The 576,716-nt window shown below is 43.3% G+C and overlaps 5 protein-coding genes across 38 annotated transcripts in view; 2 read left to right on the forward strand and 3 right to left on the reverse strand.

Moving 5' to 3' along the window:
* The first annotated feature begins 47,155 nt into the window (after positions 1-47,155).
* Positions 47,156-346,107, forward strand: LOC129866828 (tetraspanin-9-like). 5 transcript variants are annotated; one of them, XM_055939761.1, is made up of 10 exons: positions 47,156-47,501; positions 77,859-77,922; positions 121,794-121,867; positions 234,522-234,601; positions 306,507-306,698; positions 309,159-309,233; positions 331,654-331,755; positions 332,162-332,293; positions 337,616-337,699; positions 339,917-345,022. In XM_055939761.1, the coding sequence occupies exons 4-10, from the start codon at positions 234,539-234,541 to the stop codon at positions 339,986-339,988; spliced, it is 720 nt and encodes a 239-aa protein (XP_055795736.1). In that variant the 5' UTR covers positions 47,156-47,501; positions 77,859-77,922; positions 121,794-121,867; positions 234,522-234,538; the 3' UTR covers positions 339,989-345,022. The 5 variants fall into 5 exon arrangements, with proteins under 5 accessions (XP_055795736.1, XP_055795738.1, XP_055795737.1 ...); XM_055939762.1 differs by lacking the exon at positions 47,156-47,501 and adding an exon at positions 59,960-60,094; XM_055939763.1 differs by lacking the exon at positions 121,794-121,867.
* A 5,732-nt stretch (positions 346,108-351,839) lies between these two features.
* On the forward strand, positions 351,840-362,145 carry tspan33b (tetraspanin 33b). Its single transcript, XM_055939766.1, has 8 exons — positions 351,840-352,105; positions 354,816-354,873; positions 355,113-355,240; positions 355,456-355,530; positions 356,068-356,163; positions 356,634-356,762; positions 360,902-361,063; positions 362,062-362,145. The coding sequence occupies exons 1-8, from the start codon at positions 352,010-352,012 to the stop codon at positions 362,128-362,130; spliced, it is 813 nt and encodes a 270-aa protein (XP_055795741.1). The 5' UTR covers positions 351,840-352,009; the 3' UTR covers positions 362,131-362,145.
* On the reverse strand, positions 360,784-384,003 carry ttc38 (tetratricopeptide repeat domain 38). Its single transcript, XM_055939765.1, has 15 exons — positions 383,841-384,003; positions 383,304-383,381; positions 379,635-379,716; positions 378,898-379,072; positions 375,547-375,720; positions 373,654-373,729; positions 373,302-373,421; positions 371,251-371,310; positions 371,009-371,047; positions 368,839-368,920; positions 368,541-368,715; positions 364,796-364,955; positions 363,828-363,901; positions 361,902-362,804; positions 360,784-361,127 (listed from the first exon to the last, which is right to left on the reverse strand). Exons 1-14 carry the CDS (start codon positions 383,868-383,870, stop codon positions 362,717-362,719), a joined length of 1,413 nt encoding a protein of 470 aa, XP_055795740.1. The 5' UTR covers positions 383,871-384,003; the 3' UTR covers positions 360,784-361,127; positions 361,902-362,716.
* A 3,168-nt stretch (positions 384,004-387,171) lies between these two features.
* LOC129866832 (protein-methionine sulfoxide oxidase mical3a-like) lies at positions 387,172-508,248 on the reverse strand. 28 transcript variants are annotated; one of them, XM_055939769.1, is made up of 47 exons: positions 507,997-508,247; positions 502,359-502,422; positions 481,392-481,657; positions 450,159-450,562; positions 449,719-449,926; positions 449,378-449,494; positions 449,062-449,163; positions 448,215-448,370; positions 447,486-447,586; positions 445,058-445,315; positions 444,505-444,620; positions 443,069-443,195; positions 439,778-439,874; positions 437,368-437,515; positions 434,347-434,549; positions 431,816-431,934; positions 431,526-431,597; positions 431,215-431,397; positions 429,556-429,666; positions 428,996-429,079; positions 427,046-427,141; positions 426,579-426,644; positions 426,024-426,134; positions 425,726-425,833; positions 425,128-425,238; positions 422,869-422,976; positions 422,162-422,348; positions 420,787-420,881; positions 414,389-414,482; positions 410,295-410,490; positions 409,727-410,004; positions 409,106-409,195; positions 408,209-408,364; positions 405,272-405,346; positions 404,963-405,162; positions 402,818-404,855; positions 402,500-402,594; positions 398,765-398,815; positions 397,497-397,604; positions 396,946-397,039; positions 395,876-395,929; positions 395,171-395,221; positions 392,430-392,495; positions 391,195-391,293; positions 390,046-390,145; positions 389,807-389,880; positions 387,172-389,593 (listed from the first exon to the last, which is right to left on the reverse strand). In XM_055939769.1, the coding sequence occupies exons 4-47, from the start codon at positions 450,444-450,446 to the stop codon at positions 389,409-389,411; spliced, it is 7,476 nt and encodes a 2,491-aa protein (XP_055795744.1). In that variant the 5' UTR covers positions 450,447-450,562; positions 481,392-481,657; positions 502,359-502,422; positions 507,997-508,247; the 3' UTR covers positions 387,172-389,408. The 28 variants fall into 28 exon arrangements, with proteins under 28 accessions (XP_055795744.1, XP_055795742.1, XP_055795746.1 ...); XM_055939767.1 differs by lacking the exon at positions 502,359-502,422; XM_055939771.1 differs by lacking the exons at positions 481,392-481,657; positions 502,359-502,422.
* A 15,372-nt stretch (positions 508,249-523,620) lies between these two features.
* Positions 523,621-576,716, reverse strand: part of LOC129866834 (UPF0606 protein KIAA1549-like) — a 97,059-nt gene continuing 43,963 nt past the window's right edge. For 2 of the 3 annotated variants that reach the window (XM_055939797.1, XM_055939799.1), the window contains 19 exons: positions 565,848-568,160; positions 565,476-565,564; positions 563,557-563,716; positions 563,289-563,419; positions 557,066-557,246; positions 556,798-556,857; positions 556,294-556,439; positions 553,659-553,836; positions 550,484-550,671; positions 544,003-544,229; positions 541,058-541,200; positions 539,548-539,768; positions 538,651-538,886; positions 537,789-537,927; positions 537,094-537,414; positions 533,336-533,388; positions 530,765-530,910; positions 530,242-530,390; positions 523,621-528,850 (listed from right to left, as the gene is read on the reverse strand). In XM_055939797.1, the coding sequence (XP_055795772.1) occupies positions 528,608-528,850; positions 530,242-530,390; positions 530,765-530,910; positions 533,336-533,388; positions 537,094-537,414; positions 537,789-537,927; positions 538,651-538,886; positions 539,548-539,768; positions 541,058-541,200; positions 544,003-544,229; positions 550,484-550,671; positions 553,659-553,836; positions 556,294-556,439; positions 556,798-556,857; positions 557,066-557,246; positions 563,289-563,419; positions 563,557-563,716; positions 565,476-565,564; positions 565,848-568,160 (5,324 nt within the window). In that variant the 3' untranslated portion in view covers positions 523,621-528,607. The remainder of the gene's footprint in view (positions 528,851-530,241; positions 530,391-530,764; positions 530,911-533,335; positions 533,389-537,093; positions 537,415-537,788; positions 537,928-538,650; positions 538,887-539,547; positions 539,769-541,057; positions 541,201-544,002; positions 544,230-550,483; positions 550,672-553,658; positions 553,837-556,293; positions 556,440-556,797; positions 556,858-557,065; positions 557,247-563,288; positions 563,420-563,556; positions 563,717-565,475; positions 565,565-565,847; positions 568,161-576,716) is intronic. The other variant, XM_055939798.1, reaches the window with a different exon arrangement.

Raw genomic sequence — 576,716 nt, forward strand, 5'->3', positions numbered from 1 at the left:
AGAGATGCATACACAGCTCTCCCTTGCCCTCCATTTGGCAAATCTGACCATAATTCTATCCTCCTGATACCTGCTTGTAACCAAAAACTAAAGCAGGAAGTACCAGTGACTGGCTCAGCACAGAAGTGGGCAGATGACACGGATGCTACACTACAGGACTGTTTTGCTAGCATAAACAATGGCGTTGAGGAGTGTTCCACCTCAGTCATCGGCTTCATCAATAATTGCATCGACGACGTCGTCCCCACAGTGACCATACGTACATATCCCAACCAGAAGCCATGGATTACAGGCAACATCCACATTGAGCTAAAGGCCACAGCTGCTACTTTCTTATTTATTTATTTTTTACCCCCAATTTCGTGGTATCCAATTGTTAGTAGTTACTGTCTTGTGTCATCGCTTCAACTCCCGTACGGGCTTGGGAGAGATGAAGGTCGAGAGCCATGCGTCCTCCGAAACACAACCCAACCAAGCAGCACTGCTTCTTAACACAGCGTGCATCCAACCCGGAAGCCAGAAGCACCAATGTGTCGGAGGAAACACCGTACACCTAGAGACATGGTCAGCGTGCACTGCGCCCGGCCCGCCACAGGAGGATGAGACAAGGATATGAGGATACAAGGATATGGCTCGAACCCAGAGTCTCTGGTGGCACAGCTAGCACTGCGATGCAGTGCCTTAGACCACTGTGCCACCCGGGAGGCAGAGCTGCTACTTTTTCAAGGAGTGGAACACTAATCTGGATGCTTATAAAAAAATCCCGCTACGCCCTCAGGCGAACCATCAAACAAGCAAAGCGTCAATACAGGATTAAGATTTAATCGTACTACACCAGCTCTGACGCTCGTCGGATGTGGCAGGGCTTGAAAACTATTACGGACTACAAAGGTAAACCCAGCCGCGTGCTGCCCATTGATGCGAGCCTACCAGATGAGCTAAATGCCTTTTTATGCTCGCTTCGAGTCCAGCAACACTGAAGCATGCATGACAGCACCAGCTGTTCCGGACGACTGTCTGATAACACTCTCAGTAGCCGATGTGAGCAAGACCTTTAAACAGGTACACATTCACAAAGCCGCGGGGCCAGACAGATTACCAGGACGTGAACTCAAAGCATGCGCTGACAAACTGGCAAGTGTCTTCACTGGCATTTTCAACCTCTCCCTAACCAAGTCTGTAATACCTACATGTTTCAAGCAGACCACCATAGTCCCTGTGCCCAAGAAAGCGAAGGTAACCTGTCTAAATGATTACTGCTTCGTAGCACTCATGTCGGTAGCCATGAAGTTCTTTGAAAGGCTGGTCATGGCTTACATCAACAGCATCATCCCGGATACCCTAGACCCACTCCAATTCGCATACCACCCCGACAGATTCACAGATAACGCAATCTCAATCGCACTCCACACTGCCCTTCCCAGCTGGACAAAAGGAACACCTATGTGTGAATGCTGTTTATTCTCTACAGCTAAGTGTTCAACACCATAGTGCCCACAAAGCTCATCACTAAGCTAAGGACTCTGGAACTAAACACGTCCCTCTGCAACTGGATCCTGGACGTCCTGACGGGTCGCCCCCAGGTGGTAAGGGTAGACAACAACATGTCTGCCACACTGATCCTCAACACTGATGCCCCTCAGGGGTGCGTTCTCAGTCCCCTCCTGTACTCCCTGTTCACCCACGACTGAGTGGCAAAACACGACTCACCATCATTAAGTTTGCTGACCACCCAGCTGGACAAAAGGAACACCTATGTGAACACCTATTCCTTACCAAGGTAGCTTAGCAGTTCAGACGTATTTTTCCGTGTTGTCGTGTCGTGTCCTGTATATATATATATTTACACCTTTTCTTCACATATCTTTTATTTATTTTATTATCCAAGAACTCAACTACAAAAGCTTTCCTGCAAAAGCTTTCCTGCAACCCGCTTCACCAATTACAATAAGTACTATTCACCTCAATCTGAAAATCCATCGTGGAAGATAGCCAGGGGCTAATTCAGAAGCTAGCCTGAAAGCTAATCCAGAAGCTACTCCGATAGCTAGCCAGAAGCTAATCTGTAGCTGCCCCGAAATTAGCCGGTTTGCTGGCTAGCGTTGGTGTTTCAGCTGCCCACGTTTTGCGGTCATCAGCTATTCCTCTAGCTCGATAATCTACCGGCACTTTAGTGCAACGCGACTCGGACCGGAGCATTCCGGGACTTTTTTTCTCTCAGTTTCCCCGGATTCCAACCGCAGCCTCAGCCTCTATTTTGCACCTTGATTTCGCAGCTAGCTAGCTGCATACCGTGTGACTATTGGCTTACGTCGACCCCGGAGCTAACTCAAATCATGCTGGAGCTAGCCAGCTGAGGAGTTCCATCACCATCCGGACCCGCTTCTTTGTTGCTGCTGCAGATACGGAACCCCACCGGGCCTTCACGACTGACTGCCGACGTTATCTGCCCGAGGGATTTATCCAACCGGCACCTCCGTCCCGGCGTTACCTGAACGCTCATCTGAGGCCCGCTAATCGTTAGCTGTCTTATCGGCTGCTATCTGAACAAAACCCCACTACACGGAACCTACCGACGGAAACGCACGAGGTATCTACAAACAGACCTCCATCCTATGCTGCTACCGATAGCCATATACCCGGCCAGCTGTCTGGATCGCCACGACCCCAACCAACCTCTACTCACTGGACCCTTATTTATCACTCGATTAAGCTTGCCTCTCCTTAATGTAAATATGCCTTGTCCATTGCTGTTCTGGTTAGTGTTTATTGGCTTATTTCACTGTAGAGATTCTAGCCCTGCTCTCTATACCATATCCAACCCTGCAGTTCCACCACCCACATATGCGATGACATCACCTGGTTTCAATGATGTTTCTAGAGACAAGATCTCTCTCATCATCACTCAATACCTAGGTTTACCTCCACTGTATTCACATCCTACCATACCTTTGTCTGTACATTGTTCCTTTAAACTATTTTATCGCCCCCAGAAACTTCCTTTTACTCTCTGCTCTGGTAGCTCTAGGCGACCAATTCTCATAGCTTTTAGCCGTACTATTATCCTACTTCTCCTCTGTTCCTCTGGTGATGTAGAGGTGAATCCAGGCCCTGCAGTACCTGGCTCCACTCCTATTCCCCAGGCGCTCTCTTTTGATGACTTCTGTAACCGTAATAGCCTTGGCTTCATGCATGTTAACATTAGGAGCCTCCTCCCTAAGTTTGTTTTGTTCACTGCTTTAGCACACTCTACCAACCCGGATGTATTAGCCGTGTCTGAATCCTGGCTTAGAAAGACCACCAAAAATTCAGACATTTTTATCCCCAATTACAATATTTTCAGACAAGATAGAACGGCCAAAGGGGGCGGTGTTGCAATCTACTGCAAAGACTGCCTGCAGAGTTCTGTTATACTATCCAGGTCTGTTCCCAAACAATTTGAACTTCTACTTTTAAAAATCCACCTCTCTAAAAACAAGTCTCTCACCGTTGCCGCCTGCTATAGACCACCCTCTGCCCCCAGCTGTGCTCTGGACACTATATGTGAACTGATTGCCCCCCATCTATCTTCAGAGCTCGTGCTGCTAGGCGACCTAAATTTGAACATGCTCAACACCCCAGCCACCCTACAATCTAAGCTTGATGCCCTCAATCTCACACAAATTATTAATGAACCTACCAGGTACCACCCCAATTCCGTAAACACGGGTACCCTCATAGATATCATCCTAACAAACTTGCCCTCCAAATACACCTCTGCTGTTTTTAACCAAGATCTCAGCGATCACTGCCTCATTGCCTGCATCCGTAATGGGTCAGCGGTCAAACGACCTCCACTCATCACTGTCAAACGCTCCCTGAAACACTTCAGCGAGCAGGCCTTCCTAATTGACCTGGCCGGGGTATCCTGGAAGGATATTGATCTCATCCCGTCAGTAGAGGATGCCTGGTCATTTTTTAAAAATGCCTTCCTCACCATCTTGAATAAGCATGCCCCATTCAAGAAATTTAGAACCAGGAACAGATATAGCCCTTGGTTCTCTCCTGACCTGACTGCCCTTAACCAACAGAAAAACATCCTATGGCGTTCTGCATTAGCATCGAACAGCCCCCGTGATATGCAACTTTTCAGGGAAGCCAGAAACCAATATACACAGGCAGTTAGAACAGCCAAGGCTAGCTTTTTCAAGCAGAAATTTGCTTCCTGCAACACAAATTCAAAAAGTTCTGGGACACCGTAAAGTCCATGGAGAATAAGAACACCTCCTCCCAGCTTCCAACCGCCCTGAAGATAGGAAACACTGTCACCACCGACAAATCCACTATAATTGAGAATTTCAATAAGCATTTTTCTACGGCTGGCCATGCTTTCCACCTGGCTACCCCTACCCGGGACAACAGCACTGCCCTCCCCTCTGCTACTCGCCCAAGCCTTCCCCATTTCTCTTTCTCCCAAATACAGTCAGCTGATGTTCTTAATGAGCTGCAAAATCTGGACCCTTACAAATCAGCCGGGCTAGATAATCTGGACCCTTTCTTTCTAAAACTATCTGCTGAAATTGTTGCCACCCCTATTACTAGCCTCTTCAACCTCTCTTTCGTGTCGTCTGAGATACCCAAAGATTGGAAAGCAGCTGCGGTTATCCCCCTCTTCAAAGGGGGGGACACCCTTGACCCTAACTGCTACAGACCTATATCTATCCTACCCTGCCTTTCTAAGGTCTTCGAAAGCCAAGTCAACAAACAGATTACCGACCATTTCGAATCACACCACACCTTCTCCGCTATGCAATCTGGTTTCAGAGCTGGTCATGGGTGCACCTCAGCCACGCTCAAGGTCATAAACGATATCGTAACCGCCATCGATAGGAAACAATACTGTGCAGCCGTATTCATTGACCTGGCCAAGGCTTTTGACTCTGTCAATCACCACATCCTCATTGGCAGACTCGACAGCCTTGGTTTCTCTAATGATTGCCTCGCCTGGTTCACCAACTACTTCTCTGATAGAGTTCAGTGTGTCAAATCGGAGGGTCTGTTGTCCGGGCCTCTGGCAGTCTCTATGGGGGTGCCACAGGGTTCAATTCTTGGACCGACTCTCTTCTCTGTTTACATCAATGATGTCGCTCTTGCTGCTGGTGATTCTCTGATCCACCTCTACGCAGACGACACTATTCTGTATACTTCTGGCCCTTCTTTTGACACTGTGTTAACAACCCTCCAGGCGAGCTTCAATGCCATACAACTCTCCTTCCGTGGCCTCCAACTGCTCTTAAATACAAGTAAAACCAAATGCATGCTCTTCAACCGATCGCTGCCTGCTCCGGCCCGCCTGTCCAACATCACTACTTTGGACGGCTCTGACTTAGAATATGTGGACAACTACAAATACCTAGGTGTCTGGTTAGACTGTAAACTCTCCTTCCAGACCCACATCAAACATCTCCAATCCAAAGTCAAATCTAGAATTGGCTTCCTATTCCGCAACAAAGCATCCTTTACTCATGCTGCCAAACATACCCTTGTAAAACTGACCATCCTACCAATCCTCGACTTCGGTGATGTCATTTACAAAATAGCCTCCAAAACCCTACTCAATAAATTGGATGCAGTCTATCACAGTGCCATCCGTTTTGTCACCAAAGCCCCATATACTACCCACCACTGCGACCTGTACACTCTCGTTGGCTGGCCCTCGCTTCATACTCGTCGCCAAACCCATTGGTTCCAGGTCATCTACAAGACCCTGCTAGGTAAAGTCCCCCCTTATCTCAGCTCGCTGGTCACCATAGCAGCACCTACCCGTAGCACGCGCTCCAGCAGGTATATCTCTCTAGTCACCCCCAAAACCAATTCTTCCTTTGGACGCCTCTCCTTCCAGTTCTCTGCTGCCAATGACTGGAACGAACTACAAAAATCTCTGAAACTGGAAACACCTATCTCCCTCACTAGCTTTAAGCACCAGCTGTCAGAGCAGCTCATAGATTACTGCACCTGTACATAACCCATCTACAATTTAGCCCAAACAACTACCTCTTTACCTACTGTATTTATTTATTAATTTATTTTGCTCCTTTGCACCCCATTATTTCTGTCTCTACTTTGCACTTTCTTCCAATGCAAACCAACCATTCCAGTGTTTTTTTTAGTTTTTATTTTACTTGCTGTGTTGTACTCACTTCGCCTCCATGGCCTTTTTATATTTTTATTTATTTATACATATATCTGTTTGCCTTCACCTCCCTTATCTCACCTCACTTGCTCACATTGTATATAGACTTATTTTTTTTATCTTTTTCACTGTATTATTGACTATATGTTTGTTTTTACTCCATGTGTAACTATGTGTTGTTGTATGTGTCGAACTGCTTTGCTTTATCTTGGCCAGGTCGCAATTGTAAATGAGAACGTGTTCTCAATTTGCCTACCTGGTTAAATAAAGGTTAAATAAAAAAATAAATAAAAAAATGTGTGAATGCTGTTTATTCTCTACAGCTAAGTGTTCAACACCATAGTGCCCACAAAGCTCATCACTAAGCTAAGGACTCTGGGACTAAACACGTCCCTCTGCAACTGGATCCTGGACGTCCTGACGGGCCGCCCCCAGGTGGTAAGGGTAGACAACAACATGTCTGCCACACTGATCCTCAACACTGATGCCCCTCAGGGGTGCGTTCTCAGTCCCCTCCTGTACTCCCTGTTCACCCACGACTGAGTGGCAAAACACGACTCACCATCATTAAGTTTGCTGACCACACAACAGTGGTAGGCCTGATCACCGGCAACGATGAGAGCATATAGGGAGGAGATCAGAGAACTGGCAGTATGGTGCCAGGACAAAACCCTCTTCCTCATTGTGAGCAAGACAAAGGAGCTGATCGTGGACTACAGGAAATGGCGGGCCAAACAGGCCACCATTAGCATCGAAGGGGCTGTAGTGAGCGGGTCGAGAGTTTCAAGTTCCTTGGTGTGAACTGTCATGGTCCAAACACACCAAGAAAGTCGTGAACACCTTTTACCCCTCAAGAGACTGAAAAGATTTGGCATGGGTCTCCAGATCCTCAAAAAGTTCTACAACTGCATCGTCGAGAGCATCCTACCCGTTTGCATCACTGCCTGCATCCCCCCCTATCTGAGATACCTACTGCAGCAATCATCCTCCACATAAAACACCTGTTCTGCCAGTCACATTCTGTTAAAGGTCCCCAAAGCACACACATTCCTGGGTCACTCCTCTTTTCAGTTCGCTGCAGCTAGCGACTGGAACGAGCTGCAACGAACACTCAAACTGGACAGTTTTATCTCAATCTCTTCATTCAAAGACTCAATCATGGACACTCTTACTGATTTGGCTGCTTAGCGTGATGTATTGTTGTCTCTACCTTCTTGCCCTTTGTGCTGTTGTCTGTGCCCAACAATGTTTGTACCCAGTTTTTTGCTGTTGCCATGTTGTGTTGCTACCATGTTGTCATGTTGTGTTGCTACCATGCTGTGTTGTCATGTGTTGCTGCCATGTTATGTTGTCTTACGTCTCTCTTTATGTAGTGTTGTGTTGTCTCTCTTGTTGTGATGTGTGTTTTGTCCTATATTTTAATTTAATTTTTAATCCCAGCCCCCATCCCCGTTGGAGGCCTTTTGCCTTTTGGTAGGCCACCATTGTAAATAAGAATTTGTTCTTAACTGACTGGCCTAGTTAAAAACAACAACAACAAAATAAAATAAATGGCAACCGCTGACCGTAGTGCGTACGGTCCAGTGCATCACTGGTGCCAAGCTTCCTGCCATCCAGGACCAATATACTAGGTGGTGTCAGAGGAAAGCCCAGAAAATTGTCAGACTCCAGTCACCCAAGTCATAGACTGTTTTCTCTGCTTCTCTGCAAGCGATACCGGAGCACCAAGTCCAGGACCAAAAGGCTCTTAACAGCTTCTACCCCTAAGCAATAAGACTGCTGAACAACTAATCAAATGGCCACTATTTACATTGACCCCCCTTTGTTTTTACACTGCTGCTACTCGCTGTTTATTATCTATGCATAATCACTTCACCCCTACCTACATGTACAAATTACCTCGACTAACCTGTACCCCCACACATTGACTCGGTACCCCGTGTATATAGCCTCGTTATTGTAATTTTACTGTGTTACTTTTTTATATATATTTTTTACTTTAGTTTACTTTATTTGGTAAATATTTTCTTAACTCTTTTTCTTGAACTGCACTGTTGGTTAAGGGCTTGTAAGTAAGCATTTCACGGAAGGTCTACACCTGTTGTATTCAGCGCATGTGACAAAGTTTGATTTGTCCTTCTGTTATTGTCTTAATGCATATCATTATTCTTAAAGCTTTGCATATTTAACAGTGTATCACCATATCTCTTCACTCCAGACTGACTGTCTGTAAACTCACATATAAATCCTGTGAGACTGGTTTCAGATTTGCAGACACCAAACTCCCTCCTGAGAGAACTGGACTTCAGCTACAATGACCTGGAATACAGAGAAGTGAAGCTGCTCTGTATTGGACTAACCAGTCCACTCTGGAGCATACAGACACTTGTGTGAGTTAAATATCTTGAGAATGAGTTATGTGTATGTTTGAAACATTTGTTAATCATGTGCTCTTCTGGCCTCTAGGTCAGTGTGGTCTGACAAAAGGTTGCTGTTTCAGATCTGGCCTCAGTCCTGAGATCACCCAACTTACAACTGAAACAACTGAAGCTGGGAGACAATGACCTGCAGGATTTAGGAGTTACACTGCTGTCTGCTGGACTGGAGGATCCAGACTGTAAACTACACACACTGAGGTAAGTACAGCTGTTTCAGTCAGGTTGGTACTTAGCTTCGTAACCCAAATACTCTGAATCTCATTTTTAATGACAATGTTTGTGTCATGGCCACATGTATGGGTGTCCTACAAGCTGATTGACACTAGTACACCAACCTAGACAGCTGTTGTGTGTGTCTTTCTGTAGGCTGTCTAGTCACAGAGGAGGGCTGCGCCGCTCTGTCTTCAGCTCTGAGGTCAAAACCCTCCCACCTGAAAGAGCTGGACCTGAGCTACAATCACCCGGGAGACTCTGCAGGGGGGGACTGCTTTCAGCTGCTCTGGTGCATCCCACATATAAACTGATGAAGCTGAAGTAAGTCATAACGAATAGATGACCTAATAGTGTGAGGAGCGGTTGTGTCATATGTGGTGTAGTAGGCAGGAGTAACATGAGGACATGATCGGTAGAATTAAGGGGATGTTTAGTGTCACGTTCCTGACCTATTTCTGTTAGTTTATGTGTGTTAGTTGGTCAGGACGTGAGGTTGGGTGGGCATTCTATGTTTTCTGTTTCTGTGTTGGTTTTTGGGTTGCCTGGTATGGCTCTTAATTAGAGGCAGGTGTTTGGCGTTCCTCTAATTAAGAGTCATATTTAGGTAGGCGTTGTCGCAGTGTTCGTTGTGGGTGATTGTCTTCCATTTCTGTGTCTTTACACCACGCAGGACTGTTTACGGTTTGTTCGGTTTGTGTAGCCTATGTTCCTATTCGTGCGTTTTTCTTGTTTTATGTAAGTACGTCGTCTAGGTCTGTCTACACCGTTTGTTGTTTTTGTTAGTTTAATCAAGTTCGTGTTTTCGTTAAATAAATATGTCTTTTCACTACGCTGCGCCTTGGTTCCCTAAATACTCCCCCTCTTCCGAAGATGAAGAGGAGGAGGAATGCCGTTACATTTAGTCAGCATACTTAGCACCCCAACACAGCATACAATACATCATCACCACAGGAATAGTTTTCTTCTGCGTCTCTCATAATCTTTTGGAATTGTACTCCCGTTCTTTATGCAATAGGTAGGATACAATACCTGTATGTATCGAGTAATGAACTTGGATATTGCACCAGAACACAACAATATTTGTTTAAATGTTTGCTGCTTTTAGATCTTTGTCAGTCAGTAACCTGTTTCTCCTACAGTGTGGATCATGGTGGAGAGTAGAGGCTGAAATCAGGGCTGAGGAAATGTACGTCTCTTCAATCCTAATTAACTGCATATTCAGAACCATAGTGGCATAGTAACTAATCAATACTTGTACTGTACCTACAAAACAACATTTTATATGAAGACGTGGTCTGAGTCAACTCCCCTTTTGTCCACAGATGCATGTCATCTCATCCTGGACCCAAGTACAGCACACCTACTGTCACGACTTCCACCGGAGGTGGTTCCTCTCCTTGTTCAGGCGGTGCTCAGCGGTCGGCGTCGCCGGCCTACTAGCCATCACCGATCCATTTTTCTTTTTCCGTTTGTTTTGTCTTTGGTTCATTCACACCTAGTTTTCATTTGCTTTAATTTCTGTGTGTATATTTACCCCTGTTTCCCGCTTAGGTTTGTGCGGGATTATTTTCATGTTGCTCGTTGAGGTTTTCCTCAGTTTATTCACTTGTGTACAGTGTTGTAGGATAAGTAAGTAAGTTGTCTTTCTCCTTCCGTGAGTGACTGTGTGTTCCTATGTCTTGGGCGTTTATTGGTATTGTACCTGACCCATTTTTGGACTTGCCTATTAAAGACGCTAAATTGACATCTTTGCTCTCCTGCGCTTGACTACCTTAACTACCTCAAGTACAAAGACGCAACACCTACGCCTGTTTCTGTCTGAGGGGAACAGGAAGGTGACATGGGTGAAAGAGAGGCGGCCTGTATACCATCCAGACATTTTTAACTGTGTTCCCGAAGTTCTCTGCAGCGAAGGCTTATCTGGATGCCGTTATTACTGGGAGGTGGTGCGGAATGGTGACTTGGCTTACATTGGTGTGGTGTACAAAGGAATGATGAGAAAGGGATAGGAGGATGACAGTAGGATTGGACTCAATAGGAAGTCCTGGAGTTAACCATGCTGAAGTTCCTAGCAGATCTATCCCTGGTCCTGATTTTTAACAGAGTTGGTGTGTATCTGGACTGGCCATCTGGTAATTTGTCCTTCTATGCTGTGTCCTCCTCTGGTACACTGACACACTTTTACACAAGACACACCACATTCACTGAACCCCTCTATCCAGCGTTTTAGTTTGAGGTTTACTCCTCCTCAGTGACCCTGTGTTAGATAGATGACTAACACAGATGACTAACACATTCAAAGGTCTGTCAAAACAATGTTTCATCATCTGTTTTCCTTTGGAATCATTCCTACGATTAGATTAGTAGTAGTGTGTTTTAATGTGTTCTGTTGGACCTACAGACAGCTAGATTAGTAGTAGTGGTGTGTTTTAATGTGTTATTTTGGACCTACAGACAGCTAGATTAGTAGTAGTGGTGTGTTTTAATGTGTTCTGTTGGACGTACAGACAGTTAGATTTATAGTAGTGGTAGGTTTTAATGTGTTCTGTTACACAGATTAGTGGTTAGGGCTGTAACAGTACATGTATTCGCACCGAACCGTTCGTACGGGGACCTCAGGTCGGTCCGCACTGTGAACCCGAATGATTGCATTTAAAAAAATATTTACAAAATGAAAGACATTAGACCTATTAGGCTATGCCTACGCTGCATTGTATACCATTGCCTCGTGAGTAAATCTGAGCAACAAAAACATTGTAGGCTATTCCTTTAAAACAGCTAGAGCCTATGCGCACGTTGTAATCAAAATTCTAATCTTAACAGGTGCATTTAAAACTATCCTTTTGTGAGGCGCAGCCGGGAACTCTGTACGATGGTGAGTGGTGGAGTCGATCAACCAGAAAATTGGAGGATTCTCCATCATCATTTAAATATCCTGTTTTGGAACATTTTGGCTTCAGTCGATTAAAACAGCGATGGACAGAGAGCTATAGATCAAATGTTATTAGTATGTTCTCCACTGCTTAACGAGAACAGGCTATTAACATATAGAGAGACAGGAGAGGTTTATCTTAGGGACAATTCCAAGGGGCAATTGGTGTGTGTCCTCTCCTCACCGAGTTGGTTCTCCCTTCCAGGAGTCAGATTGGAGTCTCTTCTGCTCCTCTTCAACTACACACCAAATATCCAAAACCATAAGCTATTTCTCAGCCTTTGACTCAGATGTCAATTGCATAAAACACTTTTTTCAAAACACTACACACAATTCTCTACCTAAAACACAAAAATCTAACAGCAAGTGACTTGCTTTCCTTTTCCAAACACAACTAATCAAAATGCTACACTTATTCACCGGGTCACACACACACTCCTCACATCTGCAAACACTAATACTTTAACTGATCACTAACCAATCACTGCTTTACTGAAGTATAGGTCTATAAAATGGTCAAAGGTCAGATTACCTGTTTTGAACAATGGATGCCAACAATGGACAGAGAGCAAGAGGAGTAGGAGGGAGAGGAAGAGGAAGAAGAGGACGAGGGCAAAGAAGAGAAGGAAGGAGAGCCATCTCTGATGAGATTAGGGCAGCACTTGTTGATCATGTGATCAACCACGGTTTGACCATGAGAGAGGCTGGACTGAGCCCAACTTGAGTCGATTTACAGTGGCGTCCATAATTCGAACCTTCAGAAATGAGAACAGGTATGCAACTATCTAATGACTATTTTAGCATTACAGTAAAATACTGTAAAATACGTATGACTGCATACTATTGCATAAACATTTGTAACTCTAAGCCATCCATTTACTGCACTGCATTGAATGAATGAGGTTGGTTATCATGCTGTACTACATTTTTTTGTACATTGTTTACAGTTCCTATGCTGAACACATACTGTGTTTGAATTCTGTACAGAGTGGAAAGGCAAAGACATCATGGAGGATGAGGACGCTTGTTTACAGATGTACAAGAGACTGCAATTATAAATATGGTTTTGGCCAACAATGCAATAAGGATTCGAGAGATAAGAGAGCATATCTTGAGTAATACTCAATATACTTATTCATGTGTGTGTGTGTGTGTGTGTGTGTGTGTGTGTGTGTGTGTGTGTGTGTGTGTGTGTGTGTGTGTGTGTGTGTGTGTGTGTGTGTGTGTGTGTGTGTGTGTGTGTGTGTGTGTAGGCTTTAGTGGCAAAATAGATATCCACGTTTATAAACACAGTTATTGTTATTTGTGGTCGTAACATTATTTTCAGTTCATACTATGAGTACGGGTGAGTGCAATTTGTTTTTCCAGTATATGTGAAAATATTATTTATGTTGGGGAAGGGGTTGCATTTCTTTTTATGACACCTCAAGTTGGAAAAAGCCCTTTTAGAACACTCCATTAGTTTAGCCTGGGCATATGTCATATCCCTGACAACAATTGCTTAGTTCATTAGGCAAGAGGAAGTCTATGGAGCAACACAGTTTTTGAAAGTGTTAAATTCAATTTCTTCGTAAACATTTCATAAACACTACATAAAAGGTCAAACGGAGAAGATTCTGAATGTTTTTATTCACGTCAAGACTCACTGCTTTTTACTTAGACTACTGTGGTTGCATTGTTTTAGAAGGCTGTGACTCTACATTTAGTCAAAAACTATGCTCATGTTGCAAGCAGTGAAATGGAGGACATCAGCCCCCCATTTCACACATTCGCGCCTCATTAATGCCTCGTTAACGATCAAAAACTCTGCAATTGGAAAGAGAAAAAGGTACAGTCACATTTGTTGTTATGAAAATTAAATAGAACTTGAAGAAGCACAGCTGAAGGACAAGAAGGAGCAATTGACGCTAGACAGCTATTGCTGCATTCAGTGCTAAGCTGAAAGTGTTTAAAGACAATGATGAAGCTCTGGATGGCATGGATGAATATTTCAAGGCCAAGATTGGATCCAGATGAGCCTCAAGGCAGAATGAGGGGTACGGAGACCATCCCTATGCACCACCACAAAGAGGAATGGAGGCTTCCCTATGGCTAACCTAGTTGGCCCATACTACAGGAACCTATGACTACTCTGCGTCTGTCCCTACAAGAGGTGTGGATGTTGGCCCAGGTACAGAGCACTGCTTACCAGACCCCAGCAAAGAGCACCAGAGGCCTAGAAGATATTAGAGAGATCTTTAACAAGTCATGCAGCGTCAGAACGAGATTACAGAGATGCAATTAAAACAGCAAGATTTGTCTCATCCTTCTCAGGGAGACGTACTGTACCCGTGTTCAAAAGTGACCCCCTCGTCTATAAGTCAGGATTTAATGGTGTACATTGAGCCGATGTTTTACCAGGTCAGAGTTCCTGAGGAAGATGCTCGATGGCGTTCAGAGTGAAGCCATAATGGAGTACAAAATGGTGGTGCACCTCTTTGGAGCCACATCAGCCCCCAGTTGTGCATCATATGCACTGCGAAGAACAGCTGAAGATGGAAGACCACACAGGTATTTGGGGAAGACAGATCCTCACTGTGAGGAAAATACTTGGCTCTGTGCTAAGGCAACAAAGGGCTGGATTATGAGGATCTTCAGACCATCCTGTCTGAAGTCAAAACCTTCATCGATCAACCAATCAACCAACGATCAACCAATCACCAAGACATCAGATGACCCCAATGACCTTGAAGCCTTGAAATCATCTGTTGCTGCTGAAAACACAATCAGTTATTCCTCCAGGTGTATCCAAGAAAGAGAATCAGTACACGCCACATAGACCAATACATCTCTGATCTATTCTGGACAAGATGGACCCTTGAGGATACTTACCTTTCCTACAGGAGCGCCAGAAATGGTCCAGAACTTTGATGAAGGAGACATCGTTCTCATCGTGGATGATCAAGCAAGCCCCCCGGAATTCCTGGATGATGGGAAGGATCATGAAGACGATGCCGGACTCCAGCGGTATTGTACCAGCGGTACAATACCGCTGCGTAAGTGTGAGAACAAAGTCCAGCACACTAGAGCGACCAATCACTAAGCTCTGCCTGCTACAAGAAGCAGCATGAGAGCTCACTGAAAAAAGAAGACAATAAAGTCAACAAGAGACAAAAGATACCCTAGTCAACAAGTGACAGAAGAGAAAACCAAGAGAACTCAAGTATTGGTCCAGTCTTATATAGAGTTTTATGGCTCTAGTCTTAAGTTTAAGTACTTGTTATGCTCCCCGACGAGGCAAATTAGAGGCTGGAAATGTAATAGCCATAATACATAATACTTATAATACATATAAGTTATTACAGTATTATTCTTCATATATTTCCATGTTTGAATGTTAATATTTACAACATTCCATCATGGACATGTATAGGAAAACCCTCTGTTAGAATGCTCCATTAGTTTAGCCTGCCTGACGTCATATCCCTGACATCATTGCTTAGCTCATTAGGCAAGAAGTATAAGGAGCAAATCAGTTTTTGACCGTGTTAAACTCATTTTCTTTGTAAACTTTTATTAATATATAAAAGGTCAAACGGAGAAGCTTTTTGAATGTTTTTATTCGCGTCAGACTCTCACTGCTGGCTGCACCACTAAAGAAACAGTTCCTTTCTGTTCCCACATAAAGAATATTGCATAAATGTACAAGACTAGATTGACATTCATTGTCACGGGACTGTTTTTTACTATATTGATTTTCAGAGAAACATAGCAATAGCCTCACTGTTTAGAAAGTTATATTGCTTGTAAATAACATCCTAATAACTCTGAGGGTAACAAAATGTTGTCTGCCTTCTTGAGCTTATATAGATTTCTTTCAGCTCTTAGCTAGGCACTTTCTCTCTACTCCGAGGACGTCAGGGAAAGCAGGGTGGAATCATGCGTTCCTAGCTAAGAGCTGAAAAGTGGGGGGTTAGAGTGAACTTAGATAGGCGAGCCAGCAACCGGAAGGTTGCCAGTTCGAATCCAGGGTCTGACAAATCTAGGGGGAAATGAGCTCACCAACTGGAGGGTTGCTGGTATCAAAATCCTAGATACATATTCTGCCGTTGTGCCCTTGAGCAAGGCACTTAACCCCCAAAACTGCACCCCAGTGCAGCTGCCCTTGCTCCGAACTCTCCAACCTGTTTATGTGTCTTTTGGAGGCATTGGGATAAAGTGGAAGTTGACCTTGTGCTAGTAAAGCAATTTCTTATTCTCATGGCTTTGTAATTCATGTATGCTACACCGCATCAGCCCACAAAATAAGTGAGTTTACAGACCCGCAGTATGGCCTTATGCGTAAACAGCCTGTGTGTGTGTGTGTGTGTATGTGTGTGATTGTGCTTGTACGTGCGCACATGCATTAGAATTTTATATAGAATCGACATTAGCTGACAGCTAATCTTCCTGGGGTCCATGTGTGTGTTCTAAGCCATACAGCAGGCCCTGTCGACATGAGGCCTAATGAAACAGGACTATGTGTTGAGATCTCCTGGGGAGCTGTGGACTCTCTGGGGAGGTCCCCAGTGAACAACATCATTAAGCTCACTTCTTCCACCCAACCTTGAGGAGGGACGCTTGGACATGACACTGCTGTGATCCAACATGCTGATTACAAAGGGACCTGTGTCCGGGTGGATTGATGTAGGGATCATATGGGGGTTGGAGGCCTGGTCTGAGGGAAAGCCTGGTCTGCTGAAGGCTCTGGGTTGGCTCCATGTCTCAACTGAGCAGCTTGCTGAAACTAGAGCCAAGACCGGTGGCCCACCGGTTGAGGACAGACACTCTGGGCCAGCAGCAATGCAGCCACACACTACCCATAAGCCTCCATACAAGATATTTGACATGTAGAAGTGAATTGTTTTCCTTGGCTGTGTAAAAGGATAAGGTTGACCACAGGCCCATGTTTTTCTGTAACAGACCCTGCCCCCTGCTTGCCCCTTATGGCCCTACTCCTTCCTCCTGTAATACTTGATGTCTGACCTGCAGTATATTATTAAAACACATCTCAATGACCTCTGTCTACCTTTGAGGTTACATGCACTTACAGTCAACCACTCCTTGACCCTGTTTTAATTCATGCTGTTAAGGAGAAATATACACTGAGTATACAATACATTAAGAACACCTCCTCTTTCCATGACATAGACTGACCAGGTGAATCCAGGTGAAAGTTATGATCCCTTATTGATGTTAGCCTTGAGACAATTGAGACATGGATTGTGTATGTGTGCCATTCAGAGCGTGAATGGGCAAGACAAAAGATTTGAGTGCCTTTTGGACGGGGTACGGTAGTAGGTGCCAAGAGCACCGGTTTGTGTCAAGAACTGCAACGCTGCTGGGTTTTTCACGGTCAACAGTTTCTCGTGTGTATCAAGATTGGTCCACCACCTAAAGGACATCCAGCTAACTTGACACAACTGTGGGAAGCATTGGGGTCAACATGGGCCAGCATCCCTGTGGAATGCTTTTGACACCTTGTCGTCAGCAAACTTAATGATGGTGTTGGAGTCGTGTTTGGCCACTCAATTGTGGGTGAACATGGAGTACAGGTGTGTACTTAGTCCCCTCCTGTACTCCCTGTTCACCCACGACTGCGTGGCCAAACACGACTCCAACACCATCATTACGTTTGCTGACGACACAACAGTGGTAGGCCTGATCACTGACTACTATGATACAGTCTATAGGGAGGAGGTCAGAGAACTGGCAGTGTGGTGCCAGGACAACAACCTCTCCCTCAATGTGAGCAAGACAAAGGAGCTGATCGTGGACTACTGGAACAGGCCCCCATTAACATAAACGGGGCTGTAGTGGAGCGGGTCGAGAGTTTCAAGTTCCTTTGTGTCCACATCACCAACGATCTATCATGGTCCAAACACACCAAGACAGTCGTGAAGAGGGCACGACAAAACCTTTTCCACCTTAGGACACTGAAAAGATTTGGCATGGGTCCCCAGACCCTCAAAAAGTTCTACAGCTGCACCATCAGAACATCCTGACTGGTGCTACAGAGGGCAGTGCATACGGCCCAGTACATCACTGGGGCCAAACTTCCTGCAATCCAGAACCTATATAATAGGCTGTGTCAGAGGAAAGCCCATCAAATTGTCAGAGACTCCAGTCACCCTAGTCATAGGTGTTTTCTCTGCTACCACACAGCAAGCGGTACCGGAGCGCCAAGTCTAGGACCAAAAGTCTCCTGAACAGCTTTTACCCAAGCCATAAGACTGCTGAACGACTAATCAAATGGCCACCGAACTATTACCCCCCCCCCCCCATTTGTTTTGTACAGTGCTGCTACTCGCTGTTTATTATCTATGCATAGTCACTTCACCCCCACCTACAGGTACAAATTACCTCGACTAACCTGTACCCCCGTACACTGACTCGGTACTGGTACCCCCTGTATGTAGCCTCTTTATTGTTATTTTATTGTGTTACTTTTTATAATTTTTTACTTTAGTTTATTTGGTAAATATTTTCTTAACTCTTCTTGAACTGCACTGTTAAGGGTTTGTAAGTAAGCATTTCACGGTAAGGTCTACACTTGTATTCAGCGCATGTGACAAATAAAGTTTGATTTGATTTGTAGAGTCCATGCCCTGACAAATTGAGACTGTTCTGATGGCAAAAAGGGTTAGTGTTCCTATTGTTTGGAATACTCAGTGTACATGTACATAGTCATAAAGTGTCAAGGCTGTGGGTAACTGGTGAAAGGAGTCAGGAGCAGGAGAGCTGAGATGCATGGACAAGGTATTTATGTCACGCCCTGGCCTTAGTTATCTTTATTTTCTGTAATATTTTGGTTAGGTCAGGGTGTGACAGGGGGGATGTTTGTGTTCTTGTCTTGTCTTGGGTGGTTGTAGTGTCTAGGGGGTTTTGTTAGAGTGTATGGGTTAGTGTTGAGTGTAGGTTTCTAGGTATGTCTATGGTTGCCTGAATGGTTTTCAATCAGAGACAGCTGTCATTCATTTGTCTCTGATTGGGAGCCATATTTAAGGCAGCCATAGGCTTTGGGCTGTTGTGGGTAATTGTCTATGTCATTGTGTAGTGTTTAGTGTCAGTACGATTTGTTTAAATAGCTTCACGATCATCAGTTTGTTGTTTTTGTTTCGTCGTTATAATTAAAAATAATGTATTTTTCACACGCTGCGTTTTGGTCCTCTCTTCCACGTCAAGACGATCGTGACAATTTAATACAAGATAACATTTGTATAAACACAATACTACGGTGCGTAAAAAATACTGGTACCACGAAATAAACGGGCTTAATAACAAAACCCGGCAACATATAACCAGCCGTCAGTAACAGTCTGAACAATTGAACAATCACGTACAAAAACATGGGGGAAACAGAGGGTTAAATACATGAACAAGTAATTGGGGAATGATAACCAGGTGTGTAGAAAACAAAGACAAAACCAATGGAAAAGGAAAGGTGGATCAGCGATGGCTAGAAGACCAGTGATGTCGACCGCCGAACGCCGCCCAAAAAGGAGAGGGACCGACTTCGGTAGAAGTCGTGACATAAAGACTGTTTTCTAAAGAGATATTGACTGCTTTTTAAAAACTTGCTAATGCAACCATTGACTGTATATACGTATACAGTACTAGTCAAAAGTTTGGAAACACCTACTCATTCAAGGGTTTTTCTTTATTTTTTACTATTTTCTACATTGTAGAATAATAGTGAAGACATCAAAACTATGAAATAACACATATGGAATCATGTAGTAACCCAAAAAGTGTTAAACAAATCAAAATATATTTGATTTGTAGCCACCTTTTGCCTTGATGACAGCTTTGCACACTCGGCATTCTCAAATAACATTTTATTGGTCACATACACATGGTTAGCAGATGTTATTGCGAGTGTAGCGAAATGCTTGTGCTTCTAGTTCTGATAATTCAGCTATATCTAACAAGTAATATTTAAGAAATACCTAATACACACAAATCTAAGTAAAGGAATGGAATAAGAATATATAAATATATGGATGAGCAACGACAGAGCGGCATGGGCTAAGATGAAATAGATAATATAGAATACAGTATATACATAGGAGATGTGTAATGCAAGATATGTAAACATTTTTTAAAGTAAAATCAAATCACATTTTATTGGTCACATACACATGGTTAGCAGATGTCAATACAAGCGTAGTGAAATGCTTGTGGCATTATTAAAGTGACTAGTGTTCCATTTATTAAAGTGGCCAATGATTTCATGTCTGTATATAGGCAACAGCCTCTCTGTGCTAGTGATGACTGTTTTACAGTCTGATGGCCTTGAGATAGAAGCTGTTTTTCAGTTTCTCGGTCCCAGCTTTGATGCATCTGTACTGACCTCACCTTCTGGATGGTAGCGGGCTGAACAGGCAGTGGCTCGGGTGGTTGTTGTCCTTGATGATCTTTTTGGCCTTCCTGTGACATCGGGTGCTGTAAGTGTCCTGGAGGGCAGGTAGTTTTCCACCGGTGATGCGTTGTGTAGACCGCACCACCCTCTGGAGAGCCCTGCGGTTGTGGGCGGTGCAGTTGCCGTACCAGGTGGTGAAACAGCCTGACAGGATCCTCTCAATTGTGCATCTGTAAAAGTTTGTGAGGGTTTTAGGTGACAAGCCAAACCAGCTTCATGAGGAATGCTTTTCCAACAGTCTTGAAGGAGTTCCCACATATGCTGAGCACTTGTTGGCTGCTTTTCCTTCACTCAACTCATCCCAAACCATTTCAAATGGGTTGAGGTTTGGGGATTGTGGAGGCCAGGTCATCTGATGCAACACTCCATCACTCTCCTTCTTGGTCAAATAGCCCTTACACAGCCTGTAGGTGTGTTTTGGGTCATTCTCCTGATAGTGATAGTCCCACTAAGCGGAATACTGTGGTAGCCATGCTGATTAAGTCTGCCTTGAATTCTAAATAAATCACAGACATTGTCACCAACAAAGCACCCCCACACCATCATACCTCCTCCATGTTTCTCCATGGGAACCACACATGCGGAGATCATCCGTTCACCTATTCTGCGTCTCACAAAGACATGGCGGTTGGAACCAAAAATCTCAAATTTGGACTCATCAGACCAAAGGACAAATTTCCACTGGTACAATGTCCATTCCTCGTGTTTCTTGGCCCAAGCAAGTCTCTTCTTATTATTGGTGTCCTTTAGTAGTGGTTTCTTTGCAGCAATTCGACCATGAAGGCCTGATTCACGCAGTCTCCTCTGAACAGTTGATGTTGAGATGTGTCTGTTACTTGAACTCTAGGAAGCATTTATTTGGGCTGCAATCTGAGGTGCAGTTAACTCTAATGAACTTATCCTCTGTAGCAGAGGTAACTCTGGGCTGTGGCGGTCCTCATGAGAGCCATTTTCATCATAGCTCTTGATGGTTTTTGCGACTGCACTTGAAGAAACTTTCAAAGTTCTTGAAATGTTCCGTATTGACTGACCTTCGCGTCTTAAAGTAATGATGGACTGTCATTTCTCTTTGCTTATTTGATCTGTAATAATATGGACTTGGTCTTTCACCAAATAGGGCTATCTTCTGTATGCCACATCTGCCTTGTCACAACACAACTGATTGGCTCAAACGCATTAAGAAGAAAGAAATTCCACAAATTAACTTTTAACCAGGCACATCTGTTCATTTAAATGCATTCCAGGTGACTACCTCATGAAGCTGGTTGAGAGAATGCCAAGAGTGTGCAAAGCTGTCATCAAGGCAAAGGGTGGCTACTTTGAAGAATCTAAAATCTAAACTATATTTTTTGTTTAACACTTTTTTGCTTACTTCATGATTCCATATGTGTTATTTCATAGTTTTGATGTCTTCACTATTATTCTACAATGTAGAAAAAAAGTTAAAATAAAGAGAAACCCTTGAATGAGTAGGTGTGTCCAAACCTTTGACTGGTACTGTACATCTGGTGTAATAGAAGCAATTATTGCTACAATGATTGTCTTCGGAGGTATTACTTATTTATACGAATATTGGACACAGAGATTGGATCCTGCTTTCTGGAAACAACAGCCAACAGTATGAGAGGGGGTAGTCCTTCTACCCAGAATGCAACCCAAAATATGTACGTACACTGTTGTTCATATATGTTTCCTTTGAATAACATTTGCTTGTGTTGTTGTGGGTTAGTGTTTTAGTGTTTGATGAGGAATAGGCACGTTTAAGAAGATGCGCGCCGCTGACCTTGATGTCTGTTCTTTGGCGAGGAGAAAATATGACTATCTAGTTTGGAACTTTGAAACTGTGTACTGCTTGTGCTAATCAGAGTCTCAGCAGAGTGTGTTGTGGAGTAGTCCACTACGTCAGTAAGGATTTGAAAACCACTTAAGTGACTAAGCAGGGAGACTGTCCCAAAGCTAGTGTTATTACCCCGGTAATATAAGGCAGGCTGGCAAGCTTCCACAAAGCAAGGTCAGGCATAGCATGCCAATGGCACTTTTTACAAGCTTCCACTGACAATAGCAGGTGACAGAAAAAATAACAGCATTTCAAGTTTTATTTCCTCTGTCTGGTTACTAGCAACACAGACCAGTGATCAACATTCATGAATCTTCCGGGAAATTCAAAACTAATTGTTTGACAGGATTGTGTTTGAGACATTACATTTCTTCCTATGGTTTCTACCTAGTGCAAGGGGCTAGTAATGTATGATGTTGCCTGATTAACTGAAGCAAAGAGAGCGATGGAGCGAGAGGCAGGGTTAAGTGAGGGAGAAGAGACGGACAGGGGGAGAGAAAGAGACGGGGAGACGTATGAGATGGGGAAGATAGAAAGGGATGGAAAGCAGTGAGTAGAAGAAAGAGAGAGCGAGAGAGAGGGAGGAGGTTGAGGTTCAGATCAGCAGACAGGCCAAGGCAGCAGCAGTTACAGCCCTACAGGGTTCTGGTCTTGACCAATGGCAGGTTTTACCGTCCAGACGTGCTAGGCCTGGTTGCCATCGTCGCTGCCTCCCAGCCATGCTCAGGGTCGCACCGGAAGAATAGACTTTCTCCATAAAGGAGCAGGCAGTCTTTATGTCCATTCTGTTAAACATTTACAGAGAAGTGGATTCTTCTTTGATCCCACAAGTCATTCGTGCCTATGATTGACTTCATCTGGGCTCCTCTTTTCTCATCCAATGCCAAAGCGTTTAGCGACGGGTATATAAAGAGATATTGTTGTACGCCATAACTAGGGCTCAATTTACAATATAGGATGTACAACGGCAGCTAAAGACATTCAAGTATCTTCATGTATGCTAACCCTCCCCAATCTACACTCATTTCCTTTCACAATCCCAAAATGCGCTTTTTATTTGTTGTGCTGTCAAGGACAAATCGGGAATGAAAAGCTAAGCTAAACATATGGTCCACTGTAACTAACAATGGGAGACCATAGAACATGAGCAAGATGGGACCAGTCTTATCGTTACTGCATGATACACTGGTCTTCTCAGCAGAAACAGCATGCTAGGGCATTGGGGAAAGAGTGAGACACCTTTCCTCCTTAGCCGTCATAAGCTTCCTTCATGTCAATGCAACTCCTTTGTGGGTTAATGGATGTATGCGTAAGCACTGAGCAGCAAAATGTTGTCTTCAGTCACTGCCGTAGTGCTTCAAAAGAGAGTAATGAGGACTCATTGGTTCTGTTCATGTTACTGAACTAATGAACTTGGTCGGGTCACACAAAAGTTCATTTTAACATCATCAAAAGACTGTGACTGGACATAACCCATACTGTATGACTTACATGGCACTTCTGTTTAATGTCATGAATTGGACAATTTGGGGACATAAAAGGAAAATACAAAGAGAGAAACATGGAAACGTGTTGATGTGGAATAACATGGCTGAGCACCCCTGATCTTGTTCAACGTTTGCACAACATTTTGTGTGCAAGCGGTCACAGCATGTGCAAAGGTCAGACCCTGGACAGCATGGTGTGAAGTCATACATTTTGGATCACACACAGAGCGAAGGGCCTTCTTCTGGAACACCAGTGAGGTGTCACACCATACAGGGTTCAAAGGTCATCGGGAGCCATTTCAGGTGATGGAGACATTGGAGGAAATTACTCAATGGTCCAACCTATCAAACCCCACCTCATAAGCATAGTCACATGAACTGTATAAACAAAGAATGCTACTCAAACAGCCATAGTTGTGATCGCTAACTGTTGGTACAGTGTGAGAGTAATTGGATATGCTACCATGCATTCAACATTCATTGTTTCTACGTTGGCGTGATAACCCAGTACGCTGTGTGCCCCTGAAAGGGAATGAAAGAGTTTCAGTTGTATGGACGTTGTTTATCTACTGTAAGTCACGACTTGATCATTCACCAGAAGTCAAACAACAGAGATGCTATTGGTAAAACATGAAGTCTTTAGCCCCGTTTATACCTGGTTCTAACACCTATCCTTTGCCCACATTGTGCCCACAGACGAGTGTAGACGATTAAAAGACGGATTATGATCGGATTGGAGGTAGTCAGGTATGCATTGTGTCTGGATATTTTATAAGTGTAGAGGGATCTGGAGAGTGAAACCCTTGAAACTATCATTATTCTACCTACTAAAATAGTTTACAGGTAGCACCATTGACTTACTGTATGACATCAATGTCTTAAAAGAAACAAATATTATTTCGAAAAAATATCCGACAAATCATTTGCATACATGGAGGGACCAGTAAATCTGGTCAGAATGCAGACACAATGGATGGATAAGAGACACCATTTTAATACCACGTGTAGACACATATCTGTCACATATATGTGGGCACAATCAGAATGTGGACAAGATCAGGACAAAGGATGCATGTTAGACCCGGGCATAAACAAGGCTTCTGTCACAACCATAGACCAATACAGTACAGTACATCAATATGTCCATTTTTGTCCCACTGACAAACTGCACAGTATAAAGCCCCTGGAAACTGCTAATTGAGTTTCTCTTTTCCTAAACGTAACCAAAAGATCAAATCAGTCTCAAACAAAAAAACGTTAATGGCTGTTTATTTTTGCTGTTTAAGACTGTTCTCTGCCCCATGTGGTTCCAATGAGATCCAATCTATTTAAACTACAATCAGATGAAGCGTTTTAGATTAAATCCTTAAATGTGAATGCTAGGGTTGGTCGGCCCACAGACTGCAGACTGAGTTTCTGGAGAGATACTGATCTGTTCTGTGTAAATAAACTGACTTCTAAATGGATTCTCACTTCTGTCGATATTTACCGTGGAGTGAACCCTTGAAGCTCAACTAAAGGTAACAAAACAACTTCTCTGATAGAAGACGGCGTGGCAACGATATTAGTCCAAAACATTTATTCTAGTGTCAATTTACTACAACGTGTGAATAGGATAATTTCAGTCATAAAGTCTGTCTCATCCAAAACAGAGTTTTGTAAGTGTGTTGGCTACCAACACGGCTGCAATGACTGAGCTCTATCCAATCCTACCGCAGAACACACAGACAGTGAGACAGACCTTCAGCAGATCGGACACGTCACACATTTTTCTACTTGTGTGACGAGAAATACTGCACCAGACTACATAGCTAAAGTAGATGGAAAATTGAGTGACCAAAACCTCCTTGGCAAAAAAAAAATGAAATTAATTAAAGATTTAGATTAATTAATCCATCTTAATTAATTTATTAATTCTGACTATTTTGAGGAAGTGATACAGGCTTTGGTTTTATGGTGTCTTCTTTAGTATCATGGCATTCTAACATTTTGTTTGTGCATGCCACCACCTACTGTGTGGGAGGGTGTGATCGATCATGTTACATTTTGTGATACAAAAGTAAAAAGGTAAAAAGTAAAATTGCACCACCAACTAACCCTACCCTTCTTTTTTTATCACCCCATTCCACTACTTTGTCCCTATTTGATCCTACACCGGACCGATGGCCTTGGAGGACGGGACTCTTTCGTTCAACATACCTTGTAACTCTTCTGCAGTAAAACCTCGTACACCCAAGTACTTCTCTTCAGCTGCCACCACAACATCTATTTAAAACATTGTAAAACATTGATTTACGTTCCATTTCTGCAGTACAGTTGATAACCAACCTTACTGAAGCACAGATTCGTATCACTCTGTATTGGCCTAGGTGTACTACTCACCTTTGACCCATCATCGTCTACTCTCTTTATTGCCTCACCATACGACACCTTCTGTTCTACTCTGACCCTGGCAACCTCAACCTGTCTCCCTCTCACCGGGCACTTCTAATCCCCAGCAACATGATCACCCCCACAATTGACACCATTTTTTCCACTGATACTACACATTCCTTTGTCTCATGCCCTCCTGCAGACTTCTGCAACATTGCAAACTTGGCATCTGAAACACCTTAGTGGGTTCGGCACAAAAGCTCTCACGGGATAACTGAGATATCAGATGACAGCCCGCATGGAGTTTGCCAAAAGGCACTTAAAGACTCTCAGACCATGAGAAACAAGATTATCTGGTCTGATGTAACCAATCACCTTCCAACAGGAACACGACCCTACGCACCAGCCAAGACAACGCAGGAGTGGCTTCGGGACAAGTCGCTAAATGTACTTGAGTGGCCCAGCCAGAGCCCGGAATTGAACCCGATCAAACATCTCTGGATAGACCTGAAAATAGCTCTGCAGCGACGCTCTCCATCCGACCAGACAGAGCATGAGAGGATCTGCAGAGAAGAATGGGAGAAACTCCCCAAATACAGGTGTTCCCAGCTTGTAGCGCCATACCCAAGAAGACTTGAGGCTGTAATTGCTGCCAAAAGTGCTTTAACAAAGTACTGAGTAAAGGGTCTGAATACTTATGTAAATGTATTATTTCAGTTTCTCATTTAAAATAAATTAGCCAAACATTTAACCTGTTTTTGCTTTGTTATTGTGTGTACATTGATGAGGGAATAACACTATATAATCAATTTTAGAATAAAGCTGTAACCTAACAAAATGTGGAAAAAGTCAAGGGGTCTGAATACTTCCCCGAAGGCACTGTGTGTTGGAGTATAGACTTAATTTGACCAGTTTATGTCAGAAATTGCATGAAGTTTGGCCATTACAGGATGCCAAGTCTCAAACCCACTGGGCAAAAACTAGTTTGAATCAACGTTGTTGCCACATAATTTCAACCAAAGCAAATGTGATGCTGTTGAATTAACATGTAAAACTGATTAGATTTGCAAAAGGGCCTAAATCGAATGACTTGGTGACATTGTTGATTTCACGTTGAATTGACGTTAGGCTTTTCAGTCGATCTTATTTCATGGCTTTTGGATATTGCATAACTCAGTGGAGGCTGCTGAGGGGAGAATGGCTCATAATAATGTCTGGAACGAAGTATTATGGCAGGCATTATTATGAGCCATCCTCCCCTCCACTGGCATAGCCTCTATTTGGCTTTTTTGGCTAACTGAGTAATTTTAGGCACTTCTGATAGTGGAAAAACAGTTCTTACTGACTGACCCAGTCAGATATAACTAATTTACTGGATAAGGAGCCCTGTAGACGGGGGACATTAATAGGGCTGAAGGGCTAACCTTACAGGGAGAAATCATTCCCATATGACCTACAGATGTAGGATCTTAATTTGATCACCCTGTTGCAGGAGAACTTTCCTGCAATGCAGGACATTTAACACCTGAAGTGTATTTGAGGTTTAAAAAGACTTCTGAAGTTTGTAATTTCCACTTTGAAATATCAGTCTTATTTTTCCCTTACAAAAATATCAACCCCTACAAAAATGTTGATTAATGATAATCAACATTTGTTTCTCCAGGATTAATTTCCTGCTGTAGCAAACTGTCTCAAATGAAAATCCTACATCTGTAATTTCCATACCATGGTGTGAAACCAGGGTGGGGTGCATAGAGCTGTCTTGCATCACCATTATTGGGTATCAAACCCCTTCAGTTCACACATGGATCCAGTTACAGACCACTTCAACACTCTGGCGTGAAATGCTTTGCTTCAAAATTTTACAAGCAACTATAATGTGGATATGAAATCACATCGTATGATGCCTCAACCGTTTCCAGAGTGGATGTAGGCTACAATAATGTGAAGCCGCTAGCAACAGTGAGAGACAACACTATGAAAATTGTGTCCCTCAGTGTGGAGACACTGTAATATAAATGTTGTTGGAATGTTTGCTGATGGTTTCCACATGGACGTAAGCACACAGAGAGAGAGAGACTTATGCGGTGTGGCGGGGAGGAGCAGCTGAGTCCCTCTCCCTGGTTCGGCTTCTCAGAGAAAAGAGAGTGTGTCTGTAACATGCAGGCAAAATAAAATAAACAGTTAAATATTGGAGTAAGATATGATGATGAAATGCTAAGTATTCTTTTATATGCTGATGATATGATTTTGATGGCAGAAACTGAACAAGACCCGCAGAATGTCACGCTGGTATGAAGGTTCGGGAGACAGAAGCAGGAATGCGTAATATGTTTTTTTAAAGCCCAAATTACGGTGTGCCGTGTGAGGGCACTGGGGGGCGAAGACCAAACAAACACGTAACAAGGTTGAAACCCAAACAAAAGAGCGAGGAGTACCTCGAATAAATAACACACGCGCACAATGATTAACACACGGGACGAGACCCGTAATCATCTGCGCAATCCACAAGGGCACGAAAGCCCAAAAACGCACAGGTACTCCCAAGCACCAATGGACATTGTAACAATAATGGACCGCCCAATGGAAACCAAAGGGCACACGTCTACAGATACTAATCAGTGGGAATAGGGGACAGGTGTGTGAAAGTTCCGGAGGGATCCGTGACACAGAACATGTTATTATGTGTTATGTGCAGTCAATTGGTGTAAAAGATGGAGACTCATGATTAACAGACAAAAACACAGATAATGACTTTTAGAAAACCAGCTACTAAGAAAGGTGTTTTTCAGTTTTGTTTTGGTGAAGACATTTTGGAATTTACTAGCATTTATAAATACTTGTGTCTTTTTATTGATGAACATGTTACCTTTCTATACGGAACATCTGCCCTGGCCGACTCAGGAAGTAGAGCTCTTGGGTGAGTTATAGAAAAAACAAAAACACTCAAAGATGTTGTTTACGCCAAGTATTCCAGACTGTATCAGACATGCGTGTGTCCTGTTCTGGACTACACAGTAGGAGTGTGGGGTGCTAAGAGGTATTTTAAAAACAAACATGTTCACAACAGAGCAGTACGTTACTTTTTAGGTGTCCACAAATTTGCACCTATACTTGCAATAACAGGGGACAGTACCACATGGTCAATGACAGTGGCCCGGACTTCATTAGACACAACAATTCCCTGCCGTCTGCCTCCCTCCCTCTGATGTCCACCTCTTTCACGGGGACCATGCCCACCTCTTTGACCTCTTTGATGACCTTTCTGACGGGCCCCTTGTCCACGAGCTCTTTGATTTCTTCCTCTCCCTTGCTGTCTACCCTGCTCCATGTTGAAAGAAAATGGAAGTGTTCACACACCCCTTTTAAATGGTGACCAATTGTGGTTACTACTATGTGAAATAAGTGATTATGTATGGTTGTCATGTATCATACATGTCATTTAGATGTTTACACTTTAAAAACACACATTTTATTTATCAAAATCCATATATAGTAGACAAACCAGTTTAAAACGTATAGGTTTACCAACGGTTAAGTGATCAACCATTAAGCGCAGTTGGATTAAGTGATGGTCAAATGTATTTAAACAAATGAGAAGAGAACCATATGAAAAGTATTGTGAGCATTGATTTGTGAAAGTCAATTACTTTATAAGAATGGTATTTCTAGATTAGACACTGATTAGGTTTGGTGATGTCACGCCCTGACCTTAGAGATCATTTTTATGTCTCTATTTTGGTTTGGTCAGGGCATGAGTTGGGGTGGGCATTCTATGTTCTGTGTTCTAAGTTTTGTATTTCTTTGTTGGTTGGCCGGATGTTGTTCTCAATCAGAGGCAGCTGTCTATCGTTGTCTCTGATTGAGAACCATACTTAGGTAGCTCTTGCCCACATGGGTTTTGTGGGTAGTTGTTTTCTGTTTTGTGTTGTTGCACCAGACAGAACTGTTTCGTTTCGTTCTCTCTTTGAGCGGTTTTCTTCTTCTCCAGCAACTGAGTTAGGAAGGACACCTGTATCTTTGTAGTGACTGGGTGTATTGATACACCATCCCAAGTGAAATGAATAACTTCACCATACTCAAAGGGATATTGAATGTCTTCTTTTTTTCTTCATCTACCAGTAGGTGCCCTTCTTTTTTAGGCATTGGAAAAGCTCCCTGGTCTTTGTAGGACCTTACAGATAATTGTATGTGTGGGTTACAGACAGTGGTGGAAAAAGTACCCAATTGTCATACTTGAGTAAAAACTAAAAATACCTTAACAGAAAACGACTCAAGTAAAAGTGAAAGTTACCCATTAAAATACTAATTGAATAAAAGTCTAAAATGATTTGGTTTTATATATATCAAATATATCAAAAATTATACTTGAGTATCAAAAGTAAAAGTATATATCATTTTAAATTCTTTATATTAACCAAAGCAGACTGCACCATTTTCATTTTTTTATATATTTTTTTACAGTTAGCCTGGGGCACACTCCAACACTCACACTTAATTTACAAACGAAGCACGTGTGTTTAATGAGTCTGCCGGATCAGAAGCAGTAGCGATGACTAGGCACATTCTCTTGATAAGTCTGTGAATTGGACCATTTTCTGTCCTGCTAAGCATTCAAAATGCAACGAGTAAAAATATATATATTTTTTAGGAATGTAGTTAAGTAAAAGTAAAAGAAGTCAAAAATATAAATAGTAAAGTAAAGTAAAAACGACTTAAGTAGTACTTGAAATTATTTTTACTTAAGTACTTTACACCACTGGTTACAGAGATGAGGCAGTTATTCAAAAATCATGTTATTAAACTCTATTTTTGCACACAGGGTGAGTCCATGCAACTTATTATGTGACTTTTTAAGCAAATTTTTACACCTGAACATATTTAGGCTTGCCATAACAAAGGGTATGAATACTTATTGACTCAAGACATTTCAGCTTTTCATTTGTAAACATGTCTAAAAACACAATTTAGCTTTTACATTATGGGGTACTGTGTATAGGCCAGTGACAACAAAATATCTTCATTTAATCCATTGTAAATTCAGGCTGTAAACAATAACATGTGGAAAAAGTCAAGGGGTGTGAATTCTTTCTGAAGGCACTGATATAGCATTTCGAGAAAAAAACCTCATGATTATTTGTCTCTCTGAAATGAAACCATTAAGTGATAGATTTTAAACAAATACATGTATGGCATTTAACATCCCCATGACATAATTAGATAGTGAAAATACACACCAATTTCTTTCATTATTTCTTTAGCTTTTATTGTTTAATTTACCAATTTTTCAGAACATGGATATATAGTGTTTTGGACTGAAACTCTTCATGTCTACCCATTGTATAGAGAAGCAGATTAATGAAGTTGGTAAGGGTATGACCACTGACCAACTGGGCCAGTCAGTCATCTGTGTCAAAAGCTGTTCCAGTCACTACAATACCCAAAAAACTGCATTGATGCAATCCCTTCTTTGTTTCGGCAAATAAAAAAATCTGGAAATAACTTTTTACTATTCCTAAAGTTTACACACCGTTATGGCCATGCATTGTTGGAAAACATCATTTTACGACTATAGTAGTACATTACTCTGCCATGAAAGTTATTTGCAAATGTTGTTTTAACCTCAGACTCATGTCCCTAAGTTTGTTATATCCTGTAATTTACCTTATGTCAAATTGGCCTGTTTTGAGGTCTTTGTGATACAAAAGACAGATGTCATAGGAAGGAGAAAAGTCAGTAAGTGAACGGTGAAGCATAAACAGGTACAATCTCTCACTTCTAATTAACCCCACAGTGGGAGACTGAAGTTCATGGCTGCCTGGCCATTCTCTAACGTCTACCTGACCCCCTAAACATGGGGTAATGGTGATAACACACACATGCACTTGTCACACACACACACACACACACTTAACACACATATACACTTACAGTCTCTTTCTCACTCACTTTCTTTACGACCTAATTACAGCACCAGTGGAGTAACCACTGAGTCCCAGTTCCCATAGTAACTATAATGTGCAAGCTTTCACGCTGTAAAAGTCCCCTTAATGACCCAACCACCTTATTTTATGGAAAATGCCTGCTTGCACGGTGCTGTGTGTGACAGAGATCAGATTTTATACTGAGTTCCTTGTGTGTCTTGGTCAGATGTAAGGAAATGTTTTCACATTGTAGGAGTCTTCCAGAGGATCCCTCCAGAGCTCATAACCAGGGAGCTGTGTTTCCCAACAGGAAAAACACAGCTGACAAACCCATTAACAGTCAATCACCCAGTTCTCTGCAGCATATAGTGGGCGTGTTGAGCACTCAGTCTCCAATACTTAATTATTCATAACCTTTTTGGGCAAGAATTTTTTTGTGTTTTGTGTTACATGTTTCTTTCCATGATTCGTGAAACACACTGTTATTATAGCTGAGCTTTTAAAACAGAGAATGCAAGTCACAAATGAGGTAGCTACACATTCATTCTGACTCTTGTTCTTCCTTGTCATGGCACTGGGCTACGACCCCAGAGGGGCCACAACCCCAGAGGGGCCTCGCTGATGTACTGAGGGTCTCCATGGACCAACACACTGTAATTACATAGAACTTAAGGGCCACTCTGAGAATGGAAACAAGCTGCTCTAGGCAGTGCAACATATTCAGTTCTAGTGTCACAAAGATGGGAGAAGTGAAGTTTGTTTATTCAAGGGACGGCTCTTGGTAAGACCATAAAATGTTTTTCTTTGTTTTTAAACACCCTATGTGTTTACAATAACCCAGTGCCATTCCCCAGAAGTAAAGGATAACATGTGCATCTATCCACTTTGTTACGGAATGCCTTTGATAGCATTAACCTGTGAAGTCAATAAAACATTATGTTTCGGACATTTTTCTTTTGACTAACAATATAAACAAAAACAAAAATCTAAAGATGTATACATTATTTTTGTATTCTCCATTAACAGGATAAAATGTGGATGATAAAACACTAGAACCGATCAGGCTTGCCACAATCACATAAACACTAAAGCGGCAGGCCATATTATGGTAAATAGATTTGAAGCTGCAGGAGTTGGCACTTCTGAAGTGGGACAGTGTATTTGATCATCTACATCTACAGACTATCAGTAACATTTCAACTAACTATCTGCTAACCGTAATTCTAGCCCTAATCCTAACCTTAAACCTTATCCTAACCCTAACCCTAACATGAACTCTTACCCTAATTTGCTCTAGGGGTGCCGTACTACTATGGCTGACACTGTAAAACAACACATTTCACTGTACCTATCTGGTGTATGTGACAATAAAGCATGTGCACTGAGTGGTCAAAATATTAGGAACACCTGCTCTTCCATGACGTAGATTGACCAGGTGAAAGCTATGATCACTTATTGATGTCACCAGTTAAATCCACTTAAATCAGTATAGATGAAGGAGAGGAGACAGGTTAAAGAAGGATGTTTAAGTCTTGAGACAATTGAGACATGGATTGTGTATGTGTACCATTCAGAGGGTGAATGGGCAAGACAAACTATTTAAGTGCCTTTGAATGAGGTATGGTAAAAGGTGCCAGGCGCACCGGTTTGAGTGTGTCAACAACTGCAGTGCTGCTGGGTTTTTCACGCTCAACAGTCTCCTGTGTGTATCAAGAATGGTCCACCACCCAAACGACATCTAGCCAACTTGATACAACTGTGGGAAGCATTGGAGTCAACATGAGCCAGCATCCCTGTGGAACTATTTCGACACCTTGTAGGATCCATGCCCCGACGAAAGGTGTTCCTAATGTTTTGTACACTCAGTGTATATACAGTACAGTATAAATAGAGGGGTGTGAATTGTCATGGACAGTGCTTGTGTCCCTAGAAATAGAAGTGTTGTGGTTATAAATGAGGTTTGAAGGGGACATTATGTGATGCGAGTTGTGCTGGTGTGGAATATTTCTACTCCAGTTTGTGCTGCCCCTCGTCGCTATCTCTCTCTCTCGCTCTCTCTCTCTCACACACACACACACTCTTTCACTCTCCCTCTCTCCAGATGGGTGGTTGGCAGTGGCACGGCCCACAGAATGGGGATCGGAGCATGTGCATTGCGTGATGATGGGGGGAAAATGGCTGTGTTCACATTCTAGGACATTGCCTCTGGCAAAGGAGGCAGAGAGGAAACAGAGGCAGCCAGCAGCAACACATCTTGTTTAATCATCTCAATAGCTTCTGGGTTCCAGTTGAAAGGTTTATCTGCCACCTTTGGCTCCTTGAGTCCTTGACCCCCAGCTGCTTGTCAAGCTCCTGCCAGCAAGGATATGAATGGACACAACATTTGATTTTATTTGTTGTACAACTGGGTACGGTGTGGTAAAAATAGTATAGGATAAACATTATCTGGACTTATCTGGTAATGTATTGTAAAATATGTGACTTTTCTTTGGTGTGCCCAATTCTTATATATACTGAACAAAAATATAAATGCTACATGCAACATAAAAAAAAAAAATCATATAAGGAAATCAGTCAATTGAAATAAATTCATTACGCCCAAATCTATGGATTTCACATGACTGGGCAGGAGTACAGCCATGGGTGGGCCTTGGAGGGCATAGACCCACCCACTTGGCAGCCAGGCTCACCCACTGGGGAGCCAGGCCCAGACAATCAGAAAGAGTTTTTCCCCTCAAAACGGCTTTATTGCAGACAGAAAGAGTTCTCAGCACCCTACACCCGCCTCAGACGATCCCGCAGGAGAAGAAGCCGGATGTAGAGGTCCTGGGCTGGCGTGGTTACACTTGGTCTGCGGTTGTGTAGCCAGTTGGACTTACTGCCAAATTCTCTAAAACTACGTTGGAGGCGGCTTATGGTAGAGAAATGAACATTAAATTCTCGGGCAACAGCTCTGGTGGACATTCCTGCAGTCAGCATGCCAATTGCACACTCCCTTAAAACTTGAGAAATCTGTGGCATTGTGTTGTGTGACAAAACTGCACATTTTAAAGTGGCCTTTTATTGTCCCCAGCACAAGGTGCACCTGTGTAATGATCCGGCTGCTTAATCAGCTTCTTGATATGCCACACCTGTCAGGTGGATGGATTATACTTGAAAATGAGAAATGCTCACTAACAGGGATGTAAACAAATTTGTGCACAGCATTTGAGAGAAATACGCTTTTTGTGCGTATGGAACAACAAGGGATTTTTTAAATTTCAGCTCAAACACGGGACCAAGACTTTACATGTTGCGTTTATATTTTTGTTCAGTGTATTTTTGTTATACAGCAAGAGGTACCTGAATTTTGACTTACTGTGAAACATGCTTTCTTGCTAAATGTCAGCAGCATGTTCAATGAAACCCAAAGGCCCTAAAATGCCCTCAATTTTCACTTACCTCAGAGTACATTTGTGACCAATATGTACAATGGATATTACTTTAATGGTTTTTAAAGTGGCTTCCCATAGATTGAGCTTCAACTAGCAGCATAGAGCGCCGTTGTTCACAAACAGCGTAATGTTAAAAACAGGGAAATGGAGCTAGCTAACCATGTAATCTAATATAAGCAAATCCCATTTAAGAAGCTATATGAGCCGACTTGGAGAAGTCCCTATAGAGTTTTTAGGGTAGTAAAATCAAAGCCCTTTCCACCCTGTAATCAACAGTTAGTGTGAAAGCTTAACTCCTGAGTATACGCTCAGAGCCACTGGACGTCGACACACTCCCAGAACGAGAAACACATTGACATATGGACATTCACTAAAGGATCTATAGATATTAAAGATACACATAGTTATAGATGTTTTGCTACTATTCTTTGTGTAACTTCATACCACATTCACCAATACCATATACAAATAAGAACATCAACATACTTTAAAAGCCCAGTGCAGTCAAAAACGTGATTTGTCTGTGTTATATATATATATTTCCACACTATGAGATTGGATTAATACTGTGAAATTGTGAAAAATGATGATAATGCCCATTTAGTGTGAGAGCTGTTGAAAAGACGGCCTGAAATTTCAACGGGTTTTGGTAGTAGGGAGTTGTGGCCTTCCATGATGACATCACCATGCAGTAAATTAGTTCATTAGTAATAGACCAATAATTTTTTATATATTTTTTTTAACCTTTATTTAACTAGGCAAGTCAGTTAAGAACAAATTCTTATTTTCAATGACGGCCTACAAACAGTGGGTTAATTGCCTTGTTCAGGGGCAGAACGACAGATGTTTACCTTGTCAGCTCGGGGATTTGATCTTGCAACCTTCCGGTTACTAGTCCAAGAAAGGGAGAAATAAGAAAGGAGTTTCAAACCTCTCTGCCAATAACAGCTAAGTTTCAGTTTTCCACTCTCAGACAGTCCTAGCAAAGTAATTACTTGAGAAATTCCTTTTTGCTAAGAAGCAATTTTTGTTTATTTTTGACAATTCTACTTGAAAACAAATCCTAGTAAAGTACTTAATTGTTACCCAGAAATGATTGAATATAGAGAAGAAAGAACGGCTGCATTCAACCTTTAAAGTAAACAGAATTAGACGTAGTGTACAAACAGAAGGGTAGAGACAGTATTACCTCCACAACTTATTATAATCAGATAACTAAGCTATGCACCAGATGTGATATAATTGACTTCTCTGACTGGCCAGTCGGTCCCATCAGCGGTGATGGAGATCTGTGTTGCCACCAGCTGTGATATAGGAACATCATCACCACCATATCCCCTGGGCCATGCAGGAGCTGTTCTCTGCTGAAGGGCTCTACTGGTGAACCTCAGATTCACATCACAAGCCTCCCTGCGGTGACAGTGAAAAGTCAAGATGTTGTCTTTTTTTTATGGTCCTGCGCTGCACTCAGCACCTTTATCCGTGCTTTTGACATGAGATAACAATTGATTGAAAACTGAATTGTCAGAGGCAGAGCACGTCATTTGAAGGACACTTGGTTAGACAGCCAATGTATCATGAAATAAAATTTAGGCTACAGCACAAGCCTTCTATGCCCTTTTGTTCCTTCCTTTGCCAACACCATATTACAGCTTCTCTGCTAAACGGAAAAGTTATGGTGTGGTTATGGTTTACATTATAATATAAAAAAGGACATCATGTGTTTTCTACATCACAACCAACCCCACTTACGGAGGGAGAGAAAACAATTAGGCTATCCCACCCTCTGTTCTTTACAATCACATGCACTTTACGCAGATCATAAAAAAGAGCTATCTCTTTCATAGAAACAATGTTACACTTTATATACTCTGATAGATTTAGAACATGTTTTGTAAAATGTCACTTATTTTGCCAGACTAAAGTTTGTGAGCATAAGCAAAGCCATTTGTTTATTGAGTTGAATAGGCTGACGAAAGCAGCCTATCTCTAAAGGGTCACTCATCTCTCATAAGTGAACACTCATTCAATCCGGGTCCGGATTAAGAAATCATAGGATTGTATTGTGAAAGATGCAAACGGAAAACATATACCCGCAATCAACCATAGAAATATAATCCATAGATGGCAGTTCCCATTCAAGTCAGGACTGGCATACATTGCTGGTGTACACATGAGTTTCACAGTCAAATTGCCAGGGTAAGAGGTTACAAAACCCTTCTATGAATGATATGTCTATGGCCACACTGCAACAAGCTGTAGCCTATATTTGTTGCGCATGCTGCCCAAACTGTGGCCTTTCCGACATTAGGCATACTGGTAATTGCAAAAATAAAGGAAGCACTTGAGTAAACAAGGGATAGGAAGTATATGTTATGGGGTGCATTTTCCAGGCATGGTTTAGGTCCACTTGTAGAATCTATGCCAAGGTGCATTTAAGCTGTTCTGGCAGCTTGTGGTGGTGCAACGTCCTTTTTTTTTTTTTTTTTTTTTTTTTATCCCCTTTTCTCCCCAATTTTCGTGGTATCCAATCGCTAGTAATTACTATCTTGTCTCATCGCTACAACTCCCGTACGACGGGAGAGACGAAGGTCGAAAGTCATGCGTCCTCCGAAGCACAACCCAACCAAGCCGCACTGCTTCTTTAACACAGCGCGCCTCCAACCCGGAAGCCAGCCGCACCAATGCGTCGGAGGAAACACCTGGCCCCCTTGGCTAGCACGCACTGCGCCCAGCCCGCCACAGGAGTCGCTGGAGCGCGATGAGACAAGGAAATCCCTACCGGCCAAACCCTCCCTTACCCGGACGACGCTAGCCCAATTCCAACTCACACTCTCAAACACGTAGATCCCCTGAACGCAGCTCACTTTCCAGCCCTCTTTCCAGCTCACACCCTCAAACACGTAGATCCCCTGAATGCAGCTCACTCTCCAGCCCTCTTTCCAGCTCACACTCTCAAACACGTAGATCCCCTGAACGCAGCTCACTCTCCAGCCCTCTTTCCAGCTCACACTCTCAAACACATAGATCCCCTGAACGCAGCTCACTTTCCAGCCCTCTTTCCAGCTCACACCCTCAAACATCTAGATCCCCTGAACGCAGCTCACTCTCCAGATCCCATTCACCTGAATTCTAATCAGCTGTTCACACACCTGACACAATGTAGTTCAGTTCTTTGCACCCCGTCATTGTGAGGTATTGTTTGTTATGTGACACACTTCTTTCGGAGCACTGGGTTTCCGTAATGTACTCTTCCAGTGTATGATGGTTTTTGCCTGCCTCGCTAATGACACCTTTTGCCTATTCCCTGCCTGTACTTTAGCCTATCGGATTTCCTGTTATCAACCTATTGACTGATCTCCCTGACTAAGTTACTAGCCTTTTCCCGCCTGTACTGTTGCCATTTTGGACCCCCTGTGTATGACCTTCTGCTTGCCCATAGACCCAGCTACCTGCCTCCTCCTGTGGTCATTTGCAAGAAACACCTGCTGCGCCCTGCGCTTGAAGCCAGCTCTCTGTCTCCCATTATGTTCATTACACTGTGATTGGATTAAAATTATAATAATGAAAAAAATTACAGAATTGAAAAGAACATCATTTGGTCTGTAATGAGCCCCAACACTCGAATCATTAGGTCATCACACCATTGATACAGCTACGGTCGCTAATAATTTATCAAATCCCAGGGTGGGACACTTTTTGGCTGGGGGACATTATTTGGCATGACAGACCCCTACCTCCTCTCCTCCCACATCTGATGATTAGCAGAACACTACAGATATACTATACATTTCCTTGACGTTGAGACTGGTGTTTTGCGGGTACTATTTAATGAAGCTGCCAGTTGAGGACTTGTGAGGTGTCTGTTTCTCAAACTAGACACTCTAATGTACTTGTACTCTTGCTCAGTTGTGCACCGGGGCCTCCAAGTCCTCTTTCTATTCTGGTTAGCGCCAGTTTGCACTGTTCTGTGAATGGAGTAGTACACAGCGTTGTATGAGATCTTCATATTCTTGGAAATATATGGCATGGAATGGCCTTCATTTCCCAGAACAAGAAAAGACTGACGAGTTTCAGAAGAAAGTTCTTTGTTTCTGGCCATTTTGAGCCTGTAACCGAACCCACAAATACTGATGCTCCAGATACTCAACTAGTCTAAAGAAAGACAGTTTTATTGCTTCTTTAATCAGAACTACAGTTTTCAGATGTGCTAACATAATTGCAAAAGTTTTTTCTATTGATCAATTAGCGTTTTAAAATGATACATTTGGATTAGCTACCACAATGTGCCGTTGGAACACAGTAGTGATGTTTGCTGATAATGGGCATCTGTATGCCTAACGTATGTCATGACTTCCGCCGAAGTCGGCTCCTCTCCTTGTTCGGGTGGCATTCGGCGGTCGACGACACCGGCTTTCTAGCCATCGCCGCTCCATTTTTCATGTATCCATTTATTTTGTCTTGTTCCCTGCACACCTGGTTTTCATTCCCCAATCAATCTACATGTATTTATTCCGCTGTTCCCCATCATGTCTTTGTGTAAGATTGTTTGTTTTACGTGTGTATTGTTGACGCGCCAGACTGGCTTGTTTTTTCCGTGTTATTTTTCACGAAGATGTTTATTGTTAAACATAATTCTTGTGCCTGTTTTGCGCGTTTTGCACTTTTGCCTAAATAAAGTGTGCACCTGTTCACAAATCTCTGCTCTCCTGCACCTGACTTCGCTACCAGTACGCACACATCTGACAATGTATGTAGATATTCTATTCAAAATCAGCCGTTTCCAGCTACAATAGTCATTGACAACATTAACAATGTCTACACTGTATTTCTGATTTATTTGATGTTGTTCTAATGGACAAAAATTGTGCTTTTCTTTCAAAAACAAGTACATTTCTAAGTGACCCTAAACTTTTGTAGTGTAGTGTATATAAAAAAATAATGAATTATTCAGCCCTTAAACCCATACATTAATCCGGCCTTGATGAAATCAGACAGTTGTTTGTATGCACAGTGGTGTGGTTTACTTTTATACATAGTACTGTCTTACAGTATTTGCCCCTGTGAGCAAACACACTACAGGCAGCAGCCGGCACGTGTTGTGCAAAAAAGAACAGTCGACTTGAACACTTTGGTTTACAAAGGTACCGAACTTTAGTATGTACATACAGTAAGTGATGGTTGTACGACATTACACCATATAATTCTTCCCAGTACTTTATCATTTGTTTTAATGGATTAGATTGCAACCTCTTGCTCAACAAGGAAACCTCTGGATTAATGATGTAGTAGCACTCGGGAATGTCTGGGCTTATTCAAGGTCCCCAGCCATGTCTGTGGGCTGACAGAGTCTCGGAGGACACCTTGCACCTGAGTCTCAGCCAGTCAGAGGGGAATGCCACCGCAGTTACAACAATAAACACTGGGTGATTGGACGACAACTGACTTCAGATGAATGGGCCATGCCTGATTGGCTCTGATTGAGCTAATTAAAGTCTATTTGATATGAGGGTTTAATGCATGGTGACCTGCTTTAATGGGAGAGTGGTTCACAGAACCAAACAACGAGGTAAGGATGGAAGGAAAAGCTGATGATTATAACAGTGAGGTTTGACTCTACCTCGTCAGTCACATGTTGGCCTAGCGTAGATTGTAACTATGATGAAAAAAATATATAGTATACAAATATAGTATGTACACCTCATCAGTCCTTTGCAGAGGGCACATACTGTGAATATATATATTTCTTCATCTACAAGGGCTCCCAAGTGGCGCAGCAGTCTAAGGCACTGCATCTCAGTGCTAAAGGTGTCACTACAGACCACGGTTCAATTCCAGGCTGTATTACAACCGGATGTGATTGGGAGTTCAATAGGGTGGTTGTAACGGTCCTGACCTGTTTTATGTTGTTTTTGTATGTGTTTATGGTCAGGGCATGTGTTTTGGGTGGGCAGTCTATGTTTTCTGTTTCTATGTTGGTTTTGGGTTGCCTGGTATGGCTCTTAATTAGAGGCAGGTGGTTTACGTTTTCCTCTAATTAAGAGTCATATTTAGGTAGGGTGTTCTCACTGTTTGTTTGTGGGTGATTGTCTTCCGTATTTGTGTTATGTCTTGCACCATACGGGACTGTTCGGTTGTTCGTTTCGTTCCGTTTCGATGTAGTCTGTTTCCTGTCCGTAAGTGTTACGTTTAGTTATGTAAGTTTATGTTCAGGTTTCGTCTACTTCGTTTTCTTGTTTTGTATTTTTGAAAGTGTTTTGTTTTTCGTGTTGCCATCATCGTTTTTCAAATAAAGAGATGGCTTATTTCCCTAATGCTGCATTTTGGTCTGATGATCCTTCTCTCCTCTCCTCGTCCGAGGATGAGGAGAGCGACAGCCTTTACAGAATCACCCACCACGCTAAGACCAAGCGGCAAGGGAATGCTCAACAGAGCAACAAGGACTCCTGGACTTGGGAGGAGATCCTGGATGGTAGAGGACCTTGGGCTCAGCCAGGGGAATATCGCCGTCCCAAGGAGGAGTTGGAAGCAGCGAAGGCTGAGAGGTGCTGGTATGAGGAGGCAGCGCGGCGACGCGGTTGGGAGCCCGTGAGTCAGACCCAAAAATTTATTGGGGGGGGGGGGCACACGAGGAGTGTGGCAAAGCCGGGTAGGATACCCGAGCCAACTCCCCGTGCTTACCGTGGAGGTAGAAGGCGTCGTACTGGTAAGACACCGTGTTATGCGGTAAAGCGCACGGTGTCCCCAGTACGCGTGCTTAGCCCAGTGCGGGCTATTCCACCTTGCCGCACTGGGAGGGCTAGGTTGGGCATCGAGCCGGATGTCATGAAGCCGGCCCAACGTATCTGGCCTCCAGTACGTCTCCTCGGGCCGGCGTACATGGCACCAGCCTTACAGGTGGTGTCCCCGGTTCGCCTGCATAGCCCAGTGCGGGATATTCCACCTCGCCGCACTGGCAGGGCTACGGGGACCATTCAACCTGGTAGGGTTGGGGAGGCTCGGTGCTCAAGAGCACGTGTCCTCCTTCACGGTCCGGTAGACCCGGTGCCACCTCCATGTACCAGTCCTCCGGTGGCAGCCCCCCGTACCAGGCTGTCTCTCCGGGTTCTCTCTCCAGCTGTTTCCTCCTCTCCAGCGCAGCCAGTGCCTAGACCACGCACCAGGCTGTCTCTCCTTCTCCTCCCTACAGAGCCGTCCTGCCATGACCAGCCAGAGCCGTCCTGCCATGACCAGCCAGAGCCGTCCTGCCATGACCAGCCAGGGCCGTCCTGCCATGACCAGCCAGAGCCGTCCTGCCATGACCAGCCAGAGCCGTCCTGCTATGACCAGCCAGAGCCGTCCTGCTATGACCAGCCAGAGCCGTCCTGCTATGACCAGCCAGAGCCGTCCAGCCAGGACCTGCCAGAGCCGTCCAGCCAGGACCTGCCAGAGCCGTCCAGCCAGGACCTGCCAGAGCCGTCCATCCGGGACCTGCCAGAGCCGTCCAGCCGGGACCTGCCAGAGCCGTCCAGCCGGGACCTGCCAGAGCCGTCCAGCCGGGACCTGCCAGAGCCGTCCAGCCGGGGCCTGCCAGAGCCGTCCAGCCGGGGCCTGCCAGAGCCGTCCAGCCGGGGCCTGCCAGAGTCCCTCAGCCGGGACCTGCCAGAGTCCCTCAGCCGGGACCTGCCAGAGTCCCTCAGCCGGGACCTGACAGAGTCCCTCAGCCGGGACCTGACAGAGTCCCTCAGCCGGGATCTGCCCCTTGTCCCGGTGCTGCCCCTTGTCCCGGTGCTGCCCCTTATCCCGGTGCTGCCCCTTATCCCGGTGCTGCCACTTGTCCCGGTGCTGCCCCTTGTCCCGGTGCTGCCCCTTATCCCGGTGCTGGTCCTTATCCCGGTGCTGCCCCTTGTCCCGGTGCTGCCCCTTGTCCCGGTGCTGCCCCTTGTCCCGGTGCTACCCCTTGTCCCGGTGCTGCCCCTTGTCCCGGTGCTGCCCCTTGTCCCGGTGCTGCCCCTTGTCCCGGTGCTGCCCCTTCTCCCGGTGCTGGCCGTTCATTTAGGGGATGTTAGTTTTAGGGTGGTCATTGGAAGGGGAAGACAGAAGCGGGGAGTGACTATGGTGGTGTGGGGACAGCGTCCAGAGCCTGAGCCACCACCGTGGTCAACTGCCCACCCAGATCCTTCCCTGGACTTTGTGCTGGTGCGCCCGGCGTTCGCACCTTGAGGGGGGGGTTCTGTAACGGTCCTGACCTGTTTTATGTTGTTTTTGTATGTGTTTATGGTCAGGGCATGTGTTTTGGGTGGGCAGTCTATGTTTTCTGTTTCTATGTTGGTTTTGGGTTGCCTGGTATGGCTCTTAATTAGAGGCAGGTGGTTTGCGTTTTCCTCTAATTAAGAGTCATATTTAGGTAGGGTGTTCTCACTGTTTGTTTGTGGGTGATTGTCTTCCGTATTTGTGTTATGTCTTGCACCATACGGGACTGTTCGGTTGTTCGTTTCGTTCCGTTTCGATGTAGTCTGTTTCCTGTCCGTAAGTGTTACGTTTAGTTATGTAAGTTTATGTTCAGGTTTCGTCTACTTCGTTTTCTTGTTTTGTATTTTTGAAAGTGTTTTGTTTTTCGTGTTGCCATCATCGTTTTTCAAATAAAGAGATGGCTTATTTCCCTAATGCTGCATTTTGGTCTGATGATCCTTCTCTCCTCTCCTCGTCCGAGGATGAGGAGAGCGACAGCCTTTACAGCGGTGCACAGTTGTTTGGGTTTGGCTGCGGTAGGTTGTCATTGTAAATGAGAATTTGTTCTCAACTGACTTGCCTTGTTAAATAAAATAACAAAATATGTGATCATTCATGCAGGTAGATGCATTTTTAGATACCCATTCATTCTGTATCACAGAAATCCCTTTCCATCAGGCCACCAGTTATGGTCCTTCAACTACAATAAGCTTCACTACAGTAATAAATACTACACTGTATACCAAGTATACCCCCCCAGGCTCAATTTGTCGGGGCATGGACTCTACAAGATGTCGAAAGCGAAAGGGATGATGGCCCATGTTGACATGGGATGATGGCCCATGTTTCAATGCTTGCCACAGTTGTGTCAACCCAGCAGCTTTGCATTCCTTGACACAAACCGGTGCGCTTGGCACCTACTACCATACCCCGTTCAAAGGCGCTTCATTATTTTGTCTTGCCCATTCACCATCAGAATGGCACACACACACAATCCATGTCTCAATTATCTCAAAGCTCAAAAACCCTTCTATAACCTGTCTCCTCCACTTCATCTACACTGATTGAAGTGGATTTAACAAGTGACATCAATAACGGATCATAGCTTACAACTGGATTCACCTGGTCAGTCTATGTCATGGAAAGAACAGGTGTCCTTAATGTTTTGTATACTCAGTATATATTTAGTGGGACTCTAAATTTACAGTATATTCCTTTCTGTCAGCATTTGAACCTAAGTACCCGTCTTTGTCTTAATTTTACTGTCTGAATAAAGGCTGTTGGCTCCTGAAGTTACAGTTGGTAGAGGCTCCATGAAGAGGTTTTAAGTGAACTGTCATTCGACAATGTTTTTAAAGAAATGGAGACTGATTTCCACTCAAATGGTTTCATCCATGTGTTGTTTAATGGTTATGCTTTCTAGATTTGTCTCGATAACACACTGTATTATGACCAAGGATAGTCCACAGTGCCAGCAGCATACCACCCTGCATACCACTGCTGGCTTGCTTCTGAAGCTAAGCAGGGTTGGTCCTGGTCAGTCCCTGGATGGGAGACCAGATGCTGCTGGAAGTGGTGTTGGAGGGCCAGTAGGAGGCACTCTTTCCTCTGGTCTAAAAAAATATCCCAATGCCCCAGGGCAGTGATTGGGGACACTGCCCTGTATAGGGTGCCGTCTTTCGGATGGGACGTTAAACGGGTGTCCTGACTCTCTGAGGTCATTAAAGATCCCATGGCACTTATCGTAAGAGTAGGGGTGTTAACCCCGGTGTCCTGGCTAAATTCCCAATCTGGCCCTCAAACCACCATGGCCACCTAATAATCCCCAGTTTACAATTGGCTTATTCATCCCCCTCCTCTCCCCTGTAACTATTCCCCAGGTCGTTGCTGCAAATGAGAACGTGTTCTCAGTCAACTTACCTGGTAAAATAAAGGTAAAATAAAAAATAAATAAAATAAACAGTCTCTGCACAGATTGATCTCACTTTTCACACTTTGTCAGTCTGCTTTCACATGGTAGTTTTGAAAGAAAAACTAGGGATAAGTGAGCTCAAAGGAATAATTATATTTTGAAACTCACAGGTAGAGTAGGGTATGCCAATAGCAACTGCTAGGTAAACATAATAACATTTCTGTTTCACATAGTGGATCTGATTCTCAAGCTGATAACATTGGCTTTACTAGTAGCAGCACCATGTTAGCCAACAACAAGGCCAGATGTTAACACACTTCATGGAGGAACGTAATTGACCAAAGGGAAAGTGGAAACAGACATGTAGATCAGTGTTGCTTCCTTTGTTACAAAGCCATGTGTGTCGTCTTCCAGCAAAGCCTGGACTGTGAGGCTTGACAGCAGGACAAATCCAGCCTCCGTAACCGTCTCACAAGGGAAGTGGAAATATAGGCTGTGTTACATGCTCCTTGGGAACATCTAGGTACATGATGTCATAGCGAGACAGATAAGTAACAATATGGTCAAAGTCTGTTCAAATCTATTCCGTAAATCTTTATAATGTAAATATGACGTTAGTCAATGGTGTGTGCCATACCAATCTGAGCAGTTTTCCCCACCAGTGCCCTCCAATAGGAAGCTAAACAAGCCATACTCCGGCAGACAGCATTCCGGATCCGGACCTAGACGCAGAACAGGGTTTATTACGGACCACGGGTCCCAACAAAGAAAAAACTTGAATGTCCCAAAGGTTGCGAGCTCGAATCTCATCACAGACAATTTTAGCTAATTAGCAACTGTTCAACTACTACTACTTTTTAACTACTTAGCATGTTAGCTAACCCTTCCCCTAAACCTTTAACCTAACCCCTAATCTTAACCCTAACCCCTAGCCTAACTAACGTTAGCGAGCTAGCTACCTAGCTAGAATTCATAACCTATCATACGCTTCGCAAATTTGTAACATATTGTATGTTTTGAATTTCGTAACATATTGTACGTTTTGCAAATTTGTAATATATAATACAAATTGTAATTCATAACATGTCATTCGTGATGGGTGATGGACATCCACAAATTAATACATACCATAACAAACGCAACATATCATAAAAAATTAGATATCTTGGATTTACATACAGAATAATACGAAAGGCTCTGGAACCAGGTTGTTACAAACTGACCTATAAAGCAAGTATTGTATTATTGTATTGTATCTTCATGTCATAGGCCTAAATGGAAGTCAATTGCACGGTTTTTATGTATCAAGTAACTAAGTATTAGCATATTAGTGAACGTATAAGACTACAGCAATATAACATATGGCAAAACGAATTAGCATTAGGCCTTCATTGGGGTTTAGGTATAGCCTACTGATGTTGCTTGTGCCAAAACACCGATAAATCACCGATGTTATTTGACAGGAATAATCCATTGTTACATTGTTACATTCCCAAAGACTCAACTCTCAAGAGTCATCTGTCAGAAATTCACTTTACATGATCCTTTCAAATTGTTAAAAATAAACGGTTCAGTTTTCGAATAACGGTTCCTCCGAAAATTGAATTCCCAAATATACCTACCTCCCTGTAGTCAGTCCCTGTAGTTATGCCGGGTTCAAGTACAAGACGGAACTAGGAAATTGGGAAATTTCCCGACTTGCTAAATGTTATAGTTATACACGTGCCGCATTCAACGAATCACCAATCAGGACATTCCCGAGTTTCCTAGTTCCGACTAGCATAGGAACGCGGCAGAAGTAAGCTTCTCTACTGTTTTCCAGCGTGCTCGATTTCCGTATCCAACGGGAGACATCCATTGCCATCATCACCATAGTTTAGTTAGAGGGAGTAACGGTGTCAGAAGTACAGAAAGTCCCGATTTACGTCTTCGCTAAACAGCCGAGATACCTTGGAGGCACAAAGCTGGAACACATTAGGAAACAGTAATATATCGTGGTGGAAGACCGAATTCAAACTTTATTATTTGCTTGGAAGTTCCGAGGCAAAGTTTTGTTTCTGGAATTGCTCTGCGCTGATACACGTTTGACAGTTAACAACAAAGTAACTTGTACGGTGATTCTCAGCAGGTAAGACCGCATATTAAAGGCTACATTATATTGCAGTAATTTAGGCTACAGTACTGTTTTGAGTCAGTTACTAGGTGTTACTTTGAATGCCAGTTAAATAACTTTATGAACTTAGCTGGTAGCTTGTTTTGCTATGCAGTTGATTTCTCCAGACTATCCTTTCCTGTTTGGGCTTCATACAGAGAGAGCACACATGTAGCCTATAATTTGTTAGAATATAACGTTGTAGGCTTGTTGCTATATGTTTAAAAATGTAGTCTACCACAACGTCATATCACGTTCATATGTTAGTTACGTGCGATTAATGTGTTAAATGTACCTATAGTCCCTATAACATACTTAATTAATATAAAATCAAATGTAGCCTTACATAAAGGTCTGGACAAACAAAATAAGCACTGCTGATTACATCAATTATTTACTTTTCGGTAGATAGTTTTCACGTGTGATTATCCTACTAGTGAGCATAAAAGATGCCAGTTGATTGCTGCACTCAGTATTCCTAAAGCTAAAGGAATGCATAGGGGTTATAGCTCTCTCATGCACAGATTTAAGGAATGTGACGAATCCAAACATAAATTCAGAGCACTTTGAGGAGGAACAGCTGAGAGGCGTCTAGTGCTGATCTAGTATGTGAGAAGCATGCCTTGTCGAACAATTGGCGCGATTACTGGCAGGCTCTCATAGCTTGAGTGCCACAGTGATGGTCTGTCTCTGTGTTGCAAAGGCTGTGTCTGAAGCAGAGATGAAGCCTGTTTATATGCTTATAACAATGTTATTACAGCTGTATCAATGGCTTTTCAGACCAAGATATGACAGTTAGAGCGTTCATCACGCTGCATTGGACCTTTAACCATTTGTAACACACGTAAATGGTTTGAATTCCCAAAAATAAACATAGATTTAAAAAATAATCACGCATTTATAGTCATTTGTCGTTTCAAAATAGACGTTTTCGTATGTTTTTCATGTTTTGAACAGATATTTTTGTAAATGTCATCCGTTGCTGCTTGTTTTGAACATTTGTCTGTTATTCATTCAAAGTGTTGTGTTTCTGTGATACTCAGAGGCTGAGAAATTGGCGATTGAGCTAATTTGACATATGGTACGACATAAAATGGCCACTAATAGGCCATGAGCTATCAACTCATTTCCAATTGCATCTGAAAGATGAGAATCTTGACTTGTTATAGAGACAATGGCAGGAAGCTAAATATGCATTTACATTTTAGCAAACATTTTTACTTATAGTGGCTGCAACGCCCTCCAGCGGGTGGTTCCAAATCTGGGGTGGCTCCATTTCTACTGAACAAAAATAAACGCAACATGCAACAATTACTACAGTTTTACTGAGTTGCAATTCATGTAAGGAAATCATTAAATTGAAATAAATTAATTAGGCCCTAATTAATGGATTTCACATGACCGGGCAGCCATGGGTGGGCCTTGGGAGCCAGGTCAACCCACTGGGGAGCCAGGCCCAGCCAATCAGAAGGAGTTTTCCCCCTCAAAAGGGATTTATTACAGATGTAAATACCACAGCTTTCCGGGTGGCTTGTCTCCAATGATCCCACAGGTGAATAAGCCGGATGTGGAGGTCCGTCCTGGGCTGGTGTGGTTACACGTGGTATGCGGTTGTGAGGCCGGTTGGACGTACTGCCAAATTCTCTAAAACAACATTGGAGACGGCTTATGGTAGAAAAATGAACATTCAATTCTCTGGCACTCTGGCAACAGCTCTGGTGGACATTCCTGCAGTCGGCATGCCAATTGCATGCTCCCTGAAAACTTAAGACATCTGCAGTGTTGTGTGACAAACGTTTAGAGTGGCCTTTTATTGTCCCCAGGACAAGGGGCACCTGTGTAATGAGCATGCTGTTTAATCAGCTTCTTGATATGCCACACCTGTCAGGTGGATGGATTATTTTGGCAAGGAGAAATGCTCACTAACAGGGATGTGAACAAATTTGTGCACCAAATTTGAGAGAAAAACTTTTTGTGCGTATGAACATTTTCTGGGTTCTTTTATTTCAGAAAATGAAACATGGGACCAACACTTTATATGTTGCATTTATATTTTTGTTCAGTATATATATTTTCAGGATGCATACTGTACATCTACCTCTGTGCCAAATGTGACAAAATTGACTAGTGAGTCCACATTTTCAGCTTAGTCACCTGCGCACCACTAGTATACAAAAGAAAGATAATTTTCCATTCCACCCATATTAACACTAGAACCGCCTGGCCTTTCAGCATATGGTACAGAGCCAATGTGCGAGGGCACCGGTGTCGAGGTAATTGAGGTAATTATGTACATGCAGGCAGGGTTATTAAAGTGGTAATAACAGAGAGTAGCAGCAGCGTGGGGGGGTGGTGCAAATAGTCTGGGTGGCCATTTGATTAGCTGTTCAGGAGTCTTATGGCTTGTGGGTAGAAGCTGTTTAGAAGCCTCTTGGACCTAGACTTGGCGCTCCAGTACTGCTTGCCGTGAAGTAGCAGAGAGAACAGTCTATGACTAGGGTGGCTGGAGTCTTTTACAATTTTTAGGGCATTCCTCTGACACCGCCTGATATAGAGGTCCTGGATGGCAGGAAGCTTGACCCCGGTGATGTACTGGGCCGTACGCACTACCCTCTGTAGTGCCTTGCGGTCGGAGGCCGAGCAGTTGCCATACCAGGCAATGATGTAACCCGTCAGGATGCTCTCGATGGTGCAGCTGTAAAACCTTTTGAGGATCTGAGGACCCATGCCAAATATTTTCAGTCTCCTGAGGGGGAATAGGTTTTGTTGTGGCCTCTTCACGACTGTCTTGGTGTGCTTGGACCATGTTAGTTTGTTGGTGATGTGGACGCCAAGGAACTTGAAGCTCTCAACCTACTCCATTACAGCCCCGTCGATGAGAATGGGGGCGTGCTTGGTCCCCCTTTTCCTATAGTCCACAATCATCTCCTTAGTCATGATCACATTGAGGGAGAGGTTGTTGTCCTTGCACCACACCGTCAGGTCTCTGACCTCCTCCCTATAGGCTGTCTCATCGTTTGCGATGGTCAGGCCTACCACTGTTGTGTCATCAGCAAACTTAATGAGGGTGTTGGAGTTGTGCCTGGCCACGCAGTCATGCGTGAACAGGGAGTACAGGAGGGGACTGAGCACGCACCCCTGAGGGGCCCCTATGTTGAGGGTCAGCGTGGCAGATGTATTGTTATCTACCCTTACCACCTAACCCTAACCCGTCAGGAAGTCCAGGATCCAGTTGCAGAGGGAGGTGTTTAGTCTCAGGGTCCTTAGCTTAGTGATGAGCTTTGAGGGCACTATGGTGTTGAACGCTGAGCTGTAGTCAATGAATAGCGATCTCACATAGGTGTTCCTTTTGTCCAGGTGGGAAAGGGCAGTGTGGAGTGCAATAGAGATTGCATCATCTGTGGATCTGTTAGTGCGGTATGCAAATTGGAGTGGGTCTGGGGTTTCTGGGATAATGGTGTTGATGTGAGCCATGACCAGCCTTTCAAAGCATTTCATGGCTACAGATGTGAGTGCTACGGGTCGGTAGTCATTTAGGCAGGTTACCTTAGTGTTCTTGGGCACAGGGATTATGGTGGTCTGCTTGAAACATGTTGGTATTACAGACTCAGACAGGGAAAGTTTGAAGACACTTGCCAGTTGGTCAGCGCATGCTCGGAGTACACGTCCTGGTAATCTGTCTGGCCCAGCGGCCTTGTGAATGTCTTACTCACATCGGCTGCGGAGAGCGTGATCACACAGTCATCCGGAACAGCTGATGCTCTCATGCATGCATTTCTCTTTCATCAATCTAACCACTGTCATGACGTTGGGTTGGGGGTAGGTTTATGACAGTCATAAATACCTCTTTCCCCCTTTTTCTCTCTCCCTACTATAACTGATGTGACATAAGGAAACCCATGGGTTAACATAGTGGTTCTGGTAACATCAGAAAATGAACTATATTCTGGTGATCCGACCAACTGAACGAATGCGGTGGTACTTAAGGTATATTATGTCAGTTCGGTTGCCCTCTGACACATTCTCATCAAGGATTGAATGACATAAAATCTACTGTGGAAAGTCTAAATGTCAGAGATATCGGATTCACATGGAATTGTTGTTTAATTCAAATGTTTGAATATGACATTATTTGTGAAGAGATGAAGTGTAATTTTAGCTTCCAAATGAGAGATCTGTGCTTTCATAAGTTTTCCTCTGCTTACAGTGGTCCGCCCCTGTGAAGAGGCATGGGTTAATAGACTTTTCAGACACACCCCTCTCCCTCCACTATATAAAGCCACGAACCAGAATATAACTTTCTGTTCCGGGTATACTAGGATGACGATCCAGTGTCAGAATGGTTCAGATAATCACTATAGATGAAGCCAACATCAGCATGGACTTTGATTGTGAATGATATGAACTTTGAACTCGTATTCACTACAGAAGTGATATCTCCTAGCCTTTGAGTTAGCAACAGCTAAACGCAGGTTCGGAAGGACAGTCCAAGTATCCCGTCTAATACACACAACGTTCCCGTGACTACCAGAGACATTCTTCAAGGGACAGAGGACTCGGGTGATGACATGGGCCATCTACCACCAACCTACTGAAGCGCAGCTCAGAGTAAATATTGATTGCATTTTCCTCTTCAAATGGGCGGTAATTTAGAATGCATAAGATACTGTATTTACGATAGCACAGCTCGCCTATGTCAAGTCTCCCGCTCTTTCACTAGGACTCCCCCCCTTTCCTTTGTGTAACAAGCTGTCATATCGATTCTGCCCGCCAGGGACGTTTTTCTGTATGACGTAATTTGTGATCAAGTTATGATTTAATTGTGTATGTGTGTTTCTGTGTGATTAGTTAGGTATTTAGTAAATAAATAATTAAACCCAATTTTGTATTGCTGATTCAACTTGTTAGTCAGGATTCTTGCAGATAATCAAGGACTTACAACTTTCAGATGAGACTGAATAAAATGACGATTAATGTGACTGCTATTTAGTAAAATATTACTAAATCTTTAAGAGTTTATTCGAAAGATAATAGCTCTATAAATATTATTTTGTGGTGTCCCTCTCTAGTTAATTCATATTTACATGATTAGTTCAATCAGGTAATATTAATTACGGAGAAATTATTTTATAGAATAGCATGTCATAGCAATTAATCTGGCATAGTCAAAGACACGACACCACAATACCCCATAATGACAAAGGAAAAGCAGACATTTTCTGTTAATTTATAAAAAAACTACGGAAATATCACATTTACATATAAATTCAGTCCCTTTACTTAGTACTTTATTGAAGCATCTTTGGCAGTGATTACAGCCTCGAGTCTTCTTGGGTATGACACTACAAGCTTGGTACACCTGTATTTGGGGAGTTCTTCCCATTCTTCTCTGCAGATCCTCTCAAGCTCTGTCAGGTTGGATGGGGAGCTTTGCTGCACAGCTATTTTCAGGTCTCTTCAGAGATATTAGATCGGATTCAAGTCCGGGCTCTGGCTAGGCCACTCAAGGACATTCAGAGACATGTCCTGAAGCCACTCCTGCATTGTCTTGGCTGTGTGCTTAGGGTCGTTGACCTGTTGGAAGGTGAACCTATGCACCCAGTCTGAGGTCCTGAGCACTCTGGAGCAGGTATTCATCAAGGATCTCTCTGTGCTTTACTCTTTGCCTCGATCCTGACTAGTCTCCCAGTCCCTGCCGCTAAAAACATTTCCACAGCATGATGTTGCCACCACCATGCTTCACCGTATGGATGGTACCAGATTTCCTCCAGACGTGACACTTGGCATTCAGGCCAAAGTGTTCAATCTTGGTTTCATCAGACCAGAGAATCTTGTTTCTCATGGTCTGAGAGTCTTTAGGTGCCTTTTTGCAAACTCCAAGTGGGCTATCATGTGCCTTTTACTGAGGAGTGGCTTCTGTCTGGTCACTTTACAATTTTTATTTTTTTTATTTTTTTTTACCGTTATTTTACCAGGTAAGTAAACTGAGAACACATTCTCATTTGCAGCAACGACCTGGGGAATAGTTACAGGGGAGAGGAGGGGGATGAATGAGCCAATTGTAAACTGGGGACTTTTAGGTGACCATGATGGTTTGAGGGCCAGATTGGGAATTTAGCCAGGACACCGGGGTTAACACCCCTACTCTTACGATAAGTGCCATGGGATCTTTAATGACCTCAGAGAGTCAGGACACCCGTTTAACGTCCCATCCGAAAGACGGCACCCTACACAGGGCAGTGTCCCCAATCACTGCCCTGGGGCATTGGGATATTTTTTAGACCAGAGGAAAGAGTGCCTCCTACTGGCCCTCCAACACCACTTCCAGCAGCATCTGGTCTCCCATCCAGGGACTGACCAGGACCAACCCTGCTTAGCTTCAGAAGCAAGCCGGCAGTGGTATGCAGGGTGGTATGCTGCTGGCTGACAATAAAGGCTTGATTGGTGGAGTGCTGCAGAGATGGTTGTCCTTCTGGATGGCTCTCCCATCTCCACAGATGAACTCTAGAGCTCTGTCAGAGTGACCATCCCTGACCAAGACCCTTGTCCCCCGATTGCTCAGTTTGGCCAAGCGGCCAACTCTAGGAAGAGTGTTGATGGTTCCGAACTTCTTCCATTTAAGAATGATGGAGGCTACTGTGTTCTTGGCAATCTTCAATTCTGCAGACATTTTTTGGTACCCTTCCCCAGATCTGTGCCTCTACACAATCCTGTGCCGGAGCCCTATGGAGAATTCCTTCAACTTCATGACTTGGTTTTTGCTTTGACATGCACTGTCAACTGTGGAACCTTATATAGACAGGTGTGTGCCTTTCCAAATCATGTTCAATCAATTGAATTTGCCACAGGTGGAGTCCAATCAAGTTGTAGATGCATCTCAAGGATGATCAATGGAAACAGGATGCACCTGAGCTACATTTTGAGTCTCATAGCAAAGGGTCTGAATACTTATATAAATAAGGTATTTATGTTTTTTATTTTTAATAAATTAGCAAAAATGTCTAAACCTGCTTTCGCTTTTTCAATATGGGGTATGTAAACTGCTGAGGATAATTTAGTTTTTAAAAACGTTTTAGAATAAGGCTGTAACAAAAGTCAAGCGGTCTGAATACTTTCCAAAGGCACTGTATAAGTACCCTCTAGAGAACGTTGCCGGGCCTTTAGCATATGCTTCAGATGCATATCATCTCACAAGGTGTGCAAACATGCTTGTTTAATTAACCCTTGATACATAGTGCATAAACCATTGTAAGGGATTAATTGCATGACTAAATATTTATGGAAATATGTCCCCCCCAAAAAATAACAACAATATATGTTCTGTATAATTCTACAAAGTCCTAGAAAAAACATAAGCCTATAGCCTGTTTTCATTTCCCTTACAATAAAAACATTACAGTGTAGTCCATTTGATCAACTGTATTTGTAGATTCGATTAGTAATATAGTTATAGTAAGTAACAGTCCAGTTACAACTTCTTTTGACAAAGTAGTAGAAAAAAAGATGATTACGATATTATTAATAATAGTAATAATAATATTACTAGCCAGGTGCGCAGTTGAAATTATTTTCTCTATTCCTAATCAAAAGCACCAGTGCATGAACAATTGTAAAGGATTCATTGCATAAAAAAATATGAATGGAAATAAATTCATAACAGGGTATAGAAAACAGTAATTTGTTGATTGTATCAGACACTGTATTGTCCCCTTATACCCGTGCCTTTACACATGAATCAATCGCGTCTTCTGTTTATGATTCAGGTTCCACGGTCAGCACACAGCTTCAGGGCTTTGTGTGAGCAAGCTGCTAATACAAATTGGTTACACTGCACACAATATCTATGGGCCTTGTTTTGTGTGCACCTGCCGACTTGACATTGTTTCTTCTTGTTACTGAGTGGGAGCTGTGGTGCTTGGGGAAGAGGGAGAGCAGGACCTGCTGCCTGCTTGGAGCTGTGGTGCTTGGGGAAGAGGGAGAGCAGGACCTGCTGCCTGCTTGGAGCTGTGGTGCTTGGGGAAGAGGGAGAGCAGGACCTGCTGCCTGGGTGGCCTGCTTGGCGGTCATAGCATCTTTCTTGGAGTTCAAGTGGTTCTTACAAAGCTCACAATTCATTCATCCATGATACAATCTCTCCTGCTGATTGTCTTGTCAAGGCATTGTTTGCACAACAGGTGCGTGTTGATAGCAGCCATGTCGAGCTGGTTGTAGAACACTGTGACAGGCCAGTGGCGAGTACCTCCTTTTACAGAGTACTGTCTTGCCATCTGGTTGAGTGAATCCACACCAACCTATTGCAAAAAAATAAAATGAATAGAAAAGGTTAGAACTATATACAATTATAAAACTAATAGTAATAACAGTAATATTAATGTAGTATAATTGAAGGGTATAATATTTGGTGTTTGGCAGATGGAAAAGCTATCTGTATATAGCAGAGATATACACTACCGTTCAAACGTTTGGGGTCACTTAGAAATGTCTATGTTTTCCATGAAAACATACATGAAATGAGTTGCAAAACGAATAGGAAATATAGTCAAGACGTTGAGAAGGTTATAAATAAGGATTTTTAATTGACATATTAATTGTGTCCTTCAAACTTTGCTTTCGTCAAATAATCCTCCATTTGCAGCAATTGCAGCCTTGCAGACCTTTGGGATTCTAGTTGTCAATTTGTTGAGGTAATCTGAAGATATTTCACCCCATGCTTCCTGAAGCACCTCCCACAAGTTGGATTGGCTTGATGGGCACTTCTTACATACCATACGATCAAGCTGCTCCTACAACAGCTCAATAGGGTTGAGATCCGGTGACTGTGCTGGCCACTCCATTATAGACAGTATACCAGCTGACTGCTTCTTCCCTAAATAGTTCTTGCATAGTTTGGAGCTGTGCTTTGGGTCATTGTCCTGTTGTAGGAGGAAATTGGCTCCAATTAAGCGCTGTCCACAGGGTATGGCATGGCGTTGCAAAATGGAGTGATAGCCTTCCTTCTTCAAGATCCCTTTTACCCTGTACAAATCTCCCACTTTACCACCACCAAAGCACACCCAGACCATCACATTGCCTCCACTATGCTTGACAGATGGCGTCAAGCACTCCTCCAGCATCTTTTCATTTTTTCTGCATCTCACAAATGTTCTTCTTTGTGATCCGAACACTTCAAACTTAGATTTGTCTGTCCATAGCACTTTTTTTCCCAATCTTCCTCTGTCCAGTGTCTGTGTTCTTTTGCCCATATAAATATTTTATTTTTATTGACCAGACTGAGAAATTGCTTTTTCTTTGGAACTCTACCTAGAAGGCCAGCATCCCTCTTCACTGTTAACGTTGAGACTGGTGTTTTGCGGGTACTATTTAATGAAGCTGCCAGTTGAAGACTTGTGAGACATCTGTTTCTCAAACTAAACACTCTAATGTACTTGTCCTCTTGCTCAGCCAAATAGAGCTGCACCTCTTGAATTATGAGAGTTTTTCGACAAAGGTAAGTGCCATAGAAACTTCAGAATATCCTCTTTCAGATACTTTATAAAAATCTAAATGTTTTGCCTACATGTGACTCTGCAGGAGGATTTGATAAAGCGATGCTCCTTTCCCTGCATCTGTCAATAAGATGCGCCCATCTCTTCCTGTACAATTTGACAACTGATAGGCCTAATATTGTCACTCATCAAATTATTGTCAATTTAATCTCGTCTATAGGCTAACTGTTATTATTTGTGAAATAAGTTTCGATATAGTTTAGGTGTAGTTTTGATAGGCCGGCTGTGGAGGCTGAGTGGCATCGTTTATTTCCTGCTCATCAACTTGGATAGAGTCAATGATATGTTTTGCATTATTCTAAAGGCCCACTGCAACACCTAGCATGTTTTCATTTCTCTTACAATACATTTGATTAGTAATAAAGTCACAGTAAATAATACTGTCCTGTAACAGCTTATTTTTACACAGTAAAACATAGGAGAGAATGGTATCAACCTGCAGGGGCACGGTCAAATTATACGCTGATAAATAGACATAACACAAACTCATCATTACACTACTGTTGTTATAATTAAAAATCAACCTTTTAACCCACATCATTCAGTTAGGCCTAATTTAAATTAAATTGTGAAGTAACTTGCACAATTATCGCCCATTCATCCGTTTGTCATTCATTCCGTCGGCTGGCATTGTTGGCTTCGCTAGATAGATTCAAGGATTTGTTTTGCGTTATTCTAAAGGACTACTGCCACATGTAGCATGTTTTTGTTTCCCTTACAATACATTTGATTAGTAATACAGTTATAGTAAATAAAACAGTTCCATAACAGCTTATTTTTACAAAGTAAAATGTAAAATATAATGGTATCAACCCACAAGGCGCACGGTCAAATGACTTTCTGCTGATAAATAGGCATAACACAAACACTATTGTCTTTCTGCATTAAATGAACCTCTTCACCCTCCGTATCATTCAGTTAGGCCTAATTTAAATTCCATTGTGAAGTAAGGTGCACAGTTATTGCCCATTCATCCATTTGTCATTCATTCAGTGAGGAGAGAGAGACGCGTTAGCGACTGACTGGGTACCAACATCCTACAGCACATTGTCTTGGCGGATTAGGTTGGGAATAGGTGTATAAAAAAACTGGTAAAAGGGCTCTAAATACTTTTCTGTTTTTGTGATTTCAAAATTCTTACAAATGAGCAGTGTAAAATAGAACATTTAGGTAAAGTCAGGGACGTTTTTAGGCTGACTTTCTTTATTTACATTATCAAACGTCAGTGGTTGTTCTAGTGTTAACGCATGTCCTAAAATGTCAGAAGCATCAATAAAAGGGTTTCGAAATGATGACAATTTTGAACCCGTGGTGTCAAAATTGACCCCTTTTGGCGCTTTTAGTGTAATGGCATTTCTTGCATTGTCCATTGTCCTGGATCTGACAGGCTGACATGGTCCTCAATAGCACTAGCTCTCCATTGTCAGCGTCCACATTTCTAGCTTTGACCTTTATTTTAATAGTTCGCCTCGTTGTTTATGGAGCTCTTAAAGCTGAGCCATGAGTGAAACTGGGCGACTTTTGTGGTGCATCTCCTTCATGCAATGCATTCTCCAGATGTTATGTGCATTGTGCATTGCACTTGACATGCTTTGAAGCACATCGAATGGCCCTTGTGGCTGACTACTCAATTTACAGCTCTGTCTGTCAAGCTTGTACCAACATCCCATCAGGATTTTTTTGAGACGTTTTCTCATTTATCAGTCTTCATGGATACATTTCGCTGTAAATTCTGATTCTTCACCCTTCAGAGGAAAGTGTTGAGAAAACAGAAACAAAATAGAGCATTCTTTTTCTCAAATCGTTACTCCCAATGCAGAAGTCAGAGTACGCCCTTCCTAAAATAAGTATAAACGGGATCCTTGGGACGTCCCAACTATGTCCTTTCCTTAATTCAGATAATGATTTATGGGTGACCGTTTTTGCTTTTCTCTCTTCCTTTTCACACGGCCTGTGTAGCTCTGGTTCATATCCTTGCACTGGAAGAGGGAATTCATTTAGCCGTGTTAAGACTTATGCTTTGAATCCTCTGCAGTTGACCCCACATTCCTCAAACTCTTCCTGCTCTCTTGGTGACCCAGGGTCAGTGACATCTTAGACCTGTAACTGAGGAGAAATGTGTCAATTTCCTGTTTTCTGTTCTTCTCAGAGGAGCGGTGTGAATAGGTGGACAACATGTGAGGATGGATGTGTTCTTTGCTACATACCCCAAACCTCATACATCATCTGGATATCTTCCATCCTCCAGTAAGAGTTAATACCAGTGCCACTCCCAAAGACAAATGACTACACTCCAGAACCCCCAGCTGCTTTTGATTGTTTTGATCCCTTCATTGGGCTCGGTTTTTATAATGAAGCTGATATAAAACTGCCTTCAAAGGGCACCGTGCTTTCCACAGCAATCCTTCTCCATGACTATTCGGAATGAACAATCATACTCCGTGCAGCTCATATAATTTATTCTCAGATACGCTGGTTAATTCGCTACAGCAGTTTTAGACAAACAACAGCAGCAGTGCCAACTATGTTTATTTCCCGTCGGTCCCATTCACTCATCTTGGTGACAAGCATGAGCCAGTTTCCGCTGCCCCTTCATGAAAGTTCCCATTATCTTGGACAAGCTAAACAGCGCGTTGAAGATCCCGTGCCACTGGGCCTCAATGGGCGAGCCTGTGTTGCTTGTACATCAACATTTTTTTTCTCCCTTTGACCTCTCTGGGTCTCAGTGCCATTCTGTACCCTCTGTGGCTACAGCTCAGGGCCAATCACAAACTGGAACAAGGCATGGCCTGTGTCTATTTGAGACATCGCTGGCTGGATCGGTCCAGGGGGTCGGTCTCTGACTGTGCATCTGTCCCTGGCTGGCTCACAAAAAGAGCAGTTCAGATCACACCCGTACTTTTCTCAGGCTGGCATTTACATTGACATTTTAGTCATTTAGCAGATGCTCTTATCCAGAGTGACTTACAGTTAGTGCGTTCATCTTAAGATAGCTAGGTGGGACAACCACATATCTCAGTCATAGTAAGTAAATCTTTCCTCAATAAAGTAGCTATCATCAAAGTCAGTGCTGTAGGGGGGAATAGTCAAGTGTGAGGGGGGGGGGTCAAGTGCAAGTGTTACTGGCAGACAGTGAAATTCTACTATACATACACTGTGAGCACATTCTGTGGCTATATTTTGACATGCCTATTTGAGTGACCTCACGCTGCTGTTTACTAGTCAGGAGCCGGGTATTCTGCATGCTTAGTTTGCTGCTGCAGCGAAGCTCTCATTTTTAAGACATATTCCTATTGAAATCTCTGCGTGAACCCTGTTGTGCTGCACTTGCTATAAAATGACGGGGAGCTTTGACCTCGGTTCCCTTGTGCTTAATGGCATCTCGTTTACATACTGAGTTTGTTCTGGTGTGACTGCCAAAACATCCCACACAAGTAGGATCTCAGATTCGTCAAGGCTTTTACAGGTACCATCGAACAAGGATACAGTATTGTGAATGGGAAGGAAAGCTGTCCTGCTCAGACTGAGCTGTGTTGATATCTTACTTATCGGCTCAGAACTGTTATTTAGCTCAGTGTATTTTGGTAGATGAGGTCAGATATAACATGTCCTATTACCTGTAAAGGTTAGAGTTTCTCAGAACTCAGAAAGACTTGACTGGCTGTTACTCTACCATAAGTCATTCTCAGTACAACACTATGTCGCAGCATCGGTAATGTCCGGCTTGTTGACTAATGGGGTGGATTTCCTGACTGAATGTAGCCGGTGACAACTGCCTTTGTCTGGGTTGTTGGCAAGCTCGTCTGAGCTCGGCCTCTGGCTGTTTGAACCAACATTTGACATGAAAGCTGCTGCTGATGGATAAGAAGGGACTTTTACGAGGCATCTATCAATAAAGCACTGGTAGTAACCCAAATGATTAGACAACACATTTAAGATCCCTATCAGCTACATTATGTGTGCTGTAGTGGGGCTGTAGTGGACTAAGAAATGGTCATGGTCCACACACACCAACACAGTTGTGAAGAAGGTACGACAATGCCTCAGGAGGTTGATAAGATTCGGCATGGGCCCTCAGATCCTCAAAAAAGTTCTATGGTTGCATTTTTGAGAGCGTTTTGACTGACTGCATCAGCGCTTGGTAGGGCAACTGCTTGGCCTCTGACCGCAAGACGCTACAGAGAATAGAGCGTACGGCCAAGTACAGCACTGGGGCCGAGTTCCCTGCCATCCAGGAACTCTATACCAGATGGAGTTAGAGGAATACCCAACATTTTGTCAAAGACTCCATCCACCCAAGTCTGTTCTCTCTGCTACCGCTTTGCAAGTGGTACCGATGCACAAAGTCTGGAACCAACAGGACCCTGAACAGCTTCCTCCCTCAAGCTATAAGACTGCTAAATAGTTTGTCCGGTTAGCTATTGGTTAACTATTTAACTATCTGCATTGACCCTTTTTGCACAAACTTTTTTTTACTCATCACATACGCTGCTGCTACTGTCTTATCGATCCTGTTGCCTAATCACTTTATCCCTACCTACACGACATGTGCGTACCCCATGTACAGTGCATTTGGAACGTTTTCAGACCACTTTACTTTTTCCATATTTTGTTACATTACAGCCTTATTCTAAAAAGGTTTTAAAAAATAAATTATCCTCATCAATCTACACACAATGCCCCAAAATGAAAAAGCGAAAACAGGTTTTTAGAACATTTTGCACATTTATTACAAATTAAAAACAGAAATACCTTATTTATATAAGTATTCAGACCCTTTGCTATAAGACTTGAAATGTAGCTCAGGTGCATCCTGTTTCCATTGAACATCCTTGAGATGTTTCTACAACTTGATTGGAGTCCACCTGTGTTAAATTCAATTGATTGGACATGATTTGGAAAGGCACACACCTGTCTATAAGGTCCCACAATTGACAGTGTATGTCAGAGCAAAAATCAAGCCATGAGGTCGAAGGAATTGTATGTAGAGCTCCGAGACAGGATTGTGTTGAGTCCAAGATCTGGGGAAGGGTACCAAAAAATGTGTGCATCATTGAAGGTCGCCAAGAACACAGTTGCCTCCATAATTCTTAAATGGAAGAAGTTTGGAACCACCAAGATTTTTCCTAGAGCTGGCCGCTTGGCCAAACTGAGCAATAGGGAGAGCAGCGCCTTGGTCAGGGAGGTGACCACGAACCCGATGGTCACTCTGACAGAGCTCCAGAGTTCCTCTGTGGAGATGAGAGAACCTTCCAGAAGGACAACCATCTCTGCAGCACTCCACCAATCAGGCCTTTATGGTAGAGCGGCCAGACGGAAGCCACTCCTCAGTAAAAGGCACATGACAGCCCGCTTGGAGTTTACCAAAAGGCACCTAAAGACTCTCTGGTCTCATGAAACAAGATTCTCTGGTCTCATGAAACCAAGATTGCCAAGCATCACGTCTGGAGGAAACCTGGCACCATCCCTACGGTGAAGCATGGTGGTGGCAGCATCATGCTGTGGGGATGTTTTTCAGCGGCAGGGACTGAAAGACTATCGAGGGAAAGATGAATGGAGCAAAGTACAGTGAGATCCTTGATGAAAACCTGCTCCGTACCGCTCAGGACCTCAGACTGGGGCAAAGGTTCACCTTCCAACAGGACACCAACCCTAAGAACACAGCCAAAACAACGCAGGAGTGGCTTCGAGACAAGTCTCTGAATTTCCTTTAGTGGCCCAGCCAGAGCCCGGACTTGAACCCAATCAAACATCTCTGGAGAGACCTGGAAATAGCTGTACAGCGACGCTCCCCATCCAACCAGACAGAGCTTTAGAGGAACTGCAGAGAAGAATGGGAGAAACTCCCCAAATACAGGTGTGCCAAGCTTGTAGTGTCATACCCAAGAAGACTTTAGGCTGTAATCGCTGCCAAAGATGCTTCAACAAAGTACTGAGTAAAGGGTCTGAATACTTATGTAAATGTGATGTTTATTTATTTTTTATGTTTTATGAATGAGCTAAATGTTCTAATAAACTGTTTTTGCTTTGTCATTATGGGGTATTGTGTGTAGATTGATGAGGGCCAAAGACTGTTTCATCCATTTTTGAATAAGGCTGTAAATAATTAAATGTGGAAAAAGTCAAGTGGTCTGAATATTTTCCGAAAGCACTGTATATTGCCAAGTTATTGTTGCTCATTGTGTATTTATATATTTTTTTCTCTGCATTGTTGGGAAGGGCCCATTTTCACTGCTTGTCAACACCTGTGGTTTACAAAGCATGTGACAGATAAAATGTGATTTGATTTGTTAACTTTATCATGGATCGAAATGGTAGCTCCTCTTGGGAGGAAGAAAATTACTCAGGAATGAAAGCCTCATACCAATCTGAGGGATAGGTTAGGCCATGTTGTTCCAGTACCACTGATGGGATGTCTGGTCCTACTGTTTTCTTAAGGACTAAAACGATCTGGCTGAAGGGGATGAAGTGGGAGAGAGTAAAGTGAAACCACAAATAGAGTTTCGGGGTTTAAGTAGTGAACCTTTATTTAGCAGAGGCTCGAGGGGCCGTTTCTTTGTGTAGCCTTAGATAACTAGTCAATCTTTCTTGAGAGAATATATTATTTCAGTGTTTGATAGGATTAATGTCTAACACTTGCCATATTGGGTTGCAATTCAACTTTAATGATCCGTACTTAACCTCTCTCTCTCATTATCTGAAGAGTGTTAGATGGAATTTATTTCTGTTTCAATAGCCTGCCAGCTAGCTGATGACAGTTTTTGATAAGCCTGTGTTTGATGACTTGGCTCAATGTTTTATCTATTCTAGAGGACTGATAGTTCCAGGTGTGGGTGGATCCCTCATACAGGCTTCAGTATTCAGATACTCTTGATCATGAAGTGACATTTTAACTGGCTATAAAACAGGTTTATAATGATATACGTTTTGAGAAGTACCTCAGCATAATATGATATTTTATGGAGTGTTAATGACATCACGCTGTGGTGAAATTGAACAATACAAAATGGAACCGTCGGGCTTTAGGCTTCTCACTGGAAGAGACGGAGCCCATGTGAGCCAGTGAGAAGACGGGCTGTTTGTGACCATGGGACTACCAGTGTCAACAGCCAATCTACAGAAGGAACATGAATGGACATTACTACAGGAGACTCTCATCCATGCTCTGACCTCAAGATGATTTAGTCCCTACCTAACGTCCATAGGCTAGTCGTTAGCGTCAATTACTTATGCCAGACAGAGGAGCTCACTGCTTATTGCCTGACTATTCCTACCATTGACCTCGCTGTGTACTCTGTTAGAGCAGGAAACCGTCCTATTGTTGTTTCAGGAAATCGTTTGTACCCCACATCACAAGACCTTATGATGTTCATTTGCAGTAGCAACACGTAAAGAGTACGAAAAATCCTTTGGCAATACGCTTATCTATTCCCTTAGCCAGCATAGTCTGACCCCTATCCAATGTGAATTAGTGGCCTAGCTAATGCCTCTAGTAGGCTTAGCAGGGAAATTACACTTGTTCCTTACAGAGTTGTTCACATGACCTAGTCTCTCTCAGAGCACAGAACAGTCAGTTCCTGGAATGAGTTTGTTTTCTCTGTTCCCCAATCTAAGATCAAATCAAAGTGTATTATATGCACAGGATACACGTGGTGTACACAGTACAGTGAAATGCATACTTGCAAGCTATCCTCTCAACAGTGTGGCAAAACAAAACAAAATGTTCGATGAAAGACAATAAGAAGATCATTGTTTTGTTCATTTCTATCCATTACAATAGCAACCAGAGTAATAACACAGATAGAACAAGGAGCCAGATGTTTCTCCGGATGTATAGATCTGAAGCATCCGGTTGGAATTTCCACTCCCCACCAAATATGGCGAGGAGAGGAAGCCTAGTGGCAGGCAGTGGGAGAAGATGGAACTGGGTCAACATTCAGCTGATTTTCTCATTTAAAAAAAGTAAGAGCTCAATGTAATTTTCTGTTTCCAAAACGAGAATCTGTTACAAACAGAGTGCAAGTTTTGTAGATGTGACCCTTTGACAAAGTATTAAAAAAATGGCTTTCTTTACAAGGATCGCAAGGGCGAATGGAGTAATTGGACACACTCAGTTCAGAGAAGGTGTTCCCCAACGTAAATATGCACATACATGCAAGAATGCACCAATAGGATCTCGCTAGCTCGTGCTTGGCTCTGCCCACCTTCTTGCTTGTTCTGCCCACAATGCTTCATTTGCTCCAATTGAAAATGACGCAGATGAACTATCTTGAGTTAGTTCTAAATATGTTTGGTAATAATATAGTAAATACACCTACTTCTAGGAAATATCCTATGACAATATGTAACCTTGTCTCTGAGCCACAGAGTCTGATTTCTGTCCGGTGTTAATTAGTAGCCTTACTCAGTGGTTCCCAAACCTTTTCACTCAGCCCCCATCCCCCCTAGTTCTATGGGCACAAAGCACTGTTCATGACACAAACTGTTCACACCCCTCTTGTTGGTGGAGAGAATTTTGCAGGTTTAAAGTTTATGTTCTTGCAATTCTATACATTTTGCCATGCCTAATGTGTATTCGTGTGAGATTTGAGTCACTAAAAAATTCCAACAATATCTATGGGCAAAAAAACCTAACCTAGTTGATCTGGACATTTCGGACAAGTTATAAATAGCTCTCTACGGTATGCAACGACTAACATGACAAGAGGAAATGATGATGCACTACCCAGTTTCTACTATTACAACTTTGAAGAGTAAGTTTAAAGCCAGACTGAGTTCCTTGAAAAAATACTACTGCCCTAGCTAATGCTTTTAGTAGGCCTACCAGGGATGTCAAACCATAACACTCCTGTCCAGTGTGAAGTAGTAGCTAATATAAGTGAAGGACCTCAGAGAGTTGTCCCCAGTGTGACTAATGGCAGACAAGGGAAGCTCATTGACAAGGCACAGCCGTCTCTTCCTCAAGCTTCCGCCAGGCCGATAATCAAAAGCACCTTTGTGAGCTAGAAGAAAGGTTGGACTTTTTGGCTAGGCTACCACACTGTGGCAATTAAACATGTTGGTAAACATGGACCTCCTCGCTCTCTCTCTCTTTCACCACTTTCTCTACTTGTGTAACTCCTCTTAGCACCTACCACAACACAACTCCACACTGCCACCTGGATTTGCAAAATCCTCATTGGTTTTGACTTTATGTTTTTATGTTACGAGCCCAGATGGACTGGTCTGCCCTCTCTGCCGTAAACTATATTCGACACCGCTTTAGTACAGTCATTAGTGCGTCTGGAAGCAACAGCCAAGCCTCTTATTTCCCCTGCTGTCTGCCCCAACATTAGTTGAGTGGCTAGTGATGGGTCATTTGCCTTCCAATCTCACTCTGGTTCTCCTGTATTGCATTATTGCAAGTTAAACAAAAGCTCAAGTCATATTACTGGTTCACTGACGTTCACAATATGAAGCGAATGGACGCACTGATTATGATGCTCTAAAGATGCAGTCATGTTGGTGCTTTTCCTGGTGGATGTCCGTCTGATTTGCTCCCTAGCTTTTCCTTAAATAGTTGGCCTTGTATGACCCTTAAATAGATGTACTGGATGTCCTTCCCAGTGGTTTCACCAGGGAGTATCAATAACACACTCCTCTCAAACATCCGATTTGGTATGCGAATCCTCTTGTTCCATCTTCCTGTTATGTTGTGTGTGCGTGTCTGCGCCCGTGTGAGTGTATGCGTGCGCGCATGTGTTCTTGTGTGTGCACGTCTATTGCTTTCAGTGTTACTCCGAGCTCTAATATATTTTGTGTGTCACTGTGTTTATCTTAGAAAAAACAGAGTGAGGCTACTTATTCCTGACCTCGCACTTCCTCCCTTCTCTATCGTATGAGTGACCTCACACGCAGGAAGTAGAGTTCACTGGGCTGCCGGGACACCCAGGATGTGTGTTGATTTCATAAATGAACCATTAAGCCATGCTCTCCTCAGATATTTCAGTTAAACTATTCATGTTTTCCTAAACCGACACTTCATTTGCATGCAAATGAGCTATTTGTTTCATTTCATGTGTTTTCTTTCTTGCAAATTAATTTTGATTATTTATCTTCTCCCTCACTAATAACATTATAAAGACTAGGAAATGTGTCTTGAAAAGAAAGGATTAATTCCAGTTAGCCTAATTAAATGACAAGAAGACGATTGCGTGACAGATTGAACTATTTAATTGTGAGCTTGCTCTGTTAGCATCTCTCATAGCACAGTTTTCCCATCACTGCACTCCAGCAGTGGGATCTACTGTTTATCCAGATAGAAGAGTGCCCCCTACTGGCCCTCCAATACCACCTGCAGCAGCAGTCCTGATCGTCTCTCATCGAAAGCTTGCTTAGCTTGCAGTGGTAACCACCAGAGGGCAGTGTGGTACTAAGGGTGCTGCTGACAGACTAAAGCATTTAGCGAATTTAGCATTTCAGTCACTCTTTGAAGAGGGAGAATAGTAAAGGTTTCTTCAAATAGGTTGCAATGGCCATTTCGATGTGGACCTTAAGCCATAAGAGTCTAAGCCCTGTCTAAGCCGGTGGAGGGGGGAGGGGGGAATTGTTTTCCAATATGTAAAACATTTTGGAATTGTTTTCCAAAATTCCAATATGGAATTGTTTTAAGAAGGTCATACGAAGGATCATTTTGCTATTTGAATTTTAAGACCCCTTGATGTATCAAAAAAATATATAAAACAAATATTTGATGAAAATGTTTATTTGGCCTTAGCTCATACAAACGCATTTAATAACAGATTCATTACATGGAACAACAGAAAGTCCGCCCCAAAAATCAAAAGGAAGTTTGTTCGGAAGTTTCTGTCCTATATCTGAGAGATATACAGTAAGAAAGATCCGGAAACATTATTATTATATATTTTTTATATGTATTTAACCCCTTATTTTTGGCACTAAACAGTTTCTGGTTTAGACGGTAAAGTGATTTATTAACATTATTTTGTGCTTGCATATGCAACTAAACAAAGTCAAATATTCCCTTCAAGCTAGCTACATTTAATGGATTTTTGACTGTTCAGAATTTCTCACATAAATGCATATAAATCCTGCAATCAGATTGTTAGCATTTTTGAGAAGGAGTTATTCAGCTTATATTTTTCATGGAAAGCAATGGGACAAGATGGTGGCCTATGAATGTCTGGAGCATTCTGCATATTGTTGTCCAGAATTAGTTTCTCCACTGAAGCGTTATAAGTCCTTGTCACTGCGCAAACCAGCGCATTGCATTATTATCACTCCAACAAGCAGGCAGATGGTTGGCTAAAATAAAAATAACAACACTGTGGCAATACGCAGAGAAACATTACATTGATAAAGACTTTTCGGACTATCGCAGAAATCCATAGACCCTTCCCTCCCTCTCTCTTTGTCCGCCTCTGAATGCACCACCTGGGGGCAGCAGTTGGAGCTGTTCGGTGCTGCTTCACGGTTGTTTATTGCAACGCATTCACACATTGAGGGGTCCCCACTTAACATGGAAATGGGGTTGACCCCACGCATGCTGCGTAGCCAGCTCTGGACCTAAATGGGACACTAGGAAAGTATCTGAATACACCCATTGTCTGGGGCACTTGATGAAGTTTGGGGTTGAAGGGTTTGATCCCGTTTGAAAACCATTGCCAAGTATTGGCCTCTCTCTCCTTCCCTGAAGGAGACCACTGGAAAACACAGTCCAGAGGATGCCAGTGGTTTCTGCCCCAAACTGTGAGAATAATTCAGAATCCATGAGATCTTTCGCAGAGGCGTTTCCATGAACATTGTTCTCCTTTTAGAGACTGTGGTTGAGAATGATGTACCATGTGCAGATGTGACCACAGGACAGACATGGATACAGGGCATACTATAGCCTATCCTCAGTGCAGCTGTGGGACTGGGTCTGACTGTGCTGGCTTTTCCAACAGACATGTGGGAACTCTCACAGACAGGCTCAGTCAACTCATTGGACACTACACAGGCACATGACATGTACAACCCAGTAATGGCCATAGTGTTACTGCATTCGAATGGTTAGCTGCTGATTAGGAGATACTGTCTCACTGCTAGACACACATATAGAGTAATTGGGCTTCTGGATCCTAATTAGGGTATGCACATTGTCATTTTTTTGTGGCTATATTGGTACACATTTTATTTTAAAGTGCCCTTTAGCCTCACTGAGACCACCATGCCAATTATGGGCACTGGCTCTTTTTCAAGAAGTCTCTGTTATTTGTAGGGGGATATTAATAACTTGAATGACTGAGAAGCAATTAATGTGGAGACAGTTTATCTTCAGTGTGTGAGAAGAATATATATTAATAACAGAATGCCATTGTTTTTTGTTTGGCATACATTTTAAAAAGTGAAAAATCTCATTTTTATTCTTTTACTGTGGAATTGCCCGAAAGCAATTGTCAGAACTGATGTTGATCCAAAATGAGTGTTCCAAGTGATATAACCTCAAAGATGACGTATCATCATTTTGTTCTTTATCAGGTCAGTTTCAGATAAATTATTTATATCAAATCAATAACAATGACACGACTTTCTGATGATGAACTGAAGATATGAATAATCTCATGATTGATGTACTGTTATTGCACTATGGGAGCCAATATAGGATCCAAAGGTAATGAAGTTTCTATGAGGCTCAGTCTGGTTTTTTGGTAGCGTCATAATCCAGCTCTGATGTGAAATCTGTGGCCCGTGGTTCATGCGTGAGCTAGCTGGTGTTTGACACTTCCTGATTTACTGCCGCATGGGTGATTGAACTAAGAATAGGCCTACTGAGTCTTACTCAAATCAACTGAGCTGACTTCACGCGTGTATGAATTATAATACAGTACCTATTCTGAAATGGCAATTTAGAAATTGGGAATTATTCGCAGGCGGCCACGGCCGAGAGACCCATGAGGCGGCGCCCAATTGGCCCAGCATCGCCTTGGTTTGGGGAGGGTTTGGCCGGCCGGGATGTCCTTGTCCCATTGCGCTCTAGCAACTCCTGTGGCAGGCCGGGTGCATGCACGCTGACACGGTCGGTGTTTCCTCCGACACATTGGTGTGGCTGGCTTCCGTGTTAAGCGAGCAGTGTATAAAGAAGCATTGCGGCTTGGCAGGGTCGTGTTTCAGAGGACGCATGGCTCTCGACCTTCACCTCTCCTGAGTCCGTAGGGGAGTTGCAGCGATGGGACAAGACTGTAGCTCCCAGTTTGTATAGCACGAAAATTGGAGAGAAAAAGGTGTAATAAAAAGAGAAAGAAATCAGAAATGAGGAAGTATAATATCCAGAAACAAGAGAATGAACAGACATGAGTTCCTTGGTTCTGAGATCTGTCAACGTAAAGAGGTATTTAATTGACTATGCTTATTGGCAACGTCCAACATCCTCACTTCTCCTCAGCTTTGAAAAGTGTCAATATAATTATATTTAAATGCACCTTGCCTAGGGGATAGGACCAATGTGAATCACAGACATAGGTTGGGCGCTTCAACAAAGTTGTATCTTTGCATGTGTGTTTCTCACACTACCTTGTCTTTGCTGATGCCATTGTGATTGACCCAGCAGCTAAACTGTGAACTCAACAGCCTTTCATTCTGTGGAGCCTAACTAACTCCATATGAAGTCCCTCTTCCACCCTCCCTCCCTCCTCATATCTACTCAGTGTAAAACTTTACAGAAGCTCTCTTATGCATGTCCAAGAACATCAGGAATCAAAATGATTTTTATTAGCAGCGATGGAAAAGCTTTGGCATTCAGCTCTGCCTGTTAGTTGCCAGTGTGCAGGGAAAGCAGCTGGAACTGGGTACTGCGGGCTGTGGGGAGAGATTATGTCAGTGTGTGTATGTGCGTGAGTGTGTAACTAGGTAAATCTGTGCCTGTCAGGACAGGGTCCCATCATTCACTCTCAGGACTGGGACAAGACTATTGGACTGTTAGCACATTGCTGCTTCTGCTGCAGAGGAGGATAGGAGATCTCAGAATATGCAAGAGGAACACTGATTAGGGCTGTGATGGAGGATGGCAAGAGTAGCAGGTGCATCATACAGGCATTTCCATGTAAAAAGCCCCATGACCTCTAACATGTGAAGTTTATAGGAGCACATCAAAAACCCATGAGCACCTTCTCTTTACATTTACTGTAACCAGCCCCCACTGAGTACCGTCTGGTCTTTCCAAATCTGAACCAAACGTACAGTTGAAGTCAGAAGTTTACATACACCTTAGCCAAATGCATTTAAACTCAAGTTTTTCACAATTCCAGACATTTAATCCTACGCGTCTCCTTCCTAAGCGGTATGGTGGCTGCGTGGTCCCATGATGTTTATACTTGCGTACCATTGTTTGTACAGATGAACGTGGTACCTTCAGGTGTTTGGAAACTGCTCCGAAGGATGAACCAGACTTGTGGAAGTCTACAATTTATTTTCTGAGGTCTTGGCTGATTTCTTTTGATTTTCCCATGATGTCAAGCAAAGAGGCACTGAGTTTGAAGGTAGGCCTTGAAATACATCCACAGGTACACCTCCAATTGACTCAAATGATGTCAATTAGCCTATCAGAAGCTTCTAAAGCCATTACATCATTTTATAGAATTTTCCAAGCTGTTTAAAGGCACAGTCAACTTAGTGTGTAAACTTCTGACCCACTGGAATTGTGATACAGTGAGTTATAAGTGAAATAATCTGTCTGTAAACAATTGTTGGAAAAATGACTTGTGTCATGCACAAAGTAGATGTCCTAACCGACTTGCCAAACTATAGTTTGTTAACAAGAAATTTGTGTAGTGGTTGAAAAATGAGTTTTAATGACTCCAACCTAACAGTGGGTTAATTGCCTTGTTCAGGGGCAGAACAACAGATTTTTACCTTATCAGCTTGGGGATTCAATCTTGCAACCTTTTGGTTACTAGTCCAACTAGTCCACTAGGCTACCCTGGCACCCAGGGGGCTGGGTCTTCCAAATGGACAATGACCCCAAGCATAATTCCAAAGTCAAGGTATTGGAGTGGCCATCACAAAGCCCTGACCTCAATACTATAGAACATTTGCTCGCACATCCTTTTTAAGCAAGGAAGCAAGGAGGCCTACAAACCTGACTCTGTTACACCAGCTCTGTCAGGAGGAATGGGCCAAAATTCCCCCAACTTATTGTCAGAAGCTTCTGGAAGGCTACCCAAAACGTTTGACCAAAGTTAAACAATTTAAAGGCAATGCTACCAATACTAATTGAGTGTATGTAAACTTCTGACCAACTGGGAATGTGATGAAAGAAATAAAAGCTGAAATAAATAATTCTCTCTACTATTATTCTGACATTTCACAATCTTAAAATAAAGTGGTGATCCTAACTGACCTAAGACATGGAATTTTTACTAGAATTAAATGTCAGGAATTGTGAAAAACTGAGTTTAAATGTATTTGGCTACGGTGTATGTAAACCTCCTACTTCAACTGTACGTAGCATAGCACGTGGCAAACAAACAATAAATCTTGTAAGGTAGCAAGGCAACAGCAGGCAATAATTTCATCACAAAGGCAGCTGCACAAAAGGTGCATAAACAATGAACATGTATTGGTTACCAGCTACATGTATCAAAGAAAAACAGATATATGACTAAATGGCTGCTTGGCTTGGCCATTAGCATGTGACGGCCATTAGCGTCCAAAATCCCACACAAACAAACAGAGGTGATGAAGTCCTCTTAGCCCTCTTCTATGCAATAAAAGCTGTTTGACTGCAAAATGACCTCCAGCAGGCCACAAATGTGCATGTGTCTGCTCAAACGGTCAGAAACAGACTCCATGAGGGTGGTATGAGGGCCCGACGTCCACAGGTGGGGGTTGTGCTTACAGCCCAACACCGTGCAGGACGTTTGGCATTTGCCAGAGAACACCAAGATTGGCAAATTCGCCACTGGCGCCCTGTGCTCTTCACAGATGAAAGCAGGTTCACACTGAGCACATGAGCACATGTGACAGACGTGACAAAGTCTGGAGACGCTGTGGAGAACGTTCTGCTGCCTGCAACATCCTCCAGCATGACCGGTTTGGCGATGGGTCAGTCATGGTGTGGGGTGGCATTTCTTTGTGGGGCCGCACAGCCCTCCATGTGCTCGCCAGAGGTAGCCTGACTGCCAATAGGTACCGAGATGAGATCCTCAGACCCCTTGTGAGACCATATGCTGACACATGCACATTTGTGGCCTGCTGGAGGTCATTTTGCAGGGCTCTGGCAGTGCACCTCCTTGCACAAAGGCGGAGGTAGTGGTCCTGCTGCTGGGTTGTTGCCCTCCTACGGCCTCCTCCACGTCTCCTGATGTATATTGAGTGCACACCTGCACTCCATCCTCACGTGACCATAAAGTTGAGTAGAGGGCACACGAATGCCCTCTGCCCAACTCCACATCACCGATCAAGGAATTCTGTACAACCAATAATAGCAAAAGTGTGTTACTACAACTGTTTATTGATGTTATTCCTTGGAAAGTATCTGTTTAATTTGAACGGTTTATTTTTATGTATCTCGTTTCACTTGCATGGAAACTTTTTCCCATTAGAGTTATTTTGGTAATTTATGTTTTTATGTTTTGTAATGTGATAGATGAGATTATAGGCTTGTTAAAATTGTCAGAGAGGAAAACTTTCTTCCAGATTATTTAACTTGTGTCCCATTTCGTGATAAATGGCCCAATCCTATCTGAAATATTCTGCACCGTTAATGCACAGATGGCCTAATTACGCAGTGTGCGCCGTGCGTGTGTGTGCGCCGCGCTTGTGTGTGCACGCGGTTGAGTGAAAAGTTCAGACTGACTACATCTAGTGGAAGCCCTAGTGGAAGTGAAGTGTGAGAATGTGACCGACCAGCCACAGTGACAGACATGTCTGTTCAGCAGCTGCTTTGTTTCCTGGTCACCATGACTATCCTGAACTAGCCATACCCCACCAGTCAGAGACAGCCCTCTGGACCTTTCAGCCTGTTTAGTCTCCTACGATGCACCCCTCGCTGCCCCCATCCTGTCCACACTGTCTGTGCTGCCTAGGTGGCCCCTGTCTGTCGCTCTCTGTTAAGTTATAGGCAGACCCATGGGATGACTGGACTGTGCTATACGAAGACAGGGACACACTGTAGGTATTGTAAAGACATTGTATGCAAAGTGTTTTAGCTAGTAGCTTAATAGATGAAAAGGCTTTGATTTATTCTTTGATGGGTCATTTGAATGGATTATTCTCCATTAAACACACGTAGGCATGTGTTCCGCCTCTGACACGATCACAGCAGTGTATAAAGGCCTTGTAGTGATTTCATCATTGCAAGATATGCCTTGGGGATTGTCCAAAAGTGTCCGTTGCCATAGGCTCTGAGCGGACCTCTCTGTTTTAAAGTGATTGCCATCTGTAAGTCTCCAAATCCACTTTTATGTTACTTTTCTAGTGTATAATACAGTGAATGATGACTGCAATTTCTATAGTGCTTTATAGACCTCAGCATAAAACACAGGCTCAAAGTTCAAATGGTTCACATGAGGGCCTATATTATAGTTGACTGTAACAGAGCTTACATTAGAGGCCTGGGCCCCAGCATTATCAAAAACTGAACCAGCAGATATGAAATGCTTGTTAAAAACCTCAACTATATCGGCTTTGGGACGCTTGTTCGGGATGCTCTGGATCGAGTGGGACAACATTCCACAGGCCACAATCAACAGCCTGATCAACTATGTGAAGGAGATGTGTCGCGCTGCATGAGGCATATGGCACTGACTGGTTTTCTGATCCACGCCCCTACCTTTCTTTTAACGTATCTGTGACCAACAGATGCATATCTCTATTCCCAGTCATGTGAAATCCATAGATTAGGGCCTATGGAATTTATTTAAATGTACTGATTTCCTATATGAACTGTAACTCAGTAAAATCTGAGAAATTGTTGCATGTTGCGTTTATATTTTTGTTCAGTGTATGTGAAGTTTATCTTTTTAAATTCTGTTTTCCTGTTGGAACTTGGAGCCCATGAAGGCTGTCTCCTTAGATGGGTGAATGTCCGGCCACACTGCATGAAGGCTGTCTCCTTAGATGGGTGAATGTCCGGCCACACTGCATGAAGGCTGTCTCCTTAGATGGGTGAATGTCCGGCCACACTGCATGAAGGCTGTCTCCTTAGATGGGTGAATGTCCGGCCACACTGCATGAAGGCTGTCTCCTTAGATGGGTGAATGTCCGGCCACACTGCATGAAGGCTGTCTCCTTAGATGGGTGAATGTCCGGCCACACTGCATGAAGGCTGTCTCCTTAGATGGGTGAATGTCCGGCCACACTGCATGAAGGCTGTCTCCTTAGATGGGTGAATGTCCGGCCACACTGCATGACTGACCCGTCTACAGCATTCTCTGAATATATTTACAGCGTTAACAACTTGAGGCATCTCCCTCCATGGACCGCACTGCACCAAACACCACAGGAAGGGCCCTTACTCTCTGACAAAAAGATCCCCATCGCTAAGGCCCGCTCGCAGGCCTCTCTAGTGAGGAGAGAAAGGATGGGAGGCCCCACTCCCTCTCACTGTGGGTCTGATTGAGGTCAAACAAATGTAGGCCTGATTGCTGTGCCACTGAGGGGATGGCTGTCATTAGATTTACTGTATAGAATCATTGCAACTTCATTAGTCTCCCTTCCTGATTGTTTAATCTTAAACCCCTGAATATTTTCTGTAAAATATGAAGCACATTTGTTTCCTTTTACTAGGCCACCACTGGTGTTCATCCTTAGTGTGTAGGCTGTATGAATGTACAGATGAAGTAATTATAACAGGTTTTGGCAAAGACTAGTTCAGTCTGCTAAATGAAATCAGATGTGGTGTAAAACTCTTTCAGAGTCGTTATTAATACATCCAAGTGTGCAGTGTTTAAGCGTTGTCATCTGTTGAATACTTTACGAAACGGTGCAAAGGTCAGAAAATGGAAAGAAAATGCCTTGAGGGGATTTGTTCCTTTTCTTTGTCGGCACACCTGATATTCTTTGAGTGTCGTGTAAGATCTCTTCTCCTTTGATAATCCTCGAGATCGAACATCAAAGATGGTATTATCTCTCAAAGAAGTGACTTTCTGTCTATATCCCAGTGCTTGTACATTGGCGCCTTCAATGGACAGTTTTTAAGTTAAGCTTTTGTACCATTTTCCAAGGATGGTGAAAATACTAGCCAGGAGATTCTGGACATTGCTAAAGAACCAGCTAACCCGTTTAAAAACGGTTTGGAGGAAACAACTCGGAGGACGTAAATGAGCTAAAACTTCCAAAAAGTGGACTGTCCCTTTAAGGTTTCACAGGAGAAAAGGAAAACAAAAGCATTGGAGTGTGAAGTCTGGTTTCCCGGAATGAAGGAAACACTTGGATCAGGGGGAGATTAATTTTAAGGAAGAAAGAAATATACCAGTTGCCAGTTCATTGCCATCTTTAACTTATGTTCCACAGGCTTATGGTTTGGGAGCCACAACAAAAACGAAAACTAATGACATGTTGACTTTACGTTCAGTTTTAAATAGAAAAAAATAAGAAAAATTGCTCTATTAAAAATGCCACGTCCTCAGTTATCGTTTCTCTTTATTCCCTCCTTCCTCTCCTGCGCCCTCCACTCGCCAATGGGAACTGAGTGGGACTGGAGGACTGGGGCTGGAAGCAGAGCACCCAGGACCTGACTGTAGTCTGCTTTGTAATAGAATGAGTGCAGCATGAGCTGCGGTTGTGTGTGTGTGGGGGGGGGGGGGGGGGGGGGGGGGGGGGCATGGGAATACGTAACAGCTTTTAGAGAAAAAGCCCACAAGAAAGAGAGAGAGCGAGAGAGAGAGAGAGAGAGGCTGAGCAGCAGAATGGAGAAAGATGCCGCTCAGACTCTGAACTGCAGGGCCAAATTCATGAGCTCACGGATTGGACTGGAGGTTTTCGGTCCGCTCAATGTCAACCTGCACTCTTCCCACTTAGACACTCACTGACTCATTCTAACCTCAGGTCCGACATATTTGGCACATAAGTATGTAGTCGTGCTATCGCAACATCTCTGCTCGATAGATTACTTATCAAGGCTACAATAGCATCTTGAGTGTTGAAATACACCCATAAGACATTTGGTCCGTTTGATCATGGGAAAACTCCTGTATGTCCAAAGAACCAAAATAGACTGCGGTTGGCTGTGCTAACTACTATGACATGCACAGTAAATGTAGTGTCTGTTCTGACTCTTATCTTCAAGGACTAAATTCACTCCTAAAAGGGATACGATGTCCATCACACATGCATTGCTTCTTGCACTGCTTCCCCCTGCATTATGTCCATGTGTTTGTGGTTGCATAACACGATAACAATTACCATCTGCATTTAGAGGTGTTTTGTTAAAGGTGAATGTACACACACACACACACGCAGGCAGGCAGGCAGAGTAGCAGGTGATGTTTACGTTGAGTTGTGTGTGTTTCAGGCGTATTACTGTTGTTTACTGGGCTCTCCCCAGTCCTTTCATGGCCCCTGAATGACATTCCCCACTCTGCTGCAATCTCTCTCATTCACAAAATACACAGCCTACCTTCACATTAGACTCCATTCTGGCTTCTACAGAACAACTACCCACAAAGAACCCTTCACCGCTGTGTGCCTGTTCTTTACAGTAGCTATCTCTGTATATGGTTTGTTCTGTAAAATGTCCCCATCCATGTTGTATTTCATCAAAAGCGCCAGCTTGTAGTTCAGACCCTGTTTTTTCTCTTTTGTTTGACAGGCCGTCCCATTACAACCAGGGGTCCCACTGCTTCTGTTCTGTTTGCCTCCACCGCATCTAACCGGTAAGACATGACATCGCCTTGTATCGCTTTACACTCATACCAATGTATACGGGTTGAAAATTGCAGATTTGTGCACTGATAAGTGCCTTTAATTGGAACGCAGTGGCTGTACAGTAACATGCTATACATGACGTCAGAGCTCTGCGCGTCACAGCGCTGTATGGGTTTTGACTGACAGCCGTTCTGAACTTGGGCACCTCGAGCAAAAAGAAGGTGCCTCCCGCTAATTTGATAACTTTTGCACATTTTTTGTTGTCTGAGTGAGGGAAATGCTGTAAGTTAAGAGGACTTAGAAAGATGAGACATTGAGGATTATTAAAAATACCTCTTTGATGTCATACAAGCAAGCCGAACACCTGCGAGTCCAAGTGCATAGCATAAAACCGATGCCCTATACAGTGTCAACGTTTATGATCACTGTTTGATGTACAGTTACAAGATGACATGGTTCCATACCCTGGGTTGTTCTGAACAGAATGAGCCTGTTTGTCTATTGTGAAGAACATTTGCTGCGGCACACGCACCTGAATGCAGTTACGGCTCCTTTCTATAGCAACACACGTGCCCCGCCCACCTGAGGATCTGTTGTTTTCAGCCATCTATTTCCTGTGTTTGAAGGGCCCAAAATTCACTCGTCTTTTAAATCACACTGGATTGATTGCCTTCATTTTACTCCTGCAACTCGTTCATGCTCTTGCTTGTGCCTGTTGTTTTCTCCCATTAACGTTACGACCACAGAAATGTTTGTAAGGACCTGTCACACACACCCCGGTAATGGTTAAAATGGGCTCAGTGGAATACGTCGTCTTTCTGTTGAATCTATAAGAACACTTAACTCTATAAGAACACATTTAACACATCGTCTCGACACTTACATTTACATTTACATTTAAGTCATTTAGCAGACGCTCTTATCCAGAGCGACTTACAAATTGGTGCATTCACCTAATGACATCCAGTGGAGCAGCCACTTTACAATAGTGCATCTAAATCTTTTAAGGGGGGGGGGGGGGGCAGAAGGGTGCATTCTCACAAGATAAGAAAATTACTTTATTTTGATGGGTGTTCATGTTTTGTGAAGTAATCATTTATAGTTGAACTGTTTACAAATTAGATGACCTGAAATGAAAACAACTTTGGAAAATGAACACTTGGATGGTAGTGATATGTCTGGCCTTAATGGCCATGTACTCTTATAATCTCTATCCAGCACAGCCAGAAGAGAACTAGCCAACCCTCAGAGCCTGGTTCCTCTCTAGGTTTCTTCCTAGGTTCCTGCCTTTCTAGAGAGTTTGTCCTAGCCACCGTGCTTCTACATCTGCATTGTTTGCTGTTTGGGGTTTTAGGCTGGGTTTCTGTTTAGCACTTTGTGACATCTTCTGATGTAAAAAGGGCTTCATAAAAAAAATTGATATTGCAAACACTGTAAAGTATGTGTAGCTAGGTGTAATCGAGAGCCAAGCATGTTGATTTTTAATCTGAGGGTATCCTGCTATTGACACACTTGTTGAATTATACAACAGAATGTGACAACAGTAATTACTGAGACAGTCTAGACAGAGCAGGTGAGTGCAGGCAGGCTGAGACAGAGCAGGTGAGTGCAGGCAGGCTAAGACAGAGCAGGTGAGTGCAGGCAGGCTGAGACAGAGCAGGTGAGTGCAGGCAGGCTGAGACAGAGCAGGTGAGTGCAGGCAGGCTAAGACAGAGCAGGTGAGTGCAGGCAGGCTGAGACAGAGCAGGTGAGTGCAGGCAGGCTGAGACAGAGCAGGTGAGTGCAGGCAGGCTAAGACAGAGCAGGTGAGTGCAGGCAGGCTGAGACAGAGCAGGTGAGTGCAGGCAGGCTGAGACAGAGCAGGTGAGTGCAGGCAGGCTGAGACAGAGCAGGTGAGTGCAGGCAGGCTGAGACAGAGCAGGTGAGTGCAGGCAGGCTGAGACAGAGCAGGTGAGTGCAGGCAGGCTGAGACAGTGCAGGCAGGCTGAGACAGAGCAGGTGAGTGCAGGCAGGCTGAGACAGAGCAGGCGAGTGCAGGTAGGCTGAGACAACAAGTTATTGGTGGTTGCAGCCATGTTAATTCAGTCAAATATACCCATTCTACAGTATTTTTTAAATTACACAGCTTTAATTTTTTTCAGCTTAAACACATTCCTGATTCCATTAGGAAAATGTATATATATATATATATATATATATATATATATATAAGTGCATTCTAAGAAAAATTAATTGAATACCAGAATTCACACCAAAATCCCTGAACTACATTCATTATTTGTCAGTCAATATCTGATGGATTTAAACTGTTTGGAGTATATTCAACCATTGTCCAACTGTTGCATTTATTAGAATCGTTTTAAAATATATTTTAAAATGTAATGGCTGTTGCTACTTTCTACACACCAAAATTATGACCCGTTTCTGATGCCAACCTGAACCAGATTGCGATTTATCATGGACCGTTTTTGGATTGTGTAAACTGTAATTGTGTGATGGCGGGGATGCAGGGTTGTGATCCAACCAAAATAACTACAAGTGTGCTTACTCTATTTCCTCAACGGCACAGCTAGGAGAGATAAACAATTTTAAACCTAGTTGACTCTTTGATGCATTGAAATTACTTAGGAGCTGTGCACGCTTTGCCGAGGTATGCCATTTTTGTTGCACCTACCCCACATTTTCCAGGAATATTCTTATGTTACTGAATGCATCTGGAGTATTTTCAAATGTTGTCATCAACAAATGCAGCAAAAAGTACAGAATGTAAAATGCACATAAAATCAAGTGTTAAGTTCAGATTCAGTCTTGTGTCAGGTGAACTGTTGTGTCCTCACCTGTGGTCTGATCATTTTCCCATAATCTCCAAACTGTTCCCTTTCAATTGCTACCACGGCTATGCTTTTATTTTTTCTGAAAGAAACATTTAAATTTAGCCCTGTTACATACGCCTCTTGGAGGGAACACAACACTCTGCTACATCTCAACTCCCCGTGCAGTGAAAAAGTATGTGATCGTAGGTGCGGGGAAGGACGACAGAGGCACATCATTTCAACCCCCCCCCCCTCCCCCCCCAATACAAAATGTGATGACATTGAATCAACATTGGAAAATCGATGTAAGGGAATTTTACATTTTTTAATTTGACCTAACTTTTAACCTAAATCCAATGACATGGTTAATTTTTGGGTTGATTTCACGTTAAGTTCACGTTATTTAAACAACTACACGTTGAACTGACGTCTGTGCCCAATGGGATCAGATTTATTGTTTTTTAATCTGGTTAGTTTTAGGGATCCTCCTGTGTTTCATGATTCATTATTTACATTTACATTTAAGTCATTTAGCAGACATTATGTCATTATGTGGTGGAAAATACCTTCCTGATTTGATTCCCCTACTGCTTTAGGACATTTTATACCCTCTCTATTAGGAGGGAAAACCCTTTTGGGTATTTTGGGTAGTTTTACACACAAAGGCTCTTAATGGGCCTACCAGGAAGTACACTCCCGGGGCTAAATTAGAGGCTACCCAGAGAGGGTGGCTTGCTGCTGGTACAGGGCCTGCTTCTTTTCAGTCTGTCTTCAAGGCCCTGGGTTCAGTGGCAACAGGAAAGACCCCCCTACTCCTATAGTCGTCTGTGAGTTTTCCCAATTTGCCCAGCATCACAGGGCCAAGGCCTAACCCCAGGCAACTATGTGCACCAGGAAAGTGTTCTGTTCTGTTCCAGCCCCGGCCCTGTCTCAGTGGTGTAGTAATTAATACTGCCCCAAGAGGACAGTAGGCACACATGGAACCACACTAGGAAGCCCCGGCGGGGTACTAAATGCACCAAATGGCAGCAGAAGCAATTTATGGAATGTACTCAATGCATTCAAGTAGCTAAGCCCCCATAATAGGACGTTCATAAAGGTTACATGTAATAAGTTACATTTGGGGAATCTTTGAAGTCTCAAGCATCAAGGCTTCCTCTCCAGTCTTAATTGATGTCAGATCTAAACCGGAATTAGCCTCTTTGACATTAATAAGAGAGAACTTGAGGTTCAGGAGCAATTAAAACTAGGTACACCAGGTGCTAGGACAAACTGCGAAACCAGGGTGCAGAGCAGAAGACTAATTACATCTGCGTCTTGCTGACCAAGAGCGAAGTGTCCCGTCAGCAATTACCAACAATAAGTCCCTCCAGCTCGCACAAACTTTGGCCCAGAGAAGCACAGTGTTTTCATTAACTGAGCTGTGAACCCATGCTTGGTATGCCGGCCAGGCTGGCTGGTCTGAGAGTTTATGTGTACTGCCCAGTGCCCAGTATAGTAGTGACCTCTGGCAGGTAGTTTCCATTCTGCAGTGTTCCCTATTGGGAACTCAGTAGCGTAGCAACATCTGCTACTTTCGTTAGCCCATGAAAAGGGGGTCACCCAGGGAAATAGCCATTACCTGGGAGGAAATTGGGGAGGCAAAAGCAAATAAAAGCCCAGAGTTGTCACCATAAATCCCCACAAGGAGGTAGAGCTGTGCTTGCTGCATTTTGACTGAGACCCTTTTTTCATACTTTTTAAATTCAGCTTTTTTTTATCCTGCTCTGCCCACCCCACCCCCACTCCTTCCACTCTTGAGGTGTTTGAGGAAGAAAGTTAATGGACTTATCTAACATCTTTCAATTATATTCTGCTCTGCTACTTTGCATATCCTCTCCTCCTCATGAGCCTGTATTAAAATTATTTGATTAACAAGCACGTGCAATTCACTGTAGCTACTATAGCTTATTGCTGTCATAGATGCATGTAACACTATGGTTGCGGTGTCAGCAATTGCTGTCAAGAGGTAGCCAACTGTGACTTGTTCATATGTGTGGGTGTTTCTGTGGTATGTGTGTGGGTGCATAATATGCATGTGATGTTTTGTGTGTTGGGAATAGCCTGAAGTCTGACCTTTGTTGGATAAACACTTTCTAAAAGTTCAGACACAGGATTGATAAACGTTAGCCTGCCGACAGTACTTAGCACCTCTGAACGCAGTGTCGGCAGTCAATCTCTTTTGTGTTCACACATTAAACGCCTTGTTAAAATACTCCAAACCAGAAGGGGACAGTAGTGTTGTTTGGCAATGCATATCCGTGCGTATTGCTTATGGTCTACCTTCCAAACTAGCTGTGCTAATGTTGCTATTTTGTAGAAAGCCCTTGTTGATACTAGCCAGATGGCCACAGGTAGATTACTACATAGCAATATGACGAAGAAACAATTTAATTAAATCTCCATAATCCCATACTGCCAGTGCCAGCCCATAGCCAAATGTTTAGCTAGCTAACATTAGCATATTCGCTAGCTAGCAAAACATAGCTAGCTAGCTAAGGACACTGCACTCGGCAGCTAACTAAGGCAGCGGTTTCATGAAAACTAGCTAATCCGTTGTGATTTAAGTATAATGTCAATACTAGCGTGGTTACAGTGGTTAGCTAGCTTGGAGGAAGCATTTAGTGTTGTGTGCATTGCGTCTGTGCACCTAGCTAGCTACCATCCCATAGTCTACATTGCATATGAAGTGTGACTGGCTCATCCATGGATGTACGGAGAAAATGGCCTTTTTTGTTGGCTCCCCCATGTGGGAGTTTGTGCTCTCTGATTGGCTCAAAGTCAAGTTGTTGGCCAGTGGCCACTGAGGAGCATTGGGATTGTACAAGTAGAATCGGTAGGTTTGTCGCTACAGGGTCAACACGTAGCAGGTACCACTTTTGTTCTAGCAAGAGAAGGAATGGCCTCCCACTGTGATAAGTGTTTATTGACACTGAGATTCTCTGTGTGTTTCATTTTCAAGGTTATGATCTTAGTCTAACTGTTCATTTTCACACAGCACATCCCGTTGTTGAATTGTTATTGTCACGCTAGACACCCACTTGTCTCTCAAGTCTTTGTATGCCCAATGCCATCTCTGTCCTGACACAACCCTTTGCACTGCACATGTTACAGCAGCTACACATTCTGCGATACATATTCTGTTGTAAATGCTGAGAGAGCTAGCGAGAATAAGAGCACAGGTGCAGGTGAAGGGGGGGTGTAGGAAGACATAGTTGTGTGGCTGCATCAGCATAGGCACAGTGCACATTAAAGTCAAACTGAGTAGGGTGTCCTATTTCACAGGCTCAGTTATGTGTTTTGTGTTATAACATCAAGACCTTGCTTCACGGCATGTGCTGCAACACAAGGCCTTTCTGTGTGATGTGGTGGCTGGGATAGAACAGAACAGAGCACAGTGTGAGGGTCAACAGGTTCAGGAATGATGTTGGCTCTTGACCAACATGTAATGCTCAAATGGATCATTGACATGAACTTAGAAGACAGGAAGTTCTTGTGTTCTTACTGTGTTAAACCTACTGTGTCTAATCAATGTGCATACTGTGTATTCAACCAGACATCCCTACTGGTATTATACTGACAAATACTGTATTGACCTCCCATTTATAAAGCATGCATTAGAAATACATTTTGAATGTGCCCTTGAAGTTACAGTACCTTCAGAAAGTAATCACACCCCTTGCTTTTTCCAAATTTTGTTCTGTTACAGCTTGAATTTAAATGGATTAAATTGAGATGTTGTGCCACTGGCCTACACACAATACCCCATAATGTCAAAGTGGAATTATGATTTTAGATTTGTTTTAAACAAATTAATTAAAAATAAAAATCTGAAATGTCTTGAATCAATAAGTATTCAACCCCGTTGTTATGTCAAGCCTCAATAAGTTCACATAATAAGTTGCATAGACTCACTCTGTGTGCAATAATAGTGTTTAACATGATTTTTGAATGACTACCTCATCTCTGAACCCCACATATACAATTATTTGTCAGGTCCATCAGTCAAGCAGTGAATTACAAATACAGATTAATCGACAAAGACCGGGGAGTTTTTCCAATGCCTCGCAAAAAAGGGCACCTATTGCTCGATGGGTATAAATAAATAAAAATCTGACAATGAATATCCCTTTGAAGTGAAGTTATTAATTACACTTTGGATGGTGTACCAATACACCCAGTCACTACAAAGATACAGGCGTGAAATGACAGAGTGAAAAGAATGAGGCCTGTACAGAATAAAAAACATTCCGAAATATGCATCCTGTTTGCAATAAAGCACTAAAGTAAAACTGCAAAAAATACGGCAAAGAAATGAACTTTATGTCCTGAATACATAGAGTTATATTTTGGGCAAATCCAACAGAACACATCACTGAGTACCGCTCTTCATATTTTCAAGAATGGTGGATGCTGCATCATGTTATGGGTATGCTTGTCATCCTCAAGGACTTGGGGGTTTTCTTTAGGGTAAAAAGAAATGGAATAGAGCTAAGCACAGGCAAAATCCTATAGGAAAACCTGGTTCAGTCTGCTTTCCAACAGACACTGGGAGACAAATGTACCTTTCAGCAGGACAATAACATAAAACACAAAGCCAAATCTACACTGGAGTTGCTTACCAAGGTGACATTGAATGTTCAAGAGTGGCCTAGCTACGGTTTTGACAAAAATCGGCTTGAAAATCAATGGCAAGACTTGAAAATAGCTGCCGAGCAAAACACCAACTTGACAGAGCTTGAAGAATTTTCTAAAAGAATAATGTGCAAATATTGTACAATCCAGGTGTGCAAAGCTCTTTGAGACTTACTTATAAAGACTCACAGCTGTAAACACTGCCAAAGGTGATTCTAACATGTACTGACTCAGGGGTGTGAATACTTACGTAAATGTGATATTTCTGCATTTCATTTTCAATAAACGTGCAAAGAATTCTAAAAACATGTTTCCACTTTGTGCAGCACAAAACGTCAGTTACGGTTCTGCCTATGCAAGAGTTTAACTATTGTCGACCCTCTGACGTTTGAGCAAATTGCTCATACTTGTTAAGTCGATCTTGTAATAGACCGTCCTCAAAATACCAATGTAATTGGTGGTATGCCCCTCAGTCTCTGTAGTTATCCTGTTATTGGCTGGTGAACTTAATCCAGTGGTTCATTACTGTTAATGGTTGCAACAGGAGATACAACGCCTAAAGATAATTTTATGTCAAAACTTTGAAATGTATTGTTTGCAGGGTGTTGTGTTATTTATTGTTTACATATTATGTTCACGAGGATCCAGAACTCTTTAGTAAAAATAAGAAGTGAGTATGTTATTTGCCATTATAAATAGTTTTATTCATCTACACACCACTCTGTATTTGACTGCAAGATGTGAAATTGAGGTTGAAATTGAAATGTGAAATTTTGTTGCCTATAATTTAGAGCTGCAATGTGAAGAAGATGAATACACCATCTTTTGGCTTTCTTTTATTAGACCCTTGCATCGCTAGTTTGAGGACAATGGAACTTCAAAACTAGGCCAATCACTACACGTTTCTATTCCATCCCATCACTGGCATACTGCCAAAAGCTCATGATAGGCGAAATCTGATATGAGTTTTAATTTAGTATCTTCATGCACGACAGGCCAGATAGGCAAATAGAAGGGACACAGTTGAGCAGGTATTAATCTCTGCTACTTTTCCTTACTAATTTTGGTTTTATCAAGACGGCTGATTATGTTGCCTCTCCTCTGCAGTGCTCTTCTGTTTGCACTTGAAGAGAGGACAAACCTTTAGAGTGTCTTTTGAGTGAGTGAAGATTAGTGGGACTTCTTCTTTAATTGAATACATTTACAGGGTCCAAATGACTCCCTACGGGTCTATGTTATAGTCTGTGTTATATGCAGTCACACATACTCTGTCATGTTCAGTTAAACATATTTTAATCACACGTGCTATTTTTAAATGAATATCTGATTTCAAACTGTGAGTTATTATTTTCACACTGTAGCCCACTGTGCACCCCACACCAACTCATTCTAGTTACCGCTCCACTCTCTTAGTCTCACTCCATGTGACTCGTCATGCCCTTGGGCCCTAATTCTATTTGCACTGGTTATTGTGTTTGTTTAACGTTTGGATTGTGTTTGGTCTCCTGTGAGCAGTGGAATAGCAATAGAGGCATGCGAGTCAGTCAGGGATGAGTGAGTCGGGTTAGCGGGCAGTGAGGAGTTAGCAATAGAGACTCATAACAATGCCTCTGCCCTAACCGCTACTCCCCTCTCTCCCATCTCTGTATCCCCTCTCTCCACTCTATCGCTCATTATCACCTTGGCTGTGTACATTTTCTCATTAGCCCCGTAAATATGAGGGGATTGTCTTGTGTGGTGCCGGTGCCGGCTTGGCTGAAGGAATATTCACACAGCTTGATTGTGCCAAGCCTGCTGCTGGTGGTGGGGCTGACGTGGGCTACTAACAGTTCACTCTTATCTCCCATCAGGCCTGCTGAGACAAGGGTCCATAGTCACACCGTCTACACTAGTAACCATCCACATAAATCGTAAAGCAGGAGTGCTGATCAAGGATCAGTTTTGTCATTTAGATCTTAATAATTACAGTGCATTCGGAAAGTATTCAGACCCCTTCCCTTTTTCCACATTTTGTTACGTTACAGCCTTATTCCTGTTTTTAGAAATTTTTGGAAATGTTTAAAACATTTAGAACAGACATACCTTATTTATATAAGTATTCAGACTCTTAGCTATGAGACTGGAAATTGAGCTCAGGTGCATCCTGTTTCCGTTGATCATCCTTGAGATGCTTCTTCAACTTGATTGAGTTGTACAGAGCCCACCTGTGGTAAATTAAATTGATTGGACATGATTTGGAACGGCACACACCTGTCTATATAAGGTCCCACAGTTGACAGTGCATGACAGAGCAAATACCAAGCCATGAGGTCGAAGGAATTGTCCGTAGAGCTCCGAGACAGGATTGTGTCGAGGCACAGATCTGGGGAAGGGTGTAAAAAACATGTCTGCAGCATTGAAGGTCCCAAAGAACACAATGGCCTCCATCATTCTTAAATGGAAGAAGTTTGGAACCACCAAGACTCTTCCTAGAAGCTGGCCGCTTGGCCAAACTGAGCAATCGTGGGACAAGGGCCTTGGTCAGAGAGGTGACCAAGAACCCGATGGTCACTCCTACAGAGCTCCAGAGTCCCTCTGTAGAAAACCTTACGGAAGGAAAACCATCTCTGCAGCACTCCAGCAATCAGGCCTTTATGGTAGAGTGGCCAGACGGAAGCCACTCCTCAGTAAAAGGCACATGACAGCCCACTTGGTTTCTCAGACCATGAGAAACAAGATTATCTGGTTTGATGAAACCAAAATTGAACTGTTTGGCCTCACATCTGGAGGAAACATGGTGGTAGCAGCATCATGCTGTGGGGATGTTTTTCAGCGGCAGGGACTAGGAGACTAGTCAGGATCGAGGGAAAGATGAACGGAGCAAAGAACAGATAGAACCTTGATGAAAACCTGCTCCAGAGCGTTCAGGACCTCAGACAGGGGCGAAGGTTCACCTTCCAACAGCACAACGACCCTAAGTACACAGCAAAGACAACGCAGGAGTGGCTTCGGGACAAGTACCTGAATGTCCTTGAGTGGCCCTGCCAGACCCTAGACTTGAACCCGATCGAACATCTCTGGAGAGACCTGAAAATAGCTGTGCAGCGACGCTCCCCATCCAACCTGACAGAGCATGAGCGGATCTGCAGAGAAGAATGGGAGGAACTCCCCAAATACAGGTGTGCCAAGCTTGTAGCGTCATACCCAAGAAGACTTGAGGCTGTAATTGCTGCCAAAGGTGCTTGAACAAAGTACTGAGTAAAGGGTCTGAATACTTATATAAATGTGATATTTCAGATTTGTTGTTATTTATACATTTGCAAAAATTTAGAAACAATGTTTTTGCTATGTCATTATGGGATATTGTGTGTTGATTGATGAGGGAAAAAAACAATTAAATACATTTAACGTAACAAAATGTGGGATGCTGGCCTTCTAGGCAGAGTTGCAAAGAAAAAAGCCATATCTCAGACTGGCCAATAAAAATAAAAGATTAAGATGGGCAAAAGAACACAGACACTGGACTGAGGAACTCTGCCTAGAAGACCAGCATCCTTGGGTCACCTCATCTCTGTTGACATTGAGACTGGTGTTTTGAAGCTAATGAAGCTGCCAGTTCTGGACTTGTGAGGCATCTGTTTCTCAAACTAGACACTCTAATGTACTTGTCCTCTTGCTCAGTTGTGCATCGGGGCCTCCCACTCCTCTTTCTATTCTGGTTAGGGACAGTTTGCGCTGTTCTGTGAAGGGAGTAGTACACAGCGTTGTACAAGATCTTCAGTTTCTTGGCAATTTCTCGCATGGAATAGCCTTAATTTCTCAGAACAAGAATAGACTGACGAGTTTCAGAAGAAAGGTCTTTGTTTCTGTCCATTTTGAGCCTGTAATCGAACCCACAGTGCTGATGCTCCAGATACTCAACTAGTCTAAAGAAGGACAGTTTTATTTTACCTTCATTTAGCTAGTCAGTGATGAACAAATTCCTATTTTCAATGACAGCCTAGGAACAGTGGGTTAACTGCCTTGTTCAGTGGCAGAATGACATATTTTTACCTTGTCAGCTTAGGGATTTGACCTTGAAACCTTTCAGTTACTAATCCAACACTCTAACCACTAGGCTACCTGCCACCCCAATTATTGCTTCTTTAATCAGAACAATAGTTTTCAGCTGTGCTAACATAATTGCAAAAGGGTTTTCTAATGATCAATTAGCCTTTTAAAATGATAAACTTGGATTAGCTAACACAATGTACCACTGGAACACAGGAGTGATGGTTGCTGATAATGGGCCTCCATACGCCTATGTAGATATTCCATTAAAAATAGTAGTCCCAGTGTCTGGTGGAAAGCAGACTGAACCAGGTTTTCCTCTAGGACTTTGCCTGTGCTTAGCTCCATTCCGTTTCTTTTTCTATCCTGAAAAACTCCAGTCCTTCACAGGCATACAGATAATTATACGTGTGTCGTACAGAGATGAGGTAGTCATTCAAAAATCATGTTAAACAGTATTATTAGAAACAGAGTGAGTCCACTGTATGTCCCAAAAGCAGTGGATGTAACCCCGAACACATACATCACACTGAACAAAGTGTTCTCCAGCTCAGGATCAAAGGCCATGATGATGATGATGATGATGAATGGCGCATATTACACGTGGCTGGTAGGTAACAGGACCCACCTAGATTGGGATGGTTTTTATTATAGATGAGTGGATGGAGAGTGTGTGGAGAAGCATGTGTTGTGGTCTGTAGAGGAGCTTAGGGGACAATCTAAAGAAGGCTGTTTAACAAGGAGGTATTTTTTTTTATGGGCTGAGACAAGGTTCAGATTGTATGCTGGAACATTACTGGGGATGTTTCTGAATCGCCACTCTGAGGTAAACGACCCCCTCCACTACATGGACAGTTTCTACCCCAGAGGAGATGGCTGTAACATATCTATTTTCCAACCTGATAATTGTGTGATAGTGCTCATGTTTGTAGCAGTTAGGATATTTGATTACGCTATCGAACATGCAATCGACTAGTCTGTGACTCTTGTGGTAGTGAACATGTTGGATAAGATTGGAGAATCTCCGATTGTGTTTCCTCGCAATGAGCGCCATCTGGCGAAAGTGACGTAGAACTACATAGGATTTTATGTCTTCTACTCCAGGGAAACCCATGCGTTGCTTTTTTGTGTGTTACCATTGTTTCACCTGTTACTTCTACATAATAGTAATATATGTTGTTTAGCAGACACTTTTATCCAAAGCGAATTACAGTCATGTGTGCATGAATTTTTCATATGGGTGGCCCTGGGGACCAAACCCACAAGCCTGTCGTTGCGCGCTCCACGCTCTAGTAACTGAGCCATATACGTCCTACGTGTGGTTGTAGACCAACTGAGTGCAGTCAATTCCATTGAAATGTTTTTATTACACTGTCAACAACACTACAGTGTTTGTTTGAGAGATGAGACTGCTGTTAAATCACGCTGTTCAATCATTGCAAAACAAAGTGCATTGAAGAAAACAATCTGAATGTACTGCGGATGTTATCACTCAGCCGGTATAGATCACATTTTTTCAAATCAGATCCAGGGCCAGTGGATAATTGGATATCTGGGAGGCTGAGACAGAACATCAGAGATGCTGTCTGCTGAAGCAAAGCGCTCCCCTGGGCCATTCAATCATATCCTACTAAGAGCCACTGGACCTACCTCAATGACTCACAATCAATGTTCTGAGGACAAAATGATCACTCAGTTGTATTGTATGCAGTATGAATGATACTCCCGACTGTACCACTAGAGGGTAGTAGTGTAGTCTCGGTGGCAGAGTCAGTGAAGACGTCATATTGGATTGGGTGGTTTGCAGCAGCACTTGCCTTATGTCTAGGGTGTAGTTGAAGGCTTTGGATGTAGTCAAATTTGAACTATATCACTTCTGTGATCACATTTGAACAAGAAAGCTGTTCAAGTTAAATATGCAATTTGCATAAGCAAACTTCAGAACGCTGTTCAATTGGAATAACTTATGACTCTGCAGCACTGACTGACGGGCAGAGAGGCCATGAACAAAGGCCCTGACTGCAGATTGATTGGCGTCTTTAAGTGACTCAGCCACTCTATTTCAGGGTTCCCAATCAACCGTCTCATGTGATGTGTGAGGCCAGAAGATCTACTGGTGATTTCCATCATAGATCAGCATTACTTGCACCAGTCAGTCAGTCAGGGGCAATCAAACCATGATGAGATCTGATCTGCCAGTGGCATTCCGTGAACCCCTGCCCTGCCTAAATCAGGAGAAGTGAGCCATCCACCATCCCTTAGCTCTCTCTCTTTGTGCTCCATATCGATCCCAGTTTGGGCTGAGTTCATTCTGTCCTCGATGCCCTGTCATTAATCTCCGTCCCCTCCCTGGTTCGTCCCCCGCTGACCTCCTGTCTCAGTCCGGAGGGGCCAGCTGGGTGGGATGGCGTTAGCTGGAGTGAATGCAGGCAGGCGCAGGCAGCCGGCGAGGCTTGTGACCGACCCAACAGGCTTTCACATAACTAGCAGTGTATATGCCGGGGCGCGAGGGGGGTAACAGAATCCCAACGTGATGTGCTGGGCCCTTAGAGGGGTAAATATAGCAGCACGGGGAGCAGCAACGTTACTGCAGGGCTGTGGGCTGTGGGCTGTGAGCTGGAGCTGAGGCCCACGCTGCCTCTCTGTCTGACCGTCCCTCTCTGACTGCCCCTCGCCCTTCTGGAAGAGCTCAGAAGGATCGAGAGAGCACTGCTGCAATCACAATATGAATCTCCCAGCTTGCCCCATTATAAATACATTGCAGTAGGGTTACTGGTCAAATGGCAGGATGTATCACGTAGCGCATCATGAGGCATGGAGCATCTGTTGGCACGTCTTTTCTCTGCACATAATGCACTGATTCGATTTCAAGTACAATACCGTTTCCCCATGAATAGAAGTGCTGTGGTAGAATGTATTTTCCACATTTCATCTAGTTGGGGGGGGGGGGGGGGGGGGGGGGGTCCCAGTAAGGCTGTAGTATAGTATATAGTGTGACTAAACAGACCATATATAACCGTCCTGAGGACTGACTGACCTGCCCTTGGGGGAGTAAATCTCTCCACTCCTCTGAGTGGGGCTTGAACTGCAGCCACCCTGCATCTCGCCCTGCAGTGCGTCAGCGGGCTATACTAGTCCAGTATCAGAACAAAGGCCATGACTGCAGATTGATTGGGGCTCTTTAAGTCCAAACCATGATGATGATGCAAATGTTTATTATTACCACGCGCTGGTATGATCACCCTTCCTTTTATGGGGCCGTTAAATGTGTTGATAAGTGATCGTCTTACATCAGGGTGTCATATAATAGGCCTCATGCTTTCCCATGTGCCATTTTGTTGTGGTTAAGAAAGCTAGTTTGCCCTCTGATATTGTCTGGCAGAAAGACAAAAATAAAGTGTTTGCCTGATGCTGTTTTGTAAATAGATCCAGGAGTGTCCAGGTGTGACATGTCACTATAGTTACCTCTGTCTCATTATCAGACGCTTTGAAGGGACTTGGTGAGCCCTGCATTCAGCCTGGCTTGGTAAACAGCAGTCTACTCTATGGTGTTCATACCGCAACAGGCTCAGCCATTCAAAGACTCCAAGGAAAACAAATGCATCTTCAAAGTGCTACTCTGTGGTAACGGTAACCTTTCTTATCTGCTATTCACCGATCAAGTGAACAGAAAACGATAGCAGTTTGCTTTGTAGATCAACGCAATCTCTTTGTAGCCCCAGTTTTTTTATTGTCTTATGTTTATATCTTTCCCAACAATGTCTCTCATACCATCATGACCGCTTAATCATCCCCAGCTCCCTATTGGCTCATTCATCCCCCCTCCTCTCCCCTGTAACTATTCCCCAGGTCGTGGCTGTACATGAGAACGTGTTCTCAGTCAACTTACCTGGTAAAATATAGATTTTGATATGGTCGACCTATTACAACTCATCAGTTGTAGTGGTGTAATTGTTATATCTCACGTTTATTCGTTCTTTATAACTTTTTGTATAAATCGTCTATGAAGTCATGTCAAATCTCAAAATATGTATAAATCTTTGATCGTTATTAATAGGAAATATGAGAATATTACCTTTGCATTCAACCTCAAGAGACACTTGCTTACATTTGTATGTATTTACATTTGTATGTATGTACATTTGTATGAATGTACATTTGTATGACATTATTGTTGTATTTTGATATACTTGTAATTACAGTAGCTAATTGTATTACATCTCCAAATGGTAGATATTATGCTATTTAGAATACCAATATGCTAAAGTTGTATCATTACAGCTGGGTGCAGCAGTGTTGAATACCAATTTCTCTCCATCTGACACAAATCACATCGTTTCCACACCCTTTCCATCTCAAGTATTACTTGGTAATAATCCTCACGCTAAGAAAATAGTGTATTATGTGCTCCCCCCTTGGAAGTTTCAAGTAACCTTTTAACTTGAGATCTGGTAACTGAAATCGAGTGCAGATGTTGGATAAGACCTTACTAATCTCCTTGTAAAAAATCAGTGGACCCCGAGCTGGTGTTAAGTTATACAGAGTGACCGTGTCATTCCAATCAATATCAGGAATTCCTCATTGTTTCCTTGGGGTCAGAGAGCAATCCTTTTGTAGATATGGGCTAGAGTACTACACCAGCTTCCCAAATGGTCATTCAATTCAATCAGAACATTTCTGAACCTTTGACTTTGAAAAACTTTCTACAACAAACTTTGTCAATAGTCAATGTTCGTCATAAGGAATTGTGTAGTGTTTTTACACAAGAAAAGTCTCCCGAATCTTACTATACAATTGAACATCAAAGCGTAAGCACATTGTATTGTCATTCAAGATCCATTTCGCTCTTAGATATAATCCCAAATGTTCATTGTTCATGTGATTATATTCAACACAAGGTCATCATTGACAATCAGAAGCCAATGCATAATTAGCATTGAACTAAAACCCAAAATACACAAGAACACAGCGTCTTTCTCCGTCATTATTCAGCAAAGGTTGCAAGATCTTTGGTGGCTGTGATGAAAATAGGAAATTCAACAATATGTACACGTATCAAATCAACACAAATGAGTCTATGTTAAACAATGCTAAAAACCACTGCAAATTATTCTCCGTAATGGACAATTAAATGTACCTGCAATACACAAAATAAAACCGTTAATGTTCCTCTACAGAGGGTAGTGCGTACGGCCCAGTACATCACCGGGGCCAAACTTCCTGCCATCCAGGACCTCTATACCAGGCGGTGTCAGAGGAAGGCCCTAAAAACTGTCAAAGACTCCAGCCACCCTAGTCATAGACTGTTCTCTCTGCTACCGGACGGCAAGCGGTACCAGAGCGCCAAGTCTAGGTCCAAGAGGCGTCTAAACAGCTTCTACCCCCAAGCCATAAGACTGCTGAACATCTAATCAAATGGCTACCCTCTTTTACGCTGTTGCTACTCTCTGTTTATTATCTATGCATAGTCACTTTAATAACTCTACCTACATGTACATATTACCTCAATTACCTCGATTAACCGGTGCCCCCACACGTTGACTCTGTACCGGTACCCCCCTGTATATAGCCTGTCTATTATTATTTTACTGCTGCTCTTGAATTATTTGTTACTTTTATTTATAGGTATTTTTCTTCATACTGCATTGTTGGTTAAGGGCTGGTAAGTAAGCATTTCACTGTAAGGTCTACACCTGTTGTATTCGGCGCATGTGACAAATAACATTTGATTTGATTTAATGTTAACATTTGAACAGGAACTCATTTAGCTTTGCCTTGCTGTAAACTGTCAATCAACTCAGGACTCTATACATCTCCAAAGCCCAGTCTTTCAGTCCCTCACCTATTTTCTCAATCAAGCTTCTAGATGGTAGCTCACTCTATCAATGGCTAACACAGCCTGTCCTTTCTCAATTAGGCCTGTTCAACACTTTGACAACAGCCATAAGCCTGTGGATCATTGTGCTTATAGATCTCTAATCTGTGTGGTACCTCACCGCCAGCCTTGTCACAGTTGCTCAGGGACCTTTGGTGACCTTAGGAAAGACAGTTCTGGAATCCCCCTGGTTTGCTTGTGTGTTCATTCAGCTGCTCTCCTGTTGTCTCTCCTTATAGATAAGAGTGACTAATACTAATCACTGACTGTCTAGACAGGTATGCATGGCTCACTGTGGGATCCATCATGGCTGCCACTGCTGAGTCACACGGGTGATGGCTTCACTCTTTTTATAGGTGTCTCCGGGATTCTTTAGATAAACACACTCCAACCAGACAATGCCTAGGTGGTCACTGACTCACTGCGCTCGTGATCTGAATCCCGTCATGTCGGCCGCCGCTAACTTATTTGCATGCTCGTTGACGTCATCGATTAAGTTTCTGTGAAAAACTCTCTCGTTTTTTTTACTGTGTTGGCTAGCACCCGGTGTGTCTGAATGAATATGCATTAAAACTAAGCACTCAGGTGTGGAGGACGGCTGGCATTTGACGTGGAGACTGTGGAGAGTAGAGCTCAGAAGTTGGGCTCTGAGTGATGAGGGATGGGAGGGATCCTGACACTTTGAGTCAGCCCTTATTCAGTGTGCAATGCCTGTCATGATGCGCCCCCTGCAAGTTTCATCACTGTCGCACAGAGAATGCCACAGCTCGGCGAAGGGGGAGAAGGAGCGACGCCCACAGTAAAACACACCGTCTTCAGCCGTCTTCCCCACAGTACAATACTGCACTTTCACCCCCAGGTTATGATTGCTTCCCTCGGTGCATATAGCAAGTGTGATTTATGTTCCCATGTTCAGTTGGTCACCTTGAAACGAGCATTCAAGAAGTCCTCTGATAGGGAATGCATTTTTCCATAATCCTGCCTCTGGAAAGTTTCACTCGTACCTCTTTTCCTGGATTTGAACAGTGATTTTTGCACACTTTTACGATTTCATTCATTATGATTCCAGTATTTGAAGGTTGTTTCTTTTAATGGTTCTCATGAAGGCTTTATTCACGATTGCGTTGTAGGTTTTGAAGGATTCATGCTTGGACTAGTGGAGTGGATGATGGAAATCACGCCTGGGGAAAGTGTGAATCCTGCAATGAGAAAAGCATACAGCCAACACTACCTGCTGTGTCCTTTCCCATCAAACAACGCACACACGCACATACACACATCTGGAGGATGTATTGATGACACCCCAGCCTCAGGCACAGGGCGTTTTTCAGGCCTTAGTGTTCCCCTGCGGAGAGCCCTCAGTGAGCACATGCAGACATTATGGTCACTAGGACACCTAAAGGACAGTGGCCAGGTGCCAGTGAGTCTGCGAGGCACCTGACTCACCCCCCCCCCCCCCCCCCCCCCCCACTGACAGACGCAGAGGGCATCATGACGCACACACACACACACACCACAGCCTCGCTGCCCCGCTCAGTTATGCGCTGCTCCCACCGCTAAATATTATGGAGGGTCGCTTGGAAGAGGCCAGCACATCCATCCTCTGAATTACGGGTGGACATTAAAATAGGAGCTTTAAAAATCTCCGCCCGCAAGTCACTTCCATGTTTCCAGACTCCCATATATTTGAAAACCGAAACCTCTCCCCCGGTCTGGATTTATCATTGCCCCATCGCTGAGGTGCTACTGGCCCCATAAGGAGATGTACAACACCCATGGAACCCTGTCCTGTACGGGATCAGTTACACTGTCAATCCCCTGGGCACTGCATGATCAAAGGCAGGCGATGGAGCACCATTCCCTGTCTGCCCCATCCCCTGCCTAATAAAGCCGTCAGGGGAAGAAAATCCAGAGATTTCTGTTCATCAACACTCCTGTCAGCTGACAAATCATTAAGAATCAAGGGCAAGGCAGAAGGCATAAAATGCAGTGTACATAGGGCGAGCCTCAATGGCAAGTATCATCAACTAGATTCAGCTGTAAAATAAAAAAAATGGGGGGGTGGTCAGGGTGCCGGAACATAAATACAAATAATTTGTAGACTGCAAATTGACCGCAAGAAGACCAAACAGATATCATATTTGACTGAGACATAATCATTTCAAACCATGCTTGAAATTGTATACCATCATATACTGTATATCTTTATGCGTGGGAAAACTTTGGAACAGATTTCCAAAATGTAAATGACATGGAGCTGATTTGCTGGTGTTTTTACAGTCCTTTATGTCCAACAATAAAAACTTAAAAAAGAATAACAATGTATTTCTTATTTGCTCAGAAAACTTGAGGGGCCAAATAAAATCTCCCCGCTGTCAGTTGGGGAACCCTGCTCTATGGAGTCTACCTGGCCTGTTCCACATAGTTACCTGGGCCAGTAAAGCTTAGTGAGGAATGGAGAACAGGGAGGAGACAGAGATCACTGGACAGGTTCTGTGTGATGTCTGATTCTATTGGGGTGAGTTGTGTGGAACACCAGACTGTTCGCATCCAAGAAGGAGTGGCTGAATCTACAGTCCCGATCTGTCGATCTGTCACAAACTCCTCATGAAACGCTTGTTAAACACCCCATTCCCACACCAGACCTACCATTTTCCTACCATTTCCTGTCCTCTTCCTCCAGACTTGCTTTACTGAACTTTTTCATTATCAGCAGACAGTCCCAAGTATCTCCTACAGGACTTCCTGTATTAATTTCTCTACTTGCTCGTCCTTCCTCCTCCAGCCATATCTAATTTCAGCCATTATCAAACCTTAATAATGCCGGAGGATAGATTCTCTTGGGTGCCACAAACAAATCGTCTGTATCTCATGCGTTTGATGTGCACGTGTGGTTTATCAGGTGGAAGTTTCTCCCTCTGGAACTAATGGTTGCTCCCTCTGGGAGACTGGTTCACTGGACTGAGACTGCGGGGATCTGTGGTAGAGCATGTGTAGAGGGGAGCGTGAACGGTGGGTTCTGGTCAACACACACACACACACACACACACACACACACACACACACACACACACACACACACACACACACACACACACACACACACACACACACACACACACACACACACACACACACACACACACACACACACACACACACACAGGAAGGGAAGTACAGATCCACAATAGGAAACACACATGCTATGTGGCTCTCCCAGCTATCAACACCAGTGGTAGAGACCTGAAGGTTGTTCAACACAGGGAGCTACTGTAGAACTATTGGGTTGCTAGAATCCATTTATGGCACATTGGCTGCTAGTCTTCTATCTTCACACCATGGTGGAGGAGATGTACTCTGAGGAATTAAACAATGTGTGCAAAATAATGATCAATGCGTTAGTTGTCCTCTACCCTCCTCGTTCCTGCGGTAGCGCTGGATGAGAAATAGTTTTATAGATCTTCATGTTTATATAATCCCATATGAGTTGTTGAGAATTAAAGACGGGATGTCGGATTTGGGAGCATACATTATCTGTAAAGACAGACCAATCTTTGCATATCCCCTCTTTGCCTTTGACGTTGTCTCTGGTGAGGCTGAGTTTGCACTGCACAGTGCTGCGATATAAGAGCGAGTGACAATGCTTTCTAATTGTGTTTTCCAAGCACATATTTAATCTTCTGCTCGCAATCCCTCGTTATTTCTCTATCTCTCTCTTCATTCGGCTTCACTTAATACTGTAAAAAAAAGCTTCTCTATTAGCTTCATTTAAAAGAGAGAGAAAATAATAGAGGTTTTCATCTCTCATTAATCCAGTGTGGCGTTACTCTCAATAGACACTATAACATTTGCATGAAGGATAGGGGCCCCTGTAGCCCGGTCTAACTGATGCGTAGCCTAGTGCTCAGTCAATGCGATCTGTTATTCCTCCCCCCTCACTCTCCTTTGTCACTGTAATGCCGGGTCTAATGGCCTAATGCACCACAGGTCCACAGAACGGTATTAGCTGCAAGGTTGTGAACTCTACCCAGCTGATGATGTCATGCCTTGCAGATGATTTGCAGATTATGCTGGGGTTGTGGGTGATGACAGTTCATTCTGTAGCTATGCTGCACTTGTCGCCCCCTGCCCTTCCACAATAGGCTCCGGTGTCTGTATGGGGTTTGGAGAGACGCACAGCTGCACCCCTCCCCAGCATATCCCAGGCAAATGCTGCATTACATCCGTAAACGTTTCGGGAGACAAGAATCTTGGCTAAGTGGACTTTGCAGATGCCTCCGATTGCATGGAGGATCAGGAAGGAAATTCTTTGTCTCAATGAACAGACAAGAGGCAGCTAGGCAGCCAGTCAAGAGGCCAGGAGCTTGTTGGAGCAAAGAAGACCAAGGCTGCCCATATCCTGCCAGCCAGGTTCCTAGGCCCATGGCACGGCTTCAGCGGAGGATCCAACCCAGACCTATAATGACAGGTGGACTTGATGAGTGCTGTTTATCTACTGACCAAGCTGCTAATCTCCTCACGTCTCCTGGGACACAAAGCATGTCTCCTGTCAGTCAGTTTCAGAAGTCAGGCTGCAGCTGGGGCTTGGGCTGCTGAAAGCCAGACAGGAGGAAGCTAGCTACAGGAGATGGATGGCCATGCTAGCTGTTGTCATCAGCAGGCTGCATGCACGGCAAGCAATACAACCTATGTGCGATTGCAGAGCTGTAATAGAAGTACATTTCTGAAGTTATTAGATTCATTGGGTTCGTTAGATGGTGCTGGACTGTGTAAAACCTTGCATTATTTATGCACCCTATTACTCGTGAGGTACGAGCATATGGGATGTAAACATGTGCTGCATCGATGTGCCGTTCAGAAAACAAGAGCCGAGATTGGAATTTTGAAATTGGACCCCATCACCTCCGGACTCATAATGTTGTATTATTCATTATGGAGATATTCTACTGTAATTGTGTCTCCCCTTGGATTCTAGTTTGTTTATTTGACCCGAACATTGAACCAATGTGTGTGGGAGAGTAGGACCATGGGAGAGCTCCAAAACAACAGCCTGAAAACACGATTTATTTAATATCGAAGCCCATGTTGCCCACAGCTTCCATATAATAAAAATGTTGGTCAATGTCGGAGGTGACTTTCTGTTTTGAGTCTTAATAATTATGAAACATAAGTGTTGACCAGAAAGGTCAAAGGCCCTTGGCTTAGTCAGCTAGCACTGCTTCCCCTTATTACAGATGTCTTGCTAATAAATCCATAGCAGTATGCCCGGAGGGGGATGCGGTTTGGAGAATACTTTTTCAACAAGAGGCTAATCATAGATTATCACACCCCAAATTCCCTGAGGGTCTTCATATCTCCCCACCTCTAACTATTGAATTTGTTCAATTTCGCTTCAGTTGATTTTCGCAATCAGACAACCCATCTGTTCCTCATATGCCAGAGGTACTGTTTTCTTCTGTTGTCTTCTCCTTCAGCCCTGAAGCTACGAGAATGGGGCTGAAGAAAGACTTAATTCAAGAGACTTTTGAAGGACAAGTGTCGCCCTTAAAAAATATTGCTCTATGCCACAAGGTGCCACGAAAAGTAGAAAGTAAAACAATTTGTTGGCTCAGCCAACCATAAAAAAGTTCCAGCATTTTAATTCCTTTCCCTTGCGTGTATTTATTGCTAAGCTTTCGTCGGAGCCTGGTCACGGAGTAGGTTTTAATTGGTGCATTTTAATTTAATCTTAAACTTGCTGCTTGCCTTGTTTTCCTGACAGTTGCCACATACATTTTACAGCGAAGAACATTGTTACAGCCATATGGGACAGGGACCTGACTTTACAAAGCCCATTCTGTATACAGTTCAATGGCAAGGCTTTTGGAGAGAAAAATAATGTCCTAGTACGTCTTCATCTGATGCCATGGAGAAATGACATGATGGGGATGAGACAACCCAGGGCTGGAAACAACAGGCTGACATGGCTCTCTGCAATTTGACTTTTAGACTAGATAACTGATATAATGCATACGGTTTTCTTTAATGGAAGCTTCTCTAATGTCAAACACATATGGTGTGGTGTACGGCAGGGAAGTTCTCTAGGCCCTCTACTCGTTTCTTTTTTACCATTGACCTGCCATTGGCATTAAACAAAGCCTGTGTGTCCATGTATGCTGATGATTCAACCATATACGTGTCAGTAACCACAGCCAATGAAGTCACTGAAACCCTTAACAAGGAGTTGCAGTCAGTTGTGGAATGGGTGGCCAGTAATAAACTGGTCCTGAACATCTCCCAAACTAAGAGCATTGTATTTGGTGCAAATCATTCTCTAAGATCTAGACCTCAGCTGAATCTGAATGGTGTGGCTGAATGAATGGTGTGGCTGTTGAACAAGTTGAGGAGACTAAATTACCTGGTGTTACCTTAGATTGTAAACTGTCGTGGTCAAAACATATAGATTCAATTATTGTCCAGTCATGTAGTCAAATGCTACAAAGAAATACCTAACTAAGACCTAACTAGGTCTTTCTTGCAGCATTTGACTACATGACTGGACAATAATCAAGATAGGATAAAACTAGAGCCTGCAGGACTTGTTTTATGGAATGTGGTGTAAAAAAAGCAGAGCATCTCTTTATTATGGACAGACCTGCAGCTGGCCACAAACAGAGTGGCACGTCTTGCTCTTCATTGTAATCAGAGGGCTAATATAAATACTATGCATGCCAGTCTCTCTTGGCTAAGAGTTGAGAGACTGACTGCATCACTTCTTACATAAATGTGTTGAAAATTCCAAATTGTTTGCATAGTCAAATTTACACACAGCTCTGACACACACACTTACCCCAACAGACATGCCACCAGGGGTCTTTTCACAATCCCCCAAATCCAGAACAATTTCAAGAAAGCGAACAGTATTATATAGAGCCATTATTGCATGGATCTCCCTTTCAAGTGAACAGCAAACCTGGTTTCAAAAAACAGATAAAGTAACACCTCTCCCCTATTTGACCTAGATATTTTGCGTGTATGTATTGATTTAACCTTTATTTACCTAGGCAAGTCAGTTCAGAACAAATTCTTATTTACAATGGCGACCTACCCCGGCCAAACCCAGAGAACACTGGGCCAATTGTGCACAGCCCCATGGGACTCCCAATCACAGCTGGCTATGATACAGCCTGGATTTGAACCAGAGACTATAGTGACACCTCTTGCCGTAGACCACTGCGCAACTCGGTTATGTAGGCTATGTGTGCCATTTTTAAATGTATGTAGTTCCGTCCTGTTCTTGTCTATTAATGTTCTGTGTTGTGTGGCCCCCAGGAAGAGTAGCTGCTGCTTTCACACCAGCAACTGGGGATCTTAATAAAATACCAATTACACTCTGAACAACTCTTAGCGCAGCACATGGACCTTCGCATGAATGCACTGACCCGATCTCTACACTAACTTTTGAGATGATACCTAAAATTGATATTTCAACCCTTTAGAAGCCATAGCGTCCGTCGACGACCTTTCTTTAAATCGCTATAGTGGCCGCGAACATATAGCAAAGTTAACTTGCTAACAACCTGTGTCGTATTCGCCTGGCTGTTGTCATCAACCAGAAAACCGGAAACAGGGTACGCTGTCATTTAACTTGTAAAATAGAAAATCTGTTAATTATGACGGTGCCGAAGCGGCCACGACTTTCACTTTAGGCTGTATCTATGTTGGCTGGTGATACGGATTCGGAGACACGTCCTTGCACTTTAAAGGTGATAATGTCGAGGTGAGTGAAATAAGTAAACATCAGATATATGTTTGGTGTTGGTGATGTTTGATGCTGTGAAACGGCTCTCAGGTGAGCAGATCCTGTCATGATCACTTGGTTGGTACAGGTGAGCACATCAGTGGTGGAGCAGGAGCTTGAATAATTGCTCTCTGTCTCATGGAAATAGTCCATGAACATATTTTTTGTGTACCCTATCCTGTCTGGTTATCCATCAGTCGGACACAAATATGCACAACATGAACTGAGAAACAATCTGGCCACTAAGGGCTTCATAAAATAATTTGGATTGATTGATAGTTCTGTATAGCATCACGATGATAACGTTTACTGTGTGTGTGTGTGTGTGTGTGTGTGTGTGTGTGTGTGTGTGTGTGTGTGTGTGTGTGTGTGTGTGTGTGTGTGTGCGTGCGTGCGTGCGTGCGTGCGTGCGTGCGTGCGTGCGTGCGTGCGTGCGTGCGTGCGTGTCGGTGGAATGGGAGGCGTGTAACTGTATCATACAATTTATTATGGAAACCCCTAAGAGGTGATTATTAGGAAGAATATGTGTATGGTTGAGAAAAAGAGAGAAAGGAAGAGAGAGAGAGATGATCCTGGCCACAATGATATCCTATTTGTTGCTCCGTTCCTCTCTCTACCTCTTTCTTCCTCTTAGTCTGTTCTTCACGGTCAATGAAAGAGACCAGGGCTCAGCAGCAGAAGGCAGGGAGGAAGAGAAGTTATAGATGATGGGAGGGATAGAGATGTGGAGCAAGAGGAGAGTAGAGGGAGAGGAGAGTGGAGGGAGAGAGGAAGAGGACAGTGAAGAGGAGGAAGAGATAGGGTGCAGGGTGCAGGCCAGGCAGCAGGCTGTGCAGGGTGCAGGCCAGGCAACAGGCTGCACAGTCAGTGTAGTCAGCTCAACTATCCCCATTGAGACCATGTCTGTGCCTCGATCTAGGTTGGGCAAAACTAAACATGCCGGTGTTCACCTTAGCAATCTCACTGAAATAAAGACCTCCTCCATTCCTGTCATTATTGAAAGAGATTGTGATATGTCACATCTCAAAATAGGGCTACTTAATGTTAGATCTCTCACTTCCAAAGCAGTTATAGTCCATTAACTAATCACTGATCATAATCTTGATGTGATTGGCCTGACTGTGTTAAATGAGGCCTCTCCTCTTGGTTACACTAGTGACCATATCCCCCGCTCAACCCGGTTGCTAACATTTACTATAACAAATTGTTATTTAATGACTGCGTTTTTGTCTTTTGAGGTTCTAGTCATGAGGAAGAGGAGAGTGGAGAGGAGAGTGGAGGGAGAGAGGAAGAGGAGAGTGGATAGAAGGGAGAGGAGAGTGGAGGGAGAGGAAGAGGAGAGTGAATAGGAGGGAGAAGAGAGTGGAGGGAGAGGAAGAGGAGAGTGGATAGAAGGGAGAGGAGAGTGGAGGGAGAGAGGAAGAGGAGAGTGGATAGAAGGGAGAGGAGAGTGGAGGGAGAGAGGAAGAGGAGAGTGGATAGAAGGGAGAGGAGAGTGGAGGGAGAGAGGAAGAGGAGAGTGGATAGAAGGGAGAGGAGAGTGGAGGGAGAGGAGAGTGGAGGGAGAGGAGAGTGGAGGGAGAGAGGAAGAGGAGAGTGGATAGAAGGGAGAGGAGAGTGGAGGGAGAGGAGAGTGGAGGGAGAGGAGAGTGGAGGGAGAGAGGAAGAGGAGAGTGGATAGAAGGGAGAGGAGAGTGGATAGAAGGGAGAGGAGAGTGGAGGGAGAGGAAGAGGAGAGTGAATAGGAGGGAGAAGAGAGTGGAGGGAGAGGAAGAGGAGAGTGAATAGGAGGGAGAGGGGAGTGGAGGGAGAGGAAGAGGAGAGTGAATAGGAGGGAGAAGAGAGTGGAGGGAGAGGAGGGAGAGAGGAAGAGGAGAGTGGAGGGAGAGGAAGGGGAACAAGCAGAGGGAGAGGATGAGGGAGAGCACACCCGATAGGGGAGCCTATGTTTCCACCATTCACCTTTGTACCATACAGCCGGGACCTAAAGTCACAGTGGCAGGGGTTATGGAGTTGTTTTTAAAAGTGGTAGGAGTCTGATTTTCTTTCAGATATGCTGTTTAACACCAACCTGTCCACCACCACATCCAATTCACTGAATTGTTGTGAAAGTAGGCTACTATTTATACATTTTGTGTCAGGCCTGATGTGCACTAAATCTTTTTGAGAGAGGAGATCTACATTTGTATATAGTTTTGGAATAGTTGTTTGCAGAAGTAAGAATTGCCGTCAATCAAATAGCCTACTTTGTGTGAGTTTTGAAATACTTTCTGAATATTGTCCTCTGGTTACATTTGTGTTGCGTGTTTTTATAGTTAGTGTGTTTACACAATGGAAGACAACATTAGTGTTATTCCTATTGACATGAATGTAGTGTCATATTAAAGAAGAGGTTTTGCTCTTTAAAAGTAAGTAAACTTGTAATTGTAATTTGTTCTTTGTTTTTGAGCTATGTCTGTTTGTTTGAAATGTGTGAGAAAATGTGCTTTATCTTGAAAATTCTTAGTAATCTGCAGCAGCATTCTAGAATTATTTTGGGGTCGAAAGGGTTAAGACAGACAAAGGAAGCCAATGATAGATCTAGATGTACCTACATTCTATGTATGATTACATTTGATTTAACCTGCATGTAAGTCTGTAGTTCAACAAGGAAGTAAGATTCCGGCAGAAGTTTCTCCAAGAAGGCTTTATAAACAGAACAAGAGTAGTGTATTGATCTACGAGACTTAACTCTTTGACAGGTAACAAACCGGTGTGATCATTCTACAGTGGTCCCTGCAGCGTACGCTCAAACCGGTGTGATCATTCTACAGTGGTCCCTGCAGCGTACGCTCAAACCGGTGTGATCATTCTACAGTGGTCCCTGCAGCGTACGCTCAAACCGGTGTGATCCTACAGTGGTCCCTGCAGCGTACGCTCAAACCGGTGTGATCATTCTACAGTGGTCCCTGCAGCGGACGCTCAAACCGGTGTGATTAGAACACTTATTTAGATCGTCCAGTTTCGATTGACACAACAGTCAACGTTTGAGCTGCCCACACTGTTTTTTAAACAGAAACATTTTGCACAAACACAGCCCTTACAAAGCTGTCCTGAATGTGAGCAGTTTATTTTTGTGGAGAGTGGGGGGATTTCATGACGCCTGATCCAGTCCAATTTCAGACTGCCTTTGAATTAGTGAATAGAGCAGCACAGTGTTTCTTCCTATCCAAACAATTTACCACATCATTTGAAACCAGTGTTGTTGCGAGCGCCAGACGAACTATCGCTAATCACTTTTTTCCCCCACATTTCTGAACATTGATCAGCACATTTACACAATCAAATCTCAATTTCCATGCACCGTAGTGATGCACTGCCCAGTTTATGATTGCCATTGTAGAATGCAATAGCATGGTTAAGGTTTCTCATTGATTTCTGTTCTAGCTCCTAATGCTCCTTGTGCAGAGTCCTCCAGTCATGTTTCCATTACACATCCGTTCTACCCAGATAAGTACCTGGACAAGAGTCATGGTGTCTCGTTGTCATGGAGCTCCGTTGACGAGGGTTTTCATGGCAGGGTAAGGAGGTACAGTAGAAGCTAAATTGATCGTGGCACATGTGATCATGGGATCCCTCCTTTCCACTGCCTCTGCCTCCCTCAGCCCTCATAGCATTCTGTGGAATGGGATCTGCCATTGCTCCTTCCCCGTGGCATTCCTGGGCGGTGGCGTCATGCCCCATGGCATGCCCCGGTCCACGTCCTCCACTAGGCCTCTGTGTGAGGAGAGGCGGGTAGTGAATCTGGCATTGGGGCTGGACCACTAGAGGGGCTGGAGGGGCCACAGCACCAATGCAGCTGTTGGGGATTTGTGGACTGAAGTTCTCCTGCTGTACTCGGAGCAGGACTAAGCAGGGACAACAGCAGAGGAGCCCTGGCCTCAGAGACCCTGGAGAGAAGACACCGCTGGGCCCTGACGATGAGAATGGAGGAACGAGCAGGGTCGTATTGGAAAGGACAAGGCGAGGAAGGACAGCTGTTGAACCCAATGACCGCTACTTGAGGAGAAGGAACCCAGAGCCCTGCCTCCAGGCTGTGTTAACCCACTGTGATAAAGGCCCTGTAGTAAAGACATTTGGTTCTGACCGGAGGGCTTATTCTGAGAGCATCTCTGAGAGCATCTCAGCACTCTGAAATTAAGAAATGATCCCCTCATCTCATCCTGCTGTGCTTCGTTCCATATCCCACGTCTTTTAAATGGGACTGGAATGGAGTTTGGGCCTGTACGTGTGCGCTTAATTGTGTACGTGTGTGTATGTGTGTGTGTGTGTGACCCAGGCCATAGTTAGAGACCCAGCTGACTGCCCCCCTGTGCCACAGTGACGTCCCTCTGCTGCCACCCTCACAGCTGGAGGGGCTCTGTGACAGGGGCAGCTGCCTGCCTCCCCTCTCTCCCCTTGGGCTAATTATACCACAATACAACCCACAACAGGCCATGGTCCAATCAACACCTCCTTCCAGCTTTCTTATTAGAACAAGGCTACTTTCCCTGCAGTCACCAGTCAGTCTCTACGGCTCTCCACTGCTAGCAGAATCACAGCCCTTCTCCCAAGATACGACCACTGCGCCAAAGCATTTACCACTTCCGGCCCTTTCACTTGCTTGGAGAACCACCACACACTTATGCATACACACGTGCTATCACACGCACGCACGCACGCACACACACACCCCGTGCCCAATTACAGCGGGCCTGTGTACAGCACAACGGGCCATACGGTTTATATAGTAGCATCTCCTCAGTAGACCTCTACTCCTCAGAAGGCTGACCGGCTGACCTTTCCACCCCCACATCATTCATCTCCTCTGGTCACACACAGGGGAACATGCTACAATGCCGTGTGGAAATGTTGCTCTAGCAGTTTCTTACACATGTGCTGATGGCCATCCTTTTCCTTGGTTTGTGTTTATAGCTGGATGTTCAGCGGCTGTCCACACTCTCTGAGGAAATGGGCTGCTCCAAGTAATTGCGAGTAATTACATGAGTCTTATTAGGTACTGTCATTGAAGCCAACATTAATTTGGGTCACTAATGGGACAGACTAACTATTTTGTTATGCAGACTCTCTTGTGCTCCTATTGCTGTCTCGCTCTCTTGCTCTTTCAATCTCTCACTCTCTGTATTTCTCTCTCTATCTCTCTCACACACACGGGTATGCGCGCACACACACACGCACACTTTTTGAAATGCCAGTCCATGAACTCTAAGACCTTGTAAAGTTTCTCCTCTTGATTGAGAGCTAAAGCTGGTAGAATGCAGCCTTGCCTTCACTTTTATGAAATCAAGGCTAAGATGGCGATGAAAAGACAAAATAATAAGTTAACAATTTAAGACATTCAAACAAGGACAGGGTTCAAACTCAAACGGTGTTATATCTGTGTGTGTGTGTGTGTGTGTGTGTGTGTGTGTGTGTGTGTGTGTGTGTGTGTGTGTGTGTGTGTGTGTGTGTGTGTGTGTGTGTGTGTGTGTGTGTGTGTGTGTGTGTGTGTGTGTGTGTGTGTGTGTGTAGCCTAGTTGGTGTGGAGCAGCAACAGTTGAGACAAGCACCAGGTTCAGCTGCAACAAAATGGTGGAATATATTTTACAGTGCAGCCAGGTGATGAGAGAAGACTAGATCCAGAGTTACTAAATATACAAATGATAAAAAATATAAAACCTTGGGCCTCCCGAGTGGCGTCGTGGTCTAAGGCACTGCGCCTCAGTGCTAGCTGTGCCACTGGAGATTCTTGTTAGAGTCCAGGCTCTGTCGCAGCCGGCCGCGACCGGGAGACCCATGGGGCGGTGCACAATTGGCCCAGCGTCGTCCAGGTTAGAGGAAGGTTTGGCCGGCAGGGATGTTCTTGTCCCATCGCGCACTAGTGACTCCTGTTGCTGGGCGCAATGCACGCTGACACGGTCACCAGGTGTACCACAGAAAAGCACAGAAAAGATACACCTGTTAATTTACAGTTTAAGTAGATTAATGGTATATTGATTATGCCCCAATAGTGTCCATTTTTATCAATAGTGTCCATTTTTATCATTGATTTAATATAGGCCATTATATCGTCGAGAAAATACAAACTGTTCCTTTCTAGCAATAAAGGTTTTTGCTTTGTTAAGAAATGGCACTCCCTAAACCGCCTCACCCATTTGAAGACATATGTTGGTGAAAGCGTCCGTGTCCGAATACCCATACTAGCGTACTACATACTTAAATTGCATAGTATGTACTCATTGTCGTATATAATTTAGCATGTACTGTTTAGTAAAAAGTATGCCGTATGCAATGGCTGCAACGTACTACTTTTGGTGCATTCAAGACAACTGGGAACTCATAAAGAAAACAAGCTCAGACTGGGAAAAATTGTGATGTCAGTTATTTTCAAGACAGAGAAGACAGAGCTCTAGGATGATGCCAGAGTTTCCGACTTGTAATTCCGAGTTGGATGACAGTTCAAAATATTTTTTTATCAGTCGGAGCACGTTTTTCCCTGTTTTCTCTTTTCCCTGAGTTCCCTGTTGTCTTGAGCGCACCATCAGTTACAGCTTGGCATATGAACTGGAAAGGATTGTATGTAGCCCAAACCAGTGACCTATCACTATAGCAGAGTGCCGGAGTGTTGTTGTTTTGAGCTAAGTAGATAAGTAGCTAGCGTTTGGAACAACGAATTTGGAGTAAACTTGAGTAACCGTATTGCCCTACCAAGCTAAAAGGCAGTAACTGCTCATTTGGTTGAAAACATATATCCTGCCTCTATTGTATTGTGTTTTGGAGAAAATGGGGGTAATATTAGCAGTAACAGCATAAAGTTACTGTGAAACCAAGGTAAATAAAAGCCATTTTTCTCAGAACCACGATATGAGCAGTTAGTGCCTTTTTGCTTGGTAGGGCAGCGTAGGCCTAAGCATGTATCAATTGAAGACTCACCTGAAGCTTGGGAGGAATGGGAGATGCAGTAGAAGAATGCAGTGCTGAGGCAGAGGGCTCGCAATGAGAATGACTGGCTAGCTACTACTCTGAACTGTGTGTGGTGATATTTCTGGTGCCCTCTACAACATCGTCATCAACCATCTCTCTGACTACCTACCTCTGATCGAGCCATAAACTGTCCCTCTCCATCTTTGGAGGATGCACTCAAAGATTTGGCCTTTTTTGGTTGACCTAGCCAGCTATAGCTAGGCTACTCATGACGATGTATTGATTGTTTTTTTTTGCTATTAACGCGCTTTGAGATGAAAAGAGCTAAAGAGCTTATTATTATACCAAAGATAGTGTATTTAGTTTATTAGAGCAAAAACCTCTGATGAAGGCCAAGCGGCCGACATGTACGCTTCAATAAAATAGTGATACTAGCAAGAGCAGTGTGTTTCTAAACAATGAATTCTAAAAAAGAATTCAAAGGCACTAAAAAAATCATTTTTTGTTTCATTTGTTTTTGTTCTAAGTAAGTCACAGCCTATATGCGCAATTTATAGACTATAATGATTTAATACAACAAAATGTTTTTTAAAAGCTGAGTGCTTTATGTCCCTACCAGCCTATTGTGTCGCACTCGCAAATGCTTCACAATGTACTTCTTTGTAAGCTATAGCCTTGAAATAATTGAAATAATAAAGCCTAAATAATTTATTTTAGGCTTCCTGTCTGGCTCCTGACCTATTTAGAGTGTTTATATGCTGTTTAATATGACATGTAACCTATTTGAAATATTGTGCGCTTCTTACATTCACATGTTAATGTTTATTCAAATACTTTTCATTCAAATCATATGGTTTGTTTTCAAAACTTCAAAACCAAATGGTAGGTCCAGTTAGTCATAAAAAATAGATGTTGGTTAAATTGTGATTCTGGAGTGTTTTTTTCCTGTGAGCGCGGAGCGGTTTAGAGGAGCAGTTGGAAAGGACGTGACACGACGGAGCCCGCTCCATGAGTAATGAGTGGGATTTCCAACCGCTCTGATCAATATACCCAGTCACTCAAAGATACAGGCTTCTTTCCTAACTCAATTGCCGGAGAGGAATGAAACCGCTCAGGGATTTCACCATGAGGCCAATTGCGACTTTAAAACAGTTACAGAGTTCAATGGCTGTGATAGGAGAAAACTGAGGCTGGATCAACAACATTGTAGTCACTCCACAATACTAACCTAATTGACAGAGTGAAAAGAAGGACGCCTGTACAGAATATCCATTCTGTTTGCAACAAGGCACTAAAATAATAGTGCAAAACTTTTTGTCCTGAATACAAAGTGTTGTTTGGGGCAATACATTACTGAGTACCACTCTTCAGTGGGGGCTGTGTCATGTTATGGGTATGCTTGTAATCTTTAAGGACTGGGGAGTTTTCCAGGATAAAAAATAAATGGAATAAAGCTAAGCACTATCCTAGATGAAAACCTTGTTGAGTCTCCTTTCCACCAGACACTGGGAGATGAATTCACCTTTCATCAGGACAATAACCTAAAACACAAGGCCAAACATACACTGGAGTTGCTTATCAAGAAGACAGTGAATGTTCCTGAGTGGCCGAGTTACAGTTCAGACTTAAATCTACTTGAAAATCTATGGCAAGACCTGAAAATGGTTGTCTAGCAATGATGTACAACCAACTTGAGCCTGAAGAACTTTGAAGATAATAATGGGCAAATGTTGTGCAATCTAGGTGTGGAAACCTTTTAGATACTTACCCAGAAAGACTCACCGCTGTGATCGCTGACAAAGGTGCTTCTACAAAGTATTGACTCAGGGTTGTGAATCCTTATGTAAATTAGATGTTTCATTTTCAATACATTTGCAAAAATGTGTAAAAACATGTTTCACTTTTTCATTATGGGTATTGTGTGTAGATGGGTGACAAAAACATATATTTAATCAATTTTGAATTCAGACTGTAACAACAAAATGTGGAATAAGTCAAGGGGTATGAATACTTTCTGAAGGCTGTGTACATCATCACACTTACATGAATGTGCTGGTGAAGCAAAGGAAATAGATGGGAAAGTGTTTTTGCTCTCAGAGAAAGTTGAACCTTTATTAGCCAAGTACAGCACAGAAACACATGTCACATCCCATGTATGTTTGTTTATGGTTCTCCCACTTATTTTTTACCAATGAAGATGACAGCTGCCCCTCCGGCTAACACAACATTACCCAAAACATGAGCAAAGTATATTTGTGTGAACTTTCTCTAGATAGATAGACTGCCACACACTTTATCAAATTGGAGTGCCAAGGTTAAACAGTAACGAGTACAACTTACCATTACTTTCACCATAACAGGTTACAGTATGTGCAATGAAACTAGCTCGACCCATTCAGGTTGTAACCGTTCAGGTAGAAACTAATATTGCATCGCATGAACATTACAATCAGAATCCGCTCAACACAGATAAACCAATGTGACAAATCAGGAGAGCTAGAAGAAAAGACAAGTGTTAGGACCACAGTGGAAAATAGGAATGTAGGCTACCGCGTTACTAACGTTAGCTATAGCTAACTAGTGATAGTGCAGTGGCAAGAGAGCTAACTATAACCACGACTTACTCAACTTTTTTTTTGCAGCATTTCTCCACCCGTGTTCGCCACTGAATTAAATGCCTGTTATTGTCATCAGACTCTGCAACAGTTTGAACACAAGTCCTGGTATTTACAACAAGTATCAAGTTAGCTAGCTGGCTAACTAGGCTAATGTTAAATATGAAGTTGTCGCTGAACAGCAAGCAAGTAACCCTGTAATGTTAGCTAACATTACCGTTCGAAATAGTTAAAACTTCTAGTTGTATTAAAGCACATAGCTAGCTAAAGGCACGGCAGGCAGCAGGCTGTAGATCTATTGTCAAAGATGTAATGTTACGATGAAACGTTTGTGATCACTTTAAGGAGAACAAAAATACACCACCGCAGAAACTTCGCTATTCGCCATCTACCAAGTTGTTTTTTTGTTTACGTGAAGAGATCTCGCTATCAAAACTCGCAGCCCTCCTCTTCCAATGCATTGTGGCTGTGAAATTCATGAAAAGTGGGTGGCGAATTCTACTAGATGAAAAGCTGAAATTAGTATAACATTTTGGCATTTAAAGCATTCTCGATTTTAGAAAATTCACATCGTATATAACGTTTTATTTTTGCATACTCAAACGGCCTACTATTTAGTATGGTTATTCGGACACGGCCAGTGGCTATAGTCTAGCCTATTAGGCCATTAATTTTATAGCCTACATGCACATGTCATTAGTAAATTGCATTGCTTCAAACGGTGTTCAAATCGAAGCCACATCCAGTGTTACAACTTGAAATGTAAATAATTTACATGGCAAGTCTTTCAATGAAGCCTGTATTCCTAAACTGTTGGAATCCATAGCCATTGGAAGGATGTTAGGCTTTTGAACTGTGATCAATAATAGTAATCTCAATCTAACCACTTTTGATCCTACTTTGCTAAAGTAATGTCATTTGCATTAAGGTTTTTGATATAGGCTACATTCTGTGATTCATACTCTCAATCCTGCCAACTACGTACAATAGGTGGCAGCACCTCTTAAACCCCACAGAAGAAACCGAGAAGCCCAACTTCAACAGGACATTACAAGTTACCATTGTCCACAAAATGTTTTGTACAAATTTGTTTACATCCCTGTTAGTGAGCATTTATACTTTTACAAGATAATCCATCCACCTGACATGTGTGGCAAATTAAGAAGCTGATTAAACAGCATAATTATTACACAGTTGCACCTTGTGCTGGGAACAATAAAAGGCCACTCTTATGTGCACAGAACACATTGCCACTGATGTCTCAAGTTGAGGCAGCGCGCAATTGACATGCTGACTGCAGGAATGTCCACCAGAGCCGTTGCAACAACTTGAACAAAATATTAATTTCTCTACCATAAGCCGCCTCCAATGTCATTTTAGAGAATTTGGCAGTACGTCGAACCGGCCTCACAACCACAGACCATGTGTAACCACGCCAGCCCAGGACCTCCACATCTGTCATCTTCACCTGCGGGATCATCTCAGACCAGCCATCCAGACCGCTAACGAAACTGTGGGTTTGCACTACCAAAGGATTTCTGCAGAAACTGTCAGAAACCTTCTCAGGGAAGTTAATCTGCATGCCACTGGAAGTTCATCTCGATGGCCACTGGCACGCTGGAAAAGTGTGCTCTTCATGGAGGAATACCGAGTTTCAACTGTACTGGGCAGATGACAGACGTGGCGTTGTTTGGGCGAGCAATTTGCTGATGTCAACATTGTGAACAGAGAGCCACATGGTGGTGGTGGGCATAAGCTACGGACAATGAACACAATTGCATTTTATCGATAGCAATTTGAATGTACAGAAATACCGTGACGAGATCCTGAGGCCCATTGTTGTGCCATTTATCCGCCTCCATCACCTCCTGTTTCAGCATGATAATGCAGTGCCCCATGTCGCAAGGATCTCTACACAATTCATAGAAGCTGAAAAAGTTATTTCATGGCCTGCATACTCACCAGACATGTCACCTATTGAGCATGTTTGGGATGCTCTCGATCGACGTTTACAACAGCATATTCCAGTTCCCGCCAATATCCAGAAACCTCCACATACCACAGGCCACAATCAACAGCCGGATCAACTCTACGCAAAGGAGATGTGTCGCGCTGCATGAAGCAAATGGGGGTCACACCAGATACTGACAGGTTTTCTGATCCACGCCCGTAACTTTTTAAAGTTATCTGTGACCATATCTGTATTTCCAGTCATGTGACATCCACAGATTAGGGCTTAATAATTTTTTTTCAATTGACTGATTTCCTTATATGAACTGTAACTCAGTAAACTCTTTGAAATTGTTGCATTTATATTTTTGTTCAATGTAATTATAGGCTACTAAAGCCTACAACTTAGAGCTGTGCCATGAAGTTTTAATGAAAACAGTGTAGAAAAAAGAATATTTTATAATCACATGCAGCTATTTATTTCTGACCAGCAGATGTCACTAATGTGCATTGTGTACAGATGATAAAGCTCAGAGACTGGCAGCTATAGTGTGAAGACAATACCTCGGCTGCCACATGACCAAATTGTGTTGCAAAATGTTTTGCAAAATGCGAGGTCCCACTGATTTCGCAACATGTAAATCTGTTTACTATTTTGCGGACCAGAAGTCACTAATGTGCGATGTGAACAGATAATGAATGACACCCCGAGTAATGAACAATTTTCGGGCACAATTTGGTGGAAGCACCAAAGCCTTCAGATAGCCTCAGTTTCCCATCACTAGCTCAGAGTAATTAACCATTTTTCAGCACAGTTTGGTGAACACGCCATTGCCTTCAGAAAACCTTGGTTTCTCATCACTAATTAAATGCACTTATGTTAACATTCTAAAGCTTTAAAACTGGCAGTAATGATATTCAATTTGTCACATTATCAGACTTAACCAACAGACCACTTCAACTACAATAACATTCTCAGTAACGGTTACAGAAATATTTTTTTCTTGCTATGACTGATATTTAGTTGTTTATCTACATTAGTTGAATGCACTGACTGTAAGTTGCTCTGGATGAGAGCGTCTGCTGAATGACCAACATTTTGATGTAAAAACAAACATGTGCAGACCATGTTGGTTATTATTATAATGAGCTCCGCCCCTAAACTAGCACACATTTGGTCGGTCCAGACCATACCAAATCTGAACGAATCATAGATGCCTAGGTTATGTTTCACAAGTTTGAACAGAACAGTACAGTACGACACAGTTCAGTGCACTAGAGTACAGTAAAGTACAGTATGGTATGGTACGTACGGTAAAGTAGTTAAATTCAGTAGAGTACTGTACAGTACAGTAGAGTTTAATTCAGTAGAGTACATTAGAGTACCGTAGAGTAACGTACGGTATAGCACAGTAGAGTTTAAGTCAGTACAGTACAGTAGAGTACAGTTTAGTTCAGTACAATACAGTACATTATACTGTAATGTACTATGCTCTTCTGTACTGTAGTGAACTATACTTTACTTTTCTTTACCTTATAGTACTCTACTGCTATTGTATTGTACTGTATTATACTCTACTGTACTATAAAAAAAAATCCTGTACTGTATTTTAATGTACTGTGCTCTACTGTAGTGTGCTGTAACGTGCTGTTCAAATTTGTGAAACATAGATGTCTATGTTTGGATCAGATTAGTTTGTGTCTGGACTAAAATTGAACTGAACCAATCATAGATGTCTATGTTTTAGCCAAATCAAGGCTGGTCTAGACCGGACCAAATCTGAACCAATCACAGACGTCTATGTTATGGCACACAATAATTCCACCATCCCAGACACCCTACACCCACTCCAATTTGCATACCACCCCAACATATCCATAGATGATGCAATCTCAATTGCTCTCTACACTGCCCTCACCAACCTAGATAAGAGGAGCACCTACAGTTGAAGTTTACATACACTTTAGCTAAATACATTTAAACTCAGTTTTTCACAATTCCTGACATTTAATCCAAGTAAAAATTCCCTGTCTTATGTCAGGTAGGATCGCCAGTTTATTTTAAGAATGTGAAATGTCAGAATAATAGTAGAGAGAATGATTTATTTCAGCTTTTATTTCTTTCATCACATTCCCAGTGGGTCAGAAGTTTACATACACTCAATTAGTATTTAGTAACATTGCCTTTAAATTGTTTAACTTGGCTCAAATGTTTCGGGTAGCCTTCCACAAGCTTCCCACAATAAGTTGGGTGAATTGGCCCATTCCTCCTGACAGAGCTGGTGTAACTGAGTTAAGCCTCCTTACTCGCACAAGCTTTTTCAGTTCTACCCACACATTTTCTATAATGATTGAGGTCAGGACTTTGTGATGGCCACTCCAATACCTTGACTTTGTTGTCCTTCAGCCATTTTGCCACAACTTTGGAAGTATGCTTGGGGTCATTGTCTGTTTGGAAGACCCATTTGCGACCAAGCTTTAATTAACTTCCTGACTGATGTCTTGAGATGTTGCTTCAATATATCCACATCATTTTCTAATATATCCACATGATGCCATCTATTTTGTGAAGTGCACCAGTCCTTCCTTTTGGAGCAGTGGCTTCTTCCTTGCTGAGTGGCCTTTCAGGTTATGTCGATATAAGACTAGTTTTACTGTGGATATAGATACTTTTGTACCCGTTTCCTCCAGCATCTTCACAAGGTCCTTTTGCTGTTGTTCTGGGATTGATTTGCACTTTTCGCACCAAAGTCTGTTCATCTCTAGGAGACAGAACGCGTATCCTTCCTGAGCAGTATGACAGCTGCGTGGTCCCATGGTGTTAATACTTGCGTACTATTGTTTGTACAGATGAACGTGGTACCTTCAGGTGTTTGGAAATTGCTCCCAAGGATGAACCAGACTTGTGGAGGTCTACAATTTTATTTCTGAGGTCTTGGTGGATTTCTTTTGATTTTCCCATGAAGTCAAGCAAAGAGGCACTGAGTTTGAAGGTAGGCCTTGAAATACATCCACAGGTACACCTCCAATTGACTCAAATTATGTCAATTAGCCTATCAGAAGCTTCTAAAGCCATGACATAATTTTCTGGAATTTTCCAAGCTGTTTAAAGGCACAGTCAATTTAGTTTATTTAAACTTCTGACCCACTGGGATTGTGATACAGTGAAATAATCTGTCTGTAAACAACTGTTGGAAATATTACTTCTGTCATGCACAAAGTAGATGTCCTAACCGACTTGCCAGAACTATAGTTTGTTAACAAGAAATTTGTGGAGTGGTTGAAAAATGAGTTTTAATGACTCCAACCTAAGTGTATGTAAACTTCTGACTTCAACTGTATGTGAGAATGCTGTTAATTGAGTACAGCTCAGCGTTCAACACCATTGTCCCCTCTGAACTCGTCACCAAGCCTCAGACTCTGGGTCTGAACACCTTCCTCTGCAACTGGATCCTGGACTTCCTGAAGGGCCGACCCCAGGTGGTAAGGGTAGGCAACATCCTCTCCACCACGCTGACCCTCAACACTGGGGCCCTCAGGGGTGTGTGATTAGTTCCCTCCTGTACTCCCTGTTCACCCACCACTGCGTGGCCACACACAACTCTAACATCATCATAAAGTTTGCTGACGATACAACGGTGGTAGACCTGATCACTGGCAACGATGAGTCAGCCTACAGAAAGGAAGTCAGTGACCTGGCAGTGTGGCGCTGATCGTGGACTACAGGAAACGTGGCTGGAGTGGAGCAGGTCGAGAGCTTCAAGTTCCTCAGTTTCCAAATCACTAAAGACTAAAAATGGTCCCAACACACGCGCACAGTCATGAAGAAGGCATGACAGTTCCTCTTCCACCTCAGGAAGTTGAAAAAGTTTGTCATGGGCCCTCAAAAAGTTATACAGCTGTACGATTGAGAACATTTTGACTGTCTGCGTCACTGCCTGGTATGGCAATATCACCACCCTCAATTTCATGGCGCTACAGAGGGTGGTGCGGACATCCCAGTACATCACTGGGACCGAGCTCCCTGATATCCAAGACATCTTCCCTTCACTGGAACTAAGGAGCCGCCCGAACCATGAAAAACAGCCCCATACCATTATTGCTCCTCCACCAAACTTTACAGTTGGCACTATGCTTTCGGGCAGGTAGCGTTCTCCTGGCATACACCAAACCCAGATTCGCCCATCGGACTGCCAGCTGGTGAAGTGTGATTCATCACTCCAGAGAACGCGTTTCCATTACTCCAATGACAGTGAGCTTTACACCACTCCAGCCGACGCATGGCATTGCGCATGGTGATCTTAGGCTTGTGTGTGGCTGCTCGGCCATAGAAAACCATTTCATGAAGCTCCAGACGAACAGTTATTGTGCTGATGTTGCTTCCAGAGGTCGTTTGGAACTCCGTAATGAGTGTTGCAACCAAGGACAGACGATGTTTGCGCGCTATGTGCTTCAGGACTCGTCGATCACGTTCTGTGAGCATGTGTGGCCTACCACTTTCTGGCTGAGCCGTTGTTGCTCATAGACGTTTCCACTTCACAATAACAGCACTTACAGTTGACATGGGCAGACATTTGACAAACTTGGAAATGTGGCATCCTATGACAGTGCCACGTTGAAAGTCACTGAGCTCTTCAGCACGGGCCAATCTACTGCCAATGTTTGTCTATGGAGATTGCATGGCTGTGTGCTCAATGTTATATACCTGTCAGAAACGGGTGTGGCTGAAATAGCAGAATCTACTAATTTGAAGGGATGTCCACCTACATTTATATCGACTCTACACACATGTACACCCACTCACAAACAAGCTGCTTCTACTCTGTTTATGTCTTGTTGCTAGTAACCTTTACCCTATACATATTTACCTTCATCACTCCAGTATCCCTGCACATTGTAAATATGGTATAGGAACTGACCCTGTATATAGTATACTTACTTTTTTCTAGTATTACATTGTTATTGATTGTTGAGTTTTGAATTTGAAAGAAAGGCATTTCACTGTACTTGTGCATGTGACATGACATAAACAATGGAAAACTTGAAAGTATTTTGGGGCCAAATATAGGTGACCAAATCTGAACCAAACACCAATCACGTCTATAATTGGTTCAGATTTAGTCCGGAGCAAAGATCAACGTCCATTGACGTTGAAATCAAGGCCAGTCCGGACTTCACCAAAAAAAGACGCCCAAAAGACGTCGGAGTCAGTCTATGATTAGTGGGATAGTAACAGACAAGCAGCTCTCTTTTGCTCCGTTTACACAGGCAGCCCAATTCAGATGTTTTTTTCACTAGTTTGTCTTTTGACCGATCAGATCAGCTCTGAAAAAGATATTATGTAAAAAGATCTGATGTGATTGGTCAAAAGACAAATCAGTGGAAAGAATATCAGAATTCGGCTGCCTGTTTATATGCAACCCATGAGAATGAGAATCCTAAAAGGATCTGCCCTAATCAAGTATAGACCGTTCTCAATGAACAGGGAGTAACACACTTGAATGGCAATACGATTGCACAATTAACATTGCAAATGACCAATAAGCCTACTTTACTCGTTTATAGCATTTCTGATGAACATTGAAAACCAAATGGAAACCAAATATGTATAGGGACGCAACCTTTGCCTTAAGCTGTGAACTTGACCGGCGTGCCCTCACCTATAGTAAGCCAGTGCTTATACATGGGTTTTGGTAAACAGCAATTGAACGGCAAGAAAATCCACCTACCTTGTGTAGAGACCTGTGGTCCCTATTGTTGTCATTAAAACATTGTTTGATTGGTTGACAAGATGAACTCTGCTCATTGGTCAGCCATGAGAGGCCGCCATGCATGCTGCTCGCTCCCGTGCGTGGTGCTCTCTCCCGTGCGCCGCTCACCACGAACCGCGCCTCTTGCAAAACGGCTTGCTTTTTTTGCAACCCGCCACACTGAAGTCTATGAGACCTTCGCCGCTTACCGCGGCCCATCTGTAAGCACCTTTAAGTAGAACATGTTGGCAATGCCAAACAAAAGAGAAACAACGCGAAACATTTCTGAATAAATTATATGATAACCAGACTCTGGCTTTGGTGTAGCCTACTTTACACGATTACATAGCAAAATGTTTAAAAGTAGCAAAAGCATAGTTCATTTAGCAAGTTGTAGGCCTACCAAACAATCAGGCTGTTTGTGTGGCTCACCAGTGCATCATCACAGAGTCTTTGTGTTTCTGTATGGCTGTGTATAAGTATCCCCATATGCTGATGATCTATTCTACAGCCAGATGATACAGGGACTTCCATTCCGATATCGACCCATATTGTCCCTGGAGGGGAGATGACACGGCTATATTGGAATAGTTTGTTGGCACTGCCGAGGCTGTTGCCATTCTGCTGCTATTGTAGAACAGCCCTTCAAATGATAAAAGGAAACGGGAGATGCCATTGCTCATCATAAAATGGAAATAAAAGGCGGTGGCTGGGCCATCATAAGTCATCATTCAGGGTGAAGAAACCTGGCCTGTGTATATGATTGGGGCTGTAGATCAGCTTGTAGACTCCTGCTGCACTTCTCATATGAAGGTGTTCATGAAGTGCCATCATTCATTCTGCAGAGCAAGTGCTGGCCTTTGATTTTTTTTGTATTCTGCCATGCCTGCTGAGTGACACTGCGCGCGCGCGCGTGTGTGTGTGTGTGTGTGTGTGTGTGTGTGTGTGTGTGTGTGTGTGTGTGTGTGTGTGTGTGTGTGTGTGTGTGTGTGTGTGTGTGGGAGAAACAAAGGGAGAGGAAATAAATTAATCAGATACAGAAGCTATGCACTATATGTGTACCAATATGTGTACATGAGTGTGTATACATCTTGTTATCCAATCCAACACGTCACCCTTACTTCTCCCCTTCTCAGTATTTTGCCGCAGTGCTCAAGGTCACACACGCAGCACCTGGAGTTTTGTCTGGGGAGCTTAGTTGAAGCACTGTCCACTCTGCTCTTTGAAAAACAACCAGCGGCAATTTACTGTAGTCTCTCAAGCTGTGGTGTTGATGCTCTATTAATTTGAAGACTAGCCTGTGGAATACATCTACCCATCTAGCCATTTTTATAATCTGAGTTTTATTGTGTTTAACAGGCCTGGCCCTCTTTATAAATAGGATGTTATTATTAATGGACTGTGGTGTGGAAGAGCAAGTAGAGGGCTGACTGAGTTTGTGTGTTTGGCAGGCTTCAGGGCTGCCTGACCTGTGACTGAGGAACAGAGGAACAGACACAGTCTTCATCTCTCCCCCAGAGGAAAGGTAAGACCATACACACACACACGTACACACACGTACACACACACACACGTACACACACACACGTACACACACACACACACACACACACACACACACACACACACACACACACACACACACACACACACACACACACACACACACATACATCTCCCGTCTTTTCAAAGGGAACGAGACTTTGTAATTACACCAACCAGAGATGTAATGCCACTGCTCTCGCCGCGTTTCAGTCTCACGTGGATGTGTGTGTTCAATTTATACTGTAGCCAGCATTAGCTTCTCTAGCTCAGCCCCCTCTGCTCTGATATCACAGTGCGCCGTTGCACCTTTGACAGCCCTACTGCTTGCTCTGCAGTGTGTCTTACAGAAATAGCATGGTATAATCTTGTTCAGTTTACAGCCAACACTCCCCAATCAGTTGTGCTCTGATTCCCCAGGCCTTCCAAGGTGTAAGGTCGTCTCTGATAGCCATTCAGACCCCCTTCTCGGTGGCTCCCCACTCCAAAGTCACTAAAATTAAAGCGTTAAATTTAGTCGCGCCGGTGCTCGGCGGATAGGCCAACCTGTGTCCGGCTAGATCAAGGCGGAGGGTAGCTGAACTGTCAGGCTCGGCGGCTGCGTTGCCATTCATGTGACGCAATGAGAGGCCCTTAGCTCTGAGGTGTCAGTTCCATAGCAGAGAGATCAGCAGAATGGGGGGATAGGGGGTTTGGGGATGAAGGGGTCAAGGATCTGTGCATTACTCTTGCTCCCACACTGCCCCTGGTAATGCATACAAACGTCCCCTTCTGGGCTTGGTGGTTTGCAGGAGGTGTGTGTGTGTTCGTGTACGCGTGCATGTATGTGCGTGTATGTGCATGTGCGTGTGCTCGCGTGTGTGTGTGAGGCAGAAAGATATAGTGAGTGAGGGAGTGAGTGAGTGAGTGTGACTGTGCAATCCATGTACTGAATGTACAGGTAACTGCCAAAATAAAGGAAACACCAACATAAAGTGTCTTGGGTCACCACGAGCTGCCAGAGCAGCTTCAATGCGCCTTGACATAGATTCTCCAAGTATCTGGAACTCTATTAGAGGGAAGCAACACCATTTTTCCTTGAAAAATTCCATCATTTATTGACGGTGGGGGAAAACGCCCTCAGGCACCTCTGCAGAATCTCCCATAAGTGTTCAATTGGGTTGAGATCTGATGACTGACACCCGCCATGGCTTACATCGTTTTCATGCTCATCAAACCATTCAGTGACCACTCGTGCCCTGTGGATTGGGGAAATGTCATCCTATGGGGGCATAGCCATGGTAGCCAAATAATGGCCTGCCCAGCGTTTTTATACATCACCCTGAGCATTCTGGGATATGAATTGCTTAATTAACTCAGGAACCACATCTGTGTGGAAGCACCTGCTTATCAAAAGGGGACCATGGCGTTCTCCCAGTGACAAAGTACGCTTTATGCAACATCTTTTTGAGTGCCGACCCATCAGACCTTTTTCCTTGTCTAGAAGCACCTACATTCAATATATTTTGTATCCCTCATTTACTCACGTGTTTCCATTATTTTGGTAATTACCTGTCTGTATGTGCAGATACACATAATGTGAGCTCATATGTGTGTGTGAGTGTGTGAAGAAAGACCCTCCCCTCTCGCTCTCAATCAGGGAGCCTTCAGCTGGTGGATCATTCAGGGATATTGACAGATGAGGTCATTGAAATATCAGCAGCCCCCCCAGCCTCCCAGGCCTCTGTGACCACAGGCATGTGGGCCAGTGTGAAGTGCAGTGCTGGGAGGTCAGGAGTAACTGAGACCGATGGAGGACGGGGCGAGCCTGCCCAGAGGATGTCCAAACAAGGCCGCGTCACCCACCTCAACCCCCCCCCCCCCCCCCCCCCACTGGGTCTTAGAACACCTGACCCTACTCCTCCTCCAAAAGAACCATTTACATATTTATTTCCCAGGCCGAAGCAGCAGCAACACGCACCGCTGGTCACCAGAGATATGCCACGCCTCTGTTTAATTGGCTATTGATTGACTTTGCTCTGGCAACGGGAAGCAACGAATTACCGGCTGCTCTCTGTGGTGGTACTATTGCTCGAGACAGAGTAGTCTGGCTCGCTTGACTTATTTATCGACCGTTTTTTATTTATGTTGCGTGAGATGATTAATGATGCAAGATGAGATGGAGGGATGGCAACATGGAATCTTCCGGTGTTGTTTATTTACATAGCGGATCAAGACACGGACACGGGTTCTATTCTGTGGAGAGGCAGCGCTAAGCCATAAGGAAAGCTATGTCGGTGTGAAAGGACGAACAATACAGTTTGGCCCTCTGAAGGCATCCATTTGACATTAAATTGGTTCCTGCACTTGGTTTCATTGTCCAGGAGAGAATGAGTCATTATGTATGCATGGGTATGCATGCGTCTCAGAGGAACCACCCATGAGCAAACTAATGGATGACTATAAATAATGATTCTGATACAAGTATTTGCCATCCTCTGCATTTGCAACACTAATAATGGAGTTGTATAATGATGTTATAAAAAAAGAAACATTCAAATCTCCTGTTGTAGGCAGCTTAATTAACATGTCTGGCGCTTGAGAAGAGGCTGATGTCTTCTTTGAGACTCTGCTCTACTGGGAGAATTGTATTCCCATAACACAGGCTGAACATTGTTTGGACTGGCTGACTGGTTGACTTTCATTGTGTGGGAAGAGTAGCTACATGTTCTCATAACCATCGGAATGACTGTACAGTATGTTTTCTGGAGTATGTGAGATTATGTATGCACTTCGGGTGCAGCTTTGTGTTCAGAAATAGTTTAATATCAGTTAAATTCAGGGGCACAATTTTGGTTTTAAAAGGGGGGGGCATATATATGTTTTTATCCAGTCGGATAAACACTCCAAACAGTTTACCCAACCGCTCGGAGGCGTCCGCATGGTTCTAAAGCACACCGTGTGTCACGACTCCTCTGTCACAGGAGGAGACGGTGGCTATGGAAACATATGTCTCCGAATATGTCTCCGAATCCGAATCCTTTTTTTGTGAAAAAGAAGGATGGGGTCTGCGCTGTGTATTGACTATCGGGGGATCAATCAGATAACTGTGAGGTACAGCTACCCGCTGCCTCTCATCACCAGTGCGATCGAGTCAATGAACGGGGCGCGCTTCTACACAAAATTGGATCTCAGGAGCGCTTACATCCTGGTGCGTATCCGGGAGGGGGACGAGTGGAAGACGGCATTTAGTACCACCTCAGGGCATTATGAGTAACTCGTCATGCCGTACGGGTTGATGAATGGTCCATCAGTCTTCCAGGCCTTTGTTGACGAGATTTCCCTGGTGCGCAGGGTGCTTGGTCGACTGTTGGAGTATGACTTGTACGTCAAGGCTGAGAAATGTCTGTTCTTCCAACAGTCCATCTCCTTCTTAGGGTACCGCATTTCCACCTCAGGGGTGGAGATGGAGAGTGACCGCATTTCAGCCGTGCATAATTGGCCGACTCCCACCACGGTAAAGGAAGTGCAGCGGTTTCTGTGGTTTGCCAACTACTACCGGAGGTTTATGCGGGGGTTTGGTCAGGTAGCAGCTCCCATTACCTCACTGCTGAAGGGAGGACCGGTGCGGCTGCAGTGGTCGGCTGAGGCGGACAGGGCTTTTAGTCACCTGAAGGCTCTGTTTACCTCGGCTCCCGTGTTGGCTCGTCCGGATCCCTCTTTGGCGTTCATAGTGGAGGTGGACGCGTCCAAGGCTGGGATAACAGCCGTGCTCTCTCAGCACTTGGGAGCTGTTGGCTGTTGTCAAGGCTCTGAAGGCGTGGAGACATTGGCTTGAGGGGGCTGAACACCCTTTTCTCATCCGGACTGACCACCGCAATCTGGAGTACATCCGGGTGGCATGGAGACTGAACCCTCGCCAGGCAAGGTGGGCTATGTTCTTTACCCGTTTTGTTTTCACCCTATCCTACAGACCAGGTTCCCAGAACGCTAAGGCAGGAGCACTATCCTGGTTGTATGACACAGAGAACGGTGCGTTGCCTTAGTGGGAAGTACTGGTGGCCCACCTTGGCCAAGGATGTGAGGGTTTATGTTTCCTCCTGCTCGGTGTGCGCCGAGTGCAAGGCTCCCAGGCACCTGCCCAGAGGGAAATTACAACCCCTACCCGTTCCACAACGGCCGTGGTCCCACCTGTCGGTGGACTTCCTGACGGATCTTCCTCCCTCACAGGGCAACACCACGATCCTGGTCGTTGTGGATTGGTTTTCTAAGTCTCCTCCCTTTGCCCGGTCTCCCTACGGCCCTAAAGACTGCGGAGGCCCTGTTCACTCATGTCTTCCGCACTACGGGGTGCCTGAGGACATCGCCTCTGATCGAGGTCCCCAGTTCACGTCCAGGGTCTGGAGAGCTTTCATGGAACGTCCGGGGGTCTCGGTCAGCCTCACCTCAGGTTTTCACCCCGAGAGTAACGGGCAGGTGGAGAGGGTAAACCAGGAAGTGGGTAGGTTTCTGCCGTCATATTTCCAGGACCGGCCAGGGGAGTGGGCGGCGTTCATCCCCTGGGCAGAGATGGCCCAAAACTCATTCCGCCACTCCTCCACTAACCTCTCTCCTTTCCAGTGCGTACTGGGGTATCAGCCGGTTCTGGCACTGTGGCATCAGCCAGATCGAAGCTCCTGCGGTGGACGAATGGTTCAAGCGCTCGGAGGAGACCTGGGACGCCGCCCATGTGCACCTACAACGGGCCATGAGGCGGCAACAAGAGGGCGCTGACCGCCACCGCAGCGAGGCCCCGGTGTTAGCACCGGGGAACCGGGTCTGGCTCTCGACGCGAAACCTGCCCCTCCGCCTGCACTGCCGGAAGCTGGGTCCACGGTTTGTGGGGCCATTTAAAGTCCTGAGGAGACTGAACGAGGTATGCTACAGGTTACAGCTTCCCCCAGATTATCGTATTAATCCCTCGTTCCATGTGTCTCTCCTCAGGCCGGTGGTGGCTGGTCCACTCCAGGAAGCTGAGGTGCTGGAGGTTCCTCCGCCCCCTCTGGACATCGAGGGGGCCCCGGCGTATGCTGTTCGAGCTATCCTGGACTCGAGGCGTCGGGCGAGGGGCCTTCAGTACCTCGTGGAGCGGGAGGGGTACGGTCCGTAGGAGAAATGCTGGGTGCCGGCGGAGGACGTCCTGGACCCTTCGTTGCTGCGGGATTTCCACCGTCTCCATCCGGATCGTCCTGCGCCTCGTCCTCCGGGTCATCCCCGAGGTCGGTGTCGGCACGCTGCTGGAACCGCGCGTCAAGGGGGGGTACTGTCACAACCTCCGCCGATGTCAGTCCTTCTCCTTGTTCGGGCGGCGTTTGGCGGTCGACGTCACCGGCCTTCTAGCCACCGCCGATCCACTTTTTCCATTTGTTTTGTCTTTGTTTTACACACCTGATTTCAATCCCACAATTACTTGTTCCTTATTTAACCCTCTGTTCCCCCATGTTTTTTTGTGACTGATTGTTTATTGTATTTTCGGTCTGTCATGGTGTGCGTGTATTTGTTATTTTGTATATTTTACATTTTGAGTAAAAGTACGTTGATTACTCGTATCTGCTGTCCTGCGCCTGACTCTCTACACCAGCTACACACATTACACCGTGCCTCGTTTTGTATCATGTTCCAATGATAAAACTGGAGGGGACAAAAATGCATTTTCGAAATGTTTAAATATTTATGTCCCCCCGTCCCCCCGTATCCCGTCCCCAGTGAAATTTGTGCGGCTGGTTGAATGAGCTAACACTACTGTGGCATAAATAGAATTTTAGCTGTAAAGATGTATTAGCTCTATTGCAGTATTGAGAAGCAAGGAATGCAAAACTGTACTGTTTTGCTAACCCCTCTGGCAGATTCTTAGAATCAATGGATGTTCTACAACGGGTAAATAATATATTACAGAGGAGTACTAAGCTGCTCTCTACTCAGCATTGTTTCGTAGAAGGTCCACAGATAACCACACACATACAAGGTTTTGTCTGAGGTGAACCGGTCACCACACACTCACCACACCGGCTCTGAGTGACTTGTTGTTTCCTCAACCTGTCTCCTTCTCTAAAAGCGCTGTCCCACCCTGATAAGTTTAACCAGGGGACATTCAATTGTACATTTTAGTCATTTAGCAGACGCTCTTATCCTAGAGCGACTTACAGTAGCAATTATGGTTTAGTGCCTTTCTCAAGGGTACATCAACAGATTTTTCACCTAGTCAGCTCTGAGATTTGAATCAGCGACCTTTCGGTTACTTGCCCAAAGCTCTGCTAGGCTACCACTTATAAGGGAGCCAAGGAGTTTTGGGGGGCAATTCCTTCCCCGGCTCCCTTATAAGCGGTGCTCTCTTGTTCCCTGGGAAGCATCCCGGGAATGTCCCCCCTGCTGTGTCGGACAAACATCCAGGTCCTGTTCCTGTAAATGCCACGGGGCTCAGATGAGGTTTGATCCTGCCTGCCTCCCCCCGCAGCACGTTTGGGCCCATTGATGACATGTACGGTATTGATCTGTGGACGGCTCCGGCTGAAGCCCAAAGGGCATGCTGTATCATCTGTCCACAAGGAGTTGGGCATTACCTCAGCGCCCTGTTCTCTCTCTCTACTCAGATCACTAATCCCACTCAGTGTGTATGTGTGTGTGTGTGTGTGTGTGCGTGCGTGTGTGCGTGTGTAAGTGAGACAATACCAAGGCTCTAACACTGCCCTCCACTTGGTTGTCTTGATTGAGACAAACAGACCCTCTTTTAGACCGACGGGAAAGAAGACATTCAAAGCCTGAACCCCTCACCCCTTTATCAGACCACCAGAGAGGTGACCTCTTCACTGCAGTATTCTCTCTGCCCCTCTCACCCCACTCAGCCGCTCAAGGCACACCTCTGACAACGTTAATACACACACATGCACACAAACACAGGCTCAGACACACACACACATGCACAGTACTGGGGATAAATCTGCTGCCTGTGTAGTACAACTAGATTCATAATGCAGTGCTTATGTGTAGACAGAGCTCATAATGCCTGGAAAAGGACTTCAAAGGTGAACAAATCTCATCTCGAGAAGAGATGCCTGGCTATAACAATATTCCCAGTGCTTAATCTTGCAGTATATTTTGACTTTTCGTTTTGTTTGTGTAAGAGGAATTTTGCTTTTGAGCCTAGTCTTCACTTATCATTATAGCAGAAATCTGATTTCACCTGAATGTCAGAATGTGTTGTAAAGTGAATAGAGATGTTGAATCTGTGTTGTAGCCAGTCACCTAGTTTCCCATGATACACTGTACTCCTTGTCATAGAATGAAAAGCGTACCCAACAGTGGAGGCTCCTCGGAGGAGGAAGGGGAGGACCATCCTCCTCAGTGAATTTCATAAACATAAAAATAGTAAACATTAAAAAGTTATCATTTTTAGATAAAGCTATGCTAAATATTTTCACGTCACCAAATAATTGATTAAAACACACTTTTATGCAATGAAGGTCTAGAGTAGCCTCTATAGCACTCTGTAGGGTAGCACCATGGTGCAGCTGGAGGACAGATAGTTTCCATCCTCCTCTGGGTACATTGACTTCAATACAAAAGGAGGTTCATGGTTCTCACCCCCTTCCATAGACTTACACAGTAATTATGTCAACTTCTGGAAGACGTCCTCCAACCTTTCAGAGCTCTTGCAGCATGAACTGACATGTTGTCCACCCAATCAAAGGATTAGAGAATGAATCTAGTACTGAAAGCATAAGCTACAGCTAGCTAGCACTGCAGTGTATAACATGCTGTGAGTCATTGACTAAAAGAGAAAGAAAGACAGTAGTTTAACAGTTTTGAACAAATTAATTTCTTCAAAAATGAAGAAGAGAAAACGACATTTTGTTGTATTTTATTTCACTTTCACTAGTGATTGCGCTAAATAAACATCAGAATGATCAGTCTTAAATCATTTGGCTGCTGGTTTCATCATTTGATTCAGGTCTAGTGTGAATGAGGCAAAAATAATACATACATCAACTGACGAAAGCTAGCTATGTTAATTTATTTCTGTGGAAACGGGACAAAAAGGCTACAAAACATTTCCATAAAATCAACAGCTGTTAGATAGTGATATGAGGTGGCTCCTATTATTACTATCTGACAGATAGCTACAGGCTAGAGATGAACTGGCTGTGGTAGCTACTAGCTAGCTAATTCATTCACCCCAGTCAAGAGGGGATGAAACATTACCTACCAATACATGTCAGTTACACTACTAGCTCAGCACTGGGAATAAAAACTAGTTCATTTTTTTCTGTTAAGTTAAACAGCAGTTACATTGCCAGCTACATCAGTCAACTAAAGAGTAGCCAGTTTCTTCTCTGCTTGCTTTTACAACTCGGAGAAAGAGCGCAACACGTACATAATGACAGCAGCTGCCTCTGAATAAAAATCTCCCATGCTGGCCCAGCCAGCCTTTTAGAAGCTTTGCCTACACACAGCATCTGTGGTGTCCGCGCAGTCCTAAATCCAGACGTATGAAACTGCCAAACAGCCTACCCAACCGCTCTAAGGTGTCTGCATGGTTCTAAAGCACACCATTGTCATTTTTGGTATCACAGTGTAATGATAAAACTGGGGGGGACAAAAATGCAATCTCAGAATGTGTGTGTGTGCGTGTGGGGGGGGGGGGGGGGGGGGGGGGGAGGGGGGGGGGGGTCATGATTTGCACCACTAACTGTGACGTTAGCTAATATGGTGTGTAATGGTCACAGACAGCTGTTCTTTGTGCACTGAAGTCCACAAGGGAAGAGAAAAGGTGAGAGGAGGATAGCCTGTATATTCGAGAAGAAATTATACAATGAGCAAAGTGATCATGCTGTTTGTATGCGGCTGCTATGAAAGTGAACTTTGTATGTTGGTGATCAGGGGTGTATTCATTCCACCGATTCTGTTGAAAAACATTTCTTAAATGGAAGCTAACGGAACGAAACAGGGATAAACATACCTGAATTTGTCCAATAGAAACTCTCGTTTCACCTAGTCGTGTCACGCCCTGACCATAGAGAGCCCTCGGGGTTCTCTATGGTGTAATCGAGCGTGACTAGTTTTTTTTCTAGTTATTATAGTTCTATGTTGGTGTGTGAGTATGGTTCCCAATTGGAGGCAGCTGAATATCGTTGCTTCTATTGGGGATCATACTTAGTGTGTCCTTTTTCCCACCTGCGTTGTGGGATATCATTTTGTTTAGTGCCTATGCGAGCTACGTACTGGACGTTCTTTAATTCTTTGTTGTTTTGAAGTTTCACTGCAATAAATATGTGGAACTCTACTCACGCTGTGCCTTGGTCCTCTCATTCTTACGACGAACGTGACAAGTCGGCTCACTTAATACTAGAAAATCTGAGCCTCGAGGTACCCCCATTCGAGCCAATGAGCAGCATTGTGACCGAACGGCTCGATTCGGTTGTATGTAGCAGCATTTTAAATTGTGTTTTTTACATTCGATAAAAGTAGTGACTCAGAGCTAGAAAATTGTATATCATACACCACAGTTGAGGAACAATGGGAAGATAAATCTGCTTAAAAGTTGATAAACTTGTAACCTCACTTTTGAGAAAATGGCCCTTGAATATTTTGGTACACCTACTGGAGAGCTATTCTTTGTCTACACCCATTCAGCATCGTTCACACCCTCTTAAGCTTTAGCCCCACCCATCTCTTTAAGGATTCACTTTTGAGGTCATGTACTAAACAACCAAAGATTTCAAGACTAAAGGCTGGTTTATACTACGTGTGTGTTCGTACATTTAATCTGGAGTGCCAGACTGTGCTCTGGGCGTTCGTAAACTCAGTGCGTTGTCAGATTGTCTGTTCGTAAATTCAGAGTGTTTCGCTCTCGGAGCGTTCAGGGCGCACTCTTCATGCTCTGGCCGAGGAGTAGGGTTGATGTGAGCGTTCTGACCTAACAGCAGCAGTCAAGCACCCAAGTTACCTGCCTAACTTTGGCTAGCTTGCGAGCTACTTCCAGACATAAATGAGACAACATCTCACTCTGACCATTTTACTAGCACTAGCAGAGCTGGTTAGGCTGTTTTTATGTTATCCAGAGCATTGGTGGCTGCAACTGTGCTGCTGGCAACAATTTAATTATGCTTTTTTGCCAAAGTTTACTGTCACCAGGCATATTCAACGGCTGTTGTGTGTTCGTAACTTCGTCAGTTATATCTGCGCTCTGGCACACTCAGATGAGAGTGCTCTGAAATTGAAGTAGATAGCCAGAGCGAATTTTCCAGCTACATCTATCGACATTTGTCACAGTGACATCATGAACATTCTATTGAAATGGTTACTTGCATAGTGGAGTCTTTTGTTTAGACATGTAGCTAGCTAGCTAAACAATGAACCATAATCCCAACTCATAATAATCCCAACTCTCCAAGACAGTTACTACCCTGCATGAATCTGCAGGTAGCTAACCAATCAGGTTCAATGTTAGCTAGCAAATATTAGGCTATACCTAGCAATGCAAATGACTCTGAGATACGAATAATATTATTACTACACATATCATGCATGTAACGTTAGCTAGCGAGCCAGCCAGCTAACGTTAGCTAGCTAATAGTACACATTAACTTGACATGGAAACGACTTTCTGACAAATTTAGAAATGTGTAATATATGAAATGTAGCTAATTAGTGTAATGTTCTTTGTTGGGTGAAAGAGAGGAGGACCAAGATGCAGCATGGTGAGTATTCATTTTAATAAGAATACTTAAACAATGAACAAAACAATAAACCGACAAACGAACGTTAACGTAACAGTCCCGTAATAGTAAACACAGGAACAGGAACAATCACCCACAACCCACAAAGACAAAACAGACTACCTAAATATGGCTCCCAATCAGAGACAACGACTAACACCTGCCTCTGATTGAGAACCATATCAGGCCAAACACATAGAAACAGACAAACTAGACATACAACATAGAATGCCCACTCATATCACACCCTGACCAAACAAAACATAGAAACATACAAAGCAAACTATCGTCAGGGCGTGACAATTAGACTATCTTACCCATGGATGGACGTTTCTCCCTCTCTGTCACAGATACCATGGTTGCCCTTAGTTTGAAGATGTAATCCGGAGACATGTGTTTTATACAACAGCCTTCTGTGTGTTCGCTTTTCGACTCCGTCTGCATATTTGCATTCAAAAGCCAGAATTCTCTCCACCTCCTCAGCTATCATACTCTAATTCGACTGATTTCAAAACTCGGTCCTCCAGAAAGTAGAGAGCAACACTTGTGCAGTTCTACTATGTGATGTCTTTCAAAAAAGCCGCTTTAGAAAGGATTACCTACACATACTGACCAGCTCATGTTATAGACAGAAGTATGCTACATGGAAGACCAGTCCGAAATCATCTCTCGGCATGTCCAGCCCACTCATTATCTCAGCCAATCATGGCTAGCGGTAAGGTTGCAGCTTTTTCCATGGCTAAAGCAACTAGGCTCGTAATTAACAATTTTATTTGTCTTTACATATGACATACAAGTTTGTTATTAAGGCACAAGGAAGCGTTCACATGTTCCAGAAGGCAATTCTGCATTTTGATAAAAAAAAAAAAACGTTTACATTCAAATGTGAACTGTGAAGTAGTTATGCGTGACATATGCCTATTTTCCTGAAACGAGTCACAATTAATGATGTGGTTAAGTGACACTGATTAAAACAAAATGTTTTTTTTTACATTGAAACCTATGCATGACTCCACCATCATTAAGTTTGCTTATGACATGACGGTAATAGACCTAATCACCAACGGCGATGAGACAGCCTACATTATTTAAAAAAAATATATAATTTCACCTTTATTTAACTAGGTAGGCTAGTTGAGAACAAGTTCTCATTTGCAACTGCGACCTAGCCAAGATAAAGCATAGCAATTCGACACATACAACAACACAGAGTTACACATGGAATAAACAAAACAAACAGTCAATAATACAGTAGAAAAATAAGTCTATATACAATGTGAGCAAATGAGGTGAGATAAGGGAGGTAAAGGCAAAAAAGGCCATGGTGGCGAGGTAAATACAATATAGCAAGTAAAACACTGAAATGGTAGTTTTGCTGTGGAAGAATGTGCAAAGTAGAATAATAAATGGGGAGGTCAGAGACAACGACCTCTCCTTCAATGCCATTGAGACCATGGAGCTGATCGTGGACTACAGGAAACAGGGGGGCAAGCACTCTCCCATCCACATATATGGGGTTGTAGTGTAGAGGGTCATTAAGTTCCTTGGTGTCCACATCACATAGGACGAAACATGGTCCAACATACCCACACAGTCGTGAAGAAGGCACGACAACATCCCTTCCCCCTCAAGAGGTTGAAAAGATTTGGCATGGGCCCTTCAGATCCTCAAAAAGTTATACAGCTGCACCATTAGTATGGCAACTGCACCGCCCTCAACCACAAAGCGCTACAGAGTGTGGTTCCAACGACCCAGTACATCACTGGGGCCGAGCTCCCTGCCATCCAGGACCTCTATATCAGGTGGTGTCAGAGGAAGGCCCGAAAAAAGTGCCAAAGATTTCATCCACTCGAGCCATAGACTGTTCTCCCTGCTATCGTTGGTACCGGAGCATCGGATCTCAGACCAACAGGCTCCAAGACAAGCCATAAGACTGCTAAACAGTTAATCAACGGTTACCCAGACTAGCTGCATTGGCCCTATTTTGCACTGACCATATGCATACCCACAAGACGCTACCCACAAACTCACACTCACTACACTGACACTCTAACACAAACCCCCTCACAGACACACACACGTACACAAACACACACTACATACACATACACACATACACGCATACTGATGCCAAATACACACACACACACACACACACATACATACTTTCACGCTAATCATATACGTTTCTACTGCTCTGTTCCTGTTTTACTCATACTATTATCGGTTCTCATACTTTGTCACTTTACTCTGACTATATGTGCATATCTACCTCAAATACCTCATACCCCTACACATTGATATGGTACTGGTACTCCCTGTATATAGCTTCAGTGTGTATGTTGACTACTAAACCTATGTTTATGTTGAATATCTTATGAACCGATAAGGTGTTCAGCTCTAGAGATGAGATGAGATCTACAGGCTTAGTAGGCTACGTTTTAGTTTTTCTTGTGCTTTGTGATAAATACAACAAAAATGTCATGACATGAAAATAATGCCAGTCAGTCAGTCAGTCATTTGTTGTGCAGTTTCCTTGACCTTGACCTCAATCTCCATGTGGGTTTTTCTGGCCTTGGCCTTCTCCTCCTCCCTGGCTTGCTCCTGGGCCTTCTCCATGCCCTTCCAAATGTTGAGGCGGGCAGTTTTGGCCTCCTCCCCTTCTCTCAGGAGAGCCTTTAGAGACAAAACAATACATTATGTGGTTACAGGACACTGACTAAATCAAAATAGCTTTTTTGACATTGAAACATATGCATTTGCAGGATATGAAAGGAAAATGACACCCAACACGATATTTTGGTATTTGTTTCATTAGTCCATTGTTGACAAAAGCAAAACATTTTAGGACTATCAGCAATCAAGTTGTCAAGTTATCTAACATTCAAAATACATAAATCATCACCGTATGATGCATTTTGCGTCATATGATGCAAAACGCAGCATCATATATATATATATAGGTTTCTTGTGCAGTTTCCCTTACCTAGACCTAGACCTCAAGCTCAAGTTTTTGTTTCTTGGCCTCTGTGTTGGCCACCTCTGCCTTCTCGGCCTCCGCGTGGCCTACTCTGCTGTTTTGATGGCCTCTCCTTTGTCCATTATCGTTTCTGCCTCCCTCCTCATCCTCTGGGCCTCCTCCATCATAGCTGTTCCCTTCTTGATATGTTATTAGCTAGCTAGCCAATTTGACATAGTCCGTCAATCAATATAGCCTATAATTTCTGTCAGCAGCAATCGTGATTAAACACTCTTAAAAACACTGTTGAAAAGGGGATAGTGTTAGCTAACTTTGCTAGGTAGGCCTATGTTGGTTGGAGAAAAAAGTACATTAGCACTATGTTTAGCCAACTGTACAACGTTTGTACCAGTAGCTTTCAAAGTAAACATTATCAGCTGACAGTTCATCAGCAAATGCTCCTTTCTGCTGCTTGACAGGCAGAGCCCACAATGGGAAATGAACCTAACCACCCAGACTTGTCAGGTATAGTTCACTTTTATGTTATATCATCAAATAAAGGTGGCCAATATTGAGAGATATCGTGAGGCTACCACCCTCAAGTATCTGAAATTACATGATCAATTGATGTTTACTGATCATGAAAATCATACTAACTCTGATGACATGGAGTAATCGGGAAATGTGTAGTTCTGACTATGCACTTCAAGAGGTGATGATATAACAACCAAATAGTTAATATTTATTTAACAATGCCTTGAAAGTAGCACGCAGTTCTCAATGGTTTTAGAGGAGCTGGGGGATCTCCTTGCCCCCCAGCAGGCAAACCGAACGCTCTGCATCTTATTGTGACGTTTTATTGATAACGACCTACTGAGTTCTATTGACTCCATTGTCTACCAGAAAAGACAAATCATATCATTTGATATAACAATAAACATTTGTCCCTAGTAACACCTCTGTTGTCTGCTTTCTCTAATGATCCAGTACTGTGCCCTAGCTGCCCTACAGTTCAAATCTATTTCCATTTCACAATAATAGTATAGAAACAATATCCAAGTAAACTACAGTATTTTAGCATCCAAAACGTCACACACACACACACACACACACACACGGGGGGGGGGGGGGGGGGTCTTCAGTGGGGTGGAGCTAACACAATTCCTTCTGTAGCATGACAGACAGTTCTGTTCTACACCATACATCTCATTTGGAGAATATATGCAAAAATGACTTTCAAATAAAAGAATTAGTGTGTCAAAAATGGTTTCAAATGATTAGTATAAATCGATAATGCATCAGTTTCTGTTAATATCAAAAGGTTTGACAGCAGGGCTGGATAAAATGCTAATCAGTTTGGAACAGGTCTTTGATGTACCAATACCTTAGGGTCATCGGGTCTATGAACTAGAATGCCATTGTATGCTGTAGTGTTAAGATTTCCCTTCGCCAGAACTAAAGGGCCTAGCCCAAACCATGAAAAACAGCCCCAGACCATTATTCCTCCTCCACCAAACTTCACGTTTGGCACTATGCATTGGGGCAGGTAGGGTTCTCCTGGCATCCGCCAAACCCAGATTCATTATTTTGGACTGCCAGATGGTGAAGCGGGATTCATCATCCCAGAGAACGCGATTCCACTGCTCCAGAGTCCAATCGCGGCAAGCTTTACACCACTCCAGACATTTTTTTTATGCACTACCCTTCAGCACTCAGCGATCCTGTTCTGTGAGCTTGTGTGGCCTATCCTACAACAGTGCCACGTTGGAAGTCATGGCTGTGTTTGCATGGTTGTGTGTTCGTGTTTATACACCTGTCAGCAATGGGTGTGGCTCAAATAGCTGAATCCACTAATTTGGAGGTGGTGTCCGTATACTTTTGTATATATAGTGTTCATAAAACAACAATTGACAAACCAATCCATTAATTTCAATTTAAGCTGTTATATAAAATACTTGCTACAAAAAAGAATGCATTGAACATTCAGCCCTGTGCTGCTTCTGCCGTGAGGAAACAGAATCAATAGAGCATCTTTTCTGGTACTGTCCATCGGTGTCAGTTACAGTATGTCACAATATCAGGGTTAAGATGGACCTGCAAACTCTATTGTTAGGGGATCTGAAAAACACTATCAGTCAATGGGAAAAATCACTATACTCTCAGGTAACGTATACATTTTTATGGCAATATGTAACGACGTTCCTCCTCCTCTCCATTTTCGGAGAAGGAGGAGTATTGAGGGAACCAAGGCGCAGCGGATTGTGAAGACATAATGATTTATTGAAGACACGACAAAATAACAAACACGACGTAGACAGAAAACGAACTATACTTGAATAAACTACAAAACAAATAAACGATGAAAACAGACCTGGACACGAACTTACATATAACTTGAAGAACGCACGAACAGGTACACGACTACAAACAAAACGCTACAGTCCCATGTGGCGTAACATCACACAGACACAAACACAGGAGACAACCACCCACAAACAAACAGTGTGAATGCCCTACCTAAATATGACTCTTGATTAGAGGAAAATGCAAACCACCTGCCTCTAATCAAGAGCCATACCAGGCAAACCAAAACCAACATAGAAACGAATAACATAGACTGCCCACCCAAAACACATGCCCTGACCATAAACACATAAAAACAACATAAAACAGGTCAGGACTGTTACAGTACCCCCCCCTCAAGATGCGCACGCCGGGCGCACAAGCACAAAGTCCAGGGGAGGGTCCGGGTGGGCAGTTGACCACGGTGGTGGTTCCGGCTCAGGACGCTGTCCCCTTACCACCTTAGTCACTCCCCTCTTCTGTCTACCCCTTCTAATGACCACCCTAAAACCACTTTCCCCTAAATAAACGGCCAACACCGGAACAAGGGGCAGCACCGGGACAAGGGGCAGCACCGAGACAAGGGGCAGCACCGGAACAAGGGGCAGCACCGGGATAAGGGGCAGCACCGGGACAAGGGGCAGCACCGGGACAAGGGGCAGCACCGGGACAAGGGGCAACACCGGGACAAGGGGCAGATCCCGGCTGAAGGACTCTGGCAGGTCCTGTTTGGACGGCTCTGGCAGGTCCATGCAGGCTGACGGCTCTCGACGCTCATGGCAGACTGACGGCTCTCTACGCTCATGGCAGGCTGACGGCTCTCGACGCTCATGGCAGGCTGACGGCTCTCGACGCTCATGGCGCTCTGACGGCTCTGGCTGCTCATGGCTCTCTGACGGCTCTGGCTGCTCATGGCTCACTGACGGCTCTGGCTGCTCATGGCTCGCTGGCGGCTCTGGCAGATCCTGTCTGGTTGGCGGCTCTGGCAGATCCTGTCTGGTTGGCGGCTCTGGCAGATCCCGTCTGGTTGGCGGCTCTGGCAGATCCTGTCTGGTTGGCGGCTCTGGCAGATCCTGTCTGGCGGGCGGCTCTAGCGGCTCCTGTCTGGCTGACGGCTCTAGCGGCTCCTGTCTGGCCGACGGCTCTGTAGGCTCATGGCAGACGGGCGGCTTTGCAGGCTCATGGCAGACGGGCGGCTTTGCAGGCTCCTGGCAGACGGATGGCTCAGATGGCGCTGGGGAGACGGATGGCTCAGATGGCGCTGGGGAGACGGATGGCTCAGATGGCGCTGGGGAGACGGATGGCTCAGATGGCGCTGGGGAGACGGATGGCTCTGGCCGGATATGGCGCACTGTAGACCTGGTGCGTGGTGCCGGAACTGGAGGCACCGTGCTAATGACAAGCACCTTCCTACTAGTGCGGGGAGCAGGGACAGGGCACACTGTATTCTCAAAGCCTACTCTATCCCTGATGCGTGGTACCGGCACTGGTGACGCCGGGCTGAGGACAAGCACATCAGGATTAGTAGGGGGAGAATATACAGTGTGTACAGGGCTCTGGAGACGCACTGGTAGCTTAGTGCGTGGGCCCGGAACTGGAGGCACCGGGCTAAATACACGCACCACAGGGAGAGTGCGTGGAGGAGGAACAGGGCTCAGGATACGCACTGGTAGCCTAGTGCATAGTGTAGACACTGTAGGTACTAGGCTGGGGCGGGGAGGTGGTGCCGGAAATACCGGACCGTGGAGACGTACTGGCACTCTTGAGCATTGAACCTGCCCAACCTTACCTGGTTGAATGCTCCCGGTTGCCCGACCAGTGCGGGGAGGTGGAATAACCCGCACCGGCCTATGTAGGCGAACCTGGGAAACCATGCGTAAGGCAGGTGCCATGTATGCCGGCCCGAGGAGACGCACTGGAGACCAGACGCGTTGAGCCGGCCTCATGACACCTGGCTCAATGCCCAATCTAGCCCTCCCAGTGCGGGGAGGTGGAATAACCCGCACTGGGCTATGCACTCGTACAGGAGACACCGTGCGCTCTACTGCGTAACACGGCGCCTGCCCGTACTCCCGCTCTCCACGGTAAGCCTGGGAAGTGGGCGCAGGTCTCCTACCTGCCCTTGGCCCACTACCCTTTAGCCCCCCCCCAAGAAATTTTTGGGAGTTACTCACGGGCTTTTTCGGCTTCCGTGCCAGACGCGTTCCCTCATAGCTCCGGTTCCTCTCTCCGGTAGCCTCCGCTCTCCTCAGTGCCTCCAGCTGTTCCCATGGGAGGCGATCTCTACCAGCTAGGATCTCCTCCCATGTGTAGACACCCTTTCCATCCAGAACATCGTCCCATGTCCATTGCTCCTTCTTTTCCTGTCCCTTTCTCCTTTGACTCCGCTGCTTGGCTCTGGAGAGGTGGGTGGTTCTGTAACGACGTTCCTCCTCCTCTCCATTTTCGGAGAAGGAGGAGTATTGAGGGAACCAAGGCGCAGCGGATTGTGAAGACATAATGATTTATTGAAGACACGACAAAATAACAAACACGACGTAGACAGAAAACGAACTATACTTGAATAAACTACAAAACAAATAAACGATGAAAACAGACCTGGACACGAACTTACATATAACTTGAAGAACGCACGAACAGGTACACGACTACAAACAAAACGCTACAGTCCCATGTGGCGTAACATCACACAGACACAAACACAGGAGACAACCACCCACAAACAAACAGTGTGAATGCCCTACCTAAATATGACTCTTGATTAGAGGAAAATGCAAACCACCTGCCTCTAATCAAGAGCCATACCAGGCAAACCAAAACCAACATAGAAACGAATAACATAGACTGCCCACCCAAAACACATGCCCTGACCATAAACACATAAAAACAACATAAAACAGGTCAGGACTGTTACACAATATCCGTAGAAATGCTACACATGGGGGTGGTTCAAGACCCTCGTAAGACATCATAGGTAAATGGAGGAATATATTACAAAAGGAAATAGCAAAATGGCATTATACTGGGAAAGATGGGTTAATATGTGGACGTCGGAGGGTTGGAGTTATCAGAATGAATGGTGGATTGGCCGCTGTCGGTGAAAATCCAGCACTTGCAGAAATAGGAAATTAGGAATATATGTATGATTATTTAACTACATGTACTGTACATGTGAGTGAAAATAGCTGTAAGTAGCAGTAGAATAATTGTTGTCTCTTAGTTTACTCCAATCAGGGGAGGTGTGATAGGGTTGGGGGGAAAAAGTTAATAAAGGGTATTAGAAACTATGCAAACAATTAAATTGATAGAACCCAAAATCTATCTGAAATATTAAAGCTGATCTACAAATAGATAGAAAAAAATAACAATTAATTAAAAAAGAAAGAAAGAAAAATGACTTTCAATATCACTAGGTTCCCATGAAAACCCATCAATAGGTCAGCCTTTGCTATGTCAACGCCTTGGCAATAATAAGCACTGGTCATGTCACCATTGCACCCACTGATCTAATTACCATGACAACTCAGGCACCCATTCAGCATCTCAAATGGCACGAATATTCCCTATACAGTGCACTACGTTTCAGCAGAGCCCTATCACAGTATCCTTTAATCAATGCTTACATATTTTAGTAACTCAAGGAGTGTATCTCATTAAACTCCAAACTAAACAGTCTGCAAATCCACCCTAATCATATCTAGTAGTCCGCCAATTTTTTTTGCAGGCATACCGTTTTCAGACACTTCTACATACAACACAGCATTGAACTGTACAAGACTTGAGAGGCGTTAATTGCTTCTGAGAACATACAATGATACAAAATAGAGGACTTACCGTACAGTATTGCACAGATGAAGTACATTTATGTAACCCGAATGGATATAAAATGTTGGGATCAGATGGAAGAAAATACCAGTTTTCTGATTACAGTGCCTTCAGAAAGTATTCACACCACTTGACTTTTTATACATTTTGTTGTTACAGCCTAAATTGATTAACATGCAGTCGAGCAGAGAATTTGAAGCACAGATTCAACCACAAAGACCACAAATGTTTTCCTTGCAAAGAAGGGCACCTATTGGTAGATGGGTATGACATTAAAAAAAAGCAGACATTGAATATCCCTTTGAGCATGGTGAAGTTATTAATTACACTTTGGATGGTGTGTCAATACACCCAGTCACTTCAAAGATACAGGCGTCCTTCCTAACTCAGTTGCCGGAGAGGAAGGAAACCGCTCAGGGAATTCACCATGAGGCCAATGGTGACTTTAAAAAGTTACAGAGTTTAATGGCTGTGATAGGAGAAAACATTGTAGATACTCCACAATACTAACTTAAATGACAAAAGAAGGAAGCCTGTACAGAAGAAAAATATTCCAAAGATGCATCCTGTTTGCAACAAGTCACTAAAGTAATATTGCAAAAAATATAATGTGCAAATGTTGCACAATCCAGGTGTGGAAAGACTCACAGCTGTAATCACTGCAAAGGGTGATTCTATTATGTATTTACTCAGGGGGTTGAATACTTATCTAATCAAGATACTGTATTTTAGTTTTTTAAATTTTATTTTAACAAATGTTAGAATTATTTTCCGCATTTTACTGTGGAATGTACCATCACTGATAGACAAGATGTGGCTAGATGTTCCATGACAGTATTCATCACATGGACAACTGCTGCTATCCTGAACTCTCATGTTGTCCTCTGTATGGCTTTGATTAATCTGACCTTCTACCCTGTTTTTTTGTTATCCATCTACCGCTCTAAATTAGTTTAATGACTCTTTCTTTTTTTTTTACCTTAACTTCAATCAGTTGATCTGATTTCATGGTTTAGGCCAAAGGCTAACTTCTCCTGAGAAGACATAGACTGGAGGAAATGTTCGAACAGCTATCTTTTTTTATTTTCTTCTTGGGACCTCTATCCTGGATATTTAGACTATGTGGAGTTGAAAAGTTCAAGAGTTGATAGTGTTCAGTAAGCCTTACTGGTTCGCTTCTAATGGCCTTACACGGACAATGTCAACAAATTAACTAATGGTTGAAATATATTAATTGGAGAGAAACAGTCAAAATAATGAAATGGATTAGAGCAAGTATTAGGAATGTCTTATGTCACCAGCACCACCAGTTTACCAATACCTGCAACTAATAGGAGAATTCTCAGGGTATTAGAGTACTTTTTCTCATTTAATACACTGAGCACCATCATTACACTTACACTTACACTTCTCCCCTACTGTATATCTGTCTAGCTGTTGACAATGGCGTTCCTAGTATTCAGTTCAAATTGAGTATATCATAGTCATGGACAGAGTAATCCAAATGTAGCACGATTCTTTCTGAAAGTGCATTTGGAAACACTGTCTCATCTGTGATCCTTTAGAGAACAGCGTGTCAGGCATTGAGGGATTACATCCACTATTCCGTGTCCTGTCTAAGCAGATCTGTGTGTTGACTGGGCACTGAGGGAGAGCGGTAGGCCTGGCTGGGGAGAGAGCGGGTGAGCTGAGAGAGAGAGCATGTGGAGCTGGGTTTAATGTACTGGGCCAGTGCGATGGTAAGAGTTAGGATTTACAGTATGTGAGGGTTTCATTCCCATACGATCTGTGCCATTACACCTAAGGGGCACCCTCTATTCTGTCAAGCCATTGGAGGTCCCAGTGCAGGGCTGTCTCTCACTGTGCGTGTGCGCCCTCTGTGTGACATACTGTCTATTGCCCTGCTGTCCACAGCCTCCTATAATTCTGTCAGAGCTTATCACTGGACAAGAATCTTACCCATGTCTACCTTGAGGGTGTGACCACAGGCCTATCCGGTGTCCAGGCTGCAGCAGCAGCAGCTCTATTAATACTACAATGTTCCATTGACGTAAACCGACGGTCAACCTGATCATACTCAGTCGTACCTCTTCTTGTATGCTTATATTGAAAGGTTACATGATATCTAGTGATATCTAATGTACTGGACCATCCATTCATTGCATCTCTGGTTATTATGTCAATGTCATTCTCTAAAGGATTGGTTGTCACTGATATGATATGGTAGGTTGACATTCTTTTAAACTAATAATAATGGGGGCGGAGGAGATGGCTTCCATTTTACGGGCTCCTAACCAACTATATTTTGTGTGTTTTTTCACATTGATTGTAACTTATTTTGTACATAATGTTGCTGCTACCGTCTATTAGGACCGAAAAGTGATTACTCACCTCGAACCGTACAAAGATTTTTTCTTTAATGATGTACTGCTTCTCTGAGACCAAGCCCAAATCCCCATCATTGGCGTGAAGAAAAAACGGAAATACAGTGGGCGGAGATCGGGGTGCCTTGTGAGAATTTGTTGGTAAGTGGGTAACCCGCCTCTACCATCCGTTCTATTGGCCAACGTCTGGACAATAAAAACTGTAATATTGGGCCTCCCGAGTGGGGCAGCAGTATAAGGCATTGCATCGCAGTGTTAGACGCGTCACTACAGACCCGGGTTCGATCCTGGTCTGTATCACATCCGGCCGCCTAGTTAAATAAAGGTTAAATAAAAAATTAAATAGAAATCTGGAGTTCCATAGGGCGGCGCACAATCATCCTGGTTAGGGGAGTGTTTGGCCGGGGGGGCTTGACTTGGCGGGCCGGGCACCTGCAGGCTGTCGTCGGTTGAACAGCGTTTCCTCCGACACATTGGTGCGGCTGGCTTCCGGGTTAAGCAGGCTGGTGTTAAGAAGCGCGGTTTGGCGGGTTATGTTTTGGAGGGTGCATGACTCGACCTTCCGTTGGGGAGTTGCAGCGATGAGACAAGATAGAAATTGGAGAGAAAAAAGGGGTTTAAAAATATGATATTTTTCATAGCCGTCTATTTACCACCACAAACCGAGCTAGTGGCCGGGGACTTTAATATAGGCAAACTTAAATCCGTTTTACTTCATTTCTACCAGCATGTCATATGTGCAACCAGAGGTTATCCAGACACAGAGACACATACAAAGCTCTCCTTCGTCCTCCATTTGGCAAATCTGACCATAATTCTATCCTCCTCATTCCTGCTTACAAGCAAAAACTAATGCAGGAAGCACCAGTGACTCGCTCAATACGGAAGTGGTCAGATGACGCGGATGCCACAGTACAGGACGGTTTTGCTAGCACAGACTGCAATATGTTCCGGGATTAATCCAATGGCATTGAAGAGTATACCACCTCAGTCTCCGGCTTCATCAATAACTGCATCGACAACGTCATCCCCACAGTGACCGTACGTACATATCCCAACCAGAAGCCAGGGATTACGGGCAACATCAGCACCGTGCTAAAGGCTCAAGTTGCCACTTTAAAGGAGTGGGACACTAATCCAGACACTTATAAGAAATCCCGCTATGCCCTCAGACAGGCAAAGCTTAAATACAGGACTAAGAATGAATCCTACTACACCGGCTCTGACGCTCGTTGGATGTGGCAGGTCTGCAAACTATTACGGACTACAAAGTGAAACTCAGCCGCGAGCTGCCTAGTGACGCAAGCCTACCAGACGAGCTAAATGCCTTTTATGCTTGCTTCGAGGTAAGTAACACTGAAGCATGCATGAGAGCACCAGCCGGACAACAGTGTGATCAAGCTCTCCGTAGCCAATGTGAGTAAAACCTTTAAACAGGTCAACATTCACAGCGCTGCGGGGCCAGACGGATTACCAGGATGTGTACTCAGAGCATGCGCAGACCAACTGGCAAGTGTCCTCACTGACATTTTCAACCTCTCCCTGACCGAGTCTGTAATACCTACATGTTTCAAGCAAACCACCATAGTCGCTGTGCAAAAGAAAGCGAAGGTAACCTGCCTAAATGACTATCGCCCCGTAGCACTCACGTCAGTAGCCATGAAGTGCTTTGAAAGGCTGGTAATGGCTCACATCAACACCATCATCCCGGAAACCCTAGACCCACTCCAATTCGCATACCGCCCCAACAGATCCACAGATGACGCAATCTCAATCACACTCCACACTGCCTTTTCCCACCTTGACAAAAGGAACACCTATGTGAGAATGCTGTTCATTGACTACAGTTCAACGTTCAACACCATAGTGCACACAAAGCTCATCACTAAGCTAAGGACCCTGGGACTAAACACCTCCCTCTGCAACTGGATCCTGGATTTCCTGACGAGCCGCCCCCAGGTGGTAAGGGTAGGCAACAACACATCTGCCACGCTGATCCTCAACCCGGTGTCCCCTCAGGGGTGCGTGCTTAGTCCCATCCTGTATTCCCTGTTTGCCCACGACTGCGTGACCAAGCACGACTCCAACAACATCATTAAGTTTGCTGACGATACAACGGTGGTGGGACTATTCAACGAAAACGATGAGACAGCCTATAGGGAGGAAGTCAGAGACCTTGTAGTGTGGTGCAAGGACAACATCCTCTCCCTCAACATGAGCAAGACAAAGGAGCTGATTGTCTACTACAGGAAAAGGAGGGCCGAACACACCCCCATTTGCAGGAGAGGAGAGGCGAAGGTCAAGCGTCCTCCAAAACACAACCCAGCCAAGCCACACTGCTTCTTGACACAATGCCTGCTTAACCCGGAAGCCAGGCGTACCAATGTGTCAGAGGAATTACCGTACACCTGGCAACCGTGTCAGTGTGCATTGCATCCGGCCCGCCACAGGAGTCGCTAGTGTGTGGTGGGACAAGAACATCCCTGCCGGGCAAACGCTCCCAAACCCGGACGACGGTGGGCCAATTGTGTTCCGCCCCATGAGTCTCCTGGTTGCGGCCGGCTATGACAGAGCCTGGACTCAAACCAGGATCTCTAGTGGCACAGCTAGCACTGCGATGCAGTGCCTTAGAACACTCCACCACTCGGGAGGCCAATACTTTAGTTTATTTAGTAAGTCTTTTCTTAGCTCTATTTCTTGAACTGCATTGTTGGTTTAGAGCTGTTGTGGAAATTCAGTACTGAGATAGATTTGGTCATTTCTTCAAACAATCTTCTTTATTTAATATTGATTGATTATTGCAATAATGAGGCCGGGCGACCCCCCCACCCTTGAGTGTTGGACTAAGTAACCTAACCTTTACACAAATACAGAGTCCCATATATAGCTGACACTAACAGTGCTCAGTCATGGTTGGTTCAACGCCCCTCATGCAGACCAAGGAGCATCATAAGCCACTCTGGGTTCATCCTGTCGTTATCTGCACGTGGGTTGTTGTCTTAACCCCACCCTGGCTTAGTTTCCCAGATGCAAGGATGATTTAGAGACAATGAGGAAGGGTTCTAAACTCCTCCTGGCTATCTCTATCTCGGTTACACCCATCACATCTTGTCTATGTACTGTAATGCAGTCTTTAACTCATTTGTCAGCTCACGCCATCTCCAATGACCATACTCCCAGATTAGCTGCAGGGAACTAGAGTGGAGACCATAAAAACACAGACACTATCAGGACATAAATATCCTCCTATTTGTTAAGTATTAATTGCTAACTGTTAATATCAAACAAATCAGGTAAATATGTAATTTTTCTATCACAAGACAAGTAAGTAAGCATTTCACTGTAAGGTCTACTACACCTGTTATATTCGGCGCATGTGACAAATACAATTTTATTTTATTTTATATGCCTCAATGATAGCTTGCATATTTGATATCCAATTATATTTTTATACTGTATCTTCCATTGTGTCTGTGGTTGCACTATTACATGTACACATCTGTTCAAAAGTTTGGGGTCACTTAGAAATGTATGTCACGACTTCTGCCGAAGTCGATGCCTCTCCTTGTTCGGGCGGTGTTCGGCGTTCGACGTCGCCGGTCTTCTAGCCATCGCCGATCCATTTTTCATTTTCCATTTGTTTGTCTCGTTTTCCCACACCCCTGGTTTTCATTTCCCAATTACTGGTCATGTACTTAACCCTCATTTTCCCACATGTCTTTGTGTGTGATTGTTTATTGTTCAGGTCGGTACGTTTCCGGCTGGTTTTGTCCGGGTGCTGTTTTCACCCGTGTTTTGTGACAATCGTTATTGTCCGCACATTGGTTTTGTTACTTGTGCTATTTTCTTGAGTGCGTTGTTCACTCATCTCTGCTCTCCTGCGCCTGACTTCATGCACCAGCTACACCCACCGCCTGACTTCATGCACCAGCTACACTCACCACCTGAACATGTACTTGTTTTTGAAAGAAAAGCACATTTTTGGTCCGTTAAAATAACATAAAATTGCTCAGAAATACAGTCTAGACATTGTTCGTGTTATAAATGACTATTGTAGCTGGAAACGGGTTATTTTCAATGGAATATACATAGGTATACAGAGGCCCATTATCAGCAACCATCACTCCTGTGTTCCAATGGCACGTTGTGTTAGCTAATCCAAGTTTATAATTTTAAAAAGCTAATTAGTCATTAGAAAACCCTTTTGCAATTATGTTAGCACAGCTGAAAACTGTTGTCCTGATTAAAGAAGCAATAAAACTGGCCTTCTTGAGATTAGTTGAGTATCTGGAGCATCGGCATTTGTGGGTTCGATTACAGGCTCAAAATGGCCAGAAACAAAGAACTTTCTTCTGAAATTCATCAGTCTATTCTTGTCCTGAGAAAAGAAGGCTATTCCACGCGAGAAATTGCCAAGAAACAAGATCTCGTACAATGCAGTGTACTACTCCCTTCACAGAACAGCGCAAACTGTCTCTAACCAGAATAGAAAGAGGAGTGGGAGGCCCCGGTGCACAACTGAGCAAGATGACAAGTACATTAGAGTGTCTAGTATAAGAAACAGACGCCTCACAAGTCCTCAACTGGCAGCTTCATTAAATAGTACCCGCAAAACACTAGTCTCAACGTCAACAGTGAACAGGTGACTCCAGGATCCTGGCCTTCTAGGCAGAGTTCCTCTGTCCAGTGTCTCTGTTCTTTTGCCCATCTTAATATTTTATTTTTATTGGCCAGTCTGAGATATGGCTTTTTCTTTGCAAATCTGCCTTCTTTCAAACAAAGGATTAAGGATATATAGGTCTTGGTGTAGGCTAAGCTGCCGAGGGGATTGGGGTTATGATTGTACTGCTGGGAATATCATAGTCATATGTTACAGTCAGACAGATGGCAGGCCTATATTTTCAGTGATGTTGCAGAACTTTGTGACACCAATGCCAGGATCAGAGGAGTTAAGGGATGACCTTTCATCCCAATTTGCTCCCTACCCCTCCAACTTGCTCTTCTATGTTTGCAGATCAGTAAGGTGTTAGCAGTATGATTGCAATCGAGCTCCACCACTACACCTTGTATACCTATCCAGACCCTTCAGATCTGCAAACTTTGAAGGGTTTGGGCCAAGCGAGAGGGTTAAGGAGTAAATTGAGAAAGATTGTAACTGTCCTCCAGCATCCATTTTACAGAGGAGATCCTCTCAATACTGGCCCGGACAGATTTATACAATACTGTCACCTTTGAATATGGAGATTATGGGGGAAGGGAGGGGGGTACTGTCTCTATCCCACCCCCAGTACAGTACCTGCTCTGGGGGGGGGTGCTGTTCTGGTCTGTTAGTGTCCTTGGGGGGGTGATGGTGGAGGATGGATGGATGATGGTTGGGCCGGGCTCCCTTTGTCTGCAGATCATCTACCAGCCTAAGAGGATTAAGGCATGTTATGACATTAAACTAGAAGCATGGTTATCATGGGCGTCTGACAACCAGGCTTTCCCTACTAATTAGACTAGAGACGGGGGAGGCATTACAGAGCGCAGTTCTCGTTGGCTACAGTAGAAGGTATTGACTGTTAGTTAAACGTAACACTGCAACACAAGGTTCCTCTCTTGTGCCCCTCCCTGTGTGTTGTGTCTCAGCTCTGTGCATACCAACACATCTAGTTTTGTAATTTTCCCCCTGGAGTTGTTAGAGAGGGAATTTAAAAAACTATTTCCCAGCAGACTGTTGTTGAAGACGAGTATGTGTTCTCCATCTTGCAATCAGCTGGCTTTTCAATTTGAATTGAAAACAGCTGGTCAGAAGAAAGGCTTGGAGATTTTGTTAGGGCTTACTACCCTCCCCCCTCGTCACATCAGGTCCTCCTCAAACCCAGGTGCACTTATTCATTTCCCCTTTTCAAACAGAACACTTTAAAAAGTTTCCACACACAACTTTAAAGTAACGGTCCAATGAAAATCTCACATTTAAAAGCTCATATTCTGTTAACTCATACTTTTTTGTAGAACAACTGTGGTAAAGCCACTTCTGGTGACTTTTAAAAAGGACATTCTACTCCAAAATGCAACATCTTATTATGTTGACACCATCTGAAATATGTCTCAAGGCCCTGGGTATGAACACCTCCCTCTGCAACTGGATGCTGGACTTCTTGACAGGCAGACCCCAGGTGGTGAAGGTAGGCAACAACCCCTGTACTCCCCTTACACCCACGACAATGTGGCCACGCACATCTCCAACATCATCATTAAGTTTGCCGACAACACGACGGTGGCGGGCTTGCGACGAGACGGCCTACAGGAAGGTAGTCGTTCTAACATCAGCCTTTCTACGCCCCTGACTGCTTTGATGTGTCGGCACGAAGCGACGGTAGTTGAAGGGGCTGTGCCCTCAGACTTCTAGGGGGCACCCTACGCTGGTTGGATATCCCATTTCGAATTGAACAAATCATGATCAATTGTTTTACATAGGACTGCCCCTTCCCTTCGGCTTCCAGACAGCCCTTCCAGGATAAGCAAACACACACAGTAGCTAGCTAGCTAGCACAAACCTTCGGAGTTCGGATATAATTTGCCGCTAACATCATGAATAGGGCGCATAAATCATCAAACACTTTTTCTAAACATTATAACAGCCCTTCTACACTAAAATGAGTGACATACTAGATAATTGAAACGAGTTAATAAGCAACTGTCCCTAAAAACAACTTCTCATTTAGAAAACAGCTTCATCGATATTCAGAAACATTTATTCTACTGTCAGCATTTTCTATAAAGTGTAAATAGGATAGTTTTGGTCATAAAGTCAGTCCGGTCCAAAACTGAGTTTTGTGAGAATTGTGGTCGTGACTGTATCACAACGTAAATGAAGGTTGAGTTTGTTTCAATCATGCCCACATGCCCACAGCAGGCAGCACACAAGTCATCATCAATTCGGAGTGCAGCTGCAAGCGATCTGATCATAATGCCTGTGGTAAATTTGGGTTGACTTTGGATTTCCCTATGGGGCTAGTTAGGGACCATCGGTAAATTACACAAAATGGGACGATATGTTCAAATTCCAATAGCTCCACATTTCAGTGACTTAAAAACCTCAAAACTACTATAAATTGTAGAAATTCATATCCACAATTTGAAAGCATTTAATCAGAAAACTAAAAGGTGTGCAACATGAAAATATTGTCCCTTACTATCCCTGGATCTGGGCTATCCAAAATCAAAGTCAGGTCGCACCCCAGACAAGACACAGAGACAGCAACAGAAGAATAGGATATCATGGAGAGAGACAACAGAAGAACAGAACAGGCCATTACAGAGAGAACAGAGGTGGGTTGAGCACACAGTAGACTGTATCACTTCAAGCTGCTTTAATTAGTTGTATTTATTTGCACAAATTATAAGAGGTGAAATACAGACAGTGAAAAAGTAAAACATGGTTTAAAAACAATTTGCAGGTGAGGTGAAAAAGTCTGTGAAAGTATCATTAAAGCACTTCTTCTGTGTGTGTGTGTGTGTTCTCTCTCTCTCACACACACACACACACACACACAACAGTCAACTCTGTTGTTCTATTATATACTATTTATTCTACTGCGCCACCAAGACACTACTACCCACTTTATATTTCTATACAGTCTATTATTACGATGCATACTACCGCTTCTATTACTTGTTATTATTGATATTGATTAATGTACTGTGTAGAGGAATTAAATCATATTGACAAGGTAGCAAGCCTGATGCAAGGTAGCAAGCCTTGCATCAGCACTCAGTATGACTACTTATATAATGAACATGTGTCTAACTTGCCCAGTTATACCATTAATAAGAGGCTAGATACAAATAGCTAATCCTGGCGACCAATGTTCCAGCATTCATTTATTGAGTCAAGTAGATCAGGGATGTCAAGGTGGAACCCAAACATATGCTATGTGTAGTGGAAAATAGTATTTACCTATAGACCTACTAAATGATGATTGTATAGTCAATCAAAGAATCACTCTGTAAAACGAGGAATGCATTTACTCAATTCAACTAATAAATTATTCACAAAATAATTTACACTCAAACAATTAGTGGACATGAAATACATGATACATTACAGAATAACTCAGAGTAAATGACTATCAACTAAATAAGGCTTAACGTGGTTACACGTGTCTTCAGTTCAGAATAAAAACGATGTGTGTCTGATACACACAGGAGCTCGGAAGCTAGATCTCAAAGTATGAGCCAATTCCCCTCCCTTTTAACCAAATTCAAGTGCGAACTCACCCCCAACCTGAATGAACATTTATTTGCACTCAGATTCTAATCTAATCAACTCTTAGCTAAATGATAGGAGCACACCACTGTGTCGCTACCTCTTTTGAACTATCTGCCAGCCTACGAACAGAATAACACAGTGTCCCTGTAACAGTAAATTCATAGCACTTACAGTTCAATAAAACATCAAAATGTGTAGCTATTTATGCACTCGTGAAACAATCCAAACAAGACAATTTCGTTCACACAGTAACATTAATTCTGTCGATTCAAGTTTTCATCAGTCTTCACACCTCTCCTGGCCTCAGTGACCCCAGGACTTCCGTGGGAAAGTCTGTTCCCGGAGATTTCCACTGCGAAGGTGTGGCTCGCTCCTGTGAGATGCAAATACACGGCCAATATACTTGGCGCCTGCAAGTCCCTAGTCACGAATGTCACCTTCTCTCCTTTTTCCACTACACTGCATTGTTGAGGGACCTAGCACACAAGGATGTGCTGTACCTTTTATACCTGCTGTAAACTGTGTATGTGACAAATAACATTTGATTTGAATATAGCTGATGCACACCACTCCACTGTAGTGAGATGATGAGGAGCAAAAGCATTGGCTGGATCTCATGCTCACTCTGTTTGCTACAAATTCATTGTAACTTGTCACTCTGATCTTAGTGGACAAAATCTCACACTATCTGTTTAAAAGCACATCTCGGCAGAAATATTTTTTTTGGGGGGGTCATATTTATTGGAGTGGCTGCAATGATTTAACAGCGACGAGGCACCGCTGCTAAATGAATATAGGGAATACACTGCGCCCACACCATTCAGTTGTTGGGGTACGCCCACACCGTTCCAACACAGAAAAGCTGCTTTTTAACGTACTTATTTACTATTTTTTAGAAGGAAAGCTATTTCACTCATATTGTAATGCATTATTAGTCATATTTCATAGACATCTGGAAACACTGAACAGTTACTTTTAGAAAAGAGACGTGAGTGTTTGGTGTTGTGGAGAGCTGATAAAACAAATGTCACGTTTTTATAAGTAATGGTTTTGTACGTCTGTCGCAACCTCCAAAACAAATTGTGTTGTTCACACACACATGGTTAGCAGATGTTAATACGAGTGTAGCGAATGCTTGTACTTCTAGTTCCGAAATGCTTGTGCCTTACGTCCTGTGCACCGTGCACAACACCCTCCCCCCGAAGGTGTCCTTTAGAATTTATCCGGTTCTACACAGAAGAGTATTCATCAAAATGTAAAACAGCCACAACATCCCAGTACAGCCATGGGGTCGCTGTAAATCAAAGCCACAATGTCATTGACGTCTGCATTAGACCCATAAACTGGTGTTTTTATATTTGGCATGATGAAATCCCCGGCCTAGTGACTATAGCAAGCGTTCCAGCCAGGTTTAAGACAGAGCAGGGGGGGATATTGTGATGGCAGGTGGGCCTCTCTGGCCACACCGAATTCTGATTTATAGAGTACCTGCACAATGGCTTTAAACCAAGCTTAGGGTGGTCTGCAGTATGCATGTAGAGTGTCTTCCTGTCTGTCTGTCTTCCTGTCTGTCTGTACAGCACTATAACAGGTGTACCTCCCACACGCTTGACGCAGGCATGCACTCACACACACACAAACACACATTCACATGCATCTCATTTTGAGGGGCTGGGGTAAAAGTTGAAGACGGACACCAGGCTGTAACTTGTTAGTACTAAAGAGCGTGATATGAGGCACGGTTGACTTTCATATTCACTTAGCAGTTAGAGATCTGTCGCCGGGCTTTCGGGGTCCAGCTGGTTTTCAGATAGTCTGAGGTTGTCAAAACCACACTTTCTTCTCCCCTTTCATAACCATTGAAGTCTGTTGAAGTCTGTTGACTGAAATGTATGTTTTATGAAATTCACTTTGAACACAAGTCCTTGACCTCTCATGGATGGAGGATGTCACTTTTTTTCCTTGTTAAAAAGTAGTGATTGGAAAGTGCTAGAAACTTAAAGTTCAGACCCACTTGAGGATTTTTTTATGCCTGCATCGTTCTTTTCAGTCAAAAGACTCCCATTATCTACATTCGTCATGTAGTCCACAGGAACAACCCACGGATATCCAACAGGCTAAACAACTCCAATGGATAAACAAAAAGCAGTAGCTAAACAAGTAGATGAAATACAAAAAAACCTGCGCTATTAAAAAATTGTCCAAATTGATTATTGGCCCATTTAGCCTAAGACTGCTGCTAATATGTTTCCATTACCACAGGTCTGTGACTGCCTCATTGTTACAGTCCCATTAGACAGTATGCACAGAGGTCACATTATACAAATGAATAAGAGGGGAAGATGATTGTTATTTGCGAAAATGGTTGGATCATTTGCATTGAATTGCAGTCTCAGGTTTTGACGTAGCGATATCTTGTCAGCCGTTACCCATTAAACAAAGCCCACGCTGAGTCTCATTTCTGCTCATCTCTTTTATTGTATATTCACATTTCACATGCAGCGCTCTGAGAGAGTAACTTCAGGGGTCCTGTGTGTGCATGTGCATGTGCGTGTGTGTGTGCATGTGTAGTCAGGGCAAACGAGGGCAGATGAAGTTAAGGTTCTCACTCTCAAACACATTACACAAATGTTCCTTGGGTCTCCGAGGCCCGGCTTCAGACAAGCAAAATCAGCAAAGTAGACAGGAAATATGTATATCAAATCCCCTTGATGTGAAAGTGTTGTATGTAACCTAATGTACGATGTAATTGCGTGGTGAGTACTGTGGTGGTGATGGTTCGCCTCCACAGCCCATTCATGTTCAATCCTCATAGTCGCAGTATCAGCCAGTCATGGTCGTAACTACATATGAGGACACAGTCATTTTTTTCTAATAATAAGAATGTTATATACTATGTTATACACTGTATATGTTTTATACGATAAAGAAAATCAGTTATGGGTCAACATCTAAATATTGCTCCCAGCGTTGATCAAAGCTCGGAACGCTTATATTCTTGATTTGATATAAATTGTAATCGCACCTGCCTCTTTTCGAACGAGTGTAATCATGAACAGTGGTTTGTTCGTTATGTTCGTCTGCGTCCCCTGGATTTGCCTCCCAAATTTGCCTTTTTAGCAGCATATTCACCTGAGACGTGAAATTAACTACCCCAGCTCAGAGTCGGCTCGCTAGAGAAGTACATCAAACTAGAGAGCTGTTGACAGTGCGAGATCCCAGACAAAAGGCGATTTTAAAATCGTCCCGCAACTCCTGTCTACAGACATCCCCCAAACAAAGAAAAACTAGTTCTCTGAGAATGAGTGCCAAACTGGTAGTCGATTATACACAGCAAATTCTCCTGTGTTAAATCAACACTGACAGTGTTCAGTTTAACACTCGGCCTGTGTCTATGCAGATCCACACTTTTCAGTGTTAAATTAACAGTGTGCTTAGTGCTACTTGAGGTGAATGTTATCATTACAATTAAACTCTTAAGGACAATACATTAAATAAATAATCTGGCCTTACTTTGATGGCTTTTATCCTAACACAGTGGTGTTAAGAACCTCCTGGTTGACAGGCCACGTCAGGCCTGCAAGTTACATTATGCTGGCTTGCAAAGTGATGTATAATTCCTATTGCAATTCAGCCAAAGTTAAGACGTCCAATAGTTGGACATTTTTATTCACCCGGATTATTCACCTGGATTCAGAATGACGTTCAGGGTTAGGGACCATTTAAACTGGAACAACCATTTCAGTAACGAGTGCATTAAATAACTGATTGAATTAGTTTAGAAAAATGTATGGTATTTATCTTTGTGTGGCATAAGATGAATCAATCAACCAATGCAAAAACACAGATATTGAAAACAATGCAAAACATTTCTATCTGCAGTAGAGCATGCTGGGAAATCTGATAATGATGGGCTTGATTTTGATGGGAATGTTTTACTCTCCACAGAGTTAAACTGACACAACCACACTCAACACTGGTTATTAACACCAACACTGGGGTTATTTTACACCACTTGACTGTTAATTTCTCTCTTACAGAGTTAATTTAAATCCTGAATCAACACTAGAAATGTTACACTGAAAAGTCAACACTAGGTAACACTGTCCAATTTGCTGTGTTGATATGTCAGTCAGTCATGTGGCTAACTGCCAGCAGAGGCTTCTACTGCAGTAAAATTGAAAGGCCAGCTAGATGGATGAAGTAAGAAGCTAATGTTAAACGAAGCCTACCTCAGCAGGAGCAAGAAATAGGCTACTAAGTTCTCATAACTTTGCTTTACAGAGAGTAGGATACTGTGACAGACAGTGATGTGGCGCTCAGTGGTGCGGCTGCCGAACTTGGGATCGGGGTCCCATGTGGGATCCCCTGCGTAAATCTTTACTAATCTTATAAAAAAAGTTTAAAAAATTAAATAAAAAAAGATACGCTTCAATATGAACATTTCAACTAGGCCTATATTAAAATGCAAACAATACAATTCTAAACATGTCATTTTTTATTTATATCGGTTGTTGTTTGTCTTATCTATTACCCACCTTTTTCTACCACATCACTGATATTAATACATAAGCAATGTTCTAATAATTCATGTGAATGTGATAATACGATCAGCTGTGTGCTCCATTGATGTCTGTTTGTGCGGAGCTTGATTAGTAATGCCTAGGAATGTAAATGTGAACACTATGTCATTTGAGAAAAGAGATACTGTATCTATGTGAAGAGTTGATCATGTTATGCAATTCATCATTACAACTGACTGCACAGTTGCTGATACTATGTGTCGTTGTGAATACTTTCTCATATTTACCCCCTTTCAGGGGTATAACATTACAATTGTACAAGTAGCATTTAACTTTTTTTATTGTATAGAAATGCAGTAAATGAGTCTCCCACAGCCTCCCAGGCAGCCTTCCCAGCCCTCCCCAGCGTTTGTCCTCAGTCTCTAGATTAGTCTGACAGACTTGTCAGCCAGCCGCTGACTCAGTAAAGTTAATTATTTGGGTGAGCTGCTCCCATTCATCTCAGTGCATTGTAAAGCATTCAGAGCCGGGGATGTTTCATTAGTTTAATGTTTCATCAGTTTAGAGGTTTCATTAGTTAAATGCCCTGCTTCGCGCCCAATAAGATCTGTTTAAATCACCCATTCGCAGTGGGTCGACTCCTGTAATCACTCAGAAGTGCGCCCTTCATTGCGAGACTGTGTCCCAGACTGATAATGTCTGCGTTTGAAATGGCACCCTATTCCCTATCAAGTGCACTACTTTTGACCAGAGCCGTATGTGCCCTGGTCAAAAGTAGTGCACTATAGGGTGCCATTTGAGATTCAACCTGGGTGTTTAGGTCAACAGTGGAACATGCAGAATAATACACTATAACAAAATATGAAACCGTTTTAGCCTTTGTCCTGGGAGAGTGTACTCAGGTGTCTCCCACGCTAGGAGATTGCCACTCTTCCCTTTCTACATGATATCAAGCCAGGCCTGAGTAATGAAAATATGTTGTTTTCTTCATGGCTCTGTGCATTCACCTCATTGTTTGCTACTGCACTTGTCTAATTTTGTTTGTTTTTCATCCATGCTCCATGCTGCAAACAGTCATGCCTATAGATAGGGCTGTGATAAGGATAGCATATATTGTACTTCTCAAAGGAATAACTCCCAGAAAGGAAAATTCCATCTAGCTTTGGATCAGACCTGGCATTAATTCCACCTAGCTTCCACCTAGCTTCGAATATAATGATAAAAGTCACCTTGTCCGAGAGGGATTTACATGGTTATTAAAACATCACGCCAGGGTAAGCCTACACGAAACACAGCCCTTATTTTAAGTGTTTCTAAAATCCACTATGGGAAAAATGAATGGTGGAAAAATGATTGGAACCATTTCCCTGTTTGACCGCTAGGTTTTATGACACCTCCACTGTGGGGCTCTATTAGCTGTACAATTAGCTTCTACACATGAACTCACATTAACTCTGCACCGAGATTAAAAACTATAATTTAATACATACAGAGGGATCTGTTAGTAGAAAAAATATTTTATTTATAAAAACTTAAACACCTTAAGAACTTTTTTTAATTGCTGTTTTTTCCTAAATTCTACACATTTTGCCATGGCTTATAGGGATTCATATTTTCCCAAAACTCTACCAAGTTTCAATACCAGGAATAATTCATATTTATCTGAGAGTCCCTGGAAATACCGAAAGGTCAGGGCAAACGAGAAGAGCCCATTTAAAGAGTTTAAAAACAAGATATGGTCACTCAGGTTCTCCCAAAATAAGATTGTCGCTTTGCCACATTCCCAACTTGGCTGCGTCACTATCTAAAGATTTCACAGCAAGTGAAAATGATATTTAGTCATGATAAAGTAGGCCTAACTATGATTGGCAATGACATTGTTGTGAATTGCAAAACAGACTGTTCATAAATTCAGAGTGTTATCATGTTCCTCAATTAATTCAGCTCATTTCAGCAGTAGTGGTAGGCTATATCTACACAGAGCGCACCCCGAGTAGTCCATAACATTGTCGACTTTGTGTGAAGTAAATACACTAGGTTAATGGCTTCCATTCGACAACCTGTTTGGATGATGTGCTATTTTATTTTTTTACAAAATGTTGTAATTTCCCGGGTCTTGTCATTACATTTTTTCGGGAAATCTGAAGTGGTCCCAGGACAGTCCCGGGATCCCGATTACCCGTGTTAATCCCTAATGATATGTGCCATGTTAGTGGGTGTGACTAACAAAATCAATGGGGCCCTGGGCACGTTGGCCATGATTACTACACGTTTACATAGCTGGCTAGACTAACTAGACTCATTTACCAATCTGACATGGCTAATTTATTGACTGTCAGTAACATATAACAAGAGGAAAACTGCTGATGCACAACCAATTTTCGAAATTGCAACTTTAGTAAATTGAGACCCCGACTGAGTCGTCGTCGTCCCCCCCCCCCACCCCCAGAATGCCAAAAATACAGAGGTCTGTGTCCTCATACTGTATGTAGCTACGGCCCTGCATGATTCTCATGTAAAACTCTCCAGTCTTGGGGTCCTATTGAACTCTTCTCCTCCCTCTCTCGCTCCCTTCCTGCCCTATAACTCCATGTATCATTCCTTCCCGCTATGAATGAAGTCAGGTGAATTGATGAGAGACGTCTCTGATGGATAATTTTGCAGGGTTGCTAGGTCTTCATTTTTCCTGTGCAGAAGTAGTTTTCTGGGTCTTTCATCACACAGCTCTCTGTCTCTGTCACGGGACACATAGACATGTGGAGCATTACTGCAGTTCATATTCTATGGAGGAGTGTCAACTCTGCACCTTTCAGCCTGCACTGTGTGTGAGTGTGTGAGTGAGTGAGTGAGTGAGTGAGTGAGTGAGTGAGTGAGTGAGTGAGTGAGTGAGAGTGCGAACTAAGAATGGCGCTGCAAGGGATAGCTGCCGTTTTACAGGCTCCTGAACAATTCTGTATTTTGTGTTTTTTTCTGGATATCAGAACAGTGATCACTAACCTCACTTTGGAGGAATATTTGTACTTCAACGAGTCGGCGGCGCAGGACATACTGCTCACCCCGGACCTGGATTCAGAAAGAGTACTTCCGGCACCGACAGAGATGGCTGCCTCGTTTCGCGTTCCTAGGAAACTATGCAGTATTTTGTTTTTTTACGTGTTATTTCTTACATTGGTACCCCAGGTAATCTTAGGTTTTATTACATACAGTCGGGAGAAACTACTGAATATAAGAGCAACGTCAACTCACCATCATTACGACCAGGAATATGACTTTCCCGAAGCAGATCCTGTGTTTTGCCTTCCACCCAGGACAATGGATCTGATCCCAGCCGGCGAACCTAAACAACGTCGCCGTAAAAGGGGCAAACGAAGCGGTCTTCTGGTCAGGCTCCGGAGACGGGCACATCGCGCTCCACTCCCTAGCATACTACTCGCCAATGTCCAGTCTCTTGACAACAAGGTTGATGAAATCCGAGCAAGCGTTGCCTTCCAGAGAGACATCAGAGACTGTAACGTTCTTTGCTCCACGGAAACATGGCTCACTCGAGAGACGGTATCGGAGTCGGTGCAGCCAGCTGGTTTCTTCACGCATCGCACCGACAGAAACAAGCATCTTTCTGGTAAGAAGAGGGGCGGGGGGTATGCCTTATGATTAACGAGACGTTGTGTGATCATAACAACATACAGGAACTCAAGTCCTTCTGCTCACCTGACTTAGAATTCCTCACAATCAAATGTCGACCGCATTATCTACCAAGGGAATTCTCTTCGATTATAATCACAGCCGTATATATTCCCCCCCAAGCAGACACATCGATGGCCCTGAACGAACTTTATTTGACTCTATGTAAACTGGAAACCACATATCCTGAGGCTGCATTCATTGTAGCTGGGGATTTTAACAAGGCTAATCTGAAGCAAGACTCCCTAAATTCTATCAGCATATCGATTGCGCAACCAGGGCTGGTAAAACCCTGGATCATTGTTATTCTAACTTCCGCAACGCATATAAGGCCCTCCCCCGCCCTCCTTTCGGAAAAGCTGACCACGACTCAATTTTGTTGCTTCCAGCCTACAGACAGAAACTAAAACAAGAAGCTCTCGCGCTCAGGTCTGTTCAACGCTGGTCCGACAAATCTGATTCCACGCTTCAAGACTGCTTCGATCACGTGGATTGGGATATGTTCCGCATTGCGTCCAACAACAACATTGACGAATACGCTGATTCGGTGAGCGAGTTCATTAGAAAGTGCATCGGCGTTGTCGTACCCACAACAACTATTAAAACATTCCCAAACCAGAAACCGTGGATTGATGGCAGCATTCGCGCGAAACTGAAAGCGCGAACCACTGCTTTTAACCAGGGGAAGGTGACCGGAAACATGACCGAATACAAACAGTGTAGCTATTCCCTCCGCAAGGCAATCAAATAAGCTAAGTGTCAGTATAGAGACAAAGTAGAGTTGCAATTCAACGGCTCAGACACAAGAGGTATGTGGCAGGGTCTACAGTCAATCACGGATTACAAAAAGAAAACCAGCCCCGTCGCGGACCAGGATGTCTTGCTCCCAGACAGACTAAATAACTTCTTTGCTCGCTTTGAGGACAATACAGTGCCCCTGACACGGCCCACTATCAAAACCTGCGGACTCTCCTTCACTGCAGCCGATGTGAGTAAAACATTTAAATGTGTTAACCCTCGCAAGGCTGCAGGCCCAGACGGCATCCCCAGCCGCATCCTCAGAGCATGCGCAGACCAGCTGGCTGGTGTGTTTACGGACAATTTCAATCAATCCTTATCCCAGTCTGCTGTTCTCACATGCTTCAAGAGGGCCACCATTGTTCCTGTTCCCAAGAAGCTAAGGTAACTGAGCTAAACGACTACCGCCCCGTAGCACTCACTTCCGTCATCATGAAGTGCTTTAAGAGACTAGTTAAGGACCATATCATCTCCACCCTACCTGACACCCTATTCCCACTCCAATTTGCTTACCGCCCCAATAGGTCCACAGACGACGCAATTGCAACCACACTGCACACTGCCCTAACCCATCTGGACAAGAGGAATACCTATGTGAGAATGCTGTTCATCGACTACAGCTCAGCATTTAACACCATACTGTCCTCCAAACTCGTCATCAAGCTCGAGACCCTGGGTCTCGACCCCGCCCTGTGCAACTGGGTACTGGACTTCCTGACGGGCCGCCCCCAGGTGGTGAGGGTAGGTAACAACATCTCCACCCCGCTGGTCCTCAACACTTGGGGACCCACAAGGGTGCGTTCTGAGCCCTCTCCTGTACTCCCTGTTCACCCACGACTGTATGGCCATGCACTTCTCCAACTCAATCATCAAGTTTGCGGACGACACTACAGGGGTAGGCTTGATTACCAACAATGACGAGACGGCCTACAGGAAGGAGGTGAGGGCCCTCGGAGTGTGGTGTTAGGAAAATAACCTCACACTCAACGTCAACAAAACAAAGGAGATGATTGTGGACTTCAGGAAACAGCAGAGGGAGCACCCCCTATCCACATCGACGGGACAGTAGTGGAGAGGGTAGTAAGTTTTAAGTTCCTCGGCGTACACATCACGGACAAACTGAATTGGTCCACCCACACAGACAGCGTTGTGAAGAAGGCGCAGCAGCGCCTCTTCAACCTCAGGAGGCTGAAGAAATTCGGCTTGTCACCAAAAGCACTCACAAACTTCTACAGATGCACAATCGAGAGCATCCTGTCGGGCTGTATCACCACCTGGTACGGCAACTGCTCCGCCCACAACCGTAAGGCTCTCCAGAAGGTAGTGAGGTCTGCACAAAACCTCACCGGGGGCAAACTACCTGCCCTCCAGGACACCTACACCACCAGATGTCACAGAAAGGCCATAAAGATCATCAATGACAACAACCACCCGAGCCACTGCCTGTTCACCCCGCTATCATCCAGAAGGCGAGGTCAGTACAGGTGCATCAAAGCAGGGACCGAGAGACTGAAAAACAGCTTCTATCTCAAGGCCATCAGACTGTTAAACAGCCACCACTAACATCGAGTGGTTGCAGCCAACATACTGACTCAACTCCAGCTCACTTTAATAATGGAAATTGATGGAAATTGATCAAAAATGTATCACTAGCCACTTTAAACAATGCCACTTAATATAATGTATATGTATATACTGTACTCTATATCATCTACTGCATCTTGCCATCTTTATGTAATACATGTATCACTAGCCACTTTAAACTATGCACTTTTATGTTTACATACCCTACATTACTCATCTCATATGTATATACTGTACTCGATACCATCTACTGTTCATATATCTTTATGGACATATTCTTTATCCCTTTACACTTGTAAGGTAGTATAAGGTAGTAGTTGTGGAATTGTTAGGTTATATTACTCGTTGGTTATTACTGCATTGTCGGAACTAGAAGCACAAGCATTTCGCTACACTCGCATTAACATCTGCTAACCATGTGTATGTGACAAATTTGATTTGAATTGAGAATGACGTTCAGGGTTAGGGACATTGTGAGGAGACTACCTAAACCATTTAAACTGGAAGATACTGAGAGAGACAGTGATGTGGCGTTCAGTGGTCCCAAACTTGGGGTCGGGGCCCCATGTGGGATCCCCTGCGTAAATCTTTACTAATCTTATCAAAAACTTCCTGACGAGCCACCACCAGGTGGTGAGGGTAGGCAACAACACATCAGCCACGCTGACCCTCAACACGGGCGCCCTTCAGGAGTGTGTGCTGTACTCCCTGTTCACCCACGACTGCATGGCCAAGCACAACTCCAACATCATTACGTTTTCCCACGACACCATGGTGGTAGGCCTGATCACCGAAGAAGATGCGACTATAGGGAGGAAGTCAGAGACCTGACAGTGTGGTGCCAGGACAATCATCTCACCCTCAACGTCAGCAAGAAAATGGAGCTGATCGTTGACTACAGGAAACAGAGGGCCGAGCACTCATCGACGGTGCTGTAGTGGAGCTGTTTGAAAGCTTCAAGTTCCTCGGTGTCCACATCATTAAGAATCTATCATGGTCCACACACACCAACAACGTCTTGAAAATGGAACAACAACACCTCTGAAAAGATTTGGTATGGGCCCTCAGATCCTGAAAATGTTCTGCACCACTGAGAACATCTTGACTGACTGCATCACCGCTTGTTATGGCAACTCCTTGGAATCCGACCGCAGGGCACTACAGATCGTAGTGCGTACGGCCCAGTACATCACTGGGGCCGAGCTCCCTGCCATCCAGGACCTCTATATCAGGCGGTGTCAAATCAAGGCCCTAAAAATGGTCAAAGACTCCAGCCACCCAAGTCATAGACTGTTTTCTCTGCTACCACACGGCAAGTGGTACCGATGCACCAACAGAACCCTGAACAGCTTCTACCCCTAAGCAATAGAACTGCTAAATAGTTATCTAAATAGTTAACCAAATAGCTACCAGGACTATCTGGATTGACCCTTTTTGCACAAACTATTTTTGACTCACCACATACGCTCCTGCTACTCTATATTATCTATCCTGTTGCATAGTCACTTCATTCCTAGTTATATGTACAAATCTACCTCAATTACCTCGTACCTCTGCACATCAACTCGGTACGGGCACCATGTGTATATAGCCAAGTTATCGTTATTCATTGTGTATTTATTATACTGAACAAAAATATAAATGCAACATGCAACAATTTCAAAGATTTTACTGAGTTACGGTGTATATAAGGAAATCAGTCAATTTAAGTAAGTTAATTAGGCCCCAATCTATGGATTTTGCATGACTGGGAATACAGATATGCATCGGTTGGTCACAGATACCTTAAAAAAAGGTAGAGGAGTGGATCAGAAAACCACTCAGTATCTGGTGTGTCAACCATTTGCCTCATTCATCACGACACATCTCCTTCACATAGAGTTGATCAGTCTGTTGATTGTGGCCTGTGGAATGTTGTCCCATTCCTCTTCGATGGCTGTGCGAAGTTGCTGGATATTGGCGGGAACTGGAACACGCTGTCGTACATGTAGATCCAGAGCATCCCAAACATGCTCAATGGGTGACATGTCTGGTGAGTATGCTGCCATGGAAGAACTGGACATTTTCATCTTCCAGGAATTGTGTACAGATCCTTGCGATGTGGGGCTGTGGATTATAATGCTGAAACATGAGGTAATGGCAGCGGTTGAATGGCACGACAATGGGCCTCAGGATCACGTCACGGTATCTCTGTGCATTCAAATTGCCATCTATAAAATGCAATTGTGTTCGTTGTCCGTAGCTTATGCCTGCCCATACCATAACACCATTGCCACCATGGGACACTCTGTTCACAACGTTGAAACACCATACACATGGTCTGCGGTTGTGAGGTCGGTTGGACGTACTGCCATATTCTCTAAAACGACGTTGAAGGCGGCTTATGGTAGATAAATGAACATGACATTTTCTGGCAACAGCTCTGGTGGACATACTTGCAATCAGCATGCCAATTGCACGCCCCCTCAAAACTGGAGACATCTGTGGCATTGTGTTGTGTGACAAAATTGCACATTTTAGAGTGGCCTTTTATTTTCCTCAGCACAAGGTTTATCTGTGTAATGATCATGCTGTTTATTCAGCTTCTTGATATGCCACACATGTCAGGTGGATGGATTATCTTGGCAAAGGAGAAATGCTCACTAACAGAGATATGAACAAATCTGTACACAAAATTTGAGAAAAATAACCTTTTTGGGTGTAAAAATGTTAGATACATTTTTGAGGGGATCTTTTATTTCAGCTCATGAAACATGGGACCAATTTACATGTTACATTTACATTTTTGTTCAGGGTATTACGTGTTATTACTTTACTATAATTTCTCTATTTTCTCTATCTCTGCAATGTTGAGAAGGGCCCATAAGTGAGTGTTTCACTGTTAGTCTACACCTGTGACAAAAATGTTTTGATTTGATTTGACTAGTAATACAAATTTGTGTGAAGTGAGTTGGATGTCTTTGATATGTTTTTTTTAACAGTTTTTGCCATGGCCCTTGAATATTAAGCATTTATTATGCTCAGGGATGGGGGTTGTCTGTGAATCCAGTCCAGATATTTCAAGGATTTGCTTTTTCACCTGGTTGTGTGAAGTAAATGGGGTGTTTTTTATATTTTTGCCCAGTCTTGGCACAGCTTTGAACATTAAACATGTATGATACTCAGGGACAGCAATTGCCATTGATTAGAATCTGTGCAGATATGTCAAGTATTTTCTTTTATACCTGTTTTCCTGTATTTTAAGTGTGTTTCTACAGGTTGAATGTTATTCAGGGTAATTCATACACTTGAGATAGCAGACTGTACTTTTCCAAATATCCAGAGTTGGGTTACTTGAATCCCTAAGTAAAACATTCAAACGACAGAAACATTGCGTCCTATTTGCATGCTAATTTAGTCTCAGCTCTGTGTTGATAAACATAACTTGAGCTCATCTCCAAACGCAGAAATGATATTAAGAAATATGGCTTAAGCCTGCTAGCATTTGTGGAGCGTGTGTGGCGTAAAATGGAGAAGGTTTGAATACAAACCGGATGGCCAAATAACCACCTCTTTTCTCCTCTACTCTCCCTGTCCTCTGAGTGTAAACTAGGGATGTAGTCCAGTCAACGGGCTGAAGCCAGGTTAAAGGGCTGATGAAGGGAAGGAGATATCATCATTTTCAGGACACGCATTGAATCAGTGTGGAGCGTGGCTCAGTTGGTAGAGCATGGCATGTGCAGCGCCAGGTTTGAGAGTTCAATTCACATGTGGGACTAGTATGAGTAGTGTACAAATATGTATCCCCTTTCCTACTGGATAAGAGTATCTGGAGAAATGTAAATGTGTGACTTCAGTCATTATTTTGTGCTGCATTTTAGATTACTTCAGTTGCATGCTGATTGGACGTCTCAAACTTTTTGGGTCTAGGGAGCCCTTTTGTGATAGAAAATTAATCAGGGACCCCCTCATAATCAGAACACTCAAGTGAGGTAAAAAAAAAAAAGGTTTTACTGTGACTTCGGCAGTGCATTGGTTTTTGCCAGGCATAATGGGACCCATTTCATCCAAAAAGTTATACTTTTGACTAATCTGTCCATTGAACATTCTTCCAAGAGTCTTGATGACCATCCAGGTGCTTTTTGGAAAACTTGAGTCAACTTTTTGGATGAAATGGGTCCCGTTTTGCCTAGGAAAAAACAAACACTACATTCCACAGTAAGAGCCTCTTACCAACGGTTAAGTATGGTGGTGGTAGTGTGATGGTTTGGGGATGCTTTGCTGCCTCAGGACCTGGACAACTTGCCTTAATATAAGGAACCATGAATTCTGCTCTGTATCAGATAATTCTACAGGAGAATGTCAGGCCATTCGTCTGTGAGCTGAAGCTGAAACACAGCTGGGTCATGCAGCAAGACAATGATCCAAAACACAAGATCAAGTCTACATGAAAATGGTTAAAACGCAACAAATTTGAAGTTTTGGAAAAGGGGGCAAATACTGTTTTCACGACACTATATATTGAGAACTGGCCGCGGATCCCCTGCAGTGGGGATCCCACTTTGAGAACCCCTGCGGACCCCACTTTAAGAACCCCTACTTTAGAACGTCAACAACACTTTTTGCTCTATGACTGTATTAGTCACATACAGTATACATGATCAGTATAGTGCTTAAAGAAAATAGATGGCCATATGAACGTAGGCTTAAATGATACCGTTTTTAGGATTCCTGATGGTACCCATTCACACTCCGTGTAGGGATCTAAATGAATTGGCTGTGTCTGAAATGGCACCTTATTCAAAAGTAGGCAATAGGGTGCCATTTTGGACAGACCCTAAATCGGTGTTTCAAGCTCGAGTTAGCAGCCATTCTATGCTATGAGTCTATGCCTGCATCATATCATCCATTTCAATGGTGACCCGCAGGTTAATTGTCTATTTGTTTTAATCATTGATTTATTAAACCATTGCAGAAAGTAAATTTGTTTTTCTTTTAATCTTTCACTTTAATAGATTGAAAGCGCTTTCGCAATTATCCTCTCTGAAGCCATACGTGCTCCGGGTTCGCTATATCTGTTCTTCGGTGCAGCCACAGCAATCTGGCTCATTTGAAGATTTAACTTCCAACATCCCCTGGAGTGCATCTGTAAGATCTGCCCAACAATTTATATATACACTAGATGACTGATAGATGGAGCGGTGTTGACGCCATCGTGCCTTCATCTTGGCACTCCCCCACCGCTGTAAGAAAATATTTTGTAAGCTATAGAAATGCATGTATTAATCTCTACATTTGTTTTTGCCACATGTATTCTATTACAGACAATTTAATTATATTATTTGAGTCTGCGTCTCTCACATGGGTAGGCAGACCATTCCATAAAAATGGAGCTCTATAGGAGAAAGCCCTGCCTCCAGCTGTTTGCTTAGAAATTCTAGGGACAATTAGGAGGCCTGCGTCTTGTGACCGAAGCGTAGGTGTAGGTATGTACGGCAGGACCAAATCGGAAAGATAGGTAGGAGCAAGCCCATGTAATGCTTTGTAGGTTAGCAGTAAAACCTTGAACTTAGCCCTTGCCTTAACAGGAAGCCAGTGTAGGGAGGCTAGCACTGGAGTAATATGATCACATTTTTTTGTTCTAGTCAGGATTCTAGCAGCCGTATTTAGCACTAACTGAAGTTTATTTAGTGCTTTATCCGGGTAGCCGGAAAGTAGAGCATTGCAGTAGTCTAACCTAGAAGTAACAAAAGCATGGATTAATTTTTCTGCATCATTTTTGGACAGAAAGTTTCAGATTTTTGCAATGTTATGTAGATGGAAAAAAGCTGTCCTTGAAACATTCTTGATATGTTCGTCAAAAGAGAGATCAGGGTCCAGAGTAACCCCGAGGTCCTTCACAGTTTTATTTGAGACGACTTTACAACCATCAAGATTAATTGTCAGATTCAACAGAAGATCTCTTTGTTTCTTGGGACCTAGAACAAGCATCTCTGTTTTGTCCGAGTTTAAAAGTAGAACGTTTGCAGCCATCCACTTCCTTATGTCTGAAACACAGGCTTCTAGCGAGAGCAATTTTGGGGCTTCACCATGTTTCATTGAAATGTACAGCTGTGTGTCATCCGCATAGCAGTGAAAGTTAACATTATGTTTTCGAATGACATCCCCAAGAGGTAAAATATATAGTGAAAACAGTAGTGGTCCTAAAACGGAACCTTGAGGAACACCGAAATGTACAGTTGATTTGTCAGAGGACAAACCATTCACAGAGACAAACTGATATCTTTCCGACAGACAAGATCTAAACCAGGCCAGAACTTGTCCGTGTAGACCAATTTTGGTTTCCAATCTCTCCAAAAGAATGTGGTGATCGATGGTATCAAAGGCAGCACTAAGGTCTAGGAGCACGAGGACAGATGTAGAGCCTCGGTCTGACGCCATTAAAAGGTCATTTACCACCTTCCCAAGTGCAATCTCTATTTTGTATACGTTGTTTGTCTTCAGGAAGGCAGTGAGTTGCTGCGCAACAGCTTTTTCAACATTTTTTGAGAGGAATGGAAGATTCGATATAGGCCGATAGTTTTTTATATTTTCTGGGTCAAGGTTTGGCTTTTTCAAGAGAGGCTTTATTACTGCCACTTTTAGTGACTTTGGTACACATCCGGTGGATAGAGAGCCGTTTATTATGTTCAACATAGGAGGGCCAAGCACAGGAAGCAGCTCTTTCAGTAGTTTAGTTGGAATAGGGTCCAGTATGCAGCTTGAAGGTTTAGAGGCCATGATTATTTTCGTCATTGTGTCAAGAGATATAGTACTAAGATATAGTCAAAGCCTCTAACTGGCCAATACATATCAACAGCAATCCAGGGTTTGTATACGTCAATGGCTCTGCCGTCCCAGTGCTCTGGTGGTGGGTACAGTACAGTTTCTGGAATGAGAGGCAAGCCATCCTCTGTGAAGTAAAGAGTAGCCAACCTTGGTCCTCTTTACCTGTGAGTTTATAGGTTTTTCGATCCCAGCAGTCAGGCACTTTGCAGGCTTAATTGACTCTTAATTGCCTCTAAGTGCTTCTTTTACGTTGTGGCTCAAGTCTATCAGAATAATGAGGAAGTAGATGAAGGAAGGTTTGGCAATGGAGACAGAGAATGGCAGTTGAGTCATCCGGTTCTATAGTTTAACAATTCCCTGCTGGGGCCACATATACAGAAACGTATGTACTCACAATACTGTAAGTCGCTTTGGATAAAAGTGTCTGCTAAATGGCATATATTATATTGTATTATATTAACAACACCACATTGGGAATGGGAGAGGATATGTTTTCACTGGAGTAAAAGGTTAGTCTTATTTAGTGAGGAAAGCTAGGCCCCAGTTGTCCCTGCTCCCCTTTGCTCCGTGTCCTCTTCAGAAGAGAAGTCAGACTAGGTCAAAGTAATGACTCTTTCCTGATGTGACCAGGACAGGAGCAGAGCAGCACTAACACCAGAATCAGGGAAACCCTGTGGCACCCGCCACCACAACTTACATTACATAAACCCATTTGGACATCAAAGGTGATAAAAATATTTCCTCTCTTCCTTACTGATTTTGCTTGTCAACACTAAAGCAGGGCCATCGAGGCACAAGGAACATTTTTGTGGAACACTTGTGTAATGTGTTTTTGTCAGTGAGGAACTTAACTTCACCTTCCCTCATTTGCCTCAGCAGCTCATCAGTTTGTCTGAGGACACTCATGCATACACACACACACACACACACACATATACACACACACTGTGTGCTGTTTGTACCCATCTCCCCCGGGCCTGTGTACTCATATATCCCTCTGTATCATCACTAAACAAGAACAGGGTTACTTTCCCCCTACATTTTTTAAAGTGTCTCTCTCTTCCCCCAGTCACATAGCACTGACTGTCTGACAGAAATATGCAGACAGAAATATGCAGTGCATATGGCATATTCCTGACTTCTCCCGGTGTAAACCACAACACAGTATGAGGGCCCAGCCAAATGTTAAACAGGGGAGGAAATTGTCATTCCAAGCAGGTCTCAGAAAAAGGAGAAAAGTGCACCGTGGGGCTAGGTAGCATTTTAAGCAGCAAGGAGAATGTGCGACTGGAGAGGTTGATTGATGAGTTCTCCTGGTCGTAAAAGTGTTTCCCCCTCCTCATACCCTTTGATATTAAATAGCAAATGAACCATTTGTAATGGGGCAGGAGCTCGGGCCATAAGCTCCAGAGTCATGTTAGCTGATCTCTGCTGGATCTCCGAGTTGGCTTAAATGATTTCAGCAGATCCTTTCCAACCTACGCGGGAATTTGATGCAGTTTTTCGGGTTACTATGATCTTATGAATATGTATCGAATGGGGGAATGTCTTTGCGGTTAGTGTAATTGAGCTTGAACAAAACCTAGGATCTGTGTGTGTGTGTGTGTGTGTGGTGTTTTTGCATGTGAGAGAGTGTGTGTGTGCATGTATTTGCGTCAATCGTAACCTATCAAGCGCAAAGACACAGAATGAGTGTGCGCTCGATCATCCTTCATCAAGGGGACGGATCGTCAGCTGGCAAGCTGTTTGGTGAAGTAACAGGTGTTGTGTTGAACATTAGCATGTGACTGGAGTCAGGACCGGAACCTGTCTGTGTCACTGCTTCAACAGATCTCAGGTGTTGAACATTAGCATGTGACTGGAGTCAGGACCGGAACCTGTCTGTGTCACTGCTTCAACAGATCTCAGGTGTTGTTTTTAGACCTCATTTCATCTTCCCTCTCCTCACCTCGGATCAACTTCCGTTTTTTTTCTACTTTGTTGATTTATTCAGTCCTGTCTCTACTTCCGTATATTGAAAATAACCAGGAACTCTTCAACTCGGCTATTTCAAATAAGGGTTTACTTGCAATAACTGTAATATGTGGTACATTTTTCCTGCTCTACTTGGGTTGAATGCACTGACTGGATAAAAGCGTCTGCGAAATGACTAAAATTATAACTCAACTTGAAGTATTCTCTTAAATGAAGCACAGAGCATAAAGTACGTCTCTTGAATCCAGCAATTATTGCGTGTCGTAATTAACAGAATATAGAGATATCGAGATGTGCGTCATAATTACTACAAGAATGACTGATAACCTGCTTTTACATTAACTGAGAAATTAAAGTTCTATACCCCCAATTAGACACTTCTTGGTACGCTGTCATCCTTCAATCATGAAAAGGCTTAGCTAATTAACTTACCAAAAAGAAATGCTGTCAGCAGTCATGTGGGAACCTCAGAATACCTACCGTCATGGCATGCATTCTAATTAGGTTGGCTTCAAATGGAGACAGACCTTCACAGCAACACCCTGGGGACAAAAAAACGAATAACTAGAAGACTGCAATTCCCAGGAGGTTAAAGATACACTTTAACCTTCAGGGCTTAATTGTCACCAACTGAGAGGAGAGTTACAGGGTTGACTGTCCCTGACTGTAGACAGATAGTGTGCGTGACTCGCTGTGCCGTGGGAGCAGTGTAGAGTGTACACAGGAGACTGCAGTGAGTATTCCAATTGTGACAGCTGGCCTAACGGGCACAGACAGAGAGACACAGAAAACACGTTAATACATACAAATGTATGCATGCTCGCACATACCGATGCACACACACACACACGCACGCACACACACACACACACATCGCAGCAGTATGGAGAGGAACAACACAATCCCATGATTCATTCAACTCAACCTAGTGTGGTCCTCGTCTCTTACAGTTCTGCTGTCACACTTCACATTAGCACTTAGTTATGAACCAACAAGACAGCGGCACTGGAAGGCTTTCATCTACAAAGAGACAGGACACCAATGGAGAGAGAGGAAGGGGAATTAAGAGGAGACAGTGCAGAGATTTTGAGAGAGAGATGGGAAAGGATAGCGACAGAGAAAGGAGAGGGAGAGAAATAGTTGAGTGAGGTTGGGAGGATAGTTTAGGGGTTGAGAGGGGAAGAGAGGGGAGCAGAGAGAGAGATGCAGATGGATAGAGACCCAGAGAGAGGCAGAAGGAAGGAGAGAGGGATTTGAACAAGGGGGGGGGGCAGTTAAAGGGTTCGAGTGCCAACAATAGGATGCCTGCAGCATACAGCAGCAGCAGTATTTGCTACTCGAAGCATATCAAACAGCCGCTTGAGCTCGGTGACCTGGATCAGAGCGTGGGGCCAGGGCTGCAGCTAGCCACTCAGTCAGCATATCATTAAAAAGTCATTCATCAACAGCTAATGCCACTTTACCTTATCCGATACGCTTACTCACTGGCTCACTGTCTAAATCATCACTTCCCATCGGCCAAAGGTGCTGTCATAAGGCTGATGTCTCAAAATGTCCAGATTAGGTCACACTACTATAACCTATTTATGTCGAGAGTTCAGGGCTTTTTCCTCCAAGGGACGCCAATGAACAATAATGTCACTGAATGAAGAAAAGGGCAAGGGACCAACATAAAACTTGGAAAAAAGAGGTTATGATAAAGTCTCTCAGGCACGCACATGTGCTGTGTGGTGACCTACAGAGGCCGAACAAGGCTGGTTTATGGTGTGCGTTCAAGTTGAATTCACTTAGTCATAGATCTGGTCATGAAGGAGGAGAGAGACGGAAGCTGTGAAGGAGGGAGACGAGCAGCTTTTCATTAAAATGTAGTTGGTAACAGAACCCGGCGTTCTACTGGAAGCAAAGCAGCACAAGCCTACCTGCCTGCCCAGCGTTTGGCATTCATCCTTTTACATGACACACAATGGCAAAGTGGACGTGTCGATTCCCACACCCCGTAGCCCATGGATTACAGAGGAGGAGAAGTAATTGTGTTACCTCTTTACCGCTCGCGCCGCTGCCCTGTCTCACACTGTGAAATGACAGGCTTAGTTGAACAGATTGCCACATTGTTCAGTGCCAGTGTTCACCTCTCCCTGCAATCCACGGTTAACTCACCTTCTTTCACTTTCCCTCCTTTTTCCTCTCTGTCTATTCTATTGCTTCGGCTGAGAGCCGACAACCAGGGTGGTTATCTTCACTCAGAGCTTCTTGAGTGATAAGAGCATTTCATAGCCGCTCTCCAGTCCCACCCTCTCCCATGTACAGTACTGCAGCACCCATCATCAATTCATGAAACCTATGCAGGCAACATGGTACAACCGATGCCTGTATGGCCTTTTCTCACTGGAGAGGGACCTTACACAACACCATCCATTCTACTGCACTCTCTGTAAATACAGAAGAAATATCACTGTCAAACAGCCAGCGTGTGAGAGAGAGAGCACTCTGGACACATTGGAGAACTGGAAAGTGTCCTGTTCTCCTCCCTAAGTGTTTTCCCCATGCTGCAGGAAGTGGAGCAATGGACTGGCTTGGCTCTCAGTGCTGTGCGAAGGGGGAGGCAGGGTGACTGAGTGACAGCCTTCAGCAGCTGGCTGGGAGGAAGGGAGGGAGGGAGATCCCTACTCTGAACAGGGCCAGTTACCAGACCCCTCCACTCTACACTTACTGCCTGCTAAACTGAAACTGGCTGTTTTGTCTAAAGCTGGACAAGTCATTCTCTGCTATGGGGGACAGATGGTGCACTCCACAGGGAGGTGTGGGAAATACACTATATATACAAAAGTATGTGGACACCCCTTGAAATTAGTGGATGCGGCTATTTCAGCCACACCCATTGCTGACAGGTGTATAAAATCGAGCACAGAGCCATGCAATCATACACAAATATTGGCAGTAAGAATTGCCTTACTGAAGAGCTCAGTGACTTTCAACGTGGCACCGTCATAGGATGCCACCTTTCCAACAAATCAGTTCTTCAAATTTCTGCCCTGCTAGAACTGCCCCGGTCAACTGTAAGTGCTGTTATTGTGAAGTGGAAACGTCTAGGAGCAACAACGGCTCAGCCGCGAAGTGGTAGGCCACACAAGCTCACAGAATGCCATGTGTTGAAGCGGGTTGCGCGTTAAAAAAAAGCGCGTAGCGCGTCTCTCCTTGGTTGCAACACTCACTACCGAGTTCCAAAACTGCCTCTGGAAGCAACGTCAGCACAATAAATGTTCGTCGTGAACTTCATGAAATGGGTTTTCATGGCCGAGCAGCCGCACTCAAGCCTAAGATCACCATGTGCAATGCCAAGTGTCGGTGGTGTAAAGCTCACCGCCATTGGACTCTGGAGCAGTGGGAACGTGAATCTGGGTTTGGCGGATACCAGGAGAACACTACCTGCCCGAATGCATAGTGCCAACTGTAAAGTTTGGTGGAGGAGGAATAATGGTCTGGGGCTATTTTTCATGGTTAGGGCTAGGCCCCTTAGTTCCAGTGAAGGGAAATCCTAATGCTGCAGCATACAATGACATTGTAGACTCTTCTGTGCTTACAACTTTGTGGCAACAATTTTGGGAAGGCCCTTTGCTGTTTCAGCATGACAATGACCCGGTGCACAAAGCGAGGTCCATACAGAAATGGTTTGTCGAGATCGGTGTGGAAGAACTTGACTGGCCTGCACAGAGCCCTGACCTCAACCCCATCGAACACCTTTGGGATGAATTGAGACCTCACTAATGCTCTTGTGGCTGAACGGAAACATGTCCCCGCAGCAATGTTCCAACAGTGTGGAATAAATGGAAAGCCTTCCCAGAATAGTGGAGGCTGCTATAGCCGCGAAGGGGGGACCAACTCCATATTAATGCCCATGATTTTGGAATGAGATGTTCAACGAGCAGGTGTCCACATACTTTTGGTCATGTAATGTATATGTGATCATATACAAATGTAAGCAAGGTTTGAAATAATTATTTTTAGTCAAATATGATATTGGTTTGGTCTTCTTGAGGTCAATTTGCAATCTACAATTTATTTGTAATTATGTTCCGGCCCCCTGACCATACCCTCAATAAAAAATCATCCCGTGGCTGAATCTAGTTGATGACCCCTTCCATAGACTGTTCTCTCTGCTTCTGCAAGTGGAGCCGACAGGCTCCTGAACAATGTCTATCCCCAAGCCATAAGACTGCTTAATAGCAAACACAATTGCTACACTGACTATCTGAGTGGGCCCTTGTATTTTATTTTCCCACGGTCTCTATGCACATGCACAGGACCCTACACACACTGACACTTCACCACACACACACACACACTTAATTTGCTTGCACACACATTAGACGCACACACATTTCTACTGACTCTACACACACGCACATACAATCATCACAGTGAATATGCTGCTACTACTACTAGTCACCTTACCCCTATACAAAATGACCCTGCATGTTGCATACTTCTCTTCTTATTTCTTATTTTTATCCCTCGTGTGTTTTTGTTCTACCGTATGTTATTTTTCGTACTACATTGATACTGATTACTGCGTTGTTGGGTGTAGAGCTTGCAAGGAAGGAATTTCACTCTACTTGAGCACGTGACATTAAAATTTGAAACTTGAAACCTGAAACTTGAATAGAACAGTCAGCCACATGTTGGCAAGTATCCGGCCAGCAATCTTCACCTGTCAGCGGCAACAGCTTCCACAGGCACATCATTTGTACAAATACAAAAGGTAACCCACTTCATTACTTTGATACATTTGATAACCCAATTGTGAAACATAATTTATGTAAAATTACATTACTTGTTGCTTATTTTCTTCTTCTTAGATGCATATAATGTCCAGGGCATAACCTAGCCTGGTGGAACCAGCCTGACCGCTATGTTCACCATATAATGTCCAGGGCATAACCTAGCCTGGTGGAACCAGCCTGACCGCTATGTTCACCATATAATGTCCAGGGCATAACCTAGCCTGGTGGAACCAGCCTGAGCGCTATGTTCACCATATAATGTCCAGGGCATAACCTAGTCTGGTGGAACCAGCCTGATCGCTATGTTCACCATATAATGTCCAGGGTATAACCTAGCCTGGTGGAACCAGCCTGACCGCTATGTTCACCATATAATGTCCAGGGCATAACCTAGCCTGGTGGAACCAGCCTGATCGCTATGTTCACCATATAATGTCCAGGGTATAACCTAGCCTGGTGGAACCAGCCTGACCGCTATGTTCACCATATAATGTCCAGGGCATAACCTAGCCTGGTGGAACCAGCCTGAGCGCTATGTTCACCATATAATGTCCAGGGCATAACCTAGCCTGGGGGAAACCAGCCTGAGCGCTATGTTCACCATATAATGTCCAGGGCATAACCTAGCCTGGTGGAACCAGCCTGACCGCTATGTTCACCATATAATGTCCAGGGCATAACCTAGCCTGGTGGAACCAGCCTGACCGCTATGTTCACCATATAATGTCCAGGGCATAACCTAGCCTGGTGGAACCAGCCTGATCGCTATGTTCACCATATAATGTCCAGGGCATAACCTAGCCTGGTGGAACCAGCCTGATCGCTATGTTCACCATATAATGTCCAGGGCATAACCTAGCCTGGTGGAACCAGCCTGACCGCTATGTTCACCATATAATGTCCAGGGCATAACCTAGCCTGGTGGAACCAGCCTGATCGCTATGTTCACCATATAATGTCCAGGGCATAACCTAGCCTGGTGGAACCAGCCTGATCGCTATGTTCACCATATAATGTCCAGGGCATAACCTAGCCTGGTGGAACCAGCCTGATCGCTATGTTCACCATATAATGTCCAGGGTATAACCTAGCCTGGTGGAACCAGCCTGACCGCTATGTTCACCATATAATGTTCAGGGCATAACCAAGCCTGGTGGAACCAGCCTGACCGCTATGTTCACCATATAATGTCCAGGGCATAACCTAGCCTGGTGGAACCAGCCTGATCGCTATGTTCACCATATAATGTCCAGGGCATAACCTAGCCTGGTGGAACCAGCCTGACCGCTATGTTCACCATATAATGTCCAGGGCATAACCTAGCCTGGTGGAACCAGCCTGACTGCTATGTTCACCATTCTATTTTATGATATCTAAAGTGAAAAAGAAAGGTGATCGCAGCGATCAGGTTGGTTCCACCAGGCTAATCACAACTACCATTGATAATGTAATCAGTGCTCTGTGCATGTATGTGTGTGTTAGTGTTTTTGATGATGGGCCAGGAGCTGATCTACGCTGCTATGCCCATTAATGGGGCTCTGGGAAAGACCTCACTTCCAGCCTCACCTCTTGCCTCTTGCCTAAGGCTGTTACGGCGACCGCATTACCGCCACAAGGCTTCTCAAAAACTGCGCTCCGATGCTGTTGATGGTCATTAGTAGCCTACCAAACTTGCTAACTGCCAGTCGCTACTGGCCTGGTAGTCAGGGCTCTATTGTACATCTAACCACTCTGACATTATTGCAAATTCAATTGAAAATCAAATCAAACATGAGAGCCCATGTTGCGCAACATTTATATACTCTATATACTCTATACAATTGTGTGAGAGTTTTGATGGCCTCTACTAATAAGAGGAGGATCCCATCCGTTTTCTAGGTCTACTATATTTATTTCTCGACCTTCCTAATATTAAGCACATTGCTTCTCTTTACAACAGGAGTATAGTCTACCTCGCTGGCATGAAAATGCACCGTGGGAAAAGCGTCCTCCATTCGCTATTTAAGTGCATAGATAACGTATCATTTTTTTCCCATGCCCCTGTTCCGACAGGTGCATGATTAACGGCCCAATCGAAATCAAAACTAATTTCATACATACATTATTTAGTATATGTAAGGACAAGATTGAATAAAAAATAGTCTGATGGGTGACAATATTATCACTTGTGAATAATGCCCAGCATGTACAGTAAGGCAAGAAACAGCCCATGCCTTTTTCCCCCATACTTTTTCAAATCAGAGTTGCACACATCATGTACCCTAGCCAATAGGCCTATATGTTTGTATCACAACAAAAGTGGCCAAATATGTCCAAACATAGCCTATGGGCCTAGGACCCCTGGAACAGATAGAGAGCCCATAGCCCACAGAGCCTAGTGAAACATGTTCTTATAAGCCCAGTCATTGCACAATCACATGTGAAAACATTGCTTTGATTGGCCACTATTTAAAAGAGGACCGTGCCGCTATATTTATTGCTCAATTCTTAAAATGAAGCACATTAATCAGCTTTACAACCTGGCATGCTTAGGTGGCGCATGAGTTGAAAGTTTGGGGAAGCTCATTTTTACCATTAAATACACCTTTATAAAAAAGCATTCCATGCATCATCCCCTTTGCAGACTTATGTAAGATAGCCTACTATTCCTAATGTGATGGGTAGATTGGATAGTCATAATTTAGGATAATAATACAGTATAACTCAATGTTTGCAAGAAAATACAACGCATGACGGAGCATGTACAGCATAGAGTAGGTCTAGGCTATAACAGATACGTTTCTTCTTTCTTTGCATGGGAAAAATGTGGCCTGTTGTAAACACATTTCATGCAATTCTACTACACTTTATATATGACTGGAGACATTAGCAAACTCCTTTTTATTAGGACAAAAGGTAGCCTACTCTGCTGACAGTGACAAACATATCAATAAAAATGACGTCCATATAATAGGCCTACAAGAAGGGGAGACACAAATAGAATATGACGTCCATCTAAACGGAAGGAGGAAATTATTGTCCAAAAACTAACTTTTAAGTACCACTGACGTAACAATGATAAATAGTGAATATGCACAGTGTGCACTCACTGGGGATATTGCCGATGCGCTCTGCTGGTGCCAATAAGATAGGCTATTCTGTTGTTCGCTCAATTAAGTTGAGAATTTTGATAACGAAAAGACAGATTAGTCTTTTCATTGTCTTCTCTTTACAGCAATAACCATTTGCTTTCCAAACCATGTCTTCCTGCGATTGTATTTTGAAATATTGGCCTCTGTACTTTTCAGACAGTCGCAACTCAACAATAGTCTTCCCAAATTACGCGTGCTGCCTTTCCTTCCGACTAGAGGCAATATATTTTCTTTTAAAGAAAATAAATGTTCTCCGTGACTAAATCATTCTTTCGTAGCCTATTTATTTCTGTATAGACAGGAGTAGGCTAATAAGGCTATATATATTTTGGCAATTTAATTCAATTTACTTTAGGAAAAGCTTCCCCTAGCTTTATGGATGTGCTGCCTATAAAGAACATAACGCACATAAGCTCCATTCGCTATTCGAGTGCAGGCTACGGATGATGCTTTTTTAATTCCACCCATATGCTATATGTAAAGACCAGATTAAATTAAGAATAGTCTGATGGGTGAGAATATGATCAAGTGCCTGTCAAATTGTGAATGAGACTGATGAAGTGTGTGCAAGCCTGCGCAGGAAACAGCAGCGCTCATGCCTTTCATGCAACTTTTTTTCCAATCATCATTAGAGTCATTATGTGTTCACAGATACATGAGATACAGAGAGACCTGGCACTCAACACATCCACCATGAGGTGATTAATAATAATACAGTACAGCATAAAGGTCCAATAACAGCAACACCCTTTTCATTCCATGTGTTGCTGATGAACTCTGCCTCAACTCTGCCTATTTCTACTGATGGACTGGAGATGCTATTTCCAGACGGCAGCCTCAGTGGTTTGATGGGGAGACCGTAATTGGGTAGGTTTTTACCTGACCTGTTCAAACTTCAACATAGTACCCGTTTGTGTGTCAGATATTACCTAACTGCCATTGGTAATAGAACAGTGACTATATGTGTATGTGTTTACAGAATAATGTATGGAGCCAGCACATGGAGGCCTGCAAGATGATGCGATGAAGTCCAGACTGAAAGACGAGCTTGATACTGATGTCTCTGAATGGAGATAGACCTGGCACTTTGCATTAAAATGTTGCATTAAAATAGTTCATAAAACTTTTACTTGTATTGTCTATTTTATTATTGAATTGAATAGTATCTGTCAACATGGGGAGAAACCCTGTGTATTCTGCACCAGGGTCAGGGAACTCCTGTGGTATACGGGACACCACACAGGAAGGTATGACCACTCTGACATGTATGCCAAGGTAGCCCCATTACCACCAGACAAAATACTGATAGGAACAGCATATGTTTGGGCTGGGAATGATAATGAAAGATGAAAGGTGGTCATTGTTATATTAGCAGAATACTGATTCTATGGTATTATGTAAAGGGTTGGTTATTCTACATGGACCTGTTACTACATTTGAAAGTTATTAAAACACTTTAGAATATCTACATAAATTTATAAATTCAACAATTGCTTTCTCATATTACTCTGTAGGCTACTGACCTATTCAAAGCTTCCTCCGGCATCTCACCATACATCTGCCTGTAGTTATTGTTGTGATTGAGTGGGGGGGAAACAGCTGCATGCAAGGTGCTGACAGCTGGATTGGTTCTGGTGGTGGCAAGGATACAATGAAGAAACATCCACATCAAACCACACCTCCAAGCCAACTCACGTTTGGCTTCTGTCATGGTCGCCAGCATTTCTTGAGGAGCAAGCCAAAAAAACGAGGCCAAAACAGCAAGTGCAGTTCCCCTTTAAAAACACCACAAAAAGAGAACATTACGTGGAGAAATAACAAACTAATTTCCTGCATTGCTGCTGCTGCCTTGGCTGCATTATTTCTGAGGCGCCTTGCTGTTAACTTTTAGTTTTGATGATTCCAGATAGGGGAATGTTGAAATCCTTACAAATTACTAAGAGTATGAAACCTCTACCTTAGCTTACCTTCTACCTCTTCCCCATGCAGTCAGTATAGTTTAAAGAGAATTCAATCAGTCTGTGTTCCGTTCGTTTGCTCCGCTCAAGGTGGCCTAGAAGATTTTGTCAAATCACAATGAAATATGACTTTGGGAAAAATGTGTCAATAAGTGAAAATGGGAGGGAGAGAGTTGGGAGGCCAGTCAGAATGTGCATCTCTGGCTTGACTGTAAAAATTGTCCTTGTTACATGCAGACGTCTCCTCTAGGTGTGACCTCAGAGTTGCCTGTCTAGCTGTCATGTTTGAGGCTGAGTGTATTCACCTTGTCATAATAATGAAGCCATCCAAGACCTCTTGTCCCTCCCCAGAGCCCCCGACAGACAGAGCCGCTCCTGGAAATGTCTTCAGCTCCATGGCTCAGCACTGTGACAATTATAGCTGTCTCAAAGGCTGCTGCCTCTGCCTGAGCTCCTGGGTCGTGTTCATTATGAAACGGAACCAGAACACTTTGAAACGTTTTGCAACAGAAACGGAAACTAGTATTTCTTATTGGACAAGTCCAGGTAGTCCCTCCTTGTTTCAGTAAGTTTTATTTTGTTTGGTGCCTAATGAAAACGATCTTGGAGAAGTTCTGAAGTCATGCCAGATCTCTGGATACTGCAGTCAGTAAGTCACCTTGAGTCACTCACAAAATTCTCAGGTATCACAGGAGGTTGGTGGCACCATAATTGGGGAGGACGGGCTCGTGATAACGACTGGAGTGGAATCAGTGTAATGGTATCAAATACATTACAGTTCCGGCCATTATTATGAGGCGTACTTCCCTCAGCAGCCTCCACTGTCAGGTATAATTGGATGTAGTATGAACTCTGATTTGTTATGAATATTAATAAAAGATTACAGGCTGATGACAGAGAGGTGTTGAACTGGAACTAGATATTTAGATGCAGGGTTCTTGTAGCAGGACTGTGATGAGGAAGGGCATGGAGTTCCTGTTGACTCTTGACACTATTATCTATGCAAGTGGTTGTAAGCCAGGACACAACTGACCTGTCAACTGACAGTGACATACTTCAGTATGTCAGGGGTAGGCAACTAGATTCAGCCACTGGATGATTTTTGTCGGAGCAGGTGGTTGGGGGGGGCCGGAACATAATTATAATAATTTGTACACTGTAAATTGACCACAGCTAAGCCCCAAAAAATAACAATTATTTCAAACGTTGATTACATTGAGACACGATCACATACTGTATGTCACTTTTTTATTTGTGGGAATACTTCGGAACAGATTTCATGGATTATATATATTTTTAGCTGAATTGCTGGTGATTGTACTTGTTTTACTTTTTTTATTGCAATACCAGTCATAAGCCGGGACACATCAACTTATTCAAAATGTTTTTCTTTATTTTCACTATTTTCTACATTGTAGAAGAATAGTGAAGACATTAAAACTATGAAAAAACACATATGGAATAATGTAGTAACCAAGAAAGTGTTAAACAAATCAACATTTATTTTAGATTTTAGATTCTTCAAAGTAGCCACCCATTGCCTTGATGACAGCTTTGCACACCCTTGGCATTCTCTCAACCAGCTTCTTGAGGTAGTCACCTGGAAAGCATTTCAATTAACAGATGTGCCTTGTTAAAAGTTAATTTGTAGAATTTCTTTGGCTCTTAATGCATTTGGCACAATCAGTTGTGTTGTGACAGGGTAGGGATGGTATACAGAAAATAGACCTGTTTAGTAAAGGACCAAGTCCATATTATGGGAAGAACAGCTAAAATAAGCAAAGAGAAACAACAGTCCATCATTACTTTAAGACATGAAGGTCAGTCAATCCGGAAAATGTCAAGAACTTTGAAAGTTTCTTCAAGTGCAGTCGCAAAAACCATCAAGCGCTATGATGAAGCTGGCTCTTATGAGGACCGCCACAGGAAAGAAAGACCCAGAGTTACAGTACCTCTGCTGCAGAGGATAAGTTAATTAGAGTTAATTGCACCTCAGATTGCAGCCCAAATAAATGCTTCAGAGAGTTCAAGTAACAGACACATCTCAACATCAACTCTTCAGAGGAGACTGCGTGAATCAGGCATTCATGGTAGAATTGCTGCAAAGAAACCACTACTAAAGGACACCAATAAGAAGAAGAGACTTGCTTGGTTCAAGAAACACGAGCAATGGACATTAGACCGGTGAAAATCTGTCCTTTGGTTTGATGAGTCCAAATTCTTGATTTTTGGTTCCAACCGCCGTGTCTTTGTGAGACGCAGAGTAGGTGAACGAACAATCTCTGCATGTGTGGTTCCCACCGTAAAGCATAGAGGAGGAGGTGTGATGGTGTGGGGGTGCTTTTGTGGTGACATTGTCTGTGATTTATTTAGAATTCAAGGCACACTTAACCAGCATGGCTACCACAGCATTCTGCAGCGATATGCCATCCCATCTGGTTTGCGCTTAGTGGGACAATAATTTGTTTTTCAACAGGACAATGACCCCACACACCTCCAGGTTGTGTAATGGTTATTTGACCAAGAAGGAGTGTGATTGAGTGCTGCATCTGATGACCTGGCTTCCACAATCACCAGACCTCAACCCAATTGAGATGGTTTGGGATGAGTTGGACCGCAGAGTGAAGGAAAGGCAGCCAACAAGTGCTCAGCATATGTGTGATCTCCTTCAAGACTGTTGGAAAAGCATTCCATGTGAAGCTGGTTGAGAATACCAAAGCTGTTATCAAAGCAAAGGGTGGCTACTTTAAAGAATCTCAAATATAAAATATATTTTGATTTGTTTAACACTTTTTTGGTTTCTACAGCCTGGAGCTGAGCAACCACACTGACTGACTCAGAAAGGCCTGACCAAACAGAATGGAGTCACTGACCTGGCTCCTCAAGATTCCTAGTTTCACACAGGGACATTCCCTCGAATATATCTAAAGGCCACGCAGCTTCCATATTCCACAAAATAGCGATGCTGGCTTTGTACTGTTTACTGTACTGTAGTGTACTGACAGTCCTTCATATCTCACATTCAGCACTTCAATTAGTATTTAAAGTCGTCTATCGCACCACAGTCTGATGTCAATGGGGAGTAAACACACATAAAGAACAGATCCCTTGCGCAGGCAGGTTTGTATGTGTTTTATATTTATTTGAACAGGTAGGAGTGAACGGGTAGGAGTGAACGGCTAGGAGTGAACGGGTAGGAGTGAACGGGTAGGAGTGAACGGGCAGGAGTGAACGGGTAGGAGTGGACGGGTAGGAGTGAACGGGCAGGAGTGAACGGTAGGAGTGAACGAGTAGGAGTGAACGGGTAGGAGTGGACGGGTAGGAGTGAACGGTAGGAGTGAACGGGAAGGAGTGAACGGGTAGGAGTGAACGGGTAGAAGGAGTGAACGGGTAGGAGTGAACGGGTAGGAGTGAACGGGTAGGAGTGAACGGGCAGGAGTGAACGGGCAGGAGTGAACGGGCAGGAGTGAACGGGTAGGAGTGAACGGGTAGGAGTGAACGGGCAGGAGTGAACGGGTAGGAGTGAACGGGTAGGAGTGAACGGGTAGGAGTGAACGGGTAGAAGGAGTGGACGGGTAGGAGTGAACGGGCAGGAGTGAATGGGTAGGAGTGAACGGGTAGGAGTGAACGGGCAGGAGTGAACGGGCAGGAGTGACCGGGCAGGAGTGAACGGGTAGGAGTGAACGGGTAGGAGTGAACGGGTAGTAGTGAACGGGTAGGAGTGAACGGGTAGGAGTGAACGGGTGGGAGTGAACGGGCGGGAGTGAACGGGTAGGAGTGAACGGGTGGGAGTGAACGGGCGGGAGTGAACGGGCGGGAGTGAACGGGCGGGAGTGAACGGGCGGGAGTGAACGGGCGGGAGTGAACGGGCGGGAGTGAACGGGCGGGAGTGAACGGGCGGGAGTGAACGGGCGGGAGTGAACGGGCAGGAGTGAACGGGCAGGAGTGAACGGGCAGGAGTGAACGGGCAGGAGTGAACGGGTAGGAGTGAACGGGTAGGAGTGAACGGGTAGGAGTGAACGGGTAGGAGTGAACGGGTAGGAGTGAACGGGTAGGAGTGGAGAACTTGTCCGAGGTTGTTTCCTCTCTCCAGTTAAGGTCAATGTCTGAAGAGGCACTCAAGGCCTCGCCTGCATTAAAAATACAGTATCTCTGTAGGCAAGTTCTGTCTTAGACCCCGTATCTGATTTCTAATGCTGTGTGTGGTTAACCCTTTACACTTTTGGGAATTGGCCTAAATTGAAATGTTTCTTACAAAATAAATATGAAAGTGCATAAGCATGGTAGCAATTGAAAGGGAACAGTTCACCTGACATAAGACTGAATCCAAACATTACACTGTTGATTTTATGTGCATTTTATATTTACTGTACTTTTTGCCGCACTTGTTTATAACGCAATCTGAAAATACTCTGGATACATTCAGTAACATGATGAGCATATTCCTGGAAAATGTGGGGTTGGTGCAACATAAGACAACAAAATGACAAGGGTTTGAGTGAGAGGACTAACTGGTGTCTCCAAGTGGCTTCACAGTTCCTAAGTCATTTCAATGCGCTTTTACAACTTAATCTAGGATCAGCGTGGCGCTAGCGGCACACCCCCCCCCCCCCACTGAAAAACCAGTGCCGCGAAATTCAAAAAAAATATTTTTTTAAAATATTTAACTTTCACACATTAAAGTCCAATACAGCTAATGAAAGACACAGATCTTGTGAATCCAGTCAACATTTCCGATTTTTAAAATGTTTTACAGGGAAGACACAATATGTAAAGATGTACATCTATTACCTAAAAACACATTAGCATAATCCACCATCTTTTATTTGTCCACCAACACCAGTAGCCATCACCAATTCGGCTAAACTAAGATATTTATAGCCCCTAACCAACAAAAAAACTCATTAGATGACAGTCTGATAACATATTTATGGTATGGGATAGGTTTTGTTAGAAAAAAGTGCATATTTCAGGTAGATGGCATAGTTTACAATTGCACCCACCATCACAAATGGACTAGAATAATTACAATGAGCAACGTGTTTACCTAACTACTAATCATCAAACATTTCGTAAAAATACACAGCATACACGAATCGAAAGACACAGATCCTGTGAATACAGACAATATTTCAGATTTTCTAAGTGTCTTACAGCGAAAACACAATAAATCGTTATATTAGCTTAGCACATAGCAATTAGCAGCCCAGCATTGATTCTAGCCAAAGTGAGCGATAAAAGTCAACATCGCCAAAAGATATTAATTTTTTCACTAACCTTCTCAGAATTCTTCCGATGACACTCCTGTAACATCACATTACAACATGCATATACAGTTTGATCGAAAATGTTTATATTTAGCCACCAAAATCATGGTTAGACAATGTGAAATGTAGACAAGCTGGTAAAGAAAAAGTCCTTGCGCCACTTAGACAGTGATCTACTCTTATACATAAATACTCATAAACGTGACTAAAAAATATAGGGTGGACAGGGATTGATAGACAATTTAATTCTTAATACAATTGCGTTATTACATTTTTTAATTTATCCTTACTTTTCAATACAGTTTGCGCCAAGCGAAGCTACGTCAAAAAACATGGCGTCCTAAGCCACTAAAATGTTTCGACAGAAACACGATTTATCATAATAAAAATGTCCTACCTTGAGCTGTTCTTCCATCAGTATCTTGGGCAAAGGATCCTTTCTTGGGAGAAATCGTCTTTTGGTGGAAAGCTGTCCTCTTGCCATGTGGAAATGTCAACTGCGTTCGGGATGAACTGAAAAGCGTGCCCAACTTTTCACATCGTTGCAAAAATAAATGTCCCAAAATCGCACTAAACGGATATAAATTGCTATAAAACGCTTTAAATTAACTACCTTATGATGTTTTTAACTCCTATAACGAGTGAAAAGATGACCGGAGAAATATAACAGGCTAAACTAACGCTTGGAACAGGTGCGCGCCGGTGTCCTCTAGGCTCATGACGCAGCTCCCAAAGAATGACTAGCTTCAGGGTTTTTTCATTTGTAGGGCCTGTGAACGCGCAATCGACCCCGTTGGAATCGTCATCACGTAAAGGCATCCAGGGGAAGACGTAAGAAGTGTCCGTATAGTCATAGCAACGACAGTGCCCTTTTAACTGACTTCAGAAGAGTGGCCAACATTTCTCAAATCTGACTCCATGTCAGGGAAATTGCTGTAGAATGGGCTCTGTTCCACTTAGAGACAAAATTTCAACTCCTATAGAAACTATAGACTGTTTTCTATCCAATAATAATAATAATATGCATATTGTACGATCAAGGATTTTGTGGGAAGCCGTTTAAAAAATTAGCCAAATTAGCATAAATAGTCTAAACAGCGCCCCCATCCCCAACAGGTTAGAAGAGTCTTCAACTCTAAGGTGTTTTTTTTGTAGCTCTCCTAGCTGTGCTGTTGAGGAACTAGAGCAAGCACACTTGTAGTTGTTTTGTTTGGTACACAACCCTGCATCCCACCATCACACAATTACTGTAGCCATTTATAAATTGTAATCTGGGTCAGGTGAAAGCTTGTTCTATGGCCAACATGACTAGCCACATTCTAAATTATGATTTTACAGTGTTAGTCTTCCACAGGGCAATTCAGAGAAGAAGAATGTCATTTTGGTGCATATAGAAAGGAATTATGAGTGTGTTCAGGTGCGTCTTCTGCTACAAATCTTTTTCACAATAGACAAACGTAGTCACATTCTGTTCAGAACAACCCAGGGTATGATGTCATGTCATCTTGTAACTACATCAAACAGTGATCATGAACATTGACACAGTATATGACATGGGTTTTAGGATTTGGAATTGCAAAGGGCACATTTGGACTCACGGGTGTTTGATTTGATTGTATAACATCAAAGCGGTATTTATTATAATCCTCAATGTCTCCTCTTTCAAAATACATCGAGTCCTCTTCATTTACAGCATTTCCCTCACTCAGACAACAAACATTTGTGAAAGTTGCATAATTAGCGGGAGGGATGGGGGCAGCTCAAGTTCAGAACAGCTGTCAGTCAAAACCAATACTGCGCTGTGAGGCGCAGAGCCTGAGCTCTGATGTCATGTATAGCATGTTACTGTACAGCCACTGCGTTCCAATGTAGGTGTTTATCAGTGCCTAAATCTGCCATTTTCAACCAGTATACAGGTGTGAGTGTGAAGGGCTACAGACTACGGTGGGAAACAGTATAGTAAGTGGCGCTGCATGTGAGGAAGTGATGCAGGCTTTATTAGAGGATAGGCTGTGTGGTGTGACTGTCTCACTGCCATCCTGTACTGCAGCAACAGCTGTCAAATATTTTTACCTGGATGACTCAATGAGTAGTATCACATCCAACCGGGTCCAGACCAGCAGAAAAACCACTCACTGCATAATGTGCATATACAGTGTATGCAAGGTGTCTCTATCTTAAAAAGCCATGTCGTAAAAGCGTGCAGGTCTGCTTTCTGCGTTTTACAGCTCTCTCTCTCTCTCACACACACACACACACACACACACACACACACACACACACACACACACACACACACACACACACACACACACACACACACACACACACACACACACACACACACACACACACACACACACACACACACACACACACACAACTAGCTGGGGTAGCTACATTTATAATGAAGGAAGTGTGCCTGTCTGGATTAGAATCACAGGCTTGAGAGAAACTATTAAAGCCAGCCTGAGCGCGTCTTTTCCTAACAGGGTTCATTTTTTTCCAGATGGAAGATGATGGTTTTTACACATGGGAGACATATATTATAGTCCACGGCCATGGGCGCTCTGGGGGAAGCTATTTTCTGGCCCTAAATCATTATGAGTGGGACCTTGTGCTCCTTAGCGTGATTTAAAATTGATGACGGAGTGGCAGACAGGGTTTGTATGCCCTTCTCCACCTGCCACTTTCCTCTGAAGTTTTGGAAAGCTGTCATACCCAATCTCACTCAAGGCACTCTTGGCACATTTTGCCATGGGGTGGGATTAACATGATATGTTAATTTGACCCTTATTATTTACCTATAGCTGCATCTAATGTATATATGCATATATGGATGTATTTAAAACATGTTCTATAATACATCATGCACTTTCCCACCCTCCCATTATGTATTGGTAAACAATAAAGGTGTTTTATTCAAATCATCTCCAGGCAATTTTATTTCAGTATACAGTATCTCAGTGCCAAACCCTTGCTTGGAGTGCAAGTGCGGAGTTGGGAGGCCTCAGTGCAGTGTGAATAAGTGTAATATTAACAAAAGTAGCCTGAGCTAATTTAAACTAAAGCCCCTAAGAGTTTCCTCATTCTGCAGACTTTAATTAAGAAAATCTGGCAGCGCCACCCGCAGTTTGTTCAAATACACCATGTATTAGCAGTACAGAGTTGTTTTTGTGAGGGAAATTAATAAATGTGGCTAATTGATTCAGGGCCGTAGCTACATATGAGGACATGAGGTCCAGACCTCGAATTGAAACTCAGTCGGGGTTTCAATTTACTGTTGTGAGTTAGAATAGTAGAATTCAAAAGGTGCCATTTTGAAAATTGGTTGTGCATTAGCAGTCTTCCCTTGTTATACTCTGAGTGGACAAAACATTAAGAACACCTGCTCTTTCCATGACATAGACTGACAAAGGTGAATACAGGTGAAAGCTATGATCCCTTATTGATGTCACTTGTTAAATTCACTTCAATCAATGTAGATGAAGGGGAGGAGACAGGTTAAGTCATGTTTTTTTAAGCCTTGAGGCAATTGAAATGTGCATTGTGTATGTGTGCCATTCAGAGGGTGAATGGGCAAGACAAAAGATTGAAGTGCCTTTGAAGGGGTTATTGTAGTAGGTGCCAGGTGAACCAGTTTGTGTCAAGTACTCTAATCGTGCTCGGATTTTCACGCTCAACAGTTTCACTCTCACTCAGATATCATATTTACAGGCCATAATTAATGGCAACATTTGTAAAATTGCAGGAAATTAGCTTTGAAAACTGCAAAAAAAATCTTCACGCCTCTAGGCAAAATGTGTGCAATTACAGGAAATTAGCTGTAAAACTGCAACAATAATTTTTTTATGTAAAGCGAACTCATTTGTTTACCTTTTGTTAATAAAATACTTATTCTGCGAACAGATCCCTCTGTAAGTACGAAGTTATAGTTTTTAATCACGGTGCTGAGTTAATGTGAGATATTGTGTAGCGGTTAATTGTATAGCTAATAGGCTATGTGTTTGTTGGGCGACTGAGGTGAATGAAGCTACAGCAACCAATGTGGTAATGGCTAGGTACATTTTTTTTGCTTGTTTTTGCTATTCTCCGAATAGCATTTTAGAGTTTTTAAATTGTATAGAAATACAGTAAATGAGCTTTAACTTTCTAAAAAGTCAGCCCCAGACCTCACAACTCAGACCCTGACTACGTCCCTGAAGTGATTAATCTATCATTTGGTTAGCTTAATATCAGATGCTAACCATTGACTCTTTTCAATATTCATATCACTGTCTAACAGCGGCGTAACAACAAACTCAATCTTCTGTATTGGATCTTTATTTAGCTCCTAGAAAACCATAGGGAGGCTGGCAGGAGTGATAGTGTGAGAGAAAGTGTAAGGTGCTATAAATGTGTTGTTGTGTTGGCAGATCAGGGCAACCCACTTTGGTGTTCAGCAGATTCGGATAGTGATGGTGATGGGGATGGTGCTCCTCTCGGGGTTCCACACCAAAGAGCAACTTCAGTAAAGACACACGGAGACATTTGCCACTGTGATCTCTGGAGATGGCAGCAAGGTGAAGAGGCTAGATTTTCCCCATAAGTGTCGGCGTTGCATAAAACATGCACAAGTCTCACAACAAACTTTTTTCGTCACTGTCCCATTACCGTCCCGAAGTGCAATTTCAACTGTCCCAAACTGAACTCGAACCATCCCTAAATGGGTCTAGTTAATTTGCAGTGATTTTAAAGTAAATTGTGTATTTCTGAGAAAGATACAGACCGTCTATATTACATCAACTTAATTTGTTAATTTTTGCACATTATTGATAATTATAATGTATTTATTGAACATGTTAACCACATGTATGCAATATATCTCAGAGAGAACAATGTTATTGTGAACTGGTTACTATATAAACGTAAGTTAGATACATTACGTTCCACCACCAGCTGCCCCATTAAACAACATGACACAACAATATACAATAAAGAACGTGTGTGTTACCCAGCCTTCACTTTCTCTGCTTCACCCTCCCTCTTCAGTCATGAAAGAATGGTCGCCTTGACCTTTTTGAGCGCCACCACTTGCTAACAGCCCTCTATGCCTTGTAGTCCTCAGTCTCCGGTCCATGGACGGAGATCAGCAGCAGACTGTTCATCATGCTGGTGGACAGGCTGAACTCCAGTCTGACTTGATGCGCTTCATGGCCGAGAACCCTCGCTCACAGCAGGATGTCCCCTCTGTCTCTTCTACTCTCACTCTTTTAAAAAATCGTAAAATGATGTCATGGTTGTTGCGCCGAAGTGTTCTCTGTTTCAACTTGCTGAATGTGTGTGAAACGTCAGCGTATGTTGACTGGGCGTTAAGCGGTGTTCCACTAGATTACATAGCCACGAAGTCAGATTCCTCTTTCTTGAATGACGCGACCCACGTAATTAGAAAGCGAAGAGCTGTGAGAGCTGTCAGTCAGGCTAAGATTCCACAGCCAATAGTCCAAATTGGCAGTAAGGCACAATCCTATTGTTGCATCTTCAAATATTCCCTCTTTCTAAGTTTCTACCATAAGGCTGTATATCCATCTCCGTCGCATTCATAAAAAACGCTCGCAGCATGTGCGAGTTTAAGAATGGTGTGATCCCGTAATAGGTTTTTGAAACATTCACGCATATGGCAGTGACGAGTACACACATTGCTGAGCTTCAGTGGCGATTTTACAGTTGAAGTCGGAAGTTTACATACACTTAGGTTGGAGTCATTAAAACTCGTTTTTCAACCACTCCACAAATTTCTTGTTAACAAACTATAGTTTTGGCAAGTCGGTTAGGACATCCACTTTGTGCATGACACAAGTAATTTTTCCAACAATTGTTTCTAGACAGATTAATTCATCCATCACAATTCCAGTGGGTCAGACGTTTACATACACTAAGTTGACTGTGTCTTTAAACAGGTTGGAAAATTCCAAATGATGTCATGGCTTTAGAAGCATGGTGTACCTGTGGATGTATTTCAAGCCCTACCTTCAAACTCAGTGCCTTTTTGCTTGCCATCATGGGGAAATCAAAAGAAATCAACCAAGACCTCAGAAAAAAATTGTAGACCTCCACAAGTATGGTTCATCCTTGGGAGCAATTTCCAAACGCCTGAAGGTACCACGTTCATTTGTACAAACAATAGTACGCAAGTACAAACACCATGGGACCACGCGGCCGTCATACCACTCAGGATGGAGATGCGTTCTGTCTCCTAGTGATGAACGTACTTTGGTGTGAAAAGTGCAAATCAATCACAGAAAACAGCAAAGAAGATGCTGGAGGAAACAGGCCCAAATGTATCTATATCCAAAGTAAAACGAGTCCTATATCAACATAACCTGAAAGGCCGCTCAGCAAGGAAGAAGCCACTGCTCCAAAACTACCATAAAAAAGCCAGACTACGGTTTGCAACTGTACATGGGGACAAAGATTGTACTTTTTGGAGAAATGTCCTCTGGTCTGATGAAACAAAAATAGAACTGTTTGGCCATAATGTCCATCATTATGTTTGGAGGAAATTGGGGAGGCTGGAGGAAAAAGGGGTGGCAGCATCATGTTGTGGGGGTGCTTTGCTGCAGGAGGGGCTGGTGCACTTCACAAAATAGATGGCATCATGAGGGAGGGAAATTATGTGGATATATTGAAGCAACATCTCAAGACATCAGTCAGGAAGTTAAAGCTTGGTCGCAAATGGGTCTTCCAAATGGACAATGACCCCAAGCATACTTCCAAAGTTGTGGCAAAATCGCTTAAGGACAACAAAGTCAATGTATTGGAGTGACCATCACAAAGCCCTGACCTCAATCTTATAGAAGATTTGTGGGCAGAACTGAAAAAGTATGTGCGAGCAAGGAGGCCTACAAACCTAACTCAGTTACACCAGCTCTGTTAGGAGGAATGGGCCAAAATTCACCAAACTTATTGTGGGAAGCTTGTGGAAGGCTACCCGAAACGTTTGACCCAAGTTAAAGAATTTAAAGGCAATGCTACCAAATACTAATTGAGTGCATGTAAACTTCTGACCCACTGGGAATGTGATGAAAGAACTAAAAGCTGAAATAAATTATTCTCTCTAATATTATTCGGACATTTCACATTCTTTAAAATAAAGTGGTGATCCTAACTGACCTAAGACTGGGAATTTTTACTCGGATTAAATGTCACAAATTGTGAAACTGAGTTGAAATGTATTTGGCTAAGGTGTATGTTAACTTCTGACTTCAACTGTAAATCTTGGTGGGGCAAACTATTTTCATTTCTTTTTTATGCATGACAACAAAGCCACTACACAACACTAAATAATACATTCATTCCACTATAACATTGAAAAACGGTGCCCACAAACTGTTAGGGCCTACATAAAGCTGTCCCAACAGCAGATCTTTCTTTTCAGCACAATGGAGTGAATCCGTACCACTGCTACACCTGGCTATCAGAGGAGCCTTGTCTGGCAGCGAAACAGTTCATTCGGCCTTGTTTACTGCCTTTTTAAAAAAAAAACATAGCTGACTTGCTTAAACAAATGTGGTTTCTACTGACAATTGAGTTGTACAAACTATGGCATAAGGGAACGAGGAGCTGATAAGAGGCAATCCATAATTTCAATTAAGACATTAATGAGTGATCTAAGACGGACGTAGTCAATATAACTATTTGTTCAGCACCTTTGAAATGTACAGCGACAGAATCCAGAACATGGTCCGTTCTTATTGTCCCTGTATACAGTCAGAACCGTAGGATAAATAAAGGGTACATATTAGCAGACAATAAAAGCTCTTACAATATCCGGTGATGACATTTTCTCTAAAATAGGCTATAGGCTACATGTGCACCTCGGAGTCAGAACAATAGTGTGAAGAAGAAGGCGAACCGGCGGATCGGACAGTGAGGAGACAGACAGGATGTTCTGGTGCTCACCTCACCTGTACAGAAAATAACAAACAGGAAGTTGACAAAGATATGAACAAATCAAAGATATTCTCAGTGTAAATTATTCCAGCAACAACTATTTGGCTGTAACAAAATGCAGGTATGGCTCTACTCTAGCCAACCTGTTACCTGCCCAGCCTGCTCTTTTCCCAGGCAAAGGCCAACTGACCACCTAAGTACTCTTTCCATGAACTCCCTTCAGCTAGGAATGTCCCATCATGATAGCCCCAAAACACATTTCTACCATAAATACGTAATTTCCCATGGACATATAACATCATAAACAACAGTTTTACATAAACACACACTTCAATAGCTTGTTCCATAATTTCTTCTTTAAGTCACACAATACATATTCATGAAGTAATTCACCCCCGGGATAATTCATCACTTTGGCTATTCCCGTCAACCAATAAATGTTCCTCGCTGACTCGTAGACTAATTTGCCTCATGCGTAATGTACACCGGCACTTCAACAAGGAGACAGCGCGGCGCTTAAGACAAACACACAAGGTAGGTTGAATTACATGATTATACTCTACCAACGCTTCGATTTTTATTCAAATAATATATTTCACATTGCTAGAGCATGTACGTTTAAATGGGCAGCTTTATACACGGTAAAAACATGATTAACTAGTTACATTGTTTTAGTAACTGGCTTGCACAACAAACACTCGACTTTGGCACCTTATGTCAAAGTATTGTTGGCAAACGGAATGCGCTACTCAAGCCAACATATTCTCTTTTGTTTCAAGATTCTGGCTATACCTTGAAGAGATACAGTAAAGAGTCTTTATCCAACCAATCATTTATTTGAGTGCCATTGCCTATAAGTCATGGACATGTGCTCTATTACAAGTAGGCTAAGTTGTGAGGGGGAAAGGGACCAACTTATTAGGGTGAGCCACATGGGCTACTAACAGCTTGGTACACAACATACACTTAGTATTACTTTCTTAGCTACAATATACATACAGTATCTCCCTGGTATATTACATAACTTATGCAGCAGCATACAAGACATTTTTGGACTCACCTTGTTGTGCTGTGCTCACTTGAATAGGAAGGTGGCACGGCGGTCCTTGTGGGCAAATTTGGTCATCAAACTTTGTCATCAAAATCTGGCATTCTCTGCATTTAAGGTGCTTTCAAGACAACTGAGAACTTGGCAGAAAACACATTCGAATCATGACGTCAGTGATCTTCAGGTCGGAGCTCTAGAAGAGGCCTGAGTTCCCGACTTGGAATTCCGAGTTGGATGAACGTTCAAAACGTATTTTCCCAATCGGAGCTTGTTTTTTTCCAAGTTCCCAGTTGTCTTGAAGTCACTGAAGTCTGAGCTTTCCCAGTTCCGAGTTTCCAGTTGTTTTGAACAAGTCAGAAGTCATGCTGGATTGACAGCATGGCCAATGTATTCAATCTTTTCTGGCCCATGGTGTTGCATGTGAATCTTTATCCTTTTCAGCTTGGAAAAGAGACCCTTGAACCCAGACTTGGACCACACACCCTCTCCGCCGAATAGCAGGCAGGGGAAGCAAAATAGTGATTGCTTTGCAACGCTTGCAATTAGCCACTGATTCCTTTCAAACCACTCATGCGATTTCCAACTTGTTGTGTAATGTTTATGTCCAATGGCCGATGAGCATCGATATGTTTTTTATTTTATTTTTATTTTTATTTATTTTATCCCATTTTCTCCCCAATTTTCGTGGTATCCAATCGCTAGTAATTACTATCTTGTCTCATCGCTACAACTCCCGTACGGGCTCGGGAGAGACGAAGGTCGAAAGCCATGCGTCCTCCGAAGCACAACCCAACCAAGCCGCACTGCTTCTTTAACACAGCGCGCCTCCAACCCGGAAGCCAGCCGCACCAATGTGTCGGAGGAAACACCGTGTACCTGGCCCCCTTGGTTAGCGCGCACTGCGCCCGGCCCGCCACAGGAGTCGCTGGAGCGCGATGAGACAAGGATATCCCTACCGGCCAAACCCTCCCTAACCCGGACGACGCTATGCCAATTGTGCGTCGCCCCACGGACCTCCCGGTCGCGGCCGGCTGCGACAGAGCCTGGGCGCGAACCCAGAGACTCTGGTGGCGCAGCTAGCACTGCGATGCAGTGCCCTAGACCACTGCGCCACCCGGGAGGCCCCATCGATATGTTTTATCTATAATTTCTCTTCATATGACGAGGATTGAAAAGAATTTACCAGTAGATTGTCGACTTGATTCATGATGGTGACTGCTTGTCTAGTTTACTAGCTAAGACTTTGAAAGTATGATGTTGACATGATCAGTCATATCAAAGCTACTGTAGATATAACATGATTTGACATCATTTTATTTGTGGCCAATGACCTTGAGCCTTCATGGATGGGCACTTCTAATGTAAATCTATGGCAGCACCCAAGGGGCTTGAATTTTCTAACTCTCTGTAGATTTTGCGGTGACGTAGTGTCCCCATGAGTGACAGAACACTGAGCCAATCAAATCAAATTTTATTGGTCACATACACGTGTTTAGCAGATGGTATTGCAGGTGTAGCGAAATGCTTGTGCTTCTAGTTCCGACAGTGCAGCAATATCTAATAAGCAAAATCAAACAATTTCACAACATATATCCAGTACACACAAATCTAAGTAAGGAATAGAATTAAGAATATATAAGCAACGGCAGAGCAGCATAGACTAAGATACAGTAGAATAGTATAGAATAAAGTATATACATGAGATTAGTAATGCAAGAAATGTAAAATGACTAGTGTTCTATTTATTAAAGTGGCCAAGGATTTCAAGTCTGTATATAGGCGGCCACCTATCTGTGCTAGTGATGGCTATTTAACAGTCTGATGGCCTTTAGATAGAAGTTTTTCAGTCTCTCGGTCCCAGCTTTGATGCACCTGTACTGACCTCGCCTTCTGGATGATAGCGGGGTGAACAGGCAGTGGCTCGGGTGGTTGTTGTGCTTGATGATATTTTTGGCCTTCCTGTAACATCTGGTGCTGTAGGTGTCCTGGAGGGCATGCATTGTGCAGACTGCACCACCCTCTGGAGAGCCCTGCGGTTGTGGGCGGTGCAGTTGCCGTACCGAAAACATGAGAACATTACCAACACCTACGCTCTGTATGTTCCGCTGGCTGCCCCATTACCACAGAAAGCACTGAGCTAGGATGAAATACCTGCATTTTGGAGCATGTATGCAGCTTTATTAACTCAGTTCTAATTGTTTTTACATTGTTTGCAAACTGATATGTGACAAGTATTAATGCTAAAATATCATGCAAAACAGGCACAAAAATATACATATATACAGTACAGTACCAGTCAAAAGTTTGGACACATCTTATTCAAGGGTTTTTCTTTATTTTTACTATTTTATACATTGTAGAATAATAGTGAAGACATCAAAACTATGAAATAACACACATGGAAACATGTAGTAATCAAAAAAGTGTTAAACAAATGAAAATATATTTTAGATTTTAGATTCTTTGAAGTAACAACCCTTTGCCTTGATGACAGCTTTGAAAATCACAAACGTTTTTTTCGAGCCCTGAACATGCATCCGTTCGAGTTTGTTTCTGGATTTTTAGAGTGTAATCTGCTAGTTTGTTTGGTCTGGTGTTACCCATTGTGTAGCACTTTGGTGTAGAGAGTGTAAAGCCACCGGGAAATGTAATTATACAGGTGCTTTCTGAATGGTAGCACTTTGTCAGATGAAGCACTTAAGTGACTCTCTGGTCATCCTTGGTAGCCTTTTACAGCCTGATACAGTATTTCATGTGGGTTCACCTCCATGCACTGTCAAGTTTATTAGCAGAAATGGTTGATTTGCAGCATGAGCGGAGCATGTCCATGTAAGAGAGGGGGCTGGCCTCTTCCTTGGACCAGGGCCATAATCCCCTACTGGATGACTTCTCTAATGCTAATCCAAATGGAAGGTATCCAGGGAGCTTTGCCATGGTCCGCTGCTTACTCTGCTCCTCTCTACTCCCGTTATCTCTCCACACCATCTGGGGTGGCTAAGACGGGAGTAGGGCTTGGCCGGGTCTGCTTACTGCTGGTCTCCTGCCCTGTGTTTGTCCGTCCGTGGGTGGGTGGCCAGGACGGAGCGGCTGCTTAGCTCGACTAAGGGTCATATTGGCCAGGGTTGGGCCAGCGTCCCATTCTCACTCTCTCTCTCACACACACAAAGGATTGCGGGAGGGTATATTACTGGAAACTTTCAAAGTTTCACAGGTGTCTGTAATTATCTCTGTGTGGCCTTATCACATGATTATAGGAAATAATTACATGAGATGATTTTTAAATTAAAAATGGAATGACAAAGCTGGAAAACATTATCCTAAATATAAACCATCAACAATACCATTGGTGTTTAATATGAGGGTTTCAGAATGAAATATCCTTTATATTTTTTACATACTTTTTTATTTTACTGTCAATATGTATTTTTTGTCAATGTTTTTGCGTCAAACTGGTGTCAGTTGTGAAAAAGTTAATATTTAGACGAGTTGCAGAGGTAATGGAAAATAATGGCATTGTTGATGAGATGCTTTTTTCATTAATTAGGCTATTTTCTCTTTGAACCATATGATCCATCTACTAGAAACTCATCGACAATATGGACACAAATATAAACATTTCAATTAAAATGACATATGAATACCTTTTTTAAGTGTATATTACCAAGGTTACCATAGATTGCCATAGCTTTGCAACCATAAACACACACACACACACACACAGAGGCGGTATGCCCTAGTAGGAATTCCACTGTGTGCAGCTCACCCTGCACTAACATACATAACATGAAAATATCTACTTCTGCTAAGCTTCCCAGTAAAGCAATGAAAACCAGCACGCATCCTAGAAAAGTGCTCAAAATAGCCCACGTTAACATATGTACCGTTTGTACATAGTACATGGGACGGTATGTACGTTAACATATATCCCTTCCACGGGACGGTTGAGCTAACGTAGGCTAATGCGATTAGCATGAGGTTGTAAGTGACAAGAACATTTCCCAGGACATAGATGAGGTTGTAAGTGACAAGAAAATTTCCCAGGACATAGACATATCTGACATATCTGATATTGGCAGAAAGCTTAAATTCTTGTTAATTTAACTGCACTGTCCAATTTTTAAGTAGCTATTACAGTGAAAGAATACCATGCAATTGTTTGAGGAGAGTGCACAATTTTGAACATGAAACATTCTTAATAAACAAATTAGGCAAATTTGGGCAGTCTTGATACAAAATGTTGAACAGAAATGCAATAATTCATTGGATCACACTAAAACGTTGTACATACACTGCTGCCGTCTAGTGGCCAATATCTAAATTGTACCTGGGCTGGAATAATACATTATGGCCTTTCTCTTGCATCCTTAAGAGTTAAGAAACAAGGTTCATGAAATGAATAACAGATGACAATCATATTCTGCCTATCTCTGAAACTTATTTAGACAATACCTTTGATGATACAGTGGGAGCAATACAAGGTTATAACAATTACAGAAAAGACAGAAATGCCAGGTGTTGCTGTTTATATTCAGAACCACATTCCTGTAAAGATTAGAGAGAGTCATGTTAAGTACTGTTGAAGTACTTAAAGCCCATTATTGTGGGAAGCTGCTATAGACAACCAAGTCCTAACAGTCAGTATCTGGATAACATGTGTGAAATGCTTGATAATGTATGTGATGTCAATAGAGGTATATTTTCTGGGTGATTTAAATATTGACCGACTTTCATTAAGCTGCCCACTCAAGAAAAAGCTTCAAACTCTTTCTAGTCCCTGCAACCTGGATCAGGTTATCAGTCAACCTACCAGGGTAGTTACAAACAGCACAGAAATGAAATCATCAACATGTATTGATCCCATCTTTATTAATGCTGCAGAAATGTGCTTGAAAGTAGTATCCAGATCCATCTGCTGTAATGATCACAATATAGTAGCCATATCTAGGAAAATCAAAGATCCACAGGCTGGGCCTAATATAATGATTAAGAGGTCATACAATAAGTTTTGTAATGATTCCTATGTTGTTGATGTAAAGAATATTTGTTGGTCCGTGGTTTGTAATGAGGAGCAAACGGACGTTGCACTTGACAGATTTATGAAATTGCTTATCCCAGTTACTGATAAGCATGCACTCAAGAAAATTACTGTAAAAACTGTTAAATCCCTGTGGATTGAACAATTTTATGGTTGAGAGGGATAAGGCAAAAAGAATGGCAAATAAGTCTGGCTGCACAACCGATTGGCAAACGTACTGCAAATTGAGAAATCATGTGACTAAACTGAATAAAAAGAAGAAGAAACTACACTATGAAACAAAGATAAATGACAAAGAATGATAGTAAAAAGCTTTGGAGCACCTTCAATTACGTTTTGGGAAAAAAGGCAAACTCAGCTCCATCATTCATTGAATCAGATGGCTCATTCATTACAAAACCGACTGATATTGCCAACCACTTTAATGATTTTTTCATTGGCAAGATTAGCAAACTTAGGCATGACATGCCAGCACCAAACGCTGACACTACACATCCTTGTATACCTGACCAAATTATGAAAGACAAGAATTGTAATTTTGAATTCTGTAAAGTGAGTGTGGAAGCGGTGAAAAATGACAAGCCACCGGGGTCTGACAACTTGGATGGAAAATTACTGAGGATAATAGCGGACGATATTGCCTCTCCTATTTGTCATATCTTCAATTTAAGCCCACTAGAAAGTGTGTGCCCTCAGGCCTGGAGGGAAGCAAAGGTCATTCTGCTACCTAAGAATAGTAAAGCCCCCTTTTACTGGCTCAAATAGCTAACCAATCAGCCTGTTACCAACCCCTTTGACCAGATAGACTGGTATTTTACGGTAAACAAATTGACAACAGACTTTCAGCACGCTTATAAGGAAGGACATTCAACAAGCACAGCACTTACACAAATGACTGATGATTGGCTGAGAGAAATCTATGTAAAAAATATTGTGGGGGCTGTTTTGCTAGACTTCAATGCGGCTTTTGACATTATCGATTATAGTTTGTTGCTGGAAAAACGTATGTGTTATGGCTTTACACCCCCTGCTATATTGTGGATAGAGAGTTACCTGTCTAACAGAACAGAGGGTGTTCTTGAATGGAAGCTTCTCCAATATAATTCAGGTAGAATCAGGAATTCCCCAGGGCAGCTGTCTATGCCCCTTACTTTTTTCAATCTTTACTAATGACATGCCACTGGCTTTGAGTAAAGCCAGTGTGCCTCTGATTGCGGATGACTCGACACTATACACGTCAGCTACCACAGCAACTGAAATGACTGCAACACTTAACAAAGAGCTGCAGTTAGTTTTAGAATGGGTGACAAGGAATAAGTTAGTCCAATATATTTCAAAAACTGAAAGCATTTGGGACAAATCATTCACTAAACCCTAAACCCCAACTAAATATTGTAATAAATAATGTGGAAATTGAGCAAGTTGAGGAGACTAAACTGCTTGGAGTAACCCTGGATTGCAAACTGTCATGGTCAAAACATATTGATACAACAGTAGCTAAGATGGGGAGAAGTCCGTACTAAAGCTCTGCTCTACCTTCATAACAGCACTATCAACAAGGCAGGTCCTACAGGCTCTAGTTTAGTAGCACCTGGACCACTGTTCAGTCGTGTGGTCCGGTTCCACAAAGAGGTACTTAGGAAAATTGCAATTGGCTCAGAACAGGACAGCACAGCTGGCCCTTGGATGTACACATAGAGCAAACATTAATAATATGCATGTCAATCTCTCCTGGCTCAAAGTAGAGGAGAGATTGACTTTATTACTACTTGTATTTGTGAGAGGTATTGACATGTTGAAAGCACCGAGCTGTCTGTTTAAACGACTAGCACACAGCTCAGACACCCATGCATACCCCACAAGACATGCCACCAGAGGGCTCTTCACAATCCCCAAGACCAGAATAGACTATGGGAGGTGCACAGTACTCCATAGACCCATGACTACATGGAACTATATTCCACATCAGGTAACTGATGCAGGCAGTAGAATCCGATTTGAAAAAACTGATAAAAATACACCTGATGGAACAGCGGGGACTGTGAAGCAACACAAACATAGGCACAGACACATGCATACACAGACATTATAACATACCTACTATACACACACGTAGACATGGATTTTGTGTTGAAGATATGTGGTAGTGGAGTTTGGGCCTGAGGGCAAAAACTTAGTGTGTTGTGAATTCTGTAATGAATGTATTGTAATGTTTTTAAAATTGTATAACTGCCTTAATTTTGCTGGACCCCAGGAAGAGTAGCTGCTGCCTTGGAAAAAAATACAAACACACACACAGGCTGTTGACTGCTGGCCATATTGAAAGGAGGTGCTGCCCAGCTGGGTTTGAGACCTTTCCCACTGGGCACACCACGTCATTTCAAAGAGGACATTTGGGCAATACTTGTATGAGACGTTGATCAATGAGATTTCAACTTTAATTCTCCCACTCCAAAAGACACTGTGATTCATCCAATAGCACAACCAAATGACCTGGATTGCAGTTGAGATTAAATTCAAAGTACAAAGTGCATGTGATCAATGCTGTTCGACGTTCTGCACAGATTATTATAGCAATTGTGAAGATCTCCACAGACCTGCAATCTTTGCATGCTTTCTATGATTACATAAGACGTTGTTCTTTCAGTATTTTTTATTGATTGTACGTACCTGTTTTACATTTTACTGCATTGTTAGGAGCTAGTAACATAAGCATTTCGCTGCAGCCGCTATAAAATCTGTTTAATTGTGTACGCAACCATAAACTTTGATTTGATACGCAACCAAATATCAACATTTATAGGATATCTAATGCTTGGATAGTTTAATCTGAAGCACTGGCTTAATCCTATTTGTGTTACTTTTATTTTTGTTTTAGTTGGAGACATGAATCCAACATATAATTTTTTAACTTGTCAACAAGTTAGACTTTTTACTGTGTTGCGAAAGTGATATTGAATTGTGTTTGGTTGTCAACGCCATATTGAAAGGAGGTGCTGCCCAGCTGTGTCTGAGATCTTTCCCATTTGAAGGAGATATTTTGTGCCACTGACTTAGTCCGGCTTTAAATCCATTTTGTCTACAAATTAATAATTGATATGTTGTATTCACGTCTCCATCTCAACCAAGAATCAAAGTTAAAGAATATGACTTCTTTTAAAGTACATTTAAAGTTGAATTAGATTAGATTTAGTCCTATTCTTTAATTTAGATTTTTGGTTGAGATGGAAACATATCAATTATTAACGAGAAGAAGAAAAAGCTTGAAACCCTAGGCCTGCACTGCTCTTTCCATGACATAGGCGAAAGCTATGATCCCTTATTGATGTCACTTGTTAAATCCACTTCAATCAGTGTAGATGAAGGTGAGGAGACAGGTTAAAGAATTTTTATTTTATTTTTTAGGCCTTGAGACAATTGAGACATGGATTGTGTAGGCATGCCATTCAGAGGGTGAATGGGCAAGGCAAAAGATTTAAGTACTATTGAATGGGGTATGGTAGTAGGTGCCAGGCGCACGTGTTTGTGTCAAGAACTGCAATGCTGCTGGGTTTTTCACGCTCAACAGTTTCCTGTGTTAATCAAGAATGGTCCACCACCCAAAGGACACCTAGCCACCTCAACACAACTGTGGGAAGCATTTGAGTCAACATTGCCCAGCATCAAGGCAAATGGTGGCTACTTTGAAGAATCTCAAATATAACATCAATTTTGATTTGTTTAACACTTTTTGGGTTACTACATGATTCCATATGTGCTATTTCATAATTTTGATGTCTTCACTATTATTCTACGATGTAGAAAATAGTCAAACTAAAGAAAAACCCTTGAATGAGTAGTTTGTGCCCAGTGGGTGGGCTCTACCGGGGGACCTTCTCTGTGTGTTTGCAGCGGGCAGGCATCAGTGCCAGTGGGTGGTTGGAAAGGAGAGAGGAGGCAGGCTTTGTACCTCTCAGATTGTTCTTAGAGATAGGACTGGTTGGACCTGCTGGGTCCTCCTCTATGATCAGTATGACTCCCTTCCCCAGGGGTAGTACTGTACTTGAGCAAGCATGTGGTATTTTATTATACGATTATGCTAGTGTGCTAATAGTATGGAGATCAAGTATATCAAACATAAGACAATAAATCAGAGCAGCCAACAACTGGCGGTATTAGAGGAATGAGGAATGACAGTCTTTGTAGTGTGGTGCAGGAGCACAATGGCTCCTCAGTCATATAGCTGCTGTGCCTTGAATCCATCATCTCCTTTGAAACGTCCTCCAGTAGCGATAGACAGCGCTGAGCAGAATAAATAGACAGACGCATGTTCTCTCCATGTTCCATCATCCCCCCCCCCCCCCCCCCTCTCTCTCTCTCGACACAGCAGCTCGTCGACATGCCTTGCTATGTTTGCATTGCAGGAGACGGCCCCTGAAATATTGATGTGATTCATCTGACCTCTCAGTGCTGTGTCAGCAGGTTGGAATCTTGTAGCTACTACCCTGGTCCGCCTGGTTTTATTGACTAATGCTCATGTATAAGACACTCCACATACTGTTCCAGACGTGGTATCACCAGCTGTTTCCCACTGTAGGAGCCCCATACTAAACCCAAGTGACCTCTCTGCAGAGTCTGACCCCTTAATCCTGAACCATAGACAGCCAGAGAGCCTAACACCACAGATCTGTGGGTCTGTGGGATTTTCCATAGACTCCATTAGAGTCTGAGCCTAACTGGAAAACCACAGAGGGATCTGTAGCGCCCCTTTTCTCTTATCTTCCACCAGGTTAATAAAGGATCTGACCCAGGACACCGATTACGTTTAGTCGGTAATCTCCTTTCAGAGAGATGGCGGACTGAAGATGGCGGTGCAGAATGCCTCATGAGAAATCGCAATATTCATGATCTGTATAACTGACTAAATAGTAGCACACTGATCTATTTACTCGTTGGCAATAAAATTCAAGCTGGATGATAACCCCCCCAAGAAAACGTATAAGGCTAGAGAAGTTTATTGACAAATATTACGAATGCAGTCGAGGTCAAAACATGTCAGAGAGGAACCAGGGAAAAAATTGAGTACCAAACTCCAAGAGAAAACTACGAGATTCCTCGACAGACACAGAGGATTATGCTTTTCAACACCTGGTAAGGTAAGAGTGGAAACCGACCTGCTGAAATAAATAAATGATAAATACTGGAACTTGACAGTAAAGACATAAAGGAGATAAAGGCAAACCTCGAAATGAGTGACGGAAAAGCTGCGACAGTGGAGAGAGAAGCAACAACCTAAAAAGTACAGTCAATACTACTGAAACGGACGTTAATTAACTTAAAAAGGAGAACATGTTTCTGAGAGAAGTCTTACTTGGAATACAGACTAGATCCATGCGAGAAAATCTGGTACTTAATGGTATAAAAGAAAATGAGGGTGAATAGCCTGAAAGCGAGGTGAAAGAATTCCTCCTTAAAGCGCTACAGATCCCAGGCGATACTGTCGACAAAATCAAATTTGAACGTGTACACCATTTCGGAGAGAGAGGACAGCGATACGAGTGCCCAATCATTGCCAAATGTGCATTCTTTAAAGATAAAATAATGTTGAAAGCCTGGGCAAAAGACTCGCTGGCACAAAAATAGGAATTTATGATCAGTTTCCGAAGGAAATTACAGAACGGCGCAAAGTTCTTCACCCACTCTTCAAGGTGAATAGATTTAAAGGGAAACATGTAGCTCTTGTAGTTGATAAACTGTTCATTGACAACCAACTGTTCCGAGACCAAGACTACTCCATGGCTATTCTAAATAATACAAAGTTCCCATAGAGAAGTCGAATAATGGAACACCCAATACTATCCCATAGTAGGGATTGTAATAACAAAAAACTGGAAAACGATCAAATACAACAATTGATAAAGATATAAACTGCAAATACACTATACCATTCAATATAGGGAATGTTGTTAAATACGTTGTCAACTTTCTATTCATAGTATTTATATAGAGATAAAAGGCAGCATTAGAAGAAAGGATAATTACTGAAATAATACATCTTCAAATATGAGGAACTGGAACACAAGTACTTAAAAGCCCGAAATTACGTAAGAATCAACATGGTAGGGTTAAAACCACAGCTAACAGAGGACACAGAAATCACAGTATGTGGGTATGTGTGGGTGTATTGTGATGGAAGGTGGGGTGTGTGTTTTTGTGTTTGGAAAAGTCTGGAGTTAAGTAAGTGAAAAAGGAAAATGGTTGCAAATTCCAGAGCCCATGTGTGTCTGCGAGCAGGAGTTGTGACAGAGAGCGCTTTCAATTTTGTGCAGAAATGTGATATACGTTTTAAAATAGATTACAAATATAGTTTATTTATTTACTGTCTTATCATGATGGAGCGGTCCCCAACCCTGTACCCTATATGGCCACCTGAGCTCCCCACACACTTTGGAAAAATCCTTATCTGCTTTATAGGCCTACTGCTTTATAGGCCTACTGCATGCAGCCAAGACAGAAAGATAAACGAGGTCAGAGACCCACTAAAGCCACGCTGCCCCCTCAAGAGTCTGAGCCTGCCTGGCAGGGTTGGTCCAACAAAACCAAAGGCCCCGGATGGGTGAGCGTAATATTCAAGGAATTTCTCAAAGCTGCTAATGAGAACCTTGATGACCTTGGACTACCGGTCCAAAGTTTTAAAACACCTACTCATTCAAGGGTTTGTCTTCTTTTTGTACTATTTTCTACATTGTAAAATAATAGTGAAGTCATCAAAACTATGAAATAACACATATGGAATCATGTAGTAACCAAAAAAGTGTTATATTTTAGATTCTTCAAATAGCCACTGTTTGCCTTGATGACAGCTTTGCACACTCTTGGCATTCTCTCAACCAGCTTCATGAGATAGTCACCTGGAATGATATGGTTTTAAATACCTCAATGGACCGTAAAGGTAATCACACTACAAACTATCACCCTTATGCACTTAAGGAAATCACGAATATCATTTAACTAGTGGATATATAAAGGCTTAAATATCCTGACCTAGTGAGATATAACAAATTCAGGCTCAATCAAGCTAGTTGTCTTGACTACTTTCTTATGTCGTTCTCTCTGGCACCAAAAGTTTAAAAAGTGTTGATAGGGGACAGAATCCGGTCGGACCATCAAATAATTGGCATATACATTACTCTTACAGAATTTCCACGTAGGCACGCCTATTGGATGACAACTTGTTTATCAACAGGACAAAATAATTGATAACTGACTTTTTCCTACATAACATAGGTACAGCAGATCCCCTTATTGTATGGGACAATTTTAAATGTGCCTTTAGAGGCCATGCAATTCAATACTCATCTTTAAAACAAAAGCAATTAAAGCAAAGAATACATATTAAGAAAGGAAATAGAGGGACTAACATTGTAGCAATAAAAACAGTACCATAGAGGCACAGAATACCTTAGAGGAAAAACTAAAATAAATGGAGGAACTTATTCAAGAAAGATCAAGTGTGCTGAGAAGGGAGGATTAAAGCTCCCTAACATGCAATTGTATCAAGAAGCCTTTGTCGCTTCCCAAATAAGGTCTCTCTTTATTGTGAACTTCGACTAGGCCAATCTGGGTGGACATGGAAGAGAAACTTAATGCCCCATTTGAGGGAATCAGATTATTCGAGTCAACAAAAGGTGGGACCCCAGAATCCAATAATGTCCCATACTAAAAATAAATGGAGACAGATTCATAAGATAAAGAGATCTTCACCTTTCTTGATAAGCTATGCTTCGTTATGGAACAACCCTGAACTGAAAATAGGGGGACACATGGTCAGGGACACATGGTCAAGGGCAAAATCCCAGTACATTCCGATATAAGCGTTTTGATAGAAATCCTATGCAAATTACCACATACCACAGGGCTTATATATTGCCACCTTATAGGTTCATTTAATGGAACTTGTAAGGGCCTAAAGGCCGTATGGGAAAAGACCTGGAGGTAACATTTGGAGAGGAGAAATGGAATATAAAAGTACAACAGATGCTCCTCCTCATGAGATATGCCCAGTCCAAGCTGATTGAATTTAAAGTGTTCAATGGGATTTATTGGACTCCTCTGAGGTTGAACAGAATAGGTTTGATAGAATCCAGTCTATGCTGGAGATGTCAGTCAAGAACATAAACCATATGTTCTGTGACTGTCCAAGCTTGCATACCTTTTGGCGGAAGGTAATGGAAAAGATTGGGGATATTCTGGGTACCACAATACTTGTAAATCCTGCTTTGCTGTTACTGAATATCACTAAGGATATTGATGGACTGAGAAGCTCATCTTTAAACTGGCTAAAAGTTGCTCTAACCACAGCCAAAAGAGATACTGAGACAGTGGAGAGAGAAGGACCCTCCCTCTTATAAGGAATGGTATGTGGCCTTGGCAGAAACAGCTTCATATGAAAGATTGATTTATAAAAGTAATGGTAAACTCGCTACCTTTTCTGAGGGACATTTGGGGACATTTTCTCTCAGAGATAGAAAGTGAAAACAAAATGTAACGGCCTGATAGACTACAGACATACATAGACGACTGGTAGGGGTAGGGATTTTTTATTTTATATATATATATTTAAAATGTTTCCTTTTGTTGTAATAGTTGTTATGGGGGAGGGGTGGTTGTGGTTGAAAAATTAAAAGCTTGTTTCCTTTTCTATCTTTGTGTGTACGGTGTGTTTGGAGGGTGTTCATTCCCCCAGACTTTTTCCGTATTTTGTTGAGTTGCAGCCTTGTTCTAGAATGGATTAGGTTGTTTTTTATTTGGTCCGTCTTGGAGTGGGGCTGTGGCGTGGTGGGGTGCGGGCGGGCGGGGAGTCTGGGTGCTTTCCGGGTGCTCTGTGTATTCATATCTGTCAAGTTATTGTTTAATGCCAAATATAATTCAATTGCATTGTTGGTATATCGTAAAAGGAAACAATAAAAACTACGTATAATTAAAAATAATAATAATAATAAATAAATGAGAGATAAAGCAATCTGGATGGAATATGGAGGAAAAAAAAATAAACCTCTATCTTCAACATGGAAATGCTACCAAAAATAATTTACTGAAACTTGTTACAAATGGTCGGAGTCACCCATGATTCACCAAACTATATTTTGAAAGAGGAAGCAAAGTACTTTAAGCATATATTTTTGTTTCAGTCTCCATCTTCACTAACTGAAGTTTGTTGTAAGACATTTTTTCCTAATAATAATTTCAAATTAACAGCTGTACAGAAAGACTCATTTGAAAGCCAAATTACAGAGGAGGAACTTATTTATGCAATAATCCTTTAAGTCCGGGAAAACTCCAGGGCTGGGTGACATACCAGTGGAGGTGTACCCTTTTTTGATGTACTCAGAAGACCGTTATTAGCATACCACTCATAAAAAATGGTAGATTAGCAGATACTCAACAAGGTCTGATTTCATTATTACTGAAAAAGGACCCAAGTGGTAAATATAAAGATCCAGTCCATTGAAAAAGTTGGAGGCCCCTTACACTTCAGTGTTGTGATGGAAAAATTCTAGCATAGTGCATAGCGCTTAGAATTAAAAGTTATTGTCGGATATTATTCATCCTAATCAGACAGGCTTTTTTTTACATGGACGATACATAGGAGAAAATATAAGACAAGTACTGGAAACAATAGAACACTATGAAAAATCTTGGAAACCAGTCCAAGTATTCATAGTTGACTTTTAAAATACTTTTGATAAAATACAACTGGAATTTATATATAAATGCCTGGAAAATATCAATTTTGGAGAATATTTTATACAATGGGTTAAAGTTATGTATACTAATCCTAGGTGTAAAATAATAAATGATGGCTACTTCTCAGAAAGTTTCAGCGTATATATTTATTATGGCCAATGAAATGTTAGCTATTAAAATCAGATCCAACATTAATTTCAAGGGCCTAGAAATCCAGGGCTTAGAAACAAAGATGTCATTGTATGTTGATGATTCATGTTTTCTTTTAAATTCACAATTGGATCTCTTCACAGCCTCATAGAGGATCTAGATACTTTTTTTAACCTCTCTGGATTACAACCAAATTATGACAAGTGTACAATATTATGTATTGGATCACAAAAAAAATTTACTTTTACATTACCTTGTAGTTTATCAATAAAATGGTCTGACGGTGAATGTGGAAAGGAAAATACTTGGCTATTTGTCGGAAAAATCACCCTGATTAACTCTTTAGTCATATCCTATATCCCTATTGTCACGAACCAGCTCGAAGTCCGTAACAAAAAGGGAGACAATGTGGAGATAAGGAATAACAAAAATATATTTATTAACTGAAGTAACCTAAATACAATGGTGTGTGTAGTCAGTAATCAGTAGTGTAAGTGAGTGGTTGCATGCATAGATGTGATAATAAGGGGTGTTGAATGGTGCCAAAGCAAACAAACAAAATGGCCACAAAAATGCCACAACCAAAATCCAACAGTGCGTCTGCATGGAGAGAGTCTTCTCAATGAATGGGGAAAAGGTGTATTTATTCCGGGACACACCCGAACCCAGGTGTGTCACATTTGATCTACCCCCTAAAAAAATAAAATACAATAAAAATCTGACCCAAAGTCGAACGACCTCTCTCTCTCTCTCTCTCTCATCCTAGCAAAAGCCCAGGGTGTATATATTTCTATCCCTATCCCCTGTCGTGTCCTGTAACCTGTTTCCACAAACACAGAGGAGTATTAGTATGTGCCTTATTATGTCAGAGGAGTATGTGCGCTACAGGAATACTGCTCACAGAGGGAGCCGGACTGACTGACTGCTGATATAATCACATACTGTACTGAAAGAGCCCTACATACTGTAGGTGTTGGTTGTGGCTGCAGAGCATCCACAGGTTCTTAGGAAACAAGAATAAAACAGGGATGAAACCACATCCCCTTTTATCCGTCTCTCTTCCCCCTACTTGAGCAAAATAAAAGCCCCACGGATTACCCATCTATTTTCCTACCAGTCTAGGACCAGTAACTTAACCCCCTGTCACTAACTATAGTAGTGGAAGTGTTTATTTCGGTCGCTGATTTCCGATGTGTGTTTTATAAGATTTGTGGAAGTGTCCAGACGGTAGGGCATCCACCATGGCAAGTGTAACTGATAATGACCGTTAAAAAGAGCCCCCGTCTCTTAAAGCTAAAACAAACCCCAGATTGCAGCTTAAAAAACTTTTCATCTCACAGCAAGTTTGCATGTAACTTTCTGCAGTGTGCAAAAAAATACTATAGTGGTAAGAATACAACCACTGTAGTATTTATTATTTAAAACTGCAGTGTTTTGCGGACATTTCTGTAGTATTTACCACAGTGTTTTTTGTGGATAACACTGTAGTATTTATGATAGTATTCTACAGTATACTACAAAACTCTATACTAAATTCTACATGTGATCGAGGGATACTACAGTGTGGGGCGGCAGGTAGCCTGGTGGGTAGGAGCTTTGGGCCAGTAACCGAAAGGTTGCAGGATTGAAGCTAACAAGGTAAAAATATGTTGTTCTGCCCCTGAGCAAGGCAGTTAACCCACTGTTCCCCGGGCGCCGATGACGTGGATGTCGATTAAGGCAGCCCTCCGCACTTCTCTGAATCAGAGGGGTTAAATGCGGAAGACACATTTCAGTTGAATGCATTCAGTTGTACAACTAACTAGGTATCTCCCTTTCCCTCAGTATAGGTTACTACATAATTATATACAGTGCATTCAGAAAGTATTCAGACCCCTTAAATGTTCTACATTTTGTTACATTACAGCCTTATTCTAAAATTGATTAAATCTTTTTTTGCCTCATCAATCTACAAACAATACCCTATAGCGAAATGTTTGCAAATTTTGGAAAACAAATCTAAACTGAAATATCACATTTACATAAGTATTCAGACCATTTATTCAGTTCTTTGTTGAAGCACATTTGGCAGTGATTACAGCCTCGAGTCTTCTATGGTATGGTGGTACAAGCTTGTCACACCTGTATTTGGGGAATTTCTCCCATTCTTCTCTGCAGATCCTCTCAAGTTCTGTCAGGTTGGATGGGGAGCGTCACTGCACAGCTATTTTCAGGTCTCTCCAGAGATGTTCGATCGGGTTCGTCCGGGCTCTGGCTGGGCCACTCCAGGACTTGTCCCGAAGCCACTCCTGCGTTGTCTTGGCTGTGTGCTTAGTGTCGTTGTCCTGTTGGAAGGTGAACCATCCTGAGGTCCTGAGGTCCTGAGCTCTCTGGAAGAAGGTTTTTATCACAGATCTCTCCGTACTTTGCTCCGTTCATCTTTCCCTCAGTCTCTCAGTCCCTGCTGCTAAAAAAACATCCCCACAGCATGCTGCTGCCACCACTATGCTTCATCGTAGTGACGTGTCAGGTTTCCTCCAGATGTGACGCTTGGGATTCAGGAGTTCAATCTTGGTTTCATCAGACCAGAGAATCTTGTTTCTCATGGTCTGAGAGTTTTTAGGGGCCTTTTGGCCAACTCCAAGCGGGCTGTCATGTGCCTTTTACTGAGGAGTGGCTTCCGTCTGGATGCCAACTTTACCATAAAGACCTGATTGGTGGAGTGCTGCAAAGATGGTTGTCCTTCTGGAAGGTTCCCCCATCTCCACAGAGGAACTCTGGAGCTCTGTCAGAGTGACCATCGGGTTCTTGGTCACACGATTGCTCAGTTTGGCCGGGAAGCCAGCTCTAGGAAGTCTTGGTGGTTCCAAACTTCTTCCATTTAAGAATGATGGAGGCCACTGTGTTCTTGGGGACCTTCAATGCTGCAGAATTTTTTGGGTACCCTTCCCCAGATCTTTGCCTCGATACAATCCTGTCTCACAACTCTATGGACAATTCCTTCAACCTCATGGCTTGTTTTTTGCTCTGACATGCACTGTCAACTGTGGGACCTTATATAGACCGGTGTGTGCCTTTCCAAATCATGTCCAATCAATTGAATTTACCACAGGTGGACTCCAATCAAGTTGTAGAAAAACCTCAAGGATGATCAATGGAAACCGGATGCACCTGAGCTCAATTTCGAGTCTCAGAGCAAAGGTTCTGAATATTTATGTAAATTAGATATTTATGTTTTGGGTATTGCATGTAGATTGATGAGGGGGAAAATAATTTATAACTTAATAAAATAACTCATTTTAGAATAAGGCTGTAACGTAACAAATTGTGGAAACTAAGTACTGTAGTATTCTATAGTAAACTGTAGTTTTTTTTATGTGGTTAGAGACTTACTGTATGTAGGTTTTCTTGGTTGATTGCTTCAATTGTCCTTGGTCCCCAGTTTCTCCAAGACAATGGATTCAACACATTACAGAGAGGAGGCAAAGGGTAGGAAACCCATGACTATCAACATTTATCACAGACAGTAGCTCCCAGGGATATATTTGTATAATCCAGCAGCTCAGCAGTTTGTGCATTGTTTACCTGAAAATGCTATTTAATTCAAAGGCTTATTTCTCTTTGTTTTGCCCTGTTCCCTTTTTCCTACACTAAAGGGCTTTTTAATATAATTTGTGTGCGTGCGTGCATGTGTGTTTCTCGAGGACCTTTGAATTATCCACAGTAAACAAAATAAAATCACAAATCTTCAGAATCTAAGATTTGAATGTATCTCATGTTGAGGATGACTTGATGGCTTCAAGGGGTGTTGTAAGCAGTTCAAAGGCTTACAATGAACTTTAATTACCGTACAGACAATAAATCGATGACGGGGACCTGACTTCAACCCTCGGCTGATTTCCCACTGAACTGAATAAGATACATATTGCTGACGTTCCATTATGGGCCTTTGAAATATTACGTTAAGTCTTCCACCGTCCAGAGGACTTAGCTATTCTGCTCCTTTGATCAACATAATCATGATACCCTGTCACTACCCATATGTATTTTGTTGCGGTTTCGGATGCATGTAAGTTACTATACAACTCCAGGAATTACGTTCTATGGTATTTAACATGGTAAACAATATAATGAGTTAAAAGATGGTCCTTTAACGGTTGCCTTTTTGTTGTAGCCTATGTTGTATTTCAGTGTTGGGGAGTAGTGAACTGCAGTATATGTAGTTCAACTAGTAATTTAACTACATTTTGCAGTAGCTTGGTGGTAGTTGAACTAAAATCCAATCTAGGTAGTGTTTTCAGTAGTTAATTACTTTTTTTTTGCCATGTAGCGTTGTAGCTAACTTCTGGAACTATATTTGCACACTACTTTTTTTTGTGGAAAAAGAAAAATAAACTTTGGGTGAAGTAGGCAATCATTTCCTTTCTATTTTGACATCAGACCTGCATAATTTTCACTTGAAACATAATTTTTGTACACTGAGTGTACAAAACGTTAAGAAGACCTTCCTAATATTGAGTTGCAGTGGATTTAACAATTATCATGTAATTAGTAGCTTGGTTAACTATCTTTTCAGAGTAGCTTCCCCAACACTGTTGAATAGGCTGTTTGTTGGGCTCTGCCTGTCTTCTGTCTTCTCTCATCTGTTGCAGCTCTGTCTGACGGATGTGCCTGCAGGTCTACTGTTTAGACTGGAGGACTTGGCTTTTCTTGGTGTGTGTGGTCTGTTTGCTCTACAGCTTCTTCACACTCCGGTTGACAAGAGAGCACAAACATGTGTCTCCCTTCTCCTGTCTCCTGCAGTCATTGGCGCGGAACTAAGAATATATGGCAGAGTCAGGCGTAGTTTTCCATTGTATTACAATAAACAGACCTGAGTGTGTTTGTTAAAATGTGTGTGAAATTCACTAACACAAACACTGCCTTTTTAAACAACCACAAACAAACTTCTCTCAGATTATGCTCGGTAGCAACTAGTGCAATATGCAGAAATCACTCCGCCATTTCCTGGTTGCCAAAATTCTAATACATTAGTTTGCCTAATTTCAGTTTATGTGGCAAAACAAACAATATATAGTGTATAGAATTATTGTACCATCTAAACCGCTGGGAATATATGTTCAATATTGTATTTCAGCTGTTTGAAGCTGGTGTACAAAACCGAAAGTAAAAGATGCAAAATCTAAACTTAAGAACGGGAAGTATAGAAATAGCACACATAGAATATATCTACCACTTCTTAGACTTGCTTTCAATGAGAATGACAGATCTGTAATTTTCCCAAAAAGTTACACATTGCAGCTTTAACAACACAACCATAAATTGACACTGATTTCCTGGGACCTGCCTGACTGTCACACACTCTAGTTGTGTCTGCTGAGGAGGAGAGCAAGATGTCAGAAATCCCTAATTAGTTCCACCATCCAGACACCTTTACCAACTTTATTGTTGTAAGTCACCGGTAGGGACTCAAAATGGCTGCTATCGTCTCGTTGCCCAATTACCTGGATGCCAGACTTAGTCATAAAAGGCCAAGACAGTATCATAACTATCCAATTGTATTGACGTCTGTCTGTCAATTTGATTTGGCCAAGTAGAAAAGAGCTTGTTAGCATACTGACAAGGACGGACAGGAAGGACAGGATGGTCAGTCTTAGACCACATGTCTATTTATAACCTTTAGCCAGCCGGAATGATAAGCAGGGAGGTGCCAGACACGCTGGAGACTGACTGGTGTCCCACAAATTAGGATGACCCCCAACCATTTTTTCAGTTTGAACCCTGTGACATTTGAGTTCCTAGAAGTGTGTGGTCCATTTATGCAGTTTTTTCACCTGACATGTCCTCCATGTTGTCCATTTTGTACACAGTAACAGCCTTGGCCCCAGTGTGTATAGAGTGTATAGAGTAACCAAGAGGAATGAGAGCTGAGATAGTGTGGGCAAACATGCCCTTTGTAGTCCGATTTTTTTCCCTGTCATTTAGCAGATGCTCTTCAGTCAACCTTTTTGTTTTTTACCCCCTTTTTCTCCCGATTTTAATTACGATCTTGTCTCATTGCTGCAACTCCCCAACGGGCTCGGGAGAGGCGAAGGTGGAGTCTTGCGTCCCATGACACGCCAAACCACGCTCCTTAACACACGTTCGCTTAACCCAGAAGCCATCTGCGCTAATGTGACGGAGGAAACACCGCTCAACTGATGACCATAGTCAGCCTGCAGGCACCCGGCCCGACACAAGGAGTTGAGCCAAGAAAAGCCCGCCCGGCCAAACCCTCCCCTAATCCAGATGACGCTGGGCCAATTGTGCGCCGCCCTATGGGACCCGCGGTCACTCCGCCTGACTCTGCCATATATTCTTAGTTCCGCGCCAATGACTGCAGGAGACAGGAGAAGGGAGACACATGTTTGTGCTCTCTTGTCAACCGGAGTGTGAAGAAGCTGTAGAGATGACAGAGCAAACAGACCACACACACCAAGAAAAGCCAAGTCCTCCAGTCTAAACAGTAGACCTGCAGGCACATCCGTCAGACAGAGCTGCAACAGATGAGAGAAGACAGAAGACAGGCAGAGCCCAACAAACAGACAAACACAGGCTAGTTCATTAGCATTTCAAAAATATAGGACAAAACACACATGACAAGAGCGACAAACACAACACAACATAAAGAGAGACCTAAGACGACAACATAGCATGGCAGCAACACATGACAACACAACATGTTAGCAACACAACACGGTAGCAACATGGCAGCAGCACAACATGGATCGCAGCACAAAACAGGGTACCAACATCATTGGGCACAGACAACAGCACAAAGGCCAAGAAGGTAGAGACAACAATACATCACGCAAAGCAGCCACAACTGTCAGTAAGACTGTCCATGATTGAGTCTTTGAATGAAGAGACTGAGATAAAACTGTACAGTTTGAGTGTTTGTTGCAGCTCGTTCCAGTCGCTAGCTGCAGCGAACTGAAAAGAGGAGCGACCCAGGGATGTGTGCGCTTTGGGGACCTTTAACTGAATGTGACTGGTAGAATGGGTGTTGTATGTGGAGGATGAGGGCTACAGTAGATATCTCAGATAAGGGGCAGTGAGGCCTAAGAGGGTTTTATAAATAAGCATGTTGTGTCTTTAGTATCATTAAAGGTGAAGACTTATTTTATCAAATCAATTCTCTGTAATTATTATTGCGTGATTAAACTAATCATGTCAGGGGACCACGGAAAATCTTCAGATTCCAAAGTTATAATTTTCCGAATATCTGATCAATTAGTCTTCTGTTAATGAATTATTCTTTACCTTACATTAGTCTGATTTCAAACGTCGTAGAATTCTTGGTTAGCCTAAACCATGAGTCATCCATACACCAATTGGCTTAATAATATATTTACTAACTAAATAAATAATCACAGAAATGCATAACAAACAACAGTAGAAATTGGTTACTAACAATGATAGTGAAGATCCCCTAGTGGGCTCAACCGATATGCCGGCTTGGTATACAAAGGAAACGGAGTGTGGACTGATAAAGGAGCGGGAAAGACAAATGGATTCATTACACAGAGTCTATAATTATATACATTGAAAAGCAAATCCTTCACACATGAACGGCCGCTCATTCGAGAATAATTGCAAGCATATATTTACGCCCGTATGTCATTGTTGTATTCTCTGTTGGAATCCGGTCCGTCTGCTGGAGAGTTCATCAGAGTCTCTCTGGTTGCGTTTCCCCAAAGATCAAAGTATTTTGTAGTTAGAATGGATACTTCAGAGTACCATTCAGAAATGTTCTCATAGAATAGATGTTTAGACGGTTGTCTGTACTCGCATCCTAGGTTAACATAATTTCTAGCTGCAGTCTAGTAATTAGTATCTAAGATTTGCTCTTATTCTGTAGGGATCGATTGTCTCAGAGTTTAACCATTTCCAACCTTGTAACCAATGCTCCACGTGGTATGGTTAGGAATTCAACAACCATTGCGGCCTTAGCTTACACCGGGGTTTGCGTGGTCTGATGTGAATTTCCTCAGGAGGGGGTTTTATTCGTAGCAATAGAAAAGGGAGGTACCATGACGCCTGATCATGTCGGTGCTCAGGGGGCGTGGCCATTGACTAGTTCAACTTTACAGGAAATGCAATTCTCTCAAATAAAAGATTAACATCACATTACATAATTTCACAAATAGTTTCATCTTTACTCATTCATTTTACATAAAAATTAGATGCAAACCCCATAATTGAGAAATGTACACATTCAGAGATATAGTTATGTGTGTATGAAACACACTAAACATAACTGTCCCTTATGTGTCCACGGACCCTTCCCACACTCTCAAAAGTGGACATTTTGTTTAAATCTCCCATTTTGGGGATTTAGGAGTTCGGACAAGTGAAATCCTTTGTTCACTCTGTCGTCTCTCTCTCTGCATGACCAGGGGGAGAGAGTCTCCACCAGGAATTTATGGCCTGAGATAACAGAACCTGGGTGTAGGAGAGAGTGAGAGAAAGGGGGAAGCCACGATCTACACCCAGAAAGTGCCACGTCATGACAAGCATCAACCAGTGTGTCTTGCGATGGGTATACAGAGATGACCAGTTTACAGAAGAATATAGAGTGCAGTGATGTGTCCTATAAGGAGCATTAGTGGCAAATCCGATGGCCAAATGGTAAAGAACATTTAGCCACTCGAGAGCACCCTTTTCTGCCGATCTATAAATTACCTCTCTATAATCTAGCATGGGTAGGATGGTCATCTGAATCAGGGTTAGTTTGGCAGCTGGGGTGAAAGAGGAACAATTGGGGTGAAAGAGGAGCGATTACAAAGCCTGCAACTTTGATATGTGCTGAGGGAAGGACAGTGTACCGTCTAGCCATACTCCCAAGTACTTGTATGAGGTGACTACCCTCAGAGGTAGTAATCACACCTGTGGGGAGAGGGGCATTCTTCTTACCAACCACGTGATCTTTGTTTTGGAGGTGTTCAGAACAAGGTTAAGGGCAGAGAAAGCTTGTTGGACACTAAGAAAGCTTTGTTGTAGAGCGTTTAACACAAAATCCGGGAAGGGGTCAGTTGAGTATAAAACTGTATCATCTGCATATAAATGGATGAGAGAGCTTCCTACTGCCTGAGCTATGTTGTCGATGTAAATTGAGAAGAGAGTGGGGCCTAGGATTGGGCCGTGGGGTACACCCTTGGTGACAGGCAGTCGCTGAGACAGCAGATGTTCTGACTTTATACACTGCACCCTTTGAGAGAGAGAGTTTGCAAACCAGGCCAAAGACCCCTCAGAGACACCAATACTCCTTAGCCGGACCACAAGAATTGAATGGTCTACCGGATCAAAAGCTTTGGCCAAGTCAATAAAAATAGCAGCACAACATAGCTTAGAATAGAGGGCAATGGTGTCATCATTGAGAACCTTTAATTAGAGAATACTATAGACATCAAGAAAGCCAGTCAGTTAATTATTGACACGTTTTTCCAACACTTTTGATAAACAGGGTAAAATAGAAATATAACAGTTAGGATCAGCTTGATCTCCCCTTTAAATAAAGGACGAACCGTGGCTGCCTTCCAAGCAATGGGAACCTCCCCAGAGAAGAGAGACAGGTTAAAAATGGTCAGAGATGGGCTTGGCGATTATAGGGGCAGCAACCTTAAAGAAGAAATGGTCTAAAGCATCTGACCCAGATGGTTTAAGGAGCTCCTTTAGCACCTCGGACTCAGTGACCGCCTGCAGGGAGAAACATTGTATTGGGGCAGGGGGAAAAGAGGGAGGAGCATCAGGGCTAGTCGCATTAGAAGGGGTGGGAGATGAGGAAATATTGGATGGGCAAGGAGGCATGGCTGAGTCAAATAGGAATCCTGACTTAATGAAGTGGTGATTAAAGAGCTCAGCCATGTGCTTCTTGTCAGTAACAACCACATCATCAACATTAAGGGACATGGACAGCTGTGAGGAAGAGGGTTTATTCTCCAGGTCTTTAACTGTTTTCCAGAACTTCTTGGGGTTCGACTCACAGAGAGGGAACTGCTCCTTAAAGTAACTAACTTTGGCCTACCGGATAGCCTGAGTGCACTTATTTCTCATTTGCCTGAACGAGAGCCAGTCAGGCTGAGTATGCATGTGCCAAGCCTTTCGCAGAATGCAATTCTTGAGGTGGAGTAACTCTGCAAGAGTCCGGTCAAAATAGCCCCATAACATCAAAGATCCACTACCAAATTTTACAGTATTTGGGTTTATGATCACACTCATCTAATTTGTACATGTGCAGTTTCCAGGGATGCTTGCCGAATGATTAAATGGTTTTTCTGTATCTTATTAGATACTGTTCCACATTAAGAAACTCTTAGAGGCCAGAGTCTTAATCCTGCAGATTTAATTTTCTTTATCATTTCACCCAATAGGTTTAAGAAGAAACCTAAGATGACTTTGCACTATTGGTCTAATTATTGAAGTGCTTCTTAAATAGAACTGGCCCACCACCCACCACTGTTTCTGTTCTGCTGGCGATGGTGCCGTGTGGCTAGACTACATAAGCTTTACTCCAATAGAGCTCCACACAGATATGCCAGAACTAATGTTGTTTGTTTCATATTTACTCTGCCTGACACAGCCACAGGGCACTTTTACTTTGATTTTATGTTATACTCTTTCATACCATGATAGAAAAGCAGTAGTGTTTTGGCTGGACGAGCCCTGAAAATGAGTATTCTAGGATGGATCTTCCTACTGAACTCGAAGCTCGCTTTCCAGGTTTCCTTTTTAACACGTATCGAAGGAGCTGCCAGGTTTATTCAGCATCAGAGAAAGTTAGAATGAAGAATCCCTGTGCAACCTTGCTCTTGCCTAATAAAGGACTTCAGAGCCCCATGCCTTTTGGTTCTCTTCTGTTGAGTTGATGGCGATGAATGCAGCTGGGATCTGTTCACGTGGGAGTGAGAGGAGGAACGTGCCCTTGTGTCTGGTGGAGGCATCAGCAGCACACTCACATGCTAGCTAAGGGCCCCCATAGCTCTCTGATGAATGCATGTCCTCCTATGAGGCAGCGGCTACTGACGCACAACGTATTGAATTAATAGTTAAGGGCCTGACGGGCTGTGATCAGACAACACACAGGAGCTGAGCCAACGCTTCTTTAGCTATCTGTGTGGGACCACTTTCATCGTTCTCATCCCACACCAGGCTTACGTGAACAGTGACGCTGACATTAAGGATTATTATTAAAGTTGAATGTGGCATGTAGAATAGTCTGTCACAGACACAGCTGCCCATGGAGAGAGGAGCACTGCACTCTGAAACAGGAAACTGATTTTAGGTAAACAATTTGGTTAAGGCCACCAGAGGATAGTGGGAAAGCTGTTATCGCAGGTGCAGCAAAATGCTTAGATTTCTAGCTCCAACATACCTAAGAATACACAGCAATACACATAAATCCCTCAAATAACAATTATGTAATTGAGAAACATCAGAACGGGCAATGTCAAAGTCCGGAATATAAATATATATATACAGTACCAGTCAAAAGTTTGGACACACCTACTCATTCAAGGGTTTTTCTTTATTTTTACTATTTTCTACATGGTAGAATAATAGCGAAGACATCAAAACTATGAAATAACACATATGGAATCATGTTGTAACCAAAAAAGTGTAAAACAAATCAAAATAGATTTTAGATTTTAGATTCTTCGAAGTAGCCACCCTTTGCCTTGATGACAGCTTTGCACACTCTTGGCATTCTGCAAAGAAACCATTACTAAAAGACACCAATAATAAGAAGAGACTTGCTTGGGCCAAGAAACACGAGTAATGGACATTAGACCAGTGGAAATCTGTCCTTTGGTCTGATGAGTCCAAATTTTTGATTTTTGGTTCCAACCACCGTGTCTTTGTGAGATGCAGAGTAGGTGAACGGATGATCTTCGCATGTGTGGTTCCCACTGTCTTTGATTTATTTAGAATTCAAGGCACACTTAACCAGCATGGCTACCACATCATTCTGCAGCGATACGCCATCCCATCTGGTTTGTACTTAGTGGGACTATTATTTGTTTTTCAACAGGACAATGACCCAAAATAGACCTCCAGGCTGTGTAAGGGCTATTTGACCAAGAAGTAGAGTGATTGAGTGCTGCATCAGATGAGCTGGCTTCACAATCACCCGACCTCAACCCAATTGAGATGATTTTGGATGAGTTGTACCGCATAAGGAAGGAAAAGCAGCCAACAAGTGCTCAGCATATGTGGGAACTCCTACAAGACTGTTGGAAAAGTATTCCAGGCGAATCTGGTTGAGAGAATGCCAAGATTGTGCACAGCTGTCATCAAGGCAAGGGGTGTCTACTTTGAAGAATATTAAATATATTTTGATTTGTTTAATACATTTTTGGTTACTACATGATTCCAAATGTGTTATTTCATAGTTTTTATGCATTCACTATTCTTCTACATTGTAGAAAATAGTACAAATAAAGAACAACCCATGAATGAGTAGGTGTGTCAAAACTTTTGATTGGCAGTGCATAAATCAATGAGATATTTATTTTCACTGAATCTCCGTTTGGGTATTGGTTAGACTGCAATTAGGGTGTGGAAATGTTATACTCTTAGTACTCTATCCTACTCCCGACCGTCACGTTGTACAGCACCATATTTTCCTAACGGAAACTCTGTTTCGTTTTTAAATTTTTCGTAATAGAAACACCATAATATTAATCTAATTAATTAAGCTACATTTCTTAAAATCAATCCCATACTGTATACTATGTTCTTGCAAAAAGGTTTTAGATTCTCTAGCTCTGGATAAGAGCGTCTGCTAAATGACTTAAATGTAAATGTAAATGTATTACAGCCAATATTAAAGACTATCAAATGCTTCTCAAAGATGCCCTCTGGTGGTCAAACTAGCCCTAACTAGCATTAATGGCAACAATTGCTGACAATTAAATGACGTGCCATAGAATTATGCGGCAGCCCGGAAGGTGTGCTGCAGTATACCGCAACTTTTACAGGAAGAACCACTGTATACAGTGAATTTGGAAAGTATTCAGACCCCTTTACCTTTTCCACATTTTGTTACGTTACAGCCTTATTCTAAAATTGATTGGATACATTTTTTTCCTCATCAATCTACACACAATACCCAATAATGACAAAGTGAAAACAGGTTTTTAGAAATTTTTGCAAATGTATTCAAAATGAAGAACAGAAATACCTTATTTACATAAGTATTCAGACTAGAGGTCGACCGATTATGATTTTTCAATGCCGATGCTGATTATTGGAGGACCAAAAAAGCCGATACCGATTAATCGGACGATTTTTAAAATGTATTTGTAATAAGACAATTACAACAATACTGAATGAACACTTATTTTAACTTAATATAATACATCAATAAAATCAATTTAGCCTCAAAAAAATTATGAAACATGTTCAATTTGGTTTAACTAATGCAAAAACAAAGTGTTGTAGAAGAAAGTAAAAGTGCAATATGTGCCATGTAAGAAAGCTAACGTTTAAGTTCCTTGCTCAGAACATGAGAACATATGAAAGCTGGTGGTTCCTTTTAACATGAGTCTTCAATATTCCCAGGTAAGAAGTTTTAGGTTGTAGTTATTATAGGACTATTTCTCTCTATACGATTTGTATTTCATATACCTTTGACTATTGGATGTTCTTATAGGCACTTTAGTATTGCCAGTGTAACAGTATAGCTTCCATCCCTCTCCTCACCGCTACCTGGGCTCGAACCAGGAACACATCGACAACAGCCACCCTCGAAGCAGCGTTACCCATGCAGAGCAAGGGGAACAACTACTCCAAGTCTCAGAGCGAGTGACGTTTGAAACGCTATTAGCGCGCACCCCGCTAACTAGCTAGCCATTTCACATCGGTTACACCAGCCTAATCTCGGGAGTTGATAGGCTTGAAGTCATAAACAGCGCAATGCTTGAAGCATTGCGAAGAGCTGTTGGCAAAACGCACGAAAGTGCTATTTGAATGAATGCTTACTGCTGCTGCCTACCATCGCTCAGTCAGACTGCTCTATCAAATCATAGACTTAATTATAACATAATAACACACAGAAATACGAGCCTTAGGTCATTTTTATTTATTTTATTTATTTAACCTTTATTTAACCAGGTAGGCAAATTGAGAACACGTTCTCATTTACACTTGCGACCTGGCCAAGATAAAGCAAAGCAGTTCGACACATACAACAACACATAGTTACACATGGAGTAAAAACAAACATATAGTCAATAATACAGTGAAAAAAAAATAAGTCTATATACAATGTGAGCAAGTGAGGTGAGATAAGGGAGGTGAAGGCAAACAGATATATGTATAAATAAATAAAAATATAAAAAGGCCATGGAGGCGAAGTGAGTACAACACAGCAAGTAAAATAAAAACTAAAAAAAAACACTGGAATGGTTGGTTTGCATTGGAAGAAAGTGCAAAGTAGAGACAGAAATAATGGGGTGCAAAGGAGCAAAATAAATTAATAAATAAATACAGTAGGTAAAGAGGTAGTTGTTTGGGCTAAATTGTAGATGGGTTATGTACAGGTGCAGTAATCTATGAGCTGCTCTGACAGCTGGTGCTTAAAGCTAGTGAGGGAGATAGGTGTTTCCAGTTTCAGAGATTTTTGTGGTTCGTTCCAGTCATTGGCAGCAGAGAACTGGAAGGAGAGGCGTCCAAAGGAAGAATTGGTTTTGGGGGTGACTAGAGAGATATACCTGCTGGAGCGCGTGCTACAGGTAGGTGCTGCTATGGTGACCAGCGAGCTGAGATAAGGGGGGACTTTACCTAGCAGGGTCTTGTAGATGACCTGGAACCAGTGGGTTTGGCGACGAGTATGAAGCGAGGGCCAGCCAACGAGAGTGTACAGGTCGCAGTGGTGGGTAGTATATGGGGCTTTGGTGACAAAACGGATGGCACTGTGATAGACTGCATCCAATTTATTGAGTAGGGTTTTGGAGGCTATTTTGTAAATGACATCACCGAAGTCGAGGATTGGTAGGATGGTCAGTTTTACAAGGGTATGTTTGGCAGCATGAGTAAAGGATGCTTTGTTGCGGAATAGGAAGCCAATTCTAGATTTGACTTTGGATTGGCGATGTTTGATGTGGGTCTGGAAGGAGAGTTTACAGTCTAACCAGACACCTAGGTATTTGTAGTTGTCCACATATTCTAAGTCAGAGCCGTCCAAAGTAGTGATGTTGGACAGGCGGGCAGGAGCAGGCAGCGATCGGTTGAAGAGCATGCATTTGGTTTTACTTGTATTTAAGAGCAGTTGGAGGCCACGGAAGGAGAGTTGTATGGCATTGAAGCTCGCCTGGAGGGTTGTTAACACAGTGTCAGAAGAAGGGCCAGAAGTATACAGAATAGTGTCGTCTGCGTAGAGGTGGATCAGAGAATCACCAGCAGCAAGAGCGACATCATTGATGTAAACAGAGAAGAGAGTCGGTCCAAGAATTGAACCCTGTGGCACCCCCATAGAGACTGCCAGAAGCCCGGACAACAGACCCTCCGATTTGACACACTGAACTCTATCAGAGAAGTAGTTGGTGAACCAGGCGAGGCAATCATTAGAGAAACCAAGGCTGTCGAGTCTGCCAATGAGGATGTGGTGATTGACAGAGTCAAAAGCCTTGGCCAGGTCAATGAATACGGCTACACAGTATTGTTTCCTATCGATGGCGGTTACGATATCGTTTATGACCTTGAGCGTGGCTGAGGTGCACCCATGACCAGCTCTGAAACCAGATTGCATAGCGGAGAAGGTGTGGTGTGATTCGAAATGGTCGGTAATCTGTTTGTTGACTTGGCTTTCGAAGACCTTAGAAAGGCAGGGTAGGATAGATATAGGTCTGTAGCAGTTAGGGTCAAGGGTGTCCCCCCCTTTGAAGAGGGGGATAACCGCAGCTGCTTTCCAATCTTTGGGGATCTCAGACGACACGAAAGAGAGGTTGAAGAGGCTAGTAATAGGGGTGGCAACAATTTCAGCAGATAGTTTTAGAAAGAAAGGTTCCAGATTATCTAGCCCGGCTGATTTGTAAGGGTCCAGATTTTGCAGCTCATTAAGAACATCAGCTGACTGTATTTGGGAGAAAGAGAAATGGGGAAGGCTTGGGCGAGTAGCAGAGGGGAGGGCAGTGCTGTTGTCCGGGGTAGGGGTAGCCAGGTGGAAAGCATGGCCAGCCGTAGAAAAATGCTTATTGAAATTCTCAATTATAGTGGATTTGTCGGTGGTGACAGTGTTTCCTATCTTCAGAGCGGTTGGAAGCTGGGAGGAGGTGTTCTTATTCTCCATGGACTTTACGGTGTCCCAGAACTTTTTTGAATTTGTGTTGCAGGAAGCAAATTTCTGCTTGAAAAAGCTAGCCTTGGCTGTTCTAACTGCCTGTGTATATTGGTTTCTGGCTTCCCTGAAAAGTTGCATATCACGGGGGCTGTTCGATGCTAATGCAGAACGCCATAGGATGTTTTTCTGTTGGTTAAGGGCAGTCAGGTCAGGAGAGAACCAAGGGCTATATCTGTTCCTGGTTCTAAATTTCTTGAATGGGGCATGCTTATTCAAGATGGTGAGGAAGGCATTTTAAAAAAATGACCAGGCATCCTCTACTGACGGGATGAGATCAATATCCTTCCAGGATACCCCGGCCAGGTCGATTAGGAAGGCCTGCTCGCTGAAGTGTTTCAGGGAGCGTTTGACAGTGATGAGTGGAGGTCGTTTGACCGCTGACCGCTGACCCATTACGGATGCAGGCAATGAGGCAGTGATCGCTGAGATCTTGGTTGATATGGTTGAATCCGGAAACTATCATCTCGAAAACAAAAAGTTTATTCTTTCAGTGAAATACGGAACCGTTCCGTATTTTATCTAACGGGTGGCATCCATAAGTCTAAATATTCCTGTTACATTGCACAACCTTCAATGTTATGTCATAATTACGTAAAATTCTGGCAAATTAGTTCGCAATGAGCCAGGCGGCCCAAACTGTTGCATATACCCTGACTCTGCGTGCAATGAAGGCAAGAGAAGTGATCACCTGGTTAATATTGCCTGCTAACCTGGATTTCTTTTAGCTAAATATGCAGGTTTAAAAATATATACTTCTGTGTATTGATTTTAAGAAAGGCATTGATGTTTATGGTTAGGTACACATTGGAGCAACGACAGTCCTTTTTCGCGAATGCGCACCGCATCGATTATATGCAACGCAGGACACGCTAGATAAACTAGTAAATCATCAACCATGTGTAGTTATAACTAGTGATTATGATTGATTGATTGTTTTTTATAAGATAAGTTTAATGCTAGCTAGCAACTTACCTTGGCTTCTTACTGCATTCGCGTAACAGGCAGGCTCCTCGTGAGGCATGTGGTTAGAGCGTTGGACTAGTTAACCGTAAGGTTGCAAGATTGAATCCCTGAGCTGACAAGGTAGAAATCTGTTGTTCTGCCCCTGAACAAGGCAGTTAACCCACCATTGAAAGGCCGCCATTTGAAAATAAGAATGTGTTCTTAACTGACTTGCCTAGTTAATTAAATATATCGGGAAAAATCGGCGTCCAAAAATACCGATTTCCGATTGTTATGAAAACTTGAAATCGGCCATAATTAATCGGCCATTCCGATTAATCGGTCGACCTCTAATTCAGACCCTTTTCTATGAGACTCGAAATTGAGCTCAGGTGCATCCTTTTTCCATTGATCATCCTTGAGATGTTTCTACAACTTTATTTTCGTCCACCTGTGGTAAATTCCGTTGATTGAAAAAGAAAAGGAGAGCCGCACTCTCGAGGAGCTCAGATGCAATAATTGAATAACCTAATAACCAACGTTTCGACAGACAAGCTGTCTTCATCAGGGTACAATGACTAACACTGTGGGTCACCAGTTTATACAGTGTCAAAGGACAGACACAGGTGTCTGTAATCATGGTCGGTTGTGGATTGATATCATTGGTTAATTTACAGATATAAATAGAACATCTAAAAAACATAAATGGATAGCATATGATCATAGATACAATTTGGCTACAAAGGCCTACAAACATTTACAATGAATAGCAAAATCACAAGAATGGCTTCAGATCAAAGGCTACATTGAGGGTCTTTAAATTAAAGATCCAGGCTGCCTCTCGTTTTAACAATAAATTGTCGAGGTCAACCCCTCTCCTAGGGAGGGTGAAGTGTTCGATGCCGATATAATGTAGGGACGAAATCGAGTGGTTTGCTTCCAAAAAGTGGGCAGCACTCCACCAATCAGGCCTTTATGGTAGAGTGGCCAGATGCTAGCCACTCCTAAGTAAAAGGCACATGACAGTTTGCCAAAAGGCACCTAAAGACCCATGAGAAACAAGATTCTCTGGTCTGATGAAACCAAGATGGCCTGAATGCCAAGCGTCACGTATGGAGGAAACCTGGCACCATCCCTACGGTGAAGCATGGTGGTGGCAGCATCATGCTGTGGGGATGTTTGTCAGCAGCAGGGACTGGGAGACTGGTCAGGATCGAGGGAAAGATTAACAGAGCAAAGTATAGAGAGATCTGTGATAAAAAAAACTTCTCCAGAGCGCTCAGGACCTCAGACTGGGTTGAATGTTCACCTTCCAACAGGACAATGACCCTAAGCACAAAGCCAAGACAACGCAGGAGTGGCTTCAGGAAAAGTCTCTGAATGACCTTGAGTGGCCCAGCCAGAGCCCGGACATGAACCCGATCGAACATTTCTGGAGAGACCTGAACATAGCTGTGCAGTGACGCCCCCCATCCAACCTGACAGAGCTTGAGAGGATCTGCAGAGAAGAATGGGAGAAACTCCCCAAATACAGGTGTGCCAAGCTTGTAGCGTCATACCCAAGAAGACTCTGTAATCGCTACTAAAGGTGCTTCAACAAAGTACTGAGTTAAGGGTCTGAATACTTATGTAAATGTGATATTTCAGTTTTTTTGTATACAGTTGAAGTCAGAAGTTTACATACACTTAGGTTGGAGTCATTAAAACTCATTTTTCAACCACTCCACAAATTTCTTGTTAACAAACTATAGTTTTGGGCAAGTCGGTTAGGACATCTACTTTGTGAATGACACAAGTAATTTTCCCAACAAATGTTTACAGACAGATTATTTCACTTATAATTCACTGTATCACAATTCCAGTGGGTCAGAAGTTCAAATACACTAAGTTGACTGTGCCTTTAAACAGCTTGGAAAATTCCAGACAATTATGTCATGGCTTTAGAAGATTCTGATGAGCTAATTGACATAATTTGAGTCCATTGGAGGTGTACCTGTGGATGTATTTCAATGCCTACCTTCAAACTCAGTGCCTTTTTGCTTGACGTCATGGCAAAATCAAAAGAAATCAGCCAAGACCTCAGAAAGAAAATGGTACACCTCCACATATCTGGTTCATCCTTGGGAGCAATTTCCAAATGCCTGAAGGTACCACGTTCATCTGTACAAACAATGGTACGCAAGTATGTCCTCTGGTCTGATGAAACAAAAATAGAACTGTTTGGACATTATGTAATGTTTGAAGGAAAAAGAGGGAGGCTTGCAACCCGAAGAACACCATCCCAACCGTGAAGCACAGGAGTGGCAGCGTCATGTTGTGGGGGTGCTTTTCTGCAGGAGGGACTGGTGCACTTCACAAAATAGATGGCATCATGAGGTAGGAAAATTATGTGGACATATTGAAGCAACATCTCAAGACATCAGTCAGGAAGTTAAAGCTTGGTCACAAATGGGTCTTCCAAATGGACAATGACCCCAAGCATACTTCCAATGTTGTGGCAGAATGGCTTAAGGACAACAAAGTCAAGGTATTGGAGTGACCATCACAAAGCCCTGAGCTCAATCCCATAGAAAATGTGTGGGCAGAACTGAAAAGCGTGTGTGAGCAAGGAGGCCTACAAACCTGACTCTGTTACACCAGCTCTGTCAGGAGGAATGTGCCAAAATTCCCCCAACTTATTGTGGGAAGCTTGTGAAAGGCTACCCGAAACGTTTGACCCAGTTAAACAATTTAAAGGCAATGCTACTAAATACTAATTGAGTGTATGTAAACTTCTGACCCACTGGGAATGTGATGAAAGAAATAAAAGCTGAAATAAATCATTCTCTGTACTATTATTTTGACATTTCACATTCTTTAAAATAATGTGATCCTAACTGACCTAAGACAGGGCATTTTTACTAGCATTAAATGACAGGAATTGTGAAAAACTGAGTTTAAATGTATTTGGCTAAGGTGTATGTAAACCTCTGACTGTATATTAGTAAAAATGTTTTTTTTAAACTGTTTTTGCTTTGTCATTATGGGGTATTGTGTGTAGATTGATGAAGAAAATAAACAATTTAATCAATTATACAATAAGGCTGTAACCTTAAAAATTGTGGAAAAAGTCAAGGGGTCTGTATACTTTCCGAAGACACTGTATGAATATGAAAGATGTGAACAGCAGTAGTTATATAGGATGAGCCACTAGAATACAGTATCAGATGACCTGGACTCCACAATCACCTGACCTCAACCCAATTGAGATTGTTTGGGATGAGTTGGACCGCGGAGTGAAGGAAAAGCAGCCAACAAGTGCTCAGCATATGTGGGAACTCCTTCCAGACTGTTGGGAAAGCATTCCTCATGAAGCTGGTTGAGAGAATGCCAAGAGTGTGCAAAGCTGTCATCAAGGCAAAGGGTGTCTACTTTGAAGAATCTCAAATATAAAATATATTTTGATTTGTTTAACACTTTTTTGGTTACTACGTGATTCCATATGTGTTATTTCATAGGTTTGATGTCTTCACTATTATTCTACAATGTAGAAAATAGTAAAAATAAAGAAAAACCCATTAATGAGTAGGTGTGTCCAAACTTTTGACTGGTACTGTGCATATGAAGTGGGTAGGTAAAACAGTATGTAAACATTATTAAAGTGATCAGTGTTCAATGACTGTGTACATAGCGCAGCAGTCTCTAAGGTGCAGGGTAGAGTACTGGGTGTTAGCCGGTTAGTAACAGAGACTAAGATTCAGGGAAGGATACTGGGTGGAGGCGGCTAGTATTGACTATTTTACAGTCTGATGGCCTAGAGATACAAGCTGTTTTTCAGTCTCTCGGTTCCAGCTTTAATACGCCTGTACTGTCTGCCTTCTAGATGGTAGTGTGGTAAACAGACTGTGGCTCGGGTGGCTGATTGTGCCTCTGGTGATGCATTGGACAGACCGCACGACCGTCTGAAAAGCCCTGCAGTTGCGCAATTGCCGTACCAAGCAGTGATAAAGCCCGACAGGTTGCTCTCAATGGTGTGTCTGTGGAAGTTTGTGAGGGTTTGTATACCCCGTAGTATAAACACAAGAGACACGGATTAGTGTATCTCTGTGTATATAAGGTAGTACTGGGTTTACCTTAAGACCATTCAGCTGAAACTCTGTCCATCTGTCTCAGAGTTGCAGCCATCACAAGCACTCAACCTCGCCTTTGCCCGAAAGAGAGGAGGATCATTACCACAGCGCAGAGGTGTGGAGTTAAGACTAGGCTGTTTTCACAAACCCAACCTTGTGAAAGGGCTATGTAAGTGGGTGTTAAGGTGCTGGTATTGCTATTCTTTGTCCAGTAGTTCTCTGAGGTGAGAAAAGATGTATCAAAGTAAAGGAAAGACACGTGCTGTATCAAAAGGTATCAAATCTTTCATCCCATCTCATCAAATCAGCATGTACACTATAAAGGAAACGTCATCTCTCTCAGGGGGAGAGAGATCATTTACATTTACACAGATCATTTACATTGAGTCATATGGGGATTGAATTTTTAACCAGATTAGATACATGTAAGGATGGAGCTTTATGGAGGTGTAATATGTGTGTGAAACAACTGAGACGGTCCGTGTTTGACCCTGGTATTCCATAGGATAGCTCTGAGTATCTTTAAGCCACTCTCCCATTTCCATGCTTGAAATGGTGCGCTAATTCCAAAGGCTGAGTCCCTGCCAATTTATCGGCGCTCCTTACATGGACGTGAGCAAGCAGGTATTGAGCAACTGACAACGTTGTGACAAGGCTTCAGAGATACAGTACTCCTCAAGTCTGCATGCAGTAATCATCCTTATTATGATAGCGTTTTGATGTCATTATAGCCAGCTCATCACAAATATAGGCGTAAACATAAGCGAATAATAAATATAAGCGTAAATAAAACAGGAGCGTGAATATAGCAAGTGTCGTAATGAAATCGAAGGACTGGAGGTTGCATCGGAGAGCACTGGCCAACTCCACTATCTTCATGTGATATGTTCCACACTGACAGGAGAAGCCCATCCCCCCATGCAGATATTAATATGAACCTAGCCCCCCCCCGCTCACCCTCCTCCCACACGTTTCCCTGGCCTCATGATATTTAAATTAATGAATGGCCTCCTGGACCCCCTGACGCGCAGACAGCACAGATGAAATTGCTGAACTTGTATAGCCAAAGCAGTGTTACGATCAGCTTATTACATGGTCGGAGAGGAGGGGAGGATCCCGGGCTGCCTGCAGCCGCCTCATTGGTTGCTCCCTCAGCAGTGGGGAGGGGCCGAGGAGAGGCAAAGAGAGGCGAGGGAATGAGGGCAGTGCTCTAATTTAGGGGGGATAGGATTGGGAATGCCCGTTAGATGTGGCTTGCCGATAATAGCACACATCAGCCACGGCGCTGCAAATGAGAGCACAGGCAGAGAGCAGGGGACTGAGTGCAGAATGATACCATAGAGCACAGAGAGAGAGAAGGAGTGGGAGAGAGTGTATTGTCAGCACGTTGGAGAGCGCAAAGCACAGAGCACGGAGAGAGTGCAGGAAAAGAGGAGGAGAAGCGGAGAGAGGGGAAAAAGATAGAGGATTGTGTTTTTGTAGGGGGGTAAAAGTTCCCACCGCTCCAGGCAGAAAGCAGTCCTGAGGTCAGCAGCAGGGAGAAGTGAACCAGGTGGAAGAAGTGGAGCAGCTGACAGCAGGAGAGAAAGAGTCACAGGGGGTCTGCTCTCACGGCAAACATCACAGCAGTGTGGAGAGCACAGGAGATCCAGGGGACACTATTGAAACTTACCGACTCAAGGACGTAGTCTGCTGTCACTTGTCAGGGTAATAATGGTTCTCACTGGACTAGGGCTTCTCTGCATGGCTAACTCAAGAGCATGAGAGCAGACACTGGGCATTGGGCAGAAGACACATAGAGCTGGGAATAACACCTGTGTCGTTCCTTCCTCTCACTTACCTGTGTTGGGGAGATAGAACGATTCTGATAAAGAAACATTACGATTTTCTAGCCTTGAAGAGAATCAGTACAGAGCAGAGAGGGAGAGAGGAGCCTGTTAGAGGGGGAGAGTTCTGTCCTCTCATCTCTGAGACATGGTAGAGTGTGTAACAGTAGCGAGCCCCTCAGCAGCAGCAGCGTCAGCCCCAGAGCATGGAGAAGTCCAGCAGTGAGGAGTCAGCCATTCACCGCAGCCCGTCCGTGGATAGCCGCGACTCCGACTTTGCCCGCGCCTCTACATCTGGCCGCCCGTTCGGTGGCCGCGGCTTCACCGCCGGCGCGTTCTACGGCTCCACGGGGCCACGTGGCGCCTCCGCCGCACAGGGGCAGGCTGGGACAGCGGCTGATGCCAGCGTCAACGTCGGAGACAAGAGCAGCAATAACAAGTACACGGCGCCCAAAGGCAGCAAATACGTGGTCTTTTACCTGGATCTATCCTTTGTGTTCCTTTTAGAATTCAAGAAGTGCAACATGGCACGGGGCTGTCTCTGCTGTTTGAAGTACACGATGTTCCTCTTCAACCTTATCTTCTGGGTAAGTAAACATTATTTATCTATCTTCTTCTTCTCTTTCTCATGTCTCCATCATGTTTGTTCTCTTTTAGGGGTGCTAATTATAGGATGCATTAGGATGAATTTGGGCCAACAAGCAGGAATGACACTGACACATGGTTCTGGAAATTACTCAGCGGATACAAATGTAAAAGGGGTAGTCATTAGGTTTGCAGTAATATGAGTAAGGCAAGATGGTAAAATGTCATATTGCATAATACTTGTAAACTGATATACGGATCATTTAAAGATTTCTGTTCAGGCGTATGTGAGATAAAGATTGGTGTTCAAGCTTATGAGGATCATTATGAAAACCCTTTTCTTCTCAAGGTGATACTGTAGCTCTTTGTGCAACCATGTGTGTTTCATAACTATGTCTGCTTCATCATGGCATGATGGGGCTCATTTGCATGTTACTATCGCTGGTTGTTATTGAGGCGTTGGAGTGGGGGTTGTCACTCCAACGCCTCAAAGTCAAAATTTGCTATATCGTAAAAATTGATGAAAAACATTTGTTGTTTGGTTTTAATTTGAAGATTAGGGTTAGGCATACGGTTAGCAGTGTGGTTAAGTTTAGAGTCATGTTTAACATCAGATTTGAAAAATAGTTAGAAGTGTGGAGTGGTTGCTCCACCATGTCTCCATGCGGGTGCTCTGCTAGGGTGCTGGGGCTGGCACTCGTTCAGATGGCTTTACAACATGGCTCCTGATGGATGCTGATTTACTGCACACATGATGAGGATTTAGAGTGTTAAGCTGTCTAGTTAAAGGACAGGGGGGGCGCTGCTTACATGTTTTTGATGGAATCATGACATATCTGGGGAATGGTTATGAAAGATTTAAAACGATTGAGGATGTTTTCATTCATTTTGGAGAGCCACTGGAAGAGAGTTGGATGGGAATAATCTGATTTGTTGGTTTTATTTTACACATTGGGATTTTTGGGGTAACAGATCTAAAAAAAAAAAAAAAAAAAAAAAAAGACTAGCACTTTCACACATCATCATCAAATCCCCCAGATTTCAGTGGGTCTTATGTTTACATCTGTCATTTTGTTTGTGAAAGTAGGCATCCCCTGAAATATTTAACCAGTGGATTACCAGGGGTTTAGTTGATGGACCGGAGCCTTTTGTGTGGAGCCAGTCATGCGTGAAGCGTAATAACATCACAACACCACAGGGTATACCTCTCCAATCACATCATCACTAGCCTACTACGTGCACCCTGCAATCTGGGGCACATTTGAGGCTCAGGCACCAGGCTGCTGCCCATTATTACTGAACCATGACGAGACCAAGAGCCCACAGCACAGATTCCAATGTACCTTTCAGGCAGAACACCCACACAGTGCAAGAAGGATATGTGTGTGCCTGATTGGCAAGGCCTGCTCAGATCAGGCAAGGTGTGTGTGCAGTACGTGATGCATGTGGAGGGATCAGAGGCCGGGCTACTGGATGGCGGCTGAGGTCATTGTGTCAGTGCTGCTTTGCCATCCGTGACAGCTAAGGGGGGATTTAGCCGAGGCGCTTGCTCTCCCCGAGGGCTTTGTGTGGCTCAACCTGTACTTAACCCCTTGTGTTGGCGGTAAAAACCCCCATGTTAATAACCTGATGCTCTTGCTCCACACTGGGAGGAGTGGGAGGGAAGGAGTGGGGAAAGAGGCTTTGCCTATGGCACTGAGCTCTATGCCATAGACCTGCCTTATGGTCACTGACTCTCCTAGGGTTGGGGAGAGTAAGGAGGGTTGTGGGCACCCTATGGTGTGAGGGAATTGTGACTTTCCTCTGTGCGTGTGTTGATCAGTGGGGAAGCCTGGAGCAGCCGGGGGGCTTTCACTAGCGCTGTGGCTCCCGCTGGGCAGTAATTGAGCTCCTCACACTGCTAATGTTCACTTAATGATCACGCCCCTTGCTAGCAAATTGATAGTCGTTTTGGCGCCTTGACTCCCTTTAATGACAGTTTAATAACTGTCCCAGGGGAGTCACTGTTTCCCTGGGTGGTCATGTATCCATCTCTCTGTGAAGGCAGGAGGTGTCTGTCTGTTTCCCTGGGTGGTCATGTATCCATCTCTCTGTGAAGGCAGGAGGTGTCTGTCTGTTTCCCTGGGTGGTCATGTATCCATCTCTCTGTGAAGGCAGGAGGTGTCTGTCTGTTTCCCTGGGTGGTCATGTATCCATCTCTCTGTGAAGGCAGGAGGTGTCTGTCTGTTTGCCTGTCTGTCTGTCTGTCTGCTGCAGCCCCACCGGGTCCGGGTGTCCAGCGGCAGCACTTGGGCTGGCTGAAGCCTGTGGCTGGACCCAGTTTAGGGAGAGACACAGGGGCTTGGGGACTGGGGGAAAGGGTGAAAGCAGCCCTGTATCCTGACACCCCTGGGACATTGCTGCTCTCCCTGTGGCACTCCATGAATCGCAAGTTTACGCTGCCTGCCCAGGGCCTCAGCTTTGACACCCCAGATCGGAGCGGAGTTGCATGGTGGCTGCCAGGCCGGTGGCGTAACCTGACGCCAGGTGCAGACAGCGGGCCTCCCTCGAAACCCACAACCCCCAGCCCTCCACTCCCTCCACGGGGCTTACAGCGGTAACTTGAAGTACAAGGTAAATAGCGCAGGCACTCCAGGCATGTCCCATGCGCTCATCTCCAGGCCTCTCCAGCAGTTGTTCCTGACCATCTGGCTTCTCTTTCTTATGGAGATTAGTGTTAGTCTGAGCTGCAGCATGGTTGGGGGGTCTGGGTCGGATTAGAGTATCAGAGTATCTGGTGGTGTAGTAGTCAGGATTGAGAGCAAGTCTCCTTCGGATGACTGAGGACACCACCAATAAAGCCAGTGGTCACGCCAATCACCCCGAATCACAGTGGCTATGCCCAAAAATACAGTGATGACTGGACGACATGTTGGTGAGACACACTATGAGTCGGAGAGCAAGATTGGGTTGGCTGTGATTTCCTATGTGTGTCAGCTTGCAGACACACATAGCCTATTTGCAGGCCCCTGCTCTGTGTCCTCTCTCTGTGATGTCTGATAGAATCTCTGGTCTGCTCTGCCCAGCCCTCCCTCCACTATTAATCGGTTCCTTTCCCTCCCTGAAACGTCCTCCCTATTTCCTTCCCTTCCCGACACTGACACATAGTGCACCAACAACAGTTCCTTTGTTAGAGAGAGCTGCCTCCATCCCACCACTGTGTCATTATCATACCATAAGCAAAGCCTCATTTGATATTCATATTTGGAGAATAAATGGCCGCTCAGCATCCTTACTTTATAACGGGCCAAAGCAGTGGTGCAAATCCTTTGTTAGGGGAGTAGAATAACCAACTGTGTTTAGCATTCATGAATTCCTATGCTTGCTTAGGGGATTGCTGGAGGATTTATACGCCATTTGGTCGAAGGAAACAAAAGATTAGTTTCCCCATCGATTTAATCACCTGAGTTGACATTTTTGTTTTAAATGTAGTTAGCACGCCGCCCGAAGAAAAGGGCTTGAAACCTAATGACAGTTTCAAGGTGTTTGTGTGTGTTTTCCAAGTTGAACGGTGGCTTTATAAAGCATTGCCTTGGCAATCATTTCACTCATGCTGTCCCATTCCTTCATGCCACAAGGTTTCGAGCCAAGGTGTCGAAGCAATTTGCCTGCTGTCTTCCCCCTCACAGAGTGCTGAAAAGTTCACTAATCCCCTCGGCCCCAAGGGACTTCACATTGTAACAGACTTTCAGATGTCCTCTCTCACCAGAAGTCTATCACAAGTTAACTTAATCCCTTACTAGGTGATGTGGAGGTCAAACGGAAATTGAGGTGCAGTGAATTGTTTGAAATCATGAAACCAGCTTTCAATATTTCATGATGCCTTCTTACATGGATTTCCAATACTGACATACATACTGATAAAAAATATTTAACCTTTATTTAACTAGGCAAGTCAGTTAAGAACAAATTCTTATTTACAATGACAGCCTAGGATCAGTGGGTTAACTGCCTTGTTCAAGGGCAGAACGACAGATTTTTACCTTGTCAGCTCGGGGATTCAATCTAGCAACCTTTCGGTTACTGGGCCAACGCTCTAAAAACCTGCCACCCCGATTCAGGAGTGGCTTAAATAACACGATCTATTATTGTGAAGCTATATCAATCAGTACTTTAGGGCAATATAATGTAGACAATTAATATCCGGAACAGTACAAGAGGACATCATCCTGCCATGTAAATGTTTACTCTCAAATAAGGACATGGCATATCTGATTCTCCTGCATTGGACAATGTATTTCATTGATTTACATTTACTTAAAATAAGTATTGAGGTAGTTGATATGCATTTGATCATTTTAAGTGTTGTAATTAGCACAGGGCATTTTGGGGGCCCTGAGAGAGATTTGGTAAGGGCCCTTTGGCACGTGCCCTTCATGCCCGGTCAGTAAAGTTTAGACAGCTGGCTAGACTAATTTACCAATCAAAAAATGTTTTATAAGTGACTGTCATTGGCTGACATTAACAACTGCTGATGCACAACCAAATTTCGAACTGTAAGTTGAGACCCCAACTGAGTACAAAAATGTAATAATAATACTAAATTGGGGTTGGGGCCCCCTAGTGGCCAGGGGCCCTAAGCGACAGCTTATGTCGCCTATACCTGGGGCCGGCCCTGAATTAGCATCCCCACAGGAGAAGGCACAGCCTTGGCTCAATATTCCTACTCTAACCTGCACTTCCAATATCTCCATATACTGTAACCCCGCTCCCTGCCTGTGTCCAGTAGCTAAATGTCTGGGGAGATCATTTTAATTTACACATCTCCACCCGGCCTGCTCCTTCAATTGCCACCCTACCGCATTGTAGAGCTCTGCAGAGCTCATTAGCTTGTGTAACAGATCAAATAGGATATAGGCGCATATAATGCTGTGGCTTGTGGTGGGTGTAGTTAGCCAGAGATTTTAGTCACCCCACCCCCCATGCTGGCTGATTGGAAATTGAGACAGCCTGTTTAGAGTAGAGACTCACTGTTTCAGTTGTGACTCATAACATACTAGGTGCCACCGTTCAATAAAAACCTGTTACTGGGTTCCCAGGGCAAGACCAAAATAGCATCCCCATGCCCTGTGAAAGAGGGGGTTTTAATGATCATGCTGACATGTTTATTTTTGTTTATCGTAGTAAACATGGTAGCGTAGCGCATGAATCTAAACAGGCATTATCCTAGGGCAGGAGGACATTTTATTTGGTTTTAACAAGGTTTGATGGGAGGCTGGGGTGCTATTGTGTCAATATTGTGTTGTTGACTAGAGTGTGCCAGGTGAACGGAGAGACATAGAGAGACCAGATGAAATAACAACTGTTATGAGAGAGGTAGCTAAGCTAGCTCCGTAAAATCTTGGGCACCTGCCATTGTGTGACAGTTGCTTGGCATCCCCCAGACCAAAGCTCTCTTATTCCTCCCACATTCCACACCACTGTCCCTCCCAGTTAGGAGAACCATCCACAGGGGAAGGTCTCTGGCCAAGGCCAAGCCCTGTATTCACAAAGTGTTTTTTTCTGGATGATTTAAAAGACACTTTGTGAACACAAGACCAGGGCTTGGCTACAATCCTTACTGTAGCGATCACAGTGCAGTATTACTCCACATACCCTCTGACTCTGTCATATCTATTGGTCCCCTTAGTGCTAGATTACAAAACACGTACAGACCAGTCAAAAGTTTGGATACACTTACTCATTCCAGCGGTTTTCTTTATTTTTACTATTTTCTACATTGTTGAATAATAGTAAATACATAAAAACTATGAATTAACACATATGGAATCATGTAGTAACCAAAAATGTGTTGAACAAATCAAAATATATTTTATATTTGAGATTCTTCAAAGTAGCCACCCTTTGCCTTGATAACAGCTTTGCACACTCTTGGCATTCTCTCAACCAGCTTCATGAGGTAGTCACCTGGAGTGCATTTCAATTAACATGTGTGCCTTGTTAAAAGTTAGTTTGTGGATTTTCTTTACTTCTTAATGCGTTTGAGCCAATCAGTTGTGTTGTGACAAGGTAGGGGTGGTATACAGAAGATAGCCCTATTTGATGAAAGATCAAGTCCATATTATGGCAAGAACAGCGGAAAAAAGCAAGGAGAAACGACATGACATGAAGGTCAGTCAATCTGGAAAATGTTAAGAACTTTCAAAGTTTAGTCAAGTACAGTCACAAAAACCTTCAAGCGCAATGATGGAACTGGCCTTCATGAGGACAGCTACAGGAAAAGAAGACCCAGAGTTACCTCTGCTGCAGAGGATAAGTTCATTAGAGTTAACTGCACCTCAGATTGCAGCCCAAATAAATGATTCACAGAGTTCAAGTAACAGACACATCTCAACATCAACTGTTCAGAGGAGACTGCATGAATCAAGGCTCCCGAGTGGCGCAGCGGTCTAAGGCACGGCATCTCAGTGCAAGAGATGTCACTACAATCCTTGGTTTGAATCCAAGCTGTATCACATCCGGCTGTGATTGGGAGTCCCATAGGGCAGAGCACAATTGACAAAGCATCATCTGGGGTAGGCCGTCATTGTAAATAATAATTTGTTTTGCTAGTTAAATTATGGTTACATATTCATGGTCGAATTGCTGCAAAGAAACCACTACTAAAGGACATCAATAAAAATAAGAGACTTGCTTGGGCCAAGAAACATGAGCAATGGACATTAGCCTGGTTGAATTCTGTCCTTTGGTCTGATTTGAGATTTTTGGTTCCAACCTCTGTGTCTTTGTGAGACGCAGAGTAGGTGAACGGATGATCTCCACATCTCCACTGTGAAGCATGGAGGAGGTGGTGTGATGATGTGGGGGTGCTTTGATGGTGACTCTGTCTGTGATTTATTTAGAATTCAAGGCACACAACCAGCATGGCTACCACAGCATTCTGCACCGATACGCCATCCCTTCTGCTTTGTGCTTAGTGGGACTATCATTTGTTTTTCAACAGGACAATGACTCAACACACCTCCAGGCTGTGTAAGGGCTATTTGACCATATGTGGGAACTCCGTCGAGACTGTTGGAAAAGCATTCCAGGTGAAGCTGGTTGAGAGAATTCCAAGAGTGTGCAAAGCTGTCATGGGTGACTACTTTGAAGAATCTTAAATCTTAAATATATTTTGATTTGTTTAACACTTTTTTGGTTACTGCATCATTTCATATGTGTTATTTGATAGTTTTGATGTCTTCACTATTCTTTTACAATGTAGAAAATAGTAAAAATAAAGAAAAACCCTTGAATGAGTAGGTGTGTCCAAACTTTTTCTGGTGCTGTGTGTGTGGAGTGGAGTCCTTGTCATCGCGAGTCTAGTTAGTGATCAGCTCATCAAGGCTGACGGATGACACCTCAGGCCTTCAGGGCTCATGATCCTGTTTTCTTCTATACTTGGAAGAGGGAGGGAGAGGGAGGGAAGGAGAGAGATATGACCATCATTAGTTCTGCATAGATAACCAGGACCTCTTATTAAACATGTCATGTCAAATCATGTGTCTCTGGTGATGAGGGATGTTTTCCCAAGCAATAGTGTCACTTGGTCACAGAAGGGTTCTGCCTTTAATGATCAGTGGATGGTGTCTTTTGTGCTGGCAATATCACTTTTTCACTTTTAAGAACTATCCATACACATAGTTAACGACTTAACCAACAGATTGACCACGAAAGGATAATTGAATTGATTCCTAATTGCGTCTCCATTTCAAGGGATAATGGATTGCACATTGCACAATAGAGGATGATTGAAATGCTTTCCTCATGAAATGAAATGAGTCTGAAAGTGATTGTCATTGTGTTGATACAGCATGAGCGATTGAGGCTGTGTATCAAATCCGCTGTAGTCGGTAGGAAAGGTTTAGGCGCACATTGTATTTTGTCATTCCCCCTGGAGAATGTATTTTTCTCAGTAAAAGACTTTGAGGCCTCTACTTCAAATAGGCCCTCTCTTTTGTGGTATTATATGATTATATAAGGCAAACTTTTGTTGTGCCAAAGCATTCTACCAACAAAACTGAGATGTGATGTTCTGGTGCTGTTTGTCTATATAATAGAATCTCCTTAGTAGAAGAAGAACATCAACATAAAAAAAAATATTCATAACATTTTACTTTGTAACTTTGAGAAATGTTTAAACGACTGACTTAAAAAAAACTGAGGCAAAGAAGCGTGGGAAGTCCCAGTCCCCTGGAGTGGAGTGACGCACAGAAGTGAAAGCTGTCAATCAAACATGGTTTGACAACACAACAACAAACCCACTCACTGAGAGAGCATCGGCGGAGTAATACTTAACATGGTACAGTGGAGGTGAAGTATGTACCTTGTCAAGGGCTAGCTATTGAATATAGCAGATATTCAATTTGTCGCCTACCGTATGACTGTAAATGTGTTGCGTTACCTTGACACTGCATCAATAAAGTTCACTTTCTTTTCAGAGACAGCCAGGTTCCTCATTCGGTCAGAGATACTGCTCTATTTTTAACACTTTTACAAAAATCCCCAGCCTTTAATATCTCCAATAATGGGACTCTCAGTATGTTTTATGGTGCTAAAATATTTACTAAGGAGCTTCATGCAAATAGGTGTTGAGAATAAAATGTTATCATGCTCATGCTTGTCCTTGTACTGTAGGAGGGGGTTGTAAACTTGTCTCCATCTCAGGCCTATACTCACTCCAGGCATTCCGATCGATGCTATTCTGCACCTAAGCAGTGAAGAATGTTAGAATAACTTGCCCGCCTCGCCCTACTCAGCATTTTCCTCTGTCACCCAAAGGCAAATTAAGGAGAAATCAATACCCCAAGTCGCACTTGCTCAGCCTCAACTCTGAGGGAGAAGGTTTGGGACTATTTCTTTCCACTTGGTCTGCTGAGGAATAACTGGGTTTCAACCGGATTACCTCTCTGCTATTTAATTAATTATTTGGGGTGGCTGGCTGTGATGCACCTTGGCTGCAGACCCTAACACACTCAGTGTCCTGTGTTTGATGTAGCCGCCATTGGGGATTTTGAGCTTCTCTTTAATGGTCATCATGTGAGGCTGGTGTCAGGTAGATATTGGGAATCCATAATGTTTTCCAATTGAATTTATCAGGAAATGATCTTAGCTGGCTTGTCCGTCTTACTGGCTGGCCAGGGCATCCAGGGGTTAGACACCATGGACTGAGGATCCGCCATTGACTGGATCTAAGGGCTATCATCTTACAATTGATTCTATTGGGCTTAATTGCTTTCCCGCCATGGTCCTCGTTCCCTCATACCCAGATACCATCCTCCTCCTCCTCCTGCTTATTAAATATATTCTCCTCTCTCCAAACCAAACATAGAAAACCCAGACATGTCACATCCTTTTTAGCTTGGCATTTCGGTCTCGAATAGTGATGCACTCAAATATGAGCCTCAAATTGCCTTTGAATCTGTGCATTTCAAGAGGTTGTCACCTTGCATTTGGGCTTGGGGACCCAGAGGTGCACAGTCTGAATGAGAGCGGGCCCACGGCGACAGCGTCAACAACTTGGTCCCTTGCCAGCCTCTAATAGGACACAAAGCACTAAATAAGTCCCCACTCAGAGGGAGGGGGAGGGGGACATCCATTGAACATGAATCACTGCCATGTTATTATCGTTATTTTTTTAGTGGGCTAATTTTATTTGGCACATACTGAGCCTGTGTTATATACAGTACTGTGTGCTCCCATTGGAATTGTATGTATATACATCTATCACGCTGGGCTCAGAGAGAAATCCAGATCCACCTTCGAAACAGGTTGTTCCAGTGCTCTCCCATTATTGCACGAGGTGTTCACATAAACAACTCTGGCATTCTCCCTGACCATAGATGGAGAAGCCGCATCAAGGCAACATCGACTCTATCTGTAGCTAACTGACTCTGAAGCTTATAGGGATATTAACATGGTTTCTGAATGCAGATTCCCAATCTTCGCTCCTTTCTTGAACTGAGCTTTACCGTGTCTCTGTGGCCTTCCTCATGTCTTATCAAACGCCTTACACTCGTATTCCTCATTTATTTCACAACCGAACGGATGCGGGTGGATATAGATAGAGGCTTGAAGAACTGTGATTTGTACATTAATTTGAGCTCATCACCGCTATTCCTCTGCGTGATCTCATTCAAGCGTTGAATCTGTGTGATTCGTAATACAACTCTTTTTCCACAAATGGAGTGCTACTACTCATCCTTACTGGGCGGGATGACGAACGCCATCATGGTGTTTCCAGGTAGTGCTAATGGACAGGGAAAGGTCAGTGTGTTGCCCCATTCATTTCAGTGCTGAAATGGTGCTCCGAGCTAGTTCGTCATAATTTTCTGCACTAGGTGTACTGTATGTCCTGGTTGGTAGTGGGCTTTGCTGTAGCTGGCATGGCCACATGGACCATCTTGTTCTCAGCTCCTGGAGAGATGGGGAACAGACGGTGCTGGACAGGGTTCCTACATCCTCCCTTTGAACACACAGACCCAAAATGGCTTCCTAGCCATCAATCTGTGTATGGGCTCTGTGCATGGAGTTGTAGTAGGGGCCCTACTGCTACCCCAGGGACCTGCCAGCCCAGCCAGGTGAATACAGTGATGTGTAGTGGCAGCTCCCACCGAGGTTATTCACACAGCCGTATCTTAGTGATCCTGTTGGCTATCTCTCAGGCATACACATTGTGTCACGTTTGTGGAGGGCATGCTAATCATTTCAGCCCTGTTTTAAGGGAAAATAACTGTATAGATTGGTTAGGAATTGTTCTCCCCTATTTGCAGCAGCCACTCATAAGCACAAGTGTTTATATTTTTTATATTTTACCTACAGTACAGTGTCATGGGTGTTTCGTGTTGTTGATTAGCTAGCAATTTGCCACACACTATAAATGTAATGTTTCCAAGTGACTGCACACATTGATTAACAAAGCACAAAACGCTCTTGAAGATGTTTGTGAGTCATTTGCGCTGATGAAATGTTCACTGTGCAACAAGATGAACAGATAGATAAACAGTAGCAGCAGCAATTGTGATTAATAAAAAAAGTTCAAATGTAGATAGTCCGGCTAGCTATTTGGTTAAATATTTAACTAACTATTTAGCAATCTTATAGCTTGGAGGTAGAAGCTGTTCAGGGTCCTGTTGGTTCCAGACTTGGTACATCGGTACTGCTTGCCGTGTGGTTGCAGAGAGAATAGCCACTTGAGTGGCTGGAGTCTTTGACAATTTTAGGGCCTTCCTCTGACATCGCCACCTGGTATAGAAGTCCTGGATGGCAGGGAGCTCAGCCCTAGTGAAGTACTGGGCCTTACGCACTACCCTCTGTAGAGCCTTGCAGTCGGATGCCAAGCAGTCGCCATACCAAGCTGTGATGCAGCCAGTCAAGATACTCTCAATGGTACAGCTGTAGAACTTTTTGAGGATCTGAGGGCCCATGCCAAAACATTTCAGCCTCCTTAGGGGGAAGAGGCATTGTCGTGCCCTCTTTATGACTGTGTTGGTGTGTGTAGACCGTGATCCTTAGTGATGAGGACATTGAGGAATTGAAGCTCTCGACCCGCTCCACTACAGCCCCGTCGATGATGAGGGCGTGCTCGGCCCTCCGTTTCCTGTAGTCCACGATCAGCCCCTTTGTCTTGCTGACATTGAAGGAGAGGGTGTTGTCTTAGCAGCACACTGTCAGATCTCTGACCTGTCTGTAGGCTGTCTCATCGTTGTCTGTGACCAGGCCTACCACCATCGTGTCGTGGGCAAACTTGATGATGGTGTTGGAGTCGTGCGTGGCCATGCAGTCGTGGGTGAACAGGGAGTACAAATCAAATTACATCAGACCTTATCGTGAAATACTTACTTACAAGCCCTTGACCAACAGCACAGTTCAAGAAATAGAGTTAAGAAAATATTTACCAAATAAACTATAAAAATAATAATAAAAAAATGTAACACAATAAAATAACAATAACGAGGCTATATACAGGGGGTACCAGTACCGAGTCAGTGTACGGGGGTACAGGTTAGTCGAGGTAATTTGTACATATAGGTAGGGGTGAAGAGACTATGCATAGATAATAAACAGCGAGTAGCAGCAGTGTAAAAAACAAATGGAGGGGGTGTCAATGTAAGTAATCCAGTGGCCATTTGATTAGTTGTTCAGCAGTCTTATTGCTTAGGGGTAGACGCTGTTAAGGAGCCTTTTGGTCCTAGACTTGGTGCTCTGGTACTGCTTGCCATGCGGTAGCAGAGAAAACAATCTATGACATGGGTGACTGGAGTCTCTGAACATTTTTTGGGCTTTCCTCTGACACCGCCTAGTATATAGGTCCTGGATGGCAGGAAGTTTGGCCCCAGTGATGTACTGGGCTGTACGGACTACCCTCTGTAGCGCCTTACGGTCAGATGCCGAGCAGTTACCATACCAGGCGGTGATGCAACCGATGGTGCAGCTGTTTAACTTTTTGAGGATCTGGGGACCCATGCCAAATCTTTTCAGTCTCCTGAGGGGGAAAGGTGTTGTCGTGCCCTCTTCACGACTGTCTTGGTGTGTTTGGACCATGATAATTTGTTGGTGATGTGGACACCAAGGAACCTGAAACTCTTGACCCGCTCCACTAAACGCACCCCTGAGGGGCAGATGTGTTCTTGCCTACCCTCACCACCTGGAGGCGTCCCATCAGGAAGTCCAGGATCCAGTTGCAGGATCCAGTTTCAGTTTTCAGTCCCAGGGTCCTTAGCTTAATGATGAGCTTGGAGGTGATGAACGCTGAGCTGTAGTCAATGAACAGCATTCTCACATAGGTATTCCTCTTGTCCAGGTGGGAAAAGGTAGTGTTGAGTGCAATAGCATCTGTTGATCTGTTAGGGCGGTATGCGAAATGGAGTGGGTCCAGGGTGTCTGGGATGATGGTGCTAATGTGAGCCATGATCAACCTTTCAAAGCATTTCATGCTCAGATGTGAGTGCTACGAGGCGATAGTCATTTAGACAGGTTACCTTAGCGTTCTTGGGCACTCGGTCTATGATGATCTGCTTGAAACATGTTGGTATTACAGATTGGGTCAGGGAAAGGTTAAAAATGTCAGTGAAGACACTTGCCAGATGGTCAACGCATGCTCTGAGGACACTTCCTGGTAATCCCGGTAATCCTTGTGAATGTTAAGCTGTTTAAAGTTCTTACTCACACCGGCTATGGAGAGCGTGATCACACAGTCATCCAGAACAGCTGGTGCTCTCATGCATGGTTCAGTGTTGCTTGCCTCGAAGTGAGCATAGAATGTATTTAGCTGGTCTGGTAGGCTCTGGGCAGCTCACGGCTGGTTTTCCCTTTGTAATCCGTGATAGTTTGCAAGCCCTGACACATCCGACAAACGTCGGAGCCGGTGTTGTAGGATTCCATCTTCGTCCTGTATTGACACTTTGCCTGTTTGATGGTTAGTCAGAGGTCATAGTGGGATTCTTCAAAGTAGCCACACTTTGCCTTGTTGACAGCTTTTCACGCTCTTGGCATTCTCTCAACCAGCTTCATGAGGTAGTCACCTGGAATCCATTTCAATTAACAGGTGTGCCTTGTTAAAAGTTAATTTGTGGAATTTTTTTCCTTAATGCGTTTGAGCCAATCAAATCAAATTTTATTTGTCACATGCGCCGAATACAACAGGTATAGACCTTAGCGTGAAATGATTACTTATAAGCCCTTAACCAACAATGCGGTTCAAGAAATAGAGTTAAGAAATATTTACTAAATAAACAAAGGTAAAACAAATAAAATAAAAAAGTAACACAAGAAAATGACATAACAATAACGAGGCTATATACAGGGGGTAATCCCGGTACCGAGTCAATGTGTGGGGGTACAGGGTCAATATAAATAGTCCAGCTGGCCATTTGATTAATTTAATAGTTTGTTTAACATTTTTGGTTACTACATGATTCCATATGTGTTATTTCATAGTTTGGATGTCTTCACTATTATTCTAAAGTGCAGAAAATAGTAAAATAAAGAAAAACCCTTGAATGAGTAGGTGTGTCCTAACTTTTGACTGGTACTGTACATACATACTATATGCTACAGTAGAACGACAACACGATATACAGAAAATAAGGCACTTACTTTGATAGGAACGCAGACATATTCAAAGTTATTATTTTTAATGAAAACAACAAGGAAGGCATTGCAAGCACCAGCCAGAAAATGGGCCAATTCGTGTAAGACGAAACATTGGTGCTTTGGCTCTTCTCTTCTTTTCCGGCTTAGTAAAGCCTCAAACATAAATTGTCCGCAACACTGAAATGGGCTACTTCTATGTGAATTAATGAGGAGGCGGAACACACCTTAATTCAAACTTTTTGTTAGAAAATAAAACTTATTCGAAAATAATTTGAAATTGACAAATTGAAACACAGCCTATAGATAATTAGCAGGCAGTGCGTGTTAACTGTCCTGTTGCGTAATAATCACATTTTGGAACAGTGAGTGCATTCTGACATCACGTGCATGAAACAACTCACGCTGGGGCAACCGTTAGAAGATAAGGTGTTTCCAATGACATCATCAACCAATCAATGCCTACGCATAGTTGGTTAAAAGCACAGGATGCACAGAGATGATGTCATTTATCTTCCACTATCTTTTTTTGCTACAAAACATAGAAGCTGAATATGAAGTTGAAAAACTGTGACATTTCCCTTTAAACTGTACTATGCTAGATTAAAAATGACTTGTTTGTTTATCCATCCATCATGGCCCACAATCACAATATTTGACGTGTTTTTAAATAATTGAAGTTAAAGGATAAAAAAAATGACAATTTCAATTAATTAAAAAAATTATAATCAAGAAATGAAACAAGAAAAGAAAGAAAAGAAACAACCGTGTTTGTAAGCTTTTAAAGTATTTCAAACTCAACTGTTTACGTTTTCCAGTGATGAAGACGTGTCATGTTAGGGGGTATGCAAAATGGGTCAACTTTTAGCGTGCTTTGACATTCAGGTCCAAAAAGTTACTTTCTGACCACTTTCTACGATGGTCAAATATGTATAGAAGGTGTCATTCTAATCTAAAAACCCTGCGGTCAAAAAGTGATTCGAATCAAACGGAACGACCGTCAAATTTTACATGTGGCTAATGTATACTATACTTGTATTCCAAACATGATGACAGAGTTAGATGTGTCAACACCCACTGTACAGTCCGTTCCCACACAAATCAATTGACACATTGTTTATGGGCAGTGTGACATTGGTGTGCTGACTATGCACTGTGTTGACCCACCAGATGAGGTCATCCTGTTCACGGCTGGACCTAAACCTGGGCTGGCTAATTCACGGCTGGTTAATTGTGTGCCAATGGCAAGTTATGATGCCATTCTCCAGAAATAGGCTCATCCAGTGCAATGACAGCTGGACGCAGGAGGACGTAACCGGTGTGGCCAAGACAAGAGCGACGACAATCAAGAGTTGCCGTCATTGCATTGGCCCTCTTGTGTGAAGGATGATACACTGAGTGTACAAAACATTAAGAACACCTGCTCTTTCCATGATAGACTGACCAGGTGAATCCATGTGAAAGCTATGATCCCTTATTGATGTCACTTGTTACATCCACTTCAATCAGTGTAGATGAAGGAGAGAAGACAGGTTAAAGAAGGATTTTTCAGCCTTGAGACAATTGAGACATGGACTGTGTATGTGTGTCATTCAGAGGGTGAATGGGCAAGACAAAATATTAAACTGCCTTTGAACGGGGTAAGGTAGTAGGTGCCAGGCACATCGGTTTGTGTCAAGAACTTCAACGCCGCTGGGTTTTTCATGCTCAACAGTTTCCTGTGTGTATCAAGAATGGTCCACCACCCAAAGGACATCCAACCAACTTGACACAACTGTGGGAAGCATCGGAGTCAACATGGGCCAGCATCCCTCTGGAACGCTTTCGACACCTTGTAGAATCTATGCCCCGGCGAATTGACGCTGTTCTGAGGGCAAAAGGGGGTGCAACTCTATATTAGGAAGGTGTTCCTTATGTTTTCAGTGTATATCAATTATCGGTCCCTGTCACTTGTGTCTGTGTTCATGTGACATGAAAGCACACCTCATCTCACTATTGGAAGAATAACGCTCTCCAGGAAATCTCACTCACAACCCCACTCAATGAAAGTGCCTACCTTGCAAAGGAGATAAGAGTAGAATGTGCTATCCTGAGGCGTGTTCTTTCATGAGTTCTCACCTGGGTTGGAGAGGAAAGAGGGTACTTTATACCTGTCTTTGAGTCTCATTTGCACCCTTTGGAAAACATCTAGGTGTTTCTTCACTCCTCACTAATGAGGGTTTCACACTACTGATTAGACTTCTTCTGGTCCAACTCTTCTCATGTCTAGATACAGATCAAAATATCCTCAGAGTCTTAGCTTCGCAGCTAACACGCTGTTAAATCTTCCTGAAAAGCAATCACGTAGCCTACTCTCCTCTATCTCCCCCTGTCTATTTATCTGCTTTAGTTGCAGACACAACATTGCCACTTGAAGATTCTCCGCCAGAGGAAGCTGGCTATTTTACAGACATTAAGCAATATAGACGGATGCCTCTAAAAGCCCTGAGTTCCCTGATGATCATCGGTTTCCATTCTCGTCTCGCCGACAAGAGTAACTTCATTCGGTGGCACGTTAAGTTACACAGAAGCCCCGTAAACAAACAAAACAAAACATTGATAAGTCGTCGATTACACAATCTCCCCTCTGCATCAATACCCGAGTGTGACTCTCAATATATCATGTGCATTTGGCGCATTTGGAATTCACAGAGATGAGCCCATTGGATATTCATGGGCTTGCTATGCAGCAGTGAGCACATAGATGAGCGTCTTGCCATCTTCCCCATCTGCTGTCAGCATTTCGTTTCTGCATAATGCAGTCCACGATGAGACCCAGCAGAGTACAGGAGACAGGCACGGTCAGCAGAGCATTCCCCGTGTACAGTCATGGACACTGCCTGGAAGCCATGTTCATTCAAATGTTGTATTTAATAAAATAAAAAAAGATGTTGTATTTACTGCAAGCCTCCTGACATTAAAATAAGCTCCCAGTTAATAGGTTTCCTTAGGAGTTTCAGTCACTGTGGGCTCCAGCTCTGTGCCCCGGCTAACTGTGTGTATACATCTAAGCCGCCACTACTTAATAACATTTCTTTAAAGCCCCACTGATAGCATATGTCAGCTGGATCGGGATTCAGCGCTGCTGCTCTCCTTTTGTTGTCTTTTTTTGATGGGTTATTGTCTCGCATCGCAAATGGAAACAAAAGACGCCCCACAAAGTGTAGCCTCGTGATAGCAGGAAGGTAAGAAGAAAAGTGGGCTGCCATTAAATGGGAGACTTTCATGGATGGCGAGAACCTCGCCTTCCCTCACTCCGTGCATCTTTGTTTCACTTTCTTTGGCGGTAATGTGACCTATTCTTCCCAGGCACAGGGGACATAAAGTGACGAAAGTGGTCACAACTCAGAGAAAAAGAGTGACGGCCGCTCTCTCTGTGTTCCCTCCAGTAATGAGGGGAAGAACAGACACACAGCAGAGAGAGTGGGCTCTAATGATTAGAGGTGACCACCATGACCGGGCGGCCTTGTGATCTACCGTATGCAACAGCTTGTTAGTCCCCTTTTTATTTAATTGGATTACACACACCATCTGTCCCCCTTCCTTTAATACGTTTAATTGAAAGACACTATCAAAGTGGGTTGGATTGCCAAAGTGCAAAGGATTGATTCAACTTGGTGACCAATCCTTTACATAACCAACATTTATGTCTGTGGCTTAAGCCCTGAGGCAATATTTACAGTTGTGACTCATTTATTTATTGTCTTCCTCCTCCATTTAGCATAAGTAGACAGAAGTAGACAGATGGTCGTTCTTGAGGGACTGCATGCTTGGGGTAACTTTGCTTGTGAGCCTGATAAAGGTTGACAAAGACCATGAAGCCTGCAACAAATAACTAGAGTTATCATGGTCGTATTGTGTGTTAAGTAACTCGGATGACCACTTCGGCATCCCAAAATGCCAATGCAAGCCATTCGATTCAGAGTTATAAAGACACCTCTTTAGTCTGTATCTGGATGTATTTATAAACAGGACATTCGTGCATTCTGTCACTATGGCCACTAAGCATGTACAAAGTCCTCTATTGATCTGAATGTCCTCTGCACCTTCTCCCATGTCCAGGTCATGTAGAACATGAGACGTCCGGTGGTTACAGGGATCACGTCGTCTCCTCCAGAGGCCAGGCAACACAATAGAGTGGCTGCGGTCTGGCACACAGGACCCGAGACAGCTTTTTCCATCTCATAACACCATTCATTATATATAACCAATCATATAGGCAGTGGGGGTAACTCAAGTAGCTAGAGAGGAGGAACGAATGGCCACATCAGCAACTGCAATACTACCTCCTCCTCTTCCTTTGATATTAATGGGTCGGCTAGTGAAAGAGTTGAATTACGCTCTTAATTATACTCCATGCAACTGGAATGGAAATACTAGGAATCAGAATGCTTTTTGCATATAATAACCATTATAACCCATTATGAAACCTGTAGCTCTAATCTAATCTAAGTAGCTGTTGCGTGGATCAACCGTTGCTGTGTCGCCTGTGCCTGTGTATTGCTCCTGTTTGGATTGAACAGTTGGCAACTAGGCTGCGGTGGCAAGGTGACATTGGCCAGTGGTCATTGGCACCTGTGTGACGGGCGTACGGACTGGCAACTGTCACATCCACATGGACTGCCTCACTGTCACATGGGGCGGCAGGTAGCCTAGCTGTTAGGAGCGTTGGGCCAGTAACCGAAAGGTCGCTGGTTTGAATCTGTCGATGTGCCCTTGAGCAAGGCACTTAACCCTAATTGCTTCTGTAAGTCACATAAGAATGTCTGCTAATTGACTCAAATGGAAATGGAAACATCCATTATCCCTCCCAGGCTAGGACAATTAGAAGGCAAAGTAGTGGAGGTGTCTGTTAACACTGCGGTAAGCATCAGGCTTTGTTGGTGTTTGAGCCGTAGGTGGGCTGATGGAAGCTTTTCCTCAGAACAACTCTCTACGGTATCTCTCTGCAGGAACTGTGAAATCCTTGGAAGATGAAGCACAAGGATTTATCCTGCATTCAGCGCAGGGCTCTCCAAGCCCTCTCGCCATGTGGATCCATCTTAGGTGGGCCACTTGAGAGACAATGGGCCCTGCCACTTATCTAAACACACAAGCAATCTAGAGCCATTGCAGAGTAAACACACCGACTCTGAAGGAAGGCTATTTGCATAATAAGAGGAGGTGGAAGAAGGGGAAACCTGTTGCAGCAGTGGTTGGAGGATAGCTGTGATTTCTGGAGGGAGAGCACTGCTGTGGCTCAATGTGTAGCCAACTATGCTCCCCGTTGAGATTGGAGTTTTTTTTTTTCATCTGCATTCAAAGTACTTTTTAGGTGCTCACTAAAAAGCCCAGATAATGCTAAATATCAAGCTCTTAGCTGCAGACGTGCAATAACAAACTGAAAGTTCCCAGCACCTAGAAACGCTATAGAACCCGCTAAATAGAACTCCCTAGGACCTTCTACACCTCTCCTGAATGGACATTTTCCTTCAGTCCTGTCACTTCCCTTTTCATCAGCTGACCCTGTAAAAGCGGCAGTCAACTAATTCCCTCCAAATTGTTGGGATGCTTTCAGTCTAAGCGTGATCGCACCGTGCATATTTTTTATTTATTTTTTTGTCTTTTTTTTAATTTTTAATTTTATCCCCTTTTCTCCCCAATTTTCGTGGTATCCAATCGCTAGTAATTACTATCTTGTCTCATCGCTACAACTCCCGTACGGGCTCGGGAGAGACGAAGGTCGAAAGCCATGCGTCCTCCGAGGCACAACCCAACCAAGCCGCACTGCTTCTTTAACACAGCGCGCCTCCAACCCGGAAGCCAGCCGCACCAATGTGTCGGAGGAAACACCGTGCACCTGGCCCCCTTGGTTAGCGCGCACTGCGCCCAGCCCGCCACAGGAGTCGCTGGAGCGCGATGAGACAAGGAAATCCCTACCGGCCAAACCCTCCCTAACCCGGACGACGCTATGCCAATTGTGCGTCGCCCCACGGACCTCCCGGTCGCGGCCGGCTGCGACAGAGCCTGGGGGCGAACCCAGAGACTCTGGTGGCGCAGTGCCCTAGACCACTGCGCCACCCGGGAGGCCGCACCGTGCATATTTCATATCATGCGGTTGCATTTGTAGGTTGGCGGTGCAGGTGCACGCAGAGTTAAGAATGATTGTTTATAGACATAATAGACGGTAATAACCTTTATTTTAGTTTTTAAGGTTTTGCTTGGGACACAGCCTATTTGTGGCGCAGAGCAGCCTTCCAACTGCTATCTGACTGACTGTGCTCCCTGCAGGTTGGAAGCTAAGTATGCCTGAGTATTAATAGCAGAAGAGAAAGCTGATATTTCCTGAGCCTCGTGTACTGCGGCCTAGTTCATGAGCAGAGAGCTCCCGTGTCTGCAGGTCTGCAGCGACAGGCTACTCTCTAGCACATCCTGTGGTATCCACACATCTTCCTGCAGTCTGCACAACCCTCAAACCACAGGCCCTTTCCATTACACTGAAACTAAGAGCCAGGGAATTAAGGGAATTAGAATAAACCGTTTGAAGGAGGCAGATTTCATTATAAGTTTGCCCAAAGACGATGGCTTGTGGAGAAATGTGTTTTCTCTATCTGCAATTACCTTGTGGCCGCTGCAGCAGAGCTCCTTTAATTCCAGTAATTGGCGTAAAGGCTGAACGGTTATTGGTGTATGTGAACCCCCCTGTGGTATTGCTAATGCTGCTCCCTCCTACTGAGTTGTGCCTCTGCACAGTGACACTGACTGTACCCAAAGGACGCATGGTTACAGCTCCAAGGACAGTAGCCATGGAGAAATGAGGCTGCATGTAATTACTCTGTGGGTTTGTAAGCCTATATCCCTCCACAGGGCTGTCAATGTTTCACAGTTGTTTGTGTTGTTTTTAGTTTTGCCTTCTTTTTCCATGTGAACTTTACATGCGCTGTATCTCGACTCTCCTCTCTAGTTCCCAGTGGACTGCCTGTTCACTGTCTGTTTGGTTATCTACTCATCAGAGGGTGAGAGAGCAAACACCCTCTCCCTCTGAAGTTCCTGGATCCTGCACGTCTTTGAAAACTTCCAGCACCTCAACATAACAAGGGGAAGGAACACAACACAGAGCAGTGCTTTGGCTTTGGTTTACCCCTGAAGGGTGACTGGGGGCTGGAGAGGGATTCAGCATACATTGCCTCCTTAAAAAAAAAATCTGTATTCAAATACTTCCTCCTTATCGGTGTGGGCAGATGTTGTTTTGAGTGGGAACGTCTCTTTAGTGGTAATTTCATGGAGTGCGCATTTAGTATTTCCCACAACGTCATACCTCCTTCTTGTTTTTGTTTTGTTTCTTTCTTTCTGAGAATACTTGATTGATAAAAAGGAATGATTGAAACAGACCGTCATCATCTATGCGACAGTTTTCGAACCAAATATTTAGCTCGGTATGTAATACAACAGATGCATTTTTGATTAAAGGATTCATCCTGTCTCCCCTAACGGGAGATAAATCCTGGGGTTTTGTTTACCCGGAAACTCATCGGAAACATCTGGAGACACATCAATTGGATGACTGGCCTTGTCCGGTAGATGCGTGGCCTGACCTTGTTCAGAGGCAGAGTGCAGTTTTCCAATACGAATGTGAAGAGAGGAGGTAGAGTAGAGGGTCCCAGCTCTGCTCTGAACATATCCCCCACAAGGAAACAATGTTTTCAGCTCTGCTGCCCTCCATCTATTAACAACCTCATCTATTCTGTTTATTTCTGGAGCCCGGCCGGTGGAGTATTATTGGTGAAACAGTTCCTCTGACCTCGGTATGATGGAAGGGTTTGGACGCAGATTAGATTAGTGCCCAATCGAAATCGAGGCAGAAATGATCAATCGTATTTGTTATTATTATTGTCATTACAACCTTTCTCGTACTTCCTCTCGTTTGCCAGCCAGAGTGTAAACAAATGGGAGTAAAATTATTACTTTAAAATAGAAGGACAAAAAGGAACATGAATAGAAATATTCAGCTGGGGTGGTGGAAACCACAGTGGTTGCTGTTTGAGGGCCAAATGTGGAGTTGGGTTTGTTAGAAGTGAAGGATATGACAACTGTGAAATCACTAGCAGCCCTGTTGGGGTTTGAGTCAACCTTGTTCAGAGTCGACACAGCCTATACACCTGCTGTTGTTGCTTTAGACACGGAACGGTGAGTTGTCATGGCCACAAAGCCATCTGCTGACATTTCTAATCAGTGAAGGGGTCTCGGTTGGCGTCACCCATCCAATTAGTGTCCTGTGGGTTAGAATACAAGCACACCCCCCTTTACCATTTGCTTTTTATCACACCCCGTCATGTCACACACTCCTGCTTATACACAGGATGACAATGTAACTATAAGCAAGGGCCTTATTAACTTTTGTGAGAGAACACTTGCATAGAGAAGTTCAGCGGCCATTTTAGCTTGCCGTTTCTCTTTATCTGGACTGGAGGCTTCATGACCTTCTATTAGAATCTTCAATGTTCACATTGTGCTCTGCTTTGATTCCAACTGGAAATCACATCAAGAGATTGAGGCTATGAGATTTTGGTGCGAAAAAGCTAACTTTGGAGATGCCAATGGCCATTTGGATACAAAGACATTGGAAATGTGTTGAGTCTCCCAACATATTTTTGTAGTGATATGGCTCTCAGAGTGGACAGCATGGAAAATGTGAGCTGAAAGAGGATAGTGATTTCTCAGAGCTTCGTGGAGGAAAATACTAAGATGGGAGGGTATTGATCTTTCCAGCAGGTGTAGCTTCACAGACCACTGAGTTTCTCAGGCAGGCAGGCCTTTAGCTCCAGGAGGGATCTCCTCTCTCCCTCTGGTTATCACCACTGCATTGAGCTGGGACTGCTAAGAGGCTTTATGTTATCATTGGCCAGAATATGAATTACCTTTTATCCCCTCTCTGTGGGAATAAAAACTACTCCAAAAAGATAACACGCGCACACACATATTTGCGCGTGTATTTGAATGATGTCATAAACGATACAGATTCCACTGCAAACAAACCCATCCCGGTTCCATACTCCACATCTCGTCCTTTCCAATTTGAGATGTTATCATACAATAAAGCTCTCGTGTCATATGTAAACAATCCAGACGCCACTCGGCTTGGCAGTGCCACTCGTTAAGTCAGCGCGTTGAATTCATGCCTGATGTGCTCCCGTATTGCGAGGATCGCAAGTCCCTGTCTCAATGTCGGGGGGAGGTCTGTGGCAGTGGTGTCACAGCGTGGGTGTGGGTGTTTGTGTAGAGAGGATTCTCAATGGCCACTCATGCAGAGCAGTTACACCGACTCCTCCTCCAGGGACTAGCAGCCGGCCACTTTACCATACGACCCTCTATGTCTATCTCTTCAATAGCCTCCTCTCCTCTCCGCTAATCACACTGCAATTACCCACGGAGTAGAGTGGAAATGAGGACTCCAGGGAGAGTAGCAGCCTTGACATCTAATTTGTCTAATGTATGTTCTATGTAGGTGTGTGACTGTGTGTAGTGTTATGTGTGTAATGCCGTTGGTATGAGTGAGCGAGCAAGGTGGCTGGGTCGGGAGTGTATTAGCAAAGGTCGTCCTGGGGATGTTTGCAGGGGTTTTCAGGAACTAGTGCCTCCAAATGAGCCCGTTGATTCATTAGCCACTGTGTGATCTCCACTCTCCGTGGTGGTTTCTGTAACGTGGAAACATCATGGCAGTGTCTCAGATGTATGTGTTTGTGTGATTAAAGAGTGGGGTTTTTTTGTCATAGAGAAGACCCTTCGATGGTAATCAGGGAGAGACAGACCTCGCAACATGTGTAGTGCTCTCACATATTATACCATTGGCCTTGACAGACAGACAGAAGGTATGGAGGGGATGCTGGATCCTATTGACTCTGTAGGGCAGACATTTGACGAACAGACTTGTTGGAAAGGCGGCATCCTATGACGGTACCACGTTGAAAGTCACTGAGCTCTTCAGTATGGGCCATTCTAATGCCAATGTTTGTCTATGGAGATTGCATGGCTGTGTGCTCGATTTTATACACCTGTCAGCAACGGGGTTGGCTGCAATAGCCGAATCCATACTCTTGTATATATAGTGTACATACTGTAGGCAGCCAACCTCCACATCAAACACACAGCACAGGGCCCTGCTCACGTAGGGAATGTCAGGAATCTCAGTAATGAACCACTGCATGTTAAAGAGATTAAGTCGAAAATGATGTGCCGCGGCAGAAAACGGGCAAAAGATGCCAATTGAGACGTCATTTTGCATTGTTTTCAAAGTTAACGAGTCACAGCAGTCAGTGTCTGGAGAGGGATGGCAAAACGTTTGGTCAGTGCCTTATCGTTCGTTCATATTGCAGCTGTACAAGGTGGATATGGTGATATAGGGGACTAAGGGGGCAGCAGTTTGTGTTGCACTAGCCCCTCAGCAATGGCAGGCTGGCATGACTGTGAATAAAAGGCCTACCGCTGCTCTCCTCCCTCCCTCAAAGTTTACCCTCCACCATGTTTGTAACCTGGAGACGGTACTCTCCATCTTTTCTTCATCCCTGTAATGTTTGGTTCCTACTGCGAGAGACACTCTGGTCAAAATATCTTAAACATTGCGATAGTTAACTCTCGATGTAAGTGCGGAGCCCCGCAAGGCTCGATGCTTGCGCTTATATTTTAGATTGGTTTTGCAAAGCTAACTGTTCTCCCTGGTGCATTGTACAGAAGCGGGAAGTCTTACGTTTCAAGTTTCAGTGCACAAATACAGTGAAATGCCTTCCTTGCAAGCTCGAAATCAAACAATGCACTAATCAGTATCAATGTAGTACTAAAAATAACATAAGGTAGAACAAAAACACACGAGGGATAAAAATAAGAAGAACACGAGAAGTAAGCTGGCAGGCAGGCAGGCAGGCAAGTCCAATCAGGAAGAGAATTAACAGTGCACAACTATGCCAAATGGACTGTTTCATTCTCTAAATATGTAAATGACTAAATGGTTATTAGCAAGTATCAGGGCACGGGTTTAATAGACAATATCATAATGGTCAATGCGAGACCGAGTTGCAGTGAACCCCAGGAAGAGTCTACAGTGGCACTTCCATACAAAGAGTCAGTCTGTCATTTATCTTCCCTTAAGTGAACTTAATTAGCCTACTCCTTCCTGTTAGGAGCCACTGTGTGGATCTGTGGCAAACACAGCGCCCCGCGGAAGAGGGGATTGGGCCTGAAATTGGAGTCAGAAAAATCCCTCCGATAATGTATGACTGGATGTGCCAGGGTTTCTGTCGATCAAACGAGGATAGAGATGTGTGGAAGCAAAACATTCCCTCTCCTTTGAGAGCAGATGTTCTGTTAGCCAGGTCAAAGTTAGCTGGCTTCTTATTTTATTACACTTCATTTAGATGATGCCAGTGGTTTTTCATTTGGGAAATTATGCAATAGAATTATGTAAGGGGTCCAAATGAAGACCATAGTTCTGGCTAGAGTCTTCCTCATGCTATGCTTAGGGAGATATTTCATTAATTATGACTGCCCTGAGCTCAGGCTTGGTGATCCTTAACGAATGTCCATAAAACGTTCATCGGTAAAAGCCATTCACTTCACCATGAGCACTGGCCTGGGTAGATCTTACCATGCCTATGAAACACCTTCACACCTTTACTGTGCTCAGGCCCTGATACTTTGTAGTAATTCACTGAAAGGTTTGCTAACTTCCTCTCTCAAAGATTGCAGTGTATAAAGTCAGAACATCTGCTGTCTCAGCCACTGCCAAACACCAAGGGAGTACCCCCAAGGCTCGGTCCTAGGCCCCACTCTCTTCTCAATTTACATCAACAATATAGCTCAGGCATTAGGAAGCTATCTCATCCGTTTATAGGCAGAAGATACAGTCTTATACTCAGCTGGCCCCTCCCTGGATTTTGTGTTAAACGCTCTACAACAAAGCGTTCTTAGTGTCCAACAAGCTTTCTCTGCCCTTAACCTTGTTCTGAACACATCCAAAACAACACCTCCTAAACCCTCCGGTGTGATTACTACCTCTGAGGGTTTAGAGCTTGAGGTAGTCACCTCATACAAGTACTTGGGAGTATGGCTAGACGGTACACTGTCCTTCTCTCAGCACATATCAAAGCTGCAGGCTAAGGTTAACTCTAGACTTGGTTTCCTCTATCGTAATCGCTCCACTTTCACCCCAGTTTCCAAATGAACCCTGATTCAGATGACCATCCTACCCATGCTAGATTAAGGAGACGTAATTTATAGATCGGTAGGTAAGGGTGCTCTTGAGCAGCTAGATGTTCTTTACCATTCGGCCATCAGATTTTCCACTAATGCTCCTTGTAGGACACATCACTGCACTCTATACTTCTCTGTAAACTGGTCATCTCTGTATACCTGTCGCAAGACCCACTGGTTGATGCTGATTTATAAAACCCTCTTAGGCCTCACTCCCCCCTATCTGAGATATCTACTGCAGCCCTCATCCTCCACATACAACACCCATTCTGCCAGTCACATTCTGTTAAAGGACCCCAAAGCGAACACATCCCTGGGTCACTCCTCTTTTCAGTTCGCTGCAGCTAGCGACTAGAACGAGCTGCAAAAAACACTCAAACTGAACAGTTTTATCTCCATCTCTTCATTCAAAGACTCAATCATGGACACTCTTACTGACAGTTGTGGCTGCTTCATGTATTGTTGTCTCTACCTTCTTGCCCTTTGTGCTGTTGTCTGTGCCCAATAATGATTGTACCATGTTTTGTGCTGCGATCCAGGTTGTGTTGCTACTGCATTCTTGCCATGTTGTATTGCTACCATGCTGTGTTGTCATGTGTTGCTGCCATGCTGTGTCGTTGTCTTAGGTCTCTCTTTATGTAGTGTTGTGGAGGCCTTCTGCCTTTTTGTAGGCCGTCATTGTAAATAAGAATTTGTTCTTAACTGGCTTGCCTAGTTAAATAAAGGTTAAATAAAAAATGTAATAAATAAATGTTGGCTAGAGTGTGCGGAGTTTAATGCACTGTAATTGCAGGGTTGAGAGAGTGTTTGACAAATTGCCAGTCTCATAATTGGAAAACAGCACTAGGTGTGTAATTGCAGAGGATTAGCGCAGGTTACCATAGCACTGAGATGAGTATTTCAGGTCTCAGACCTTGCCTGACAGGAATAAAGAACAGAGCCATTTTGTCTTCTTCTTTTCCTCGTCTCTCTTCTCCCCTCCCATATTTACGACTTTCCCACAGTCAGGAACATGTCTCTCCAGACTCTGGAGTTTTAGAGAAGAGGAAGTAAAAAAACACCAACAGCCAGTCCCGTTCCTCTCCCTGCTTACTTAGGATAAAATGACAGCATAGATCAGTGGCCGTGCTGCAGTCTAATGAAGAGGAGATGAAAGAAAGACAGGCTGGGGATGTCAACAGCCAAGACAGCCTTCATTACCCTCTTACTCTCGCAGTATACAAACACACATGCACATGCCCAAACACACACACACACACACGCATGTGTAACAGTATAGCTTCCGTCCCTCTCCTCGCCCCAACCTGGGCTCCAACCAGGGACCCTCTGCACACATCAACCACAGTTACTCACGAAGCATCGTTACCCATCGCGCCACAAAAGCCGCGACCCTTGCAGAGGGGGACAACTCTGCAAGGGGAACAACTTCTTCTAGGTCTCAGAGCGAGTGACGTCACCGATTGAAACATTATTAGCGCGGACCACCGCTAACTAGCTAGCCATTTCACGTCGGCCACACATGCCCAAACACACACACTCTTTAAGGTCGAAGCATGCAATATTCTTTATCTTTGATTGCGGTCAACAATGGGAAATACCAATTACCAATGTTAATAGCAAGCATCCTAAATGTATTTGCTAATAGAATGGCTAATACATTCTCCCATTTGTCTCAATTTAGCATTTACGTCACTGCTAACATTCCAAATATATTTTTATGAAATATCTCTTTAGACACATAACAGGCTAAAGATCAAGATTAGAGAAATACATGCATTAAAACACAGTCCGACGGTGGCGTGGTAAAGAGAGATCTTTGAAGACAGGAAATTGCCCGACAGGATTCCTCAGCCGACAGTGTTTGTACAGTAACTGTTCTGTTTGTTGCTTAAACGAGGAACTTCCAATCGGGGGAGACAGTAATGAAATAATACGATGTAATGGAGATTATGGAAGCTGATTGAAAAGCAGTATAGTGAGATCATTGTGTATGCTATGTGCCTGGTTGGTACGTCATACTGTAGATAGAGCCCCAAGCTTTATTGGCATTACAGACGTCTCAGCCTCAGACCGGAGACTAGTAGAAGTGACAGTATATTAAGTCCATGGTTTTGTCTGTTAGATGGACACCTGGCGAGAGATGTTGTACATCGCTATGACGTTTCAGTACATGGTTTTCTCTGTTAGATGGACACCTGGCGAGAGATGTTGTACATCGTTATGACGTTTCAGTACATGGTTTTGTCTGTTAGATGGACACCTGACGAGAGATGTTGTACATCGCTATGACGTTTCAGTACATGGTTTTCTCTGTTAGATGGACACCTGGCGAGAGATGTTGTACATCGTTATGACGTTTCAGTCCATGGTTTTGTCTGTTAGATGGACACCTGGCGAGAGATGTTGTACATCGCTATGACGTTTCAGTCCATGGTTTTGTCTGTTAGATGGACACCTGGCAAGAGATGTTGTACATCGCTATGACGTTTCAGTCCATGGTTTTGTCTGTTAGATGGACACCTGACGAGAGATGTTGTACATCGTTATTACGTTTCCGCTGTCATGCTGCTACAGGTATCATGATGACAATGCTCTATAGCCTCTTGCTCCACAGCTTTAGGGGAGCTGTTCTCTATAGCCTCTTGCTCCACAGCTTTAGGGGAGCTGTTCTCTATAGCCTCTTGCTCCATAGCTTTGGGGAGCTGTTCTCTATAGCCTCTTGCTCCACAGCTTTAGGGGAGCTGTTCTCTATAGCCTCTTGCTCCACAGCTTTAGGGGAGCTGTTCTCTATAGCCTCTTACTCCACAGCTTTATGGGAGCTGTTCTCTATAGCCTCTTGCTCCACAGCTTTAGGGGAGCTGTTCTCTATAGCCTCTTGCTCCACAGCTTTAGGGGAGCTGTTCTCTATAGCCTCTTGCTCCACAGCTTTAGGGGAGTTGTTCTCTATAGCCTCTTGCTCCACAGCTTTAGGGGAGCTGTTCTCTATAGCCTCTTACTCCACAGCTTTAGGGGAGCTGTTCTCTATAGCCTCTTGCTCCACAGCTTTAGGGGAGCTGTTCTCTATAGCCTCTTACTCCACAGCTTTAGGGGAGCTGTTCTGTTCATAGACTTTGGAACCAGGTCGAGGACTGAAAAGAGCATAATGTCAGCAACAACAAAGCATAATGTCAGCCTGGAAATATAGCTGGCCAAGTTCTGCCTGGCCACCTGGAAGAGATAGGCCACTGTCAGGGCTGTGAGTGTTACCCGGCGTGACGGATGAGGTGGAGGAGTCTGTCAATCACAAGGGCTCCCGGTTCCCCTAATTGATCACGCCACATCTCACTCCAGACCAGAAGTCAAAGGTGTCAAGCTTGTGTTAGTATTCAGCATCACCTGGTCCCAAACATCTGACTCCAGATCAGATCAGAGATCACTGCTAGGCTTATTACAATGCATGTTGTTACTGTCTGTACCAGTTAATGTCCCGTCAAGCTACACCTGGAAGCCATTCTCTGTTGCAGAGCTACAGTAGCCTATATCTCCATGTGGCAGGACCGTGTGCTGTAGAACAGTAGGAAGTCACAGCTTTACCACTGCATTACGGTTCGTCACCCAGGCAGCAATGTAGATGTACCAGTCAAAGTGCCATCGCTCACAGGATTTACATGTGTTTAGTGCCCTTTCTCTGGGTAATCTCTGTCACTCCCACCTCTGCCCCCAGTGCAGCCATCTCTCTTTATAGAGCCATCTGTTCTTGCTCGTTTTAGGACCCTCTTCGGATTTCAGATTCCTAAATGAGTTTTCAGGGCTGCATCCTCTCCCCAAAGAGGGAGATATGGGCTCGAGTTAAAAACGATTACATAAACGCCGTAGCATTCTGATATTCAGAACATTCATTTAACTCGATTTCTGCCTTGAGGACTCACCTCTCCCTCCCTCTCTGCCTCCCACGCTTGCCGTGGCATGTTGAATTAAGGTTACGCTTGGTTGCGTCTCCTCTCTGTGTTAGTGCCTGAGGAAAACCTTGTTTAATGCGTGTTAAAAAGAGCATGCGTCAGAGGGTTTCAGATGTATCTTTGTGTTGTTGTAAGTCTCTGTCTCCCAATAATACACAGAAAACAATTGTGTATGCGTGTGTTATGTGATTATGCTGAATATGTCCATGTGATCTTTTCTGGTGTTTTCTTCAGTGAATATACGGTACAGTACATGGGAGCATCCACTGTGGTGTTTTCGAGGGTGACAGAAAAGCACTCTTATGCTTACAATTGAATGCCGCACAGCATTTCATTGAAATTGCATTTGTGTGATCTCAGCTAGGATTATGATATAGCACACAAAGTCTTCAGTAACTGATGAACTTGTAGCTCTATTCCACCATTACAGTTATGGTTTAGTCAATACTTCTGTTTGGGGAATCATTTGTATTTTTCTGTTGCCTGGTAATCCCTTTAAGTTCCTATGAATTAAATGCACAGTATTATTGCAGTACAGCTTTATAATGTTGGGGAAATGATTATGTGATGTTTATTGATGAGATCATACCCTATATGGGATTAGCTGTTATTACGTGCACACACACACACACACACACACACACACACACACACACACACACACACACACACACACACACACACACACACACACACACACACACACACACACACACACACACACACACACACACACACACACACACACAATAGGATATTGAACTCAGGTGTTGTGCTTGCTGCTAGCTGGTCCAGTTCCAGTCCTCGGGGGCAAAGTAGAGACAGAGGTGATGACTGGACTGAGGTTCTGTTTCTCTGTCTGATCTACTTTCCCCCTGGGTAGTGAGTGTTCGCCTCTCATAATGGCCTGCTCTGTGCCAATGTCCAGTCCAAATTAAATGTTCTCAACACACAAAGGAGACAGAGATGATCATATTTAAAAGCCGGGGCGGCTCCTTAACGGCTGTTCCCTTAAGCTGAACCTTTCCGGAAGCATCAGAATGAAAAACACGAGGTGGTTTTTGTCTAGAGTCATGAGTCAGGGACTGGGGGGAGATGAGATGGGCTGAGCTAACTGTGGAGTTCCTTTTTAATTGTGGAGTTCCTTTTTATTAAGTGAATCGAGGAATCAATTAGTCCTGTGTATCAAAAAGGGTCAACTCAGCCGTTATTCTGGACATGAGAGTTTGTCAAGCGTTATAAATCCTATGTTCTGGAAACCTTTGGCACTATGTTTTATGAAAGGGTTTTTTCTTGAACTTAAAGTGATGCAATAGGTCGGCGTCTGGTTAGACTTGGAGACAGTGATGAGGCAGTTTTCGTCTTGCATGGCTGCCTCTAGAAATCTATAATTGGTTCAACAAAAAAAAATATTAAGAGAAAATAAGAAGTTGAATATTGGGTCCATTCACTCTCCCCTTATTCTGAAATTGAGGTCAGTCCATGTAAACAGCATTGGGACCCTGAATCAAAGTTCCTTAGTTGCCCTGAAAACTGCCTGTATTGTGATTGTGTTTAGATAGATGAAGTGGGATGATGAGATGTCCTTCAGTGATAGGTGATAGACATTTTCGAGCATCTGGACCTCAACACTCAGTAGGCTTTGTGTGCACGCCTCAAATGCCAGATGATTAAAATAGTATTTTAAGGAGGGTTTATAGCTAAAAATGTAGTGTTGATTACATTTCCATCAGTGTTCTTCTCATCTGATTTGCCTTTGCAAAGAACAACACACTATATTGATCAGGTGAGCTCTACTGTTAGCTCTACTGTAATACTCAAAATGCACCAATGTGGATGTTTAAATCTGTTTGTAAAACAGTGAAAGGTCATTTCAGTGGAAACTCCCATGGCAGATGTAGTACATTCTAATCTCCTCTCACTGACTATGTTAAAGGTCCCTGTTTCTCCAATCCCCGCAGAACAGAGATTACTAATGTCAGCCCCTCTCACTAAGCCCACTGTGAACAGCCTGGCGTGACAGATGCAGCAGCATTGATGGCTTAATTCATTAATGAAGACATTTACGAAGATACACCCCCTGTGCTCCTCTGCCCAGGTGGAACATACAGTATGTGTCACACACCATAGCAGAGGGGGGGGGGGGGGGGGGTGTAGTAAGTGAGTGTGTGTGAGTGTATTTCTCCTGTCCATGAAAAATGAATTCCCTATCAGAATAGGGTACCACAAGCTCTCTGTACTGTTAAAGGCTACGGTTATACTGCTATGAAAACCCTTTTAGTCCAGAATAAGAGCACTCGTGGTGCATCAATGTGCCGGCTTCACAAGTGCTTTTGTGCGTCAATACATTTTCCATTGGAACAGTGAATTGCTTCAGACTGTTTCAAATACAGGGCCTTCAGAAAGTATTCAGACCCCTTGACTTTTTCCACATTTTGTTAAGTTATAGCCTTATTCTAAAATGGATTAAATAAAACAATTTCCTCAGGAATTTATACTCAATACACCATAATGACAAAGCAAAAACTGTTTTTTAGACATGTTTGAAAATGTATTAAAAATAAAAAACTGAAATATTACATTTACATAAATATTCAGACCATTTACTCAGTACTTTGTTGAAATACCATTGGCAGCGATTACAGCCTTGAGTCTTCTTGGGTATGACGCTACAAGCTTGGCACAACTGTATTTGGGGAGTTTCTCCCATTCTTCTCTGCAGATCCTCTCAAGCTCTGTCAGGTTGGATGGGAAGCGTCACTGCACAGATATTTTCAGGTCTCTCCAGAGATGTTTGAGCAGGTTCAAGTCCAGGCTCTGGTTCGGCTACTCAAGGACATTCAGAGACTTGTCCCAAAGCCACTCCTGCGTTGTCTTGGCTGTGTGCTTAGGGTCGTTGTCCTGTTGGAAGGTAAACCTTCACCCCAATCTGAGTTCCTGAGCACTCTGGAAGAGGTTTTAATCAAGGATCTCTGTACTTTGCTCCGATCATCTTTCCCTCAGTACTGACTAGTCTCGGTTACTGAAAAATATCACCACAGCATGATTCTGCCACCACCATGTTTCACCATAGGGATGGTGCCAGGTTTCCTCCAGACTTGACGCTTGGCATTCAGGCCAAACAGTTCAATCTTTGTTTCAGCAGATCAGAGAATCTTGTGCCTTTTGGCGAACTCCAAGTGGGCTGTCATGTGCCTTTCACTAAGAAGTGGCTTCTGTCTGCCCACTCTACCATAAAGGCCTGATTGGTGGAGTGCTGCAGAGATGGTTGTCCTTCTGGAAGGTTCTCCCATCTACAGAGAGGAACTCCTCCCTGACCAAGGCCCTTCTCCCCCAATTGCTCAGTTTGGCCGGGCAGCCAGCTCTAGGAAAAGTCTAGGTGATTTCAAACTTCTTCCATTTAAGAATGATGGAGGCCACTGTGTTTTTGGGGACCTTCGATGCTGCAGAAATGTTTTGGTACCCTTCCCCAGATCTGTGCCTCGACACAATCCTGTCTCGGAGCTCTACGGACAATTCCTTCGAAATCATGGCTTGATTTTTGCTCTGACATGTACTGTCAACTGTGGGACCTTATATAGACAGGTGTGAGCACAAAATGATTGCTCTAAAATCCTATACTTGGAGCATTTCGCAACGTATTTCACCCAATTGGTTTCCCCTCATCAGTTAAACACAGGCAAGGCAAGTTGCTTGCCTATGCATTTTCTGGAGGGTTCCATATGATAAGCTTCACAAATGGAATTAAGATGAAAAGAACGCCAGAGCACGAGGGCAGATATTTATAAGCAGGCACTGAAATGAACGCAACGATTAAACATGTCTCTCTAACCCGACCCCTTTAATTTAAACTAGGTTTTATAAGATTAAACATGTCTCCCTACCCGACCCCTTTAATTTAAACTAGGTTTTATAAGATTAAACCTGTCTCCCTACCCGACCCCTTTAATTTAAACTAGGTTTTATAAGATTAAACATGTCTCCCTACCCGACCCCTTTAATTTATACTAGGTTTTATAAGATTAAACATGTCTCCCTAACCCGACCCCTTTAATTTAAACTAGGTTTTATAAGATTAAACCTGTCTCCCTACCCGACCCCTTTAATTTAAACTAGGTTTTATAAGATTAAACCTGTCTCCCTACCCGACCCCTTTAATTTAAACTAGGTTTTATAAGATTAAACATGTCTCCCTACCCGACCCCTTTAATTTAAACTAGGTTTTATAAGATTAAACCTGTCTCCCTACCCGACCCCTTTAATTTAAACTAGGTTTTATAAGATTAAACATGTCTCCCTACCCGACCCCTTTAATTTATACTAGGTTTTATAAGATTAAACATGTCTCCCTACCCGACCCCTTTAATTTAAACTAGGTTTTATAAGATTAAACATGTCTCCCTACCCGACCCCTTTAATTTAAACTAGGTTTTATAAGATTAAACCTGTCTCCCTACCCGACCCCTTTAATTTAAACTAGGTTTTATAAGATTAAACATGTCTCCCTACCCGACCCCTTTAATTTAAACTAGGTTTTATAAGATTAAACATGTCTCCCTACCCGACCCCTTTAATTTAAACTAGGTTTTATAAGATTAAACATGTCTCCCTACCCGACCCCTTTAATTTAAACTAGGTTTTATAAGATTAAACCTGTCTCCCTAACCCGACCCCTTTAATTTAAACTAGGTTTTATAAGATTAAACATGTCTCCCTAACCCGACCCCTTTAATTTAAACTAGGTTTTATAAGATTAAACATGTCTCCCTACCCGACCCCTTTAATTTAAACTAGGTTTTATAAGATTAAACCTGTCTCCCTACCCGACCCCTTTAATTTAAACTAGGTTTTATAAGATTAAACCTGTCTCCCTACCCGACCCCTTTAATTTAAACTAGGTTTTATAAGATTAAACATGTCTCCCTACCCGACCCCTTTTAATTTAAACTAGGTTTTATAAGATTAAACCTGTCTCCCTACCCGACCCCTTTAATTTAAACTAGGTTTTATAAGATTAAACATGTCTCCCTACCCGACCCCTTTAATTTAAACTAGGTTTTATAAGATTAAACATGTCTCCCTACCCGACCCCTTTAATTTAAACTAGGTTTTATAACATTAAACATGTCTCCCTACCCGACCCCTTTAATTTAAACTAGGTTTTATAAGCGGCAGCATAAAAGGCTCATCTCAGCCATGCTATGCCATGAGACCAACACCGGGACGTGTTGTGCAGTGTCTGCCATGCCAGGCATACCTAGACTGATGGCGCTCGGATGGCACTCGGTGCCCAGTATCCACTTTCTCTCTCTACGAAGGTCCTTGTAGCCACATTTAAGTGCATAGCCCATAGAGATTGACATCACACTGGCACACAATGCTATTCAGATCATGTCTGAATGATCTGAATCTCATGGGCACGATCCTTCTAAGGCATGGACCAGTTCAACAGTTCCATGCCACCCACTTTCCATGCCTTGCATAGGAGATCTGCTCTTACTCAGCTGCGGTGGCTGTGGCCTTTCATAGTGCATTGGCAATTAATGGATCATCCTTATCCATTTATGTTGGTTCAATCCACTTATTGGTTCAATCCACTTAAGGGGAAATATTATTAATGTCTCTGTCTCTGTAAAGTTTCTTTATAATTGGTATGCCACAGTATTCAGTCCCCCGTATTCTTTCTGCTGGGCTTATAGCACTGCAGGAAGAGTTCATTGTGGGAACCCTGTGCGGTCCCCTCATTGCTGGCCCAGTGTCGTCTCTAAATATAACCCCCATCATCATCTGAGTGACTGGCTGGACTTGGTATGACCTTCCAATGTTATATTGGCTAGAGAAGCCCCGTTGTTTAACAGTGGGGGAGCACGAACTCCAGCGGGTGAGCAAGGCCTTCTGACTGCCTGGCGTGTGAATTGTGAAACAGCTGAGTGAGGCGAACAAGCTGTAATGACACTTTTCACACTCCCACCCCCGAGAGGTCACAGTCACATAGGCACTACGGCTAGGGCAGGACGTTACCTGCTCAACCTGATAACATCATCGCCAAGAGAGCCTCTCTGTGCAGATAGTGGCTATTATCCTTTGGTTCATTTCAAGCCTTTTGCAATAGTTTCAGAACAGTAGTTTAGTTTTTGTTCTGTTTCTTTTCACCCACCCACACATATCCTGTTCAATTCAAACGTATGTCCCGGTAGGGATATCCTACCGGTAGGGAGGGATATCCTTGTCTCAGTATGTAAAAAATGTTATAAAATGTATGCACTCTACTGTAAGTCGCTCTGGATAAGAGCGTCTGCTAAATGACTAAAATGTAAATGTAAATGTCCCGTTACAGAATGCAAAGGGACATGTTGCCTGGTTTGATACAAAGAGATGTGAAAGACCCTGTAGGTATCTTAGACACTGTACAGTAGGTGTTTATGAGACCTTGAGAGCAAAATGGACTAATATGGAGAGCATAGGGGGTCTAGGGCGGACAACCCCATAGCCAGAGGTCACATTGACCTGACATTTCCCATGAATGCGCCTCCGGAAATTCCTGAAGGGAAATCTATGCCTGGGTGTGTATGAATGCTGACGTAGTGTTTCCTCCAAACTAGCCTTCTTCTATACCGCACAGAAATAATAGGTTTTCACGGTACATGACTGACTCAAGTTTTCTCTGAGCTTGAGGGCAGCATTCACTGCCTACTATTTATTTAGAACTTGAATGCTGTTGCTGAACAGATAGCGCCAAGATTGTACCCTGCAGTGTATACTTAGTCTTCCCTACAGCTGTTGGCATGTATTTCTCGTTTCCTGCAGAATATTGGAACTTTGATTTGACATTATGCTGGTGATGTGTGATCTGTGGAGGTAGCCTGACTAGCCTCTCACTTTGACCTGGGCCACGTGCGTGCTCCGGTGCTCAGCCAACCACTAAATCAGCCCACATGCCACCGTGTTCCCACAAGGGTTAGTGTTAACAAAAGCAACCCGAGAGGCCTGGCTGGAGCATTCTCCTCTGGTCACAAACACCCCTCTATTCCAGGAACAGGTTATGGTTAGGAGGATGGAGGGAACTCACGGCAGAAGGCGGAAGGTGCCTGGTTGAGAGTGCGATAGGGTCAAACGTTGTCACAGTTCAGTGCATTTGAAGATTAGATAATCTGCCTCTACTTCTGCAAGGCCAGGACTAACCATAGAAATATAATTACTAGAACAGGAAAATTCTTCTTCTATGGTGAGCACTAGTAGGATTGCCTCGTCTGAACCCGGCCACCACTGCATGCTAACAAGACTGGTTCATCTCATGCACCTGCGGCAGTACAACGTGCTCTGCTCTTTAGATTCCTATGACATTGAACATAGATTGCTGGTATCAGTCTGATAAACCAGGAAGGATTTTTCTTCCAGCAAGCACCCTGAGCCAATACACTGTACACGGCTTATTTTGATAATCCCAAGGTTGTTGGAAGAATCCTTACAAATCTGATTTCCAAACCTGTGTCCCATTTTCTCTGCATTTGTTTTTCATGGAAGTTGACTACACAGCACTTCTACAAACATGGAATGGAATGTTGAATATGGAGGAGCGTATGTACAGTACACTCTCTCGACAAATTGGAGACCTAAGGCATTAGTGTCTTGTCATTATGTAATCATGTTTTAGGGACAGAGTAGACATTTGTCTGCATCAAATCTGCATCAACTCCCTGTGAGTCTGTCAATGTCAGTGTCTGGCTTCTGCTGCCCAGCAAGAGCACTCAGCAGCCCGTCCTCCAGATCTGTGTATTTTCGAGCTGAGTAAACAAATTATCAGCAGCACATCTCAAAAGCCACTTGAATTGTATAATCAACCATTCACTTTCGAAATGAGAGTGCTTTTCCCCCACTTTGATGTTTTGATATTTAAAATCTTTAAACAAAGTTAATTGGGTATGGAATAGGGTTGGGCGGGAACTAGATTTTCATACCATCATACCGTTTCTCTAGCATACCAGGGTATACGGTATTACCGAATGTGCACACAAGGGGCGCTATTTCTCAACAACAAGAAATAAACAAAACAATTTAGGCAACAGGGATCTTGATCCAGGAGGGGCTTGAATATCTCTGCTGTAACCGAAAAGCTTGATCTTGACATCTAGCCAGTTCGCTAGCAAGTTAGCAAACCAAATTCTTAGCTGGAGCCCTGAGCTGAATATTGTTTATTTCAAATCTTCGATTTCTTATAGTTATACTTAACTTATATGCAATGGAGTGGCATGCACCGCTGCATACACCCCCCCCCCCACCGCAACACATATTGAAAATCATACTGTCGTTATGTCAAAATACCCTGGTAATGGTATAAACGGTATACCGCCCAAGCCTAGTACGGAAATGAGGAAATTGGGTCTTAAGAATTAGTTAAAAACACTCATACATATTTGATGACTTTGACGTTTCAGAAGTAGTCTGCTGCCCCATTTCGGGCCCAGTCTCTGTCCTGTCTTTGAGCAGTTTAACTGGCTTGATATATGGATGGCGCCACTTTAAAGAAGATATCCAACAGTAGCGACAACAGTCGGCTGGCTATATTAAGAATGATATAGCCAGCACCATTGATTGGAATTAGGGAAAAGGTTAAGGTCTGGGGACTAACATCATTTATTTTTGAAGACCCCATGACAAGCTCTGTCACATTCTCTCAGTGTACTTTAGCCCTTTACACTCGTTCCCATATACGGGTTTAAAATGGCAGATTTGGGCAATGATAAACGCTTAAATTGGAACGCAGTGGCTGTACAGTAACATGATATACATGACGTCAGAACTCAGGCTCTGCACCTCACAGCGCTGTATTGGTTTTGACTGACAGCTGTTCTGCACTTGAGCACCTCGCCTGACAAGAAGCTGCCCCATCCCTCCCACTAATTGGATAACTCAGTGTATTTTAAAAGATGAGAAATGGATGATTATAATAAATAGCGTTTTGATGTCATACAAGCAAACCAAACACCCGTCCAAATGTGCACTTCACACTTCCATATCATAAAACTCATGTCATATACAGTGTCAACGTTAATGATCACTATGTTTGATGTACAGTTACAAGGTGACATGGTTCCATACCCTGGGTTGTTCTGAACCGAATGAGTGAACACACTCATGCCTCCTTTCTATGCGCACCAAAACTACAATCTGTTTCTCTGAATTGCATTTTGAAAGACTAACACTGTAAGAGCGTTTTTTATAACTTAGCTAGCCATGTTGGCAATAGAATAAGATTTCAAATGATGCCCACCTGACCCAGATTGCAATTTATAATGGACCGTTTTTGGATTGCGTAAACAACATGAATTGTGTGATGGCAGGGATGAAGGGTTGTGTTCCAAACAAAGAAGCTACAAGTGTGCTTTCGCTAGTTCCTCAACGGCACACCTAGGAGAGCTACAAAAAGCAACTTATAGACGAAGACTCTTCTTTGAGTCATTACAGTGCATTGACATGGCATAGGGACTGTGCACACTTTGGAGAGGTGTGTGGCCACTTGAAGATACCAGTTAGTCCTCTCACTCAATCCCTTGTAATTATTTTGTCTTATGTTGCACCTGTACCCCCACATTTTCCAGGAATATTCTCATCATGTTACTGAATGTATCCAGTATTTTCAGACTTCATTATCAACAGATGCGGTGAAAACTAGAGTAAATGTAAAATTAACATCAAATCAACAGTGTAATGTTTGGATTCAGTCTTGTATCAGGTGAACTATTGTGTCCTCACCTTTTGGTCTAATCATATTCCCATAATCTGCAAACTGTTCCTTTTAAATTGCTACCATGGTTATGCATTTCATATTTCTTCTGTAAGAAACATTTCAATTTAGCCTTATCCATATAGGCCAATTCCCACGAGTGTAAAGGGTAAAGCCTTGGCCAGGGACCAAGCTCCAAGCTAACCACCAGCAGTAAGGGAGGGTAGTGTGGTGGTTACGTAAAGTCACAGAGAGAGACAACCTCCCATTAGCGTTCACTCCTCCTGCTACTGCCTGGCTTTGTCTTTGAACCTGTGTCTGGTGACCGGTGGCCAAGCAGCCTGGGAGGGACTGGAGATGAACTGAGCCGATGTCTCAACGCACCCCATAACCCCACCCAGCCTACCGTAGCGCTCTACCCAGCCTCCTAGCTAGCCCTCAAGGGAATAGGCCTTACTTCATTATTAAACAGGTGGTTAACCTTTGAGAGAGTCAGAGGAGGATTGACAGAACATATATAGGATTATGTTAAAGGTGCGAGAATAATTCAGATGGCTTTTGGGGGATTGCGCCGTATTCCACTGTGTTTATATTATTTATTTTTATTTTTTATTATCTCACACCTTCATGCTTATGTAATGAGTAATGATTTATTCAGGGCATTCGGAGCAACCCAGGGATCCATATTCTCCCCAATATATTTTCTCCCCATGTGCTGACCTCCTCACCTAGGAACAATCGGAGAGACATTGGAATATTTCAATATTGTTAAGGGGGAAGGTCTCTCCGCACCCTCCCCTGCCTTCAAACCCGGCTCTGTGAGATGATTTTATTGATGTGCCTAGGGAAATGTCTTATGTGTATAGCTAGGGCGATAGGTGTGTAAATGATAGGCAGACTGTATGTCTTTTTCGCCAATGTTCTATGAGTTTATGGCAGCATTGGGAGGAAGGCGAATGACAAGTTGATGGGGTTGTTTGGCTCTTTGCCCTCCAGCACTACCCAGACTCCTCTGCAGTGGAGGTCATTGTCTGTATCACATTACCAACCGATCAGTCTAGAGGAACATAACTGTCAGAACGGACTCGCATGATACCTCACCCCTCCCGCTGACTGGAACAGACAGTTACACACCCCATAAGCCTTCCCTTTGTGCTAATTAGCATGTCGACTATAAAGTTCCCGTCATTGAGCCGTTAAGGTGGAGTAGAGTAGGGGTGAGGATAGAGTGGGGGTGGGTTGATGGTAGATCCTGTCTGCTCCATTTCACCCAGCGCCGTAAAACCTGACCTTTCAACAGGTCAAAGGGTTCATAGAATGGGAGGAACCAAGTCCCGGACTGGTGATGAGGGTGTCAATGCCTGTTGTGCTGTGTGTGTGGGGGTGTGGGGAGGGGAAGGTGTTTGTGTGGGGGCAGGTAGCCTAGTGGTTAGAGAGGCGAGCTAGCAGCCAGAGGGTTGCCAGTTTGAATCCCGGGTCCGACAGGAAAAATCTGGTAGGAAGTTAGCTGGCAACCAGAGGGTTGCTGGTATTAAATCCTAGATGCCATTGCTTTAGAATGTGCCCTTGAGCAAGGCACTGAACCGATCCCCGGGCACTCAGTGTGTCAGCCCCTCGCACCTCTCCAAAACCTGTATATGTGTCTTTCTGAGAAGTTGGGTTAAAAGTCACATTTCGGTTGGACCTTGTGTGCAATTGACAAAGAAAGTGATCCTTGTGTGTGTGTGTGTGTACACTCGCACGAATGCATTGGTGTCTGCGTGAGTGAGGGCAGGTTTTTATTACTCAGTGTCGTCAGAATTACGTGTGACTCGGAGGTCAGTGCTTTGGGAAGACCATGAGAACCTAATACCCTCACACATACAGAGACGCACACAATCCCACCCACAATCCCACCCCCACACAGGCCATCAGTGGATGAATACCAAGCAGGAAAAATAATAGGGTCCAAGACAAGATGGATGCTGGAAAGACAACAGGGGATTCAAGATGAGCTAGCTACTGCCTCTGGGGAGCTAGAATGTAATTTGAAAGAGACCTGCATAAGTTTGAGATTCTGAAGGACGTTTCTTGATTTTTTTTTTATCCGTGCTCCCCTAACACTGAGCCGCTCTCTTATCATTTTTATTGTAGCTGGAGGAAAGTGCATGCGTCCTCTGAATATTATGGGTAAACACCGGGGAGCTGTCAAGGCTAGGGCTGCGGCATTCATGACATTTTGTCAGCGGTGATTGTCATGCAAATAACTACCAGTCTCACGGAAATTGACAGTTGATTAACATAAACACATTTAGGATCTCCGGCATTCCACACATAGCCTACAAACCACTGATGCGGACCGTTGCAACGTCTACACTTTCAAAAGTCTAATAAATCTATTTAATATAGCCTACATCATCACAATAAATCCATTATTTATTTTAGACAGGTCTAAAGAAACATGATATGAAGAAAATGTAGCCTATTTCAGAAGAACAGAATAGCATATTTTGAGTTGTCTATGTTAGGCCCTGATCTGACTGTGCCATATGGCTGTGGGCTACACAAGTTAATTTAGCGTACAAGATTTGTCTTTATTTGATATTATTTTATAGTAAGACGATTATTGAACATAGCTGAATAAAATAGAAAGGACAATTTCCCCAAACAATTTCCGAGGGAGTGCGCACACGTGTTGAGCGGTTAACAAAGAAACAGGTACTCCTATATGCTTAATTTAGAGTTATTTATGCACCAAAGGTTGTGATACAAGTGTTGGGATACATGTTTAGATGTTTAACACATTCTAAGGCTGCATGATGCGACTCTAATGATGATTTGAAAAAAAAAGCTTTTTCAGCAATAAATATGGCATCACCAGAAAGCTGGGATCCTCTTTTAAATAGTGGCCAGTCAAAACTCTGTTGGTTATGGGCTCTCTAACCCTGTTCCAGGGGTCCTAGGCATGTAGGCTACGTTTGGAGTTTAGTTGTGATATCAGCCTTATCAAAACATATAGGCCTATAGGCTTGGCTACATGATGTGTGCAACTATGATTTGAGAAGTCGGGGGGGGGGGGGGGGGGGGCATGCCTTGTTTCTTACCTTAGACTGCACATGCTGGGCATCATTCACAATTGATAATAATCTCAACCATCAGATTATTCTCAATTTAGTCTTGTCTTTACATACATACAATATATAAGTTAAATTAATTTTGATTCAGAATAATTCTATTTTCACGGACCTGTCGGAACAGAGACAGGGGAAAATGTTCATGCCAGCTAGGTAGGCTACTCTGGTTGTAAAGCAAAGCAATGTGCTTAATATTAGTAAAGTTGAGAAATAAATATAGTTGGCCTAGCCTCTAGAAAGCTGATGGGATCCTCCTATTTTTAATAGAGGCCATCAAAACTGTTTTCTCACGCAATTGCATAGCCTATAGAATTGTCGAGAAGGAACCTGCAAGTAAGCATTTCACTGGACAATGTATACCATGCGTATCCCGTACATACCACTAATAAAACTTGAAGTTGATTCTTATTGTGAGTCAAGTCTATTTTATTCTTATCCCATAGGGCTGAGCGTATGGATAATATATGGTGTTGTTTTCACTCACTGTTCTCTCTACTCTTTAAGCTTATTAGCCACACAATGAAACCAGTTGCTCCGCTACGTTTGGAAAACTAGGTCCATTTTCTAGTGTGTGCATGTTTCTTCATGGGCGTGGGTGTGTGTAACCCATGCGTAAACAGTGTATGGGTTTGTGGGTTTCTACACCGTGGTTTGTTGGTATTCCCAATACTTGTTAATGGCAAAAATCTGTCGATTCAGATGCGGCTCTTTGGCTGGACTGAGCCGAGTTTGTAGGAAGTACTAAAACACACCAGGGTTAAACCCTGGTTCCATACATAATACATAACTGAGAGATAGACAAAGAACCAGTAAAGTGGAATGTGCCCATAGAGAATAGTGAGAACAGCTAGAGTCTACACACCAGAGTTTACTAGGCTCTCTCTCCTCAGAAACATAAAATGACTTTAGCAGTCCTCTCTCTATCTACACTACATGACCAATAGTATGTGGACACCTGCTCGTCGAACATCTCATCCCATGGGTATTAATATGTAGTTGGTCCCCCTTTGCTGCTTTAACAGCCTCCACTCTTCTGGGAAGGCTTTCCACTAGATGTCAGGACTTCCATTCAGCCACAAGAACATTAGTGAGGTCGCGCACTGATGTTGGGTTATCAGGCCTGGCTCGCAGTCACCATTTCAATTCATCCCAAAGGTGTTCGATGGAGTTGAGGTCAGGGCTCGGTGCAGGCCAGTCAAGTTCTTCCACACTGATCTTGACAAACCATTTCTGTATGGACCTCGCATTGTGCACGTGGGCATTATCATGCTGAAACAGGAAAGGGCCTTCCCCAAACTGTTGCCATAAAATTGGAAGCACAGAATCGTCTAGAATGTCACTGCATGCTGTAGCATTAAGATTTCCCTTTATTGGAACTAAGGGTCCTAGCCCGAACCATGAAAAACAGCCCCAGACCGTTATTCCTCCTCCAAATTGTACAGTTGGCACTATGCATTGGGGGCAGGTAGCGTTCTCCTGGCATCCGCCAAACCCAGATTCCTCCCTTCGGACTGCCAGATGGTGAAGCATGATTCATCACTCCAGAGAAGGTGTCTCCACTGCTCCAGAGTCCAATGGCGGTGAGCTTTACACTCCTCCAGGCGACGTTTGACATTGCACATGGTAATCTTAGGCTTGTGTGTGGCTGCTTGGCCATGGAATCCCATTTCATGAAACTCCCACTGAACAGTTCTTGTGCTGATGTTGCTTTCAGAGGTAGTTTCAACCTCAGTGTTGATGAGTGTTGCAAAACGAGGACAGGCAATTCTTTTCGCGCCACACGCTGCAGCACTTATAGTTCATGCTTCATGTGAGCTCGTGTGGTCTACCACTTTGTGGCTGAGCCATTGTTGCTCCTTGACATTTCCACTTCACAATAACAGCACTTATAGTTGAATGGCACAGCTCTAGCAGGGCAGAAATTCGAAAAACGGACTTCTTGGAAAGGTGGTATCCTATGACAGTGCCACGTTGAATGTCACTGAGTTCTTCAGTAAGGCCGTTCTACTGCCAATGTTTGTCTATGGAGACTGCAGGCTGTGTGCTCGATTTTATACACCTGTCAGTAATGGTGTGCTGAAATAGCCGAATCCACTAATTTGAAGATTTGTCCACATACTTTTGTATATACAGTGTATCTCTATCCCTCTCTCTCTCTTTCCATCTTTCCCTCCCTATCTCGCTCTCCCTCTCCCTCCCTCACTCTCTCTTTCTGTTTCTCTTTATTTCTCTCTCCCTCTCTGCCTTAAGAGTGTGGTGAAATTTTTACTGACAACAAAAATGAGAGATATTATTATTAAATGGAGGGAAACTAGACCTTTAGCCGGTGGGTTGGCATGCAAAGTGGCTCTATTGATTAGACTGCCTTCACGCTGAATGTCCTTGTCCTTACTAGGGAGGTACCTGACGACGATGCTTGTCTAGTTTGGACATAAGTGGATGCGCATATTTTATGTCTTACTTCTTCCCTCTAGGGGATGCGTAATGTTATGAACATTGTATAACAAAAGGGTGTTTCCAACACAGGGTTGGATGCTTCTGAAATAAGCGTAATATGTTTGATTTTTGCATAAATATACCCTGCATTTGTTAAATAGCCTCTACAGCCAGTCCCCCCCCCCCCAAAAAAAAAAAAAAAATTGGTTCTCCACATCTCATCTGCACAAAAAAGTACAGGTAGCACACAAACCGAACCGCAATGCCCCGTCAACATCTGTTGATGTCTCGAAGCACGTACACTTGCTCAAGTAATGTGCAGTTTCGTGCAGCCCGCCAGTCTAAGCGATTGTAACCCAACCTCCCATCACCTTGTGATGGAATGGTATAGGTTATTTGGCTGCCACCTGGTATGATGGATGTTGGAGACTATGGCTGGAGATGAGAGGATTCTGGTAACCAGAGCCCACTTTCAGTTACCTGCCAGACCCAATAGCACTGGCAGACAACACAGTCCCAGCAAGGCAGCAAGGCCACAGCGGTCAATGCCCTCGAATTAGACAGAAGCTAATAAACCCCTTTGGGCGGCTCACAATAGCCCCAGCAGCCCCAGTGGCATTTCTCTCTATGCAGGAGGTAAAAATGGCTGACCTTCCAGATACCATCACCCTGGCCTGATACCTAAGCCACCCAAGCCCTGTACTTGTACCCAGGACAGGGAGACCCCTGGGCTATTGTTCAGCCCACTTCAGACTAGCTATAGGACTATTCTCAGACACTTTGAATGAACTTGTATTGGCGTTTCAGTGCCTCTGGCTCCACTCAGGCCTCCCTGACTGCAAGGTCATGACAGCTCTGACAGCCCCACTGCGTGCCTGGAAAGGCCAGCAACACTGTTGTTGTTGTTGTTGTTGTGTTTCCTGTAGGGAGAGAGGCTCCCTCTCAGATATGCAGCATATGGACTGCTACATCAGTGGACAAATTAGAGTGCATGCAGCCAGTGTGCATCAGCCCTGGAGATATAACTCAGCTCACCGCCCCCTTTAATGTCCTCACTTTGAGTGTGTGAGTGTGTGTGTGTTAGGTGACCACATTTGAAATACCCAAATGCGGGACAACAGGATGATTTTGCGGCACAGCGTAGCCTACATGAATACAACATGTTGGGCGCGTTCTTCACGTTTTACCAGTGAAAACTCCAAACTGCAGTTGTTTGGCTCACTGTTTGTGAGCCAATTAGAGCAGATGGTGTTAACAAACTACACTGCTCAAAAAAATAAAGGGAACACTTAAACAACACAATGTAACTCCAAGTCAATCACACTTCTGTGAAATCAAACTGTCCACTTAGGAAGCAACTCTAACGGCAGTCTAGCTCTTCCCTCCTCCTCGGACGAGGAGAGGAGAGAAGGATCGGAGGACCAATGTGCAGCGTGGTAATTTTCCATGAATTGAATAAACACAAAGACAAGATACTGACAAACTAATACAAAACAACAAATGACTGTGAAGCTACAAACGAAAGTGCAATACACAAACTACTAACGTTAGACATAGACACTATACAAAATAACAAACAAACTAACCGTCACAGTCCTGTGTGGCACAAACACTGACACAGGAAACAACCACCCACAATCCCCAACACAAAACAAGCCACCTATATATGATTCTCAATCAGCGACAACGATTGACAGCTGTCTCTGATTGAGAACCATATTGGGTTGAACACAGAAACAGACGAACTAGACACACAACATAGAATTCCCACCCAGCTCACGTCCTGACCAACACTAAACAAGCAAAACACATACGAACTCTGGTCAGGACGTTACAGCAACACTGATTGACAATAACTTTCACATGCTGTTGTGCAAATGGAATAGACAACAGGTTGAAATTATAGGCAATTAGCAAGACACCCCCAATAAAGGAGTGGTTCTGCAGGTGGTGACCACAGACCACTTCTCAGTTCCTATGCTTCCTGGCTGATGTTTTGGTCACTTTTGAATGCCTGTGGTGCTTTCACTCTAGTGGTAGCAAGAGATGAAGTCTACAACCCACACAAGTGGCTCAGGTAGTGCAGCTCATCCAGGATGGCACATCAATGCGAGCTGTGGCAAGAAGGTTTGCTGTGTCTGTCAGCGTAGTGTCCAGAGCTACCTCCGCCTTTGTGCAAGGAGGAGCACTGCCAGAGCCCTGCAAAATGACCTCCAGCAGGCCACAAATGTGCATGTGTCTGCTCAAACGGTCAGAAACAGACTCCATGAGGGTGGTATGAGGGCCCGACGTCCACAGGTGGAGGTTGTGCTTACAGCCCAACACCGTGCAGGACGTTTGGCATTTGCCAGAGAACACCAAGTTTGGCAAATTCGCCACTGGCGCCCTGTGCTCTTCACAGATGAAAGCAGGTTCACACTGAGCACGTGACAGACGTGACAGAGTCTGGAGACGCCGTGGAGAACGTTCTGCTGCCAGCAACATCCTCCAGCATGACCGGTTTGGCGGTGGGTCAGTCATGGTGTGGGGATGTGCTCGCCAGAGGTAGCCTGACTGCCATTAGGTACCGAGATGAGATCCTCAGACCCCTTGTGAGACCATATGCTGGTGCGGTTGGCCCTGGATTCCTCCTAATGCAAGACAATGCTAGACCTCATGTGGCTGGAGTGTGTCAGCAGTTCCTGCAAGAGGAAGTCATTGATGCTATGGACTGGCCCGCCCGTTCCCCAGACCTGAATCCAATTGAGCACATCTGGGACATCATGTCTCGCTCCATCCACCAATGCCACGTTGCACCACAGACTGTCCAGGAGTTGGCGGATGCTTTAGTCCAGGTCTGGGAGGAGATCCCTCAGGAGACCATCCGCCACCTCATCAGGAGCATGCCCAGGCATTGTAGGGAGGTCATACAGGCACGTGGAGGCCACACACACTACTGAGCCTCATTTTGACTTGTTTTAAGGACATTACATCAAAGTTGGATCAACCTGTAGTGTGGTTTTCCATTTTAATGTTGAGTGTGACTCCAAATCCAGACCTCCATGGGTTGATAAATTTGATTTCCATTGATAATTTTTGTGTGATTTTGTTGTCAGCACATTCAACTATGTAAAGAAAAAAGTATTCAATAATAATATTTCATTCATTCAGTTCTAGGATGTGTTCTTTTAGTGTTCCCTTTATTTTTTTGAGCAGTGTATTAGACTTCCTGTATTTTGTGTCAATCCATGCAAATTCTGCCTCGCTGTGCACGCTGATGAGTTATGTCCCATGACCATTCAGCTAACCATCCTCAAATCTCATAAGAAATCACCAAGGTGGTGTCTTTGGTGAAACAGCAACATTATACTAGGCTGTTATAGTTGGTTCTGTTACAAAACTAATCATTATGTGATCTTCCAAGAAATTGATTCAGCTTTGATCTGACTTTACTAGCACCATTGTGAGAAGTGGTACACCCCTATTCCCGCTGCACCGAATGAGCTAATTGAAGTGCACATAGACTACTACCTGCCAAAATGCGGGACTGCCCCGCACAATCCGGGACATGTGGTCACCCTAGTGTGTGTGTGTACGTGTGTGTGTGCACCTGTGTGCGAGCGCGCACTTGTATGTGTGCACATCATCTGCACTATTAGTAGTGTACATAGTCCACTCTGAGTCTGTATGTCCCTGATACGCATACCTGGTGATGATTGCTCAGTGTGCCCAGTGAGCTGTGTCACTCACAGCTTCTTCTGAACAGCCCAGGCTGCAGTACTGCAGTAAAGCTCCTGGAGCTCACCACGAGCCTGCAGCCCTGTGGACCTGTGCTCCGGGTCAAGTAGCCAAGTGATGGAGCTTCTAGCCGTACTCTCTCCTCACTAGGCTAGAGCTGCCTCTGACCCTGTACCAACTCTACTCTAGACAGAAGCAGGGCAGGGGGCAATGCCAATTGTAAGTCCCATTGGATAAGAGGGATGGATGCACTGGCAAGCCAGAGAGAGACTGATCTTTCTATGTGTGTGTGCCTCGACAGATGAGAAGTTTGTGTGGAGGGGAAATTGCACTCGTAAACCCAGTGCCACGTTAGTAGATATTTATATGTCTGACAGCACTTCCACTTATATTGAACTTCCATGGTTAGTTCTGTTCATAGAACCCCATTGTTGAATGTCAACAGCAATCAGTGGCTCTTGTAGTGTGTCTCTCTCTTCATCAGCTCCGTTTTAGGTTTTGTGTTGTATTGTCCTCGTTTGAACATCAAGGACTGTTTGAATTTGTGATTAATCATCTCTCTGAGTGTAAATGGCTGTTTGGGTGCCTTTGTGGCTCAGCTGGGGAAAGTTGTGTGAGTTTCTCAGCAGGAGCCAGCTGCCTCTGTGATCGCTGCTTTAGTCTACTCATAGAGCAGGGAAGTAGAGGGAAGCTTTGCTTTGTTGCATGGGCTGTTCTATTGCTTTGCTTACGGTGCCCATCCCTGGACCGGTCTGTCTCTCGGTCGGCCCATCTCGGAGCTTCCCTGACGGCTGTGGCGAGCGGAGAGTGAGTTCCAATCGCTGTAGTTGTGCCTGTTCTCTCTCTATCTATCTGTCCTTGTTTCAATACATAACTGAAGCTCCGGCGGCTACCCCGGCTGATTGAACAATCCTGTTGGGCTGCCTGCATGTAGATCTGCAGCAATGAATTAGCCAGAATTAGCCATGGGTGTCTAATAGTGTGTGCTTTTCTTGTTCTTCCCTCTCCCCTAACATTGGAGGTGGTTGTCAGGGGGAGTGTCAGGACGGTGAGTGGGATTGTGTGGAACAAGAGCCCTGTCGTTTAGTCCTCCTCTCCTGCCCCGACCTGATTGATTTCAAGTCACTCCTGACTGAATGGGTCTTCCAGCACTGCCCAGGAGGCAGATAGAAGGGTCTCTCTCTATATACACTGCTCAAAAAAATAAAGGGAACACTTAAACGACACAATGTAACTCCAAGTCAATCACACTTCTGTGAAATCAAACTGTCCACTTAGGAAGCAACACTGATTGACAATAAATTTCACATGCTGTTGTGCAAATGGAATAGACAAAAGGTGGAAATTATAGGCAATTAGCAAGACACCCCCAAAAAAGGAGTGATTCTGCAGGTGGTGACCACAGACCACTTCTCAGTTCCTATGCTTCCTGGCTGATGTTTTGGTCACTTTTGAATACTGGCGGTGCTCTCACTCTAGTGGTAGCATGAGACGGAGTCTACAACCCACACAAGTGGCTCAGGTAGTGCAGTTCATCCAGGATGGCACATCAATGCGAGCTGTGGCAAAAAGGTTTGCTGTGTCTGTCAGCGTAGTGTCCAGAGCATGGAGGCGCTACCAGGAGACAGGCCAGTACATCAGGAGACGTGGAGGAGGCAGTAGGAGGGCAACAACCCAGCAGCAGGACCGCTACCTCCGCCTTTGTGCAAGGAGGTGCACTGCCAAAGCCCTGCAAAATGACCTCAAGCAGGCCATAATTTCCACCTTTTGTGTATTCCATTTGCACAACAGCATGTGAAATTTATTGTCAATCAGTGTTGCTTCCTAAGTGGACAGTTTGATTTCACAGAAGTGTGATTGACTTGGAGTTACATTGTGTTGTTTAAGTGTTCCCTTTATTTTTTTGAGCAGTGTATATATATATATATATATATATTATATATTTATCAGTCTCTCTCTCTCTCTCCCTCACTCTCTCTGTTTATCAGTCTCTCTCTCTCTCTATTTATCAGTCTCTCTCTCTCTCTATTTATCAGTCTCTCTCTCTCTCTATTTATCAGTCTCTCTCTCTCTCTATTTATCAGTCTCTCTCTCTCTCTATTTATCAGTCTCTCTCTCTCTCTATTTATCAGTCTCTCTCTCTCTCTATTTATCAGTCTCTCTCCCTCGCTCTTTCAATTTATTAGTCTCTCCCTCGCTCTCTCTATTTACAGTCTCTGCCCCCCCCCCCCTCTCTCTCAAAAGCCCTTTATTGAATACCCTAAAACTGGCCAATCGCACACACACCGGGTTCATAGAACTCAACCATACCGCCAGCATAGCAGTTTATAGTGCCAAACTGCCGCAGTCAGCAGAATACTCTCTGAATCAGAACGCTTGATTAAGACTCTGATGGAGGGAGCAGACTGGATGGGGCATTAATGAACCAGGACTATATTGAGACATTTACATTTAAAAAAATGCACCATTTACACAGTAGAGTGCCTAGGGTACCAGCTGCCTTGCCTTTATCAGTATGTCTGTCACTGTGCTTTTCAACGTAATCTAATAAAATGTCTAATACCCCAAAACTCTCTGGTGCCCCAACTGAAACTTTAACCAGGCGCTATTGCTTTTTAATCTTACACTCTGAAACTATCACTTTTTAAGAATTGTTCATGTTTATTCTCAGTTTATTCTCATTGTACTGTTCTCATTTTTTATATACATGCCAGCAAAGCCACTACACAACACTAAAGAATACATGAATTGCACTATAAAGGTGACAAACTGTTAGGGCCTACATAAAGCTGTCGCAACAGCAGAGTCCCAACACCTTACCACCGCTACACCTGGCTATCAGCGGAGCCTTGTCTGGCAACGAAACAGTTCATTCAGCCTCATTTACTGCCTTTAAAAAAACATAGCTGATATGGCTGACATGCTAAAACAAATGTGGTTTATACTGACAATTGAGATGGACAAACTATGGCATAAGGGAATGATGAACGGATAAGAGGCAATCCGTAATTTTGATTAAGACATTAATGAGCGAGCTAGGACGGACGTAGTCAATATAACTATTTGTTCAGCACTTTTGAAATGTACAGCCACATAATTCAGAACATGGGCCGTTCTTACAGTATTCTCCCTCTATACCAAATCAGAGCCGTAGGATAAATAAAGGATGCATATTAGCAGACAATAAAAGCTCTTACAATATTTGATTATTAAATGTCTCTAAATCAGGCTATAGGCTACATGTGCACCACCAAGTCAGAACAGTAGGCTAAGTTATGAGGGAGAAAGGGACCAAATGTAACGTCTTTCGTCCTCTTCGTCTGAGGAGTAGGAAATATCGGACCAATGTGCAGCGTGGTAAGTGTCCATAATTAGATTTTTAATAAATCAATTAAACACTGAACAAAATAACAAAAGCACAAACAAACAACCGAAACAGTTCTGTATGGTGAAACACAGACACAGAAAATAACTACCCACAACCCATAGTGGGAAAACAGGCTACCTATGTATGATTCTCAATCAGAGACAACGATAGACAGCTGCCTCTGATTGAGAACCATACCAGGCCAAACACATAGAAATACAAAACAAGGACAACATAGAACACCAGACATAGAATGCCCACCCAAACTTACGCCCTGACCAACCAAAATAGAGACATAAAAAGGATCTCTACGGTCAGGGCGTGACACCAAATGATTAGGGTGAGGCACATGGGCTACTAACAGCTTACTACACAACATCAAATCAAATGTTATTTGTCACATGCTCCGAATACAACCATTTACTTACAACCCCTTAACCAACAATGCAGTTTTTTTTTTAAATGTAAAAAAAAAAAATGATTTACTAAATAAACTAAAGTAAAAGTAAAAAATAAATTATAGTAACACAATAAAATAAAAATAATGAGACTACGTACCGGTACCGAGTCAATGTGTGGAGGTACAGCTTGGTCAAGTTAATTTGTACATGTAGGTAGGGGTAAAGTTACTATGCATAGATAATAAACAGTGAGTAGCAGCAGTGTAAAAACACAGGGAGGAGGATGTCAATGCAAATAGTCTGGGTGGCCATTTGATTAATTGTTCAGCAGTCTTGTTGCTTGGGGGAAGAAGCTGTTAAGGAGCCTTTTGGACCTAGACTTGGCGCTCCGGTACCGTTTGCCGTGCGGTAGCAGAGAGAACAGTCTATGACTGGTGACTGGAGTTTTTTACAATTTGTTGGGCCTTCCTCTGACACCGCCGAGTTTATAGGTCCTGGATGGCAGGAAGCTTGGCCCCAGTGATGTACTGGGTTGTACGCACGACCCTTATGGTCAGATGCCGAGCAGTTACCATACCAGGCGGTGATGCAACCGGTCAGGATGCTCTTGATGGTGCAGCTATATAACTTTTTGAGGACCCGTGCCAAATATTTTCAGTCTCCTGAGGGGAAAAAAGCATTGTCGTGCCCTCTTCCTCACACTTTCTTGGTGTATTTGGACCATGATAGTTTGTTGGTGATGTGGACACCAAGGACCATACACTTAGTATTACTTTCTTAGCTACAGTATACATATCTCCATGGCATATCACATCATTACATCATTAAGACATTTTTGGACTCACCTTGTTGTGCCTTGCTCACTTGAAAAGGAAGGTGGCGCAGCAGTCCTTGTGGGAACATTTTGTCATCAAACTTTGTCATCAAAGTCTGACACATTGGTGTAGCTGGCTTCTTGGTTAAGAGAGCAGTGTGTCAAGAAGCAGTGCGGTTTGGCAGGGTCGTGTTTCGGAGGACGCATGGCTCTCGACTTTCACCTCTCCCTAGTCCGTACGGGAGTTGCAGCGATGGGACAAGACTGTAACTACCAATTGGATATCATGAAAAAGTACCAAAAAAAGAAGTCATGCTGGATTGACAGCATAGCCAATGTATTAAACTTTTTATGGGCCATGGTGTTGAATGTTTATCCTTTTAAGCATGGAAAATAGACCCTTAAACCCAGACTTGGACCACCCATCCATACCACTGAATAGCATGCTAGTTATTGCTTTGCAATGCTTGCAGTTAGCCCCTGATTCCTTCAACTCATTGTTGAAATTTGCGGTTTCCAACTTGTTGTGTAATGTTTATGTCCAATGGGCGATGAGCACCGATACGTTTTATATATTTCTCGTATCTTCCTATAATGAGGATTGAAAAGGATTTGCCAGTAGATTGTTGACTTGATTCATGATGATGATGATGACTGCTTGCTAAGATTTTGAAAGTATGATGTTGACATGATCATTCCAATCAAAGCTACTGTAGATATAACATGATTTTATCTGGGGCCATTGAGCCTTCTTGGCTGGGCACTTCTAATGTAACTCATAGAGTTACAGCACCCAAGGGGCTTGAATTGTCAAGCTCTCCCTGTAGATTTTGCAGTGACATAGTGTCCCCATGAGTGACAGAACACTGAGCCAATCACGGCGCACCTATAGAATATTACCAACCCCTACGCTCCGTATTTTCCGCTGTCTGCCCCACCACCACAGAAAGCACTGAGCTAGGCTGAAACACCTGCATTTTTGAGCTGCCTTTCTCAAGAAACAAAAAGAGACCATGTTTTTTTCCGGCTTCATTAACTCAATGATTTTTATTTTTTTACATTGTTTGCTAACTGATATGTGACACGTATTAATGCCCTGAGTGACCAGTCACCACTGACTGTTCTCGACATTGCCCAGACTTATTTAGTGGGAATTCCATTCACGTCTGCTGTACAATACTCAAACTGGGACAGCGGAGCAGAGCAGAGTAACAACCCTGGAACTCACCAAGTAGATAGTGTACACAACATAGTATACGTTTTACTGAAAAGCAGAGAGAAAGACTTTCTGTATGAAATATGGTCCAGCAGGCAGCAGTGGCGTCATCGGTCGTGTGTGTTTGTTATGCCTGTTGGGTGTTGAGAAACCGTAGTCATGTAGATCGGGATTGGGCTATAAATGCTGAATTTGATTTTGGTTTTGCATGCAGATTATTATTGAGTGCAATCAATATTGAACATGCACACACACTTGCATGCACGCACGCGAACACACACACCCATAGTATAATGATGCCCTGTGATATCTGTGGAGCTGCAGAAGAGGTGCTTCTGTATTGGGTCAGAATATAGTTTTCTGAACATCAAAGGGGTTAATAACCCAGTGAAGCGTAAGAGGGTGTTGACACACTTAAAGGGTTTGAATGCAAATGTTGCATTTCTACAAGAGACTCACTTGAGGACTGGTGAGCACTTTAGGATGCGTAGGGACTGGGTTGGTCAAGTGTTCCACTCTAACCTTCATAGTAAATCAAGAGGGGCTGCCATTTTGGTTGATAAAGCTACTCCCTTTGTAGCTTCTGAGGTTATCGCTGATCCTAAGGGACGATACGTCATAGTAACCGGTAAACTGTTTTCTACATCTCTTGTTTTGGCTAGTGTTTATGCTCCCAATTGGGATGACACAAGTCTCATTTCTTCCTTTCTGTCTGCTATACCCAATTTAGATTCTCATTTGTGGATTTTAGGGGGGGGATTTCAACTGCAAAATGTTCCCAGTTCTTGACAAGTCCTCACGAACAACTACAGGCCCATCTAAATGTGCCCTACTTATTCAAGCCTTTCTTCAGAAATATGCCATGTTTGAGGCCTGGCGTTTCCTACATCCTACAGATAGACAGTATTCCTTTTATTCTCATGTTCATCAAACATACTCCCGGATTGATTACTTCTTTTTGGACAAAAAACTTCTGCCTAACCTTCGGCGGTGTACTTACAAGAGTATTGTTATTTCTGACCATTCACCATTAGTGCTTGAACTAGAGTTTCCCCAGCGACCTCCTATGTGTTATCAATGGCGTCTTAACCCCATTTTACTCTCAGATAAGGAGTTTGTCAATTTCATTTCTTCTGAAATCACCTTATTCCTAGAAACTAATTCAACACCAGGTATGTCCTGCTCCACCATATGGGAGTCTCTCAAAGCATATCTACGTGGCCAAATTATTTCTTATACAGCCAACCAAAACAGAGTTCGCTCTCAGCGACTTCGGGACCTGAGCGAATCCATAGCCACATTGGATGAGAAGTATGCTACGGTTCCTTCCTCTGATCTGCATAAAGAGCGCCAACTACTCCAATCTGAATTTGATGAGCTTTCTACCAGGCAAGCTGAACAGTTACTCTTGCGAGCTCGGTACAGAGTGTATGAACAAGGCGACAAGGCCAGTAAACTCCTTGCACATCAGATCCGTAAATCTGAGGCCTCACGTTTAATCCCACAAATAAGGACCCCGTCTGGTGCCACCACAGTTATACATAAAGAGATCAATGATCAATTCAAACAATTTTACTCTGCGCTATACACCTCTGAATCCCCTCAAGACCCTTTGCTGATTGATTCCTTCTTTAATGGCCAGAATATGCCTTCAATTGATACAGACACCCATGACTGTCTAGAAGAAGAATTTACACCTGAGGAGATTGCAACAGCAGTGTCCGCAATGAAAAGTGGTAAATCACCTTGGTCCGGATGGTTTTCCAACCGAATTTTACAGGACGTTTTCTGGTCTGCTTTGCCCATTCTTGTCTCGACTATTTGCAGAGTGCCTTAATACCTCAAAGCTACCGCCTAGTCTTTATCAGGCTTCAATTTCATTACTATTAAAGAAAAACAAAGACCCCCTGGAATGTGGATCCTATCGCCCAATCTCGCTTTTAAACTGTGATTACAAAATCCTAGCCAAGCTTTTAGCCATCTGTATGGAAGGCTCGCTGCACCAAGTAATACACTCTGACCAGACTGGCTTTGTGAGAAATAGGCATTTGTTTTTCAATATTAGGCGTCTTATGAATATACTGTACTCCCCAGCGTCGGAGGACCCAGAGGTGGTGGTCTCACTTGACGCAGAAAAATTGTTTGACCGTGTTGAGTGGGATTACCTAACAGCTACCCTTTATAGATTTGGCTTTGGCCCCAAATTCATTGCGTGGATAAAGATTCTTTATTTTCCCCCCATGGCTTCGGTACGGACTAACAACTTGTCCTCTGACTATTTTCCCTTGCACCGCGGATCCAGACAGGGCTGTCCACTCTCCCCCTTGTTGTTTGCTTTGGCAATCGAACCTCTCGCCATTGCACTACGCTCTAATGATGCCATTCAAGGAATAATCAGGACGGGCTCAGAGCAGAAAGTCTCACTATATGCGCATGACCTCCTTTTGTTTATCTCTAACCCTGATACCTCATTGCCACGCGCCTTATCTGTTCTTAAAAGGTTTGGATAAATCTCAGGGTACAAGCTGAATCTAGGCAAGAGTGAGCTTTTTCCTGTAAACAAGGCTGCTTTAAAGTGCTCTTTTACAAGTTCTCAGTTTAGGATTGTCCGGGATCAATTCACCTACTTGGGAGTTAAAGTGACAAGGAAATATTCAAATCTGTTTCAGGAAAACTTGGTTGCTCTAGCAGACTGTTTGAAATAATCTTTTACTTTTTGGAATTCGCTTCCTCTTTCTCTTATCGGAAGGATGAATGTCATTAAAATGAGTGTGTTGCCCAAATTTCTATAATTATTTCAATGTTTACCCATTTGTATTCCAAAATCTTTTTTTATTTCACTGGATCAAACATTCATGCATTTTATTTGGGATGGCAAAGTACCACGGATTGGTAGAAAACATTTACAGAAGCCTAAGTCATTGGGGGGTTTAGCTCTACCAAATCTTCAGACATACTATTGGGCTGCAAATTTCAGAGCCCTTCTGTACTGGCTGCAGACTGATCCTACTGGCCCTAGACCACTCTGGGTCCAGATGGAGTCTGAATCGTGTAAACCTGCTGCACTTTCTTCTGTGTTGTGCTCGTCTCTCCCAGTGTCCCTAGGCAAAAGGTGTGTCAACCCAATTGTAAAGCAGTCTCTTAAAATTTGGAATCAGTTCCGTTTAGCCTTTGGCCTCCGAGGCTTTTCTCTATCAGGCCCAATCAATCAGAACATTTTATTCCCTCCATCCTTGAATGATGGGGCTTTTGGCATCTGGCACTCACTAGGCCTCTCCTCACTAGCCCAATTATTCTTTGATGATACATTTGCCTCTTTTGCTCAGCTACAGGAAAGGTTCAACCTCCCCCAATCCCACTTTTTCCGCTATCTCCAGACTAGGAACTTTGTCAGAGCTAACACACCTGAATTTCCCCATAGGCCTGCGAATACAGCTATAGAGAGCATCCTGGAGTTGAACAAGCTTCCTAGGGGCGCAATTTCAGATGTATATGCAATCATTCATGACTTACAGAACCCTTCTTTGGTGCCTTTAAAGACTCGATGGGAAAAGGATTTGGGGGAGGAACTTGGGGAAGACACCTGGGAATCTGTGCTGCGCAGGGTGCATTCGTCCTCTTTTAGCACTAGACACAGCCTCATTCAATTCAAGGTGGTTCACCGTATCCACTGGTCTGGGGCCAGACTTGGAAGAATATTCTCTGATTTTGATCCTACCTGTGTCAGATGTAAAATTGAACCAGCCACACTGTTGCATATGTTCTGGGGCTGTCATAAACTGTCAGGTTTCTGGGAATTAATATTTAAATGTTTCTCTGATTTATATGACACTGTTATAGATCCCTCTCCCCTTACAGCCCTTTTTGGAGTACTGCCCATAGGTACCCCCCTGTCAAGAATCCAGTCGGACACTGTTGCTTATACAACTCTTTTAGCTAGACGGCTAATACTACAGAACTGGAAGATGGCAGCTCCCCCATCTTATAAATATTGGGTGAGAGATGTGTTGTGCTCTCTGAACTAGAAATCTTTTAATTAAATTCACGTGGGAACCCCAAACTGTTTAATGAGGCTTGGGCTCCATTCCGGTCTTACTTTAAACAGTCCATCCTCTGATGGCATTCCTATTAAAACCAAAATAAGTCTGTATTTGACCCCCCTGTGACTTAGGGGTTGGATGAGCATTTCTCTGTGTTTTTTCTGGGGTAGGGGTGGGGGGCATTAAGGTTGATGTGCTTATTAATTGTGACCTGCGGATGCCTTGTTCATCTTGCCCGGGCAGAGACTAAGGTGTGAGCTTGTTTTTCCCAGTTATTTTTATTTTAAAATTTTGTTCACGCCTACATAAAATTATTATTATTCATTTTTTATTTTAAAGCATTGTAAACTTTTTATTTTTGGTCCAGTGGATGGTTGGTCTGTGGCCTTGACTGTCTGTGAGTGGTTGCATTTCTCCACCCCATCCCTTGACTGTTTACAGGAACAATGGTGAGGTGTTTGCTCTGTCCCTATACTATAGATTGCCCTTTAACCTTTGTAGCCTTCTGCCTGGTGTGTTTAACTTGTCTAAAGTATGGTATCTTTAAAGCTATTTTTTTTTTTATGTATTATTTGTATTTTTTCTAGTTGAGTATATTATTTATATTGGTTTGTCTTGTCTGTGTGTGTAAAACTTAATAAACAGAGTTTTCAAAGAATATAGTTTTCTGAACAGAGCTCCAAATAGAGTTTTCCTCCCAGACGGTTTTCTCTGAGGACTTGGAACCAGACAGAGCTGTGAGAACCAGACAGAGCTGTGAGAACCTGACAGAGCTGTGAGACGCTGACAGAGCTGTGAGAACCTGACAGAGCTGTGAGAACCTGACAGAGCTGTGAGAACCTGACAGAGCTGTGAGAACCTGACAGAGCTGTGAGAACCAGACAGAGCTGTGAGAACCAGACAGAGCTGTGAGAACCAGACCGAGCTGTGAGAAGCTGACCGAGCTGTGGGTCATTATGATCACTGTGTACTTCACTTAAAATTGTTTCTACCCTGTTCAATCTGTCTGGGTTATTGTATGGCGCACTCTTATAGGCTACAGCATGAGAAAACCTAGAAGAATCCACTTAACAGACTGCCAATACTCAAGCTGTTATGTTGTAAAAGAACAGAAAGGCCTCCACACTGTATGCTCCTTATTAGGGTTGCAAAGGGAGGGTATATTACTGGTAACATTCGAAGTTTCAAGTTTAAAAAAAATAGATTTTTATCACATCACCCAGTGGCCTTTTTGGGTACTCCGACTTTCTGTGTGGCCTTAACACATGTAAAATATATCAAACAATCAAATACAATGATTTTCAAATAAAAATAGAAAGACAAAGACATTATCCTACATGATCCTAAATATAAACCATCAACTTACCAAAGGAATAGCACTTATTTCAGCATGTATTTATTTGACTATATCAATGTGTCTGTTGTAAAAAAACATAAACATTGGTGCCAAACTGGTGGCAGTTGTGAAAAGAAAGGCAATAGTTGGAAGAGTTGCAGAGTTAATTGAAAATAACGCCATTGTTAATTAAAGGCTTTTTTTAATTCAGGCCATTTTCTGTTGAACCATGTGGTCTATCCACTAGAAGTTCATGGACAATATGGACACAGATATACAAAACTAATACTATATGATAAAAATATATATATATATATTCAAGTGTAAATGACCAAAGTTACCATAGATTGCCTGTTAATTACTGAACGTTCCGGTAACGGCAAAGTTTTGATACAAAAAGGATCTTAGTCAGGTTAAACATAATTCAAGTGTAGACATATTATCATTAGCCCAGCACCTATGTTTGTTAAAGGATGTAGCGAAGGAACACAACCACTGTTGACTATGAAAAAATTAACTATGTAAAACTATGGGGGAAAAAATAAACTATGAAAACATGAAACCTAGATTAATCTGTCTGTTGGTTTTTGCTGGATCGTGTTTTCTGTAGTTGTTGTCATTGAAAAGACTGTTCTGGATGCATCACACCACACTATGATAGCTCATAGGCCATTAGAAGGAGAAATCGTTATTTACATTTTTTTACCGCTTTTTCCCCCCAATTTCGTGGTGTCTAATTGGTAGTTGCAGTCTTGTCTCATCGCTGCAACTCCCATTCGGACTCGGGAGAGGCGAAGGTCGAGAGCCATGCGCATCTTCAGAAACACAACCCAACCAAGTCACACTGCTTCTTCACACAATGCCCAATTAACCCGGGAAGCCAGCCGCACCAATGTGTCGGAGGTAACACCGTACTCCTGGTGACCCGTGTCAGTGTGCACTGCGCTCGGCCCGCCACAGGAGTCGCTAGTGCACGATGGGACAGGGACATCCCTGCCAGCCAAACCCTCCCCTAACCCGGATGACGCTGGGCCAATTGTGTGCCGACCCATGGGTCTCCCGGTCGCAGCCGGCTGTGACAGTCTGGAATCGAACCCAGAATCAGAAACAGAGTTTAATGAGGGAAACAAGAGACCACGACCCTCTCCCCGATCGTTCCAACTTGACACATAATCAAATAAGATGTTCTGTATAAAGGCGACTTTGATTTCATTAGTATTTGATGCGATTCAATCAAGCAGAGTATATATTTAAGTGTAAGGGATGTTTTTGTAAAAAAATAAATTGCTAAATTACTATTCGCATTTGCTTCTCTCCCAAATGAATGTATTAATCGTAGAAACTACATTTCCCAACATTTATTCATGACTTTTCATATGTAAAGATGTCAGCTTTGGTCAATTTGTATGAGTCAAGGCTAGGCATGTTCACAGTTAAATAACTGACAGCCGGGCTGAAAGGGCTTCCGGAAAGATGACTGGTAAAGATGACTGGTAAAGATGGCCGGTAAAGATGGCCGGTAAAGATGGCCGGTAAAGATGACTGCTTCCGGAAAGATGACCGGTAAAGATGACTGCTTCCGCAAAGATGACCGGTAAAGATGGCTGCTTCCGCAAAGATGACCGGTAAAGATGGCTGCTTCCGCAAAGATGACCGGTAAAGATGGCTGCTTCCGCAAAGATGACCGGTAAAGATGGCTGCTTCCGCAAAGATGACCGGTAAAGATGGCTGCTTCCGCAAAGATGACCGGTAAAGATGGCTGCTTCCGGAAAGATGACCGGTAAAGATGGCTGCTTCCGGAAAGATGACCGGTAAAGATGGCTGCTTCCGGAAAGATGACCGGTAAAGATGGCTGCTTCCGGAAAGATGACCGGTAAAGATGGCTGCTTCCGAAAGGTGACCGGTAAAGATGGCTGCTTCCGGAAAGGTGGCCGGTAAAGATGGCTGCTTCCGGAAAGATGACCGGTAAAGATGGTTGCTTCCGGAAAGGTGACCGGTAAAGATGGCTGCTTCCGGAAAGGTGACCGGTAAAGATGGCTGCTTCCGGAAAGGTGACCGGTAAAGATGGCTGCTTCCGGAAAGATGACCGGTAAAGATGGCTGCTTCCGGAAAGATGACCGGTAAAGATGGCTGCTTCCGGAAAGATGACCGGTAAAGATGGCTGCTTCCGGAAAGATGACCGGTAAAGATGGCTGCTTCCGGAAAGATGACTGCTTCCGGAAAGATGACCGGTAAAGATGGCTGCTTCCGGAAAGATGACCGGTAAAGATGGCTGCTTCCGGAAAGATGACCGGTAAAGATGGCTGCTTCCGGAAAGATGACCGGTAAAGATGGCTGCTTCCGGAAAGATGACCGGTAAAGATGGCTGCTTCCGGAAAGATGACCGGTAAAGATGGCTGCTTCCGGAAAGATGACCGGTAAAGATGGCTGCTTCCGGAAAGATGACTGCTTCCGGAAAGATGACTGCTTCCGGAAAGATGACCGGTAAATATGGCTGCTTCCGGAAAGATGACCGGTAAAGATGGCTGCTTCCGGAAAGATGGCTGGTAAAGATGACTGCTTCCGGAAAGATCACTGGTAAAGATGGCTGCTTCCGGAAAGATCACTGGTAAAGATGGCTGCTTCCGGAAAGATCACTGGTAAAGATGACTGCTTCCGGAAAGATCACTGGTAAAGATGACTGCTTCTGGAAAGATGACCGGTAAAGATGGCTGCTTCCGGAAAGATGACCGGTAAAGATGACTGCTTCCGGAAAGATGACCGGTAAAGATGGCTGCTTCCGGAAAGATGACCGGTAAAGATGGCTGCTTCCGGAAAGATGACTGGTAAAGATGGCTGCTTCCGGAAAGATGACTGGTAAATTTGATCCTTTTGATTCACAATGATGCAGTATTTTTATTTATTTATTTAATTTAACCTTTTTTTAACTAGGCAAGTCCGTTAAGAACATATTCTTATTTATAATGACGGCCTATGGAAAGGCAATTGTATAATTTCTCATTTGAAGTGTACACTGTAATTTGTGCAGTCATTTCAGATATTTGCCTAAAGTCACTGTCAAAAGTCAGTTTCCCTTAAACATTTTTGGAGGGATAGTGTTTTTTTAATATGGCCAAATGCCACAGAAATGTCCGAGCAGCATTGTAAGCCTTCAGAGAGAGAAAGTTATTGTTTTTATCTAAGGTGCTAGACATTCTCTCTCTTCATTAAGGTATACAGTATTATTTAAGTGTCAAATCAATGAGAGCAACTGTCCTTTACAAGGAGGGCAACCATAGTTGCTGCTAAAAATATGTTTTCTCCAATAAAGTGAAAAATAGCGTGGCACTCAGGGGGTGATAGAGGGATAACGTAACACTCCTTCTCATAGCCAGCACAGTCAGGAGGCTTTGCTACCACTCTTTACTGTTATTGCACTGTAATGTTAGAGCTATACTTTAACAAAACACACTTTCACTGAAACATTACACTCCCAATGAGCATTTTATGTCCAGAATGGATGACGTGCATGCTGGCCAGGCCAGTCATCAGCTTTAGCCCCTGTATTGCAAAAATCTGGTGGCAAGCCATTTAACAAGAGCAGAGCAAGTCGTTTGGAGGGTCAGTTTCACACTCACGCCCGCACACACCCCAAACCCCTTCCGAGATCAACCTCCATTGTCATACTAAGAGCCCAAGAAAAGAACTGACACAGTTTGACAAAAGCCGTTGAAGTCATCATTCCGGGTGGTTTGCGGGCCGTTTACCCCGTGACCTCAGAGGGAGCGTAAAAAGGTCAGCTCCACCCGGCCACTCTCAGCCAGTCGCAGCCCCTCCCCTAGTCACCTCCCCCTTGCCTGGCCTGCTTGCACTGCCGGTGGGGGAGATTGAAGTGGCGTCCCGCGTCGGGTGGCTCTCTGTGTCACTGAGCAGGTTACTGTCGCAGCTGATAAAGCACCCAGCCAGTGTGATGGAGAAGGGCTGTTCTTTCTCTTTCTGTTCCTCTTCCTCTCCTCGCTCTCATCCTTCGACACCCTCCCTCTCTTTCTCTCTCTCTACTGATGAATTTGCTCCACAGTTTCAATTACCCTGACCTTGAGCATTGAGAAGGACCCACACAGCAGGGCTCCATACATCCAGTCAAATAGAGCCATCTCTCATGTTCTCCAGTCTTGTCCCAAAAGCTAATATGGTTCCACAGGTCTAATTTGCTCCTCACCACTCACCACAGCCACAACACTGACAGCGAGCTAGCCTTCAATGACATTTGGACTTTAGACTTAGCACAACTCAATCTGACCACAAAAAGCTTGGATAAAAGGAACATTAGTCTAGTCACAAATCTTTTAACCTTGACTCTCAATGTCCTCTTTCTAGCCTAAAGAGATGTCTATGTAACTATTTATTAAATGTTGAGAGCTATAGACTTGTATTGAATTCAGTATTTTCTATTGCTGTATTCAAGGGATTGTGTACTCCAGCCCTTCAACCACAGAATAGGTTGCATTTGTGGTCACACTTTATCTGGATAGTCTGGATTTTCCATGCTCTACAGATGGTCATACTATCAAAAAACAACAAAAAGTATGTGGACACCTGCTGGTCGAACATCTTATTCCAAAATCTTGGGCATTAATATTTAGTTGGTCCCTCTGCTGCTATAACAGCCTCCACTCTTCTGGGAAGGCTTTCCACTAGATGTTGGAACATTGCTGCAGGGACTTGTTTCCATTCAGCCACAAGAGCATTAGTGAGGTCTGGCACTGATGTTGGGCGATTTGGCCTGGCTCGCAGTCTGCGTTCCAATTCATCCCGAAGGTGTACGTTTAGGTTGAGGTCAGGGCTCTGTGCAGGCCAGTCAAGTTCTTCCACACAGATCTCGACAAACCATTTCCGTATGGACCCCGCTTTGCGCACAGCGCATTGTGATGCTGTAACAGGAAAAGGCTTTCCCCAAACTGTTGCCACCAAGTTGGAAGCACAGAATCGTCAATAATGTCATTGAATACTGTAGTGTTAAGATTTCCCTTTACTGGAACTAAGGGGCATAGACCGAACCATGAAAAACAGCCCCAGACCATTATTCCTCCTCCACCAAACTTTACAGTTGGCACTATGCATTCGGGCAGGTAGCGTTCTCCTGGCATACGCCAAACCCTGATTCGTCGGTCGGACTGCCAGGACGTGACGCGTGATTTATCACTCCAGAGAACATGTTTCTACTGCTCCAGAGTCCATGGCGGCGAGCTTTACACCAATCTAGCCACCGCTTGGTACTGCGCATGGTGATCTTAGGCTTGTGTTCAGCTGCCATGGAAACCCATTTCATGAAGCTCCCGACGAACAGTTTTTGTGCTGACATTGCTTCCAGAGGCAGTTTGGAACTCGGTAGTGAGTGTTACAACCGAGGACAGAAGATTTTTTACGAGCTACGCGTTTCAGCACTCAGTGGTCCCGTTGTGTGAGCTTGTGTGGCCTACTGTACACTTCACAGCTGAGCCATTGTTGCCCCTAGATGTTTCCACTTCACAATAACACCATTTACTGTTGACCGGCGCAGAAGAGCAGAAATTTGACGATCTGACTTGTTGGAAAGGTGGTCAAGTTGAAAGTCACTGAGCTCTTCAGTAAGGCCATTCTTCTTCAAATGTTTGTCTATGGAGATTGCATGGCTGTGTGCTCAATTTTATACACCTGTTGTGGCTGAAATAGCGGAATACACAAATTTGAAGGGGTGGCCACGTACTTTTGCATATATAGTGTATTTGTTGATAAACAACTGCTTGCTAAGGTTAGGGTTAGGTTTAGAATAAGGGTTTGGTTAAGGTTAGGTTAAGAGTTAGCATAAGGGTTAAGGTTAGGGTAAGAGTTACGTTTAGGGTTGGGATAAGGATTAAGGTTAGAGTTAGATTTAGAATAAGGGTTTGGTTAAGAGTTACGTTTAGGGTTAGGATAAGGTTTAAGGTTAGACTTGGTTTACAATAACGGTTTGGTTAAGGTTAGGCTATGAGTTACGTTTAGGGTGAGGATTAGGGTTAAGGTTAGAGTTAGGTTTAGAACAAGGGTTTGGTTAAGGTTAGGGTAAGAGTTACATTTAGGGTTAGGATAAGGGTTAAGGTTAGAGTTAGAGTTAGAGTTAGTAAATTGAAATGTTACTGATAGTCTGTTGATAATCTGTAGAGCATCTACAGATGGACTATCCAAATAATGTGTTACCGAATCAGTCGAAGTGCCCTTGAGCAACGCACTTAACCCTAGTTGCTCCTGTAAGTCGCTCTGGATATCAGCGTCTGCCAAATGACAAAAATGTCCAATATATAGAATGTTCCTAGGTATTATGAAATCAGGAGGTAGACATGTCCTTCACTGCTACGTTTCAATAAACTGCATTGCTCCCTACCCCTACTCACTCCCACCTCAAGCAGTCATGTAACTTGTTATAGTATCTCTAGAAATACACTATGCATACAGTATGCCAAAAACGATTTGAACGGCATGATGCAACTTAAAACATATCTCCATCAAACAGTAAAAGCTTGTTACTGTAACTCTGCCTGAGGAGAATTCCTATCAGGTAATAGAAAGCAGCGTACCAACCCCACACACTCCCAGTAATGGCTTAATGAGAGAGGCTATGTTGCTGCAAGGGTGCGCACAGGGAGCCAGGGGGATTGTGGGCGCTGAGACGGAGCAGAACCTGCCCCTCTCTCTCTCTCCTAGCCTGTTCGACAGAGTTAATAACTGCAGCCGGTGCCTAAATACCCAACTGACACGTTACTTTAAGCTAAACACTTATATAGCTTCCTATTCTCCCATAGTTAGCCTCGACTCCAGGTTTTTCCTTCTCCGAACAGCCAAGTGATAAATAAGACTTGGGAGTATGGTAACGCGGGACTACTAACACATATCTTTAGGGAATGGGAACCATTCGAGATTAAACCTAACTTTCTCACATGTGGAAGGGCATTTGGTCCATCATTTTCATGTGGTTTTTAACTATTACTGTCAACTTCTGTGCATTATGTCTGTTTACAACCCCTCATCCTGTACCTTGAAATCCTACTGTGACATTATACAAAATCCATCCACATAGATTGGATGTGAAAACAAGCCGAGTGTCTGAAATTAAAACAGGATAAGCGCCTCAGGCAGGCCCGAGGTCAGTCACGACCATCGAAGGTCATACCACCAATTGGCAGGCCTCGCTCTCTAATCTGGGCTTCCCTACATGACATCCTTTCACGTTTGACATTGGAGCTGGTAGCAGTGGTGTAGTGAGACAGAGATTACACCGAGAGAGATCAGACAGATTGGGTGGGGGCTGGGTGGCTTCACAATCACTTACAGCAGACAACCTTGGATGCTTTCCTACACTCGGGCATTAGTCACAATCAACTAGAGGCACGGGATCCTCCCCCCACCTGGACTGGCTTACCTCTCGTGCTCCCTTTCCTCATAAACCCAACCTGCCTGTCCTCATAACGTACCTGGGTCATTCCACCAATTCGGGCTTTACATTTTTTTTAAATATATTCTGTCATAAAGAGCACATGTTCAACTTCATAAAAAGTGAAAGAGGGTTGACAGAGGGACATGTCAAAATGCTGAATGTTGGTACTTTAGTAAGTCCTTATTCATATTTAAAAAATTGGATTTCTCGAATTCTCCGTGTGGTCTATATTAAAGGGCACTTCATTGAATTTAACAGGCTTTTATAATTCTATATCGGTGCACAATTTCTACTTAAAATGTCAAAGTTTAGTGAGAGAGACTGTGTCGCTGCAAGGGCGCACACAGGGAGCCACTTACAATTGTTTTTACCCACCTAGTAGTACCCACCCACTCTGAGTCCTCACAATGCACCCTCTCACAAAACAGGAACTTTGGCCATAGAGATAAAATTACTAGAACGAAAAAAGCATGTTTTCTTGCTTTACTCCTATGGGTACTCAGTACGGCTGCCGGTCCACCTGTCACAGACCCATTGACAAAGCCTGTTGTAGTAATTCTGTTTCAATGGCTGTGGCCTCATGAGCTGGGAGATCTATCTGCAATTTATCCACTCAGCATAAAGACGAATGTGACCTTTCACAACATTTCCAGTTGACATTTCCATTTTTAATCGGGGACCATCCCCCCGGCTCACTCCTCCGAGTGGTGGTATGTATTATTAAGGTGATTGAGGCCCATACTGAGCTGAGGGTCGTTCAATCTAACGCCACTCAAACAAACAACTGATGCTCCTGAGTCTCTCTCTTTCTCAGTCACACAGCAAGTTAGTTGTTTGTTTTACTGCTGTTTTTCTGAGGGAAAGGAACAAAAGCTCCCGTGTCCTTTTGAATAGGACGCCCATCTGTTGGCCAAAACTACTGTGCCGCTCCGGGAGGGATTGAACGCTCCGTGATCTGCTCAAACGAGTGTCCCTTGCTTTAAGGCTTCATGGACTCATCTCTCTGTCCATCCTCCAACCTTCACAGGAGTTTGTTATGTGTAACCTTTATTTGACTAGGCAAGTCAGTTTAGAACCAGTGGTGGAAAAATGATCCAATTGTCACACTTGAGTAAAAGTATAGATACCTTAATAGAACGTTACTCAAGTAAAAGTAAAAATCTAAAAGTATTTGGTTCTAAATATACTAAAGTATCAAAAGTAAATGTCATTTCTAAAATATACTTAAGTACCAAAAGTAAAAGTATAAATCATTAAAAATGTATTGTGTTAAGCAAAGCAGGCGGCATCATTTTCTTGTTTTTAAAATGTACAGACAGCCAGGGGCACACTCCAACACTCGGACATCATTTACAAAAGATGCATTTGTGTTTAGTGAGTCCACTAGACCAGAGGCAGAAGGGATGACCATGTGTTGTCTTGATAAGTGTGTGAATTGGACCATTTTCCTGCCCTGCTAAGCATTCAAAATGTAATGTGTAATTTTGGATGTCAGGGAAAATGTATGGAGTAAAAAGTACATTATTGTCTTTAGGAATGCAGTGAAGTAAAAGTAAAAGTTGGCAAAAATATAAATAGTAAGTAAAGTACAGATACCCCAAAAACCTACTTAATTAGTACTTTAACACCACTGTTAAGAGTAAACTCTTATTTACAATGACAGCCTACCCCGGCCAAACCCGGGCGACGCTGAGCCAATTGTGTGCCGCCCAATCACGTCTGGATGTGATAGAGCCTGGATTCAAACCAGGGACTGTAGTGACACCTCTTGCACTAAGACGCAGTGCCTTAGACCGCTGCGCAACTCGCGAGTCACTGATATATTCTGTACTTTTAGTCAGGCTGTCAGGATCAGGTCCCTGGCAAGGCAACACATTCTCTTTGGTAGAATCTCAATACTTTCAACTCAGCAACCGTTTTTGCTGAGCTGAGGTACTGATGTACTTATTACACAAGGTGTTCCGTTAGTGCCTCCTGATTTTTAACAACCAGGACATTTTCGCATCCATTTCAGGTCTTAAAAGGATATTTCCAGCCCCCTGTATATACAAAGCAGTATCTCCCGTCAACTCTAGCCTACACAAACACAGGCCACACAGCCTGCCCAATAGAAATGTCACAGGTTAATGAGAGTGATCCTCCACTCAACACACGGCCCCTGGGGGCGTTTGATGGGGGTTTGACGGCCTGAACTCTGTGACTGGCCCCAGGTTTATACAGTATGTCCAGAGTTACAGACCCTTTAGGACTCATTAACATGGAGACGTCTCTCGACGCCACCATCATCAGCAGACAGGAGTTTACCCCTCAGGCTCTGCCCCAGCCCCTCATCAAAAAACCATCACACAACCCTCACAGACCCCATTCTCATACACACTCGTATATACACTACCAACTGTCTTAGACCCACTCTCATATGCACCACCAGCGTGGAAGGCGTTTCTTTCTTTTTTACTGTATGTTGTGAAAGGTCACACTTTGGTGTGGCTCTTAGATGAGGGTGTCGATGATGTTGAGACGGGGTGACAGAGCCATTTGTCATCTCTGGATGTAAGCCAAGTCAAATAAAATTTTATTGGTCACATACACTCGCATAAACACCTCCTAACCATGTGTAACGAAACGCTTGTTCGTTAAGTGCTCATCGCTTAGAGTTATTGAAGGAGCTATTTGTCAGTCCAATTAACCAACTCATTTAGCTCGGGGATACACTGTACGTATGATTCATTATTTTGTTTTTGTCTAATTCTCTTCAGAAATACGAGTCCAGGTTCGCCTGTGTTCCTGTGTTGGGGCTGCAAGTTTGCAGGTTGGTTAGTACACAGTACACGGCTCAATATATCGCTGACGGGCGTTAATGTGTTCAGGAGCACTGATGTGTTAATGTCTAGAGATGACTGCACTGCCAAAGACATCCAGTGTCAAGAGTTTTAAATGTACAATGTTCACTTTCCCTCCACAAGGAGGGAGGGAAAGGCAGAAGGGATGGAGGAAGGTGCTAAGATTTCCCATGGCGTCTAGCCATATTTCACCTCATTGTAATTTGTTATTCGTGACAAGATTGCATTGGATATTTAATTATATTAGGCGGAGTGAAAATGTCACCACTTACCTACCCGCTGATATTTCACTGGGGCCAGCAGGCATGGCGGGCTGCAGCGCAGCACTGTCTGCCCAAATCATAGTATTAGGCTGTCTCAAATGACAAGAGCTCCATAAGCCTCTGGTCAAAAGTAATGCACTATATAGGGAAAAGGTTGCCTTTTGGGATGCAGCCAGTGTCTGTTCTGTCTGCTCTTACCACTCCTGGATGGGCGGAACATCCGCAGACAGAACCCAGGCAACTCTCTGCCAATCAGGCTCTTCCAAAAACACTGCGGTGCATTATGGAGTGCATGCTAGATCTGAGAGACTTTCAACGAGGCCCTGCAGAGTGAGTCTCTGTAGAGGGCAGTGGACTGTAGAGGAATTCCAGCCCTGGGGAACTGCTCCCCCTAGAGGTGTGCTGTATCCCTACAAGTGTTACAAGCCTAGACTACATTCAGTGTGTGTGTGTAATTCTGTGTTTGTTCTATGTCAGTAAGCTGTTCAGACCTGCAGAAAGCATTTCTGCTCCTAATTTCCAGTGGAGCTCTTATTGGTTTAACAGAGTCAGTTCATGTTCTGTAATAGTTGTAAAAGCTCTTGTTTTGTGGGTGTTTGGGATGGATGCTGGTGCGTAAAGGGAGGTCTGCCTACTGACACAGCCTTTCTGAGGATATTTATATGGTCCCTTTGATTTGTACTTTGTGAAGACTATGACAATACACATTTTCTCAGGGAATATAACATTTTGCATTATGTGTGAATATGCATGCTCGTTTCGGTACTGCAAAGAAACTGTGGAAACATTGGATGGCATGTTTTCTGCCGACTCCAATTCATCCTGAACAGATATTTCTTTGTGATGAGTCTATTTCCTACCTGACTTACCTGGTTTCCTCTCTTCTGATCTCTTGCGTTGCAGTTGTGTGGTTGTGGGCTGCTCGGCGTGGGCATCTGGCTGTCTGTGTCCCAGGGCAGCTTTGCCACCTTCTCGCCCTCCTTCCCGTCGCTCTCCGCTGCCAACTTGGTCATTGCCATCGGCGCCATCGTCATGGTGACCGGCTTTCTGGGCTGCCTGGGTGCCATCAAGGAGAACAAGTGCCTGCTTCTGACCGTGAGTTATGATCTCTCTCACACACACACACACACACAAATCCAGCAGAAAGGCTCTGTGGCTGTGAAGGTGGCTGAGAAAGACCATCTCCATGGGCCGAGGGTGGCCCGGAGGGGGGGGGGGGGGGGGGGGGGGGGTGGTTTGGTCCCGATTTTTCTCTGAGAGGATGTTGGCGCTCTCTGTATAAGCCTCCAATAGAGAAGCCCACTGCTGACCTACAGTGGAGGGTTATTTACGGCGCTATCGCTAGGAACAGATAGGTGTCACACCTTGATCCATCAGTGGGGAGGGGGTGTCTGTTCTGTAAGGAGAAGGAGACAGTGTACCATCAGTTTCTTTCTTGTTCCAGGCTGGTAGGGTTGTTTTCTGTCCTGGGTGGTGTACAGACCTAAGTTCGGGCTGACTCTGGAACTATATGTCGGCGGGCCTAAATATAGTATAGCCAACAGGCAAAGGGACTGCCTAGTAAACTACCTGTTGGTGCAGACAGAAATGGCGGTGTGGAAGACCAGGAAACATGCAATGCAGGAGGCGGGAATCACGGATCCCAGAGCTGTGCTGCTGGGGCTGTTGTGGGCTCGGCTGGCAAGTGTACAGTATATGGGGGGCTGGTGTACGATCTGGAGGACTGTGTAGGGGTGTGGGGCATCAGGGGTATTATTTACAGTGGACGTGGAGGGGGGCTTGGTTCTAACTTTCTAGGTCCGTTTAAATTAAAAAACGTTTGTGCTTTTAATGATGTAACTATTGGGCCAACAAAGACATTGTTAAAATAAAACAAATCTCACACATACACACTCACAGCAGCCTTATTTGTATTACTCTTCAAATGGGTCATCAGTAGAGCAGCCAGGCTAACGAGCTCAACGGGGAGTTGAATCCTCAGTAAAAACCTCAGGGGTTCAGAGAGAAAATTCGACCCGAGCGCCAGCCGCTGCGGGAGTCTCCCATTCTGAAAATGAACAGTAACCCATCAGCTCTCCTCCATGGCCATGGTCACAGCCTGATTGAAAGATGTGTCAGTGTGAGGACATGTGTGTCACTTACATGATTGAATTATGTAGTGCTCATAATGGCACATCCATTGTATTGGTAAGGAAAAAAATTGAGCGCTCTGAATTATTTAACACAAAGAATACTCTTGTTTGTCTCTAGACCCATGTTGTTCCTGAAAAAGTCTCAAGAGTTGTATCTCAAGTTTGATTTAATCAGCAAAGTTTGAAAATAGGTTTATGTAACTGGATGTGAAACTTTTTAAATCAACTTAAAAATGAGAGTTGCGGAATATCAAACATCTCCAATCCCTTGGAGAAGCTAGCACACGCCTCAGTTAAGAGCATACCAAATCCTCCACATCAGCACAGCGGTAGGTATACACTACCTGCTTTAACAATTTTGTGAAGCACGGGGAGACAGAGAGAAAGAGAGGGGGGAGAGAGAGGAAAAGAGAGAGAGAGAGAGAGTTAGAGAGAGAGCGGGATAGAGGGAGGGCCTGGATCTCAGTCAGAACACCATAGTGATAAATAATGAACTCTGATGTAAAAGTTTCATACCACATCTCTGTTAAGTCATATCAGATTGAGCCAACGGGTATTTCATATTTGCCCAAACCTGGAATGTTTTGAACAGTCAGTCTTTCTATCTGTCAGTCTGTCTGGAAACATCAGAGTGAAGTTAGCCCTCCTGGGGGCAGCCAGATCTGAGGTACTGGTCTGACATATTATTTGTGAAGTTCTTCTGTGAACAAACTCTCTTTGGATTAGAAATATTTGAAATAGATAAAGGTCAGAGAACCTTTGCCGTCAGGAGATTCAAGGTAGGCTAGACAAGTTGAAAGAGCCCAATGCAAAATTCAAGGCAAGATTGAAATGTGTAACACACTCGGCTGACATTGCAGACATGAAAGTGAGTGTATGCACGCACAGACACACACGTACACACTCACACACAAACAAACACACATCATGTCTGTTTAAGCAATCCGAGCACCAACATTGTGTCTATATAATCTGAAACTTTACACACCCGGAGGAAATATGACAAACAGACTTTGTGGGACCTGCCAACAAAAGACAAAAGATTCAATGAAACAATCAAATGCTGACCTGGCCACTGGTTTTCACTGTGATCCTTCTTCATATGAACCATGACCCAAATAATCCAAACAAACAGGGCAAAATGAATAGAACTCTCCTCAAATTGAATTTCTGAATCTGCCGGTTGATGCGCTCCCATGCTGTGAAGAAGGGATAGAGTCAATATTCAGCTGAATGAGTGAGGAGATGCTGGGCTACGTGGGAGAATCTGTGGAGGAATTAAACCTCCTCCTCGGGATGTTCACTGGCCCCCAGGCACTCACCTTCTCTCCATCTCTCTCCCTCGCTCTCTCTCTCCCTCTATCTCTCTACCTCCCTCTCTCATTCTCTCCCTCTCTCTCTCCATCTCCTCTCTCTCTTGCAGTTCTTCATTGTCTTGCTGATAATCCTGCTGGCAGAGCTGATACTACTCATCCTGTTCTTTGTGTATTCAGATAAGGTAAGGATACTTTAATGTCCCCCCACGTTAACCTATGATACAGTTTATTATATGATCCCATGTTACACATATGAATGTAAATGTGCTGAACGACATCAGAATTCACTTAGCATGTAACTACTTACAATTTATTGACGTGAAAACGGACATGAAACATGCAGACATGCTGCATGTTTGCACACACACACACACACACACACACACTCCCCAAATACCTCAAGACACAAATGGTGTCATGTACATAAGCACGGCCCAGTTGTTCCATGCTGAGAGTGTCCTCAGTCTCCTCTTTAAAAGACACTTGTCTCACAGCGAGAGGTTAAGCGTCTTCACCCCACAGAGGTGACCCCCGGGGTCAAAAGGATCACAGGTCAGCCCACAAAATGCAGTCTCACCCCTGGGCAAATGGCTCAGTGTAATTAGTCCTTAGCTCTGTCTTAGCCCCACTCTCCTGCAATATGTCCCACTTACTCTGAAGCCGTAGATCAGCGTTTCCCATGACCCCTAGGGCATGGGGTGGGGTTTTGTGCTGCTATGTATGGCCAGGGTCTGAGAATCTGAGAACATTGGATGGCATGTAAAGCTCAGGAGGTTATTGACAGCCGTGGGTGAAGTCAACCTATAAATGTCCCCAGATAGATGAAGCACCCAAGCCCGAGGCAAATGTTTTGTGTAGGTCAAATGGATCAGCAACAAAATGGTGAAATGGTCCTCTTTTTCCAAGGACATTGTGTGAGTTAGATTTTTATTCTTCTTTATATTCAAATTCTTTGGAAATGAGGTCATTGTTCAAAGTCAGCCTCTCCGACAGAGAAAGGAATTCATTTAGCATTTAGCACCCAATTCATTGAGAGATCTGGATCTCTCCCTGTCTCCCATGCAGGCAGCAGGCATGCACCATCGGGAATAAATATGTCTGCCGTCTATAAGCGTCATCTTCAGATATCACCAGCTTAACGTCATAAACCCAAACAAAACCTTTCCAAAGGATCTTATGGGAGGGTACTTGACAGCAGTGCAGCAGTCTCAGATCATCTGTGAAGGTGTAGGGTGATCATCAGTCAAAGAAGCCTGGGCTTGTATCCGCAAAGCATCTCAGAGTAGGAGTGCTGATCTGAGATCAATTTTGCCATTTATATTATCAAGGATGGACAGGGGAACCTGGGTCCAAGGAGTAGTGCTAATATAGGATCAGGTCCACCTGTCCATGTAATCTAAAAGGCAAAGGCATTCCTACTTTGAAACACTTTATAAATACAGGCCCTGATCCTAGATCAGCACTCCTACTTGGAGAGGATTTGTAAATACGGGCCATGACGTTATTTGCTGTAAGGCCCGACTTTAGGCTTTACTGTAAGAGTCGTCTCAAGGCAGGTTTATGAGTCCTCCATCTCCACAGATTAGTGTGTTTGTATCTCCACTTGCACATTAAAGTTAGATGAAGTGATGATAACACTGATGGCCTGAAATGTATCAATGAAATGTGAAGCTGTTACTGCAAATTGCTAGTTATTGAATGTGGCATTTCTCGCTCACATCAGACCAGGAATGGTTCACCACAGGATTTTTTAGACTGTGTCTTCAGATTACATGAGGCTACCAGGGTTGAGGTAAATCTAATTTCATTTGAAATTCCAATTCCATTGTTGAATGAACTCATGAAGTGGATTTACATTCAATTCAACAATCTTCAAGTTAAGGAATTGGAATGCGACTGTTTGATTTGTAATTTAATTGGAATTGTAATTGTTATTCATATGGGCACAGAGGACATCAAACATATTTTGACTGTATTTTTAAAGCTGTCCAGAGAGGACGTTGTTTTTATAGGCAGAGGTAACTCATTCCATTCCATTATACTGGAGGCTCCTGTATACAAGAAAGTACCTTTCCCAGCATTACTCCGGAACCTGTATAAGCACACATCAGCAACACCTGATCTGGTGCTATGATTGTGTGCATCCCTAACACGAGGAAAGTAATCAGTTAGATATCTGGGCGCAGGACCATAAATACTCCTGTAAACCAAACCTAGTCTAATCTGGGACACCCAAGCCTCAACAGGCAGACAGTTTAGTTCCTGAAACAAGCTCCTGCCAATGTGAGTACGTGGACTCACCTTCAATACTACCCTGATCAGCTTATTCTGGGCCATCTGGACCTTCCCCATCATAAGTTTAGATAAGCCCCCAAACCAGGAAGTACTAGCATAGTCAAAATGGCATTGAATGAGGGCAGTAGCTAGCACTTTCAGGGAGTCCTTATCAAGAAGCTTGGACTTTCTAGCCAAAAACGTAGTCCTGGCATTAACCTTCCCTAGCACTTTATTGGCCATGCTCACACCTCCCAAGCTTCCATCAAGGATACATCCCAAGTACCTAACAGAGGTTTTAATAGTCAGCACCTCACCCCCTAACTCCACTCTGATTTCAGACGACCTACACAATTTAGGTCTGGATCCAAAAAGAATTGCTTCAGTTTTGCAGAGATAGCTTATTATCTCCAAGCCATTTGCTAATGTTAGTAAGCTCTGTGCTAAGTATGCTCTCCAACATAGTTTTACTTTTGACACCAGAAGTGTAGAGTCATCTGCATAAAGAAAAAGATGGCAAGAACAAGCATCTTTCATATCGTTAATATACAATAAAAACAGCAGAGGCCCAAGCACGCTCCCCTGTGGAACGCTACAACTCATTGGTTTTGCCTGAGACAGCGAACCATTAAGCTCTACTACTTGCTCCCTTCCTGATAAATAGGACTTTACCCAGCCTAGAGGGGTACTGCTTAACCCCAGTGCCTCCAGTTTGGAGATTAGGAGACAGTGGTTAACTGTATCAAAGGCCTTCTGTAGGTCAAGCAGTACCCTTCCACACAGATTTCCCTCATCAATCTCTTTCCTGATGAAGTCAGTCAAGTAAAGTAGACATGAATCAGTGGAGTATGTTTTTCTATGAATGTAAATGTGCTGAACGACATCAGAATTCATTTAGCATGTAACTACTTACCATTTATTGACGTGAAAACGGACACGAAACATGCAGACATGCTGCATGTTTGCACACACACACACACACACACACACACACACACACACCCCAAATACCTCAAGACACAAATGGTGTCATGTACATAAGCACGGCCCAGTTGTTCCATGCTGAGAGTGTCCTCAGTCTCCTCTTTAAAAGACACTTGTCTCACAGCGAGAGGTTAAGCGTCTTCACCCCACAGAGGTGACCACCGGGGTCAAAAGGATCACAGGTCAGCCCACAAAATGCAGTCTCACCCCTGGGCAAATGGCTCAGTGTAATTAGTCCTTAGCTCTGTCTTAGCCCCACTCTCCTGCAATATGTCCCACTTACTCTGAAGCCGTAGATCAGCGTTTCCCATGACCCCTAGGGCATGGGGAGGGGTTTTGTGCTGCTATGTATGGCCAGGGTCTGAGAATCTGAGAACATTGGATGGCATGTAGTCATACATGTTCTCCAGGATCTTTGGTCTTACACAGAGAATAGATACAGGCCTATAATTCCCAGGGCCAGACTTTATCCCCTTCTTATACAGGGGTATAACTTTAGCTTGTTTCATGTCCCTGGGAAAGGTGCCTTGTTCAAGTGAGAGATTAACAATATGCGTAATACAAGGGCCAATTTGCTCAGCAGAATCTATTAGAAACCTTGCAGGAATATTATCCAGGCCTGTGGATTTGGAGCATTTAAGCTCTGCCAGCATACTGACTAATTTGGCTGTTGCTACCTTTGCAAAAGAAAAAGAGTTTGGCTGAACCCCTAACTCTACATAATACTTCTGGACTTGGTTGCTTCCATACAAACCAGAACTGGTGGGCAGCTTGCTAACCAACTTGCTGGCAACAGAAGTAAAAAAAAGAGTTGAATTCATTGGCAACCTCTGCTTTTTCATATAGCATCTCCCCTTTGATGTTCAGTCCAATACTGTTTAGTTTGTTTATGGTAGTACTACCACAGCCTAGTTCCTTAAATTATTTCCAAAGCTTTTTAGGGTCATTTTTGTTTTCAATAATTTTCTCAGCAAAGTAACCCCTCTTAGCTTCATCCATCCTGCTCTGTGCTTCATTTCTGTGACGTTTATATAGGACAAAATCATGCTGCTCTTGAGAGTTCTTAAATTTCTTAAAGGCCTTATTCCTTGCTTGGATAGATTCTAGAATCTCATGATTAATGGGAGCCATCACATTCACCACATCAAGGAATCTACATTTAAAGGCTTCCCAGGCACTGTCTACCCCTACACTATCTAGCACAGGTGACCAGTCAATTTTACCCACTTCCTCCCTAAACTTTCCTACACAGTATTTTTTGAGTACTCTGATTCTAATGGTTTTGTGACACTTAAAAATATCTTTAAAAATCATCCTTGTGCAAAATGTAATAAAATGATCACTGATTCCATAGACTATTACTCCACTCTGCGATACTTTGCACTGTTTCACATATCCTGCTGGGATCTTTTATCATTTAGGTCAGAGCAAGTGATCTACAAAAGTGCATAAATACATTGTGGGTTGGGCTATTCTTTTTGCAGACATCAGTATTGAAATCCCCTAACAAAATGATTTCCTTCAACAGCGAATCATTACAGTTTGACAACACAATTTCAAGACCTTCATAGAATGTATTCTGCTTGGGCGGCCTATAACACACCCCCAACAAAATCGGCTTGGTTTTGGGAAGGCAGATATCCAGCCAGACAATCTCCAGATCAGCGGTTAAATCCGATCTGACGTTAAAAGCAATGTCTGATCTTACAAACGCACATATCCCCCCACAGTTCCGATTCCGATCCTTCCTGACAAGAGAGTAATTACCTATCTCAATTTAGCTCATCTTAATCAGTAAAAAAAGTATTTTACACACGTGTCCATTACATTCTATGCAAGAATGCATGATTTATCACCAGTACTTGAAAATGTGAATAAAACAGTAAATACGTTATGCTCCATACATACTGTACATATGGTATTCTACAGTAGAAACGACAACACGATATACAGAAAATAAGGCACTTACTTTGATAGGAACGCACACATATCCAATGTTATTATTTGTAAGAAAACACAATGAAGGCAATGCGGGCGCCAGCCAGAAAATGTGGCAGGGGGAAAAGTTTGTGGAAGGCCTGTTCTGACTATAGATGCGTTAATGTCTGCATAATTAATATGGGGGAACACTGGGGACGTATTTGGGCTCTAGTCGAAGAGAGAAGTTTGTCAGACTCAGTAAAGCCTCAAACATAAATTGACCTCAACAGTGAAATGGGCTACTTCTTATGTGAATTAATATGGAGGCTGAACACACCTCAATTCAAACTGTTCGAAAATAAAACTTGTTAGAATTTTTTTTTTGATTGACAAATTGAAACATAGCCTATAGATAATTAGCAGACAGCGTGCCTTGGTTTGATGGCAACGTGGGTTAACTGTTCTGTTGCGTAACAATCACATTTTTGAACAGTGAGTGTACTCTTAAGTCACGTGCATAAAAACTCAAACTGTGGTGACTGTTAGAGACATTTGGAACTCACATGTGAAAAGGTTAACCTGTCTAGGATCAGCGTGGCGCTAGCGGCACACCCCCCCCCCCCCCCCACTGAAAAACCAGTGCCGCGAAATTCAAAAAAAATATTTTTTTTAAATATTTAACTTTCACACATTAAAGTCCAATACAGCTAATGAAAGACACAGATCTTGTGAATCCAGTCAACATTTCCGATTTTTAAAATGTTTTACAGGGAAGACACAATATGTAAAGATGTACATCTATTACCTAAAAACACATTAGCATAATCCACCATCTTTTATTTGTCCACCAACACCAGTAGCCATCACCAATTCGGCTAAACTAAGATATTTATAGCCCCTAACCAACAAAAAAACTCATTAGATGACAGTCTGATAACATATTTATGGTATGGGATAGGTTTTGTTAGAAAAAAGTGCATATTTCAGGTATATGGCATAGTTTACAATTGCACCCACCGTCACAAATGGACTAGAATAATTACAATGAGCAACGTGTTTACCTAACTACTAATCATCAAACATTTCGTAAAAATACACAGCATACACGAATCGAAAGACACAGATCCTGTGAATACAGACAATATTTCAGATTTTCTAAGTGTCTTACAGCGAAAACACAATAAATCGTTATATTAGCTTAGCACATAGCAATTAGCAGCCCAGCATTGATTCTAGCCAAAGTGAGCGATAAAAGTCAACATCGCCAAAAGATATTAATTTTTTCACTAACCTTCTCAGAATTCTTCCGATGACACTCCTGTAACATCACATTACAACATGCATATACAGTTTGATCGAAAATGTTTATATTTAGCCACCAAAATCATGGTTAGACAATGTGAAATGTAGACAAGCTGGTAAAGAAAAAGTCCTTGCGCCACTTAGACAGTGATCTACTCTTATACATAAATACTCATAAACGTGACTAAAAAATATAGGGTGGACAGGGATTGATAGACAATTTAATTCTTAATACAATTGCGTTATTACATTTTTTAATTTATCCTTACTTTTCAATACAGTTTGCGCCAAGCGAAGCTACGTCAAAAAACATGGCGTCCTAAGCCACTAAAATGTTTCGACAGAAACACGATTTATCATAATAAAAATGTCCTACCTTGAGCTGTTCTTCCATCAGTATCTTGGGCAAAGGATCCTTTCTTGGGAGAAATCGTCTTTTGGTGGAAAGCTGTCCTCTTGCCATGTGGAAATGTCAACTGCGTTCGGGATGAACTGAAAAGCATGCCCAACTTTTCACATCGTTGCAAAAATAAATGTCCCAAAATCGCACTAAACGGATATAAATTGCTATAAAACGCTTTAAATTAACTACCTTATGATGTTTTTAACTCCCATAACGAGTAGAAACATGACCCGAGTAATATTACCCCCTTCACTAATGCTTGGAAAAGGTGCGGGCCGGTGTCCTCTAGGCGCATGACGCAGCTCCAAAAGAATGACTAGCTTCAGGGTTTTTTCATTTGTGGGGCCTGTGAACGCGCAATCGACCCCATTGGAATCGTCATCACGTAAAGGCATCCAGGGGAAGACGTAAGAAGTGTCCGTATAGTCATAGCAACGACAGTGCCCTTTTAACTGACTTCAGAAGAGTGGCCAACATTTCTCAAATCTGACTCCATGTCAGGGAAATTGCTGTAGAATGGGCTCTGTTCCACTTAGAGACAAAATTTCAACTCCTATAGAAACTATAGACTGTTTTCTATCCAATAATAATAATAATATGCATATTGTACGATCAAGGATTTTGTGGGAAGCCGTTTCAAAAATTAGCCAAATTAGCATAAATAGTCTAAACAGCGCCCCCATCCCCAACAGGTTAACAGAGTCGTTAGAGATTGAGTTTTAAGAGTATTTTTTTGCGCCTACCTAGCTCAAATTCGAAACGTCGGATTAAAACAAGACAGCGTCCATAAAGTTACCACTGGTCTTAAAAAATGTCGCATTAACCTGTCTAGGCTGAGGGTGCCGCTAGCGGCACTCCCCCCCCCACCCCCACTGAAAAGGCAGAGCCGCGAAATTCAAAAAAAATCTTTTTTTTAAATATTTAACTTTCACACATTAAAGTCCAATACAGCTAATGAAAGACACAGATCTTGTGAATCCAGCCAACATGTCCGATTTTTAAAATGTTTTACAGGGAAGACACAATATGTAAAGATGTAAATCTATTACCTAAAAACACATTAGCATAATCCACCATCTTTTATTTGTCCACCAACACCAGTAGCTATCACCAATTCGGCTAAACTAAGATATTTATAGCCCCTAACCAAGAAAAAAACTCATCAGATGACAGTCTGATAACATATTTATGGTATGGGATAGGTTTTGTTAGAAAAATGTGCATATTTCAGGTAGATGGCATAGGTTACAATTGCACCCACCGTCACAAATGGACTAGAATAACTACATAGAGCAACGTGTTTACCTACTTACTAATCATCAAACATTTCGTAAAAATACACAGCATACACTAATCGAAAGACACAGATCCTGTGAATACAGACAATATTTCAGATTTTCTAAGTGTCTTACAGCGAAAACACATTAAATCGTTATATTAGCATAGCACATAGCACATAGCAGCCCAGCATTGATTCTAGCCAAAGTGAGCGATAACGTCAACATCGCCAAAATATATTAATTTTTTCACTAACCTTCTCAGAATTCTTCAGATGACACTCCTGTAACATCATATTACACAATCCATATAGAGTTTGATCGAAAATGTTTATATTTAGCCACCAAAATCATGGTTAGACAATGTGAAATGTAGCTCAGCTGGTCAGAAAATGTCCTTGCGCCACTTAGACAGTGATCTACTCTTATACATAAATACTCATAAACGTGACTAAAAAATATAGGGTGGACAGGGATTGATAGACAATTTAATTCTTAATACAATCGCGGAATTACATTTTTTAAATTATCCTTACTTTTCAATACAGTTTGCGCCAAGCGAAGCTACGTCAAAAAACATGGCGTCCTAAGCCACTAACATTTTTCGACAGAAACACGATTTATCATAATAAAAATGTCCTACTTTGAGCTGTTCTTCCATCAGTATCTTGGGCAAAGGATCCTTTCTTGGGTCTAATCGTCTTTTGGTGGAAAGCTGTCCTCTTGCCATGTGGAAATGCCAACTGCGTTCGGGATGAACTGGAAGCGTGCCCAGCAATTCACAGCGTTTCAGAAATAAATGTCCCAAAATCGCACTAAACGGATATAAATTGCTATAAAACGCTTTAAATTAACTACCTTATGATGTTTTTAACTCCTATAACGAGTAGAAACATGACCAGAGTAATATTACTCCCTCCACTAATGCTTGGAACAAGTGCGGGTCGATGTCCTCCAGGCGCATGACGCAGCAAGAAAAGAGTTCCTAGCTACAGGGTTTTTTAATTTGTAGTGCCTGTGAACGCGCAATCGACCCCATTCAAATCGTCATCACGTAAAGGCATCCAGGGGAAGACGTAAGCAGTGTCCGTATACTCATAGCAATAACTGTGGCCTTTTAACTGACTCCAGATCAGGGGCCAACATTTCTGAAATCTGACTCCATGTCAGGGAAATTGCTGTAGAATGGGTTCTGTTCCACTTAGAGACAAAATTTCAACTCCTATAGAAACTATAGACTGTTTTCTATCCAATAATAATAATAATATGCATATTGTACGATCAAGAATTTTGTGGGAAGCCGTTTCAAAAATTACACGATTAGCATAAATAGTGACAACAGCGCCCCCAGCCTCAACAGGTTAACTAAGTTTGTAGGTGCAACAGTTTTTATTAAATGTATAAATTATAGCTCTCACGTGCACATTTCCGTCCGTTAAGAAGCAACGATGTGATACCTTTTTGTGGCTTCAGCCGAAACTCAGAGTTCTAACTCCTGGTTGGTTGCTCGGCAACAACACAGCTGCTTGCACCATGCTGCCAGTCACAAGAAGTTTATGCGAACAAACCTAGACTACTGTAAATAGCTAGCTGAGATTAATCAATAAATGCAAACAGATATTTGGATTAGCTAGGTATCTAACTAACATTAGACTATCTAATGTTAGCTTGCTTGCATAAAGTCCAGCAACTAGCCTCTAACTAGCTTTCAGTCAGCCAAATAAAGATAGCTAGCCTATGAATGTGGTTTTGTTTTGATTAGCTAGCTAGCTAACTTAACGGTATACCCAACAGATAAGAGCTAACATTGGCTAGGTAGCTAACCAACAAGCGAGGAAAGCTAGCTAGCTATATTTTGCCAAATAAGTTTTTTCACATAAGGCTAAAGTCATCATGTGTAAACTGCTGATCTAGACACTTGTGTGTAATCGGAACACAAACAAATATGCACAAATAAACTAGCGGACGTCCTTGGCTGCTATGATAGCCAATTCACTTTAGATAGCTAAGTAACCTTAGCCAAATTAAGGCTGTAGCGTTAGCTAACTTGTATGGCCAGTTCATGCACCACAATATATAATACTTTCTTACACAAACTATAACTAGTTAGTTACATTAAGTTTAAACTCACCAATCTTTGGGAAACTGCCATGCTAATCACGTTCATTTGCATTGCACAGACCAAGCTATGGTAACATCAAGACGAGGTAGCCAGATTTCAGACAGGGCAAACCCTGCAGTTAGCTACGCTACATTTCCTCGACTAAGAACAACCAAGACCACTATAAAAAACAAAGCTAAGAAAACAAATTGCTTTGTTAAGAAACAGTAAGTTAGCTATGTTGAACCACATATAGTAAATGGTTGAACCCCAAACGTACATGTAAATAGAACCTCAGTTGTGCATGGTTACCAGACTGACAGCATCGCTGTTTTAAACACCTGTAGAATAAATTCCTGCTCCGGCATAAACTCCCTCTCCTGCCGTCTTGACATTTATAATACAAACCTCTTGACATTTATACAAATGCGTGCCGACTGATCTGAACAGTGTCAAATTCCTTTTCAGTGTGTTCACAGAAAATCTGAAATCGCCATTCCAGAAGTAAAATGTAGTCAGGGGCTCCACACGCTGCACCAAGTTAAAACAACATCAGGATCATTGCTTGCTTACGTGACTTGCTGTGTGCCAGCCTGGTCTCATAGACTAGATGTAACATAGTAAATGTAAATCCAGGACCCTGAAATTAGTATGATATGTTACATTTGGTATAGTTACAAAAGACTTAAAGGATAATTGTCCTATTTCTGAAGTAAATCAAAAAAGAATTGTTAATGGCATGTTATAGAAGGGTCCAGACACTTTTTTTGTGTGATTTGTCTTGTTTTTGACAAACTTACTCCAGCTGCGATTCACTTCCTCTTTGCTCATTGTACAGTATCAGGGCACGCGAAAGACATGAACAAAAGCACCCAAATACATCCTTTTAACAATTGACACGTTCTCAGTATAATGATGTAGGACCGAGTTTGGGAAACCCTGCCCTACGGGACTACCCAGGGACACAGTGATTTATGCCAAAGTGGCAGATTGTGGGCATGCGCCTGTCACAGAGAAATGCCAAAACCAGCTGGTTGACAGAGCACTAGGCCATCTCTATGCGCTTGTTGATGTCCTCCTCCCACTAGAACATCTAACTGCATGATGTCAGAGTAGACCACCGTTGTCCCAGGGAACATTCAGATGGACTACCTCCAAATCAGCTTGCATTTGACACACCGAGGGGGGTGATTATGATATATTCACGGTAACAGCTCACCTTAGCGAGAGATAACTTTTAAGAACCCTTCCATTGAAAACAATTAATCCATATTTTGCACTCCTATATTCATCTAGCCAGCTACATTGTGCAATCGCATAGTAAATATTTTCTTCAGTCATTGTTTACTTGCTCTTGACAATTTTTCAGTGGTATTATGAGCTGGGAATCTTGTCTAAAAATAAAATCAACATTGTGAGGGTTCACAAGGATAAAGGAATAAAGGAAATTCATATGAACACCATAACGCCTATTCCACCCATGCTCTACCAAGGTTATCCAGCACACAGCTTTGGCCTACTACAGTAGCTATGTTGTTATTGTACTTCAAACTATGTGTAGGCAGGCTGCTTAGGATTCAAACCTTCTCAAACAGCCTAATTCAGGCTCTTAGAGGAGGTGCTTCCACAATAATGTGATTTGTACCGCATGCAATGTAAAGTATTGGATTCTTCACGCACCACAGTAAAACATTATCCCATTACGTTACCTTCTCATGCTTTTAATTAAATGAAAGCAAGCCATCTGGCTTGATTGAGCAGTTTTGTCTTGTAGTAATGTGGTGTATGCCTGTATTTTCTTAAACCTTTATTTTAGCAAAACATGTTATTGAAAAAAAAATATCATAATTAACTAATTAATTAATAACATCATTTTTTTGGTCAGTAGGTGCCCAATATAACAACAGGTATGTTGGACACAGCAGCTCAGATAGATAAAGCCTGTCTGCATTCCTGATTTCTGATACTATTAGCTTACATGAGTAATATTGAATTAAGCTCAGAACTACTTGTGTTTCAAACATGGCCCTGTTTTATCAATTGCTGTGCTTATCGAGGGACAGTTCTACAATAACAACATAGCTACTGTAGTAGGTCAAAGCTGTGTGCTGGAAAACCTTGGTAGAGCATGGGTGGAATAGGCGTTGTGGTGTTCATGTGAATTCCCTTTTCAGACAAATGCCTTTTCTCACTTAAAACAGGTATTTTTTTGTTTTATCTACAATTGGAGTTGAGAAAAATATAATTATCTCTGAATTCAGAGAATTTGAATTTACCAGGAGAGGGAATTTAATTAAAATTGAATTTGTGGCATTAACTCCATACCTGAAGGCTACTGTACCTGAGATTTGAATGGAGATCAGGCCCTGGACATATTTCTCTCTCTCTCTCTCTCATATATATATATATATATATATATATATATATATATATATATATGAGAGAGAGAGAGAGAGAGAGAGAGAGAGAGAGAGAGAGAAGCCTAAATATAGTATGCCGTGTTACGCTCTCCCTATTCCCAAAAGATGGAATCGTTAATTTACCAAGGCTATTTGATCTGGAAATCACAGACATGCAGACACTTTGGCAGCATTTGGCAGTCTGTTAATAGAGGCTCCAAAATTGAGATTTCGATATTATTAAACCATGAGTGATTATGCTCTAATGTTCATGAGTATGTCAATTTACTGGAGTATGGAAGTAGCTTTCTAGCCTGGAATCTAACTGATATGCTACATTTCACCATTGAAACTGGCCCTGCAATGACCCACCATCTGATTACAGTAGATGGCAAGGCCAGAGACCAGATTACACCCATCCATCTCTAACGCTGTGACCTCATTCTGGGTGAACTTTAAAATAGATATATTTCTATTACACATTTCAAATGTATAATTGCAGCAGTAGTTCCTTTTTTAACGAAAAATAGCGCCAACCGCCCTCCCTAAAAAGATTTGGCATGGGATCCTCAAAAAGTTCTACAGCTGCACCATCGAAAGCATCTTGACTGGCTGCATCACTTCTTGGTATAGAAAATGCACCATCCTTGATCGCAAACTGCTACAGAGGGTATATCACTGGGGGTGAGCTCCCTGCCATCCAGGACCTCTATATCAGGCGGTGCCAGAGGAAGGCCCGAAAAATTGCCAAAAAGTCCAGCCACCCAAGCTATAGACTGTTCCCACTGATGGCGTCCCACAAACAGTACCAGAGCACCAACAGGCTCCGAGACCGTTTCTTACCACAAACCATTAGACTGCTAAATAGCCATAAGACTGCTAAATAGTTAATTCATGGTTAGCTGGATTACACCTTCATCTGGCTGGCTGGCTAGCATAGCCATTAGCGTTAGGAGGCATTTTATTTGGACTGGTGGGGGCGGGGCCCTGGGACCAGTTCCAAACTATATGACAGATATGGGTTGGGACACAGCCTGGCTGATTGTCTTACTGTATGTGAGGACTGGCAAAGGACACTGGGTGATGCACTGGGACAGGTTCCAAACATACAGTAGGACCCAATCTGGTGACAAGTGAGCACTGGAAAGGGGACGCTCAGTCCCAATTCAACCCATGTGACTGATACCATGGAGGACCCAGCCTGGCTGAGTGTTGTTGTGCCAGCTCTTAGCATGGGCACCCATGCCTGTCTGTCTGTGTCCTAGAGTGTCCCAGGTGGTGTAGCTGTGTCTCAATAAAGTAGTGCTTTATCTGGGCTTGATTGATCTTGCCTGTCTCAATGGAACCAATAGAATAGTAGCAAAAGGGCAAAACCATCTGGCAATTAATGGCAGGCTAGAGCAAACGCTAGAAGTATTTTTTACATTCTGAATAGTATTTGAACCCAGGTGTGCTCCGTAGCAGCCCTGGCCAGGTAGCGGAGTGTTCAGTGCCCTGTGGATAGAGCATATGCTGCAGGAGCAGGTCAGGAGAAACAGGTTGAAGGGATTACGGTAGGATTTGACAGTGGGGATTTGACAGTGGGGAGCTCTAAGAAATGTTGTCTGATCACAGTTCTCCCTCAGTAAGCATTAAGGCACCTCAAGGCCACAGTAAGCTGTAAGATGTGTGGTAAATACATAAAAAGCTGTTGTAAGCTATTTTTGTAGCTCTTATCTTAATGTAACCTCATTTGTCCAGGTTTAGCTAGCTATGTCATTTAGAGTTTTTAATTCTTGTTTTCAATTACCATCTGGTGAAATGACTTGAAAAGGGGCATATAGTAGAGGGTGTGAAACATATTGTTAATCTTATATTTTTCCCCCCTTGAAATGGTCAAATAACTCAAGCATAGATTGGTAACTTAGAGGCCATGAGTAACATGAGGCCAAGAGTAACTTGTTCAAAAAGAATGGCACCGATTGACTTATAGGTGGCGCCGTTATAAGCAGTCTCTCTTAAACCCTCTTATCCGCCTCCCCATTTGACCTAGAGACTTCATGCTGCACACATTTGCCTCAAGGACCCATAAAGTCCTTCAGGATAGATTTTCCTCCAAATTCACTGTGTAGGCCCATGGTACATCTCTAAACTAGGGAGCTTTTATATATATATATATATATATATATATATATATATATATATATATATATATATAAACAGAATATAGCTAAGCAGAGGCAAAATCCTAGTGGAAAACCTGCTTTCCATCAGACACTGGGAGATTAATTCACCTTTCAGCAAGACAATAACTTAAAACACAAGGCCAAATTTACACTGGAGTTCCTGAGTGGCTGAGTGACAGTTTGACTTAGATCTGCTGGAAAATCTATGGCAAGACTATGGTTGTCTAGTAATGATCAACAACCAATTTGACAGAGCTTGAAGAATTTTTAAAAGAATATTGGGCAAATATTGTACAATCCAGGTGTGCAAAGCTCTTAGAGACTTACTCAGAAAGACTCACAGCTGTAATCACTGTCAAGGGTATTTTAAATGACATGTATTGACTCAGGGGTGTGAATACTTATGTAAATAAGATATTTGTGTATTTCATCTTCAATAAATTTGCAAACATTTCTAAAAATATGTTTTCACTTTCTCATTATGGGGTATTGTGTGTAGATGGGTGAGAAAAATGTTTTTAGTCAATATTGAATTCAGGCTGTAACACAACAAAATGTGGAATAAGTCAAGGGGTATGAATACGTTTACATTTTTACACTTTAGTCATTTAGCAGACGCTCTTACAGCAGTGAAAGCCCTGTATGTAACGCTAATGCTCAAAATCATCTGCAATCATTGTCAGAACCAATAGTCAGATTCAGTCCAGATTTTGTATTTAGACTCATGATTACACATAAAGGAAGACAGTTCCTACATGATAGAGCTCTTGCTTTGTTATCCAACTGATCTTGTGTCCTGTGACACCCGTTCATTGCCGTTCGTATATATTTGTTTACATTTTCAAACATTATATTCTACTTATAAAGCATTGACACTAAGAATGTATTCTGACATCTGCTTGCATTCACGTGGCCATAGTGACCCAAGCCCCAGAGAGAGAAAGCCATTGTGTTCCATCACAGAGGAGAAGCATGGTGTTCCATGACAAAGGGGTCAGAGTAGCCAGACATCCCCCCCAGGTCTGTAAGTCATTAGTAGGCAGGGGGTGTTAGTGTTCCTCGCTCTCACACTGGCTGTCTGCAGTGTGACACGTCACAGACATCTAGCAGGGGGCCAGACATCACAGGCCCAGGGCCCCGTTCTGACAGCAGTAGTGGCGTGTATTCATGGTTGCCAAGGGAAGCCAGGCTTCCTCAAAAAATGTACCATAAAAAAAACATCAAATAATTTATCTTTCGTCTCTCTGTGTTTTCAGAATTTTCCTTCAATTTTGCAAGAGGCTGAATGTATCTCACCAGAGAAAGCATCCGAGCGAGCGAAACAGCACCCCTCTGCCTCTGTATTTGCTGGCCATCTATCTGATGCGGTCTGGTCAAAAAGAGTATTACATTGTTGCCGCCCGTAGCATTGAATGCAAGGAAAGCCAAGAAGCATTTGGCCTCCCTTGATTAAAAAAAGCATACAATAATACCCAATCAGCGTTGAGATAAACTGAGTGAGCTCAACTGGTCCTGGTCACCAAAAACAAGTGTCAGCGGGATGCCGTTTGGATTTGGCTTCAATCTTATCAAGAGAAATACGTCGACAGAAAAAACTTGAATTGTTGCATCTCGTTGTTGAATTGTTGTTGTTCTCCAGTGGCTAGCCAGCTAAAATGGTCCCTTCCCTAAATTAGCCATTTATTTATGTTATCTTTATTTAACTAGGCAGGTCAGTTTAGAACAAATTCTTATTTTACAAAGTGCATCTCCGAATGGCGTATCAAACAGGTCTGGGCAGGGTTGTTCTTTACGCAAGGATGACGTTGTCTTTATATTGTAATCGTGTACTGTAAATATCCTTTAATAGGCTTTATCCCTAAACAGTACCGAAGGGGAAAGAGTGACATGCTGGGAGAATGACCGTGGTTTAGTTTCCTCCAAATCATTGATCAGTGAGTGAAAAGTTGCTAACGGAACCTTGATGATAACCTATAGCAAGACGCATGGTCAAATTATGAAAAATAATGAATAAGAGTGGCAATCGATAAAAACTGCAAAGGAGCACGCATGTAAAGCACATGGCTTTATATATGAATAAAGTGTCAGTGTCAATGTAAGCTAAAGAGTCCTTCGTATTGAAGCCTACATTATATTGTGCCCCTGTTTGGACATCTTCTGCACTTTATTGATAGCTGGAAAATGCTCAAAGATTCAGAGAATAGAATAGAATAAAATTGAGGATTGTATTATAATACCAATGAATAATTTTCTAATTTGATATTTGCAACTGGGATAGACTATTCACCACCCGCCCACCGTACATTTTGGCTAGATCTAAAGGTACAGGTGAAAAATCAGTCAACTACACACTATACCTGGCCATGCACTGAGCTCTTCTACTGCAGCTCCATCCTAGTCCGTCCCTACATGCATCCCCAATACATAGCTCAGTTTAGACTCTGCTATTAAAATCCTTGGCCTTTCTGTAGCCTACAATGTTTTCAAATATTAGATTTTGCGCTGGCATTGGACATGGGAACTGTAGAACACTTTCTCTCATTCGGGATGATATCTCTTCAGAAATACATGTATTTCTACATGCCCATTTTATTCAGCGCTGGACATGGTATTGGATGGTGGCATCTGTTCCATCGGTTTCTAATGAAGACCATGATCTAATTCAACTGGCCGGTGTCATTTTTGTCAGGGCGATACAACCGTGACGTTTACCGTATGCTTTCCTTATCCGGATTTGTTTACATTTCAAGGATATCCGTACAAGATGCGTCTTCGACTACCTCCGGAGGTGGTCAGGAAGATCTAATCCCAATCAGATCACAATGTGTCTTTTGATTGTCTACACCTGTCGACAAATGTGGGTACAATCAGAATGTGGACGGGATCAGGACAACGGCTGGCGTCTCTCTCCCATCCTATTCTGCTGATGCAGGTGGATCTGCAGCTCAAAGGAAGCCAGCAGCGTGCTGCATTATGAGAGAGATTTTACACTCTGTCAATATATCTCCTTGAGATATTCTGTTGATGCATTTTGACAGGTTCTGAGGAAAGTTAATGAGTGATGAGTGACAGTTTTCTCTAAGAACGGCATAGTTTGGCTGTCAGAGAACAATTTTACCGTCAGCATAGACTTACTTGATTCGAGCATGTTATGAGAACTATCTCACACAAAAGAAGTGTTTGTATCCATTTCTGCTGCAAAGGGAGAAAAATAGGTCAAAGCAGTGAGAGATCAAGCCTTTCGTTTGTTTCATAGTCATTTCTATGCCTCTTGTTAGCGGTGGTAAAAACTAGATCATTATGTTGCATTTCAAGACATATCGAAGACTCTCACACGTACAATGGAGGGAGGGTGGAAAGAAAGAAAATGGGCTTTTGGGCTCAGAAGATGACTGGTCCCCTGTTCTCTCCTGTGATTGTGTAGCTGTGGGGAGGAGTAATGAGGAGTGAGAGAGACTCGTGGAGGAGAGGAGAGATGGAGATGGGGCTGAGAGAGGTAGAGATAGATTATGGTGCTTTTCATCTCATTTTCCTGCACAATGACAGATATGACGATGCCTTCACGCTGATGAGGAACAATACAGATACACTGCTCTACTTTGAGAGAAAAAAATGATGATTTGAAATGATGCAAATTTTATTTCAAAAGTTTGGGAGAATTTAAGTGGGTTATGAATAATGAATAATTACTTCGCCTTTTTTTGTGAAATTATAATTATTCTGAAAAAGTGAATTCCTCTTTTATGATTAACTCAGCAAATAGTTTATTTATGCCCGTTATGGTAGAGAAATTCTGTGTTTTTTCCCCACACCGATAACGAATCACCTCTCGAGAAAAACGAGTTCAAAAGTTTTGCTGTGTTTCGCTCACTGTGACACTGAATATAAGGGGGCTTCTTCTGGTCTTGCAAAAGGGGAATCTGATATTTGAATGTCCTCAGCAAGACCCGAGTGTCATTATAAGTGTTATTCTCCAGCTGCTCAATTCCTGTCGAGCCAGAAGTGTATTTTGATGCCTGAACCATAATAATTACCCCCTCTTGCTATACAGCATGCCCCTCTATAATAACAATGTTCAACTTCTCCCCAGTCAGTCTGTTAGTGTTTCATCTAAGAGTGTAGATTAGAGAGGAGAGGCACACTAGTCTGTTAGTGTTTCGTGTAAGAGTGTAGATTAGAGAGGACAGGCACACTTCATCGCCTTCCCAATGGGCACAAACTGGTCAAATCAACGTTGTTTCAACGTAATTTGTCTACATATTGTGACGTGGAATCTAGGTGGAAAATACATTGAATTTGCAAAAAGGAATCAACGTAAACTGTTATTTTATGGGTGAAATTTCAACAGCTTTCATTGTCTGCTTATATGCCCCCATTATTTATCCTACGGTTCTGACTTGGTGTACAGGGAGAATGCTGTAAGAACGGCCCATGTTCTGAATTCTGTTGCTATACATTTCAAAAGTGCTGAACAAATAGTTATTTTGACTTATTCCATCCTTAGCTCGATCATTAATGTCTTAATCGAAATTATGGATTGCCTCTTATCCGCTTGTCGTCCCCTTATGCCATAGTTTGTACATCTCAATTGTCAGTAGAAACCACATTTGTTTAAGAAAGTCAGCCATATCCGCTATGTTTTTTTAAAAGACAGTAAATGAGACTGAATGAACTGTTTCGCTGTCAGACAAGGCTCCACTGATAGCCAGGTGTAGCAGTGGTAAGGTGTTGGGACTCTGCTGTTGGGACAGCTTTATGTAGGCCCTAAGAGTTTGTGGGCACTGTTTGTCACCGTTATAGTGCAATTAAGGTATTTGTTGAGTATTGTGTTGTGTAGTGGCTTTGCTGGCATTCATCCTGGCAATTTTTGTGTTTGTTTGCCCCACCAAGATTTAAATGATAAAATCGCCACTGCCAATGTGCTATCTTGAGAATGATTATTGAGAGATCTCACTGTTGCTATCGAAGTCATTCCAAAGGGTAGGTATAACAGAGCAAATGAAATGTAACCATGTTTTATAAGTCATATACTGTATCATCAATGATACTATTTAGGCGTATATCGCATTTGCAAAGTCATCAACAGCTATTGCTTCAATTCAACCCAGGGTTCAACTAAAAACAGACAATACATGTCCTAGGGTTTCAACCTTTGGTTAATTTCTCATTTAATCTTCAGGTTAATAATTCAAATGTTGGATTCACGTCACCATCTGAACCAAAAATCTAAGTTAAAGAATAGGATTAAATCGAATTAAAAGAATAGGATTTAGTCCTATTCTTTAACTTTGATTCTGATATGGAGACGTGAATCCAACATAGCAGTTATTCATTTGTAGACAAACTGGATATTGAATTGTGTTTGGTTGTCAACGCAACTAAATATCACCAGATGCCCTTTAAATAAAGTTTGATTTGATTTAGTCATATTCTTTAACTTAGATTTTTGGTTGAGACGTGAATCCAGCATATCAATTATTAATTTGTAGACAAACTGGAATTAAAGTCAGACTAAGTCAGTGGAACAAAATATACATCTCCTTCAAATGTTGATATTTGGTTGCATCGACAACAAAACACAAATCTTTATCACTTTTGAAATGCAGTAAATAGCCTATTAACTTGTCGACAAGTTAACAAATGATATGTTTGATTCACATCTCTAACTAAACCAAAAAAACACGTTTTGTGATTTTGGCAATCAGGGCCGTTATCTACCTACTTCCCCAGAGTCAGATGAACTCGTGGATACCATTTTTATCTCTGTGTCCAGTATGAAGGAAGTTGGAGGTAGTTTCGCATTAGCAGATACTCATAGACGTCCAGTCATTGTGCTAATGCTAGTTATCAATTGCACTAGCGCTAGTTAGCAAACTACATGCAGAGACATAAAAATTATATCCGCAAGTTCCTCTGACTCTGGGGAAGTCGATAAAGGGCCTAATTACCAAAATCCCTAAGTAGTCATTTAAAGAATAGGATTAAGCCAGTGGCTCAGATGAAACTATCCAAGCATTAGATACATTTCCCATAAAGTGTCAGTGCAATCAAAAACGTGATTCTTTTCCTGTATTTGTTTTGTATTTTTGTATCAAAAATGACTGAAAAATCAACAGGAATTCATCGAAAAATTTGTTTTAATTGAGTAAATATATTCCCACAAATAAAATGTATGTCTCAATGTAGTCAAGCTATGACATTATTGTTATTTTCAGATGTAATATATTTTTGGGCTTAGTTGTTGTCAATTTGCAGTTTATAAAATATTATAATTATTTTCCGGCCCCCCAACCATAGTCTCGGACAAAAATTGGCCTGTTGCTGAATCTAGTTGCCTACCCATACTCTCTAGAGTCTAGATGATCCTATCCGCCAATTAGGGCTGTGTATGTAAATAAATGTATCAACATGCCCACATGATCAGACTGAGCATTTCAATGGCAAAAGGAGGCTCAGGGAAATAAATGATATAATATCATATTAGGAGTTATTTTCATGAAATAAACGCACACTGATATATTAGACAGTGATTATTTAATATTTAACATTATAAAAAACAGATTTTAAAAGTTGAAATTTGGTTGAGTCAACCAAACACATTTCGATATGACTTTTGTAAGACAGTAAATAGCCTAAAGTAAAGGTTATCTTACAAACTAATGTAACAGTATTTATTCAACCTTAAAATGAGTAACACATCCATAGCCACATTTTGAGGTTAATGTAATTATAAATGTTTTCTAATGTAGGCCTAATCATAGAAAGCGTGCACGTTCAAGATAGCATTCAAAGGTTGCAGGTCTGTGGAGATCTTTTGCTACAATAATCTGTGCAGAATCTCAAACAGCATCGATCACTTGCAATATGTATTTTCAATGTAATATCAACAGCAATGTACATGTCATTTGGTTGTGATGAAGCACAGTGAGAAAACACATGAAGTATAAATACAAAATATCTGTTTGTTGTGCTTTTAAATGGTTGAAAGCGCAGGAATAACACATTTAGATGACACCATTGTTTTCCATTGGAAACTGGTTGTCCTTTTAGATGGTTGAAAGCATAGTGACAGATAACACATAAGGAATTCAACAAACTTCTGTGTTTTTTTGTTATTGTGGGGGAATAAAAGTTAAAGTCTCATTGATCAACGTCTCAACCAAATATTACCCACATTTCCATGTTGAAATGACGCGGTGTGCCCAGCGGGTTGTAACTTCCACTGACAGCGTTGGCACGGTTACTGTGCCATTCATGTCAATGGGGGGACATCTTGAACTTCTACAGACATGGTGCTTATGCTTTAAGATTTCAATATGAAACAAATTGCCTTTTTTATCTCCTGTAAGACCAGCACGCACTCCTCTTACAGACACAGTATCATTCCTCCATATAATGACTCCCATCTCTGCACACCGCCTTCAATCTTCCATGGTAGTTTCCCAGCCCTCTAGGCATACACGGCTGCTCTGGAAAAGCCAAGCATAGATTGTATGCAATAATCTCATTAACACGTGTGATGAAATATTTATATCCATTAGAAATGACATGAGCACTGATCGTATTGTTAAGATCCAGTCGAGAGGAAAACGCAATAGCTATGCCAAAAGGCATATTTAAATGTAAGCTCAGTGGAGGGAATCGAGCGACGTCAAAGTCAAACCTTCACATTTAACAAATGATATGCGGCATAATCCAATGTGTCTGACAGATTTCTAGGTCACCTGAAGCCATCTATCTAACCAAGGTTTGTGTGTGTTGTGTTATCTGTCATCAGGTCAGCGAGAATGCCAAGCAGGACCTGAAGGATGGCTTGTCTCTGTACAACACAGACAACAATGTGGGCCTCAGGAACGCATGGAACATCATTCAAGCAGAGGTATGTAGCATGTGACATTCTAGGATCATGACCATTCATGAACAATCCACTTTCACATGTAAAACAGCAAAATAACTTCAATGTGGACTCAAGTTCACCTCAGGATAGTGCATAAATGGATTTATAGCGAAGCCTTCACCTGAAACCATTTTTGCTGTAATTACCATGGATGGTTGAATTAACAGAACAGCCGGTATGGAACATCCATACTGTTTCTTGGAATATGCTATGGGCTACTACCTAAGATACAGCATCTTAAGGGACAGCATCTTACAGGGAGCGTACATACGGAATTACAATAGACTAACTTACTGCCGTATTTATCAGAATTGTTTTAAGGACTCTTTGGACGCACAGACAGGTAGCACTAACTTCTGCTGTCCCCCTCCGTATGTGTGTCTTGCAGTGGAAGTGCTGTGGGGTGGTAGGGTACACAGATTGGCACGAGGCCCTCAAGGAGAAGGTGGTGCCCGACCGCTGCTGCCAGGAGCACTACCAGGAGTGCGGACGCAACTCCACCAACATGTTCTGGACACGGGTGAGTGGGCGCACTGGACACCAGGCGGGCACAGGGCAGTCACTGTCATGAGATGTGAATCCTCTGGAATAAATTGGAGGCCTATAGGTCATATATTAAACAATCAAATGTTATCAATGTCACAAGCATGGGAAACCAAAGAGCATTTTAATACCAGAAAAGCCAGGCCCTTTGACCCAATGACCCTTTTACCCAACAATGTAATAAATACATTTCATATATGGTATCGGAAAAATTATATATTTTCAGTGTTTATGAAGGTCTTGAGTAACATCAGAATATGAAGAAACATTTTTTTTAAACACAATTGTCACGTTCTGACCATAGTTCTTGTGTGTTTTACTTGTTTTAGTGTTGATCAGGACGTGAGCTGGGTGGGCATTCTATGTTGTGTGTCTAGTTTGTCTGTTTCTATGTTTGGCCTAATATGGTTCTCAATCAGAGGCAGGTGTTTTGTGTTGTCTCTGATTGGGTATCATATTTAGGTGGCTTGTTTTGTGTTGGGATTTTGTGGGTGGTTGTTTCCTGTCTTTGTGTTCGTTTCAACAGAGAGGACTTTTTCGGTTTGCCACGTTTGTTATTTTTGTATTGTGTAAGTGTTCACGTTTATCGTCTTAATTAAATATGTTGAGCACGAACTACGCTGCGTCTTGGTCCGATCCCTGCTACACCTCCTCTTCAGACGAAGAGGAGGAAGGCTGCCGTTACAACAATAGCATTTTCAATAGTTTACTTACTGTGGCACATGCTCAGGTTTGGAATGCATGGAACAGTGGTTATTCTTGGAAAACGTTTTATTTTGAAATAGAGCTTATCTCTTTAATTTTGAGAGTTATTTGGCAATGATAAGGGTTTTGGTACCCTCATAATCTGCTCTTTCTGATAATATATAGAAATCAAAACATCTTACATGCATGTAACTATGTAGGAGGATTTGAAAAAGTTTTTTTTTTTGCGCAAAAAAAAGATATATACAAAAAATCCTCTTAAATCTGCTTATAACACATTCCGTTTGTGACAATATATTTGAGTTAAATAGACTTATATAGGAAAAGTCAAGGACGGAGGGTGGCATGACGTAAAAATTGACTCACTCGGCTCTTCTAGTGCCAATCGAAGAGTGCACAGATTCCTTCTGCTCAGAAAAAAGGTGTATCTAAAAGAAGTATATATTTCAAATGACTATACAATAGTTACTTTGCAAGTGTGTTGAGATAAGGATTGTATTGTTCTGAACATCATTTAGAGTTTAAGTAGCCTAACATTGCTTACTTTGAATTTTGGTCACCGTGTGAACTTTTGCTTTCATTTTGCCTAAAACAGCAGTTAGATTTTACAGCACAAAACTTCAGAGTCTACATGTTCCCTCCATATCTGTACTGCAGTGTGCCTAAAGATGGTTTTGAGTTCCATGTAAATCTTTGCAATAGAAAGCCCCTTTTCAAATGTTAAGAACAAACTGTTTGTGTTTTTAACTAATAGAAACATCACCATGTGAAGATACTTGTAAATGTGCGTGTATGTATGTGTACAGTATACTATATATTATAGGTATTTTTGTTTTTTTTGTTTTGTTTTATTAGTTGTATTAATAGTTCTAACAGTCGTTTTTATTAGTTCTAGGTCTATTAGTAGTTGTACAACAACGTATTATTATTATTATTATTTAAGTGTTATTATTATTAGATACTAGTTGGCAATACATTTGCAGAATGACCACTTATCTCTCAAATACATCGTTACAGTTCGCTAGCTAGCAAATTTTTTCCATATTAGCATTGACATGAAATCAGTCAAAACACCTCAAAAGAAGATATGGTATCAATAACATGGGGGAAACGATTCCCCACATGGCAGTTTCTTGTGATTCTTGCTAGCAATCTGGCCTTCCAGAATCACAACAACATGCTGACTTCTGCCCCATGGAAGCACGCACATTGTTTTCGTGACATTGTCAGCCAACCCATCTTATTGTAACAGCTGAAACTGACACTAACTTCCCCGCCACATGGTTGTCACTAGTTAACACAGCCACAATGTCAAAATTATAATAATACATCCTAATAATAACACATTTCATTTGAATAGAGCATTTCATTCCAGAGTTGTCTCAAAGCTCTATGGAGGAAAGCAAAATAAAAATGAAAAAGACAGTCTGTAGAAGTGGGTTTTAAGGCCCATTTTAAAAGTTCAGAGTGATGGAGAAGCTCTCAGATGGCCAGGGAGAGCATTCCAAGGGAGCAAGGGAGCAGAAGGCTCAGTCCCCCATAGTTCAGAGATGTGTTTTAGGAACTGGAGCAGAGAGTGCGAAGCTGATTGAGGTGGGGCTCAATCCATTCAAGGCTTTAAATACAAGCACAAGAACTTTGACATCGATCCTGTAGGTGACCAGTAGCCAGTGGCATTGGGCCAGGATCGGGGTGATGTTGTTTGACTTCTTGGTCCTGGTCAGGACCCTGGCAGCACTGTTCTGGATTAGTTGTAGCCTCTGTAGTGATTTGGCTGGGAGGCCCGTCTAACAGCGCATTGCTGTAGTCAATCCGAGAGAATAGGAAGGCGTGAATGAGTTTCTCTGCATTTGGCTGGGAGAGTGATGGTATGAACCCGGCAATATTTTTAAGATGAAAAAACATCTACATATTTGTTTTATGTGGGCATCGAAGGGCAGAGAAGAATCAAACTTGACTCCTAGGTTGGAGATGACAGAGGACAGACAGGTAGATGGCCTGGCCGTTGATTGTAGGGCAGATGTTTCCAGCACTGGTGACCAGCTGGGGTGTCCAGCAGGTCCCAAAGCATAGCTTTACTCAATTATGGCTAAATCCTGCCCATTTCTACAATTTCTCTATTTGATTTTAATATGATTTTAAACCTAACCTTAACTTTAACCACACTGCTAACCTTATGCCTAACCTTAACCTTAACCACACTGCTAACCATATGCCTAACCTTAACCTTACATTTTCCACAGCCAATTTTGTGGCAATCTGACTTTGTGGCTGTGTTATCGAGTGCAAACCCCACCACATGGAGATAGTAGTTTCACGTTTTAATTTCACATGTACAAGTACAGTGAAATGCCTTTCGTACAAGCTCTACCTAACAATGCAATAATCAATAACAATGTAATACTAGAAAAAACATGAGAAATATGAAGAAATATGAAAGACACAGTAAGTAAGTAAGTAAGTAAGGGTACTATATACAGGGTCAGTTCCAGTACCATATTTACAATGTGCAGGGATACTGGAGTGAAGGAGGAAGATATGTATAGGTGTAAGGTGACTAGGCAACAGGATATAAGATAAACAGAGTAGCAGCAGCTTGTATGTGAGTGGGTGTGCATATGTGTTGAGCAGTGGTGGTCGGTTCCTTTTAAGATAAGGGAGGACAATAATTTTGTTATGAGTTTGGCCTTATTTCTATTACAGCATATTGGATGACTGTCATTCATATTCCATTCAACCAGTTCAATGTAACATGGATAGGTTTAGGCTACTACATGATTCTTTAATTTCCCCCATACCCATCATGAGGTTGCTACAACCTAGCTTATGAATGCAAGTTTACAACGTACGCTAGGTGTACAGGTCGAGAGAAATTTGAGTAACCAAGGTGACAGACATTGACACATTCAATACTGCCTTGCTCACTCTTGCCTGCATCTAGCTGATCTAGGGTGTAATCATTAGCCCAACAGTTGCAACGAGAGTTTCTATTGGACAAATTCAGGTATGTTTATCCCCGTTTCATTCCGTTTGCTTCCGTTTAAGAAACGTATTTCAACAGATCACACGCAAATATAATTCACTTTCATAGCAGCCACATACTGTAGCATGATCCCTTTGATAATTGTATGATTTCATCTCGCATCTATGCGCTCTCCTCCTCTCACCCTTCGCTTGTGGACCTCAGTGCACAACACATCAGCTGTCTGTGACCGCTACACACAGCCTACATCGCTGTCTCCATATTATAACGTCATAGTCAAAATAGCTACTAGAACTAACACGTTAGTAAACCCGCTACAATCATGCAGTACAGTGTACAGTCAGCAAGGAGGTTAGCAGTTACACCGGCGGGCCCCGGTGGCAAGAAATAAATACAACCAAAAGCTTACCTTGACTTGGCAAATTTCAAGTGTTGGATAGCCATATGCATAACTAACATAGCATCCCTCTCTGTTTGAGCCGGATGTTTGAGTAGGCTAAACTAGCTATCTGCATTCGCTAGCTAAGTAGTGAAAGTGAAAAAAATATTAAATATACAGTAGCTAACTCTCTCTCTCGCTTCTCCTTCATTTTTGAAGAAATTAATTTGTTCAAAACTGTTCAACTATTGTCTTTCTCTCTCTTTGAGTCAACTACTCACCAAATCTTATGCACTGTGGTGCTAGCTAGCTGTACTTTTGCTTTCAGTACTAGATTCATTCTCTGATCCTTTGATTGGGTGGACAACAGGTCAGTTCAAGCTGCAAGAGCTCTGATAGGTTGGAGGACGTCCTCCGGAAGTTCTGATAATTACTATGCAAATCTATGGAAGGGGGTGAGAACCACGAACCTCCTAGGTTTTGTATTGAAGTCAATGTACCCAGAGGAGGACGGAAGCGAACTGTCCTCCGGCCAAACCATGGTGCTACCCTACAGAGTGCTGTTAAGGCAACTGTAGATCTTAATTGCAAAACAGTGTGTTTTAATCAATAATTTGGTGACGTGAATATATTTAGTTTAGTTTTATATAGTTTTACATTTAGTAGAGTCTATGGCTTAAACGATTTTCCGGGCCTTCCTTCCACACCGCCTGGTACAGATGTCCTGAATGGCAGGGAGCTCGGCCCCAGTGATGTACTGAGTTGTCCGCACCACCCCCTGTAGTGCCACGCGATCAATGGCGGTGCTATTGCCATACCAGGCAGCGATGCAGCCAGTCAATATGCTCTCAATGGTACAGCTGTAGAACGTTTTGAGGATTTGAGTGCCCATGCCAAACTTTTTCAAGTAGTAGTGACCTGTGAATGAACCTGTGATTGATAACATCTTACAGTATGCATGAACCAGAGATGATAGCTACAGAAGGGCCACTTCAGTGATTTTACTGTGTCTCTTTCTCTCCCCAACAACCTTGTGCGTCCGAAATATTAAATGTCTTGCCATATTCAAAATTGAACGATCCAAAGTGCTTTTCAATTGCTGTTTTTGACAGACCGTTATTTATCTCCATCGAGTGACTTTTACTGTTCTTCCATATTTCCTCCATCACCCCCTAGTCTATCTTTCTTCTAGTGTCCGCTCACAGTTCTATTGTTGTCCCTCTGTCCCCTAGGGCTGCTATGAGAAGGTGGAGGAGTGGCTCGATGACAATAAGCATCTCATGGGAACCATTGGCATGTGCATCTTGGTAGTGCAGGTAAGCAGCAAGCTGGTGTGTGTGTGTGTGTGTGTGTGTGTGTGTGTGTGTGTGTGTGTGTGTGTGTGTGTAACCCCACAGCCACACACTCCCTCTCCCTGTGAGAGACAGGCCAGTAATAAAGTCCATGCTCAGTGGGCGTAATAGCACCTACACATTCTGCCATACTGAAATATCGAAGATGGTGTCTGGTGCTCCCTGGTCCTGTCTGAGGAAATCAAAGCACCTTGGCTCTGTGCCCAACGCTGGAGCTGGAGCCAGACACCAGGAAGTGATATAAGACCTGATAAAGAGATCTCAGCCTGCTGCATCCCTATGTTCCTCCTGTCTGTCCTTTCTGTCTGACTCCTCTGTCTACCATAAAGTACCTGTCTGACTATCTTTTCTCGTGGTATGTCTCTCTGACTACGCTAAAGCACCTGTCTTCCCAACCTGTCTGCCTCCTTGTCTACCCTTCCTGTCTTGCCTACCTGTCTAACTCCAGCTGCCTCTCTGCTCTTCCCTACCTACTCTGTGTCAGAGGCAGGAGAGCCCAAGCTCTTTAACGTATAGAAGTAGAGTTGTCACCATGATTTTAGACTGTACCACAGGGCTGGTCTGCACTCTCTCTGCACACACACATTATCAAATCCCAAACACACCTGTTGCATAGGGTGTTTATGAGAGAGGGATAGAAGGAGAGCAGGAGAGAAGTAGAGAAAGAGAGAATGAGAGAGATATAATGAGGATATATAGAAGGCTGATCCTGCAGCAGCAGAAGGACAATATACTGTACATAATTTACTTTTCCTTTGACCTTTGGCCTGACCCCACCACCTAACATTCCCCAGCCCATTCCTGAGAGAGTAGTAGAAATGAGAATCATTAAAAGGCAGTCTGCAGAGAGATGGCCTGTGTGGTCCAGCGGTTAGTGTGGGCACACGTGTATGCCAGTTCCTGGCGTGGGTTTGCATCCAGCCCACTGCCCTTTGACTCAAACTCTTTTCTGTATTCACACTATTGTCCTATCTGTTCAATAACAAAATATGGAACCTAGAACCATAGATAGACTTTGCTTCAAACCTCTCCTTTGCTCTGTAGAGTAAGCTGGAGCAAGCTGGGGAGAGTCCGCATGAGTTAACCAAAAGCCTCTGCCCTACAGTTGCATCCCTAATGCAGACATACTGAACAGGGTGTGTGTCTGTGTGTGACAGGGTAGGGGTTGGAGTTTGATCTGTGATGTGTGCTTGGCATTGCTCAAGAGCCTGGTATAATAACTGTTGGCTTTTTTCACCACACTGTGTTAGATATTAGGTGAGACTGGCAGGAGTTTAAGAAGGTATCCCTAAGCATATGGACCCAAGTTTGTCTGGAACGAAAGGGAAAGTCAGCAGCAGCTTCCCAGAGGCTAATGCTAATCACAGTAGCAAAATACTTCCTACGGTAGCTAGCTAGCTAACTTCCGGCTACAGTAAGTGTGGTCTGCATGTGTAACTGACCTGGGTTCAAATACTACTTGAAATAATTTATAATAATTTAGCTGGGCTTGATTGAGCTTTCCTGGCACAATGGAACCAATAGAATAGTCAAAAAACCGCAAACCCCGCCCATATGGCACTCTGGGCAGGCTAACGCTGTTTTTGAAAGATTTCAAATAGTATTTGAACCCAGTTATGTTCTGTAATAAAGAGTTTTACTCACTCCAGTCCTGACTGCTTCAGATAATGGCTTTAGGATCAGCCTCCCGACTTTGATGTGAAAGTAGTCCTACGTATCACAGGCTATTTCTTAATGGAAAACTTCAAAGAATAAACTTTTTTTTCCCGGCGCTTCATAATTTACCTCATTGACATAATGTGCTCACTTATCTCACGGCATTTCATCAGTGAGATACAGAGGCATGTTGTTATATTTGATGTTTCAAGACGGCCTGAGAGAGAGAGGAGGTAGCCAATCTCTATCCCTGGTTTGGAAAAAGGAAAATGTGGGTTGTTTTCAAACTCTGCTGGAGGATTTTTCTTCAGTGTCATAAAGTCAACACAAGCCCAGAAGCACTAACAGTGAATGTATTTCACCTCGTGTAGCAGAGTACATAACACAAGAGTTTGCTCACATCACTCAGAACTGGCTGCACTGTACCATTCACTGTGTCCTCTGACTTTAGATACAATAATGATAAAACATTTTTATAGAGACTTCAAAAACCAAAATCATTTTTCTCCCTCTCCTTCTCTGCAGCTCCTGGGAATGGCGTTCTCCATGACACTGTTCCACCAAATCCACAGAACAGGGAAGAAGTATGACGCTTAGCATGGGACAGACAGCACACAGGGAAAGGAGCCCCATGTACTGCCTGATGGGATAGACTCTGGATGACCCCCCCCCCCATACCTCCTGTATCACAAAGCCTCCCACTCCCCACTCTTCCCAGAAACCCTGTACAGACTGCAGCTGTGTCACCCTTGTCCTCTTCTCTGTCCACTCCACCATTCATTTGCCAAAGATAAATGGGACTGGAAGATGTCTTATGTCGTCTCTCTCCTGTTCAGAAGTAAATATAAATGTTTTGGGCGCTTGGACTAATAGTTTTGCGGGAAGCTTTACTAATGCTCACATCCCCCCTGCAAGGCGAAGACAGCGGTGAAAAGAAAAATGAGATTGTAGTCTCCAGGTTTTCATGGATTTTGTCGTGTTGATGGTTCATGTTAACTTCCTCTTTCCCTTGTAAATGATGAAAGGCTCCGACATGGTATGCTAGTTTTCTACTCCCCGGAACCCTTTTTTCATTGAAAATGTCTTCTTTTTTTTTGTCATTGAAAATGTCATTTTTATTCCCAATACAGTATGATTTTTTTCTTCTAAATGTGTCCTTTATGCTCCTATGAAATGGAGTGTTTGATATGCTAAGTCAAGACTCTCAAACCCTGTTCCTGGAGAGCTACCATCCTGTAGGTTGTCACTCCAACCCGGTTCCTGGAGAGCTACCATCCTGTAGGTTGTCACTCCAACCATCATCTAGTGCACCTGATTCTAATAATTAGCTGGTTTATAAATTGAATCAGCTTAGTTACAACTGGGGTTGGAAGAAAAACCTACAGGAGGGTAACTCTCCAGAAACAGGGTTGGACAGCCCTGTGCTAAGTGTTATCTGTTGTCAGAGGTGTGGAATGGATGAGATGCACAGGAGGCTGCTGAGGGGAGGACGGCTCATAATAATGGATGGAATGGCGGGAATGGTATCAAACGAATGGAAACTATGTGTTTGATGTTTTCGATGCCATGCTATTTAATCCGTTACAGACATTACGGCCACCTGTGATGAGATGTGATGAGTTACTGTGGATCAGGGATGGGCAACTCCAGTCCTAGGGGGGCGAACTGGTGTTACACTTTTCTCCTAGCCCTATAGCTAACACACCTGATTAGACTAATTGCATTCATCTAAACTGAAGACTATGGGCGCGTTCCTCTGCCCAGGCGTTGCTGACGCATGCCAGATCTTACAATGCCTGGATAGATATTTTATGTATCAGCTAACCACATTATATGGTAAAGCAATCTATCAGTCGATGACACAGTCAATGACATGGCACGCAACCATTGGCACGTAATGTCTGAGCAGGTAGCACAGGACCCATGATCAGTTGATTTTTGGAGTCTGGTGTTAGCAGTGGCTGGGGAAAACGTGTGTCACCAACTAGGCCCCCGAGGACTGGAGTTGCCCATCCTTGCTGTGGATGGTCAGGGGTTGGGATGGGTCGTAGGTCAAGGTTATAATGCCATGAGCCCTAAGTGGTTGGTGCCCTGGATTCGGAGAGGTTTTTCCTGTGATGGAAAAAATTACACTTCAGAGGAATCAAGTTAAGAGTGCAGGGCTATCCAACCCTGTTCCTGGAGAGCTACCATCCAGTAGGTTTTCGCTCCAACCCCAGTTGTAACTGACCTGATTCAGTTTATCAACCAGCTAATTGTTAGAATCATCTGCACTAGATTAAGGTTGGAGCGAAAATCTACAGGACTGTAGCTCTCCAGGAATGCCTGAACTGTTTAGTTTTTATTCCCTCTCTTTCTCCATCTCATCCTTTCGCTCTCTCTCTTACTTTTTACATGTCAGAACGGCAGGGGGGCGAGACAAGCTCTTCACAGTACACATTTTCACTGACATTCCTGCTAGACTAAGTGATGATGTGTCTACACCTGTAGTCTGGATGCTGCTGCTGTAGTTTTCAAAGCGCCTCCCTTGCGTCAGTCAGTCACAGAGTGGGTGGAAGGGAGGGAGTCTGATCAAAAGGCGAGGCTGTGGTTCGGGTAAGGCAACGTGCCCTGTAGGACAAGTCGTTTTACTAGCGCTACAACGGTGGCCTATGTGCGGTTCAACAGCAGGAGTCCTGTTTAGTACAAGAACAAGGGTAGGTTTCAGGGTACGTAGATAACTACACTCTAAACTGCTTTGGAGGGCTTTACCAACAGGGTCATGTTCATTAGGCACTAAATGGAACAAAATGGACTGAAACAGTTTAGGACTACCTTTACTTACAATAAGAAACGGTCATTTTTGTAGCATAAACATTTTCCTTTGCATGCCCTAATGAACATGGCCCCGTTTTCCTTTAACATGTCAACATGCAGAAGTAGAGGGAACTTAAAGAAGCATTCACTTGCAACCTTCTGCTTGTAGTAATCAATTCATTGACTTATCGTTAACATGAAGGAGGGGAGTTTGGCTGAACTGACTGGATGTTTACTGTACTTTGGGGAATTTGGTTAGAAGTTAGATAATCGGGACCAGAAGTGTCTCAGTTCTAAAATCTCATCCTACAATTGCAGGAGGGTTAGAAGCTAGGATGCTGCTTGGGATAAGAGGTGTAAGAACTCTGACATTGCTGCTACATGCGGATGTCGTGTGAAGGATAGAGGAGGCGGTAGGCGGTAAAGGACATTTTGCCAAACGCAGCTAACTCAGAGACACTGCGGCCTAGCCTTCACACTCTGTCTGCATTAAGGATCATCTTCAGGACCATCTAAGGTCATTCATTAAATCTTAATTTGAACATATTGGGATGTACAATACTCTACATAGTGGTAGATTGCAGCAGATGTGGGTTTTGTGCATGGCTGTGTCACAGGCTCAGATAGTTGTTGTTGAACTTTCTGTCTCTGATTCACTGGATGCCCCATCATAATCCATGTTTTACAACCACAGGAAAAACATGACAGCTGCTGATGTAAAGCACTGGCACGAGCGCTTCACATCCTCTGCCTGGATGCACCCACAAACATTCGGCACAATTTATCGCTCCAGCAAATGCTGCGAGGTACATGCCAGGGTTGACATTTGTAGAGATGTGACAGTTGTCGTCGGTCACGTAAGAACAGGTTTGTAGCCTGTGTACCGACATCCTTGTACCCTCTGCCACTTTGCTTGCTCCCAGAAGTAATACTGCATCTGATAATCATAGAATTATAGACTAAAGAGCCCATTCATCTCAACTGATAAGATCTGTGATCATTATTGTATTGTGAAAGTCTGACATTGTGTGAAGTGATTTGGGGTGGAAGGGTTACACGTTGAATGAAATGCAGAATAGCCACTTCAGCATGAAGAGAGATATACATGATCAAATCCCGACGACAAAACCGGCTTCACAACAGTCCATATGGCAGACTTCGTTCAAGAATCATTTCAAAATCCCAAACAGATTTTCCCGTTGTCATTCACGTAACGTGTAACTGTCACTGCCATCTCTGAAATGTCGGTTTTCTACCATTGACATTTTTCTGTTCTTCGGAAAGGAATTCATTCAAGTCTCTGCTTCCCGCATTCTCCCACCGTCAAGTGGTTTTTCAGTGTTTTATCAAACAAATGTTGTTTGTTCATGTTCATAGAGGAGAAGAAGTCTATCACTTTAACACAAGTGTTTTAATATGTTTTCTTGTTGTACATTAGCTGTTTTTGTCTCTTGTTTTTATACGATCTGCTCTTTTACTGTGTTCTACTTGGCTTTGTTGTGTCTGAAGCTCACTGTCAGTCATCCGGAGAGCATTCGTAGTATATCCTTGGGATTATAGACAGATAGTTAGACGGGGGAATTGAAGACAAACAGGAACGTAACGTTATTCCTTTTTAAGGTGCAACTAAACCACCTTCCTGTCTTAACTTCGCCGCAGGCATTTATTCCAGTCCTGTTTTGAGGGAGGAACATGCCGTCTGAGTAGGAGGATCAATACATACTGCATGTTTGCTGTTTTGTTTTCTCTATATGCGAAGAGCTGGATCCAATCTGCATCGTAAAAGTACTGCAGAAAATCCGAGTTATAGGTCGATTTGAATTTAAAGTCAATATTCCCGTATTCACATATGTCGGCTCAATCTGAAATGACCTTAAAAATGTCATTCATTTTGTGTACATTAGGATGTGCTATTCTATTATCTGCGGTATGTCTTTAACCATGCCTGTACCGTTCTTGTAAATGCCTGCCCAACTCTGCCCTATGGAGTGTGTTAAATCTCAGATGACACTGACTGAGCAACATAATTCCTCTTACTGCATTACTCTTATTCTAGTCCTGGGAGTAAATATTCTAATTTCACAACTGATCAACTGTTCTTGTTGCACCTCTGCAATAGGAAGGACCCCATTAAGCTAATGCCCATTGGCATCTTCTGATATTGACAGAAGATGATATTAACACACACACTCTCTCTGACTGTTTCTTTTTGGAAGTCATTTTCTTAGCTGTACGGGCGTTAACTAATTTCCTACCCATTAATTCATGTTGTTCATCTTTTATTTGTTTGATAGATTGTTTGCATTTGTACTTTTTCATTCAGGAGCATTGTAAACGAAATGTAAATGTGTTTTTTGGGGGTTAGTACTGTATTGTTAGTTTAATTTACAGTATTGCAGCTTGTAGTGGGAAATAGGATACATTTCATTGGTGGATTTGGAATGAGCATTAAGTATTTTTGTCCCTCTCTTCACATGGAAACACTGCCACAGACTGGAGATGGAAAGGGAAGAATGGTTATTGGGGGTTTTGTCTGCTATGGAAGCAGCTCATTTCTACCACCTTTGACATATTTTTATAATCTCATCACTAATCCCTCACAACTAAAGCTGACTATCTGAGCTGTTCTGAAATGTAAGCTCTTGAATGGTGTGTTTGATGTAGTGTCATGGCAAACCGCAGTATTATCTGCTATCTGTCAGCCTTGTCCTGTGGATTTTTTTTTTGCTACATGTAAAAGAACTCTGAATATCTATATTAGGTGGTGCACTACATTTCATTCTTTAAATCCTAATATTTTTTAAATAAAGGAAAGTGTGTCGCAAAATCCCACTATACCCTGTACGCTCATTTGCCTTTCATGTTTGAAGACTGACGTTATTGTGTTCCTTTTTTCTTGCCACCGTTAAGTATAGTTTTTAAAGTAGGGTTAGATTCGGAATAATTGATACTATTTTGGTATATTGAACGGAGTGAATCAGTGAGCTGTCAGAAGTTAGGCTACATCAAGGGAAACCGTGAACAGCGTCTCCCCTTAAAATGTGTTCTCATTTAAAGATAATGAAACCTAAGGGGCAGCTACTGCAGACAGTGTGATGAACTAATCCCAATAGAAACTCAAATGACAGTTGTCAGGTTTTAAGTTTTATTAGTGGTATGTACAGGATGCGCATGGTATACATTGTCCAGTGAAATGCTTACTTGCAGGTTCCTTCTCAACAATGCAACAATAATAAAGAATAAAAGATAAGAATATGAACATAAAATAAATTACAGTAGAATAGAATAAACATTTTAGCATAAGTATAATACAGGAAGGCACAATTTATAGTCCAATATTTACACGTGTATAGGTGAAGGGGGAATTGGGGGGGAAGTGTATAAATTGAGCAGTATAATAAGAGTTTGAGCCATATATAGATATATCTCTATATACTGTATCTCAATATATCTATGGCTCTGATTTTCTTCGAGTTGGTTTCTACAGATGTGTCCTATAAAATTGGCAATATTTTTACTGTTTGATGTGAGCACAAGAGTATTTTTCTACTGAGCTTTACCCCCTGAGTTAGGCGTAGATTCAATCCAGAGCATTGAAGATCCACACTACAGCGCGGTTCAAATTTAAAGGCAATGCTCCCACGTCACAGTAAACGCAGTATGTCGGCTCAATAGGAAATAACCTTAAAATGTAAATCTCGGAAGTGCACGGATCATTAGCGCTACAGATTGAATCTAGGCCTTAGCCTATCTGTTCTCTTTCTCTCCTTCCTGTTTGGTAGTGAGTAGTTTACTGTGCCATTCCATTCTGGCTTTCTTTAATTTCACTAATCCTTCTATGCAAAAAAATAACTATTTTAGCCTTTGTACAGACCATTTTGTATTAGTAATATGTACTGAAATAAAGTGATTAGCGGTGATTGGGGATATTCTGTTTGATTTTCCAATATACATTATTTGATTTCTTCAAAATATATATATCTTTTTTTTTTAAACATACATACACAGTACCAGTCAGAAGTTTGGACACACTTACACAGCTTTGCATTCTCTCAACCAGCTTCATGAGTTTTCCAAAAGTCTCGAAGGAGTTCCCACATATGCTGAGCACTTGTTGGCTGCTTTTCCTTCACTCTGCGGTCCAACTCATCCCAAACCATCTCAATTGGTTTGAGGTCGGGTAATTGTGGAAGCCAGGTCATCTGATGCAGCACTCCATCACTCTCCTTCTTGGTCAAATAGTCCTTACACAGCCTGGAGGTTTGTTTTGGGTTATTTTCCTGTTGAAAAACAAATGATCGTCCCACTAAGCGCAAACCAGATGGGATGGCATATCGCTGCAGAATGCTCCATTAGCCATGCTGGTTAAGTGTGCCTTGAATTCTAAATAAATCACAGACAGTGTCACCAACAAAGAACCTTCACACCATCACACCTCCTCCATGCTTCACGGTGGGAACTACACATTTGGAGATCATCCGTTCACCTACTCTGCATCTCACAAAGACAAGGCGGTTTGAACCAAAAATCTCAGATTTGGATGTTCATTGATCGTTTTCTTGGCCAAAGCAAGTCTCTTCTTATTATTGGTGTCATTTAGTAGTCGTTTCTTTGCAGCATTCGACCACGAAGGCCTGATTCACGCAGTCTCCTCTGAACAGTTCATGTTGAGATTTGTCTGTTATTTGAACTCTGTAAGGTTCAATCTGAGGTGCAGTTAATTGCCGATTTCTGAGGCTGGTAACTCTAATGAACTTGTCCTCTGCAGTAGAGGAAACTCTGAGTCTTCCTTTCCGGTGGCGGTCCTCATGAGAGCCAGTTAAGTTTCATCATAGCGCTTGATGGTTTTTGCGACTGCACTTGAAGAAACTTTCAAAGTTCTGACCTTCATGTCTCTTTGCTTATATGAGATGTTCTTTCCATAATAGGGACTTAGTCTTTTACCAAATAGGAATATTTTCAGTATACCAACCCTTTTACCAAATAGGAATATTTTCAGTATACCAACCCTTACTTGTCACACAGCAGCAAACTTTGTGAAATGTATATTTGTGTCATTCTCAAAACTTTTGGCCACGACTGTACATTAGAGTGTCTAGTTGAGAAACAGTTGCCTCACAAGTCCTCAACTGGCAGCTTCATTAAAGAGTACCCGCAAAACACCAGTCTCAACATCAACAGTGAAGAGGCAACTCTGGGAAGTTGGCCTTCTAGGCAGAGTTCTTCTGTCCAGTGTCTGTGTTCGTTTACCCATCTTAATCTTTTATTTTTATTGGCCAATCTGAGATACAGTTGAAGTCGGAAGTTTACATACACCTTAGCCAAATACATTTAAACTCAGTTTTTCACAATTCCTGACATTTAATCCTCGTAAAAATTCCCTGTCTTAGGCCAGTTAGGATCACCACTTTATTTTAAGAATGTGAAATGACAGAATAATAAAGAGTGATTTATTTCAGCTTTTATTTCTTTCATCACATTCCCAGTGGGTCAGAAGTTTACATACACTCAATTAGTATTTGGTAGCATTGCCTTTAAATTGTTTAACTTGGGTCAAACGTTTTGGGTAGCCTTCCACAAGCTTCCCACAATAAGTTGGGTGAATGTTGGCCCATTCCCCCTGACAGAGCTGGTGTAACTGAGTCAGGTTTGTAGGCCTCCTTGCTCGCACATGCCTTTTCAGTTCTTCCCACAACTTTTCTATAGGATTGAGGTCAGGGCTTTGTGATGGCCACTCCAATACCTTGACTTTGTTGTCCTTAAGCCATTTTGCCACAACTTTGGAATTATGCTTGGGATCATTGTCCATTTGGAAGACCCATTTGCGACCAAGCTTTAACTTCCTGACTGATGTCTTGAGATGTTGCTTCAAAATATCCACATCATTTTCTTTCCTCATGATGCCATTTATTTTGTGAAGTGCACCAGTCCCTCCTGCAGCAAAGCATCCCCACAACATGATGCTGCCAGCCCCGTGCTTCACGGTTGGGATGGTGTTCTTCGGCTTGCAAGCATCCCCCTTTTTCCTCCAAACATAACGATGGTCATTATGGACAAAGAGTTCTATATTTGTTTCATCAGACCAGAGGACATTTCTCCAAAAAGTACGATCTTTGTCCACATGTGCAGTTGCAAACCGTAGTCTGGCTTTTTTTATGGTTGTTTTGGAGCAGTGGCTTCTTCCTTGCTGAGCGGCCTTTCAGGTTATGTCGATATAGGACTCAATTTACTGTGGATATAGATACTTTTGTACCTGTTTCCTCCAGCATCTTCACAAGGTCCTTTGCTGTTGTTCTGTAATTTATTTGCATTTTTCACACCAAAGAACGCGTCTCCTTCCTGAGCGGTATGACAGCTGCATGGTCCCATGGTGTTTATACTTGTGTATTATTGTTTGTACAGATGAACATGGTACCTTCAGACATTTGGAAGTTGTTCCCAAGGATGAACCAGACTTATGGAGGTCTACAATTATTTTTCTGAGGTCTTGGCTGATTTCTTTTGATTTTCCCATGATGTCAAGCAAAGAGGCACTGATTTTGAAGGTATGCCTTGAAATACATCCACAGGTACACCTAAAATTGACTCAAATGATGCCAATTAACCTATCAGAAGCTTCTAAAGCCATGACATCCTTTTATGGAATTTTCCACGCTGTACAGTCAACTTAGTTTAAGTAAACCTCTGACCCACTGGAATTGTGATACAGTGAAATAATCTGTTGGTAAACAATTGTTGGAAAAATTACTTGTCATGCACAAAGTAGATGTTCTTCCCGACTTGCCAAAACTATAGTTTGTTAACAAGAAATGTGTGGAGTGGTTGAAAAACGAGTTTTAATGACTTCAACTGTATGGCTTTTGTTGCAAATCTGCCTAGAATGCCAGCATCCAGGAGTCGCCTCTTCACTGTTGACGTTGAGACTGGTGTGGGTACTATTTAATGAAGCTGCCAGTTGAGGCATGTGCCTTTTACTGAGGAGTGACTTCCATGTGGCCACTCTACCATAAAGGCCTGATTGGTGGAGTTGTGCAGAGATGGTTGTCCTTCTGGAAGGTTCTCCCATCTCCACAGAGGAACTCTATCAGTGACCATTGAGTTCTTGGTAACCTCCCTAAATGCCTTTCCCCTGATTGCTCAGTTTGGACAGCTCTAGGAAGTCTTGGTGGTTCCAAACGTCTTCTATTTAAGAATGATGGAGGCCACTGTGTTCTTGGGGACCTTCAATGCTGAAGATTATTTTTGGCACCCTTACCCAGATCTGTGCTTCAACACAATCCTGTCTCAGTGCTCTACAGACAATTCCTTCGACCTCATGGCTTGGTTTTTGCTCTGCCAAGCACTGTCAACTGTGGGACCTTATATAGACAGGTGTGTGCCTTCCCAAATCATGTCCAATCAATTGAATTTACCACAGGTGGACTCCAATCAAGTTGTAGATGCATCTCAAGGATGATCAATGGAAACAGGATGCACCTGAGCTACATTTACTTATGTAAATAAGGTATTCCTGTTTTTTATTTTTATATATTTGCAAAAATTTATAGAAAACTGTTTTCCCATTATGTAGATTGATAAATACATATTTGTTTAATGGATTTTAAAATAAGGCTGTAACGTATCAAAATGTGGAAAAAGTCAACGTACCCTCAGAAAGTATCCACACCCCTTGATTTTTCCACATTTTGTTATGTTGTAGCCTGAATTTAAAATTGATTAAATTGTGATTTTGTGTCACTGGCCTACACACAATACCCCATAATGTCAGAGCGGAATTATGTTTTCAGAAATGTTTACATATTAATAAAAATGTAAAAGCTGAAATGTCTTGAGTCAATAAATATTCAACTACCTTGTTTTGGGAAGCCTAAACAAGATCAGGTGTAAAAATGTTCTTAACAAGTCACACAAGTGTGTTTAATAATAGTGTTTAACATTATTTTTTTTATGACTACCTCATCTCTGTATCCCACACATATAATTATCTGTAAGGTTCCTCGGTGAAAACATGTTTTTAGAAATGTTTGTACATTTATTGAAAATTAAATACAGAAATATCTCATTAACATAAGTATTCACACGAGTCAATACTTTGTACAAGCACCTTTGGCAGCTCTTATAGCTATGGGTCTTTCTGGATAAGTCTCTAAGAGCTTTCAACACCTGGATTGTGCAGCATTTGACCATTTCTTTTCCAAATTCTTTTCCAAATTCTTTTCCAAATTCTTTTCCAAATTCTTGTGAACGTGCAAATGGAGGGCTGAGGGGAAGGGCGTGATTTAGGATTCAGCCAATGCGGACACAGTGGACTTATAAAGAGACACATTCCACTACCATGTGTAGATGCAACAGCTACAATGTGGGCACAATCAAAATTGGTCCAGCAGCCTGAGTGTGGACTGCTTGATGACCTCACTACCTTTTCCTGTCCAGTCTCAGACTGGGTCACCTGTCTGAGACTGCATGAGGCTAAGAGCATCCAGGGCAAGATCCAATAACCAGCACAGAGGGCATCACACACTGGGGTTCAAGGGGACCACAACATCCCAACAGCAGGTGTTAACTTAAGTCTACAGGGAGAGAGAGCAGGACATGAGGATGCTTTTTTTTTAGTTCAAATTGACATTGACACATTGTTGAAGGCCACTTTCATTGGGTAGGCCCATACTAAGAAACCAGAAAATGTGATAGCCTACAGAGAATGCTCTGGTGTTGTAAAACTTTGGCCAGGATTCCATCAGAGGCCCTTTGTTGTCAAGCGCATTGCAATAGCAACAATGTGCCTTTTAAAGGCAATTTCCCTGACATTCACAGAGATCGCATTTACGGCAAAATGCTGAAGACTAAAAAAGCAATTGCTTTAGATTCCGGCCCCACTGTCAATACAAAATGTTCGGCCCCTAGGGCCTAGACAACCTATATATACCTACATATGATTATTGATCACAGGGACTTGGTTTGACTAGATGTTTCTCTTGTTGTAGGCTACTCTCATAAGGCTACACTGTAGTCCTTTACTGTAGCCTGGTCTCATAGACTAGACGTAACACAGTAACAGTAAATCCCGAACACTCAAATGAGTTTTGGTTAAGTTTGGTATGGTTACTTACTTCTTTAGTCTAAGACATTTTGGGGGGGGGGGTGCTAAGCTGACATATTGTTTTAAGATGTTGTTTTAAGATGGTCATGCTATGGATCATGATGGTCATGCTATGGATCATTTAGCTATTTGATTTTGTATTTTAGGACCCATTTAGATAGATATTATATATATATATATATATATATGTATATACATTTTTTATGACTACCTCAACTCTGTACCCCACACATTCAATTATCTGTAAGGTCCATCAGTGAAAACATGTTTTTCGAAATGTTTGTACATTTATTGAAAATTAAATACAGACATATCTCATTAACATAAGTATTATATATAAAAAGACCAGGTTGTTTATTGAGAGTGACAGACAATACATTAAAGCTCCTGGGCCAATGGGCCATTCAGCAGCACTGAGGCCACAGATATTTTGTGTAACCTGATTCCTGGGCTTGCAGGACAGTTCTGGTGCTTACCAGCCATGGCAGAGCAGCGTCACAGCTGCTAGCCCCCCTTTTTAGGCAGCAGCCACTGCAAACTTTACACAGAAGCTGATTTGTATGGTGGTCAAATATCTCTGGGGTTGGACTAGGCATTTCTGTGTTTGTTTTTGGAGGTTTTATTTCATTTATTAACTTTTATTTAACCGGGATGTGTCATTGACTTAAGACTTACGTTTTCTGGGTATATTAAAGCATTTTGGAGCATAGAAAATAACAAAAATGGATAGGAAATTGAATCTTAACCGAGCCGAGACTTTTTCCTTCATCAACCCTTGGATAAGGTACTTCCTGTTCTTTTTCAGCTTCTTGTTCTGGGTAAGTGGAGCCACTCGGCTGAAGCCCTCTAACATACTGTAACAAACAAGCCCTAAGCAACAGTGATCTGGCTGTAGATGTATGTAATGTACAGTAGGCAGTGTACAAACTACTGAGCAACAGAATGCTGCACCTCTGAAAAACAGATAAATCCGCTCTCAAGCTAAACGCTCATGAATTAAACATGCAGAGATATAACTCCGAAAGGTTTCCTGGGCTGCAAACAGCTGGCAGATGCTCCCTGTTTAGATGATTCACAACTGTAAAATGTCGACATTCACACCAACAATATATCACTCTGACACGTTGCGGGTGAAATTTACTGTCTCATTTCAATGGTTCTTCATGAACTTTGCACCGTTAATTATTCCTCAAAACTTGCTGGAAGTCTTAGGGGTGGTGTAAAATGTACACTAAATTGTTAAATGTGATGAGGAATGGTTATCTTTAACATGACCAAAGTTACAAGTTTGTTGTAGTGTAGACCTAAAGCCTACAGTCCAAGCTATTTAGCCAGTATTGTGTTTATTCAATGAAGAGCTTGTGTGTCTGGTAAGTCTTCAACACCACCGTTTGTTAAAGAGCATATTGTCTGATGTCTCCTATAGACTGATTATCTCTTCTACCAAGCACAGGGGCTGAATGGCTGTCCTAAAGCTCACATGACCTTGTCGTCATTGTGAATGTGCGGCCATGCGGCAGATAGACCGTGGGCTTGATGCTGTTGCATGGTGTTGAAGCCATAGAGATAACACTGGGTTTTTATCTCATTGGGTGAAGCAGACAGCTACAATAAGATAAAGGATAGGGCAGAGATTATGTGATAGACGAGAGACGAAGCACTCACGGGATGGGAGTCGCATTGAAGTTCCATTGGCTCTTTGTGCATGAGCAAATCCCATCGGGAATATATTGTAACCTGTGATATCACAGCTCTATCAATCCTTCTTTATCCATGTCTAGACAAACAGAGAGAACAGAGATGTGCAGAGTGTGTTATTGAACCGTCCAGGCCAGGGGACCGATGGCAGCCAAACATCACTGGGCTAGTTGTGTGTGTTTATCTGGACAGGCCCTGTACTGCAGTGCTACAGCCTTTTGTTCCGGTCTCGTACCCCTGGCCTGGCTCAGCTTAGTCAGAGGCTCAGGCCGCCCCAACACAATCCACCCAGGATACAGGACCGTTTCTCCCTGTTCAAAGCCTGGAAACAGATCTGGAATACTTTCACCAGTGTCCCTTATTCCCAGCACCGAGACAGTTTTTTAAATTATTTTTCTCCCCAATTACGATCTTGTCTCATCCCTGCAACTCCCCATTGGGCTCAGGTGAGGCGAACGTGGAGTCATGCGTCCTCCAAAACATGACCCACCTAACCAGACTTCTAAACACCCGCTCTCTTAACCCAGAAGCCAGCCGCACCAATGTGTCGGAGGAAACACCGGTCAACTGGCGACCGGGGATCAGCCTGCAGGAACCCAGCCCACCACAAGGAGTCGCTAGGGCGCGATGAGCCAAGTAAAGTCCCCCCGGGCCAAACCTAACCCGGACGACGCTGGGCCAATTGTGCGCTGCCCTATGGGACTCCCGGCCACGGCCGGTTGTGGCACAGCCCGGGAATGAACCCGGGTCTGTAGTAACGCCACTAGCACCGTGATGCAGTGTCTTAGATTGCTGCACCACTCAGGAGGCCAGCACAGACCAATTCTATACAAAAGCCATGTTTCAGCCAGCCAGCCAGGACATCAAAGGCAACCTAAGAGCAACAATTATAGTATTGATTTATTTGATGACCTTGAAAACACTGGAGCTCCAATCAAACTGTGTTGTGTGTGGATGTATTATCTAGAGGTTGTAAATGGAAAAGTACACTGTTGCTAGGTATTGCTCTCCATCCAAGACGATTATGACAGCAGCTCTTCTCAGACGTTGATGATTCCATGATGGAAAGACAGCGCAAAACAACAGTGTACAAGCTCTCTCAGAACCACACACTATTAGCCATCAGGAAGCCAATCAGGGGGTCTGTAAACAAAAGACAAATCATACAAGGTGGTATAACAATCATTTGGGAAATAGATTTTGAAAACAAAACTCTTAAAACTCCTTCAGGGCTGTGCTTTTTGACAGAGTACACCACCTACTGACAAGGGCTAGCTCCAAGGACTCTAGCTCCAAGAATAGGGTAGCCCAAAGTCTGTCTGACAAAAAAAGAATAGAAATACAATGAAGAGCTGGAACAACTATCAAATCTTCTGTCTGAGATTAGTTTGGCAAAGATGAAACTACACAGCAAAAGCTGACAATTTCAGACAATTCCCAAAATATAAATGGAAAGAAAAATTGAAGGCAAGGCTCGACTGATTTGGTGAATAGCCCTAAACCCAGGGTTGATAACTGCAGCAACAAAAACAAAAACCAGTATTTTAAGGGCTCTATTCAATCTGTCAGGCTGAAGTGTAATGGATTCCACAATAGAAATGTAAAAGGTAATTTCAGATTGAGCCGACATATGCAGCGTTTATCATAAATGCAGTCTCCGGCTAAAGCGGGAACATTGCCTTTAAATTTCAATCACGCTGTAAAGCTGAACATCTGTGATGCCGATAGAGCCCTAAAGTTATTAACTGTTAAGGGTTTCCTGATCTAAAAAAAGTATTATTACTATTTTAAGGAGATTTTATTCATATCAGATTTATTGTCCTCTTTCAGGTCTTCTCCTTGCTGATTGTTGCTATAGGGGTATATGCAAAGGTTCAAAAAGCAACAGGTATGACCCATTTTATTCCGCATATTCCAAGCCATGCATCTGTATCTGAAAATATGAATCAATACCCAAAGCTTTCTGCAATCTTAACTTCATGACATGGTTTGCTTTTATTTCATTCCAATATCACTGTGAAACTGTGAAATGAATCCCCAGTGGAGGAGCCCAGAAAGATCCCCTAGCTCATAGTAGGTTGTGTTAGTGGGTCACACCACACGGTTGTCTGTGTTCGTCTCTTGCAGACACGGTCAGAGACACGTTCCTGATCGACCCAGCGGTCATCCTGATCGTGGTGGGCGTAGTCATGTTCTTCATAACCTTCTGCGGCTGCATCGGAGCCCTGCGAGAAAACATTCACCTTCTCAAGACGGTAAGGCCAAGCTTTTCATATTCAAGCCACCTTGACACAATAAATATGAAGACCGTAGGAAGAAGGTGCTCCTAAACGATATTCGGTACAACAACTTTTTCCCTCTATTGGAGAACGTTAAAAGGTCAGGACTGGAAATAGCACTTAATGTGCAACTCTGTACCTACCTACCTCTGACAGAATACCATCTCTGTAACGTCTCTCTTATTCTCCAGTTCTCCTTCAGTCTGACTCTGGTCTTCCTCACTCAGCTGGCCATTGCTGTCCTGGGCTTCTTCTATTCAGACCAGGTACTGTTTCTACACTTCCTGGGGTCTGGTACTGCGCCTACAGCCTGGTGTCTGTCTAGTTCCTACTCTCTCTCTCTGTGCTGTCTTCGTGTCTGCGCTCCCTTCGCTGCTAAAACAGGGCAGTTTAACCACACTCGCAGCATCCTCTCCCCATCCGCTAAATGATTCAAACGCTCTGTCACTTCAAAGTGGAACCAAATGTTCAATTTCAACAAGATCTCTTCTAGGACGTTTGCCGTTAATGACATTCGGGAGGTGCCTAGAGGCATGCTGCGGGTGACAGACAGCGAGGAAGGGAGAGGGGAGGTAGGGGGAGAGGGGGGATATTCTCCAGGGGGACCGCGGGCTTATTACCACTCTAAAGCATATGTTATTACAGCCGTCATAGCACATTAAGAGCCATCTATTCCAGCCCCAGGGCCCCTACGTAATGCTCTCTCAGAACGTCCCCTAGGGGCCATTCCCATAATCAAACAAGCCAATTTACATGAACATAGTACTTTACATACCTATCCTCCTTCTGCTCTGTAACCCCAGACACCAGACGCTCTGGGGAAGTTCGTGAATAAAGCCATCGTGCACTACAGGGATGACCTGGATCTGCAGAACCTCATGGACTACATTCAGAGAGAGGTAATCTATTACACCACATTCAGAGAGAGGTAATCTATTACACTACATTCAGAGAGAGGTAATCTATTCCACTTACATAACATGCTATTTTCTCTTAATAAGTTTAACCACATCACACCCAGGTTGAGTTCATTACAGCGAGACCCAATAGGCACACAACGCCATTTTGAAGTCTTTGCAACTGACCTGTTCCCGTTGGGGAGGTTGATTTAGCATGTTAACCAGGACACCACAGAGTGACCGCAGATCAAAAGTTCCGTTATCCCAGCTTCAATCAGGCTTTCCACATGAAAGCCCCTGAGTAACATGCTGTTCAACGCATTCTGCGTCTCCCCTCGCGTGTTCACCCATCTGCACATACGGGCACACTTCGGCTGCTGGCGGGTCCTCCCAGGAGGAGTGGAGAGTGAGAGAATGTACCAGACAATGTTTCTAATTGTCCCTTTTCCTTATATTTCTCCTTCTCTCAGTTCAAGTGCTGCGGCTGGAACAACTACACTGACTGGTCATGGAACCTGTACTTCAACTGCACCCAGGGGAACCCCAGCTCTGAGCGCTGTGCTGTCCCTTACTCCTGCTGCACCCCCGTACCAGGAGAGGTGGGTGGGGGCTCAGAACATACATACAGTGCATTCAGAAAGTATTCATACCCCTTTACTTATTACACATTTTGTTGTCACAGCCTGAATTCAAAAAATATATATAATACTAATCTACACACAATACCCCATAATGAAATGTTTGCCAACTTATTGAAACTGAAACACAGAAATCTTATTTACATAAGTATTCACACCCCTGAGGCAATACATGTTAGAATTACCTTGGGCAGCGATTACAGCTGTGAGTCTTTCTGGGTAAATCTCTAAGAGCTTGGCACACCTGGATTGTACAATATTTGCACTTTTTTTTTTATTTTTATTCTTCTTCAAGCGCTCTCCAATTGGTTGTTGATCATTGCGAGACAGTCTTGCCATAGATTTAAGCCGATTTAAGTCAAAACTGTAACTAAGGCACTCAGGAACATTCAATGTCGTATTGGTAAGCAACTCCAGTGTACACCGAGTGTATAAAACATTAAGAACACCTGCTCTTTCCATGACAGACTGACCAGGTGAACGCTATGATCCCTTATTGATGTCACTTGTTAAATCCAGTTCAATCAGTGTAGATGAAGGGGAGGAGACCGGTTAAAGAAGGATTTTGAAGCCTTGAGACAATTGAGAAGAAGAATTGCAACAGTTCTGGGTTTTTCACATTCAACTGTTTCCTGTGTGTTTCATGAATGGGCAAATGGGGAAAATGTGTTCAATCCTCATGTTTTGTAAATTCAGTGTGTATTTGGCCTTGTTTTAGGTTATTGTCCTGCTGAAAGGTGAATTTGTCTCCCAGTGTCTGTCTGAAAGCAGATTGAACAAGGTTTTCCCTCTAGGATTTTATCCTAAAAAACACCCTTGCTGATGACAAGCATAACCCATAACATGTAGCCATCACCATGCTTGAACATATGAAGAGTGGTACTTAGTGATGTTGTGTTGGATTTGCCCCAAACATAACACTTTGTATTCAGGACATTAAGTTAATTTCTTTGCCACATTTATTGCAGTTTTACTATACTGCCTTATAACAAACAGGATGCATGTTTTAGAATATTTTTATTCTGTAGAGGCTTCTCTCTTTTCATTGTCATTTAGGTTAATATTGTCAAATCAAATCTATTTTTTTGTCACATACACATGGTTAGCAGATGTTAATGCGAGTGTAGCGAAATGCTTGTGCTTCTAGTTCCGACAATGCAGTAATATCCAACGAGTAATATAACCTAACAATTTCACCACAATTACCTTATACACACAAGTGTAAAGGAATGAATAAGAATATGTACATAAAAAATATATGAATGAGTGATGGTATAGAACGGCATAGGCAAGATGCAGTAGATGGTATAGAGTACAGTATATACATATGAGATGAGTAATGTAGGGTATGTAAACATATAAAAGTGGAATTGTTTAAAGTGGCTGTGATACATTACATCAAGATGGCAAGATGCAGTAGATGGTATAGAGTACAGTATATACACTGCTCAAAAAAACACTGGAGGTCATTTTGCAGGGCTCTGGCAGTGCACCTCCTTGCACAAAGGCGGAGGTAGCGGTCCTGCTGCTGGGTTGTTGCCCTCCTACGGCCTCCTCCAGGTCTCCTGATGTACTGGCCTGTCTCCTGGTAGCGCCTGCATGCTCTGGACACTACGCTGACAGACACAGCAAACCTTTTTGCCACAGTTCGCATTGATGTGCCATCCTGGATGAACTGCACTACCTGAGCCACTTGTGTGGGTTGTAGACTCCGTCTCATGCTACCACTAGAGTGAGAGCACCGCCAGCATTCAAAAGTGACCAAAACATCAGCCAGGAAGCATAGGAACTGAGAAGTGGTCTGTGGTCACCACCTGCAGAATCACTCCTGTTTTGGGGGGTGTCTTGCTAATTGCCTATAAATTCCACCTTTTGTCTATTCCATTTGCACAACAGCATGTGAAATTTATTGTCAATCAGTGTTGCTTCCTAAGTGGACAGTTTGATTTCACAGAAGTGTGATTGACTTGGAGTTACATTGTGTTGTTTAAGTGTTCCCTTTATTTTTTTGAGCAGTGTAGCATGAGACGGAGTCTAGAACCCACACAAGTGGCTCAGGTAGTGCAGCTCATCCAGGATGGCACATCAATGCGAGCTGTGGCAAGAAGGTTTGCTGTGTCTGTCAGCGTAGTGTCCAGAGCATGGAGGCGCTACCAGGAGACAGGCCAGTACATCAGGAGACGTGGAGGAGGTCGTAGGAGGGCAACAACCCAGCAGCAGGACCGCTACCTCCGCCTTTGTGCAAGGAGGAGCACTGCCAGAGCCCTGCAAAATGACCTCCAGCAGGCCACAAAAGTGTGATTGACTTGGAGTTGCATTGTGTTGTTTAAGTGTTCCCTTTATTTTTTTGAGCAGTGTACATATGAGATGAGTAATGTAGGGTATGTACACATTATATGAAGTGGCATTGTTTAAAGTGGCTAGTGATACATTTATTACATCAATTTTTTCATTATTAAAGTGGCTGGAGTTGAGTCAGTATGTTGGCAGCAGCCACTCAATGTTAGTGATGGCTGTTTAACAGGCTGATGGCCTTGAGATTGAAAAACAGCTTCTGTCTCTCGGTCCCTGCTTTGATGCACCTGTACTGACCTCGCCTTCTGGATGATAGCGGGGTGAACAGGCAGTGGCTCGGGTGGTTGTTATCCTTGATGATCTTTATGGCCTTCCTGTGACATCGGGTGGTGTAGGTGTCCTGGAGGGCAGGTAGTTTGCCCCGGGTGATGCGTTCTGCAGACCTCACTACCCTCTGGAGAGCCTTCCGGTTATGGGCGGAGCAGTTGCCGTACCAGGCGGTGATATAGCCCAACAGGATGCTCTCGATTGTGCATCTGTAAAAGTTTGTGAGTGTTTTTGGTGACAAGCCAAATTTCTTCAGCCTCCTGAGGTTGAAGAGGCGCTGCTGCGCCTTCTTCACCACGCTGTCTGTGTGGGTGGATCATTTCAGTTTGTCCGTGATGTGTACGCCGAGGAACTTAAAACTTTCTACCCTCTCCACTACTGTGGAGTAACTACCATATTTTTGATCCATCCTCAGTTCTCCTCTCACATTTATTTGACTTTTATTTGTATCTCCTTCAGGCTCATGATGAAATCCCTGAGCAGTTTCCTTCCTCTTCGGCCACCGATTCGATGGACACCTATCTTTGTAGTGACTTAGTGTATTGATACACCATCCAATGCGTAATTAATAACTTCACCATGTTCAAAGGGATATATAATGTTTGCGTTCAAATGTTTTTACCCATCTACCAATAAGTGCCCTTCTTTGTGAGGAATTGGTTAAATCTGTGTTTGAAATTCCCTGCTCGACTGAGGGAAATTGAATGTGTGGGGTACAGAGATGAGGTAGTCATAAGAAATTGTGTTAAACACTTAATGCGCACAGAGTGAGTCCATGCAACCTGCGACTGCTTAAGCAAATGTTTACTCCTGAACTTATTTAGGCTTGCCATAAAAAAAGGGGTTGAATACTTGACTCAAGACATTTCAGCTTTTCATTTGATTACCTTGTAAAAAAAAATATTTCACTTTGACATGTGGTATGTGCATTTCGGGGTTATTTCTGAATGCACTGTATGTACGTTAACCCGACAGCAGCCTGGTCAAGGGGTTTGGGTCCCTTGGTGTAACAGTTAAGGTGGTGGGTTGAGTCGCTGGACCTGGGTTCGAGTACCGGTAGGGGCCAATCCCTGAATTCGCAGCGGATGGGTTAAGGTCACTAAACTTACAGATATAGACTTACACACACAGGTCATTATGTATAAATGCTGACATTACCCTCATTACTGGAGAGAATTAAAACACTTAAATGGAGATCTACAGACAAAAGCATAGATTCTCACTCTGGATAGAATAACACTGACCGTTTACAACGCGATCAGAAACCCATTAACTAAACATAAGAACCGAGGTAGTGCTACAACCTGCAGCTCACATGCTGTAACTACATGGTAATTAGAACAGATTCAATTCATCACAATTCATTTAACTAGATATAATTGAATTATAATCAACCACATGTAATTATCTGTTTTGAGTCAACAGTGCATCATGATTGCTTATGTATGAAGTCTTAATGTTATTTTGTCTCTGTACAGGTTGTGATCAACACCATGTGTGGCTTTGGGGTCCAGACTCAGAACTACCTGGAGGCCACCAAGTCCATCTATCCAGTGGGTTGTGCAGACAGGGCGGTTCTGTGGATTGAGTCCCACCTGCTATTGGTGGGGGCTCTAGCTCTGGGTCTCTCCCTGCCTCAGGTAACCCATGCACAAGGGCTACATACAAAGGTGGAGTGGGGAACACCGGCTTCTCATAGTAGGTCTGCATACAACAAAAATGAGGCACAGGCAGATTTTAGATTCAGGTTGGGATGATAAAACCCACCACTGAGATGGTGGCCTACTTACCACATCATGCAAGATATTATCCATGCCTATATTCCCTTACATCCTGAGTGTGAGACACTCATGAATCACATCCCTATAATAGCCTTGAAAGCTTTCAAAATGTGGGATAATTTAAGTTGGTGTTTAATTAAGTTGTATGACTCACCCACTCTTGTCTGCTGGTACAGTAGCTTATTTCTCAGAGTGCTGTGTGCAGTTTGTACGGTCACTAATGAGCGGGGCTGCTCACTACTCTCTAATCTGTCACTTCTCTCTCCCACTACAGTCTCTCCATCTATCCCTGTTTCTCTCTATCCCTCGCTCTGATATTCCACTGATTTGGTCTCCTCCGAGAGGGAAGTGTGTAAATTACCCACGAGTCACGTCAAAACAATTGCCTTACAATTCCAACAGCTTTGATGTGGCGTCGTATTCAAGAGCATGAGTCAATGCCTACTTTCCCCGTCTCTTCATTTCTTTAACTGTTGTTTACATCACCCGATGCTGTGATCACTTGCACAAAAAATGCTCCTATTGATGCAAGGTCAAAGAATAACTATCAGACTCTGCAGTCTGTTTTCATCCAGATGTTAGATGAAATTTGCTAAGCAATAGAATTGTATCCACTGTGCATGGTAAAGCCACGCAAGTGTTGACCTTCAGAGACTGTTCTTAGTAAGCCGTATTAAGCTTTATTTAAGAGACTTACTTCAGTAAGTGAGTGGCGTTGTTGGGAGTGAGTTAGCACCCAGCCTGCGACCCAAATGAGACCCTATTCCACATACTGGGCTCGGGACAAAACTAGTGCACTGTGTAGGGAATAGGTTGCTATTTGGGACGCAGACGGAGTGTGTTCTTGTCTCTATCAGATTGCAGGCATTGTGCTCTCCCAGATCCTCATCTCTCAGATCCAGGATGAGATCAGCTCAGTGTTGTGAGAAGAGGATGGCCCGACCGACACAGAAAATAACAGAATAACTAGGAGAGAACAGAGAGAAGAACTACTGGCCACTCCAGTTAACAAAGGACATCCATCTACGGTTTCATTACACAGCCTTCGGAGCATCTGGTTTAGTGGTGTGCTGTATAGACCGTATGGAAGTGTGTTATTATATGCTGGACAGAGATGACTAAAGGCTGACATTGGAAGTGTTAATGTTTACATGATTTTAAATATGACTTATATTGACATGAGGATATTCTTTTGTGAAAATTATGTAATATTTATTTCAAAGTGTGTTTGCTAATATAATGTGCTATTTGACATACTGTAAATGTTGTGTTACAGAACATTCAATTGAACATAACATTTTCACAAACGTTGAAGTTGTAGAAAACATCATTGGATATTGACCATGTTGAGGATACAGATGATCATTTCTATTAGGTCCATGTACCTCAAGAATAAAGGCCACATTCTTCAGCCACACATCCAGTCAATTTGGGGAGGGTACATCTGCAGTAGCCCCTGGTCCAGACTCAGTGACATCCAGCTTTAGGCCCTCTGTGCCCAGGCTACCCAGGCTAGGCATGCAGGACACGGGCTCTCTGGATCAGCCGGTCAGTGAGGGGAGAGTTGGGCTTAGCTGCCTCACGCTCCACCAACAGACATCTCCAGGAGGACAGCACAACACAAGACAAAAAGGACAGTTCTAGATTGAGTTCTTTAAGTAGAACATCTAACTGGAGAACAAAAGGCACTCTGCAACGGTAATCAGTAGATACAGTATACAGATAATTGTGTCTGTATTGCACCCAGACACGCTTGCATTTTACAGACTTCAGGGGTGTCAATAAGGAAAAGCTTAGCCATGAGGACATACTGATGAAATTCAACAGTCAAGATTGCACTATCGAGATACTGTTTCTTCTTCTACTCCCCTAACGAGGACGCACAGGGAGCAGAAGACCAGAGAAAATGAAATCGTACTGGACAGAGGACCATTTTCTTAGTCATGTGTATTATATTGTACAGAGAAATCAATATTGTGTATTGAGCCAATTCACTTTTGTTGGGTTCTAACTTGAAAAACCTATTCCTGTCATTATAATCAGAACTTATTGATTACATTACACGTATAATAAATGCACGTGTCAAGGATCAATGAAGGGTGAATAGGAACTCTGTGTATGAAAAGTTACTATGAGAGAAAAGGGAAACCGAGTATGACCGAGGTCTGTTGAGTAAGGTGAATAGAGCGTCACTTGTAAACATCATGGAGAAGTGACCGGATAAAGAGTAGCTGCTACTAGACGGCTCGATCAACAAAGACAACAGCACAACAGTGAGGCAGTATTGGGCAAGAGATAGCAGTTGAGAAGTTACACCCCTAATCTCATCTTGACATATAAATGGTTGTTTGATCATGTGCAAAGTGTGATTGCAGCTGAGGCACCCAGTGGGTTGAATAAAATGGGTTAGAATTTTTACTAGTTGTGCGTTTGAGTCAACTCTGTTTGTTCAGAACCTAACACTTTTTTCTCATCAATGTCTATTTTGAGAAAGAAACATGCTCTGCATCTACGTCAATGTCCAATCACAGTGACACAGTATTGAAGTGACCGCGGGGCTAATAACACAGCAAATCGGAGCAAAAAGCCTTTCCATTGGAGGCAGCCCATCAACGTGTTTTACCTGGCCAATTTCTGGTGATGAGTCACTCCTGACTTCATTGCTGCGTGAATCAGCAGCAGATTAAAGACGTCTCTCTGAGAAATGGAACAAACAAGGCAATTACAATACACACTAGACCCAACATATGTTTTACCACAGAACATACTGTGTCTACCCCTCTGGATCATGTTCACTAGGGCACACCATTTCAAAAGGTTGTGCAACGGGGAAAAAACTTCTTATTGGACAAGTTCGGGTAGCACCTGCCCGTTTGCTTCCGTTTCTTGCCAAGTGAATACGACCCTGCTGTTGTACCCATAGAAATAAGAATGAATAGAAAGGGCATCTCCATTCAGGTCAAAGATAACATAATGGGTATACTGGCAGCCATTTTGAGTGTATAGTACACATGCCAGGAAGTAAAAGCAGGAAGAGTAACCTTCAATCTGTGCTGTGATTTGTTGAGTCATCTCTACTGACATTACATGAGCCACATCAGTTAGCATCATTTAAATGCCAATCCAGCATCAGTTGATAGAATATTCCAAATTCCCATGGGAATTATTGCATCACAATACCAGGCAGCCATTGAGTGTACCCATGAGTTTACCAGTCAATTGCCAGGGTCAGAGCTTCCAAGCCCATTCATTCTTATTTCTATGGTTGTACCTAAATAAGGATTGTTTTCCTATGAACAACGCCTAAGGACGATTGCATTATGGTTAAATTGACACAGGGTTAAATTATTTGCTCATTGCATTGTGCTTTACATTCCCATAGGCCTATTAGAAACAGACTGCCATAGCCTGAATGCCTCAGTGAGTGTACGTCAAAGGTCCTTTTTTCTGACAGATTATATCTATTCCTGGTCTAAAAAGCACTTCCAAAAAGCACATTCCCTATTGAACATGCTTTTTACTCCAGGCGTAGGTTTCAAAGCCCATAGAGCTCCTGAAAACCCCCTGATGGTTCACAAAATGGGGGCTCACCTGCGCGTCACTGCCTCCTATCTCCATCATGCGGTAGCGTATGGGCAGCAGGAGCTCCACGGCGCGGCTGTAGTTGCCCTGGTCGTACTCCAGCAGGGCCTGACACATGGGCAGCCCCACGCTGCCAGCCAGCTGGTGCTGGTAGTTCTCCTCTGGAACACTAGACACACAGCAGGAGAGAAGATCGAAGACAATAGAGATGTCAAAAGCCCTATTATACTTACAAAAAAATGTATGCTCTCACTGAACTGTATGTGATCCCTGCAGAAATGGAGCCAACAACCATGGTGTTACTAGCAAAATGAGGTCTGAGGTTTATTCTGTACTGTCAAATACAGTTCATGACCAGAAGCTTCAGGGTTTCATCCTTACACAGCCAGATGAAAAGGTAAATTGGATTTACAAAACATTGTAGAATTAACATTTGATAATGGATACTGTAGGGCATTACTGCATATGATTGCAGGAGAGAAACTGTCTAAAATGACAACACATCCCACCAGACAGAGTTGCTTTCATAAAATCTCTAGACTAGACCATGCATTCCAATATGCTTCCTAGACATTGGTGTGAAACAGGGTTGCATTTGATCACCTATTCAGTTCTCAATGTATATTTATGATCTTACCCTGGCCATCAAAACCCCAGAAAAAGGTGTCTGTCTAAACAATGAACAAGTGGCTGTTCTTTTATATGCAAAAGGCATCGTATTAAGCTATGAAACTGAAGATAAACTTCAAGAAAATTGTAAATGTGTGAACAATGGAAACTGAATATCAATGTAGACAAAAAAATAGTACACTATAGGAACTTAAAAATAAATAAAAAATAGTACACTATAGGAACTTAAAAATAAATAAAAAATAGAACACTATAGGAACTTAAAAATAAATAAAAAATAGTACACTATAGGAACTTAAAAATAAATAAAAAATAGTACACTATAGGAACTTAAAAATAAATAAAAAATAGTACACTATAGGAACTTAAAAATAAATAAAAAATAGAACACTATAGGAACTTAAAAATAAATAAAAAATAGTACACTATAGGAACTTAAAAATAAATAAAAAATAGAACACTATAGGAACTTAAAAATAAATAAAAAATAGTACACTATAGGAACTTAAAAATAAATAAAAAATAGTACACTATAGGAACTTAAAAATAAATAAAAAAATAGAACACCTTTAATGTTCTCCTGTGGTCCTGCCATATTAACGTTGTCAGTGAGCACAAGTATCTGGGGTTGATTATTAATACATTTTTGGATTACAATGTGTCTGTTAAGTATGAAGCTAACCATGTGAATTGTGCCCTTGGTGCCATCATTACAAAGTGTAAAGCCATGGGTGGCCTACCTTTTAAATGTGTATGTACTTTCTGTAATGATGGTTCCATTGAATCTGAAGCTCATACAACGAAATAAGGGATGATCTTTGTCAGCTGTCCAGCCAAAATGAACATGTTCACGGTCTTGACGAAAATAAATAGTGATGTTTTATCCGGTAACAATAATGGAAATGCCTGCGTCAAAGCCTGCCACCGTATCCTCCAACGGAGAGGTTTCTTTAGAAGTGCCTAATTGTCCTTTCACTCACTGTTCTTTGCTTATACAAACGCATATAGATGATGTAATGCATTATAGATGACGTCTGTACCATGTTTGACTGATTTTTGAGACACTAAAAACTCTATTTGAGTGGTCTACAATGTGGTTTTAAAGAAATCCCCTTTTTGTATAATAGTGGCGTGATAAACGTTTTCTAACTCTGCATGCATCACTGTTCACAAAACACGGAAAGGAAGCTTTAAAGAAATAAAATAAACGATGAGTATAATTTTTGGTAGCCTCCTTTGTCACGGTACTTAAATTTTGGTATTATTTGGGAAATTACACTCGACCACTAGGACCAGACAAATGGTGGTGGTAAACATCAGGCGATCTATAAAGACACATGGTGCGTGTGGCTGGGGATCTCACCAAACAACGCAAGAAACACCAAATAAGATACAAAGGATTACTAGTCAACTCTACAGATCAACACACATTTAAGATAGCAATAGTGGTTAAGTTTGAGGCTCGTAAAGAGCAAGTTTATTAGCTACCATCCACTCACCTGGTGACATTGGCTAGTTAGAACTTTTTAACACCTTTATTTAACCAGGTAGGCCAGTTGAGAACAAGTTCTCATTTTCAACTGCGACCAAGATAAAGCACAACTGTGCAAAAAAAACAACTATGCAGAGTTACACAAACACACAGTCAATAACACAATAGAAAAATCTATTTACAGTGTGTGCAAATGCAGAAAAGTAGGGAGGTAGGCAATAAATAGGCCATGGAGGTAAAATAATTACAATTTGTGATAGATGTGCAGATGATGATGTGCAAGTAGAGATACTGGGGTGCAAAAGAGCAAGTAATAATACGGGGATGAGGTAGTCGTGTGCTATTTACAGATTCACTGTATCTGTACACAGCCATCGGTAAGTTGCTCTGACAGCTGATGCTTAAAGTTAGAGAGGGAGATATCACTGAAGCTGGAGTCTTTTTACAATTCGTTCCAGTCATTGGCAGCAGAGAACTGGAAGGAAAGGCGGCCAAAGGAAGTGTTGGCTTTGGGGATGACCAGTGAAATATACCTGTTGGAGCGCGTGCTACGAGTGGGTGTTGCTATGGTGACCAGTGAGCTGAGATAAGGCAGGGCTTTACCAAGCAGAGACTTATAGATGACCTGGAGCCAGTGGGTTTGGCGACGAATATGTAGTGAGGGCCAGCCAACGAGAGCATACAGGGCACAGTGGTGGGTAGTATATGGAGCTTTGGTGAGAAAACAGATGGCACTGTGATAGCAAACTGGATGTAGTCTGAGTAGAGTGTTGGAGGCTATTTTGTAAATGACATCGCCGAAATCAAGAATAATCAGTTTTACGAGGGTATGTTTGGCAGCATGAGTGAGGGAGGCTTTGTTGCAAAATAAGAAACCAATTCTAGATTTAATTTTGGATTGGAGTCGGTTCCTGACTTCCCTGAAAAGTCGCATATTGCAGGGGCTATTCGATGCTAACGCAGAGCGCCACAGGATGCTTTTGTGCTGGTCAAGGGCAGTCAAGTCTGGGGTGAACCAAGGGCTATATCTGTTCTTAGTTCTACATTTTTTGAATGGGGCATGCTTATTTAATTAAGATGGTGAGGAAAGCACTTTTGAAGAGCAACCAGACATCCTCTACTGATGGGATGAGATCAATATCCTTCCAGGATACCCGGGTGCAAATTGTCATAACAGAAAGCATTACGCAAGCAAAATGAATTGACCAAAAGTGCATGCATCTGAAAGAGACTTGAGTTTCTCTCCTCACTTTGGGAATTGATTTTCCCCTCTCAAAAAGCAGCATTGGCCCAAAGGTGCCTTGGCTGCCTCCACGCTACATTTTCCTGTTACGTAACAATCAGAAACATGACAACTGCACAGGATTGGATTTTTTGGCAGAAGGGGTTGTTCGCTGAGGAACATTGTGTATAGAGCGTGTGGTCAGGGGTGTCAGAACACATTACAGCCACACACACGTAAACACCACAACCTGTGGGAGAGCGAGCAACCCTGAGCTGTCTCTCCACTCTGAGGCTTATCCCTCTCACCCCACCAGCCATACTCCCACTCGTTTTCTCCTTGTGTGTTATGTAAGGGGGCTGTGTAGGAGTTTCATAAGCCAGCAGTGGTAGTGGTGGTGTGGTGCTCACTTGGCCCGCTCGCGGAGGCCCTCCAGCAGGCGCTGGGACTGGGCCGCTCCCCCGGACTCCTTGGCTCCCAGCGACGACATGAGGAAGTGGAGGTCGTTGAACAACAGCACATGGTCGTCAGTGTGGGGCTCTGTGAGTTGCTGCAGCTCCCGCCAGCGGTCCTTCACGCACACACCTGAAGAAAGTAAATCAAAAGACACAAACAGATCGATAGGACACACACACCTGATTAGACACTAGATACACAGAGTAAGTTGAGTGCACATAACAGTAAAGTGGAGCAGTAAGCGTGTCTAACCCTCCATCTCCAGTCTGTAGAGTAGAGAGCAGGCGTCCACAGTGTCCAGCATGGCCCCTGAAGCCCTACCGCGCCGAGACACCTGAGGGGAAACAGTCACTTCTTTTCACAGACTTCAGCCGTAACTATGGGTTAACTATAGGGTAACTATGTGTTAAAATGCCTCTCCAACAAGGGAATATCAATTTTCTCATACTTGCTTTACTTTCTAGAATTGATACAGTAGTTCCCTATCCATTCCCAATGTAAATAATAAGGGCAGACTTGACTGCTGTATTTAAGGCAGGAGGGGGTGTGGTATATGGCTGTTCTTTCGCACGGCGCAACGTGGAGGGCTTGGATTGGCCATATACCACAAACCCCCGAGGGGCCTTATTGCTATTATAAACTGGTTACCAATGTAATTAGAGCAGTAAAAATATACGGTCTGATACACCACGGCTGTCAGCCAATCAGCATTCAGGGCTCGAACCACCCAGTTTATTTTGCATATTATAAAATTACAGCATATATTCCAGAGACAATGTAAGTTTACTGTTCATATTTTCCAGGGCCGTAACTATATACGAGGACACATGTTTTCTAATACAAATAACAGAATATATAAAACACACAGTCAATAGTTTGGACACACCTAATCATTCAAGGTTTTTTTTGTATTTTTACTATTTTCTACATTGTAGACTATGAAATAACATATGGAATCGTCTAGTAATCGAAAAAATAAATAAATAGTGTTAACCAAATCAAAATATATTTTACATTTGAGATTCTTCAAAGTAGCCTTGATGACAGCTTTGCACACTCTTGGCATTATCTCAACCAGCTTCATGAGGTAGTCACCTGGAATGCATTTCAATTAACAGGTGTGCCTTCTTAAAAGTTAATTTGTGGAATTTCTTTCCTTCTGAATGCGTTTGAGCCAATCACTTGTGTTGTGACAAGGTAGGGGTAGTATACAGAAGATAGCCCTATTTGGTAAAAGACCAAGTCCATATTATGACAGGAACAGCTCAAATAAGCAAAGAGAAACAGTCCATCGGTCAGTCAATACAGAACATTTAAAGAACTTTGAATGTTTCTTCAAGTGCAGTCGCAAAACCATCAAGCACTATGCTGAAACTGGCTCTCATGAGGACCGCCACAAGAAAGGAAGACCCCAAGTTACCTCTGCTGCAGAGGATAAGTTCATTAGAGTTACCAGCCTCAGAAATTGTAGCCCAAATAAATGCATTACAGAGTTCAAGTAACAGACACATCTCAACATCAACTGTTCAGAGGAGACTGCATGAATCAGGCCTTCATGGTCCAATTGCTGCAAAGAAACCACTACTAAAGGACAGCAATAAGAAGAAGAGACTTGCTTTTGCCAAGAAACACAAGCAATGAACATTAGACCAGTGGAAATCTGTCCTTTGGTATAATGAGTCCAAATTTGAGATTTTTGGTTCCAACCGCCGTTTCTTTGTGAGACGCAGAGTAGGTGAACGGATGATCTCCGCATGTGTGGTTCCCACCGTGAAGCATGGAGGAGGTGTGATGGTGCTTTGCTGGTGACAGTGATTTATTTAGAATTCAAGGCACACTTAACCAGCATGGCTACCACGGCATTCTGCAGCTATACGACATCCAATATGGTTTGCGCTTAGTGGGACTATCATTTGTTTTTCAACAGGACTACTACATGATTCCATATGTGTTATTTAATAGTTTTGATGTCTTCAATATTATTCTACAATGTAGAAAATACTAAAAATAAAGACCCTGGAATGAGTAGTTGGGTCCCACACACGCAAAAGTAAGTACAGCCTCCCCTCTTCTGGGAAGGCTTTCCACTAGAATTTGGGACATTGAAGTTTTAGGTCTGAAACTCCCTGCAGCAACCTTAGTTACAGCACTGATTTTTCCCCATTAGCTTTGGATTTACTCTTTGCCCATAAAAATACCACACCGGTATCATGTTGTGAACAAAAACCGATTGAACTTCTCTTTTTGACTTTAGACTGAATGACACACATTGACCCCCAGTCTGCAGCACATAACCACACCATATAGCTTTTACTCTGCTCCCATACAGTAAGTGTTGCTACAGTAGGATTCATGGAAGGCCTCTGGTACACCGTCTGCGAGGCCAAATTAGTTTTGATGAGAAGTTATTGAGAGCACTAACCTGGCTGTCAAATATGTTCAGGGCTGCATCATACTCGCCCTGCGGGGGAGAAAACAAACAAATTGAAAAACAAGTATGAGTCTTAAAGTTAATTACACAGACTAATACAAACATGTCCAACTGTAATCAACTTCACACTTCAGAGAACCCACGGAAAGGTACAACAAATATAAATTGTATCCCAACAGCCCTACTGTGTGATAACAGTGCACTTGACTGGAGTATCTCATTAAAATCTGTACCTTTTCGATGAAGTATAGGGCCCAATGCCAGTAGTTGTGACAGGCTAGCATGTCACATCCCTGCAAATGAAAACGTCTAAATTAATTACGTATTTACACAGAGTGGGGCAAAAAAGTATTTAGTCAGACACCAATTGTGCAAGTTCTCCCATTTAAAAAGATGAGAGGCCTGTAATTTGTCATAGGTACACTTAAACTATGACAGACAAAATGAGAAGGGGAAAAAAATCCAGAAAATCACATTGTAGGATTTTTAATGAAATTATTTGCAAATTATGGTGGAAAATAAGTATTTGGCCAATAACAAAAGTTTCTCAATACTTTTTCATTGCCAACAAAAGGTATATAACAGAGGTCAAACGTTTTCTGTAAGTCTTCACAAGGTTTTCACACACTGTTGCTGGTATTTTGGCCCATTCCTCCATGTAGATCTCCTCTAGAGCAGTGATGTTTTGGGGCTGTTGCTGGGCAACACAGACTTTCAACTTCCTCCAAAGATTTTCTATGGGGTTGAGATCTGGAGACTGGCTAGGCCAATCCAGGACTTTGAAATGCTTCTTACGAAGCCACTCCTTCGTTGCCCGGGCGGTGTGTTTGGGATCATTGTCATGCTGAAAGACCCAGCCACGTTTCATCTTCAATGCCCTTGCTGATGGAAGGAGGTTTTCACTCAAAATGTCACAATACATGGCCCCATTCATTCTTTCCTTTACAAGGATCAGTCGTCCTGGTCCCTTTGCAGAAAAACAGCCCCAAAGCATGATGTTTCCACCCCCATGCTTCACAGTAGGTATGGTGTTCTTTGGATGCAACTCAGCATTCTTTGTCCTCCAAACAGAACGAGTTGTTTTTACCAAAAAGTTCTATTTTGGTTTCATCTGACCATATGACATTCTTCCAATCTTCTTTTGGATCATCCAAATGCTCTCTAGCTAACTTCAGACGGGCCTGGACATGTACTGGCTTAAGCAGGGGGAAACGTCTGGTACTGCAGGATTTGAGTCCCTGGCAGCGTAGTGCGTTACTGATGGTAGGCTTCGTTACTTTGGTCCCAGGTCTCTGCAGGTCATTCACTAGGTCCCCCCGTATGGTTCTGGGATTTTTGCTCACCGTTCTTGTGATCATTTTGACCCCACGGGGTGAGATCTTGCATGGAGCCCCAGACCGAGGGAGATTATCAGTGGTCTTGTATGTCTTCCATTTCCTAATAATTGCTCCCACAGTTGATTTCTTCAAACCAAGCTGCTTACCTATTGCAGATTCAGTCTTCCCAGCCTGGTGCAGGTCTACAATTTTGTTTCTGGTGTCCTTTGACAGCTCTTTGGTCTTGGCCATAGTGGAGTTTGGAGTGTGACTGAGGTTGTGGACAGGTGTCTTTTATACTGATAACAAGTTCAAACAGGTGCCATTAATACAGGTAATGAGTGGAGGACAGAGGAGCCTCTTAAAGAAAAAATGACAGGTCTGTGAGAGCCAGAAATCTTGCTTGTTTGTAGGTGACCAAATACTTATTTTCCACCATAATTTGCAAATAAATTCATTAAAAATCCTACAATGTGATTTTCTGGATTTTTTTTCTCATTTTGTCTGTCATAGTTGAAGTGTACCTATGATGAAAATTACAGGCCTCTCATCTTTTTAAGTGGGAGAACTTGCACAATTGGTGGCTGACTAAATACTTTTTTGCCCCACTGTAGTTGAAGCCTAGCCTGGTGCCAGAGCTGTATGCATTGGCATGACAATGACTATATGAGTTGGGGCGGCAGGTAGCCTAGTGGTTAGAGCGTTGGGCCAGTAACCGAAAGGTAGCAGGATCGAATCTCCGAGCTGACAAGGTAAAAATCTGTCGTTCTGCCCCTGAAAAGGGCAGTTAACCCACTGTTCCCCAGTAGGCCTTCATTGTAAACAATGAATTTGTTCTTAACTGATGTGCCTAGTTAAATAAAAAGGTAAAATAAAAATAAAAAAGGAGCTGGCAAGACAGCACAAACAGATCTGGTACCAGGCCATATTGAGGTGTTGAATGACACAACATGCAAATAAAAACCCACCACCCAGTCTTTCTCTGTGCTCTCCATGAACTTGAGGCCCTTTTCCACCTCAGCCTTCATCTCGTGGACATGGGCTATAGAGTGGACACACCAGGCATCCTCCGGGGTTAGAGCCAGGCCCTGGGGGTTAGAGGAGAAGATTGTAGATTGAACTACCTCATTGGTCAGTCTAGTTGATTGCCTATGCAACGGAAACTTCTGCACAGTAATAGGCATCTTCTGAATGTGGTTTGATTGCCATCAAGGTTGGACAATTTAACCAGCGGAGGTCATCGTTGCATGATGACAGAATTAATGATTTACAGCTCCAAATCATTTCCATGGTAAATTGACATCACCAGAAACATCGTACCTCTTTTGCGATTTTCTCAGCCTGGTCATAAAAATGTGTCTCCAGAAGTCCAAAGGAATATAAGCCTTTTAGGTAGCTGCAGGCGAAAGCAAAGAAAGTACAAGTATGAGAGCAGTGCTATAGCAATAGCAGACCCCAGGTCATTATTTGTGTAGTGCATTTAAGGATGAATTATAAAACACCTTATAATAAATAGCTATCCATTTGTTTTAGGGAATTTTAAAAAACGAAAAAATAATGGGATCATTCGATTTGAAATCGACTGTCATGGTCTGACTGCCAGTGGTGATTGTTGATCACAGTAAACACTAATATACAGAGGCAATTACTGTCTAGCCGAGACGGAGCCTCTGATGAAATACTACGAATTATTTAACTAGAATAGCCCTCAAGAGTTACGTTATATGAAAAATACAGTATTACTATATCTGACTGAAAGTCTCAGTACTCTGAAAAATATAAAAAGTTACAGTTCATATAAGGAAAACCAGTCAATTGAAATGAATGCATTAGGCCCTAATCTATGGATTTCACATGACTGGGAATACAAATATGCATCTGTTGGTCAGATACCTTTAAAAAAAATCTACACAACATCTCCTTCACATAGAGTTGATTGTGGCCTGTGGAATGTTGTCCCACTCCATTCAATGAGTGTGCGAAGTTGCCGGACATTGTAATGGAAACTGGAACACGTCGATCCAGAGCATCCCACACATGCTCAATGGGTGACATGTCTGGGAAGTATGCTGCCATGGTAGAACCACCCTTTTCAGCTTCCAGGAATTATGTACACATTCTTGCGTCATGGGGCCGTGCAGTATCGTGCTGAAACATTATGTCAGCGGATAAACAGCACGACAACGGGCCTCAGGATCTCATCATGGTATCTCTGAATTCAAATAGCCAGCAATAAAAACGCTATTGTGTTCGTAGCTTATGCCTGCCGATACCATAACCCCACCATGGGGCAATCTGTTCACATCAGCAAACCGCTCGCACACACCATACACACCGTCTGCCATCTGCCCTGTACAGTTGAAACCGGGATTCATCCATGAAGAGCACACTTCTCCAGTGTGCCAGTGGCCATAGAAGGTGAGCATTTCCCCACTGAAGTCGGTTACGACGCTAAACTGCAGTCAGGTCAAGACCCTGGTGAGGATGACGAGCACACAGATGAGTTTCCCTGAGACGGTTTCTGACAGTTTGTGCAGAGATTCTTTGGTTGTGAAAACCCACAGTTTCATCAGCTGTACTGTTGGCTGATCTCAGATGATCCCGCAGTTGAAGAAGCAGAACGTGGAGGTCATGGGCTGAGCGTGGTTAAATGTGGTCTGTGGTTGTGAGGACAGTTGGGCATACTGCCAAATTCTCTAATACGACGTTGGAGGCAGCTTATGGTAGAAAGATTTACATTAAATTTTCTGGCAACAGCTCTGGTGGACATTCATGCAGTCAGCGTTCCAATTACACAATCCTCTAAAACTTGACAAAACTGCACATTTTTGACTGGCCTTTTATTGTCACCAGCACAAGGTGTTTACATCAGCTTTTTAATAATCCATCCACCTGACAGGCATGGCATATCTTGGCAAATGAGAAATGCTCACTAACATGGATGGAAACAAATTTGTGCACAAAATCAGAGAAATAAGCTTTTTGTGCATATGCAACATTTGAGCTATTTTATTTCAGCTCATGAAACCAACACTGTACAAGTTGCATTTATATTTTTGTTCAGTGTAAATGCCATGAACACAATGCCCCAACAATCAGATAAGACCCCCTTGGTACAGTTAACAATAGCATATCCTGAGTTCAAAAAAGACCAATGTGCAATGACTACCTATAGAGGGGGTGGTGGGGGGCATCCAATGAGGCAGCACCTACCTATATAGAGGCATGTGGGGCTTCCAGTGAGGCAGCACCCGGGCCACAGAGTCTCTCATCTGGGTCTGGGCCCCCAGGTAGAAGAAGCTGTCGTGGGCAAACTTCAGGGCGAGCAGGTCAGTAGGGTGTTCCACCAGGATCTGCTCCCAAACATCACACGCCTTAGGGAAACTCCTACAGGGGACAGCCAGTAGTTATTCGCTATTGGTCTCAAGTCACAGTAAAACCACAGGAAAGCAATGAAAGCAAATCAACATCAGATCAAGTGAGAGATGTTACCTTGGTTTTAGATTCGAGTTGTACTACATAACTGTGCTCTCAGAGTCATAATATTTCTCTATAGCTTAGATGTGTTTGTAGACTTAAGGAAGGAACTGTTTTTAGAAGCATGTGCCCAAGTCATAAGGCTGAGTCGCCTGGTAAAAACAAAGATACTGGTGTGTGAATGGTCTGTTTTGCTGGGTGACCTCAATTCTCCAGGGTATTCCTTTGACCCGGTTCCAATGCTATCACACAAGACGAGCCGAACAGATGCAGTTTTGTTTTCGCTTGTGGAATCTCTTCGGCTGTCCAAGATTTGGACCTCAATATCAGTGCTATTACAGTTCTATTGTCACCTGGGAGCAATAAAGTAAATCAGGGCCCGTATCCACTAAGTGTCTCCGAGTAGAAGATGGGAGGAGAGAGACATTTTACTCTTTCGGGTAAAAATCTATGCATGAAGCCTTTTTCGTCATAAGCGTCACATCTAGTCAGATATTTAGGAGACAACATGAGCCATCCTAACCAGTTAAGTGTTACTAGCAGGTGTCTTGATAATAGAAAAATGCAGCGAGTCAGTGGTTCCTACACCATACATGGAACCATGTATATGATCAATCCACAATTAGCTTAGACCTCCAGTACCAATCAAAAGTTTGGACACGCCTACTCCAAGGGTTTTTCTTTATTTTTACTATTTTCTACATTGTGGAATAATAGTGAAGAAATCAAAACTAAATGATATGACACATTCGGAATCATGTAGTAACCAATTTTTTTGAAGTGTAAATCAAAATACATTTAATATTTTAGATTCTTCAAAGTAGCCAACCTTTGCCTTGACAGCTTTTCACACACTAGGCATTATCTCAACCAGCTTCAACTGGAATGCTTTTCCAACAATCTTGAAGGAGTTCTCCAATATGCTGAGAACTTGTTGACTGCTTTTCCTTCAGTTGTCCAACTCATCCCAAACCATCTCAATTGGGTTGAGGTCAGGTGATTGTGGAGGCCAGGTCATCTGATGCAGCACTCCATCACTCACTTTTCCTGTTGAAAATGAAATGATGTGCAAACCAGATGGAATGACGTATCGCTGAGGTAGCCATGCTGGGTAAGTGTGCCTTGAATTCGAAATAAAAATCACTCAGTGTCACCAGCAAAGCACCCCCACTCCATGCTTCACGGTGGGAACCACACATGCGGAGATCATCCGTTCACCCACTCTGCGTCTCACAAAGACACGGCGGTTGGAACCAAAAATCTCAAATTTGGACTCATCAGACCAAAGGACAGATTTCCACCGGTCTAATGTCCATTGCTCGTGTTTCTTGGCCAGAGCAAGTCTCTTCTTATTATTGGTGTCCTTTAGTAGTGGTTTCTTTGCAGCAATTCGAACATGAAGGCCTGATTCATGCAGTCTCCTCTGAACAGTTGATGTTGAGCTCAGTCTGTTACTTGAACTCTGTAATGGATTTATTTGGGCTGCAATTTCTGAGGCAGGTAACTAATGAACTTATCCTCTGCAGCAGAAGTAACTCTGGGTCTTCCTTTCCTGTGGCGGTCCTCATGAGAGACAGTTTCATCATAGCGCTTGATGGTTTTTGCAACTGCACTTGAAGAAACTTAAAAAGTTACTGACATTTTCCACATTGACTGACCATGTCTTAAAAGGAATAACGGACTGTCATTTCTCCTTGCTTATTTGAGCTGTTCTTCCCATAATATGGACTTGGTCTTTTACCAAATAGGGTTATATTCTGTATACCACCCCTACCTTGTCACAACACAACTGTTTGGCACAATTGCATTAAGGAGGAAAGACATTATACAAATTAACATTTAACAAGGCACTCCTGTTATTGAAATGCATTCCAGGTGACTAACTCATGAAGCTGGTTGAGGGAAAGCTTTGCACACTCTTGGCAGTCAACGATTTAGATTTGTTTAACACTTTTTTGGTTACAACATGATTCCATGTGTTATTTCATAGTTTCGATGTCTTCACTATTATTCCACAATTTAGAAAATAGTAAAAAATAAAGACAAACCCTTGAATGAGTAGGTCTGTCCAAACTTTTGACTGGTACTGACTTCTTGCACTTCTGACAATGATTTCACATGAGGCCTATTACACAATCATATATACCTGAATACTTATAACCACTAAGCAAATAAACATGTTTTGCTTTTTTATTATTTAATTAGCTACATCAAGTTATCGTTTTGGAGCACAACATCACATTGTTAAAAAAAGATGTCTACATTGGGCATGCCTATAAGTTGGGCAATTGAAGTCATCTAGGGCTTATGTTAACGTTGTATGCAACATTATCGGCAAGTGTAATCATTATGTCGATTCTGTTGCAAAACGTCTTGCAACAGAAACCAGTCACTCCAAATGGAAAATGCAAACAAGAGTTTCTATTGGACAAACTCAGGTAGGGTCCTCCCCGGATTCGTTCCGTTTAGTTCTTAAAATGGTAAACGGTTTCTTTAATAAATACACCCCTACTGTACCAAAGTGATTTGGAGATGTTAAACGGGAGTGACAAGTGTGTTGACAACGGTAATATTGTCCAAATTCTGCTTTTAACAACCATCAGAATTGGTTATGCAGGCCAACATATTAGGCAATAATTAAGAGTAGGCAAAGTGATCGTGCCAGATGATAATTAGATCAAACTTTTTAACATTGCAACATTTGATGTACAGTCACATTCACCGTGGTTGTCTGAAGCCCGATACCTGTAGAGTTCACAGATGGCGATGCCGTACTGCGATTGGATATTCTCCATCATTTTGCAACAAAGTCAGAGTGTCATCACCAGCTTTCCTTTGCGGTAACTCAAACTGTCGGGATGACCAGCTGAGAAACTTTTGATTTGATTTTACTCCTGGTTCAGAGTTTGTCTGGGCAGTGTACTACCATCATCCTAAAACCTACCCTTAGCTGGGAGTTTGTTGTCGTTTTAAAATAGGTTAACAGGATTCCTAGGACTTTTTCTGAGATGTTTTGTGGCTACAGACCCAGTTCGCTCTCAGATCTCCAGTGGTTAATAAAATTTGATTTGGTTCCCTGGTTCTCACCCCTTGGAGAAGTGCTCCATGGCCCTGACGTGCAGCCTCTCCCTGGTGGTAATGTCCTGCTGGATCTGGCCGAGCTCTACAGTCCTCTTCACCGCACTGGCCAGGCGCTCGTTCAGAAGAACCGAACTCCCTGTCCCCACCAGCTCCATCCCCGTGCTGATCACATGACCCATCACTACAGGGCACAGGGACACTCTTGATAAGTCTGAAGGCCTAGTCAACAACTAGATACTCATTCACTATTCTCTCAAAAGGTACAGTAGTCGTGATAAACGTAGACCCTCAGAGTTAACATCAGATAGTTGGAATTCAACCTCATAGCTACAATCCTAGACACTTCTCAATGACCTGAAAGAATTGTATGGATGTAAAATAATATGGCCATGGCTCCACCTCGTCATCTGAAAGAAAGGTAGCATTTCCACCAGATTGGTTAGACCCATCCGCTCCGTTCTGATCTATGAGAAGTGTTCTGTACTACACTTCAATGTTAGCTTAATCCTCAATGTTACAATGTTGTGCTGTATTTAGACTGAAGTCCTGAATGTAGGCTATTGAGTGTCATTGCTATAGCCTTAACAATGCTCCAGTAACCTCTTTCGAATGCTTGTTAATAATGTATCTTTATGGGCTGAATAAGATTCTGTGCAGGCCTACTAAGGGTTTAACACCCATACAATGCTACCTTTTTATGAGGAAAAATGGATTACCAGAAGTCTCACTATGTTCTTACATACCAAAGTCAGGGTCAGCTGACTTGACTGCAGAGATGCATCCCTCGACTCCTCCAAGGGTCTCATCATTGCGCCAGGTTACATACTGGGATTTAAGATAATGCAAAACCCCCAAAAATTTAACAGACTGTGTTCAGATCATAAAAAGGAACATATTTGTCTCTCTCCGGTAAGTTGTTAGGCTTATGTCAGCAATTATACACAATTACCATTTTGTATCTTTTTTTTTGTCCACAAGGAAAAAGGCTATTTTAGGCTTAGGGGGTAGATTCATGGTTACAACAGTGTAGGCTCCTTAGAGGAGGTAAGGGAGTGAGGACCATCCTACTGAGTGAATTTCAGAAAAATGTAAAGTGAAACATTAAAAGTGATCCTTTTTACATTTTAGTCATTTACCAGACAGTCTTATCCAGATCGACTTACAGTTGGTGCATTTAAGATAGCTAGGTGGGACAACCACATATCACACTAAGTACATTTTTCTTCAATAAAGTAGCTATCAGCAAAGTCAGTAAATTGAGTGTTAGTTCACAAAAGGCTATTTTTGTTGATAAAACTATACTTAACAAAAATGTAAACGCAACATGTAAAGTGTTGGTCCAATGTTTCATGAGCTGAATAAAAGTCCCCAGAAAGGTTCCAAATGCAAAAAAAAAAAAATTGTGCATACATTTGTTTACACCCATTTAGTGAGCCTTCTCTTTTGCCAATATATCCATCCACCTGACAGGTGTGGCATATAATTGTAATTTTTATTTAACTAGGCAAGTCAGTTAAGAACAAATTCTTATTTACAATGATGGCCTAGGAACAGCGGGTTATCTGCCTTGTGCAGGGGCAAAACAACAGATTTTGACCTTGTCAGCTCGGGTTTTTGATCTAGCAACCTTTCGGTTACTGGCCCAAAGCTCTAAACGCTAATTAAACAGCATTATCATTACACAGGTGCAACTTGTGCTTGGGACAACAAAAGGTCGTTCTAAAATGTGCAGTTGTCACACAACACAATGCCACAGATGTCTCATGTTTTGAGAGAGCGTGAAATTAGTATGCTGAGTGCAGGAATGTCCACCAGAGCTGTTGCCAGAATTTATGTTCATTTCTCTACCATAAGCCACCTCTAACATCATCTTAGAGAATTTGGCAGTATATCCAACCGGACTCACAACCGCAGATCACGTGTAACCACGCCAGCCCAAAACCTCCACCTGCGGGATCATCGGAGACCAGCCACCCCGACATCTGATGAAACTGTGGTTTAGCACAACCAAAGAATTTATGAGCAAACTGTCAAAAATCGTCTCAGGGAAGCTCATCTGCGTGCTCGTCGTTCTCACCAGTGTCTTGAGCTGACTGCAATTCGGCGTTGTAGCCGACTTCAGTTGGAAAATGCTCACCTTTGATGGCCCCTGGCACGCTGGAGAAGTGTGCTCTTCAGGGATGAAGCCCGGTGTCAACTGTACCGGGCAGATGGCAGACAGCGTGTATGGCATTGTGTGGGCGAGGGGTTTGCTGATGTCAACGTTGTGAACAGAGAGCCACATGCTGGCGGTGGGGTTATGGTATGGGCAGGCATAAGCTACGGAAAATGAACACAATTGCATTTTGAATGCACAGAGATACAGTGACGAGATCCTGAGGCCCATTGTCGTGCCATTCATCCGCCGCCATCACCTCATGTTTTAGCATAATAATGCACAGCCCCATGTCACAAGGATCTATAAAGAATTCTTGGAAGCTAAAAAAATTCCCAGTTCTTCCATGGACTGCATTGGGATGCTCTGGATCGCCATGTAAGACAGTATGTTCCAGTTCCCGCCAATATCCAGCAACCTCAGTCGCACAGCTATTGAAGAGGAGTGGGACAACATTCCACTCTATGCGAAGGAGATGTGTCATGCTGCATGAGGAAAATGGTGGTCACACCAGATACGGACTGGTTTTCTGATCCACGCCCCTACCTATTTTTTAAAGTATCTGTGACCAACAGATGCATATCTGTATACCTAGTCATGTGAAATACATAGATTAGGGCCTAATGAATTTAAATTGACTGATTTCCTTAAATGAACTGCAACTCAGTAAAATCGTTGAAATTGTTGCATGTTGCGTTTATAATTTTGTTCAGTGTAGTTATATTCAGGTCACCAAATAACTGATTAAAACAGTTGAAATGAAAGTCTACAGCAGCCTCAATAGAACCCTCTGGGGTAGCACTATGGTGTAGCCGGAGGACAGCTATTTACCATCCTCCTCTAGGTCCATTGACTTCAATACAAAACCTAGGACGATCATGGTTCTCACCCCCTTCCATAGACTTACACAGTAATTATGACGACTTCTGGAGGACGTCCTCTAACCTATCAGAGGTCTTGCAGCATGAACTGACATGTTCATTCAATCAAAGGATTTAGAGAATGAATCTAGTTCTGAACGCATGAGCTACAGCTATCTAGCACTGAAGTGCATAACGTGTGGTGAGTAGTTGACGCAAAGAGAGAAAGACAATAATTGAACAGTTAAATTAATTTCTTCAAAAATTGAAAAGCAGCAGGTTTGAGTGAGAGAGCGAGAGCTAGCTATATTTCATCTTACCTTTCACCTTCTTACAGTAGCTATCTAATGCAGCTAATTTAGCCAACTCAACAACTTGACTCAGAGAGGAATGCTATTTATGTTAGCTTGCTGGCTAAGGCTATCCAACACTGCATCTCTTCCAAGTCAAGGTAAACTTTCCATTTTATTAATTTATTGCCAGGAGGCCCACCGGTGTAATTGCTAAACTGTTTGCTGTACTGCATGATAGTACACATGGATTGGATTGTGGGTTTACTAACGTGTTAGTTCTAGTAGCCATGTTGACTATGACGTAAGCTAACACGGTGAGAACAATATAGGCTGCGTATTGGTTAGCGTTAGCAGTTATGGTATGAAGGTTGGGCTTGGAGAGGTTTTTCACCTGGTCACAGACAGCTGTTGTGTTGTGCATTGAAGTTGACAATGAAGGGAAAAGGTGTTTGAAGGAGAGAGTATAAATGCAAGAAGGAATTATACAAGAAGCAATTACACAAGAAGCAAAGTGATGATGCTGCATGCGGCTGCTACGAAATGTAATCTGTGTGCGCGGATAGGGGTGTTTTCCATTCCACTGACTCTGTTGCAAAACGTTTATTAAACTGAAGCAAACGGAACAAAATGGGGATGGACCTGCCTGAATTTGTCCAATAGAAACTATCGTTTTAGTTGAACTGTTTAGACTAATGATTACACCCCAGATCAGCTAGATGCAAGTGGTATTGAATGTGTCACTGTCTGTCACCTTGACTACTCCAATTTGTCTCAACCTCTACTTTATAAACGTTCATTTGTAGGCTAGGTTGTAGCTACCTCATGATGGGTATAGGGCGAATTGAAGTATCATGTAGTAGCATAAACATATCGATTGTTACATTGAGCTGGATGAATGGAATATGAATGAGTCATCCAATATGCTGTAATAGAAATAAGGCTATCCTCCCTAATATTAAACGGCACCAACCGCCACTGGGCTACAATTAGGGTTAGGGATAAAGGTTAAGGGAAAATAGGATTTTTAATGGGAAACAATTGTTTGGTCCCCACAAAGATAGTAAAACAAATGTGTTTGTGTGTAGACAGAGCTAATAAAATTACCTGTGTGAGTATAGCATCATACATTTTGCAGGCCTCATTGCTGGATGTGGACAATGGTAGACCCTCTGCCCTCCAAGCCTAAGGAAATAGAAAGCAGTTATCACACTAACCTTACGTCCTTTGAGAGGGAACTAAACTGTTCGCCTTAGGAGACTTTTGTTATCAAGCGGGATTTTAGTGTGTGGAGGAAAATTGTGTCCCTCGGCCAAAGTCTATCTGACTTCATCATTTCATGAAACTGTAAACATGTTTATTGCCGACAGACACCTTTACTGCGATAAAAATGTAGCCTACAAAAGTTACAGTAGCCTATGCAGCTTGCCGTTATGCACATTGATGTTATCGACAAAGACAGGACAATAATGTAAAATATAATTTATCCATCGTAAATAAAACAACAGTTAACCTCTCTGAAATTTGGCATGCCCAATCAACAGCGCAGTAACTTAATGGAAGGAAACATAGCCTATTGAATTTAAACAATAATAATATGCAATCCAATACATAGCACACAGCTTTGGTCATTTGTTATTTTACCTGACAATCCCTGAAACTAGACGCAATCATTTCTGCAGCGGTCTTCTTTTTCCTTGCGCGACTAAAAACTTTTCCGTTTCGACTGCACACACCCGCCCTTTGTACTGAGGAGATACACAGAAATACCGGAGTGGATACTTCAACCAGCAAGTGGCTTGGATCAAAATCTGTCAGTGTGTAGAGAATAGACGCCAGGTTTCTTCCTTGTCGCGCGTATATCCCAATTGGAGTACATCGAAAGTGAAAATTAGACTACCTCAGCAAATATGTCACAGGTAAATGTTACACATTATGTCGGGTAGATTCTGAGAAAGTTGCCCTTATTTGGCGTAGCCTAGGTCATAGATAAAACAAGCACTCCTGGTTTTAATTGGGCAAGTATTCAAACTGATCCATTCATTAGAGAATCCAGACCAAGTTCAGTAGCCAAACGTTGCAGATAGAAATGCATAGAGCCGAGGTGATTTCTTATTCTACATGTCAGAGAGGCATATTTGTTCTACATAGCACATTTATCTGATTGTTGCATCCTGCTGAATTTACACCAGATGTGGCAATTCTGGAATATACCAAATAATTGGAAATGACAGGGGGCAACATGCTATGCAGGACAGTTCTCTTTCAAGTACACTGCTCAAAAAAATAAAGGGAACACTTAAACAACACAATGTAACTCCAAGTCAATCACACTTTTGTGAAATCAAACTGTCCACTTAGGAAGCAACACTTATTGACAATAAATTTCACATGCTGTTGTGCAAATGGAATTGACAAAAGGTGGAAATTATAGGCAATTAGTAAGACACCCCCAAAAAGGGAATGGTTCTGCAGGTGGTGACCTGATGTTTTGGTCACTTTTGAATGCTGGCGGTGCTTTCACTCTAGTGGTAGCATGAGACGGAGTCTACAACCCACACAAGTGGCTCAGGTAGTGCAGCTCATCCAGGATGGCACATCAATGCGAGCTGTGGCAAAAAGGTTTGCGGTGTCTGTCAGCGTAGTGTCCAGAGCATGGAGGCGCTACCTGGAGACAGGCCAGTACATCAGGAGACGTGGAGGAGGCCAACAACCCAGCAGCAGGACCGCTACCTCCGCCTTTGTGCAAGGAGGTGCACTGCCAGAGCCCTGCAAAATGACCTCCAGCAGGCCACAAATGTCGCCACGCTAGCTAGCTTTTGTGGTTTTACTTCGACAAGAAAGGTTTTTACTAACTACACCAAGCTATATTTTCAAACTTCTTGTTTCAGAAACGGTATCCGGCCTTCACACTGAGTGCCACCACCATGGATAACCCACTAGTTGCTGCTATCGGACTAGCCTACCACACTAGTTTTTTTCTGACAGATAAAAACAGAGTATCCAAGCTATGGCGACAAAAGCATCTCCCACCCCAAACGAGGAGAAGCTCCCAGCACGAATCTGTTCCTTTGGAAACAAGATATCGGCCAAAGACACCCACTTGGTGTGTTCCGCTTGCAACGTGCCCAGGAAGCCTTAGCCACCCTTGGCTCCTGTCCACACTGTGCCTTCTTCACTGTGAAGAGCCTCTGTCGTAGGCTAGCACACCAAGCTAGCCTGAGTCAACAGGACCTTAATATGGGGGCTGGCGCCCGCAATGGCTCACCAGTGACAATGGACATCCCCACAGGGAACCGTGGAGAGACGGGTAGCGCTAGCTGGGGTGACCAGCTCAACGCCACTGCCCCGCTGTTGGAGGACTCCAACAATGACCACCCAGGCTTCCTGATTGGAGACGATAACGACGCCACAGGCTTTTCCAACAGCCTCCTTTTGGAATCATCGGATAGAGACGAAGACTCCTTCATCCCCTCAGGCCAGGCTACCAAGCCTCCTATCGGGAATCCAAAACCGGTCAAGTAGGCGGGGCGCCATCCCCACCAGTTCTCAGTATAGACCTGCAGGTTGTGTGCAAACGTGCTGCGAATAAACTGGTGATTCCCTGGCCCATTGCAGTAGCAGAGACCCCCACGTCCCGCTACGAGGGTAAGAGGCTACCCAAAGCCAAATGGGTAGCCAGGCAACTACTACCAGTCTTCCCAGAATGCCTGCAGGAAGTTACCCATACCTGGAGTAAACCTTTCTCCTCCAAGAACCCTGTCACAGGTAGGTGTTGAATGGAAGCGATTGGGCTTGCCCACATGCCCCCCTTCGAACCCCTGGTGGCTTCCCAGCCAGAAGTCCTCCATGACCTCGACTACTGGCCCCACCTTACCAACCAAGTAGGAGCGCTTCCAGTCCTCTGTGACAGAGAAGGTCTACAGGTCAGTCACCACAGCGGTGAGGGCTCTCAGTACACACCGGAGCCGGGTCTGTGGGATAAGATCTGTATTGCCACAGACCTCAACCTGCGTCTGCTGAAAGCCGCTGTCTATGTGTCAGGAAGAGCGACGGGGCTCATGATTGATATTGAGAAACTGAAGATTCTGGATACTCCAGTAGACCCTAAAGGCCTTTTCGGTCCCACTGTCAAGATGATGCAGAAACGGTACAAGGAGAAAGAGGGAGGGTGAAATCCTCCAGCTCTGTCTGCCCAGGAAGACACAGCCCAGTGTCTCTCCTGTGCCTCGCCACACCTTTGCCCAGGCTGCAGCAGGTCAACCCTCCCTCAACCTTTAAGATCCCCAGATGACCAGCCCCCAGGCTGTGAGCCCAGGGCAGCAGAGAACCCTAAGGGCCCCTGGTCTAAGAAGCATCCTATCCCACCCATGGCACCAAGGAGCCACCCTGCCCCTAACCCCACCCAGGGGGTGAAGAGAAAGAGGCGGATGGCCTGACAATGTCCCCACCCATGTGCCTAAGAACACGCCGAGAACAATTTTAAACTGTGTTTGAACCAACCTGGCTAGAACTCTGAGAAATGTATGATAGGACAGGGAGTACCCCTCCAGGTTTCCCTAATCTTGGGGGAATGGAACTGTCGGCTGTGTAGTGATAAACACTGGTGAGAACTCTGGAGAAGATAAATCTAATGTTCGTGTGCATAAGTAAGGAGCATGGTATAAAATGGATGTCTTTGTATATGAACTGGAGAGTGCTCTCGTGAATAAACATTGATTTGACTATTGTAAGCTGGGAAATTCAGTCTGTTTCATTTAAACCAGAACTTTACAAACTCTGGGTTGCAGACAGAGTAGATTAATTGAAATTTATGAACATTGATAACAAAATTCCATATCACAAGTTCCCAGGCACCTCAGTGTTTTTGGCGTACCGGGTCGTGGGGTACAGACCAAAGAGACGATGCTAGAAGGCCCCCCTTTTGTCTCAAACACTACTTGTAATAGGTTTTATATAAAAGGAGACAACATACTTTTTAAAATAACTGCATGGTTTTATTGCCGTTTCAGCATACATCCAACACTCTATGCATTTTAGCTACATGAATAAGCATTTACATATCTGCCATGTGTTTTAAAAATTAGGATTCATTTTTCTTTACATATGATACATTTTTGCACACATGTTAATAAATATCAATACAATCTGTCAAACGTATCACACGCCATCTAAAACACCAAGCCTTGAAATGTAACTTTTTTTGTATTCACAGCTCCGTTTAATTCTTACACATATTCTCACTGTGTGTAACTCTATACAGCAAAAAAAAAAACGGTGACCAACCAAAGGGTTACAGTTTGGCAGAAAGGCCAGTAGGTTCGTATGACAAACAAATGTACATGCTCCTGTGACTGAATAGAAGCGGTTTACTTCGAACAATAGAGCAGCTTCGTGTCTCCACTTCTACTCATGACTGCTGTTTGGCCACCTGTAGTTGTATAAAAAGGATTAACAAAAAAGTTATATGTACCCTGGTGGGATACATACAAGTTTGAAACTCAAAAGAAAACTGTAAAATATTAAAACAAATTAAAAAGGCATTTTGCTCCAAAGCAGGTCATATACCTCAGCCCCAGGGATAGCGAAGCCAGAGGCTGTGTTTGAGTTCTGTGGTTTATCCCCTTTGATATTGCAAAATATTCACTGACACAACTGTACTGTGACACCAGTTAGTGATGTGTCAGTTCACTTCTGGTATTATGATGATAACACGATGCACTGATCTACTGTGGAAGTCCAATAAGACACTGCCTCTTCTGAGATCAAATTAACTCGACTGCTATGTCTTTCTCTTTTTAACATTTCATCTACACTGAGGATATTTCACGGTACAGTATATGCCAATTAGTATTGAATAAGGGAAAATGATTATATAAATGGACATTTATGTGATATACAGGGAAAGGCATCGTATGGAGAAGGACACATTATCACTCAGAACTAGGAGCCTAAGAGATGTGTCAAGTGGGTTGCTTGCTGAAGTGTTCATGTGTCAATTAATCTATGCTACAGGTTAGAGCATCAAAACCGTGATGTATCATGGGTAAATAGTGACTGACTGAGCTACAAATAATATTGAGTAGTTATTTATGATGCAAGGTGATTTGTAGATCAGTCAGTCCCGACTCGCCTTTAAAGTCGGCTGCAATGACAAAACGTGCACTTTGTAACACATGATATGCTTCTATATGAGCCTGCAGCAGCATACAGTCCTGACACGCACTTGCTTCTGGGTGATGGAGTTTTCCGTTAGCTTCCTTGCTGTCAATGTCATAAAGAGAGCGCAAGTGCATTCTGTTGAGCCACCAGTTCAGGCACTCTCTTCCATGACCGAAAATACCAAAAACAGTTAATTCAGGTTCTTTGTAAAAACAACACTAATAAATACACAATTGAAAATGTCTAAGTGACCAGATTCCGTTGATCCTTAGCGTTGACTCTTAGTGTGAATCTCTGTGCAAAAAAATTACGGGCCTTTTAGAGTGTGATCCTCATTGGCTCCTCAGAACATGGAAGCCACTGTGTAATTGGAGAGAAAGCCAGCTAATGCAGAGGATGTCCCTCCCTCAGTCAGCATTCACAATGGCAGAGGATGTCATTAGGTTAGGATGAGAGAGACCAGAGGCTTCGGTCCACTCCTCCCCTTTCTACAGAAACCCTGTAACAGTCGATAGATCAAGGGCCTACCCTCATCTAAAACCACAGCTTCTTTAATGTGTTGTGTTATGCACATTCAATACACAGAAACCGTTATCATATATTGAATTCCTTTACATCAGCAGGACCAAACCTCTTTCTTCCCTTTGTGTGATCGAGATTAAAAGAAATAAAAAATAAAAAACATTCTTCCTAGAGGAGGTAAGTTCCCCGTTCTGGAGAACCACGTCGAAAGAACTTCTGAGGTTCTGAGAAAGTCCAGGCTGTAGTTGCTCCCCCCACCGTGAGGTGAGATATCACTAGGTAATGATGCCTGCCTGGTGGCAGAGTAGATATGTAAACATTTTAGACTGCTCCAACAGCGGAGCCATGATAGGACAACTCTGCGCACATTCGCCAACAGAAGGGCCGTGAAAGGACAACTCCGTTATGTACACATTCTCTGCTGAGGAATCTGGGACCAAGCATGGAACCGTGATTTAGGCCTTCACTGAGCCCTGACACGGGAGGGGTAGTGTATTATCTGAGTGGGGGTGGATGGTGCGTCTAGTTTCAGGACCAGTTGAGGTTGAAACCCTTTGAGAGCATGACCGACTCCAGGTCCTTATCCTCCTCCTTCTCCCTGAGCCTCTGCTCCTCCAGGAGGGCTACCAGCGAGTCTCTCTGCTCCACCACCTCCAGCATCTCATTCAGGATGTGCTTCTCCTGCGCCAGCTCCACCTCCGTCTTCAGGTGGTCTGAGGAGGAGAGGAGGATGAAAAAGAGAGAAAGAAGTCGAGAGTTCATATGTGGAGAGGAAAGTGAAAGGAGTCTCACTGAGGTAGTTAAAATTTGATGAAACCATGAATGGTGTTTCACATTGTGCCGCTTTTCCATGTTTTTTATGCTGCACACAAATTGCCCTTTGGGTACAATAAATATTTATTGAGTTGAAAAATGGCGATCCTCACCTTCAATTGCCATGCGCTCCCTCAGGTCCTGCTGCAGTCGACTCTGACGATCCTCCAGCTCCAGTTCTCGTGCACTGGGGGACAGAAAGACAGACTTTAGGCCAAACTATTACACCCGTGGCCCTGAATTATGTCTGAAGTCTAAATTACGTTTGTCTACTTTTTGTTACAGTACCGTATTTGGATGCAGAGTTAACAATCAGTAGGCCTATAACAAAGGATATTAATGGTCAACTCACAATATCATCAGCTCAGATTCATATCGCACCAGGGCGTTTTTCTCCTGGACCAGTTTGAACCACTCCTGCATGAGTTTGGGGTCGTCCTTTTTGCCCATCCCTGGAAGAAGCAGCAACACAGAAAGGGGAGTGAGGGAAACGGCAGGGCAGAGGAAGCTCTAGGTGGTTCTGATGCAGACACTGACACAGGCAACGCAGTGACAGCCAAGCCAAGATGTCTTTGTAATGGGAATGGATGATGAGGTAGGTATGATTGACCGGACTGTTGAGCAGGGCTCAGGATGGTCTGGCCGTACGGCTCACAGAAGATGGCGTGGAGGATATTTCAACTTTGGGTGTTGCAAAGTTGAGAATTTGTGCGTCACTCAATCTGGACTTCTGAGACAGACACCCCTGCTACTGTACTATGATATAGTAATAATAATAGTAATAAATGGCATTTAGCAGATGCTTTTATCCAAAGCGACTTACAGTCATGCCTGCATACATTTTTATCATTCGGGTGGTCCCGGGAATCAAACACACTATCCTGGCGTTGGAAACGCCATGCTCTACCAACTGTCCTACAGAGGACCACTGTATGTCAGAGCAGTGGACGTCTCCTACCAGTGTGTGTCCCCCTACAGGTAGGGAGTAGAAAACCTGGCGATTCCACCACATTGTACCCATGGAACCTATGGACTTTTTACACAGAGATACAACTATTCTGGTGTTCTATCTCAATGGAAGTTCGACATCCCTACATGCAACAATGAACCACCAGCAGAAATAAAGGATTCTGTCGGATCCTATTCATGCAGAGTGGTTTCAAAACACCCATGTTATGAATTATTTCATACTCCCTACAGCTTCTACTGGGACAAATGGTGGCGTCGATCTGTCATTTAGACCAATAGTGAAACTATCATACTCTCCTATTAGGTCTGCCTGAGAGGGAAGCCTCTACTGGCATTTGGCATGCATTACTGCAGTCAAGGGCCAATGCAGTCAAGGGCCAATGCAGCCAAGGGCCAGGGGCCGCAGAACCTTTTTCCTTGTGCCACTGTAAAAGGCGGCCAGTCCATGCTATGCTATCTGTCGCACGCAGGTGGAGCCAAGCGGTTTCAATGAGACACTGAGGGGGCAAACCATTAATGCAGCATGACGTACTTAGCTGGAGTGGTTGAGTCTCTTGCAAAACGAAAAGGAAAAACACAGTACACACAAAAATCGAATGGCTGTGCTCTTGGGTGCTGCTGCCGGCTTTCGCTGATTAACAGACAAGGACAGAGAGAGGCAAAGCAGGGTTCCTCAGACAGGACAAAAAGAGGAGATGGAAACAGGTGGATTTGCTAACTTATCCAACAATGTGCTTGCTTTTCTCTCCCTCTCTCTTTCTTTGCGCCTCGTCCACCACCACCCTCAGCCCAGGTTCCCAGAACACAGGAGAGAAGAACCACAGAATTAGCAATAAAAACACACCAGCCTGAAAACCAGATCGCACAGAACACACACAGGCATGTTTTGTTTGCTACGTTGATCAGAAGGCTTCTCAAGAAGTTCCACTTATCTCCTAATCTGTATATTGGTAGAATATGCAAAACTGAGACGTGTCAGACGTTGTAGGTATTTCGTTCTCTTTCCCACAACCTTGTCACACACGGTCTAGTTGCAACACACTATAGTCGAGGGACAGAGGCTGTCTGGCAGCCTTCACGCACTATAGCGAGACTAGACCATTCAGTCGTGCAGATGTCCATTGGTTTTACAGCAAACAGAAGACATGCTGTTGATTAAACACACACTGAAGTAGAGGAGGTTTTCCCTTTAGTTTTTTTTTTTTAGCTTTAGCTGCAGCTAATTGGAATAATGGAAAAAGGTGTGCACAGTAGTTGTTTACTTGAGTTGTTAACTAGGGTTGAGGGCTTTGACACATGCTTCACATGTTCTGCCTGAGACAGTTAAACTCAAGGGCAAGATCATCTGGGAGAGGGTCTATAGAAACGTCAAAGTATATATGGTTGATTCATGACAGTCACTATATAAACCTTTTAAAAGTTTCTATTGTTGGCAATGTGAACTAGGTTTCTGAGTATCCTCAGCTCAACAAACCAAAAGTACGTCAGTAGCATAGACATGTCCTGTCCTTATGTTCTACACCGTTCCAGCAAGTTCCCAAATATCTACATAAAAGTGTGTACTGTAGTGTTGAATGTAGTGTGATACGACTATGGCAGATACAGAACGGTGACATGAGGAAATCTACTGAGCCCGGGCACACAGAGGGTGAGGAGGAGGAGTTTCAGGAGACCAGGCGGGAGGAGCCCGGCTCTGTGGATCCCGGTGGTAGGTTGCCATGGTAACCCGCAGCAACCAGATGCAGCGGAGGCAATAGATTACGTTACCTTCAGGGGAACAGCAGGGGCAGAAGGAGATAGGTCTTCGGCGAGGGGTCCCGACAAAAGGCTCAACTACTTCCACAACGTGGTGAAAGAGTGCCAAGGAGTGGAAGAGTGGAGGAAGAGGGAGAGGTGATAGACACAGAGAAAAAAGTGTAGAGGGCATAAAGCGTGAGAGGAAGTGAAGGAGGGGGGGAAGGTGAGGAAGAAACAACAGTGAGGATAAAAATCTAAAAGAGTGAGAGCACTAGGGGGGAGAACTGAACGCACCTTGAGAGAGGAGGTGAGAGAGATCAGTTGTGTGGACGGAGGGAGGGAGGGAGGGAGGGAGGGAGGGAGGGAGGGAGGGAGGGAGGGAAAATAATCTTGTTCTTTCATCTGTTCATCTGAATAATACCCCTCAAACTCAGCAAGACAGTATTGTGTCCATAGAGTTCTATGGTGCTATATAGGAGCTTTTGCAACATCAATGTTGTGTGATGTGTTGACAATGCTCTGCAAATTGGATTCATCCAAATAAAAACAGCTTTATATTCATCATCACTCGAAGGTTTACAGAAATAGAAAATAACTATTTCCCGCTCAGATGATTTCATTATTCCATCCTTGAAAATATTTCAGCTCTTCCAGGTAAACATAACTTGTATTTTTTGACGCTATTGTGTCTATTTTGAAGTACAAATTAGCATTTCGTACAAATGCATGTGAACCTCTGAGAATGTTCTCACAGAAAAGGAGTTCATACTATCTACTGGATATAGTAGAGTTAGTAAAGTGGAAAATAGACAAAATAATTCAATTTTCTCAACAAGGAAGAGCCTTCTATCCCAGAGTACGGAACACACAATGGGAAGGATCTTGATAGGACATGTGAAGAGGAGGGATGGTGTCATCCACTGTCACACACCAAAACAGACAGGAAACTCACACAATGTACTGAAAAGTCTGAGACCTGGGGTGAAAGAGCTGGGAGAGAATGGAATGCGGGGAAATTGAACCACAAGGGACTATCACAGAGGATAGGAGGAGGATGTGTCGGAAGAACTGCCATGTAGAATCATCATAACTCTCGACTCAAACAAGAAAGTCTATCGCTTATACACTCACTGCTGGCAGATTTTTAGAGCGGATTGCTTCTGCCTCGTACCTCATCATGAAATCAAAGTTATGGAACAGAACATGTATATGAATTTCCAAATCATTGAGAATCAGTGCAATGTGAAACTAGCGTGCCTATTGGAGGTGATTATGGTCATAAATGGAGTGATAGACAAGATGTGTCGCTGCAGTCAACCCTGCTTGCCAAAAGCGAGAGCATGACAGTTTTGTTTGCTAGCTTTTAGCACCCCCTGCAGGACTACTACACACACAGCACAGCCATGCTGCTTCCCACAACAGCCTGTGTCGCGGAGCACGACTCAGCCAGAGCCAGTCCGATGGATTGCCAGTCCACATCACTTTACCAGACAGGCCAACACTGTACCAGACCAGGCCCAACCTGCAGACCATGCACACCTTCTCCTCCACACAGCCCATAAGCTCGAGACCACGGTATTCAGTTTGGAGGATTAAACCAAGTGTCAATGATGTCTTCCATAAATACTTACCCTCTGTGCAATGGATTCCTTATCTCAAGAAACTAAACATTTATAATGGTTGCATGCAATTGTACCGAAGCACGATAAACCACAAAGTGAGGAAGTGAAGAACAATAGTCAAAGGGGGCATGAAATTCATGAATGTGATCATATTAAAATTGGGAGACAATGGCCAGATAGATTTTTCCCGGTGTTACAACACTCCACACCATCTCCTGTCTAATGGATGGGGACAACGACAACATGGCTGGACAGCGTCATCACAGAGAGAATAACAGTCCAACAGTCGGACGGACACACACCACATCCACCCTGGGTCAATAAGACGGAGACTGTTGGACAATCACAGGTTGTGTCCCAAATGGCACCCTATTCCCTATGTAGTGCACTTCTTTTGACCAGAGCCCTATGGCCCTGTGTGGTGCACTATTTTTGACCAGGGTCCAAACCCTTTTCCCGATATAGGGCGCTGGTCAAAAGTAGTACACTACGTGCCCTGGTCAACTGTAATGCACCATATAGGGCCCTGTTCAAAAGTAGTGCACTATATAGGGAATAGGGTGCCTTTCAGCACAGACACGTACAGTACAGGGAGTTATGCAACGGGGCAGGTATGGTAGAGGCCGAGGAGCAGTGGCACCAGAGCTGGGACTACAGGGATGGATTTAGTACCACAGCACACAGCTCTAAGGTAGTAGGGGTGGGCTGGGGGCTAGTCAAGGGCCAGGCCATGGGTTTAGTTAGGAGTCATTAAGAGGCACAGCTGCACTACTTTCCAGTTGGGTGTTAGCATGCGTGTATTTATTTTAGTCGATGTGATCATTAACTTGTACACAAAGCATAAAGGCTTTGACATTTACCACCGCCGTAAAATCATATGATGTAATCAATGCAGTGACGTTAACGTTACAGTGATCAAAGAGGCTTTGAAATTGACCAGACTATCTTAAGAAGACTAGATAAGTGTGTGATCTTTCGGACTGTGTGTGCTGGAAGTACAACTGAAGGGATCAGAGGGTGAGTCGGCTACTGCCGCAGCAGGGGACGTAGCTAAGGGGAAACAAGCTCCAGACCAGTAGCATAGCTGGGGAAGACAAATAGGTGGGTTAGCTGTTAGTTAGCTGGAAGCGACAGATTTGAAATACATACCGCCCAGATGCAAGTCCAGGATTTCACTGTAATTAGACTCTCCCCAATAGTCTACAACAGGGATATATTAGAGATACGAGTTATTGTACACACACACACACACACAGCCACCACTGGGCTACACCAATCTGCAACAACAGGGTCATGCATGTGATTGCATACACGTCACATTCACACACACACTACAACATACACCCAAGTACTCACCACAAAACAAATGCAGTCAAGTACACATATTGGCTTGTACTACATGGCATTTTCCGTAATGATAGGATTGCTACATAGATTTGCTGTATGGCTGGGCACTGCCTCTGTGTACAAGTTATGAACAGTGTGTGTAGGAGGCAACACCAGCTCTGGAGCGTCATTGTGATATAACCCAAAGGGTTTGTGGGTTAAGATTTATTGTAAGTATCCCCACTTTTGTTGCACGATATGGAAGCCCTTTGGGGCAAAATTCAACTCAATCTTGGCGCATATTAACCCTTCTAGAAAGAGGCTATGTGGACAACCACTTCCAGTGTGAGCACACACAAATCTATGTTTAAACAGACATCCTCCAAATCGCATGCAGCTCAAGACGATGACTGACAGAAAAAAAATGAGTACAAAGATAAAATGTTCAGAGATGGAAGACTGTTGCAGTGTCACCACTAATGACATGTACAGTACGGGTCTTATGTTAAACTACAGTGAGTCTAATACCTGATCGTCTTTTGTGTTGTTTTGGTATAGTACAATAAGTCCCTTTATACAATCCTTTAAAAGAGTAGACAATAGAGAGGTTAAAGTCAATTTGAGAGAAACAGTCAATTTGAGAGAAATTTGATGGGGGAAAAAAGTTTTTGTAAAATAAGCACAATGACCAATCAAGATCGACTCCTACACCTCAAGGTTGTCATTCAATTGGTCTCATTCTTGGGGGTGTAGAAAATCACCATAGCTATTTTATAAGCAAGCATTCACCAGCTTGTGTCGTATTCAGCAAGCATCATGTAGATTACAAGTAATTATAGATTATATTGAGACTCAAATGTATCCCTCGAAAAGTGACCGATTATGTTCTAACTATGCTATACTTTACATGCCTTGAAACCCTCCTAAAGCTGGGTTAGCATTGTATCGTGTCATGTTCGTCAGTAACCAATAATGACTTCTTCACCGAGTGAAAGTACAGATGTCTGTGATAGTCCCTTGTCTTGCACGGTTTGAATGCATCGTTTCAGAGTAACAGATACCGCCAGTATGCAGACACTGCATATCCACATCCGAGAGTAGGATTTCTACAAATGTAAGACATACTTTCATTCATTGCAAAACCTGGGTGACTGGGTTTGTGAAAAGCATACGTTTTAGAAGTCTAGTCTGCTGCTATCAAAACCACTTTTACTACGTAAAAGGGAGGTCAACGGATGTTTCGAGGAACATTGTTACACGGACAAGAAACCCTCAGTAACAGCGTTTGAGAGTGGTTGAGTTGATTTAGAGGACAAGCAGTCAAATCTGTACTTGCATAACCAGAATGTATTTAGTATACAAGCAGCGTATAGTAGCATATAACATATAGAAATGTAAAATAGAGATGAACATATTAAATTGTTGAAGAGCATCATCTCCACCCAACTAGGACACTCGTACATCAACAAACTGAATGAAAATCTCCAAACTCTTTCCCCAATCCCAACATTTAAAATGCATGACCACACCCCACGGGCGGGCCCTTGGGGTATGTAACTCAATCAGAATAAGAAGACATAAGAGTGACAGATATGTACCTGCTTCCCCTCGCAGGGCTTTCTCCACGGCCACGCCCCTCTCCTCCAGCTGTCTCTGCTTCTCCTCCACCTGCTCCAGCTGCCTCTGTATGGTCTGAGGGAGGGAACAAATAATTCAGAACACACACACACAGAGGGTCTGGGAGAGTCTCTTATAGCCCACAGATCAAATTTGAATGAACCGAATGAACTCATTTTTTGTATGAGAAGAGTTTAAAGGTCGTGTCTGAAACCCTCTTAATAATTCCCGTCTCAAAGTTGGATCCGTTTTTGTTCTTCTATAAATAGGCTTACTTTTTGTCTTATCAAATATTCATGAGCGGCAACACCGAGGATGCATAGCTAATTAGTATTGTCTTGATCTCTGCATGGGAGTTCTGTTTTGATGATCTTCAAAGACATCAAATTGGGGCTTGCTAAAATCATTCATAATTCACAGCGGTCTTGGTTCACCGGTTAAACACTCCTGTGCAGTGTGGACTCATACACAAGGTACTTAATCCACCCACAAAGTTTTTTTCCCAACACAAAATGTCCTATTGGCTGCTTACCTGGGCTCTGTGCAGTCTCTTCAGCTCCTCCTGCTTGGCCTGTCGCCGGGCAGCTTTCTGTACCCTACGTGTCAGCTTGGCATTGAGCTCCTCCTCTGTGTAGGTTTTCTGAAACAACATTACAACCATGTCAGAGGCCTTTGACTGATGGCCCATCCAGCTGTGGGAACTAGGCCCTTCACAAGACAGGACAGTAGGACCTCTCTGTTCACAGAACGTTCGAAGAACATTCACAGATCGTTTTCTACAGTGAAAAGACCAGCGAGCGCTTACAGGGGTGACTGATATGGTCTAATGTAATCAACAATCTATGACATCGCAGGAAAACACCAGAGAACGATAGCTCTCCTCCTCCACAGTGGGATTAAATAGAAAACTGGTGTTTCTTTCTGGGAGGCGGCTATCACTTATACCAAAGTCTACAATTGAGAGTACGAGAAGAGCTCACCAATTCTAGAAATGGCATAATTAGGACAGGGCTCAAAGGGTAAGACTAACTACAGGGATCTTATAGACGGGGCAGCTACCACAATCTGCTCTAGTACAACCTGAAGTTCATAATACACAATCCAAACTGAACAGACAAAAATACACATAACTACAAATATATGATATACCTTAGATTTCCTTGTATCACTTCTCCAACTCGCAATATTTCCCCAGTCTACAAGCCTATACATTCTCAGAAATGTATGGGACATTTTCCATCACATTTTATGAGTTGGTCTATGTACGTTTAGCGAGGTTCTTGTCCTCTTTCAGTTCTTACTTTTATGCAATAAACATTTGAATTTGGAGTGAAAAAAAGTATTAAAACAAATATGAAACATTTAATATAATTTTAAAAAACTGGAGTGATCGAGGAAAAGAGATAGTAGTATAGAAAAGGAGCAGACTGCAACAAGGAGAGGTAGCTAGAATCGACGTGGATCTGATAGCAGCGCTGGAGAACAGTGGGTTAACATCAGACCAGTACAGACAAAAGATAAGGTGATCGACAACCGACCGGAGCAGACGGAGGAACAGCACAGGTAGGCATATTGAAAAGTTGTCATTCATTGTGGCCAGAAGAATGAGGAGTGCAGTAGTTTGGACCTCCAGCAGAGGGGAGGGCTCTGTGGCATGCATCTGAAGAGTAATGGTTAGTTATGCGGTCACGGTGGCCACTGTGGCAAAATGGACGTAGTAGCTTAGGGTAGTAGTGCAACGGTTGGCGCATGCGCTGGGGTAATATGACGTGGGCCAATGGACATGTATGTACACACTACCTTGGTGGCGTACGCTCTCTTGAACGCCAATGCGTGAGGGACATAAACAGACTTGGGGAAAACAAAACAAACAGAACAAAGAAAACAAACAAATGGAATGATTAAATGGGTACAATCAAACAGGCAATGTTAAAAGCCCCCCCATCAACACAAAGATGAGGGTGCAGTGATGAGTGGTGAATCAACATTACTACCATGAATTATTCAAACATTGAACTGAAATAATTTGTATTTAAATAGATACCCAAGTGGTCCAGACAACTGAAGAAAACATTGACGCACAACAGCTGATTATATTAATGAGAAGGCTTTGCTCAAAAATATACTGAACTAAAATATAAAAGCAACAATTTCAAAGATTTTAATGAATTACAGTTCATATAAGGAAATCAGTCAATTTAAATAAATGAATTAGGCCTTAATCTATGGATTTCACATGACTGGGAATACAGATTTAAGGGGGGGGGGGGGGGGGGTCAGTATCTGCTGTGACCACCATTTGCCTCATGCAGCGTGACACATCTCCTTCACATAGAGTTGATCAGGCTGTTGATTATGGCCTGTGGAATGTTGTCCCACTCCTCTTCAATAGCTGTGTCAAGTTGCTGGATATTGGCGGGAACTGGAATACACGTCGATCCAGTGTGTCCTAAACATGCTCCATGGGTGACATGTCTGGTGAGTATGCGTGCCATGGAAGAACGGACATTTTCAGATTCATTATAATGCTGAATCATGAGGTGATTGCGGCGGGTAAATGGCACGACAATGGGCCTCAGGATCTCGTCACGGTATCTCTGTGCATTCAAATTGCCATTGATAAAATGCAATTGTGTTTGTTTTCCGTAGCTTATGCCTGCCCATACCATAACCCCACCGCCACCATGGGGCACTCCGTCTACAACGCTGACATCAACTAACCGCTCGCCCACACGACACCATACATATGGTCTGCGATTGTGAGGCCGGTTGGACATACTGCCAAATTCTCTAAAAAGATTTTGGAGGCGGCTTATAGTAGAGAAGTTAACATTACAATTATCTGGCAACAGCTTTGATGGACAATTCTCCAGTCAGCATGCCAATTGCACGCTCCCACAAAACTTGAGACATGTGGCATTGTGTTGTGTGACAAAACTGCACATTTTAGAGTGGCCTTTTATTGTCCCCAGCACAAGTTGCACCTGTGTAATGATCAAGCTGTTTAATCAGCTTCTTGATACACCAAACCTGTCAGGTGGATGGATTATCTTGGCAAAAGAGAAATGCTCATTAACAGGGATGTAACCAAATTTGAGCACAGAATTTAAGAGAAATAAGTATTTTGTGGGTATGGAACATTTCTAGGATCTTTTATTTCAGCTAATGAAAAATGGGGCCAACACTTTACATGTTGCGTTTATATTTTTGTTAAGTTTAGATTCATCTGCACTGCTACTAGCAGAGCAGTCTGAGACAAAAATAAGTGACAATTACATACAGTAGACTACCTACTTCAGTGAGAAGTAAAGGTACTATTTCACTCCACAGAACTGTCATTAAACTACTCAACGTCTCTAAAAACAACAATCACTAAACAAACCACAGAACACAAAAACTAATTGAGACTATTCTGGATAAATGATCCCTGATGTTCGTTCCTCAATGAGCGTCACAGGGCCAGATCCCTTGTAGTGAAAGGATCCACTGTTAACTAACATGAAATGACATTTTGTTAAATTGTTTGAGATAAAAACACGTTTTATGCTGTACCATCAGACATATTCAGTCTTGGAGCCTGGGTCAAAAATATGACTGAAGTCATGTTTGCCATGCCCATTGAGGCTCCGATACATGTTCAGAGTCAGTTGAAATCATAACCATGGGCAAGACATAAACGCAGAGTTGTTTTGGAAAGTGTTTAAAAAAGGTTAGCATGAGGAATGCTTGCCTCTGGCCCTGAGCTCCGTCTACTCTAATCGATAAACCTCCACAGATACAGCGCAGCAGCGGACTAAACACTTTTGAATTTCAACTATTTCAGCGTACTGAACGCAAATGAAGTCCGATGTGTGGGCCTCATTTTGCTGAAGACTTATTTTTGCCAGACACTGCATATTTTGACTGTTCACTAATACAAGTAAAACTAATTCAATTTAACTCCTGTCCTTGATCAGGATTTCCCAAACTCGGTCCCAGTGTCCCCCCTGGCTGCACGTTTGTTTTTTTTCCCTCAAACTAAGATGCTAACATTTGTGTCAACTCTACACAGTTCTGTGAGTGTCACTGAGTAGGCTGATACTCCATTATATGGGTGCAACATCCATAGGTTAGGCTGTACAGTGCATATACACTGAGTGTACAAAACATTAAGGACACCTTCCTTATATTGAATTGCACCCCCCCCTTTTGCCCTCAGAACAGCCTCAATTCGTCAGAGTAGGGAATCTACAAGGTGTCGAAAGCGTTCCACAGGGATGCTAGCCCATGTTGACTCCAATGCTTCCCACAGTTGTGTCAAGTTGTCTGGATGTCCTTCGGGTGGTGGACCATTCTTGATACACACAGGAAACCATTGAGAGTGAAAAACCAAGCAGCGTTGCAGTTCTTGACACAAACCGGTGCACCTGGTAGATACTACCATACCCTGTTCAAAGGCACATACATCTTTGGTCTTGCATATTCACCCTTTGAATGGCACACATACACAATCTATCTCAATTGTCTCGAGGCTTAACAATCTTTCTTTAACCTGTGTCCTCCCCTTTATCTACACTGATTGAAGTGGATTTAACAAGTGACATCAATAAGGGCACCTGGATTCACCTGGTCAGTCTATTATGGAAAGCAGGTGTTCTTAATGTTTTGTATACTACGTGTACACGGTCAGTATGCCCCCAATGCAATTACAAAGTCTAATACTTCCACAGTGCGATTTCAACTGATTTATACTTTGTCAAATTAACAAATGATTGTATTTTGCTGAACTTTCAATGGGGGGCTTTTATTTTAAAGGCGAATCGCAAATTCCACTATTGTGGCTAAGCCTTATTGCAGCTAGCTTCACACAGGTAGAGTTGTTGACCATTTTCATCAACATTGGTGCCATATTGGCTTTGATATGATGGTATGGCGATTTTAATTTAACATTGAACTTTAATCAATCCCTACTATTAATACCAATACTATACTAATACTTTGTTACTTTGCTTGCAGGCAGAACAAAATGCCAAAAAAATGGAATGGATTAGCTTCAGACCTTTCTTGATTAATTTTATAATACTGTTTTAAGTTGAGTTAGGGTGTCTGGGATTCTAACCAGAAAATAACTCTGTTAAAAAGAAGAATTGCTGTGCTTGAGCATAATATAGTCCAAAAAATGAATAGTAATTAACATTCAACATTTGAATTGTTATGCTTGTTTGAAATTCAAAAGCATTCATCCCACTGTAGCACCTAGTGTAGTACCTCCTCTTCCTCCATGATTCGATCAAGGTCCCGACTTCTTTCTCGTTCCTTTTCTCCTTTTTCCCTTTCCCTTATTTTTTCCCTTTTTCTCTCCCCCACTTTTTCCTCCTTTATCGTTTCCTTCTGAATGCCTGACACTAGGTCAAAGATGTCCGTATGCCGCTTGGAATATAAAGGATTTAAAAGAGCACATGAAAACACAAAATAATGACCACAGTTGGGGTGAGGTTTTAAAGTGTGAACCGGTGATGGATGAAAATAAAAAACTGAGTGACAAGCATGACTTACGTCTGTCCTAGACTTCTGAGAAGACCTCTCCAGCACATCATCACATGACAGATCCGAGTCCTCAGAGAAGCTCAGGTTTCTGCGCGACTTCAAATCTGGAATGGAAAAAACAAAGACAGCATAACTAACTGTTATTTCTCTCTGGACTTGATGTGACCATAACTAAAATAACTAGCCAGGAACACATAAACAAAGAGTGACATCAAGACTAAATGCCTTGCTCTAAGCAAGTCATGGTAAACTACAGGTCATGGTAAACCATAGTAAACTGGTAAACTATAGACTCCATGACATCCTGTGTTTCTCTGTCAGTCTCACCTGACGACCTGCCGAGAGGCGACAATCGCTTCTTCCCGGAGTCGTTGGTGTTGGAGCTGGATGGCGTGCTGGGACATGACTTGTCGTCCTTATTCTTCTTCTTGTCTTTCTTGTACCCCGAGAACACCGCCTTCCACAGGGACTTGTGTTTGGGCGGCGACGGCGTCTCGTCTGTGCCATGCTTGGCGGAGAGCTGGCTTTCATTCTTGGCTTTCTTCTCCTTCTTGTTCTTGCGCGGTGAGAAAAGCGAGCTGCGCTTCTTGCTCTTGCCCCCCGAGGCGGAGCCGTCGGAGGAGACGGTCGAGCTGTCCAGACTCTTGTTACCCTGACTGCTAAAGAAACGCTCTGGTAGAGTCTCACCCTTCTTCGACTCAAGAGATTTCACTGCAGACGTCTTTGGAGAACCGGATGACTTCTTAGTACTTTTCCCGGAAGTCTCTGATGAGGCCACGTTCCACACCACTTTAGCCGCGGCGGCGGCGCCCTTGGCCGTGTCCGTCTCTCTCATCTTGTTGAGCTGCTTGGCCATGGCTTCCTTCAGAGCTTGGCTCTTGATGGACTTCTCTCTGGCTCTCATCCGTTCTTCTGCTATTTCCTTAGCCTCAGGGGAGAACTGCTGGGCCTTCTGGCTCTTCGAAACCTGCTGGTTCACAGGGAAAATGGGCTTTCCGTTTTCCATGGCCAGGGCCAGGTGCAGGGGACGCTTCTCCCTTTCCCTGTTGGGCTTGCTGCTGGGCGGAGTGTAGAACCTGTCCATGGTTGTGTCCGGCGTCCGCTCGTCGAACGTGTCCTCCACATCGTCCGCAAATGGGATCTCTGCCACACACTCCACGAATGACTTCCTCACCTCCTCCCGACGTGGTTTGCTGCTCTTCTCCCGTCTCATGACCACCAATGGAGTGACCGGAGCTGTGACCGGCGAGGTGACCGGTGAGGTGACCGGTGTTGTCCTGGGGGCTGGCTTGGGCGCAGATACTGGCATAGACACAGGGCTGAGTTGGGTCCTCGGTGCAGGCACAGGGCTGTTTGTCTTGGTGGGGGCCGCCTTGGCTGGCTCAGGTGTAGTGGGGCCATCGATCCCATTGTCCCAGGACACCTGGTGCTTCTGCTGCTGCCTGAGAGTAGCTGGCTCCTCGTTGGGCGGGGGCGGCGGGGGGCTGGAAGGCGGGGTGAGCATGGTGGAGTCGGAAGTGTGGTAGCTGTCACTGGCCGCCTGGCTGTTCTGGTTGGTGGCCGTGCTGTCGTTGAGGCCTAGGCCGGAGCTGCTGCTGAGGTCCCTCCGTTCTGAGCCATTGCTCTTGGGCTCCGCAGGGGAGATGACCTGGCCCTCCACCGTAATGTTCAGCCTGCGAATGACCGAGCGACCGGTGAAGGGAGAAGGGGAAGGCCTAAGCTCCTCCGAGAGATCCTCTGGGGTGTAGGACTTGGTCGAGGGGGAGTCCGGAGTGAGCACCTTACCCACAGTAACATGACACTTCTCTGGGGCTTTGCTGCTGCTGCTACGGTCCAGTGGGGTGAGACCCAGGCTCTTCCTGATCTCGGCACTCTTCAGCCAGAACTCCTCGATGATGTCCGTCTTCTTCACTGGAGTTTCGTCTGTGAGGTCCAGAGATTTTTGAGGCTCGGGGGTAGTCCTGTCAGAGGAGGCTGGTTTGGCCAGCGGCGTGGAGGTGATGGCAGGGACAGGCTGAGTTCTGACAGGGGAGTCCGAGCTGAGGGGTGAGGAGGGCTCGTGGCAGGGCAGCGGCTGGGCACAGATGGGAGACAGCGGGTTCCCTGTCGGGGGGCAGGAGCAGGGCGGAGAGGTGACAGGGGATTTTGGGGTGACCGTCTCAGGCAGTGGGATAGGCTGGGAGCGGATAGGGGACTGAACAGGGGAGTGAATGGGGGACGGGGCAGGGGTAGCGTATTGGGGGCTCTTGGCATTGGGAGTGTGAACTGTCCTCTGGGGTATTGTGACGTTCTCCGATGCAAAGGGATCTGGGAAAAAGTGCATGCCGGGTGATTTGACCAGGTAGGGAGGAGACGTGTGAGACATCTGGAAGACAAGCAGAGGAAGAGGAGCATTTAGCCTTTGACAAACTCATTAAATGCCAAGACCACAGAACTAATGACTAACAAGTAGATGAGGGAAACTTTTCTTACCTGTAAATCAGGCTGTGGAGTCGGTGGTTTGACTGGCAAGAGCCCAACTTCCCCATCTAACTTCACCGGACTGACACTAGTTTGTTCAATGCTATAGGCGATCCCCTGACTCTGCGACTTCTTGTCCTCTTCAGGAAGCGCATCACTGAGCTCTGACTGGTGCAGACGAGCCTCAGCCTCTGCGTCAGAGGGAATGTCCTCTGTAATAATATAGACAAGATCAGTGTTCTTAATAAGCCTTCTGTGACGCCTCAATAAAGTATAAGATACAAAATAGTAGAGATTTGCTGAATAAGTTGGTTTCAATACCCTGGTCCATCTCGGTGCCTGGCTCAAAATCACGGCTGCCCACTTCTGCTTCCGGGTCATCATCCTCACAGGGCTCTGAGGGCACAGGAGAGATAATGTTAAACAGGGGTATCAACTGAGCTTTCAGTTAGGTTCAAGCGGTCTAACGGGTCGTTCCATGTCATTTCAGAAAGTCATGACACCCACGATCAGAGATTGTTCTGAAAAGGTTTCTGCAGTTAGAAACAGATAAGATAAGCATTCCTACAACATTATTTTGTTTAAATATATGATTGCATCCAAATTGGCCATTTAAATTTATAGTTCATATAATATTCAATAAATATAGTACATAACATCCAATTTAGGCCAAACTTTTTCCTACCAATAAGAAATACATGAGGAATCTCCCCCCCCACCCCCCACTGGGAATACATTTCATAGTATTAAAAACAATACCACAAGCCGCAGCTCCATAATATTTGTCACAAATATACAGGTTTGTTGGGGTGGGATTGTCCCGGGTGTGGGGTCAGTGGGTGGTTTTCAAAATATATATATTTTTGATTACCCATGTCTTACACATTGGTAGAAAAAAGTTTGGTCCAAATAGGATGTTGGGTAGTATATTTATTGAATATTATTTGAATCCTATACATTCAAATGGCCAATTTGGTTGCAATACAATTAGTTTAATTTCTTAGAGATCAAAGTATATTTCAACAAAATAATGTAGCAGGAATGCTAATCTCATCAGTTCCTAACTACAGAAACGATTTTAGAACAACTTGAGAGGTTGGGTGTCAAATTCCTCTTTCTTGTTGCTTTTTGAAGGTGGACCAACCCTAATCTGAACCCTCTCCATGTCTGACCTCAGAGTAAAAAGATAAGAAACAAAGGGTTATTAAACAAATACTTAAGAAAATGCCTTTGGGTAGATTTGAAGCGTGAGGAACAGAAATGAGATAGAAGCAAACGAACGGGGATTATTAAGAACTATGCTATAACAACTACTACAGGCTAGGCTAAGGAGAGGTACACTTCTGGGACAAACTTTAAAAAGAGATGTGTGCTAAGATATTAACAGACACGTCATTATAACATTTAGACATAGTTGCACATTAAAAACTAAAACAAAAAGAGGAGCATATATCATGGCATGATTAGTGGTATGAGACATGCACTGATCCATTTCTACGACGCACGACGCTTGCATCAAGCAATTGCACAACCAAAACGGGTTAATGGCATTCCATGTCGAAGTGGACAAACAAAAGTATCCCTCCTCCAAAGCGTCCTTGTGACGAACGAAACCCCTCCAAAAAGCTTTAAATGGGAGTCAGCCGACCTCAGAAACATGCAACTGTTAATATCAGAGGAAAACAACTATTCCAGAGAAATGACTGCAATCTAACTGTCAACTCCACCCTCATTCATTCCCCATCTAGTGACACCATTGTGCAGGCAGAGGCAGACTACCATAGACTTGCAACAGCTCTGGTGGTGTGTGACGTGTAGCCTACAAGAGAAACTCATTCTAATGTGTTTTCAGCACAGCTTTTAGAGAGCTTTACCCTGGCTGGCCTGGCACACTGTGAATGATCTGACTCTCAACCCCAAACACATCCTGACCTCCATCAGGCTTTAACACGACCTATACCCATCCCCAGGCAGAATAAGAGTTTTTTTTTTACTTTTACCCCTTTTTCTCCCCAATTTTGTGGTATCCAATTGGTAGTTACAGTAGCTGCAACTCCCGTACGGACTCGGGAAAGGCGAAGGTCGAGAGTCATGCGTCCTCCGAAACACAACCCAACCACGCCACACTGCTTCTTGACACAATGCCCGCTTAACCCGGAAGCCAGCCGCACCGATGTGTCGGAGGAAACCCTGTGCACCTGGTGACCGTGTCAGCGTGCATTGCGCCCGGCCCACCACAGGAGTTGCTAGTGCGCGATGGGACAGCTAAACCCTCCCCTAACCCGGACGACGCTGGGCCAATTGTGTGCCGACCCATGGGTCTCCCGCAGTGGCGCCTCTTGCACTGAGATGCAGTGTCTTAGACCACCGCGCCACTCGGGAGTTCATTCTCTTACATTCTTGATGGTGCTTGCCGCTATAAATATGTGTCAAGTCTAGCAACTCGTCTCCCCTTCTACTCCTATTTGCTGTAGGTACTGTATAGTCCGATGCACAGGGAAGCGGGGTTGGGTGGTGAGTGAAGTGGTAAAGGTAGTGCAAGTGTTGGCTTCACCCCAAGAGAGATACGCTCTCCTGCGTGGCATCATTCCGGCATGCATGCTCGTGAGTGTGGGTCTGTGTGAGTGTGTGCTGCCATGCTCTAAGGAAGGCCGGTATACAGTAGCATAGAGTTACGAGCTAAAGTATATAGGGACCATCATATAGAATGAGCACATATATCGTTCTGCACTACCTCCAGACACCGACTCCAACCAGACTCGCACAGCCTCATGACGAGCGGATGTGTGGGCGGGGGCTACATTCAAAACAAACATTGGGATAGGAAATGAACGTAAAACAGACACATGGGAAAGAAACAACAGAACAAAACAAAGCCAAACTAGACAGAATTTAAAAAATGAGAAAAATAAATGAAGGAAGCCGGGGTGTGATTGTTGACCTTTGACCTGACCCACCAGTCCACCAGTCACAACCCCAGACCCCCGCAATAACAATTAGACACAACATAAAAGGCTGGACAAAAATTAGACACAGAAAATAAAGCAGGGCAATCAAAACAAATCACAGACGATTATAGACAATATGTTTGTTAATGTTGGGGTTAACAAGTTCGCTCCTCCTGGCTCAGACACACAGAAGCAGCCGATCTGATGAAAAACACTGGTCTCTTCCCTCAACCTGGAGACCCACAGCCAAGGAGCCACGGGGCCAGGTCTGGGAGTGTACCCAGGGATCAGCTCCTCTGGGCTGGGTTACCTGTGAAGGGGGACTGGGTGAGCGTGGTGGATGGCTGGGAGGCTGAGGCAGGAGGCTCCTCCTTGTCCCCCTCTGACAGTACGGAGACTCGTCTGAGATTCTTAATGCCCGTCGGATCCACAGGCTGCAGCACCTGCTGGATCTGCAGGTTTCTGGCTGTATGGCGGTGTAGGGGGTGGGTCATATATGTGGGATGGGGGTGTGTGTGGATTTGAGTTGCAGGTTGTAGAAGGGTGAGAGAGTGTAGAGGAGAGACAGTCGTTGAGGAAGTAGGGTAGGAATACAAACGGAAAGGGGAACAGACAGGACAGAACGGGAAAAGAAAAGGAGAGAGAAGGCAGAGAGGTGATTAAAGACCAGTAGGAGACAGTAGAGTTGTATATGATATACCACAACCAGGAAAGTGGACACTGCATGCACTAGCATCCTGGAACAAGAGTAGCAGCTTTACAGTAAAAGTATTACATTAGCAACAAATATATATATATATATAAAGTCTCAAGACTTTAACAATGTTTATCATCACACCACTCTCTATCATGCTAAAACTGTAATGACTAAAACTGACTCTGTACATTTTCTTAGTATTAGTCGATTAGTACAGAAGTTGAAATAAAAAAAGTTAATTTGAAAAACGTTAAAAGGGTTAGGGTAAAACAGGAAGTCATATTTCAGCTTGAAGATGTAAAACAGAGAATGAAAAATAAATCATTCTTACTCTCTCCAAAATCGTACTATATTGCAAACAAAACCAAATCAGACAACATAATAATGCAAACAAAACACTTCAGGAGAAAGCCTGGTAAAAAGAAACTAATTAATGAGAAGGTTTCTCCACTCGTAGTTATTTTGTTCAGCGTACAAACTGCAAAACTCGTCCGCAGGCAGTGGTGCTACCTTTAAATCTACAGGTATCCTCTTCGTCTTGGAGGTTCTCCAGCCATATGCCTGACTGGAGCTCCTGCTCCCACGGGCAGTACTCCCCCTCTACCAGTTGGGGGAGACATCGCCCACATAATAACCCACACACACACGGGAAACACACAAACGCATTCAGACACAGACGTCACACACACAGGAAGGGAGACACATGGTGGGAAAGAGGAGGAGAAGAAGAGGGAGGAAGAGAGATGGAGAAGATGAGGAAAACAATGACTTTACAATGACAGGTGAAAAAGGTACACTTTTCTACAAGAAGCCGATTCAGTCTGTTCTGCGCTAAATTGTCACAGAGCTGAGATGAAGACAGACTGCTCACAAACATATGAGGAGGAGGGATGAGGAAGACCTCATAGGGACAACATTGACATCCCTCTGGCTCTGACACCAGTTTACTGGAGGCTACATCTCAGAACCCACTGACTGAACACCTAGAAACAGCAGCTACATTCATAAATGTCATATCACTGCCTTCACATTGAATCAGGACAGAATATTAAGGATCGGCACACCAACAGAACATCTGAAAACCACAGACAAACTGCATAGATGTTTGTGAAACTTCAAAAAAGTGTTTACCATCAGTGGATTCCGCATCATCGTCCTCCTCCTCTTCTTCGTCATCTTCCTCCTCCACTTCTAGATCCCTAGCGATGTGACCATGTGTCTCGTCCTCTCCCTCTCCATCCTCTCCCTCAGCCCCTGGGTCGCTGTCAGTCTTCAGCTTGGCATGGAGCTCCACAGCCTCCTTCCAGGGCACTCCTCCCAGGTCTGAGGGGCTGGGGGGCTCCTGCTGCTCCTCCTCATGTTGCTCCTCTTCCTCCTGGTCCTCCTCCTCCATGTCAGACTCAGAGCTGCTGTATGAAAGCAAGAGAGGGAGGTGCAAGTTAGAGCAGGCAGGGTTGGAGTCATCATGGAAGGGGATATATACACACCAACACTTACTGGCACTGTATGTATCCAATACTAGAAAACCACTGACCATAACAATCATCACAAACGAACATGCAATATTAAAATGATCATTTAAGTATCTGCCACGCTTTGTGTATATTACTATATATAGGCCTATGTTAAATTGCTGAGATTCAACAGTTGCTGCCACGGGTCACCCCATGCAGAGTTGACTGTTCCTCTGTGGTCTCACCTGGAGCCCAGGTCTGCGTGCGCGTCCTTGTCCAACACACTGCTTAGATTGTGTTCGGCCAGCGTCTCCTCTGGCACCTCCTCTAGGTCCTCCTCCCGCTGCAGAGACAGACGGTAGTTCTCCAGCTCGATGCGCTCCGGCGTGCCCCGCAGACGCTTAGCCAGGCTGGGCTCCTGCAGCCCGTTCACCTCCGGGACTGAGGTGGACCGCGGAGGGGCAAGGGCGGAGGGGGAGAGAATACAGACAGGCAACTGAGAAATCATAGGTAGCATGGTCGAGGAGAGGAGCTGGAGGGATACAGCAGCGCAACAGCCATGCAAGGCTGTAGACACTAGGCAGGCTCAGATTTCATTCAAACTGGGGCTATGCTCCTCTGCAACTTCTCTCAAGGTTTGCACTAAACCATCGGACCAATATAATGTGCCTACTGTATAACAACGTGCTAGCTACCAGAAACCACATCTCTTCCATAATCACGTTTCCAACCATGTTTCTTCCATGACTATAGTTGAGCACGGATTTATTGTGGCTCATTTTCTATCAACTGATTTGTGTCACGTTTGAGACATTTTTGTTTTGTTTATATACACATTTCTTTTGGATTCTAGGAAAAACAGACAAAAACACAGCCATTCTAATAATTTATTGCATGTTTGTTTCCTACAGTGTCTCACAAATCCAATATATATAGTGTATATTATTTATACTTTATAGAATTATATAATATAACATTCTATATGCAACAGGGTAAAGGTTGGTACTACTTTGCCTGTTTCCCATCCTAGGAAGCAACTCTTAAAGCTGACAGACACTGAAAGTCTAAATTTGAGGTGAGATTATACAATAGCACAGATGCGGTAAAGATGTCAATGGAACACAGGACACTGACGCCGTCACTGAGGCACATTCAACAAACCTGATATAACAAAGTGGATATTCGTCAAATCCATAATGATTTCTACACCGAGTGTACCAAACATTAAGGACACATGCTTTTTCCATGGCAGACCAGGTGAAAGCTATGATCCCTTATTGAGGTCTCTTGTTAAATCCACTTCAAAATCAGTATAGATGAAGGGGAGGAGACAGGTTAAAGAAGGATTTTAATGCCATGAGACAATTGGAGACATGGATTGTGTATGTGTGCCATTCAGAGGGGGAATGGGCAAGACAAAATATTTAAGTGCCTTTGAACGGGATATGGTAGTAGCTGCCAGGCGCACAGGTTTGTATCAAGAACTGCAACGCTGCTGGGTTTTCCCACACTCAATAGTTTCCGTATGTATCAAGTGTGACGACCCTCCCACTCTGTCAAATTCTTTCCCGTTGCTCTTGTTTTCCTTAATAGGATGTTGATGGGCGGAGCCGGGAGAGTCGTCAGCCAAATGGGACACACTCGGGTGTCCCAGGATAAAAGCACCTCTTCCCCCATTCATTGAGGAGACTCTCTCCATGCAGACACTGATAGATTTTGGTTGTGGAATTTTTGTTTGTTTGCGTTGGCACCTTTCAACACCCCCCATTATCACATTCATACACACAACCACTCACTTACACTACTGATTACTGACTACACACACCATTGTTAATTGTATTTAGTTTACTTTAGTTAATAAATATGTTTTGTTATTCCTTATCTCCACGTTGTCTCTATTTTTGTTTCGAACTTTGAGCCGGTTCGTGACACAAGAATGGTCCATCACCCAAAGGACATCCAGCCAACTTGACACCACTGTGGGAAGCATTGGAGTCAACATGGGCCAGAATCCATGTGGAACGCTTTTGACACCAGAGTACATGCACCTGATGAATTGAGGCCCTTCTGAGGGCAAAAGGGGAGGGTGCAACTCATTATTAGGAAGGTGTTCTTAATGTTTTGTACACTCAGTGTATATTGTAAAAGGCTCCCAATGTGGTTACTGAAGTCAGATTTGGATATATTTGGCTATTTTCACTGCATAACATTTATAAGTGACCGCTAAATGCTAACTCCCGTTCGTATGAGCTAGTAGCATAGCTAGCATACAGAACTCGGTCGCGGTTAGTCAAAGTAGTTTAACTGTAATGCAGGTGATAAGTAATGACATTAACATATATTGACATCCATACAAGCATTAAACTCCTATTTTTACCTCAAAATATTGTGAAATACACAGTCAGTATAAACAACAGCCTAAATGACGGCTAATTCTGCTGGTGAGCAATGAGAGGATTCGGGATCTCTAGCCCACGCATTCCCAATGCGTAAAAATGGTTTGGGTTATGTTCCATTTACCTTTTTACTGCATCTACAGGGCACAGCAACCCTTAGAAATGTGTTCTTTAACATTCTAAATGTAGCTTATAAGTTAAGGGAGTGAGAAACTTACCAGCAGACAATGTGTTGTAAGCAATGACCTTACGCAACACTGTGTGGTAAGGTAGTGAGTGTGATATTTGATTTGTTTTTATGAGCTGGTGCTAGTGGTGACAGTTCATGTCAGATGAGTGAAATTGAACAATGCAGAACTCTAGTATCACAGGGGGAGCATTTAGAGGGCAATTACACTGTCTACATCATGAGACGGATAGATTCTTGAGCCAATTCATCTTATTCCACTAACCTCTAAAGACTATAAAAGAAATGATAGGGATTCCCAAAGGTCAGCATGTGTTACGAGATGATCAAGGTCATTTCCATTATCAGGAAATATATGTAATGTCTGCAGCCTGCCTATATCTTATATAATATATCTTAGTTCCAAGTATAAATGTGCTAGTAGTTGGGGGATGAAAGCCTTATATTTACCTTAATTATAATACTGGCCTAGTAGGCCTACAGATGACCTATTAAAGTAATCTAAGATACAAACTTCCCACTTCCCATCATTCGCCTGACATTAGATATATATGAAGCGCCACGTTTCAGCTATTACATCTATGACCCCACAGTACATGCAAGAGAAATGTAACATTTAGGAAAAGCAGTAGAGGTGTTCGTATGCAAAGAGAGAAGGTGGGAATGCAGGAGGACAGACAGGACAGCCACTGACGGTACGGTCAGAGAGGAGAGGAAGGGTGGATCTCACAAGGGGCCAATCACAAGCACTGTTTCAAGCACTAGCTTTTGGCTTCGGGCTGCTCTGATAGGAGGGTGAAAAGGTAAAGCTTACAGAGAACCAATCACAAGCACTGTTACAGGCACGCTCTAGTCAGCAGGTCAAAAAGGAGAAGGTAAAGCTAAGAAAGGCACAGGCCACTACAGGTTACAAATCACAAGTTTAGCCATCGATTAAAGCACAGGCAGGCAAAAGAGCACACTCAACTTATTTCTTGAGTAATATAACATGTTTAATATCATAAATAAATGTAGATAAATAACACATGTACATAACTGCAGGTTACAATTCAACAGGTTACTGTTAAATTACTAATAACCTGTTAAATTACTATAAGTCAGTGAGAAAAGGTAACTTGAGTATAATGGTCTTAAAAACCACAGAAGCAAACAGCGAAGGCTCATCATTTTGCCTGACTGTTATTTTAATTTCCAGGCCGAGAAATGAAGAAGAAGAAGATGGACCATTTGTTTCAAATCTAGCTCCCGGCCGGGCTACTTTACTAGCCAAAATCAATCTCAAATTGGATGCGAATGAGAGGGTATGCTGCATCTTCAAGAAATAAATAACACCAAACACACAGAATCACAAGATTTACATCAACAGGACAGCAAGTCAACAAGCTATATGAAAGACGGATAGAGGATGCTTAGATCTATACAGTTTCACTCAGAGTCATTAGTTGGTGAAGTGAAGTCAGAGGTCATAGGGAGACAGGATATGTTATACAAAGCATTGTGGGTACTGTAGTACATCATGCTACAGGTCATGCTAGGAGATTGAGCAGGGCGTTGAGGGTGAAACAGCAGAGGAGGTAGATACAGTAGGTACAAAGGAATGGCGAGTCGAGGGGGTTTAGCGCCACCTGGTGGCAGGTCCAGGACAGGGTCCGGCGGAGGGTGCGCAGGGGACCCTCCCCCCTCCCCCGGGCCAGCGGGGCCAAGCGGGGCAGTGGCACCACAGCTAGAGGTGAGGAAAGCGGGGTAGTGGGGGTACCTGAGGACCGGCGCTCGGTGGGGGAAGGGGATGCCATCGCCCCCCTCCCAGGGGAGTCCACGGTGACCGCCGCGGGCAAGGACCCCTGGTTGTCCTGGAGACGAGACAGAAGTGGAGGGGAGGAGGGGGTCAATACACATCCTACACTTCCTGATTATCCTACGAAACAGATCCAGTGTGTGTGTGAGAGGTTGGGAAATGCACTGCTCCTCCATCATTGAGAGGGATAAATTCACAGAGCTGGAGAGAGACATGGTGGAGCTCAGAGAGCTAGTCCACACAATACAAACAGAATAAACCCACAAAACAGACCACAAAGCTTTTGCTATCTCATCCTGGAATATACAAGGTCTGAGGTCATCTGCCTTTGGCCTAAAGAGCAGGAACCAGCAAAAACGGGTCACAACACCTGCAGCTCCGTCCTCACGCTGGATATGTACATAGTCAATGGTAGGCTTTGAGGGGACTCCTATGGTAGGTACACATATAGCTCATCTCTTGGCAGCAGTAGACTACTTTATCACTGACCTCAACCCAGTCTCCCAGAGCGTTCAGTCAGCCCACTGACACTCCTATCAGACAACAGCAAAATCACACTCTACTTGAACAGAGCTTTGCTCAATCATGAGGCATCAAAGCCAAAGGAACTGAATAACATTTAAAAAATGCTATAGATGGAAGGAGAGTAGTGTGGAAATCTAACAAAAAAACTATTGGGCAACGACAAATTCAATCCCTTCTAGACAATTTCCTGGACAAAATGTTTCACTGTAATAGTGAAGGTGTAAAGCTGGCAGTAGAAAACCTAAACAGTCTATTTTACCTCTCAGCTTCCCTATCAAATATAAAAACTTCACACAGAAAATTGAAGAAAATTAACAACAATGACAAATGGTTTGATGAAGAATGCAAAAACCTAAGAAAAGAATTGAGAAACCTGTCCAACCAAAAACATAGAGACCAGAACACCGGAGTCTACGCCTTCAGTAAATCACTAAAACATCACAGAAATACACTACGGAAAAAGAAGGAACAGCACGTCAGAAATCAGCTCAATGTAATTGAAGAATCCATAGACTAACCACTTTCTGGGAAAATTGGAAAACACTAAACAAAGAACAACAGGAAGAATTATCTATCCAAAATGGAGATGTTTGGGTAAACCACTTCTCCAATCTTTTTGGCTCTATAACAAAGAACAAACAGCAAAAACATATACATGAACAAATACAAATCTTAGAAACAACAATTAAAGACTACCAGAACCCACTGGATTCTCCAATTACCTTGAATGAACTACAGGATAAAATAAAAACCCTCCAACCCAAAAAGGCCTGTGGTGTTGATGGTATCCTCAATGAAATGATCAAATATACAGACAACAAATTCCAATTGGCTATAATAAAACTCTTTAACATCATCCTTAGCTCTGGCATCTTCCCCAATATTTGGAACCAAGGACTGATCACCCCAATCCACAAAAGTGGAGACCAATTTGACCCCAATAACTACCGTGAGATATGCGTCAACAGCAACCTTGGGAAAATCCTCTGCATTATCATTAACAGCAGACTCATACATTTCCTCAGTGAAAACGATGTACTGAGCAAATGTCAAATTGTCTTCTTACCAAGTTATTGTACGACAGACTTTTTTGCTTTAAAAAAAAACTTGGACTCAATATGGCAGGAGGGTCTGCTATACAAATTGATGGAAAGCGGTGTTGGGGGAAAAACATACAACATTATAAAATCAATGTACACAAACAACAAGTGTGCAGTTAAAATAGGCAAAAAACACAAATTTCTTCCCACAGGGCAGTGGGGTGAGACAGGGACGCAGCTTAAGCCCCACCCTCTTCAACATATATATATAAACGAATTGGCTTGGGCACTAAAACAGTCTGCAGCACCTCACCTTACTAGAATCTGAAGTCAAATGTCTACTGTTTGATGATGATCCGGTGCTTCTGTCACCAACCAAGGAGGGCCTACAGCAGCACCTAGATCTTCTGCACAGATTCTGCCAGACCTGGGCCCTGGTAGTAAATCTCAGTAAGACCAAAATAATGGTGTTCCAAAAAAGGTCCAGTCGCCAGGACCACAAATACAAATTCCATCTAGACACCGTTGCCCTAGAACACACAAAAAAAACTATAAATAACTTGGCCTAAACATCAGCACTACACGTAACTTCCACAAAGCTGTGAACGATCTGAGAGACAAGGCAAGAAGGGCATTCTAATTCTGCAAAAATATCCTCCGTATACAACGTTAAACACCAAATAATGCACGCTGAGCAGAATTAGGCCGATACCCGCTAATTATCAAAATCCAGAAAAGAGCTGTTAACTTCTTATGGCTGCAGGGGCAGTATTGAGTAGCTTGGATGAAAGGCGCACAGAGGTGCCCATAGTAAACTGCCTGCTCCTCAGTCCCAGTTGCTCATATATGCATTTGTTATTCGTATTGGATCGAAAACACTCTGAAGTTTCTAAAACCGTTTGAATTATATCTGTGAGTATAACAGAACTCATATGGCATTTTTTCTGCGGTGGCAGATTTTCAACCAAGCTCTTATTGAAATTACAGCGAGATATTGATGAGTTTTCACTTCCTACGGCTTCCACTAGATGTCAACAGTCAATAGAACTTTGTCGGATGACTCTAATGTGAAGGGGGGCCGAAGGAGACAGGAGTTAGTTAGGTCTGCCACGAGCTGACCATGCTTTAACATGTGCGTTCACATGAGGAGGACCTCCGTTCCACCGCTCTTCTGAAGTCAATCTAATTCTCCGGTTGGAACGTTATTCAAGATGTATGTTAACAACATTCTAAAGATTGATTCAGTACATCGTTTGACATGTTTCTACTGACTGTTACGGAACTTTTAGACATTTCGTCACGTTATAGTGGACTTTGGAATTGTTATAGTGGACTTTGGAATTGTTTACCAAAAGCGCTAACCAAAGTAGCTAATTGGAGATAAATAACGGACATTATCGAACAAATCAAGCATTTATTGTGGACCTGGGATTCCTAGGACTGCATTCTGATGAAGTTCATCAAAGGTAAGGAAACATTTATCATGTATTTTCTGGTTTCTGTTGACCCCAAAATGGCGGCTAATTTGGTTATTGTTCTGAGCTCCGTCTCAAATTATTGCATGATTTGCTTTTTTTGAAATCTGACACAGCGGTTGCATTAACCTGTTGAGGATGGGGGCGCTGTTGAGACTATTTATGCTAATCGTGTAATTTTTGAAACGGCTTCCCACAAAATCCTTGATCGTACAATATGCATATTATTATTATTATTGGATAGAAAACAGTCTATAGTTTCTATAGGAGTTGACATTTTGTCTCTAAGTGGAACAGAGCCCATTCTACAGCAATTTCCCTGACATGGAGTCAGATTTCAGAAATTTTGGCCACTGTTCTGGAGTCAGTTAAAAGGGCACTGTTATTGCTATGACTATACGGACACTGCTTACGTCTTCCCCTGGATGCCTTTACGTGATGACGATTTGAATGGGGTCGATTGCGCGTTCACAGGCCCTATAAATAAAAAAACCCTGTAGGTAGGAGCTCCTTTGCAGCTGCGTAATGCGCGTGGAGGACATCGACCTGCTATTTTTCCAAGCGTTAGTTTAGCCTGTTATATTTTTCCGGGTCATGTTTTTACTCGTTATAGGAGTTAAAAACATCATAAGGTAGTTAATTTAAAGCGTTTTATAGCAATTTATATCCGTTTAGTGCGATTTTGGGACATTTATTTCTTTAACGCTGTGAATAGCTGGGCACGCTCCCAGTTCATCCCGAACGCAGTTGGCATTTCCACATGGCAAGAGGACAGCTTTCCACCAAAAGACGATTACTCCCAAGAAAGGACCCTTTGCCCAAGATACTGATGGAAGAACAGCTCAAAGTAGGACATTTTTATTTTGATAAATCGTGTTTCTGTCGAAAAATTTTAGTGGCTTAGGACGCCATGTTTTTTGACGTAGCTTCGCTTGGCGCAAACTGTATTGAAAAGTAAGGATAAATTAAAAAATGTAATTCCGCAATTGTATTAAGAATTAAATTGTCTATCAATCGATGTCCACCCTATATTTTTTAGTCACGTTTATGAGTATTTATGTATAAGAGTAGATCACTGTCTAAGTGGCGCAAGGACATTTTCTGACCAGCTGAGCTACATTTCACATTGTCTAACCATGATTTTGGTGGCTAAATATAAACATTTTCGATCAAACTCTATATGGATTGTGTAATATGATGTTACAGGAGTGTCATCTGAAGAATTCTGAGAAGGTTAGTGAAAAAATTTATATATTTTGGCGATGTTGACGTTATCGCTCACTTTGGCTAGAATCAATGCTGGGCTGCTATGTGCTATGTGCTATGCTAATATAACGATTTATTGTGTTTTCGCTGTAAGACACTTAGAAAATCTGAAATATTGTCTGTATTCACAGGATCTGTGTCTTTCGATTCGTGTATGCTGTGTATTTTTACGAAATGTTTGATGATTAGTAAGTAGGTAAACACGTTGCTCTAAGTAGTTTTTCTATTCCATTTGTGACGGTGGGTGCAATTGTAACCTATGCCATCTACCTGAAATATGCACTTTTTTCTAACAAAACCTATCCCATACCATAAATATGTTATCAGACTGTCATCTAATGAGTTTTTTTCTTGGTTAGGGGCTATAAATATCTTAGTTTAGCCGAATTGGTGATAGCTACTGGTGTTGGTGGACAAATAAAAGATGGTGGATTATGCTAATGTGTTTTTAGGTAATAGATGTACATCTTTACATATTGTGTCTTCCCTGTAAAACATTTTAAAAAATCGGACATGTTGACTGGATTCACAAGATCTGTGTCTTTCATTAGCTGTATTGGACTTTAATGTGTGAAAGTTAAATATTTTAAAAAAATATTTTTTTTGAATTTCGCGGCACTGGTTTTTCAGTGGGGGTGGGGGGGGAGTGCCGCTAGCGGCACACTCATCCTAGACAGGTTAAGGAGAGGTATATCTATAATTCCATGTAACTTGTATTATCATCTACATGTATGATGAGTATTTCTGTTGAAACGATGTGGCTATGCAAAATCACTTGATGTTTTTGGAACTAGTGAATGTAACGCGCCAATGTAAACTCAGGTTTTTTGTTATAAATATGAACTTCATCAAAAAAAACATGCATGTATTGTGTAACATGAAGTCCTATTAGTGTCATCTGATGAAGATAATCAAAGGTTAGTGATTCATTTTATCTCTATTTCTGCTTTTTCTCACTGCTATCTTTCGCTGGAAAAATGGCTGTGCTTATTGTGGTTTGGTGGTGACCTAACATAATCGTTTGTAGTGCTTTCGCTGAAAAGCATATTTGAAATCGGACACTTTAGTGGGATTAACAACAATATTACCTTTAAAATGATATAAGACACATGTATGTTTGAGGAATTTTAATTATGAGATTGTTTGAATTTGGCGCCCTGCGGTTTCACTGGCTGTTGTCATATCGATCCCGGTAGCGGGATGCAGCCATAAGAAGTAACATTTTACAACCACCTAAAAGGAAGGGATTCCCAAACCTTACATAACAAAGCCATCGCCTACAGAAATGAACCTGGAGAAGAGTCCCCTAAGCAAGCTGGTCCTGGGGCTCTGTTCACAAACACAAACAGACCCCACAGAGACCCAGGACAGCAACACAATTAGACCCAACAAAATCATGAGAAAACAAAAAGATAATTCTTTCCAATGTGTCAAGTAATTAACAAAAAAACAGCAAACTAGAATGCTATTTGGCACTAAACAGAGTGTATAAATGTATGTCCATTTTAGAGACACATATTTCCCTCAGATTACACAGATCCACAAAGAATTTGAGAACAAACCCGATTTTGATAAACTCCCATATCTATTGGGCGAAATACCAGTGTGCCATCACAGCAGCAAGATGTGTGACCTGTTGCCACAAGAAAAGGGCAACCAATGAAGAACAAACACCATTGTAAATACCACCAATATTTATGTTTATTTATTTTCCCTTTTGTACTTTAACCATTTGTACATCGTTACAACACTAAATATACAAAATATGACATTTGTAATGTCTTTATTATTTTGGAACTTCTATGAGTGTAATGTTTACTGTTCATTTGTATTGTTTAGTTCACTTTTGTACATTATCTATTTCACTTGCTTTGGCAATGTTAACATATGTTTCCCATGTCAATAAAGCCCCTTGAATTGAATTGAGAGAGAGAGGGTGAGGGTGAGAGAGGGTGAGAGAGAGGGTGCGTGATAGAGAGGGTGAGAGAATGAGTGTGTGTGTGTGTGTGTGTGTGTGTGGGGGGGGGGGGGGGGGGGGATGGGTCAGTAGTACCTTAGCATTGAGCAGAGCAGGGATCGGTGCCGGCCTCTTCCTCTGAGCCTGACCAGACGAGCGGTAACAGTAGTGGGGCTTGCAGTAAAACTTCCCTGTAGGAGAGGAGACAGAAACAGAGAAGTACTAAACCAGTGCAAAACAAACATCTTTTGCAAATCAGACTGCATTAACCTCATCTGACTGTTGCATACTCGTCAGTACCGTGAAAGCCTGTGTGTGTGTGAGAGAATGCTGTACATAGAAAGACAACATTTTGTCCTCACTCAGTTCCTACTGGACATTCTGGAGTCTGCTCTACCAGTGGGATGACTGGGATCACAAACTAAAACTGGGAGAAACAGCCACTCTTGTCATTGCGAACAATTTGCTACTTGTTCCATGAGCACAAGAGAGGCCTTGTGACACTCAGAGAGAGAAGATGAATAAATCATGCAGCAGATGCTATGAGGACAATATGATGATGACTACTGTAACCACAAAGACAAAGCTTGGCATAGCATGTGTGTGTGTCTATGAGTGAACACAGTATCTTCATCATGTAACAGGTTCCTTTGAGTCTAAATTGATCGTATTGTGTGTCAGAAATGTCTGTGCCCTGTTTGAATTTAGTCAAAACAAAGTGATTGTGTCATTCAGTGGGATGTTTCTGTGAACATATCAACAGTGTATGCAAGTTGTATCTATTCACATGTACACTCAGTGTACAAAACATTAGCAACACCTTCCTAATATTTAATTGCACCCCCTTTTGCCCTCAGAACAGCCTCAATTCATCGGGGCATGGACTCTACAAGGTGACGAAATCTTTCCACAGGGATGCTGGCCCATGTTGACTCCAATGCTTCCCACAGTTGTGTCAAGTTGGCTGAATGTCCTTTGGGTGGTGGACCATTCTTGATACACAGAGGAAACTGTTGAGTGTGAACAAACCAGCAGTGTTGCAGTTCTTGACACAGTCAAACCGGTGCACCTGGCACCTACTAAAATACCCCGTTCAAAGGCAGTTCAATCTTGCCCATTCACCCTCGAATGGCACACATATACAATCCATGTCTCAAATTGTCTCGAGGCTTAAAAATCCTTCTTTAACTCGTCTCCTCCCCTTCATCTACACTGATTCAAAGTGGATTTAACAAGTGACATCAATAAGGGATTATAGCTTTCAGCTGTATTCACCTGGTCTGTCATGGAAAGAGCATGTTTCCTTAATGTTTTGTACACTCAGTGTACATTTGTATTAGTCTGATCCCAGAACTGTTTTTATGATGTTACCATCTCCTACATTCGTTCAAACATATCTGTACTGAACGAAAAGCACAGTACACATAGTAACCACAACACGTGGCTTAAAGTAGGGTCTTCCTCCACGTACCGTCCTCCACATCGAAGGCGTAGGACGAAAGGCGTAGTGTGGTGCCGCAGTAGTCACACTTGAAGCAGCTACGGTGGAAGAACTTGCCCTCGGCACTCAGCCGCTCCATCACGTACACACGCTTCCGGCAGAAGAAGCACACGTCACTGCCCCCGATGTTCTGGGGGAACTCCTTCCTCAGGGAACCCTGTAAGGGTGAGAGGAGACAGTATTAGGGGCTGGGGAGAGGTAAAGAGAGATGAGGAGAGAGGGAAGCCATTTTCCTGAAGCCCCCGGCTTCACAACTAAGTGGGAAAAATCTAACTGATAGAGAGTTAGGGGATATGGGATCAAATGTTCCATTGATATCAAACCATTCACAACTTAGTAGATTATGGCTGTGAATTCGCCACTCTGACATGTTTTAAATATTTTTTTTTAACACCAGGCAAAACATTTTCAGAAACACCTGAGATTATAGCACATTGGATACCACCACAAAATGTCACAATGCTTAAGTGTGGTCAAATGTTCCACACACACAGAACACTGATCAGAGTTCATAAGACACACACACACACACACAATTACAATCCGTCTCTAGAACTAGAAGGAAGTCCTAGTTACACTCATCATCACCAAACACCACATTTACGTTCCCTAGCTGGAGTCACTTCACTCTTGGATCTACAACATGCCTAGTGTCCTACGATGCCATTGGCTCTCACCAATTCCCTCTTGTCAAGTAAGGGCTTAGGTTCCTCTTGAGGTTGAAGCTGATTGGCTATCTGCTCGGCCAATAAGCTCACTTCCCCTGTGTACATCTTTAAATATCTCTATCGAAGGCAGAGAGAGAGAGAAAGGACAGTAGGATGAGAAAGACAAAGAGAGGAAAAAGAAAGACATGCCAAGATAAAGGGATACTTCGGGACTTTCGCAATGAGGTCCTTTATCTACTTCCCCAGAGATCAATGAACTCGTGGATACCATTTTTATGTCTTGGCATGCATTATGAAGTATGTTGCTAACTGCGCAATTGCTAACTAGCGTTTGTGCAATGACTGGACGTCTATGGTATCTCCTAGCATGCTAGACGATACCATAGACTTCCAGTCATTATGCTAAGGCTAGTTAGCAATTGCGATAGTTAGCAACTTCCTTCAAACTGCATGCCAAGACATAAAAATGGTATCCACGAGTTCATTGATCTCTGGGGAAGTAGATAAAGGGCCTCATTGCCAACATCCCGAAGTATCCCTTTACAATGAGAGAAAAGACATGCAAAGGAATGTGAGCAAAACCAAATGGCAGAGTAGAAGGAGTTGTATGAGGAAGAGGGGTAAACTATGATGGGAGGTGAGGTAGTACACTATGTAAGGCACTAAAGGGCACTGGAAAAAAATATTCAACTGATCATGAGAGGGAAACTAAGCCATGTTTGGTTGATCGGCCCACCAGCCCCACCCAATGAACTGCCTCGAATGAGTGTTTTCAACAGAAGAGAAATACGTGCAAACCAACTGCATACAACTCTTGAACCCTCATTGGCTCATTGTCTGACAGAAAGCCTATTTGATTTGAACCAATAGAACACATGTGATGTATACACACCATTACTTTAAATGAGGAGCGAAAGCTGTTGACTGGCTCTGTGAGGCTGAGTGTTATCCTGGACTTTGACTGTGGCTATATGCACTTACACCCATATACACATGCACACAGGCACGCACGCACGCACACACAAACACACACAGTCAGATGTATGGTGTTAATGTTTCCTGCGCTACCCTTTGGCTAATAAAACAAAAAAGATAATTGGTCACCGTGGACACAGGAAGTTAGGATCAACTGTGTACATTCAAAAGATCAGAGATTCACTGTAATATCTCAAACGCGCTTCAGCTGTAACCCTAAAAAATGGCCAGGATTAGATCAACAAAGATCCCAAAATAACAGTTATCCTGCAGAGAGACAGAATCGAGGTCAGTTAGCACAGCGTAAGCCATAGAAAAGAGATTGAAATATTTGAAAGTATGGCTGATTTACCGTAAATATACCATACTGTATTATAGTGGCACATCTCTGGGGCATGATTACACCAGCCCAGTTGGAACAGAACAGGGCTTATCAACATGAGGATCAAATTCAACTGTATTGAGGCCAAAACATCAGGCAAGGACTCCCCTAAGCACAGAGACCACAGAACTGCAATGCAGGCCACACCTAAGGGACTACTTACAGCAATCTATTGGAACATAAATCAAATCATATGGCTTTGACTACAGCACATTCTCTTCCACATTTCAGTGTCATCACACTTTTCACCACAGCAATCTGAGTAGTATCTTTGACTAAAACGGCAGGATGCGTTTGTACATCCATACATAATATGAACCACTTCTGTATGCAGTGTGAACTTGCTTGTTAGGACACACATTGGAGATCAGTTCAATTACATATCACACGCCAGGCAGTGAGTTATTTGGCCCATCTCCAAGAGCCAGTGAGTATTAGGGTGATCTCAACTGTCAATCTTCCCAGAAGGGAGGGGCTACCGGTCTCAGAGTTTCAGGGGAGGAGAGGGGGCTCTCTGGGTTCTGGCTGTGGGACAGGTGCCCCTTTTGTATACAGAAATGCAAGGGTTTTTTCGTGGACTCCGGGGGGGAAAAGAGGGAAGAGAAAGGACAGTTATGGCAGGATGACTTGGTTAGAGAAAAGAGAAATTAGGAAAGATGTAAAAGAAGCTGATATGAAAATCCCTCATATTCCAATTCTACAGAACAGTAATGACCGATACTGAGCAAATAGTATGACTAATCGAAACCTAAGTGTTTTTTATTGATCAGTTTATCACTCCATCTGACATTCATGATATATTGTAAAGTAACTAAAGAGATCAGAGACGAGGCCGGTTCCTTGGTAGTCGTAAAGTCCTCGACTTGGAACTTGGACTCGGGGCTATCGAGCGGTGGTGTACTGTGTATCACCTGTGGATTTGCCAGCTTGCCTTGAAACTGCGAGGCTAGCTGCTCAGCCCTCTCCTGTACACTAAGGACACGTAGCGACATTTGGCCATCAGAGCGCAGCGGTTCTATCTCCTGCAGAATAAGGCATTATTAGATTACAAAAGAATGGAAAGGCAGAGTTTAGACATGCACTGGTATTTTTAGTGCTGTTCTACAAAACATCCCATGCTCCACAAAGACCCTGACTTTATTTAGCCTTTATTTAACCAGGAAAGACCGTTGAGGTTTGGGTTAGTGGTTGTAGTGATTTTTACGTGACAGGTTTGCCTGACCTATGCATACTAACAAGGATGTCACGACTGCTGCACCTTCACATCCCTTATCAACTATTTTTCATTCATCTCCATTTGCCATGCAGTAGAAACACAGGGGCAAATTCAGCCTAGGTCAACTTAGGAGGTTAGCAGTCAGAGAAATGTTACAATGCAGCATGCTGTATAATTCTAATCGAGCCTATCTATGGAAATCACTGTAAAGGTGTTCGTGTTTCCAGGAAGCAGAGATGTGTTAGTGCCAGCTCCACATTGCGGGTCTTTAGTCCCCAGGCAGGAGAGGATACCTGTCCAAGAGCTTCAGGGGGGGAGAGGAGGCTTTGTGTGTTCTGGCTGAGGGTTCTGGCTGACAGGTGCCGCTGTTCAATAAAGAAACGCGAAGGCTTTTTCTTAAGCTCCAGGAGAAAGGGAGAGGACAGAGAAATGGGACCGTTTAGAGAAGGCAACAGGAATGACAATGATGAAGTGTACTGGAGTAAACCAACACTAAAGACACAAACTATTCAAAAATGCAATACATCTAGTAGGCCTATCACTTACAAATAACGGATTCACTGATTCTAGACAGCACGGTTTGGTATTCACCTTTGGTTTCTCGGGTTTACCCTTAAACTTAGCAACTAGCCACGCAGACCTCTCCTGAATGCTAGGGATGTGAATAGGCTCTGGCTTCTCAAGCTGCACGGGTTCCCATTTCTGCAGAGCAAACCAAGGTAAGCTTTGTGTGTGTTTACAGTCTCGGTTTGTCCCAAAACCCGATGACACTGGTTTGATGCAGTTAGCTGGTATGGTTGGCCTAAAACCCTATGAAAGGCTATGAAATATGAGACCACTAACAACAAAGGGCAGACATATCATGTATTCATACTGTATATGAGTTAGCATGGAAGCACTGCTATGGTATAAGAGAACAAACAACAACCGTGCCCAAATGAAACTAGCCCTGAAATGGCAGAAGTCATCACCTGCTTACCCTTTGATTGATGTTCGTCCCAAACATTATAGTCTGCCCACAACAATTCCTTCCGTTCTCCCCCACACAATCCGCAGAGACACCCAGTCACACACACACTGTCTGGGTTGTTAGTTCCCCAAAGATTAGTACTGATTACAGCAGGCCCATGCAACCATGGTTGTTACCCGGTGAGCCTGAGGTGTCTGGTCCTGTGTGGTCCCTTCCTCCTCCAAACCTTCTCTATCACAGTGCTTAAGGACACACACACACACAGAGAGAGAGACCGACACGTCAATACTGACCACTGAGAGCTAGGACCATGTTTCTCCGATCTAGGCCTTCATAAGCAAACCGCAGCATGGTATGGCAACAAGGCCCCAATCTACACACTGGTCAGCCACAACATAAGCAAACCCTCTTAAAGTTAACAAAAAGCAACCCACTGACGAGAAGAATGTAAACTAAGACTAGATAGTTTATTTGAGTTAGATTGGAAGTTCTCTAAGAGGGAGGGGAGGAAGAGTCGAGCTTTCTACTTTGACAGCACATTTGGAGAACTTATACAAAGGTAAGACCGGAGAGGACAGGTATTGGATCGACAAGGAAGAGGACAGGGGAGTATGTCTGGTCTGGTAGGGCACAGACTGGTCACCTGTGAGTGAAGAGAGAGCGAGGAGGTGGAGGAAAGCAGAATGGTTCTCTTAGGGCAGCTCCGTGAGCCCGAACACCACTCTGTACCGCTTCTTGGCTTGAGTGAGGAGAGGAGGACAGGCCGTCACTTGCTGGTGTCACCGACGTCCACCATTTAACACTCACACAAAATCGATACCATATTACCTCATCCGAATTCACTTTTGAAGTCAACACAAACATTTACATTTTAATATCAATTGAACTCATGATTCACATCCACTTTGCTAAAACAATCCTTTGCTACGGGGCTAAGGCTAGATAGTTTATTTTAGTTAGATTGGAAGTTCTCTAAGAACACCCACACACTCATTCACATTACTACCACGGGCATTCTACTACACTAAACACTCACGCCAACACTGTTGAACGACACACCAGGACACACACAGCGCACAAAGACCACCCACTGGATGTATGTGGAAAATGATGGCGAATAAACCACATTTCCCAACTCTAGTTAGAATACAGTTAGCAAGCATGAGAGAAATCTGCAAGTCCCCCCCCCCCCCCCCCTTCAACAGCCACAAAAACCTTGTGGATGAATGGGAAAAAGAGGGTTGGGGGAAAATATTTATTTTTTAAATTGCATGATGAGGAAAGCATGAAATACTGTGGAGAGCGAGAGTATACTTATGTGAGTCTAAAGAGCTACTAAAACAGGAGTACTAATCCCTGAAAATTAGTGTGTGAGATGGAAATGTGGTATTGGAAAGTTCTCACTGTTCACTCAGTCTAGATGTTAAAGGTAAACTTAGCGAAATGACTTTGCCACGAGCAGCACCGCAGATATTGAGATGAACGAGATGCAAGACATCATACACGTATTCCTATGGAAAACTACCGATGGAGCATGAAGCCGGAAGTATTTGAATTTGAAGCGCCATATTGCTGAATGAGGCTGAATGGCACACCAACAACAAAAAACGCTATGGATCATGGTGAAAGTGGCCCTAACTAGCAAAGGACCATGGTCAATGTCGTTTTCATCCTGCCTGAGAGACACATGCAAAGAGTGTGAATGAACCTCCTCGTAGCCTGAACCTCCATGTAGCCTGCCGGCCTGTGATTGGTCTGTCAGAATATAGTCAGAATAGATCCGCATTTAATTAAATATCTCAATTTATAGCAAACTTTTAAATAATTCACTGTGGGGATCGAACTTGATCATAATAAACACATTTTAGAGCCCAAAACAGCAGTCTAAAAATTACTTGTTTGGCCGTTCGGACGATCGCAATTTTCATAGGCTTTCTAGGGCAGACCTGGGCTTTTGGCACCGTTAGGTTTCTACGCAGTAGCCGACCTGCAGGGCTTGTGACTTCACACTCCAGACCGGAAACTGGGGGCCTGGTTCACAGTGTGGTAGGCAGGGCACCAAAACAGCAGAGAAGTTGAGCCTCGTGCCTCAACACTCTTAGTTGTTGCGGAAACTGATCCACTATGCTGTTTACTTTCTGCATCATAATCGCTGAGTCTACCTTTAATGGCTTAATGGTGTGTTAATTAATATTTCCACAAAAAAATCTATATTTTTTAATTTTTTAATTGACTATATCCAGCAAATTAACTGAGGATTAGTTTTCAGGGGTCAATCAAGCACAGCTCTGAACTAGCCATGTGGCTCAAACTATTAGACTCTGCATCTATAAGTTAAAAAGAACTACACAGAAACGACAAAGAAGCTACCTAAGCAACCTTAGCTAACTAAGCTACATCTTTGATTATTAGCACAATTAAGCTAACTGAGCTCAGCTTAAGTGAAAGCATGTTTGTCTGTGAAAGCATGTTTGTCTATGAAGGCATAAGATGCTAGGCTAGCTAGTAGCTAGCACTGATAGCATGGTTAGCTGGAGAGGGGAGATGGCCTACTAGGCAGGGACTACTACAGCGTCAGCCAGGCCAGCAGTACCTGCTCCCCTCTGATAGGTAGGGTCTGACACTTGACCTTCTCCTTATAGCGGAAGCTGAGCTGCTCCTGCTGCTGGGTGCGTTTCTGAGACAATACGGAGGGAGTCCGAGAGGGGATAAGGGAAAGGGATGATCCACACGAGACAAGAGAAAACAGGGGAGAGAGATCGGGACAGGGAGATGGAGAAGAAGATGGAGAGGGATAATCCACACGGGACAAGAGAAAACATGACGTCACACACCGTCTGGGCCAAAAAGTCAACGGACGGCACCTGCTTATTCTGGCAACACACACAAAACTATCAGATCCAGAAGTTTTAGAACACGTACTCTGACCTTTTCTTGTTGTTGTCATTAACAAAATCGAAACTACTGGTTTCATCACTCCAAAGTCTACAGAAAACAAGACGTGCTATATGTCTATGATCAATAACAGTTAGTAAGCTACAATCTGGACACAAAGCTATACTTCTGTCAAACACAGCAGAGGCAAGGTTGCTTAGGGACATCCAGGGGTTAGACTAGGATCTAGGGGAGGGGGGAGAGGCGTCCACTCTTTACCTGTCTCCATGCAGGGACCGGAGCTAGGCGGACAGGCTCCCTGGGGGGGCCCAGGGAGGCAGGGGGAGGGGGCAGCGCCAGGACGACACCCAAACTGGGCAGAGAATCCCCCTTTGACCAGTGGAAGATGAGTGGAAGATGAGTGACAGCCAAAGTGGTCAATAACAGACCGGGACACGGTGAGCAATATCCCCATGAGTCACGGTCATGATCCATGATGGGAGGAGAGGAGATGTTGGAAGAGAGGAAAAATAGAGAGGGAAGTGAATCATGAGACATGCTGGTTGGAAAAAATGTAACTGGGAGAAAAAAAACTAAGGAAATGGAGTTTGTCATAAGAATAGCGTGTTGCCTATGTGTAACATAATATGACATGCATGATTATTGTACCAGCTGGACCTATAATGGCTTATAATTGACTACAGAATTAAGAACTGTAATATGGACACTGTAGCAAATATTATCAGTATTTCATGCAAAGAGCAGAAGGGTCAAAGATGGGGTGAAAAAGTGAAGCCCACTGGCTGGAAACACCCACACACAGGCTCATCTTTCAGCCATTCTGGTGCGACAGACACAATTCAATTCAACACAGCAGCAGCAGAATACAATGTAATATTACCACCAGTGGGACTCATCGTAAGTAGAGCTTAGCTCCTATTAAACAACATGTACATCATCTTTGATGGGCCATTTGTAGCTGGTTATTATACCATTAGGAAAGATGACAACTAAAGATTGGTGAACCAATCACATTTTACATTGTACAAATATGTGACCAAAAGAGAAATCTTTCTACTGTTCTGCACAAAGCTTGTTCACTCAGCACACCACTTGACCTGGGCCATGCTATTCACTTCAAACGTTTCATCAATTCAATTTAATTTACATGAACCAAGTGGTCCTTAGTATCAACGATCTTAGCAGTTGTAGCGATTGCAAAACACACAGCCCGAGCAGGAATTGTTGAACGGCAACACTCTGGAACGCTGCCTGTGAGTTGTCTTTCTATGTCAACAATAGTGGCTTGTGTTCCACTAACCCACATAGCCTTCCCACTGCTCCAGGCCAGCAGTACTGGCCTCACAGGGTGACTGACCCAGGATCAGCTCTTGGACTGACTCTGTAAACCCATTCACGACCTAGTCCTGGAGGAGCAAGCCAGTCAGCACAATCAGCACTTCTGTACCACGGAACAATATCCTGCCAGGCCTGGGACACGTTAATATTAGCATTCTGGGCCCCGTATTCACAAAGGGTCTCACAGTAGGAGTGCTGATCCATCTTTATATCATAATTATTCATGACCTAAAAGGGAAAACTGATCCTAGATCAGCACTCCTACCCTGAGAAGCGTTCTTCATACAGGCCCTGGCGTTCAACACAATAATACAGTTGTATAGTGCTCCTACACACTCGGCATCATGAGACTATTAGTCATGTTAGACGCCGTGAGATGAAATAGATCTGCATATTTACTATTTGACAAACACAACACTGTGTGCAAACAGAGCCGTCACCATGTGATCTACCATCCAGGAAAGCTAAATCCCAAGCAACAGTTCTCATGTTTAAAACAGTTCACTGTCGTCTCTTCCCACATCCAGGCAAGCAAGACTACTCCTTACACCCACCAGACACATAGGAGTCTCTCCATACCTGTCTTTTGAGGCCCTTGGATTCGGCGGGGGCGTTCTCCTCAAACTTGGCGAGGAGCTGGGTGGCCATGGACTTGACTTTGTTGTGGTTCCCTACAGCTGCTGACTCTTCCTTCATCTTCCTTTCTGTCAGAGCAGTACTGTTAGATGGCCTGTCGTCACGGTTACCCCTCAAAACCTCTTCCTGTTACAAACACATGGACAGGAAGAGACCAGTCGGAGAATAACGTTTACGTGACAGCTTCTCTCAGTTTGCAAAGCTCTGAAGTGGAGTTCAGCGTCTGAGTTTGAACCCTTGAAAGTGTTACCCACGTCTTCAGAGTGGTCAGCCTGGCTGGTCTTCCTCCTCTTCCCCAAACCATCCACCTCCTTCTCCTTTTTGTCCTGTTGATCACATGATGTCACTGCTTATTTCAGGCAGAGACCTACCGATTCCTACATTAGCATTAAAACATGACAGAAACACAGTAATCCGTGTTAAAGGGAATGAGACTGCTGACAGTGATGTAATGGGCTATGAGTCCTGGCCATTGTTCTTTTCCTACTGCTGATGTAAAAAGGGCTTTATAAAATCCATTTGATTGATTGATTTGAGTACTGACCTTGGGGTTACGCTTCCGTGAGATAGCGATGCTCTGGCCCAGCTTGCTGAGGAAGGAGATGGGGGACTTGGTACTGTTGATCAACGCAGCTTTCTCCTCAGGGCTCATGTTCTGGTCCCCTGAAAATGTAACAGATAGAGAATGTAAGGCCGTACACCAGGGTCGCATTCATTAGGGCACACTAATTTAAACAAGTATTTCTCATTGGACAAGTTCAGGTAGGACACTCCCCGGTTCAGTCTGTTTGGTGCGTAATGAACATCGAATCAAAGTCTTCTTTTTTTGTCACATACTTCATAGACAACGGGTGTAGATTAACAGTAAAATGCTTACTTATGTGCTCTTTTCCAACAATGCAGAGTTAAAGATAAAACATTATAACAACATATAAAAATAGATATCAAATAAAATAACATGGCTATATATAGGTAGCAGAAAATATGTATGCATGTTACGTTTACATTTGCGTCATTTAGCAGACGCTCTTATCCAGTGATTACATATTTTCATATTTTTCCGAACTGGTCCCCCGTGAGAGTCGAACCCACAACTCTGGCATGGCAAGCGCCATGCTCTACCAACTGAGCCACACGGGACCTGTGTGTGGGTGCATGGTGTGTGTGTGTGTGTGTGTGTGTGTGTGTGTGTGTGTGTGTGTGTGTGTGTGTGTGTGTGTGTGTGTGTGTGTGTGTGTGTGTGTGTGTGTGTGTGTGTGTGTGTGTGTTGGGGTGTAAGAATGTGAGTGTGGGGGTAGAGTCCAGTGTGTCTTGGCGTAGAAGCTGTTCAGGGTCCTGTTGGTTCCAGAGTTAGAGAATTTGTACCGCTTGCCGTGCGGTAGCAGAGAGAACAGTCTGTGGCTTGGGTGGATGGAGTTGACGATTTTTTGGGCTTTCCTCCCGACACCGCCTAGTTTAGAGGTCCTGGATGACAGGGAGCTCGGCCCACTACCCTCTGTAGCGCCTTGAGGTCGGATAACAAGCAGTTGCCATACCAAGTGGTGATGCAGCCAGTCAAGATGCTCTCGATGGTGCAGCTGTAGAGCTTTTTGAGGATCTCAGTGCCGATGCCAAATCTACTTCATGACTGCGTTGGTGTGTTTGGACCATGGAGGATCCTTACTGATGTGGACACAGAGGAACTTGAAGCCCTTGACCTGCTCCACTACAGCCCTGTCGATGTGGATGGGGCTGTGCTCGGCCCTCCGTTTCTGTACTCCACGATCAGCTCCTGTCTTAATGACGTTGAGGGAGAGGTTGTTGTCCTGGCACTACACTGCCAGGTCTCTGACCTACTCCGTATAGGCTGTATCATTGTCGTTGGTGATCAGGCCTACCACTGTTGCGTCATCAGCAAACTTTAGGATGGTGTTGGGATCGTGCACGGCCACACAGTCGTGGGTGTACATGAGGGGACTAAGCACGCACCCCTGAGGGGTCCCCGTGTTGTGGGTCAGCATGGCAGATGTGTTGTTGCCTACCCTCACCACCTGGAAGTAGCCCATCAGGAAGTCCAGGATCCAGTTGCAGAGGGAGGTGTTTAGTGCCAGGGCCCTTAGCTTAGTGATGAGCTTCAATGACACTATGGTGTTGAACGCTACACTGTAGTAAATGAACAGCATTCTCACGTAGGCGTTCCTTTTGTATGAGTAGGAGAGGGCAGTGTGGAGTGCTATAGAGACTGCGTCATCTGTTGGGGCGGTATGTGAATTGGAGTGGGTCCAGGGTGTCTGGGATGATGGTGTTGATGTGTGTCATGACCAGCCTTTCAAAGAATTTCATCATCGCAGTGCTAGCTGTGCCACCAGAAATTCTGGGTTCGAGTCCAGGCTCTGTCGCAGGCGACCGCGACCGGGAGACCCATGGGGCGGCACACAATTGGCACAGCGTCGTCCGGGTTAGGGGAGGGTTTGGCCAGCAGGGATGTCCTTGTTCCATCGCGCACTAGCGACTCCTGTGGCTGGCCGGGCGCAATGCACGCTGACACGGTCGCCAGGTGCACAGTGTTTCCTCCAACACATTGGTGCGGCTGGCTTCCGGGTTAAGCGGGCATTGTGTCAAGAAGCAGTGCAGCTTGGTTGGGTTGTGTTTCGGAGGACGCGCAGCTCTCGACCTTTGCCTCTCCTGAGTCCGTAGGGGACAAGACTAACTAACAATTGGATACCACAAAATTGAGGAGAAAAAAAGGGGGGTAAAAGTAAAATAAATCATAAAAAATAAGCATTTCATGGATACAGATGTGAGTGCTACGGGGCGATAGTCATTTAGGCAGGTTACCTCGGCATTCTTGGGCACAGGGACTATGGTGGTCTGCTTGAAACATGTAAGTATTACAGACTGGGTCAGGGAGAGGTTGAAAATGTCAGTGAAGACACTTGCCAGCTGGTCAGCGCATGCTCCGAGAGTATGCGTCGTGGAAATCCTGCCTTGTGAATGTTAAACTGTTTAAAGGTTTTACACACGTCGGCTATAACATTTCATTCAACCTTCACCCCAAAAAACAAAGTTACAAAACCAGCCAAATACAGTACTCACCTCCGGCCCCAGGGGGCACTGTGTCCTTGAACATCTCGTAGAACTGGCTGAGGTACATGACCATGGAGAGCTTGTCAGGCTCCGACACCTGGGACATCTCCTTGCCCGTCATGCAAGGTGAGATGCCAAACTCCCTCTCGGCCACGTCAAAGCCCAGCTGATTGTTCTTCTGCTGGTCCCGCTCATCCAGAGAGTCAAAGTCACTGTGGGGCAGAGAGAGTCAGGAAAATACCTGGAGTCAAAATGGGAGTCAACGCAGCCATCAGCACTGTGAACGTAAACATCACTCGACTTTCCCCAATAAACATGACAAACACACTAAGAAGTGGATGCTGTGGTTGTATAATCTTTATACACTGAGTGTACAAAACGTTATGAACACCTGCTCTTTCCATGATATAAACTGACCAGGTGAATACAGATGAACACTATGATCCTTTATTGATGTCACTTGTTAAATCCACTTCAAATCAGTGTAGATGAAGGGGAGGACAGGTTAGAGAAGGATTTCTAATAAGCCTTGAGACAATTGAGACATGTGCCATTCAGAGGGTGAATGTACAAGACAAAAGTTTTAAGAGCCTTTGAACGGGGTATGGTAGTAGGTACACCGGATTGTGTCAAGAACTGCAAAGCTGTTGGGTTTTTCACCTTCAACAGTTTCCCCTGTGTATCAAGAATGGTCTACCACCCAAAGGACATCCAGACAACTTGACACAACTGTGGGAAGAATTGAAGTCAACATGGGACAGCATCCCTGTGGAACGCTTTTGACACCTTGTAGAGTCCATGCCCCGACAAATGAAGGCTGTTCTGAGGGCAAGGGGGGGGGGGGGGGGGGGGGGGGTTATTAGGAATGTGTCCTTACTGTTTTGAACATCTTCAATTGACATCCACTAATGATGTGGATGTCAATTGTTGTGGGTGATAACATTGCATATGAAAATAAAATAAAACATTTAGCATACTTGAAACATCTATATACAACCTCACCTTTATCTACATAACCAATTTAAACCCATTAGCATGTTACCCCCCTTCTTTGTATGTTTAGTGCTGCAGCATTAGCGATGGGAAGTGGGAACCAATCACAGCTGTCTGGGAGTGATTGTGAGTGCATATTTCCCCATCCATGCAGGCCCCTATCATCCTCCCACCATCATCTGGACAATGAAAGCCAGCAGAGGAGAACAGAGAACAACCGCTTGGTAAGGTCAGTCAGAAGACAAATGGGTTATGATGCTAATCGCTGTGTAGCCAGGAGAGGGTAACAACCCCATCTCACCCCTCGTTAGGCAATGTGTCAGTCTCTGCTGTGTGTGTGTGTGTGTGTGTGTGTGTGTGTGTGTGTGTGTGTGTGTGTGTGTGTGTGTGTGCGCACGCGTGCATATACACCCTTTTCCCTGACTCAACAGGCAGTTTGACTGAGCTCTCACGTCATTTAGAATGATTTACAGTCCTGAACCAGGGCCTGGACTGCCAAAGCCAGGCGATAAATAACACATGCTACTAACAATGTCGTAAACACAGCAGATAGAACATTCCAGTCCAAGGACCATGACAGTTTTAACCCTTTCCCGCCATCCCGTATATGTGTTGAAATTGGCAGATTTTGTCATTGGTAATCGCCTAAATTGGAACGCAGTGGCTGTACAGTAAAATGCTATAGATGACATCAGAGCGCATGTTCTCCGTTTAACAGCGCTGTATGGGTTTTGACTGACAGCCATTCTAAAATTGAGCACAGTGCCCGACAAGATGCCCCCATCCCTCCAGCTAATTGGGTTAATTTTGCACATTTGTTGTCTGAGTGAGGGAAATGCTGTAAATCGAGAGGAGTCGATGTGCTCTGAAAGATGAGACATTGAGGATTATAATAAATACCGCTATGATGTCATACAAGCAAACCACATACCAACGAGTCCAAATGTGCACTTCACATTTCCATATGTTATTTACAGCCTCAACGTTTAGTATCGCTGCTTGATCCACAGTTACAAGATTGACATGAGTTGTACCCTGGGTTGTCCTGATCAGAATGTTTGTCTTATTGTGAAGATTAGCCGTGGAACATGCACTCGAATGCACTCATGACTCCATTCTATGCGCACCAAAATTACCATCTGTTTGTCTGAAGAGCCTAACACTGTAAGATCGTTTTTTATAACTTAGCTAGCCATGTTGGCAATAGAATAAGATTTCAAATGATGCCCACCTGACCCAGAGTGCAATTTATAATGGACCGTTTTTGGATTGCTTAAACAACTGTAATTGTGGGGCTGTGTTCCAAACAAAAAACGACAAGTGTACTTGCTTCAGTACCTCAATGGCAAAGCTAGGAGAGATGAAAAACATTTAGAAAATCACCTTATAGTTGAAGGCTGTTTCCTTGAGTCAAAAGTGCATTGACATTACTCAGAAACTGTGCACTGTTTGGAGAGGTTTGTGCCCACTTAGAGACACCAGTTAGACCTCTCACTCAAACCCTAGTCATAGTTTATTCATATTTTGCCCCTACTCCAAAATCAATAAATATTCTTATGTGGTCTGAATTACGTCCAAAGTATTTTCAGATTTCGTTATTGACAATGTAAAATGCACATACAATCAACAGTATAATGTTTGGATTCTGTCTTGTGTCAGGTGAACTGTTGTGCCCTCACCTTTGGTCTGGTAATTACCCCATAATCGCCAAATAGTTCTCTTTCATTGCTACCATTGTTATGCATATGCTTTTTGTAGTTCTTCTATTGGAAACATTTCAATTTAGCCCTATCCATATAAGTACATTTCCATGAGTGTAAGGGGTCAACCCCTTCATCACTGACAATAAGGAACATGATAATGAGAGCATGTAAGGACCAGACGATGATCCACCGTAATCAACGGTATGTGATGGAGCAATCGTGTTTGCAGGTCCTACTTCATTCCTATGGTTATGACAGTCTGGTTCACTGGAAGCATTTCTACAGGCGAAATAGGTTCAGAAATACAACATCCAGATGTGTATATGTGACTCACATGAGGTCAGGTCTGTAGCGGTGGATGAGGGCACACAGGGCCATGCCACTCTTCCAGGACATGGTGAGATCGGTCACACTGACTTTTCTGTAGCCCTCCGTCTGCCTCTGACACCAGTTAAGCAGCTTGCTGGAGCGAGCTATGGATTCTGGGAGGGGAAGAGCAGTCAGTGAACAGTGGATTTTTAGACCCCTTTTGGTTGTTGGAGAGCATAGTCATACATACATGCAGTGCATCGGGAATGTTTTCAGGCCGCATGACTTTCCCCACATTTTGTTACATTACAGCCTTAATCTAAAATGGATACAATCAAATATATTTCTCGTCAATCTACACACAATACCGCATAACGACAAAGCGAAAATGCGTTTTTAGACATTTCTGAAAATGTATTAAATAAAAAAACAGAAATACCTCATTTACACAAGTATTCAGACCCTTTGCTTTGAGACTCAAAATTGAGCTCAAATGCATCGTGTTTCCATTGATCATCCTTGAGATGTTTCTACAACTTGATTGGAGTCCACCTGTGTTAAATTCAATTGATTGGACATGATTTGGAAAGGCACAAACCTGTCTATATAAAGTCCCACAGTTGACAGTGCATGTCAGAGCAAAAACCAAGCCATGAGTTCAAAGGAATTGTCTGTAGAGCTCCCGAGACAGGATTGGGTCGAGACACAGATCTGGGGAAGGGTACCAAACAATGTCTGCAGCATTGAAGGTCCTCAAAAACACAGTGGCCTCCATTATAAAAGGAAGAAGTTTGGAACCACCAAGACTCTTCCTAGAGCTGGCCGCCCGGCCAAACTGAGCAATTGGGGGAGAAGGGCCTTGGTCAGGGAGGTGACCAAGAACCCGATGGTCACTCTGACAGAGCTCCAGAGTTCCTCTGTGGAGATGGGAGAACTTTCCAGAAGTACAACCATCTCTGCAGCACTCAACCAATCAGGCCTTTATGGTAGAGTGGCCAGACGGAAGCCACTCCTCAGTAAAATGCACATGAAAGTCTGCTTGGAGTTTGTCAAAAGGCACCTAAAGACTCTCAGACCATGAGAAACAAGAATCTCTGGTCTGATGAAACCAAAATGTAACTCTTTGGCCTGAATGCCAAGCGTCATGTCCGGAGGAAACCTGGCACCATCCCTACGGTGAAGCATGTTGGTGGCAGCATCATGATGTGGGGATGTTTTTCAGCGGCAGGAACTGGGAGACTGGTCAGGATTGGGTGAAAGATGAATGGAGCAAATTAAAGAGATCCTTGATGAAAACCTGCTCCAGAGCACTCAGGACCTCAGACTGGGGTTCACCTTCCAACAGAACAACGACCCTAAGCACACAGCCAAGACAATGCAGGAGTGGCTTCGGGGCAAGTCTCCGAATGTCCTTGAGTGGCCCAGCCAGAGCCGGACTTGAACCCGATCGAACATCTGTGGAGAGACCTGAAAATAGCTGTGCAGCAACGCTCCCCATCGAACCTGACAGAGCTTGAGAGGATCTGCAGAGAAGAATGGGAGAAACTCCCCAGATACAGGTGTGGCAAGCATGTAGCGTCATACCAAAGAAGACTCAAGGCTGTAATTGCTACCTAAAGTGCTTCAACAAAGTACTGAGTAAAAGGTCAGAATAATTAAGTAAATGTGATATTTTAGTTTTGTATTTTTTATACATTTGCAAAACTTTCAAAAAACTTGTTTCTGCTTTGTCATTATGGGGTATTGTGTGTAAATTGATGATGAAAAAAAAATATATTTAATCAATTTTAGAATAAGACTAACGTAACAAAAAAAAGTCAAGGGGTCTGAATACTTTCCGAATGCACTGTATATAGTTGCCAACCATGTTAGTCCCATTGTCACTGTCAGACTACGCTAACTAATGAAGGTGACGGAAAAGCATATGAGAGATTAGGGAATGTCACACACAGAAACATTTCAAATTGTTAAAAATGTAATTAACCTTATTGACGATGCAAGTGACATTCCACCAGGTTAGTGAACACAAAATAAATGAAAAAAAATCAGTCCATCAGTCAGCCCATCCACATAGCACCATTCCCAAGTCACACATGACAGTCATGACAGTTGCTTGTTTCTACAGTTCAGGACTATTAGGACGGAACCTTCAGATAAACATCATGCATTTGGACTTCAGTCATTCATGTTACGTAGCAAATGCTTCTCAAGCAGGTAATGGTCTAGGATGAAAGCAATTCATTGTCACATTTCAGTGATTTCAATGAAGACCAGGTCCCAAAAACAAGAGACTTTCAAAAACAGACATTCATGAAAATGTTATAATATGAACTTATCTAAATAACTGAATACATTTACTCAAATATGTTTTTATCATAGCTTAATTAAATCAGGGGACACATGAATACAAGAACATTCATGCAAACACTACTCACCATTTCGGGTGAGCTTGGGTGTTGACGAGTTGACTACATTCTCCATTTCGATAAGCATTTCCCTACTTGAATCCCCTGTGTCTATGAGGTGTCGTACCTGACAACAACAGAGTAGGAAAAGGCAACATACCATTAGGATTTCACATAGGACATCTTCCATAGGTCAAAGCTAGGGACAGGAGTTTTTACCTGGTCACATATCTGAACCGGAAAAAAAACTCTGGTTCTTAGTTACAGCCTAGACCGGAGTATCCCTGGTCAGGTCAGGTGGTCAAGACAAACTCCTGGCCCACCTCAAAATGGGATATCATGCACAGAAAAGTATGGGTACTTCAGTACTAGAGGTCGGCTGATTAATTAGGGACGAATTCAGGCTTTCATAACAATCGGTAATCGGCCTTCTTGGATGCCGATTATATTGCAATCCATGAGGAAACTGCGTGGCAGGCTGACCACCAGTTATGCGAGAGCAGCGTCAAAAGGAAGTTGTGGCTGCAAGGAGCCAAGGTAAGTTGCTAGCTAGCATTAAACTTATCTTATAAAAAACATTCAATCTTCACATAAATCACTAGTTAACTACACATGGTTGATGACATTACTAGGATAACTAGCTTGTCCTGCGTTGCATATAATAAATGCAGTGCCTGTTAATTCATCATCGAATCCCAGCCTACTTCAACTTTGCCAAAAGGGTGATGATTTAACAAAAGCGCATTGCCGAAAAAAGCACAATCATTGCACAAATGTACCTAACCATAAACATCGATGCCTTTCTTAAAATCAATACACAGAATTATATTTTTTTAAACCTGCATATTCATTTAAAATAAATTAATGTTAGCAGGCAATATTAAATAGGGAAATTGTGTCACTTCTCTGTCACGCGTTCAGTGCAAGCAGAGTCAGGGTATATGCAACAGTTTGGGCCGCCTGGCTCGTTGCAAACTGTGAACTAATTTGCCAGAATTCTACATAATTATGAAATAACATTGAAGGTTGTGCAATGTAACAGCAATATTTAGACTTAGGGTTGCCACCTGTTCGATGATTTGATAGAGCAGTCTGACTGAGTGGTGGTAGGCAGCAGCAGGCTCGTAAGCATTTATTCAAAACAGCAATTTCCTGCATTTGCCAGCAGCTCTTCGCAATGGTTGAGGCACAGCGCTGTGTATGTCTTCAAGCCTATCGACTCTCGAGATTAGGCTGGCAATACTAAACTGCCTATAGGAACATCCAATAGTCAAAAGTATATGAAATACAAATGGTATAGAGAAATTGTCGTCGCGTCATAATTCCTATAATAACTACAACCTAAAACTTCTAAATTGGGAATATTGTTATGTTTTCATGTTCTGAGCAAGAAACTTAAGTGTTAGCTTTTTACTTTCTTCTCCAAAACTGTGTTTTTGCATTGTTTAAACCAAATTGAACATGTTTCATTATTTATTTGAGACTAAATAGATTTTATTTATGTAATATATTAAGTTCAAATAAAAGTGTTCATTGTTCATTCAGTATTGTTGAAAATGTCATTATTACAAATACAGTTGAAGTCAGGAGTTTACATACACTTAGGTTGGAGTTATTAAAACTTGTTTTTCAACCACTCAACAAATTTCTTGTTAACAAACTATAGTTTTGGCAAGTCGGTTAGGACATCTACTTTGTGCATGACAAGTCATTTCTCCAACAATGCTTTACAGACAAATTATTTCACTTATAATTCACTGTATCACAATTCCAGTGGATCAAAAGTTTACATACACTAAGTTGATTGTGCCTTTTAACGGCTTGGAAAATTCCATTAAAGGATGTCATGACTTTAGAAGCTTCTGATAGGCTATTTGGCATCATTTGAGTCAATTGAAGGTGTACCTGTGGATGTATTTCAAGGCCTACCTTCAAACTCAGTGCCTCTTTGCTTGACATCATGGGAAAATCAAAAGAAATCAGCCAAGACCTCAGAAATAAAATTGTAGATCTCCACAAGTCTGGTTCAACCTTGGGAACAATTTCCAAATGCCTGAAGGTAACACGTGCATCTGTACAAACAATAGTAAGCAAGTATAAACACCATGGGACACGCAGCCGTCATACCGCTCAGGATGGAGGCGAGTTCTGTCTCTTAGAGATGAACGCACTTTGGTGTGAAAAGTGCAAATCAATCCCAGAACAACAGCAAAGGACCGTGTGAAGATGCTGGAGGAAACGGGTACAGAAATATCTATATCCACAGTAAAACAAATCCTATATCGACATAACCTGAAAGGCCGCTCAGCAAGGAAGAAGCCACTGCTCTAAAACCGCCATATAAAAGCCAGACTATGGTTTGCAACTGCATATGGGGACAAAGATCGTACTTTTTGAAGAAATGTCTTCTGGTCTGATGAAACAAAATTAGAACTGTTTGGCCATAATGACCATCGTTATGTTTGGAGGAAAAAGGGGGAGGCTTGCAAGCCGAAGAACACCATCCCAACCGTGAAGCACGCGCTGGCAGCATCATGTTGTGGGGGTGCTTTGCTGCAGGAGGGACTGGTGCACTTCACAAAATAGATGGCATCATGAGGCAGGAAAATTAGATGGATATATTGAAGCAACATCTCAAGACATCAGTCAGGAAGTTAAAGCTTGGTCACAAATGGGTCTTCCAAATGGACAATGACCCCAAGCATACTTCCAAAGTTGTGGCAAAATGGCTTAAGGACAACAAAGTCAAGGGATTGGAGTGGCCATCACAAAGCCCTGACCTCAATCTTATGGAAAATGTTGTGGGCAGAACTGAAAAAGCGTGTGTGAGCAAGGAGGCCTACAAACCTGACTCCGTTACACCAGCTCTGTCAGGAGGAATGGGCCAAAATTCACCCAACTTATTGTGGGAAGCTTGTGGAAGGCAATGCTACCAAATACAAATTGAGTGTATGTAAATTTCTGACCCACTGGGAATGTGATGAAAGAAATAAAAGCTGAAATAAAAATCACTCTACTTTTATTTTGACATTTCATATTCTTAAAATAAAGTTGTGATCCTAACTGACCTAAGACAGGGACTTTTACGAGGATTAAATGTCAGGAAATGTGAAAAACGGAGTTAACATTTATTTGGCTAAGGTCTATGTAAACTTCCGACTTCAACTGCATATAAAAATCGGGCAAGTAATTGGTATCGGCTTTTTTTGGTCCTCCAATAATCGGTATTGGTGTTGCAAAATTCTAATCGGTCGACCTCTATTCAGTACATCATGCTCCAATCATAGTCATACAGTCATATGTTCTCAGTGTATACCCTACCTGGTTGGGCCTGAGGAAGTGGAGGCTAATATTAGGGTAGCGCGTGGTGGGGTCCACACTGTAGTGACTGAAATTCTTATTGATGTTCTCTGGCGTTGTCTGAGGCAGCAAGCGATATATGCTCTCCCTAAAAAAAAGAAAAAAGAGGAAACCATGGTAATTGAATTATAGAAAGGCAAGGGGGGGAAGAACAGAGGATTCAACACATTCCCTTCAGCTCCAAAAGCTCCTATCCTATTAGTAGTACATTAGAGGAGGGGCTGACACTGGAGCCTAATGCAGACGCTTTTCCTGGTAGAGCACTCAGAGATAACGGAGTGTGTATATATATATATATATATCTCACTCACACACACTCCGTTATATACACAGTAACCTGACAAAAGTTTGGACACACCTTCAAGGGTTTTTCTTTCTTTTTACTATTTCCTACATTGTCTAGATTGCAGCCCAAATAAATGCTTCAGAGTTCAAGTAACAGACACATCTCAACATCAACTGTTCAGAGGAGACTGCGCGAATCAGGCCTTCATGGTCAAATTACTATAAAGAAACCACTACTAAAGGACACCAATAAGAATAAGAGATTTGCTTCGGCCAAGAAACACGAGCAATGGATATTATATTGTTGGAAATCTGTCCTTTTTGGTTTATGGTTCCAACCGCCGTGTCTTTGTGAGACGCAGAGTAGGTGAACGGATGATCTCTGCATGTGTGGTTCCCACCATGCGTATTGCTGGTGACACTGTCTGTGATTTAATTTAGAATTCAAGGCACACTTAACCAGCATGGCTACGACAGCAAAACGTCATCCTATCTGTTTTGCGCTTAGTGGTAATATCGTTTTTCCCCAACTGGACAATGACCCAAAACACACCTGCAGGCTGTGTAAGGGCTATTTGACCAAGAAGGAGAGTTTATGGAGTGCTGCATCAGATGACCTGGCCTCCACAATCACCTGACCTCAACCCAATTGAGATGAGTTGGATCGCAGCCAACAAGTGCTCAGCATGTGGGAGCTCCTTCAAGACTGATTTGTTTAACACTTTTTTGTTTGCTACATGATTCCATGTGTGTTATTTCATAGTGTTGATGTCTTCACTATTATTCTACTATGTAGAAAATAGTCAAAATAAAGAAAAACCCTTGAATATGTAGGTATTCTAAAACTTTTCACCGGTACAGTATATAATTAATATGAGAGAGCGAGAGAACGAAAGAGAGAGGGGAATCATTTTAAAGCTTATTATTATATAGCCAACATGGCTAGCTAAGTTATAAAATACAATCTTACAGTGTTAGGCTTACAAAAGTATGTGTGTGTGTGTGTGCTCGCATGTATGTGAGCATGTGGAGTGTGTGTGTACAGTATGTGTGTGAGTTTAAGTATGACGTGGGAGTACAATGTGTGTGTTATAACGTGTCCACTCCCTCACCTCTCAGCCAGCACATCCAGAGATGTGTTTCCCTGGGCCCAGCTCTTCACCATCCAGCCTGAGTCCATGGCTGCCAGGAAACCCCGGGCTATACCAGTGCCCATGGGCCAGAAGGGCTGGAGAGAGGGACAAATAGAGTAACATGGTGAACTCCAAGTAAGCATACACTTTTTTGGTTACGACATGATTCCATATGTGATATTTCATAGTTTTGATGTCTTGCTGTTATTCTACAATGTAGAAAATAGTACAAATAAAGAAAAACCCTTGAACGAGTAGGTGTGTCCAAACTTTTGACTGGTACTGTATATACACACACGTTACGTTTTATATATACAATTGTCTGTTTCAAGCAAGCAAACGTCAATACTGAAATCGCTCTCTAAATTCACTGACATTTCTCCCACACTCTTGGTCACGCTGATTTTCACTTACTGTATTTTCATTTACTGTATATAAATGAGCCAGTCAGACTCTACCTTATCCACAGTGACTGAGAGTATACCTTCTAAGTGAGACTGAAACACCCTCCACCCGGTAGACTCCCCCTCACCTCCAGTAGACTGTCCCCCACCAGAGACACCAGTAGCTGGCGCCCGTTGCGTTGGCGTACCAGCGCCGCGTTCTCCGAGGCGTACATGCAGGTGAAGTCGAACATGGCCACGTCGGGCTGGCCATAGTGGTTGATGGCAAAGTCCAGCGTGGGCAGCTGGTGGTTGGTGGAGAAGTCTGCGGCCTCGCAGGCGTAAGATAGCAGAGCTGCCTGGTCCACGTTAGCCCTGGAAAGCAGCATCTCTGTGTCCGCATAATCCTGGAGGAGAGACATGAAGAAGTTAAGACGGCTCTGATGACTAGAGGAAGGGAGAGACACTAATAAGAGACTGTCACGCACAGAGAATGAGGTATGACATCCATGCAGTGGTATTTGGGAAATAAGATATTTTCCACAGGTTAGCCTGCACCACCAAAGCAGAACTTTGATTCCGAATCAAGTCAATAACATTTGAAAGTTATATTGAATAACTACGGTACAGGCCCATTTGCAATGTCTCCAAAAACAAGTATTTTAATTCCCAATATAATAATCTAAACACCCCCATAGTCAATTATACTTTACTGTCTCTGATATGTAGCATCAAATGAAGGCATGCTCTCAATGGACTGTTCTTTGAAAGAGACTGGTGAGAGGCACATTCTTTTCCTTTGACTTTCTCTGGGCTGGGCCCGGCAGTGTCAGGCTGGCTGACTGGTGATCTGGATGGGTGGAGGGGAGGTGAAGGGTGGAGCATTTGGAGGATCTGAGAGAGTGACTTTCTATTTTTCACGGTGCTGGTGGAACAGTGTGGACCCGACCCACCGCACCCCTGCCTGCCAACACCCCCCCCCCCCCCCACAACTTTTTTTTTAAATGGAGCATTAAAAAAAGGGACTATGGAGTGATTTCCATTGATATAAAAGGACCATGCCTGGAAGTAAGTCATCTTTTAGGAAACGAATCTATGGGCTAGGATACATACCGGTACATCAAACCACTGAAAACTCACCGGTTTGTTATGGTCCTAATAACCGAATGACATATAGAACCCCTATTCCTTCAATAGGATATCTGTGGGCCTAGTCGGTAAATATTTGTCATGTAACTTTTAAAATGTATGACCTTTTATTGTGGCATAAACACAGCCGGTCATGATGTTGTCATCTGATTGTCAAACAATAACTTAAACGTTCTCCTTTACTAAGCTACCTGCTCCCGTTCATCTACTGGCATCATGTTCCAGCCTCCGAACACAGTGGTGAATAGAAAGAGACATCTGCTATACAAAACACCACACAGTGTCATTAGGCCAGGATTTATGGGTCCACTGTTGTCCGTTATGCGTCTCGGTGTCATCTTTTTCCACATTCACGTGGTAGTCAGAACTCTGACATTTCCCGACATTCTAACTGGTTGCAGTTGTGCCGTGTTCAACTAGTTAGCGATTTTGAGTTCCTTAGTCCTGACTAGCACGTGAACGCAGCATCTGCCTTGGCAAAATGTCATTGTCCTCGTCGAACCACATCGCATTTTGGAGCTTAGGAAATACCACCCGTTTTCAAGTCCATTCTCTCCTTTATCATGCCTCTGACATGCCGAAATGATAAAAAGTGGTTTATTAGCCTACAGCTTTCTTGACATTTTGTTTTAATTATTGTGATAGGCTCATGTTTTGCCGGTACGGTGTACCCCCAATATTTGTTTTGCCGGGATGCCGTACCGGGCCGCCTTACTTTCACCCTTGATTATGTCCCCGCTCAGCCTGCAGCCTGGCCCAACTCATCAGGATCAGATTCATTAGTGCACACTGTACCAACACTTTTGCAACGGAAAAGGAAAACAGGCGTTTGTTATTGGACAAGTTCAGGTAGTCCCTCCCCGTTTCAGTCCATTTTCTTCCCTTTGGTGCCAAATGAATACGACCCAGCACTGGACCTACAGAGCCTGTTCAGCCATTCAACCTCCTACTGTACTGGCCTGATGACCGCTGATTAAAACTCACATTCGCTGCCAATCCGATTATCAAAGGGTTACACTTCCCAATTACTCAAATACCTTCATAACGAGAGTTTGATTGGGTCTGCAAAATATCACCAAACCCTTTTTTCCCTCCAAAGTAAGATAGAAATACAGCGGTAACTTTTATTGGAACATGAAAGCTGAACTTCTAAAAGAGGTCCTGATGTCCTTAAAGCTTGCGACTGCTCACTCTAGTCAAAGGAAACAGCAGTGTTATGAAGTGTGGGGACACAAACTCTCATTAAGTGTGGTTGAGCTGGCGGTTTGTTCCTGGTACAGTTTTGGCTTGGTCTGGCCATTAGGCAGGGACCAGGCACACAGAGACGGAAAGTGACTGAGGGAGTGTACAGTTCTTTATGTGTGTGCATGCATGTGTACGAGAGAGAGACATCTCCAGACGTGTCTCTCTCACCCTCTGATCACTCACATGCAGTATGACTCCCTTCTCCAGCAGGCTCTGTTTCTTGGCAGTCATGACAAAGTAGTGTGTGTCATCCTTGTAGTAGACGATGTTTTCCAGGTCAATTCCTATCAAATCAATAGAAAGAGAGTTTTGTGATTTATTTTTGGTAAACCAATGTTGACAGTCTCTCTGGTTGTCTTTGTTAGAGGAATAGTGGACAATGAACCCGAACACCTGACCCGGGACCCGAGTGGGTCCAGCTCCAAAATTCTAACTTTTCCCTTGGGTCGGGTCCTGTTTGATTGTTATCGGATCTCAGGTCTATGTAACTACAGCTGATAAGCGAGAGGACCTGAATGGACCTGGCCACGGCTCTGCATAGCTTATAGCACATTTATTTTATGCTACTAAGGTGAATTTATTGACTTATAGACGGCCTAGCCAACATTTAAAAATCTATTTGTTAACCAGAAGAGCAACTTGGCTGATAACGTTTTTGTCACTCTGGTCCAATCGGGTCTAGGACTTTTCTCTAACCCATGGATAAACCATGCAAATAGGAACTGACATGCTCTCAGAAAATACATGTGTATCACCTAAATCCATTCACTCCTAATATATAACCATCTGTAAAATGTTACTTAAAGCCTACAGCTATAATGCTTAATAACTTGTTATAAGCACCTATGAGCCTTTATAATACCTCATAACGACGGTTATTACATGTTGTCTCCCTATGGAGCAATGACTGACCCGTGGCTTCACGGAGGTCCTGGAAGAACTTCTGGTTGAAGATGAAGGCCACTCCGCTGATCTCCTCCACCTTGGCCTCGGCCGTGGTGTTCCTGTTGATGAAGTTGGCTGTGATGGCGATGGCCAGCTTACCCCGGAACTCCTTCCTCCTGAACCCTGTAGGGGAGAGAGGGAGGAAGGATGGGACACGTTAGGCGGGGGTCAAGGGTTCATTACGTAGACAGTGAATGAGTCAGGGGTTAGACGTCGAGAGAACAAATTAGCCAAGTTAACAGTTGCCTTGTATTACAAACTCACGTTTGTAAAAGAGAAAAGAACGGGACAAAGAAAAGTTTGCACCTGCTAGGCTTTGATGCACACCATCAGTGTCAGTTCGATCAATATAACTAGTAATTATTTTAATCATCTCATGTAAGATTGCAAGCTGAGAACGATCATTGCATGCAGTGACTACTGGCTAGCCCTGAGGGAAACTGCTTCCCTCAGGGCTAGATGGGTCACAGCAGTCCACACACTACAGGGCACCCAGAGCGGTTGTGAGGGCTGTTAGCTCATACAGGAAACAAACAGCCAATTCACCCGTTCGTGCTCTGCTCCAGAGAGAGGCCATGGAGGAGTGCTCTCTAAAGATGGATGGAGTAAAGGACGGCACATCATGTGCACAACAAAGCAGCAGGAAAAGTGGAGAGCGAGAAGGAGAGGGAGAGAGGAGGGGGAGAAAGAGAGAGAGCAAGAGAGAGAAAGAGGGGTCGGACTCGTAAACGAACCACAGCTGTGTTTGAGGGCTTCAGCTCTCACAGTGTTTTACACAACTCATTTTAAAACACATCTGTTTGTTGCTTTCTACCTGCCAGCGTGTTTCTCCTCCCATCTGCCCCGATGATGACATCAAACTCCAACTCGTTGACTGGGTGTGTCCTGGGGAGGACCTCAGCCCTCCACCCTATCCCTGCAAAAACACAACACGGGGAACTGTGTATTATTTAACATACGACTTGACTTTCCTTCACTGACAGCAATGGGGAGTTTTTCCAATAGAAACCTCTCAGTTAGCACTGTCACATACAGTAACATATGGCCCTTCCGTATTCCCTTAGTGTCTGGCTATAGAGAAGTCGTGTCTTGTGACGGCTCTTAACGCAGTCCCGTAACAAATGTCTTACTCTCGTTCTCCTGGTCCTCGGGGGGCTCGATGAGACCCTTGAACTCCGCGTTGACGTGGATCTCGATGCCCAGGAGCAGGGCCACCTTCAGCAGCATCAGCTGGAGCTGCCGGATACCTGCACAGAGAGTCCGACAGATTAGAGGAGAACGTCAAACAAGAACTATTTATTAGCTTCGACGACCGAAAAGACTGCAACGTCACAGCTGATCCATGGTCCTGGCAAGCACCAGAACTATTCTCTTCATAGATCATATCAGATCACAAAGCAAAACGCGAAAGCAGTTCAACCGTTTGATAAAAGATGGAGAGCAGGAAATGGGCGTAGTCTTATCCACTTACTGATATGGTCGATGGCTCCGGCGCAGAACTTTCCGTAGAACTTTTTGGCCCCGAGTCCTCGAAGGTCCTGGATGGTGAAGGGCCACAGGTGCAGCACGTTGTTCCTGGAGAAGGCATCCCTCTTCTCCAAAAGCACCACCTTGGCGCCCAGGAAGCCCAGCTCGATGGCCGTCCGCAGGCCACATGGTCCTGCCCCGATGATCAAACACTGTGGAGGGGGGACCATACCGTATCTCATATACAAGAGAGTGGGCTGATATTTCCATAAAGTTCAATTGCCGATATACTGTTAATCGCAAAATATAATTTAATCGCAATATTTAACAAGGGAAAATAGACAACATGAAAACGTGGATATCGCCCTACCCTATTATATACAGAAATAATACTCTCTGAGGTACTTTGAACAAGGATATGAGACAAGTTACATCATCACATACCTTAGAGTTGGTACATGCACGTCCCTTCTTGTACTCCTTCTGGCCAGCCCGCTTGTCTAGCTTAGCCCAGAGTGCCTTGGCCTTCCAGTAGTTGAGACGGGACTTAAGCTTGTGGTAGAAGACCCGGTACTCACAGGGCTTGAGCTCCAGATGGTCACAGAGCTCCTGGAAGGCCTTGAGCGTGCCCTTGCAAGTGGAGGCCTGGACGAAACGGTCAAACAAGATGTGGGCCGGGTTCACCCTCTCCCCTGTGGTGGTGAAGCCTCCCAGGTCCCCCATAGTCCCCATGGACCTTCCCCCCAGTTGGGGGCCTCTGGGGGTCTCTGGTCAGGCCCCAGCCCCTGGCTCTAGCACACACTCTGCTCCGGTGAAGTCTTTATCTCCCCGTCTCAGGCATCCTCATTCTGTCAGGGAGAAAGAGGAGAAGCGCAGTGAGTTATGAGAATGCTTGCATATTTCACAAGTTCATCATGACACATTACCGAGTTTGATTTGGAACGTTCTTGAATGATCTTCCTTAAACAACTTGTTAGAAAGACCTCTGGCTACAGTGTAAACCAGTGACGTGTAGTCAGTGCTTACCCTGTAATAATCTCATTTTAAAAAGCTGTTGTGAAAAGCCAAATCTAAAAATGTTATTATACTGAAAAACATATATTGATAATGTTCGTTTCTGAATGATTCTGGTGGCTGTTATGCTCAAAATCTCAACATTTTCTAAAACTGCAACAAAACCTCACGAATACCAGGGTATTCATGAATAAAGGTTAAATCAATGTTTAAAAATGCATGACTTTCCATCCATTTGAATCCATTAAAATCCTTGACGTGCGCGGCCTTCCTTACTCCAGTCACCGTAATGGACAGGGTCTGCATTTGGCATGTCTACATGCTGAACAAAGATTGCTAGCATCCCTGAACTGCTAGATTGCTAGCAAAAACAACTTGACATACGGACACTACCTCTATACTGCACCTCAAACAACTTTCCAAGTTGGAATAATCATGGAGGTTTCAAAGAGTGGAACATCAACTATAATGAAAGTTAAGACCAGACAAGGGCAGCATACAGCACGTGACTTTATTCATGACAGGCAAGGCAACCACCATCTCCCTCACTGCTCGCTGTCGGGCAGGCCAACAGCGAGTACTGGACTGTCTACTTGTGGGAAACATTCCAATTCAAACTTTTTACCCCGAATTTTACACATCTTGGACATGTACTTTGTCGACATATTGGGAACGGGGCTTCTCTGCCACTCAGTGCGGGCCCGAGCTTTGGCTTCTACAAGATGGATGCGACTAAATGTGTGTGTAATAATATCACACATAATATTATTGTGTGTGTGCACGCCGCGCATTGGAAGAATTGTAAATCCATTGTGAAAAGCTATGCGTTGCAAATTATTCTGAATAAATGTGTCCATATATTGGTATTTTAGTACCACACCTATCTGTTGTAACTCTGCATGCTACAACGGGTCTAAGGTTGAGCTGAGTCGAGCAGTGTGTTATTTGGTCGCTTGTGTATCTCGACTACATTGGTATTTGCATTTGGTGAAAACGTTTGTACAGTTCTGTTAATAGCCTAATGTCACTCTGGTTGTCGGTTTTATGGTAAACTTGGGCTTCATCAAGGTTTATTTGAGTAAATCTGGCTTTGATAATAGCCAGTGCCTACCCAGCCACCAACCTCACCACACGTCAGTGGTGCAGCCTATCCCCTATGTTGTTCTATTAATAGTCTTGAAGAAGTGATCCAACAGGATCTAATGGGATATCATGTCCGCTGCATCAAAAACAGGAAATTCATAGATTAGCCGAATCAGCTATGAATGCCAGAACATCAAGCACAACAAAATATCCATGCGCTGATTGTATACCGCAATTCAATTCCATGTATGAATCCATATTGCACAGATATGCAAGGATGAAGAGAAAGCATGAGACAACGTAATCAGGTCAGCAGTGAATGACAGGCAACAGCCTCTGTACTGTACTGCGTTTGATCCAACTATTTTGCAGAGCAATGGGTATATTGTGATGTGCCCGGGTCGCATAAAATCCCCAGAGGCAACAGGGAAGAGAGCTGACGTCCCTGGTTAGAAGTTGGAGCAGGGTTCACAATTATGTTCACAGATAGTGCTTCAGTAGGCAGTAGGATAGATCACATTTCAGAAGAATCTGACCACTGGACAACTAATACAGGTTTTAACCTCCTGAATGGCAAATTGCATTGTGAAGGGCACAGTAAGAGTTTTAATGTCTCAGTTCAAACTAATCGTTGACTATTATACAATGTGGTGATAGTTGCACATTAAGAGTGATACACACTTCACATAGGCCTATATCAACGTCGTGTTGAATGTGTCACGGCAAGGCTATTAGCTACTGATATAAACAAGGAAGACACAGTTATTGAGATACTGTTAAAGCGCTTTGGACTGTATCGGTTGTCTAAGAGGTCAGTATGGCAGACTGCAGTGTCCGGCTTGGGTATGATGTCTCTCAATCCTTTGATCCACACAGCAGGGATCTAAGTCCTCAGATCATATTCCAGGACAGAGCTTGCAGGCAGGAGTGGACAGAGACTGGACACTGACCTAGAGCCTGTAAGTGTCCAACTTCCCAATGAGGGGACGGATGTAACAAATTCATCAGAATTAGGCTAGCCCATATAATTCCAGAATTCAAAACCTTCTCAACAATAATATGAACTGCCATAGTTATTTTTTAACAGAACTAGAGTAAACTCCTGCATCTGGTCAGATATCCACGGTTCCCGCAGTTGACCCGCAAAAGAATGAAAACATTATTTTAACCTGTGGGTCAACTCCCGGTTTAGAACAATTATATTGAGTGTCAGAAACGTTTTAAATCAATCATATTATTATTTAACCTTTTTTACAAATCCAGGAGCTTGTTGTGTTGCGAATTCCATTCTGTGAGCAGTGAGGCAGACATGTAGGCTACCAGCCACGAATGCAGTGGATCAGGGAACTGTCCGTTATTTGTGTGGTGCTGAAACTTATGGTTTCATCCCCCCCACGTGAAAACATGTTGCCAAGTGAGTTTCCCTGGCTAGCCTAGCTCATGTGAAAATGGCTAACGTAGGCCTAACCGGAGATAGAAAGAAAGGTTATGAAAAACACCATCTAGGAAACAGGTGCTGTGTGAGTGAAATCCCCGGTTTGGAAGGTTTATGGAGTCATTGTAGACAAAAACCTGGTAGATGGATACACAACCTGCAAATGGTGCAAGCAGGTATGTTTACGATATGCTAATTCAGTTTATTATCAGTTAATTATTCAGGCTTTCGTTCACTTAGACCATATGCAGAGCAGGCCATATCAAGTTTAAATTGGTGCAGCTGGTAAAAGTTTGAGTATAGCCTACTAAATAAATGTATTTTTACAGCCTATATTCGATGCTGGAAATTGTTTGTTTATTTAACTTTCAATTAAAACTATACTGAACAAAATATAAACGCAACAATTTTACTGAGTTACAGTTCATATAAGGCCCTAATTCATTAGGCCATAATCTATGGATTTCACATGACTTGGCAGGGGAACAGCCATGGGTTGGCCTGGGAAGGCACAGGCCCACCCACTGGGGAGCCAGGCCCAGCCAATCAGAATGAGTTTCTCATCACAAAAGGGCTTTATTACAGACAGAAATACTACTCAGTTTCATCAGCTGTCCGGGTGGCTGGTCTCAGACGATCCCACAGGTGAAGAAGCTGGATGTGGAGGTCCTGGGCTGGCATGGTTACACGCTATTTGCGGTTGTGAGGACGGTTGGAAGTACTGCCAAATTCTCTAAAACGATGTTGGAGGCAGCTTATAGTAGAGAAATGAACATTCGATTCTCTGGTAACAGCTCTGGTGGACATTCCTGCAGTCAGCATGCCAATTGCACACTCCCTCAACTTGAGACATCTGTGGCATTGTGTTGTGTACCAAAACTGCACATTTTAGAGTGGCCTTTTATTGTCCCCAGCACAAGCTGCACCTGTGTAATGATCATGCTGTTTAACCTCTTAAATGTAAAGTCCCCATATTTTGGGAGCCTATTCGATGTTGTTATTAAATTCAGTCTGCTATGAGAACGGTAGCCTTTATTTGCAAAAGCAGTGTGTCTGCGGAAAGCTGAGTATCTTGGCTTTTGACCTGTGCCTTAAAATCTTTGGTGTGATTTACTACCGTATAGGGGCATACGAATGTATAAGGGCAGGCCAAGCCGATGACCTAATTTCAAGATGGATGCTAGCGTTGTGAAGCATAAACAAAATTAACACGGAATCCGTTGATACATACCGAAAGCCGGGACTCCACAGATCATGAGGATATCATATTTGTCTGCCTGTGACCTACCATTACTGACCACCAGGCCCGAGAGTCAAAATGTTTATTTTACACGTTTTCACCAAACATCTTACAAGGTAAGCTTCGATTTGGTATGTGTTTGAGCTATAACTACATGGGGATATCACATTCATCCTTGTGTTGTTATGAACAAATCTAGCCTACTGCCAATGTTATCTGATAATGTATGACTTAATGGCAACATCGAATGTCCACCAGTGACTATATCTTAGCGCATCAAAAATATGACGTTGCCTGCTTAGTTTTTTTATAAGTGGTCTGCTTTTTGTGCTTTGGATTTAGTTTACATACATAGGCCAGTGTAATTCTGTGTGTCTTACAACAATATATCCCGTTATTTGGCCTGCTCGCCTCCCTACCTCTGAGGAAGTACAGTTCCCGCTCAGCCCAGTCAAAACTGTCCGCTGCTCTGGCACCCCAATGGTGGAACAAACTCCCTTACGACGCCAGGTCAGCGGAGTCAATCACCACCTTCCGGAGACACCTGAAACCCCACCTCTTTAAGGAATACCTAGGATAGGATACAGTAATCCGTCTAACCCCCCCCCCCCCCCCTTAAAAGAGTTAGATGCACTATTGTAAAGTGGTTGTTCCACTGGATATCATAAGGTGAATGCACCAATTTGTAAGTCGCTCTGGATAAGAGCGTCTGCTAAATGACTTAAATGTAAATGTAAAAAGTCATTTCAATGTGCTATAATTTCAAAGTAGTTATTTTCTAAGTTTCATCCTTGTATCTTTGTAGAGGCCACTACACTCGCATGGCCATTGTTTATTTGAGTTTCTCACCTCTGCCTGTGTCTCCAAAGTGTTACTGTTTGCATTGTGTGTGTGTGCTTCACACCTTCCATGTGAGTCACTGTACAGATAACGTTTAGGCGTGGTGTTTTTACTTCATAGTAATGTCGTTTTGTACATTTTGTCAACTGTAATTCTGTGTGTCTTACAACAATATATCCCGTTATTTGATTCACTACAGAGTGGAGGATGCAGAGGATTTTGATGATGATGTTTAGGAGCCACCGCTCCCCAGCAAGCGTCCCCGCCGGTCAAGGTCTTCACCCCTCACTGCTATGTCAATCACCCCACTTTTCATAGACCTCTTGAAAAAGAAAGTAGGGTGTTCCCGGGTGGCGCAGTGGTCTAAGGCACTACATTGCATGCAGTAGTGCTAGAGGCGTTACTACGGTCCCGGGTTCATATTCCGGGCTGTGCCACAACCGGCCGTGGTAGGGAGTCCCATAGGATGGCGCACTATTGGCCCAGCGTCGTCCGGGTTAGGGGAGGGTTTAGCTGGTGGGGGTTTACTTGGCTCATCTAGCGACTAGCGACTCCTTGTGGCGGGCCGGATGCCTGCGGGCTGACTGGTGTTTCATCCGACACATTGGTGCAGCTTGCTTCCAGGTTAAGCTGGCGAGTGGTTTGGCGGGTCATGTTTCGGGGGACGCATGACTCCACCTTTGCCTCTCCCGAGCCCGTTGGGGAATGGCAGCGATGAGACTAGATTGAAAAGTTGGGGTAAAATACACACAAAAAGAAGATTCGTCCTAACAGAATCAGTTTCCCCAAAGCCAAAGTAAGTAAACCATACGTTGGATCAGGACTAACAAGCTGCTTTTTGTGAAATGGAAGTACACTAGGGAAGTAACCATGTTCACCACACAGCATAAGGCATTCAATAACATGTCTCAAGGAGGGTGAAAAAGGAACAATGTAGTCCTTCACAGAAACAGGAATAGGGACAATGCCAGCATGGGGGGTGTCAACCTATCTGGCTACTAACAGGTCCTCCACAAGACCAGGAAGTGGTATAAGATTTCTTTTTACCACTTTGTGGACATTGTTACAGTCAATTATTTCATTCTCCACAAGCAGATGGCCAAAGCAAAAGGTCAAACCCCTCTACCAGTTGGACTTCCGAGAGCAGTTGATGTTGGAAATGGCTGAATTGGGGGCCTAAAGCAACCTCACAACCATCACAAGACCCCCACTCAAGGTGAACGCCACTATCCAACACACATGACAAAAGGAAGAACTGCAGCATTGCTCAAAACACAGAGGGAAAAAGGGGGAAATGCCAGACCTTCTGTCCGTTCGCTTTTTGTTTCCTGGCAGAGAGGGACTGCTTCAAAGACTAATCACGACATGCACAAGCTATGGTGAAAGTCAAATCCAGTCATCTACACCTGGGATGTAAAACGAACACCATTTGTAAATATTTCAGCTTATTTCTATTTTGCACCTTTTTTAGTGAAGAATGTGTGTGTAACCAAGTTTGTTTGATCAGACATGATTTTTTTTAAATGTATGTGTATATATTTATACATGTTGCTTTTATTTAGTTTTTGTAAACAGTTCATTTGTATGTAGGCCCAAGACATTGGATATGGCGCCTAGGCTAAACATTCAGGCACTTTGGAGAGGTTGAAAAAACACACCACCACAATGTTTGAGAGAGGTTGGTGTTGTAGAAATGTAGTTTTTATAGTGAACAATAACTTTTAGGCACATCCAGTGTGTTAAAACTGTGCAATTACCACATTCTGACACTTTAGAGAGGTTGAAAGGACCCTGAATACCCCATAAAACCACCACAATGTTTGAGTGAGGTTGATATGGTATAAATTGTGTTTTTATACTGAACAAATAGCATTTAGGTATTGGAAATATGTAATAGCACTGTAATTATATAATTTACAGACATATGCCACTTCGGAGAGGTTTAGGGACACTTGGAAACATCCCGTGACCAAACCTGACACCACTTACTACAACATCTGCCCATTTCTAGTTGTTAGGTCTATCAATCTCATATTGTTTTCTGATATTAACCACGTGGAAGCCATCTGATGTGTTTCCAGCTCTGGGCATCAATAATTCACTTATAGCTTGTCAATGAAAGACAGTTATTTTGTGTGTGCTTGATCTTGTGTATTCTGAACTATGTAACTCCTATCTTCTGATATTTTCCTCATATTAGCCCAGATGTCTTCTTTCCAAATATACCACGTGTTTGCATGTCAGAATCATGTAATTACACACGAATAGCAGTTACTTTTGGGTATGTCTTTTTAGGGCGGAAATCTACATTTTGCCATTACATTTAAGAGGTTAATCAGCTTCTTGATATACCATGCTCATAACAGGGATGTAAACTAATTTGTGCACAACATTTGAGAGAAATAAGCTTTTTGTGCGTATGTAACATTTCTGGGATCTTCTTATTTCAGTTAATAAAACACTGGACCAACACTTTACATGTTGCGTGTTATATTTTTGTTAAATGTTTCACACCCTGCCAAGTCGTCACCGCTGTCAAAACAACTGTCAGCTCTGGAAGAGCAGCGCCTGCAGAGGTGGCCTCTTCACAATGGCCCACATATCCCTTTCCCTGGACACCACTACATGATTCCACTCTCCCTAAATAGCTCAAAGGGCTCCTTGAGAAGGCAGTCTGCAGCTGTGGGTTCAGTCTGTGTGGGTTCACCAGCTGGTCTACACTAAGCCACCTGCACAGGTGGACTGGTTCAGTTCCTCCCTGTACCGTGGATAAACTCTGAAATACATCAGCAGCAGACAGCAACACACTACAGTAACTATGAACCAGGCAGTATCTACTTCTGGGATTCTCTGTTCATACAAGGTGTATGTTTCCTAACACTGAAAGTAGTGGAACACTTCGGGAGTTACAGTCCTCAAATTCCAAAAGGACATTTCTGTGTGCCCCTTACTGCCCTATATGGCCTCCTCTAAGAACAGTGGGTCAGAATCAGACTTCATATTCACCATCTCAACATGTGGAAATGGCACATTTCTATATTTTGTGATAAAGAGGAAGATAAGTGTTGCCAATGCCTCGTCATAATTGGTTAAAATAACATGATTCACACCGATGATGTCATTGGACACACTTATCTTCCTCTCTTTTTTACTACAAAACAGAAACGCACCATTTCCACATATGTTGATGTTGGGGTGGTGCTGGAGATGGTGAATATGAAGTTGAATAATGGTGTTAAGCAGGACAGGACAGGGGAGGAGAGAACAGTCCCTCTAGCTACTGGAACACGTTTGACGCCAAGGATAACCAGAAACACAGAGAAGATGTTTCCCAGACTCCATGTGGACAGAGTATCCCAGTTTCCTTTTGTTTTGGCAGGACAATAATCACACTTTTGAGACTGACTGGAATGGAGCAGGTCCTGAAAGGTGTTGTCTCGGTGGTCATTTCCACACTGACTGTTCATAGGGACTGAAGGATTTACTCTCAAGGTCATGAAAACGCAAACCGCTAGATTCTAGTGTGGAGGGAAGGACACGTCATAATGGGGGAGCATCCGAGGAGCAAAGAGCGTTTCCCCAAAATCACAGCCCCATCGCACACTTCGCCTCACTTCTAATGAAGCTATAAACATTTACAACCCAGAAACGACGCTAGGTCTGGAGGGGGGTGGCGGTTGGCCGGGTGATTCAAACCAGACAGTCAACACAGGATGTGCCATGTCAGCCGTGCGCCATATGCTAGTGTGTTCCAGTTCCCATGTGGAACGCTACACTGCACTACCCTTCCTGTCCTGCCATGCCTGGCCATTTCCAGACCAGAGAAGTCTATACAATTATAGGCTAGAGTAATGTGGATGCTCATTTTATCCACGCAGAAGGAAATACTGTGCAATGCATTTTTGTTACATACATACAGTAGGTATAAATTAAACTCAGGACATTAAGAAAACACTATCAAGTTTCAGTGGAGGAAACTTAACTTCATAGCACTGTTTACAAAATGGGAGAAGGGCATTCACATTAAACAAATCATGGACATGATTAGAAATAGCTAAGTGACATCTAGAGAGGCCACTCATTTCCAAAGCCCGTAAATCAAGGCGTTTACTGTGTAGTAGGCCTAATCAGAAGGTGTCCTTATTAGGACCCCCCGCACAGGGCTTTTATTGGTAAGAAACAAATGCAAGACCAAGAAGCAGCAAAACGTGCATCATTCTCTGCCTCACAAAGCAAATATATTGTGGCATCTAGATATATGACAGGCTTTCACACACACAAATAGAACACACACACACACCACGAACACATTACAGGCAAACATGTTACAGGCTACCACGGCTATGCCCCCATATGAAAATGCCCCCAACCACAGGGCACGAGTGGCCACTGAATGGTTTGATGAGCTTGAAAATGATGTAAATCATGGCCATGGCCGTCTCAGTTACCAGATCTCAACCCAATTGAGCACTTATGGGAGATTCTGGAGCGCTGGCTGAGACAGTGTTTTCCATCAACAAAAACACAAAATTATGGAATTTCCTGTGGAAGAATGGTGTCGCATCCCTCCAATAATGTTCAACAAAGAATCAGTAGAATCAATGCCAAGATGCACTGAAGCTGTTCTGGTGGCTCGTGGTGATCCAACACCCTATTAACACCCTGTTGGTGTTTCCTTTATTTTGGCAGTTACCTGCAGCTCATACACACACGTAAGGGTTCTCTCTCACACACACCACACAGCTTTGAGGTTGGATTATATGACGTTCTATTCTAAAACGTGTTTGAATGGAGAGGATCTTGAAGACTAAACCCTTGTTCACACTGCAGGCCTTAATGCTCAAATCACTTTTGTTTTTCAAATCCGGTTTGGAATAGTGACTGTCAAAACAGCAAGTTGCAAGTGACTAACTCAGATGTGTGTGTGTTCAGACAGCAGTCATTTGCTGACATGGCTACTCTAGTTGGCATAGTAACGACGGGTGTGTGCGCATTGGAGTAGGCTGATTGGTGGTGCACGTGTTTTCTACCACTCAGAAGTTATGTAGCAAGCTAAGGTGCCTGCCATGGACGTGTTTCAGTTGCTTTGAATGCTCAACATCAGTGTGAGAACGCTTTTAAAGCCTCAATGATAAGATGATCCAACTTTCAAAACGAGTCATTTTTGGCTAGCCACAGCAGTCAACTAGCTAGCTGTTCAGCTTTCTAGCACATTCACTCATTTGTTTTTGAAAAACAAGCTAGTTAGCTACCACATGTTCTTGGCAAAACTTAACAGATAAGCTAGCAAGCAACAAGTTATGCCAAATAACAGTCTAAAAAGGGCAAATAAATCAGATTTGACTGTTCGGACACCAGTCGCAGGGTAATCAGATTGGTGGTTTGAAATGTGGCTTGAAATATCTGATTCCATCACAAAAAAAACATTGCCGTTTTGAAACTGTAGTAAAAGTGCAGTAACTGCAGTCGACTGTGGTATTATGGACGCAGTAATTGAGCATGTGGACCCATTACGGAGAATAACCAAACTCCGCATATGAAATTAAGGACATGCTCAACAGTTTCCTGTGTGTATCAAGAATGGTCCACCACCCAAAGGACATCCAGACAACTTGACACAACTGTGGGAAAGCATTGGAGTCAACATGGGACAGCATCCTTGTGGAACGCTTGACACCTCGTAGAGTCCAAGCCTCGACGAATTGAGGCTGTTCTGAACAGAATGAGCCTGTTTGTCTGTTCACTGTGGGACACGCACATGAACGCACTCATGACCCCTTTCTATGCGCACCAAAACTCAATCTGTTTCCCTGAATTGCCTTTTGAAAGACTAACACTGTAAGATTGTATTTTATAACTTAGCTTGTCATGTTGGCAATAGAAAATGCTTTCAAATTATGCCCACCTGACCCAGAGTGCAATTTCTAATGAGCCTTTTTGGATTGAGTAAACAGTAATGGTGTGATGTGAATATCCCTTTAAAAAGGTCACCAAAAGTGACGTTCTTACAGTAGTCCCCCTCCATGTGTTATCTCCTCTGTATCATATATTCCACTGGTCTCTATGTACAGATCATTAAGGCTGGAGCCTACTTCAACCAGAGACTGAAGTCCACTGCCATGTAACAGGAAAATGTACTGTAAATAATGTTAATTTACAAATCAGTAGCCTACAATACAAGAGGACAGCGACAGGTAGACTAGCGGTTAAGAGCGTTGGGCCAGTAACTAAAGGTTTGCTGGTTCGAATTCCCGAGCTGACTAAGTGAAACATCAGTTGATGTGCCCTTAAGCAAGGCACTTAACCCTTATTTCTCCTGCAAGTCTCTCTGGATAAGAGTGTCTGCTAAATGACTAAGATGTAAACGTAAATGAACAAGAGTTATTTTGAGATAACCTAGTCAAACAATGGATTTCAGCTTTACAACATGAGTGAAAATGTACAATAAATCACCTCAATTATCTAATTCCTTCTTCCTCCTCTTTTCTCTACTGTCCCTTTTCCAGACTATGCTTCCCTCTGTCCTTCCTCACTCTCCTCTCTTTTCCTTTGTTACAGAGAGAAGCACTCTCCTAGTGAACTCTGAGATGGAAGCCTCCAGAGACAGTTCCCGGAAAGGGCACCCGATGCCCCAGGAATCATTAGCCCTGACACTGCTGTCTGAACTACAACACAGTAAGGTGACGGCATGATGTCATCCCCTCTACGGAGCAGTCAGGTGTTGTGGATGAAGTGAACCACACCTTGGGGACCAGGGGAATCCCAGTGGCGCAGCTAGTGTGTCATCACACAGTCATCTCTGCTGCCCTTCTCTTGGTGCTCCTGGGATGAGGCTGTGTGTAAGGTATGGTGGTATCAGTGACAGACGAATAGCTGGCCAGCGCACGCAAAATGTGGTTCTGTGTTCTGAGATCAGAGTATGTGAGCAGAGCGGAGCTGGAGTGAGGAGCGTGCCCAATTTGACTGGAGCGCAGAGCAAGACTCCCAAAGGCTGGAGCGTCGGCCTTCTCGCCCGCTCCAATTTCACTCCAGTAGCGCTCACTTCACGAGATCAGGGCATGCCCGTCCCAGCATGCATTTGTAGTCTACTTGTGTTCTGCTATCTATAGCCCCTTGCTTTAGCTAAATATTTTCATAAAGAAACTGATAAAACACACAGGTGCTAAATCAAGGAGACTTACAAAGATGAGGACCAATAGCAAGAGAGGGAGTGCAGTGATGTAATATCCACAACTAAATAATCATTGTGGAACCTGAAAAGACACATATCCAGAAAGCATGATGGCATACTTATTACTATGTGCACATGCTAAAAGAAAGGAACGAGGTGGGTAGCTAATTGTGTCATTATAGCAACATGGTGGGTAGCTAATTGTGTCATTATAGCAACGTATTTATAAACAGAAAAAATCTGACCTATTATCGATACAATAGGCCATAGTTGATTTTGGTCCAATAGGCCTGGCATATTCTTTCAAGGAGCTTTCTGTTTTGATTGGGTTATTTTGCCTAAAAACCTTCAGGCCTACCTATAGAGAACAAAATGCATCCCTGCCCAGCCAGCAAGAGTGGCATAAAGGGTGTTTATCATCCCCAGTGGCTCTGCAGGTGTGGAGAGGATATTCTCCGCTGCTGGCCTGCTCTCCGTGCACCATCGCATTTTCCTTCTTAGTCTCCCTGTCTGGCTCCTGACCTATTTAGAATGTTTATATGCTGTTTAATATGACATGTAACCTATTTGAAATTATGAGCGCTTATTACATTCACCTTTCATGTTTATTATAATACTTTCCATTCGGATCATTTGGTTTGGTTTCAATACTTCAAAACCAAATGGTAAGTCCAGGTAGTGTCAAAAATTGATGGGTGTTGGTTAAATTGTGATTTTGATGAATGGAGCGGTAGTCTTTTCTCCTGTGATTAGCGGTGAGCGGGATTTCTGCTCAACTCCCCTCACATGCTCTGTCTGAGATTAAAGGCAGAGGAGGGACTGGGTAGTGGAGTAAAACGCACCAGGGCTAGCTGGATTAGTTAGGTCCGGAGTGGACACAAAACATGTTCAATTCTTGCTCACGTTATGGGAATTACTTTTTGCCAGGCAGGTGGTTATGAAAATCGGAAATGTCATGGAGTTACAGTACGGGTTGATTTAAAGGCCCTTTCTGAGAAAAGTTGTACGTATTCAAGTGGCAAACTCAGGATCACCAGTCAGTCCACATCTGCACAGACCACCACCCTCCAGCCAGACCACCACCCTCCAGCCAGACCACCACCCTCCAGCCAGACCACCACCCTCCAGCCAGACCACCACCCTCCAGCCAGACCACCACCCTCCAGCCAGACCACCACCCTCCAGCCAGACCACCACCCTCCAGCCAGACCACCACCCTCCAGCCAGACCACCACCCTCCAGCCAGACCACCACCCTCCAGCCAGACCACCACCCTCCAGCCAGACCACCACCCTCCAGCCAGACCACCACCCTCCAGCCAGACCACCACCCTCCAGCCAGACCACCACCCTCCAGCCAGACCACCACCCTCCAGCCAGACCACCACCCTCCAGCCAGACCACCACCCTCCAGCCAGCCAGACAGACGATAAGGACAAGATACAGGTGTGATTATAAACAGGCTCCGGAGATTTTGCGAAGGGAATGCGTGACCGCAGCAGCTGTAGGGCTCCACACTAGTTAAGATAAAATGACACACAGATGGTTATGTGGAAGCCAGATGAAACTCTGGTTCCACTACAAATGCTTTATGAAAGCATCATCATGTCCTTATCCAACATCATATAAACAGTATCTGTGGAAATATGGAGCTATATAGACCTCAACAAAGTTATCAGAACATTTATGGAGCACATACAGACTACGGACCTGGGCAGACTATACTACAGAAGTTCCTTATCATTTTTTGCCCATGTCAACATTATTAGAGCCCTGGAGTCAATAGGTGAATATGGGGTTGGCCTAAGCCCTGGTCACTACCCATTCTGTTCTAAATCAAATATACCTTTTGTAAGCCTGTCATCCCTAAGATCTTACATCTCCACCCACAATCACATCAGAACTCCTGCCACCAGACTCGTATTGCTAATACTGCACAATTTAAAACACTTGCCCCATAATCCCCCCTTCCCTGATACACGTGTAAATATTGGACTATAAATTGTGCCTTCCTGTATTGTACTTCGGCTAAAAATGTATTCTATTCTAGTGAGCCATTTACTAGATATTCGTACTCTTATCTTTTCTAAGGCTATTTTTAAATTGGTGTTGCATTGTCGAGGAACCTGCAAGTAAGCATTTGGTTGGACAGTGTATACCATGTGTATCCTGTACATACGACTAATAAAACTTAAAACATACAAGGGCAGGCGCAACCCTTTCCCTTTTTCAGTTTCCACTGCAGGAACAGATGGTTGTCTAGTCAAAAAGCTATGAAAAGACAAAGATTCAGAGCACATTGAGTACACAATTGTTGTTGACTGTAACCAAAAACCACATCTGGCAAAGACCAACTTCGAACCATCTGTCTTTCACATCTTATATGAAGCAAAAACATATATTCAGGCTGTGATAGTCATACTTCACAAACCCCTGCTCTGATTTTGATACAAAACCACTTGCGATAATGTGTGGGGAATTTCACCTCCGCACCAGACTGGAAAACCATTTCCATCCAGACAAACTAATGCTCAGCAGAATAACAGACACCTCTTGGGCATCTAGTCCGATCTATCATCATTTTCTCTAACTAGGCTGTCTGGTTATGTTCACATGTTCAGGCGGTCAGGTTTCAGCCAGCCTGTGCTGCGAGCCTGTCCTTCACCCAAAAACCTCTCGACCCATCTCTTCCACAACATCAATTGTCCTACAGCTCACGCAAACAATATTCCATGTGGCACCACTGGGTCAGACACTGGACTGACCCTTCACGGAGGGAACTAAGGACAGAGTTGAATTCCATTTCAGTTCCTGCCAATTTAACTGGACATGGGATTTCTTCTGAATTGGAAAGCGATTGAATTCCAGAAAAAAAAAATATATATATATCCCATCCCAGACTATGGGTCATCGGATTTGTTAGGGAACTCAGTCAAAGCCATGGAAAGAAATGAATTACTCTACAGTAGTAACTCAAAATCTCTTAACTACTCAAGGGGAGTATTTAGCACCAACAAAGGATTGCTCCTTTTAAATTTTATTAGTACCAGTAGCTGTATAATCGGATTGTGTGGCCAGTGTGTTTTCATCTACGTGCTAAATTACAGGAGCCTGCCAGGGTAGTCGCCAGTCACTCACCTGGAGTAGGCTACCTCTCAAATCACTCAGACACCACCTCCTTCCCAGTCCTGAGTTGCACCAGCCATTACAGCTGCCAATACCATAAACACACACGAAGGAACAGAGGAAGATAGGAGCAAATACAGGGCACTAATAAATAGAGCCACAAAATCAGCATCTGTTGCTACTGCATGTCATAAATCCATTTGGTTACACGGTTCCAGGGATTTCAATATCTGACAATCTTTCCAAGCATTTGCATACTTTAGGGAAATAGCAGGGTGTGTGGTGGCGTATCTCCAGTTACTCATTAGATTGGGTTTCCTAGGGAGCTAACCTGAAACCTGTAAGCAAACAGAGCCGTACAGCGAGTAGTTTCATAGTTTCCAAGGCTTAGTCACGTCAACTGTGAAATGGTGGAGCCGGAGAGGAGGAAGAGGCCTCAGACTAGGAACATGTTTGCTTTTCATCTATAAGCCTTCTGCTTGTGAAAGAGTCATTTATTATGTGGGCCCGAGCCATAATACTCTTCCTTACCAGTAGCAATAATATTACAACACAGACTCTCGCTTTCTCTCGCTTTACATTATGAAATCTTACTTGGCATTCAGAGAGTTCAAGTTTTTCGTGACCATGTTCATGATTCAAAACACAAAAGCAGCTGTTGATGAAATACATTTTTGGTTGTAGAATTGCTGTAGAATAAGTCAACTAACAGCAATGTTACACAGAGCCACGCAAAGTTCAATGACACGCTGCATTTCAGTATGGCTCGAGGATGGGGTAAACCCACTTGAATTCAATCACTTTTTGACGTCACCCCCCTTTTGATTTGAACGAAACCTTCCATACATATTTGCCCATTGTAGACCTGAATGCCGAAACATTCAAAGAGATAAGCTGCTCAAAGTTGACCCATTTTGCATAACCCACCATGCCATGAGACATCCATGTCTTCATCACGGGAAAAGATAAACGCTTGAGATCGATATCATTTATAAGCTTGCAAACAAGGTTGTCAAACTATTTGATATTAATGTTTATCAAAATGTCATTTTTTCCCCCTTCGACATCAATTATCTAAAAATGTGTAAACTCCAATTTATTTCATATTATGTTGTAGCTTAGACCCCATTTTACATCATCTAAGGATTTTGTGTTGTGCCTGTCATCAGTTGAGACAACATGACCTTGGATACAAGGTGGATGTCATGTTTTGGCTGATTAAATGTACTATATCATGGGAATACAATAGAAATGTCAACTTTCAAATGGTACCACAAAGATGGTTGGAGGTCCAGACATCAGACAATGTTGACTTGAATGGGAATATCTGTTCTAAATAATAATGTCAAACCTCCACAGGAAGCCTATTGAAATCATAGAAATATAGATAACAGAATAGACATGACCATTTAAGATGACATTCAACGGTGGGTGGACTGGCAGTCATCTTTGTGGTAGTAATTAGAAGTTTCAATTTCAATTAAAATTTTAAATGTCAGTGGTGTAGCAGCTAAATTGCAGTGGTCTGAAGGGATACTGTAGGTCCATTCTATGAATTATATTTCTAGGGTTGAAATGACACCCACCCTGCATTCAAGGGCACATGTTGTGTCTAAACCGAAGGCAGGCACAACACAAAAAATCAGATGATGGAGAAATAGAAATAGGGTCTAAGCTATGCGAATATAGAAAAAAAATCTGAGTTTACGTGTTTTTTAAAAGTTTAATAATGTATTTTTTTATTAAAGCACATTTTTGTCAAGAAATAATCAAATTGTTTGATATAATTTAAACGCTTACAAATAGTGCTGTCAAACTCAACCGTTTATATTTTCCAGTGATGAAGACATGGATGTCTCATGGTATGTTGGGGTATGCAAAATGGGTCAACGTTGAGAACCTTTACCTACGGAATGTTGTGGCATTCAGGTCCAAAAATGCACTTTCTGACCACTTCTTCAATTGGCAAAAATGTAGCTAAAAGTTTAAATCAAATGGGATGCTGTCAAAAAGTGATTTAATTCAAATGGATTTACCCTATGAACAAAGGTCCCACATTACAAACATTGGCAAAAGGACAATGTCAGTCTATGGGGACTATCAAACTGACAATGTTATTCTCATTCAAAAGTGATATATTGCATCTGCTTAGCCTATAAGAAATGATTCATTCCAATGATGGTAATTCCATGACAACAGGGTCATGGTCAAGGTTGACCACATGTTCCAATTGTGTGGGACAGTCATGTATTTTGTCCCTTTGTCCTAGGTCCCGCAACCAAACAATCATGTCCCGCATTTTAGCAACGAATTCAATCACCACTCCTTTTTTTTTTTTTAAAGGTTGATTTGTCCCCGTATTTTAGTCAGACATTCCAACCTGTCTCTTGCGGTCACTTTGCGCTTATGGAAAGATATATAAATCATGAGGATGTGGTACTGGTGATGTTAAACCACTTCTCCAATCGTTGTTGAGACCTGATATTCTGCGCAGCGCAGGACGAGACGTAGTCCAATGTAATAGGCCTATTGTCAACCATCACATTACCTCAAATCCTTTTGGGCTAAATTCCAGCTAAACTTGGAGGACAGTTAGGCCTAACTACTTACAAAAAATGCACTTCTGACAAAGAGCTACAAAAGTAATAAGTAGCCGTATTAGACTGAAAGGTAATTTTGTCAAACTTGTGAGGCTCTCCATGCTTATTAGTTGCTAATTCAACGCGCATTATTTGTTGCTACTTCACTCAATCCCTTTTAAAAGTCTCCCTTTCTAACTGTTTTACAGTCCCTGAGACCAACTAGAAATGTTTCTTTGGCAAAATATTTACAGATTTTCATAAAAACAGAATCTGTTCTCATTTCTGCATCACCAAATTTTGCACGAGGCAAAAGAGTAAGCTAGGGGCAGCAGGTACCGAAAGGTTGCTGGGTTGAATCCCCAAGCTGACAAGGTAAAAATCTGTAATTTGTAAAACACGTAATCTGTCCTTCTGCTCCTGAGCAAGGCAGTTCCCCGGGCCCCCGATGATGTGGATGTTGATTAAGGCAGCCTTCCGCACCTCTCTGATTCAGAGGGGTTGGGTTAAATGCAGAATACACATTTCAGTTGAATGCATTCAGTAGTAAAACTAACTAGGTACCTCCCTCTTGAGATTTTAGTATGGTTAGCTGACTAGTCTTTTTTTGATTTTGTATTACCATGCAGACAAAACTCAACCGCGCACACCACTAGGCAGCATGCTCTTGGATTGAAACAAAATACAGGAAGTCTAATAGTTTGTTATCACCATCTGCTCTAATTGGCTCACAAAACAGTTATTCAAGAAGATCTAAATGCATCTTCCCATGAAACTGATTGAGATCAAATGATTGGCATATCATTCACGTTTGACAGTGATGATGGCTCCCTCAAAAAACGTAGGCTACACTGTCCCGCAAAATCATCCGGTTGTCCCAAATTTGGGTGTTTTAAATGTGGTTACCTTATCATGGCCAGTAGTGTAGTGACTAGCATTTACTGCTCAGGCCTTTAACATGTCTGTCCCCTGCCACACACATTCCCAGAGCACAAGCCATAATCCTGCAGCCTACAGTACAGTGCAGTACACACACACACACACACTTTAACCCCACTGCATGAGTGGAATTATGAGCAGCTCAGAGGGTACACCATCAGTGGACCTATGGTCCATCATAGAATGACCAGACAGACAGAGAGAGGTTGGCCCCAACAGCCCTCTGCCCACAGGGCCCTCGACCTATGGAACTGTTGACCCCCCCACCCGTAGGAGCATATACCCACGTGGGTGATTGGACGATGAACTGAGGTCCACACTCCAGTCCAGTTGGTAGTGGTAATGCACCTTAAAGTTGCTTGCCAACCAGCATATAAAGTCCAAAGAAGAAGAACCCTGAAGGAGGAGAGATTACTACAAACTAACTCGGTTTACCCTTTTATCTGTGGATGAATTGTCAGAGTAGAGGACCTTGTGCATTTCAGGTAAAATAACAACCCAATGTTTATATCCCAAGACAAATTAGGTAGCAACAGCAAGCTAGCTAGCTAAATTGCCATGAATGTTTAATGCTTTTCGACCTGTACCCAAATTAATATAGTTGGTGCAGGGTTCGTTTTGATATTTCAACCTGCATGTCCTGATCTCATCTGGTGTGGATGGACAAAAATCAACATGCGCACTCTCGCCCGGTTTAGTCAGCATGTAAGAGACGCTGCTGCCAACTCTAAACACCCAGGGCCATAGGAAGAAATGCTTTCCCTGTGTGAATGAAGCAGCGCTGCTGTCGATTAATTCAGTGGGAAGGTAACCAGACCCCTGCACCATGCAGAGCCGTGAAACACGCTGATAGCTTCACCTGAAAGCATGGAAAAAAGATTCCTCCTGAATTACACTTTAATCCCAAACAGATTTTACGTGCTGCAGGGGCAAGTTAAATTAACGCTTGGCCAGACGTCGTGTGAAGAAGCCAGCCTGTGAAAAGTGGGTTCTTTGGTTCCTCTGTTTCTCATCTGTGAATATCACTCAGTTTTGGGGTGTTTTTGTACATCTGCATTAAGTAGATTTCAAGTATCTGAACTGCATATGGTTAAAGGGATTTGACTTGAGCAAGTGCTCCTCCAGTAGAGAGTTTTAGATATCGAATGTAGCCACGCAATGTGAGGTGAATTTACATAGGCCATGTAGTCTTGACAGCTGTCACAGTGGCTTGGAAGACAGCACATGCAGCTTTGCACCTGAAGAACATAATCCAGATTGGGGGGGGGGGGGAAGGATAATTTTTCGACCTACAAAACAACGCCTAACTCCTAATACATCTGTGGATTCCCACTCATTGCCTCACATGCTTGTGGGCCTTCTCCTATTACCATCTCTCTCTCTGCCTGCCCCCTCGCCTGGCAGGCCAGACTACCGTCGCTAAGGAAGTGAGGAACAGGAGGAGGTGGAGTGGGAGGAAGTGCCTCATTGCCTCCCGACCGTGTGCTTTGATGTGCAGCGGGGGGCAGTTGGGGGCGAGGGTGGCAGTGGCCTGGCACTGGGGGAAGGTTATCTGTGAGACACAATATGGTGGGCAGCACACACAACCCTGAGGGGTGGGCCACCATGAGAGCAAGTCTGACATTGTGACAAGCAGGCACAGTTCTGTTAATCTGTTCCATTATGATGTTCTCTCTGGATAAGAAGGTAATGCGGCCAGGGAGCACCTTGACATGCAGAGAGTTAGCGAATGTGAAATATGATGTGGTCTCAAGAGATGGGCTTGAGTTGGGTTGGGGTGTTGTGGGAGAAAGAGTTGCACATGTTTGCAGTATAGCCTGTTATCGATAAAGCACAGTGGCCTTATCAACTATTAACTTACAACAAAGAGGAACATTTTAAAATACAGTTAACAGAGAAAAAGTGTTGGATGCCTGTGACCTGAACGCTAGAGTCAGCATAATCTTGAAGGGGAAATCAGCTGTGTACTACACCCAGGGGTGTCATTGCTCTATGGCCTCAGTGCAGGCATGGTATTTTAATCATGTAGTCGTCAGGGTTTGTGTCGTATAGCCATGGTATAAAAGAAATAATCAACTAGGGGCTCTGTGCGTGCTATGGAAAATAATGAACAACGTGGAAGGTGTGTTCCACGACGCACTAGTGGAGTGGAACTGACATTTCATGGAGTTGAGTTGCATTGTTTTCCAGAAAAAGCATAGAGCCCCTAGTTGATTATCCCTTTCATACCATGGCTATAATTGAACACATTTGCCAGTAGAAATGTGTTCATTTGCCGGCACACATTTTTCCCACATCCATTGAAGTAACTAGCAAGTTTTTACTAGAGACACAGCAGTTGCCACGGTAACCAAACAAACAGACTTGCTAGTTTAGCTAGCAAAACCACCAGTCCTAGCTTGCTATTATGAAAATCGAATTCAGCAATACCAATACCGTTTTCAATTCGACATTTGCTTTCAAAAGCAGCTCAAAGCCAACATGTAAAAATTGACTATAGCCATTGAATTCTACCGTGCAAATATACTCCGAGTTAAAGGGAAATGATTCACAAGTTTGGACATCATACAATAAAAACGAATTGCAGACCCTGGATATTTAAAACAGAGATTCTGCATTTTATTCTCCACACATAATTGTGTTCAATTGTGCAAGCATCCATATAGAGTTCAGAAAAGTATCATGCTTTTGGGCTGAACCCTTAAAACAAAAACATCTGGTCTTAAAATTGTAAAAAGCCCACATTACCTGTATGTCCGGTTTTCATACAGTTCAACAAAAACCACTGCTGCTCCACTGGAAAAGTTCAAGGGTCACTGAAGTGGCTAAATGTAAACAGCTTCATCTGACTAGGGCATGCTTGTCACAGTGACCCAGTCCTGACCCTCAGAGCGCAAAACTGGTACACCCTAAATCACCATATCAAAGCTTGTAGAAACAGCATATGTCCTCAGGCCTATGGCAATTCCACGGTAACAGATTTACAGTTTTTTTTTGCCGAACAAAAACCATTGGTTTCTAAGTTTAACAAACCATACAACTCTGTGCAAAAAGCCTATTTTGAACGGTTTACGCAGAACATTTCCCAAAAACACATTTACTGGCAGAAACGTACAGATGCAAAGTTTGGTAACAGAATTACTGTAAAATCTCCCTCAGTTTTTTTATGCAACCACGTTTTCCAAAAACGTCATATCTACTCCGAATTAAGATTCAAAGATGTCTGCAGAAAGAATGGGGTGTCAGCTATGACCTTGAGTTTGAAAAATATTTATTTTGATTATTGAACTACAGCAGGTGAAGTGGATTTACATCCGGTAACAGAATTACATCATGGGTCCCTGATCTGTACTATACAGAAATGCATAATTATGGATGTGAATATCATTCTCTTCATGGTGATGTATCCTGTACATAAAAAGGTAGAAAAATGCAATATCCTTCTTTTGCATATTTGGGTAATATTCTACACACTGGCTATTATTGTAATGAGCTCTGCCCCCAAACAAGACCACATTTGGTTGGTCCAGACCAAATCTGAAACAACTATAGACAGCACAGTAGAGCACAGCAAAGTACAGTACAGCAGAGTATAGTTCAGTACACTGTACTATACTGTCCAAACTTCTGAAACATAGACATCTATGATTGGTTCAGATTTGGACCGGCCAGTGCGGACTGACCAAATTTCAACCACTTTTCAACATCCATGGACGTTCGCTGTTGGTTGGTGCTCAGTAGGTGAGGATGCTTGTTAGAGTAAAATTGAAAGAGGGTAGGTGGTAGGCATCACGGTAAGAGTCAGTAAGAACCAGGACAGGTGACATTAACTGGACAGAGAAAGGAGAGAGAGGCAGAGAGAGGAGAGAGAGAGAAAGGGGGGGGGGGGGGGGGGGGGTTGTCCAGACGGTTCTCAGTCTTGCTTTGGCATTCAGACGACAGACGGGAAAGAATTCTAATAATTATGAACTGAACATAACAGTATGCCAGTGGAAGAGAGGACCGTAGCAGGTGACCCAACTGTGGTCTGTGCCTTGTATTGATTTCCCAATTTGGTAACAGAATTACAAGTTTTAATCAATTCATAAACACACTTGATATCATTAAATACACTAACTAATTGGTAGGTCTACCTTTACTTGTTACTTCTGTGAACTTTCATTATCCTCCCTCATGAGAAATTACAAAATATCATCAAGATATGTGGGTTTTAAAAAATGGAAATACAAGGTTTCTTAGATTTACAGAAGGTAGAATTTTATTCTTCCTGAAACTAAATATAAAAGATGTTGTCTAAGACCCCTTTTCCATCTGCTTGACCAGAAATCAAAGCCTTTGCTTATTCCTAAAAGGGAAAATCGTTGAACATTTTATATATGCCTTAATTTCTCTAAAATATAGACTTATCTTTCATTTGACATGCTCCTATAAACTTCACATGTTGGTACTCATGGGTCCTTCTACATGGAAATGCAACCCAGCAATTGACCATTAGATTTCACTTTAAATCAGACAATCAACAATGCCTTTGCTGGCGCAGCTTTTACCACATTCTTGATGATATAATGACATTTCTAATTCCAGCTCTTTAATATTTGATGGCACACTTAGATATTTGGTTAAGTTGGCAGGAAGGTAGGAGGATAAGCGCTTCATCGTAAAAGTCCCATAGGTCTGCCTATTTTGATTAAGTGGGGTCCCGTGTAGCTCAGTTGGTAGAGCATGGCGCTTGCAACGCCAGGATTGTGGGTTCGATTCCCACGGGGGGCCAGTACAAAAAAAAAAAAAAAAAAAAAAAAAAAAAAAAAGTATGAATGTATGTACTTGTAAGTCGCTCTGGATAAGAGCGTCTGCTAAATGACTTAAATGTAAATGTAATTAAGTTGAAGTTGCCCTCATAGAACCGATGAAAAAGTTAAATATGACAACAATGACCTTCAGAGGGACATAAAAGGTTTGAAGAATGAGAATAAGTAAACTGCAGTCAATTTATAGATTAGAAAAATAGTCTACACTAACTGGCTATAAGGTGAGATTGTGACTAACCAACTACATGTAAAAAAAAAACTGATAATATGTCCTGTACGTTGCCCTCAATGGGAAGAGCACAATTTTCATTCAAACTTTACAATATTATTGTTTATTGGTACTGGTCTGGTCTGGTACTGGATAGGACTACCTCAGTGTTCCTTGACGTTATCAGTTACTACTGTAATTGCCACATTAACTCCACAGTAGGCTGCTTTTACACGGTATGTCCTTTTCCATGAGTCAAAGGAGATTGTTGGCTCAACACTCTTGGGATAATGGTCGAGAGTGACCTCATTTGGAACACTGGACAGATTTGAAAATGAAAGATCGCCGCTTGCTCAATAAATTCCTGAGGTAGCCGTTACAAAACATAACATCAACCATAACAGTTACTGGCACAGGCATGGGCATCAGACATATCCTTTTAAGGCTAACCAAACACACTAGGCTGGGGGGGTCAAGTTACCATGCTTTTCAGGGGAAATCTGACAGTCACTTCCAGCTGTTTACTTCCTCCTCTACAGGAGTTGACTTTAAACACTTCCTTTCATCTCCCTGGTGTTCCCTTCCATATCCCAGTGAGTCCCTTTCTGTTACCACATAGGTCAGAGGAGCACAGGCACACTCTCTCCCTGGTCATATTAACTAGGGCACACCATAGCAAAATGTTCTGTAACAGAAAACAAAAATTTGCATTTCTTATTAGACAAGTCCAGGTAGTCTCTCCCTGTTGTAGTCCATTTTCTTCCGTTTGGTCCCTAATGAACATGACCCCTGTGTGAAGTGGCATAGTGAGAGCTGAGAGAGGTGATTCTATAATCTAGCTCCAACCAGACTGCAACAGCATCGTCCTTCAAAATCAGCTGGAGAAGCTGAGTCAGCCTGCAGACTTCCTCCTCTGACTGTATCCCGGGTCTCTAGGGAAAGGGACTGCAGATCTAGTAGCACAGACCAGAGGGGCCTGGGTTAGCCCAGACACTTAGCAATGTATTTATCACCTATGAACACTGACCCAAGACCTTTGTTCTGGCCTAGGATGACCAGAGCATACAGTACACAAGTGGCCTGGCTAAATGCAACATAGTGGAATCAAGCAAAAATCTAAATCAATGATGTAGGCTAAATGCAAAGGATTGCTCTGCTAAGAAGGAGTAAGAATCCATTTGTCTACAGAGGAAACGTCTGTCAGGTTGAGACCTTATCACTTAGCCACAGACTGATTTTTGTGTATGTGCTGATGGTCAAATCTGGGTCAGATAGAGTCTTGTACAGTACATTAAGCTAGTATTGCAAAGATCGAGTTACCCAAAACGACATTTGAGAGTCAAACATGGTTTGACAAGGGCACATATTAAATAGAATCTGCTGATTGATATGGTACATTTTGACTGAATTTTCTAACATTGAATGAGGCCGTTCTGTTGTCCTTGTGCAATATTTCCCATTCATTGTGCCTAGGGACTTCAATGCTTTGCAGTCAGTTTCCCTCCTGTCTTGAATAATAACATTTTCCAGTTTTTCAGTGTAACCCTGTCGTTGACCTGCATTTCCATAATCTGCATAAATCAATTTGAGATTCCTAGCTTTGAGCAAGAAAACAAGTTGCATTAGAAGCCAGCCTACATCTCTCCCTCACTATGCTGTGGTCTCAAATAGAAAACGGAGACATACCAACAGCCTGGTCTAGGGGTTATGAGGACAGATGTCATGGTCAACTTTTTTGTCCACTTTCGTATAGCCTATGAATAACTTAGTCTAAACCGTCTACCAGTTACCAATATGAGAAATATTGGGACTGCACTAAAAATGTGTAACCTACTGTGGATATAGGACCAATAATTATCATAGCCAATGCAGAAAGGTCTACCTCATCTCGTGCGTAACTGAGAATGTTTCATGCGAAATTAGACAATGTAACAAGCCGGGTAAAATGTCAACCACTTGCAGTACATGAAACGTCGATTTACATACATAATAGCCAATCATTTATACATTTTAGCTGTATCATGTGTTACAATGTGGCAAACCAACAAAAATCGGCAACTGCTAATGTAAACAACGAGTGAAAATGATATTTTGCAGCCGAATGCACGTCAAGATAGAGGAGAAACAGTTCAGAAAAGGTAGCGGGTGTGAAGGAGTTGATTATTTAAACAATTTAATCACCAAAGCGTGACATTCCGAAACGTTCAGGAGTAGCCTACTTACCTAGCTACTGTTAGCTAGCTAGAATCTCAGAAAATCGGCACTGTTACAAATGATCCGCGAATGCACCTCTTAGCTTTGGTCCATATGTTTATTGAATCCAGCTGTATATCCGGAAGATATCATATTTCGATTATTCTTGCCTTTTCTATATTCTGCCTGGTATGTATGTAGGTACTGTAGCTATGTTTTATGTGGGCTATACCGTAGCTTGGTTGGGCACATTCAACGAGAAGACGCAACTTGAAAACTGACAGAGGGAGAGCGCATAACGATGTTGAGGGGGTGGCATAAACCTTCAACAATAGAAGCGCTTTTCGAAGACAACATATTTGCGCAAGTATTCCAATGACATACATTAAACCATTATATATAAAAACTAGATTGCTGTAATCAAAGGGAATAGTTCTAATTTTGTTATACAACTCTGAATGTCAGAGAACTGCAACGAGAAACCCCTTCAACTGTTCAAAGTGAGACAGTATGTTTTAACTCAGTTTAATCCGATTGGTTTCTTCGAACGTGACGCTAGAGTGGGATGCAGTCAATAGACCAAAACATCAGTAGAGGCAGCCCTTGTGTCATTTTTTCACCTGTCTGTTTGATCGCTAAAATGGCTTGTGACAGCAATATGTGTATGCAGATACCTGCGATGCTGTGAAAGCCTCTAGTGATAATGAGACATTTGTATTTGATAAAAGTGTGCGTGTAGCTGCACATAGGTGCTCCAACAAATTATTATTGTCACCTAGTCTAGAGTCTATCTGATGTGGCAGGGCGAGTTTAACAAGCAGTGAAGCACAAATAACTATAATGGTTTTGGTTATTTAAGGTTAAACTGTAGATGAGAAAAGGCTGAGCGGGCGTAATGCATCTCATCAAACTAAGATTACTGTGTGAGAAAATGATAGGTTTCCCATTTGATCCCACTTGACAAGACATCGCATGAAAAGGCCCAGAGTAGAGAGAGACATTACAGACAAAAATCAACATTGTCACTGTTATACTACTCCTGTTGTTCTATGAATCAAGCATCCAAGAAAATGATGGTGTCAAGGATCCTAACTTGCCCTGCCAGAACAAACACATCAGAGATTCATTACCCTGAAGATCATCAGACCAATAGGCCTCCATACGACCACCATAAACTCACATTGCCTCTTGTACTAATAGCATTGAAGTATCATGACTGTTCCAAGGGAAAGGTCAATGGCATGCCGGTGCTGGCTGGCCCTTAATAAGACACACTTCAGTATCAAAGTGACATGTGTTGCAAATTTACAAATGTTCGCAAAGGATAGGCAAGACCGGGACAGAACAACCGCTCCAAAAAGTGACTTGTTGAGATAAAGCCAAGATAAACGTATCAAAAATAGGCCCTTATCTGTTCTAACGTGAGTGTTCAGGGGGATTGAATGCAGCTGTGAGCCCACCAAAAACAAGAGTGTATTATGCTGGCAGGAAGAGCCCCTGTAACACACACATACAGTGCATTCGGAAAGTATTCAAATCCCTTTCCACATTTTGTTACATTACAGCCTTATTCTAAAATTGATTAAATTGTTTTTTTCCCCTCATTAATCTACACGCAATACCCCATATTTTCAAATCAAAAACAGGTGTTTTTTTTTGCAAATGTATTACATTTTTTAAACTTCAACATCACATTTACGTAAGTATTCAGACCCTTTACTCAGTACTTTGTTGAAGCACCTTTGGCAATTACAGCTTTGAGTCTTCTTGGGTATGATGCTATAAGCTTGGCACACCTGGATTTGCAAAGTTTCTCCCATTATTTTCTGCAGATCCTCTCAAGCTCTGTCAGGTTGGATGGTTAGCGTCGCTGCACAGTTATTTTCAGGTCTCTCCAGAGATGTTAAATCGGGTTCAAGTCAGGGCTCTGGCTGGGCCACTCAAGGACATTCAGAGACTTGTCCCAAAGCCACTCCTGCATTGCCTTGGCTGTGCGCTTAGGGTCTTTGTCCTGTTGGAAGGTGAACCTTCACCCCAGTCTGAGGTCCGGAGCACTCTGGAACAGGTTTTCATCAAATTATCTCTCTGTACTTTGCTCCGTTCCTCTTTTCCTCGATCTTGACTAGACTCCCAGTCCCTACTGCTGAAAAACATCCCCACAGCAAGATGCTGCCGCCACCATGCTTCACCAAAGGGATGGTGCCAGGTTTCCTCCGGACGTGGCGCTTGGCATTCAGGCCAAAGAGTTCAATCTTGGTTTCATCAGACCAGAGAATTTTGTTTCTCATGATCTGAGTGGCTTCCGTCTGGCCACTCTACCATATGGAGATGGTTGTCCTTCTGGAAGGTTCTCCCATCTCCACAGAGGAACTCTGGAGCTCTGTCAGAGTGACCATCAGGTTCTTGGTCACTTCCCTGACCAAGGACCTTCTCCCCCAATTGCTCAGTTTGGCCGGTCGATCAGCTCTAGGAACAGTCTCGGTGGTTCCAAACTTCTTCCATTTAAGAATGATGGCGGCCACTGTGTTCTTCGTGACCTTCAATGCTGCAGACATTTTTTGGTACCCTTCCCCAGATCTGTGCCTCAACACAATCCTGTATTGGAGCTCTACAGACAATTCCTTTGAACTCATGACTTGGTTTTTGCTCTGACATACACTGTCAACTGTGGGACCTTATAGAGACAGGTGTGTGCCTTTCCAAATCATGTCCAATCAATTGAATTTACCACAGGTAGACTCCAATCAGTTGTAGAAACACCTCAAGGATGATCAATGGAAACAGGATACATCTGAGCTCAATTTCGTGTCTCATAGCAAAGGGTCTGAATACTAATGTAAATAAGGTAATACTGTTTTTCATTTTTTATAAATTTGCAAACATTTCTCAAAACTTGTTTTCGCTTTGTCATTATGGGGTATTGTGCGTAGCTTGATGAGGGGAAAAAATTATTTGATCCTTTTCAGAATAACGTAACAAAATGTGGAAAAAGGGAAGGGGTCTAAATACTTTCCGAATGCACTGTATACACACGCACTCGCGCAATTACAAACACATATAATACGTACACACACACTATCAGCTTTCTGCACATTAGAGACCGTGGCTGCTCTCTCTAGGACACAGAAAGGCAGACACTCTCATTGGATGTACTGGATGGCCAAGCTGACTTCCAAACACAGATAGATAAAGGTTCTCTATCTCTGCCACTGATATTGATGCTGCCTGAACTTCCACTTGAAATGTTGACTTGACACGACGTAGCATGTGTGTGAGAGGCTAATTTGTAATTACCTTGCCACTAACCTGGTGGTGTTCTTATGGCATTGACATTTGGGGCGGCAGGTAGCCTAGTGGTTAGAGCTTTGGGCCAGTAACCGAAAGGTTGCTGGGTCGAATCCCTGAGCTGACAAGGTAAAAATCTGTCATTCTACCACTGAACAAGGCAGTTATCCCACTGTTCCCCGGAAGGCCGACATTGTAAATAAGAATTTGTCCTTAACTGACTTGCCTAGTTAAATAAAGGTTCAAATAAATAAAACATCTGTTATTTCATTGGACAGCGGATGTAAGAAATATGTGTTAAGCAGAAAATATGGCCTAGGCTTTAAATTCTGATAACAGTAAAGTAACAGAGAAGAGAGATATGACCAGGTAATTATGCTATAATACACTAAAGGCCTGCTGTATGTCTCAACCACCACCTAAAGTGGTTAAACTGTCACCTCACAAGTAAGCAATAAAAATAGAGAAAAGGGTCAACCAATTTGAATGCCACTGGAAAAAGCATGAAGAAAAATGGCTCTACAAGACCAAAATGCTACCTCCAGGTATTTCTTATCATGCAGATGTACTGTAGGCCTACAGTACAATGGTAGACAGATGGGCTCCTGGGGCTACACAAACTCGCACACTGACTCCGAGTCAAGTGAAAACAGTAGCCAGTTTAGTAACGTTTCCATTAACGTTTAAACTTCCAACCTTTACCACACAGTGAATCAAGGTCCTGTGTAACGGTTCCATATAAAGTCAAGTAAACAGAAAACGCTGTTCTGCCGTATTACATTAGTTGCCATTTACAGAGCTATGATAATTACACAAAATGAGGGAAAACCAGCTTCTAGGAAAAATCCTGCTGTCAAATAAATGAAAGGACTACACTGCAGTTCTGTATTATGTGTAGATTGCATGTTAATAATAATTATATTTTATGGCGATAATGTTATGCCACATTAGCTGTGCATGTTACAAGACTAAAACAACATATTCATTGGCTAGGGTTGAATAGATTTCAAATTGCTGCTCTCACATATCTTAGGTTTAAAACAAATTGCATAATGGACAAATGACCTACACAGTCTAATGACTCATTGACACCAGTGATCCTACCTACAGATCCATGTCACACACTAGTAGTACCTGCTGTGCTCCCCACAGTGAAGGAGAGCGCCTCGTCTCCAGTCTCTTGCCATCATCACAAGGACATTCCACATATTGTGCCTCAGGTTGCCCTAGTTGTATCTGCAGGGTTTTGCTAGTTAAGCAAACCACAAGGTTGCCCAAGAATGTCGACTGACTCCAACTGACTTGAGAGGGAGTGACCTTGCTGGGTGAGGAGCTAATAAAAGAGAGCTACTGAGGTAGAAGAGAGGAGTTGCACAGCCCACTGAGAGGATGACAGTCATTACGAAACATCAGAGAGGATCCACTCAGATCTCCGCAGGTGACATCATTCAGCTGTAACCGCCCCTCATTTTGTTTTGTTTTATGACACCTCTCTTCCACTGAAGATCTGTCCACTACAGACACAGAACATCTGTGAGATCTCACTGACTCCTGCAGACAAAGGACTCTTACGTATGACAGAGTCCCTCACACATTCCACACGTAACAAAGGAAACATGCATGATGTCATCCCTGCAATCTTCAAAAGACATCTACCGGGTAGGACATTGCTCATAATAAAACACATGTTGTCACTCGTGCAGCAAATATACATTCAGCGTGCTGGGTGTGAAGGAGAGAGTGGTGACAGTACTTACAGAGGAAAGGTGCACAGCATAGGTGTCTGGGGTTTGTTCTCTTGCTCTCCCGCCGGCTGTCTATCCTCCCTCCTCTTCTCTTCCCTTCTCACCACAGTAAGATGCTGTCTGGACCAGTGCACATTGTCATGGCAACCTGAAAGAGGGATTCTCACGTGACCTAGTCACCGAGCTCAAGGATTGGCCAGACAGGGGAAAGGGGGCCCCTCCTCTCAGCGGTGAGATCACACGCCCACTGGTTCACAAAGGGAGGGCTCCCGGGCCGCCTGTAAAGAAACACACAATGGGAAGTCTTCAGAAGGGGTGGGGTAACTGGAGCTAATGCACCAAGGCAACAGGGGAGGACTTGACTGACTGATCGGAGAGGTGTCTGTCTCGTATGTCTGCCTGCCTGCCTGTCTCTCCACTACTACTGGGCTAGGCTTTGTAATGGGGTGGGCACAAAATGTACCCCCAATGCTCTTAGCCTGGCAGGATACAGAAATAACACGCATTTAATAAGGCATACCACTGGTCTCATACGTGGCAGCTTGACCTGCTGGCCTTACACAGGCTTTCCTACCAGGAGAGAGGCTATACAGTATATATATATATATATATATATATATATATATATATATATATATATATATATATATATATATATACAGAGAAACCAGATAGATGCACTGCTGTTGTTCAGTCAAATCTACCGTATCTGTAATATTCTACTCTGTGCGCAAATGCAAACACTTGAACAATGTACATTAGATACATGTGAATGGTAAACAATAGATCACATGCTCAGGCAGATGAACACATACACACCCTGACAATGTATAATATACTATCGATTTGACAGAGGCATTGTACAAAAACCAATGTCAGATGATATCCCCCATTACAGAACTCATTGTGTCTACACACTCAGTAGCACAGACCAAGGTTTCTGTTGGAAGTAAGGTAAAATAGTATTGATTGTCCTTTGCTGATAACTCATATCTAACAATAAGTGGTACATTATGCATAATGGTGAGTTTCCTGAATGAGCAGATTACTGCACACTTACTTTCATCAATAGAATACATTTGCCAGAGCCTCAGTTGAAAAGAGTGAAACAAGCAAGAAGCCGAATGGGCCGGCATAGGACAGGCTGCTGAACAGCATAAGTGCCATAATTACATAATGATAAGAACCTGCTTTAGATTTGCTGACGTTTTACAGGCAGGAAAATTGGAGTTGAGGCTTGTGGGGCTTGGACCAAGTGCAGCTAGCAATTGAAGTGCAGTTAGCTGGTGGCTGGGAAGCTGGGAAAGAACATTCATTCCACTGTTCATGGTGGCAACAAAAGAATTTGAAAAGCGGGTCGGGAGTCTTTTTCGCTCCATTTTGGGAAAGAGGGCGTCTTTCTATTTCACTGTCCCTCCAAAGGATGACATATGTGAGCTGTGATCATGGTTCAGGGTACACCCTGATTCACCCAGACCACAGACACTGATGCAAAGACAATGGTCTGTGATTGGTCCAGTTTGCCAAACCCCGGGAGGAGATGTGAAAGTGTTTCTGGGACATACCGGTGAGGTCATTGTGTAGTCTTTGCCACGAACACACTCATTCAGAGCATCTCCATTCTTCGTGAAAGGCACATTCAACACAGAGTTGCTTCCTATCCATTGTATAGTGTAATGGACTTCAATGACCTTCCTTTCTGAAGCTTAAGTTTGACAATCACAACAACAAACACAACCGTTTTCCCAAGAAATCAGGACCACTCCACACAGACATACACAAAACGACCATGCACTACTGCTCGAATAAGGTTCAGCTAAACTTCCCAGGGTTTTCGGTGAACAATTCATTAACTGTCTTGTTATCTCTGATCTGTGTTTGCCGGAGTGAACATACAGTCTTGTGATTGGCTGGCTCTGGCTGGGGTCTTGTTGGGACAGCGGCTGTCACAGCCAATCAGAGAGATTGCTCAAACGCAGCACTCCAGAGTTATGTATTTTCACTTCTAATGCAATACTGTAGCTGGGCAGACAGACTGGTGGAGTGTTAGGCCTACTAATAAAACGTGCTCTCCCTGTAACCAAGGCATCGATTTCTCCAAGGAAACAGACGAGTAATATGAACGTGTAACTCAATATAACATTAATGAAGCATTACTACAGTATACTCTATAATGTTATGTTTTTTTTAAATCATTCGTCACACAAAAGTCTTGTTTTCCATTTAGATTTGCCTGTGTGTTAGGTTATTTTATGGTTTGTTGTCATATAAAGTGGTAACGTTAAAACTGTACGTGGCTTAGTGGAGTAGACTGTAGAGACTATCCCACATGAGACGATTACCTCAGCAGTCGAAGCCCTTAGCCCTTAGTAAGGAGTGGTCCATCCTGTTGGTCACACGCACACACGCACACACACACACAAATCAGTCGCAGCCAAATGCATGAAAATCCATTCATTTTCCACTTATGTTGACTTTTCCAAAGAGACAGAGAAGAGCTTTGATCATCAACATAAAAGAGGGTGTAGAACAAAAGACAGTACAGATGGTTTCCTTCCTTCCTAAAGTCAGAGAGTATCGACTGTACTGTAACTTTTATGGTTGAAATGAACACAATATCAAGTCTATGAATAAAGTGTAACACAAGGACTCTCGATATCAAAAGCCAATTTGATACATTTTAAGTATAGATTGTATGTTTACTGCTACAGTAAACATGGGGGTGGGTTACAGTCCATTAATGTTAGTGTTGTCCAAGTTTATTGGTCTTGGTGTCTATATTTGAAGCATATCATGTTATGAGTACCAGGCATTTGGTAGCAGCTTGCTATCTTGTTTCTGTAACAGAAAGCCTAGTATCCTTTTTATATACTGTATGTGGATAAACCCAGCCTCGATATGACCAGCGTATGCCAGGCCTGCCTCCTTAGCCCTATTGATTTACATATTGGAAGTGAGTAGGGGACTGACGGGCTCTTTAACGTGTGAGTGGGTGCAGGTGGGCTCACATTCCATTCAGGCTCTCAAGAAAAAAGGTCAGTGTGTGTAGATCTACAGTTACCACACTGCCTTTAGCCCTGAGTGAAACACACACACACACACACACACACACACACACACACACACACACACACACACACACACACACACACACACACACACACACACACACACGGTTGACGCCCTTACACAGTATGAGCCCATGCAGCCTTGCCTCAGGGCACAACCAGGCTATCATCCCCACTGTGTACAGTTGAAGTCGGAAGTTTACATACACTTAGGTTGGAGTCATTAAAACTCATTTTTCAACCACTCCACAAATGTCTTGTTAACAAACTATAGTTTTGGCAAGTTGGTTAGGACATCTACTTTGTGCATGACACAAGTCATTTTTCCAACAACTGTTTACAGACAGATTATTTCCCTTATAATTCACTGTATCACAATTCCAGTGGGTCAGAAGTTTACATACACTAAGTTGACTGTGCCTTTAAAACTTGGAAAATTGTCTTTAGATGCTTCTGATAGGCTAATTGACATCATTTGAGTCAATTGGAGGTGTACCTGTGTATGTGTTTCAAGGCCTACCTTCAAACTCAGTGCCTCTTTGCTTGACGTCATGGGAAATCAAAAGAAATCAGCCAAGACATCAGAAAAAAAATTGTAGACCTCCACAAGTCTGGTTCATCCTTGGGAGCAATTTCCAAACGCCTGAAGGTACCACGTTCATCTGTACAAACAATAGTACGCAAGTATAAACACCATGGGACCAGGCAGCCATCATACCGCTCAGGAAGGAGACGGGTCTGTCTCCTAGAGATGAACATACTTTGGTGCGAAAAGTGCAAATCAATCCCAGAACAACAGCAAAGGACCTTGTGAAGATGCTGGAGGAAACAGGTACAAAAGTATCTATATCCACAGTAAAACGAGGCCTATATCGACATAACCTGAAAGGCCGCTCAGCAAGGAAGAAGCCACTCCTCCAAAACCGCTATAAAAAAAGCCAGACTATGGTTTGCAACTGCACATGGGGACAAAGATCATACTTCTTGGAGAAATGTCCTCTAGTCTGATGAAACAAAAATATAACTGTTTGGCCATAATGACCATTGTTATGTTTGGAGGAAAAAGGGGGACGCTTGCAAGCTAAAGAACACCATCCCAACAGTGAAGCACGGAGGTGGCAGCATCATGTTGTGGTGGTGCTTTGCTGTAGGAGGAACTTGTGCACTTCACAAAATAGATGGCATCATGAGGCAGGTAAATTGTATGGATATAAATTTTGTTTAAATGTATTTGGCTAAGGTGTATGTAAACTTCCGACTTCAACTGTATTTACAGAGAGGCCTGGCTAATAGATGCTAAAGCCAGCTCTCTGACAGATCTGGAATGCTATGGTGTGACGATGTGCTGTGACACCCTGTGTTTCCCACAACAACGGGCCTACAGAGTGTTGTATGCTGCAGGAGATTTGCAGGCCACATAGGGACTATCGAGAGCCACACCCTGGATGTCTGAACCTCTTACTGGCTGCGCTCCCCACCTGTCATGGCTGATTTACACGGCAGGGCCCCTCCCATCTGGGTGACCAGACTGGAGGCTCATAAAGGGTGGGTGTGCTGATGAGAGCAGTGACACTAATGGGCATGCTCATCAATGGGCCAGTCATTAGGCGCTCTGACACGGGCCACTGAGCATGGAGAGCACACTGCACAGGGCTGCTGGGAACGCAGAGAGAGGGGAGAGCAAGAGCGCTGCTGCAGAGTCTCCATGTGTTACTTATTTGGGGACACACACAGTTTATTGTGAGCCCCGTTTTATCGGATATACAAGCCTTCCTTTACACACTGAAAAAACAATAAATAAAAGAGCAGAGTAAGATTAAATTGCCATTGCCTAACAGTCTGAATCAGAGACAAGGGTTTGGGGTCGTTCCGTCCGTGACCTCTTAATACTCAGTAGTCTAAGAGGGAGCCATAGAACGAGATAAAGGGATTAGTACATGATGCAAGCTGACCCTCCCCTCCTGCAACCTGCCATTTTTCCTCCGGTCTCCAATGTATTGTCGGCTGACCTGTTTGATGTGACTGTGTTGGTTCTTTGGTATGGCCCATAGACATATTATCACTACTGGGAGCATATGGGCGGGAAATGTCGTTAAAGCTTAACAAACACTCAAATGACACGAGGAGCTCTTCTTACAGACTTGTGTTTGAGTACTGCTGATAAGAATGATAGAATTCCTGGTAGACAACAATTACGCCTTAGCAGATCATCTATTCAAACTGAAACCAACTGCACCAGTTCTGATGTCATTTAAGTAATTCATCAGATGTATGTACACCAGGAGTTCAGAATTATGACATAATAAGTGCACTTTAGTTTTGTCTCAACATGAATCAATTTTTTTATTTAATTTTTATTTTACCGTTATTTTACCAGGTAAGTTGACTGAGAACACATTCTCATTTGCAGCAACGACCTGGGGAATAGTTACAGGGGAGAGGAGGGGGATGAATGCACCAATTGTAAACTGGGGATTATTAGGTGACCATGATGGTTTGAGGGCCAGATCAATATAACGTGAACATTTCATTTCATCCTTAATCATAGAGTTTTATCCTTAAACAACATAAACAGATAAACACACACAAAACATTCACACACCAATTGTACATTATGTACATACAGTATGTAGGATCTTAATTTGATCACTCTTGTGATGCTGCTATCTAGACTAATCCCGAGACAACACTCCATAGTCAACTCCAGTCTGTCTGCGGAGCCAAGACCCAGCAGGCTATCCTCCAGAGAGAGACAGATAGAGAGATAGAAAGAAAGAGAGATTCAGTCCAAGTCAGTGGCTTTCTGTGGTCAGTGTCAGAGCTATATTTATTTAAGTAGACCTCAGACAAGGGCTGTGACAGGGCAGGGCTGACACAGCAGTAGTGGTCTGGCAGCGGCCTCACTGACTGGACACAGTCCTCACACGGCCTGTTCTTTATTGGGTCTCTGGGTTCAGTATAGACAGGCCCTAGCCAAGACATAGAGAAGTCAGAGAGGTCAAAGGTCGTGGTCAGTGGTCCAGACGTGGGTGACCCAAAGAAACCTCTCCATTTTGGACTTACAGTACATAACTTAATATAGGTACTGTACAGAATAACAGAGGATGTCGAGGAGTTCATGGTAACTGATGCCTTCTACAGTTATACCTCCAGATACAGTAGACCTTATTCAACAGGTGGAGGGGGCAAAGCTTCATTAGGCACCAAACAAAAGGAAACAGACAGAGAGGGACTTTCTGAACCTGTCCAATAAGAAACAATTGTTTTCGCTTTCCATTACAAAATGTTGTGCTACGGTGTACCCTAATGAATACCACCCTCTTGTTCCCACCAGTCCTATGGTCAAGCACAGAGAGAGACTCAGAGCACATGCTGTTCCCAGCATACAGGACCCCTTACAGGGTATTGATCAAGATGCGCATTAGTCTTTAACTCAACCAGCAGCAGAAACAAAGACAGGCAGCGGGACACTAATTGAATTAGGAGCAGCTGTTCGGTTCCCATTGGTATTCCTCCTCCACTCATGCCATGTTGAGGACAGGGCAGTGGCAGAGCAAGGTTGGGACAGGAGAGTGGTCTTAGTAGGATTTACAGAGGCTCTCACCGTCTCGCTCTACAAACAAGCAGTAGATGGAATACTAATCACCATGGTTTGATCTGGAGTACAGGGGTCCATGTTATTATTATCCAATACAGCTACAGTTATACGGTGTAGTTAAGAGGACCTTACTCAATATTAAAAATGTTAAAGAAATCGCCGGATACAATTGAAGCAGGCATTTATTTTGAGAAACTGTATATTCTGTCCTGTGTGCGTTCTTGTGTGTAGAGGTGGTTTTGTGGGCATTTGTCTATGTGTGCAATGCACTGTTTGTATGTATACTGTATGTGTACTGTATGTACACTGTATGTATGTGTATACATGTGTATTTGTTTGTGTGTTCTAAGTGTATTACGCCAAAGCTTTGTCTTTGTGCCTCTCTCAGCCGGCCAATCACAGGGTGACCGTCTGCTGTGGCTCAAAGCTCTACCCTACGCCTGGCAAACACGGCTTTAACACAAGATCAGTCACCATGGCAACCAGATCTTCCCGCCGTGGCCTGCGTGAGGATTCAGAGCCCTGTTGGCTGAAACACTGTCGGTGACGTCACTCCACTGGGAACACAGTGAAACATGGCGGGAGACTGCACACACACACATAATGTACAGACACAGACAGACAGACAGACGCACGCACGCAAAAGCACACAAACACACAAACTGTGCCTGCCTCCTTCAACTGCTTTTCCTAGTATAGCTCACATTGTCCACAGACATCTATGTGTTAATTTGCAGATGGCGGGGGTACAGCGACAGAGACAGACAGGGGTAGGATAATAGGCTTATGTCCTGTCCAATCCAACCTAATGACTTTGAAGCTATGCTGAGTTACTGTCTCATACCATTCTTCTAAGAGATGCATGCATCTCTAAATGAATTAAAGATGAACCACATCAGGAAATACAGCATGTCGATGGTAATACCAACTCAAGACAATACTTTTATGAGGATGAAGGTTACTTGGAATTCCACACAGAGGCAAGCTGAGTCCATAATCATAAAGCATTTTGAGTAGGAGTGCTGGTCTGGGATCAGTTTAGCCATTTAGATAATAAAAATAAGAGTAGATGGAAAGAGGAGGACCTGATCCTAGATCAGCTCTCCTATTCTGAGACACTTGATCCATGATGTCATAGGTTACATGGTGTGGTGAGTTGATGGTTCACTTCACTTCCATATAGGCAATATAGGATACGCCTTCTGCAGCTAGAACCTTCACCACGCCTTAGTGAACATTGCTGTCTGATCTGCCAGAAGGAGAACGTGCCTACCGAATCATTCTAAGTGAATAGTGATCCACTTTACAAGTTCCTGAAATGATAATGGACTTAATCCTGCTGGATATGTCATGAGGTTGATGACATAACGGAAACACTTTGAACTTACACCTCATGCCATACAGATTTGAGCCTGTTGCTACAGCAGGAAATCCTGCAGTAACTGGAAATGTGAATTATTATGTGGATTATAATTAATGGACATTTGTGTTGGGGTTGATACATTGTTTGTTAGGGCAAATCATGTCTGAACTTTCAAAGTGGAAATTACAAACGTTAGAAGCCTCAAATACACTACAAGTTTGCATTTGCTGCTGTGCAGGAAAATTCTCAACAACAAAAGAGTAACCAAATTAAGATCCTACATCTGTAACTAATGTACAATCGGTGTGTGTATGTTGTGTGTGTGTGTGTTTATGTTTATGGATAAAACTCATTGATTCATCTGTGATGCATGTTTTAGTAGACTCTCAGGCGATATCAGTGATGCGGTGTAGCCTGCCAACCCAACCTTGCATGTGATGACGCAATGGAGAGTAGTCTGTTCTCACACAAACTACCCACCCTCCCCAGCGGGGCCTTTTCCTCTGCGTCCTTGACCAGAATATTAATTGCATTCTTGACCACTGCCAACTTGTCCCCTCTCTCCTCCATCTTCTATCTATCTCTTTCCCTTTTTCTCCACCACTCTCTCTCTCTCTCCCTATTCCTCTCTCACTCTCTCTATTGCCTGGAGAGTGACTGGAAGAGAGAGGGTGATGGTCTTATGTAAGCATCGTCAGCCATTCTCTGCCAGCCTGTGCTAACATAAGTAACAGGCAGCACTGAGGCAAAGCCCTGGACAGAACCTTTCACTAAAACTCTACAAAGACAATTCAGACCTCTGTGGTTACAGGTTACACAATGACTTTAATGCACATCACAGAAAATAGCCTGTGGACCAATTCCAAATCAAGACATTGGCCTGGAGGTCAGGGAGAGCCCTTTGATGTAGTGTCCTTTGTAATAAGACACATTAAAATAGGAATACCTTTCTTTGTATAATCAAAGTTGTATAATCAGTTGTTTAAATTTGACATTTGCTTGAACTTGGCTGTCATCTCAGCAGACATCTTTTATCATGGATATTCACACATGATATTTCATTTTATATTAGACTCAGACTAAACACAAGTCTGTTTACTTTGTCACTACGAAACAGACTGAGGTCATGGTTTCAGTGAGCAGTGTTTGAAACGGACCCATGGCAGCCATGACTCTCAAATTCAACAACCTGGATCCAAGTTCAGCCCAAGGACAGTAATCAAAGACCTCTCAAACACACCCACACACACACCACACACACCACTGCTGAAACCCAAGCTATGTCATAAAGGTTTCACCCTGTTTCTCACTAATAATCCAGTGAATCATAACCAATCATCTACAGAATAAAGTACAGCCTTCCTGTAACTGTACGTACTTCCACAAACAAGCAGTGTACCACATTAGAGACAGTCAGACAACCATGGGCTGGTATCTGCCCCTCGTTCCCAGGCCTTCTCTTGGGGCTTCTCTCACCACTCTACCTGGACTGACTGTCTACTGGAGCTCCCTGACCAGGCCTCTCTTTGATGGCTGAGCACCTGTCAATGTGTCTGGGATGCCACAAGACATGTCTGCCTGGAGTGTCACTGGGACTCTGGTCCAAAGTATATTCTAGGGAATAGGGTGCCATTTCAGACACACCCTGGGACAGTACTGTACATTCTGGGTTAGGGGAGAGTGGGGAATCTAGAGCCATTCTTTACGTTCAGCATCACTACGTCAAGGGAAATTTTTCTAACTAAGACATAGACATATATTTCAGGATGTTGTGTATCCCAGGAAATAATGTAAACATAGCTTTGTCGCCAAAAAAGTATCTCTTGGCACAACTTACCCCGGGTATGGTGTAAGTTGAGCATAGGGACAGGGTAAGTTGAGCCGCCTTGGGTTAAGTGGGTTATGGCTTCCTGTGACAGTGGGTGATGAAGCTGGTAGGTCAAAGTTTAATTCATGAAATGGGCGTGTGGTATATTGTATATCTTAAATTTATGCTTACATTCAGATACAGATCTCTCTGTTCAATATCACTTACCCTTCCATTTCTTGACCAGTTGTCTGGGAAAGCGATGTTTTTTTCCCCGATGTGCAAATTCGTAGTCAAGTTCTCTGCGTTGGAAGGCTACTGAGCACATGAACCTGGTCCGTGAGATTCTTGATATGTTTAGCAAGATCCGACTCCACGTCATCAGGTAAGACCTTGTTTGTCTGCAACTCTATCGTAGCCTCTCTTTCAAACAGGTACATGTTGGTTTTATTTTTGGTCAATGTACCTCCAGTGTCATTCAGTCCATTTGTTCGTCCCTTGCTGCTGCTCAACGGGCTTCTTTCATTTTCTCACTTCCTTGGCTGCTCTGTCAAGAACCACAAGGGGGGCTAGACCCCTGCTTGTTTTATGTTGCTATACATGGGGCATGAAGATGTCTGCTCTATAACAATAAAAAGGCACTATCTTGAGTTCATGTGCATGACACATTGCAAAATTACCAGGCATATTATGCATAAAACAGACTAAATGTAATTATAATTTGTATGGGGTATGGTGGCCATTGGCTCAACTTACCCCATGGCCATTGACTCAACTTAACCCAAGGCAAACTTTTTGACTATATTAGCCCACACAGCTACAAGGATGCACACTTTCATGCTAGGATTAGGACCTCAGATTGTAGCTTATAGAAAGTCTAACTGATGTATAAAACAATCTTAAAAACCAATCTACTAACTTGCTCACCATTTTTCCCACGTGGTTTCTTCTTTTTCAGACTCCATGACATGAGGACCTCTTCCTTAATAGTTGGTCACATGATTCATTGGTTTCCCTAGAAACACGGGGTGGCTCAACTAACCCCATTCTCCCCTACTGGAGGAGAGAGGTCTTTTACAGAGCAGTCTCAATGCTTAGAAAGTTTGCCTGTGTCCTATGACTTTGTGTGTAGAGTGGGAGGACAGCTGGGTAGGATGGTAAACAGACAGGGTAATGCTGAAGCCAATACAAATGTTGACAGGTTGACTTTAATGAGGTTAGAATAGACTGACTACTATAGAGCTGTCACTGTGTCTCATAAACAGGTTTTAAGACATGATATATGACTGCTGTTCTATACCCTAACAGATCAGTCTTTACTGGAACAGACTTACTCAATGATTGGTTGGTATGTGATAAAGAAATTGATGTGGCAGGAATCTCTATCATTTGACAGTTTAGCATGACTTAGCCTGGCTCCAGGTCTGTTTGTGCTGTCTTGCAAATTTGGTGTGACAATGACCATAGCAGTTCGTGCACAACAGGTCTGGGACCAGGCTAACCATGAATACCTATGCATTATGAACTGGAGTGAGGACAGTGTTGAGTAACATGTGCCCATGACTGAAGAAAACAGCTAGGATCAGGTATGAATTCCCACAGTCATCCCCTATCCATCCTCCACTACCACAATCCTGCTACTCACAATCTCTGCCCTCCCTCCAGTGCTGATGGAGTTCTGCAAACGCACACATCCAACAATCGGCTGCAGCTGTTCAAATATTGTGACGTGATCTCGGCACAAAGGGAGCTTTTCAATGGGACTAGGAGACAAAGGCTGAGAGGACAGGCTGCTCATCTGACATGCCTAGCTAGCTGTCCCCACCTCTGGACTACTGTTCACCAACGGACTACATTGTGTTGGAGAGGCACGCGGGCATGCACACATGTACACACACGTACACACACACGCACACACTTACGCGCACAAGCACACACACACACACTCCAACACACATGCCCCTGGGACTGAACCCCTCCCTCTGCAACTGGATCCTGGACTTCCTGACGGGCCTGCCCCAGATGGTGAGGGTAGGCAACAACACCTCCGCCACACTGTACCACAACACGGGGGCCCCTCAGGGGTGTATACTTAGTCCCCTACTGTACTCCCTGTCAATTAATGGTACCTGAACTATCTGCACGGACTTTATATTGCACTGACCCTACGTACACCCACTAGACTATACTGTATATACAAACCATATACACACTCAATCACACACACTGCATACGCACGCACACGCACACGCACACGCACACACACACAAACATATACTTCCCCTGCCACTCAGACTCCCCACGGGCCAGCAAAACAAACAGCCGTATCACAGAAATAGAGGAGAGGGATGATCACATAAACCGTGTTGAATAAGCATTGCCTTAAGAGGTGGTTTAGACCGAAAAATAAAACGGTATAAAGTAATTGGATTCCTTATTTACAATTACTTTCCGGACACCTCTTGTCCTTCAGCCCTCCACTGGATCATACAGCACAGGCATCAGGGCAGAGGGCCCAGCATTCTGCGATAATTAAGTTAAAGTGAGCAGCAAGTGTGAGAACTCTTGAGTTGTGAAGGACATCGAGAGGCGGTTAGTGCCGAATTGCCCCCTTGTCCTAATCACTGCATGGGTTTCTGACAGCTTTATGTAAGATCGTGATTTATGACGCGTTGGATCCACTACTCATAGAAATATAATTACTAGTACGGGCATCCCCATTAAAAACAATGTCCCATGATTGGTGGACTGGCGGACAGGAAGTAAAGCAGGAATTACTGTATATCTATAAACAAGTTCTGTATTGTGTTACGTTATTGCCCATTCTGACTCTATTTATACTGTATACCACTCCGTCTCTATTTAAAGAACTGAATAAATAATAGTATGTCTGTTTACAGTGGATGATGGATAATCAAAACATCTTACAAAAACAAGAAGAGTGTGGTCAATTAAATTAACGTTTGGCAGCACAACAGTGCAACTCATCAATGGCAGGAGTACTGTATCTTGTGCTGGAACGCACTAGTGCTGTGTAAATGAACTCCTTACGTGTCCCCACAGTTATGCAAGCCAAGAAGCTTCCCCGTGAACATCATGACAGCCAAATGGATCTAATTGTACAATGAAACATGGATTGGTACACACACACACACACACACACACACCATTACAGTAGAACATAAATGATGTCATTGTCCAAATATTCCGATAATCCCAAATTAGGGTATGACTGAACTCTGAAGAGGCCTTGGGTGTCATCTTCACTTTCTATCTCGGCTCGTTGACGTTCCAGAGATGCTACTTTGATGTGAGGGGCCTCTACCACTTGTAATTGTTCCAATGGACCAGGATAAACAAAAACACCCATGGCTTAGTGAAGTTCTCACTAACAAACCTGTTTCTAGTAAGGTCCTGGAGAAATGGTGTTACGCTGCAGAGGAAGAGGTGAGGAGTCTTCATGTTCGATGGATAATTAGATGTTATAGCAACTAGCTCCTCACTCTCCCTTGCCAACTATACTACAGACTAGCCATTGTCATAGCATACATGTAACATATAACATGTTAGGTTCATTTAAATCTCAGAAACCAGACCCAAATCTACCAAACAAAATATCCTGCTGCTCCATCCATGGAACAGTCTGTCACGAGAGACTAATGTTCACAGAGCTGAGCGCCCCTGTACATCTTTTCCATCACAATGATCTCTGTCCATACAGTGGAACCTAACTGGTTAATTGAAAAGATGATTGCCAACCAATCAGTAAACTGCTTCCCTAGAGGAGCTGCTCAGGATTGGCCACAATATTGTAAACGGACCAAAATCAAGCAGAAACTGACACAGGAAGCTGACACAAATGACAGTACTACTAGATGCCTGCTGATGGAAAGTCTCAACTAGTTACAGCCCAGAAAAAGACAAGTATGTTTAGCTTTATTTACAGATTTCTCTGGTATTACTTAGCCAATGCAGTGAGACATTCAAGACTACCAGCTATTTCCAATGAATGCTATTCATTTGGATCTTTGATTCAATTAATTTTTCCATATTGGGTCATGAGAGGCTGCATATTGAGTCTTTAAATGTGTGTGTGTGTATATATATATATATATGTAATCAGGACTTTGCTGACAAGATGCTGAAATACCATCCCCTCCTGTCACCCCTGAACAGCCTGGGTTATCAGTGCAAACTTGTAGTGCTGTTATTTGGTAGTCTCGGCCATGTACATACAGATGTAGGATCATAATTTGAGCCAGTTTTCTACAGCAGGAAAATAATCCTGCAGCAACTGGAAATGTGAATTATTATGTGGATTATAATTAATGGACATTTTTGTAGTGGATGATATGTTTTTCAAGTGGAAATGACAAACTTTAGAAGCCTTTTTAAAATCAAAATAAACTGTAAGTTTGCATTTCCTGCCGTGCAGGAAAATTCACAGCAACAAAAGAGTGATCAAATTAAGATCCTACATCTGTAGTACGTGGCCTTCAGACTGCAGGCCTGCATTGTAAAAAGACAAAGCAGCTAGCAAGGTCCTGCTCTGTGTCAGCTGTCATGGGCAACCTTGCTGAGTGGAGAAGAAGGTGCCTTCTGTATCCATAAGTGTCCAGATATTCATGACGAAATGTTTGAATCCTTCTCGACTGTAGTGAGATTTGTGGATTCAAATAAAATATTTAAAATGTGTGTGTGTGTGTGTGTGCACGCATGTGTGTGTGTGAGTATTGTGTGAAGCCTGCAGTGTTCTTCTTCAGGGTCTGACTTCAGAATTGAGGTTCATGAGCCCAGAAGATCTCTCTCTCACTCTGTGTGAATGAATCATGTTTGGCTCGTGCTCTGATCATGACATAACTCCTGAACTCTGACCTCATTGTTTTTTTTATCTCGCTCTTTTCCACCAGAGTCCTTATCATGTAGTGCAGATTCAGAGAGAGGGAAAAGGCTTTGTGTAAGCTCCTAGGAGAATTGTACTACTTCTGTCAACGTGGATCCATCAATCATAACAGTGCAGAGAATGTGACTGTCACCATGGGGCTACAAGAGACGAGACCATCTTTCACTTTCAACACAAACAAGCTTATTCTTGATAACCAGATGCTTCAAAGCAGTGTGTCTCTGACAAGGTGGACGGCACAGAGGAACACGCCTATCCTATCATTTCCTCATCCTCCAGGGAGGGAGTGGTCCAGGAATACATACAGCACTGGATTGGGCAAGGTCAAGGCTACAGCGGTGATGGAGTGTTACTATGACAACCCTGCAAGCACTGGATTTGGCAAGGTCAAGGCTACAGCGGTGACTGAGTGTTACTATGACAACCCTGCTCAGACACTGCAGTATATGGCTCTGAAGTGCTTCGGACTAGACAAGTACCGTACCTCTACCACATAATTTACACCTCGCTGCCCTCGTTTGACCCTCAGTCAGAGTCAGATGGACAGGGAGGGGTAGGGAGGAGGGAGGCCTGAGCTGATCCCAGGGTCTTCTGCTGAGGGAGGGAGCAGAGTCCTCTGACAAAGCCACTCCCAAACTCCACCCTAACAGGCTCCAAGGGGAGCACCACAAAGGACCTATGGACCAGGTCACCCTAGAAAAGTACTTACTTGATCATCTCAATGGGACTGCATGGGCAAATAAAGGCTAAATAAATGTATGGTAATCTTTGATGTATGCTAATATTTCCCACTCTGCCTAGTCCGAGTGACTTCACCTCTTTATCTCTGCTGTGCTTTACCTGCTTGAGTGCCCAGCTGGAATCCCCCGGTCCCAGTCTATCCTAATCCCCTAATAAAGCCACCGTTCTGGGAGTCCTTTCTATCTGGCAGCATCCCAAATGGCACCCCTTTCCCTTTATAGTGCCGGTCAAAAGTAGTACACTGCATAGGGAATAGGGTGCCATTTGGGACACAGCCTCTCTCCGCTGACTGGCTGGCCCTGCCATCATCCAGCTCAACAGAGTCCTCCCTGGGGTGGTTGTGTGATAGACATTAGCATGGGAAGACAAAGGCCTCCAGACCAGGACATGTTCAGAGCTCAGACATTGCTGTGTAAGTCAGTGCATTGAAAACAGTCACACAGGCCCTGTGTGGAACTGCCTTCACGAGTAACGCTGGAATACTCCTAGTTAGCCTGGTATCAGGTCTATTTGAGCCATCTTGCCAACTCCTACGGGTATTGTAAGAGTTGGCTGATGCAGAGCAGGGACTAGGTGCTAGTGTGTTTGTGAGGAACACTGAGCCTGGTGGGGGAACTCTCCTTCACCCCACTGGAGGAGGCTGTGTAACACCCCCTCTGTTAGACAGATGATCTTGGTGGGATTTTAACAGAGCGATGATGACAGCTGCACTGGTGATCAGGGATGCGTCAAGTCTGGACCAGCTACTGCTACACACCAGTCAGAGGGTGTGTGTTTGTGTTTGTGTGTGTGCGTTTGTGTGTATGTGTGTGTGTGTGATGGATCTAGAAATCAAGTCAAAGCACCAGCCCAGAAATGATGACACACAAGCACAAGGCTCACATAATTTATCCTTGAACTTCACTAAAGCAGTATTCCATGGTTCACCTTCCACATCTGCATGGTTTGCTGTTTGGGGTTTCAGGCTGGGTTTCTGTATAGCACTTTGTGACATCTGCTGATGTAAAAAGGGCTTTATGAATACATTTGATTGATTGATTACCTCCATAGAAAAAAAGTGTAGAACGATAAAACAGATAGATAGATAGACAACTCCACAAGTTTAAAATCGTAGGAATTTCTCCATGACGATTATGCTAAACGCCAAACTGGTCATTATCTTAACACTGAGTACCACACATGGGACTTTGTTCTCCAGAAACAACAAAAAGGTGCTGTTGAGTCATCATTTATATGTGTGTGTGTGTGTCTGTGTGCGCGTGTGTGTGCGTGCGTGTGTGCGTGTGCGTATGTGTGTGTGTGTGTGATGGATCTAGAAATCAAGTCAAAGCACCAGCATGAGTGATGACTGTATTGATCAGCAGAAAGCACAGAGGTCATATAACATAGAACAGTCAATACAGTAATCAGATAATTATATGGTCCCAGAACAACAAACCTATAGCTCATAAAAAAGGTCAGAGAATTTCACAAGAAAAGAAGGGCAACCACTCATGTCTTGACAGTTTCCTCAGCTTCTAATACGCTGGACAGAACAGCAAACACATTTTTCAACAACTCAACATGAAGTGTCAGAAGTACAATGTGTAATGAAAAATTCCCTCCTCCTGTCTCCTCATGACATTCACTCCTCCTGTCTCCCTCATGACATTCCCTCCTCCTGTCTCCTCATGACATTCCCTCCTCCTGTCTCCTCATCACATTCACTCTTCCTGTCTCCTCATGACATTCATCTCTCCTGTCTCCTCATGACATTCCCCCCTCCTGTCTCCTCATGACATTCCCTCCTCCTGTCTCCTCATGACATTCCCTCCTCCTGTCTCCTCATCACATTCACTCCTCCTGTCTCCTCATGACATTCCCTCCTCCTGTCTCCTCATCACATTCACTCCTCCTGTCTCCTCATGACATTCCCTCCTCCTGTCTCCTCATCACATTCACTCCTCCAGTCTCCTCATGACATTCCCTCCTCCTGTCTCCTCATCACATTCCCTCATCCTGTCTCCTCAGGACATTCACTCCTCCTGTCTCCTCATCACATTCACTCCTCCTGTCTCCTCAGGACATTCACTCCTCCTGTCTCCTCATCACATTCCCTCCTCCTGTCTCCTCATCACATTCACTCCTCCTGTCTCCTCATCACATTCACTCCTCCTGTCTCCTCAGGACATTCTCTCCTCCTGTCTCCTCATCACATTCCCTCCTCCTGTCTCCTCATCACATTCACTCCTCCTGTCTCCTCATCACATTCACTCCTCCTGTCTCCTCATGACATTCATCTCTCCTGTCTCCTCATGACATTCCCTCCTCCTGTCTCCTCATGACATTCCCTCCTCCTGTCTCCTCATGACATTCACTCCTCCTGTCTCCTCATCACATTCACTCCTCCTGTCTCCTCATGACATTCCCTCCTCCTGTCTCCTCATCACATTCACTCCTCCTGTCTCCTCATCACATTCACACCTCCTGTCTCCTCATGACATTCATCAACGTTCATGAGTGTTTTAATAACATCCTTCCAACTGCCTCTTACGCCCAAATAGACAAAGTCATATACCTCCTGAACCAATCAGACCTGAGCTGCACTTGCCTGGTTTCCCATCCAGCATAGTCTCTGTATCTGTGGTTGTTTAGAAAATACCTGAGCCAGCATAGTAAGATTTTGGTCGGTATGATAGTGTGAAATGGTTAATCAAGAACAGGAAGACCCTCCTACTGCGAAGATCTGTTTCGGATCAAAGCGTTGTCAGTAAAGCAGTGATTTTGGAGCATAAATAGTGTGAAGGCCTTCCTGTTATTTACAGGTATTCCTTATTAGCCCGGGCACCTACGTGTTTTAAGGATGTGTGTATGACCACAAACTTTTCAAAAGGGTAATCAAGACCACAATCGTGGTGGAGGGTAGAAATATCCATTAATGTGAATGGACATGACCAGTGGGCAAAATGTAGCATAGGATGTCACAATGATCATATTTTCTGTTTGAAATATGCTTTTTCCCTCTAAAGAAGGGTTCATGGCCACATTAAAGAGTCTGTAAGGTAAACACAATATTATACTAACCTAACCGCTAAGTTAACACCATCCTCCATGCCAATCTACACAGACTGAGCTAGTGCTGTGGTTCTTTGTCTGGTGCTGTGTGACTGGGGGAGATGCCAGCTTCCAGTGCTCTGCTGGTGCTGTGTGACTGGGGGAGATGCCAGCTTCCAGTGCTCTGCTGGTGCTGTGTGACTGAGAGAGATGCCAGCTTCCAGTGCTCTGCTGGTGCTGTGTGACTGGGAGAGATGCCAGCTTCCAGTGCTCTGCTGGTGCTGTGTGACTGAGAGAGATGCCAGCTTCCAGTGCTCTGCTGGTGCTGTGTGACTGGGGGAGATGCCAGCTTCCAGTGCTCTGCTGGTGCTGTGTGACTGGGGGAGATGCCAGCTTCCAGTGCTCTGCTGGTGCTGTGTGACTGGGAGAGATGCCAGCTTCCAGTGCTCTGCTGGTGCTGTGTGACTGGGGGAGATGCCAGCTTCCAGTGCTCTGCTGGTGCTGTGTGACTGGGGGAGATGCCAGCTTCCAGTGCTCTGCTGGTGCTGTGTGACTGAGAGAGATGCCAGCTTCCAGTGCTCTGCTGGTGCTGTGTGACTGGGAGAGATGCCAGCTTCCAGTGCTCTGCTGGTGCTGTGTGACTGGGAGAGATGCCAGCTTCCAGTGCTCTGCTGGTGCTGTGGTTGTTGTTGTTGGCAGAGAGAACTCACTTTGTGTTTGAGCAGTATTTCAATAAGACCGTGAGACACTGGCACCAACCTGCTTTGTGGTTATTGAAAATGGTCTCATGTCAGAACATCTCAAAGTAGAGCGGGGGAGAGGAGGGGAAGCCCCACGCTCAGGGAAAAGTGCTGCTTGTCTAACACCGGAGTCCAAGACAGCCACTTCCAGAGCAAAACAAGGCAGCAGTAAACATGTCGTCACCCACGAATGATGCCGATCTAAGACATTGAAGTCAATGAATCTGCAGGTCTTAATGACTCTTCTTGCTTGATGAGCTTGTTTTTAAAATATGAATTTCTCTCTCTGTCTCTCGCTCTCTCTGTGTGTAGAAGCTTTGCTCAACTCCACAGCTCTCGCTCTCTCTCAGCTAGTTCCACAGCTGGGAAAGTTCCCTGAAGAATATAGAGCTTGAGGCTAATCAAACCTGAGCTTGAGGCTAATCAAACCTGACTAAAGTTCCTCACACTTCTATTCCAACTGGCCGCTGTTCTTGTCAAGCTGTTTCTAATTGAGAATATCCATACTATTGTACAACGCTTGTCGGCTTTGCAGGGAACAAGTAGGGAACAAGAGATCCCTTCATTACACATTGTCATACGTTTGAGATTTTGAGATGAAGCACCAGAAACTCAGAGGGAAATGCTGTTGCAAAATAACAAGGGCAATATAACTGGATAAAACTCCATATTTCAGCGAGCACTCAGGGGACGAGAGAGAGAGAGACTGATAAATAGAGAGAGAGAGAGACTGATAAATAGAGAGAGAGAGAGAGACTGATAAATAGAGAGAGAGAGAGACTGATAAATAGAGAGAGAGAGAGACTGATACATAGAGAGAGAGAGAGAGACTGATAAATAGAGAGAGAGAGAGACTGATAAATAGAGAGAGAGAGAGACTGATACATAGAGAGAGAGAGACTGATAAATAGAGAGAGAAAGAGAGACGGATAAATAGAGAGAGAGAGAGAGAGACTGATAAATAGAGAGAGAGAGACTGATAAATAGAGAGAGACTGATAGAGAGAGAGAGAGAGAGATAGAGAGAGAGAGAGAGAGAGAGAGAGAGAGAGAGAGAGAGAGAGAGAGAGAGAGAGCGAAACTGATAAATAGAGAGAGAGAGAGAGACTGGTAAATAGAGAGAGAGAGATTGATAAATAGAGAGAGAGAGAAAAAGGGAAGAGAGAGAGAGTGAAAGAGCGAGAGAAGGGGAAGAGGGAGAGAGAATTTGAAAACAAACCCAATTTTGATAAACTCCTATCTATTGGATGAAATACTACAGCGTGCCATCACAGCAGCAAGATGTGTGACCTGTTGCCACAAGAAAAGGTCAACCAGTGAAGAACAAACACCATTGTAAATACAACCCATATTTATGTTATTTTGTTTTCGCTATTGTACTTTACTATTTGCACAAAATATGACATTTGAAATGTCTTTATTCTTTTGGAACTTTTGTGAGTGTAATGTTTACTGTTATTTTGTACTGTTTATTTCACTTTGGTTTATTATCTACTTCACTTGCTTTGGCAATGTTAACATCTGTTTCCCATGCCAATAAAGCCCTAAAATTGAATTGAAATTGAATTGAGAGAGAGCGAGAGAGACAGAGAGAGGGGGGGGTGAGAGAGGGGGGGGGGGCGAGAGAGAGTGAGAGAGGCGAGAGAGAGAGAGAAGGTGAGAGAGAGAGAGAAGGTGAGAGCGAGAGAGAAGGGGAAGAGGGAGACAGCAATAGACAGAAAACTTACCCAGGATAGTCTAGGCTCTCTGGATTTCAGTGTCTTCCTGTTCCTCACACAAAGGATGGTGGTTCTGAAATGGTGAATAGTCTCTGTTTGGAGCCTGTCCACACACAACCAGCACAGAGTAATCGTAGCTTACAGCTACGCATTGCCCTTGACTGACACACAGGGAATGAAAGACTATGCTCATAAAAATGAATGTAGGCTATAATTAAAGCATATTTCATACTGGCAACACTGTTCAAATCCTCAAAACGCCATGCCAGCAAACAAAGGCAGAGCACGACAGGTATTCATTATTATCATTATACGATTGAACCAATTCAGATACCATGTTTGTGCATTTCTAAAGCAAATGTTTCCCCAAACCTCCTCAAACTTGTCCTGTCTGCCTCTTGTGTACGGATTACTGGGCTAGAATCATGGCTCTGAAACACTACATCTGTAATTGCACCACAGTGGTAATAGTAATTTAGTCCGCAACCAGATGGACCCCTCCCTCCACCCCCAAAACACACACCCACACACCCTACACTACAAAGAGAGGGTACTGTGTACAGGACTCTAACCAACACACCCTTCCCTGCAGCTGTAAATACACCATCAGGCTGACAGCGCTGACATCCCAAACACACAGAACATCTCCCTGTCAGGACAGGACAGCAGAGAGAGGAGAGGCCTGCCAACGAGGATTAACCTTGTCAGTAGATCAGCTGATATAGCTGTAGCTTTATGTATTCCCTCCCTGGCTGTACCATCGATGCCGGCTCCACTCGAGTCCTTTACAGAACCACGTCATCATCTATCTGTGGAAGACCGTTTCCCATAAACTGCCTGCTCCCCGAATTCGATTTTGTTTGTCCTGATGTCCAGAATCAGTGTCTGAAGTAAGGGGCAGCTGCCTGCCTGACAAACGTCCTCACGGCTCTTATGAATGACAGCTATTTACTAAAGCTGTCCCCTTTCTCATCACATGAGCCTCCCACTGCCTCCCACTCAGCACGGCACAGCCACCGAGGTTCACAATATCCCACTGTGTCCCCCTGAAACAGTACTGGTCAGCAGAGAGGCGCGGGGGGGGGGGGGGGGGGGGGGGGGTAGAATTTGAATTGAGTTGAGAAAGGGGGGGGGTGGGTGAGAGAGAGAGGGAGAGCTAGATAGGCATGCCACAAGGTAGACCAGGAGGACTAATGACAACAAGCAACATCAAGTACAGATTTTACCCAGGGTTGCTTGAGAGAGATGACTCAGCATTCAGTAAATATACTATGACGCCGGTACATAAACATGGCATTGGGTTATGGATGAATGGATCTGGTACAGAACATTGTCCATAGGAATGTGATGTTCTCTCCTTTGTATGTACTATTCCTTTTTCCAACTTGACATCCACCACATGTACTGCAAACAGAGTAAGGGCTGAGAGTCCACGCTCTCCCTCCATCCCTTTCCTTTCTCTCGCTCTCTTTCACGCTCTGTCTCTGACTCTCTCTGGGGGTCAGATCTATTTTCCGCCCATCCCTGCAGTGTGTGTGTGTGGCTCTGTTCTGCAGTGTGTGTGTGTGTGGCTCTGTTCTGCAGTGTGTGTGTGGCTCTGTTCTGCAGTGTGTGTGTGGCTCTGTTCTGCAGTGTGTGTGGCTCTGTTCTGCAGTGTGTGTGGCTCTGTTCTGCAGTGTGTGTGGCTCTGTTCTGCAGTGTGTGTGGCTCTGTTCTGCAGTGTGTGTGGCTCTGTTCTGCAGTGTGTGTGGCTCTGTTCTGCAGTGTGTGTGGCTCTGTTCTGCAGTGTGTGTGTGGACTGTGGAGTCTCGTGCGGCTGTAGCATAACTCCTCCACCCACCACTCTGCTGCTCACGTCCAAACACAGCATTTCATAACTCCTCCACCCACCACTCAGCTCTGCTGCTCACGTCCAAACACAGCATTTCATAACTCCTCCACCCACCACTCTGCTGCTCACCTCCAAACACAGCATTTCATAACTCCTCCACCCACGGCATTCCCGAATGTTCCCAGAATGCACACCACGTCAGCCAGAAAAATGAGAAATATGACCCAATTACAGAGTAGAGATAACCTGCCTAGGGGCCGGGGGAGGAAGTAGGAGGCGGGAAAGTAGGGGGGGGGGGGGGTAGAGGAAGGGGGCATTATCATATGTAACTCATGTGCAGCTCTAACAACAGCACACTGTGATGATATCATGATATCACTGCAGGATCAAGGTCTGGTGGCAGAGGAGAAGAAGGGAGGAGGAGGAGAGAAAGAAGGGAGGCCTTGCTGGACTGGTATCCAAAGGCTCAATCTAGTGTTTGGGTAAACAGCAACTGCAGAGGTATTTGATGTGTGGAGCCCCCCGTCACAGTCTACCCAGTCAGTTCTAAATCGGTGGTATTTAGGAAACAGTGGTATTCCTATCATCAACAGTACTGGGGTTGTAAATGAAACTAAGTGGCTGAAGCAGAGTTATGCCAGTTAAATTAATGGATAAATACTGCATTGGGAGAATGCTTCTGCTACTGCAGTGTCTTTCACTAACTGCTTGCATTGATTTGATATAATCTGATGATGCTACAGTTGTCACGCCCTGGCCTTAGTATTCTTTGTTTTCTTTATTATTTTAGTTAGGTCAGGGTGTGACATGGGGAATGTTTGTGTTTTGTCGGTTTTGGGTGGTTATATGGTAAAGGGGGTGTTGGGTGTAGTGTATGGGTTTGTGTTGAGTGAATGTGTCTAGCTGTGTCTATGTCGAAGTGTTTTGTGTCAGCACTTATGTTTGATAGCTTCACGGTCGTCTGTTTTGTTTGTTGTTTTGTTTTTCCCTTCTTTAAATAAAAGGAAGATGTACTTTCCACGCGCTGCACCTTGGTCCTCTCTCAGTCCCTTTGACGATCGTGACAACAGTAGAATATAGAATATAGAATATGTCAAAATAGTGACATTTAAGCATTGAAATACAGTGCATTTGGAAAGTCGTCAGACCCCTTCCCTTTATCCACATTTTGTTACGTTACAGCCTTACTCTAAAATGGATTAAATAAAAATAAAAACTCATCAATCTACACACAATAACCCATAATGACAAAGGATAGACATTTTTGCAAATGTATTAAAAATATAAAACAGAAATAACTTATTTACATACATTAAGTATTCAGACTTTGCTTTAAACTCGAAATTGAGCTCAGGTGCATCCTGTTTCGATTGATCATCCTTGAGATGATTGGAGTTCACCTGTGGTAAATTCAATTGATTGGACATGATTTTGAAAGGCACACACCTGTCTATATCAGGTCCCACAGTTGACAGTGCATGTCAGAGCAAAAATCAAGCCATGACGTTGAAGGAATTGTCCATGGAGCTCCGAGACAGGATTGTGTCGAGGCACAGATCTGGGGAAGGGTACCAAAACATTTCTGCTGCATTAAAGGTCCCCAAGAACAAAGTGGCCTCAATCATTCTTAAATGGAAGAAGGTTGGAAACACCAAGGCTCTTTCTAGAGCTGGCCGCCCGTTCAAACTGAGCAGTCAGGGGAGAAGGGCCTTGGTCAGGGAGGTGACCAAGAACCTGATGGTCACTCTGACAGAGCTCCAGAGTTCCTTGTGGAAATGGTTGTCCTTCTGGAAGGTTCTCCCATCTCTGCAGCACTCCACCAATAAGGCCTGTATAGTCACGTCTGGAGGAAACCAGGCACTGCTCATCACCTGACCAATACCATCCCTATGGTGAAGCATGGTGGTGCAGCATCATGCTGTGGGACATTTTTTCTGCGGCAGGAACTGGGAGACTAGTCAGGATCGAGGGAAAGATGTACAGAGAGATCCTTGATGAAATCCTGCTCCAGAGCGCTCAGGGCCTTAGACTGAGATGAAGGTTCACCTTCCAACAGGACAATGACCTAAGCACACAGCCAAGACAACGCAGGAGTGGCTTTGTGACAAGTCTCTGAATGTCCTTGAGTGGCCCAGTCAGAGCCCGGACTTGAACCCGATCGAATATCTCTGGAGAGACCTGAAAATAGCTGTGCAGCGATGCTCCCCATCCAACCTGACAGAGCTTGAGAGGATCTGCAGGGAAGAATGGGAGAAACTCCTCAAATACAGGTGTCCCAAGCTTGTAGCGTCATACCCAAGAAGACTCGAAGCTGTAATCGCTGTCAAAGGTTCTGTAACTGCTGTCGTCTCCCTCCTCGTCTGAGGAGAAGAAGTTTGAAGGATCAGAGGACCAATGCGCAGCGTGGTAATTGTTAATCTTATTTAATGAAGTGAACAACTCAAAATACAAAAAAACAACTAAGTGAAAACCGAAACAGTTCTATCTGGTGCAGACACACAAAGACTAAAGACAACCACCCACAAAACCCAACAGAAAACAGGCTACCTAAATATGGTTCCCAATCAGGGACAACGATTGACAGCTGCCTCTGATTGAAAACCATATCAGGCCAAACACAGAAAACCAACACAGAAATAGAAAACATAGATTACCCACCCAACTCACACCCTGACCAACTAAAACAAAAAACAAAACAAAGGAACTAAGGTCAGAACGTGACAGGTGCTTCAACAAAGTACTGAGTAAAGGGTCTGAATAATTATATAAATGTGATATTTCCCTTTTTAATACATTTGCAAAGATTCCTAGAAACCTGTTTTTTCTTTGTCATTATGGGGTATTGTGTGTAGATTTCTGAGGGGAAAAAAATATTTAATACATTTTAGAATAAGGCTGTAAAGTAACAAAATGTGGAAAAAGTCAAGGGGTCTGAATACTTTCCAAAGGCACTGTATGTCACTCACTTGTGGTGACAGAGATAGGCCTGAGTATAGCAGTGCAGTGCTCTGACTGCTGCATAATACAACCGCATTCTGGGTGACAGAGAGGGTGAGGAGTACGTCCTACAGAACACTACACTCTTAGGAAAAAAGGTGCTATCTAGAGCCTAAACGGTTCTTCGGCTGTGGGGATAAGAGAACTCTTTCAGGAACCCTTTTTGGTTCCATGTAGAACCCTCTACCGAAGAACCCAAAAGAGTTCTACCAGGAACCAAAAAGGTTCTTCTAAGAGTGTACACGCACAACAACAACAAGGGTGGTCCTATGCTGCAGTCACTGCGTAAACAATATACCAGCGACTGTCAGCATTACACAATTATTTATTACTGTTATTCCACAACAATGATTCTGTTTCACAAGTGTTTGCCACATAGTCAACACACTTGCCACAATCACACAGTCATAACCATGTATAAACAATCGTACACACAGAGGCAGACACACACACAACCTCCAACACACACCCTCCAACACACACACGTACACACCTTCCCACCCACACACACACACACACGCACGAACTCACGCATGCACACACACGCACACACATGCACATACACAAAACACATCCCATGGTTACAAAAGCATGGCTCATCAAGACACCCATCCAGTCTCTGTTAAGCAACTGTTGTCTCTGTCGCGTCCATAAATACTTGTGCCATTGCTCTCCTTCAGAGCATAACAACATACAGCAGCATAAAACGGATAATAACAATAATGCTAATGTAATGAACATACAGCAGCACACACAACATGCAAACAGCTACACAACACATCACTATGGCAATCACAGAGGAATGACACACAGACTTACAGTGCTGGATTCTGTGCTGAGGCTCAGTGAAAAGACTGCTATCTCCCCCTTTACTCTGCATTACTGTTGGACTGGGATGGCTGCCAGACGCTTCTCTCACTCACTCCCACTCCTCCTCCTGTCTTTCACCCTCATAGGAAGAATAGCAGCACACAGAGAGATCTGCAGTGCTGCTGGATCTGTGGCAGTATGCTGACGTCTCTGCTCTCTCTCTCTGTGTCTCTCTCTCTCCTTTCTCCTTTCTCCAAGGTCAGGGAAAGATCCGCCTAGCTATAGGGGTGACTCCTCCCACAAGGGAGCAGTCAGTTACGCTGCAACCTCTAGCTATCCCCCCTCCTCTTCCTCCCTCCATCCCCACAACCACCCAGCACCGTGGAAGTAATTACCCCATCATGGGCCAGATTAACCCAGCCTGCTCTCCTCTTCTTCTCCTATGGGCCACGGCCACCTCACAGACAGACAGGATTACGACAGGGTTCAAGGCCACTCCAGGACCCAGAGCAGGAACAGCAGGAGGACAGGGCTAGTCTGGGCAGCCATTTGATTAGTTGTTCAGGAGTTTTATGGCTTGGGGGTAGAAGCTGTTTAGAATCCTCTTGGACCTAGACTTGGCGCTCCGGTACCGCTTGCTGTGCGGTAGCAGAGAGAACAGTCTATGACTAGGGTGGCTGGAGTCTTTGACAATTTTTAGGGCCTTCCTCTGACACTGCCTGGTATAGACGTCCTGGATGGCAGGAAGCTTGGCCCCAGTGATGTACTGGGCCGTTCATACTACCCTCTGTAGTGCCTTGCAGTCGGAGGCCGACCAGTTGCCATACCAGGGAGTGATGCAACCAGTCAGGATGCTCTCGATGGTGCAGCTGTAGAACCTTTTGAGGATCTGAGGACCCATGCCAAATATTTTCAGTCTCCTGAGGGGGAATAGGTTTTGTTGTGCCCTCTTCACGACTGTCTTGGTGTGCTTGGACCATTCTAGTTTGTTGGTGATGTGGACACCAAGGAACTTGAAGCTCTCAACCTGCTCCACTGCAGCCCCATCGATGAGAATGAGGGCGTGCTTTTTCCTGTAGTCCACAATCATCTCCTTTGCCTTTATCACGTTGAGGGGGAGGTTGCTGTCCTTGCACCACACGGCCAGGTCTCTGACCTCCTTCCTATAGGCTGTCTCGTTGTTGTCGGTGATCAGGCCTACCACTGTTGTGTCATCGGCAAACTTAATGATGGTGTTGGAGTCGTGCCTGGCCGTGCAGTCATGCGTGTACAGGGAGCACAGGAGGGGACTGAGCACGCACCCCTGAGGGGCCCCTATGTTGAGGATCAGCGTAGCGGATGTGTTGTTACCTACCCTCACCACCTGGGGGCGGCCCGTCAGGAAGTCCAGGATTCAGTTGCAGAGGGAGGTGTTTAGTCCCAGGGTTCTTAGCTTATTGATGAGCTTTGATGGCGCTATGGTGTTGAATGCCGAGCTGAAGTCAATGAATAGCATTCTCACATAGGTGTTCCCCTTGTCCAGTTGGGAAAGGACAGTGTGGAGTGCAATAGAGATTGTATCATATGTGGATCGGTTGGGGCGGTATGCAAATTGGAATGGTCTAGGGTTTCTGGGAAAAAGGTGTTGATGTGAGCCATGCCGAGCCTTTCGAAGCACTTCATGGCTACAGACGTGAGTGCTACGGGTCGGTAGTCATTTAGGCAGGTTACCTTAGTGTTCTTGTGCACAGGCACTATGGTGGTCTACTTAAAACATGTTGGTATTACAGACTCAGACAGGGAGAGGTTGAAAATGTCAGTGAAGACACTGGTCAGCGCATGCTCACAGTACAAGGGCAGCTCTCGGCTGTGCTTCCCTTTTTAGTCTGTAATGGTTTGCACGCCCTGCCACATCCGGCGAGCATCAGAGCCGTTGTAGTACGATTAGATCTTAGTCCTGTATTGATGCTTTGCGTGTTTGATGGTTTGTCGGAGGACATAGCGGGATTTCTAATAAGCTTCCGGGTTAGAGTCCCGCTCCTTGAAAGTGGCAGCTCTAGCCCATAACTCAGTGTGGAGGCTGCCTGTAATTCATGGCTTCTGGTTGGGGTATGCACGTACGGTCACTGTGGGAACGACGTCATCCATGCACTTATTGATGAAGCCTATGACTGATGTGGTGTACTCCTCAATGCCATCGGAGGAATCCCGAAACATATTCCAGTCTGTGCAAGAAAAACCTGTAGCTCCAGTCCTGTAGCTTAGCATCTGATTCATCTGACCACTTTTTTATTGATCTATTCACTGGTGCTTCCTGCTTTAAATTTTGTTTGTAAGCAGGAATCAGGAGGATAGAATTATGGTCAGATTTTCCAAATGGAGGGTGAGGGAAAGCTTTGTACGCGTCTCAGTGTGTGGTGTAAAGGTGGTCCAGAGTTTTTTTCCCTCTGGTTGCACATTTAACATGCTGATAGGAATTTGGTAAAATGGATTTAAGTTTCCCTGCGTTACAGTCCCCGGCTACTAGGAGCGCCGCCTCTGGTTGAGCGTTTTCTTGTTTGCTTATGGCAGAGTACAGCTCATTCAATGCAGTCTTAGTGCCAGCCTCCGACTGTGGTGGTATTTAAACAACTACAGATGAAACCTCTCTAGGTAGGTAGTGTGGTCTACAGCTTATCTTGAGATACTCTGAGGCGAGCAATAGCTTGAGACTTCCTTAGATATTGGGCACCAGCTGTTATTTACAAAAACACATAGTCTGCCGACCCTTGTCTTGCGAGACACCGCTGTTCTGTCCTGCCGGTACAGAAGTGATGGTAGCGGCAACATTATGTACACAATAAGTAAAAAAATAAGTTACAAACAAAGCAAATAAACAAACAAAAAAACACAGTCGGTTGGGGGCACGTAAAACGTCTTCCTTCTTCTCCGGCGCCATCTTACTGTATGTGCTAGTACTGTGAATTTGTTGTCAAGACTACATTGCACATGTACTGCTTGACAGTATGTTCAGTGCTTGATTTGGGCAGGAGTTTTACTGGATCTGAGTACCGGCACCTCAAATGTTCTACTGCTTGAGCTTCTATTCATCTTATTGAATATTAGCTCAAAAGTATTGTGGAGATCCTGCTCCTAAATGTAAACAGTACCGGCACCCAAAATTAGTACTGGCAGCTATTCCGGTCCAAGTCAAGCACTGAGTATGTTACTGTAACTTTGATAATGTCAGAAATGTGAGTACTAGTCAATCAGTACTGATCAACAGGTACTGGTCAATCAGTTTCTAACACAACCAGATTGCCAAGAAAACAATCTGAGCAACAAAAGGGTAATCCACGGCGCTGTGAAGAGTTGGACATTGTGTTGTAGAGCTAGGGCCTAGACTTAGGAGGGCCAGGAGATCAGTTTAGGTGGGGGATTAGAGAGAGATCCAACACAACCTCTGATGGGGAGAATCAGTAGAATACTGGCCAACAGTACTGGTATAGGTTCCCTGAAGAGAGTCATGGTCAAGTCTACTGGTGTTAAAGAGGTATTCTGGTGTTAAGGCTTCAGATAAAGTTAAAGGGTGATTTCTTAGTGTTAAAGTCAATTTGACATGATAGTCAGTATTCTACATTGCAAAAATACATTGAATTTGAAACAATAACCAAGTGGTCAACCCGCCTCCGTTTTGGTAAAAAGCTGAGGGATGGGCCTGGAGAAATGTAACCACTCTCAATTTCATCAGAATCAGAATCACTTTATTTACCAAGTACATTTGCACATAACTGTAATTTGACTTAGTGAATAGGTGTTGCCAGCAATAGACAATGTACAGGCAGTGTACAGACACAGAGACAACATACTGTAGTCAACATACAGGATATCCAATATAAATACAGTGAACATAATACATACAACTCTGGAGTAAAGCTGATTTACAGAGAGGATATACAACTTACAGAGGAAATTTGCAGAATATATGCAGAGGAAGGGATGTTGTCCCGGCTTGCAGCAGTGAGGCTGCAGGTTCGGTTGCTTACCATAAGGCCTTTCAACTTAATTTGGAATCTTTAGTTTAGGCATGCCTTTTGTATTTTTTCATTTTTGTATATATTTGTTTCCGTCACTATCTGAACATAATAATCTCTTGAGCTCACCGACCCCCAAAAAATCAAGACAGGGCTGGCCCTGGACCTAAGGTAAGGTTGCTGTCTCCCTGGGCACATGAGCATCCAACACTGTCCTCACTCCCTGATTTCTCACATAAATACACACATACATTCAGGTTAAAGACCATGTAACTAGACCTAGGACCCCTAGACAAAGCGAGTGCAACAATATACGTAGGCTAGTTATTGGTTTCAAACCAGACAATGATTAAAGAGGTGAGGATGGACTCAATGATGGAAGTGTAGAACCGAAACAAGTAGTGACCGTGAGAGTTTGAGTTTCTTCAGCTGACGCAGACAGAAGATTCTCCAGTGAGCCTTCTTGGTCACCGATGTAGTGTTGTCTTCCCACTTGCGGTTGTGGAAGAAAATGTTCCCCATGAATTTGAATGATTCAGCTGTGCTAATGGCTGAGCCATCAATCTAGAGGGGGAGACATGTTGTGGGACGTTTTCTGAAGTCCACCACCATATCCACAATTTGGACTATGTTGAGTTCCAGGTTGTTGCGACTGCACCAGGCCACCAGTCGGTCAACCTCACCTCAGTACTTGGACTCATCAGCGTCCGAGATGAGACCGACCAGGGTGGTGTCATCAGCAAACTTGAGTTGTTTGACAGATGAATGGTTGGAGGTGCAGTCATTGGTGTAGAGTGAGAAGATTGGGGGGGAAAGCACGTATCTCTGCGGCGCCCCTGTGCTGAGGGATAGGGAGTGTGAAAGGTGTTTTCTCAGTTTCACGTACTGTGTCCTGTTTGACAAGAAATCAGTGATCCACCGACAGATGGACTTGTTACGTTCATCTGGGTAAGTTTTTCCTGCAACAGTTGTGGTATGATGGTGTTGACTGTAGAGTCCACACACAGTATCCTCACGTATGTCCTTGGGGATTGTCAAGGTGCTGAAGGATGTAGTGGAGGCCCATGTTGATAGCGTCATCAACAGACCTGTTGGCTCTGTAAGTATACAGCAGGGGGTCAAGGAGGGCATCAGTGATGTATTTGAGGTGGGATAGGATGAGGCCCTCGAAGGACTTGATGATGACTGAAGTGAGTGCTACAGGTCTGTAGTCATTCAGCCAGGGTACTTTCTTGTTAGGCAAAGGCACTATGATGGATGATTTAAAATAGTGCATAGCTAAAGTGATTGATTGAAGATGTCCGTGAATAAAGGGTTAGAGCTGGTCAGCACCGTGTTTTAGTGTTGCTGTGAAGACCTGGTCTGGGGCTGCAGGTTTCCTACAGTCTTGTTTCTTAAAAAGCCTGTTGACTTCTTGTTCTGATGACATGGGGTGGGGGACGGCAACCTGGGACAAGTAGGGGGTTGTCTGAAACATGCAGGGTCTTTTGTTTGTAGCTTGTGATCTTACGAAGACTCTTCCAGACAGACAAGCAGTCATTGGTGGAGAATTGTTGTTCTAGCCTCTCCTTGTATTGTTATTTGGCTGCCTTAATCCCCTTATTCAGTTGCTGCTGTGCCACTCTGTATTGGTCCATATTGCCACTCCTAATGCCACTCCTATGTGCCTCTTTGGCAGAATGTAGGCCTTTCAGCTTCGCATTGAACCAGGTTTTGTCATTGCTGACTGCGACAAAAGTGATGTGGGAATATTGGTGGAATTGTCATCTTGAAAACCCTCATACAGCTTGTTGAGGACGTTGTTTCGTAAGGCTGAGGAAATGACAAGTATTGTTCCATTCAATAGGAGACCGTCGTGCACTGTGAGAAAAGCATGTTCTGCCCAGTACAGTTTCAGTGGTCCTTCGCCTCCGGTGAACTCAAGCCATTCTTCCTGACACACTGTCGGCTTTGAGCTGTTCTATCAAATTGTCCATGTAGGAAACAGTGTCTGGAAGCTGTTCCAAGATGGCGTCCAAATAGATATTTGTTCTCTACATGAGATCTTTTTCTGTAGCAGTACCTTTGGCTTTGGCTGGTGCACATGACAGTGTCTGTCTGTGGTCGACAGACTCTTTGTCAAGCCCTGGCCTTTGTTATCTTTGTTTTCTGTAATAGTTTGGTTAGGTCAGGGTGTGACAGGGGGGATGTTTGTGTGTTTTTGTCTCGTCTTGGGTGGTTGTATGGTATAGGGGGTTTAGGTAGAGTAGATGGGTTTGTGTTTGAGTGTAGGTGTCTAGGTATGTCTATGGTTGCCTGAATGGTTCTCAATCAGAGACAGCTGTCATTCATTGTCTCTGATTGGGAGCCATATTTAAGGCAGCCATAGGCAGTAGGCTTTTGTGGGTAGTGGTCTGTGTCATTGTGTAGTGGTCAGTACCATTTGTTTATATAGCTTCACGGTCGTGTGTTTCTTTCTTTTTTCGTCTCTCTAATAAAAGAGAATGTATTTTTCACACGCTGCGTTTTGGTCCACTCTTCCAAGTCAAGACGATCGTGACACTCTTTCCAGGGAGTATCTCATCAGACTCGTCCTGAAGTGCTGGATTAGTGGGAGAAGGGTGTCCAAGGGTTAGACGGCTCAGGAGAGGTTTTCAACTGAAAGTGTTGACCAATGAGAAAGTCTCTGAATTGTTCACATGCCCATGTCAGCCCCAGAGATTATTTCTCCACTTGAGTGTATCTCTGCTCCACAACGGTTCTCCATTCCTTGCCCAGCTCCTGGAGCTGCACTCCTCCTAGTCCGTAGGAAGATGCATCTGCCTCACACGGGTGTGGATGTCAGCTCCTCCTTCAGCTCATTGAAGGATCGGACTTGGTCGGCGTGCCAGTGGTTTTTCTTTGAAGGTAGGCCGGCACACCAGTCTGTGGGCTCCTAAACTCTAGAGACAACCTTGAACCCTTGCATACGCTCTAGCTCTTTCTTGACTTTTGGTAGCAATGTCAGAGGAATCCGTCGTGGAGTGAGTAGGGCTCTGCATCTGCTTTCAGCTTGATGGTACATGGTTGTTGTACTGTGCCAAGACCGCTGCACAGCTTTGGATAGCTTTCTTTCATTGTCTGTCAATCAATGCTGTCGAGTCGAGCAACTAGCTCAAGCTTTGTGATGGCTGGTCTGCCTAGTAAAGCTGTGTGTAGATACACATCCTCCAGTGTCTCCCTTTCTCCCTTTCGTAGAACCACACTTATGACGCCGATCACGTCCAGCGGCGCTCTTCCCGGTCCTAGTGGTTTTGTTCATTCTTGCAGAGCTGGCTTTCTGGTTCCTGCAAAAATGTGACTGGACATATTGTCTGGGATAACAGTCACATCGGCACCAGTGTCTATTTTGAATTTCAAATTCCCTGTCCATCACTTGAATATCCATCATTCACCGCTCACTTCCTGTTGTCATTTTACTAGGAAAATGCTATTCTTGAACTTCGTTTACTGCTCTTGATGTTATAAATACATGTTGGTAATGTCAATGTTTTTTCACAAGATTGGCACTACTTCCTTAGCTGGACACTGTGCTTTTGGATGTCCAGGGCTTTTGCCACAGTGTTGACACTGACTGCTTCTTCTCATTAGCATCTCCACGGCTAGCTTTCTGTTTCCACTGATACTGGCTGCCTTTCCACATAACTCTATCCACTGAGCCTCTTTTATCATCACTGTATCACCTCGCAGGCTACTTTGCTGTCTTTTCACGTCAGTTTGCCTTGCCATCTCAACTGCTCTCTCTAGCGTAAGATCTTCATCTAGCTCCATCAGCTTTGACAGACGCATGTCGGCTAGACGAATGACTAGCCTGTCTCTAATTAGCTCATCGTGCAAAAGTCCATAGATGCAATGTTCATCTAGGGCATATAAGGCTGTTTCATTTCCCCCGTCTCTGCATGTTAAAGCGGGCTCTCTCATAAATCACGTTGTTTTTCACAATAAAGAATGCATGAAATCCGTTTATTACTTGTCCATACTGTTGTTGCTCGAGTTTGTTTAGATTCAGCTCCCTCAAAACGTGATCTGCTTCGTTGCTCATACAGTACATGAGTGTTTAGCTGCTTCTCCTCGGTGGATGTGTGAAGATTATTCGCTTGACCAAAGCGCTCAAAAGTCCTAATCCATTTGGTCCATTCTTGCGGTTTAGAAAAATGGCCCCGACAGTTGTATGCTAAATGTAGCACTTCACAAGTATATGTCTCACCCCCACAGAAGCTCACCTCAACCCTCCAAAGCTTACATGATGTTTTCCAGCCTGCTGGCATGATGCCATAGTGCAGGTGGCCACCCAGTCTCTCTCTGAGTTCTCCAGACGCACTGCTTGGCCCGGTGCAGGCAAGGATTGAATATTTTCCTGGTATTTTACAAATGTTCCATCCTCACTTTTCTCCCGGGTAACCCGGTATTTCCCGCCAAAACTGGAAGTGTCGTTCAAAATCCTATAAAGCATATAAATACTGTAGGCCTATGTCTGGATTTGATTAGAGCTTTGATAAATAATTCAAGCCTGACGCTGCCTGAGCCTGATGAGCCCTACATTAGATACATTTTATGAGCCCTACATTAGATACATTTTATGAGCCCTACATTAGATACATTTTATGAGCCCTACATTAGATAAATTTTTAAGCCCTACATTAGATACATTTTATGAGCCCTACATTAGATACATTTTATGAGCCCTACATTAGATACATTTTATGAGCCCTACATTAAATACATTTTATGAGCCCTACATTAGACATTTTATGAGCCCTACATTAAATACATTTTATGAGCCCTACATTAGACATTTTATGAGCCCTACATTAGATACATTTTATGAGCCCTACATTAGACATTTTATGAGCCCTACATTAGATACATTTTATGAGCCCTACATTAAATACATTTTATGAGCCCTACATTAGACATTTTATGAGCCCTACATTAGACATTTTATGAGCCCTACATTAAATACATTTTATGAGCCCTACATTAGACATTTTATGAGCAAATGCCAAAAATGCTCAAATAACACCTATAGGCCTATGATATACAGTGCATTCAGAAAGTATTCAGGCCCCTTGACTTTTTCCACATTTTGTTACATTACAGCCTTATTCTAACATTTACTAAATCGTTTTTTCCCCTCGTCAATCTACACACAATACCCCTCAATGACAAAGCGAAAACATAAATACCTTATTTACATAAGTATTTAGACCCTTTGCTATAAGACTCTAAATTGAGCTCAGGTGCATCCTTGAGCTGTTTCTACAACTTGATTCGAGTCCACCTGTGGCAAATTAAATTGATTGAACATGATTTGGAAAGGCACACCCCTGTCTAAATAAGGTCCCACAGTTGACAGTTTTGGCAAAAACCAAGCCATGGCGTGGAAGGAATTGTCCATAGAGCTCCGAGACAGGATTGTCAAAGCACAGATCTGGGGAAGGGTTCCAAAACATTTCTGAAACATTGAAGGTCCCTGGGAGGTCACTGACAGAGCTCTTTGAAGGTCAGGGAGGTCACTGACAGAAGTTCCAGAGTTCCTCTGTGGAGATGGGAGAACCTTCCAGAAGGACAATCATCTCTGCATCACTCCACCAATCAGGCCTTTATGGTAGAGCGGCCAAACGGAAGCCACTCCTCAGTAAAAGGCACATAGCAGCACGCTTGGAGTTTGCCAAAAGGCACCTAAGGACTCTCGGGCCAAGAAAACAAGATTCTCTTGTCTGATGAAACCAAGATTGAACTCTTTGATCTGAATGCCAAGCGTCAAATCTGGAGGAAACATGGCACCATCCCTCAGCATCATGCTGTTGGGATGTTTTTCAGCAGCAGGGACTGGGAGACTAGTCAGGATCGAGGGAAAGATGAATGGAGCAAAGTACAGAGAGAATATTTCAGGACTTGAACCCGATCGAACATCTCAGGAGAGACCTGAAAATAGCTGTGCAGCAATGCTCCCCATCAAACCTGGCAGAGGCTTTAGCATGATGCTGAGGGATGGTGCCAGGTTTCCTCCAGATGTGACGCTTGGCATTCAGATCAAAGAGTTCAATCTTGGTTTCATCAGACAAGAGAATCTTGTTTTCTCGGCACCTAAAGGACCCGAGAGGGCCAAGAGACCTGAGGTGGCAGAACAGAGTGCTCGGGTTGGGGTGTAGGGTTTGAGACCAATACAGTACAGTAATATAGTTCATACAGAAAAAGATTAGCCTACTGGAGCTTGTTTCATTTACAGTATTTACCCAAGAGAGCACATAGCTCTTTTTTAGCCGTAAGTAATATGCTGTAGCATATACAGACCCCTTGACCTTTTCCATATTTATTTACGTGACAGGCTCATTCTAAAATGTATGAAATTGTTTTTTTTATAATGTAAAAAGCAAAAATAGGTTTTTTAGAAATTTTTGCAAATTTATTACAAATAAAACATTTAAATATTGCATTAACATAAGTATTCAGACCCTTTACCTAGTACTTTGTTGAAACACATTTGGCAACGATTATGTCATGGCTTTAGAAGCTTCTGATAGGCTAATTGACATCATTTGAGTCAATTGGAGGTGTACCTGTGGATGTGTTTCAAGGCCTACCTTCAAACTCAGTGCCTCTTTGCTTGAAATCATGGGAAAATCAAAAGAAATCAGCCATGACCTCCATAAGTCTGGTTCATCCTTGGGAGCAATTTACAAATGCCTGAAGGTACCACGTTCATCTGTACAAACAATAGTAAGCAAGTATAAACACCAAGGGACCAGGCAGCCATCACACCGCTCAGGAAAGAGACGCAATCCGTCTCCTTGAGATGAGCGCACTTTGGTGCGAAAAGTGCAGATCAATCCCAGAACAACAGCAAAGGACCTTGGGAAGATGCTGGAGGAAACCGGTACAGAGTATCTATATCCACAGTAAAACGAGTCCTATATCGACATAACCTGAAAGGCCACTCAGCAAGGAAGAAGCCACTGCTCCAAAACCGCCATAAAAAAAGACAGATTGTGGTTTGCAACCGTACATGGGGACAAAGATCGTACTTTTTGGAGAAATGTCCTCTGGTCTGATGAAACAAAAATAGATCTGTTTGGCCATAATGACCATCGTTATGTTTGGAGGAAAAGGGTGAGGCTTGCAAGCCGAAGAACACCATCCCAACCATGAAGCACGGGCCTGGCAGCATCATGTTGTGGGGGTGCTTTGCTGCAGGAGGGACTGGTGCACTTCACAAAATAGATGGCATCATGAGGCAGGAAAATTATGTGGATATATTGAAGCAACATCTCAAGACATCAGTCAGGAAGTTAATGCTTGGTCACAAATGGGTCTTCCAAATGGACAATGACCCCAAGCATAATTCCAAAGTTGTGGCAAAATGGCTTAAGGACAACAAAGTCAAGGTATTGGAGACCACATTGGAGACCATCACAAAGCCCTGACCTCAATCCGATAGAAATTTGTGGGCAGAACTGAAAAAGCATGTGCGAGCAAAGAGGCCTACAAACCTGACTCAGTTACACCAGCTCTGGCAGGAGGAATGGGACAAAATTCACCCAATTTATTGTGGGAAGCTCATGGAAGGCTACCCGAAACATTTGACTCAAATTAAAGAATATAAAGGCAATGCTACCAAATACTAATTGAGTGTATGTAAACGTCTGACCCACTGGGGAAAGAAATAAAAGCTGAAATAAAGAATTCTCTCTACTATTATTCTGACATTTCACATTCTTAAAATAAAGTAGTCATTTTACTACGATTAAATGTCAGAAATTGTGAAAAACTGAGTTTAAATTTATTTGGCTGAGGTGTATGTAAACTTCCGACTTCAACTGTATATATACACTGCTCAAATAAATAAAGGGAACACTTAAACAACACAATGTAACTCCAAGTCAATCACACTTCTGTGAAATCAAACTGTCCACTTAGGAAGCAAAACTGATTGACAATACATTTCACATGCTGATGTGCAAATGGAATAGACAAAAGGTGGAAATGATAGGCAATTAGCAAGACACCCCCAATAAAGGAGTGGTTCTGCAGGTGGTGACCACAGACCACTTCTCAGTTCCTATGCTTCCTGGCTGATGTTTTGGTCACTTTTGAATGCTGGCGGTGCTTTCACTCCAGTGGTAGCATGAGACGGAGTCTACAACCCACACAAGTGGCTCAGGTAGTGCAGCTCATCCAGGATGGCACATCAATGCGAGCTGTGGCAAGAAGGTTTGCTGTGTCTGTCAGCGTAGTGTCCAGAGCATGGAGGCGCTACCAGGAGACAGGCCAGTACATCAGGAGACGTAGAGGAGGCCATAGGAGGGCAACAACCCAGCAGCAGGACCGCTACGTCCGCCTTTGTGCAAGGAGGAGCACTGCCAGAGCCCTACAAAATGACCTCCAGCAGGCCACAAATGTGCATGTGTCAGCATATGGTCTCACAAGGGGTCTGAGGATCTCATCTCGGTACCTAATGGCAATCAGGCTACCTCTGGCGAGCACATGGAGGGCTGTGCGGCCCCACAAAGAAATGCCACCCCACACCATGACTGACCCACCGCCAAACCGGTCATGCTGGAGGATGTTGCAGGCAGCAGAACGTTCTCCACGGCGTCTCCAGACTCTGTCACGTCTGTCACATGTGCTCATGTGCTCAGTGTGAACCTGCTTTCATCTGTGAAGAGCACAGGGCGCCAGTGGCGAATTTGCCAATCTTGGTGTTCTCTGGCAAATGCCAAACGTCCTGCACGGTGTTGGGCTGTAAGCACAACCCCCACCTGTGGACGTCGGGCCCTCATACTACCCTCATGGAGTGTGTTTCTGACCGTTTGAGCAGACACATGCACATTTGGGGCCTGCTGGAGGTCATTTTGCAGGGCTCTGGTAGTACTCCCCCTTGTTCTGATTTGGAAAAAAGAAAAATTAGCAAGTTCTATCTGCCTAAACCCATTTGAACTGCAATCCAATCACAAGCCTGAACAAATACAGACTGACCAATCAGAACACATCCCACTGGGTACACACTGCTTGAATCAACATTGTTTCCGTATTTATTTAAATGAAATTACATTGAGCCAACGTGGAATAGACGTCTGTGCCCAGTTATTCGTTGCTGTCACATCGTTGTTCAGTGATGACAGTCATTCGTCTTATAATTATAAAACATTTCTTAACGTATTTGATGATCTGTTTTGACTCTTTCTTGGTAAAATAGGGTTATTTATGATTGATGTATTCAAATAGCTACAGTTTTCTTCAAAACTGAACACGTGATCTTCCTGTCTGGGTTGGCGCCCCCCCTTGGTTTGTGCCGTGGCGGAGATCTTTGTGGGCTATACTCGGCCTTGTCTCAGGATTGTAAGTTGGTGGTTGAAGATATCCCTCTGGTGGTGCGGGGGCTGTGCTTTGGCAAAGTGGGTGGGGTTATACCCTTCCTGTTTGGCCCTGTCCGGGGGTATCATCGGATGGGGCCACAGTGTCTTCTGACCCCTCCTGTCTCAGCCTCCAGTATTTATGCTGCAGTAGTTTATGTGTCGGGGGGCTAGGGTCAGTCTGTTATATCTGGAGTACTTCTCCTGTCTTATCCGGTGTCCTGTGTGAATTTAAGTATGCTCTCCCTAATTCTCTCCTTCTCTCTTTCTTTCTCTCTCTCGGAGGACCTGAGCCCTAGGACCATGCGTCATGGCTACCGGGCATGATGACTCCTTACTGTCCCCAGTCCACCTGGCCCTGCTGCTGTTCCAGTTTCAACTGTTCTGCCTGCGGCTATGGAACCCTGACCTGTCCACCGGACGTGCTACCTGTCCCAGACCTGCTGTTTTCAACTCTCTAGAGACCGCAGGAGCGGTAGAGATACTCTTAATGATCGGCTATGAAAAGCCAACTGACATTTACTCCTGAGGTGCTGACTTGCTACACCCTCGATAACTACTGTGATTATTATTATTTGACCATGCTGGTCATTTATGAACATTTGAACATCGTGGCCATGTTCTGTTATAATCTCCACCCAGCACAGCCAGAAGAGGACTGGCCACCCCTCATAGCCTGGTTCCTCTCTAGCTTTCTTCCTAGGTTTTAGCCTTTCTAGGGAGTTTTTCCTAGCCACCGTGCTTCTACACCTGCATTGCTTGCTGTTTGGAGTTTTAGGATGGGTTTCTGTACAGCACTTCGAGATATTAGCTGATGTACGAAGGGCTTTATAAATACATTTGATGTCTAATTCAGAAGTGTCAGATAGGTTCTATCTGCGATTACACACCCCTAAAAAACAGATTAACAAATGTCTCAGGATTTTCATACTCTTTAGGTACCTTCAAGATCAGGACCTTAATGATTTATGAAAGAACAATTCACTAGAGAGCAGTTCTGAAATCTGGGATGTGAAACCCTTGATGCTCAATATCTCAGAACTATGATTTGCACAGATAGAACATTATAGTCCCAAGGTCATGCTGTGTAAATTATTCACAGTAGTCTTAGTGTATGGTTTGGTATACTTTGAAATCAATGGTTTTTGTTTGGAATAGATTTTAAAGTGAAAATTAGTCTCAGCTAATTACATTAACTCACAACTGAATTAATAGATTAAGTAAAAATGTCAGTTATTCTACACCTGTTGTTTATGAAACATGTGGAATTGCCCTACAGTAAACCAACAGTGCATTATGGTAGGCCTGAGTTGACTTAGCAGTGAGTGGAATGTATTTCCATTGGTAACAATGTATACAATCTTACATTTTAAACAGTCATCAATTGACACCGTTGCTTATTCCACAAGTCTCTTATGACAATTCTATTAATTGCAACACAACCACCATTTTGTTTATAATTCAACTCAGCAGTTTTCCACCTACATTGTTTATCACTATGGTTGAAAATGACATTATGATGCCTGAAGTTTACAGTTCCTTATGCTCTTTCAACCATTCATACATAACCCATTCTCATCACTTCCTCATTGTTGCCATGTTCTAAAATATTTAATGGTCTACTCATCCTCTATTGTTCCTGCAAGTAAGGGTGGAGGCCGATGACATCACTAATTCCCATCAGACCAACTCCTTGAATGCCCTACTCTTTGAAGTTTGCAGTGTGTGTACTTTGCTGTATTTAAACAGGGGGATATCGCTTTTCAACAGTGAAACGTCAAAAACTGCTGGATGAGAACATTGTGTACATTCTCAAGTGTCGGTGGTAAATGATGCCACACACACTCACCTGTCGCGCAAGAGCGATGACTTCACCTGCAACAGAGGAGCATTCTCTTTGATCAGAACTGAACAAAGCTCACCACATGGTATTTTGTTATGAGATGGCACCACCCTGTGGTTGAATCTGGTACTTCTCATCTTCAGACTATTCCAGTAGCCTATGAAAAATACAATTTGATGGACCTCCCCTAGGAGGAAACAGCACCGCTAAGAAAACTGTAATAATAAATAAACAATCATACACAGAGAAACGGTGTGCTCTTCAAAATAAATAATGATAATTTTACAAAACTACTTTCAGGAGACAAAAAATGACAACAATAAGCAGATATGTGAGAATGCAATATGTTTTGCTTCCTAATCATTGTTGCATGTAAGACGCATGGCGTTAGAATACAGTATGAAATAACTTAGGACACATGCACTTCGGTTTCATCGGTTTTTAAAAGCTATCGTTTTTTTCGGGAACAGCGTGGGCAACACAAATGGAAAACAAACCCCACACAGCCTTACATGAATGACACATGCAACTCAACAAATAAACACGTAAAACATAGTTGGGCCAGCCAACATAAAGTATGACCTTCACAATATAACAAGACACAACAGCCAAACACAAAGGGGGAAAAAAACACACGAACGACATCTGATGTGCAGTGGGGTTACAATACCAGCAGGTGGAGGCATTGAGTACAGGACAGTACAGTATAGTACAGTGTTGTGATCGAAGCCAATTACACCAACCAGAGGTGAAATCACTTCATGTAACTCAGTTTACAATCCAACTGCATGGGTATATATATTCGACTACATCCAGAAACAGTGTTAAATAAGCACTGGGCTTTTTTAACGACGACATACTGTAGTGTAACAGTATAACTTTACGGCGTCCCCTCGCCCAGAGACGGGCGCGAACCTGGGACCCTCTGCACACATCAACAACGGTCGCCCACGAAGCACGGTCGTTACCCATCGCTCCACAAAGGCCGCGGCTCTTGCAGAGCAAGGGGCAACCCTACTTAAAGTCTCAGAGCAAGTGACGTAACTGATTGAAATGCTACTAGCGCGTACCCGCTAACTAGCTAGCCATTTCACATCCGTTACACTAGCATCACCTGCTAAGACCAATAGAACCATTGTTGAGAGAAAATCCTTTTAACAACCTTCAAACTACAGTAGTTACAAAATGCCATACAGTACTGTACTATGATCCCATACAGTCAGTGCTTGTTGGAGTGAACAGAGCCTGGTTAAGACTCCATCTGACAGACAGACAGATAGGCAGGTAGTGTGAGACAGGATGGTAGACATTAGTGGGAGACCATCAAAGGGAGGGCGGATCCATAAGGCACATGTTGGAAACGTTCATTCAACATCTATTCCATGTTGGTTCAACCTAATTTCATTGAAATGACGTGGAAACAATGTTGATTCAACCAGTATGTGCTCAGTGGGACAGTATTTAGTGTGTGTCTGCTGTACATTACAGTAGCTGGTGCAGTTTGGTTCCATATTTTCTCGGTTTGTTTTTGTGTTATGGCGGTAACCTTTGGGATATATTTGGGACAATGTTCAACACTGGTATATTATTACTTTGCCCAAGTCAGTGAATAAATGTCTGTTTTCTTTCAACCCTGCAACCAAAATCAATACTTTCTCTTTTATTTCATTTAAATAAAATATAACTTCAATCCCCACAGCATAGCAACGTGTGGGGAGTTTCTGTCGAAAATGTTATCGAACAAAATTAAATTAAAAAAAATATTGAACAAAGACACATCGAGGAGGAACAAAAAACATGAGGCAGGTCATTCAAGAATAAAAATGACATCAAATACACAAAACATCTCACGCTGACAGGTTAACTGTGAACAGTAAACGTTGAACAATTACAATACAGTACATGAGTTTCAGATTCCTTTCAAACTCTGAAAATGCGGTGGGAAAAGAACAGCGTTAAAACATTTCAATACTGCATTGAAAAAGGAGGAAATGAAATAAGAATACCCCTAGACTGACAGTGTGTGACCACTGGCCCTGTTTTTCAGCAGGGAAAAGACAGCATTTCCTTGAGCAATACAATGCTTCATTGACCTGACCTTATGAATCTTTCATTGAATGACCTATGAATCTTTCAACTACATTTTAGTTGGTGTGGCCTGAAGGATATTCACTGTGAAAAGCCAAGGTGCACCCAGTAATCTGCATACAGTGCATTGAATAGATAAGAATGCGTGGTCGAATCTATCCACTTCATCAAATAGAGAATACACCCCAATTTCCTAGTACAGTCCTGTCAATCATTTTGATTTAGGCCTGGCGGTCAGAAAACATGATAAAATGCTACAAATGAATTCATAAATGAATGATTATACATATTTGGTCCTGTGCGCTCAATAAATGACCTTAGTATAATATACATAGAAAAACTATAATACTGTGGTCCTACTGTCTATACTGAACGAAAATATAAACGCAACATGTAAAGTGTTGGTCCCATGTTTCATGAGCTGAAATGAAATATTTCCATATGGACAAAAAGCTAATTTCTCCAAAATGTTGTGCACAAATTAGTTTACATCCCTGTTAGTGAACATTTATCCTTTGCCAAGATAATCCATCCACCTGACAGGTGTGGCATATCAAGAAGCTGATTCAACAGCGCCTTGTGCTTGGGACAATAAAAGGCCACTCTAAAATGTGCAGTTTTGTCACACAACACAATGCCACAGATGTCTCAAGTTTTGAAGGAGCGTGCAATTGGCATGCTGACTGCAGGAATGTCCACCAGAGCTGTTGCCAGAGAATGTAATGTTCATTTCTCTACCATAAGTTGCCTCCACTGTCGTTTTAGAGAATTTGGCAGTACGTCCAACCAGCCTCACAACCGCAGACCGTAACCACGCCAGCCCAGGACCTCCACATCCGGCTTCTTCACCAGCGGGATCATCTGTGACCAGCCACCCGGACAGCTGATGAAACCTTCGGTTGCAAAACCGAAGAATTTCCACACAAACTGTCAAACATCTCAGGGAAGCTCATCAGCCTGCTTGTCATCCTCCCCAGGGTCTTGACCTGACTGCAGGTCGGTGCCGTTAACGACTTCAGTGAGCAAATGCTCACCTTTGATGTCCACTGGCACGCTGGAGAAGTGTGCTCTTTACGTCTGAATCCCGCTTTCAACTGTACCAGGCAGACAGCAGACAGCGTGTATGGCATCGTGTGTTAGTTGTTTGCTGATGTCAACGTTGTTAAGAGCGCCCCATGGTGGCGGTGGGGTTATGGTATGGGCAGGCATAAGCTACGGACAACGAACACAATTGTCGTGCCATTCATCCACCGTCATCACCTCGTTTCAGCATGATAATGCACGGCCCCATGTCGTAAAGATCTGTACACAATTCATGGAAGCTGAAAATGTCCCAGTTCTTCCATGGCCTGCATACTCACCAGACATGTCATCCATTGAGCATGTTTGGGATGCTCTGGATTGGCGTGTCCGACAGTTTCTTCAAGTTACAGCCAATATCCAGCAACTTCACATAGCCATTGAAGAGGAGTGGGACAACATTCCACAGGCCACAATCAACAGACTGATCAACTCTATGTGAAGGAGATGTGGTCGCAAAAGGTGGTCACACCAGATACTGACTGGTTATCTGATCCACACCCCAACCTTTTTATTAAGGTATATTTGACCAACAGATGCATATCTGTATTCCCAGTCATGTGAATTCCATAGATTAGGGCCTAATGCATTTATTTCAATTGACTGATTTCCTTATAAGAACTGTAATTCATTAAAATCTTTGAAATTGTTGCATGTTGCGTTTATATTTTTGTTCAGTGTAGTTTACCATACATTGGTATTTAAAGAGTCTTAATATTAATACGGTAGCATCATCAGTAACCTGGATATATTAGGACAAACATGTGGACATTGTGCTGAAGCAACACAAAATCTAAACAAGGCTCACGTAGAGTGGGGCGAGTTACAAACTAAACCTAGCAGTGCTCTATCATTAACTATCTCTGGTTCCACTACTGCATTGGTAGAGCTATGCATGGGAGTTGCTGCAGTATGTTTATTGCAGGTCTCTGTCTGTCTGTGTCTAGTGTTGTCTGCTCTGAACTCTGATTTTAGCTGTACAGTAGATTGAGACAGTTGCACTCCCTCACGCTGTCACAACACAAGGCATTGTGTGGCTCGTGGCGGAAAACAATGTAATCCTGCACCTGGGGCGTGTTTTGACAGATTTGCGCATATCAATATCATGACGGAAAACACAAAGCGTAGAAAGAAGCACCAAAGGAAGATGGAGAAGTAAGAAGCTCTTCAAAAACCAAATAAATACCTCATGGTAATGGTAAGATGCCTCATTGTTAAAGGTAACATGGTATCAATGTTTTGAGCCTAAATGACAGATGCCCTACTGGCAGAGAAATCCCACTGTTGTGTAAAATGTTGTTAGGATGTCAAGGCAGGATGAGAGAGAGAGAATCAAACCACTTTGCTTATTATCGTCACACAGAGAGTCTAGAATGCTGTTTAAAAAGGAAGAAAGCAACAACACCTCAAATAAAAAAACTGGGCTAGGATCAGCGGTTATAGCCAGGCTTGGGCAGAGATACCTTATAGCCAGGCTTGGGCAGAGATACCTTATAGCCAGGCTTGGGCAGAGATGCCTTATAGCCAGGCTTGGGCAGAGATGCCTTATAGCCAGGCTTGGGCAGAGATACCTTATAGCCAGGCTTGGGCAGAGATACCTTATAGCCAGGCTTGGGCAGAGATACCTTATAGCCAGGCTTGGGCAGAGATGCCTTATAGCCAGGCTTGGGCAGAGATACCTTAGCCAACGCTGGAGAGCAGGGGACCATTCACCTTCTTGCTCTAACCACTAGGGTCACTTGGTCCAGTATACTGTACGACATAGGACAGTCTGGGTTAAGAAAGCCAGAGGCTAAGATCCAGAGCCTAGAGAACAGTTCATTCATATAATGATTCTAGCCATGCTTACGCTACCAGCTGGCACATGAAACAACCTCCTCATTCTACCCAGCCCAGCAGATAGGTGCAGTGAAATGTGTTGTTTTCCAGGGTCAGCCATTTTAGTACGGCGCCCCTGGAGCAAATTAGGGTTAAGTGCCTTGCTCAAGGGCACATCGGCAGATTTTTCACCTTGTTGGCTCGGGTATTCGAACCAGCAACCTTTCGGTTACTGGCCCAATGCTCTAGCCGCTAGGCTACCTGCCGCCCTAAGACAGTACGGTCTTGTCTTTCTCCTCCTGTACAACGGAACTTCCATGGGAAGCATTGCTAGGTTGGAGCAGGCAGGCAGGGGCAGTGGTATGACTGGTGGATGTAGTATTAGAGGTTAAGGTTCAGTGAGGACCAGAGGAGGCCATCTGTGATCAGCTGTGGTAGCTGGGCACGGCTTGCTGTTTCTGGGAGAGGCGCAGCAGCTCCTCCCTGATGGCCTTGATGAGGGAAGCAGAGGAGTGATTGGGGGGAGAGGAGGACTCCTCTGGAGGGTAGCCAAATCCGGTTGTGTGTGTGTCCAGGTGGGCCAGGGGGGATGAGGGCTCCCTTAGTGCACTTCTACTAGGCATCTGGAACATAGAGGAGGAGGAGTAGTCAGGGTAGCCCAGAAGAACCTGACGCAAACAGGGAAGGAGGGAAAGAAGAAGAGGAAAAAGGGAAGAGAAAGAAGTTTTAGGAAAAAAGAGGAAAGTGTGTGTTTTTACATTGCTTATTTCACTACAGTTCTCAATAGATCATGGGAACGTTCATCTCTACAGATTGACAGCTGGGAGGTAAAATAACTACAGATGCAGGATCTTAATTTTCACCAGTTTGCTACAGCAGGAAAATGATCCTGAAGCAACAGGAAATGTTAAATATTATGTGGATTATAATTCCTGGACATTTGTGACCCGTTTCAGGAAACTAGGTGTTTGTCGCAAGTCACGACTTCACAGGAGAGCCATTTTCGTGGTATCCAATTGGTAGTAGTTACAGTCTTGTCTCATCGCTGCAACTCCCGTACGGACTCGAGAGAGGCGAAGGTCGAGAGCCATGCGTCCTCCGAAACACAACCCAACCAAGCCGCACTGCTTCTTGACACAATGCACATCCAACCCGGAAGCCAGCCGCACCAATGTGTCGGAGGGAACACCGTACACCTGGCGACCTGGTCAGCGTGCACTGCGCTCGGCCCGCCACAGGAGTCCCTAGTGCGCGACGAGACAAGGATATCCCTGCCGGCCAAACCCTCCCTAACCCGGTCGACGCTAGGCCAATTGTGAGCCGCCACATGGGCCTCCCAGTCGCGGCCGGCTGCGACAGAGCCTGGACTCGAAACCAGAATCTCTGGTGGCACAGCTAGCACGGCGATGCAGTGCCTTAGACCACTGCGCCACCCTGGAGGCCCCCGCACTGCTTCTTGACACAATGCACATCCAGCCTGGAAGCCAGCCGCACCAATGTGTCGGAGGAAACACCATACACCTGGCGACCTGGTCAGCGTGCACTGCGCTCGGCCCGCCACAGGAGTCCCTAGTGCGCGACGAGACAAGGATATCCCTGCCGGCCAAACCCTCCCTAACCCGGACGATGCTAGGCCAATTGTGAGCCGCCACATGGGCCTCTCAGTCGCGGCCGGCTGCGACAGAGCCTGGACTCGAAACCAGAATCTCTGGTGGCACAGCTAGCTCGGCGATGCAGTGCCTTAGACCGCTGCGCCACCCTGGAGGCCCCAGAAGCCTTTTTAAACCTCAAATACACTACACGTTTTCCATTTCCTGGGTTGCAGGCAAGTTCTCCTGCAACAGGGTGATCAAATTAAGAACCTACATCTGTACAGTGAACCAACATCCATAACTACAGAACTCAAACTGATATGCAGCAGCATAGAGTCTAGAAGAACAAGAGCATGCCATTGTACAGTACATTTGTAGATCTAGAGAGGCTAGCGGGAGGATGAAAGGATTAAAAACGGAGGTACAGTAAGTCTCATAAGGCGATGTGAAGTCAGAGCAGGACTCACAGGGTCTCTGGTGGGTCTGTAGTCATCGTCAGCGTACGGTCCCCACCCTGAACCTCCAGTCTGACCTGGAGGGGCCCTGCTCCCCGCCGGGTACCCCCCGTTGATCCGGCTCCCAAGACCCATCTGGGTCTGGTGATGGAGCGGGGCACCTACAAACAGATGCACGTACACACACACGAGCACACAGAAAAATATACATATCAACCCTCAGGCATATCTGACATTTAATCCTCACTGGCTTGTAATACACTTTGATGCAGTTCCTTCAGTTAACATCTCTGTGCAGCAGCAGCACTCCATAAGGCAGAGTCCATTTATATTAGTGTAACTCTCACAGCACACCAAGACCCAGACTCTTTAATAATTCAATAGAGACTAGGCTGTTTGAGGCTGACAGGCTCATGGGAGAGAGGTGAGTAGTCTGGGTTAGACACACATACATCCAGTGACTGTTGAGCTGTGTGTGTGTGTGTGTGTGTGTGTGTGTGTGTGTGTGTGTGTGTGTGTGTGTGTGTGCGCGTACCTGTGGTGCCCCCTACTGGTCGTGGCCTGGCAGAGAAGGGGAGGTCTTCAGTGTACAAGCCCCTGGTGGAATAGTGGCTGTCTGGGGGGAGCTGGTCAACGTGTCCTAGGTCACCTGGTGGCAGGTAGCTGGAGCCCTGGCTCTGTCTGAAACACAGCACAAATGTCAAATAGAGGTCCTATTATATAACGTCATAGCTTCTATAATGTGCATCAGCCTTCAGTCATTGTGTCAGTGTGTGTGTGTGTGTGTGTGTGTGTGTGTGTGTGTGTGTGTGTGTGTGTGTGTGTGTGTGTGTGTGTGTGTGTGTGTGTGTGTGTGTGTGTGTGTGTGTGTGAAAATCAAAAGAAGATCATCCAAAGGAATCGCCACCATCTCTGTCTTTTATTGGGCAGTTAGGAGACTGGATCAATTAAACCAGTGGTTCCCAACTCCGGTCCTCGAGTACCCCTAACAGTACATATTTTTGTTGTGGCCCCGGACAAGCACAGCTGATTCTACTTGTCAACTAATCATCAAGCCCTTGACAGGTTGAATCAGGTGTTTTTGTCCAAGGTGACAACAAAAATGTGTTCTGTTGGGGTTACTCGAGGACCGGAGTTGGGACACACTGCATTAAAATACTAAAATAAAGATGAACTAAATAATGTATGAGGCCCAATTCCCTGCCCTCCGCATGGACACACACAAGGTAAAACATCCCCCCACTAAAGATCTGGTAATATGAGACCATATATTCAATGTATGGCTCAATGTAGCCTACAGTATGTATGGCTCAATGTAGCCTACAGTATGTATGGCTCAATGTAGCCTACAGTCGTGGGGAAAAACATAAGAAAAATGAAAATGCTCTTCCTATCCTCTCAGAGTTAGGTAGCTACACATACTATTACATTATATCACATACAGTTGAAGTCGGAAGTTTACATACACTTAGGTTGGAGTCATTAAAACAAATTTTTCAACTACTCCACACATTTCTTGTTAACAAACTATAGTTTTGGCAAGTCGGTTAGGACATCTATGTGCATGACACAACTAATTTTTCTAACAATTGTTTACAGACAGATTATTTCTCCTATAATTCACTGTATCACAACTCCAGGGGGTCAGAAGTTTACATACACTAAGTTGACTGTGCCTTTAAACAGCGTGGAAATTCCAGAAAATGATGTCATGGCTTTAGAAGCTTCTGATAGGCTGATTGACATCATTTGAGTCAATTGGAGGTGTACCTGTGGATGTATTTCAAGGCCTACCTTCAAACTCAGTGCCTCTTTGCTTGGCATCATGGGAAAATCAAAAGAAATCAGCCAAAACCGCAGAAAAAAAATTGTAGACCTCCACAAGTCTGGTTCATCCTTGGGAGCAATTTCCAAATGCCTGAAGGTACCACGTTCATCTGTACAAACAATAGTACGCAAGTAAAAACACCACGGGACCACGCAGCCGTCATACCACTCAGGATGGAGACGCGTTCTGTCTCCTAGAGATGAACGTACTTTGGTGCGAAAAGTGCAAATCAATCCCAGAACAACAGCAAACGACCTTGTGAAGATGCTGGAGGAAACAGGTACAAAAGTATCTATATCCACAGTAAAACAAGTCTTATATCGACATAACCTGAAAGGCCACTCAGCAAGGAAGAAGCCACTGCTCCAAAACAGCCATAAAAAGCCAGACTACGGTTTGCAACTGCACATGTGGACAAAGATCGTACTTTTTTGAGAAATGTCCTCTGATCTGATGAAACAAAAATAGAACTGTTTGGCTATAATGACCATTGTTATGTTTGGAGGAAAAAGGGGGATGCTTGCAAGCCGAAGAACACCATCCCAACCGTGAAGCACGGGAGTGGCAGCATCATGTTGTGGGGGTGCTTTGCTGCAGGAGGGACTGGTGCATTTCACAAAATAGATGGCATCATGAGGCAGGAAAATGATGTGGATATATTGAAGCAACATCTCAAGACATCAGTCAGGAAGTTAAAGCTTGGTCGCAAATGGGTCTTCCAAATGGACAATGACCCCAAGCATAATTCCAAAGTTGTGGCAAAATGGCTTAAGGACAACAAAGTCAAGGTATTGAAGTGGCCAGCACAAAGCCCTGACCTCATCCTATAGAACATTTTTGGGCAGAAATGAAAAAGTGTGTGCAAGCAAGGAGGCCTAAAATCCTGACTCAGTTACACCAGCTCTGTCAGGGGGAATGGGCCAAAGTTCACCCAACTTATTGTGGGAAGCTTGTGGAAGGCTACCTGAAACGTTTGACCCAAGATAAACAATTTAAAGGCAATGCTACCAAATACTAATTGAGTGTATGTAAACTTCTGACCCACTGGGAATGTGATGAAAGAAATAAAAGCTGAAATAAATCATTCTCTCTACTATTATTCTGACATTTCACATTCTAAAATAAAGTGGTGATCCTAACTGACCTAAGACATTTTTACTAGGATTAAATGTCAGGAAATGTAAAAAAACTGAGTTTAAATGAATTTGGCTAAAGTGTATGTAAACTTCCGACTTCAGCTGTATGTATTGTATTGTATCTCTATGGTTAGCTACTCACCGCTGTAGTAAGCCTTGGACTGAAGGAGGGGACATTCCTAACTCAGCGTATCTCTGAGGAGAGAGACATTTTGTCAGGACAAAGACACACAGACACTGGGATGGATAAGAGAGACAGGCATTTTGTCAGGACAAAGACACACAGACACTGGGATGGATAAGAGAGACAGGCATTTTGTCAGGACAAAGGCACACAGACACTGGGATGGATAAGAGAGACAGGCATTTTGTCAGGACAAAGACACACAGACACTGGGATGGATAAGAGAGACAGGCATTTTGTCAGGACAAAGACACACAGACACTGGGATGGATAAGAGAGACAGGCATTTTGTCAGGACAAAGACACACAGACACTGGGATGGATAAGAGAGACAGGCATTTTGTCAGGACAAAGACACACAGACACTGGGATGGATAAGAGAGACAGGCATTTTGTCAGGACAAAGACACACAGATACTGGGATGGATAAGAGAGACAGGCATTTTGTCAGGACAAAGACACACAGACACTGGGATGGACAAGTAAAGACTACACTGAAGCGTGCAGATCATGTATAATCAAAACCGATATCACCCACTAACACAGTATATATCCAGATAAAGCACTTTACACATAAAAGGCTGGAGCATAATATTGCTATTTATGTTGATTGAATTTTACATTACGCCATGATAGACTTTGGCTGAGAGTCTAACATCGTACAGCACACTAAGCTTTGGTGTTTTGCAGGGAGAAATGGAGAAATAGCCTATTGGCTTCTCTTGTTTCAGCTGGATGTTGTTTTCCTGCTCTAAAAGTGACCTTTCAGAGCACATTAACGCACTGAACCAGAACAAGCACTGAGAATGGCTTTTATGAGAGCACAGATGAATTTAGAGCTCTCTCTACACCTGAGGTAGCCAACTGTCTTTATTGGGCTGGTTTTAGACAACAGAGCTATTACTCTGCTAAGACGTCTGTATGAATTTAAAATGACTGGGAGTGAACTTTATAAAACTAAATAGGAAAGGTCAAAGAAAATGTTCATATAGAACGCTGAAGAGACTAACCTTTATTTGCTCTTATCAAATTTATTAAGGTCTGCTCTTGCCTCAAATGCCCTAAAATCAACTTTGAACAGCAGAAGGTTTTATATTTAAGAAAGGAATGCAGTGTACATTTAAAGCACTGGTATATCCACTACTATTGCATAATACATATAGTGCTGGTATTTGTTTGAAGCGGTTGAATCTGGACTGGAAAGTCCCTAATATATATCATTCATGATAAACAGCTCCTTCCTCACATTTGAATGTATATTATATTGTAAATCTTCCTAATATAATCAGTGTAATCGGAAACACACGCTATAGCAGTAATCTCATATAACCACACATAACACAATGTAGTATCTTATCGTTTAATTAATTAGCATGGTACTGCCTTGAGGGCAATTGCGACCTAGTCCTTTTCTTTTTTTAAGCACAGTGAAAGTGTTGCTGCATTGCACGTTAACCAGAGGACTGTACTGTAGTGTAGATGACAAGTGTTTTGTTGCACCTTATGGCAAACAACCATACCAAACCACCAGCAGCCTTACGTCTCAAAAGGTTGGCCTGTGCAGCTCACATGTCCTAAGACTTAGGAGTTTGTTAGGAACATATGTACAGTAGTTACAGTATTACTGAGCAGGCTTATGGCTCGTGCAATGTACTGTAGTAGTGTACAGCTGCATGAAGGTCTTATGTGCTGTAATAATGTAGTGTTGAGTGGGCTCAGGGGTCAGGGGGCTGGGTGGGCGAGACAGACGGAGACTTCTTTCACTGATTAGTAACTAAGAAGATCTAATTAAACCGGAACATGTTGTAAATGCAGTGTGTCTGTGCGGAGAGTCAAACTGACAGTGAAAACCTGAGAGTGGCGAGGTAAAGGAGGAAAAACAGTCTATCGTGACATACAGTGAGGGAAAAAAGTATTTGATCCCCTGCTGATCTTGTACATTTGCCCACTGACAAAAAAATTATCAGTCTATAATTTTAATGGTAGGTTTATTTGAACAGTGAAAAACAGAATAACAACAAAAAAATTCAGAAAAACACACGTCAAAAATTTTATAAATTGATTTGCATTTTAATGAGGGAAATAAGTATATGACCCCCTCTCAATCGGAAAGATTTCTGGCTCCCAGGTGTCTTTCATACAGGTAACGAGTTGAGATTAGGAGCACACTCTTAAAGGGAGTGCTCCTAATCTCAGTTTGTTACCTGTGTAAAAGACACCTGTCTACAGAAGCAATCAATAAATCAGATTTCAAACTCTCCACCATGGCCAAGATCAAAGAGCTTTCCAAGGATGTCAGGGACAAGATTGTAGACCTACACAAGGCTGGAATGGGCTACAAGACCATCGCCAAGCAGCTTGGTGAGAAGGTGACAACAGTTGGTACGATTATTCGCAAATGGAAGAAACACAAAAGAACTGTCAATCTCACTCGGCCCGGGGCTCCATGCAAGATCTCACCTCGTGGAGTTGCAATGATCATGAGAACGGTGAGGAATCAGCCCAGAACTACACGGGAGGATCTTGTCAATGATCTCAAGGCAGCTGGGACCATAGTCACCAAGAAAACAATTGGTAACACACTACGCCGTGAAGGACTGAAATCCTGCAGCGCCCGCAAGGTCCCCCTGCTCAAGAAAGCACATATACATGCCCGTCTGAAGTTTGCCAATGAACATCTGAATGATTAAGAAGACAACTGGGTGAAAATGTTGTGGTCAGATGAGACCAAAATGGAGCTCTTTGGCATCAACTCAACTCGCCGTGTTTGGAGGAGGAGGAGGAATGCTGCCTATGACCCCAAGAACACCATCCCTACCGTCAAACATAGAGGTGGAAACATTATGCTTTGGGGGTGTTTTTCTGCTAAGGGGACAGGACAACTTCACCGCATCAAAGGGACGATGGACAGGGCCATGTACCGTCAAATCTTGGATGAGAACCTCCTTCCCTCAGCCAGGGCATTGAAAATGGGTCGTGGATGGGTATTCCAGCATGACAATGACCCAAAACACACGGCCAAGGCAACAAAGGAGTGGCTCAAGAAGAAGCACATTAAGGTCCTGGAGTGGCCTAGCCAGTCTCCAGACCTTAATCCCATAGAAAATCTGTGGAGGGAGCTGAAGGTTCGAGTTGCCAAACGTCAGCCTCGAAACCTTAATGACTTGGAGAAGATCTGCAAAGAGGAGTAGGACAAAATCCCTCCTGAGATGTGTGCAAACCTGGTGGCCAACTACAAGAAACGTCTGACCTCTGTGATTGCCAACAAGGGTTTTGCCACCAAGTACTAAGTCATGTTTTGCAGAGGGGTCAAATACTTATTTCCCTCAATAAATGCAAATCAATTTATAACATTTTTGACATGCGCTTTTCTGGATTTTTTTGTTGTTATTCTGTCTCTCACTGTTCAAATAAACCTACCATGAAAATTATAGACTGATCATTTCTTTGTCAGTGGGCAAACGTACAAAGTCAGCAGGGGATCAAATACTTTTTTCCCTCACTGTATGTAACAGTTATCCATATAACATTAGGAAAACGGTGCACTGCTGCACCTCACGCTTACGAAAGCCGGTGAAATCCCCCCCAAAAACCTTGAACTTACGAGACACCCTTCGGTGTCAATTGCACTCGTCTGTAGCAGGACAAGGACCAAGCAGGAGAGCTGTCAGTAGGCCCTAGAGGTGTTAGTGAATCAATAGAGCATACAGACTCACCGAGGAGAAGGGGCTGAGTGCTGGGTAAGACGAGCCCCAGGGGCGGGTTCCACCACGGGGTGGGGGGCTAGAGCTGGGGAGGTTGGAGTTGACACCAGTTTGGGTGAGGCCGGCCGTGCTGCCCTGGGAGGTGGGGGAGACCAGGGCAAAGGCATCGTCCAGCAGAGAGTGCATCTGCTGCCGGGCCTCCTCGATGGAGGGCTGGGGGGGCATGTAGGGGGGCGGGGGAGGGGCATGCCCCGGAGGGGGCGAGTTGGGGCCAAGGAAGACGTCGTCGTTGGGGGAGGGGGTCCCGGACTCTGGGGCCTGGTCAGGGTCCGACTGGGAACAATAAGAGACTAGATTTGACTAATGTATTACTAATGTAAAGAAGGGAGGAGAAATATGGTCATTAGCCAAAGCCATCATACACATCATGACTCTAATATTCATTCAGATCAATTTGGAGTTGGGGAAAAAATATATACGTACATAAAATAAAAATAAAAATATATATATATATTTTTTTAAATATCGCAAAAATGTGATTCTGTTATATGTTTTGTAACAACGCCAAAAGGAACAGAAATGTTTTACGTTACACCTGGACCCGGACCAAGAAGACATTCCTCTCCTTTGACAACATAAAAGCACCTCTCTGACTGAGATTTCTATTGTGTGTGTGTGAATACAATATGCTCCACAGGGATACCCACCACATAGGCCACGTTGTTGACCCCAGGGTATTTCCTGTAGGTGCCGTCGCTGTCGTTGGAGATGAGGCGGTCCTTGTCTGCGTCCGTCAGGCTGCCGTTCAGCTGGTGCTTCTTCTTCTGCTTGGGAGAACGCCTCCCCCTGCCATTGAGAGAGAGAGAGGTGTCAATACAGAGTGCAGCACATACAGTATTATGTAAGGGCAAACAAACACCGACAAACACACTGAAATGGCACCCTATTCCCCACAATTAACTATTTTTTGACCAGTTGGTCTAAAAATGGCACTAATCCTTATATAGTAGTGCACTATATAGGGAATAGGGAGCCATTTCCGACGCAGGGACAGAATCAAAGTGTTTAGGCCTGGACTCTTATCTACTGGTCGTTTGGAATGGAATGGAGGCGTGGCAATCTGAATAGACATCAAACGTGAGGGTTTTTTATTCAATGGAGATATCTTTATCTTTCTCCCTAAAATGTTAGCAAACTGAAGGTGCATTTTAAAAACTCGTTCTACTTTTCCACTTTCTAAACTACTCTCCTACCGGTAGGAGACTTCTCCTCATTGTGACTGCAAAAAGCGCCGGAAGTTTCTCCCAAGTTCAAAGTGATCAAAACAAATTAGTCTAGATGTTTCTGGAGGACGTACAGCTCCAAAAATGATTTTTCTCTGTCAGTCATCAGTGAAGAAAAGCTGGATGACATTCTCTTGAGAAAAAGTTCAGAATCGCGGTATCTTTTATAAAGAGAAACATACAGACATACCGCAGTTCCCTCAGGTACATTTACTGCACAACCACGCATGCATACCCCTCACTGTGTACACCCTACCCTACCCGTCCCAAACCCCAAATAACTGACCTCTTTTTAGGCTCCATGAACAGCGAGGGCATGTGGATGTCGGGGTCCAGGATCTTGTCGATCTGCATCTGGGCCTTGTGGTAGATGCGGTCCTGGTCCTTGGGGTCAGTGGTCAGACCGTTGTCCACCAGGTCGTCCATGGCTGGGAAGTCATAGTGACCCTTCCTCTTGGCCCGCAGACGGATCTTGTTCCGGTGGTGCTCGATCTCAGACTTGTGCCTCAACGCCACCTGGGTCTTAATAACAACAGGCAGACATGACTGCTGTGACTCACTTGGCCAGATGCATCTTTACTATACGCACGGCATACTTCATTTGACCTTGGTTTATACAGGTGAGTCTGACTGAGATGACATCTCTTTTGTCTGTACATTCGTAAGAGAAAAAGGTGCTATCTGGAAGCCTAAAGGGTTCTTCGGCTGTCCCCGTAGGACACGGGCGTCAAACTCATTCCAAGCAGGGCCATGTGTCTGCGGGTTTTCGCTCCTCCCTTCTACACTAGTTAGTAAGGAACTCCTCTCACCTGGTTGTCTAGGTCTTCATTGAAAGACCTAGACGGCCCTCCGTGGAATGTGTTTGACACCCCTGCCATTGGAGAACCCTTATAAAAAGCCTTTTTGGTTCCAGGTAGAACCCTTTTTGGTTCCAAGTAGAACCCTTTTTTGGTTCCTGGTAGAACCCTTTTTCTGGTTCCATGGAACCAAAAAAGGGTTCTGCCTGGAACCAAAACCTAAAGGGTTCCCCTATGGGGACAGCCGAAGAACCCTTGTGGATGTCCAGACAGTGGGGAGACTAGAGAGGATCAGAGACACATTAGAATCTACTGTTCATTACTGTAACCTGCATACATGTGTCTGAGGAAGGGTGTTAGTGGGTCCTAGAGGTTCAGCGTCTCACCTCTTTGTTGAAGATGTTGTGTGTTTCTTGCCCACTGCCATTGATACCGTTGACAGTGGCGCCGTGGCGCAGGGCTGGGAAGGCCATGGGCTGCATGGCGATCAGCTGGATCTTATTGGACAAGCGCCGGCTGTCGTCGGCCGAGCGGGACATGCGGTCCACATGCTCGAAGATGGAGGCCGACGACAGCTGCTCGTCATGGCCGTTCATGGGTGGAGGACCTGAGGGGGACCAGGGAGGAAGACTAAGGTCAACATCACAGCCATGCAAGTTTGTGATAGAACTTACAGGTGTCATGCAACTATTTTCACCACCAGGGGGAAGATCCTTTGAAATAGACTCACTGAACAGTGTATTTACTACACAGGCATGAAACTGCATTCAATCGGATTACTACTTTTAACATGATCACGATATGTTTTTATATGTATTCCAATGTAAGATAATATTTTTGTTTTGTTTTGTTGGGAGCTACAACAAGAACAAGGCAAGTTCATGACAAAGCTAACGTTAAAACTACTGTTGTTCGAGAACATTCATTGCTCCCCATCTCTGACGACACATCTGACTTCTGAATAGTGGTGATTGATGAGAAGCACGACACAAAGCAACCATGACACAACGGACGTCACGTTACGGTCGCACAGACAGCAGCTACAGGTCCCAAAAGCCTCATGTCTACTTCAACACCGAGAGAAGTTGAACTGACAGAAAGCAAAACTCTTACCAATTCTATTCTTCCCTGGGAGCCAAAACAGACAAGACAGAGAAAGTGAAGTCACAGGAAAACAAGGGACAGAAAGATTCAAGTTAACTAGATGACAAGGTAATTCTGTTTAAAACATATCCATATAGGCTAAAGTCTCTCCCTACCATTTCTACAGGACTAAGTCAGCGGCAGACCCAGAGCATTTAGAGCAAATACTGGAGGAGTCGGACATCGCTCTGCACTACATCATCACTGGTGTGTATACACTACTCTGAGTGCTATGTCAGGTCTTTGACCATCCACAGCAGAGGGTCATCTAGAAGAAGAAATTCCAGTGCTGATAACGTCCTGTCTCCTGGCCTCAGCCAAGCTTATTTAGACTGTGGAGAGAAGCGAAGGAGCCTCTGTTTAGCATGTGTGTGTGTGTGTGTGCAAGTACTCTAGAGTGCTTTGAGGTCGTACTGCTGGAGCCATTCCTCTGTGGTGAGTCAGGTTCAGTCTGTGCCTGGCTGGCGTTGTCTCGGTCTCTGTCTGCACAGTGTACACACCCAGCAACCAGGCCAGAGTGGCACTACACAGGCCTTTCAACAGACTGTCAGACATACTACCTACCTCACTTTCACGCTAACTCAGTCTCTCCCCTTTCTCTTGCTCTCTGTCCCTCTCTGTCCCTCCTTCACTCCTGGTCTGTATCAGTTGCTTGTTTCTCTTCCCCCAAGTCTCTATTTCCCTTGTTTTCCCTCTCTCTCTCTGCTCCCCTGCCCCGCCTCCTCTTCTCTCTGTGTTGCCAAGGACACTTGCCATTTAAAACATTGATGGGGATCTTGCGGGCCTGCTTGCTGTCGTTTGGCATGGCGATAGCTCTCAGGTTCTCCTCGGCTGACTCCCTCTCACGATCACTGGACCCGGCACTCACCATGGAGTCCCCATCCGATGGAGAGATCCTGTCCCCGGAAAGCCACACACAAACCTGTCATGTTTGTACAAACACGCGAGCACGCACACAAACAAACATGCTTACACATGTATACACAATTCCGAAGCTCTATATACTGTATAGAATGAAAACAACTGTGCTTTTAATAGTCGTTTTTAATTAATCAATTCCAGGGGGAAATACGTTTGTAATGACTTTTTCTCAAAAGAAAAAAGCTTTTTGTCATAATCTATCACTAGGATTATTCCCATTGACAGCATAATTAAGTTCCTATCCAACTTGGTAGAACAGCTTTCTAGAGTCAAGGACATGTCAATATCAATCCTCTCTTTCAATCATTACCGCTCTAATCCCTTACATTAGTGACAATGTGACAGCAAACTATCATACTCGTCACCGGATTCAGTGCTGACTGCCACTCCTGCATTCAAGCCTAAATGATCTGCTATTAGCTAAAGCAATTAGCGAGGAGAAATGATCTTTCAGTCAGAGCGACCATTCTCCCGTCTCACGAGAATAGACCATCACGCATTGACACCATTGATTTAGCTGTGACGGTTCGGTAGTGGAGAGGCCAGCGATCGGCTACTCCACAAATTGCTAACCCTGCTGTGCGGGTCATGGGACAGAAAATGAACTGACCTGTCCACAGTAGGTCACAAACAGGAAGTATATGTCACTGCTTTTACATTTTCTACCAGGATTATGTATCATAATATTTCATTTGTAAAGAGCATTTCCCACGCTCAATGTGCATAAGGTAGAAACCAAAACACAAAGCTCAGCGACCATACATCAAAAAGTTGTAACGGTCCTGACCTGTGTTCTGTTGTTTTTGTATGTGTTTATGGTCAGGGCGTGTGTTTTGGGTGGGCAGTCTATGTTTTCTGTTTCTATGTTGGTTTTGGGTTGCCTGGTATGGCTCTTAATTAGAGGCAGGTGGTTTGCGTTTTCCTCTAATTAAGAGTCATATTTAGGTAGGGTGTTCTCACTGTTTGTTTGTGGGTGATTGTCTTCTGTATCTGTGTTATGTCTTGCACCATACGGGACTGTTCGGTTGTTCGTTTCGTTTCGATGTAGTCTGTTCCTGTCCGTAAGTGTTACGTTTAGTTATGTAAGTTTATGTTCAGGTTTCGTCTACTTCGTTTTCTTGTTTTGTATTTTTTAAAGTGTTTTGTTTTTCGTGTTGCCATCATCGTCGTTACAAATAAAGAGATGGCTTATTTCCCTCATGCTGCATTTTGGTCTGATGATCCTTCTCTCCTCTCCTCATCTGAGGAAGAGGAGAGCGACAGCCCTTACAAAAGTAGAAAAAACAATCCCAGCATATCAAACCTTACCAATATATCAAACCTTACCAATATATCAAACCGTACCAATATATCAAACCGTACCAACATCTCAAACCGTACCAACATATCAAACCTTACCAACATATCAAACCTTACCAACATATCAAACCGTACCAACATATCAAACCTTACCAACATATCAAACCTTACCAACATATCAAATCTTACCAACATATCAAACCTTACCAATATATCAAACCTTACCAATATATCAAACCTTACCAACATATCAAACCTTACCAACATATCAAACCTTATCAATATATCAAACCTTATCAATATATCAAACCTTACCAATATATCAAACCTTACCAACATATCAAACCGTACCAACATATCAAACCTTACCAATATATCAAACCTTATCAATATATCAAACCTTACCAACATATCAAACCTTACCAATATATCAAACTGTACCAACATATCAAACCTTACCAATATATCAAACCTTACCAACATATCAAACCGTACCAACATATCAAACCTTATCAATATATCAAACCTTACCAACATATCAAACCGTACCAACATATCAAACCTTACCAACATATCAAACCTTACCAACATATCAAACCTTACCAACATATCAAACCGTACCAACATATCAAACCTTACCAATATATCAAACCTTATCAATATATCAAACCTTACCAATATATCAAACCTTACCAATATATCAAACCGTACCAACATATCAAACCGTACCAACATATCAAACCTTATCAATATATCAAACCTTATCAATATATCAAACCGTACCAACATATCAAACCGTACCAACATATCAAACCTTATCAATATATCAAACCTTATCAATATATCAAACCGTACCAACATATCAAACCGTACCAACATATCAAACCTTACCAACATATCAAACCGTACCAACATATCAAACCTTATCAATATATCAAACCTTACCAACATATCAAACCTTATCAATATATCAAACCTTACCAATATATCAAACCTTATCAATATATCAAACCTTACCAATATATCAAACCTTACCAACATATCAAACCTTACCAACATATCAAACCTTACCAACATATCAAACCTTACCAATATATCAAACCTTACCAATATATCAAACCTTACCAATATATCAAACCGTACCAACATATCAAACCTTACCAACATATCAAACCTTACCAACATATCAAACCGTACCAACATATCAAACCTTACCAATATATCAAACCTTATCAATATATCAAACCTTACCAATATATCAAACTAATGCAAAACTATAGACTATATGGCATTTCTATAGAAGGAAACCCCTTTAAAGAAAGACATCAAATGTCTAGTGTACTGTGTACTGCATTAATAATTGATTAAGATGGGCTGTTGTGAATGAAGCATCTTTCAAAACCTGTCTACTGGATTCTCCCTGCTGAGGTGAATGAGGCACAGCCACACACACACACTGTACGGGGGGGGCTACTGACCTTCCTCGTCTGCGTGCGCTGCGGGATGCCTTGGTGGAGGAGACGGAGGTCCCCTTTGACTTAGGGGTGGGGACCTCACCGTTCTCCGATGCGGCTTCCTTGGCGCTGGGGTTGGGCAAGGGAGGGCCGGGAGCGCCAGCCTCCTGGATAACCATGATGTCATCCTTACTGTGCTGGCCCAGGTGCAGCTTGGCAAAGTCAAAGCCCTTCACACTGGGAGCCTGGAGCTGACAAGGAGGAGGATAGAGGACACAGAGAGGAGGAAGGGATGGAGGGATGGAGAGAGAAAGAGAGATAAATAGAGGGCGGAGGGAGAGAGGAGGGGGATAAAAGAGAGGAGAGAGGAACAGGAGCAGGAGGATATATAACAACAGGGAAAATGGAGAGATTGAGAGTGGGGGTGAGAGGGAGAATAAAAACAATCACAGTCATCGATTTGCCAGCTGCTTTCAGAATCGAGGGAAGGTGTCATCAGACAGATATACGACCGCAGCGGGAGGGAGGACAGACAGACAGAAGTAGGCCAGGCAGGCTGCCTTTCCCCTCAGGAGAGAGAGAAGCGAGCGAGCGAAGCGACAGAGAGATGGAGGGGTAGTGAATTGTGAGTGACCGGGGCTGCCTGAGTGATGGGGAGAGCGCAGGGAGAGTCTGCCAGGCATGAATGAATTAAAAGCAGAGGGATAGTAAAGTGGGGTAAACACAGGACTGTCTGTCTGTCTGCTATCCTCAAGGGGGTTCGTGCACTGGAGTCTAAAGCATCAGGGGCTGTCTCACAACACAGGAGTAGACAGAGAGACCTGAGCTGTGTCATGTTAGTGCAGTAAGTGGGTTTCTGGTGTTAAGAAATCAGTCAAGTCACAGGGATTCCTTATTGAATGAAGAAGAGGAGACTGGTTGACACTGCCACCGTCCCACACTATAACCCTCGACAGCATACATTAAATCGACATATGGGAATTGATTTTTCTGGTGGATCACACCGCTTTCTCTAAAATGTACTGCTCTGATGGAGCGAAACATGGATGGTTTCACGAGAGGCTTGCTCGATGGAGCTCAACATTTTTAAATGGCGTGTAAAATAACGGTACTTTTTGCGATTAAAGACACCATTCTAGCTAGCTGACCACCGATTTACATTGCAATTTTTGTAAGGTTTTGAGAGTTTTCAAAAAGGCTATATATACACACAGACACACACACACACACACACAAAGTTGAAGTCGGAAGTGTACATCATACCACTCAGGAAGGAGGAAGCATTCTGTCTCCTAGAAATTAACGTACTTTGGTGCGAAAAGTGCAAATCAATCCCAGAACAACAGCAAAGGACATTGTGAAGATACTGGAGGAAACACGTACAAAAGTTTCTATATCCGGGCCTCCCGGGTGGCGCAGTCGTCTAGGGCACTGCATCGCAGTGCTAACTGCGCCACCAGAGTCTCTGGGTTCGCGCCCAGGCTCTGTCGCAGCCGGCCGCGACCGGGAGGTCCGTGGGGCGACGCACAATTGGGCTAGCGTCGTCCGGGTTAGGGAGGGTTCGGCCGGTATGGATATCCTTGTCTCATCGCGCTCCAGCGACTCCTGTGGCGGGCCGGGCGCAGTGCGCGCTAGCCAAGGGGGCCAGGTGCACGGTGTTTCCTCCGACACATTGGTGCGGCTGGCTTCCGGGTTGGAGGCGCGATGTGTTAAAGAAGCAGTGCGGCTTGGTTGGGTTGTGCTTCGGAGGACGCATGGCTTTCGACCTTCGTCTCTCCCGAGCCCGTACGGGAGTTGTAGCGATGAGACAAGATAGTAATTACTAGCGATTGAAAACCACGAAAATTTGGGAGAAAAGGGGATAACATAAAAAAAATTTTTTTTTTAAGTATCTATATCCACAGTAAAACGAGTCCTATATCAACATAACCTGAAAGGCCACTCAGCAAGGAAGAAGCCACTGCTCCAAAACCGCCATAAAAAAGCCAGACTACGGTTTGCAACTGCACATGTGGACAAAGATTGTACTTTTTGGAGAAATGTCCTCTGGTCTGATGAAACAAAAATAGAACTATTTAGCCATAATGTCCATCATTATGTTTGGAGGAAAAAGGGGGAGGCTTGCAAGCCCGAAGAACGGCGGCAGGTAACCTAGTGGTTAGAGCATTTGACTAGTAACCAAAAGGTTGCAAGATTGAATCCCCGAGCTGACAAGGTAAAAATCTGTCGTTCTGCCCCTGAACAAGGCAGTTAACCCACTAGGCCGTCATTGAAAATAAGAACTTGTTGTTAACTGACTTGCCTAGTTAAATAAAAGTAAAATAAAAAATGTAAAAAGCTGAAGAACACCATCTCAACCGTGAAGCACAGGGGTGGCATGTTGTGCTTTGCTGCAAGAGGAACTGGTGCACTTCACAAAATAGATGGCATCATGAGGCAGGAAAATGATGTGGATATATTGAAGCAACATCTCAAGACATCAGTCAGTAAGTTAAAGCTTGGTCGCAAATGGGTCTTCCAAATGGACAATGACCCCAAGCATAATTCCAAAGTTGTGGCAAAATGGCTTAAGGACAACAAAGTCAAGGTATTGGAGTGGCCATCACAGAGCACTGACCTCAATCCTATAGAAATTTTGTGGGCAGAACTGAAAAAGTGTGTGCGAGCAAGGAGGCCTACAAACCTGATTCGATTACACCAGCTCTGTCAGAGCTGGGCCAAAATTCACCCAACTTATTGTGGGAAGCTTGTGGAAGGCTACCTGAAAAGTTTGACCCAAGTTAAACAATTTAAAGGCAATAATACCAATTGAGTGTATGTAAACTTCTGACCCACTGGGAATGTGATGAAAGAAATAAAAGCTGAAATAAATCCTTCTCTCTGCTATTATCCTGACATTTCACATTCTTAAAATAAAGTGGTGATCCTAACTGACCTAAAACAGGGAATTTTTAACTGGGAGTAAATGTCCGGAATTGTGAAAAACTGAGTTTAAATGTAATTGGCTAAGGTGTATGTAAACTTCCGACTTCAACTGCATATATATACATACACATTTTATGGTACACGCTGCATATTGTAAAATTTGAATGTGCAACAGACCACACATAATTTAATATACAACTTTTTTACCTAAATGATTCATACTAATTTATATGTTAGTATTAAACTGTTATCTACTTTCTCAAAACATAAGATTCATCTGTAAAACAAATAATGAGACATTATTTGGTTACAACACTGAAGAAGGTGTGGGTGAAGAAACATTTTTAAGAGTCTACAGGATGCACAATGAAAAGTTGACAGGCAGGTTTCTTTTCTTCTGGAAGGTTAGCCAACTATCTAGTAAACACTTCAGATACGAGGTTGGCGTTTCTTTTTTGAACACAATTAAATGGATATATCTTGTAATAGAACAAAATAGTAAGGTGGCCAATAACTGGGGACCGTATGCCAATAATACGCGCTGTATTTTTTTGCTAAACCTCTTGTCAAAAAGCTAATAGTATTAGTACTTCAACTGAAATGTCAAACATGCTAATTGCTAACAAGTTAGCGAACATTTTTGCGACACGAATCATCACAAAACATTGATGGCTTGATCAAAAGATAACCCTGCTACAGGTAATATATTTCTTAAACACTGTTGAATATGCATATAATACAGGGTGCTACGCTAAGCTTTTGTCTTTGAGAGGGAAAGCTCTCCAGTATGATAAACCGGGCATGCTAAGCAGTAAGCACCCATTGGTCTTACAGTCAGTCACCAACTGAATATCTAGGTAAAAACACCACCACCCCACACAGATCTAGACTATGCTACTGATTCTACCCACACACTATTCACTATGTCGGGAGAAAACAAAATAGAGAAAGAAATATTGAAACCATGGCCTAGTCTAATGGGACCTACAGTACTTACTAAAGACTGATACTGTACATTATAGTATGGTATCCATCCAATATATGGCTTACTTGGATGAGACTTCAAAAACTACCATGATAAGCATCAAAAACATTGAAGCCAAGTATTCAAAAAATACTTTGTTTTATTATAATACGTAAACATGAGTACTGGGCCAAACTAGCTACCATCTCTGTGTGTCTGACCAATCGCTCTCTAAGGCCTGGAAACAGGTCAACACATCTAACAAGGAGAGGACTACTTTCTTTATACAGTACATTGTACCTTCTGCTTTGCATTCTTTCCTTTCAACACTGTTTTCTCTTCCTCCTCCTCCTCCTCCTCTTCCTCCTCATAGCTCTCACTTTTCTGCGTGGGCTTTGGTTTTGGCTTGGGAGGAGGAAGCTTTGGCCCCTGAGCAGATGGAGTGGATGGAGATCGATACATGTGATGAGTTGACAAGGTCTCTGGGTGTTCACTACCATGGGACTTCATTGCCCCTTTAGTACAGGGACAATATGCTACCATCCTCTGCTCACAACAACCAATGGATCCAAGTCCACTACACACTACACAACCCATTTTCTTCAGGGTCTTCTACAAACTACTTGCTTCTACTTTGTACCTTCCCCTTTTTCTCATCTTCATCCTCCTCCTCTTCTTCTTCCTCTTCCTCCTCTTCTTCTTCCTCCTCCTCCTCTTCCTCCTCACTCTCGCTAATGGTTATTTGCCTCTTGATTGAAAGAGGAGACCTTGATTCCCTGAACGATGATTCCCTGAATGGTGATTCCCTTAACGGTGATTCCCTGAATGGTGATTGAGTCGACTGAACAGAAACAGGAAAGAGAAATAGAAGTGGAAAGAGGGGATGTGTTATGTGATGATGGATGATAGAAGTGTTGGGCAGAGGTAGGGAACGATAGATGTGTCTGATCATCAGTGTACGGCTGCCTAGCCCCACTCAAGCAGCCCTGGAGCCAAATGGCCCAGTTGGACAGAGAGGTTGGAGGAAGAGAAGGCAGACAGACTGATCTATCAGAGAGACAGGATGAACCCTAATAACTACACAGACAGACCAGACAGACAGATCCATCAGAGAGACAGGATAACCCCTAATAACTACACAAACAGACCAGACAGACTGATCCATCAGAGAGACAGGATAACCCCTAATAACTACAGACAGACAGACCAGACAGACAGATCCATCAGAGAGACAGGATAACCCCTAATAACTACACAAACAGACCAGACAGACTGATCCATCAGAGAGACAGGATAACCCCTAATAACTACAGACAGACAGACCAGACAGACAGATCCATCAGAGAGACAGGATAACCCCTAATAACTACACAGACAGACCAGACAGATCCATCAGAGAGACAGGATAACCCCTAATAACTACACAGACAGACAGACCAGACAGACTGATAATAGCAGAGCCTAACAGTATACAAGAGACAGCCGCCTACATATCTCTGTGCGTGTGTGTGTGTGAGAATAGAGATTAGACAGCCCCCAGCAGCAGTAGGCAGAGCAGATCCTAACTGTCTGGATAGCAATGAGTGTGTATTATGCAGGGTGTCTGTGTGAGCGCGTGCATGCGTATATGTGAGTGTGAGCATGTGTGTGAGTGTGTTGCTGTCAGCCAGGGGGATCTTGCAGAGCTGTGTGGAGCTGCAGTACAGCGGGGGCAGCAATGGGCAAGAACACAGCCACTGAGCCAATTACTGTCGGGCTGCCTGCCACATAGGGAGCTTGTGATCCTCTCTAATGCATGGGATGCTGCCACATAGGGAGCCTGTGATCCTTTCCATGAATACACTGGATCACTGGACAGCAGGGGAGATAGATAGGCTAAACTGTATGGGAATATAGAGTAGTAGTACTATCAGCACAGGGGCAAAACTCCCACTTCAGTCACATTTTCACTTAGTCTCAAATTGACACCAAAAAAATTCTACTTAAGTTGTAGGATTCGCCCCAGAGACCCAGCCTGAGACTACCACAACCACCCTATATGGCGAGAACTACAGCCCTCCAATCATAACAAGGAAGTAGTGTGTCATACAGACATGGAGAAACAGAAGTGGATTAGAGGAGTGCACTGCCAGGGAGATATAGAGCTATAGATATCGTGATGGTTTTTAGAGAGACGATAACCGTATAACACAAACAGTGGAGGACAGAGGAGTCGACTGGCTGATAAAACATCTCTCTCCATGCCGTGTGTGAAGGTAGAGGAGGAAAAATAGCTGTCAGTGTCAGAGATAACTAACAGTACAATGTACAATGCACAGAGGTGCTGCAGATGGACATATATACATATCCAGTGAAAACATGTTCAGAACAGAAGAGACTGAAACAGTAACCCTACAACCCATAGCCTGTGTAGAGTAGGGCCATTTAAGACCGTGGCTATGGCCAAAGAGACAGACAACATAAACATGTAAGACCCAACACACCCAGACATGACAGCAGGTTAAAAGAGGTGAATAAACTCTAGGATCATGCTCCTTGGCACATCGTCCCTCCTCCTCCCCTCCTCCTCCCCTCCCTCACCTTCAGTCTCTTTATTTCTATCAGGTTTTTGATCACCTTCTGTCTCTGCTGGACAGTGGTCACGGCGTCAGGCTGGAAGTCCAGCTTGTCGGTGCGACACAGCTTCCAGTACAGGATGGAGATGATGACGACGGCCACGCCTAGCGGCACCACCACGCCGACGATGATCCACACGCTGGTGTTCTCCATGTCCGTGGGAGGGTAGCCCGCCACCTTCTCCACAGCTACAGGGCCATAGAGACATACTTAACACCTAACATGATATAGAACATTATAGAGTGTGTGTACATCATGTATGTGAAATTACATGCATGTGTCTGCCTGCCTGTGTGTGTGTGTGTGTGTGTGTGTGTGTGTGTGTGTGTGTGTGTGTGTGTGTGTGTGTGTGTGTGTGTGTGTGTGTGTGTGTGTGTGTGTGTGTGTGTGTGTGTGTGTGTGTGTATGTGCACGCATCTGTCTGTGTTTATATATCCTCATCAGACATCCAGACTAGCACACCAAGTTAATTTCTAAACAGCTAGAGTAGATGCACTGCCAGCAGCATACCACCCTGCATACCACTGCTGGCTTGCTTCTGAAGCTAAGCAGGGTTGGTCCTGGTCAGTCCCTGGATGGGAGACCAGATGCTGCTGGAAGTGGTGTTGGAGGGCCAGTAGGAGGCACTCTTTCCTCTGGTCTAAAAATATCCCAAAGCCCCAGGGCAGTGATTGGGGACATTGCCCTGTGTAGGGTGCCGTCTTTCGGATGGGACGTTAAACGGGTGTCCTGACTCTCTGAGGTCATTAAAGATCCCATGGCACTTATCGTAAGAGTAGGGGTGTTAACCCCGGTGTCCTGGCTAAATTCCCAATCTGGCCCTCAAACCATCATGGTCACCTAATAATCCCCAGTTTACAATTGGCTCATTCATCCCCCTCCTTTCCCCTGTAACTATTCCCCAGGTCGTTGCTGCAAATGAGAACGTGTTCTCAGTTAACTTACCTGGTAAAATAACGGTAAAAAAAAAAAAAAAAAAAAAAAAATGGTACACACTGTGTTCCACGCACAACATCTTTAGGCTGTCGGTTCTTCTGCTGTAACCAGGGGGCTTAATTAAGGCTTGTCGTACCCCTAGGGAGAACCCTCGCCTGCCGTAAGAGCAGTCTTACAGCAGGGACAGAAGTCCCCTGAGGTGCTCTGACCGTGTGTTAGGTTTTCATCCCGGACATGGGTATATAATGAGGTTGATAGGCATTTGACACAGTCTATAGGATAAAGTCATTAGTTGAAACACTGGTATAAATACACGTGAACATATACTGAGAAAGCAATTCATCAGTATTCTTTTTTAATCCTTTTTTATTGTGCAGATTCACTGTACTATGATCAGGAGCTCCAGACGCTTAATGAACACATTCTGTGCCAATGAATGCACTGATGCATGGATATGTGCATGGACAAAGATAAAATAGATTAGATAGATAGGATAGAGAAAATAGATAAGATAAATGAAATAGATATATTAGATAGATAGATTAGATAGATAGGATAGAGAAAATAGATAAGATAAATGAAATAGATAGATTAGATAGATAGATTAGATAGATCGATTAGATAGATAGGATAGAGAAAATAGATAAGATAAATGAAATAGATAGATTAGATAGATAGATTAGATAGATATATTAGATAGATAGATTAGATAGATAGATAGGATAGAGAAAATAGATAAGATAAATGAAATAGATAGATTAGATAGATAGATTAGATAGATATATTAGATAGATAGATTAGATAGATAGATAGGATAGATAAAATAGATAGATTAGATAGATAGATAGATCAAATGGATAGATTAGATAGATAGGATAGAGAAAATAGATAAGATGGATAGATTAGATAGATAGGATAGATAAAATAGATAGGATAGATAAAATAGATAAAATAGATTAGATAGATAGGATAGATAAAATAGATAGATAGATTAGATAGATATATAGATAAAATAGATAGATCGATTAGATAGATAGATAAAATAGATTAGATAGATTAGATAAAATAGATTATATTAGATTAGATAGATTATATATATTAGATTAGATAGATATATTAGATCGATTAGATAGATAAAATAGATTAGATAGATAAAATAGATAAAATAAAATAGATTAGATAGATAAAATAGATATATTAGATAGATAGGATAGATAAAATAGATAAGATGGATAGATTAGATAGATAAAATAGATAGATAGGATAGAGAAAATAGATAAGATGGATAGATTAGATAAAATAGATTAGATAGATTAGATAGATAAAATAGATAGATAGGATAGATAAAATAGATAAGATGGATAGATTAGATAAAATAGATTAGATAGATTAGATAGATAAAATAGATAAGATAGATAGATAAAATAGATAAAATAGATTAGATAGATAAAATAGATAGATTATATAGATAGGATAGATAAAATAGATTAGATAGATAAAATAGATATATTAGATAGATAGGATATATAAAATAGATTAGATAGATAAAATAGATATATAGATAAGATAGATAGATTAGATAGATAAGATCGATTAGATAGATAAAATAGATAAGATAGATAGATAGATTAGATAAATAAGATAGATAGATTAGATAGATAGATAAAATAGATTAGATAGATAGGATAGATGAGATAAAATAGATAGATAAGATGAATATGATAGATAGATTAGATAGATAGGATAGATGAGATAAAATAGATAGATGAGATAGATAAGATAGATAAAATAGATTAGATATATTAGATAGATAGATAGGATAGATAAAATAGATTAGATATATAAAATAGATAGATTAGATAGGATATATCAAATAGATTAGATAGTTAAAATAGATAGATAAAATAGATTAGATTAGATATATTAGACAGATAGATTAGATATATTAGATTAGATATATTAGATTAGATATATTAGATTAGATATATTAGATTAGATATATTAGATTAGATATATTAGATATATTAGGATAGATATATTAGACAGATAGATTAGATATATTAGATCAGATATATTAGATTAGATATATTAGATAGATATATTCGATAGATTAGACAGATAGATTAGACAGATAGATTAGATAGATTAGATGAGATAGATCTTCTATAGTCAAGAACATAGGAGTTGGCAAGACAGCATAAAGCGATCTGGGACCAGGCTATGGCAAACTGGAACTCACGTGTAGCCAGGATGCCCTCCACTCTGTATCCCAGTATGATGGCTGCCCTCTGCACGTCAAGGCGGTTCAGCATGTTGGCTGTAGTGATTGCAGGCTGCCGCTCCCCGCTGGGACCCTCCACAAAGTACACCATCTCCAGGGGATGTTCCGCTCCCACCAGCCTGGTCGTACTCACAATCTGAAGGGAGGAAGATGTGTGATTTTTGAATGACTAACCCCATACATATAACATCTGTATGGTCCCTCAGTCAAGTATTGAATTTTAAAGACGGATTCAAATAACAAAGATCAGTGAGCTTTTCGAAAGCCTCATAAAAAAAAGGCAGTGATTGGTAGATGGGTTACAATAACAAATCAGACAATGAATAAATCTTTAAGCATGGTCAAGTTATTCATTATGCTGTGGATGATGTATTAAACCATCCAGAGACATCAACGATACAGTCGTCCTTGAACTGAGCTGCAGGACAGGAAGGAAACTGCTCAGGGATGTTACCATGAGGCCATCGGTGATTTTAAAACAGCTACAGAGTTCAATGGCTGTGATGGGAGAAAACTGGGGACGGATCAACAACAGTGTAGTGACTTCGCATTAATGAAAAGAAGAACACAAATACAGAATGAAAATAATCCAAAACATGCATCTTGTATGCAACTAGGTACTAAAGTAATACTGCAATAAAAACACAGCAAAGGAATACACTTTTTTGCCTGAATGCAAAGCCTTGTGTTTGGCTGGCCTTTTTTTCAGAAGAATAATGGGCAAATATGGCACAATCCAGGAGTGCACAGCTCCTATAGACTTACCCAAGAAGACTCACAGCTGTAACCGATGCCAAATGTCTTTCTAAAATGTATTGACTCAAGGAGCTAAATACTTTTCCTAAACTACTATATTTACATTTTTCTTCCTCTTCGACATTATAGAGTATTTTTTGTAAATTGTCGACCAAAAAAGTACAATTAAATACATTTTAATCCCACTTAGTAACACAATAAATTGTAACGCTCTGCAGCGTCAATGCCTGGTACTAGCTTCCAGTGGTTTAAATGTGAAATAGGTGGTTTCTATTCTGCCTCTACTTTTCTTTCCCCATTACCCAATAATAACATAGCAATACTCTGTAGAAGGGTATTGGTGCATGTGGTTGCAAACAGAGTGGACTAGTACAGTGTTAGTCACATCAACTGGTAAAAGCGTCCTCCCTACTAATTCAGTCGATATTATTCCTTGTGGTGAGCTCTCTATGAATCGGAACAGTGAGACTCATTATCAAGGCCTTGTAGTCTTTTCTACCCAGAGCACCACTGCTTTACTAATCAAGCTTTGCCTTTTGTGGAGCTCCACAGCACCTGCTCTCCTCTCTCCTCTCTCTTAACAACATTCAGGGGACAGGATAGGCCAGAGTATCCATGGCAACTCCACCTACAGTATTCATCACAGCGCCAGCCACTCAAAGACCAACCACCAAGTCAAATTGTCTTTCTTTCAAGACCCGTTACTCGACTGCTGTGTGCACCAGTCGCTAATAGCAGATCAATTATTAATTCTCTCTCTGTCTGGCAGCTGGAGTTATTATAAACCCAGGAGGTGTGTGTGTGTGTGTGTGTGTGTGTGTTGATGTTTTGGAAGGGGGTGGTTCAGGTGGGGCCACACACTGTTCATCATTCCACTCTAATTAACTTGGGGACTGGATGTGGATTAGAGGCTGGCTGAGGGAACACAGGTTGTTTTTCTGTGTCAGATCACACACGACCCAGACTTACTCTCTTCAGTAACACAGTACTTAGGGCAGCCTAGACTAGGGGCTATTACCACAGGGGGAAAGCTGTACTTGCTGTACTTAGAGCTATGGTAAAGCACAACACGAGAGAACTGTAATTTGATTCTCAAATGTAATGCATGGTGTGTGTGTGTGTGTGTGTGTGTGTGTGTGTGTGTGTGTGTGTGTGTGTGTGTGTGTGTGTGTGTGTGTGTGTGTGTGTGTGTGTGTGTGTGTGTGTGTGTGTGTGTGTGTGTGTATGTGTGTGTGTGTGTGTGTGTGTGTGTGTGTGTGTGTGTGTGTGTGTGTGTGTGTGTGTGTGTGTGCATGGACACGTGTAGATGTGTGTATGGACACGTGTAGATGTGTGAATGTGTGTTTATGACTTATTCTGTATAAATGGCTCTGAGTAGCAGTACACTTTTAGAAAAAAAAGTGTTACCTAGAACCTAAAAGGGTTCTTCGGCTATCCCCATAGGAGAACCCTTTTGGGTTCCAGGTAGAACCCTTTTGGATTCCATGTAGAACCCTTTCCACAGGGGGTTCTAACTGGAACCAAAAACGGTTCTCCTATGGGGACAGCTGAAGAACCCTTTTTTCTAAGAGTGTAGTACACACTCAGTCACCCTTACCTCAGATAAACTGTACACACACATCTACCTGTGTATAGTATAGTGCAGGGGTATTCAAAACCTACCCTATGAGGTCTGGAGTACTGCTGGTTATCTGTTCTACCTGATAATGAATTGCACTTACCTGGTGTCCCAGGTGTAAATCAGTCCCTGGTTAGAGGGAACATTGAAAAAAACTGTGGAACTGGCTTGAAGGTCCAAATTAGAATTTGATGGGTATAGTCGCTCCGATGCGGTTACCTGAACACTGTGGTTAGCCACGCTGGTGGCCCTCTTGGTGCGCCTGGCCGCCCCCAGCACTTCTCCTAGCAGCAGGGCCACACGACGTTCCATCTTGGCCTGGAAGATCCGCTCGTCCACCCCCTGATCCAGCACACCCAGCAACACTGGTCAATGACAGGAAACAGAGAGTTATGATATCACTCACAGGACAGGAAATACAGAACCAACACACAGCCTATCACACAGCCAGAACATAGGCCCTGCATGTGTTTATCTTTCAATCCATCCTCTTGCTGCAGTTGACATTTAGATTGGATGGAATACTTAAAGGAGTGTTTCCCAAAGTCAGTCCTGGGGACCACAAGAGGTGCACGTTTTGGTTTTTGCCATAGCACTACACAGCAGATTCAAATAATGAACAAATAATTCCAACAACCAAAACATGCACCCCTTGAGGTCCCCGGGACCGAGTTTGGGAAACGCTGACCTAATGTCAGAGGTGTTGGCAAAGGGGAAGCTTACCTGTTCTAACCCAAGACGAGCGAAGCAACTGGGTGGTGTTCAACTCTGGGTAGTGGAAAGCTATTGTGAAAGAACAGAGGGAAACCAGACAAGTACAGACAACCTGAAAATATTCTCTATTGAGGTTAAAATAGGTGTATAGAAGGTGAAGCAGATTGACTAATAGAATACATTTGATTAGAATACATTTATTTTCCCCCAAGTGAACTTCCCAGGAGTGGCGTTTGGCATAAAATCCCAATCCATTAGACTATGATAATAGACTCACGCTCGGCGATCTGCAGCACGGGGAAGCCCAGGTAGTAGCTGAATTCCACCATGTTGAGCAGCCTCAGGTGGTTGCTGACCTCTGACCCCTTCAGGTAGCCGATGGCCCCACGCACCGCAAAAGTCACATCCACCGGCTCCCTCTGCTGACTACTTGGCTGGTTCATGGTGATGTTCACAATCTAGGAAAATATGACATATCCACACGTCTTTGAGCTAGGGATGGATATCAAAAGTTCAGTAAATGGTAAAAAGAGACTCTGCACAACAAACCTTGTCACCATTAAACCATGTGAGCATACACTGCAGTGTGATGTTCGCAATTTGCCACACATAACCCACTGGGCAAAGATGTAAATTTAACATTGGGTTAAAGAGTTTTGAAACATTTTTTTGGACAAAAAAAATATGTTTTAGGCTTAGTTATAGTGAAACACGTCAATTCTGGTCTTCATTTTGATAGTTTGTTGCAAAAGTGATATATGTTGGTCTTTTAGTAATAAATCAAGCTCTTTTTGCCCCTAGCAGTTCAACTCTACCATTTCAATTGTGATTTAAGTCAGGTGATGTGATGTAGAGGTGATGTAGAGGCACCTTGAGAAAGTGCATCATCTTAAGGGAGGGTACTTCTAAATGTGCTGGGAGGTACAGTACCACATCAAGGCTTACTGTAAGCAGGTGACAGCGTGCCTTATTTGTCATTGGTCTTGGTAAGGGGAGAGTGACAATATATATTGCATGATGCTTCCTTGACTAGACTACTGACGTTACACAAAATGCAAGGTTTTTGCTTATGGTTTCAAACACATCTACAGTGCATTCGGAAAGTATTCAGACCCCTTGACTTTTCCCACATTTTGTTACAGAACAGCCTTTTTTTATCTCATCAATCTACACACAATGTCAAAGCGAAAACAGGTTTTTCGAAATGTTTGCTAATTTATTAAAAATAAAAAACAGAAATACCTTATTTACATACAGTCAGGTTCATAAGTATTTGGACAGTGACACAATTTGCATAATTTTGTCTCTGTACTCCACAATGGATTTGAAAGGAATCAAGATGTGCTTTAAGTGCAGACTTTCATCTTTAATTTAAGGGTTTTGTCAAAATGATTGTATGAACCGTGTAGGAATTACAACCATTTTTATACACAGCCCCCCAATTTTAGGGGCTCAATAGTAATTGGACAAACTAATATAATCATAAATTAAAGGACCAAAAGTAATTGGACAATTGGCTGCACAGCTGTGCCATGGTCAGGTTTGTGTTATTCCCTCATTAGTTAATTTACAAGTAAGCCGATAAAAGGTCAAGAGTTGATTTCAAGTGTGACATTTGCATTTGGAATCTGTTGCTGTTAACCCTCAATATGAAGTATGTCACTGCCAGTGAAGCAAGCCATCAATAGGCTGACAAATCAAAACAAACCCATCAGAGAGATAAATCAACGATTTCATACATTCTTAAAAAGAAAGAACGCACTGGTGAGCTCAGGAACACCAAACGGCCCAGAAGACCACAGAAAACAACTGTGGTGGATGGCAGAAGAATTCTTTCACTGGTGAAGAAAAACCCCTTCACAACAGCTGGCCATATCAAGAACACCCTCCAGGAGGTAGGCGTATCTGTGTCAAAGTCAACAATCAAGAGAAGACTTGACCAGATTAAATACTGTCGGTTTACCACAAGATGTAAACCATTGGTAAGCCTCAAAAACAGGAAGACCAGATTAGAGTTTGCCAAACAACATCTAAAAAAGCCTGTACAGTTCTGGAACAACATCCTATGGACAGATGAAACAAAGATCAACTTGTACCAGAATGATGTGAAGAGTATGGAGAAGAACTGATCCGAAGCATACCACCTCATCTGTGAAGCATGGTGGAGGTTGAGTTATGGCGTGGGCATGTATGGCTGCCAATGGAGCTGATTCCCTTGTATATATTGACGATGTGACTGCTGACAAAAGCAGCATGATGAATTTTGAAGTGTTTAGGGTTATATTATCTGCTCAAACTGAGCCAAATGCTTAAAAACTCATTGGACGGTGCTTCACAGTGCAGATGGACAATGACCCGAAGCATATTGCGAAAGCGACCCAATACTTTTTTAAGGCAAAGAAGTATAATGTTATGCAATGGCCAAGTCAATCACCTGACCTGAATCCAATTGAGCATGCATTTCACTTGCTGAAGGCAAAACTGAAAGCAAAACGCCACAAGAACAAGTAGGAACTGAAGACAGCTGCAGTAAAGGCCTTGCATCTTTTACCAGATCTAAAGTGTTATATTCTCCAACATTCATTTCACATTTCCACAAACTTCAAAGTGTTTCCATTCAAATGACATCAATAATATGCATATCCTTGCTTCAGGTCCTGAGCTACAGGCAGTTAGATTTGGGTATGTCATTTTAGGTGAAAATGTTAAAAAAATGGTCCGATCCTTAAGAGGTTTTAAAAAGGAGGGGACCACATATAAAAAGTGCTGTAATTCCTAGAGTTCACTGTTCACCCGATTTGGAAGTAAAAACCCTCAAATTAAAGCTGAAAGTCTATACTTTATTGAATTAATTCAACTCCAATATGCTGTGGTGGACAGCTAAAATAGGAATAACTTGGTCAATGTCCAAATATTTATGGAACTGACAAAGTATTCAGAGCCTTTGCTATGAGACTGAAATTGGAGACTTGGAGTCCACCTGTGGTAAATTAAATTGATTGGACATGATTTGGAAAGGCACACACCTGTCTATATAAGGTCTCACAGTTGACAGTGCATGTCAGAGCAAACACCAAGCCATGAGGTCAAAGGAATTGTCCGTAGAGCTCTGAGACATGATTGTGTCGAAGCACAGACCTGGGGAAGGGTAGCAAAATATTTCTACAGCATTGAAGGTCCCCAAGAACACAGTGGCCTCCACCATCCTTAAATGGAAGAAGTTTGGAACCACCAAGACCTGGCCGCCCGGCCAAACTGAGCTATCGGGGGAGAAGGGCCTTGGTCGGGGAGGTGACCAAGAACCCGATGGTCACTCTTGGAGTTTGCCATAAGGCACCTAAAGGACTCTATATACGGGCAATTCCCCCCACCCACAACTTCTCACCTGAATGTATTTGAAGAGGTTGGGCAAAGGCTGAAATTGGGGTTGAGAGTTACCCTTTAACGTAATTTGAGTAAAATGACGTGGAAACAACATCGATTCAACCAGAAGAAGAGCTTGGGTCAGACTGATCTCATTTCATTTGCGGAATTGAAATAGAAAGGGAATTGAAAATTAAATGACCAGGCATAATTAAAATGGTATTCTCCAGATTTGAATTTATTATCCAGTCTAATCCGTTAATTTACTGAGTATGAAACCTACAGTTGAAGTCGGAAGTTTACATACACTTAGGTTAGAGTCGTTAAAACTCGTTTTTCAACCACTCCACAAATTTCTTGGAAACAAACTATAGTTTTGAAGTCAGTTAGGACATCTACTTTGTGCATGACACAAGTAATTTTTCCAACAATTGTTTACAGACAGATTATTGTGGATTACTATGGATGTATTTCAAGGCCTACCTTCAAACTCATTGCCTCTTTGATTGACATCATGGGAAAATCAAAAGAAATCAGCCAAGAACTCAGAAAAAAAATAGTAGACCTCCACAAGTCTGGTTCATCCTTGGGAGCAATTTCCAAACGCCTGAAGGTACCACGTTCATCTGTTCAAACAATAGTACGCAAGTATAAACAGCATGGGACCACGCAGCCGTCATACCGCTCAGGAAGGAGACGCGTTCTGTCTCCTAGAGATGAACGTACTTTGGTGCGAAAAGTGCAAATCAATCCCAGAACAACAGCAAAGGACCTTGTGAAGATGCTGGAGGAAACAGGTACAAAAGTATCTATATTCACAGTAAACCAAATCCTATATCGACATAACCTGAAAGGCTACTCAGCAAGGAAGAAGCCACTGCTCCAAAACAGCCATAAAAAAGCCAGATTACGGTTTGCAACTGCACATGGGGACAAAGATTGTACTTTTGGAGAAATGTCCTCTGGTCTGATGAAACAAAAATAGAACTGTTTGGCCATAATGACCAATGGTATGTTTGGAGGAAAAAGGGGGAGGCTTGCAAGCCGAAGAACACCATCCCAACCGTGAAACACGGGGTGGCAGCATCATGTTGTGGGCGTGCTTTGCTGCCGGAGGGACTGGTGCACTTCACAAAATAGATGGCATCATGGGAAATTATGTGGATATATTGAAGCAACATCTCAAGACATCAGTCAGAAAGTTAAAGCTTGGTCACAAATGGGTCTTCCAAATGAACAATGACCCCAAGCATACTTCCAAAGTTGTGGAAAATGGCTTAAGGACAACAAAGTCAAGGTATTGGAGTGGCCAACACAAAGCCCTGACCTCAATCCTATAGAAAATGTGTGGGCAGAACTGAAAAAAGTGTGTGCGAGCAAGGAGGCCTACAAACCTGACTCAGTTACACCAGCTCTGTCAGGAGGAATGGGACAAATTTCACCCAACTTATTGTGGGAAGCTTGTGGAAGGCTACCTGAAAAGTTTGACCCAAGCTAAGCAATTTAAAGGCAATGCTACCAAATACTAATTGAGTGTATGTAAACTTCTGACCCACTGGGAATGTGATGAAAGAAAAAAAAGCTGAAATAAATCATTCTCTCTACTATTATTCTGACATTTCACATTCTTAAAATAAAGTGGTGATCCTAACTGATCTAAGACAGGGAATTTTTACTACGATTAAATGACAGTAATTGTGAAAAACTGAGTTTAAATGTATTTGCTAAGGTGTATGTAAGCTTCCGGCTTCAACTGTATGTGTCTGAAAACTTTCCATACCCTTATGGTTTGCTACATTCAAGAACGGCAAACTCGAACAGCGAAATAAGCACTTTCTCAAGCATCTGAATACATTAATAGTGGACAACCTTTATTGAATCAAACCTGATTCAATAAACCAAAGCTGGTCATTTTGGTCTTGAATGAGTGACCACTGATCTAAAGACTTGTGTGCTGGAGACTGAGACCAACACTTAGGTTGTATTATTGTAGCACACACAGTCACGCAAACATACATTTCAACCATTACTCCCTGTTGCTTCACAAGCTTTAACAATTGTAATATAAAAGTCAAGCAGCTCCTGCCTCTCTTTCTCTCTCCAATCCGAAGCAAACCCTGCAGCTGCAATCAGCGTACTTGTCACGCCCTGACCTTAGAGAGCCTTTTTTGATTCTCTATTTGGTTAGGTCAGGGTGTGACTTGGGTAGGCAAATCTATGTTTCTATTTCTTTGTTGGCCTAGTATGGTTCCCAATCAGAGGCAGCTGTTTATCGTTGTCTCTGATTGGGTATCATACTTAGGCAGCCCTTTTTTCCACCTTAGGGTGTGGGATCTTGTTTTTGCATAGTTGCTGTCTAGCTCTGCAGAACTTTACGTTCGGTTTTGTATTTTGTTGTTTTGTCGGAGTTCAGTATTAAAAATCATGAACACTTTCCACGCTGCGCTTTGGTCTCATTCATCTAACGACGGACGTAACAGTACTGCTGGTGCAACAATCGTTAGAGGCAGTCCCAGTCTATGTTCGAAGTCAGCGAACAAGCACCGCAATTAAGACTGCAGTCTAGGCCAGGGGTATTCAACTCTTACCCTACATGGTACAGAGCCTGCTGCTTTTCTGTTATACCTGATAATGAATTGCACCCAGGTCTAAATCAGTCCTTGATTAGAGGAGAAAAATTAAAACAAGCAGTGGAACTGGCTTCAGGGTCCAGAGTTGAGTTTGAAGGGCCTAGGTACTGCATTTGCACACAGTAACCCAATTAGTTTCTAACTTTCTAATTTCTTGGCCTCAGCAAACTGGCTCTCTTGGAAAATCGGAGCTTTTCTCTCTTTTCCTTTCCACTTCCAGACTTATTCCAGCAGACGCTGCTCTTACCGAGCTCTAGCAGTAAGAGCATAGCTAAAGTACACGGCCAGTGGTCTTTAGAAATAACAAATGTGTGAGCTAAGGGTTCCTGACAGAAATGGGTTGCGATTAGGGGTGATTCCAGACAATCAGTGCCAAGGCGTTGGACTCTATGGTTGAAAACCTTGGAAGGAGTAAGTGACTGCTAATCATAACAGAGCAGTAGAAGAAGCTCTACTCTGTTCTAGTTGACTGGAGTGCTACACTGTATTCAGTCAGTCTCCACTTACATCCACAGTGAAGTTTGTGGACTCCTGCAGGCGCCGGCGCACTTCGGCATACGCCATGGTCAGGCCTTTCTCAATGCGCTCGCTGAAGTTGCAGACGCGCACGTCAATGTGCCTGGGCACAAACTGCAGCACTGGATGGGAAACAGAAGAGAAGAGTTACGTCTACATTCAGACACACACTAACAACATAGTACATACTGGGAATGCACTATTCAAATCTCCATTTCAAAAGGAGCTTGTATAGTTCGATACCAAACAGTGCTCTTACCTGAGTGGACCTGGTACTGGTGGTCTGGTACCTTCCAGTAGTGTGAGATGGACAGGAAGCGTCGACTTGACTGGCGCAGGGCGTTGATGACTGATATGGCCGTGTACACCACAGGACCCGACACTGCCCGGAACACAAAGTCTGGAGGATTCTGAGCAACCTTTACCAAGACACAGAAAAATATATACATAATTTCTCTTCCTAGCAAGAGTTATTTTAATGTTTAGTTGTATTCTTTCAATTCAACTCGGTCTTTCTTTTTGTCTTACTTTCAACTTCTACCATCCTCCAAGTGCAGCTGAATATCTCTTATTCAGTTCTGGCACCATGAACTATGAGGTACTGTATGTGTATGCACACTACCGTCTCCTTTTGCACTGTACAGCATTTAAACCGTTAAAAGGTAGAGACAGTGTCTTCAGGTCACTGCCTCTCTGCTGGGCCATGGAGTGTTGGGTGTGCAGTTAGCGTTAGTGTGGTTTGTTGATCAAAGAGCCTGGAGATTAAGAGTCCACAGGAAGTGGGCTGTCCTTTCTGGTGCGTCCCATCCCTATACCCCCACACACATGACCTGGGCCATTACACAACGGCCTCATACCCACTGCTGCAGCTCCCTATCGCTTGATTAAACTCAGAGCATGTTGCAGCTGTTAGGCGGTTTCTTAGGGAGCCTGCACCTTCTAATGTAAAGCTAACAACAGTGCCAGCACTTTGAGGTTAGCCCTAGTTGTCATGTCAGACCGCGATTATGGGCTCATTTATATACAGTGCCTTCGGAAAGAATTAAGACCCCTTGACTTTTTCCACATTTTGTTACATTACAGCCTTATTCTAAAATTGGTTGATTAAATAAAACTATTTCCTCAGCAAACTACACACAATACCACATAACGACAAAGTGAAAACAGGTTTTTAAACATTTTTACAAATGTATTAAAAATAAAAACAGAAATACCTTATTTACATAAGTATTCAGACCGTTTGCTATGAGACTCAAAATTGAGCTCAGGTGACCTGTTTCCATTGATCCTCCTTGAGATGTTTCTACAACTTGAGGCCACCTGTGGTAAATTCAATTGATTGAACATGATTTGGAAAGGCACACACCTGTCTATATAAGGTCCCACAATTAACAGTGCTTGTCAGTGCAAAAACCAAGCCATGAGATTGAAGGAATTGCCCGTAGAGCTCAGAGAGAATTTTGACAAAAACATGCTCCAGAGCGCTCAGGACCTCAGACTGGGGGCAAAGGGTCACCTTCCAACAGGACAACAACCCTAAGCACACAGCCAAGACAAGGCAAGAGTGGCTTTGGGACAAGTCTCTGAATGTCCTTGAGTGGCCCAGACAGATCCCGAACTTGAACCCGATCGAACATCTCTGGAGAGACCTGAAAGAAGCTGTGCAGCGACACTCCCCATCCAACCTGACAGAGCTTGAGAGGATCTGCAGAGAAGAATGGGAGAAACTCCCCAAATACAGGTGTGCCAAGCTTGTAGTGTCATACCCAAGAAGACTCAAAGCTGTAATCGCAGCCAAAGGTGCTTCAACAAAGTACTGAGTAAAGGGTCTGAATACTTATGTAAATGTGATATTACATTTTTTTTTTTTTTTGTAATACATTTGCAAAAATGTTAAATGTAACTTTTTGCTTTGTCATTATGGGGTATTGTGTGTAGATTGATGAGAAAAAAACTATTTAAATCAATTTTAGAATAAGGCTGTAACGTAACAAAATGTGGAAAAAGTCAAGGGGCCTGAATACTTTCCAGATGCACTGCATAACATAACTTGATCTATGTAAAGACTGAAGAAAAAGTCTGCTTTTTCAGTTCACTCTTATCTCTACCCATTTCATGAGGTATTGAAGTGAATAATAAACCCCAATAAAAAATGCCCCATGCTGCATAATAATGTACCTGCAGTTCAACTGACTTATTGAACTCAGTCTTCAGGACATCTCGGACTTGGGATTTGGCATATCCAACAGTAGCCCCAGCCGGAAAACCTGCATAGGAAGATGGAAGCACACATAGGCAGTAAATCTCATTATCAGATCATTATCTCATCTCACATTATCTCATATCTCATTGATAAATGCTGTTATAGATTCATTTAGTGGACAATATTATCAAAACATTACATCACAAACGATGACTTTCATACTAAAAGGGAAAGAATAAGACAGAGTTGTTGATTATATCTTAGTAACATTGATTAAGTTGACATTCCACATAATGTTGCTGCATTAAAAAAGTATATTAATACGTCAAAGAGGTAATACAACTTACCGACTTCAACAAAGTACACAGGCTTGGAGACGTTACAGAGGTACTGGCGGCCGATGGTTGTAGGCGGGCTCTTAGTAGTAGTTAGGAGGGGAGTGGTAGTGGTGGTGGCCAGAGCGGTGGTTGGAGAGGCCTCAGTCGTGATGCTGGTAGTAGTAGTGGCAGGATCAGTTGTGGAGATGTCTACACCGCTAACTGTAGTCTGGCTGTCGTTGGTCACTGCTGTGACAGGACTATCAGTATCAACGCCTTGGTCAGCCATGACTGACACCGGGGGGATGGTGGTGGCATTGGTGGCTGGTTCTGTCGGGCCTGAGGTGACATTGGGGGGTAATTCTGTCTGGCCGGGAAATGGGGAGAAGGCGATAGAGGTGGTCACCACAGGAGTTATGAGAGAGGTGCTGAGGAGGGCCGTCTCTGTGGCGGAGGGAGAGACGTACCACAGGATGTCTGTCTCCGAGGTAGTAGCACTAGGCTGCACTGACACTAAGACAGAGCTGTTGTCCAGTCCGACACTGGAGGTGGCCACAGGGCTCGTCCATTCACCGGACACCTGACCAGTGACACCCCACAGGGAGGACGAGAGGTCCATGGAGGGAGTTGGCGCTACTGAAGCCTCCAGGAATGGCACTGTGACATTCAGCGGAGTCATCTCCGTAGTGTCCGCGGTGGTCGTATTCAGAGGCTCTGAGCTGGAGATATCAGCAGAGGACTCTTCGATCCAGGAAGTGTTGTCAGAAGGCTGGACCTCCACTCCATCCACTCCATAGAAGGCTGTGAGCATGTGGCTGAGGTCCACAGTGAAGGTGCTAGTGGCCACGATGTGAGTGGTGCTGATGGACATCAGGGAGAAATGCCTGGAGGTGGTGGTCACGTTAGTGCCCCTGTGTTCTTCTGAGTCTTCCTTGGTCAGCTGGATGGTGTAGTACTCCAGGCTGTTCATGTCTGGTAAGAGAAGGTCTGTTGGTTCAACCATAAAGGTATCTGCCCAGTCAACATCTGAACCTCCTGGTAAATCCCCTTGAGGTGTTAGTATTTGTGTTGAGGCTAGTGTGGGGTGACTGGGAGAGGGATGGATGGAGAGAGGAATGGACGTGGGGGCCACACTTCCAACGCTAGAGCTGTAAGCCACTGTTGTGAGAATAGGTGAAGACGTCATGTGACGCATCGAGGAGAAGGACACGCCGACCCTGGAGGGGAAGGAGGTGTCGTAGCTTTCCACGTTGGAGTCCTCCAGGTCGTACATGTCCGTGGGCAGGTTGGTGACCAGGGAGAAGTCGTCCCTTTCCAAGCCCATGTAGGACGCGGTCTCCGGGTAGTCTCCTGAGCCCCAATCCACCACCATGGTGTTGGTGGGGAAGAGGTCCTCAGGAGGGACCATGGTGGGCTCGGACAAGGAGGATGTGGTGTGAGGGTTCAGAAAAGGCACGTAGCTGGGAGCCAGCTGCATCTCAGGTGATGGTTTTGGGAGCATATGGATATCTTGAGCAGCATCGTCCTTCTGCATGAGCTCACTGCTGGGGCGAAGGTGATCCAGATAGATTAACCTACTTGAGGGATCAAGGGGCAGTTTGGGATCCAGCAAGAGATCGCCTAAACTCTGGGACATGCCTGGATTATGTTTAGATTCTGGCCTGGCTTGGTCTGACTGGGCTTCTACATCTACCCGATTGTCAACAGGCAGTCTAGGCTGGTCGAGGGGTCCAACAGGAAGTGATGTCATAAATGCAGGAGTTGTCTGTTTTGATGCGTCTTGCTGGTTGCTGGGGGATAATAATGGAGGTTCATCTGGAGCTCTCTCATTAGAGTTTGGAACAATGAACTGTACCAATGTAGTCCAACTGGTGGCTGTAGAGAAGTTCAAGGGTGTTGTGGATTTGTTGGACTGTGGTCCGAGAGGTTTCTGAGGTGGTACTGTAACAAGGGTTGGAGAGAAAATTGCCATGGTTGAGTTAGGACCATAGAGCTTCAGCTCCCTTGAGAGTCTGGTAGGGCCTTTAGGTTGTTGCTGAAGGCCAACCACAGGCTCTGAGGAGCTTAAAGTGGGAGTGGAGAGAGGGTCTGGACCAATGGGGAGTGGATCTCTAGAAGTCAATGATTTGGAGTTTTGAGAAGCTGAAATACCCCATTGAGTAAGTGTTAGTGTATATTCAGGTGGTAGGTGACCAGGTGAAGGGAGAGCTGTAGTTGTTGTGTCGTCTGGGTGCTCAGAGGCCTCAGTGTGTGAAACGAATAAGGCTGAGGGTGATTCAGTCCCGCTTGATGCTTCTTCCTGAAACTCATCCAACACGGTGGGATCCAACGAAGAACAGTCTACTGAAAAATAAACAACATCAAACATGAACATTGATAATGGCAAATTATAGATCAGATAAGTTATCTGTAGAAAACTGAGTAGCCTAACTAAGACTGCACTGAAATAAAGTACTGCGGAAAATTGCGTGCTCTTCAAATTGACTAAGAGATCAATATGATCTCATTCTCATTGAAGACTTGTTGTTGATATACAGTGAAGCTTTTTCATTTCATTTTCTTGCTCAGTGAGTTTTGGCAACAACAACCTTTGGAAATGACCAGGAAGGAAGCCATCCATCACTCTTCAGAGAACAAAGTAGGCTATAAATGTTGAACCAAATTGCAGGATCAAATCAAACAACATTGGATAAAGTCAACCGATTTAGCCTAGTGACTCAAAGGGGAAAAGCTGTGGGGGTATTTCCACACAGGCATATAATTATAGACATTTCCTACATCACATCAATAGGACTCAAATATGTTCTGCCAGGCTCTTTAGCCTTAATTAGTAGGCTACTTTTCTCCATAGAATAAACACTGATCTGTGACTGTCAATAAATAACATACAAATTAAAGAGAAGAATCATGAATGGTCCCAAGGACATAATATAGGATTACCATTTATCATCGGAGGGCTCCATATGGGCCTAACCTGATCCTCACCTCTGGAGCAAAGGTTATGGGATGATTATTGGATGCTAAAGGTACACATTTGAGGCCTATTTTTCATCTGTCGTGGTCAGGGTTGGGGAGTAGGCCTAATCAATTACATATAATCTGATTACAAAATAAAACGGTGACTGTAATCAGTTAATTTAACAGCAAAAATATTGTAATCAGATTACAGATACTTTTGAAAAATGAAATGATTACTTCTTGGATTACTTCTAAATTCAGAAAGGATGTGTGCTGAGAAAAAAATACATTATGACGCCTTTCTGTTTTCTCAGTGACATTCAATTCAGCATCGGAAAAAAGGTGCAAGTTTAAGTTTGTTTCACCTGAACGAGTCTGACCACAAGTCAGAGACCACTATGATGACAAACCAAATGTGTTTGATGGATCCTTTTTGTCTTCTTCTAATGCCTCTTAAGGGGAAAGTAATCAAAAAGTAATCTGATTATGTTACTGAGTTTAAGTAATCCAAAAGTTACATCACTGATTAGGACTTTTTCCTATAATTTTAGACCGGTAACTAACTAGCAACTGTAATGTAATAAAAGTAATGAAATCCACACTAAAACATTAACTTAAGCCTGATAACCTAATTTGAGTAGGCCGGTCTATGTGCAAAAAGATTCCAACCAACAACGTTACATAAAACGTACAATACCACTTATAGGCTGCGACATTGTGTTTGTGCACTTCTACAAAATCACTACAGTGCCTTAGGCATCAGGCTAATCACTAGTGTAGCTAATGCAGTACCATTTGCCAAAGTGGCTGTAAAAGGGAAAAATCTATTCAGATCCACAAAACACTGTTACAGTCCAGTGTGACTGGATGCACACAACAATGACAACAAAAAGTTATCGGCAGAACCCTCATGGAACAGCAGTGAATAAACGGGTTAGGCTATCTCACAGTGAACATTTTGTGATGCTGTACTATCATTTCCTTTGTGTGTATGATAATACATTTAGTTTGTTAGGCCTAATTAATGTTGTGTGTGGATGAGGACATATGGCGACCATATGTTCCAGAATAACAACCTCAGGTCATTCTAGTTTAAGGGTCCAAAGTGAGCTACGTACTGAAGCACACTAGTAGGAACAACTACCTAGTTACATAACATTTTCTGGTGCTTGACCTTCGTATGTCCCTATTCTCCCTCATCAAAAGCAATTGTATATTTTATTCAAAAGCCATCACAAACCTACCAGGACTAATTCTAGTAATTTTTTAGAGTGGGGTTTGGTTGGGCACGGAAGTGCTGTAATGGACAATACGTCTTCGCTGATGCAGTGAGTATGTTTCTGACTAACTTGCCAGACTAGAGAGTGCTAGAGAGTGCCAACGGCCTTTATTCAGTCATTTGCTTCTTGCGTAACTTAAGCATCATGCATGATTTAATTGGGAACTGCCATGATTACACAAGTCACAGTCTAATACACGTGTGTGTGACGTGTGTTTTGTGTGTACACGTGCGTGTGTGTGTGTTTCCGGGGCAGGATGTGTGTGTGAGCTGCCGGGAAGCCATGGGTGCCACGCTACAACACTTTGAATAATTCATAGTAGTGGACCTTCAAATCGGGTTCCAAAGAGCTGTATCAATTTGCCTAGTTTATATTCTAAAACGTGTTCTATACAGTTTCCATTAGAATCGCGCTTAAAGTCCAAACAGAGGCTTGTGCTGTTGAATCAGGGAACTTTGAGAACCAGAAAGCTGTATTACCCTGCAATCAGACGAGAGGTGTACTGTATGTCATCACACACTACTAGGCAGATCAGACAGCTGAGTTGAGGTGGTCTCCTAATGGTAACTGAGATGGTATCTTGAAGAAAGTAGATTGTCAACATGAACCTTCTGGAGGAATACTGTGAGTGTGTGAGTATCAGGTTTTGTTTACACTGAGGTGAACTCATGGCAGGTAACCAACAGGAAGCTGCTGAGGGGAGAACGGCTCATAATAATATCCGTAACGGAGCGGAATGGAACGGCATCAAGCACCTGGAAACCATGTGTTTGATGTATTTGATATCATTCCACTCAACCGCTCCAGCTATTACCACGAGCCTGTTCTCCCAATTAAGGTACCACCAACCTCCTGTGCAGGTAACGCGTCCTTCGAGCAGCATGGTGACTGCCTGGCTCTGTGAAGACTGTGAGATGGTAGATATTCTGGAACTGTCTGTGGTAAACCCGGCTGAAATCCACTTCAAATATCCCCTTTCAGAAAGTGTAGCTCATTCGCAAGAGATCGTATTGACTTTATGGGAGAGACAGAGAAACGCTGAGTTGTCCACAGTTTCATTTGAGAGGACTCGGGAGAAGACGCAATAAAGAAAGCAAAGTACGTTAGAAAAAGGGTCCGACTTTCTGTAATTCTTCTGTAACGTAGGCGTATCTAATGTAAACATAACAGGAATCTTCATCTATTCTGTTGGGTGTTAAAGCAGTGAAGTGAGCTTGATCGGGCTATGGGCTTCAGTATGCCGTGCTACTGTAAATGTTTTACACTGTCTGTGTGACTGAGAGTACATTAGAGGGACTTCAGAGTTCAGACCCTGACTAGGCATCGCTAGCAGCACAAGCCACAACCAGACTCATCATACGGAGTGACTCAGCAACTGCCTGCCATGTCACTGCTCTCTGTACGAGCTCTCTACACATCAAAACAACCACAGTACCAGATGACATCTATTTATACAAAAGAAAGACAGAGGAAAACTCATAAACACACGCATCATCATCATAATAAGCATGCCCCATTCAAGAAATTTAGAACCAGGAACAGATATAGCCCTTGGTTCTCTCCTGACCTGACTGCCCTTAACCAACAGAAACACATCCTATGGCGTTCTGCATTAGCATCGAACAGCCCCCGTGATATGCAACTTTTCAGGGAAGCTAGGAACCAATATACACAGGCAGTTAGAAGAGCCAAGGCTAGCTTTTTCAAGCAGAAATTTGCTTCCTGCAACACAAACTCAAAAAAGTTCTGGGACACTGTAAAGTCCATGGAGAATAAGAACACCTCCTCCCAGCTTCCAACTGCACTGAAGATAGGAAACACTGTCACCACCGACAAATCCACTATAATTGAGAATTTCAATAAGCATTTTTCTACGACTGGTCATGCTTTCCACCTGGCTACCCCTACCCCGGTCAACAGCACTGCACCCCCCACAGCAACTCGCCCAAGCCTTCCCCATTTCTCTTTCTCCCAAATACAGTCAGCTGATGTTCTGAAAGAGCTGCAAAATCTGGACCCTTACAAATCAGCCGGGCTAGATAATTTGGACCCTTTCTTTCTAAAACTATCTGCTGAAATTGTTGCCACCCCTATTACTAGCCTTTTCAACCTCTCTTTCGTGTCGTCTGAGATTCCCAAAGATTGGAAAGCAGCTGCGGTTATCCCCCTCTTCAAAGGGGGGGACACTCTTGACCCAAACAGCTACAGACCTATATCTATCCTACCCTGCCTTTCTAAGGTCTTCGAAAGCCAAGTTAACAAACAGATTACCGACCATTTCGAATCGCACCATACCTTCTCCGCTATGCAATCTGGTTTCAGAGCTGGTCATGGGTGCACCTCAGCCACGCTCAAGGTCATAAACGATATCTTAACCGCCATCGATAGGAAACAATACTGTGCAGCCGTATTCATTGACCTGGCCAAGGCTTTTGACTCTGTCAATCACCACATCCTCATCGGCAGACTCGACAGCCTTGGTTTCTCTAATGATTGCCTCGCCTGGTTCACCAATTACTTCTCTGATCGAGTTCAGTGTGTCAAATCGGAGGGTCTGTTGTCCGGGCCTCTGGCAGTCTCTATGGGGGTGCCACAGGGTTCAATTCTTGGACCGACTCTCTTCTCTGTATACATCAATGATGTCGCTCTTGCTGCTGGTGAGTCTCTGATCCACCTCTACGCAGACGACACTATTCTGTATACTTCTGGCCCTTCTTTTGACACTGTGTTAACAACCCTCCAGGCGAGCTTCAATGCCATACAACTCTCCTTCCGTGGCCTCCAATTGCTCTTAAATACAAATAAAACTAAATGCATGCTCTTCAACCGATCGCTGCCTGCACCTGCCCGCCTGTCCAACATCACTACTCTAGACGGCTTTGATTTAGAATATGTGGACAACTACAAATACCTAGGTGTCTGGTTAGACTGTAAACTCTCCTTCCAGACTCACATCAAACATTTCCAATCCAAAGTTAAATCTAGAATTGGCTTCCTATTCCGCAACAAAGCATCCTTCACTCATGCTGCCAAACATACCCTTGTAAAACTGACCATCCTACCAATCCTCGACTTCGGTGATGTCATTTACAAAATAGCCTCCAATACCCTACTCAATAAATTGGATGCAGTCTATCACAGTGCCATCCGTTTTGTCACCAAAGCCCCTTACACTACCCACCACTGCGACCTGTACACTCTCGTTGGCTGGCCCTCGCTTCATACTCGTCGCCAAACCCACTGGCTCCAGGTCATCTACAAGACCCTGCTAGGTAAAGTCCCCCCTTATCTCAGCTCGCTGGTCACCATAGCAGCACCTACCTGTAGCACGCGCTCCAGCAGGTATATCTCTCTGTTCCTTTGGCCGCCTCTCATTCCAGTTCTCTGCTGCCAATGACTGGAACGAACTACAAAAATCTCTGAAATTGGAAACGCTTATCTCCCTCACTAGCTTTAAGCACCAGCTGTCAGAGCAGCTCATAGATTACTGCACCTGTACATAGCCTATCTATAATTTAGCCCAAACAACTACCTCTTTACCTACTGTATTAATTTATTTATTTTTGCTCCTTTGCACCCCATTATTTCTATCTCTACTTTGCACTTTCTTCCACTGCAAACCAACCATTCCAGTGTTTTTTTTACTTGCTATATTGTATTTACTTCGCCACCATGGCCTTTTTATATTTTTATTTATTTTTATATATATTTTGTTTGCCTTCACCTCCCTTATCTCACCTCACTTGCTCACATTGTATATAGACTTATTTTTTCACTGTATTATTGACTGTATGTTTGTTCTACTCCATGTGTTGTTGTATGTATCGAACTGCTTTGCTTTATCTTGGCCAGGTCGCAATTGTAAATGAGAACGTGTTCTCAATTTGCCTACCTGGTTAAATAAAGGTGAAATAAAAAAATAAAAAAATACAACCCAAACTACCGAGAACCAGTGAGAGATCCAGCCAAAGAACCACAGCTGCTCAGACATCTAGACTGGCTATGATGCATCTGAACTTTGTTTGTGGAGATGAACTTGAACTCAATCAAGGTGCTCTTTAGGATCTTTGTTTTCCTTCATTGCTCCCATTCAGTCAATGTTAGATCTAGACAGTAAGAGGAAAACATGCTAAATGCTATCCTTTGGTTCTGTAACATGTACGCTGGGAGTTGGGGAGGAAGTACAGGGAGTGTATTTAATAAATAAATGAACATAGAAGAAAACAAGATACACAAGTAGCGTACAGACATCAAACACAAACAGAGTCAATAACGCCGAGGGAAAGAACCAAAAGGGAGTGACATATATAGAGAAGGTAATCAGGCCGGTGATTGAGTCCAGGTGAGTCTGATGAGGTGCTGATGCGCGTGACGATGGTGACAGGTGTGCATAAAAATGAGCGGCCTGACAACCTCGAGCGCCTGAGAGGGAGTATACGTGACAGTACCCCCTCCCTGAATTTTTTTTTTACAAAAGAATTGTCATGCACCTATGCACTTAAATAGCGAATGGAGGACGCTTTTCCCATGGTTCATTTTCATGCCAGCCAGGTAGCCTATACTCCTGTTGTAAAGTGAAGCAATGTGCTTAATATTAGGAAAGTTGAGAAATAAATATAGTAGGCCTAGCCTCTAGAAAGGCGATGGGATCCTCCTCTTTTAATAGAGGCCATCAAAACTCTGTTAACTTGCATAGCCTATAGAAATGTTGCGCAACATGAGCTCATATGCTCTCATGACGTTTTGTGATTTTCGATTGCATTTCCATTGACGTCAGAGTGATTATTTGTATTTGTAATTATTATGGATCCCCATTAGCTGCTGCTTTACTCTTCCTGGGGTCCAGCAAAATTAAAGTAGTTTATACAATTTTAAAACATTACAATACTTTCTCAGATTTTACAACACACTGTGTGCCCTCAGGACCCTACTCCACCACTACCACATATCTACATAACTAAATCCATGTGTGTGTGTGTGTGTGTGTGTGTGTGTGTGTGTGTGTGTGTGTGTGTGTGTGTGTGTGTGTGTGTGTGTGTGTGTGTGTGTGTGTGTGTGTGTGTGTGTGTGTGTGTGTGTGTGTGTGTGTGCATGCATGTGTTTGTGTTGCTGTTCCATAAGGTGTTATTTTATCTGTTTCTTAAATCAAATGTTACTGCTTTGCGTCAGTTACTTGATTTGGAATAGAGTTCCATGTAGTCATGGCTCTATGTAGTACTGTGTGCCTCCCATAGTCTGTTCTGGACTTGGGGACTGTGAAGAGACCTCTTGTGGGGTATGCATGAGTGTCCGAGCTGTGTGCCAGTAGTTTAGACAGAGAGCTCAGTGCATTCAACATGTCAATACCTCTCATAAATAAAGGTAGTGAGGAAGTCAATCTCTCCTCCACTTTCAGCCAGGAGAGATTGACATGCATATTATTAATATTAGCTCTCTGAGTATATCCAAGGGCCAGCCATGCCGCCCTGTTCTGAGCCAATTGCAAAAAAAGTCATTTTTTGTGGCACCTGACCACATGACCGAACAGTAGTCAAGATGTGACAAAACTAGGGCCTGTAGGACCTGCCTTGTTGATAGTGCTGTTAAGAAGGCAGAGCATCGCTTAATTATAGACAGACTTCTCCGCATCTTAGCTACTATTGCATCAATATGTTTTGACCATGACAGTTTACAATCTAGGGTTAGTCTAATCTAGTGTTAGTCATCTCAACTTGCTCAATTTCCACATTATTTATTAGAAGATGTAGTTGAGGTTTAGGGTTTAGTGAGTGTTTTGTTCCAAATACAATGCTTTTAGTTTTAGAAATATTTAGGGCTAACTTATTCCTTGCCACCCACTCTGAAACTAACTGCAGCTCTTTGTTGAGTGTTGCAGTCATTTCAGTTGCTGTAGTAGCTGACGTGTATAGTGTTGAGTCATCCGCATACATAGAAACTCTGGCTTCACTCAGTCAGTGTCGTTAGTAAAAATTGAAAAAAGCAAGGGGCCTAAACAGCTACCCTGGGGAATTCCTGATTCTAACTGGATTATATTTTATAGGCTTCCATTAAAGAACACCCTCCGTGTTCTGTTAGACAAGTAACTCCTTATCCACATTATAGCAGGGGGTGTAAAGCCATAACACATATGTTTTTCCAGCAGTAGACTATGATCAATAATGTCAAAATTTGCACTGAAGTCTAACAAGACAGCCCCCACAATCATTTTATCATCAATTTATCAGCCAGTCATCAGTCATTTGGTATGTGCTGTGCTTGTTGAGTGGCCTTCCCTATAAGCATCCTGAAATTCTGTTGTCAATTTGTTTACTGTAAAATAGCATTGCATCTGGTCAAACACCATTTTTCCCAGAAGTTTACTTACGGTTGGTAACAGGCTGATTGGTTGACTATTTGAGCCAGTAAAAAGGGCTTTACTATTCTTGGGTAGCGGAATGACTTTAGCTTCCCTCCAGACCTGAGGGCACACACTCTCTAGTAGGCTTAAATTGAAGATGTGGCAAATAGGAGTGGCAATATCGTCTGCTATTATCCTCAGTAGAGGGACAATAGAGTGCTGAGTACCAGGCACATAGCAAGTTTGGTAGGCTCCTAATGACCATCAGCAGCATCAGAGCTCAGTTTTGGAGAACCGTGTTACCGTGACTAAATGGTCACGTGG

Source organism: Salvelinus fontinalis, chromosome 12, assembly GCF_029448725.1.
Source record: "Salvelinus fontinalis isolate EN_2023a chromosome 12, ASM2944872v1, whole genome shotgun sequence".
NCBI classification, from domain to species: Eukaryota; Metazoa; Chordata; class Actinopteri; order Salmoniformes; family Salmonidae; genus Salvelinus; species Salvelinus fontinalis.

What these genes read in the sequence shown, in the direction of transcription:
- LOC129866828 (XM_055939760.1), top strand. Translation starts at nt 234,221, where the DNA reads ATGGAGAAGTCCAGCAGTGAGGAGTCAGCCATTCACCGCAGCCCGTCC. An exon ending in TCTTCAACCTTATCTTCTGG is followed by an intron (nt 234,602 to 306,506) that starts GTAAGTAAACAT and finishes CTTGCGTTGCAG; the next exon opens with TTGTGTGGTTGTGGGCTGCT. An exon ending in CCAACATGTTCTGGACACGG is followed by an intron (nt 332,294 to 337,615) that starts GTGAGTGGGCGC and finishes TCTGTCCCCTAG; the next exon opens with GGCTGCTATGAGAAGGTGGA.
- LOC129866832 (XM_055939771.1), bottom strand. Translation starts at nt 450,446, where the DNA reads ATGGGGACTATGGGGGACCTGGGAGGCTTCACCACCACAGGGGAGAGG. An exon ending in AGGCTGACCACTCTGAAGAC is followed by an intron (nt 431,398 to 431,525) that starts GTGGGTAACACT and finishes TGTTTGTAACAG; the next exon opens with GAAGAGGTTTTGAGGGGTAA. An exon ending in CGCTCTCTCTTCACTCACAG is followed by an intron (nt 426,645 to 427,045) that starts GTGACCAGTCTG and finishes TGTGTCCTTAAG; the next exon opens with CACTGTGATAGAGAAGGTTT.
- ttc38 (XM_055939765.1), bottom strand. Translation starts at nt 383,870, where the DNA reads ATGATTGCGTCTAGTTTCAGGGATTGTCAG. An exon ending in CCCCACATGCCTCTATATAG is followed by an intron (nt 373,730 to 375,546) that starts GTAGGTGCTGCC and finishes TTTCGCCTGCAG; the next exon opens with CTACCTAAAAGGCTTATATT. An exon ending in TAGGAGGCAGTGACGCGCAG is followed by an intron (nt 363,902 to 364,795) that starts GTGAGCCCCCAT and finishes TCCATTTCTCAG; the next exon opens with AGAGACGTCTTTAATCTGCT.
- tspan33b (XM_055939766.1), top strand. Translation starts at nt 352,010, where the DNA reads ATGGATAGGAAATTGAATCTTAACCGAGCCGAGACTTTTTCCTTCATC. An exon ending in GCTTCTTCTATTCAGACCAG is followed by an intron (nt 355,531 to 356,067) that starts GTACTGTTTCTA and finishes CTGTAACCCCAG; the next exon opens with ACACCAGACGCTCTGGGGAA. An exon ending in TGGACTACATTCAGAGAGAG is followed by an intron (nt 356,164 to 356,633) that starts GTAATCTATTAC and finishes TCCTTCTCTCAG; the next exon opens with TTCAAGTGCTGCGGCTGGAA.